This window comes from Carcharhinus amblyrhynchos, unplaced genomic scaffold, assembly GCF_965287045.1.
Source record: "Carcharhinus amblyrhynchos unplaced genomic scaffold, sCarAmb.v2.hapA chromosome_113, whole genome shotgun sequence".
NCBI classification, from domain to species: domain Eukaryota; kingdom Metazoa; phylum Chordata; class Chondrichthyes; order Carcharhiniformes; family Carcharhinidae; genus Carcharhinus; species Carcharhinus amblyrhynchos.
Window position 1 is genome coordinate 99,806 of NW_027649853.1, and position 520,816 is coordinate 620,621.

Here is a 520,816-nt window from a genome sequence, read left to right on the forward strand (position 1 = left end):
TACTGGAATTGCTGATATTTGCTGGTATCGTTGAGGAAATCGTCAGAAAGACTTCTGGATCAGCTCAAAATGACTAGCTCATCTACTTTTGGAAATTGACGAAAAATCAGACTTTTGGCCAAAGAGCCTCATTGGCATTCAGCAACTCTATGGAATTCTATGTTGATCTACCCACAATGCTTCGCGCAGTTAGACCATGAGTGCAATATCAGATCTTCAGCAGGAATACATCATTGGCTTTGAGGGAATTATTGGAATCAAGTGTGGGTTTATTAAAATGTTTATCTCCCCGAGATATGCACTTTGCCGCAATGTTAGAATTGTGGCGTTTAATGGGACAATGGTATTGAGGAAAAGATTGGAATCAACTGTGGAGGGACTCAACATGCTTACCTCATCCAGATATGCACTTTGCTGCAGTGTCAGCTTTTCAGCCAACACGAGTCACTGGGTTTGATCATATATTTACCTCCAAATCTGGATTCACTCAAAATGCTGATCTCATCGAGATATGAACTTTGCCTCAATATGTGAGTTTAGAATACCAGTGTCAATGGCATTGACACACTGTTTGGAAACAAAGCGGGAGGGAGTGAAATGATGAACTTGGTGAAAGATTTACTTTTCGAGACTGAAAGGCATTCACTTTACCTTGAAATGTCAAATTTTTGGAGATATCTTTGTGGAAAAGGTCGGAGAGAATGCTGAAGTCGCTTGAAATGCCTATCTCATCTAGCTATGGAACTTGGCGGAAGATCAGACTTTTGGCAAAAGAGACTGATTGGCATTCAGCAACTCTTTGGAAATCTATGTTGATCTAACCAGAATTCATCGCGCATTCAGATACGGACTGCAATATCAGGTTATCAGAAGGAAGACCTCAAAGGCATTGAGGAAAGTATTGGAATCAAATGTCGGTTGACTAAAATGCTTATCTCACCGAGATATGCACTTTGCAGCAATATCATTGTTTTGGCAGTAAAGTGTCAATGGCATTGAGAGAATCTTTGGAAAGAAAGGTGGAGGGGCTGAAGTGATTAACTATGGGAAATATTCACTTTTACAAAGTGAACACCATTCCCTATCTACTGGAATTGCTGATATTTGTTGGCGTCGTTGAGGAAATCGTCAGAAAGACTTCTGGATCAGCTCAAAATGACTAGCTCATCTACTTTTGGAAATTGACGAAAAATCAGACTTTTGGCCAAAGAGACTCATTGGCATTCAGCAACTCTATGGAATTCTATGTTGATCTACCCACAATGCTTCGCGCAGTTAGACCATGAGTGCAATATCAGATCTTCAGCAGGAATACATCACTGGCTTTGAGGGAATTATTGGAACCAAGTGTGGGTTTATTAAAATGCTTATCTCCCCGAGATATGCACTTTGCCGCAATGTTAGAATTGTGGCGTTTAATGGGACAATGGTATTGAGGAAAAGATTGGAATCAACTCTGGAGGGACTCAAAATGCTTACCTCATCCAGATATGCACTTTGCTGCAGTGTCAGCTTTTCAGCCAACACGAGTCACTGGGTTTGATCATATATTTACCTCCAAATCTGGATTCACTCAAAATGCTGATCTCATCGAGATATGAACTTTGCCTCAATATGTGAGTTTAGAATACCAGTGTCAATGGCATTGAGACACTATTTGGAAACAAAGCAGGAGGGAGTGAAATGATGAACTTGGTGAAAGATTCACTTTTAGATACTGAAAAGGATTCATTTTATCTTGAAATGTCAAATTTTTGGAGATATCTTTGTGGAAAAGGTCGGAGAGAACGCTGAAGTCGCTTGAAATGCCTATCTCATCTAGCTATGGAACTTGGCGGAAGATCAGACTTTTGGCAAAAGAGACTGATTGGCATTCAGCAACTCTTTGGAAATCTATGTTGATCTAACCAGAATTCATCGCGCATTCAGATACGGACTGCAATATCAGGTTATCAGAAGGAAGACCTCAAAGGCATTGAGGAAAGTATTGGAAGCAAATGTCGGTTGACTAAAATGCTTATCTCACCGAGATACGCATTTTGCAGCAATATCATTGTTTGGGAAGTAACGTGTCAATGGCATTGAGAGAATCTTTGGAAAGAAAGGTGGAGGGGCTGAAGTGTTGAAGTATGGGAAATATTCATTTTTACAAAGTGAACACCATTCCCTATGTACTGGAATTGCTGATATTTGTTGGTATCGTTGAGGAAATCGTCAGAAAGACTTCTGGATCAGCTCAAAATGACTAGCTCATCTACTTTTGGAAATTGACGAAAAATCAGACTTTTGGCCAAAGAGCCTCATTGGCATTCAGCAACTCTATGGAATTCTATGTTGATCTACCCACAATGCTTCGCGCAGTTAGACCATGAGTGCAATATCAGATCTTCAGCAGGAATACATCATTGGCTTTGAGGGAATTATTGGTATCAAGTGTGGGTTTATTAAAATGTTTATCTCCCCGAGATATGCACTTTGCCGCAATGTTAGAATTGTGGCGTTTAATGGGACAATGGTATTGAGGAAAAGATTGGAATCAACTGTGGAGGGACTCAAAATGCTTACCTCATCCAGATATGCACTTTGCTGCAGTGTCAGCTTTTCAGCCAACACGAGTCACTGGGTTTGATCATATATTTACCTCCAAGTCTGGATTCACTCAAAATGCTGATCTCATCGAGATATGAACTTTGCCTCAATATGAGAGTTTAGAATACAAGTGTCAATGGCATTGACACACTGTTTGGAAACAAAGCGGGAGGGAGTGAAATGATGAACTTGGTGAAAGATTTACTTTTCGAGACTGAAAGGCATTCATTTTATTCATTCCCTATGTACTGGAATTGCTGATATTTGTTGGTATCATTGAGGAAATCGTCAGAAAGACTTCTGGATCAGCTCAAAATGACTAGCTCATCTACTTTTGGAAATTGACGAAAAATCAGACTTTTGGCCAAAGAGACTCATTGGCATTCAGCAACTCTATGGAATTCTATGTTGATCTACCCACAATGCTTCGCGCAGTTAGACCATGAGTGCAATATCAGATCTTCAGCAGGAATACATCGCTGGCTTTGAGGGAATTATTGGAATCAAGTGTGGGTTTATTAAAATGTTTATCTCCCCGAGATATGCACTTTGCCGCAATGTTAGAATTGTGGCGTTTAATGGGACAATGGTATTGAGGAAAAGATTGGAATCAACTGTGGAGGGACTCAACATGCTTACCTCATCCAGATATGCACTTTGCTGCAGTGTCAGCTTTTCAGCCAACACGAGTCACTGGGTTTGATCATATATTTACCTCCAAATCTGGATTCACTCAAAATGCTGATCTCATCGAGATATGAACTTTGCCTCAATATGAGAGTTTAGAATACGAGTGTCAATGGCATTGAGACAATGTTTGGAAACAAAGCGGGAAGGAGTGAAATGATGAACTTTGTGAAAGATTCACTTTTAGATACTGAAAAGGATTCATTTTATCTTGAAATGTCAAATTTTTGGAGATATCTTTGTGGAAAAGGTCGGAGAGAACGCTGAAGTCGCTTGAAATGCCTATCTCATCTAGCTATGGAACTTGGCGGAAGATCAGATTTTTGGCAAAAGAGACTGATTGGCATTCAGCAACTCTTTGGAAATCTATGTTGATCTAACCAGAATTCATCGCGCATTCAGATACGGACTGCAATATCAGGTTATCAGAAGGAAGACCTCAAAGGCATTGAGGAAAGTATTGGAATCAAATGTCGGTTGACTAAAATGCTTATCTCACCGAGATATGCACTTTGCAGCAATATCATTGTTTTGGCAGTAAAGTGTCAATGGCATTGAGAGAATCTTTGGAAAGAAAGGTGGAGAGGCTGAAGTGATTAACTATGGGAAATATTCACTTTTACAAAGTGAACACTATTCCCTGTGTACTGGAATTGCTGATATTTGTTGGCGTCATTGAGGAAATCGTCAGAAAGACTTCTGGATCAGCTCAAAATGACTAGCTCATCTACTTTTGGAAATTGACGAAAAATCAGACTTTTGGCCAAAGAGACTCATTGGCATTCAGCAACTCTATGGAATTCTATGTTGATCTACCCACAATGCTTCGCGCAGTTAGACCATGAGTGCAATATCAGATCTTCAGCAGGAATACATCACTGGCTTTGAGGGAATTATTGGAATCAAGTGTGGGTTTATTAAAATGCTTATCTCCCCGAGATATGCACTTTGCCGCAATGTTAGAATTGTGGCGTTTAATGGGACAATGGTATTGAGGAAAAGATTGGAATCAACTCTGGAGGGACTCAACATGCTTACCTCATCCAGATAAGCACTTTGCTGCAGTGTCAGCTTTTCAGCCAACACGAGTCACTGGGTTTGATCATATATTTACCTCCAAATCTGGATTCACTCAAAATGCTGATCTCATCGAGATATGAACTTTGCCTCAATATGAGAGTTTAGAATACAAGTGTCAATGGCATTGACACACTGTTTGGAAACAAAGCGGGAGGGAGTGAAATGATGAACTTGGTGAAAGATTTACTTTTCGAGACTGAAAGGCATTCACTTTACCTTGAAATGTCAAATTTTTGGAGATATCTTTGTGGAAAAGGTCGGAGAGAACGCTGAAGTCGCTTGAAATGCCTATCTCATCTAGCTATGGAACTTGGCGGAAGATCAGACTTTTGGCAAAAGAGACTGATTGGCATTCAGCAACTCTTTGGAAATCTATGTTGATCTAACCAGAATTCATCGCGCATTCAGATACGGACTGCAATATCAGGTTATCAGAAGGAACACCTCAAAGGCATTGAGGAAAGTATTGGAATCAAATGTTGGTTGACTAAAATGCTTATCTCACCGAGATATGCACTTTGCAGCAATATCATTGTTTTGGCAGTAAAGTGTCAATGGCATTGAGAGAATCTTTGGAAAGAAAGGTGGAGGGGCTGAAGTGATTAACTATGGGAAATATTCACTTTTACAAAGTGACAAGTCCCCAGGACCGGATGGAATGCATCCGAGGGTTCTGAAAGAAATGGCGGAGGTGATAGTGGATGCCTTGGTGGTTATTTTCCAGACGTCGCTGGATTCCGGGGAAGTGCCGGAGGATTGGAAAACGGCTAATGTTACGCCGTTGTTTAAGAAGGGTGCCAGGCAAAAGGCGGGGAATTACAGGCCGGTTAGTTTAACGTCTGTGGTAGGTAAAATGTTAGAATCCGTCATTAAGGAGGAAATTGCGAGGCATCTTGAAGGGAATTGCTTGATAGGGCAGACGCAACACGGTTTCATTAAAGGGAAGTCGTGTCTGACAAATTTACTGGAGTTCTATGAGGATGTGTCTAGGGCGGTGGATAGAGGAGAGCCGGTGGATGTGGTCTTTCTGGATTTTCAGAAGGCGTTTGATTAGGTACCTCACAAGAGGTTACTGCAGAAGGTCAGAGGACATGGAGTTGGGGGTAGGGTGTTAGCGTGGATAGAGGATTGGTTGTCAAATAGGAGGCAGAGAGTGGGGGTCAATGGGTGCTATTCGGATTGGCGGTTGGTGACTAGTGGGGTGCCCCAGGGGTCGGTGCTGGGGCCTCAGCTATTTACCATTTATATAGATGATCTGGAGGAGGGAACCGAGTGTAGGGTGTCGAAATTTGCTGATGACACCAAGATTGGGGGAAAGGCAAATTGTGCGGAGGGTGTGGAGAGTCTGCAGAAGGATCTAGATAGGCTGGGCGAATGGGCCAGGAAATGGCAAATGGAATTTAATGTTGGCAAGTGTGAGGTGGTCCACTTTGGTAGGAAGAATGGTAGGAAGGACTATTACTTACGTGGCGAAAAATTGCAGCAGGCGACGGTGCAGAGGGACCTCGGGGTCCTTGTGCATGAGTCGCAAAAACCCAGCCTGCAAGTGCAGCAGGTGGTCAGGAAGGCGAATGGGATGCTGGCCTTCATAGCGAGGGGGATTGAATATAAAAGTAGGGAGGTCTTGCTGCAGCTGTATAGGGCATTGGTGAGGCCGCAGCTGGAGTACTGTGTGCAGTTTTGGGCGCCGCACCTGCGCAAGGATATTTTGGCCCTGGAGGGAGTGCAGAGGAGGTTTACTAGGCTGATACCGGAGTTGAGGGGGTTGAGCTATGAGGAGAGGCTGAATAAACTAGGCTTGTACTCGTTAGAGTTTAGAAGAATGAGGGGAGATCTCATTGAGACGTATAAGATGATGAATGGGATGGATAGGATAGAGGTGGAAAGACTCTTCCCGCTCAAAAAAGACAGTAGGACTAGGGGGCACAGCCTCAAGATAAAGGGGGGGCGGTTCAGAACGGAGTTGAGGAGGAACTTCTTCACTCAAAGGGTGGTGAATCTCTGGAATTCTCTGCCCGTTGAAGTGGTGGAGGCTGCCTCGCTAAATATTTTTAAGAAGCGGGTTGATGGGTTTTTGATAAGAGAGGGGATTAAGGGTTATGGGGAGAGGGCGGGAAAGTGGAACTGAGCCACGACAGATCAGCCATGATCTTATTGAATGGCGGGGCAGGCTCGAAGGGCCAGATGGCCTACTCCTGCTCCTATTTCTTATGTTCTTATGTTCTTATGAACACCATTCCCTATGTACTGGAATTGCTGATATTTGTTGGTATCGTTGAGGAAATCGTCAGAAAGACTTCTGGATCAGCTCAAAATGACTAGCTCATCTACTTTTGGAAATTGACGAAAAATCAGACTTTTGGCCAAAGAGACTCATTGGCATTCAGCAACTCTATGGAATTCTATGTTGATCTACCCACAATGCTTCGCGCAGTTAGACCATGAGTGCAATATCAGATCTTCAGCAGGAATACATCATTGGCTTTGAGGGAATTATTGGAATCAAGTGTGGGTTTATTAAAATGTTTATCTCCCCGAGATATGCACTTTGCCGCAATGTTAGAATTGTGGCGTTTAATGGGACAATGGTATTGAGGAAAAGATTGGAATCAACTCTGGAGGGACTCAACATGCTTACCTCATCCAGATATGCACTTTGCTGCAGTGTCAGCTTTTCAGCCAACACGAGTCACTGGGTTTGATCATATATTTACCTCCAAATCTGGATTTACTCAAAATGCTGATCTCATCGAGATATGAACATAGAACATAGAACATAGAACATTACAGTGCAGAACAGGCCCTTCGGCCCACGATGTTGCGCCGACCAGTTACAAAAACAATGACCCACTAGCCTATACCAATCCCTTTTCGTCCATAAACCTATCCAGAGATCTCTTAAACACCCCCAAACTAGACGCATTTACAACCGCAGCAGGCAGGGCATTCCAATCCCTCACCACCCGCTGGGTAAAGAACCTACCCCTGACATCCGTCCTGTAGCTACCCCCCCTTAATTTAAAGCCATGCCCCCTCGTGCTAGCTTTCTCCATCCGAGGAAAAAGGCTATCACTATCCACCCTATCTAAACCTCTAATCATCTTATATGTTTCAATAAGATCCCCTCTTAGCCGCCTTCTTTCCAACGAAAACAACCCTAAATCCCTCAGTCTCTCCTCATAGGACCTCCCCACCATACCAGGCAACATCCTAGTAAACCTCCTCTGCACCCTCTCCAACGCCTCCACATCCTTCTTGTAATGCGGGGACCAGAACTGCACACAGTACTCCAAGTGCGGCTGCACTAGAGTAGTGTACAGTTGCAACATTACACTGCGACTCCTAAATTCAATCCCCCTACCAATAAACGCCAAGACACCGTACGCCTTCTTAACAACCTTATCTACTTGATTTCCAACTTTCAGGGATCTATGTACACACACACCTAGATCCACACTATTCAAAGTCCTCCCGTTAGCCCTATACTCGACACATCTGTTGCTCCTACCAAAGTGAATTACCTCACACTTCTCCGCATTAAATTCCATCCGCCACCTCTTGGCCCAGCTCTGCAACCCATCTAAGTCTCCCTGCAGACTATGACACCCTTCCTCACAATCTACCACACCTCCAATTTTGGTGTCATCAGCAAATTTACTAATCCACCCAACTATACCCTCATCCAGATCATTAATAAAAATTACAAACAACAGTGGCCCCAAAACAGATCCCTGAGGCACACCACTCGTAACTGTACTCCATGATGAATATTTACCATCCACCACCACCCTCTGTCTCCTATCTGATAGCCAATTCCTGATCCAACTTCCTAGATTACCCACAATCCCATACATCTGCATTTTCTGCAGAAGCCTACCATGGTGAACCTTATCGAACGCCTTACTAAAATCCATGTATACCACGTCAACTGCCTTGCCCCCATCCACCTCTTTGGTCACCTTCTCAAAAAACTCAATAAGGTTAGTAAGGCACGACCTACCCGCTACAAAACCATGCTGACTATTTCTAATCAATTCATTACACTCCAAATAACTATAAATCCTATCCCTAATAATTTTTTCTAAAACCTTGCCCACAACAGAAGTAAGACTCACCGGTCTATAATTCCCGGCAAAGTCTCTGTTCCCCTTCTTAAACAATGGGACAACATTCGCTATCCTCCAATCCTCCGGGACTACATCAGAGACCAATGACGACCTGAAGATCTGAGCCAGAGGCTCTGCAATCACCTCTCTAGCCTCCCAGAGAATCCTAGGGTAGATCCCATCCGGACCAGGGGACTTATCTATTTTCAGCCCCTCAAGAATTTCCAGCACATCCCCTTTATCAACCGTAATACTGTCTATTTTACACCCCTGCAACCCAATGTCCTCCTCAGCTATATTCATGTCCCCCTGCGTGAACACCGAAGAGAAATATTGGTTCAATACTTCTCCAATCTCCTCCGGTTCCACACACAACGTCCCCCTGCTGTCTGTAACTGGCCCTAATCTTGCCCTGACCAACCTTCTGTTCTTGACATACCTATAGAACGCCTTAGGATTCTCCTTAATCCTATCAGCCAAAGTCTTCTCATGTCCTCTTTTAGCCCTTCTCAACTCACTCTTCAACTCCCTCCTAGCCAATCTAAAGCTTTCTAGTGCACTATCTGAGCCCTCCAATCTCATCCGAACATAAGCCTCCTTTTTCTTTTTAACCATCGACTCAACTCTTTTAGTGCACCACGGTTCCCTAGATCTACCAAATCCACCATGCCTGACAGGGACATACCTATCAAGGACTCGCAGTAGCTGCTCCTTGAAAAAACTCCACATTTCAGACGTTCCCAGTCCCTGTAATCCCCTAATCCAATCCATGCTTCCTAATTCACTCCTGATAGCCTCATAATCGCCCTTACCCCAGCTAAAATTGCTGACCCGAGGTTCATGCCTATCTCTTCCCATCACTAAGGTGAACGTAACCGAATTGTGGTCACTATCACCAAAATGCACACCAACTTCCAAGTCTAGCACCTGGTCTGGCTCATTTCCCAGCACCAAATCCAATATAGCCTCACCTCTAGTTGGCCTGTCTACATACTGAGACAAAAAACCTTCCTGCACGCTTTGTACAAACACTGACCCCTCTAGCAAGCTAGAACTATAGCAACTCCAATCAATATTCGTAAAGTTAAAGTCCCCCATAACAATTACCCTATTACTTTCACTCCTAACCAGGATTGTCTCCGCAATCCTTTCCTCAACCTCTCTAGAACTTTTAGGAGGTCTATAAAAGACTCCCAACAGGGTGACCTCTCCTCTCCTATTTCTAATCTCCGCCCATACTACCTCAACTGACAAGTCCTCATCAAACTTTCTCTCCGACACTGTGATACAGTCCTTGACTAGCAATGCTACCCCACCCCCCCTTCTTCTCTACTCCGACTAAAGCATTTGTACCCCGGAACCTGCAACATCCATTCCTGACCCTGCTCTATCCATGTCTCAGAAATGGCCACAACATCAAAGTCCCAGGTACTGATCCACGCTGCAAGTTCATCCACTTTATTGCGAATACTCCTCGCATTAAAGTACACGCATTTCAAACCCTGCTCCGCCCCACCCCCACTATGCCGTGCCTTGCATTCCCCAACTATGCCCCCCTCACTTTCACCCCCTTTCCTCACTATCCCTCCCCCCCTCCGAATCAGTTTAAACCTTCCTGCATCGCTTTTGCAAATTTACCCCCCAGGATATTGATTCCCCTCTGGTTCAGGTGTAGACCATCCCTCTTATAGAGGTCCCACCTTCCCCAGAATGAGCCCCAATTGCTCAAGTACCTGAACCCCTCCCTCCTGCACCATCCCCTCAGCCACGAGTTCAAACTTTCCCTCTCCCTATTCCTCTCTAAACTATCCCGTGGCACAGGCAAGAGTCCAGATATAACTACTCTTTCTGACTTCGCCTTTAGTTTCCACCCCAACTCCATAAATCTTTGCTTAATATCCCCTTCCCTTAATCTCCCTATGTCATGTGTCCCCACATGAACTATAACTTGGGGTTGATCTCCCTCTCCCCTAAGAGTCCTGAATACTCTGTCCGATACATCCTGGACCCCAGCCCCTGGTAGGCAACACACCAGCCCAGAGTCCCTACCCTTACCTCCAACTCTCCTATCCGTCCCCATAACTGTGGAGTCCCCAATCACGAGGCCCAATCTCTTACCCCTAACCACCTGAGGCTTGCCAATAGGCTCACCCCCAGAGACCTGCTCCCTTTGGCTATCCCCAGTTGATTTCTCCTCAACTGTAGCCTCCAGGACCGAAAACCTATTTTGGAGGGGAACAGCCCCAGGGGATTGTCCCCCCAACTGCTTTTTGCCCCTCTTCCTGGCAGTGACCCAAGACTTATTCCTAGGAGTGACTATCTCCTTATAACTCCTTTCTATGTCCGCCTCCACTTCCCGAATTATACGGAGCTCCTCTAATTCCCCTTCCAGCTCCTTTACACGCTCCTCCAGAAACTGCAATCTAACACACTTCCCACAAGTAAAATCACCTGAAACACTGTGGGAGTCCCTCACTACATACATCCCACAGGAGATGCAGCTTACAGCCTGAACTGCCATCCCTGAATCAATTACCAGCAGAAAAGTAAAAATATAAAAAAAAAACTTCCCTCACACTTATAATTAGGTTAGAGGAGGTGGAAGGGTGGGATTCTCTACCAGTGTAGAGAATCGGGAATCCTCTCTGCACTAATTTATAGTGTTAGGGGCACGAGAAAAAAAAAACTACAACTACCGGTAAGCGTCCTAGTGACGACTTCCGGTTTCTAACTAATTTAAAAAAACCGCCGAAACTCGCGACTTAGCACTAAAAATAAAAAGTTAAACGGAATAAACAGAAAAATATACCTTGTTTTTGCCTCCTCGCACGCCCAAAAATCGCTGCCTCTCGACTCTGCTCCACAGGAACAATGAGGCCGAGACACGGAGGTAGGTGCTTTTAAACCCGAAAAAAACTACAACTACCGGTAAGCGTCCTAGTGACGACTTCCGGTTTCTAACTAATTTAAAAAAAACCGCCGAAACTCGCGACTTAGTACTAAAATTTGCCTCAATATGAGAGTTTAGAATACGAGTGTCAATGGCATTGAGACAATGTTTGGAAACAAAGCGGGAAGGAGTGAAATGATGAACTTGGTGAAAGATTCACTTTTAGATACTGAAAAGGATTCATTTTATCTTGAAATGTCAAATTTTTGGAGATATCTTTGTGGAAAAGGTCGGAGAGAACGCTGAAGTCGCTTGAAATGCCTATCTCATCTAGCTATGGAACTTGGCGGAAGATCAGACTTTTGGCAAAAGAGACTGATTGGCATTCAGCAACTCTTTGGAAATCTATGTTGATCTAACCAGAATTCATCGCGCATTCAGATACGGACTGCAATATCAGGTTATCAGAAGGAAGAGCTCAAAGGCATTGAGGAAAGTATTGGAATCAAATGTCGGTTGACTAAAATGCTTATCTCACCGAGATATGCACTTTGCAGCAATATCATTGTTTTGGCAGTAAAGTGTCAATGGCATTGAGAGAATCTTTGGAAAGAAAGGTGGAGGGGCTGAAGTGATTAACTATGGGAAATATTCACTTTTACAAAGTGAACACCATTCCCTGTGTACTGGAATTGCTGATATTTGTTGGCGTCGTTGAGGAAATCGTCAGAAAGACTTCTGGATCAGCTCAAAATGACTAGCTCATCTACTTTTGGAAATTGACGAAAAATCAGACTTTTGGCCAAAGAGACTCATTGGCATTCAGCAACTCTATGGAATTCTATGTTGATCTACCCACAATGCTTCGCGCAGTTAGACCATGAGTGCAATATCAGATCTTCAGCAGGAATACATCATTGGCTTTGAGGGAATTATTGGAATCAAGTGTGGGTTTATTAAAATGTTTATCTCCCCGAGATATGCACTTTGCCGCAATGGTAGAATTGTGGCGTTTAATGGGACAATGGTATTGAGGAAAAGATTGGAATCAACTGTGGAGGGACTCAACATGCTTACCTCATCCAGATATGCACTTTGCTGTAGTATCAGCTTTTCAGCCAACACGAGTCACTGGGTTTGATCATATATTTACCTCCAAATCTGGATTCACTCAAAATGCTGATCTCATCGAGATATGAACTTTGCCTCAATATGAGAGTTTAGAATACGAGTGTCAATGGCATTGAGACACTATTTGGAAACAAAGCGGGAGGGAGTGAAATGATGAACTTGGAGAAGGATTCACTTTTAGAGACTGAAAAGCATTCACTTTATCTTGAAATGTCAACTTTTTGGAGATATCTTTGTGGAAAAGTTCGGAGAGAACGCTGAAGTCGCTTGAAATGCCTATCTCATCTAGCTATGGAACTTGGCGGAAGATCAGACTTCTGGCAAAAGAGACTGATTGGCATTCAGCAACTCTTTGGAAATCTATGTTGATCTAACCAGAATTCATCGCGCATTCAGATACGGACTGCAATATCAGGTTATCAGAAGGAACACCTCAAAGGCATTGAGGAAAGTATTGGAATCAAATGTCGGTTGACAAAAATGCTTATCTCACCGAGATATGCACTTTGCAGCAATATCATTGTTTTGGCAGTAAAGTGTCAATGGCATTGAGAGAATCTTTGGAAAGAAAGGTGGAGGGGCTGAAGTGATTAACTATGGGAAATATTCACTTTTACAAAGTGAACACCATTCCCTATGTACTGGAATTGCTGATATTTGTTGGCGTCGTTGAGGAAATCGTCAGAAAGACTTCTGGATCAGCTCAAAATGACTAGCTCATCTACTTTTGGAAATTGACGAAAAATCAGACTTTTGGCCAAAGAGACTCATTGGCATTCAGCAACTCTATGGAATTCTATGTTGATCTACCCACAATGCTTCGCGCAGTTAGACCATGAGTGCAATATCAGATCTTCAGCAGGAATACATCATTGGCTTTCAGGGAATTATTGGAATCATGTGTGGGTTCATTAAAACATTTATCTCCCCGAGATATGCACTTTGCCGCAATGTTAGAATTGTGGCGTTTAATGGGACAATGGTATTGAGGAAAAGATTGGAATCAACTGTGGAGGGACTCAACATGCTTACCTCATCCAGATATGCACTTTGCTGCAGTGTCAGCTTTTCAGCCAACACGAGTCACTGGGTTTGATCATATATTTACCTCCAAATCTGGATTCACTCAAAATGCTGATCTCATCGAGATATGAACTTTGCCTCAATATGAGAGTTTAGAATACGAGTGTCAATGGCATTGAGACAATGTTTGGAAACAAAGCGGGAGGGAGTGAAATGATGAACTTGGTGAAAGATTTACTTTTCGAGACTGAAAGGCATTCACTTTACGTTGAAATGTCAACTTTTTGGAGATATCTTTGTGGAAAAATTCGGAGAGAACGCTGAAGTCGCTTGAAATGCCTATCTCATCTAGCTATGGAACTTGGCGGAAGATCAGACGTCTGGCAAAAGAGACTGATTGGCATTCAGCAACTCTTTGGAAATCTATGTTGATCTAACCAGAATTGATCGCGCATTCAGATACGGACTGCAATATCAGGTTATCAGAAGGAACACCTCAAAGGCATTGAGGAAAGTATTGGAATCAAATGTCGGTTTACTAAAATGCTTATCTCACCGAGATATGCACTTTGCAGCAATATCATTGTTTTGGCAGTAAAGTGTCAATGGCATTGAGAGAATCTTTGGAAAGAAAGGTGGAGGGGCTGAAGTGATTAACTATGGGAAATATTCACTTTTACAAAGTGAACACCATTCCCTATGTACTGGAATTGCTGATATTTGTTGGCGTCGTTGAGGAAATCGTCAGAAAGACTTCTGGATCAGCTCAAAATGACTAGCTCATCTACTTTTGGAAATTGACGAAAAATCAGACTTTTGGCCAAAGAGACTCATTGGCATTCAGCAACTCTATGGAATTCTATGTTGATCTACCCACAATGCTTCGCGCAGTTAGACCATGAGTGCAATATCAGATCTTCAGCAGGAATACATCATTGGCTTTCAGGGAATTATTGGAATCATGTGTGGGTTCATTAAAACATTTATCTCCCCGAGATATGCACTTTGCCGCAATGTTAGAATTGTGGCGTTTAATGGGACAATGGTATTGAGGAAAAGATTGGAATCAACTCTGGAGGGACTCAACATGCTTACCTCATCCAGATATGCACTTTGCTGCAGTGTCAGCTTTTCAGCCAACACGAGTCACTGGGTTTGATCATATATTTACCTCCAAATCTGGATTCACTCAAAATGCTGATCTCATCGAGATATGAACTTTGCCACAATATGAGAGTTTAGAATACAAGTGTCAATGGCATTGAGACACTATTTGGAAACAAAGCAGGAGGGAGTGAAATGATGAACTTGGTGGAAGATTCACTTTTAGAGACTGAAAGGCATTCAATTTACCTTGAAATGTCAAATTTTTGTAGATATCTTTGTGGAAAAGGTCGGAGAGAACGCTGAAGTCGCTTGAAATGCCTATCTCATCTAGCTATGGAACTTGGCGGAAGATCAGACTTTTGGCAAAAGAGGCTGATTGGCATTCAGCAACTCTTTGGAAATCTATGTTGATCTAACCAGAATTCATCGCGCATTCAGATACGGACTGCAATATCAGGTTATCAGAAGGAACACCTCAAAGGCATGAGGAAAGTATTGGAATCAAATGTCGGTTGACTAAAATGCTTATCTCACCAAGATATGTACTTTGCAGCAATATCATTGTTTTGGCAGTAAAGTGTCAATGGCATTGAGAGAATCTTTGGAAAGAAAGGTGGAGGGGCTGAAGTGATTAACTATGGGAAATATTCATTTTTACAAAGTGAACACCATTCCCTATGTAATGGAATTGCTGATATTTGTTGGTATCGTTGAGGAAATCGTCAGAAAGACTTCTGGATCAGCTCAAAATGACTAGCTCATCTACTTTTGGAAATTGACGAAAAATCAGACTTTTGGCCAAAGAGCCTCATTGGCATTCAGCAACTCTATGGAATTCTATGTTGATCTACCCACAATGCTTCGCGCAGTTAGACCATGAGTGCAATATCAGATCTTCAGCAGGAATACATCATTGGCTTTGAGGGAATTATTGGTATCAAGTGTGGGTTTATTAAAATGTTTATCTCCCCGAGATGTGCACTTTGCCGTAATGTTAGAATTGTGGCGTTTAATGGGACAATGGTATTGAGGAAAAGATTGGAATCAACTGTAGAGGGACTCAAAATGCTTACCTCATCCAGATATGCACTTTGCTGCAGTGTCAGCTTTTCAGCCAACACGAGTCACTGGGTTTGATCATATATTTACCTCCAAGTCTGGATTCACTCAAAATGCTGATCTCATCGAGATATGAACTTTGCCTCAATATGAGAGTTTAGAATACAAGTGTCAATGGCATTGAGACACTGTTTGGAAACAAAGCGGGAGGGAGTGAAATGATGAACTTGGTGAAAGATTTACTTTTCGAGACTGAAAGGCATTCATTTTATTGATTCCCTATGTACTGGAATTGCTGATATTTGTTGGTATCGTTGAGGAAATCGTCAGAAAGACTTCTGGATCAGCTCAAAATGACTAGCTCATCTACTTTTGGAAATTGACGAAAAATCAGATTTTTGGCAAAAGAGACTGATTGGCATTCAGCAACTCTTTGGAAATCTATGTTGATCTAACCAGAATTCATTGCGCATTCAGATACGGACTGCAATATCAGGTTATCAGAAGGAAGACCTCAAAGGCATTGAGGAAAGTATTGGAATCAAATGTCGGTTGACTAAAATGCTTATCTCACCGAGATATGTACTTTGCAGCAATATCATTGTTTTGGCAGTAAAGTGTCAATGGCATTGAGAGAATCTTTGGAAAGGAAGGTGGAGGGGCTGAAGTGATTAACTATGGGAAATATTCACTTTTACAAAGTGAACACCATTCCCTATCTACTGGAATTGCTGATATTTGTTGGCGTCGCTGAGGAAATCGTCAGAAAGACTTCTGGATCAGCTCAAAATGACTAGCTCATCTACTTTTGGAAATTGACGAAAAATCAGACTTTTGGCCAAAGAGACTCATTGGCATTCAGCAACTCTATGGAATTCTATGTTGATCTACCCACAATGCTTCGCGCAGTTAGACCATGAGTGCAATATCAGATCTTCAGCAGGAATACATCATTGGCTTTCAGGGAATTATTGGAATCAAGTGTGGGTTTATTAAAATGTCTATCTCCCCGAGATATGCACTTTGCCGCAATGTTAGAATTGTGGCGTTTAATGGGACAATGGTATTGAGGAAAAGATTGGAATCAACTGTGGAGGGACTCAACATGCTTACCTCATCCAGATAAGCACTTTGCTGCAGTGTCAGCTTTTCAGCCAACACGAGTAACTGGGTTTGATCATATATTTACCTCCAAGTCTGGATTCACTCAAAATGCTGATCTCATCGAGATATGAACTTTGCCTCAATATGAGAGTTTCGAATACAAGTGTCAATGGCATTGACACACTGTTTGGAAACAAAGCGGGAGGGAGTGAAATGATGAACTTGGTGAAAGATTTACTTTTCGAGACTGAAAGGCATTCACTTTACCTTGAAATGTCAAATTTTTGGAGATATCTTTGTGGAAAAGGTCGGAGAGAATGCTGAAGTCGCTTGAAATGCCTATCTCATCTAGCTATGGAACTTGGCGGAAGATCAGACTTTTGGCAAAAGAGACTGATTGGCATTCAGCAACTCTTTGGAAATCTATGTTGATCTAACCAGAATTCATCGCGCATTCAGATACGGACTGCAATATCAGGTTATCAGAAGGAAGACCTCAAAGGCATTGAGGAAAGTATTGGAATCAAATGTCGGTTGACTAAAATGCTTATCTCACCGAGATATGCACTTTGCAGCAATATCATTGTTTTGGCAGTAAAGTGTCAATGGCATTGAGAGAATCTTTGGCAAGAAAGGTGGAGGGGCTGAAGTGATTCAATATGGGAAATATTCACTTTTACACAGTGAACACCATTCCCTATCTACTGGAATTGCTGATATTTGTTGGCGTCGTTGAGGAAATCGTCAGAAAGACTTCTGGATCAGCTCAAAATGACTAGCTCATCTACTTTTGGAAATTGACGAAAAATCAGACTTTTGGCCAGAGACTCATTGGCATTCAGCAACTCTATGGAATTCTATGTTGATCTACCCACAATGCTTCGCGCAGTTAGACCATGAGTGCAATATCAGATCTTCAGCAGGAATACATCATTGGCTTTGAGGGAATTATTGGAATCAAGTGTGGGTTTATTAAAATGTTTATCTCTCCCGAGATATGCACTTTGCCGCAATGTTAGAATTGTGGCGTTTAATGGGACAATGGTATTGAGGAAAAGATTGGAATCAACTCTGGAGGGACTCAACATGCTTACCTCATCCAGATATGCACTTTGCTGCAGTGTCAGCTTTTCAGCCAACACGAGTCACTGGGTTTGATCATATATTTACCTCCAAATCTGGATTCACTAAAAATGCTGATCTCGTCGAGATATGAACTATGCCTCAATATGAGAGTTTAGAATACGAGTGTCAATGGCATTGAGACACTATTTGGAAACAAAGCAGGAGGGAGTGAAATGATGAACTTGGTGAAAGATTTACTTTTCGAGACTGAAAGGCATTCACTTTACCTTGAAATGTCAACTTTTTGGAGATATCTTTGTGGAAAAATTCGGAGAGAACGCTGAAGTCGCTTGAAATGCCTATCTCATCTAGCTATGGAACTTGGCGGAAGATCAGACTTCTGGCAAAAGAGACTGATTGGCATTCAGCAACTCTTTGGAAATCTATGTTGATCTAACCAGAATTGATCGCGCATTCAGATACGGACTGCAATATCAGGTTATCAGTAGGAACACCTCAAAGGCATTGAGGAAAGTATTGGAATCAAATGTCGGTTTACTAAAATGCTTATCTCACCGAGATATGCACTTTGCAGCAATATCATTGTTTTGGCAGTAAAGTGTCAATGGCATTGAGAGAATCTTTGGAAAGAAAGGTGGAGGGGCTGAAGTGATTAACTATGGGAAATATTCACTTTTACAAAGTGAACACCATTCCCTATGTAATGGAATTGCTGATATTTGTTGGTATCGTTGAGGAAATCGTCAGAAAGACTTCTGGATCAGCTCAAAATGACTAGCTCATCTACTTTTGGAAATTGACGAAAAATCAGACTTTTGGCCAAAGAGCCTCATTGGCATTCAGCAACTCTATGGAATTCTATGTTGATCTACCCACAATGCTTCGCGCAGTTAGACCATGAGTGCAATATCAGATCTTCAGCAGGAATACATCATTGGCTTTGAGGGAATTATTGGTATCAAGTGTGGGTTTATTAAAATGTTTATCTCCCCGAGATGTGCACTTTGCCGTAATGTTAGAATTGTGGCGTTTAATGGGACAATGGTATTGAGGAAAAGATTGGAATCAACTGTGGAGGGACTCAAAATGCTTACCTCATCCAGATATGCACTTTGCTGCAGTGTCAGCTTTTCAGCCAACACGAGTCACTGGGTTTGATCATATATTTACCTCCAAGTCTGGATTCACTCAAAATGCTGATCTCATCGAGATATGAACTTTGCCTCAATATGAGAGTTTAGAATACAAGTGTCAATGGCATTGAGACACTGTTTGGAAACAAAGCGGGAGGGAGTGAAATGATGAACTTGGTGAAAGATTTACTTTTCGAGACTGAAATGCATTCATTTTATTGATTCCCTATGTAGTGGAATTGCTGATATTTGTTGGTATCGTTGAGGAAATCGTCAGAAAGACTTCTGGATCAGCTCAAAATGACTAGCTCATCTACTTTTGGAAATTGACGAAAAATCAGATTTTTGGCAAAAGAGACTGATTGGCATTCAGCAACTCTTTGGAAATCTATGTTGATCTAACCAGAATTCATTGCGCATTCAGATACGGACTGCAATATCAGGTTATCAGAAGGAAGACCTCAAAGGCATTGTGGAAAGTATTGGAATCAAATGTCGGTTGACTAAAATGCTTATCTCACCGAGATATGTACTTTGCAGCAATATCATTGTTTTGGCAGTAAAGTGTCAATGGCATTGAGAGAATCTTTGGAAAGGAAGGTGGAGGGGCTGAAGTGATTAACTATGGGAAATATTCACTTTTACAAAGTGAACACCATTCCCTATCTACTGGAATTGCTGATATTTGTTGGCGTCGCTGAGGAAATCGTCAGAAAGACTTCTGGATCAGCTCAAAATGACTAGCTCATCTACTTTTGGAAATTGACGAAAAATCAGACTTTTGGCCAAAGAGACTCATTGGCATTCAGCAACTCTATGGAATTCTATGTTGATCTACCCACAATGCTTCGCGCAGTTAGACCATGAGTGCAATATCAGATCTTCAGCAGGAATACATCATTGGCTTTCAGGGAATTATTGGAATCAAGTGTGGGTTTATTAAAATGTCTATCTCCCCGAGATATGCACTTTGCCGCAATGTTAGAATTGTGGCGTTTAATGGGACAATGGTATTGAGGAAAAGATTGGAATCAACTGTGGAGGGACTCAACATGCTTACCTCATCCAGATATGCACTTTGCTGCAGTGTCAGCTTTTCAGCCAACACGAGTCACTGGGTTTGATCATATATTTACCTCCAAATCTGGATTCACTCAAAATGCTGATCTCATCGAGATATGAACTTTGCCTCAATATGAGAGTTTAGAATACAAGTGTCAATGGCATTGACACACTATTTGGAAACAAAGCGGGAGGGAGTGAAATGATGAACTTGGTGAAAGATTTACTTTTCGAGACTGAAAGGCATTCATTTTATCGTGAAATGTCAAATTTTTGGAGATATCTCTGTGGAAGAGGTCGGAGAGAACGCTGAAGTCGCTTGAAATGCCTATCTCATCTAGCTATGGAACTTGGCGGAAGATCAGACTTTTGGCAAAAGAGACTGATTGGCATTCAGCAACTCTTTGGAAATCTATGTTGATCTAACCAGAATTCATCGCGCATTCAGATACGGACTGCAATATCAGGTTATCAGAAGGAAGACCTCAAAGGCATTGAGGAAAGTATTGGAATCAAATGTCGGTTGACTAAAATGCTTATCTCACCGAGATATGCACTTTGCAGCAATATCATTGTTTTGGCAGTAAAGTGTCAATGGCATTGAGAGAATCTTTGGCAAGAAAGGTGGAGGGGCTGAAGTGATTCAATATGGGAAATATTCACTTTTACACAGTGAACACCATTCCCTATCTACTGGAATTGCTGATATTTGTTGGCGTCGTTGAGGAAATCGTCAGAAAGACTTCTGGATCAGCTCAAAATGACTAGCTCATCTACTTTTGGAAATTGACGAAAAATCAGACTTTTGGCCAGAGACTCATTGGCATTCAGCAACTCTATGGAATTCTATGTTGATCTACCCACAATGCTTCGCGCAGTTAGACCATGAGTGCAATATCAGATCTTCAGCAGGAATACATCATTGGCTTTGAGGGAATTATTGGAATCAAGTGTGGGTTTATTAAAATGTTTATCTCTCCCGAGATATGCACTTTGCCGCAATGTTAGAATTGTGGCGTTTAATGGGACAATGGTATTGAGGAAAAGATTGGAATCAACTCTGGAGGGACTCAACATGCTTACCTCATCCAGATATGCACTTTGCTGCAGTGTCAGCTTTTCAGCCAACACGAGTCACTGGGTTTGATCATATATTTACCTCCAAATCTGGATTCACTCAAAATGCTGATCTCATCGAGATATGAACTATGCCTCAATATGAGAGTTTAGAATACGAGTGTCAATGGCATTGAGACACTATTTGGAAACAAAGCAGGAGGGAGTGAAATGATGAACTTGGTGAAAGATTTACTTTTCGAGACTGAAAGGCATTCACTTTACCTTGAAATGTCAACTTTTTGGAGATATCTTTGTGGAAAAATTCGGAGAGAACGCTGAAGTCGCTTGAAATGCCTATCTCATCTAGCTATGGAACTTGGCGGAAGATCAGACTTCTGGCAAAAGAGACTGATTGGCATTCAGCAACTCTTTGGAAATCTATGTTGATCTAACCAGAATTGATCGCGCATTCAGATACGGACTGCAATATCAGGTTATCAGAAGGAACACCTCAAAGGCATTGAGGAAAGTATTGGAATCAAATGTCGGTTGACTAAAATGCTTATCTCACCGAGATATGCACTTTGCAGCAATATCATTGTTTTGGCAGTAAAGTGTCAATGGCATTGAGAGAATCTTTGGAAAGAAAGGTGGAGAGGCTGAAGTGATTAACTATGGGAAATATTCACTTTTACAAAGTGAACACCATTCCCTATGTACTGGAATTGCTGATATTTGTTGGCGTCGTTGAGGAAATCGTCAGAAAGACTTCTGGATCAGCTCAAAATGACTAGCTCATCTACTTTTGGAAATTGATGAAAAATCAGACTTTTGGCCAAAGAGACTCATTGGCATTCAGCAACTCTATGGAATTCTATGTTGATCTACCCACAATGCTTCGCGCAGTTAGACCATGAGTGCAATATCAGATCTTCAGCAGGAATACATCATTGGCTTTCAGGGAATTATTGGAATCATGTGTGGGTTCATTAAAACATTTATCTCCCCGAGATATGCACTTTGCCGCAATGTTAGAATTGTGGCGTTTAATGGGACAATGGTATTGAGGAAAAGATTGGAATCAACTGTGGAGGGACTCAACATGCTTACCTCATCCAGATATGCACTTTGCTGCAGTGTCAGCTTTTCAGCCAACACGAGTTACTGGGTTTGATCATATATTTACCTCCAAATCTGGATTCACTCAAAATGCTGATCTCATCGAGATATGAACTTTGCCACAATATGAGAGTTTAGAATACAAGTGTCAATGGCATTGAGACACTATTTGGAAACAAAGCAGGAGGGAGTGAAATGATGAACTTGGTGGAAGATTCACTTTTAGAGACTGAAAGGCATTCAATTTACCTTGAAATGTCAAATTTTTGTAGATATCTTTGTGGAAAAGGTCGGAGAGAACGCTGAAGTCGCTTGAAATGCCTATCTCATCTACCTATGGAACTTGGCGGAAGATCAGACTTTTGGCAAAAGAGGCTGATTGGCATTCAGCAACTCTTTGGAAATCTATGTTGATCTAACCAGAATTCATCGCGCATTCAGATACGGACTGCAATATCAGGTTATCAGAAGGAACACCTCAAAGGCATTGAGGAAAGTATTGGAATCAAATGTCGGTTGACTAAAATGCTTATCTCACCGAGATATGTACTTTGCAGCAATATCATTGTTTTGGCAGTAAAGTGTCAATGGCATTGAGAGAATCTTTGGAAAGAAAGGTGGAGAGGCTGAAGTGATTAACTATGGGAAATATTCACTTTTACAAAGTGAACACCATTCCCTATCTACTGGAATTGCTGATATTTGTTGGTATCGTTGAGGAAATCGTCAGAAAGACTTCTGGATCAGCTCAAAATGACTAGCTCATCTACTTTTGGAAATTGACGAAAAATCAGACTTTTGGCCAAAGAGACTCATTGGCATTCAGCAACTCTATGGAATTCTATGTTGATCTACCCACAATGCTTCGCGCAGTTAGACCATGAGTGCAATATCAGATCTTCAGCAGGAATACATCACTGGCTTTGAGGGAATTATTGGAATCAAGTGTGGGTTTATTAAAATGTTTATCTCTCCCGAGATATGCACTTTGCCGCAATGTTAGAATTGTGGCGTTTAATGGGACAATGGTATTGAGGAAAAGATTGGAATCAACTCTGGAGGGACTCAACATGCTTACCTCATCCAGATATGCACTTTGCTGCAGTGTCAGCTTTTCAGCCAACACGAGTTACTGGGTTTGATCATATATTTACCTCCAAATCTGGATTCACTCAAAATGCTGATCTCATCGAGATATGAACTATGCCTCAATATGAGAGTTTAGAATACGAGTGTCAATGGCATTGAGACACTATTTGGAAACAAAGCAGGAGGGAGTGAAATGATGAACTTGGTGAAAGATTTACTTTTCGAGACTGAAAGGCATTCACTTTACCTTGAAATGTCAACTTTTTGGAGATATCTTTGTGGAAAAATTCGGAGAGAACGCTGAAGTCGCTTGAAATGCCTATCTCATCTAGCTATGGAACTTGGCGGAAGATCAGACTTCTGGCAAAAGAGACTGATTGGCATTCAGCAACTCTTTGGAAATCTATGTTGATCTAACCAGAATTGATCGCGCATTCAGATACGGACTGCAATATCAGGTTATCAGAAGGAACACCTCAAAGGCATTGAGGAAAGTATTGGAATCAAATGTCGGTTGACTAAAATGCTTATCTCACCGAGATATGCACTTTGCAGCAATATCATTGTTTTGGCAGTAAAGTGTCAATGGCATTGAGAGAATCTTTGGAAAGAAAGGTGGAGAGGCTGAAGTGATTAACTATGGGAAATATTCACTTTTACAAAGTGAACACCATTCCCTATGTACTGGAATTGCTGATATTTGTTGGCGTCGTTGAGGAAATCGTCAGAAAGACTTCTGGATCAGCTCAAAATGACTAGCTCATCTACTTTTGGAAATTGACGAAAAATCAGACTTTTGGCCAAAGAGACTCATTGGCATTCAGCAACTCTATGGAATTCTATGTTGATCTACCCACAATGCTTCGCGCAGTTAGACCATGAGTGCAATATCAGATCTTCAGCAGGAATACATCATTGGCTTTCAGGGAATTATTGGAATCATGTGTGGGTTCATTAAAACATTTATCTCCCCGAGATATGCACTTTGCCGCAATGTTAGAATTGTGTCGTTTAATGGGACAATGGTATTGAGGAAAAGATTGGAATCAACTGTGGAGGGACTCAACATGCTTACCTCATCCAGATATGCACTTTGCTGCAGTGTCAGCTTTTCAGCCAACACGAGTTACTGGGTTTGATCATATATTTACCTCCAAATCTGGATTCACTCAAAATGCTGATCTCATCGAGATATGAACTTTGCCACAATATGAGAGTTTAGAATACAAGTGTCAATGGCATTGAGACACTATTTGGAAACAAAGCAGGAGGGAGTGAAATGATGAACTTGGTGGAAGATTCACTTTTAGAGACTGAAAGGCATTCAATTTACCTTGAAATGTCAAATTTTTGTAGATATCTTTGTGGAAAAGGTCGGAGAGAACGCTGAAGTCGCTTGAAATGCCTATCTCATCTACCTATGGAACTTGGCGGAAGATCAGACTTTTGGCAAAAGAGGCTGATTGGCATTCAGCAACTCTTTGGAAATCTATGTTGATCTAACCAGAATTCATCGCGCATTCAGATACGGACTGCAATATCAGGTTATCAGAAGGAACACCTCAAAGGCATTGAGGAAAGTATTGGAATCAAATGTCGGTTGACTAAAATGCTTATCTCACCGAGATATGTACTTTGCAGCAATATCATTGTTTTGGCAGTAAAGTGTCAATGGCATTGAGAGAATCTTTGGATAGAAAGTGGAGAGGCTGAAGTGATTAACTATGGGAAATATTCACTTTTACAAAGTGAACACCATTCCCTATCTACTGGAATTGCTGATATTTGTTGGTATCGTTGAGGAAATCGTCAGAAAGACTTCTGGATCAGCTCAAAATGACTAGCTCATCTACTTTTGGAAATTGACGAAAAATCAGACTTTTGGCCAAAGAGACTCATTGGCATTCAGCAACTCTATGGAATTCTATGTTGATCTACCCACAATGCTTCGCGCAGTTAGACCATGAGTGCAATATCAGATCTTCAGCAGGAATACATCATTGGCTTTGAGGGAATTATTGGAATCAAGTGTGGGTTTATTAAAATGTTTATCTCTCCCGAGATATGCACTTTGCCGCAATGTTAGAATTGTGGCGTTTAATGGGACAATGGTATTGAGGAAAAGATTGGAATCAACTCTGGAGGGACTCAACATGCTTACCTCATCCAGATAAGCACTTTGCTGCAGTGTCAGCTTTTCAGCCAACACGAGTCACTGGGTTTGATCATATATTTACCTCCAAATCTGGATTCACTCAAAATGCTGATCGCATCGAGATATGAACTTTGCCTCAATATGAGAGTTTAGAATACGAGTGTCAATGGCATTGAGACAATGTTTGGAAACAAAGCGGGAGGGAGTGAAATGATGAACTTGGTGAAAGATTCACTTTTAGATACTGAAAAGGATACATTTTATCTTGAAATGTCAAATTTTTGGAGATATCTTTGTGGAAAAGGTCGGAGAGAACGCTGAAGTCGCTTGAAATGCCTATCTCATCTAGCTATGGAACTTGGCGGAAGATCAGACTTTTGGCAAAAGAGACTGATTGGCATTCAGCAACTCTTTGGAAATCTATGTTGATCTAACCAGAATTGATCGCGCATTCAGATACGGACTGCAATATCAGGTTATCAGAAGGAAGACCTCAAAGGCATTGAGGAAAGTATTGGAATCAAATGTCGGTTGACTAAAATGCTTATCTCACCGAGATATGCACTTTGCAGCAATATCATTGTTTTGGCAGTAAAGTGTCAATGGCATTGAGAGAATCTTTGGAAAGAAAGGTGGAGAGGCTGAAGTGATTAACTATGGGAAATATTCACTTTTACAAAGTGACAAGTCCCCAGGACCGGATGGAATGCATCCGAGGGTTCTGAAAGAAATGGCGGAGGTGATAGTGGATGCCTTGGTGGTTACTTTCCAGACGTCGCTGGATTCCGGGGAAGTGCCGGAGGATTGGAAAACGGCTAATGTTACGCCGTTGTTTAAGAAGGGTGCCAGGCAAAAGGCGGGGAATTACAGGCCGGTTAGTTTAACGTCTGTGGTAGGTAAAATGTTAGAATCCGTCATTAAGGAGGAAATTGCGAGGCATCTTGAAGGGAATTGCTTGATAGGGCAGACGCAACACGGTTTCATTAAAGGGAAGTCGTGTCTGACAAATTTACTGGAGTTCTATGAGGATGTGTCTTGGGCGGTGGATAGAGGAGAGCCGGTGGATGTGGTCTTTCTGGATTTTCAGAAGGCGTTTGATAAGGTACCTCACAAGAGGTTACTGCAGAAGGTCAGAGGACATGGAGTTGGGGGTAGGGTATTAGCATGGATAGAGGATTGGTTGTCAAATAGGAGGCAGAGAGTGGGGGTTAATGGGTGCTATTCGGATTGGCGGTTGGTGACTAGTGGGGTGCCCCAGGGGTCGGTGCTGGGGCCTCAGCTATTTACCATTTATATAGATGATCTGGAGGAGGGAACCGAGTGTAGGGTGTCGAAATTTGCTGATGACACCAAGATTGGGGGAAAGGCAAATTGTGCGGAGGGTGTGGAGAGTCTGCAGAAGGATCTAGGTAGGCTGGGCGAATGGGCCAGGAAATGGCAAATGGAATTTAATGTTGGCAAGTGTGAGGTGGTCCACTTTGGTAGGAAGAATGGTAGGAAGGACTATTACTTACGTGGCGAAAAACTGCAGCAGGCGACGGTGCAGAGGGACCTCGGGGTCCTTGTGCATGAGTCGCAAAAACCCAGCCTGCAAGTGCAGCAGGTGGTCAGGAAGGCGAATGGGATGCTGGCCTTCATAGCGAGGGGGATTGAATATAAAAGTAGGGAGGTCTTGCTGCAGCTGTATAGGGCATTGGTGAGGCCGCAGCTGGAGTACTGTGTGCAGTTTTGGGCGCCGCACCTGCGCAAGGATATTTTGGCCCTGGAGGGAGTGCAGAGGAGGTTTACTAGGCTGATACCGGAGTTGAGGGGGTTGAGCTATGAGGAGAGGCTGAATAAACTAGGCTTGTACTCGTTAGAGTTTAGAAGAATGAGGGGAGATCTCATTGAGACGTATAAGATGATGAATGGGATGGATAGGATAGAGGTGGAAAGACTCTTCCCGCTCAAAAAAGACAGTAGGACTAGGGGGCACAGCCTCAAGATAAAGGGGGGGCGGTTCAGAACGGAGTTGAGGAGGAACTTCTTCACTCAAAGGGTGGTGAATCTCTGGAATTCTCTGCCCGTTGAAGTGGTGGAGGCTGCCTCGCTAAATATTTTTAAGAAGCGGGTTGATGGGTTTTTGATAAGAGAGGGGATTAAGGGTTATGGGGAGAGGGCGGGAAAGTGGAACTGAGCCACGACAGATCAGCCATGATCTTATTGAATGGCGGGGCAGGCTCGAAGGGCCAGATGGCCTACTCCTGCTCCTATTTCTTATGTTCTTATGTTCTTATGAACACCATTCCCTATGTACTGGAATTGCTGATATTTGTTGGTATCGTTGAGGAAATCGTCAGAAAGACATCTGGATCAGCTCAAAATGACTAGCTCATCTACTTTTGGAAATTGACGAAAAATCAGACTTTTGGCCAAAGAGACTCATTGGCATTCAGCAACTCTATGGAATTCTATGTTGATCTACCCACAATGCTTCGCGCAGTTAGACCATGAGTGCAATATCAGATCTTCAGCAGGAATACATCATTGGCTTTGAGGGAATTATTGGAATCATGTGTGGGTTCATTAAAACATTTACTCCCCCGAGATATGCACTTTGCCGCAATGTTAGAATTGTGGCGTTTAATGGGACAATGGTATTGAGGAAAAGATTGGAATCAACTCTGGAGGGACTCAACAATCTTACCTCATCCAGATATGCACTTTGCTGCAGTGTCAGCTTTTCAGCCAACACGAGTCACTGGGTTTGATCGTATATTTTCCTCCAAATCTGGATTCAATCAAAATGCTGATCTCATCGAGATATGAACTTTGCCTCAATATGAGAGTTTAGAATACAAGTGTCAATCGCATTGACACACTGTTTGGAAACAAAGCGGGAGGGAGTGAAATGATGAACTTGGTGAAAGATTTACTTTTCGAGACTGAAAGGCATTCACTTTACCTTGAAATGTCAAATTTTTGGAGATATCTTTGTGGAAAAGGTCGGAGAGAACGCTGAAGTCGCTTGAAATGCCTATCTCATCTAGCTATGGAACTTGGCGGAAGATCAGACTTTTGGCAAAAGAGACTGATTGGCATTCAGCAACTCTTTGGAAATCTATGTTGATCTAACCAGAATTCATCGCGCATTCAGATACGGACTGCAATATCAGGTTATCAGAAGGAACACCTCAAAGGCATTGAGGAAAGTATTGGAATCAAATGTCGGTTGACTAAAATGCTTATCTCACCGAGATATGCACTTTGCAGCAATATCATTGTTTTGGCAGTTAAGTGTCAATGGCATTGAGAGAATCTTTGGCAAGAAAGGTGGAGGGGCTGAAGTGATTAACTATGGGAAATATTCACTTTTACAAAGTGAACACCATTCCCTATGTACTGGAATTGCTGATATTTGTTGGCGTCGTTGAGGAAATCGTCAGAAAGACTTCTGGATCAGCTCAAAATGACTAGCTCATCTACTTTTGGAAATTGACGAAAAATCAGACTTTTGGCCAAAGAGACTCATTGGCATTCAGCAACTCTATGGAATTCTATGTTGATCTACCCACAATGCTTCGCGCAGTTAGACCATGAGTGCAATATCAGATCTTCAGTAGGAATACATCATTGGCTTTGAGGGAATTATTGGAATCAAGTGTGGGTTTATTAAAATGTTTATCTCTCCCGAGATATGCACTTTGCCGCAATGTTAGAATTGTGGCGTTTAATGGGACAATGGTATTGAGGAAAAGATTGGAATCAACTGTGGAGGGACTCAACATGCTTTCCTCATCCAGATATGCACTTTGCTGCAGTGTCAGCTTTTCAGCCAACACGAGTCACTGGGTTTGATCATATATTTACCTCCAAATCTGGATTCACTCAAAATGCAGATCTCATCGAGATATGAACTTTGCCTCAATATGAGAGTTTAGAATACAAGTGTCAATGGCATTGAGACACTATTTGGAAACAAAGCAGGAGGGAGTGAAATGATGAACTTGGTGGAAGATTCACTTTTAGAGACTGAAAGGCATTCAATTTTCCTTGAAATGTCAAATTTTTGGAGATATCTTTGTGGAAAAGGTCGGAGAGAACGCTGAAGTCGCTTGAAATGCCTATCTCATCTAGCTATGGAACTTGGCGGAAGATCAGACTTTTGGCAAAAGAGGCTGATTGGCATTCAGCAACTCTTTGGAAATCTATGTTGATCTAACCAGAATTCATCGCGCATTCAGATACGGACTGCAATATCAGGTTATCAGAAGGAAGACCTCAAAGGCATTGAGGAAAGTATTGGAATCAAATGTCGGTTGACTAAAATGCTTATCTCACCGAGATATGTACTTTGCAGCAATATCATTGTTTTGGCAGTAAAGTGTCAATGGCATTGAGAGAATCTTTGGAAAGAAAGGTGTAGAGGCTGAAGTGATTAACTATGGGAAATATTCACTTTTACAAAGTGAACACCATTCCCTATCTACTGGAATTGCTGATATTTGTTGGTATCGTTGAGGAAATCGTCAGAAAGACTTCTGGATCAGCTCAAAATGACTAGCTCATCTACTTTTGGAAATTGACGAAAAATCAGACTTTTGGCCAAAGAGACTCATTGGCATTCAGCAACTCTATGGAATTCTATGTTGATCTACCCACAATGCTTCGCGCAGTTAGACCATGAGTGCAATATCAGATCTTCAGCAGGAATACATCACTGGCTTTGAGGGAATTATTGCAATCAAGTGTGGGTTTATTAAAATGCTTATCTCCCCGAGATATGCACTTTGCCGCAATGTTAGAATTGTGGCGTTTAATGGGACAATGGTATTGAGGAAAAGATTGGAATCAACTCTGGAGGGACTCAACATGCTTACCTCATCCAGATATGCACTTTGCTGCAGTGTCAGCTTTTCAGCCAACACGAGTCACTGGGTTTGATCATATATTTACCTCCAAATCTGGATTCACTCAAAATGCTGATCTCATCGAGATATGAACTTTGCCTCAATATGAGAGTTTAGAATACGAGTGTCAATGGCATTGAGACAATGTTTGGAAACAAAGCGGGAAGGAGTGAAATGATGAACTTGGTGAAAGATTCACTTTTAGATACTGAAAAGGTTTCATTTTATCTTGAAATGTCAATTTTTTGGAGGTATCTTTGTGGAAAAGGTCGGAGAGAACGCTGAAGTCGCTTGAAATGCCTATCTCATCTAGCTATGGAACTTGGCGGAAGATCAGACTTTTGGCAAAAGAGACTGATTGGCATTCAGCAACTCTTTGGAAATCTATGTTGATCTAACCAGAATTCATCGCGCATTCAGATACGGACTGCAATATCAGGTTATCAGAAGGAAGAGCTCAAAGGCATTGAGGAAAGTATTGGAGTCAAATGTCGGTTGACTAAAATGCTTATCTCACCAAGATATGCATTTTGCAGCAATATCATTGTTTTGGCAGTAAAGTGTCAATGGCATTGAGAGAATCTTTGGAAAGAAAGGTGGAGAGGCTGAAGTGATTAACTATGGGAAATATTCACTTTTACAAAGTGACAAGTCCCCAGGACCGGATGGAATGCATCCGAGGGTTCTGAAAGAAATGGCGGAGGTGATAGTGGATGCCTTGGTGGTTACTTTCCAGACGTCGCTGGATTCCGGGGAAGTGCCGGAGGATTGGAAAACGGCTAATGTTACGCCGTTGTTTAAGAAGGGTGCCAGGCAAAAGGCGGGGAATTACAGGCCGGTTAGTTTAACGTCTGTGGTAGGTAAAATGTTAGAATCCGTCATTAAGGAGGAAATTGCGAGGCATCTTGAAGGGAATTGCTTGATAGGGCAGACGCAACACGGTTTCATTAAAGGGAAGTCGTGTCTGACAAATTTACTGGAGTTCTATGAGGATGTGTCTAGGGCGGTGGATAGAGGAGAGCCGGTGGATGTGGTCTTTCTGGATTTTCAGAAGGCGTTTGATAAGGTACCTCACAAGAGGTTACTGCAGAAGGTCAGAGGACATGGAGTTGGGGGTAGGGTGTTAGCGTGGATAGAGGATTGGTTGTCAAATAGGAGGCAGAGAGTGGGGGTCAATGGGTGCTATTCGGATTGCGGTTGGTGACTAGTGGGGTGCCCCAGGGGTCGGTGCTGGGGCCTCAGCTATTTACCATTTATATAGATGATCTGGAGGAGGGAACCGAGTGTAGGGTGTCGAAATTTGCTGATGACACCAAGATTGGGGGAAAGGCAAATTGTGCGGAGGGTGTGGAGAGTCTGCAGAAGGATCTAGGTAGGCTGGGCGAATGGGCCAGGAAATGGCAAATGGAATTTAATGTTGGCAAGTGTGAGGTGGTCCACTTTGGTAGGAAGAATGGTAGGAAGGACTATTACTTACGTGGCGAAAAACTGCAGCAGGCGACGGTGCAGAGGGACCTCGGGGTCCTTGTGCATGAGTCGCAAAAACCCAGCCTGCAAGTGCAGCAGGTGGTCAGGAAGGCGAATGGGATGCTGGCCTTCATAGCGAGGGGGATTGAATATAAAAGTAGGGAGGTCTTGCTGCAGCTGTATAGGGCATTGGTGAGGCCGCAGCTGGAGTACTGTGTGCAGTTTTGGGCGCCGCACCTGCGCAAGGATATTTTGGCCCTGGAGGGAGTGCGGAGGAGGTTTACTAGGCTGATACCGGAGTTGAGGGGGTTGAGCTATGAGGAGAGGCTGAATAAACTAGGCTTGTACTCGTTAGAGTTTAGAAGAATGAGGGGAGATCTCATTGAGACGTATAAGATGATGAATGGGATGGATAGGATAGAGGTGGAAAGACTCTTCCCGCTCAAAAAAGACAGTAGGACTAGGGGGCACAGCCTCAAGATAAAGGGGGGGCGGTTCAGAACGGAGTTAAGGAGGAACTTCTTCACTCAAAGGGTGGTGAATCTCTGGAATTCTCTGTCCGTTGAAGTGGTGGAGGCTGCCTCGCTAAATATTTTTAAGAAGCGGGTTGAACGGTTTTTGATAAGAGAGGGGATTAAGGGTTATGGGGAGAGGGCGGGAAAGTGGAACTGAGCCACGACAGATCAGCCATGATCTTATTGAATGGCGGGGCAGGCTCGAAGGGCCAGATGGCCTACTCCTGCTCCTATTTCTTATGTTCTTATGTTCTTATGAACACCATTCCCTATCTACTGGAATTGCTGATATTTGTTGGCGTCGTTGAGGAAATCGTCAGAAAGACTTCTGGATCAGCTCAAAATGACTAGCTCATCTACTTTTGGAAATTGACGAAAAATCAGACTTTTGGCCAAAGAGACTCATTCAGCCAATGAATTCTATGTTGATCTACCCACAATGCTTCGCGCAGTTAGACCATGAGTGCAATATCAGATCTTCAGCAGGAATACATCATTGGCTTTGAGGGAATTATTGGAATCAAGTGTGGGTTTATTAAAATGTTTATCTCTCCCGAGATATGCACTTTGCCGCAATGTTAGAATTGTGGCGTTTAATGGGACAATGGTATTGAGGAAAAGATTGGAATCAACTCTGGAGGGACTCAACATGCTTACCTCATCCAGATATGCACTTTGCTGAAGTGTCAGCTTTTCAGCCAACACGAGTCACTGGGTTTGATCATATATTTACCTCCAAATCTGGATTCACTAAAAATGCTGATCTCATCGAGATATGAACTATGCCTCAATATGAGAGTTTAGAATACGAGTGTCAAAGGCATTGAGACACTATTTGGAAACAAAGCAGGAGGGAGTGAAATGATGAACTTGGTGAAAGATTTACTTTTCGAGATTGAAAGGCATTCACTTTACCTTGAAATGTCAACTTTTTGGAGATATCTTTGTGGAAAAATTCGGAGAGAACGCTGAAGTCGCTTGAAATGCCTATCTCATCTAGCTATGGAACTTGGCGGAAGATCAGACTTCTGGCAAAAGAGACTGATTGGCATTCAGCAACTCTTTGGAAATCTATGTTGATCTAACCAGAATTGATCGCGCATTCAGATACGGACTGCAATATCAGGTTATCAGAAGGAACACCTCAAAGGCATTGAGGAAAGTATTGGAATCAAATGTCGGTTGACTAAAATGCTTATCTCACCGAGATATGCACTTTGCAGCAATATCATTGTTTTGGCAGTAAAGTGTCAATGGCATTGAGAGAATCTTTGGAAAGAAAGGTGGAGGGGCTGAAGTAATTAACTATGGGAAATATTCACTTTTACAAAGTGAACACCATTCCCTATGTACTGGAATTGCTGATATTTGTTGGCGTCGTTGAGGAAATCGTCAGAAAGACTTCTGGATCAGCTCAAAATGACTAGCTCATCTACTTTTGGAAATTGACGAAAAATCAGACTTTTGGCCAAAGAGACTCATTGGCATTCAGCAACTCTATGGAATTCTATGTTGATCTACCCACAATGCTTCGCGCAGTTAGACCATGAGTGCAATATCAGATCTTCAGCAGGAATACATCACTGGCTTTGAGGGAATTATTGGAATCAAGTGTGTGTTTATTAAAATGCTTATCTCCCCGAGATATGCACTTTGCCGCAATGTTAGAATTGTGGCGTTTAATGGGACAATGGTATTGAGGAAAAGATTGGAATCAACTCTGGAGGGACTCAACATGCTTACCTCATCCAGATATGCACTTTGCTGCAGTGTCAGCTTTTCAGCCAACACGAGTCACTGGGTTTGATCATATATTTACCTCCAAATCTGGATTCACTCAAAATGCTGATCGCATCGAGATATGAACTTTGCCTCAATATGAGAGTTTAGAATACGAGTGTCAATGGCATTGAGAGAATGTTTGGAAACAAAGCGGGAGGGAGTGAAATGATGAACTTGGTGAAAGATTCACTTTTAGATACTGAAAAGGTTTCATTTTATCTTGAAATGTCAAATTTTTGGAGATATCTTTGTGGAAAAGGTGGAGAGAACGCTGAAGTCGCTTGAAATGCCTATCTCATCTAGCTATGGAACTTGGCGGAAGATCAGACTTTTGGCAAAAGAGACTGATTGGCATTCAGCAACTCTTTGGAAATCTATGTTGATCTAACCAGAATTGATCGCGCATTCAGATACGGACTGCAATATCAGGTTATCAGAAGGAACACCTCAAAGGCATTGAGGAAAGTATTGGAATCAAATGTCGGTTGACTAAAATGCTTATCTCACCGAGATATGCACTTTGCAGCAATATCATTGTTTTGGCAGTAAAGTGTCAATGGCATTGAGAGAATCTTTGGAAAGAAAGGTGGAGAGGCTGAAGTGATTAACTATGGGAAATATTCACTTTTACAAAGTGACAAGTCCCCAGGACCGGATGGAATGCATCCGAGGGTTCTGAAAGAAATGGCGGAGGTGATAGTGGATGCCTTGGTGGTTACTTTCCAGACGTCGCTGGATTCCGGGGAAGTGCCGGAGGATTGGAAAACGGCTAATGTTACGCCGTTGTTTAAGAAGGGTGCCAGGCAAAAGGCGGGGAATTACAGGCCGGTTAGTTTAACGTCTGTGGTAGGTAAAATGTTAGAATCCGTCATTAAGGAGGAAATTGCGAGGCATCTTGAAGGGAATTGCTTGATAGGGCAGACGCAGCACGGTTTCATTAAAGGGAAGTCGTGTCTGACAAATTTACTGGAGTTCTATGAGGATGTGTCTAGGGCGGTGGATAGAGGAGAGCCGGTGGATGTGGTCTTTCTGGATTTTCAGAAGGCGTTTGATAAGGTACCTCACAAGAGGTTACTGCAGAAGGTCAGAGGACATGGAGTTGGGGGTAGGGTGTTAGCGTGGATAGAGGATTGGTTGTCAAATAGGAGGCAGAGAGTGGGGGTCAATGGGTGCTATTCGGATTGGCGGTTGGTGACTAGTGGGGTGCCCCAGGGGTCGGTGCTGGGGCCTCAGCTATTTACCATTTATATAGATGATCTGGAGGAGGGAACCGAGTGTAGGGTGTCGAAATTTGCTGATGACACCAAGATTGGGGGAAAGGCAAATTGTGCGGAGGGTGTGGAGAGTCTGCAGAAGGATCTAGGTAGGCTGGGCGAATGGGCCAGGAAATGGCAAATGGAATTTAATGTTGGCAAGTGTGAGGTGGTCCACTTTGGTAGGAAGAATGGTAGGAAGGACTATTACTTACGTGGCGAAAAACTGCAGCAGGCGACGGTGCAGAGGGACCTCGGGGTCCTTGTGCATGAGTCGCAAAAACCCAGCCTGCAAGTGCAGCAGGTGGTCAGGAAGGCGAATGGGATGCTGGCCTTCATAGCGAGGGGGATTGAATATAAAAGTAGGGAGGTCTTGCTGCAGCTGTATAGGGCATTGGTGAGGCCGCAGCTGGAGTACTGTGTGCAGTTTTGGGCGCCGCACCTGCGCAAGGATATTTTGGCCCTGGAGGGAGTGCAGAGGAGGTTTACTAGGCTGATACCGGAGTTGAGGGGGTTGAGCTATGAGGAGAGGCTGAATAAACTAGGCTTGTACTCGTTAGAGTTTAGAAGAATGAGGGGAGATCTCATTGAGACGTATAAGATGATGAATGGGATGGATAGGATAGAGGTGGAAAGACTCTTCCCGCTCAAAAAAGACAGTAGGACTAGGGGGCACAGCCTCAAGATAAAGGGGGGGCGGTTCAGAACGGAGTTGAGGAGGAACTTCTTCACTCAAAGGGTGGTGAATCTCTGGAATTCTCTGCCCGTTGAAGTGGTGCAGGCTGCCTCGCTAAATATTTTTAAGAAGCGGGTTGATGGGTTTTTGATAAGAGAGGGGATTAAGGGTTATGGGGAGAGGGCGGGAAAGTGGAACTGAGCCACGACAGATCAGCCATGATCTTATTGAATGGCGGGGCAGGCTCGAAGGGCCAGATGGCCTACTCCTGCTCCTATTTCTTATGTTCTTATGTTCTTATGAACACCATTCCCTATGTACTGGAATTGCTGATATTTGTTGGTATCGTTGAGGAAATCGTCAGAAAGACATCTGGATCAGCTCAAAATGACTAGCTCATCTACTTTTGGAAATTGACGAAAAATCAGACTTTTGGCCAAAGAGACTCATTGGTATTCAGCAACTCTATGGAATTCTATGTTGATCTACCCACAATGCTTCGCGCAGTTAGACCATGAGTGCAATATCAGATCTTCAGCAGGAATACATCATTGGCTTTGAGGGAATTATTGGAATCAAGTGTGGGTTTATTAAAACATTTACTCCCCCGAGATATGCACTTTGCCGCAATGTTAGAATTGTGGCGTTTAATGGGACAATGGTATTGAGGAAAAGATTGGAATCAACTCTGGAGGGACTCAACAATCTTACCTCATCCAGATATGCACTTTGCTGCAGTGTCAGCTTTTCAGCCAACACGAGTCACTGGGTTTGATCGTATATTTTCCTCCAAATCTGGATTCAATCAAAATGCTGATCTCATCGAGATATGAACTTTGCCTCAATATGAGAGTTTAGAATACAAGTGTCAATGGCATTGACACACTGTTTGGAAACTAAGCGGGAGGGAGTGAAATGATGAACTTGGTGAAAGATTTACTTTTCGAGACTGAAAGGCATTCACTTTACCTTGAAATGTCAAATTTTTGGAGATATCTTTGTGGAAAAGGTCGGAGAGAACGCTGAAGTCGCTTGAAATGCCTATCTCATCTAGCTATGGAACTTGGCGGAAGATCAGACTTCTGGCAAAAGAGACTGATTGGCATTCAGCAACTCTTTGGAAATCTATGTTGATCTAACCAGAATTGATCGCGCATTCAGATACGGACTGCAATATCAGGTTATCAGAAGGAACACCTCAAAGGCATTGAGGAAAGTATTGGAATCAAATGTCGGTTGACTAAAATGCTTATCTCACCGAGATATGCACTTTGCAGCAATATCATTGTTTTGGCAGTAAAGTGTCAATGGCATTGAGAGAATCTTTGGCAAGAAAGGTGGAGGGGCTGAAGTGATTAACTATGGGAAATATTCACTTTTACAAAGTGAACACCATTCCCTATCTACTGGAATTGCTGATATTTGTTGGCGTCGTTGAGGAAATCGTCAGAAAGACTTCTGGATCAGCTCAAAATGACTAGCTCATCTACTTTTGGAAATTGACGAAAAATCAGACTTTTGGCCAAAGAGACTCATTGGCATTCAGCAACTCTATGGAATTCTATGTTGATCTACCCACAATGCTTCGCGCAGTTAGACCATGAGTGCAATATCAGATCTTCAGCAGGAATACATCATTGGCTTTTTGGGAATTATTGGAATCATGTGTGGGTTCATTAAAACATTTATCTCCCCGAGATATGCACTTTGCCGCAATGTTAGAATTGTGGCGTTTAATGGGACAATGGTATTGAGGAAAAGATTGGAATCAACTCTGGAGGGACTCAACATGCTTACCTCATCCAGATATGCACTTTGCTGCAGTGTCAGCTTTTCAGCCAACACGAGTCACTGGGTTTGATCATATATTTACCTCCAAATCTGGATTCACTCAAAATGCTGATCTCATCGAGATATGAACTTTGCCTCAATATGAGAGTTTAGAATACAAGTGTCAATGGCATTGAGACACTATTTGGAAACAAAGCAGGAGGGAGTGAAATGATGAACTTGGTGGAAGATTCACTTTTAGAGACTGAAAGGCATTCAATTTACCTTGAAATGTCAAATTTTTGTAGATATCTTTGTGGAAAAGGTCGGAGAGAACGCTGAAGTCGCTTGAAATGCCTATCTCATCTAGCTATGGAACTTGGCGGAAGATCAGACTTTTGGCAAAAGAGACTGATTGGCATTCAGCAACTCTTTGGAAATCTATGTTGATCTAACCAGAATTCATCGCGCATTCAGATACGGACTGCAATATCAGGTTATCAGAAGGAACACCTCAAAGGCATTGAGGAAAGTATTGGAATCAAATGTCGGTTGACTAAAATGCTTATCTCACCGAGATACGCATTTTGCAGCAATATCATTGTTTGGGAAGTAATGTGTCAATGGCACTGAGAGAATGTTTGGAAAGAAAGGTGGAGGGGCTGAAGTGATTAACTATGGGAAATATTCACTTTTACAAAGTGAACACCATTCCCTATCTACTGGAATTGCTGATATTTATTGGCGTCGTTGAGGAAACCGTCAGAAAGACTTCTGGATCAGCTCAAAATGACTAGCTCATCTACTTTTGGAAATTGACGAAAAATCAGACTTTTGGCCAAAGAGACTCATTGGCATTCAGCAACTCTATGGAATTCTATGTTGATCTACCCACAATGATTCGCGCAGTTAGACCATGAGTGGAATATCAGATCTTCAGCAGGAATACATCATTGGCTTTGAGGGAATTATTCGAATCAAGTGTGGGTTTATTAAAATGTCTATATCCCCGAGATATGCACTTTGCCGCAATGTTAGAATTGTGGCGTTTAATGGGACAATGGTATTGAGGAAAAGATTGGAACCAACTGTGGAGGGACTCAACATGCTTTCCTCATCCAGATATGCACTTTGCTGCAGTGTCAGCTTTTCAGCCAACACGAGTCACTGGGTTTGATCATATATTTACCTCCAAATCTGGATTCACTCAAAATGCTGATCTCATCGAGATATGAACTATGCCTCAATATGAGAGTTTAGAATACGAGTGTCAATGGCACTGAGATACTATTTGGAAACAAAGCGGGCGGGAGTGAAGTGATGAACTTGGGGAAGGATTCACTTTTAGAGACTGAAAAGCATTCACTTTATCTAGAAATGTCAAATTTCTCGAGATATCTTTGTGGAAAAGGTCGGAGAGAACGCTGAAGTCGCTTGAAATGCCTATCTCATCTAGCTATGGAACTTGGCGGAAGATCAGATTTTTGGCAAAAGAGACTGATTGGCATTCAGCAACTCTTTGGAAATCTATGTTGATCTAACCAGAATTCATCGCGCATTCAGATACGGACTGCAATATCAGGTTATCAGAAGGAACACCTCAAGGCATTGAGGAAAGTATTGGAATCAAATGTCGGTTGACTAAAATGCTTATCTCACCGAGATATGCACTTTGCAGCAATATCATTGTTTTGGCAGTAAAGTGTCAATGGCATTGAGAGAATCTTTGGAAAGAAAGGTGGAGGGGCTGAAGTGATTAACTATGGGAAATATTCACTTTTACAAAGTGAACACCATTCCCTGTGTACTGGAATTGCTGATATTTGTTGGTATCATTGAGGAAATCGTCAGAAAGACTTCTGGATCAGCTCAAAATGACTAGCTCATCTACTTTTGGAAATTGACGAAAAATCAGCCTTTTGGCCAAAGAGACTCATTGGCATTCAGCAACTCTATGGAATTCTATGTTGATCTACCCTCAATGATTCGCGCAGTTAGACCATGAGTGGAATATCAGATCTTCAGCAGGAATACATCATTGGCTTTGAGGGAATTATTGGAATCAAGTGTGGGTTTATTAAAATGTCTATCTCCCCGAGATATGCACTTTGCCGCAATGTTAGAATTGTGGCGTTTAATGGGACAATGGTATTGAGGAAAAGATTGGAATCAACTGTGGAGGGACTCAACATGCTTACCTCATCCAGATATGCACTTTGCTGCAGTGTCAGCTTTTCAGCCAACACGAGTCACTGGGTTTGATCATATATTTACCTCCAAATCTGGATTCACTCAAAATGCTGATCTCATCGAGATATGAACTTTGCCTCAATATGTGAGTTTAGAATACCAGTGTCAATGACATTGAGACACTATTTGGAAACAAAGCAGGAGGGAGTGAAATGATGAACTTGGTGAAAGATTCACTTTTAGATACTGAAAAGGATTCATTTTATCTTGAAATGTCAAATTTTTGGAGATATCTTTGTGGAAAAGGTCGGAGAGAACGCTGAAGTCGCTTGAAATGCCTATCTCATCTAGCTATGGAACTTGGCGGAAGATCAGATTTTTGGCAAAAGAGACTGATTGGCATTCAGCAACTCTTTGGAAATCTATGTTGATCTAACCAGAATTCATCGCGCATTCAGATACGGACTGCAATATCAGTTTATCAGAAGGAACACCTCAAAGGCATTGAGGAAAGTATTGGAATCAAATGTCGGTTGACTAAAATGCTTATCTCACCGAGATACGCATTTTGCAGCAATATCATTGTTTGGGAAGTAATGTGTCAATGGCACTGAGAGAATCTTTGGAAAGAAAGGTGGAGGGGCTGAAGTGATTAACTATGGGAAATATTCACTTTTACAAAGTGAACACCATTCCCTATCTACTGGAATTGCTGATATTTATTGGCGTCGTTGAGGAAATCGTCAGAAAGACTTCTGGATCAGCTCAAAATGACTAGCTCATCTACTTTTGGAAATTGACGAAAAATCAGACTTTTGGCCAAAGAGACTCATTGGCATTCAGCAACTCTATGGAATTCTATGTTGATCTACCCACAATGCTTCGCGCAGATAGACCATGAGTGCAATATCAGATCTTCAGCAGGAATACGTCATTGGCTTTCAGGGAATTATTGGAATCAAGTGTGGGTTTATTAAAATGTTTATCTCCCCGAGATATGCACTTTGCCGCAATGTTAGAATTGTGGCGTTTAATGGGCAATGGTATTGAGGAAAAGATTGGAATCAACTGTGGAGGGACTCAACATGCTTACCTCATCCAGATATGCACTTTGCTGCAGTGTCAGCTTTTCAGCCAACACGAGTCACTGGGTTTGATCATATATTTACCTCCAAATCTGGATTCACTAAAAATGCTGATCTCATCGAGATATGAACTTTGCCTCAATATGAGAGTTTAGAATACAAGTGTCAATGGCATTGACACACTGTTTGGACACAAAGCGGGAGGGAGTGAAATGATGAACTTGGTGAAAGATTTACTTTTCGAGACTGAAAGGCATTCACTTTACCTTGAAATGTCAAATTTTTGGAGATATCTTTGTGGAAAATGTCGGAGAGAACGCTGAAGTCGCTTGAAATGCCTATCTCATCTAGCTATGGAACTTGGCGGAAGATCAGACTTTTGGCAAAAGAGACTGATTGGCATTCAGCAACTCTTTGGAAATCTATGTTGATCTAACCAGAATTGATCGCGCATTCAGATACGGACTGCAATATCAGGTTATCAGAAGGAACACCTCAAAGGCATTGAGGAAAGTATTGGAATCAAATGTCGGTTGACTAAAATGCTTATCTCACCGAGATATGCACTTTGCAGCAATATCATTGTTTTGGCAGTAAAGTGTCAATGGCATTGAGAGAATCTTTGGCAAGAAAGGTGGAGGGGCTGAAGTGATTAACTATGGGAAATATTCACTTTTACAAAGTGAACACCATTCCCTATGTACTGGAATTGCTGATATTTGTTGGTATCGTTGAGGAAATCGTCAGAAAGACTTCTGGATCAGCTCAAAATGACTAGCTCATCTACTTTTGGAAATTGACGAAAAATCAGACTTTTGGCCAAAGAGACTCATTGGCATTCAGCAACTCTATGGAATTCTATGTTGATCTACCCACAATGCTTCGCGCAGTTAGACCATGAGTGCAATATCAGATCTTCAGCAGGAATACATCATTGGCTTTGAGGGAATTATTGGAATCAAGTGTGGGTTTATTAAAATGTTTATCTCTCCCGAGATATGCACTTTGCCGCAATGTTAGAATTGTGGCGTTTAATGGGACAATGGTATTGTGGAAAAGATTGGAATCAACTGTGGAGGGACTCGACATGCTTTCCTCATCCAGATATGCACTTTGCTGCAGTGTCAGCTTTTCAGCCAACACGAGTCACTGGGTTTGATCATATATTTACCTCCAAATCTGGATTCACTCAAAATGCTGATCTCATCGAGATATGAACTATGCCTCAATATGAGAGTTTAGAATACGAGTGTCAATGGCATTGAGATACTATTTGGAAACAAAGCGGGAGGGAGTGAAGTGATGAACTTGGGGAAAGATTCACTTTTAGAGACTGAAAAGCATTCACTTTATCTAGAAATGTCAAATTTCTCGAGATATCTTTGTGGAAAAGGTCGGAGAGAACGATGAAGTCGCTTGAAATGCCTATCTCATCTAGCTATGGAACTTGGCGGAAGATCAGATTTTTGGCAAAAGAGACTGATTGGCATTCAGCAACTCTTTGGAAATCTATGTTGATCTAACCAGAATTCATCGCGCATTCAGATACGGACTGCAATATCAGGTTATCAGAAGGAAGACCTCAAAGGCATTGAGGAAAGTATTGGAATCAAATGTCGGTTGACTAAAATGCTTATCTCACCGAGATATGCACTTTGCAGCAATATCATTGTTTTGGCAGTAAAGTGTCAATGGCATTGAGAGAATCTTTGGAAAGAAAGGTGGAGGGGCTGAAGTGATTAACTATGGGAAATATTCACTTTTACAAAGTGAACACCATTCCCTATCTACTGGAATTGCTGATATTTGTTGGCGTCGTTGAGGAAATCGTCAGAAAGACTTCTGGATCAGCTCAAAATGACTAGCTCATCTACTTTTGGAAATTGACGAAAAATCAGACTTTTGGCCAAAGAGACTCATTGGCATTCAGCAACTCTATGGAATTCTATGTTGATCTACCCACAATGATTCGCGCAGTTAGACCATGAGTGGAATATCAGATCTTCAGCAGGAATACATCATTGGCTTTGAGGGAATTATTGGAATCATGTGTGGGTTTATTAAAATGTCTATCTCCCCGAGATATGCACTTTGCCGCAATGTTAGAATTGTGGCGTTTAATGGGACAATGGTATTGAGGAAAAGATTGGAATCAAATCTGGAGGGACTCAACATGCTTACCTCATCCAGATATGCACTTTGCTGCAGTCTCAGCTTTTCAGCCAACACGAGTCACTGGGTTTGATCATATATTTACCTCCAAATCTGGATTCACTCAAAATGCTGATCTCATCGAGATATGAACTATGCCTCAATATGAGAGTTTAGAATACGAGTGTCAATGGCATTGAGATACTATTTGGAAACAAAGCGGGAGGGAGTGAAGTGATGAACTTGGGGAAGGATTCACTTTTAGAGACTGAAAAGCATTCACTTTATCTAGAAATGTCAAATTTCTCGAGATATCTTTGTGGAAAAGGTCGGAGAGAACGCTGAAGTCGCTTGAAATGCCTATCTCATCTAGCTATGGAACTTGGCGGAAGATCAGATTTTTGGCAAAAGAGACTGATTGGCATTCAGCAACTCTTTGGAAATCTATGTTGATCTAACCAGAATTCATCGCGCATTCAGATACGGACTGCAATATCAGGTTATCAGAAGGAAGACCTCAAAGGCATTGAGGAAAGTATTGGAATCAAATGTCGGTTGACTAAAATGCTTATCTCACCGAGATATGCACTTTGCAGCAATATCATTGTTTTGGCAGTAAAGTGTCAATGGCATTGAGAGAATCTTTGGAAAGAAAGGTGGAGGGGCTGAAGTGATTAACTATGGGAAATATTCACTTTTACAAAGTGAACACCATTCCCTATGTACTGGAATTGCTGATATTTGTTGGTATCGTTGAGGAAATCGTCAGAAAGACTTCTGGATCAGCTCAAAATGACTAGCTCATCTACTTTTGGAAATTGACGAAAAATCAGACTTTTGGCCAAAGAGACTCATTGGCATTCAGCAACTCTATGGAATTCTATGTTGATCTACCCACAATGCTTCGCGCAGTTAGACCATGAGTGCAATATCAGATCTTCAGCAGGAATACATCACTGGCTTTGAGGGAATTATTGGAATCAAGTGTGTGTTTATTAAAATGCTTATCTCCCCGAGATATGCACTTTGCCGCAATGTTAGAATTGTGGCGTTTAATGGGACAATGGTATTGAGGAAAAGATTGGAATCAACTCTGGAGGGACTCAACATGCTTACCTCATCCAGATATGCACTTTGCTGCAGTGTCAGCTTTTCAGCCAACACGAGTCACTGGGTTTGATCATATATTTACCTCCAAATCTGGATTCACTCAAAATGCTGATCTCATCGAGATATGAACTTTGCCTCAATATGAGAGTTTAGAATACGAGTGTCAATGGCTTTGAGAGAATGTTTGGAAACAAAGCGGGAAGGAGTGAAATGATGAACTTGGTGAAAGATTCACTTTTAGATACTGAAAAGGATTCATTTTATCTTGAAATGTCAAATTTTTGGAGATGTCTTTGTGGAAAAGGTCGGAGAGAACGCTGAAGTCGCTTGAAATGCCTATCTTATCTAGCTATGGAACTTGGCGGAAGATCAGATTTTTGGCAAAAGAGACTGATTGGCATTCAGCAACTCTTTGGAAATCTATGTTGATCTAACCAGAATTCATCGCGCATTCAGATACGGACTGCAATATCAGGTTATCAGAAGGAACACCTCAAAGGCATTGAGGAAAGTATTGGAATCAAATGTCCGTTAACTAAAATGCTCATCACACCAAGATATGCATTTTGCAGCAATATCATTGTTTTGGCAGTAAAGTGTCAATGGCATTGAGAGAATCTTGGGAAAGAAAGGTGGAGAGGCTGAAGTGATTAACTGTGGGAAATATTCACTTTTACAAAGTGAACATCATTCCCTGTGTACTGGAATTGCTGATATTTGTTGGTATCGTTGAGGAAATCGTCAGAAAGACTTCTGGATCAGCTCAAAATGACTAGCTCATCTACTTTTGGAAATTGACGAAAAATCAGACTTTTGGCCAAAGAGACTCATTGGCATTCAGCAACTCTATGGAATTCTATGTTGATCTACCCACAATGCTTCGCGCAGTTAGACCATGAGTGCAATATCAGATCTTCAGCAGGAATACATCATTGGCTTTGAGGGAATTATTGGAATCAAGTGTGGGTTTATTAAAATGTTTATCTCTCCCGAGATATGCACTTTGCCGCAATGTTAGAATTGTGGCGTTTAATGGGACAATGGTATTGTGGAAAAGATTGGAATCAACTGTGGAGGGACTCGACATGCTTTCCTCATCCAGATATGCACTTTGCTGCAGTGTCAGCTTTTCAGCCAACACGAGTCACTGGGTTTGATCATATATTTACCTCCAAATCTGGATTCACTCAAAATGCTGATCTCATCGAGATATGAACTATGCCTCAATATGAGAGTTTAGAATACGAGTGTCAATGGCATTGAGATACTATTTGGAAACAAAGCGGGAGGGAGTGAAGTGATGAACTTGGGGAAGGATTCACTTTTAGAGACTGAAAAGCATTCACTTTATCTTGAAATGTCAAATTTCTCGAGATATCTTTGTGGAAAAGGTCGGAGAGAACGCTGAAGTCGCTTGAAATGCCTATCTCATCTAGCTATGGAACTTGGCGGAAGATCAGATTTTTGGCAAAAGAGACTGATTGGCATTCAGCAACTCTTTGGAAATCTATGTTGATCTAACCAGAATTCATCGCGCATTCAGATACGGACTGCAATATCAGGTTATCAGAAGGAAGACCACAAAGGCATTGAGGAAAGTATTGGAATCAAATGTCGGTTGACTAAAATGCTTATCTCACCGAGATATGCACTTTGCAGCAATATCATTGTTTTGGCAGTAAAGTGTCAATGGCATTGAGAGAATCTTTGGAAAGAAAGGTGGAGGGGCTGAAGTGATTAACTATGGGAAATATTCACTTTTACAAAGTGAACACCATTCCCTATGTACTGGAATTGCTGATATTTGTTGGTATCGTTGAGGAAATCGTCAGAAAGACTTCTGGATCAGCTCAAAATGACTAGCTCATCTACTTTTGGAAATTGACGAAAAATCAGACTTTTGGCCAAAGAGACTCATTAGCATTCAGCAACTCTATGGAATTCTATGTTGATCTACCCACAATGCTTCGCGCAGTTAGACCATGAGTGCAATATCAGATCTTCAGCAGGAATACATCACTGGCTTTGATGGAATTATTGGAATCAAGTGTGGGTTTATTAAAATGTTTATCTCCCCGAGATATGCACTTTGCCGCAATGTTAGAATTGTGGCGTTTAATGGGACAATGGTATTGAGGAAAAGATTGGAATCAACTCTGGAGGGACTCAACATGCTTACCTCATCCAGATATGCACTTTGCTGCAGTGTCAGCTTTTCAGCCAACACGAGTCACTGGGTTTGATCATATATTTACCTCCAAATCTGGATTCACTCAAAATGCTGATCTCATCGAGATATGAACTTTGCCTCAATATGAGAGTTTAGAATACGAGTGTCAATGGCATTGAGAGAATGTTTGGAAACAAAGCGGGAAGGAGTGAAATGATGAACTTGGTGAAAGATTCACTTTTAGATACTGAAAAGGATTCATTTTATCTTGAAATGTCAAATTTTTGGAGATATCTTTGTGGAAAAGGTCGGAGAGAACGCTGAAGTCGCTTGAAATGCCTATCTCATCTAGCTATGGAACTTGGCGGAAGATCAGACTTCTGGCAAAAGAGACTGATTGGCATTCAGCAACTCTTTGGAAATCTATGTTGATCTAACCAGAATTGATCGCGCATTCAGATACGGACTGCAATATCAGGTTATCAGAAGGAACACCTCAAAGGCATTGAGGAAAGTATTGGAATCAAATGTCGGTTGACTAAAATGCTTATCTCACCGAGATATGCACTTTGCAGCAATATCATTGTTTTGGCAGTAAAGTGTCAATGGCATTGAGAGAATCTTTGGCAAGAAAGGTGGAGGGGCTGAAGTGATTAACTATGGGAAATATTCACTTTTACAAAGTGAACACCATTCCCTATGTACTGGAATTGCTGATATTTGTTGGCGTCGTTGAGGAAATCGTCAGAAAGACTTCTGGATCAGCTCAAAATGACTAGCTCATCTACTTTTGGAAATTGACGAAAAATCAGACTTTTGGCCAAAGAGACTCATTGGCATTCATCAACTCTATGGAATTCTATGTTGATCTACCCACAATGCTTCGCGCAGTTAGACCATGAGTGCAATATCAGATCTTCAGCAGGAATACATCATTGGCTTTCAGGGAATTATTGGAATCATGTGTGGGTTCATTAAAACATTTATCTCCCCGAGATATGCACTTTGCCGCAATGTTAGAATTGTGGCGTTTAATGGGACAATGGTATTGAGGAAAAGATTGGAATCAACTGTGGAGGGACTCAACATGCTTACCTCATCCAGATATGCACTTTGCTGCAGTGTCAGCTTTTCAGCCAACACGAGTCACTGGGTTTGATCATATATTTACCTCCAAATCTGGATTCACTCAAAATGCAGATCTCATCGAGATATGAACTTTGCCTCAATATGAGAGTTTAGAATACAAGTGTCAATGGCATTGAGACACTATTTGGAAACAAAGCAGGAGGGAGTGAAATGATGAACTTGGTGGAAGATTCACTTTTAGAGACTGAAAGGCATTCAATTTACCTTGAAATGTCAAATTTTTGTAGATATCTTTGTGGAAAAGGTCGGAGAGAACGCTGAAGTCGCTTGAAATGCCTATCTCATCTAGCTATGGAACTTGGCGGAAGATCAGATTTTTGGCAAAAGAGACTGATTGGCATTCAGCAACTCTTTGGAAATCTATGTTGATCTAACCAGAATTCATCGCGCATTCAGATACGGACTGCAATATCAGGTTATCAGAAGGAAGACCTCAAAGGCATTGAGGAAAGTATTGGAATCAAATGTCGGTTGACTAAAATACTTATCTCACCGAGATATGCACTTTGCAGCAATATCATTGTTTTGGCAGTAAAGTGTCAATGGCATTGAGAGAATCTTTGGCAAGAAAGGTGGAGGGGCTGAAGTGATTAACTATGGGAAATATTCACTTTTACAAAGTGAACACCATTCCCTATGTACTGGAATTGCTGATATTTGTTGGCGTCGTTGAGGAAATCGTCAGAAAGACTTCTGGATCAGCTCAAAATGACTAGCTCATCTACTTTTGGAAATTGACGAAAAATCAGACTTTTGGCTAAAGAGACTCATTGGCATTCAGCAACTCTATGGAATTCTATGTTGATCTACCCACAATGCTTCGCGCAGATAGACCATGAGTGCAATATCAGATCTTCAGCAGGAATACGTCATTGGCTTTCAGGGAATTATTGGAATCAAGTGTGGGTTTATTAAAATGTTTATCTCCCCGAGATATGCACTTTGCCGCAATGTTAGAATTGTGGCGTTTAATGGGCAATGGTATTGAGGAAAAGATTGGAATCAACTGTGGAGGGACTCAACATGCTTACCTCATCCAGATAAGCACTTTGCTGCAGTGTCAGCTTTTCAGCCAACACGAGTCACTGGGTTTGATCATATATTTACCTCCAAATCTGGATTCACTAAAAATGCTGATCTCATCGAGATATGAACTTTGCCTCAATATGAGAGTTTAGAATACAAGTGTCAATGGCATTGACACACTGTTTGGACACAAAGCGGGAGGGAGTGAAATGATGAACTTGGTGAAAGATTTACTTTTCGAGACTGAAAGGCATTCACTTTACCTTGAAATGTCAAATTTTTGGAGATATCTTTGTGGAAAAGGTCGGAGAGAACGCTGAAGTCGCTTGAAATGCCTATCTCATCTAGCTATGGAACTTGGCGGAAGATCAGACTTTTGGCAAAAGAGACTGATTGGCATTCAGCAACTCTTTGGAAATCTATGTTGATCTAACCAGAATTGATCGCGCATTCAGATACGGACTGCAATATCAGGTTATCAGAAGGAACACCTCAAAGGCATTGAGGAAAGTATTGGAATCAAATGTCGGTTGACTAAAATGCTTATCTCACCGAGATATGCACTTTGCAGCAATATCATTGTTTTGGCAGTAAAGTGTCAATGGCATTGAGAGAATCTTTGGCAAGAAAGGTGGAGGGGCTGAAGTGATTAACTATGGGAAATATTCACTTTTACAAAGTGAACACCATTCCCTATGTACTGGAATTGCTGATATTTGTTGGTATCGTTGAGGAAATCGTCAGAAAGACTTCTGGATCAGCTCAAAATGACTAGCTCATCTACTTTTGGAAATTGACGAAAAATCAGACTTTTGGCCAAAGAGACTCATTGGCATTCAGCAACTCTATGGAATTCTATGTTGATCTACCCACAATGCTTCGCGCAGTTAGACCATGAGTGCAATATCAGATCTTCAGCAGGAATACATCATTGGCTTTGAGGGAATTATTGGAATCAAGTGTGGGTTTATTAAAATGTTTATCTCTCCCGAGATATGCACTTTGCCGCAATGTTAGAATTGTGGCGTTTAATGGGACAATGGTATTGTGGAAAAGATTGGAATCAACTGTGGAGGGACTCGACATGCTTTCCTCATCCAGATATGCACTTTGCTGCAGTGTCAGCTTTTCAGCCAACACGAGTCACTGGGTTTGATCATATATTTACCTCCAAATCTGGATTCACTCAAAATGCTGATCTCATCGAGATATGAACTATGCCTCAATATGAGAGTTTAGAATACGAGTGTCAATGGCATTGAGATACTATTTGGAAACAAAGCGGGAGGGAGTGAAGTGATGAACTTGGGGAAGGATTCACTTTTAGAGACTGAAAAGCATTCACTTTATCTAGAAATGTCAAATTTCTCGAGATATCTTTGTGGAAAAGGTCGGAGAGAACGCTGAAGTCGCTTGAAATGCCTATCTCATCTAGCTATGGAACTTGGCGGAAGATCAGATTTTTGGCAAAAGAGACTGATTGGCATTCAGCAACTCTTTGGAAATCTATGTTGATCTAACCAGAATTCATCGCGCATTCAGATACGGACTGCAATATCAGGTTATCAGAAGGAAGACCTCAAAGGCATTGAGGAAAGTATTGGAATCAAATGTCGGTTGACTAAAATGCTTATCTCACCGAGATATGCACTTTGCAGCAATATCATTGTTTTGGCAGTAAAGTGTCAATGGCATTGAGAGAATCTTTGGAAAGAAAGGTGGAGGGGCTGAAGTGATTAACTATGGGAAATATTCACTTTTACAAAGTGAACACCATTCCCTATCTACTGGAATTGCTGATATTTGTTGGCGTCGTTGAGGAAATCGTCAGAAAGACTTCTGGATCAGCTCAAAATGACTAGCTCATCTACTTTTGGAAATTGACGAAAAATCAGACTTTTGGCCAAAGAGACTCATTGGCATTCAGCAACTCTATGGAATTCTATGTTGATCTACCCACAATGATTCGCGCAGTTAGACCATGAGTGGAATATCAGATCTTCAGCAGGAATACATCATTGGCTTTGAGGGAATTATTGGAATCAAGTGTGGGTTTATTAAAATGTCTATCTCCCCGAGATATGCACTTTGCCGCAATGTTAGAATTGTGGCGTTTAATGGGACAATGGTATTGAGGAAAAGATTGGAATCAACTGTGGAGGGACTCAACATGCTTACCTCATCCAGATATGCACTTTGCTGCAGTGTCAGCTTTTCAGCCAACACGAGTCACTGGGTTTGATCATATATTTACCTCCAAATCTGGATTCACTCAAAATGCTGATCTCATCGAGATATGAACTATGCCTCAATATGAGAGTTTAGAATACGAGTGTCAATGGCATTGAGATACTATTTGGAAACAAAGCGGGAGGGAGTGAAGTGATGAACTTGGGGAAGGATTCACTTTTAGAGACTGAAAAGCATTCACTTTATCTAGAAATGTCAAATTTTTGGAGATGTCTTTGTGGAAAAGGTCGGAGAGAACGCTGAAGTCGCTTGAAATGCCTATCACATCTAGCTATGGAACTTGGCGGAAGATCAGATTTTTGGCAAAAGAGACTGATTGGCATTCAGCAACTCTTTGGAAATCTATGTTGATCTAACCAGAATTCATCGCGCATTCAGATACGGACTGCAATATCAGGTTATCAGAAGGAAGACCTCAAAGGCATTGAGGAAAGTATTGGAATCAAATGTCGGTTGACTAAAATGCTTATCTCACCGAGATATGCACTTTGCAGCAATATCATTGTTTTGGCAGTAAAGTGTCAATGGCATTGAGAGAATCTTTGGCAAGAAAGGTGGAGGGGCTGAAGTGATTAACTATGGGAAATATTCACTTTTACAAAGTGAACACCATTCCCTATGTACTGGAATTGCTGATATTTGTTGGTATCGTTGAGGAAATCGTCAGAAAGACTTCTGGATCAGCTCAAAATGACTAGCTCATCTACTTTTGGAAATTGACGAAAAATCAGACTTTTGGCCAAAGAGACTCATTGGCATTCAGCAACTCTATGGAATTCTATGTTGATCTACCCACAATGCTTCGCGCAGTTAGACCATGAGTGCAATATCAGATCTTCAGCAGGAATACATCACTGGCTTTGAGGGAATTATTGGAATCAAGTGTGTGTTTATTAAAATGCTTATCTCCCCGAGATATGCACTTTGCCGCAATGTTAGAATTGTGGCGTTTAATGGGACAATGGTATTGAGGAAAAGATTGGAATCAACTCTGGAGGGACTCAACATGCTTACCTCATCCAGATATGCACTTTGCTGCAGTGTCAGCTTTTCAGCCAACACGAGTCACTGGGTTTGATCATATATTTACCTCCAAATCTGGATTCACTCAAAATGCTGATCTCATCGAGATATGAACTTTGCCTCAATATGAGAGTTTAGAATACGAGTGTCAATGGCTTTGAGAGAATGTTTGGAAACAAAGCGGGAAGGAGTGAAATGATGAACTTGGTGAAAGATTCACTTTTAGATACTGAAAAGGATTCATTTTATCTTGAAATGTCAAATTTTTGGAGATGTCTTTGTGGAAAAGGTCGGAGAGAACGCTGAAGTCGCTTGAAATGCCTATCTTATCCAGCTATGGAACTTGGCGGAAGATCAGATTTTTGGCAAAAGAGACTGATTGGCATTCAGCAACTCTTTGGAAATCTATGTTGATCTAACCAGAATTCATCGCGCATTCAGATACGGACTGCAATATCAGGTTATCAGAAGGAACACCTCAAAGGCATTGAGGAAAGTATTGGAATCAAATGTCGGTTAACTAAAATGCTCATCACACCAAGATATGCATTTTGCAGCAATATCATTGTTTTGGCAGTAAAGTGTCAATGGCATTGAGAGAATCTTGGGAAAGAAAGGTGGAGAGGCTGAAGTGATTAACTGTGGGAAATATTCACTTTTACAAAGTGAACATCATTCCCTGTGTACTGGAATTGCTGATATTTGTTGGTATCGTTGAGGAAATCGTCAGAAAGACTTCTGGATCAGCTCAAAATGACTAGCTCATCTACTTTTGGAAATTGACGAAAAATCAGACTTTTGGCCAAAGAGACTCATTGGCATTCAGCAACTCTATGGAATTCTATGTTGATCTACCCACAATGCTTCGCGCAGTTAGACCATGAGTGCAATATCAGATCTTCAGCAGGAATACATCATTGGCTTTGAGGGAATTATTGGAATCAAGTGTGGGTTTATTAAAATGTTTATCTCTCCCGAGATATGCACTTTGCCGCAATGTTAGAATTGTGGCGTTTAATGGGACAATGGTATTGTGGAAAAGATTGGAATCAACTGTGGAGGGACTCGACATGCTTTCCTCATCCAGATATGCACTTTGCTGCAGTGTCAGCTTTTCAGCCAACACGAGTCACTGGGTTTGATCATATATTTACCTCCAAATCTGGATTCACTCAAAATGCTGATCTCATCGAGATATGAACTATGCCTCAATATGAGAGTTTAGAATACGAGTGTCAATGGCATTGAGATACTATTTGGAAACAAAGCGGGAGGGAGTGAAGTGATGAACTTGGGGAAGGATTCACTTTTAGAGACTGAAAAGCATTCACTTTATCTTGAAATGTCAAATTTCTCGAGATATCTTTGTGGAAAAGGTCGGAGAGAACGCTGAAGTCGCTTGAAATGCCTATCTCATCTAGCTATGGAACTTGGCGGAAGATCAGATTTTTGGCAAAAGAGACTGATTGGCATTCAGCAACTCTTTGGAAATCTATGTTGATCTAACCAGAATTCATCGCGCATTCAGATACGGACTGCAATATCAGGTTATCAGAAGGAAGACCACAAAGGCATTGAGGAAAGTATTGGAATCAAATGTCGGTTGACTAAAATGCTTATCTCACCGAGATATGCACTTTGCAGCAATATCATTGTTTTGGCAGTAAAGTGTCAATGGCATTGAGAGAATCTTTGGAAAGAAAGGTGGAGGGGCTGAAGTGATTAACTATGGGAAATATTCACTTTTACAAAGTGAACACCATTCCCTATGTACTGGAATTGCTGATATTTGTTGGTATCGTTGAGGAAATCGTCAGAAAGACTTCTGGATCAGCTCAAAATGACTAGCTCATCTACTTTTGGAAATTGACGAAAAATCAGACTTTTGGCCAAAGAGACTCATTAGCATTCAGCAACTCTATGGAATTCTATGTTGATCTACCCACAATGCTTCGCGCAGTTAGACCATGAGTGCAATATCAGATCTTCAGCAGGAATACATCACTGGCTTTGATGGAATTATTGGAATCAAGTGTGGGTTTATTAAAATGTTTATCTCCCCGAGATATGCACTTTGCCGCAATGTTAGAATTGTGGCGTTTAATGGGACAATGGTATTGAGGAAAAGATTGGAATCAACTCTGGAGGGACTCAACATGCTTACCTCATCCAGATATGCACTTTGCTGCAGTGTCAGCTTTTCAGCCAACACGAGTCACTGGGTTTGATCATATATTTACCTCCAAATCTGGATTCACTCAAAATGCTGATCTCATCGAGATATGAACTTTGCCTCAATATGAGAGTTTAGAATACGAGTGTCAATGGCATTGAGAGAATGTTTGGAAACAAAGCGGGAAGGAGTGAAGTGATGAACTTGGTGAAAGATTCACTTTTAGATACTGAAAAGGATTCATTTTATCTTGAAATGTCAAATTTTTGGAGATATCTTTGTGGAAAAGGTCGGAGAGAACGCTGAAGTCGCTTGAAATGCCTATCTCATCTAGCTATGGAACTTGGCGGAAGATCAGACTTCTGGCAAAAGAGACTGATTGGCATTCAGCAACTCTTTGGAAATCTATGTTGATCTAACCAGAATTGATCGCGCATTCAGATACGGACTGCAATATCAGGTTATCAGAAGGAACACCTCAAAGGCATTGAGGAAAGTATTGGAATCAAATGTCGGTTGACTAAAATGCTTATCTCACCGAGATATGCACTTTGCAGCAATATCATTGTTTTGGCAGTAAAGTGTCAATGGCATTGAGAGAATCTTTGGCAAGAAAGGTGGAGGGGCTGAAGTGATTAACTATGGGAAATATTCACTTTTACAAAGTGAACACCATTCCCTATGTACTGGAATTGCTGATATTTGTTGGCGTCGTTGAGGAAATCGTCAGAAAGACTTCTGGATCAGCTCAAAATGACTAGCTCATCTACTTTTGGAAATTGACGAAAAATCAGACTTTTGGCCAAAGAGAGTCATTGGCATTCAGCAACTCTATGGAATTCTATGTTGATCTACCCACAATGCTTCGCGCAGTTAGACCATGAGTGCAATATCAGATCTTCAGCAGGAATACATCATTGGCTTTCAGGGAATTATTGGAATCATGTGTGGGTTCATTAAAACATTTATCTCCCCGAGATATGCACTTTGCCGCAATGTTAGAATTGTGGCGTTTAATGGGACAATGGTATTGAGGAAAAGATTGGAATCAACTGTGGAGGGACTCAACATGCTTACCTCATCCAGATATGCACTTTGCTGCAGTGTCAGCTTTTCAGCCAACACGAGTCACTGGGTTTGATCATATATTTACCTCCAAATCTGGATTCACTCAAAATGCAGATCTCATCGAGATATGAACTTTGCCTCAATATGAGAGTTTAGAATACAAGTGTCAATGGCATTGAGACACTATTTGGAAACAAAGCAGGAGGGAGTGAAATGATGAACTTGGTGGAAGATTCACTTTTAGAGACTGAAAGGCATTCAATTTACCTTGAAATGTCAAATTTTTGTAGATATCTTTGTGGAAAAGGTCGGAGAGAACGCTGAAGTCGCTTGAAATGCCTATCTCATCTAGCTATGGAACTTGGCGGAAGATCAGATTTTTGGCAAAAGAGACTGATTGGCATTCAGCAACTCTTTGGAAATCTATGTTGATCTAACCAGAATTCATCGCGCATTCAGATACGGACTGCAATATCAGGTTATCAGAAGGAAGACCTCAAAGGCATTGAGGAAAGTATTGGAATCAAATGTCGGTTGACTAAAATGCTTATCTCACCGAGATATGCACTTTGCAGCAATATCATTGTTTTGGCAGTAAAGTGTCAATGGCATTGAGAGAATCTTTGGCAAGAAAGGTGGAGGGGCTGAAGTGATTAACTATGGGAAATATTCACTTTTACAAAGTGAACACCATTCCCTATGTACTGGAATTGCTGATATTTGTTGGCGTCGTTGAGGAAATCGTCAGAAAGACTTCTGGATCAGCTCAAAATGACTAGCTCATCTACTTTTGGAAATTGACGAAAAATCAGACTTTTGGCCAAAGAGACTCATTGGCATTCAGCAACTCTATGGAATTCTATGTTGATCTACCCACAATGCTTCGCGCAGTTAGACCATGAGTGCAATATCAGATCTTCAGCAGGAATACATCATTGGCTTTCAGGGAATTATTGGAATCATGTGTGGGTTCATTAAAACATTTATCTCCCCGAGATATGCACTTTGCCGCAATGTTAGAATTGTGGCGTTTAATGGGACAATGGTATTGAGGAAAAGATTGGAATCAACTGTGGAGGGACTCAACATGCTTACCTCATCCAGATATGCACTTTGCTGCAGTGTCAGCTTTTCAGCCAACACGAGTCACTGGGTTTGATCATATATTTACCTCCAAATCTGGATTCACTCAAAATGCAGATCTCATCGAGATATGAACTTTGCCTCAATATGAGAGTTTAGAATACAAGTGTCAATGGCATTGAGACACTATTTGGAAACAAAGCAGGAGGGAGTGAAATGATGAACTTGGTGGAAGATTCACTTTTAGAGACTGAAAGGCATTCAATTTACCTTGAAATGTCAAATTTTTGTAGATATCTTTGTGGAAAAGGTCGGAGAGAACGCTGAAGTCGCTTGAAATGCCTATCTCATCTAGCTATGGAACTTGGCGGAAGATCAGATTTTTGGCAAAAGAGACTGATTGGCATTCAGCAACTCTTTGGAAATCTATGTTGATCTAACCAGAATTCATCGCGCATTCAGATACGGACTGCAATATCAGGTTATCAGAAGGAAGACCTCAAAGGCATTGAGGAAAGTATTGGAATCAAATGTCGGTTGACTAAAATGCTTATCTCACCGAGATATGCACTTTGCAGCAATATCATTGTTTTGGCAGTAAAGTGTCAATGGCATTGAGAGAATCTTTGGAAAGAAAGGTGGAGGGGCTGAAGTGATTAACTATGGGAAATATTCACTTTTACAAAGTGAACACCATTCCCTATCTACTGGAATTGCTGATATTTCTTGGCGTCGTTGAGGAAATCGTCAGAAAGACTTCTGGATCAGCTCAAAATGACTAGCTCATCTACTTTTGGAAATTGACGAAAAATCAGACTTTTGGCCAAAGAGACTCATTGGCATTCAGCAACTCTATGGAATTCTATGTTGATCTACCCACAATGCTTCGCGCAGTTAGACCATGAGTGCAATATCAGATCTTCAGCAGGAATACATCATTGGCTTTGAGGGAATTATTGGAATCAAGTGTGGGTTTATTAAAATGTCTATCTCCCCGAGATATGCACTTTGCCGCAATGTTAGAATTGTGGCGTTTAATGGGACAATGGTATTGAGGAAAAGATTGGAATCAACTGTGGAGGGACTCAACATGCTTTCCTCATCCAGATATGCACTTTGCTGCAGTGTCAGCTTTTCAGCCAACACGAGTCACTGGGTTTGATCATATATTTACCTCCAAATCTGGATTCACTCAAAATGCTGATCTCATCGAGATATGAACTATGCCTCAATATGAGAGTTTAGAATACGAGTGTCAATAGCATTGAGATACTATTTGGAAACAAAGCGGGAGGGAGTGAAGTGATGAACTTGGGGAAGGATTCACTTTTAGAGACTGAAAAGCATTCACTTTATCTTGAAATGTCAAATTTTTCGAGATATCTTTGTGGAAAAGGTCGGAGAGAACGCTGAAGTCGCTTGAAATGCCTATCTCATCTAGCTATGGAACTTGGCGGAAGATCAGTCTTTTGGCAAAAGAGACTGATTGGCATTCAGCAACTCTATGGAATTCTATGTTGATCTACCCACAATGCTTCGCGCAGATAGACCATGAGTGCAATATCAGATCTTCAGCAGGAATACGTCATTGGCTTTCAGGGAATTATTGGAATCAAGTGTGGGTTTATTAAAATGTTTATCTCCCCGAGATATGCACTTTGCCGCAATGTTAGAATTGTGGCGTTTAATGGGACAATGGTATTGAGGAAAAGATTGGAATCAACTGTGGAGGGACTCAACATGCTTACCTCATCCAGATATGCACTTTGCTGCAGTGTCAGCTTTTCAGCCAACACGAGTCACTGGGTTTGATCATATATTTACCTCCAAATCTGGATTCACTCAAAATGCAGATCTCATCGAGATATGAACTTTGCCTCAATATGAGAGTTTAGAATACAAGTGTCAATGGCATTGAGACACTATTTGGAAACAAAGCAGGAGGGAGTGAAATGATGAACTTGGTGGAAGATTCACTTTTAGAGACTGAAAGGCATTCAATTTACCTTGAAATGTCAAATTTTTGTAGATATCTTTGTGGAAAAGGTCGGAGAGAACGCTGAAGTCGCTTGAAATGCCTATCTCATCTAGCTATGGAACTTGGCGGAAGATCAGATTTTTGGCAAAAGAGACTGATTGGCATTCAGCAACTCTTTGGAAATCTATGTTGATCTAACCAGAATTCATCGCGCATTCAGATACGGACTGCAATATCAGGTTATCAGAAGGAAGACCTCAAAGGCATTGAGGAAAGTATTGGAATCAAATGTCGGTTGACTAAAATGCTTATCTCACCGAGATATGCACTTTGCAGCAATATCATTGTTTTGGCAGTAAAGTGTCAATGGCATTGAGAGAATCTTTGGAAAGAAAGGTGGAGGGGCTGAAGTGATTAACTATGGGAAATATTCACTTTTACAAAGTGAACACCATTCCCTATCTACTGGAATTGCTGATATTTCTTGGCGTCGTTGAGGAAATCGTCAGAAAGACTTCTGGATCAGCTCAAAATGACTAGCTCATCTACTTTTGGAAATTGACGAAAAATCAGACTTTTGGCCAAAGAGACTCATTGGCATTCAGCAACTCTATGGAATTCTATGTTGATCTACCCACAATGCTTCGCGCAGTTAGACCATGAGTGCAATATCAGATCTTCAGCAGGAATACATCATTGGCTTTGAGGGAATTATTGGAATCAAGTGTGGGTTTATTAAAATGTCTATCTCCCCGAGATATGCACTTTGCCGCAATGTTAGAATTGTGGCGTTTAATGGGACAATGGTATTGAGGAAAAGATTGGAATCAACTGTGGAGGGACTCAACATGCTTTCCTCATCCAGATATGCACTTTGCTGCAGTGTCAGCTTTTCAGCCAACACGAGTCACTGGGTTTGATCATATATTTACCTCCAAATCTGGATTCACTCAAAATGCTGATCTCATCGAGATATGAACTATGCCTCAATATGAGAGTTTAGAATACGAGTGTCAATAGCATTGAGATACTATTTGGAAACAAAGCGGGAGGGAGTGAAGTGATGAACTTGGGGAAGGATTCACTTTTAGAGACTGAAAAGCATTCACTTTATCTTGAAATGTCAAATTTTTCGAGATATCTTTGTGGAAAAGGTCGGAGAGAACGCTGAAGTCGCTTGAAATGCCTATCTCATCTAGCTATGGAACTTGGCGGAAGATCAGTCTTTTGGCAAAAGAGACTGATTGGCATTCAGCAACTCTATGGAATTCTATGTTGATCTACCCACAATGCTTCGCGCAGATAGACCATGAGTGCAATATCAGATCTTCAGCAGGAATACGTCATTGGCTTTCAGGGAATTATTGGAATCAAGTGTGGGTTTATTAAAATGTTTATCTCCCCGAGATATGCACTTTGCCGCAATGTTAGAATTGTGGCGTTTAATGGGACAATGGTATTGAGGAAAAGATTGGAATCAACTGTGGAGGGACTCAACATGCTTACCTCATCCAGATATGCACTTTGCTGCAGTGTCAGCTTTTCAGCCAACACGAGTCACTGGGTTTGATCATATATTTACCTCCAAATCTGGATTCACTAAAAATGCTGATCTCATCGAGATATGAACTTTGCCTCAATATGAGAGTTTAGAATACAAGTGTCAATGGCATTGACACACTGTTTGGACACAAAGCGGGAGGGAGTGAAATGATGAACTTGGTGAAAGATTTACTTTTCGAGACTGAAAGGCATTCACTTTACCTTGAAATGTCAAATTTTTGGAGATATCTTTGTGGAAAAGGTCGGAGAGAACGCTGAAGTCGCTTGAAATGCCTATCTCATCTAGCTATGGAACTTGGCGGAAGATCAGACTTTTGGCAAAAGAGACTGATTGGCATTCAGCAACTCTTTGGAAATCTATGTTGATCTAACCAGAATTGATCGCGCATTCAGATACGGACTGCAATATCAGGTTATCAGAAGGAACACCTCAAAGGCATTGAGGAAAGTATTGGAATCAAATGTCGGTTGACTAAAATGCTTATCTCACCGAGATATGCACTTTGCAGCAATATCATTGTTTTGGCAGTAAAGTGTCAATGGCATTGAGAGAATCTTTGGCAAGAAAGGTGGAGGGGCTGAAGTGATTAACTATGGGAAATATTCACTTTTACAAAGTGAACACCATTCCCTATGTACTGGAATTGCTGATATTTGTTGGTATCGTTGAGGAAATCGTCAGAAAGACTTCTGGATCAGCTCAAAATGACTAGCTCATCTACTTTTGGAAATTGACGAAAAATCAGACTTTTGGCCAAAGAGACTCATTGGCATTCAGCAACTCTATGGAATTCTATGTTGATCTACCCACAATGCTTCGCGCAGTTAGACCATGAGTGCAATATCAGATCTTCAGCAGGAATACATCATTGGCTTTGAGGGAATTATTGGAATCATGTGTGGGTTCATTAAAACATTTATCTCCCCGAGATATGCACTTTGCCGCAATGTTAGAATTGTGGCGTTTAATGGGACAATGGTATTGAGGAAAAGATTGGAATCAACTCTGGAGGGACTCAACATGCTTACCTCATCCAGATATGCACTTTGCTGCAGTGTCAGCTTTTCAGCCAACACGAGTCACTGGGTTTGATCATATATTTACCTCCAAATCTGGATTTACTCAAAACGCTGATCTCATCGAGATATGAACTTTGCCTCAATATGAGAGTTTAGAATACAAGTGTCAATGGCATTGAGGCAACATTGGGAAACAAAGCGGGAGGGAGTGAAATGATGAACTTGGTGAAAGATTCACTTTTAGAAACTGAAAATCATTCACTTTATCCTGAAATGTCAAATTTTTGGAAATATCATTTTTGAAAAGGTTGGAAAGAACTCTGGAGTAGCTTGAAATGCCTATCTCATCTAGTTATGGAACTTGGCGGAAGATCAGACTTTTGGCAAAAGGGACTGATTGGCATTCAGCAACTCTTTGGAAATCTATGTTGATCTAACCAGAATTCATCGCGCTTTCAGATACGGATTGCAATATCAAGTTTTCAGAAGGAACACCTCAAAGGCATTGAGGAAAGTATTGGAATCAAATGTGGGTTGACTAAAATGCTTATCTCACCGAGATATGCACTTTGCAGCAATATCATTGTTTTGGCAGTAAAGTGTCAAAAGCGAATATCTCGCACTATTGCCAAAGTGTCGCCCAAAGCTGACACTTTGGTTATGTCTGCATCTCCTACAGTGGAGCAAATTGAGAAAATCCGCATTGGCTTCAAGAATTTCCCTCAATGCGTTGGAGGGTAATTCCCTCCATGATGCGAACATTGCGGCAAATGATATAACGAAGAACTTTGAAGAAATCCACATCGACTTCCAAAGTTTCTCTCAATCTGATCGATTATGTTCTGGCCAATACTTAATACTCCAATACTTAATACTGCATTTTGACTAACAAGCCCATCTTGCGTCAGTCTGCTTCGACGGGCATTGACATGACAGCAAAGTGCATCTCCCGACGAGCAAAGCATATTGAATATCTGAACATTGACTTCCAACGTCTCCCTTAATGCTATGGATAGCTTTGGGCTAAAATATAACAAACAATCCTGCCTTGTGGCACAGAGTCTGCTGCGACGGCTATTGACAGTGCAGCAAAGTGCATATCTCGATGAGCTGAGCATGATTTCCAATTGATTTCCAATGCCTCGCTGAACGCCGTGTGCAGCTTTTGGCCAAAATGTTGATATTGTGGCAAAGTGTGCATCTCGATCAGTCGTGTATTTCAATGAAATCACATGTTTTTCAATGTTGTTCCGCATGTCATCATGTACAATTTGGCCAAAGGTGACCCATTGGCCATGTCCATATCGCCAAGAGTAGAGCAATTTGAGAAAATCCGCATTGGCTTCAAAAGTTTCCCTCAATGCATTGGAGAGTGATTCCCCATGATGCTAACATTGCGGCAAAGGCATATCTCAACGATATAGCTGAGAACTTTGAAGAAATCCACATTGGTTTCCAAAGTTTCTCTCAATCTCATTGATTGTGTTTTGGCCAACACTTAATTCTTCAGCCAACATTCATACCCTGAAGAATAATGCATTTTGAGTTACTGTCCATCAAGCCCATTGGCGGCAAACAGTCTGCTTCCATGTGCGTTGACATTGCAGCAAAGTGCATTTCCGGATCAGCCAAGCGCATTAAGCAGCTGAACGTTGACTGCCAGTGTTTCCCTTAACGACATGGGGAGCTTTTGGCCAATATGTTGATCCTGCTGCAAAGTGCGTATCTTTATGAGTAGACGATTTTGAGGAAATCCTCATTTCTTTCCAACGTTTCTCCCGATTTCTTCGAGTAACTTTCGCCAGTTGTAGATAATTTGGCAATTGTGCATGTCTTCAAACGTAGAACCCCAAAGTTGATCATTTTGCCAATCTCTTTTTCTCCAAATGTGAAGCAATTTGAGCAAATCAACATTTTCTCCGAAATACCGTTCAATACCTCGGACTCTAATTCCGCATTCATGTTCACATTGTGGCATTTGGAATACCTGGAAGATGTATCAAATAACTTTGAAGTTATCCACATAGCGCCCAAGGTTTCTCCCAATCTGATCGCTTATCTTTTGCCCAATATTGAATGCAGCAAAGGGTGTTTCCAAAAATCATTTTGACGAAATCAACAACAAGTCCATCTTGCGGCACAGACTCTGTTTTGAAGGGAATTGACAGTACAGCAAAGTGAGCTCAACATGAGTACATCCAAATCGATTTCCAATGTCTGTCTTAATGCCGTGTGTCTGCAAGAGTAGAGCAATTTGAGAAAATCCGCATTGGCTTCAAAAGTTTCCCTCAATGCTTTGGAGAGTGATTCCTCATGATGCTAACATTGCGGCAAAAGCATATCTCAATGATGTAACTGAGAACTTTAAAGAAATCCACATTGGTTTCCAAAGTTTCTCTCAATCTCATCGATTATGTTCTGGCCAATACTTAATACTCCAGCCAACATTCATACCCTGAAGAATAATGCATTTTGAGTATTTTCTGTAAGGTAACTTATTGTTGGTCGGGTGGGTGATTATTGATTGTGTGGATTTAAATAAATATTGGTTGTACTAACAAGACGTCTACTCGTAGTTATTTGTCCATCGTATAAGGGTTAAAACAGACTGTGCGGCAGGCAACAATGTATAAATACTGAATTGATTCTTTATGTAAGGGCGGACTTGAGGAAGAATCAGCAAATTGTAACAATGGCTCTCTCAACTCAGGTTTTTGCCAATACTGCATGCAGTCTTTCGTAAATAAAGACAGGTTGTTTTGTCGGAACTAACTTCGTTGAGTCTTTCTAACACAGTCAAGAATCAGGAAAATTTCTACTTCAACAATGGGGTACAGGTCTCTGGCACAGAGTCTGCCCCTGTTGCTCAGAAGGAAAGTGGGGAGAGGAGTAAAGCATTAGTCACTGGGGCCTCCACAGTTAGGAGGACAGATAGGAGATTCTGTGGGAATGAGAAAGAATCATGGTTGGTGTGTTATCTCCCAGGTGCCGGGGTCCATGATGTTTTATGGATGTTCAAAGTTTCAGTCATTTGAGAAAACATGTTTTTGCAGTAAAATTGCTGATCTGCATGAGTTAAGTACTTTTTTGATACAGCACTTCATGTGTGATTTTTTTTAATCTGAAGGTTCAACAATGTTTGCGTCATTTGTGAAAAGTTTAAATTTTCTGGTGAAGGATCAGTTAAGCAGTCTTTTTGTGACAGTATATAAAGGTATATGAATTTTTACGTTCACACATATAAATTCCTGCCATTTCCATCTGAGGATCCAGATTTCAGTTAGATGTGAGATTGCAAGGCGTTTGAGAGCCATGTGTTTTGAACTTTTGTAAATACAATAAAAATCCAAAGGATGTGTCAGCCACTTAGCATTTAATGAGCCTTTTTCACATCAACACATATGTGCCAATACATGACTGGAACACAGCCAAAACGCCCCATCAGAAGGGAGTCACACAATTGCTTAGTTCTTTCAGTCCATCCTCTTGACGTGCAGCTTCTACACAGTTTGCATTCCAGCACCATCTGTAACAGCTGAAATCTCCTACATTTTTAACTTTGGCAACAATGACATTCCAAATACACAAAAATTAAACTAGGAAGTAACTAAGCTTTGGAGAATGACTCCCTTCCCTGCTGAGTCAACAACACTGCTGAGCAATAAGAACGGGCTTCAGGGATGGTCAGTGCAGATCTGTTATTCAATAAGTTCAGCGCCACACTCTCCAATTCTCTGTGATCCATCAAATATACTTTTGGCATCTCACTCACTGTCATTGCCAAGGAAGTGGAGTCACTTGCTAGTCCTTGCAGTCCACGACCATCCAGCATCTTAGAAAGAGAAGCAGAGATATGAGAAATACAAAAATGCACCATTGGTCATTTACAGGAAGTAGAATATGAGGCTGGTTCTTCTGATCTTATGGAATACCAATGTCCTCAGATCACAGTTCAGGGTGAATGGATCAAAATGATACAAAAATAAAATGCTGGGATCATTCAACAGATATGATGTACACTGGACTCTGTGAGTGATATACACTGGACCCAGTGCCCAGTGTATATCACACATGGTCCAGTGTATAGGAATCAGTGTAAATCACATACAGTGTCCAACATATATCACGCACAGGCTCCAGTGCATATTGCGCACAGGCTCCAGGGTAATAAGCACTGGACCCTGTATGTGATACACACTGGAAGGATGTTCTTGCTCTTGAGGGAGTGCAGTGAAGGTTTAAGAACATAACATAAAAAATAGGAGCAGGAGTAGGCCATCTAGCCCTTCGAGCCTGCCCCGCCATTCAATAAGATCATGGCTGATCTGTCGTGGCTCAGTTCCACATTCCCGCCCTCTCCCCATAACCCTTAATCCCCTTGCTTATCAAAAACCCATCAACCCGCGTCTTAAAAATATTTAGCGAGGCAGCCTCCACCACTTCAACGGGCAGAGAATTCCAGAGATTCACCACCCTTTCAGTGAAGAAGTTCCTCCTCAACTCCGTTCTAAACCGTCCCCCCATATCTTGAGGCTGTGCCCCCTAGTCCTACTGTCCTTTCTGAGCGGGAAGCGTCTCTCCACCTCTATCCTATCCATCCCATTCATCATCTTATATGTCTCCAATGAGATCCCCCCTCATTCTTCTAAACTCTAACAAGTACAAGCCTAGTTTATTCAGCCTCTCCTCATAGTTCAACCTCCTCAACTCTGGTATCAGCCTAGTAAGCCTCCTCTGCACTCCCTCCAAGGCCAAAATATCCTTGCGTAAGTGCGGCGACCAAAACTGCACACAGTACTCCAGCTGTGGCCTCACCAATGCCCTATACAGCTGCAGCAAGACCTCCCTACTTTTATATTCAATCCCCCTTGCTATGAAGGCCAGCATCCTATTAGCCTTCCTGACCACCTGCTGCACCTGCAGACTGGGTTTTTGCGACTCATGCACAAGGACCCCAAGGTCCCTCTGCACCGTCGCCTGCTGCAGTTTTTCGCCACGTAAGTAATAGTCCTTCCTACCATTATTCCTACCAAAGTGGACCACCTCGCACTTGCCAACATTAAATTCCATTTGCCAGTTCCTGGTCCATTCGCCCAGCCTATCTAGATCCTTCTGCAGACTCTCCACACCCTCCGCGCAATTTGCCGTTCCACCAATCTTGGTGTCATCAGCAAATTTCGACACCATACACTCGGTTCCCTCCTCCAGATCATCTATATAAATGGTAAATAGCTGAGGCCCCAGCACCGACCCCTGGGGCACTCTACTAGTCACCAACCGCCAATCCGAATAGCACCCATTAACCCCCACTCTCTGCCTCCTATTTGACAACCAATCCTCTATCCATGCTAATACCCTACCCCCAACTCTATGCCCCCTTACCTTCTGCAATAACCTCTTGTGAGGTACCTTGTCAAACGCCTTCTGAAAATCAAGAAAGGCCATATCCACTGGCTCTCCTCTATCCACCGCCCTAGACACATCCTCATAGAACTCCAATAAATTTGTCAGACACGACTTCCCCTTATCAAAACCGTGCTGCGTCTGCTCTATCAAGCAATTCCCCTCAAGATGCCTCGCTATTTCCTCCTTGTTGACGGATTCTAACATTTTACCTACAACAGACGTTAAACTAACCAGCCTATAATTCCCTGCCTTTTGCCTGCCACCCTTCTTAAACAACGGCGTAACATTAGCCGCTTTCCAATCTTCCGGCACTTCCCCATAATCCAGCGACGTTTGGAAAATAACCACCAAGGCATCCACTATCACCTCCGTCATTTCTTTCAGAACCCTCGGATGCATTCCATCCGGTCCTGGGGACTTGTCCACAATCAGTCCCTCCAGTCTGTCGAGCACCACCTCTCTAGTAACAATAATGTTGAGACCCTCCAGTCCTACTACCTTTCCATCGCTAACACCCGGCAAATTATTCACGTCCTCCTCCGTGAAGACCGAAACAAAAAAGTTATTCAAGACCTCAGCCATTTCCCCATCCCCTATCACTAAGTCTCCTCTCTCATCCTCTAAGGGTCCAACATTCACCCTAGCCAGCCTCTTCCTTTTTATATATTTATAAAAACTCTTGCTATCCTTTTTTATATTAAGCGCTAGCCCAGCTTCACAGTTTCTCCTACTTTGTCAATCTTTGTTGACATTTAAACCTCTCCCAATCCTCTTCTCGCCCACTACTCTTAGCTACTCTAAACGCCTCTGCTTTTAATTTAACACTTTCCTTCACCTCCTTCGTTATCCACGGCTTATTACCTCTCCTCCTACGGTCCTTTTTAACCATCGGAATAAATTTCTTCTGAGCACCAAGAAAGATCTCCTTAAAGATCCTCCACTGCTCCTCAGCAGACCTACCTTCCAACGCGCTCCCCCAGTCAACATTCGCAATCCTACCGTACTCCCCTCTGTTCAAACAAAGGACGCGTGTCCTGGAACCCACATTCTCCTCCTCCATCTGCACCAGAAACTCCACCATACAATGATCACTCTCCCCAAGAGGATCCTTCACCACAAGGTCCCTAATTCTACCCGCCTCATTACATAACACCAGATCCAAGATAGCTCGCTCCCTCGTCGGCTCCAACACACACTGTTCAAGGAAACTATCCCGGCAGCATTCCAAGAACTCCTCCTTGAGCCCACCGCGTCCAACATGGGTCGACCAATCAATATGTAGATTGAAATCCCCCATAATTACGGCCGTCCCATTCCTGCACGCCGCACTTATTTGCGCGTTAACAGCCCGCCCCACCTCCAGATCATTATTCGGGGGCCTATAGACGACACCCACCAGCGTCCTCCTCCCTTTGCCGTTCCTAATCTCCACCCACAACGATTCCACTTTCTGCTCTTTGGTTACTATATCATCCCTTGCTACCACCCTGATGCTATCCTTAATCAGCAGAGCTACACCCCCCCCTTTTTCCTCCCGCCTATCCTTCCTAAACACTTGATACCCCTGGACATTCAGCTCCCAGTCCCTGTCACCTTGCAGCCATGTCTCTGTAATGGCCACCAGATCATATCTATTTGTGCTGATCTGCGCCACCAGCTCATCCACTTTATTCCGAATGCTTTTTACCAGGCCGATTCTGGGGATGGTGGGACTTTTATGAGGAGAGATTGACTAGGTTAGGATTGTTTTTGCTGGAGTTCAGATGAACGAGGGGGGGATCTCATAGAGACTTATAAACTTCTAACAGGACTAGACAGGGTAGGTGCACAAAGGATTGTCCCAATGGGGAATAAAGTGCTGGGATCATTCAACAGATATGGTATATATTGGGCACTGGCTGTGATATACACGGACCCTTGTGTGATACACTGACCCCATGTATGATATACACTAGGCATTGTGAGTGAAATACACTGACCCTGTGTGTGATATGCACTGGGTATGATATAGAACAAAGAACAAAGAAAATTACAGCATAGGAATCTCCAGGCCTGCAGTAACCAAGCTGCCTGATTTAACTAAAACCCTTCCTGGGACTATATCTCTCTATTCCCATCTTACTCATGTATTTTTCAAGACGCCCTTTAAAAGTCACTACCTTATCCGCTTCCACTACCTCCTCCCCCCACAATGAGTTCCAGGCACCCACCACCTTCTGTGTAAAAAATCTGTCTCGTACATCTTTAAACCTTGCCCCTCGCACCTTAAACCTGGGCCCCCTAGTAACTGACTCTTCCACCCTGGGAAAAAGCTTCTGACTATCCACTCTGTCCATGCCTCTCATAATCGTGTAGACATCTATCTGTTGCCCCTCAACCTCTGTCCTTCCAGTGAGAACAAAGGTCATCAATCATCTTTGTCACTTCCTAGAAAAACTTGATCAAGTTAGTGAGATATGACCTCCCCTTCACAAAACCATGTTGCCTCTCACCAATTTGTCCCCTTATTTCCAAGTAAGAATAAATTCTATCTCGAAGAATCCTCTCCAATAATTTCCCTGCCACTGATGTAAGGCTCACTAGCCTGTAATTACCTGGATTATTCTTGCTACCCTTCTTAAACGAAGGAACAACATCAGTTATTCTTCAATTCTCTGGAACCTCCCCTGTAGCTAGTGAGGATACAAGGTTTAAATGTCAACAAAGATTGACAAAGAAGTTGATAAAGGAGGGTAGGAGAAGCTATGAAGCTGGGCTAGCACTTAATATAAAAAAGGATAGCAAGAGTTTTTATAAATATATAAAAAGGAAGAGGCTGGCTAGGGTGAACGTTGGTCCTTTAGAGGATGAGAAAGGGGAGCTAGTGGTAGGGGGTGGGGATATGGCTAAGGTCTTGAATAACTTTTTTGTTTCTGTCTTCACGGAGGAGGACGTGAATAATTTGCCGGGTGTTAGCGATGGAAAGGTGGTAGGACTGGAGGGTCTTAATGACATTACTGTTACTAGAGAGGTGGTGCTCGACAGACTGGAGGGGCTGATTGTGGACAAGTCCCCAGGACCGGATGGAATGCATCCGAGGGTTCTGAAAGAAATGGCGGAGGTTATAGTGGATGCCTTGGTGGTTATTTTCCAGACGTCGCTGGATTCCGGGGAAGTGCCGGAAGATTGGAAAACGGCTAATGTTACGCCGTTGTTTAAGAAGGGTGCCAGGCAAAAGGCGGGGAATTATAGGCCGGTTAGTTTAACGTCTGTGGTAGGTAAAATGTTAGAATCCGTCACTGTGTGATATACACTGGAGCCTGTGTGTGATATACAATGGACCCTGCGTGTGATATATGCTGGATCCTGTGTGTTATGTGCTAGACCCTGTGTATAATATATGCTGGACCCTGTGTGTGATATACGCTGAACCCTGTCAGTGATACGCACTAGTCCCTGTGTGTGATATACATTGGGTCCTTAGAGTGACACACACTGTACCCTGTGTGTGATAATACATTGGAGTCTGTGAGTGACTATACACTGGACCATGTTTATGATATACACTGGACCTTATGTGCGATTTGCACTGGACCTGTCTACATTGCCCATTACCCCGGCGATACCCTCAGCCATCTGTGTGATATACCTTGGGCCATGTGAGTGATATCTGCTGGATGCTGTTAGTGATTATTGTGGACCCTGCGTGTGATATACACTGGACTCTGTGACTGATGTACACTGGAGCCAGTGTGTGATATACACTGTAACTTGTTTGTGATACATACTGGATCTTATGTGCGATTTGCACTGGACCCTGTGGATGATATACCCTGAGCCATCTGTGTGATATACCTTGACCATGTGAGTGATATATGCTAGATCCTGTGTGTGATATACACTGGACATTGTGTGTGATATATGCTAGACCCTGTGTGTGATATGACCATGTATGTTATATACATAGGGTCTGTGAGTGATGTATACTTGACACTGTGTGATTATACACTGGCTCTGGCTATGTTATACTCTGGACATTGTGAGTGAAGAGACATGGTACACTGTCAGTGATAAAGACACACCCATTATTTATCCTCAACTTCCTATAATTCCCTTGGCCCTTTAGATTGGCAGGTGGCTACTCCAGTTACCTCTTTGCTGTGTTGTTGCAATGTTGGTTGTGTTCTTTATCGTGGCGCCCTCTTTGTGAGTGTTGTTTCTGGGAAAGCTTTCTGCACTGGCCAGATTGGATAAAACTCTGGAGAAGGAACAATAGCTGATTGGTCTGTGCTCTACTCACACACCCACGTGCAAGAAGTCTCAAAACCAAAGACAAGATGGAGGCAGTGGTATGGACATGAACCTAATAAACCCAGAGGCCCTGGCTTTATGCTCAGGGAACCAAGGATCAATGACCAGGGGGCATGATATATGGTAAGGGACAGGAGGTTTAGAGGGGTGTGAGGAACAGCGTTTTTACCCAGAAGGTGATGGGAATCTGGAAACTACTCCTTGAAAGGGTGACAGAGACAAGAACTCTCACAACGTTTAAGAAGCATTTGGATGAGTACATGAAATGCCATAGCATACAAAGCCATGGGCCAAGTGCTGGAAAATCTGATTAGAATAGAATCATAGAATCCCTACAGTACAGGAGGAGGCCATTTGGCCCATCTAGTCTATACTGAACACAATCCCAACAAGACCCTATTCCTCCAACCCCAAGCATTTACCCTGCTGATCCCCTCGACACTAGGATCAATTTAGCATGGCCAATCAACCTAACCTGCACATTGGACCTGATTTTACCATCAACTAACTTGATAAAGTCAGGCATGAGGCGACATAGTGTGATCCGTGCCCACCTCTGTGTTGGTTCTCCCTTTACAAAGGCCCAAAAATGGCCACGACCGCATCAACGATTGGGACTGTGCCCAAAACAGGCATGATGGCAATTTAAATGTATTTGCAAGCATTTAAATTGGCTTAATGGGCTGCATATCCAACTTTATCAGCACTTCCCCCTTTACCACTGCTTTCGCCAATCTGAATTCGGCACGAAGTAGACATGCTCCATATAAGTCTGATTCTGGCACTCCATTATTGAGGGTCAGTGAGGAGTTAAGTGCCTAGTGTCCGATGGCTCTCTGCTTTCTTTCTCGGGTTGGTGGGGGCTCTGCGAGTGTTTGAGTGTATGTGTGTGCGTGGGGGGGGTGTGTTGGGGGTTGCAGAGACTGTTACTGAGCCCCGATGTCCAAACTGCAGCAGGGACCTGGGTGTGAGCACTGGCTTCAGGGCTTGTGGATGCTACTGGGTACTAGTGCACTCAGCACTCTGCCAGCTGAAGGACACGAACAAATTGCATTGCTGCAGTCTCTCAACATTTAAGGAGCTGTGATTTTGGGGAGCATGTGGCCAGGAGAATGGGGGGGGGGTCTGTGATTTGTGGGAGAATGTGGCTGGGGGAATAGAGGATCATTGATTTTGGATGTGGCTGGGAGAAATGGGCAATATAGACAGTGACTGTTGATGGGCTAAGGGCAAGCAGTGTTCCTTAACCTCTGTCTGTGTTCCTCTCCATCTCCAACACCCCCACTCCCTTCAGAGTGACGAGGTGACTTTTGCAATGCAACCAATTGATTTTGCTATTCTTTTGGTTGCTGCTGGAGCTAAGGAGGACGAGCAGGAGGAAGAATTGTAGGCACAGGAGGACCAGGCCTGACCACTTTCAGGAGTAGAGGCAGATGACCAGTGGAGGCAGGAGGTGGCCCAGAAGGTGTGCACAGGAGAAGGAGTGAGCAGAGACTCTGGCAGTTCCAAGCACGAGTATCATTTGGACAGATGTCAGATATTGTGTGCTGCTGATGGCTTCGCCTCTGAAAGGAGACAGTGCAACACCTCTGCCGCCTGTTGCAGGACCTGGCACCTAGAAGCAGAAGGGGGTACACACTTGCGGTGACTGTCAAGTTGACGGCTGCTCTGAACTTTTATGCAACTGGTTCCTTCCAGACCCCTAGCGGAGATGTATGTGGCATTTCCCAGTCAGCAATGCACACCTTATCAAGTAGGTCATGGAAGCCCTGTATGTCTGGGCAGGACATTACATCAAATTTAAACTGGACCAGGCCCATCAGGAAGCCCAGGCTGCAGGGTTCGCAACCATTGCGGGGTTATCTAATGTACAGGGGGCCATTGACTGCACCCACATCACCCTCAAGGCCTCTCTGCAGAATCCATAAAGATTCATCAGTAGAAAGGGATTCCACTCCCTGAATGTCCAACTGGTCTGTGACCACAATACAAACATTATATATGTCTGTGCAAGACACCCAGACAGCATGCAGGACAACTTCATTGTCAGGAGCTCTGACATTCCGGAGGCATTTTAGGAGGAGCTCAGGCTGTAGGGGTCGCTCGTGGATGATATGGGTTACTCACTTCAGGCATGGCCGATGATGCTTTTGTGGAGGCCAGTGACTGAGGTGGAGACCCATTATAATGAGGCCCATTTAGCCACCTGCACGATAGTGGAGAGGTGTATTGCGCTCCTCAAAATGAGATTCCGGTGCCTGGATCGCTCTGGTGGAGCCCTACAATACAGCCCCCTGGTTTCCTCCCACATTGTGGTGATTGTGCACAATTCGCCAGTGGATTGAGCGGAAGAGACCAATGGAAGGTCCAATGGTCAAGAAGGCAGTCTCTGCAAGTATTGTGGAATGTGAAGAGCAGGACAAGACCTGGACAAGTCCTGGTCATCCACTGTGCCTAGTCCCACCTCCAGCCGTCTTGACTCTTGTCTTGTTACTGGATCTAGATAGGAATTGGGAACTGAGAGTGAGGCTGACGCTGCGCAACTCTCCCTCACTTTAATCCAAATCAAGCGCTGGTTTCGACACCATCATCATCATCATGTGTCTTGTTCAACGCTTGAAGTCCTGTGGCGATGGGCGAGTGGCGAAGCAGCAGGTGTGGATACACTGGGAGATGTAGCCACCTGTTCGCAGATGGCTCAGATCTAATGGTTGTTTTCCGCTGACCGAAGCAGCAGTGAAACTCAGTGTCTTCCTGGGCGATTGAGCAGTCCTCTTCAGGAACGCACTGCTCACCTCCGTAGAATGAGGAAGGGGCTAGAAAAGATGCCTTAAACATTGTCTGCTTCACTACACCCTGGCCAGTTTACCGCAGCTGGCGGGAATCCCATCTTGCGGTCGAACACACAAAATAAAACATAAGGTGACACCGCTCACCATTGGCACTTGGAACGTGCGCATGCTTTTGGACAATCCTACAGCAGACAGACCAGAGAGAAGAACTGGAGGTGGATACACTTTTCTCTGGAGCGGTTGTGGCAGCGATGAGTGTCGTGATGCTGGAGTTGGATTCGCCGTCAGGAGTCACCTTGTTCGGAAGCTTGATAGTCTACCCAAGGGTGTGAACGACCTGTTTATGACATTACAGCTTCTGCTACAGAACAGAAGTCAAGCCACCCTGATCAGCGCCTATGCCCCCACAATGAACAACCTGAACAAGATGAAAGACAAGTTCTACAAAGAACTAGACACCTTACTATCAGCAGTGAGCAGTATCGACAAGCTGATTTTTCTTGGCGATTTCAATGCAAGAGTAGGGTGTGATGCTACAATCTGGCAGGGAGTCATGGGGAGGCATGGAGTGGGCAAGTGTAACAGTAACAGCCTACTTTTAATGAAGACCTGTGCAGCACATGTCCACCTCATCACCAACACAATCTTCCGTCTGCCTACCCGTAACAAGACCTCCTGGAAGCACCCCCGCTGTAAGCATTGGCGTCTTATCGACTATGTCATTGTCAGGAGAAAAGACAGGCAGGATGTCAGAGTGACCAATGCCATGTGTGGTGTTGACTGCTGGACAGATCACAGGTTCATTGTCTCCTAAATGAGGCTCCACATCAGACCCAAGAGGTGACCACATGGAAGTAAGGTTATGAAAAGAATCAATGTGGCCAAGCTAAAGAACCCCAGCATAGCTTCAGCACTGGCTGAAGACTTAGAAATCAAGCTCACTGTCCTACACCTCAGAGGCAGTGCTGAGGACGACTGGGAATGCTTCAGGAATGCTGTCCATTCATCTGCACCGAAGATGTTCGGGAGCTCTACCCGCAAGCAGCATGATTGGTTTGATGAGAATGATGAGGAGATACAGGCTCTACTTGTTGAAAAGCACCGTCTTCATTGGGCCTGTCAGAACGACCCATCATCAGCTGCCAAGAAAAATGCTTTTACCAGTGCTCGCAGGACAGTCCAGAATAAACCGCGTAAAATGCAGGATGCCCGGCTGAGCGCCAAGGCAGATGAAATACAGGGATACGCTGACAGAAACAACTTGAAACGGTTCTATGAAGCCCTCAACACTCTCTACAGACCTCAATCTCTCAGGAGTTCCCCCCTCCTAAGTACAGATGGTACAACTCTCATTACAGAGAGGGCTCAGATCCTGCAGAGATGGGCTGAACACTTTGAAGCCGTCCTCAACCGACCGTCGTCTATTAACAATGAGGCAACAGACACAATTCCCCAGGTTGATATCAACAACACCATGGATAACCCACTGGTTGTAGCCGAAGTCACGAAAGCTGTCAGCCAGCTATCCAGTGGCAAAGCCCCAGGGGCAGATGCCATACCCGCAGAGACGTATAAAGCTTCTGGTCCTGCACTTATCAAGAAGCTCACCGAGTTGTTCCAGTCCTTTCGGAAGCAAGGATCCATTCCTCAGGAACTTAAAGATGCTTCCATCGTACACCTCTACAAGAGGAAGGGCAATCGGCAAATATGCGACAATCACCGAGGAATCTCGCTGTCCTCCATCACAGGAAAAACCCTTGCAAGAGTCCTGCTAAATCGTCTGGTCACTCATCTGGAGCTGGGCCTGCTTCCAGAGTCACAGTGTGGATTCCACAAAGGTCGTGGGACTACTGACATGATTTTTGCTGCACGCTAACTTCAGGAGAGGTGTAGGGAGCAGAATCGTGAGCTCTATAAAACCTTTGTTGACCTTGCAAAAGCCTTTGACACTGTCAACCAACAAAGCCCGTGGAGGATCATGTCAAATTTCGGCTGTCCCCCAAATTCATTCAGATGGTACGCCAGTTTCATGATGGCATGATGGCCAGAGTACTGGATGGCGGAGAATCGTCTGAGGCATTCCCAGTCACCAATGGTGTCAAACAGGACTGTGTTCTCACATCCACACTGTTCAGCATGATGTTTACTGCCATGCTGAATGATGCCTTCCAGGACAGTGTTGCTGGAATCAGCCTCAAGTACAGAGTGAATGGGAACCTTTTCAACTGAGTCATCTTCAAGCTATTACCAAAGTGAAAGAGGCTGTTCTGAGAGGCTTTGCTGATGACTGCGTCCTGTATATTGGTTCAGAGCCAGAGATGCAAGTTAGTATGGACAAATTTTCCACGGCTTGTGACAACTTTGAACTCACCTTCAACATTAAAAAGACCGAAGTCATGCACCAGCCTGCTCCTCATGCACCGTACACAGAACCCATAATCACAATCAAAGGGCAAAAACTACAGGCAGTGGACCAGTTCACTTATCTTGGCAGCACCCTCTCCCAAGCAGTGACTATTGATGCAGAAGTTAACTGCAGAATAACAAAGGCAAGTTCTGCTTTTGGTAGACTGTGCTCCACTGTATGGGAACATCGAGGAATCAGCCCAGCAACAAAAGTGAAGGTCTACAGCGCCGTGATACTCACTACCCTCCTGTATGTCTGTGAAACATGGACTGTGTATCGAAGGCATGCAAGACAGCTCAATCATTTCCACATGACTTGTCTTCGCAGAATATTACGCATCAGATAGCAAGACAAAGTACCAGACACTGAAGTTCTCTATACAGCAAGTCTACCATCAGTCCAGACACTGTTGATGAGAGCGCAGACCCGGTGGGCAGGTCATGTTATCCATATGTCAGACGAGCGCATACCCAAGCAGCTCCTTTTTGGGGAACTCTTTGCTGGAAGATGCTCGCATGGAGGGCAGAAGAAACGATTCAAAGACACACTCAAGGCCTCCCTGAAGTCACTTGACATTGACACAACCACCTGGGAAATGCTGGCTCAAAACCGCCCTACCTGGCGCTGCCTCATCCACAAAGGCTGTCAAGCACACGAAGCAAGGTGTGTTGCTGAAGCAGAACTTAAGCGCGAGCTGCGCAAGTCCAGAGCCACCAGCGCAACAACTACAATGTCTACACAAGTCTGTCCAATATGTGCCAGGACATTCCGTGCCCGAATTGGCCTGATCAGTCATCTTTGGATACACCGCAACCAGTCTCAAAATGAGTAATAGTGTCGAGGCCCTCATCGATGACGATGGACGAGCAACACAACAACAACAAAAATTGTGCACAACCTGGCACAGCAGAGAGGTGATCTATTGGAGGAGGACATGGAGCCTGACCAGTCAGGCATCGCTAGGGAGGAGGAGCAAGAGGAGAAGGAAGAAGAGGAACAGCACACTAAGGAACACCACCCAGGCAATGGAAGGCTACTAGCTTGAATGACGCATACAAGGGCGGCGAGGGAGGCCTTGATTACCAGGCAGTTCAGTCGCTAATGGCTTGTGTCTGTGGGTTTCATTCCCCCCCTCCACAAAGACCTTCTTTTATCTCTCGTAACACTGTCACACCAGAGCTTGGGTATGCTGTGTCAGCAAATTTCTTTGGCAGGCAGGAGGGTGATGACGACTTGCTAACCACCATTATGATGATACCCTGGTGCAAACTAGTCTGACTCTTACCTGAGCTCCACATGTGCGCTAGCACCTGGGTCCATGTCTGTGTAGTAGATAAGGGATCTGAAACTCCCATACATGGCCCTGGGGCGGGTGGAGTAGGGGAGGAAAAGGATTTGCTCTGGGAAACCAACAGCTTCCTTTTCTCAGTGACACAGCATTGAGGGGCCGCCCTAACTGACATCAACATGAAGCATCCCTCTGGTAATCATTAATGGAAGAGCATTCCTATTCAAGACAAATCTGAGACAAATTAGTCATGCGTGGGTGGTGAAAAAACATTTAATGATTGCACTAAAGGTTTTAAATAATAAGTTCTAACATAAAAACTTGTGAACGGAAAACATTAAGATGCTTACAGATCTATCTAACTGGTACAGCCCTTCACCTGTGCCAACTTAGTACAACTACAACTTTCTAACCTTATGTGGCCTACGACTATGTCTAGTAACTCCCCAGAATAAACATCGGAGAAGTAGGGGGCTACTTACCTCGCCCCGTTGCCTGTGATGCGCCTGGCAGGCGTCCTCTGGAGGCCCTGGCCGGTTTCCAGGTATCTGGGACTTTTCCATTACACCCTCTTCATCCCACTGCTCATGAGAGGCCCCAGTGTCAGGAAGGGGGAATCAGAAGGTGTTACCACAGCCACAGTCTCTTGGCTGGAAGGCCCCGGTATGGGCTTGAGTCCCTTCTCCTCCCTTAGGGTTCCTGTGGGCCCCTGGGTCATTCCATGGGACAGTGATGCTTCTGCAGTGAGCTCCAAAAGCTGTGGTATCATCTGGCCTGGTCAGTCCTGGAGAACCACCTGCGTCCTATCCATAGTGGTTGAGCCCTCTTGATGGCCACTTGAGTTAGGGTGCACCTGTCAATGGCAACAGCAAGTGCCCTCTGAGACTGGGCCACACCCTGCAGCCCCTCAGCCATGACCCTCTGCAACTGGAAACATTTGCATGGACTGCTGCCGTAGCCTGCTGTGTCTCAGCACTGTCCCACTGGGTCTCCTGCAAGTGCTCAACCTCTCAGCAAGCCTTTCAGCTATGGGCTGCAGAATCTCAAAGCCTGCTGAGTTCCTCAGCTGTGGCCGCTGTGACTTTTCTGTGGCCCTTTGGGACTCCGCTGTGGCCATTGCTTGGAATCTGGCACTGATGGTGAGGATTCCCTGCCCCAGGCTTTCTACTGTAGACGCCGCCCTTGCAGTGTTGGCCTGTGAACCATACAAGACAGGCAATAGCTGGTCCAGCTGAAAGCTTTGGGACTGCTCTCAACAGCCTCACAGTTGGTCCAGTGTGACATTCCCTGGCTGTGTTACATCTCCAGCAGCTGAGGGAGAAGTGATCTTAGAGGCCCAGGATGTAGCCTGGGGCCAGCTGAGTCCTCGCTTCCAGCAGGCCCCGCCATGCCAGAGGCCTCAGACGTTCCCTCCTCTACCCAATGTACATTATCAGATGTGTTATGAGAACAAAGAACAAAAACAGCCTGGGAAACAGGCCCTTCGGCCCAACAAGCCCGCGCCGCCATTTTAATATTACCAGTCCCCCCCTCCACCCATGACGTTTATCTATTGTTTTTATGGCAATCCACATTGAGGGAAACTAATTTAGGGACAATTTATTACTTCCAATCAGCCTAATAGCACACCTTTGGGGTGTGGGAGGAAACCGGAGCACCCGGAGAAAACCCACGCAAGCACGGGGAGAATGCGCAAACTCCCACAGACACTGGCCCAAATCCATATGTCTGCACAGCAAACAGTGATAGTCACTGAGCTGCCGTGTTGCCCAGCATCTGGTCCAGTTTAAGCACACACTAACAACATGAAGTACTAGGCTACTCTCGAACATTCAAGTGCAGCCCAAGTACGACCCATCGCGTGTATGCCCCTCGTTGGACAACAAGGCAGACTGACTTAAAACCTGTGAATTAAAAGAGAAAAAACATTATTATCATACCATATCCTTTTACATTACCAGGGACGTCCCACTGCTAATGAACTTTATTTAAAACAACCCCCTATATCCTCCCATCTCCAACCCACTCATGTGCCTGTCCAAGTTACTCTTAAACAACTCCAGCGTGCCTGCCTCCACCACCTTACTTGGCAGAGCATTCCATACCCCCACTACCCTCTGTGTGAAAAACCTCCCTCTAATATCTGTGTTATACCTCTCCCCCCTCACCTTAAGCCCATGGCCCCTCGTACTGTGTGTCTCTAACATAGGAAATAGCTCACCTCTATTTACTCTATCTATACCCTTCATAATCTTATATACCTTTATTAGATCCCCCCTTAGTCACCGTCTTTCAAGGGAAAACAGCCCCAATTTGCTCAATCTTTCCTCATAACCCAGTCCTTCCATACCAGGCAACATCCTGGTAAACCTCCTCTGCACTCTCTCCAGAGTCTCCACGTCCTTCCGGTAGTAAGGTGACCAGAACTGGACGCAGTACTCCAAATGCGGCAAATACAACTGCAACATTAGACTCCAGCTCTTATATTCTATACCCCTTCCTATAAAGGCTAACATACCATAGGCTTTCTTCACAACCTTCTCCACTTGTACCGCCACTTTCAAAGACTTGTGCACTTGCACCCCCAGGTCTCGCTGCGTTTCTATACTCCTTATGGGCTTACCCTTTATCATATAACTCCCCCTTACATTATTCCGGCCAAAATGCGTCACCTCACATTTATCCGGATTAAACTCCATTTGCCATATATCTGCCCAATATACCAGCCTATCTATATCCCGTTGTATTGCCAGACACTGCTCCTCACTGCCTGCCAATCCAGCCATCTTGGTGTCATCAGCAAATTTGCTGATCACACCACTTACTCCCTCTTCCAAGTCATTTATATACACTACAAAGAGAAGAGGTCCCAGTACTGAGCCCCGTGGCACACCACTAGTGACAGACCTCCAGCTAGAAAAGGACCCCTCCACTACTACTCTCTGTCTCCTCTTAGCAATGATGTGGATGTGCCGGCGTTGGACTCGGATAAACACAGTAAAAAGTCTGACAACACCAGGTTTTAGTCCAACCAATTTATTTGATAGTAAACTCACAAGCTTTCGAGGTTTCCCTCTTCGTCAGGTGAATGGAGAGTTCTGGCCTCGGACAGAGCATATAAAGCACAAACAGTTTAGAGATTACTGATTAGAATGCGAATCTTTACACCTAACCTGCTGTTCAAGTCCTAAAGTGGCTGACAATGTGTGTGGAAGGAGCACTGATCACAGGTTAAAGAGATGTGTATTGTCTCCAGACAGCACAGTAAGTGAGGTTTTGCAAACCCAGGCAAGTCACGAGGGTTACAGATAGTGTGACATGAACCCAAGATCCCTGTTGAGACCGTCCTCATGTGTGTGGAACTTGGCTATCAGTCTCTGCTCAGCGACTCTGCGCTGTCGTGTGTCGTGAAGGCCACCTTGGAGAACGCTTACCCGAAGGTCAGAGGCTGAATGTCCGTGACCACTGAAGTGTTCGCCAACAGGAAGGGAACAGTCTTGCCTGGTGATTGTCGAGCGATGTTCATTCATCCGTTGTTGTAGCGTCTGCATGGTCTCCCCAATGTACCATGCTTCAGTACATCCTTTCTTGCAACGTATCAGGTAGACAATGTTGGCCGAGTTGCAAGAGTATTTACCGTGTACCTGGTGGATGGCATTCTCACGTGTGATGATGGTATCCATGTCGATGATTCGGCATGTCTTGCAGAGGTTGCTGTGGCAGGGTTGTGTGGTGTTGTGGTCACTGTTCTCCTGAAGACTGGGTAGTTTGCTGCGAACAATGGTCTGTTTGAGGTTGTGTGGTTGTCTGAAGGCAAGAAGTGGGGGTATGGGGATGGCCCTGGTGAGATGTTTGCCAAAAGATGCCCTCTTAAGAACAGGATATGGCGTTCGACTCATAGGTCGACAGTTCCAATGCGCCACAGCGAAAAACCGCACCGATTTCCTCAGAAGACAAATACGGGACACAGTGGACAGAGTACCCTTCGTCGTCCAGTACTTCCCTGGAGCGGAGAAGCTACAACATCTTCTCCGGAGTCTTCAACATATCATTGATGAAGACGAACATCTCGCCAGGGCCATCCCCACACCCCCACTTCTTGCCTTCAGACAACCACACGACCTCAAACAGACCATTGTTCGCAGCAAACTACCCAGCCTTCAGGAGAACAGTGACCACAACACCACACAACCCTGCCACAGCAACCTCTGCAAGACGTGCCGAATCATCGACATGGATACCATCATCACACGTGAGAATACCATCCACCAGGTACACGGTAAATACTCTTGCAACTCGGCCAACATTGTCTACCTGATACGTTGCAAGAAAGGATCTCCCGAAGCATGGTACATTGGGGAGACCATGCAGATGCTACGACAACGGATGAATGAACATCGCTCGACAATCACCAGGCAAGACTGTTCCCTTCCTGTTGGCGAACACTTCAGTGGTCACGGACATTCAGCCTCTGACCTTCGGGTAAGCGTTCTCCAAGGCGGCCTTCACGACACATGACAGCGCAGAGTCGCTGAGCAGAGACTGATAGCCAAGTTCCGCACACATGAGGATGGTCTCAACAGGGATCTTGGGTTCATGTCACACTATCTGTAACCCCCGTGACTTGTCTGGGTTTGCAAAACCTCACTCACTGTGCTGTCTGGAGACAATACACATCTCTTTAACCTGTGATCAGTGCTCCTTCCACACACATTGTCAGCCACTTTAGGACTTGAACAGCAGGTTAGGTGTAAAGATTCACATTCTAATCAGTAATCTCTAAACTGTCTGTGCTTTATATGCTCTGTCCGAGGCCAGAACTCTCCATTCACCTGACGAAGAGGGAAACCTCGAAAGCTTGTGAGTTTACTATCAAATAAATTGGTTGGACTAAAACCTGGTGTTGTCAGACTTTTTACTCCTCTTAGCAAGCCAGTTCTCCACCCATCTAGATACCTGGCCTTGTATCCCATGAGCCTTAATCTTTTCTACCAACCTACCATGAGGGACTTTGTCAAACGCCTTACTGAAATCCATATAGACGACATCAACGGCCCGTCCTTTGTCGACCGTTTTTGTCACCTCCTCAAAAAATTCTACCAGATTCGTAAGGCAAGACTTCCCCTTTACAAAGCCATGCTGCGTATCCTTAATCAGATCGCAACGCTCTAAGTGCTCATACATCCTATCCCTAAGAATCCTCTCCACCAACTTGCCTACCACCGACGTCAAACTCACCGGCCTATAGTTATGCTCACCAGAGAGTGACCCAGAAGCCTCACCACTAGCTGGACCCAATGATGTATCAGTATCTGGGATAGTGAACTGCAAGGTTGAAGTTGACACCAAAATGGTGCCACCTTCAAAGATCCCTTCACCTACATCCTCCAAGGACTCATCAAAGCTGCCTGGACCAGAATGGACAGGAGCTGCAGTAGGGGCCTTGAGTCCAGATGACCCCGGGGCATCCGGTTTGTCCCTGCAACACAGGACACAAGGTTGAGTCTAAGGGAGGGAGAGGAATCTGTGATGTCCTTCGGCCCTTCAAGCCTGCAGTATCCAGGCTGCCCATCTGATTTGTAACCCCCCCCTCCTCCACCATCCTTCCAGGGGCCATATGCCTCTATTCCCATCCTATTCATGAAGCAGTAAAGATGCCCCTTGAAGGTCACTCTCGTATCAACCTCCTTGGCCTCCCCCAGCAGCGAGTTCCAAGCACCCACCACCCTCTCTGTGCAAATAAACATGCTTCGTACATCTCCTTTAAACCTTTCCCTTCACACCCAAAACTCGTGCCCCCGAGAAGTTGCCTCAAACTGAGTGGAGGATTGTCACTTCCTGACTCCAGGCCGAACATGCTGTCACTGACAGCCCACATCTCCCCTTTCCTTGACAGCTCTGCTCTTCAAAGGGGGTGAGGACCCAGAAATTTAGCTCTGCTGTTATGATTGGTCTTCTGCTGTGGAGACAGAAGGAGCCACAAAATAAATGATGGCATGACTCCTGCAAAGTATCAGGTGGTGGCCCTTAAAGCACAGTGATTGAGTGGATCAGTAGGAGGAAGGAGGGTCCGCTGCCTCTCTGCCTGAGATTGGTGGGGGTAGGAGGGGAACGAATCACTTTGCCTGAGATCAGTGACGGGGGAAGTGGGATCCACTGCCACTCTGCCTAAAATCAGTGGGGAGGAAGGGGGATGGGCCCATAATTGGTCTGACTGGGGGTGGAATAAGGGGATCAGTGATGTTGGGAGGGGTGGGCAACGTCTGTGGGGGGTCGGAGAAGGCATTATCCAGCCCGGGAGGGATGTGGTAGGGGAGGCATTCTATCATTTCTTTCTGTATATATGCAATTGAAGGTGTTGATCGGAGCTGCAGGGTTTTGGGTACATTAAGTCCTGCCCACAGGCTTGTGGAGTGCAATTTGGAATCGCCAATATTTTTTTCAGGCAGACTGCGTATGGGGGTGCCTCAGATCGGGCCTAAAAGTCGGATCTAAAAAACTCCTAGTTTCAAGTCCATCTGCACTTTGATTCAAAATGGTAAAATAGGGCCCATCTTTGGACTGTGGGAAGAAACCAGAGCACCTGGAGGAAACCCATGCAGACATGGGGAGAATGTGCAAACTCTACACTGACAGTGACCCAAGGCCGGAATTGAAACTGAGGCCCTGGTGCTATGAGGCAGCAATGTACTGTGATAGGTGCTTGATGGCTGATACAGGCATGCTAGGCTGAAGGAATTCCTCCTGTGCTGTAAAACTCTCTGGAGGGACTTTTCCTGTTCAGCCACTGTGGGAATTGTAGCAGGTGGGTGCAATGGTCTATTGACCTTGAGCAGAATTTTCCAGTTTGAGGTGAGCGCAGCCAGAACATCCCGTCCTATGCCTCTATCACAGGTTTGAGTCATGTCAAGACAGCTGGTGGAACTGAATTACAATGAATAAATTTGGCACATGAAGCTCATCTTATCAGTCATGACCATGACAGTTATCATCAGTGAACAAACCTAGTTCATCCTTACTTGGTCTGGCATAGATGTGACTCCAGTTCCACAACAATGTGGTTGACTCTTAACTGCCCTCTGCAAATGCCTAGTAAGTCACTCAGTTTAAGGAATGGATGGACAGTAAATGCTGGAATTGCCAGCAGCAGCCACATTCCATTATAAGATAAAGAAAAAGAACATTCTATATCATCTTACATGACACCCCATGAAATAATTCCATCGAATCCGGTGCCTCCTCACCAAATACAGATTTATTTACAATAGTTAGTAACACTCGGATAGATACTATCTAGTATAGAGTATACACCCAGAATGCCAGGAACCTCAACACTCCGCATTGTACCCGAATTGGACAGCACTAACTTCCTCAATCACAGAGCTCATATTCTAACAGGTCCACCTCATAGAGCTTACATTCCTGCCCCTCTACGTCTGAGAAACCTCAGCAGGTCGCTCGCCTTGCAAGCCTCTTGTGACATTTCAACATGTTGTCGGAAGTGGGCAGGCTGTAGCAGACTGGAGCTCACTTCTTTCATTTTGAGTGTCGATGCATGGGTTTACTTTCTTCATCGGGCGGCAAGGTAATCAAAGCAGCTAAGTCTACCATGTCCATTCCAGAAACAAAGAGAGGGAGTGGGCTGGTCCGGAATTTGTTCCAAAGCTCCCGATGTGCTGGGTATAGATTGTTCTGGCACTTCCTGGGGCTTTACAGCTTTTCAATTGAGTAGGTATTTTTGCGGGATGATATCCAGTATGACACTGTGTTTGAGTCAACCGTGCCTCGTACCCACACGGTGCTATTCCCATGGTTTCTTACTAATTCCCTATCACCCGCCTTTAGGTGTTGGTCCTGCTCGTTGTTGTTGTGGGCTCAGCACTGGACTTTGCGATAATGATAGCTTCACTCTTTGTTGGCATTGCTGACATTGATTCATGAGTGTGAATATGTCCGTATCCAATCCAGGCCTCCAGACATAGCTCCTTGCGAGCATTTCCATTTTTTTCACTCCTGGGTGGTCATGGTGAGTTTCAGCCAGGCTAGGATGACAGCGCAGGCTCAGGATGACATCTTTCAGCTGCTGTCTCTGGCTCCAGTCTAGGTGGAATGAGGGCTGTAATTGCTGTATATTATTGTAACTAGGTTGCCAGTTACTGCATTTACTACACTGGCAATAAGGAAAATGATAGGGACTCAAATTACAATAAAAAATTTGAAGAAAAGTTTGTTTGCAAGAATACAGAACAAATCAAATCAAGTCCAGCCTGCCAAAGAGGAAAATGTAGACATACCTCTCTTCAGAAAATTAGAAGCTTTCAATGCTGCTACAGAAGGCTGGGTATAACATGCGGAGCATTTGGAATATTTTTCCATGCTAATGGAATAGAAGGGGTAGATAAGAAGGAAGTTATATTATTAACTGTAAGTAGGCCCAGACGTATAGCATGATCTGAAGTTTAACGTCCCTGGATGTTCCTGACATCAAAACATTTGCAGAGTTCATTGAGGCATTACCACCATAAGCCCTCAGTAATGTTACAAAGATACAAAATTAAATTCATGTATGGAAAGACTGGGTTGTGAGGAAAGATTGAACAAATTGGGGCTGTTTTCCCTTGAAAGACGGCAACTGAGGGGGGATCTAATAGAGGTATATAAGATTATGAAGGGTATAGATAGAATAAACAGCGGTAAGCTATTTCCTGTGTTAGAGACACACAGTACGAGGGGCCATGGACTTAGGGTGAGGGGGGAGAGTTTTAACACGGATATTAGAGGGAGGTTTTTCACACAGAGGGTACTGGGGCTATGGAATGCTCTTCCAAGTAAGGTGGTGGAGGCAGGCACGCTGGAGTTGTTTAAGAGTTTCTTAGACAGGCACATGAGTGGGTTGGAGATGGGAGGATATAGGAGATTGTTTTAAATAAGGTTCATTAGCATTGGGACGTCCCTGGTAATGTATAAAGATGTGGAATGATACTAATGTTTTTCTCTTTTAATTCACAGGTTTTAAGTCGGTCCGCCTTGTTGCCCAACGAGGGGCATACACGTGATGGGTCGCGCTAGGGCTGCTCTTGGATGTTCGAGAGTAGCCTAGTACTTCATGTCGTTAGTGTGCGCTTAAACTGGATCAGATGCTGGGCAACACGACAGTTCAGTGACTATCACTGTTTGCTGTGCAGACACATGGGTTTGGGCCAGTGTCTGTGGGAGTTTGCACATTCTCCCCGTGCTTGCGTGGGTTTTCTCCGGGTGCTCCGGTTTCCTCCCACACCCCAAAGATGTGCTATTAGGCTGATTGGTGTTAATAAATTGTCCCTAAATTAGTTTCCCTCAATGTGGATGGCCATAAGCATTGATAAGGGTCATGGGCGGAGGGGGGACTGGTAATGTTAAAATGGCGGCGTGGGCTCGTTGGGCCGAAGGGCCTGTTTCCCGGGCTGTTTTTGTTCTTTGTTCTAGACAGCCTGAAGAGAGACCATTGCAGCCTCTGACCTAAAATTGCAATGCTCGATGATTTGTCTTAGCTACAGCACTACAGTGTTGAATAAAATGATAAGGGACCAATTGGCATGTGGTGTAAACAATGCAGTTATACAGAGATAATTGCTAGCTGAAGCAGAGTTAAGTTTAAAAAGGCTCTGTAAATGGTGTCAGCAATGGAGCATTCAGGAGCTATAAAGTGCACAGAGCAACCTTGGGGCGGGAAACTGCGAGCAGCAGTGGTGCCAGGAGTGAAGGTGCTGTTTTAAGGAGGGAAATTAAATGATTGAACCAGAGTAGTCACAAAGTATAAAAGGTTTAAACAACAACCTATGAATAATGCAGACAGCATTAATGGTGTGGGGAATGTACTCCCCGAAATGTGCAGATTCAGAGGACAGGATGCTCTGTGTAGGAAGAAAAGGACATCTGAGGCACAAATGTAAAAACAAGCAGGGCCTGCCCAGTACTGGCAGAGAAAATAGCTCAACTCTGCTGCATAATATGGAGGACTGCACAGAAGGTGAATGAAATGCTTTTTCACTGAACAATGTGAAAGCGGGCACAAATGGTGTTGTCAGTGAACAGCTGGACCGGACACGGAAGCGTCAGCTACTGTTATGAGCGAACAGACCTGCTAGTATGGGTTCAATCCCTGAGGTGGAAGATTACTGTTGTGGTGATGACATTAGAGTTAAGACTAAAAGAGATATTAGATGCCTTAATGGCCATAAAGATGCATAAGTTACCAGACTAAATGTATCCCAGGCTGCTATGGGAGACGAGGAAAGAGATTGCAGAAGCCCTGACAGAGATAATTAAATCTTTCTTGTCCATAGGTGAACTACCAGATGACTGGAGGAAAGCTAATGTGGCACCTTAATTCAAGGAGGGCGGGCAACAGTTATAGGCCAGGTTATTACAGGCCAGTCCGTTTAATGTCTGTGATAGGGAAATTATTGGAAAATATTCTGAGGGACAGGATTAATCAACAGCTAGAAAAGCAGGAATTGATCAGGGTGTAACAAATTTGTTGGTGAGTGATACTGTCTAACTAATTTAGTTGAGTTTTTTGAAAAGATAACTAAATACATTAATGAGGGTAGTGCAGTTGATGTGGTTTCAGTAAGGCCTTTGACAAAGTCCCACATGGATTTAGCAAATGCAGAGAGCTACTGGTGTGGTGGAATGTCACTCCCCGAAATGTGTAGATTCCCTCTAAATCCACACATTTCGGGGAGTGACGTTCCCCACGCCAGCAGCTCCCTGCATTATTCCTAGGCTGTTGTTTAAATAGAATCATAGAATCATTCATAGAATCATAGAATAAAATCATAAATCTTTTATATTTTGTGACTCCTTTGGCTTATTCATTTATCTGGTCCAAAAGATTTCAGCCTATGGATTCCAAGGCAAGTTGGTAATTTGGATCCAAAATTGGTTTGTTAATAGGAGGTAAAGGGTGGTGGCAGAGGGTTGCTTTAGAATACTGTGACCAACGATGGACCACAGGGATCGGTGCTGGGTTTCTCACTGTTTGTTAATGGCTTGGATGTGAATATAGAAGGTATAATTAGTAAACTTGCAGATGACACGAGAACTGGTGGTGTTGATAATGAGGAGGATAGTCTGAGGCTGCAGAATGATATTGACCAGCTGGTGAGTTGGGCAGGGCAATGGCAGATGGAATTTAATTCTGATAAGTGTGAGATGATGCCTTTTAAGAGATCTGGTAAGGGTAGAAAATACATAATGAATAGCAGATCCTTAAGGAGTATTGAGGAACAAAGGGACCTTGGGGTACAAGTACATAGATCCTTGAAAGTGGCAGCACTGGTAGATAGGGTGGTGAAGAAGGCATATGGAATGCTTGCCTTCATTAGCTGGGGCACATAATTTAGGAGCCAGGAAGTCTTAGTACAACTTTATAAAACATTGGTTAGGCCACAGACGGAATATTGTGCGCATTTCTGGTCGCCACACTATCAAAAGGATGTGAATGCACTGTAGAGGGTGAACAGGAGATTTACCTGGATGTTTCCTGGGGCAGAAAGCAGCTATGAGGAGAAATGAGATAGGCTGGGGTTGCTTTCCCTGGAATAGATACACTCAGGCTGAGGGGGAAATCTGATAGTGATATGCAAAATTATGAGAGGCATAGATGTAGAAGATTGTAAGAATCTTTTTCCTATGGCAGAGGTGTCTAAGGTGTGGAGATGCCAGTGTTTAACCTGGTGTTGTGAAACTTCTTAGAGGTGTCTAAGACCAGAAGGCATAGGTTTATGGTGAGGAGTAAGTGGTATGGAGGGGACCTGTGGAAAAATCCTTTGACCTAGAAGGTGGTAGAAATGTGGAATGTGCTGCCTGAGACGTACTCTTGCAACATTTAAGAGGCATTTGGATGAGCAATTAAATTGCCAAGGCATAACAGACTATGGTCCAAGTGCTGGTAAATGGAATTAGCACCAGTGTCAGAGGGACAAGGTCAGGGTTACACTGTCAGGGTGACAAAGTCAGAGTGTTAGTGTCAGAGGGACAAGATTAGAAATATCACAAGATTTTCAGGTTGCACTCGCCCCAAGACCAAAAATTCCCTCCCGAGTTCAACAACATTTCCATGGTCCACCCCCACCTGCTACAACTCCCATGGTGGGCAGGATGGGAAAATTCCGCCCAGAGAGTCATAGAGCACAGAAAAGGTCATTCAGCGGAACGACAAAGATTAAAATGACATTTTGTCCATCAGTCCCCTGTAAAGCAACACTCTTTTAATGACCATATACAATATCATTGGGGGTCATAAGTTCACTTTAAGAAACTATATGCAGATGAATTCCACAAAGAGCAGGGAATGTTTTTAATACTCCGGTATTTAACCCAAAATCTAAAAACATTAGAACAGACAAATCATTACATTCAACACTCAAACACCAGTTAGCCTCAATCTCTGTATTGATGATTGATAAAAATATACAACAAAACAGCGACTTGCTGATAGAGTGTGTTGTAACTCTCTTACCAGATCAAGTAGCCATATTGATGAGAACAGGAGTATGCTACAAATTTCACACCAGACATCACTTTATGAAGGAATAGTGCTCCAAAAGCTGTGATTTCAAATAAATCTGTTGGACTATAACCTGGTGTCCTGAGACCTCTCACTTTGTTCACCCCGGTCCAACACCGGCATCTCCACATCACAGATCAAACATAGCAGCTTATAGATAGATCAAATACAACACCTGATAGAGGATACTGCAACTGTCACACCAGATCAGATTTACTGTTTATAGATTAAGTACACTGCAGCCCTAACACCAGATCAAACACAGCAAAATGAAATGTACTGCTCTCTTGTGCCAAGCTGTAGAATTATAAATTTATTCTTCTTTATTCTAGGATGTGGGTGCTGCTGACAATTTGCCATTTTAGGGCTCAGTTCTGAACCAGCCACATTCCTGTGGGTTTGGAGTAACACGTAAGCCAGTCAGGGTAAGGATGGCAGATATCCTTCCGTAAAGGACTGAGTGAACCAGATGGCATTGTAGAACAATCAATAACAGTTGACATGAATGGAATCAGACAGGTTAGCTACGCTTTGCAGGCTGATTCATTGAATTTATAGCTCATCGGCACCCATTTGGGATTGAAATCCATGTTGTTGGGATTTGTCCACCTTCGGTATTACTAAGACAAGGATATTACCCAGAACCAGCATCTCAACTGTTAAGTGATTAGGTAATCAACTATTAGGTTGATGGGGGGGGAAGGAGGAGGAGGGAGGGAGGGAAGGAAGGGGGGTCGTTGTCTGGTGGGGGGAAAGTGGAGTGGGGGGGGGTGAGGCCAGATCGTTGTCTGGCTGGGGGGAAGGGGGGGTGTAGGCCCCATCGTTGTCTGGTAGTGAGGGGGGAGGGGTGCAGCGAGAGGGAGGTGGGCCACATCATTCACTGGTAAGGGGATGGGGAGGGAGGAGGAGGCGGGTCAGATGTTCCTCTTGGGGGGAGGAGGGGGAGGCCAGGTTATTCTCTGGACGGTGGGAGCAAGTGAGGCCAGATTGTTCTCTGGTAGCGGGCGGAGGCCCAATCGCTCACTTGCGGTGGGGAATGGGGCTGGGGAGGGGGCAGACAGATCTCTGATGGGGTGGATGGAGGGGATGGGGGTTTGCTGCCACTCTCATGGGTGATGAGTGGGTGGGAAGGGGGCAGGGGGTCGTGATCAGTCTGGGTAATGAGGGAGTGGGTGGATAAGGGGAGTGATGTCTGTGGAGGCCATCGCTCCTGCTTTTTGCTCCTGCGCCTCCGCTTTCTTTTGCCCGGGAGCAATCTGACACGGGTGTGCTTTTTCAAATTTTTTACTAACTGCACATGCGCAGTTCAGAGCTCCAGTCATTTTAGGCACGCTAAGCCCCGCCCACAGCACAAATGGGACGCACAATTTTTTTTTCAGGCTGAGTGTGTATGGGGGCACCCGAAAGCAGGTTTCCAAGTCGGATCTGAATTGCGCCCAGATTCGGCACTTTGAATGAAAATGGTAAAATCGGACCCTATGTATATGTGTGTGTGTGTGTGTGTGTGCGCGCGCGTGTGTGTGTGGCATCATTACCTGCTCAGTGCTTTGTTATTCCCATTATTTACATTTGGGTTGTCAGTTGATGGGAAGAATATGATGGTGTTGAATGGTGAATCTGTCGGTCTGTGGTGTGGAGAATCGGCCTCGTCTCCTCCAGCCTCTGTTTTACTGAATTGTAATGGTCGCTGGCTCGTTATCTGATGCTGAAATGAACCACTTCTATCCATTGGGTAGGACTCTGCTTGTTCCCCAAATAGTCCTCCTGTTCTCTGTAAAGGGAAAATTTATACCTAATCATGAGAACAGAGTCAAAACTGAAATGAGTCAATTATTACACGCTTCCAACAGAAGTTAAAAACTAAATCTATTCTCAAACCTATTTCTGTTTATATGCAATGATTTGAATTTGCAGTGAATGTTAGTCAATCAAGGTGGCGGGGGGAGGTGGGAGGAAGGGATCTTACTTAAATAATTCCAAGTACTGAATGATCATGAAAGTGGGATTATTCAGACCAATATTTTGAGTGAGTGAAAAATTCAAATCTTATGCTACTTAAAAAAAAGACAAAACGTGATTCTCGCCAGAAGATGGAGTGAATGGAGTTTATTCACACCAGGAATCCGGCTGATGACTGCTGAAGGGCGCCATTGTCTGATCTCCCAATGCACTGTGTACACTAATGCATTGGGACATATCTCATTACTCCCACACACTCCCCAGTTGCAACCCCCCCCCAATTGACTGCACCCCTGATCATACCTCACAGCCCCCTCATGGGCCAATCGCCGCCCGCTGCCATACCCCCCCCCCCACCCCGTGTTCATACCTGTCCTACCTAATTGTCCCCCCAGTCACATCTCACCCCCAATGCAGCCGAATGGCTCCAACTTTCCCTGTTGATCAACACTCCAGTAATCCCCTACTGCAAAGTGCACAGCTCCACTAGCTCTGATTTCCCTTAAGTCCCCCCTCTCCCCTTAGGCCCTGCCCTCTCACCTTAGGCCCACTGCTTGGCACTGGCCAGTACCCAATGATGCCAGACTGGTAGTGCCAGGCTGATATTGTCCAAGAGACACTAACCACACCCTCGACCATCTGGGGGGCTTCAATACCACTGAGATCATCACATCTGGTCCCTATTGCTGGGGATGCCATTAAGGTAAGCGAGTCCAGGCGTTTCAGTTTTAAATATTAAAATCAGCCTTGCCCCCATTCACAGGTACTCTGGAATGGGACAATGCAGGAGAATGGGATTAGCACTCCTTTGGTGTTATTGTTGGTATAGATACGATGGGCCAAAGGACGTTTTCAGCAGTGCATGACTATATGATTCTATGATTCTCAAAGTTACAGTCTTTTGAGCTAGCATTCCATTCTGGGACCTTTCTATCCAGTTACAACATCAACTGGGATCCTACCAGGACTAAGTTGGGGAAAAATATCTTCACTCAAAGAGTAGTGAACCTATGGAATTCTCTAACACAGAAGGCAATATAGGCCAAGCCACTGAATGCATTCAAGAAAGAGATAGATTATTTATGACAATTTAATGGGGACAAAGCAGGAATATGGCATTAAAATCAGTCATGAGCATCTTGAATGGAGGAGGAGGCCTGTTGGGTCAAATGGTACTCCCGTTCCTACTTGCTATGTTTCTATGTTAGCAGCAAAGAGATTATGCTGAACTTAAACAACAGTAGTTAGACATCAGCTGGAATATCGTGTACAGTTCTGAACATCACACTATAGGAAGAATGTGAATACATTGGAGAGAGTGCAGAAGAGGTTTATAACAATGGTTCCAGGGATGAGAAACTTCACTTATGAGGTTAGATTGGAGTAATTGGGACTGATCTCCTTGGAGAGAAGAAGGTTAAGAGGAGAACAGACAAAGATGTTTAAAATAATTAGGGGGCTGGGCAGAGTAGATAGAGAGAAACTGTTCCTTCTCATAAAAGAATGGGAGGGCACAGATTTAAGACAAACGTGAGGTGCATTTTTTTTTTACACGAGTAGTTGGGGTTTGGAATGCACTTCTTGGAAGTGTGGTTGAGGCAGGTTCAATCGAGGCACTCAAGAGGGCATTTGATGATTACTTGAATAGAAATAATGTGCAAGGTTATGGGGGAAAAGGCAGGAAATGGCATTAAGTCAGAATGCTCATTTAGAGAGTCAGTTTGGAGAGATTCAGTGGGTCAAGTGGCCTCCTTCTGCATGTAACAATTCTGTGGTCTGATCTGATGGAATATATAGATCACAGCGTGGAATGGTCCTCCATTCCAGAAGACACCCTGGAACATCTTATCAACACTGCAACAGAGACTCACCCTGTAAATTGTTTCATCCAAGCCACTATCCTCCATTGTTTGGTCTCCTTCCTCTTCAAGTGGCAGTTCTCCAGATACAGTTCGATGGAGATTGTCACCAACCTCTTCCTCAATACTGCGCAAGCCAGCCTAATAAAGGACCAGAATGACAGGTTAAGTACCACATAAAGTTTGTCAGATGTCCCTTTACTCCCTTAAATCTCCCACTGAAGCTTATTCATCATCTCACTGAAGCCCATTATTCTAATCACAAGATGTCCAGACCTCTAATCTCCTCACTCTCTCATTAAATTTCATCCTTTTATCCCTTTACTCTTCCATCAAAATCTATCCCTCTTATTCCTAAGCTCTTCCATTGAATCCCGTTCCTCTAAAACTGACTCCTATTAAAGTCCATCCCTTTATGTGCCATTTCCCACAGACTTTTCTCTCTATTGTCTCCCTACTTTCTCTACTGCAGTATGATACATATATCAGAGCCCACTCAGTAGGGTCTAACCGACAGACACTTTCACAGGCATGCTCAGCTGCATAACCCACTCTGCACTTCTCCCCAAGTACACATTGTTATGATCTTGATTGAGACTAGCAATTTTGTTTTTAAAAGAAATTCAAAATCCAGTTATTGACTAAAAGAATGAAACTGCTAGATTCCATAGTCTGAAATAAAATAATTTTTACTGTACAAGAGCCAAACCAAGCAAATACTAAATACTACCTGAGGTAATCAACTATACTCTAAAACTGAGTATCAACAGAAGATAAATGTGAATTAGCGAGCTCTGTAAGAACTATAAAATACACAAGAAATAGTAGATACAACAAGGGCAGATGCAGCTTTGTCTCTGCTGGCTTGCGGCCAGGGTGATGGAAACGGTAGAGCGGATTAGTCAGTGGTCAGTCCAGCAGTCAACAACTGCAACCACAACGGAGGTGACAAGGGTCATCTTTGTGGTCCCTTGTTTGAATGATAATAGAGTCTATCAGATACCAGTGCTTGGAGCAAGGCTGTTGTCATGAGGTTGTCATCTTGTTCTTGTGGCGGAACAAGGTGTTTGTAATGTTCTAGACTTTTTGTCAGGAGGAGGACTCTGCTGGCATTTGTTTTCTCTATGCCATTTCTGCCTAACACAGAAGAAAGATGTGTTGGGTACGGAAGGATCAAAGAACAAAAAAAATTACAGAACATGAGCAGGGCCTTCAAGCCGCACAGACCATGCCTGACTGAACTAACACCCCTATACTTCCGGGGACTATATTCCTCTATTCCCATCTGATTCATGTATTTGTCAAGACACTGCTTAGAAGTCATTATTGCAGCTGCTTCACTACCTTCCCCGGCAACGAGTTTCAGGACCCACCACCCTCAATGTAAAAAACTTGCCTTGTACATCTCCTTTACACTGTGTCCCTTGCGTCTTAAACCTATTAAACCCACAGTCTAAAGATATGCTAGTTAGGTTGATTGGCCATACTAAAATTGCCCCTTAGTGTCCTGAACAACAACAAAGAACAAAGAAGAAACTAGAAGCAGGAGTAGGCTATTCACTCCTTCAAGCCTGCTCTGTCATCCAGTATCATGGCTGATCAAAATCAATATTCAAATTCCCCCTTCTCCTCAATCCCTTTAGCCCAAGAGCTATATCTAAATCATTTCACTTTACGTGACTGATAGAAGTTGAGATTCTGACTGTGTATATAATTAAAATGGTTATGTATTCTTAGTCAGATAACAGATCCATGCATTCATCATGGTTTTGTATATCCATGGTTTCCCAACTGCAAAAATATTCCTGAGGTGCGTGGGTTAGAGGGATTAGCGGGTAAATGTGTAGGGATATGGGGGTAGGGCCTGGGTGGGATTGTGGTCAGTGCAGACTCAATGGGCCAAATGGCCTCTTCCTGCACTGTAGGGTTTCTATGATTTCTATGATTCTATGCCCCCTAGTAATTGACTCTTCTGCCCTGGGAAAAAGCTTCTGACTATCCACTCTGTCCATGCCCCTCATAATCTTGTAGATTTCTATCAGGACGCCCCTCAACCTCTGTCGTTCCAGCGAGAACAAACCACGTTTCTCCAATCTCTCCTCAAAGCTAATGCCATCCATACCAGGCAACATCCTGGTATATCTTTTCTATACCCTCTCCAAAGCCTCCACATTCTTCTGGTAGTGTGGCGACCAGAATTGAACACTACATTCCAAGTGCAGCCTAACTAAGGTGCTATAAAGCTGCCACATGACTTGCCAATTTTTAAACTCAATGCCCTGGCTGATGAAGGCAAGCATGCCATATGCCTTCTTGACTAGGTAGTCCATCTGTGTTGCCACTTTCAGTGATCTGTGTATCTGTAATCCCAGATCCCTCTGCCTATCAAAACTCTTACGGGTTCTGCCATTTACTGTGTAAAAATTGATTTCCACCATCTGCCATGGCAGGATTCGAACTCATACCACTGGAACATTAATTGAGTTTCTGGATTAATAATCCTGCAATAATACCAATAGGCCATCATGTCCTCCAGCTTGCGCTACCCTTCTCCCTCCCCCTCCCACTGCCCCTTCCCTTCAAGCTGCTCCTCCCACTCCTGCTCACATTGCCCCTCACACGGCCTTTCTCACTCCTGCCTACGTTGCTGTAATAAGTCCACAGAGTTGAAGGTTCATCACCAGAAGTTCCTTTATTTACAAGACAGGCTACAGCAAAGTGCTCTCTGCTTCAGCAGGCAGAGAGACTGACACACCCGTTTTAAAAATGGAACATGAGGCTCCCTGACTGGGCCATCAATTTGGACTCAATCAGGAAGTTCATAGTCCAGCAAGTCAACCACATTTGCCTGACCGAGCTGAGCCTTGCACTGCTGCTCGTACTGCCCCTCGTGCTCCTGTTCATGGTGCCATATAGGCTGCCCATCTCGCTGTGCTTACGCTGTCCCTCTCACTCCTGCTTACGTTGCTCCTCTCACCCAGGCTTACACTGCCACTCTCATTCCTGCTTACGTTGCCCCTCTCAATCTGGTTTACACTGCCCCTCTAACTTCTACTTACACTGCCCCTCTTGCTCCTGCCTGCATTGCCACTCTCACTCCTGCTCACGCTGCACATCTTGCTCCTGCACATGCTGCCTCTCTCACTTGTGCTTACACTGCCCCTCTCATTCCTTCTTACACTGCCCCTCTCCTGCTTATGCAGCTCCTTTCACTCCTGGTTGCATTGTACCTTTCACTCCTGCTTACGCTGCCCCTCTAATTTTGCCTTACGCTGCCCATATTGCTATCGCGTACGATGCCTCACTCACTCGTGGTGATGCTGCCCCTCTCACCCCTGATTACGCTGCCTCTCTTATATCTGCTTATGCTGCTCCTCTTACTGCTGCTCATGCAATGCCTCACTCACTTGTGGTGACACCGCCCTTCTCACTTATGCTTATGCTGCCCATTTTACTCCTGCTTACGCTGCCCCTCTCACTCACGCTTACATTGCCCTCTCTCTTCTGCTTCCGCTGCTCTTCACGCTCTTGGTTATGCTACACCTCTCATTCTTGTCTACGCAACCCTTTTCACTCTAGTTTACACTGCCAATCTCTCTCCTACTTACACTGCCCCTCTCATTCCTAATTAAGCTGCTCCTTTAACTCTGCCCATCTCAATCTTGCTTCTGCTGCCACTCTCACTCCTGCTTACCTTGCTCCTCTCACTCCTGTTTTGCTGTCTCTTGTCACTCCTGCTTATCCTGATCCTTTCACTGGCTTACGCTGCTCCTTTCGCTCTCGCTTAGCTGTTCTTCTCACTCCTGCCAATACTGCAACTCTAATTCCTGCTTACCCTGCCTCTCTCACTCCTGCTTAGGCTGACCCTCTCAATCTTGCTTAGGCTGACCTTTTCACTCCTACTTACCCTGCCTCTCACTCCTGCTTACGCTGCTCCTCTCGCTCCTGCTTACGCTGCCCCTCTCGCTCCTGCTTACGCTGCTCCTCTAGCTCCTGCTATGGTGTGACTCTCATTCCTATTTACTCTGTTCCTCTGAGCCCTGTTCTGGTTGCCCCTCTCATTCCTACTTATGCAGCCCCACTCACTCCTGCGTATGTTGCTCCTCTCACTCATGCCTATGCTGCTCTTCAAACTACCATCAGTTTCCCAGTAATATGAGAGAAGTGCATTACATGCTGGCCTTGCCTGTCACACTCATATCCAATAACTGATTTTAAAATAATTGAGCAACAATGCGGCAGTCTGCATCAGTCCTCCTGATGGAACAATTGAGGCTCTCAAAACACCTGGAACTTTCATCCTTACCTGAAGGGCAATTTCATTCTGATTCTGGTTCTTTCTTGATGGGAGAATTCCATAGTATTCTTCCTGACGCTTCTTGAACTTTCGGAAATGTTCTTGGATCAAGAATGTGGCATAGAATTTGCCAACCGTCACCTCATCATCTGAACAGAAAATTTTAACATAGAACATAGAACGTAGAACATTACAGCGCAGAACAGGCCCTTCGGCCCACAATGTTGCGCCGACCAGTTAAAAAACAATGACAAAAAACAAAAACAAAAAAACAGCCAATTATTGTCAACCAACATGGAATTATAGAATTCCTACAGCGTAGAAGAAGACCATTCAGCCCTTCGAGTCTGCACCAACTCTCTGACACAGAGAGGTTCTCTAAACCCTGTCCCATAACCCCCTGTTAACCCTACTAATTCCCCTGACACTAAAGGGCACATCAGCATGGTCAATCCATCTAACATGCTCACCTTTGGAGTTTGGGATGGACAGCATGGTGGCACAGCGCTTGGGACTAGGTTCAATTCCAGCCTCGGTCACTGTCTGTGTAGAGTTTGCATGCTCTCCCCTTGTCTGCTTGAGTTTCCTCCTGATGCTCCGGTTTCCTTCCACAGTCTAAAGATGTGTGGGTTAGGTGGCTTGGCCACCTTAGTATCAGGGAATTAACAGGGTAAATACATGAGGTTATGGGGATAGGCCTGGATGGGATTGTTGTCGGCGCAGGCTAGGTGGGCTGAATAGTCTCCTTCTGCACTGCAGGGATTCTATGATTCTATGAAATCGGAGCACTTGGAAGAAACCCACGCAGACAGTCACCCAAGGCCAGACTGAACCTGAGCCCCTGGCACAGTGAGGCAGCAGTGCTAACTACTGCGTCACCCAAATCAACTAGATCATAATCATACATAAATATTTCACTGAGACAAACCTTGGTCCTGGTCAGTTCTCACACTATAAACAAGGGTCTCACAGCAAACAGTAGTGTCAAACGGCCTCTGTAAACCAACATCTGGTGCCAGGTTCTCACCTCCAATTGGTGGAATCACTTGGTCCAGCAATTTCATACTTGTTCGTTTCCAGATTTTTTTGATAATAGTTCTCAGTTCCTCATTGGACTGTTCAAAATTCCCTTTAGACATAAAGAATAAACCAAATCATTACACATCCATAGAACATACCAACAATGCATGTCTGAGTGTGTGTGTGTGTGTGTGTGTGTGTGTGTGTGTGTGCATGCACATGTCTGTATGTGTGTGCGTATCATTCCTTTCACGGAACCAAAGTGTTATGGTATAGTAAGAAACCATTCAGCCCACTGTGTCTGCACCGGCCAGAAAATAAACCAGCTGCTCATTTTAATCCCACTTTCCAGATCCTGGTCTGTGGCCTCACAGCTCTTCCTCTGTAGCATTTAAATGAGTTCAGTGTTTCAGCCTCAATCACTAATTTAGGCAGTGAACTCCTGCCACCTAGCACCCTCTGGGTGAAATGTTTTTCCACATTACCTATAATTCTTCTACCAATCACTTTAAATCTATGCCTCCCAGTAATTGACCCTTCAGCTAGGGAAAATAAGTCTTTCCAGCTTACCCTGTCTAGGCCACAGAGTATTTTGTACACCTCCATTAGGTCACCCCTCAGCCTCTTTCGTTCTAAGGAAAACAACACTAGCTTATCCAATCTTTCCTCATATCTGCAATTTTCAATCCCTGGCAACATTCTTGACAATCTTCCCTGTACTCTCTCCAGAGAGGGAGTTCTTCCTGTAATAAGACCATAACTGTACACAAAATTCCAGCTGCGGCCTAACCAGCTTGTTATACAGTTCCAGAATAACATTCCTGCTTTTGTACTCAATACCTCACCGAATAAAGTATTCAAAATGCTTTCTTCACCACCTTAGCTAACTGTTCTGCTACCTTCAGGGATCTGTGGACATTCACTCCAATGTTTCGCATCTCCTCAACTTCTCTTTCTACCTTTCAGCTAAGGGAGGGGACACAGACTGTTAGCAGAATCGGGACACTAAAACAAGGGGTCACAGACTCAGGATACGAGGTAGGCTATTTAAATTTAAAGTTTATTTATTAGTATCACAAGTAGGCTTACATTACCAGCACAATGAAACTACTGTGAAAATCCCCTAGTTGCCATACTCTGGTGCCTTTTTGGGTACTGAGAAGGAGAATTTAGCATGGCCAATGCACCTAACCAGGAAGATTGGACTCTGCGAGGAAATCAAGCACCCATAAGTAATCCATGCAGAGACAGTGACCCAAGCTGGGAATCGAACCCAAGTCCCTGGTGCTGTGAGTCAGTAGTGCTAATCAGGGATGAAAAGAAGCTTCTTCACTTGGAGAGCGATGGATCTGTGGAATTTTCCACCACAGAAAGCTGAGGAGGACAAGTTCCTGGCTATATTTATGAAGGAAATAGACTTCTGGACTCTATAGGCCTCAAAGGGTATAGGAAGAGTGTGGGAGTATAGAATTGAGATAGAGATTAGTCATGTTCATATTGAATAGTGGGGCAAATGATATATACCTGCTCCTAATGCAACACTTCCTGCACATGTGCTCAGCTAGGACACCAAGAGTGTTTAAGACATCCCATCTATAAGATATGCATTTCGTAGGACTGATCTGCCCCACTATGGCTTCAACTTGCTTCCCTTTCTTTTTCTCTTACGAATAGTCATCCAGACTCGAAATGATGACTCTATTCTCTCTCCATAGTCCTAATGAGATTTTCTGCATTTTCTGTTTTTGTTCCCTCACATTAATTTTATTTTACCTTGCTTTATTTATACAACTTAATTTGAACTGACTCCAATTTTATCTTTCTTTCTCTATTCCTTGTGTTTCTTACTTAAATATAAGTACCCTTTTCTTTAAAAAAGAAAGCATTTTTCTAATTCTCAGCAAATTCTTCCTGAACGCGGTGGTTTCTCACTAACAAATATACGTTTCTCTCATGTTTGGAGCTGCTGACTGTCTGTCTCTGGGTTTGAGAAATGACAGCAGGACTCAATCACAACTTTCCTAAGCCCTTTTTTTAACGCATTATCAGCCTCACACTGGAAATCAGCACGAGACTGATTACAATATGGGAATCACCATTTTCATATTGTTAGTGAACATGGGATGGTAATTAATGGGTACCAGACATGATCACCCATTGAGGCCCCCTTGGGATATTGGGGGAAGGGGTGTTTCCCCTTCAGCAGTGCAGATTGGCATCCCAACACTGCCCCCCTTCCCACCAGCATGAATTCCCCAGCGACTCTGTGATGCATAGAGGACCACAAACCCATCCCACAAAAACAGGTGGGAAAATGCCCATTTTCCTGCCAGTTGGGCATTTAGATTTTTTTTGGGTGGGGGGGCGGAAATCACCTCCATGATATTTATATAAATCAGTCAATCAAGTTCTGGTCAATGGTAACTCACAGAATGTTGATATGGGGGATTCGGTAATGGTAATGCAATAGAATGTCAAGGAATGATGGTTAGAATCTCTTGTGTTGGAGATGGTCACTGTTGGCGCTTACGTGGTGTGGTAATGATACTTGCTGCATGCAGGCATAGACTGCTTCAATCTGAGGAGTGCAATGGTACTTAATGGTACAATCATCAAGAAACGTGTTCACTTCTGCCCTTATGGTGGACAGAAGGTCATTGATGAAGTAGCTGAAGATAGTTGATTGTAGGGTACTATCCTCAGGAAACCTAGCACTGATGTTCTGGGATCATGGTGATTGACCTCCAACCACCAGGTTATCTTTATAACTAGGGCTTCTTGATGCCAAACTTGGTTAGATGCTCGTGTTATAAAGCAGAGGTTGACCCCCCCTCTGAGAAATAACACCAAAATGCCCTAAGAGGAATACCTCACTTCATAATCTGTGAAAAGTGTGTTGAAATGGTGTGATCTGCTTTGCTGCAACTTCTAGTGGTTAAATAAAAATAAATCCCACGTTACAGTTTATTTACCTAATAGTGAGCAAACTAACTAAACTATTAACAAACTGAATAAATCCTTTCTATTAGCTATTCTCAAATAAAACAAAATCCTAATGAAATGATGTTCAAATAAATACAATTCCCACAATTAACAAATACAATTAACAAAAATAGAATTTAGTCACTTTGTAAATTACAACCAGGTTTTGTTTCTTCTGGAAGATTCGGGACCTTCTATGTTGATTCTTTTGTCTCCAACTTTTCTTTGGTACCTTTGCTAGATGATTAGGCTAGAAGTGCTTTCTCTAAGACATAGATGAAGCTATGAGAGAGTTGAGAGCTGAGAGCAGTTAGCTCTCCCTCTTTATCCCGTTCTTTTACACCCATGATGACAATCAATATTTCCCATAATAGGATTGGTTCTAGGTTGTCAAAATCATCAGACTTAAATTTTAGGTTTTTGGCTGTAAGTACCTGATTCAAATTGATTGGCCAAATTTAAAAAATTCAAAAAGCCTGTTGTCTTGGTAAAACTGCTACTTGGCCTTTTGATACTAATGTTTCAGTTTGCATACTTGCATTTTAAATTTCTAAGCACAGAAAAAATACCACCTTTTACAAGTTTTACAATTTTACAAAACCAAATTCTAACTTCCTACCTCCCGATCTACAGTTACTGTACCCAACATTGCAACACTCGCATCACCTCTAGAATTCATCTGCTTTGTCCATATTTACACCAAAGTTGTATTGAGACACAATCTGTGTAGCCTTAACCCTAACTCACTGTTAATGACCCCTGCTATCAATTTGTTGATGATCAGAGTAGTGATGGGGCTTCAATTTGATTTATTATTGCCACATATGAAAAGTATTCTTTCTTGCACACTATACAGATAAAACATATCATTCATAGAGTACATAGGGGAGAAGGAAAGGAGAGGGTGCAGAATATAGTGTTAAAGTCACAGATCAGATGAAGAGAAAGATTAGCTAAATATATGATAAGACCATTCAAAAATCTGATGGCAGCAAGGAAGAACCTGTTCTTGAGTTGGTTGGTACATGTTCTCAGACTTTGTATCTAAGAAGGTGGAAGAGTGTGTGTCCGGGGTGCGTGGGGTCCTTAATTATGCTGGCTGCTTTTCTGAGACAGCAAGAAGTATACACAGAGTTAATGAATGGGAAGCTGGTTTGCATGATGGACTGGGCAACGTTCACAACCTTTGTGGTTTTCGACAGAACAGGAGCCATACCAAGCTATGTTACATCTGGAAAGATGCTTTCTATGGTGCATCTGGAAAAACTGGTGAGAGTCGGAGCAGATATGCCAAATTTCCTTTGCCTCCTGAGAAAATAAAGGCATTGGCAGTCTTTCTTAACCATTGCATCAGCATGGAGGGACCAGGACAGATTGTTGGTAATCTGAACACCTAGAAACCTGAAGCTCTCAACCATTTCCACTTCATTATCATTGGTGCAGGCAGGACATGTCATCCACTACGTTTCCTGAACTCAATGGCTATCTCCTTCGTTTTACTGATGTTGAGGGAGAGATTATTGGCACCATTTTACCAGATTCACTATTTCTTTCCTGTACTCGTCATTGTTTGACATCTGACTCACTATGGTGGTGTCATCAGCAATCTTGAAAAGTGGGTTGGAGGGAAGTATGGCCACACAACCATAAGTGTATAAGGAGTACAGCAAAGGACTGAAGACACACCCTTGCAGAGCACTGGTGTTGAAGATAATCATGGAGGTGTTGTTGTTATTTATCCTTACTGAATTGGCTGGATTATATTTGGACTGGGCAGAATTGTAGCTGTACTGGAATAATTTGCCGACAGGCACACCTGGTTCTGAAACACAAATCTTCAATTATTCAGCTGTGATGTTACCTGAGCCTGTGATTTGTGCTTATGTGCTGGCCTGTACCATCATTGAGGATGGGAGGTTTATGGGATAGTGATCTCTGTTACCTAATAATCCATCACCATTCGCAACTGACTGTGGCAGTACTGTAGAACTTTTATCTGGCCCATTGGTTGTTCCATACTCCCCTGACTTGATAGTAATGATCAAGTGAAACCATGATGTGAGATTACGGATTGTGGTTGCTGATGTCCCACAGCGCCTCATCGATGCCCAGTCATGAGTTGCTAGATCTGCTCTGAATCTGCCCCATTTATCTTGGTGGTAGTCCCACACAACACGATGGGACTTCATCTTCACAAAGGTCTGGTTACTCCGATCAATACTGTCATGGACACATGCACCTCTTACAGGATTGATGAGGATGAGGACAAATTGGTTCTTGTCTTGTCTCTGGTTTCCTCACAAACTCAATCCAGTGGATATGTCCTTCAGTACTTGACCCAAGCTGCTCAGTAGCTGTAAAGTTCACTTATTTATTTACTAGTTTCACAGATAGGCTTACATTAACACTGCAATGAAGTAAGTGAAAATCCCCTAGACGCTAAAAATCCCCTAGCCCCTAAAATCCCCTAAAATCTCCAGCACCTGTTCGCATACACTGACAGGGGAATTTAGCATGGCCAATGCATGTAACCAGCACCTCTTTTGAACTGAGAGAGGAAATTGGAGCATGCAGAGGAAATCCATGCAGACATGGGGAGAACATGCAAACTCCGCACAGACAATGTTACAAGCTGGGAGTCAAACACAGGTTCCTGGTGCTGCGAGGCAGCAGTGCCATTCAGTTGAGCTAGAGACAGTCCAGGTGAGGAACACTGAAGCTCCCCACCGGAGTACATTGTGTGTCCTTGTTACCCTCAGTGCTTCTTGCAACTTTTATTGGACACTGATTCACCAGCTGAGGGAGGGCAGTAGGTTGCAATTAGCCACTGGTCTCTTTGCCCATGTTTGACCCGATGAGACTTCCTGGGGCGCCAGAGTCAATGTTGATGTCTCCCAGGGCAATGCCCCTGACTGTATCCCACTATGCTGCCAGCTCTGCTGGGTTCTATTGTGTGGGCTTGACAGAACATACCCAACATCTGGCAGATTGTCAGTGTCACTGTCAAGACATGACATAAAATATATATTCATCAGAATATACTACTGAACCACTTTTTTTTTGTGCTGTTAAAAATGAAGAATTGCTAAGCTGTCCCCAGCTGCTCACCAGATGTTTTTCAGTAGTTTCAAAATAACAATAACCAATGGGGCAGTGGGTCTGTTCCATCTAACTCCGAACAAAGGAAAACTGCCACAGGTCTTCATCTCCCACAATGGTGCTAATGGCTTTGTGTTTATGAATGGGTAGAGTAAGGAAATCAAGGAAGTTTAAATTGACCCCCCTCGTGACGATGACATCTGTAGGATAGGATTTGGTGAGTATGACTACATCAGTCTATTACTTGAAAATCTGTGGTATAACTCTTTTAATTTTGGCACAAGCTCCCAGACCTGGGGAATGTGGGTTGGGAGTGGCTATTTGATGGCAAACTCATGTCTGGCATGTAGGCGGCTTTTAAAGGTCAGTTGATTGAAATGGAGAACAGGCATGTCCACACAAAAATGCAGGATAGAAATGGCAGGATTGGGGAACCATGGATGACAAGGGAAATTGTAAAGTTAGTCAAAAGGCAAAAAGGAAGCATACAATAGGTCTAGGCATCAAGGTTGGTGGCATTGCGGACAGTGAAGGTTATCTAGAATTGCAATAGGATCTTGATCAAATGGGTCAGTGGGCTTATGAACGGCAGATGGAGTTTAATTTAGATAAATGTGAGGTGATGCATTTTGGTAGAATGAACCAGAACAGGTGTTACTCTGTTAAAGGTAGGATGTTGGGGAAAATTATAGGACAAAGATCGAGGGATAGAGTTTCATAACTCTTTGAAAGTAGTGAAGAACGTATTTGAATGCTTGGTTTCATTGGTCAGAACATTGAATATAGGAATTAAAAGTTGTACAAGACATTGGTAAGGCTGCATTTGGAATACTGTGCACAGTTCTAGTCAGCCTATTATAGAAAGGGTATTATTAAACTGGAAAGAGTACAGAAAAGATTTATGAGGATGCTACCAGGAATTGATAGTTTGAGTTATAAGAAGAGGCTGGATAGACTGGGACTGTTCTCCCTGGAACATAGGAGGCTTAGGGGTGATCTTATAGAGGTTGATAAAATAATGAGGGGCATAGAACATAGAACATTACAGCGCAGAACAGGCCCTTCGGCCCACGATGTTGCGCCGACCAGTTTTTTAAAAAAAAACACTGACCCACTAATCTAAACCAATCCCTTTTCATCCATAAACCTATCCACAGATCTCTTAAACGCCCCCAAACTAGGCGCATTTACAACTGCAGCAGGCAGGGCATTCCAGTCCCTCACCACCCTCTGGGTAAAGAACCAACCCCTGACATCCGTCCTATAACTACCCCCCCTTAATTTAAAGCCATGCCCCCTCGTGCTAGCTTTCTCCATCCGAGGAAAAAGGCTATCACTATCCACCCTATCTAAACCTCTAATCATCTTATACGTTTCAATAAGATCCCCTCTTAGCCTCCTTCTTCCCAGCGAAAACAACCCCAAATCCCTCAGTCTCTCCTCATAGGACCTCCCCTCCATACCAGGCAACATCCTGGTAAACCTCCTCTGCACCCTCTCCTGGATCAGTCAACATCTTTTCCCAAAGGTAGGGGAGTCTAAAAAAGAGAGGACATATGTTTAAGGTGAGAGGGGGGAGACACAAAAGTGTTTAGAGGGGCAATTTTTTCACACAGAGGGTGGTGAGTGTCTGGAAGAAGCTGCCAGAGGTAGTAGTGGAGGCTGGGTCAATTTTGTCTTTTAAAAAGCATTTAATAGCTACATGTATACGATGAGTATGGAGGGATATGGGCCAAATGCAGGCAATTGGGATTAGTTTAGGGGTTTTAGAAAGAAAAAGGGTGGCATGGACAAGTTGGGCCGGAGGGCATGTTTCCATGCTGTAAACCTCTATGACTCTATGAGAGGTTGAATAAACTAGGATTACTTTCACTGGAGAAACAGAGGTTGAGGGGAGGCCTGATCAAGGTCTACAAAATAATGAGAGACACAGACAGGATGGATAGTCAGAGGCCTTTCCCAGGGTAGAAGTGTCAACTACGAGGGGGCACAGGTTCAATGTAGAGGGGGGGAAGTTTAAGGGAGATGTGCAAGATAAGTTTTTCGTGTAAAAGAGTGGTGGATGCCTGGAATGCTCTGCCAGAGGAGGTTGTGAAAGCAGGCACATTCATAGCATTTAAGAGGCATCTGGATGGGTACATGAAAGGGAGGGAATAGAGGGATATAAATTGAGTAAAGGCAGAAGGTTCTTTTTCGTTTAGTTATCTGTGATTGGCATAGACTTGAAGGGCCAAAGGGCCTCTTCTTATGCAGTGTTTTTCTTTGTTCTTTGTACCTAAGTGAGGAGGAGTTTGGCGGACTGGGCTGTGTGTACCTAGGTTGATGTTGAGTGTCCATCGCTTTTAGTTTTATTCAAGATTTCTACAGGGAATTTTATATAGCAGAGTTGTAAATGCTAAACCATATCAGAAGGAAGTTGAGATTAACCACATTGCTGTGGGTCTGAAGTCACATGTAAACCAGATAGGTAAGGATGGCAGGTTTCCTTCTCTAAATGACGTGAATGAACCACAGAATCTCTTCAGTGCAGAAGGAGGCCATTTGGCCCATTGAGTCTGCACTGATTCCCCAGTAGAATGTCTTACAGCCCGCCACCAAAACCCTGTGCATAATTTACCATGGCTAATCTCCCTAACCTGCACATCTTTGGACTGTGGGATGTCTGTAAGCTGTTGTCCTCACCCGGAGGAAACCCAAGCAACATGGGGAGAACATGCAAACTCCATACAGACAGTCACTCCGGGCCGGAATTGAACCTGGTCCCTGATGCCGTGAGGCAGCAGTGCTAACCATAGCCAGATGTGCTTTGTTTTGATCATCATCATTACTGAGGCTAGCTTCTTATTACAGGTATGTTTAATGAATTTAAATTCCTCGTTGGTGGATTTTGAACTCATGGCACAATTCTCCCATCCGGGCCCGCCACTTTTCTGGTGGGTCCAGACGGGAGATGCAGTCAGCGGCCTTGAACGGGGATTTGCGCATGCGCAGGGGAATGCATGCGCATCTCCCAGAGCCGGCCAGCAGTCGCCTGCCAGACTACCCTGGAAACCAGCAGGAAGGCAGGTAAGTAATTTAAATCTTTTTAAAATCTATTTTAAACATGTAGATCAATTAATCATCAGGACCTTTCAGGTCCCGATCGAATCTCCCGTCCTGCCAGATCCTTCATTCTAGTGGGGCTTAGGCTAGCTCTCCACGTTTGCACAACGAGCATGAGACTGCTGGAATGAAGAGGGGGGAGGCAATTGGGGCCTCCCAAGGGTTGGGTGGCAGGGGTGGTGTCTCTGAGCATGGGCACCCTGGCAGTGCCAGTCTGTGCCCCCAGCACTGCCCAAGGGACAAAGTGCCTACGCCCAGGAGGCACGTTAGCACTGCCCATCAGGCATTGGGCAGTGCCATGGGGTGGTCTATTGTGGGCAGAGCCTGGATGCAATTGGTAGGGGTGGGGAATCCTGCTACCACTCTGCATTGGGGTTGGTCTGGGATGGAGGGAGGGCAGCGATTAGAGCTGGCTGGGGTCGGGGTGGCTGATCTGACATGGGGAGGGGTTTGCCTCTGGGGGTGGCTGACCCTGGGGCTCTGGGGGGGAGGTGGGGTCAGCAGCTGGAGGAGGGGGAATTGCTGGGGTGAGGGGGATGGGGATATCGCCAACTGCTGACGAGTGCTCTGGGACAGGGAGTGTCAGGGCTAGCCCGGGAATGGTTGTGGGGGTCAAGCTCGGGCTGTTGTGGGGGGGGGGTTGCTGGGGGGGCAGCACTGTGATGGTACTAGGCTGGCCAGCAATTGAGCTGGCCAGCAAACAGGAGTTTGACAGTTTGGGGCCATTGCACATGCACACACCTCCAGAACTGTCAATCTCCCTTGGAGGGAGTGCAGAGGAGGTTTACTAGGCTGATACCGGAGTTGAGGGGGTTGAGCTATGAGGAGAGGCTGAATAAACTAGGCTTGTACTCGTTAGAGTTTAGAAGAATGAGGGGAGATCTCATTGAGACGTATAAGATGATGAATGGGATGGATAGGATAGAGGTGGAGAGACTCTTCCCGCTCAGAAAGGACAGTAGGACTAGGGGGCACAGCCTCAAGATAAAGGGGGGGGGTGGTTTAGAACGGAGTTGAGGAGGAACTTCTTCACTCAAAGGGTGGTGAATCTCTGGAATTCTCTGCCCGTTGAAGTGGTGGAGGCTGCCTCGCTCAATATTTTTAAGACGCGGGTTGATGGGTTTTTGATAAGAGAGGGGATTAAGGGTTATGGGGAGAGGGCGGGAAAGTGGAACTGAGCAGCGACAGATCAGCCATGATCTTATTGAATGGCGGGGCAGGCTCGAAGGGCTAGATGGCCTACTCCTGCTCCTATTTCTTATGTTCTTATGTTCTCTGATGCGAATAGGCCTGCCCTCCTGGGTTTTTAATGAGATTCATGACTGGGCCCTCGGCATTGCATAGAGTGTGGAGATTCAGGTGAGAAGCTGACTAGTCAGAACTGGCGCAACTTAGAACAGTTTTGCTGCTAGTTCAGCACCTGTGAGAGAATCGCCCTCCATGTCTCCAGACCTTTAACTCATTACTGTTGCATTAAGTTAACTTCTATGCTTGTGTACTCTCGACATAAACCCTTCTTTGTGGTGGAGCAATTTGCCTGGTTAATTCTGAAAATAAACAAGAATCCTCCATGCTAAGTAGTTACCCTCTATATAACTCCTTAATTTTCTACTTTTGATACAGTAGCTCATAGTTCCGTATTACTTTAACAAAGCCATACTCTACATGGTAGGTCTATAAACTGTTGTCGAACAGCCTTGCTCCATCTTCAACTTCCGACAGCTGTTTTAGGAAGGGACGTTCAGCGTGTGACCTGTTTCTCCTTCAGTATAAATTTTCCTACCTTCAGTTTTAATTTTGAGGGCTGTCCGAACCAATGCAAAGAGGGTAGCATTAAACGTGACTGTGCCATCACTGTTCATCGGCATGTTCATGGAGACCAACCTCTGGGGAAAAGAATGAAGAAATCAGCTACAGGGAGTTAGCAAATCACAGTTCAGAAACACAGAGCTCTGCAAACATACATTAGACATTCAAGCTCTTCAAGTGGATGTTAACGTTCCCACAGCAGCACTGAAAGAGGAGCAGTTAAATTTCCCAGGATCCCTGGTCAACATTTTACCACCAACCAACATTGCATAAATAAAATTCACCAGCACAGATTACCTCATGGAGATTAATGGGATCTTGGTGCTTATAAATTGTTTATTGTGTTTACTTTGTGTTTCCACTCGATACCATGTTCTGAGTTGTCAATTTTCTCAAGGCAAGTATGGGGACAGTGAAATATGGCTTAAAAATCTATGGGACGATAAAGTGTTTTGTTGAGTTATTAATACATTGAGAGCAAGAAACAAACACACGCACACTTCTTATTACAGTCAAGCTGATACAGAAGGGATAAAACCACCTCAATACATCTCATGCAGTGACCTGGGGGGATTGATTATGGACCCAGCATCGAGGCACTCTGTTTTGCAGACTGAAAGTCAGCATCCTCTTGCACCTTGCATGAAGATAAAGGAATCATAGACACAAGAGTGGATGTAGATGTTTCCTATTTGTCCTCGTCTTCATATGGCTTCACCCAGTCCAAGGATCTTCATCCTCTTGATTACTCCTGATCCTACTCTTTATTGTATTCTTCACTTTGGATGAGATCATACAAAAAAAATTCGAAGTGTCAAATGACCAAGAATACGAGACAGTTTTAGCCCTGCTTTTCGGGCAAGTTTAAAACTGTAATCTTATGGCACTTAGTGCAATAAAATGCCAGGATGCAATTCTCACCAGCAAGAGGGGGGATGGGGATATCACATGGAGCTGGTACCCAGTGGGAAGTGTCAGGGTGCATGGTGGGCAGTGCCAGTGTCAAGCACATATTGCCAATCCAACACTGTCCCATGAGCACTGGTTGGAAAAAGCCATCTGATTCACTATATAGGAACATAGAAACTAGAAGCAGGAATAGGCCATTCAGCCCTTCGAGCCTGCTTTGCCATTCATTTTGATCATAGCTGATCATCAAATTCAATATCCTGATCTCCCCTCCCCACTTCTCCCAATAGATCTTGATCCCTTTAGCCCCAAGAGCAACATCTAATTTCTTCTTGTAATCAGACAATGTTTTGGCCTCAATAATTTCTGTGGTAGTGAATTCCACATATTCACCACCCTCTGGGTGGAGAAATTTCTCCTCACCTGAGTTCTGAAAGGTTTACCCCTTATCCTCACTATGACCCCCTAGTTCTGAACTCCCCCACCATTGGGAACATGCCTTCTGACTCTACCCTGTCTAACTCTATGAGAATTTTATAAGTTTCTGTGAGATCCCCTCTCACTCTTCTAAACTCCAGTGAATATAATTCTAACTGACTTAGTCTCTCCTCATATGACAGACCTGCCATCCCAGAAATCAGCCTGGTAAACCGTTGGTGTACTCCCTCTAACAGAAAGTACATCGTTCCTCAGACACCAAACAGCTTCCCATCCATTGACTCTGTCTACAGGTGTTAGACCAGGTGTTAGACTTGGAGGTAGGTGAGCACTTTGGTGATAGTGACCACAATTTGGTTATGTTTACCTTAGTGATGGAAAGGGATAAGTATATACTGAAGGGCAGAAGTTACAGCTGGGGAAAGGTAATTATGAGGCCATTAGGCGAGATTTAGGATATGTAGGTTGGAGTAGGAAACTGCAGGGGCTGGGAACAACTGAAATGTGGAGCTTATTCAAGAAGCAGCTACTGCGAGTCCTTGATAAATATGTACCTGTCAGGAGGAAGTGGTCGAGCGAGGGAACTGTGGTGTACTAAAGAAGTTGAATCTGTAGTGAAGAGGAAGAAGGAGGCTTATGTAAAAATGAGACATGAAGGCTCAGTTAGGGCACTGGAGAGTTACAAATTAGCCAGGAAGGAGCTAAAGAGAGTGTTAAGAAGAGCCAGAAGAGGACATGAGAAGACTTTGGCGGATAGGATCAAGGCGAGCCCTAAAGCTTTCTCTGGGTATGTCAAGAATAAAAGATTGGTTAGGGCAAGATTAGGGCCAGTCAGAGACAGTAGTGGGAAGTTGTGCATGGAGCCTGAAGAGATAGGAGAGGCACTAAATGAATATTTTTAGTCAGTATTCATGCAGGAAAAAGTCAATGTAGTCGAGGAGAATACTGAGATACAGGCTTTTAGACAAGACGGGATTGAGGTACTTAAGGAGGAGGTGTTAGCAATTCTTGAGAGTATGAAAATAGATAAGTCCGCTGGGCCGGATGGGATTCTCTGGGAGGCTAGCGAGGAGATTGCAGAGCCTTTGGCTTTGATCTTCATGTCGTCATTGGCTACAGGTATAGTGCCGGAAGACTGGAGGACATTAAATGTTGTCCCCTTGTTCAAGAAGGGGAGTAGAGACCATCCTGGGAATTATAGACCAGTGAGCCTTACTTCTGTTGTGGGCAAAGTTTTGGAAAGAATTATAAGGGATAGGATTTATAATCATCTGGAGAGAAATAAATTGATTAGGGATAGTCAACATGGTTTGTGAAGGGTAGGTTGAGCCTCACAAACCTTATCGAGTTTTTTGAAAAGGTGACCAAAGAGGTGGATAAGAGTAAGGCAGTTGACGTGGTGTGTATGGATTTTAGCAAAGCGTTTGATAAGGTTCCCCATGGTAGGCTATTGCAGAAAATGCAGATGCATGGGATTGAGGGTGATTTAGCAGTTTGGATCAGTCATTGGCTAGCTGATAGAAGACAGAGGGTGGTGGTTGATGGGAAATATTCAACCTGGAGTTCAGTTACAAGTGGTGTACCTCAAGGATCTGTTTTGGGGCCACTGCTGTTTGTCATTTTTATAAATGACCTAGATGAGGGTGTAGAAGGATGGGTTAGTAAATTTGCTGATGACACCAAAGTTGGAGGAGTTGTAGACAGTGAGGATGGATGTTACAGTTTGCAGAGGGACATAGATAAGCTGCAGAGCTGGGCTGAGAGGTGGCAAATGGAGTTTAATGCGGAAAAGTGTGAGATGATTCAATTTGGTAAGAGTAACAGGAGTACAGAATATAGGGCTAATGGAAGGACTCTTGGTAGTGTTGACAAGCGCAGAGATCTCGGTGTACATGTGCGTAGATCCCTGAAAGTTGGCACCCAGGTTGATAAGGTTGTTAAGAAGGCGTACGGTGAGTTAGCTTTTATTGGTAGAGGGATTGAATTTTGGAGCTGTGAGGTCATGTTGCAACTGTACAAAACTCTGGTGCAGCCGCACTTGGAGTATTGCATACAGTTTTGGTCGCCGCATTATAAGAAGCACGTGGAGGCATTGGAAAGGGTGCAGAGGAGGTTTACCAGGATGTTGCCTGGTATGGTGGGAAGGTCTTATGAGGAAAGGCTGAGGGACTTGAGGTTATTTTCGTTAGAGAGAAGAAGGTTAAGAGGTGACCTAATTGAGGCATACAAGATGATCAGAGGGTTAGATAGGGTGGATAGTGAGAGCCTTTTTCCTGGAGTGGTGACGGCTAACACAAGGGGACATAGCTTTAAATTAAGGGGTGGTAATTATAGGATGGATGTCAGAGGTAGGTTCTTTTCTCAGAGGGAAGTAAGGGTGTGGAATGCCCTGCCTGCAGCAGTTGTGGACTTGCCAACTTTAAGGGCGTTCAAATGGTCAGTTGATAGGCATATGGATAACATTGGAATAGTTTAGGTTAGAGGGTCATTAGATTGGTTCCACTGGTCGGCACAACATCGAGGGCCGAAGGGCCTGTTGTGCGCTGTAATGTTCTATGTTCTATGTACACTTCCCGCTGTCTCGTAAAAGCAGTCAGCATAATTAACGATCCCATGCATCCTGGACATACTGTCTTCTGCCTTCTTCCATCAAGAAAAAGATACAAAAATCTGAAGTCACGTACCAATTGACAACAGCTTTGTCCCTGCTGCCATCAGACTTTTGAACAGACCTACTTCGCACCAAGTTGCTCTTTCTCTACACACTAGCTATGACTGTGACACTACATTCTGCACTCCCTCCTTTCCTTCTCTAAGAACAGTATGCTTTGACTGTATAGTGCACAAGAAACAATACTTTTTACTGCATGCTAACATGTGACAATCAAATCAAAACTGCACACAATATTGCCAATCAAATCAAATATTGACAATCAAATCAAAATAAAATCAAAACTGCACTCAATATTGCAGGTATGGTCTCACCAATGCCCTATACAATTCATCATAGAGTCATAGAAACCCTACACTACAGAAGGAGGCCATTCGGCCCATAGAGTCTCACTGACAATAATCCCACCCCAGGCCCTATTCCCATGATCCCACACATTTACCCCACTAATTCCTCTAACCTACACATCTTGGGACACTAAAGGGCAACTTAGCATGGCCATTGCACCTAACCCGCACATCTTTGGACTGTGGGAAGAAACCGGAGCGTGCAGAGGAAACTCACGCAGACACGGGGAGAATGTGCAAACTCCACACAGATGTTGACCCAAGATGGCAACAAATCATCCCTATCCTTTGATTCAAATCCACTTGCTATGAAGGCCAACATACCATTTTCCTTCTTTACTGCCTGCTGTAGTCACTTTCAGTGACTGATGCATGAGGACTGTGAGGTCTCGTTGAGTATCCACCTCTTTCAATTCACACACATTCAAGTAGTAATCTGTCATCCTAGTATTGCTACCAAAGTGGAAAACCTCACATTTATCCACGTTGTACTGCATCTGCCATGCACATGCCCACATACTCAGCCTGTTCAAATCACACTGAAACATCTCTGCATTCTCTTCACAGCTCACCCTCCCATTTGTACTATCTGCAAATTTGGAGATAATACATTTCATTCCCTCTTCCAAATCATTAAAACAGTTGGGGTCACAACACAGATTCCTGTGGAACCCCACTAGTCACTGACTGCTAATCAGAAAAAGGCCCATTTATGCCAACTCTTTGCTTCCTATCTCCTAACCAAATTTCTATCCATCTCAAGACATTACCTGCAATCTCATGTGCTTTAGCTTTACGTAATAGTCTGTTATATGAGACTTTGTCAAAAGCCTTCTGAAAATCTAAATAAACCACATCCACTGGTTCTCATCCTCAAAGAATTCTAATAGATTTGTCAAGCATGATTTCCCTTTTGTAAATCCATGCTTTGTCTGATTATACCACGGCCGTCCAAATGCAAGTTATGAAATCCTTAATAATAGACTCTAGCAACTTCCCCAGTACCAACATTAGGTTCACTGGTCTATAATTCCCTGATTTCTCTCTACCTCGATCTTGACTTGCTTACATGAGTTACCTTCCAATCTGTAGGAACTATTCCAGAGTCCAGAGAATTTTGGAAAATGACCACCAATGGATTTACTATTGTCCTTTAGGGAAGGAAATCTGAAGGAACCTGGTCTGGCCTACATGTGACTCCAGACCATTGCAGTGTGGTTGACTCTCAACTACCTCTGAAATGGACAAGCAAGCCATTCAGTTATATCAATCGCTACAAAGTCTCATCAAAGAAATGAAACTGGATGGACCACCTGGCCTCGACCTAGGCAGCGGAAAAGACAATGGCAAAACAAACAGCCCTGTTGGCCCTGCAAAGTCCTCCATCTGGGGTCGAATACTAAAATTGGGAGAGCTGTCTCACACATCAGTCAAGCAACAGCCTGAAATAGCACTTCTCATGGGCCTCAGCTCAGACATCACCATTACCACCAGCAGACAGGCCCAGCAGAAGTGATGGCACACTGCTATGCAGTTAGGAGGAAGTTGTCCTTGGAGTCCTCAACATTGAATCCAGACCCAATGAAGGCTCATGGCTTCAGATTAAACATGGGCAAGGAAACAGCTTACTGGTTACCTCTTTGGCTGATGAATCAGTACACTTGGATGAAGCACTGAGGGTGGCAGGAATGCAAAATGTACTTGGGTGGGGGATTTCAATGTCTACCACCAAGGTTGGTTCGGCAGAAGCACCACTGATGGAGCTGGTCAGGTCTTAAAGGAGGTAACGGCTAGACTGGGCCTGCAACAGGTGGTGAAGGAACCAACAAGAGGAAAAATCACACTTGATCTCATCCTTACCAATCTGCTGGCATGCCTCTGCCCATGAAAGTATCGGTAAGAATGTCCACTGCGCAGTCCTTGTGGAGATGAAGTCATGTCTTCACATTGAGAATAATTGTGTTGTGTTGCCTCCATTGTGTTGTGGCATTATCACTATCTGATTTTGAACAGATCTAGCAACTCAAGACTGGGCATCTATGAAGCGCTGTGGGCCATCAACAGCAGTGGAACTGTACTCCAGCACAATGTGTAAACTCATGGCTCAGCACATCCTCATGCAACCATTACCATCAAGCTCGGACGTCAACCCTGGTTTTCCTGTGGCCATTCCCTGCAAAACAGATATACCACTTTAGATACTGTTGTAGGGAATGACCTCTCTGGGGAAAGTGGCAGCTTCCAAACTCGTTGCACCATACTTGGTTCTGCTGCAGAGGGGAGGGATAAAAAGTGTGCCAGTGCAATAGTTATACAGGATTCAATTGGCCGCAAACGAGACTCCTGGGTGGTATGTTGCTTCCCTAGTGATCAAGGATGTCTCAAGGCGAGAACAGGACATTCTGGAGGATAGAGGGTGAACAACCAGTGGTTGTGGTACACATCAGTACAAACAACACAGGTAAAGAAAGGGGTGAGTCCTAAGAGCAGAATACAGGGAGCTAGGAAGAAAGTTAAGAAACTGGACCTCAAAGGTAGTTATCTCAGAATTATTACCGGTGCCACGTGATTGTCAGAGTAGAAATTACACAATATATCAGATAAAGAGATGGTTTCAGATTCCTGGGGCATTGGAACCGGTTCTGGGGGAGGTGGACCTCTACAATCAGAACTGGGACTGACGTCTTAGGGGGGCTGTTTGCTAGAGCGGTTGGGGAGGGTTTAAATGAATATGCCAGGGGAATGGAACCTTTGTAAGGAGTCAGAGAAGGAGGGAGCAAGTGCAAAAACAAAAAGGTAGAAAAGGGAATAAGAAAAGTGATAGGCAGAGAAACCAAGGACAAAGTTCAAACAAGGCTATAGAGAAAAATATTGGGAGCAAGGCAAATAATGTTAAAAAGACAAGCTTAAAAGACTCTGTGCCTTAATGCATGGAGCATTTGCAATGAAGTTGATGAACTAATTGTGCAGATAGTTGTAAAAGGGTACAATATGATCAGGATTATGGAGACACAACTGCAGGGTGACCAGGGTTGAGAATTAAATGTCTCAGGGTATTCAATATTTAGGAAGAATAGGCATAAAGGAAAATGTGATGGAGTGCCACTGCTGGTTAAAGAGGAAATTAACACAATAGTGAGAAAGGATATGAACTCAGACAAAATGGAGTCTGTATGGGTAGAGCTGAGAAATACCAAGGGGCAAAAAACATTAGTGGGTATCATATATAGACCCCCAAACTGAAGTGGTGATGTTGGGAATGGCATTAAACATGAAATTAGAGATGCATGTGATAAGGGAATATTGGTGATCATGGATGATTTTAATCTGCACATAGATTGGGCAAATCAAATTAGATACAATGCTGTAGAGAAGGAATTCCCGGGGTGTATACGGGATGATTGGCTGGGCCAATACGTGGAGGAACCAACTAGAGAGCAGGCCATCTTAGAATGGGGACTGTGTAATGAGAAGGGAATCATTGCCAATCTAGCTGTACGAGACCCCTTGGGAATGAGCGACCATAACATGACTGAATTTTTTATCAAGATGAAGTAGTTGATTCGGAGACTAAGGTGCTGAGTCTCAACAAAGGAAACTATGAGAATATGAGGTGTGAGCTGGCCTTGGTAGATTGGGGAGAGTTACTTAAAGGTGTAATGGATAAACAATGGCAAACATTCAAGGAACACATAGAGGAACTGCAGCAATTGTTTCTTCCTGTCTGGCACAAAAGCAAAATGGGTAAGAGAGCCAGTCTATTGCGTACAAAGGAAATTAGAAAGAGTATTGGATTGAAGGAAAAAGTATACAGGGTGGCCAAGAAAAGTAATAGTCTGAGGACTGGGAGCAGTTTAGAATTCAGCAAAGAACCAAGGGATTGATTAAGAAGGGGAAAATACAGTACGAAAGTAAGCTTGCAGGGAAGATAAAAACTGACACTCAGAGTTTCATTATGAAACTCTTCAGATGCATTAAGAGAAAGAGGTTGGTGAAAACAAATGTAGGTCCCCTATAGACAGAAATAGGGGAATGTATGGTAGGGGACAAAGAAATGGCCAAGCAACTGAATACGTACTTTGATTCTGTCTTCACAAAAAAGGATGCAAATCAAATGCCAGAAATATTGGCGAATGCAAGATTTAGTGAGAGGGAAGAACTGAGGGAGATCAATACTAGTAAAGAAATGGTGCTGGGAAAATTGATGGCATCGAAGGGGAATAAATCCCCAGGGCCTGATAATCTACATGCCAGAGTACTTAAGGAAGTGGCTCTAGGAATAGTGGATGCATTGGTGGTCATCTTCCAGGATCCTGTAGACCCTTTGGAGGGTAGCTAATGTCACTCCAATATTCAAAAACAGGGGATTATAAACCAGTAAGCTTAACGTCAATAGTGGGGAAAATTCTCAAATCCATTATCAAAGGCTTTATAGTGGAGCATTTAGAAAGCAGTGGCAGGATCAGACAGGGTCATTAGAACATAAGAAAATAAGGAATAGGAGCAGGAGGAGGCCATCTAGCCCTTCGAGCCTGCCCCGCCATTCAATAAGATCATGGCTGATCTGAAGTGGCTCAGTTCCACGTTCCTGCTTTCTCCCCATAACCTTTAATTCCCTTGCCTACCAAAAACCTATCTACCCGTGTCTTAAATATATTTAGCGAGGTATCCTCCACCACTTCAACGGGCAGAGAATTCCAGAGATTCACCCTTTGAGTGAAGAAGTTCCTCCTCAACTCCGTTCTAAACTGCCTCCCCCCGTTATCTTGAGGCTTTGCCCTCTAGTCCTGCTATCCTTTCTAAGCGGAAAGAATCTCTCTATCTCTAGCCTATCCACCCCTTCATTATCTTATACGTCTCTATAAGATCCCCCCTCATCCTTCTAAACTCCAAGGAGTACAGACCCAGTCTATTTAGTCTCTCTTCATAGTCCAACCCCCTCATCTCCGGTACCAGCCTAGTGAACCTCCTCTGCACTCCCTCCAAGGCCAAAATATCCTTGTGCAAGTGCGGCGACCAAAACTGCACACAGTACTCCAGCTGCGGCCTCACCAGTGCCCTGTACAGTTGCAGCAAGACCTCCCTGCTTTTATATTCTATCCCCCTCGCTATAAAGGCCAACATCCCATTCGCCTTCTTGATCACCTGCTGCACCTGAAGACTGGGTTTTTGCGACTCATGCACAAGGACCCCCAGGTCCCTCTGCACCGTAGCATGCTGCAGCTTTTCGCCCTTTAAATAGTAATCCCTCCTACTATTTTTCCTGCCAAAGTGGATAACCTCACACTTGCTAACATTGTACTCCATCTGCCAGGCCCTCGCCCACTCGCTCAGCCTATCTAGAGCCCTCTGCAGACTTTCCACACCCTCCGCACAATTTGCTTTTCCGCTTATCTTCGTGTCATCAGCAAATTTCGACACCCTACACCCTCAGCCCCCTAGCCCCCAGTCAGCATGGATTTATGAAGGGGAAATCATACTTGACAAATCTTTGGAATTCTTTAAAGATGTAACTAGTAGAGTTGATAAGGGGGAACCAGTCGATGTGGTGTATTTGGACTTTCAGAAAATGTTTGACAAAGTCCCACACAAGAGATTATTGTGCAAGATTAAAGCGCATGGGATTAAGGGAAGTATACTGAGATGGATAAAAAAAACAGTTGGCAGAGAGGAAACAAAGAGTAGGAATTAATAGATGCTTTTCAAATTGGCAGACAGTAACTAGTGGGGTGCCACTGGGATCGGTGCTGGGACCCCTGCTATTCACAATATATATTAATGATTTGGATGAGGGAACAAAATGTAACATCTCACAGTTTGTAGATAATGCCAACTTGGGTGGGAGGGTGAACAGTGACAAGGATGCAGAGATCTTTTAGAAAGATCTGGACAGGTTGGGTGAGTGGGCTAATCAATGACAGATGCAGTATCATTTGGATAAATGTGAGGTTATTCACTTTGGAAGCAAAAACAAGAAGGCAGATCACTACCTGAATGGTTGTAAATTGGAAGAGAGGAGTATGCAATGGGACCTGGGTGATCTTGTGCACCAGTCACTGAAGGTAAGCATGCAGGTGCAGCAGGAAGTAAAGAAGGCAAATGGGATGTTCGTCTTCACTGTGAGAGGTTTTGAGTATAGGAGCAGGGATATGTTGTTGCAATTATACAGGACTTTGGTGAGGCCACAACTAGAGTATTGTGTGCAGTTTGGGTTTCCTTTTCTGAGGAAGGATGTTCTTGCTCTCCAGAAAATGCAGCAAAGGTTTACCAGGTTGATTCCTGGGATGGCGGGACTGATGTATGAGAAGAGATTGACTAGGTTAGGGTTCTTGTTTCTGGAGTTCAGACTAATGAGAGGGGATTTCATAGAGACTGAAAAAAATTCTAACCAGACTAGATAGGATAGATGCAGGGAGGATATTCCCGATGATGGGGGAGTCCACAATCAGGGATCACAGTCTGAAGATTCAGGGTAGACCATTTAGGACGGAGGTGAGGAGACATTTATTCACCCAAAGAGTGGTGAGCCTGTCGAATTCATTTCCAGAAGTAGTTAAAAATCATAGAAATCATAGAAAAAAACTACAGCACAAAACAGACCCTTCAGCCCACAAGTTGCGCCGATCTTATCTCTACCTGCTAGGCTTACCTATAACCCTCAATCCTATTAAGTCCCATGTACTCATCCAGAAGACTCTTAAAAGACCCTAACGAATCTGCCTCCACCACCACTGATGGCAGCCGATTCCTCTCACCCACCACCCTCTGCGTGAAAAACTTACCCCCGACATCTCCTCTGTACCTACTCCCCAGCACCTTAAACCTATGTCCTCTTGTGGCAGCCATTTCAGCCCTGGGGAAAAGTCTCTGGGAGTCCACCCGATCAATACCTCTCATCATCTTATACACCTTTATCAGGTCCCCTCTCATCCTTCGTCTCACTAAAGAGAAAAGATCGAGCTCTCTCAACCTATCTTCATAAGGCATGCCACCCAATCCAGGTAACATCCTGGTAAATCTCTTCTGCACCCGTTCAATGGTTTCCACATCCTTCCTGTAATGAGGCGACCAGAACTGAGCACCGTACTCCAAGTGAGGTCTGACCAGGGTCTTATACAGCTGCAGCATTATCTCCTGACTCCTAAACTCAATTCCTCGATTGATGAAGGCCAGTACACCATATGCCTTCTTAACCACATCTTCTACCTGCGAAGCCGATTTGAGAGTCCTACGAACCCAGGCCCCAAGATCCTTCTGACCTTCCACACTGCTGAGAGCCTTACCCTTAATATTATATTCCTTCATCCCATTTGACCTGCCAAAATGAACCACCACACAATTATCTGGGTTCAAGTCCATCTGCCACTTCTCCGCTAGGTCTTGCATCCTATCTATGTCACGCTGCAACTTCTGATATCCCTCCAAACTATCAGCAACACCTCCAACCTTCGTGTTATCGGCAAACTTACCAACCCATCCCTCCACTTCCTCATCCAGGTCATTTATAATAATCACAAACAGCAAGGGTCCCTCCATCATTGATCCCACAACCAACAGCTAAGTGATCCCGCAACCAACAGATCAGATCTAAGCTCTGTAGTCCTGCCACATCCAATTGTGAATGGTGGTGCACAATTAAACAACTCACTGGAGGAGCAGGCTTCACAAATATCCCCATCCTCAATGATGGAGGGGCCCAGCCCATCAGTGCAAAAGATAAGGCTGAAGTATTTGCAGCAATCTTCAGCCAGAAGTGCCGAGTGGATGATCCATCTCAGCCTCCTCCAGTGGTCCCCAGCATCACAGATGCTGGCTCCAGCTAATTTGATTCACTCCACGTGATATCAAGAAATGGCTAGAGGCACTGGATACTGCGAAGTCAATGGGCCCTGATAACATTCCTGCAATAGTACTGAAAACGTGCGCTCAGAACTTGCCACCCCCCTAGCCAAGCTGTTCCAGTAAAACTACAACAGTGGCACCTGCCCGACAATGTGGAAAATTGTCCAGGTATCCGATACACAAAAAGCAGGACAAATCCAACCTGGCCAATTATCACCCCATCAGTCTACTCTTGATCATCAGTAAAATGATGGAAGGGGTCATCAACAGTGCTATCATGCAGCACTTGCTCACAATAACTTGCTCAGTGATGCCTAGTTTGGGTTTCGCCAGGGTCACTCAGCTCCTGACCTCATTACAGCCTTGGTTCAAACATGGACAAAAGAGCTGAATTCCAGAGGTGAGGTGAGTGTGACAACCCTTGACATCAAAGCCACATTCAACCAAGTGTGCATCAAGGAGCCTCAGCAAAACTAGGATCAATGGGTACAAGGGAACAAATTCTCCGCTGTTTGGAGTCATACCTGGTACATAGGAAGATGGTTGTGGAGGGTCAGTCATCTCAGCTCCAGGACATTCCTGCAGGAGTCCCCCAGGGTAATGTCCTGGATCCGACCATCTTCAGCTGCTTCACCAATAACCTTCCCTCCATCATAAGGACAGGAGTGGGGATGTTCGCCGATGATTACACAATGTTCAGCATCAGTCACGACACCTCAGGTACTGAAGCAGTCCATGTTCAAATGCAACAAGATCTAGCATTATTCAGGCTTGGGCTGATGAGTGGCAAATGCCAGGCAACAACCATCACCAATAAGAAACATTCTATCCACTGCCCCTTGACCTTCAATGATGTTACCATTGCTGAATCCCCCACTGTCAACATCCTTCGCGTAACTACTGACCAGAAGCTCAACTGGACTCGCCACATAAACACAGTGGCTACAAGAGCAGGTCAGAGGCTAGGAATACTACAGTGAGTAACTCACCTCTCGACTCCCCAGATCCTGTCCACCATCTACAAAGCACAAGTCAGGATGGTTATGGAATGCTCCCTGCTTGCCTAGGTGGGTGCAGCTCCAACAACACTCAAGAAACTTGACACTATCCAAGGCAAAGCAGCCCGCTTGATTGGCACCATTCAATCTCTCCACCATCAACACTCAGTCCAGTAGTGTGTACTCTCTACAAGATGCACTGCAGCAATTCACCAATGATCCTTGGACAGCACCTTCCAAACCCATGGCTACTTCCATCTGGAAAGACAAGGGCAACAGATATATGGGAACACCCCCTCCAACCCACTCACCTTCCTGACTTGGAAATAAAGTGCCGATCCTTCATAGTTGCTGGGTCAAAATCCTAGAAATTCCTTCCTTAATGGCATTGCGGGTCAACCCATAGTATGTGCACTGCAGCAATTCAAAAAGGCAGCTCACCATCATCTTCTGAAGGGCAACTAGGGAAGGGCAATAAATGCTGGCCAGCCAGTGATGCCCATGTCCCCAAATGAATAGGAAAAAAGGAGGATGTGGAAGATGAGGCCAAGGAGGAGCTAGAAGATGGAGGATAGGTGGCAGCACGGGCTTGGCAAGGCAGGACAACAAGGGAGGCCCTCAATATAATGGCTTTAACGAGGTTCATCTGTTAGAATATGAACTCCCTGACTGAGGCAGTTAATGCCGTCCAAAGAAAGCCCTGAAGAGGTATTATAATATGGAGTGTCTGAGCTACCGGCACTCAGGATGTATACTCTGTATTAGACAATACCTATCAGAGTTTTACTATTGTAAATAAATCTGGATTTGGTGAAGGGACATCAGCCTCGATGCAGTTAATTCATTCGCAACGAGGTAAAACATGATTCTGAAGGAACTCGTTCACAACAATGAACTCACTTGCAGTGCCATTCTTAGGCAATATGCCTTTAGTTGGAAGGCGATACTTGTTTGACCCTGCTATTGAGGTCCAATATGTGGAATGCATGTGTTACTTTTCCTTTTGTGGGAGTGTGGTAATTATCCCTTTAAGGGCAACACAGCAGATGAGGGGGTCACATGGCCTCAGTGACCAATCAGGGTTCAGAGTATGGGATCATCCCAGTGGGCGGAGTCCTCCTAAGCAGAGACATTTTGGGAGCTAGCTATAGCTATGAGTCTGCTGTACAATTCTTATTAACAAACACAATCTTTAATAATGAATTTATCAATCCTCAATACTAAGACCATAAGACAATAAGAAATAGGAACAGGGTAGGCCATTTGGCCCCTTGAGTCTGCTCCACCATTAAACAGGATCTTGGCTGATCCGACATTCCTCATGGCTATGTTTCTGTCTTTGCCCCATAACTCTTGATTCTCTCATTCATCAAAAATCTATCACAGCCTTAAATAAACATAGAAACAGAGAAACTAGAAGAAGGAGTAGGCCATTCAACCCTTCGAGCCTGTTCTGCCATTCATCATGATCATAGCTGATCATCAGATTCAATATTCTGATCCCTATTCCTCCATACACAAGGACTCTGCCCCATAGCACTCTGTGGCAAGAAGTTCCAAAGACTCACAACGCTCTTGAGAAAATAAGATCCTCCTCATCTCAATCTTAAATTGCTGCCCCTTTATTCTGAGACTGTGCCATGTGAGGTCTGACACCCTCCCATGATACTGTCTCAGCATTTACCCTGTCAAGCTCCTTAAGATCCAATATGTTTCAATCACACCACCTCCTATTCTTCTAAATTCCAATCAGTAGAGATTAACCTTTTCTCATAAGACAATCCCTTCATACTGGGAACCATCCTCATGAACCTTCTCTGAATTGCCTCCAATGAAATAATATATTTCTTTCAATAAGGGGACCAAAACTGCTCACAATACTCCAGATGTGGTTGCACCTTATATAGTTGCAGCAAAACTTTCCTATTCATACACCAACCCTCTTAAAATTGTCATAATCCAGGTCAGAAGCTCCAAGATATTTTATGAAGATAGCCTAGAATTTGAGGTGGGTAAGCATTAGGAGGGTGATTCTCCCATCCCGCTGTGCTAAACAATTAGCACAGTGGGCCTGGAAATTTCAGTAGGGCTGAATTAATGCGATCTGTGTTGGGTGTCCAGCCCTAAACACATTTCCTGGCACCGGATTTGCAATGCCATCAGGTCTGTGCCAGAGATCTGGAGCTATAGAGGCTTGAGGTGAGGTGACAGGGTAAATGATCGAGGCAGGCAGAGGTCAGAAGGGGGTCAGCATTTATCTAGTTCCGGACATGCTTGGAGAACCAGTGATCAGGCTGTGGAGAGGTGAGATGGTCGGTGCTGTGGCATTGCAGGGCTTAGCAGCGATCGAGCCATGGGAGGGTGAGAAGGCCGGTGACGCAGGAGTCACAGGGCCACTGCACATGTGCCAATCTCGATCCTGAAAGATCGGCAAATGCACAGTGGCCTGCTGAACGCTATGCTGCCAGCCTCCCGGGCTGGTTTTGATTGTGATTCACACGAGTGCACACTGCAGTGCACAGAGTGTGGGAGATTCTTCTCCAAACTCCCACTGAAAAAAAAATTATTTACTCCAGTTTTCACACAATGTTGAAACTTAAGAGTCTTTTTGGGAGAATTGTGGTCAAGATGTTTCACTCTGGATATGGTTCAAATGACTAGGGAATTTTTATCAAACAAAGTTTATTTAAGAATACAGTTAACACATAGAAAGAAAATTAGCAATAATCTTCACCAATTACAAACAAGACAAAAACAATGACATGATATTGTATAAACCTTAACAGTTCAATGTGCTGTTCCAACCAAACCTCCCAAACATATATGCGTCCCAGGTTTAGCACAGCAAATAAGAATGCTCATTTGATTTTTCAGCTCTGCAACATCTACTGAGAATTAGTCCTTTGGAAGGAGAATTGAAACTCTGGCTTCTCCTTTCTAAAATTCCCAGCACCTCGAGATAAAGCCACTGCTGGTATCTGGCCAGCAAACCACCAAATTTTCACTCCAGAAAAGTAAGAAAGGCTGCTTTCAATGAGCCAGCAAAATTTCTAATACCAGGGAGAGAGACAAGCACACTGCCACCAGCCTGGAGCCCAAACACCTTCTAACTAGCCAGCAGGCAAAACTGAAAGCAAAATAACGCTTGGGAGAAAAAAAAATTGTCCCAATTCACCTGTTAATCAATCTTCCCACAACAATTTAGAAAGGATTGTACATTAGAGAGTTAATTCGGCCCAAATTAAAAATAAACAAAAACCCATGTAAACTATTTAAGCAACAACAGAAGTACTTCTAATCAGGCAGGTCAGTGCCACAATGAAAAAGAACAGAGCTGCTTTTCACTGCAGAGAACATGGTTGAAATGCCTTCTTTACAGGCACAATAACATCACAAAATGAGAGCTAACATGAGGGCTAGCCTTGCTGATTACCTGCTGTACCTGTGTGCTAGTTTTCTGCGTTTCGTGCACAAGTAACTCCAAGTCCCTTTGTGTTGCAGCTTTCTGCTGTTTCTCTTTCTCAATAATACTATGTTTGTTTGATCTCCTTTTCAAACTGAACAATTTCACATTTTCCCACAACATACTCCATTTATCAGCTTTTTGCCCATTTACTTAGAACATAGAACGTTGCAGCGCAGAACAGGCCCTTCGGCCTTCGATGTTGCGCCGACCAATTAAGAAAAAAGCAATGACCCTCTAACCTAAACCATTCCCTTTCCATCCATAAACCTATCCACGGACCTCTTAAACGCCCCCCAACTTGGCGCATCTACAACTGCAGCAGGCAGGGCATTCCATACCCTTACCACCCTCTGGGTAAAGAACTTACCTCTGACATCCGTCCTATAACTACCACCCCTTAATTTAAAGCTATGTCCCCTCATGCTAGCTTTCTACATCCGAGGAAAAAGGCTATCACTGTCCACCCTATCTAAACCTCTAATCATCTTGTATGTTTCAATAAGGTCTCCTCTTAGCCGCCTTCTTTCTAATGAAAACAACCTCAAATCCCTCAGCCTCTCCTCATAGGACCTTCCCTCCATACCAGGCAACATCCTGGTAAACCTCCTCTGCACCCTCTCCAATGCCTCCACATCTTTCTTATAATGTGGGGACCAGAACTGTACACAATACTCCAAGTGCGGCCGCACCAGAGTTTTGTACAGTTGCAACATGACGTTGTGGCTCCGAAATTCAATCCCCCTACCAATAAATGCCAAGACACCGTATGCCTTCCTAACAACCTTATTGACTTGATTTCCAACTTTCAGGGATCTATGCACACATACACCTAGATCCCTCTGTTCGTCAACACTATTCAGAGTCTTACCGTTAGCCCTATACTCTACACATTTGTTATTCCTGCCAAAGTGAATTACCTCACACTTTTCCACATTAAACTCCATTTGCCACCTCTCGGCCCAGCTCTGCAACTTGGCCAAGTCTCTCTGTAAACTATGACACCCCTCTTCACTATCTACCACTCCTCCGACTTTGGTGTCATCAGCAAATTTACTAATCCATCCTTCTATACCCTCATCCAGATCATTTATAAAAATTACAAACAGCAGTGGCCTCAAAACAGATCCCTGAGGCACACCACTTGTAACCGAACTCCATGACGAATACTTTCCATCAACCACCACCCTCTGTCTTCTATCAGCTAGCCAATTCCTGATCCAATTAACTAACTCACCCTCAATCTCATACATCTGCATTTTCTGCAGAAGCCTTCCATGGGAAACCTTATCAAATGCCTTACTAAAGTCCATATATACCACGTCAACTGCCTTACCCCCATCCACCTCTTTGGTCACTTTTTCAAAAAACTCAATAAGGTTAGTAAGGCACGATCTACCCTTCACAAAACCATGTTGACTATCTCCAATCAATTCATTACTCTCTAAATAACTATAAATCCTATCCCTAATGATTTTTTCTAATACTTTGCCCACAACAGAAGTAAGACTCACCGATCTATAATTCCCGAGAAAGTCTCTATTCCCCTTCTAAAACAATGGGACAACATTTGCTATCCTCCAGTCTTCTGGCACTATACCTGTGACCAAAGACGACCTGCAGATCAGAGCCAGACGCTCTGCAATCGCCTCTCTTGCCTCCCAGAGAATCCTAGGGTAAATCCCGTCCGGCCCAGGGGACTTATCTATTTTCAAACCCTCAAGAATATCTAGCACATCCTCCTTATCTACTTCAATATTATCCAGTTTACAACCCTGTAACCCAGTGTTCTCCACAACTACATTTACGTCTCCCTGCGTGAATACCGAAGAGAAATATTTGTTCAGTGCCTCTCCAATCTCTTCCGGCTCCACACTTAACTTCCCACTGCTGTCTCTGACTGGCCCTAATCTTGCCCTAACCAACCTTCTATTCTTAACACATCTAAAGAAAGCTTTAGGATTCTCCTTAATCCTATCAGCCAAAGTCTTCTCGTGTCCTCTTTTAGCTCTTCTTAACTCACTCTTTAGCTCCCTCTTGGCTAATCTATAGCTTTCCAGTGCACTACCTGAGCCTTCAAGCCTCATCCTGACATAAGCCTCCTTTTTCCTTTTGACCAGCGAATCAACTTTTTTAGTGCACCACGGTTCCCTTACTTGACCATTTCCTCCTTGCCTGACAGGGACATACTTATCAAGGACTCGCAGTAGCTGTTCCTTGAATAAACTCCACATTTCGGATGTTCCCAGCCCCTGTAGTTTCCTAGTCCAACCTATGCTCCCTAATTCTCTCCTAATAGCCTCATAATTACCCTTCCCCCAGCTATAACTACTGCCCCTAGATTCATGCCTATCCCTTTCCATCAGTAAGGTGAACGTAACCGAATTGTGGTCACTATCACCAAAATGCTCATCAACTTCCAAGTCTAACACCTGGTCTGGCTCATTTCCCAGCACCAAATCCAATATAGCCTCACCTCTAGTTGGCCTATCTACATACTGAGTCAAAAAACCTTCCTGCACACTTTGTGTAAAGACTGACCCCTCTAACGAGCTACAGCTATAGCTATTCCAATCGATATTAGTAAAGTTAAAGTCTCCCATAACAATTACCCTATTACTTTCACTCCTGTCCAGGATCGTCTCTGCAATCCTTTCTCTACCTCTCTAGAACTTTTAGGAGGTCTATAAAAGACTCCCAACAGGGTGACCTCTCCTCTCCTATTTCTAATCTCAGCCCATACTACCTCAACAGACAAGTCCTCATCAAACTTCTTTTCTGTCACTGTGACACAGTCTTTGACTAATAATGCTACTCCTCCCACTACTCCGACTGAAGCATTTGAACCCCGGAACCTGCAACAATCATTCCTGTCCCTGCTCTATTCATGTCTCTGAAATGGCCACATCAAAGTTCCAGGTACTGATCCACGCTGCAAGTTCATCCACCTTATTACGAATACTCCTCGCATTAAAGTATACGCATTTCAAACCATGCTCTACTCCACCCCCACAATGCTGTGCTTTACAGTCCTCATCTATGACCCCCTTAATCTCATCCCTGCTACTCAGGATCCCACCCCCCGCCGAATCAGTTTAAACCCCTCTGCATAGCCTTTGCAAATTTTCCCCCCAAGATACTGGTTCCCCTCTGATTCAGGTGTAGACCATTTCTCTTGTAGAGGTTCCACCTACCCCAGAATGAGCCCCAATTGTTCAAGAACCTGAACCCCTCCCTCCTGCACCATCCCCTCAGCCACGAGTTCAAACTTTCCCTCTCTCTGTTCTTCTCTAAACCACCCCGTGGCACAGGCAAGAGTCCCGAGATAACCACTCTGTTTGATTTGGCCCTAAGTTTCCACCCCAACTCCATAAATTTCTGTTTAATATCCCCTTCCCTTATCCTACCAATGTCATGTGTCCCCACATGAACTATGACTTGGGGCTAACTCCCCTCTCCCTTAAGAGTCTTGAACACCCGCTCTGAGACATCCCGGACCCCAGCCCCTGGGGCAACACACCAGCCCTGAGTCCCGTTCATTACTGTTGACTCTCCTATCTGTCCCCCTAACTATGGAGTCCCCAATCACCAGGCCCAATCTTTTACTTCCCCTACCCACCTGAGCCTTCACAGCAGGCTCACCTCCAGAGACCTGCTCCCTTTGGCTATCTCCAGTTGATTCTTCCTCAACTGTAGCCTCCAGGACAGAAAACTTATTTTGGAGGGGAACAGCCCTGGGGGATTGTCTCCCCGATTGCTTCTTACCCCTCTTCCTAGCAGTTACCCAAGAATCATTTTTAGGAGTGACTATCTCTTTGTAACTCCTGTCAATGTCCGCCTCAATCTCCCGAATTATCCGGAGTTCCTCCAATTCCAGCTCCAGCTCCTTGACACGATCCTCTAGGAGCTGCAAGTGTGCACACTTCCTGCAGGTATAATCAGCAGGAACACTACTGGTGTCCCTCACCTCGTACATACTGCAGGAGGTGCAGCGCACTGCCTGAACTGCCATCTCTGATACAATTTCCAGGAGGGAAAAAAAAACTTCCCACACACTTATTATTAGGTTAGAGGAGGGGGGAGGGTGGGATGCTCTACCTGTGTACAGGATCGGGTTTCCTCTCTGTACCAATTGATAGGGTCAGAGAGACAAAAAAAAACTACAACTACCGGTAAGCCTCCTTATGACGACTTCCGGTTTCTAGTTAATTTGAAAAAAGGTAAAGAAAAACTACCACTGCTCACTACTTTAACAAAAAGAAAAAGTTAAAAAGAAAAAGTTAAAAATTACCTTAAACTCGAACTCTACACTCGCCCAAATCGCTGCCTCTCCGTGCTGCTCCACAGGAACAATGAGCCAAGATCATTGTATCAAGATCTTTTTGCAAACTGTTTGTATCTCATTTGCAACTTGCTTTTCCACCTATTTTGTCTTGTCTGCAAGTTTAGTTACAGTACGTTTGCTTCCTTCCTTCGAGCCATTTATATTGTAAACAGTTGTGGTTCCAGCACTGGTCCCTGTGAAACCCCACTGGTTACAACTCGTCAGCCTGAAAAATGGCTCCTTATCCTACTCGCTGTTTCCTGTCCATTAGTCAATTCTCTTTCAATACCAATATACTACCTCTAACACCATGGGCTCTTAACTTATGACTTAACCTTTTATGAGGTACGTTGTCAAACGTCTTCTGCAAGTCCAAATACAACACATCTACTGATTCCCCTCTAGCCCCTCTGGTTGAGACTTCCTTAAAAAACTCTAATAAGTTAGTCAGACACAATTTCCCCCTTCATGAAGCCGTGCTGGCTCTGCTTGATTAGATTATAATTTTCCAAATGTGTTGCTATTACTTCCTTAATATTTGATTCCAACATTTTTCCAACAATAGATGCGTGACAAATACATGAATAGGATGGGAATAGAGGGATACGGTCCCCGGAAGAGTAGGGTGTTTTAGTTAAGTCGGACAGCCATGGTCGGTGCAGGCTTGGAGGGCTGAAGGGCTTGTTCCTGTGCTATAATTTTCTTTGTTCTTTTGAGATGTTAGGCTAATTGGCCTACAGTTACTCGCTTTTTGTCTCTCTCTCTTTTTAAATAGGCATGTCACACATGCAGTTTTCCAATCTTCCAGAATGCAAGTATTTTTGGAAAAATACGACCAATGCATCCACTATCTTGTAGCTACTTCTTTTAGGATCGTAGGGTGCAAGCTATCAGGACCGGGGGTTATCTCCTTTAGGCTCATTAGTTTGTCTAATACTACTTCTCTAGTGATAGTGATGGCATATTCTTTAGAAAACAGTTCCCAGAAGATTTTGTGCATTGTTGTGCTGTGTCTTCTACAACCTGGCACTGCAATGGGGCAAGGAGCTGGCAGAGCAGGAGATAGATGAAGGGCACACCACTTCTGTTGAGGAGGATGTCGAGGAGACCATCAGGGGGAGCCTCCCCTGGAGGAGGCAGCAGGAGGCCTTCAGGCAATGGCGATGGCCCGAATGGGGAGGATTGCTCGGGAAGCACTGATAGCTTCTTGCTTCACTGGTGATCAGGATTAAAATGGGCCGTCGGGGAGGAGGTGGCTCTTCCTCACTGAGTGATGGCAGCATGACTAGAGCCATGGTATTGCTCCTGTCAATAAGCTGATACCTTGCAGATAGAAGATGGAATAGCGCTGTTGTTGAGTATCGAACTTTAAAGTGACAGATGGCAGAGCATCCAGAAATCAGATGAGAGTGGCGAGGCACCAAGAGAATGTAACAAGGGATATTCAATGCATAAAATAGGTGCTCATATTCTAACTTAAGTGCTCAAGATATAAAAGTGCCTAATAACACCAGTGTCTATACCATAACATCTTTACTTTCCTAACCCCGCCACTACATCTTGGTGTCTTCCCAGGATCCATAACTAAGGTGCAGGTGGCCTGCTGTCTGCCACACTCAGTTGTCTGGGATTACCTTGGCTGACAATCTCTGGAGGACTGAGACCAGGAAGGCCCCAGCTTATTTGCAGAGTGCATAGGGTTAGTGATGCTACTTTATTCAATCTGTGTGGCTGGAGTGCTTCAGTCACAGGAAGAGGCTGTCTGGAGATACCCAGTATGGCCTGTTGGAAGGCCCCAGGCTGTGCAGCAGCTGGTCCTCCTCCCTATGGGTGTTTGAGGGTCCCTGGATTCCTCCTTTGGATAGGAGGCAGCTGGAATGAGATCCAAAAGCCCTACCATCCTCTGGTGCTGGTACTCATGGATGCCCTCAAGCCTTTAAACCATGGTAATGATGCTCTGAAGCATGGAGCTGATGTCTTGAACCATGCTGTGAACACCACCATAGCCCCCTGCCCCCCTCTCCACTATACAGCGATGTCCTGCCTCAAAGTCTCCACACTAAGTGCCATCCACAAAGTGTTGCCCTGGTTATCTGTTGCCCTGGTTATCTCAGAGTGTTGGCACGATCTCCTTGGATATAAGGCACTGGGGACTCCTCCAGAAGGCCTAGCAATTCCAGGAGTAAGAAGGACATCCCCTTCTGATTTTCTAGACTTTGTCTTTGCAGCTCCAGTAGCTAAAGGATGACTGAATCCAGAGGCACGCCATCTGACTGATGCCTGCAAAGTCCTGATCTCCAATAGTTGGAATGTACCTGCCCTCCACCCGCTGTGGATTATTAAAGTGAAATTCTCACCAGTGAGTGGCTCAGAAACTTGTCTACTAATAAAGCCCACTGAGATTGGAGCATGTGCACTGGTGTGGATGGCAGTAGTGACATCTCTTCTAGATGAACGTCTGAGAACTGGTTGATGCTGCCTCCCTCCATATTCTCCAGTGCTCTACTGGAGGATGGGCTGGCCTGCTCCCTGATTTTCCTGAAAGGGAAGGGGGAATGGCATTACTACATGGCAGGGGCATAAGGATAGGTGAGGCAGAACTGGCGTAAGGGTAGCAGGATGGCTAAATCTGTTGAGGGTCCTCATTTCTGTCTCCAGCACCCATCTCACCCTCAGCACAGGAGCAGTCCAGTTCCGCCCCTACAAGCCAAAAGCTCTCTCCTTGAATCGAATACTGACTTTCAATTTGGGCATGCCTCTGCCCGTCTGTGCTCCCCTTCTTATTGTGAGCCAGCTTGTCCTGCAGGGGAACAGATGGGACAGTGGAAACAGGATGTCTGCTGCATCAGATGGTAAAGATGTCTGGCATCTGTGCATGGTGATTGGGACCTGGGATGCGATGAGGAGGCAGCCACAGGAAGGAATGTGGGAGGGTAAGTGGTGGAGGTTACTCATCTTCTTCCTACACTGGATGCTTGTCTTCCTGTGCAGTGATCTTGCAATTATCAGTGCTGTCACCCATGTGGGTTTAGTCACCTTGCTGGAGGGTTTTTATCCTGCTTGAGGGTACAGCACATCCAGCATTCAGGGAAGGGCAACTTCTGAAAACCTCAGGGCACCCTTTCTAGCAGTCATGGAACAAAGCCTGGGGAGATGTTTAAACGGAGCAGCTCCCTGGTCAAAGAGCTCAGGTGATACATGGGGCAAGCGAAGCAGAGTCAGCCACTCAAGGTGCACTGTAAAGTTAGGGCAAATGTAAATTTCCCAAAGGACCTAAAATTATGGCGTGAAATCTCACCAATGCCACCAATGAGCTATTCTCCAGCTTTCTCACCCTAAATAACACTTAGCCAAAATCTGAGAAAATTCACCCAGTGGATCTTTCAAAATTTTATAGATTCTGGAAAAGTTCCTGTGGACTAGAAAATAGCAAATGTAACTTCATTATTTGTGATGGAAGTTGGAGAATGGAAAACTACAGCCCTGTTCGTCTGACATCAGTAGTAGAAAAAATGTTTGAATCTGTGATCAAGGATGTATTAACTGGACATTTAGAAAATAATGAAATGATTAGGCAGAATCAACAGGTATTTATGAAAGGGAAATCATGATTGATGAATCTGTTAGAGTTTTTTGAGGGTGTTACTGGTAGTATAGATAAAGGAGAACCAGTGGATTTTCAGAAGGCTTTTGGTAAGGTCCCCCACAGGAGATTAATGAACACAATTTGAATGTATGGGACTAGATGTAATATACTATAATGGATTGGAATCAGTTAAAAAACAGAGAGTAGGAATAAATGAGTCATTTTCAGGTGCAGGCTGTTACTAGTGGGGTACCACAAGGATCACTGCTGGGGCAATAGCTGTCCACAATCTATGATGTGGATATGAGGACAAAATGTAAAATTTCCAAATTTGCTGATGACACAAAACTAGATGGGAATGTGAATTGTGAAGAGGATGCAAAGAGGCTTCAAGAGGAGTTGGACAGGCTAAGTGAATGGACTTGAACGTGGCAGTGGAATATAATGTGAATAAGTGTGAAGTTATTCACTTTGGTAGAAAGAACAGAAAGCCTGAGTAATTCTTAAATGGGGAGAGGTTGGAATATGCTTGTATCCAAAGGAACCTGGGTGTCTTGTTCATGAGTCACTAAAAGTCCGTATGCAAGTACAGCAAGCAATGAGAAAGACAGATGCTACGTTGTCCTTCATTGGGATGGGATTTGAGTTCAGGAATAAAGATGTGCAGCAACTTGGTGAAACCTCACCTGCTCTATAGTGTACAGTTTTGGTCTCCTTATCCAAGGAAGGATGCACTTTCCATAGAGGGAATACAATAGTGGTTAACCAGACTAATTTCTGGGATGGGGAGAGTGTCCTATGAGGAGGAAACTGGGCTTATATTCTCTGGAATTTTGATGAATTAAACCGTATAAAATTTTTACAGGGTGAACAAAGAACAATATAGCACAGGAACAGGCCCTTTGGCCATCCAAGCCTGCACCAACCATGCGTTCCTAATTAGACCATCTGTTTGTATCCCTCTATTCCCAGTCTGTTCATGTGGCTATCTAGATAAGACTTAAATGATCCTAGCATGTCTGCCTCAACCACTTTGCTTGGTAGTGCATTCCAGGCACCACCACGCTTTGTGTAAAATACGTCCCCGCATATCTGTATTGAATCTTGTCCCCCTTACCTAGAACTTGTGAACACTTGCATTTGTCATTTCTGACCTGGGAAAAAGCTTCCTATTTATGCCCTTCATAATTTTATAAACTTCTATCAAGTCGCCCCTCAACTTCCGTCTTTCCAGGGAGGACAACCCTAGTTTACTCAATCTCACCTCATAGCTAAGACCCTCCATACCATCCCACTTTCTTCCGGTAGTGTCACAACCAGAACTGGATGCAGTGTTCCAAATGTGGCCTAACCAACGTTCTATATAGCTGCAATATCATATGCCAACTTTTATACGCTATGCCCCGTCCAATAAAGGCAAGCATGCCATACGTCTTCTTCACATGAGGGGGTAGATGTGGATAAGATGCTGGTGAGGGGCTGGTGAGTCTTGAACAAGAGGAAATTGCTTCAGAACAAGGGGTGGGCCACTTAACACTGAAATAAGGGGGAGTTCCTTCACTCAGAGGGTGATGAATCTTTGAAATTCTCCACTCCAGAAGGCTGGATCATTGAGTATGTTCAAGACAGAAATGAGTAGATTTCTGGATATGGAGATAGAGGGGAAAATGGTGTTGAGACAGATGATCTGTTTGAATGGTTGAGCAGGCCCGATGGACTGAATGGTCCTCTCCTGCTCATATGTTCCTAATTTGTGGAAATCTGAATTTTTCAGTGACATTTGTTAACGTTATTTGTTAACACAATAACATTTTTGAGTGGATCTGAAATACAAAGGGTGAAGATTTCAGTTAGAATCCACAGGGAAATAACTGGAGGAGGACACTGTTAAGGAAAGAAATGTAGCTATGGAAGTGGGATTTTGCAAATACCTGATCATACACGAGCAGGAGAAATGGAAAGCAATGAAAGTGGACTGGGTACAAGAGTCAAATAGAACTCCCACCTTTGTGAAGGCAGAACTTCTTCAAGGTAAGCATTCTTGAAGAGAAAGGCAGTGAATCAAACACAAAAATAAAATATTGCAGATGCTGGAATCTGAATAATACCAACATCTTTTGATTTTACTTCAGAGAGTCAGGCAGTTTCTATTACGAGACAGTCTTTATAACTTCTTGATTTGGACTTCAATATCTCTATATACATCCCTGAAATATTTCCTCGGATTCCAGGGATTTATGTGAATTTTTGCTAAATTTAAATGTTCATGTGCAGTGTGTAAAGCCTGTATACCAGGATTACACTGTGCAGCAAACCTCATATGTACCAACTGAATGGAAGGAGCTCAAACTGGCTGAATCCTACCTTACAGGCTACACGGTGTGGACAGAATTTTCCAAATCCCAGAGGGGGCTGGATACGACGGAGCAGGGTCACCACATCCAGATGTTTAATCCGGCCCCTATGGAGAATAATCAGAGAAGACATCATGTGGGTATGCCTGTGTGCGTGCATGTGTGTATCCAAAGATGGCAGCATGGTGACACGGGTTCGATTCCCAGCTTGGGTCACTGTCTGTGTGGAATTTACACACTCCCTCTGTGTCTGTGTGGATTTCCTTCGGGCGCTCTGGTTTCCTCCCACTGTCCAAAAATGTGAATGTTAGATGGATAAGCCATGGTAACTGTGTGGGGTTATGGGGATAGGGCTGGTGAGAAGGTCTGGTTAAGATATTCTGTCAGAGTCGGTGCAGACTCGATGGATAGTATGGCCTCCTTCTCTGATTTTATATGTGTGCGTGTGTGTGTGTGTTCAACAAACTTACTTGGCCTCAGGATCATACTCAGCCCAGATTCTCTTAAATTCATCAAGGTGGTGAGGGCCCAGAATGGACCAATCACGTGTCAGGTAATCAAAGTTGTCCATAATTACAGCCACAAACAGGTTAATAATCTGTGAAGAGGACAAGGGTGTATAATTTACAATCCAGGTACAAACAGTACCAGCACAAACCTTACTGCCCATGGTATAGGGATGAGTCCCCTCTAACCGGAGCACCAGACTCCACATACTTCAACAAATCGGAAAATCCAACCGCTCCCCCCCCCCCAACCCCCCCCACTCCCTACCCCACCCTTATCGACAACCCCGCACCCCCCATCCCTCAAACCCCCACACCCCCATCCACATACCCCCACCCTCAAACACTCCCAAATCCCTATCCATATTGCCATGCTGCGCATGTTGATCCGTAGCCCCACCCCATTCCATTCACCCCCCCACCCGCATCCATCCCTTCACCCCCCTCCATCCCTCACTCCTATCCCCTATCCCCTGCACCCTCATCCAACCCCTGCATCCCCATTCACCCCCAACCCCAATCTATTCCCCCACCACCTGCACCCCCATCCACCCCCCACCCCATCCTCCCTACCCCCCACCCTCTGCATCCCCATCCATCCCCACCCCATCCTCCCTACCCCCACCCCCATCTCCCCCTACCCCCATCCAACCCCCCCAATCCCATTCACCACCCCCCCCCACCCTGTCTATCATCCCACCCCAAAATAAAGGGGGCAGCAGATTTAGGATTGAGTCGAGGAGGAACTTCTTCACCCAAAGAATTGTGAATCTGTGGAATTCCCCCTACCTTTCAGTCCAGTGAAGCAGTTGAGGCTACCTCATTGAATGTTTTTAAGCCAAAGGTAGAGTTTTCAAGAGTAAAGGAATGAAGGGTTATGGTGAGCAGGCGGATAAGTGGAACAGATCCACGAAAAGATCAGCCTTGATCTTATTGAATGGCGGAACAGGCTCAAGGGGGCAAATGTCCGACTCCTGCTCCTGGTTCTTATGTTCTCTGCATTCCTCTTTAGCCATAGCTGTGAAATTGTTTCTTTCTAATTTTCTTATTATTGAATCTGCTTCCACTATTCCTTTCAGATCAATGCATTCCAGATCATAACAACTGAGTCAAAGATTTTTCCTCATTCCCCCTCTGATTCTTTTGGCAATTATCTTAATCTGTGGTTTCTGAGCCTCTGTCAATGAAAACAAGTTTTTCTAATTCTCTTAATCAAACAGTTGATGATTTTGAAAACCTCGATTCATGTTTTTTGCTCTAAAGAGAAGGATTCCAGCTTCTCCACACAACTGAATTCCTGGGGCCATTCTGGTAAATCTCTGCTGCATCCTCCCTTAGGCTGTGATGTTCTTCCTCTGCTGCTGGACTCCAGCTGGAGTCTAACCACTCGTATTATTACCTGCATAGAGTGGTAGCTTCCAATCTTGTGCACCATGTGACTCACATCCAAATACGCACTATATGCTATATGCTATAAACTCTTGCTTTCTTTCCACCTTATTCTTCTTCTGGATTATTTTTGTCTGTTTTGAGCGTGTGAGAGTCACAAAGGTACTGCAGTTTTCAGCAGCTTGGTGGGAGGGATTTGCCAGTCTTGGGGATTAAGACTTACCAGGAATGCACACAGCATGTAAAAACTGATGAAGTAGAAGACAGCAAAGTTGGTTCCACAGGTGTACTCTTCACCAGGTTCATAATCGGATTCAGGGTCGCAGAGTTTGCCAGGTTGGCAGGCCAGCATAATCTCCTGCCAAGCTTCACCTGTGGCACACCTAGAAACAAGAACACCACAGTTACCATCTGCAAAGAGCACAATGTGAGCAGTCAGGTTGGAAATGAGGGGTCAAGCGTGGGACAAGAGATTAAGCCTGGAGGGGCAAGGGCTCAGGGGCAACAAGTGCTCAAATAGGGGGGGGAGGGCAGACAGGCAGCAAATGGGCAGTAAGGAAACAAAAAGGCAGTCGGGGAGGAGTGGTCACTTGGGGGTAGGAGATTGATCGGGCAGGTGAGTAGTCATTTGGGTGGGGGCAAGTGTGTAGTCAGGGGAGGAGCAAGGAGGTGGGGGGAGGAGTGGGCAGATGACAGGTGGGAGGTGGGGACCAAGTGGGCATCAGTAGCCTAACAGGCGGTTGGGGGAGTGGGGGCGAATAGGTAGTAAGTAGCGCAGATCAGGCAGGTAGGGGGCAGAGAAAGGACGAGTGGGTAGGGCGGCCTCGGCAGGTTGGCAGTAGGGTGAACAGGTAGATAGGAGAATAGAGGAATGGCCAGCAGAAAGAGTGGGGTAATAGGGTAGGTGTGGAGTGATCCAGTAGGTGTGGGTGATATTGGGTAAGTGTGGAATGATTGGGTAGGTGTGGGATGATTGGGTAGGTGTGGGATGATTGGGTAGGTGTGGGATGATTGGGTAGGTGTGGGATGCTTGGATAGGTGTAGGGGGATAGGGTAAGTGTGGAGGATCGGGTTGGCGTGGGATGGTCAGATTGGTGTGAGGAGATCGGGTTGGTGTGGGATGATTGGGTAGGTGTGAGGGGATCGATAGGTGTGAGGGGATCGGGTAGGTGTGGGGGACCGATAGGTGTGAGGGGATCGGGTTGGTGTGGGGGGATCGATAGGTGTGGGGGCATCGGGTTGGTGTGGGGGGATCGATAGGTGTGGGGGGATCAATAGGTGTGGGATGATCGGATAAATGTGGGGGGATCAATAGGTGTGGGGGGATTGGGTTGGTGTGGGGTGACCAGGGAGGTGTGGGGATCGGGTAGATGTGGGTGATCGGATAAATGTGGGGGGATTGGGTAAGTGTGGGGAGGATGATTGGGTCGGTGTGGGGGTGATCCAGCAGGTGTGGGCCCTCACTCACCTGAAGAGCAGGAGGACAGCTTGTGGAAAAGTCTGGAAGTTGTTGTTTCGATTGATTTGTGCCCCATCCACATTGGCAATTTTACCAAAGACCTGGTAAACAGAAAGAGACAGCAGGAATGAGAGAACTAGCATGGCAGCATTGATGGGAAAGGTTTAGGTTTAAATTTATTATTAACATCTATGGATATTCCTCCTTTTGTACGTTAATCCTTTCCAGTGTAGAGCAGACATATGGAAAATTACAAGCAAATTCGAGGGTTGATGAGTTAATGCATAACTGGTCTTACCTGCATCCCAATGACAGCATAGATAAAGAACAACATCACAATAAGAAGTGCCACATAGGGTAGAGCCTGTCAGAAACAAAAGAAAGATGATAAGAACTCTGAGCTGAGAGACAAATTTGATAGAGGCTGAGGAGATTGATGCTGGCCCAGCTTCAAGTTCCTGATAGATCAGCTTCTCCATTTTTTCAGATCACATCCACTCTCAACGCGCAAACTTCTCTCCATCCTGTTCACAGTGTGGGTGCAGAAAGAATGGCTGCAAAGATGATTTAACAACAATAATGGCAATAGTGGCTTTAAAATGGCTATTCTGGCTAAGAGTGAAGCATACTGGGAATTTTGGTCAACTTATCGATTAAAACCAGATGCAGGTCGTAAAGAGACTCTGGTCTGGGAGCTGTGATCTGAAGCTTCCCATATTGGTCAGATTAGGGAAGTTGTTTACATTAACTTAGACATTGTGGCTCTGATTTTTATGGCTGCTATGCATGGGAAACATAAAATGAAGTAAGCGTCATAGCTTCATTCAAAGGTAGTTTCAATGAAAGCTTGAGCCACGGGATCGATTTCTGGTTACACAGTTGGCTGGATGACACAGAATCTTCCAAAAGCAAGTGGAGAATTCTGCATAAAAGACACGTGAATTCTTTGTTTGGCAGCAAAATCGGAAGAAAACAACCATTGCAACAAAAGCTTATACTCTGAAGAATGCTTCTGAGAGAAGAAGTTTGATTCTACAGAGAGGATATTGGCCAAGGTTTTTCAGTTAAATAGTTAAAATTGATGTTCAGTTAGAGAGCTAATGTGCTGTTTAAGAGTTAAAATTCAGTTGAAAGTTGATGTTCAGTTAGAGTTAAGTTCAGTTAAGAGTTAATGAGTTGCAACTGTTAATGTTTGAGTTAGTACTAGAAGTGTTAAATAAAGAAATAATTGAATTACTGTCCTTGTTTGTCTCTTTAAACTGGAATGCTTGAAAAGTGTTTAAATTACTCGTATCTCCATTTTTTCAGATCACACCCACTCCCAATTAGCAGACTAGTTTACAGAATCTCCAGCCAAATCAGAAATGGCAGCACAGTGGCACAGTGGTTAGCACTACTGTCTGCGTGGATTTCCTCCAGGTGCTCTGGTTTCCTCCCACACTCCAAAGACGTGTGGGCTAGACTGATTGGCCATACGAAATATCCCCTTAATGTCAGGGGAGTTAGCAGAGTGGGATTAGAGAGATAGGGCCTGGGTGGGATTGTTATCAGTGCAGGCTCGATGGGCTGAATGGCTTCCTTCTGCACTGTGGGGATTCTGTGATTAAAATGAGAGATGATCTTAATCTGGCAGGCTGCAAATTTTCAGGGACCAAGTATTTGAAGCCCTTTCACTGGTTTGTCTTCTTTCCCTTGGCGACTAAAAGGGGTCACAAAAAAGCATTGGCCAGCAGGATTAAAGAAAATCCCAAGGCTTTTTATAAATCTGTAAAGAGCAAGAGGGTAGCCAGGGAGAGGGTTGCCCACTCAAGGACAAGGGGAGGAATCTACTTGTAGAGCCAAAGGAAATGGGTGAGGTATTAAATGAGTACTTTGTGTCAGTATTCACCAAAGGACTTGGTGGATAATGAGTCTGGGAAAGGATGTGTAGATAGTTTGAGTCATGTTGAGATCAAAAAGGAGGAGGTATTGGGATTCTTGAGAAACACTAAGGTAGACAAGTCTCCAGGGCCTGATGGGATATACCCCAAAATACTGAGAGAGGCAAGGGAGGAAATTGTTGGGGCTTTCAGAGAAATCTTTGTATCCTCCCTGGCTATAGGGGAGGTCCCAGAGGATTGGAGAATAGCCAATGTTGTTCCTTTGTTTAAGAAGGCTAGCAAGAATAATCCAGTAATTACAAGCTGGCGAACCTTACATCAGTTGTAGGGAAATTATTGGAGAGGATTCTTCGAGACAGGATTTATTCTCACTCGGAAATAAGTGGATCTATTAGTGAGACGCAACATGGTTTTGTGAAGGGGAGGTAGTTTCTTACGAACTTGATTGAGTTTTTTGAGGAGGTGACGAAGATGATTGATGAGGGTAGGGCAGTGGATGTTGTCTACATGGACTTCAGTAAGGCCTTTGACAAGGTCCCTCACGGCAAAGTGGTGCAGAAGGTAAAGTCACATGGGATCAGAGGTGAGCTGGCAAGGTGGGCTACAAAACTGGCTCAGTCAAAGAAGACAGAGGGTAGAATGGAAGAGTGTATTTCTGAATGGAGGGCTGTGGTAAGTGGTCACACTTGATCGTCAGGGGTCAGTGCTGGGATCTTTGCTGTTTGTAATATAAATAAATGATTTGGAGGAAAATGTAACTGGTTTGATTAGTAAGTTTGCGGATGACACAAAGGTTGGCAGATTTGCGGATAGCGAAAAGGACCATCAGAGGATACAGAGGATATAGAATAGTTGGAGACTTGAGCGGATGGAGTTTAATCCGGACAAATGTCAGGTAATGCATTTTGGAAGGTCTAATATAGATAGGAGTATAAATATACAATAGATGGCAGAGCCCTTAAGAGTATTGATAGGCAAAAGGATCTGGGTGTACAGGTACACAGGTCACTGAAACTGGCGATGCAGGTGGAGAAGGTAGTCAAGAAGGCATATGGCATGCTTGCCGTCATCAGCCAGGGCATTGTATTTAAAAATTGGTAAGTCATGTTGCAGCTTTATAGAACCTTAGTTAGGCTGCACTTGGAATATAGTGTTCAATTCTGGTCACCACACTATCAGCAGGATGTGGAGGCTTTGGAGAAGGTACAGAAAAGATTTATTGGGACGTTGCCTGGTATGGAGGGCATTAGCTATGAGGAGAGGTTGGAGAAACTTGGTTTGTTCTCACTGGAATGATGAAGGTTGAGGGGCGACCTGATTGAAGTCTACAGATTATGAGGGGCATGGACAGAGTGGATAGTCAAAAGCTTTACCCCAGGGTAGAAGAGTCAATTACTAGGGGCACAGGTTTAAGGTGCGAGGGGCAAGGTTTAAAGGAGATCTACGAGGCAGATTTTTTACACAGAGTAGTGGGTGCCTGGAACTCTTTGCCGGGTGAGGTAGTGGAAGTGGATATGGTAGTGACTTTTAAGGGGCTTCTTGACAAATACGTGAATAGAATGGGAATAGAGGGATATGGTCCCTGAAAGGGTAGGGGGCTTTAGTTCAGTCGGGCAGCATGGTCGGTGCAGGCTCGGAAGGCTGAAGGGCCTGTTCCTGTGCTGTAATTTTCTTTGTTCTTTGTTTTTTGACTGCTGATTTTCTGGATCCTGATTGCAACCCAATCTATGACTGGCTCACATTGTTAACTTCTCTTACCTGAAAGGACTTGATGAATGTCCAGAGCAGTGTTCGAACCCCTTCTCCTCTGCTCAGCAACTTAACCAAACGCATCACACGAAACAGACGGAAGAATGAGATGGAAATGCGTGAGCTGTCCTCTGACTCCTGAGAAATCATCAAAAGAAAATAGATCATAAACAAACCAGGAATATGGGCAGCTCAGACTGGGAGTGCAAATTGCAGACGAGAGCAGGTAAACAACTGGGAGACTGGGACTGCGACACAAGGTGAGGATAGGGTATAGAGAACCTGAGGATAGCATACAGGGAGATAGAGACAAGGAGACTGAGAGAAAAGTGAGATGTAATATGGAAACCAGGATGAGCTGTAGGGAGACAATGTATGTGGCCAGTGAGATTGGCAAAGGGAGGTGTGAGGCTGAGAGAGGTGACGGGAGACTGAGAGAGGAGAAGAAGCTGTGGGAGGGGATGGGAGACAGGGAGGGGGATGAGAGAGGGAGGGGGATGAGAGGGGGAGGGGATGGAAGACTGAGGAGAGGCTGAGTGAATGGAAGACTGAGGGAGGAGAAGGGGAAGCTGTGGGGGGGGGGGTGGGAGACTGAGGGTGGAGGAGGAAAGACTGAGGGAGCAAGATAGGTGGCTGAGGGAAGGCACGGCAGACTGGTGGAGCGGGATGCAGGCTGAGGGAGTGGGATGGGATCATAGAATCCTAAAGTGCAGAAAGAGGCCCTTCAGTCCATCGAGTCTGCACCGAACACAATCCCACCCAGGCCCTACCCCCATATCATACCCACTAATCCCCTCTAATCTACGCATCCCTGGACACTAAGGGGCAATTTCTTAGCATGGTTAATCAACCTAACTTGCACATCTTTGGACTGTGGGAGGAAACCAGAGCACCCGGAGGAAACCCACACAGACACGAGGAGAATGTGCAAACTCCACACAGACAGTGACCCGAGCCGGGAATCAAACCCAGGACCCTGGAGCTGTGAAGCTGTAGCGCTAACCACTGTGCTACCTTGCTGCCCACTGAGAGGGGGGAGGAGATGAGGGGCTGAGGGAGGGGAATGGGAGGCTGAGGGAGGGGGATGGGAGGCTAAAGGAGGCGGATGGGAGGCTGAGGGAGGGCGGAGGAGGGATAGGAGGCTACGAGAAGGAGATGGGGGACTCAGGGAGTGGGATTGGGAGGCTGCGGGAGGGAGATGGGATGAGAGGCTGAGGGAGGGGAATGGGGAGGGGTGAGAGGCTGAGGGAGGGAGATGGAAGGCTGAGAAAGGGAGATGGGAGGCTGAGGGAGGACGGAGGAGGGTTAGGAGGCTGAGGGAGATGGATGGGAGACTGCGGGAGCCGGATGGGGAGGGGATGGGAGGCAGATGGAGGGCGGAAGAGGGATAGGAGGCTGAGGGAGGGGGAATGGGGAGGGTGGGTAGGAGGCTGAAGGTTGGATGGCAGATTGGTGTAATTGGACAAAGAAAATGTAAATGGTTGAAAAATGTCCATAAAGTGATCAGAATGTGTGAATGACAGAACAAAGGGAGGTTAAGATATGCGAGGAATGTGGCAATTGGCTCTGCAGGGCTGGGTCTGGGGATTTGGGGACAAGATGGAGAGTGAGGTTTCAGAAGGGGAAAAACAGAAGAATGAAAAGTGATAAAAATGGATGAATGAGATGAAAAGAAGTGAAATAAAATAAATGGAAATTGGATGCAAGTGGTGGGAAGAGTTGATGCCCTCTGAAGTTGTTGAACTCAGTGTTCAGTCTGGAAGGCTGTAAAATGCCCAATCGGAAGATAAGGTACTGTTTCTCCAGTTTGTATTTGGGGTTCACTCGAACATTGCAAAAAGCCAAGGTCAGGCATGTCGACAGGAGAGCAGGGTGGTGTGTTGAATGGCAAGCCAAGGCGATGGCCTCGTGGTATTATCGCTCGACTATTAATCCAGAAACCCAGTAATATTCTGGGAGCCAGGTTCAAATCCCACCACAGCAAATGGTGGAATTTGAATTCAATAAAAAATATCTGGAATTAAGAGTCTACTGATGATTATGAAACCATTGTCGATTGTCAGAAAAACCGATCTGGTTCACTAATGTCCTTTAGGCATTAGTGAACCAGATGGTTCCTTACCTGGTCTGGCCTACGTGTGACTCCAGAACCACAGCAGTGAGGTTGACTCTTAACTGCCCTTTGAAATGACCTAGCAAGCCACTCAGTTGTAACAATCGCTACAAAACCTCAACAAAGAAATGAAACCGTTTGGTCCACCTGGCATCGACATAGGCACTGGAAAAGACAACGGCAAAACAAACAACCCTATTGACCCTGTTCTCCTCAATAACATCTGGGGGCTAATGCCAAAGTTGGGAGAGCTATCTCACAGACTAGTCAAGTAGCAGCCTGACATATTAATTCCCACGGAATCATACCTTACAGATAACACCCCAGACATCACCCTTACCATCCCTGGATATCTCCTGTCCCACCAGCAGGACAGACCCAGCAGAGGTGGCGGCACAGTGATATACAGTCGGGAGGGAGTTGTCCTGGGAGTCCTTAACATTGACTCCAGACCATGAAATCTCATGGCTTCAGGTTAAACATGGGCCAGGAAATCGCTTATTGGTTACCACATACTATCCTCCTTCGGCCAATGAATCTGTATTCCTCCGTGTTGAACAACACATGGAAGAAGCACTGAAAGTGGCAAGGGCACAAAATGTACCCTGAATGGGGGATTTCAATATCCACTCGACAGGAGCACTACTGATAGAGCTGGTCGAGTCCTAAAGGTAATAACTGCTAGACTGGGCCTGCAGCAGGTGGCGAAGGGACCAACAAGAAGAAATAACATGTTGACCTCATCCTTACCAATCTGCTGGCTGCAGATGCATCTGTCCATGACAGTATTGGTAAGAGTGACCACTGCACAGTCCTTGTGGAGACGAAGTCCCGCCTTCTCACTGAGAATAACCTCCACTGTGTTGTGTGGCACTTTCACTGTGTGAAATGGGACAGACTTTGAATTGATCTAGCAACTCAAGATTGGGCACCCATGAGACACTGTGGGTCACCAACAACAGCAGAATTGTACTCCAGCACAATATGCAACCTCATGGCCCAGCATATCCCGCACTCAACAATTACCATCAAGCCTCAATGGAGAGTGCAGAAGGGCAAGTCAGGAGCAGCACCAGGCACACCTGAAAATGAGGTGTCAACCTGGTGAAGCTACCAAACAGGACTACTTGCACACCAAATAGCAAAAACAACAAATGATAGAGCTAAGTGATCCCACAACCAACGGATCAGATCTAAGCTCTGCAGTCCTTCCACATCCAGTCGAAAATGATAGTGGACAATTAAACAACTCACTGGAGGAGGAAGCTCCACAAATATCCCCGTCCTCAATGATGGAGGGGCCCAGTCCAACAGTGCAAAAGATAAGGCTGAAGTACTTGCAGCAATCTTCAGCCAGAAGTGCCGAGCCAGCGATCCCCAGCATCACAGATGCCAGTCTCAGCCAATTTGATTCACTTCATTTAATATCAAGAAACAGTTGGAGACACTGGATAATGCAAAGACAACGGGCCCTGATAACATCCCGGCAATAGTACTGGAGACTTGTGCTCCAGAACATGCTGCTCCCCAAGCTCTTCCAGTTCAACACTAGCATCTACTCAACAATGTGGAAATTTGCCCAGATCTGTATACAAAAAGCAGGACAAATCCAACCCAGCCAATTACCATCCAATTTAATCTTGATCATAAGTAAAGTGATGGAAGGGGTCATCAGCAGTGCTATCAAGAGCACCTGCTCAGTAATAACCTGCTCAGTAATGCCCAGTTTGGGTTTTGTTAGGGTCACTCAGCTCCTGACCTCATTACAGCTTGGTTCAAACATGGACAAAACAGCTGAATTCCAGAGGTGAGGTTAGAGTAACAACCCTTGACATCAAAACCACATTCGACATAGTGTGGCATCAAGGAGCCCTAGCCAAACTGGAATCAATGCGTATCAGGGAACAAACTCTCCGTTGGTTGGAGTCATAGGAAGAGGATTGTGGATGGTCAGTCATCTCAACTCCATGACATTTCTGCAGGAGTCCCTGAGGGTAGTGTCCTAGGTCCAACCATCTTCACGCGCCTCATCAATGACTTTCCCTCCATCATAAGGTCAGAAGTGGGGATGTTCGCCGATGGTTGCACCATGTTCAGACCATTCATGACTCCTGAGATACTGAAGCAGTCCATGTTCAAATGCAACAAGATTTGGCCAATATCCAGGCTTGGGCTGACAAGCAGCAACATTCGTGCCACACAATGACCATTACCAATCAGAGATATTCTAACCACTGCCCCATAACCACCACTGAATGCCCCACTGTCAACATCGTTGGGGCTACCATTGATCAGAAGTTCAACTGGATTCACCACAGAGGCAAAGTGGCTAAAAGAGGTCAGAGCGTAGTAATGCTGCGGCGAGTAGCTCATCTCCTGACTCATAAGAACACGAGAAATAGGAGGAGGAGTAGGCCATCTAGCCCTTCCAGCCTGCCCCATCATTCAATCAGATCATGGCTGATCTGAAGTGGATCATTTCCACTTCCCCACCTGCTCCCATAGAACCACAGAACCACTGAAAATTACAGCTCAGAAACAGGCCTTCTGGTCCTTCTTGTCTGTGCCAAACCATTTTTTGCCTAGTCCCACTGACCTGCACTTGAACCATATCCCTCCACACCCCTCTCATCCATGAACCAGTCCAAGTTTTTCTTAAATGTTAAAAGTGACCCCGCATTTACCACTTTATCCGGCAGCTCATTCCACATTCCCACCACTCTCTGTGTGAAGAAGCTCCTCCTAATATTCCCTTCAAACTTATCTCCTTTCACCCTTAACCCATGCCCTCTGGATTTTTTCTCCTCTAACCTCAGTGGAAAAAGCCTGCTTGCATTCACTCTGTCTATACCCATCAAAATCTTATACACCTCTATCAAATCTTCTACATTCTTCTACACTCCAGGGAATAAAGTCCTAACCTATTCAATCTCTCTCTGTAACTCACGTTCTCAAGTCCTGGCAACATCCTTGCGAACTTTCTCTGCACTCTTTCAACCTTATTTACATCCTTCCTGTAACTAGGTGACCAAAAACTGTACACAATACTCTAAATTCGGCCTCACCAATGCCTTATATAACCTCACCATAACACTCCAACTTTTATACTCGATACTCCAATTTATAAAGGCCAATGTACCAAAAGCACTCTTTATGACCCTATCTACCTGTGACATCACTGTTAGGGAATTCTGTACCTGTATTCCCAGATCCCTCTGTTCAGCTGCACTTTGGACTCTGCCTACCATTATCCTGTATGTTCTACTTTGGTTTGTCCTTCCAAAGTGCAATACCTCACACTTGTCTGTGTTAAATTCCATTTGCCATTTTTCAGCTCATTTTTCTAGTTGGCCCAAGGCCTTCTGCAAGCTTTGAAAACCTTCCTCACTGTCCACTACACTTCCAATCTTTGTATCATCAGCAAATTTGCTGATCCAATTTACCACATTATCATCCAGATCTTTGATATAGATGACAAACAACAATGGGCCCAACACCGATCCCTGCGGCACTCCACTCGTCACAGGCCGCCACTCAGAGAAGCAATCCTCCACAACCACTCTCTGGCTTCTTCCATTGAGCCAGTGTCTAATCCAATTTACAACCTCCCCATGTATACCTAGCGACTGAACCTTCCTAACTAACCTCCCATAACCCTTAATTCCCTTATCCATCAGAAATCTATCTACCCGTGACTTAAACATATTCAACGAGGTAGCCTCCATCACTTCAATGGGCAGAGAATTCTGGAGATTCACCACCCTCTGGGAGAAGAAGTTCTTTCTCAACTCTTTTCTAAACTGCACATTTTCAGGCTGTGCCCTCTAGTTCTGGTTTCCTTTCTAAGCGGAAAGAATCTCTCTACCTCTCCCTATCTAGCCCCTTTATTATCTTGTAAGTCTCTATAAGATCCCCCCTCAGCCTTCTAAACTCCAATGAGTACAGGCCCAGTCTATTCAATCTGTCCTCATAAGCTAACCCCCTCATTTCCAGTATCAGCCTGGTGAACCTTCTATGTACTCTCTCCAAGGCCAATATATCCTTACGCAAATAAGGGGGCCAAAACTGCAGACAGTACTCCAGTTGCGGCCTCACCAGTGCCCTGTACAGTTGCAGCAAGACCTCCCTCGCGATAAAGGCCAACATTCCATTCGCCTTCTTGATCACCTGCTGCACCTGCAGACTGAGTTTTTACGATTCGTGCACAAGGACCCCCTGGTCCCTCTGCACAGTAGCAACTTTTCACCATTTAAATAATATTCCATCCTACTATTATGTCTTCCAAAGTTGATAACCCCACATTTGCCAACGTTATACTCCAACTGCCAGGTCCTTGCCCACTCACTGAGCCTATCCAAATCTCTCTGCAGACTTTCCGCGTCCTCCACGCAATTCACTTTCCCACTCATCTTCGTGTCATCAGCAAATTTTGTTACCCTACACTCAGCTCCCTCCTCCAGATCATCTATGTAAATGGTAAACAGTTGAGGCCCCAGCACCGATCCGTGTGGCATGCCACTAGTCACCAACTGCCAACCAGAAAAGCACGCTTTTATTCCAACTCTCTGCTTCCTGTTAGATAGCCAATCCTCAATCCACGCTAACACTTTACCCCCAACTCCGTGTACCCTAACCTTCTGCAGCAACCTTTTGTGAGGCACCTTATCGAACGCCTTCTGGAAATCTAAAAAAGCACATCCACCGGTTCCCCTTTGTCTACCGCACTAGTCACATCAACCGCACATCCACCAACACCACATCCACCGGCTCCCCTTAGTCTACCGTACTAGTCACACTAGACTCCCCAGAACCTATCCACTATCAACAAGACGCAAGTCAGGAGTGCGATGGAATACTCCCCTCTTGCCTGAATAGGTGCAGCTCCTTCAACACTCAAGAAGTTTAACATCATCCAGCAGCCCGCTTGATTGGCACCACATCTACAAACGTTCAATCCCTCCATCACCAACGCTCAGTAGCAGCAGTGTGTACTATCTACAAGATACACTGCAGCAATTCACCAAAGATCCTTAGACAGCACCTTTCAAACTCACAACCACTTCCTTCTAAAAGGACAAGGGCAGCAGATAAATGGGAACACCACCAGCTGCAAGTTTCCCTCCAAGCCTCTCACCGTCCTGACTTGGAAATATATTGTCGTTCTTCATAGTCGCTGGGTCAAAATCATGGAATTCTCTCCCTAGCGGTATTGTGTGTCAACCCACAAACATGAACTGCAGTGATTCAAGAAGGCAGCTCACCAACAGCTTCTCAAGAGCAACTAGGGATGGGCAATAAATATTGGCTAGCCAGCGATGCCCATGTCCCATGAATGAATAAAAAAAAGCGACAGGAAAGTCTGGGTTCTGCTTGCAGGCAGACTGAAGGTGTTCTACAAAGCAGTCACATTGCATTTGGTATCTCCGATATAGAGTAGATTGCATTGGGAGCACTGAGCAGAGGCAAAATGTGATATGGACCTCATAAAAGGACTTGGGAGCTGGCCATTTGTTTGGCCAAAAAAGATAGGTTTTAAAGGGCCTCCTGAAGCAGGAAAGATTCTGAATATGAGCATCTTAGATAGCAATAGACTAAGAGGGAATACAAAGAAAGGCTTATAGAATCATAGATCCCTACAGTGCCCTTTGGCCCATCGAGTCTGCACTGAACACAATCCCACCCAGGCCCTTCCCCATATCCCTACATATTTTACCCACTAATCCCTCTAATCTATGCATCCCAGGACACTAAGGGGAATTTCTTAGCATGGCCAATCAACCTAACCCACGCATCTTTGGACTGTGGGAGGAAACCGGAGTACCCGGAGGAAACCCATGCAGACACAAGAAGAATGTGCAAACTCCACACAGACAGTGACCTGAGCTGGGAATTGAACCCAGGACCCTGGAGCTGTGAAGCAGCAGTGTTACCGTGCCACCCGATAAATCACAAAGTTTGTAAACGCACAAAGTTTGCTGAATATGTTGATGAACTACAAGCACAAATAACCATTTGGAAGTATGTCGTACTGGCAGTAACAGCACGGTGGCAAAGTGGTTAACACTGCTGCCTCATGGAGCCAAGGACCAAGGTTCGATTACTGGCTTGGGTCGCTGTCAGTGTGGAGTCTGCACAGTCTTCCTGTGTTTCATCTGGGTGCTGCAGTTTCCACACACAGTCTGAAAGACGTGCTGGTTAGGAGCACTGGCCATGCTAAATTCTCCCTCAGTGTACCCAAACAGGTGCTGGAGTGTGGCAACTAGGGAATTTTCATAGTAACTTCATTGCGGTGTTAATGTAAATCTACTTGTGATACTAACAAATAAAATGTAAAGAAATATTGCTAAAATATGGGTGAGGACTGGATGCTTAATCTTCAGAAAATATAGAAAGAAAAATGGGAGTTGGGGTAATTACACTGATTAGGCAAGCCATGATAGTACTGAATAAACGTGATGTAGTTGAGGGGAAAAGGAAAGAACCCAGTTTGTTAATGTTGAAGAAAGCTGGGGGTAATATATAGGTCTTTAAACAGTGATAGAAACAGAGCAGAAAATCTGCAAAGAAATCACAGAGATGTGCAAGAGCCAGAGAGTGGTGATATGTAAGGACTTTAATTTAGAATCAATACAATGCTGAAGGAGGCCACAAGAGAAGCCAACAATGTGGGGATTGGAATAGCAGAGCTCAGGCTGCTGGGACCCCTGTTGTTGTGAGGGCCAATGACCTCATTACTCTAACGGCCTTTAAGGATGAACTTTTGAGTACCACGGTTGTCAGGGATCTGGGAATCACAGACTCAATGGGCTGAAGGGCTTCTCTTGCGCAGAAGGACACTCCGTGTGTCATTGGAATCCAGTCATCTCTGTGGGAGGTGGCAGATCACACACACAAGAGTCACAGCTGCGGGGTTTAATAGTGATTATTTATAGTGAATATTACCCTAACCCTGACTACACTGTATGCCCTTTTGCTGACCCTACAACTTCTTAATTTTACGCTACTACCACTACGTCTAAGTGACCCCCCACCACCCCCCCCACCGCAACCCCGGATGCACATCAGAGGCGGAGGCAGTCAGCTGCATCCTGTGTTGGTGCCCTTGGTGGGCACCACCTGGAGGGCTGAGACCAGGACAACTCTAGCTGATTTTTAGGTGTCACGGATGTGGCCGTGCCTGGGAGATGCACCGGTGTCAGGAAGGGGGAATTCGGAAGGGCTGGCAAAGGCTTGGGTGTCCTGGGTGGAAGGACCTGACATGGGCTCCAAACTCTCCTTCTCCTTTGGAGTGCCATTGGGCGCCTGGAAAACTCTAGGGGACAGAAGGGCAACTGGAGTGAGCTCCAGAAGCTTCTGCATCACCAGCCTTGCAGGCCAACTGTGCCTGCACTAGAGTGTATGAGCCTTCAAGTGTTAGCCTTCTGAAATTAGACAAATTTCTGGAATCCTTCAACAATGACCCCCTAAGACTGGGCCATACTCTCCAAGGCTGCAACAATGACTCTCTGTCTCAAGCATGCTCTCTGGCCCTCAGCCACAGTCCTCAGCAACTTAACAATCCTTGCACCCGTGGTGACCATTTCCTGCCTCAGGCTTTCCACCACCCTTGCAGTGTTGGCCTGGGTGTCATGCAATGCCAGCACCACCTCCTGCAACTGAAGGCTCTGGGACTCCTCCAAACAGCCTTGCAGTTGCTGCAATGTTGATCCTTCTTTATGGACGAGAAGGGATTGGTTTAGGTTAGTGGGTCATTGTTTTGTAACTGGTCGGCGCAACATTGTGGGCCGAAGGGCCTGTTCTGCGCTGTAATGTTCTATGTTCTGCAATCCCAGGTCTGCTTCTGCATCTCCAGCAGCCTCAGGAGAACTGAACACAGTGACTTGGCACCTGGTTGGGGATCAGTTGCTTCCTCAGATCCAGCAAATCTCCATCTCTCAAACCCTCAGGCATTCCCATCTCCACCTGATGTGAATCAGCAGCTGTGTGCTGCTCACCAGATAGTGAACCTGAAGCCAGTCAGTTATCTTCACCCAGCGAGGCGTGTCTCTGGCTGCTGGGTAGTGCGGGTGATGCCTCTGATGCCTAATCAGTGCTTTCAAAACACGAATAACAAAGAACAAAGAAAAGAACAGCACAGCACAAGCCCTTTGGTCTGTGCTGATTATGATGCCCGAACTAAACTAAAAAAAACCTTCTACCCGTAATTGGACAATATCCCTCTATTCTCTCCCTATTCATGTACCCATCCAGATGCCTCTTAAATGTTGCTCTTATGCCTGGCAGTCCGTTTCAGTCGTCCACCACTCTGAAAAACTTTTGCCGCACATCTCTCTCTCACCTTGAACTTGTGCCTCCTTGTAATTGACACTTCCACCCTGGGGAAAAGCCTCTGACTATCCACCCTGTGTGTGTCTCTCATAATTTTGTACACCTCAATCAGGTCTCCCCTCAGCCTCCACCTTTCCAGTCAACACACTCCCTGTCTATTCAATCCCTCCTCATAGCCAATGCCTTTGAGACCAGGGAGCATCCTGGAGAACCTTCTTTGCATTCTCTCCAAAGTTTCCACATCCTTCTGTACATATAGGGACCAAAACTGCATGCAATATTCCAAATGTGGCCAATCCAAGTTTTTATATAGCTGCAACATGATTTCCCAACTCTTGTACTAAATGCCCCAGCCAATGAAGGCAAGCATGCGATACATGCTTAATAACCTTGGCCACCTATGTTGCCACTATTAGGAAATTGTGGCCTGCACGCCCACATCCCTCTGTATATTAATGTTGCAGCATAATTAGCACCCAAATTTGATCCTCCAAAATGCACCACCATGCATTTGTCCAGATTAAACTCCGTCTGCTATTTCTCTGCGAAAGTGTCTAATCTATCTATATCCTGTTGTATCTTCTGACAATTCCCGGCACTATCAGTAACTCCAGCAATCATTGTGTCATGTGCAAACTTACTAATCAGGCCACCCAAACTTTTTGTCCAGATCACTTATGTACACTACAAACAAAAGAGTTCTCAGCACTGATCCCTGCAGAACACCATTAGCTACAAATCTCCACTCTTCCACCGCTACTCTCTATCTTGGTCTGCTATGACCAAGCCAGTTCTGTATCCATCTAGCCAGCCCCCACTTTGAATCCCATGTGATTTTAGTTTCTGTACCAGTCTGCCATATGGGACCTTGTCAAACACATCACAAAAATCCATATAAACTACATCGACAGCCCTTCCCTCATCAATTATCTTTGTCACCTCTTCAAAACACTCAATCAACTTGGTGAGATATGACCTTCCCTGTACAAAACGATGCTGCCTATCACTAACTAGTCCATTTTCTTCCAAATGTGCATATATTCTGTCCCTCAGTATCTTCTCCAAAAGATGTGTAGGTTAGGATAGGCCACGCTAAATCACACCTGAGTGTCCAGGGGCCTAGCTAGGGTAAATGCATGGGTTTATGGGGATAGGGTTGGAGTAGGATTGTGGTCACTGCAGACTTGATGGACCAAATGGCCTCCTTCTGCACTGCAGGGTTCTATGATTCCACCACAGATGTCAGCTCACCGAGCTATAATTTCCTGAGTTATTGTGCTTCTGTTCTTAAACGAGGAAACAACATTGGCTTTTCTCCAGTCCTCTGGGACCTCGCCTGTGGTATAGATATCATTGATATTACAGTACAGAAGAAAGCCATTTGGCCCATTGAGTCTGCACCAATCACAATCCCACCAGGCGCCATCCCCATAACCCCATGCATTTACCTTAGCCGGTCACCTTGAGACTAAGGGGCAATTTAGCATGGCCAATCCACCTACCCACACATTTTCGGACAATGGGAGGAAACCGGAGCACCCAGAGAAAACCCATGCAGACAAGGGGAGAACATGCAAACTCTACACTGATACTGACTTATGCCAGAAATTTCTGGGTCCTTGGTGCTGTGTGGAAGCAGTGCTAACCACTGTGCCTCCGTGCCAATACTTAATCTATAAGGCCCCAACTATTTCTTCCCTTGCCTCTCGCGATAACCTGGAATAGATCCCATCAGCCCTGGGGACTTCCCTATCTTAATTTAACCCAATTTTAAGAAACTCAACACTTCCTCCTTCAATATATTGACATTCTCTAAAGCGTTCACACACCTATCCCTGACCTCAATATTCGTCATGGCCCTTTTCTTGGTGAATACCGAAACAAAATAATCATTAAGGATCTCACCCACTTACTTGGCTCCACACATAACTTCCCTCCATTGTCCTTGAATGGGCTACTCTTTGTATTGCTACCTTCTAGCTCCTAATATATGCATAAAAAGCCTCAAGATTCTCCTTGACCCTGTTTGCTAAGGATATTTCATGGCACCTTTTAGCCCTCCTAATTTCACATTTTAAGTTCCTTCCTACTTTCTCTATACTCTTTAAGGGCTTCGTCAGTTTTAGTTGCCTCAACCTATTGTATGCTTCCTTTTCCCTTTTGACTAAGCTTACAATTTCCCTTGTCATCCATAGTTCGCAGATGTTGCCATTTCTATCCTTCATTTTTGCGGGGATATGCCTGTCTTGCACGTCAATCAATTGACCTTTAAAAGCCTTCCACATGCCAGACGTGGATTTGCCCTCAAATAGCTGCACCCAAACCACATTCCCCAGTTCCTGTTTAATTTGGATGTAATTGGCCGTTGCCCAATTAAGCACTCTCACCCGAGGACCACGATGACCCAAAATCTTATGGAATTATGGTCACTAAGCCGAAAATGCTCCCCCACTGAAATATTGAGTTCCTGACCTGCCTCATTCCCCAATACCAAGTCTGGTATTGCACCCCTCCCTGGTTGGTTTGTCAATGTACTTTATCAAAAAGCCTTCTTGGACACATCTAACAAATTCCTTTCCTCATAGCTTTCCTCCAAGACGCTGGCGGGAGCATGGGAGTGGATGTGAGAGGGAGGTGTTGGGGAGGAGGGCGGGGGGTGAAATGTTGCATCAAGTCCTGATGGTCTGACTTCATTAGGCATTGATCTTGCAAGACAAGAAACAGGGGTCAGTGATGGTTCAGCGCACAGGAAAGACAAGTGTCTGGTCAGCTTGAAACTCACTGAGACAAGTTATTTGGATGAAGGTCCTGTGGATTCTCACTTCTGTGGCACAGGCTGACCTCACAGGCACTCACAGCTCTCTCACTTGCCTCCTCTGAGATCTCCATCGCTCACATCTCATGTGCAGTGAGGGGATGCAGTTCAGGAATTCCCCCATCAGTCTTCTCCCTCTAGTTTTCTTCCTTTCCCTTTTATTATGGGTTATCTTTTCCTGTGGGACAAAAAGCCTGGTGATTGGCTGGCCTGGCGAGAGGGTGGACATTCACATTCCTGCGCCTGAGTCATCTGCCCTCTCGGGCGTACAGGGTGGTCCGCCTCGCCTCTGTTGCATCCAGAAGCCTTCTGAGATCTGCCTCCATAAAGCATGGCATTGCTCTCTGTGGTGCCATCCCCCTGGCATATCTGGCTGTAAGTGCAGAGGAAGCATCTTAATGCAGCTCCCCCTTGTTAACAGCGCACAGCTGTGAGCCAGTTTGGGCAAGTCACATGCCTGGGAACTTTGTATTGGCGTCCCACTGTGGCCCAAATGGTAGTGCAATGAAGTTTCTTTATTAAACCTTTATTTTGATTTACTTTGTGAAGTTTTTTTAAAATTTCTTGTTACTGGAGTATCCTTGCTGTTGGAAAAACACTTAGGACAGATTTTCTGGCCGCACTTGCTCCAAGGCCGGAAATTCCGACCAAAGGTCAACAGGCATTTGCATGGCTGTCCCTACCTGTTATAATTCTCATGGTGAATGTCTGTCCAAAGATGTGTAGGTTAGGAAGATTAATGGGGAAATATGTGGGGTTACGGGGATAGGGTGGGATGGGTGGGCCTAGGTAAGATGTTAGTCAGAGAATTGGTACAGACTCGATAGGCCGAATGGCCTCATTTTGCACTGTAGCGATTCTATTATTCTAAGAACAGGTCAGTGGTTAGGAATCCTATGGATAGCAACTCATCTCCTGACTCCCCAATTCCATCCACAAGGCACAAGTCAGGAATGTGATGAAATACTCTGGGTGAGCGTAGTTCCAACAACACTCAAGAACTCAATACCATCCAGCACAAAACAACCCATTTGATTGGCACCCTGCCCACAAACATTCACTCTATCACTGATGAACAGTGGTAGCAGTGTGCACTGCACCAACTCATCGAGGCTCCTTCGACAGCATTTTCCAAACTCATGATCTTTGTCATCTCGAAGGAGGTGATGCCTGTTGTTGGAACTAATGGCATTATCATGAGAATATTAATCCAGACACTCAGGGACCCGGGTTCAAATCCCACCATGGCAGATGGTGAATTTAAATTCAATAAAAAGAATATTTGGAATTAAGAATTTACTGATGACCATGAAACCATTGTCGATTGTTGGAAAAATCCATCTGGTTCATTAATGTCCTTTAGGGAAATAAATCTGCCATCCTTACCTGGTCTGGCGTACTTGTGACTCCAGAACCACAGCAATGTGGTTGACTCTCAGCTGCCCTTGAGCAACTAAGGACAGGTAATAAATGCTGGCCCACAAATGAATGAAGGAAAGGACAAGGGCGGCAGATATATGGAAACACCACCAGCTGCAAGTTCCCCTCCAAACCACTCACCATCCTGATCTGGAAATATAATTGCTGTAACTTTACTGTCACTGGATCAAAATCCTCCCAACACCACATGAACCTCAGTGCTTTGAGAATACAGTTCACCACCAGCTTCTCAAAGGCAATTAAGGGTGGGCAATAAATGCTGGTTTAGCCAGTAATGCCCACATTCTGTGAACTAATATGTAGGATCAAAGAATTCCTACAGTGCAGAAGGAGGCCATTTGACCCATTGAAACTGCACCGGTAACCAACCCATCCAGGCTCTACCCCTGTAACCTTGACACGAAGGGGAAATTTTGCATGGCCAATCAACCTAACACTCACATCTTTGTACTGTGAAATAGGAGCACCTGGAAGAAACCCACACAAACACTGGGAGAATGCACAAACTCCACACAATCACCTGAGGCTGGAACTGAACCTGGGTCCCTGGCCCCACAAAATCCAGGATATCTGTGCTCCTCAAATTCTGGCCTCCAGAACAGCTACTATTTATTAATCTGTGACTGATGGGCATGCCTTCACTTGCCTATCCCCTAAACTTCGGAATTCTTTCCCTAAACTTTTCCACCTCTCTCTTCTCCTGAAAGACACTTTGTAAAATCTACCTCTTTGACTAAGCTTTAGGTCACCTGGTTTAATCGTTCCTTCAGTTTTCATTTTCTTGATGATGTCTCCATGAAGTACATCAGGGACATTAATTCTTTGATTCTGGAGGCAGCTGTATGAGCGTAGTTGTTGAGTGGGACTAGTGATACTGTCTGGGTAATAGATAGGCAATCAAGCCAGAAATCTGGGGAACCAAAGTTCATGCATATGGTGACTTGGGAGAAGAGTGAGTTGGGCAGTAAGAAAGAAGGGACATCATGGGACAGAAAAGATCTAGTTAGTGCGAGAGGTACACTGGGGATTATGGGAAGCAAAGGGCTAGCTAGTAGATTCACATACCATGTTAATAAGTGACTGAAAAGAAGTTCTGCAGACCAGTTATTCCTCCAACAACCAGAGCTGGGGTTCAACATCAGTAAATGTTTAATCAACTGAGAAAACCAACACTATCACATCTATTTCCATCCACAATGAGTTGGTTAGGGGCCACAGTTCTCAAAGAAGCAAAGTGAGGATCTTGGGGTACATTTAAAATTCAGGATAGAACATTCTGGATTTCGATCCCTGTCCCAGACTAACACAGGGTAATGGACAGACTGGGAATTAGGGAAACACTTAACGGTGGAGTAGATATGTGCAGTCTGAACACAAACTCAGCCAAGCTAATCACAATCCACCCACCCCCAGCTGCGTTAGGTCTCAGCTGGGTCAAAATGAAATGAGAAATGGGGAAACATCACAACGAGCATTTTCTTCCCCGCCCCTCTGTGTGAACCGTGATTGAGTTCACATCCAGCTGGATGCTGTAATGCTCACATTCTTTGATACACTGTAATCCTACTTAGTCAATCGCTATTTAACCTGGGGCAGCACAGTGGCACAGTAGTTAGCACTGCCGCCTCATAGCGCCAGGGATCCGGGTTCAATTCTGGCCTTGGGTCACTGTCTGTGTGGAGTTTGCACATTCTCCCTGTGTCTGTGTAGGTCTGGGTGCTCCGGTCTCCCCCCATAGACTAAAGATACACGGGTTAGGTTGATTGGCCATGTTAAATTCACCCTTAATGTCAGGGAGATTAGCAGGGTAAATGTGTGGGGTTACAGGAATAGGGCTTGGGTGGTCGGTACAGACTCAATGGATCAAATGGCCTTCTTCTGAACTGTTGGGATTCTATGAACCTCTCAGGTCTCTCATCCAACACGATTCTGGTTAGAGGCTACAAGCTGCAAGGCCAGCCTTGTACAGTTTTCTGAAGAATCATTAACTCCTTGAAGAGGCTTTGAGCATCAGCAAGAGGGACCAATCTGAGAGTTGGCCCTGTCCCCGGAGGTTGTCAACTCAATATCTTTGCTTCTTTGAGTGTTTGTATCAGATTTGACAGTTGATATCACACAACAGGATAAGAGATTTACTATGAAGTCTACACTCCAAAAGGAAGGGAATCTGAGGCACAGCACTGCACACAGCCACCCCACATGCAACCAAATATTTACACTGGAGTCGCATCCAGAGCTCAGGCAGTAGAGGCCCCCACTGGAAGCAAGAGCTGTCTGTCAAAGGAATGAAGAAGTGAGCAGAGAGCATGGAAGGGATGAAGATAGAGAAAAGAACTGAGGGTGTTAGAAGAAAGGCAAAGAGTGCAAAAGGAAAAGGGTGGAGAAAAAAAATTAGAACAGCGATAAATAGAGTGAGGGAGACACACAGAGGGAGAGATGGAGATAGAAACGGAGCTGGATTGAGAGATAGAACATATTGAAATCCTTATGTACAGTAACACAGAATCCACACAACCACTAACACCAAGACGCATGCACACACAAACACACATTCAAGCACACACATACCCACATACATGTACTCACACACAATCTTACACACACACTGACATTCACACTCACCCACATTCTCACACAGCACACACACATTCACATCACACACTAACACTTTCACACATGCAAAGACACAGACACACACACTCATACTCGCACAAAGACACACAAAAAGCACACACACATTCACATACTCATACTCACACGTGTGCAAAGACACACACAGCACACACATACATGTGCACCTGCAAACAGGCACACACACACACATGCACGCATACTGACACACACACTCGCACATGCACGCCCGCAAACACTCACACACACAGCACACACTCACACATACACACTTTCATACAGACACATTCACACACACACTCACATGCACACACTCACATTTGCACGTGCGCAAACACACACACAGGCACGCACATACACGCATACTCACACACACATACATAATAACCCTCATACAGACACACATTGACACACACACACACTCACACTCGCACATGCACATACACTCATTAACAATCACTCACACATACACATGCACGCCCGCAAACACATACACATGCACACTCACGCACACATTAAGACATACAGTCACACACACACACAGCACACTCACACACATACACACATTAACACAGTCACACACACACCACACTCACATGCATTAACACATAAACATGCACACGTACACACACACACACACACATATGCCGGCAATCACTCACACACACAGCACACACACACGCACACATTCACAAACACACGTACATACACACATTGATACAGACACATACACGTGCACACAGTCACAGACACACATAAACACACACGGACGCACTTTCACACACACATGCACATGTATACTTGAATACACTCGCACATGCACGCCTGCACTCTCACACACACATTAACACACAGCACACTCATACGCACACTCGCACATGCACAGGCACACGCTCTCGCATACTCGCATACAATGTGCACATGCATGCCTGCAAACACTCTCATACACAGCACACACGCACAACACACACACACAGCACATTCACACACACATAAATACTCACACACACACTTGCACACATGCACTGTCACACACACTAACATACACACACTCATGCCTGCAATCATTCACATACTCACACAGATACGCACTCATAGACACAAATACGTTCAGCTCACACACACACACACACACACGCCACACACATGCACACACTCAGCTCACACATACACACACACACTCGCAAAATGTGCACTGACACTGATACACAGTCACACTCACACACGTACATGTTCTCACAGTCCCCTGCACTCATACACTCTCACACATACACAATGTGACGTCAGTGAACTTTTAAGAAATTTTTAAAAAATTATTCTCTCAGCAGTATTAGCTGATGTCATTGTCACCAGCTTGTTTGGAGATGTCTTTTATTGCTACTTCAATAGCTTCAATGGGATCTCTTTGTTTTAATACTAGGTAGTTTAATGATCCTGCATTGTTAGGAGGAAGAGTCATGGATTTTTGGATAGTTTTTTCTTTCCTTTTCAGGGAGTTTAAGGTTTCATTTTTTGTTTTGTTGTAGTTAGAGTTGAGTTTTAGAAGGCACAGCAAGCTGAAAAAAAGTGTCTCTCTCTCTCTCTCTCTGCCCGTAGTTTTGGAAATTTCACTGGTTAGCTGAACGCAAGGTCTTGCCTTTCTAAAGGGGGAGAATCTGCTGTTGGTGGCTTGTCTAGAGTCCCTGGTGTTTTGGAAAGCGGTTCTGACTTCAAACTGTTCTGAGTCTATCCACTGAACTGCAGACTTCATCCAAAGGTCTTAATTCCAGTATCATGTGAGCATTAGTCTATGCTGTATTAAGTGTCTTGTTTATGGGATTGGTTTGATTGGGACAGATCCTTTATTCATTCAGTGTTATACTATATCATGATTGATTGTTTCAGATGGATTGGCAGATGGAGTTTAATATGGAAAAGTGTGAGGTGATTCACTTTGGTAAGAGTAACAGGAGTACGGAATATAGGGCTAATGGAAGGACTCTTAGTAGTGTTGACGAGCAGAGAGATCTCGGGATACATGTGCATAGATCCCTGAAAGTTGGCAGCCAGGTTGATAAGGTTGTTAAGAAGGCGTACGGTAAGTTGGCTTTTATTGGTAGAGGGATTGAATTTCGGAGCTGTGAGGTCATGTTACAACTGTACAAAACTCTGGTGCGGCCGCACTTGGAGTATTGCGTACAGTTCTGGTTACCGCATTATAAGAAAGATGTGGAGGCATTGGAAAAGGTGCAGAGGAGGTTTACCAGGATGTTGCCTGGTATGGTCTTATGAGGAAAGGCTGAGGGACTTGAGGTTATTTTCATTGGAGAGAAGAAGGTTACAAGGTGACCTTATTTGAGGCATACAAGATGATCAAAGGATTGTATAGAGTGGACAGTGAGAGCCTTTTACCTCGGATGGTGATGGCTAACACAAGGGGACATAGCTTTAAATTAAGGGGTGGTAATTATAGGACGGATGTCAGAGGCAGGTTCTTTACTCAGAGGGTAGTAAGGGCATGGAATGCCCTGCCTGCAGCAGTTGTGGACTCATCAACTTTAAGGGCGTTCAAATGGTCAGTTGATAGGCATGTGGATAACATTGCAATAGTTTAGGTTAGAGGGTCATTAGATTGGTTCCACTGGTCAGTGCAACATCGAGGGCCAAAGGGCCTGTACTGCGCTGTAATGTTCTATGTTCCTTATTTGTAATTGATAAAAATTATTGCTAATTTCTTTCTGTACATGTTAACTACATTCTTAAACAAACTTTGTTGGATAAAAGCTTCCTAGTAGGTCATTTGAATCAAACCTGAAGTGAAACCTATCATGCTTATTCTAGCCAAATTCAAGATGCAAAACTTATGATCCGGGCAAGTTCCATAAAATACTGTGGAGTTTCTGACCTGAACCATAACAACACTGACACACATACACTCTCACATATACACACAGTCATTCCCTTTTTAAAGTGCATATGGCCACATTGAACTCTAATTGAACAGTGCGATCCCACAGTGTTCCTATCACCAGCATGGATTGTTTTAAACCCACAGTCCTTCCTACTGACACCCATTTCTGAGCTTGAACAGTATTTCTAATTGACTCCCAGGGTTTGGGTTGCCAAGGAGAGGTTATGGCTAATGAAGGCATAGTAAAAAGTCTGACAACACCAGGTTTTAGTCCAACCGATTTATTTGATAATACTCACAAGCTTTCAAGGTTTCCCTCTTCGTCAGGAAACCTCGAAAGCTTGTGAGTCTATTATCAAATAAATCGGTTGGACTAAAACCTGGTGTTGTCAGACTTTTTACTGTGTTTACGCCAGTCCAACGCCGGCATACCCACATCATAATGAAGGCATCCCAGACAGTAAGCCGTGTCTGTGGTTACATGTTCAATTCATCATCATTTTCACTAACACAGAAAAGCTGGTCAGAATAACCTAAACAGCGGTTCACACTATGTTACACCAGCCAGGCCAAACCCACCTATACCAATGCAAACTAGTGCAAACCTGCTCACACCAACCAAAGTCAACCCAAATCAACTCCAAATCAACCAAAACCAGCCCACACCAACTAAAGCCATCCCAGACCCACCAGCTCAAACCAGCACAATTTAGTTCACATAAGCGCAGAGCAGCCCAAAACTAGTTCACATCAGCCGAATCAAGCTCACACCAGCCCAAGCAAGCTCACACCAGCACAGACCAATTCACACCAACCAAAATACATTCACATCAGCCCAAACTTGCTCATACCACCATTGAATAATTCGGTTATGGAAAAAGTACTCCTACATCTCAGTCAAACAAAATGACACAAAACAAAGCTTGTGTAACATTTACTTTTCATGCACCCTCCACATCAGAATTTGGGAGCTGACATTCGGTCATGTCCAGTTTACAGCAGAGAATCATGGAATCCTCCAGAACTAATCTACAAGAACGTGCTTGCTGCTTGGGGAAGTTCTCACTGGGGATTGCAAATCCACAACTTGTGGACTCATGTGGACTCTGGCTTAGGGCAGCCTGCTGGACCTGGCTTCAGGACTCTCTCCATTATGGGCTCAGGTTGAGGGGTTTGCAATATGGGAATGTCCAGAGGGACTTAAATGGAAAAGATGAAATACAAAAGCGGTTGAAATGGCAGAGTGAGCTCTTGGAGGTCAGAGCTGACATGAAGAAACAAGGCTGTTTCCAGGTACATTTATATTTCACAGAAAACGTATTGTTCATTCGCTTCTACACATCTACTGACAGCAATCCCAGGCACACAAAGCAATTACACACTGAGGTACACGCAGAGAGATTCCAGGCCATTTCCCTCACATTCCCACTTCAGTGCCGCTGCATTTTAGTAAACAGACCATTGTACTCACATTGACCTCACTGAGGATAACATCGATGATACTTCCCATGACAATCAGGAAATCAAACACATTCCAGGGATCTCCAAAATAACCCTAAACAGAATCAACAGAGTGAGTGTGAGAAAACATAAGAGAGGACAGGAACATGGAAAAGGAGAGGAGAGAAGAGAGAGAGAAAGGACAGGTGAGGAGAGGTGTAGAGAAGGAGGGAAGGGAAAGATGGAAAGGCAGAGGAGGAGAGGAGAAGGGAGGGAGAGGGAATAGAAGATAGGAGAGTACTGAAGAGCTTGTTGAACGTTGAGCAGTTTGGGACCAACACTAAGTGTATCAGACTGGCGATGGCCCTGCCACAGAAGCAGACAGTATGAACTATTATTGGCTACTGTGTGAGAGAGAGAGTAACAGGGGACTGATCAATGTGTGAGTGAGAGGATAATGTTATACAGATAAATGATACAGGTGATAATGTGAGGGCAATGGTAAGCAAGATGACACAATGATTGATGGGATGGTGAGTAGTGAAGAAGAAGGTCATATGTTACAGGAAGATATAGATGAGCTGGTCAGATGGGCAGAGTAGTGGCAGATGGTATGTAATCCTGATAAGTGCGAAGTGATGCACTTTGGAAGAAGTTACAAGACAAGGGAGTATTTAATGAATGGCAAGGAAGCTCAAAGGAACAAATGGATCTTGGGGTACTTATTCACAGATCCCAGATGGCGACAGACAGGTGAATAGGGTAGTTAAGAAGGCATATGGGATGCTTGCTTTTATCAGTCATGGCATAAAATGTAAGAACAAGAAGGTAATGTTGGAGAGATACAGAACATTGGTTAGGCCACAGCTGGAGGACTGTGCGCAGTTCTGGTCATCTCACTATAGAAAGGATATGATTGCACAAGAGAAGATAGAAAGCAGATTGACTGGGATGTTGCTTGGCCTGGAGCGTTTGAGGTGTAAGGAGAGACTGGGTATGTTTGGATTGTTTCTTCTAAAGCAGAGAAGGCTGAAGGGGGTCACGATCGAAGTGCATAAAATTATGGGGGGGTATGGACAGGGTGAATAGGGAGCAGCTGGTTCCCCTTAGTGAGGAGTCAATCACGAGGGGGATAGTTTTAGGGTGAGCGGTAGGAGATTCAGAGAGGATTTCAGAAAAAAGCTTTTCACTCAGAAGCTGGTGAGAATCTGGAATGTACTGCCTGGGAAGGTAGTAGAGGGCAGAAACCTTACAACCTTTAAAAAATATTTGAATAAGCACTCAAAATATCATAACATTCAAGGATATGGGAAAAGTGCAGGAAAATGGAATTAGCACGAGTTTAATGACAGGTATTGTTAGTGTAGACTTGATAAGCCGAAGGGCCTTTTCTGTGTTGTACGACTCTATGAGTGCATGACTCTCTGTAATTCACTGGAACGATGGAGGTTGAGAGGCAACCCGATAGAAGTTTACAAGATTATGAGGGACATGGACAGAGTGGAGAGTCAGAAGCTTTTTCCCAGGGTGGGAGAGTCAATTACCGAGTGTATAGGTTTAAGAACATAACATAAGAAATAGGAGCAGGAGTAGGCCATCCAGCCCTTCGAGCCTGCCCCGCCATTCAATAAGATCATGGCTGATCTGTCGCTGCTCAGTTCCACATTCTCGCCCTCTCCCCATAACCCCTAATCCCCTCTCTCATCAAAAACCCATCAACCCGCGTCTTAAAAATATTTAGCGAGGCAGCCTCCACCACTTCAACGGGCAGAGAATTCCAGAGATTCACCACCCTTTGAGTGAAGAAGTTCCTCCTCAACTCCGTTCTAAACCACCCCCCCTTTATCTTGAGGCTGTGCCCCCTAGTCCTACTGTCTTTTTTGAGCGGGAAGAGTATCTCCACCTCTATCCTATCCATCCCATTCATCATCTTATACGTCTCAATGAGATCTCCCCTCATTCTTCTAAATTCGAACGAGTACAAGCCCAGTTTATTCAGCCTCTCCTCATAGCTCAACCCCCTCAACTCCGGTATCAGCCTAGTAAACCTCCTCTGCACTCCCTCCAAGGCCAAAATATCTTTGCGCAGGTGCAGCGCCCAAAACGGCACACAGTACTCCAGCTGCGGCCTCACCAATGCCCTATACAGCTGTAGCAAGACCTCCCTACTTTTATATTCAATCCCCCTCGCTATGAAGGCCAGCATCCCATTCGCCTTCCTGACCACCTGCCGCACCTGCAAGCTGGGTTTTTGCGACTCATGCACAAGGACCCCGAGGTCCCTCTGCACCGTCGCCTGCTGCAGTTTTTCGCCCCGTAAGTAATAGTCCTTCCTACCATTCTTCCTACCAAAGTGGACCACCTCACACTTGCCAACATTAAATTCCATTTGCCATTTCCTGGCCCATTCGCCCAGCCTATCTAGATCCTTCTGCAGACTCTCCACACCCTCCGCACAATTTGCCGTTCCCCCAATCTTGGTGTCATCAGCAAATTTCGACACCCTACACTCGGTTCCCTCCTCCAGATCATCTATATAAATGGTAAAAAGCTGAGGCCCCAGCACCGGCCCCTGGGGCACTCCACTAGTCACCATCCACCAATCCGAATAGCACCCGTTGACCCCCACTCTCTGCCTCCTATTTGACAACCAATCCTCTATCCACGCTAACACCCTACCCCCAACTCCATGTCCCTCGACCTTCTGCAATAACCTCTTGTGAGGTACTTTGTCAAACGCCTTCTGAAAATCTAGAAAGACCACATCCACTGGCTCTCCTCTATCCACCGCCCTAGACACATCCTCATAGAACGCCAGTAAATTTGTCAGACACGACTTCCCTTTCATGAAACTGTGCTGCGTCTGCTCTATCAAGCAATTCCCTTCAAGATGCCTCGCAATTTCCTCCTTAATGACAGATTCTAACATTTTACCTACCACAGACGTTAAACTAACCGACCTATAATTCCCCGCCTTTTGCCTGGCACCCTTCTTAAACAACGGCGTAACATTAGCCGTTTTCCAATCATCCGGCACTTCCCCGGAATCCAGCGACGTTTGGAAAATAACCACCAAGGCATCCACTATCACCTCCGCCATTTCTTTCAGAACCCTCGGATGCATTCCATCCGGTCCTGGGGACTTGTCCACAATCAGCCCCTCCAGTCTGTCGAGCACCGCCTCTCTAGTAACAGTAATGTCATTAAGACCCTCCAGTCCTACCACCTTTCCATCGCTAACACCCGGCAAATTATTCACGTCCTCCTCCGTGAAGACCGAAACAAAAAAGTTATTCAATACCTTAGCCATATCCTCATCCCCTACCACTAGGTCCCCTTTCTCATCCTCTAAAGGACCAACATTCACCCTAGCCAGCCTCTTCCTTTTTATATATTTATAAAAACTCTTGCTATCCTTCTTTATATTAAGCGCTAGCCCAGCTTCACAGTTTCTCCTACCCTTCTTTATCAACTTCTTTGTCGATCTTTGTTGACATTTAAACCTCTCCCAATCCTCTTCTCGCCCACTACTCTTAGCTACTCTAAATTCCTCCGCTTTTAATTTAACACTTTCCTTCACCTCCTTCGTTATCCACGGCTTATTACCTCTCTTCCTACTATCCTTTTTGACCATCGGAATAAATTTCCGCTGAGCACCAAGAAAGATCTCCTTAAAGATCCTCCACTGCTCCTCAACAGACCCTCCCTCCAACGCGCTCCCCCAGTCCACATTCGCCAATTCTTCTCTCATCCTACCGTACTCCCCTCTATTCAAACAGAGGACGCGTGTCCGGGAACCCACTTTCTCCTCCTCCATCTGCACCAGAAACTCCACCATACAATGATCACTCTCCCCAAGAGGATCCTTCACCACAAGGTCCCTAATTCTACCTGCCTCATTACATAGCACCAGATCCATGATAGCTCGCTCCCTCGTCGGCTCCAACACACACTGTTCGAGGAAACTATCCCGGCAGCATTCCAAGAACTCTTCCTCGAGCCCCCCCGCGTCCAACATGGGTCGACCTATCAATATGCAGATTGAAATCCCCCATAACTACGGCCGACTCATTCCTGCACGCCGCACTTATTTGCGCGTTAACAGCCCACCCCACCTCCAGATCATTATTGGGGGGCCTATAGACGACACCCACCAGCGTCTTCCTCCCTTTGCTGTTCCTAATCTCCACCCACAACGATTCCACCCTCTGCTCCTTGGCTCCAATATCATCCCTTGCTACCACCGTGATGCTATCCTTAATCAGCAGAGCTACGCCCCCCTCTTTTCCCTCCTGCCTATCCTTCCTAAACACTTGATAGCCCTGTACATTCAGCTCCCAGTCCCTGTCACCCTGCAGCCACATCTCTGTAATGGCCACCAGATCGTATCCATTTGTGTCGATCTGCGCCATCAGCTCATCCACTTTATTCCGAATGCTTCGTGCATTCAGATAAAGTGCTTTCATCCCAGCCTTCACCTGGACCCTATTTGCCGTAATGCCACCAACCATACTCACGCTCCCTACTCCCTCTATTGTTGGGACATCCTCGGCCTCTTCCCTTACCTGTACCCTCTCCTTAACTTTAGACCTCGTAACATCACCTACCCTCGCACCCCCCCCCCCGCCCAATTAGTTTAAAGCCCTGTCTACAGTCCTCTTTACTCGATTCGCCAGCACTCTGGTCCCAGCACGGTTCAGACCAACCCCATCCCGCCCGAACAGGTCCCACCTACCCCAATACTGGTGCCAATGCCCCATTGTGAGGAGCAAGGTTTAAAGGAATGTACGAGGCAAGCTTTAGAAACAATAGTGATTTTTAAGGTGTGTCTTGACAGATACATGAATAGGATGGGAATGGAGGGATATGGTTCCCAGAAGGGTAGGGTATTTTAGTTCAGTTGGGCAGCATGACCGGTGCAGTCTTGGAAGGCTGAAGGGTTTGTTCCTGAGCTGTAATTTTCTTTGTTCTTTGTGACAGGGGACTGAGCACTGTGAGTGTTAGGGTAACAAAGAGACATAGTCTACTACTCACCAATAACAGATCACCTCTGAGCAGACATAAAAGACAGAAAATACAGTGAATATCAGCAAAAATCCATGTAGGACCTTGTCCCTACAGGAGAACTCACCATCTCTATCACTTCATTGCTGTGTTTTGCTTCAGATGAGTTTCTTGGTAAGGCCCCTCCCCAGCCCATTATATAAAGCTCTGCTGCCTCTTCATGTTACCCACTCAGTGAGTGATAGAGACAAATAGAAAAGAATTTTCACCAATCCCAATTAGTTTCAAGCTTTGGAATTTAAAAGAAAATGACAATTCACTTCTCCTTTAAGGTTACACAACTCTGTCCCTTTAAGAAAGATTACAGCATTGAGCTCCTTTAAGAGAATTTCAGCACTCTGCTCCTTTAAGGGAGGTTACAATACTCTGCTTATTTAAGAGCTGTTACAACACTGTTTCTTTAAGAGAGGTTATGGCACTCTGCTCCTTTAAATAGGATTGAAGTAGCTACGCAAACACCATGAAGAGTACACGTCACATAGAATGACCATTTCCAAAAGGAGGACATTGCCCTGGTTCAAATTCAATGACGCAACAACGCAATGACGCTGGGCTAAGAGTTGCGCAGGTTTAGCACATTCCAATTGGTTTATGTGTTGCAATCAATCACATAGATGGGCGTGTGCTGTTAATAGCACAGTCTGTGATTGGTTACAATTGTGAGTGTCATTTTCAGTGCTCTCGCAGTTCAGAAGGATGGAGCTCATGGATTGGATAACATAGCTGTCAATCAGCACCGCGAGTCTTGCAGTTTCAGCGCATTCTGATTGGTCAGTGCGTTGTGATTGGCTAACGAAGTTGTCAGTCACATTGAGGGGCATGTGTTGATGGCAGCGCGGTCTGTGATCGGTTACAATTGTTGAGCATCATTTTCATTGTTTTTTAATTCAGTCAAATGGAGCTCGCGGATTGGATAAAGTAGCTGTCAGTCAGTGGGCACACAGCATCCATTGGATAACCGTGATGTGTCAATTTCTAATTTGTTTTCCCAGCTGCCGGTCACAGCCTTTAGTCAGACCCAAAAAAGGAGGACAAATTAACGCCCGGCTTGAGAATGCGCCGGACGGAGGACAGAGTGCTCAATAGCCGGACTGTCCAGCCTAAAGCTGGACATCTGGCCTCCCTAATGTCACACTAAACTATCCAATCATTGAGTGCAGTGGGTGAAGGGACTCCCTGGTGTCCAATCAACGGAAGGAGCTGAGCTCCAACACCCTATTTCTGTCTCTGATTGAACATAAGAACAGGAGTAGGAGTAGGCCATCTGGTCCCTTGAGCCTGTTCCACCTTCACTAAGCTCATGGCTGACCTTTTCATGGACTCAGCTCTACTTACCCGCCTACTCACCACAGCCCTTAATTTCTTTGCTATTCAAAAATTTATCTAACATTGCCTTAAAAACACTCAATGAGGTAGCCTCAACTGCTTCACTGGGCAGAGAATTCCACAGATTCATAACCCTTTGTGTGAAGAAGTTCCTTCTTAACTCAGTCCTAAATCTGCTTCCCCTTATTTTGAGGCTATGCCCCCTAGTTCTAGTTTTACCTGCCAGTGGAAACAACTTCCCTTATTTATTGTCTTCATAATCTTATATGTTTCTATAAGATCTTCCCTCATTCTTCTGAATGCTAATGAGTATAGCCCCAGTTCACTTAATCTCGCCTCGTAAGCCAAGCCTCTCAACTCCAGAATCAACCTACTGAATCCCCTCTGCACCCGCTCCAGTGCCAGTACATCCTTTCTCAAGTAAGAAGACCAAAACTGTACACAGTATTCCAGGTGTTTTTAGAAGCTTTCAGAAGGAAACACTGTCAAATCAGTGGGAGGCATTCAAAGGTGAAATTCTATAGAAACAGTGTAGACATGTCTCCACAAAGAATCATAGATGTGTAGAAGGAAGCCAACTGAGCGCACACCAACAACTAGTCCACACAGGCCCTCTCCTCATGCATTAGCATTGCTAATGCCCAACACTAAGGGACAATTCATCATGCCAATCCACATAACCTGCACATCTTTGAAGTGTGGAAAAAAACGGAGCACCCAGAGGAAATTGGAGAACATGCAAACTCCACACAGTCACCTGTGGGTAGAATCGAACCTGGGTCCCTGGTACTGTGAGGCAGCAGTGCCAACCAGTGCCACCATGCAACCCCAAAAATGATGGTCCTGCCAAATTTAGAGCCCCCTGGTTATCCAGAAGCATACAACCCAAGATAAAGCAGGAAAAGAATGTTTACGACAGTCACAAAATACTTAATACTGTGGAGTGTAGAATGCACAGTGTGATGTGAAAATGGAAATTAGGAAAGCAGAAGGAGGATACAAAAAATATTGGTAAGTAAGATCAAAGCAAATCTTAAAAGGTTTGACCGACACATTAAGAGCAAGAGAATAACTAAGGAAAAGTTAGGACCTATCATAAATGTACATGGTACCTTGTGAGTTGATGCAGAAGATGTGGGCAGAGTTCTCAGTGAGTACCTTGGTACTTTGTCTCTGTCTTCACTATGGAAAGGGATGATGCTGACATTCCAGTTAAAGAGGAAGAGTATGAAATATTAGATATAATAAGCAAAATGAGAGAGGAAGTATTGGAGGGACTGGGATCCTTAAAGGTGGATAAATTAATGGGCCCAGTTAAATGGTATCACTTGCTACTGAAGGATGCTAGGGAAGAAGCAATGGACGCTGCTAATCAGGCGAAGTACCAGAGGGTTGGATCTCTGCGAACATTAGACCATTATCTAAAAAGGATGCGGGAAATAGGCCAGAAAACTATAGTCTGGTCAGTTTGACTTCAGTGGAGGGCAAATTATTAAAAACAATTCTGAGACACATGATAAACTATCACTTAGAAGAACATGATTAGTCAGGGTGAGTCAGCATGGTTTTCTCATGAGAGATCGTGTCTTACTAACTGAATAGAATTCTTTGAGGAAATAACAAGAATTGATGAGGGGAGTAAGTGGATGTTATGTAAGGCTTTGACTGGTTAGAAAAGTGAGATTTCATGGGATATAGAGGAAGGTGGTGAGCTGCATCAAAATTGGCTCAGTGACAAGAAACAAAGGGTAATGATTGATGGATGTTTTTGTGAATGGACAGTGATTTCATATGGTGTTGTGCAGGACTCAGTGTTGGGAGCCCTTGCTGTTTGTTAAATGATTTGGACTCATGGGACACATGATTGGGAAGTTTACAGATGACACAAAAATTGGCCGTGTAGTTGATAGTGAAGAGGGTAGCTGTTGACTCCAGAATGATATCAATGGTTTGGTTGAGTGGGCAGAGAAGTAGCAAATGGAATTCAATCTGGAAAAGTGAGAGCAAACATGCCAAGGAAATACTCAAAAAATGGGAAACTATTGAGAGGATTGAGTTTATTTATTGGTGCCACAAGTAGGCTTACATTATCACTGCAATGAAGCTACTGTGAAAATCCCCAAGTTGCCACATTCTGGCACCTGTTCTGATATACTGAGGGAGAATTTAGCATGGCCAATGCACCTAACAGGCCTGTCTTTCAAACTGTGGAAGCAAACCAGGGCACCCAGAAGAAACCCACGCAAATACAGGGAGAACATGCAAACTCCACACAGTCAACGACCCGAAGCTGGAATTGAACCTACGTTTCTGGTGCTGTGAGGCAGCAATGTGCCACCCAAGTGAGAAACTTTAGAGTGAATGTCCACAGATTCCTGAAGGTGGCAGGACAGGTAGATAAATTGGTAAGGAAAGCATGTTGACTTCTTTCCTTTATTGAGTAAAGTATTGAGTACAAAAGCAAAGACGTAACGTTGAAACAAAATGCTGGTTAGGCCACAGCTGGAATTTTGTGTATAGTTATGATTATATTGCAGGAAGAACATAATTGCTCTGGAGAGAGTACAGGGAGACTGCAAGAATGTTGCCTGGGCTTGAAAATTGTAGCTATGAGAGGAGATTGAATAGGCTAGGGTTGTTTTCCTTTGAACAGAGTCGGTGCTCTAGTGGTATTGTCACTGGTCTAGTAATTTAGTTACCCAGAGTAATTTGACCCAGGTTCAAATCTGACCATAGCAGATGCTGAAATTTGAATCCAATAAAAATCTAGAATTAAAAATCTCATGATGACCATCGTTGCAAAATCCTGGTGCCCTCGAGGGAAGGAAACCTGATGTCCTCACCTGGTCTCACTTAACGTGAGTTCAGACCCACATATAGACTTGTAACTGCCCTCAGTTTAAGGGTAATTAGGGCTAGGAAACAAATGCTGGCCTAGCCAGTACCCCTCACATCTCATGAAAGAATGAAAAAAGAGGCAGAGGGGTGACCTAATGGAGGTGTGCAAAATTATGATGGGCTTTGAAAGGGTAGATAGGAAAGACTCGTTTCAATTACCAGATAAAAGGATCAGAAGGAACATGAGGAAAAGCTTTTTCATCTTGAAGGTGGTACGTGTCTGGAATTCACTTCCCAAGTTGGTGGCTGCATTTGAAACATTGAATTCATTTAAAAACAATACCTGGATCTCTATCTGAAGTGCTGGAACCTGTGAGACTGCGAGGTGCTGGAAAGTGGGTTTTTCTCATTTCAGGCTGGTGCAGACACGATGGGCGATTTTTTGCACCATAACTTTCCTATGCCTCTGTTGCCACGCTAACTACCACATTGTGCTTTGTATTATTCCAATTAATCATTTCAGTTGGTGTTAGAGAGGTAATGATAACCTGGGACTACAAAGACTAATAATTTGAGATAGACTAAGTTAGAGTGAATATAATATAGAAAAAATACAAAATACCTGGGGTGGAATTCTCCCCAAAAAGTTCTAAGTATTGAATTCACAGGAAAACTGGAGTAATTCACTCTGTTTTTCTCAGCGGGAGTTCAGATTAGAATCTCTCACACTCTGTGCACTGCAGAGGTCACCATGAATATCATTAGATTTCAGGGGCAGGGCGTATTCCTGCCTGGGAGGCTGAAACCAGCAGGCCTCTGCACATGCACAGTGGTCCTGAACTGTCAGCCTTCCATTTGCTGGCCAGCTCAATTGCTAGACAGCCTGGGACCTGCACAGTGCTGCCCTCCAGCCCTCCCACAGCCCGATTGCAGCCCTCTCCTGACCATTCGTGGGCCAGCCTTGACACCGCCCCTCTCCCCACTCCTGGACTGCCCAGATCTCCAGCCTCCCCAGCCCCACAATGCAGACACCCCCACAGGCAGGCTGGAAGAACTCAGTCCTGGGTCCATTAATTCCATTAAAAATGGTTATAAATAAAGATTTAAATTACTTATCTGGTCTTCCTGCTAGTTTTGAGCATGGATCTGATGATGCTGGAAATTTGGTGCTGAGACATGGTGCGCATGGTAGGAATGCATGTGTGAATCCTGCACATGCTCGGTCACGAGATTTTCCCACACTGCTGCATTAGAAAATTAGTGCAGTATGGAGGGAGAATCCACCCCCTGGAGTTACAAAGGTACCATTTGCACAGAAACGCATATGACCACTATTAGAAAATTTAACCATCTATTTTTTGAAAACATATTTTGTTCTGTATTAAAGGACGCACCTTGGCTAATGACACTATAAGGCATGATGGGATACAAGAAGAACTACATTCTTACACATACTGAGTGTGGGCTTTCCCAGACAGTAGAATGAATAGAATAATTCAACTTTCTTCATAAGGGGTTGCTAAGTGGACGGTGGGAAAAGAACGTTTGATCTCTGTGGACCTATGTATTGGGATTGCTTGAAGACAGTGGGCAAGAACTTTCAGATTCTACAGATCTATGTATTCTCATACTGCTAGAGAGTAGAATGTTACTGGCCAAAGTAAATGATTCATATAAAAATGATTGGTTCATGTCTGGCTAGAATGAGCAAAAGAGGTGGGTAATACTGATAACAAAGCAGTTTAGAATAATTTGGGCTTCCCAAATTGTTCTCCTATGCATGTGGACCAAGCCTGGGCAATAAATTATGTCTTTAGCAAAAAATGACTGTCTCCGTGAGTTCTTTGTGTTTGCTGAGCTATAATTAATAGAGAAATCTCTCACATGAAAGCCAGCATAATACATAGGTCTCTGAAAAACTTCAACAATCAGGGTCACACTTACTTTAGCTTTGAAAGCACAGAGTTTAAAAACCATCTCCAGTGCGAAGAGCCCAGTGAAAACCACATTCAACATGTCCGACAACTGGTTCATCTCCTCCGACTGTTCATAATGCTGTGGATAAACATACAGTAAGTTCAATTCACAACACCCTCCATCACCCCAAAAGTTCATCCTCACCATCATCTGACCCCAAACTTCACCCCCCTACTTGCAACCTGACTCCAGACTGACTTCAACCCAACCTCTGATTCTCACTCAAATCCCACCCCCATGCAGAAATTTGACCATGACCCCAATTTATGACCCTCACACTAACCTTCACCCCTCCCTCACCCTTGCTCCAACCACACCATAAGATTCAACCCTCACCCACAACCTGATCCCCACATACCCTCAATCTACAACTTGATTTGTCACCCTGATTCTGACCTACATCTTCATTCGACTCTCATTTTCACCCTCGCCCCAATCCCTGACTCTCACCCTCACCTCGCTCTCACCCTGAACCCCAGCTACGAACTTAGGGACAAGGGTAGACAATTCAGCCTTTCCAACCTGCTCTGCCGTTCACGATTGCTGCTGATCGAGTACATTGATGTCTTCTATAGCCACTATCCCCATATCCCTTTACATTATTGTCCATCAGAAATCTATCAATCTCTGTTTTAAACACACTCAGTGACTGAACTTCCACAGGCTCTGGGGTACAGAATTCCAAAGATTCACAACCATCTGTGTTGTTTTTTATTCATTCATGGGACATAGGTTTCTCTGTCTAGCATTTATTGTAAAAAGTCTGACAACACCAGGTTTTAGTCCAACCTATTTATTTGATAATATACTCGCAAGCTTTCGGGTTAGCCCCTTCGTCAGGTGAATGGAGAGTTCTGGCCTCAGACAGAGCATATAAAGCACAGACAGTTTAGAGATTACTGATTAGAATGCGAATCCTTACACCTAACCTGCTGTTCAAGACCTGAAGTGGCCGATAATGTGAGTGGAAGGAGCACTGATCACAGTTTAAAGAGATGTGTATTGTCTCCAGATAGTACAGTAAGTGAGGTTTTGCAAACCCAGGCAAGTCACGGGGGTTACAGATAGTGCGACATGAACCCAAGATCCCTGTTGAGACCGTCCTCATGTGTGCGGAACTTGGCTATCAGTCTCTGTTCAGCGACTCTGCGCTGTCGTGTGTCGTGAAGGCCGCCTTGGAGAATGCTTACCCGAAGGTCAGAGGCTGAATGCCCGTGACCACTGAAGTGTTCGCCAACAGGAAGGGAACAGTCTTGCCTGGTGACTGTCGAGCGATGTTCATTCATCTGTTGTCGTAGCGTCTGCATGGTCTCCCCAATGTACCATGCTTCGGGACATCCTTTGCTCCTTCCACTCACATTATCAGCCACTTCAGGTCTTGAACAGCAGGTTAGGTGTAAGGATTCGCATTCTAATCAGTAATCTCTAAACTGTCTGTGCTTTATATGCTCTGTCTGAGGCCAGAACTCTCCATTCACCTGACGAAGGGGCTAACCCGAAAGCTTGCGAGTATATTATCAAATAAATAGGTTGGACTAAAACCTGGTGTTGTCAGACTTTTTACTGTGTTTACGCCAGTCCAACGCTGGCATACCCACATCATAGCATTTATTGCCCATCCCTAGTTGCCTTTGAGAAGGTGATGGTGGGCTGCATTCTTGAATCGCCGCAGTCCATGTGGTGTGGTTGACCCAAAGTGCCTTTAGGGAAGGAATTCCAGGATTTTGACCCAGCCATTGTGAAGGAACAGCGATATATTTCCAAGTCAGGACAGTGAGTGGCTTGGAAGGGAACGTGCAGGTGATGGTGTTCCTATGAATCTGCTGCCCTTATCCTTCAAGATGGAAGTGGCCAAGGGGTTTGGAAGGTGCTGTCTAAGGATCTTTGGTGAATTGCTGTCATGCATCTCATAGATAGTTCACACTGCTGCTACTGAGCATCGATGTGGTTCCAATCAAGCGGTCTGCTTTGTCCTGGATGTTGTCTAGCTCCTTGAGTGTTGTTGGAGCTGCACCCATCCAGGTAAGTGGGGAGTATTTCAACACACTCCTGACTTCTGCCTTGTAGATGGGGATATGCTTTGGAGAATCAGGAGGTGAGTTACTCGCCGCAGTATTCCTAGTCTCTGATTTGCTCTTGTAGCCAATGTGTTTATATAAGTCCAGTTGAGTTTCTGGTCAACAGTAACCACGTGGATATTGACAATTGGAGATTCAGTGATGGCAACATGACTGAATGTCATGGGGCAGTGGTTAGAATGTCTCTTTTTGGTGATAGTCATTGCCCGGTATTTGTGTGGTGTGAATGTTACCTGCCTAAGCCTGGACATTGTCCAGATGTTGTTGCATTTGAATATGGACTGTTTCAATATCTGAGGAGTCACGAATGTTGCTAAACATTGTGGAATCTTCGGCAAACATCCCCACTTCTGTCCTTATGATGGAAGGAAGGTCAATGATGAAGCAGCTAAAGATTGCTAGGTCTAGGACACTACCCTGAGGGACTCCTGCAGAGATGTTCTGGAGCTGAGATGACAGGCCCTCCATAACCACATCCATCTTCCTATGTACCAGGTATGACTCCAACCAGCGGAGAGTTTGCCCAATGATACCCATTGATTCCAGTTTGGCTAGGGCTCCTTGATAGCACACTCGGTTGACCTTGACGTCAACAGCAGTCACTCTCACCTCACCTCTGGAATTTGGCTCTTTTGCCCATGTTTGAATCAAGGTTGCAATGAAGTCAGGAGTTGAGTGAACCTGACAAAACTCAAACTGGGCATCACTAAGCAGGTTATTGCTGAGCAGGTGCTCTTGATAGCACAATTGATCATAGGATGATTATTGATCATCTATTGATGATCCCTTCCATCACTTTATTGATGATTGAGAGTAGACTGATTGGGTGGTAAGTAGCTGAGTTGGATTTTTCCTGCTTTTTTTATACAGGACATACCTAAGCAATTTTTCACATTATTGGGTAGATGCCAGTGTGGTAATTGTGCTGAAAGAGCTTGGCAATGGGAGCCAACTTGGTAAGTTCTGGAGTACAAGGATTAAATACTATTGCCAGAATGTTATCAGGGCCCATTGCCTTTGCAGTATCCGGTGCCTCCAACTGTTTGTTGATATCACATGAAGTGAATCGAATTGGCTGGAGATTGGTTTCAGAGATGCTGGGGACCACTGGACGAAGCTGAGATGAATCATCCAATCGGTACTTCTGGCTGAAGATTGTTGCGGATATTTCAGCCTTATCTTTTGCACTGATGTGCTGGGACCTCCTTCATTGAGAATGGGGATATTTCTGGAGCCTCCTCCTCCAGGAGTTGTTTATTTGTCCACCACCATTCACGACTGAATGAGGAAGGACTGCTTAAATCTGATCCGCTGGCTATGGGATTGCTTAGCTCTGCCTATCACTTGCTGTTTTTGCCATTTGGGATGCAAGTAGTCCTGTTTGGTAGCTTCATCAGGTTGGCAACTCATTCTTAGCTATGCCTGGTGCTGCTCTTGGCATGCTCTCGTGCACGCTCTCCTGCAGTCTCCACTGAACCATTGTTTATTCTTCTCATCTTGGTCCTAAGTGGCACCCCAGCTATTTTGAAATTGACTCCCCAACCAATGGGCACATCTTCATAGAATCATAGAATCCCTACAGTGCAGGAGACTATTTGACCCATCGAGCCTACATTGACAACAACCCCACCAGGAACTATCCACGTGACCCCCTGTATTTACCTGCTCATCCCCCTGACACAAAGGATGTCCACTTAACATAACCCACACATTTTTGGACTGTGGGAGGAAACCAGAGCACCTGGGTTAAACCCATAAGACACGGGAAGATTGTACAGACTCCATGCAGATAGTGACACAAGGCCAGAATTGAACCTGGGTCCCTGGCGCTGAGACAGCAGTGCAAACCACAGTGCTTCCCTTCGGCTTCTGTCTATTCCTTTAAGTATTTTGTAGGTTTCAACGAGATCACCTCTTATTCTTAGAAACTCTGGAGAATACAGGCCCAGTTTACCCGATCTCTCTTCATAAGGCAGTACCACTATCCTGGCAACAAGTTTGCTGCACTCCCTGTATGGCAATAATATCCTTTCTGAGGTAAAGGGACCAAAACTGCACACATTACTCCAGGTGTGATCTAACTAGGTTTCTATACAATTGAAGCAGACCTCACTATTCCAGTATTTAATTCTTTTTGTGATAAAGGCTAACATTCCCCATTAGCCTTCCTAATAGCTTGCTGAACCTGCATTGTGAGCCTGGAGTGACTTATGGACAAGGATACCCAGGTCCCTCTGTACATCTACACTCTCTAATTTCTTACCATTTAGGAAATACTTTGCACATCTGTTCCTTCTACCAAAGTGGATGACCTCACATTTTTCCACACTACATCTGTCATGTTCTTGCCCACTCACTGAGTAAGTCCAAATCCTCCTGTAGCCACTTTACATCTCCCTCACAAAGCACATTCCAACCTAGCTTTGTATCATTCGTGAACTTGGAAATGTTATATTTGGGGCCCATGTCCAAATCACTGATATATATTAAAGTTATAGAGGTTTATAGCATGGAAACAGGCTCTTTGGCCCAACTTGTTTAAGCCGCCCTTTTTTTTTAATCTCCTAAACTAGTCCCAATTGCCTGCATTTGGCCCATATTCCTCTATACTCATCTTACCCATGTAACTGTCTAAATGATTTTTAAAAGACAAATTTTACCCGCCTGGACTACTACCTCTGGCAGTTTGTTCCAGACACCATGTGAAAAAATTGCCCTCTGGACACTTTTATGTCTCTCTCTTCTCACCTTAAATCTATGCCCTCTAGTTTTAGAGTCCCCTAGCTTTGGGAAAAATATTGACTATCTAGTTGATCTATGCCCCTCATTATTTTATAGACCTCTGTAAGATCACCCCTCAGCCTTCTACACTCCAAAGAAAAAAGTCTCAGTTTATCCAGCCTCTCCTTATAACTCGAACCATCAAATTCCGGTGGCATCCTCGAAATATTGTCTGCTTAATTTTTCTAGCTTAATAATATCGTTTCTGCAATAAGGTGACCAGAACTGTACACAGTATTCCAAGTGTGGCCTTACCAATGTCTTGTACAACTTCAACAAGACATCCCAACTCCTGTATTCAACGTTCTGACCAATGAAACCAAGCATGCTGAATGCCTTCTTCACCACTCTGTCTACCTCTGATTACACTTTCTTTGATTTGATTTATTATTGTCACATGTATTAACATACAGTGAAAAATATTGTTTCTTGCACGCTATATAGACAAAAGGTACTGTTCATAGAGAAGGAAACGAGAGAGTGCAGAATGTACTGTTACAGTCAAAGATAGGGCGTAGAGAAATATCAACTTACCGCAAGGTAAGTCCATTCAAAAGTCTGACAGCAGCAGAGAAGAAGCTGTTCTTGAGTCTGTTGGTATGTGACCTCAGACTGTTGTATCTTTTTCCCGAAGGAAGAAGGTGGAAGAGAGAATGTCGAGGGCGCATGTGGTCCTTAATTATGCTGGCTGCTTTGCTGAGGCAGCGAGAAGTGTAGACAGAGTCAATGGATGAGAGGCTGGTTTGCGTGATGGATTGGGCTTTATTCACGACCTTTTGTAGTTCCTTGCAGTCTTGGGCAGAGCAGGAGCCATGCCTAGCTGTGATACAACCAGAAAGAAAACTTTCTGTTGTGCATCTATAAAGGTTGGTAAGATTCATAGCTGACATGCCAAATTTCCTTAGTCTTCTGAGAAAGTAGAGGCATTGGTGGGCTTTCTTAACTATATGGGGGGACCAGTACAAGTTGTTGGTGATCTGGACACCTAAAAACTTGAAGCTCTCGACCCTTTCTACTTCGTCCCCATTGATGTAGACAGGGGCATGTCAATGACAATCTCCTTCATTTTGTTGACATTGAGGGAGAGATTATTGTTGCCACACCAGTTCACCAGATTTTCTATCTCATTCCTGTACTTTGTCTCATCATTGTTTGAGATCCGGCCCACTACGGTGGTGTTGTCAGCAAACTTGAAAATCGAATTGGAGGGGAATTTGGCTGGACCGTCATAGGTGTATAAGGAGTATGGTAGGAGGTGAGATGATCGTGGAGGAGGTGTTGTTGCCTATCCTTGCTGACTGTGATCTGTGATTTAGGAAATTCAGGATCTAGTCTAGGCCCAGGCCATGGAGTTTGGAAATGAGTTTCGTGGGAATAATAGTGTTGAAGGCTGAACTGTAGTCAATAAATAGGAGTCTGACATAGGTGTCCTTGTTATCTAGATTGAGGGTTGATTGCAGGGAAGGGAAATGGCATTTACTGTGGACCTGTTGTGACAATAGGCAAGCTGTAGTGGATCCAGGTAGTCTAGGAGGCTGGAATACCATGACTAATCTTTCGAAGCACTTCATAATTATGGATACTGATAGTCATTAAGGCTTGGTTTTTCTTAGGAACCAGGATGATGGCCATCTTCTTGAAGCAGATAGGGGCCTCAGATTGTTGTAAAGAGAGGTTGAGGATGTTTGTGAATACCTCCACCAGCTGATCCATGCAGGATCTGAGTGCACTTCCGGTTATCCTATCTGGGCCAGTTGCTTTCCGTGGGTTGACCTTCAAGAAAGCTGCAGTGGTGACCCTGGATACAGGTTCATCCAGGGCTTCCAAGGTGGAGGGCATGCTCTCGCTGACCTCTTGTTCAAAATGGGCATAGAATGCATTTAGTTCATCAGGGAGGGGTGCGTTGGAACCGGCAATTTTACATGCCTACATCTTGTAGCCTGTTACATCTTGCAGACCTTTCCATAGTCGGCAGGGGTCGGTGTGGCTAGTCTGGGACTTTAGCTTGGTCCGGTATTGTCTTTTGGCATCTTTCATGGATGTCCTTCGATCATACCTGGCTTTCTTGTATGGGTCAGTGTCGCCTGACTTGAATGCCTCAGACTTGGATTTCAGCAAGCAGTGGATACCCTTATTCATCCATGGTTTCCACTGGGGACCACACGGATTTGTTTCTTTGGTACACAGTCTTCTACACATTTAATAATAAAGTCAGTTACTGTAGAGGCGTACCTTGGTCACAGAATTTTTAAATACTGACCAATCCACTGAGTCCAAGCAGCCCTATAGGAGATCATCAGATTCCTCAGACCAACATTGTATGATACTCTGATGGATTTTCCCACTTTAGTTTTTGTTTGTAAGCAAAGGAGCTTTCAAGGAGCTATGAATCTGTACCCCTAGATCTCTTTACTCTGCAACTCTCCCCAACCATTAACTGAGTAAGTCCTGCCCTGGTTCAATCTATCCAAATGCAAGACCTCGCATTTATCTAAATTAAACTTCATCTGCCATTTGTCAGCCCACTGGCCCAATTGATCAAGATCCTGTTGCAATCCAAGATAACCTTCTTTAATGTCAACTTGAACAGTTGTGGCTCAAGTACTGATCCTTGCAGTGCCTCACTAGCCACAGCCTATGAATGTAAGAATGACCTGTTTAGTCCTACTCTCTGTTTTCTGTCTATTAGCCAATCCTTAATCCATGCCAGTATATTGCCTCCTATCTCATGTGCTTTTATTTTGCTATCCTGTGGGGGCTTTTCCAAAAACTTTTGAAAATCCAAATACACTATGTCCAGTCACTCTCTTTGTCAATGATATTAACAACATTATCAAAAACTCCAACAAATTCATCAAACATAATTTCCTATTTGCAAATCTATACTGACTGTACCCAATCAAATCATGATTGTCCAAGTATTGATTTTTGGCAGATGATCACCAACGCATCCTCTATCTCTATAGCAACCTCTTTCAACACTCTGGCATGCATGATTTTGGGTGCTGGGGTCATATTAACTTTCAGTCCTATTAATTTCTCCAATACAACCTTCTCACTATACCAATTTACTTTAACTCCTCATTTTCCCTCGTCCCTTGGATCCTGACATCTGGGAGACTTCCTGTATCTTTCTCAGTGAAAACGTGCACAAAGTAAAGATGTAGCTTCTCCACCATTTCTCTATTCCCCATTATGATTCTCCTGACTCTGCCTATAATGGACTCACATTTGAATTAGCCAAATGCTTCCTTTTCACATACCTATGGAAGCTTTAACAGCCCATTTTTATGTATTCTGTTAGATTGCATTCATATTCTATTCTCCCTTTGTTTATCTTGGCCTTCCTTTGCTGTATTCTAAATACCTCCCAATCCTCAGATTACGACTATTGCTGGCATCTTTATAAACCGTTTCTTTTAATCTTATCCAATCCTTACCTTCTTTGTCAGCCATGGTTGACTGGCTTTTTTGGAGGATTTTGAACCTTGAAGCAATCTATAAGTGCTGTGTACTGTGTTCTTTGAATACTATCCTTTGCCATTATACAGTCATACCTTTCAATGTAGCTTTTCCAATCTACGGAAGGCTATGGTCCAAGTGCTGGTAAATGGGAATAGTATAAATTGGGAATTGATGGTCACATAGACATGTTGGGCCGAAGGCCCTGTGCTGTTTGACTCCATAACCTCAGCCAATTTGTCCCTCATGCCTTCATAATTTCTTCATAATTCCCTCACTTTGAAACACAATGTAAAACACGATTATATTGCGGTCACTCATCCCTAAAGGTTCTTTTACAACTGGATTATTAATTAAATCATTTTCATGACATAATATTAGATCTAGATTAGCCTGCCCTCTTGTTGGCTCATCAACATACTGCTTTAGAAACCCATCCCTTGCACACTCCAGAAACTCCTCTTCCTCTGCATTAGTGCTCACTCAGTTTAACCATGTGTTATATATTTAAGTGGTTGCATGATTGCTTTTTTAATGGTGATATCACCAAAGAGATGTAGACATCCTTCTAATTAACTTCCTTATTGACTGCGTAAAATGAATAATTGACCTGATGTAGGGTGGGTAATAGTGAAGAAGAAGGTCATCGATTATAGGAGGAATTGATGGGGTGTCACAGTGGCAAGCACTGCTGGTCACAGCAACAGGAAACCCAGGTTTGATTCCAGCCTTGGGTGATCGATTGTCTGTGTGGAGTTTGCACATTCTCCCTGTGTCTGTGTGGGTTTCACACAGAATAAACACTCCACCTGGCCAAGCTGACCTGCCATTCCATAACTCTAACAAGCATTGATTATCTTACGGTAAGACAAATGAGTAGAATAAATTACTGGTAATGGCAACTTATCACACTTAACGCTGTTTGATTTATGACTTCATGTCACTTGAACTTGGCTTAATTTTACTTCCTTATAGCTGTGTCCCTACTGAAATCCCTGCTTCCCCTGTTCTGCCCTTGGTATTGCACTTTCTCATGCTCTTTATCTCCCTGGCTCCGCTCTCAGTCTCTCTCTCTCTAGTTGTGCTCCTTATCGCTTCAGGCTCCACTCTCAGTCTCGCTCTCTTTCGTGCTCTTTTATTTCTCTGGCTCCACCCTCAGTCTCACATTTTACACTCCTTTATCTCCCTCGGTCCACTCTCAGCCTTGTTTTTCTCACATTCCTGTTACTTTTTGACTCTGTTTTCATCATCATCACACAGCAGCCTCTCCTTTACACCCACCTTCACCCCTACCTGGACCCTTCCCATGACTGACCTCCCCCAAACCCTAACCCTCATTCTCCCCAACATGACTCTTGCTCTTACCCCACACCTCACCCAATTGATAACTCCCAGACTCACTCCCACACTGACCATGACCTTAAGCCCTCATCCTAACTCCATCCTGACTTAATTCCAATCCCCTCCAACCAATTTCCTCTCCTTGCCCTCATTCTACTCTCAATTCCACCTTTCCGTTCATTACCAATCAACAAAGAACAAAGAAAATTACAGGACAGGAACAAGCCCTTCGGCCCTCCAAACCTGCACCACCTATGCTGCCCGACTGAACTAAAAACCTCTACCCTTCTGGGGATCGTATCCCTCCATTCCCACCTATTCATTTGTTAAGATGGCCCTTAAAAGCCACTATTGTATCTGCTTCCAGTACCTACCTTAGCAGAGAGCTCCACACACCCATTGTGTCCATGCCCCTCATAATCTTGTAAACTTCGATCAGGTTTGTTAGGGTTTGGGGGAGGCAAGAAATCATGGTGAGAATGTCAGTTATGGGAAGGGTCCAGATGGGGGTGAAGGTGGGTGTAGAGCAGAGGCTGCTGTGTGATATGATGAAAACGGAGTCAAAAAGGAACAAGAATGTGAGAAAGAACAAGGCTGAGAGTGGACCAAGGAAGATAAAGGAGTGTAAAATGTGAGACTAAGGGTGGAGCCAGCGAAATAAAAGAGCACGAAGGAGATCGAGACTGAGAGTGGAGCCTGAAGCGATAAGGAGCACAACTAGAGAGAGAGAGAGAGAGCGCGTGAGAGCGGAGCCAGGGAGATAAAGAGCATGAGAAAGTGCAATACCGAGGGCAAAGCAGGGGAAGCAGGGATTTCAGTAGGGACACTAGCTACAAGGAAGTAAAATTAAATCAAGTTCAAGTGACATGAAGTCACAAAGCAAACAGCGTTAAGTGTGATAAGTTGACATTATTCTACTCGTTCGTCTTATCGTAAGATAATCAATGCTTGTTAGAGTTATGGAATGGCAGGTCAGCTTGGCCAGGTGGAGTGTTTATTCTGTGTGTGAAACCCACACAGACACAGGGAGAATGTGCAAACTCTGCACAGACAATTAATCACCCAAGGCTGGAATCAAACCTGGGTTCCCTGTTGCTGTGACCAGCAGTGCTTGCCACTGTGACATCCCATCGATTCCTCCTATAATCAATGATCTTCTTCTTCACTATTACCCACCCTACATCAGGTCAATTAAAACTCATGACACAATACTATACACCATTATTCATTTTATGTAGTCAATGAGAAAGTTGATTAGGAGGATGTCTATATCTCTTTGGTGATGTGTAAAAACTTGCCTTGTACATCTTCTTTAAACCTTGCCCCTTGCACCTTACACCTATGCCCCTGAATAATTGACTCTTCCAGCCTGGGAAAAAGCTTCTGATTACCCACTCTGTCCATGCCCCTCATCTTGTAAACTTTGATCAGGTTTGCAGACTTCTATCAGGTTTGTAGACTCCTCAACTTTTCCAACCTTCCTCTGATATTTATTCTGTTTCACCTCTAAGTTTGAAGGTGGAAGGATCAATTTTCATCCACTGACGTGCAGAGAAAATCCAGGCTTTGGCCCAAATCCCCAATGGATTGTTGGGCATGTGTATAATGACCCTAAGGAAGTCCTGATGCACACACAAGTGTAAAAATTGCCTGGCAAGTTTAAACTTCCAATGAGCTGATTCTCTGCTGCCCAGGACCCACTGTGTAAGTCTCAGGGCAGTGACTTGGGCCAGATATTCAGGCTTACTGCAGGTTTACCCAATTAATAGATCGTTCAATAGCTAATTTAACTTGGTGATCAGCCAGTGAACTGAACACCGGAACTGATTCCCCAATTGCCTTCAGGCCTGACCCAGCAACAACCACCCCCCTCCCCTCACCCTAACAACCACCACAATCCCACACAACAACACACAATCTTTACCCAAACAACGCCACCCCAAACCTACCCCCACCACAATCTGATCCAAACACAACCCTACCCCAATCCGATCTCTCCACCATTACCCCAGCCACCACCCACTCCCATCCCAACCCAACCACCATCCAGATTACCCTGTGGAACATGTAATCACATCTCCTGACTAGACATGACTGTCATGATGTGAAGATGTTGGTGTTGGACTGGGGTAAACACGGTAAGAAGTCTCACAACACCAGGTTAAAGTCCAACAGGTTTACAAACTACCATCAACACCGCAAACTGCTGGCTCCAAGTGGAGAGGATCTCCAAGAAGATCGCATATATCGACACAGACATCAAGTTTCTACAAAGATGCAAGGTGGCTTTTGCTACCAAATAAACCTGTTAGACTTTAACCTGGTGTTGTGAGACTTCTTCCTAAACATGGCTGTCCCAATCACCCCAAATCAAACCCATTTCTCATCTCCTCCCACCACCAGTGAAAAAGGTTATCTAGGATTGCAATGGGATCTGGATCAATTGGGCCAGTGGGTTGATGAATGGTAGATGGAGTTTGATTTAGATAAATGCATGGTGATGCATTTTGATAGATCAAACCACGGCAGGACTTATTCAGTTAATGATAAGGCTTTGGGGAGAGTTATAGAACAAAGAGCTCTAGGGGTACAGGTTTATAGTTCCTTGAAAGTCGAGTCACAGGTGGACAGGGTGGTGAAGAAGGGATTCGGCATGCTTGATTTCATTGATCAGAACATTGAATACAGGAGTTGGGACATCTTATTGAAGTTGTACAAGACATTGGTGAGGCTACACTTGGAATACTATGCATAGTTCTAGTCACCCTATTATAGAAAGGGTATAATTAAACTAGAAAGAGTGCAGAAAAGATTTATGAGGATGCTACCGGGACTTGATGGTTTGAATTATATGGAGAGGCTGGATAGGCTGGGATTTTTTTCTCAGGAGAGTAGGAGTCTTAGGGGGTGACCTAACAGATGTTTATAAAATAATGACAGGCATTGATGATGCAGATGATCAACATCTTTTCCCAAAGGTTGGAGAGCCTAGAACGAAACGGCATAGGTTTAAGGTGGTTTTTAGGGTGAGGTGGGGGTGGGTGGTGGTTGCTGGGTTGGACCTGAAGGTGATTCGGGAGTCAGTTCCGGTGTTCAGTTCACTGGCTGATCACCGAGTTAAATTAGCTGTTAAATGATCCAACATTTATCGGGTAAACCTGCAGTAAGCCTGGATATCTGGGCCAAGTCACCTACACAGTTACCTTCAAAGTTAGAAGTGAATACAAAAGTTCCAGAAGGAAAAATTTTTCATACAGGGGGTGGTGAGTGTCTGGAACAAGAGCTAGTAGAGGCAGGTACAATTTTATCTTTTAAAAAGCATTTAGACAGTTATATGGGTAAGATTGGTATGGAGGAAAATGGGCCAAACACAGGCAATTGGGACTAGTTTGATGGTAAAAACTGGGTGGCATGGACAAGTTAGACCGAAGGGCAAGCTTCCATGTTGCAAACCTCTATGACTGTATGTGACAGGTAGTGTATTTCTGCTTTAGCCAGCATTGGAAAAAAACAGCTCAGACTGAGATGTATCATCAACTCAGCACTGTCACAGAATAGGAAATCTCCACACTGAACACTTCATTACAGAACTGAAGGAAACCTGCTCCCCAAATGCATTCAATCCTGCTCCCTCCTGCTGGAGGTTCAATCACTTCAGTCTCCCAACACGTTCCCCAAATCCATTCCCAGAAACACACATATGTACACAACATATATATTAAAATGAACCGGCAAACTAAATGAAAAAACACTCACCTGCATCCCAAGACAGATGGTGTTGAGGAGAATGAGGGCGAACATGAGGTATTCAAAATATGAGGAAGTCACCACGTACCACACCTTATACTGATATGTGTTCTTGGGAATATATCTCATTAGCGGTCGTGCCTTGAGAGCATACTGAACGCACTGGCGCTGCAAAGGAGGCAGGATTAGTAACAAAATGCAGGAATGGAAAGATCAGGAAGAATAAACTACAGTATCCTAACTCAAAGCTTGAATCACAGATTTGGGATTTGAATAAGGATTGTAACTCAGGTATGGGATGAGAGTGAGCATTGCTACTCAGGTACGGGATGAGTACGTGAATTGTTACTCAGGTATGGGATGTTCGTTGGGTGCGTGATGAGAATGAGGATTGTTAGTGAGGTACAGGATGAGAATTAGGATTGTTACTCAGATACAGGATGAGTGAGGAGTGTTACACAGATATAGGATAAAAATAAAGACTGTTACTTGGGTACGGGATAAGGGTGAGGATTGTTAATCAGGTACAGGATGACAGTGGGGAATGTTACTTGAATATGGGATGAGATTAACGATTGTAACTCAGGTACTCAATGAGAGTAAGGATTGTTACTCCAGTATGGGATGAGAGTGAGTATTGTTACTCAGATACATGATGTGAGTGAGGAGTCTCGGGTACAGGATAAGAGTGATAATTGTTACTTGGGCACACATTGAGTGGAGCATTGTTACTCAGGTACGGGACGAACAGTAGCATTGTCACTTGGGCACAGAAAGAGAGTGAGGATTGTTACTTGGGTACGGGATGAGTGTGGGCATTGTTACTCAGGTTCGAGATGAGAGTGACGATTGTTATACAGATATGGGATGAGACTGAGGATAGTTACTTGGGGTAGATTAGGAGACCGAGGATTGTTACTCGAGTACAGGATGAGTGTGAGCATTGTTACTCAAGTACAAGATGGGTGGGAGTTTTGTTACTCGGGTACAGGAAGAGAGTGAGGTTTATTACTCAGGTATGGGACGAGAGTGAGAATTGTTACTCTGGTAGAGGATGAGAGTGAGGATTGATACCCAGTTGCGGGATGAGTATGAATGTCGTTATTTGGGTGTGGGATGAGTGTGAGGATTGTTCCTCAAGTACAAGATGTGTGTGAGGATTGTTACTCAGGTACAGGACAAGAGTGAGGATTGTTACTCAGGTACAGAACAAGAGTGAGGATTGGTACCGGGATACGGGATGAGAGTGAGGGTTCTTACTCGGATATGGGATGAGAGTTAGGATTGTTACTCAGGTATGGGATGAGAGTGAGGATTGTTACTCAAGTGAGGGATGAGAGTGAGGATTATCACTGACAGAGGATGAGAGTGAGGATTGATACCTGATACGGGACAAATGTGAACGTTGTTAATTGCATATGGGACGTGAGTGAGGATTAGAGATCTGATAGAGAATGAAAGTGAGGATTGTTAACCAGGTGCAGGATGAGAGTGAGGCTTGTTGCTCATGTATGGGATGTGTGTGTCAATTGTTAGTTACACATACAGGATGAGAGTAAGGATTGTTACTCAGATATGTCATGAGAGTAAGGATTGTTACTTGGGTGCGGGATGAGAGTGAGGATTCTTACTCAGGTGTAGTATGAGAGTGAGGATTGTTACACAGGTACAGGATGAAAGTGAGGATTGTAACTTGGGCAGACTATGATATTAAAGGTAGAAGAATGGTAGGAGTTGAGGGCCTAAATGCGATTACTATCACTAGAGAGGTAGTGCTTGATAGACTAATGGGACTGAAGGTGGACAAGTCCCCAGGACCAGATGGAATGCATCCCAGGGTTCTAAAAGAAATGGCAGAGGTGATAGTGGATGCCTTAGTAATTATTTATCAAAATTCGCTGGACTCCGGGGAAGTGCCAGAAGATTGGAAAACAGCTAATGTTATGCCGCTATTTAAAAAAGGTAGCAGACAAAAGGCAGGGAATTATAGGCCGGTTAGTTTAATGTCTGTAGTTGGAAAAATGCTAGAATCCGTCATCAAAGAAGAAATAGCGAGGCACCTAGAAAAGAATGGTTTGATCGAGCAGACGCAGCACGGATTCGTTAAGGGGAAGTCGTGTTTGACGAATTTATTGGATTTCTATGAGGACGCGACTAGTGCTGTAGACAGAGGGGAACCGATGTATGTGGTGTTTTTAGATTTCCAAAAGGGGTTTGATAAGGTGTCTCACAAAAGGTTGCTATAGAAGGTTAGGGTGCACGGAGTTAGGGGTAAGGTGTTAGCGTGGGTAGAGGATTGGCTGTCTAATAGGAAGCAGGCAGTTGGTATCAATGGGTGCTATTCTGGTTGGCGGTTGGTGGCTAGTGGAGTGCCACAGGGATCGGTGTTGGGGCCTCAACTGTTTACCATTTATATTGATGATCTGGAGGAGGGGGCTGAGTGTAGGGTGATGAAATTTGCTGATGACACGAAATGAGTGAAAAAGCAAATTGCGTGGAGGGTGTGGAAAGTCTGCAGAGAGATCTGGATAGGCTGAGTGAGTGGGCGAGGACCTGGCAGATGGATGTTAGCAAGTCTGAGGTTATCCACTTTGTCAGAAATAATACTAGGAGGGATTACTATTTAAAAGGCGAAAAGCTGCATCATGCTATGGTGCAGAGGGACCTGGGGGTCCTTGTGCACGAGTTGCAAAAACCCAGTCTGCAGGTGCAGCAGGTGATCAAGAAGGCGAATGGAATGTTGGCCTTTATAGCGAGGGGGATAGAACATAAAAGTAGGGAGGTCTTGCTGCAACTGTACAGGGTACTGGTGAGGCCGCAGCTAGAGTACTGTGTGCAGATTTGGTCGCTGCACTTGCGCAAGGGTATACTGGCCTTGGAGGGAGTGCAGAGGAGGTTCACTAGGCTGATACCGGAGATGAGGGGGTTGGCCTATGAAGAGAGACTAAATAGACTGGGTCTGTACTCGTTGGAGTTTAGAAGGATGGTGGGGGATCTTATAGAGACGTAAAAGATAACGAAGGGGATGGATAGGGTAGAGGTAGAGAGGTTCTTCCGGCTTAGAAAGGATAGCAGGACTAGAGGACACAGCCTCAAGATAAGGGGGAGCAGCTTAGATCAGAGTTGAGGAGGAACTTCTTCACTCAAAGGGTGGTGAATCTCTGGAATTATCTGCCCGTTGAAGTGGTGGAGGATACCTCGCTAAATATATTTAAGTCACGGGTCAGATAGGTTTCTGATAGACAGGGAATTAAGGGTTATGGGGAGAAAGCGGGAAAGTGGAACTGATCCACTTCAGATCAGCCATGATCTTATTGAATGGTGGGGCAGGCTTGAAGGGCTAGATGGCCTACTCCTGCTCCTATTTCTTATGTTCTTACGAGAGTGAGGATTGTTACTCAAGTATGAGATGAGTGTGAGCGTTGTTACTCAGGAACAGGAAGAGGGTGAGGATTGTTACTCAGGTACACGATGAAAGTGAGGATTGATACTCAGGTGTGGGATGAGAGAGAGGCTTGTTACTCGGTGCAGGATCAGAGTGAGTATTCTTACTCAGATATGGGGTGACAGTGAAGGTTACTACTCAAGTGCAGGACAAGAGTGAGGATTGTTACTCAGGTACGTAATGAAGTGTGGATTGTTGGTCAGGTACGGGACAAGAGTGTGGATTGTTGGTCAGGTACAGGACAAGAGTGGGGATTGTTATTATGGGACAAGGTTGAGGTTTGTGACTCAGGTACGTGACGAGAATGAGGATTATTACTTGGTAGAGGATGAGAGTGAGTGTTGTTACTTGGGTATAGGATGAGAATGAGGATTGATATTCAGGTACAGAATGCGAGTGACAAATTTTACTCAGTTCTCTGAGACTCAGGTACAGGATGAGCCTGCGGATTATTACTCAAAGTTCATTTATTAGTCACAAGTAAGGCTTACATTAACTTTGCAAAGAAGTTACTGTGAAATTCTCCTAGTCGCCACATTCGGGTGCCTGTTTGGGACAATGCACCTAACCATTACGTCTTTCAGAATGTGGGAGGAAACTGGAGCACCCGGATGAAACCAACGCAGACACTGGGAGAACGTGCAAACTCCATGACTTATGCTGGGAATTGAACCTGTATCCCTGGTGCTGTGAAACAGCAGTGCTAACCACTATGCTACCGTGCCGCCCATCCCATATTCAGGTAATGGGATGAGGTTGAGGATTGTTGCCCAGGTATGCACATGAGAGTGACTATTGTTGTTCAGATACGGGGCGAATGTCTTATTATTTTTACCCAGTTCTGTGAGAGTAAGGATTATTATTTAGCTACGGGGCTAGAGTGAGGATTGGTACCCGGTTGCAGGACAAGAGTGAGCGTTATTATTCGTGTATGGGATGAGAGCAAGGATTGTCACTCAGGTACAGGATGAGAGTGAGGATGGTACCTCGGGTACAAGATGAGAATTGTTACTCAGATATGGCATGACAGTGAGGATTGTTGCTCAGGTACAGGATGAGATTGACGATTGATATTCAGCTACTGGACAAGACTGAGGTCTGTTACTCAGATACTGGACAAGACTGAGGTTTGTTACTCAGGTATGGGAAGAGAGTGAGGATTGTTACTCAGGTATGGCACGCGACTGAGGATTGTTATTCAGTATGACACAAGAGTGAGGATTGTTACTCAGGTACGACAAGAGTGAGGATTGTTACTCAGGTACGGCATGAGAGTGAGGATTGTTACTGTGGTACAGGATGAGAGTGAGGATTGGTACTCGGAGGCAGGATTAGAGTGAGGATTGTCACTCAGGTATGCCATGAGAGTGATATTTATTGCACAGGTACAGGATGAGAGTGAGGATTGGTACCTGGAGGCAGGATTAGAGTGAGGATTGTTACACAGGTATGCCATGAGAGTGATGTTTGTTACACAGGTACAAGATGAGAGTGAGGATTATTGCTCGGGTAAAGGTTGAGAGTGAGGATTGTTGCTCAGGGAAAGGATGAGAATGAAGATTGAACCCCGGGTACAGGATGAGAATGGGAATTGTTACTCAGATATGGGACAAGAGTGATGATTATTGCTCAGGTACAGGATGAGAATGAGGATTGTTACTCAAGTATGGGACGAGAGTGACGATTGTTGCTCAGATATGGAATGAAAGTGACGACTGTTACTCAGGTACTGGACAAGACTGAGGTTTGTTACTCAGGTATGGGACAAGACTGAGGATTGTTACTCTGGTAGACGATAAGAGTAAGGATTGTTACTCAGGTACAGAATGAGAGTGAGACTTGTTACTCGGTTATGTGGTGAGAATGAGGGTTGTTACCTGGGTATAGGATGTGAGTGAGGATTCTTACTCAGGTATGGGATGAGAGTGAGTTACTCAGATATGCCATGAGAATGAGGATTGTTACTCTGGTAGAGGATGAAAGTGACGATTGGTACCCGGGTGCGGGACGACTGTGAGAGTTGATACTCGAGCAATGAGAGTGAGGATTATTCCTCAGATACAGGATGTGTGCAAGGATTGTTACTAAAGTATAGGATGAGAGTAAGAATTGTTACTCAGGTACAGGATGAAATTGAGGATTGTTACTCTGGTAAAGGATGGGAGTGTGGATCGGTATCTGGATGTGGGACGAGTATGAGGATTGTTACTCAAGTACAGGATGAGATTGAGAGTTGTTACACTGATATGGCATGAGAGTTAGGGTTGTTACTCGGGTACAGGTGAGAGTGAGAATTGTCACTTAGTTACAGAATGAGATTCACTATTTTTACTCAGTTCCATGAGAGTGAAGATTGTTGCTCAGCTGCAGGATGAGAGCGAGGATTGTTACTCGGGTACAAGATGAGAGTAAGGATTGTTCCTTGGGTACAGGATGAGAGTAAGGATCATTACTCAGAGACTATCCTAGACTGCTCAGGGAGACAAGAATTGAAATTACTGGGCCTCTAACAGAAATCTTTGTCTCTTCACTGGACACAGGTGAGGTCCCAGAGGATTGGAGGATAGCAAACGTGGTCCCTTATTTAAGAAGGGTAGCAAGGATAACCTGGGTAATTATAGGCCGGTGAGCTTGACGTCCGTGGTAGGGAAATTGTTGGAGAAGATTCTTAGAGATAGGCTATATGCACATTTAGAACTGAATAATCTCATTAGCAATAGACCTCATGGTTTTGTATGAGGGAGGTCATGCCTCACAAATTGGTTGAGTTTTTTGAGGAGGTGACAAAACCGATTGACGAGGGAAGGGCCATGGATGTCATCTATATGGATTTTAGTAAAGTGTTTGACAAGGTCCCTTATGGCAGGCTGGTGCAAAAGGTTAAATCTCTACGGGATAGAAGGTGAGCTAGCTAGGTGGGTGGAGAACTGGCTTGGCCATAGAACAAGCCAAGACAGAGGGTAGCAGTGGAGTGGTCTTTTTCCAGTTGGATGTCTGTGACTATTGGTGTTCACACAGTAACCCCAGTTGTTTAGAACATAACATAAGAACATAAGAAATAGGAGCAGGAGGAGGCCATCTAGCCCTTCGAGCCTGCCCCGCCATTCAATAAGATCATGGCTGATCTGTCGTGGCTCAGTTCCACATTCCCACCCTCTCCCCATAACCCTTAAACCCCTCGCTTATCAAAAGCCCATCAACCTGCGTCTTAAAAATATTTAGCGAGGCAGCCTCCACCACTTCAACGGGCAGAGAATTCCAGAGATTCACCACCCTTTGAGTGAAGAAGTTCCTCCTCAACTCCGTTCTGAACCGCCCCCCCTTTATCTTGAGGCTGTGCCCCCTAGTCCTACTGTCCTTTCTGAGCGGGAAGAGTCTCTCCACCTCTATCCTATCCATCCCATTCATCATCTTATATGTCTCAATGAGATCTCCCCTCATTCTCCTAAATTCTAACGAGTACAAGCCTAGTTTATTCAGCCTCTCCTCATAGCTCAACCCCCTCAACTCCGGCATCAGCCTAGTAAACCTCCTCTGCACTCCCTCCAAGGCCAAAATATCCTTGCGTAAGTGCGGCTACCAAAACTGCACACCGTACTCCAGCTGCGGCCTCACCAATGCCCTACACAACCGCAGCAAGACCTCCCTACTTTTATATTCAATCCCCCTCGCTATGAAGGCCAGCATCCCATTAGCCTTCCTGACCACCTGCTGCACCTGCAGGCTGGGTTTTTGCGACTCATGCACAAGGACCCCCAGGTCCCTCTGCACCGTCGCCTGCTGCAGTTTTTCGCCACCTAAGTAATAGTCCTTCCTACCATTATTCCTACCAAAGTGGACCACCTCGCACTTGCCAACATTACATTCCATTTGCCAGTTCCTGGCCCATTTGCCCAGCCTATCTAGATCCTTCTGCAGACTCTCCACACCCTCCGCGCAATTTGCCGTTCCACCAATCTTGGTGTCATCAGCAAATTTCAACACCATACACTCGGCTCCCTCCTCCAGATCATCTATACAAATGGTAAATAGCTGAGGCCCCAGCACCGACCCCTGGGGCACTCCACTAGTCACCAACTGCCAATCCGAATAGCACCCATTAACCCCCACTCTCTGCCTCCTATTTGACAACCAATCCTCTATCCATGCTAACACTCCACCCCCAACTCCATGCCCCCTTACCTTCTGCAATAACCTCTTGTGAGGTACCTTGTCCAACGCCGGCATCTCCACATCATGGTACAGCTCTGTACTGGGAGCTCCGCTGTTTGTGATATATATAAATGATTTGGAAGAAGATGTAGCTGGTGTGATCAGTAAGTTTGCGGAGAACACAAAGATTGCTGGAGTTGTGGATAGTGATGAACATTGTCAGAGAATACAGCAGGATATAGGCTGGTAAATTGGGTGGAGAAATGGCAGATGGAATTTAATCGAGATAAATGTGAAGTGATGCATTTCGGTAGATCTAATGCAGGGGGGATCTAATAAATGGTAGAACCATCAGGAGTATAGACACAAAGAGGGATCTGGGTGTGCAAGTCCACAGATCTTTAAAGTTGGCAGCACAGGTGGAGAAGATTGTGAAGAAGGCATATAACATGCTTGCCTTTATTGGACCGGGCATAGAGCATAAAAGTTGGCAATATGATGGTTGCAGCTATATAGAACGTTGGTTCGGCCACATTTGGAGTACTGCATCCAGTTCTAGTCGCCACACTACCAGAAGGACGTGGAGGATTTGGAGAGAGTAGAGAGAAGGTTTACCAGGATGTTGCCTGATATGGAGGGTCTTAGCTATGAGGAGAGATTGGGTAAACTGGGGTTGTTTTCCCTGGAAAGAAGGAGGATGAAGGGTGACCTAATCGAGGTGTATAAAATTATGAAGGGCATAGATAGGGTGAACAGTGGGAAACTTTTTCCCAGGTAGGAGGTGACGAACACAAGGGGTCACAAGTTCAAGGTGAAGGGGGCAAGGTTCAACACTGATGTCAGGGGAACGTATGTTACACAGGTACGAGATGAGAGTGAGGATTATTATTTGGCTTCTGGATGAGAGTGAGGATTAGTACCTGAGTACGGGACTAGAGTTAGTTAAGGGTGTACAGGTTGAGCTTGAGTGTTGTTAGTCGGATATAGGACGAGGGTGAGGGCTGTCATTTGGACAGGGGAGGAGAGTGAGCATTGTTACTCGATACGGGGTGAGAGTGAAGATAGTCACTCAGGTACAGAATGAGAGACACGATTTTTACTCAGTTCTGTGATGAGAGTGAGGATTGTTACTCAGGAATGGGACGGGAGTGAGAATTGTTGCTGTGGTAGAGGATGAGAGCAAGGATTGGTACCCGGCTGTGGGACATTTGTGAGCATTCTGGCACGGCATGAGAGTTAGGATTGTTACTCAGGTACAGAATGAGAATGAGGAATGTTACTCAGGTACGGGATGAAAGTGAGGATTGTTATTGGTGTACAGGGTGAGAGTGAGGATCGTTACTCAGGTCAGGATGAGAGTGAGGTTTGTTACTCAGGTATGGGATGAAAGTGAGGATTGTTACTTGGGTACGGGATGAAAGTGAGGATTGTTATTGGTATACAGGGTGAGAGTGAGGATCGTTACTCGGGTCAGGATGAGAGTGAGGTTTGTTACTTGGGTACAGGATGTAAGTGAGGATTGTTACTTGGGTACGGGATGAAAGTGAGTATTGTTACTCGGGTACGGAATGAGAGTGAGGATTGTTACTTGGTACTGGATGAGAGTGAGAGTTGTTGTTCAGGTATGGGATGAACCTATGGGTCGTTACCTGGTTTTTGTCCAGTTCACAGTTCTTGTATTCAGCCTCTCCCTGTTCTTGAAACGTTACAATTACAAACCCCACAAATATATTCATCATGAAGAAAGCAATGAGAATGATGTAGATAATGAAAAAAATTGAAATCCCCACTCGGTAGTTGAAGATCGGTCCCATGTCCTCAGTATGAGAGTCAATGGCCTTGTACAGTAACCTGGGTGAGAGAGATGACAATTACCTCCACTAGACTCTCAGTTAGTGTTCTATACAATATCCAGCTCTGCTCTCTCCATTATACAAATCCCACGGCAAATGCCTATTGTAATATAAAAAAGAGGACGAGGGTAAAGCAACTGAGGGAAAGCAGCCCTTCTTGAATACAAACGTAGATCAGCAAACGCATAGTATGAATGAAATCCCACCCTCAAATATTCTTTACAACTCAATACCTTGTGTCCTTTCTAAGAAAAGGAGTTAAAGGTGATGAAATTGTAATGTGACTGCACTGGTAAATCAGTGGCCCAGCTTTGTGTTCTGGCAGGATGGGATCAAATTCCACCATGGCTATTAGTGGAATTTAAAAATGAAAATTTTGACATCAATTGTTATAAAAAGCCACATGATTCACTCACTTTTTTTTTAGGGAAGGAATCTGCCATCCTAACCTAGTCTGGCCTGCATATGACTCCAAACCGACAGCATAGTGGACTGTCCTTTGAAATGGCTGAGCAAGCTACTCAGTTGTGGAAATATGTGAGGGGCAACAAATACTGGCCTGACCACCAATACTCAAGGATGAATAAAAAGTTTCCACAGGGACTTCAAGACCCCCTGCTACCACTGTTAAACAATCATGATGACTCAGTACTTACTTAGATCCTATCCCCAACTCTTAGTGGGACTTTCTACTCACCAAGACTGCTAATAAGTGCAATTTTACTGAGATTGCACTCTGCATTCAATGGGATCATTCTCTGTACTCATTAGGATCTCCCTCTGTGCTCTCTTGCATCTCTCTTACTCTCTGGGATCACACTTGCACATGCTGGAGCCCCTCCCTCAGTACTCACTGGGGCCACCCCTCGAAGGTGGAAACAGTAAAGAGAGCCATCATTGCCAACAAGACATTGTCAAAATTGAAGTCGCTATTAATCCACATCCGCTCCTGGATTGTGAGCTGGCCTGGTTCACCATAGACAATAAACTGTCCCCTGCCAGAGAGAAGGAAAGAAGAAGGGAAAGAGAGAGTGCAGAGATATGGAGTGTGAGCAAGAGAGAAAAGGGACAATGAAGGGGTAAGAGAGAGTTGGAATGGAAGAGTTAGGAAAGAGAGAGAGGAGATGGAGGGAAAGAGGAGGAGGAGGAGAGAGAATGAATGTAGTTTTACATAGATCTCAATATGGTCAGACAAGTTGAGAAGGATGTTTAAAAGCACATGGAATTCCTGGTTTTATAATTGAGGCATTAAATATAACAAGAAGAAGATTCTGCTGAACCTTTATGAAAGAATATTTTGCTCCGAGCTCTCGCATTTTCCAAAGGATGTCAGTTACATCAGGTTGGGCTAAGGGAGAAAGCAGAGAAGCTGGGATTCTTTTGCTTAGAATACAGGAGGTTAATGGAATTTTTAATTGAGGCGATCAAAATTATGAAGGGTTTTGGCAGAGCAGATAAGAAAGTATTTCAAATGCAAGTAATCAGATTAAGGTAAATGAAAAAAGTAACTGCACAATTTGGGATGCCGCCCTGCTTCAAAACAATCACATTTTAAAACCCAAAACGCTTCATCGAGTATATGTCTGCTGCTCTCCATGTGGCTGATGGACCAATAAGTTGTTGCTAAGCACCTGAATACAGTACAGTAGTAAATTTGGCTCTGAATATATATTATTCAGTTCTCAACTCTTTCCAAATAATACTAATCTAATTTGTTAATGGTTATGGCAAGCAGATTGTGATGTGCAACATGAAGAATGACTGCCAGCAGTCATGTGCTTGAGAGCAGATGGAACAGTCTGTGCCCAGAAGAGATGTGCTGACCTTGTAGCTCACTGTACTAATATCAATGTACTAATTTTGAAATAACCTACCTGAGTGAGGCTAGAGTTACGATAAAAGTGAAACCATAGAAAATTACAGCTCAGGAACAGGCCTTTTGGCCTTCTTGTCTGTGCCGAACCATTTTTTGCCTAGTCCCATTGACCCTCCACACCCCTCTCATCCATGAACCCATTCAAGTGTTTCTTAAATGTTAAAAGTGACCCTGCATTTACCACTTTATCTGGCAGCTCATTCCACACTCCCACCACTCTCTGCATGAAGAACCCTCCCCTAATATTCCCTTTAAGCTTTTCTCCTTTCACCCTTAACCCATGCCCTCTGGTTTTTTTCTCCTCTAGCCTCAGTGGAAAAAGCCTGCTTGCAATTCACTCTATCTATACCCATCAAAATCTTATACACCTCTATCAAATCTCCCCTCATTCTTCTACACTCCAGGGAATAAAGTCCTAACCTATTCAATCTCTCTCTGTAACTCAGCTTCTCAAGTTCTGGCAACATCCTTGTGAACCTTCTCTGCACTCTTTCAATCTTATTTACTTCCTTCCTGTAACTAGGTGACCAAAACTGTACACAATACTCTAAATTTGGCCTCACTAATCACTTATAATAACCTTACCATAACACTTCAACTTTTATACTCGATACTCCAATTTATAAAGGCCAATGTACCAAAAGCACTTTTTACGACCCTATCCACTTGTGACGTCACTTTTAGGGAATTCTGTACCTGTATTCCCAGATCCCTCTGTTCGACTGCACTCTTCAGAGTCCTACCTGTACATTCTACTTTAGTTTGTCCTTCCAAAGTGCAATACCTCACACTTGTCTGTGTTAAGTTCCATTTGCCATTTTTCAGCTCATTTTTCTAGTTGGCCCAAGGCCTTCTGCAAGCTTTGAAAACCTTCCTCACTGTCCACTACACCTCCAATCTTTGTATCATCAGTAAATTTGCTGATCCAATTTACCACATTATCATCCAGATCATTGATATAGATGACAAACTACAATGGACCCAACACCGATTTCTGCGGCACTCCACTAGTCACAGTCCTCCACTCAAAGAAGCAATCCTCCATAACCACTCTCTGGCTTCTTCCATTAAGCCAGTGTCTAATCCAATTTACAACCTCCCCATTTATACCTAGTGACTGAACCTTCCTAACTAACCTCCCATGAGGGACCTTGTCAAAGGCCTTGCTGAAATCCAGGTAGACAACTTGCACTGCCTTCCCTTCATCCACTTCCCTGGTGACCTCCTCAAAAAACTCTAATAGATTGGTCAAACATGTTCTACCACACACAAAGCCATGTTGACTCTCCCTAATAAGTCCCTGTCTACCCAAATATTTGTAGGTCCTAACCCTCATCACACCTTCCAATAACTTGCCAGCCACCGACGTCAAACTTACTGGCCTGTAATTTCCCGGATTTCTTTTGGACCCTTTTTTAAACAACGGAACAACATAAGCCACCCTCCAATCATGAGGATGCATGCTACAAACTTTGTCAGGAACACATAGGGTATTTATTAACGAGGAAAAGCTGTTGAGGCCACAGTCTCCACCGACACATTGCCTGTGGTGATTACCCACTCAGTTGCAATTGGCACCCCAAGACAACAGGAGCACAACATGCTTCAGTGGTGATGTCAGCACCAACCCAGAAGTCACTGCCTATTCTGCAGCCACTTACAAATCTTAAAGTTTCCCAGAGACCAACACTGGGTGTTGTGGAAATTTATTTTCTTAAGGTGTTGAGCAGCATCAGGTTTGTGTACCAAATAGTGAAAGCAACAGGTGAATTCATTCCTCTGTGCTTGAGTCCATCTTGATTTGATTAATTATTGTCACATATATTGGGATAGTGAAAAATATTGTTTTTTTGCATGCTATATAGACAAAGCATATCGTTTATAGAGAAGGAAACGAGAGAATGCAGAATGTTGTGTTATAGTCATAGCTAGGGTATAGAGAAAGATTAACTTAATGCAAGGTAGGGCCATTCAAAAGTCTGACAGCAGCAGGGAAGAAGCTGTTCTTGTATCAGTTGGTACGTGACCTCAGCCTTTTGTATCTTTTTCCTGATGGAAGAAGGTGGAAGAGAAAATGTCCAGGGTGTGTGGTGTCCTTAATTATGCTGGCTGCTTTGCTGAGGCAGCAGGAAGTGTAGACAGAGTCAATGGATGGGAGGCTGGTTTGCGTGATGCATTGGGCTACATTCATGACCTTTTATAGTTTCTTACGGTCTTGGGCAGAGCAGAAGCCATACCAAGCTGTGATACAACCAGAAAGAATGCTTTCTATGGTGCATCTGTAAACGTTGGTGAGAGTCATAGCTGACATGCCAAATTCCCTTAGTCTTCTGAGAAAGTAGAGGTGTTGGTGGGCTTTCATAACTATAGTGGTCAACACTGGGGGACCAGGATAGGTTGTTGGTGATCCGGACACCTATAAACTTGAAGCTCTCGACCCTTTCGACTTCATCCCCATTGATATAGACAAGGGCATGTTCTCTTCTACGCTTCCTGAAGTCAAAGGCAATCTCCTTTGTTTTGTTGACATTGAGGAAGAGATTATTGTCGTCACACCAGTTCACCAGATTCTCTATCTCCTTCCTGTACTCTGACTCATCATTGTCTGAGATTCGACCCACCACGGTGGTGTCATTAGTAAACTTGAAAATCAAGTTGGAGGGGAATTTGGCCACAGAGTCATAGGTGTATAGTAGGGGGCTGAGAACACACTCTTGTGGGGCACCAGTGTTGAGGATGATCGTGGAGCAGCTATTGTTGCCTATCCTTACTGATTATGGTCTGTGGGTTAAAAAGTTCAGGATCCAGTTGCAGAGGGAGGAGCCAAGCCCAGGCCACGGAGTTTGGAGATGAATAACAGTGTTTAAGACTGAGCTATACTCAATAAATAGGAGTCTGACGTAAGTGTCTTTGTTATCTAGGTGTTCCAGGGTTGAGTGCAGAGCCAGGGAGATGGTGTCTACCCTCTGTCTTTTATGGCCAACCCAGTTTTGTATCCAATTTGCCAGCTTTCCTCTGATCCCATGTGACTTCACCTTCCATACCAGTCTACCATGGTGTACCTTGTCAAAGGCTTAACTGAAGTCCATGTATAGAACGTCCACTGCCTTTCCCTTATCTATTATCTTTCCTCGGAAAACTCGATCAAGTTAATGAGGCATGACCTCTCCTTCACAAAACCATGCTGTCTATCACTAATAAGTCCATTTGTTTCCAAATGTAAGTAAATCCTGACTGTAAGAATCTTTTCCAATAACTTCCCTACCACTGACATAAGGCTCATTGGCCTATAATTTCCTGGATTATCCCTGCTGCCCTTGTTAAACAATGAAACAACATTAGCTATCCCCCAGTCCTCTGGAACTTCACCTACAGTCAATGAGGATACAAAGATTTCTATCAAGGCCCCAGTAATTCCGCCCTTGCCTTCCTCAGTATCCTAGGATAAATCCCATCAGGCCCTGGGGACATCTCTACTTTGATGCTTTTTTAAGACCTGCAAATACCTCCTCCTTTTTGATAATGACATGATCCAGAATATCTACACACTTTACCCTAGGCTCCTCATCCATCAAGATCCTCTCTTTGGTGAATACTGAGGCAAAGTATTCATTTAGTATCTCACCTATTTCCTCTGGTTCCATGCATAGATTCCCTCCACTATCCATAATTCGGAATTTTGTAAACTTCTATCAGGTTGCGCCTCAGCCTCCGATGTTCAAATGAAAACAATGCAAATTTGTCCAATCTCTTCTCATATCTAATACCCTCCAAACCAGGCAACAACTGGGTAAACCTTTTCTGTATTGCCTCAAAACTTTCCACTTCCTTCTGATAATGTGACGACCAGAACTGTATGCAACATTTGAAATGTAGCCGAAGTAAAGTTCTATATAGCTGCATCATGACTCGTCAATTTTTATACTCTAATGCCCTGACCAATGAAGTCAAGTATGCCACATGTCTTCTTGATCACCTTATTCACTTGTGTTGCTACTTTCACGGACCTGTGGACCAGTATGCCTAAACCCCTTTGCATGTTAATACTTCTAAGGTTTTGCCATCTACTGTAAACTTCCCTCCTGCATTAGACCTTCCAAAATGCATCACCTCGCATTTGTCCAGATGAAATTCCAAGTGGCATTTCTCCATCCAAGTTCATGCTGACCGAAAGACACACAGGTGCCCAACTTCAAAAGCCAGGAGTCATAGATTCAAGCTAAGCAACAGAAGGATGAGAGGGGACATGAGGAAGAACTTTTTTACATAGAGGGTGATGGATATCAGGTGGAGGTGGAGAAAATAAACCCATTTAAAAAGTACCTGCATCTGCATCTTAAGTGCTTCAAGCTGTAGGGCTATGGGATGGGTGCAGGAAAATGGGATTAGAAAGGGTGTCTTTGGGTCAGCATGGACGAGATGGGCCCAATAGCCTCCTTCTATGCTGTATCATTTCTATGGTTCTATGAGTTGTGAAGTCCTCAAAATGGAGAAAAAGGAATCTTTGAAAACTACCATTAAATTCTTGGCACTCAGCTTACAACCACAGTGTATCATGGTACATGCTGAAAAAAGAGCCATTAGTGAGTATCCACATTTGAAACGTACCACTCTTACCGAGGATTTTCAGAACGGTCAATCAAGTTGTCAAATTTATTTCAAATTTAGCGACAATTCCGAACCTTTGACAGAATTGTAACAAAAAGGCCAACAAACAGCAGGAGTCTCAACACCGAGCCTTCAGAACACCATTTGAAACAGCTTCCATTTACAAGGTTTTGGGCCATTTCAGTGAATAAAGGAAGGTTCTTAAGATGTGAATTACAATCCAGATTGACCACAGTGATGGCTGCTGATCCATCCTCAACAGGTCTTGGAGCTTGTATTCATCCAGTTCCACAAGAGTGGCAACAGAAAGTCTAAATAATTTGTTTCCAGGGCTTTGCAGAAAGGGAGCTACATGATGTGACAATAAAGAAAGATGCATTTGCAGTAACCTGGTCATCACTTTGGCAAAATTGGCAACCTAGACATGGGAAGCACTGAAGTTATTGGGCACGATGTCAACTTTGGTGTCTTACCAGCACCAGTCTGCCCAGCTCCCCTGATAGTAGATGTGATGGCTGAAGCGAATCAAATTGAATTGGCTGGAAATATTGAACATCTCAGATGGGGTTTTCCAAGACCTTTTGTGCCAGTATCAAGATTTTTTGTATACAAGAGTAATGAGTACAATTGAAATTTTTTGGAGCCTGGCCTGTCCCTGATACCCTATGTCAGAAAGTTGAGGTGGAGCTAAAGAGGTTGGAAGACCTAGGGACAATAAAACCGGTAAAACTCTCAGAGAGGGCTGCACCAATAGTCACACTGCTAAAACCTAACCAAAAAGTGAGAATTTGTGGTGATTACAAGCTGATCATAAATAGTGCTGCTCTTGCAGATAGATATCCTATCCCTAGGAGAGAAGACCATTATACTAAACTGGCAGAAAGCCTCAGGTACACGGAAACAGACAATTCATGCATACAATTCATTCATACTATGTCAGACTTCTATTTATTGATTACAGCTCAGCTTTCAACACTATTATTCCCACTAAACCCATCTCCAAAGTCTGTGGCCTGGGCCTTGGCATCTTCCACTGCGACTGGATTATGAACTTCCTAACTCACAGACCACAATCAGTAAGGATAGGCAACAACATCTCCTCCACGATCATCCTTAACACCGGCGCCCCACAAAGTTGTGTTCTCAGCCCCCTACTATACTCGTTATACACCTATGACTGTGTAGCCAAATTCCCCTCCAATTCAATCTTCAAGTTTGCTGATGACACCACCATAGTGGTTTGGATCTCAAACAATAACGAGACAGAGTACAGAAATGAGATAGAGAATCTGGTGAACTAGTGCGGCAGAAATAATCTCTCTGTCAATGTCAACAAAATGAAGGCGATTGTTATCGACTTCAGGAAGTGTAAAGCAGAACATGCCTCTGTCTGCATCAATGAGGATAAAAGGGTCGAGAGCTTCAAGTTTATAGGTGTCCAGATCACCAACAACCTATCCTGGTCCCCCCATGCTGACCACTACAGTTATGAAAGCCCACCAACACCTCTACTTTCTCAGAAGATGAAGGAAATTGGCACGTCAACTCTGACTCTCACCAACTTTTACAGATGCACCATAGAAAGCATTCTTTCTGGTTGTATCACAGCTTGGTATGGCTTCTGCTCTGCCCAAGACCGTAAGAAACTACAAAAGGTGATGAATGTAGCCCAATCCTTCACACAAACCAGCCTCCCATCCATTGACACTGTCTACACTTCCTGCTGCCTCAGCAAAGCAGCCAGCATAATTAAGGACCACACGCATCCTGGACATTCTCTCTTCCACCTTCTTCTGTCAGAAAAAAGATACAAAAGGCTGAGGTCACGTACCAACTGATACAAGAACAGCTTCTTCCCTGCTGCTGTCAGACCTTTGAATGGATTTACCTTGCATTAAGTTGCTCTTTCTCTATACCCTAGCTACTTCTAACACTTCATTCTGCACTCTCTCATTTCCTTCTCTACAATTGATATGTTTTGTCTCTATAGTGTGCAAGAAACAATACTTTTCACTGTATATTAATACATGTGACAATAAATAAAATCAAATCAAATTCTAACAGCTTGAGCTGGAGAAGGACACGAGGACATTTGTCACCATTAATACATGCAAGGGCTTATTCCAATATATGAGTTACCCTTCAGCATTTAATTGGCATGCTCTATCTTTCAACGCACCACGGAAAGCCTTCTGAGAGGGAACCCAGGGTGGTCACTTATCTGGATGATATCTGAGTAACAGAGGAGTCACCCAAAGAGCATCAGGCCAATGTAGAAAAACTCCTCAAAACACTGAGGGAAGCTGACATCTGCTTGAAAAGAGGAAAATGTACTTTTCAGGCTGGTGAGGTCATGCATTTAGAATTCTGAGTTGATACAAAAGACTCACACCTACTGGAGGAAAAGTTAAAGGATTAAAAGGTGCCTGCACAAAGGATGTAAGAGTTGAAATCCTTCTTAAGGATGATCAATTATTGTATTGTAGCCAGTTTTTACCTAACTCATCTAACATGGTGAGAGGGCTAGAATACAAGAGCAAGGATAGAACATAGAACATAGAACATTACAGCGCAGAACAGGCCCTTCGGCCCACGATGTTGCGCCGACCAGTTAAAAAAACAATGACCCTCTAACCTAAACCAATCCCTTTTCGTCCATAAGCCTATCCACGGATCTCTTAAACGCCCCCAAACTAGGCGCATTTACAACCACAGCAGGCAGGGCATTCCAATCCCTCACCACCCTCTGGGTAAAGAACCTACCCCTGACATCCGTCCTATAACTACCCCCCCTTAATTTAAAGCCATGCCCCCTCGTGCTAGCTTTCTCCATCCGAGGAAAAAGGCTATCACTGTCCACCCTATCTAAACCTCTAATCATCTTATATGTTTCAATAAGATCCCCTCTTAGCCGCCTTCTTTCCAGCGAAAACAACCCCAAATCCCTCAGTCTCTCCTCATAGGACCTCCCCTCCATACCAGGCAACATCCTGGTAAACCTCCTCTGCACCCTCTCCAAAGCCTCCACATCCTTCCTGTAATGTGGGGACCAGAACTGCACACAGTACTCCAAGTGCGGCCGCACCAGAGTTGTGTACAGTTGCAACATGACGCTGCGACTCCTAAATTCAATCCCCCTACCAATAAACGCCAAGACACCGTATGCCTTCTTAACAACCCTATCCACTTGATTCCCAACTTTCAGGGATCTATGTACACATACACCTAGATCCCTCTGTTCATCCACACCACTCAAAGTCCTCCCGTTAGCCCTATACTCAACACATCTGTTATTCCTACCAAAGTGAATTACCTCACACTTCTCCGCATTAAACTCCATCCGCCACCTCTCGGCCCAGCTCTGCAACCTGTCCTAGTCTTCCTGCAAACTATGACACCCTTCCTCACAATCTACCACACCTCCGACTTTGGTGTCATCAGCAAATTTACTAATCCACCCAACTATACCCTCATCCAGATCATTAATAAAAATTACAAACAGCAGTGGCCCCAAAACAGATCCCTGAGGCACACCACTCGTAACCGAACTCCATGACGAATATTTACCATCAACCACCACCCTCTGTCTCCTATCTGCTAGCCAATTCCTGATCCAATTCCCTAGATTACCCTCAATCCCATACATCTGCATTTTCTGCAGAAGCCTACCATGGTGAACCTTATCAAACGCCTTACTAAAATCCATATAAACCACGTCAACTGCCTTACCCCCATCCACCTCTTTGGTCACTTTTTCAAAAAACTCAATAAGGTTAGTAAGGCACGACCTACCCGCTACAAAACCATGCTGACTATCTCCAATCAATTCATTACTCTCCAAATAACTATAAATCCTATCCCTAATAATTTTTTCTAAAACCTTGCCCACAACAGAAGTGAGACTCACCGGTCTATAATTCCCGGGGAAGTCTCTGTTCCCCTTCTTAAACAATGGGACAACATTCGCTGACCTCCAATCTTCCGGTACTATACCAGAGGCCAACGACGACCTGAAGATCAGAGCCAGAGGCTCTGCAATCACTTCTCTTGCCTCCCAGAGAATCCTAGGGTAAATCCCATCCGGACCAGGGGACTTATCTATCTTCAATCCCTCAAGAATATCCAGCACATCCTCCTTATCAACTGTAATACTGTCTATTCTACTCCCCTGCAACCCAGTGTCCTCCTCAGCTATATTCTTGTCCCCCTGCGTGAACACCGAAGAGAAATATTGGTTCAATGCCTCTCCAATCTCTTCCGGTTCCCCACATAACTTCCCTCTGCTGTCTATAACTGGCCCTAATCTTGCCCTAACCAACCTTCTGTTCTTGACCTATCTATAGAACGCCTTAGGATTCTCCTTCATCCTATCAGCCAAAGTCTTCTCATGTCCTCTTTTAGCCCTTCTTAACTCACTCTTCAACTCCCTCCTAGCCAATCTAAAGTTTCTAGTGCACTACCCGAGCCCTCAAGTCTCATCTGAACATAAGCCTCCTTTTTCTTTTTAACCAACGAATCAACTTTTTTAGTGCACCACGGTTCCCTAGCCCTACCAATTCCTCCTTGCCTGACAGGGACATACCTATCACAGACTCGCAGTAGCTGCTCCTTGAAAAAACTCCACATTTCGGATGTTCCCAGTCCCTGTAATCTCCTAGTCCAACCTATGCTTCCTAATTCTCTCCTAATGGCCTCATAATTACCCTTCCCCCAGCTAAAACTACTGGCCTGAGGTTCATGCCTATCCCTTTCCATCACTAAGGTGAACGTAACCGAATTGTGGTCACTATCACCAAAATGCACCCCAACTTCCAAGTCTAGCACCTGGTCTGGCTCATTTCCCAGCACCAAATCCAATATAGCCTCACCTCTAGTTGGCTTATCTACATACTGAGTCAAAAAACCTTCCTGCACGCTTTGTACAAAAACTGACCCCTCTAACGAGCTAGAGCTATAGCAATTCCAATCAATATTAGTAAAGTTAAAGTCCCCCATAACAATTACCCTATTACTTTCACTCCTAACCAGGATCGTCTCCGCAATCCTTTCCTCAACCTCTCTAGAACTTTTAGGAGGTCTATAAAAGACTCCCAACAGGGTGACCTCTCCTCTCCTATTTCTAATCTCCACCCATACTACCTGAACAGACAAGTCCTCATCAAACTTCCTCTCCAACACTGTGATACAGTCCTTGACCAATAATGCTACCCCTCCCCCCCTTCTACCTCCTCCTCTACTCCGACTAAAGCATTTGAACCCCGGGACCTGCAACAACCATTCCTGCCCCTGCTCTATCCATGTCTCTGAAATGGCCACAACATCAAAGTCCCAGGTACTGATCCACGCTGCAAGTTCATCCACTTTATTGCGAATACTCCTCGCATTAAAGTATACGCATTTCAAACCCTGCTCCGCCCCAGCCCCACGATGCCATGCATTGCAGTCCCCATCTATGTCCCCCTCACTTTCACCCCCTCTACTCAGGATCCCACCCCCCCTCCGAATCAGTTTAAACCTCCCTGCATAGCCTTAGCAAATTTACCCCCCAGGATATTGGTTCCCCTCTGATTCAGGTGTAGCCCATCCCTCTTATAGAGGTCCCACCTTCCCCAGAACGAGCCCCAATTGCTCAAGTACCTGAACCCCTCCCTCCTGCACCATCCCCTCAGCCACGAGTTCAAACTTTCCCTCTCTCTATTCCTCTCTAAACTATCCCGTGGCACAGGCAAGAGTCCGGAGATAACCACTCTATCAGACTTGGCCTTTAGTTTCCACCCCAACTCCATAAATCTCTGCTTAATATCCCCTTCTCTTAACCTCCCTATGTCATGCGTCCCCACATGAACTATAACTTGGGGTTGATCTCCCTCTCCCCTAAGAGTCCTGAATACCCTTTCCGATACATCTCGGACCCCAGCCCCTGGTAGGCAACACACCAGCCCCGAGTCCCTACCATTACTTCCAACTCTCCTGTCCGTCCCCTTAACTGTACAGTCCCCAATCACAAGGCCCAATCTTTTACATCCCCTAACCACCTGAGCTTTCACACTAGGCTCACCCCCAGAGACCTGCTCCCTTCGGTTATCCCCAGTTGATTCCTCCTCAACTGTAGCCTCCAGGACCAAAAACCTATTTTGGAGGGGAACAGCCCCAGGGGATTGTCCCCCCAATTGCTTCTGAGGCTATATAAAGCTCTGCTCAGATCCCATTTGGAGTATTGTGAGCAGTTTTGGGCCCTCTATCTAAGGAAGGATGTGCTGACCTTGGAAAGGATCCAGAGGAGGTTCACAAAAATTATCCTGGAGCTTGTCGGAAAAGGAATGGCTGAGGACTCTAGACCCGTACTCGGAGTTTAGAAGGATGAAGGGGGATCTCATTGAAACATACAGGATACTGCGAGATCTGGATAGAGTGGATGAGGAGATGATGTTTCCACTAGTAGGTATAACAAAACCAGCGGCCACAACCTCAGACTAAAGGGACGATCCTTTAAACAGAGATGGAGGAATTTCTTCAGCAGAGAGTGGTGAATCTATGGAATTCTTTGCCACAGAAGACTGTGAAGGCCAGTTCATTGAGTGTCTTTAAGACAGAGCTTCATAGGTTCTTGATGAATAAGGGAATAAGGGCTTATGGGGAAAAGGCAGGAGAATGAGGATGAGAAAAATATCAGCCATGATTGAATGGCAGAGCAGACTCGATGGGCCGAGTGGCCTAATTCTGCTCCTATGTTTTATAGAACATAGAACATTACAGCGCAGTACAGGCCCTTTGGCCCTCGATGTTGCGGCGACCAGCGGAACCAATCCAATGACCCTCTAACCTAAACTATTCCAATGTTATCCATATGCCTATCCACTGACCATTTGAATGCCCTTAAAGTTGGTGAGTCCACAGCTGCTGCAGGCAGGGCATTCCACACCCTTACTACTCTCTGAGTAAAGAACCTACCTCTGACATCCGTCCTATAATTACCAGCCCTTAATTTAAAGCTATGTCCCCTTGTGTTAGCCATCACCATCCGAGGTAAAAGGCTCTCACTGTCCACCCTATCCAATCCTTTGATCATCCTGTATGCCTCAATTAGGTCACCTTGAAACCATCTTCTCTCCAATGAAAAAAACCTCAAGTCCTTCAACCTTTCCTCATAAGACCTTCCCACCATACCAGGCAACATCCTGGTAAACCTCCTCTGCACCCTTTCCAATGCTTCCACATCTTCCTTATAATGCGGCGACCAGAACTGTACACAATACTCCAAGTGCGGCCGCACCAGAGTTTTGTACAGTTGTAACATGACCTCACGGCTCCGAAATTCAGTCCCTCTACCAATAAAAGCTAACACACCATACACCTTCTTAACAACCTTATCAACCTGGGTGCCAACTTTCAGGGAGCTATGCACATGTACCCCGAGATCTCTCTGCTCGTCAACACTACTAAGAGTCCTTCCATTAGCCCTATATTCTGTACTCCTGTTACTCTTACCAAAGTGAATCACCTCACACTTCTCCGTATTAAACTCCATCTGCCACCTCTTGGCCCAGCTCTGCAGCTTATCTATGTCCCTCTGCAAACTGTAACATCCATCCTCACTGTCTACAACTCCTCCGACTTTGGTGTCATCAGCAAATTTACTAACCCATCCTTCTACACCCTCATCTAGGTCATTTATAAAAATGACAAACAGCAGTGGCCCCAAAACAGATCCTTGAGGTACACCACTTGTAACTGAACTCCAGGGTGAATATTTCCCATCAACCACCACCCTCTGTCTTCTATCAGCTAGCCAATTCCTGATCCAAACTGCTAAATCACCCTCAATCCCATGCATCTGCATTTTCCGCAATAGCCTACCATGAGGAGCCTTATCAAAAGCTTTGCTAAAATCCATATACACCACGTCAACTGCCTTACCCTTATCCACCTCTTCGGTCACCTTTTCAAAAAACTCGATAAGGTTTGTGAGGCACGACCCACCCTTCACAAAACCGTGTTAACTATCCCTAATCAATTTATTTTCCCCTAGATGATTATAAATCCTATCCCTTATAATTCTTTCCAAAACTTTGCTCACAACAGAAGTAAGGCTCACTGGTGTATAATTCCCAGGATGGTCTCTACTCCACTTCTTGAACAAGGGGACAACATTTGCTGTCCTCCAGTCTTCTGGCACTATACCTGAAGCCAATGACGACAAAGGCTCTGCAATCTCCTCCCTAGCCTCCCAGAGAATCCTAGGGTAAATCCCATCCGGCCCAGGGGACTTACCTATTTTCATACTTTCAAGAATTGCCAACACCTCCTCCTTATGTACCTCAATCCCGTCTAGTGTACTACCTGGTATCGCAGTATTCTCCTCGACTGCACTGACTTTTTCCTGCGTGAATACTGACGAAAAATACTCATTCAGTGCCTCTCCTATCTCTTCAGGCTCCACGCACAACTTCCCACTGCTGTCTCTGACTGGCCCTAATCTTGCCCTAACCAATCTTTTATTCCGGACATACCTAACTTACGGTCTAACTTGCCAACCATTTTAGCACCCTTACACTGACTTCTACAAAAAGTATCACTGCTGGCAATGGGATATTCTCTCAGGGAAGTAAAACAGGCTCCACAATCTTGCTTGTCCATTTTGACTCAAGCAAGCAGATCATAGTAACATGTGCTGCATCACCTTATGGCATAGGGACTGTACTTCCCCATAAGTTGGAAGGTGGCATGCAGCCGCCTGTTGCTTTTGCTCTAGGATCTTGTCTGATGCCTAGAGGAAGTATTCAGATTGGTGAAGAGAGTCTAACAGTTACATTTGCTGTTGAGAAATTTAATCAGTACGTGTATGTCCACCATTTCACCATCATCTTAGATTGCCATTGCCAGGACAATGATAAACTAGTTCCAACAATTGCACTAGCCCGAGTACAAAGTTGGGCTTTACCATGAGCTGTTCACAGCTACACATTTCAGTACAGGCCTGGGCACAGATCTCTAATGCTGATGCTCTAAGTTGGCTTCCATTTTCACAGACAGTATCTTTATCACCTGCTCCACAGGGGATAGTCCTTGCTTTGAATTTTCTGGACACTCTGATCATTTTATCAGCCCACATCGAGGCATTTACCAAGCAGGACCTGGTCCTTTTGAAAGTTAGAATTTAGGCTTGAGAAATTTGGTTATTGAAGTTTTAATAAAAGAGGTAAAGGGGGAGGGATGTGGTGATTGTCCTTTTCTCTGGCAATACAACAGAAGAGGGTCATCTGCCTTGAGGAATCAAGTGGAACTGAGAGTGGGTTATCACCCCAAGGGGTAGAGTTCTCTGTTAGGCAGAAAACATCTCAAAGGCATATAGTAGGCATGCAGACTGGGGCAGAGAGTGGGCTGCTGCAAGGCAGCCAAGGGGGCTGTCAGCCTCTGTGCAGTTTTTCCTTGTCAATAAATGCCCTTTGTGTTCCTGACAATGTATATAGTGTGCATCATTACATTGTCCTGTACATTTGTTTTGTACTTTGTGGAATTTAGAAGTCCAAATAGTTTTGAAAATCGGTAGATCTGACGATTTGACTTTGACTGAATTTTTCAAGGGAAATTTACCATGTTCTGAGGAAAAGACAAAACATTTGTAATAATTTGATAAATTTACCAGGACAAGCAAAATGGGGTAACAAGGTACAGAGAGAGGTCAATCATTTATTCCTAAAATCTTGAGCCCAGCTTCTCCACTTAACCTGGAACTTTGGCTCTCAAGACAAGATGGCCTCAGTGTCATTCTCGAATACCCAGTTTTCGACATTTGCTGAAACAGTGAAGCCAGCTCAGGATGTACTCACTTGCAGTCTTCTTCTGTCATTTTGGAAGGATCAGTGCAGCTGTAAAGCTTCCCCTAAATTGAAGAAATTCAAAAATTAGCAACAAGAAGACCAACAGCAAGACAGAAATTTTATATTGTCAGCTATTAAAGATAGAGGATTGCTTCGAAATCAATTTCAGAGCCTTATTTAAAAATGAGAAGACCAGCAGTACTCCAAACCACACATCATTCTGGCTTGGAACTACATCGTGGTGTGGAGATGTCGGTATTGGACTGGGGTAAACACAGTAAGAAGTCTCACAACACCAGGTTAAAGTCCAACAGGTTTATTTGGTAGCAAAAGCCACCAGCTTTTGGAGCACTTGCTGCTCCTTTGTCAGGTAAGTGGGAGTTCTGTTCACAAACAGGGCATATCAAAACACAAACTCAATTTACAGAATAATGATTGGAATGCGAGTCTTTACAGGTAATCAATTCTTAAAGATACAAACAATGCGAGTGGAGAGAGCGTTAAGCACAGGTTAAAGAAATGTGTATTGTCTCCAGACAGGACAGTTAGTGAGATTTTGCAAGCCCAGGCCAGTTGTGGGGGTTACAGATATTGGGACATGAACGCAAGATCCCGGTTGAGACTGTCCTCATGTGTGTAGAACTTGACTATCACTCTTTGCTCACCGACTCTACGTTGTCGTGTGTCGTGAAGGCCACCTTGGAGGACGCTTACTCGAAGATCAGAGGCCGAATGCCTGTGACCGCTGAAGTGTTCCTCAACAGGAAGAGAACACTCTTGCTTGGTGATTGTTCAGCAGTGTTCATTCACCTGCTGTCCAAGGGAGGGACTCTATGTGTGGAGCCACAGGAAATGGGTGAGCTATTAAATGAGTACTTTGTGTCAGTATTCACAAAGAGAAGGACTTGGTGGATAATGTGTCTGGGAAAGGATATGTAGATAGTTTGAGTCATGTTGAGATCAAAAAGGAGGAGGTATTGTGGTTTTTGAGAAACATCAAGGTAAACAAGTCTTCAGGGCCTGATGGGATATACCCCAAAATACTGAGAGAGGCAAGGGAGGAAATTGCTGGGGCTTTGAGAGAAATCTTTGTATCCTCATTGGCTACAGGGGAGGTCCCAGAGGATTGGAGAATAGCCAATGTTGTTCCTTTGTTTAAGAAGGGTAGCAAAAATAATCCAGGTAATTACAGGCCGGTAAGCCTTACATCAGTGGTAGGGAAATTATTGGAGAGGATTCTGTGAGACAGGATTTATTCCCATTTGGAAATAAGCGGACATCTTTGTGAGAGGCAACATGGTTTTCTGTCTCACGAGCTTGATCAAGTTTTTCAAGGAAGTGATGAAGATGATTGATGACGGTAGGGCAGTGGATGTTGTCTACATGGACTTCAATAAGGCCTTTGACAAGGTACCGCAGGGCAGACTGGTGCAGAAGGTGAAGTCACATGTGATCAGATGTGAACTGGCAAGGTGCGATACAAAACTGATTCGGTCAAAGAAGACAGAGGGTAGCAGTGGAAGGGTGCATTTCTGAATGGAGAGCTGCGACAAGTGGCGTTCCTCAGGGATCAGTGCTGGGACCTTAGCTGTTTGAAATACATATAAATGATTTGGAGGAAAATGTTACTGGATTGATTAGTAAGTTTGCGGACGACGTATGGGATAGCTAAGAGGACCATCAAACGATACAGCAGGATATAGATCAATTGGAGACTTGGGCAGAGAGATGGCAGATGGAGTTCAATCCAGACAAATGAGAGATAATGCATTTTGTAAAGTCTAATACAGATAGGAAATATACAGTAAATGGCAGAACCCTTCGGAGTATTGATAGGCAAAGGGATCTGGGTATATAGATACACAGGTCACTGAAAGTGACAATGCAGGAAGGCATACAGCATGCTTGCCTTCATCGGCCGGGGTACTGAGTTTAAAAGTTGGCAAGTCATGTTGACGCTTTATAGAACCTTAGTGAGGCTGCACTTGGAATTCTGATCGCCGTACTACCAGAAGGATGTGGAGGCTTTGGAGAGGGTACAGAAAAGATTTACCAGGATGTTGCCTGGTATGGAGGGCATTAGCTATGAGGAGAGGTTGGAGAAACTTGGTTTGTTCTCATTGGAGCGACGGAGGTTGAGGGGAGACCTGATAGAAGTCTACAAGATTATGAGAGGCATGGACAGAGTGGATAGTCAGAAGGTTTTTCCCAGGGTGGAAGAGTCAGTTACTAGGGGGCATAGATTTAAGGTGTGAGGACCAAGTTTTAAAAGTGATGTATGAGGCAGATTTTTTACACAGAGAGTGGGTGCCTGGAACTTGTTGCCGAAGGAGATAGTGGAAACGGATATGGTAGTGACTTTTAAGGGGCGCCTTGACAAGTACATGAATGAGATGGGAATAGAGAAATATGGTCCCTGGAAGTATAGGGGGTTTTAGTTAAGTCAAGCAGCATGGTCAGTGCAGGCTAGGAGGGCTGAAAGACCTGTTCCTGTGCAGTAATTTTCTTTGTTCTTTGTTTGTTGTAGCGTCTGCACGGTCTCCCCAGTGTACCATGCCTCGGGACATCCTTTCCTGCAGCATATCAGGCAGACAACTTTGGCAAGTTGCAAGAGTATGTACGTGTATCTGGTGGATGGTGTTCTCATTTGAGTTGATGGCAGCCGTGTCGATGATCCGGCATGTCTTGCAGAGGTTGCTGTGGCAGGATTGTGCAGTGTTGTGGTCACTGTTCTCCTAAAGGCTGACAATGGTCTGTTTGAGGTTGTGCGTTTGTTTGAAGGGAAGAAGTGGGGGTGTGGGGATGGCCTTGGTGAGATGTTCATCTTCATCAATGACATGTTGAAGGCTCCGGAGAAGTACTAGATGACAAAGGGTACTCTGTCCGCCGTGTGCCATGTTTGTTTTCTGAGGAGGTCAGTGTAGTTGTTCGCTGTGGCACGTCAGAACTGTCGATCGATGAGTCGAGCGCCGTATCCTGTTCTCATGATGGCATCTTTCAGTGTCTGGAGGTGTCTGTTGTGATCCTCCTCATCTAAGCAGATCCTGTGTATCCTGAGGGCTTGTCCGTAGAGGATGGTTTCTTTAACTTGTTTAGGGCGGAAGCTGGAGAAGTGGAGCATCATGAGGTTATCTGTAGGCTTGCGGTACAGTGAAGTGCTGAGGTGGCAATCCTTGATGGAGATGCCTGTGCCCAAGAATGCAACTGATTCCAGAGAGTCTGATGGTGGGATGGAACTTGTTGATGTCATTTTATAGTTGTTTCAGTGATTGTTCACCATGAGTCCAAAGGAAAAAAATGTCATCGATGTATCTAGTGTATAGCATCAGTTGAAGGTCCTGTGCGCTGAAGAGGTCTTGTTCGAATCTGTGCATGGAGAGATGTGAATTTGGTCTCCATGGCTGTTCCGTGTGTCTGGATGAAGAACTGGTTGTTGAAGGCAAAGACATTGTGGTCCAGGATGAAGTGGATGAGTTGTAAAATTGCATCTGGAGATTGGCAGTTGTCAGCGTTGAGTACTGGGGTAGTTGCAGCAATGCCATTGTCATGGGGGATACTGGTATGGCGAGCCGAGACATCCGTTGTGACAAGGAGTGCTCGTGGTTCAACGGCTCCATGTGTGCTGAGTTTCTGTAGGGAGTCCGTAATGTCGCAACAAAAGGTGGGGGTTCTTTGTACAATGGGTTTCAGGATTCCCTCGACGTAGCCGGAGATCGCTTTCCAACCATTATTTTGTAAATTGAGTTTGTATCTTTATATGCACTGTTTGTGAACAGAACTCCCACATACCTGACGAAGGAGCAGCACTCCGAACGCTAGTGGCTTTTGCTACCAAATAAACCCGTTGGACTTTAACCTGGTGTTGTGAAACTTCTTACATAGAATTATATTGCCATTCTTTCACTGTTAGAAGTCTCACAATACTAGATTTATATCCAGCAGGTTTATTTGGGAGCACGAGCTTTCAGAGTGCTGCCCCTTCATAAGGTGAGTAGAGAGTTAGGTTCTCAAATAGGGCATACAGAGACACAATCTCATTGCAAGTCTTAACAGGTAATCAAGTGTTTACAGGAACAGACAATGCGAGTGAGAAAGGGTTAAGCACAGGTTAAAGAGGTGTGAATTGTCTCAAACCAGGAAGTTAATAAGATTTTGCAAGCTCTGGCATATTGAGCAGAACGGATTACTGCAAAGAAATGTATCGACAACGGAACAATCAGGGACACTGCAGACAGTTACCCGCAGATCTGACCAAAGAACACACCCACTAACTCAACAGACTGATGAAGACTTTGATCCGGATCTTCAGAGCACCATCTGTGCTCTCATCCCACATACTCCCCGCATTGGAGATCTCTACTACCTCCAGAAGATAGACAAGGCCAACACACCCAGCTGTCCCATATTATTAGGCAATAGGATCTTGTGTGAGAACTTCTCTGCTGCGTTGCGGGCATCCTGAAACCCATCATATAAGGAACCCACAAATTCTGTCGCAACACTACGGATTTCTTACAGAAACTCAGCATTCATGGAGCAGTTGAACCAGGGGCACTCCTTGTCACAACAGATGTCTCAGCACTCTACACCAGCATCCCCCACGACGACGGCATTGCTGTAGCTGCCTCAGTACTTCATGCCAACAACTGCCAATCTCCAGATGCAATTCTACAACTCATCCACTTCATTACCACAACGTCTTCACCTTCAACAACCAGTTCTTCATCCAGACACATGGAACAGCCATGGGACCAAATTCGCACCTTAATATGTCAACATCTTCATGTACAAGTTCAAACAAGACCTCTTCATGCACAGGACCTTCAATCGACGCTATACGCTAGATACATCGATGACATTTCTTTTCATTTGAACTCACAGCGAAGAATCACTGAAACAACCACATTTTGACATAAACAAGTTCCATCCCACCTTCAGATTCACCATGGACCACTCTCCAGAATCAGTTGCATTCTTGGACACAGGCATCTCTATTAAGGACGGTCACCTCAGCACTTTACTGTACTGCAAGCCCACGGATAACCTCACAATGCTCCAACTCTCCAGCTTCCACCCCAAACACATTGAAGAAGCCATCCCCTATGATAAGCCCTCCATATGTGCAGTATCTGTTTAGGTGAGGAGAAACACAACAGCCACCTACAGACGCTGCAAAATGTCCTTGTAAGAACAAGATATGGTACTTGACTCATCAATCAACAGTTCTGATGCCCCACAGCGAAAAAAACACACTGACATCCTGAGAAGAGAAACATGGGACACGGCCAACAGTGTATCCTTCATCCTCCAGTGTTTTCCCGGAGTGGGGAAGTTACGATTTCAGAGTCTTCAACATATCATTGATGAAGGCGAATATCTCACCAAGACTATCCCCACACCCTCACTATTTGCCTTAAAGCAACCACGCAATCTCAAGCAGACCATTATCTGTAGCAAACTACCCAGCCTTCAAGAGACAGTGACACGACACCACACAACCTCTGCAAGATGTGCTAGATCATCGACAGGCATGCCATCATCTCAGGTGAGAACACCACCCACCAGGGACACGATACATACTTATGCAACTCGGCCAATGTTGTCTATCTGATACACTGCAGGAAAGGATGTCCCGAGGCATGCAGACGCGACAACAACTTCAGCAGTCAAGGGTGCTCAGCCTTCGATTTTCGGGTAAGTGTTCTCCAAGGCTGGTGTAGGATTCTTGGATTACTGAGATCGTTTCTGGGGAAGGTTGGACATATATAAATGGGACAGTCTCCACCTGAATCAACATCTTTGTGGGTAGGTTTACTCGTGCTGTTAAGGGAAGTTTAAACTAGTCTGACGGGGGAGGGGACACAGAATATGGGTAAAATAGAGACAGATCATATTACAGTAAAGGAAGCAAGTCAGAGTGAGTTCAGCTATGTTGAGTGTATAGAGAGTAAGGCAAGGCTGATGGTTGTTACTTTAATGCTCGGAGTGTAATAGTTGGTGAGTTGAAGGTGTGGATTGACACATGGAAGTGTGATATTGTTGCCATCACAGAAACACAGTTGATGGAAGGACAGGACTGACAACTCAACATTCCAGGGTATAGGATCTTTAGGTGAGACAGAGAAGGGTGCACAAAAGGAGGTGGTGTTTCACTATTAATTAAGGAGTCAATTACCGCAATAAGGAGAGATGATATTTTGGAATGGTCTTCAAACAATGCTTTGTGGGTAGAACGTAGGAATGTTAAGGGGTTGGACAAGGTAGATTCAGAAAGAATATTCCCAATGATGGAGGAGTCTAGAACTATGGGTCAAAGTTTGAGGATAATTGAGATGAGGAGAAAGTTCTTCACCCAGAGAATGGCGAACATGTGGAATTCACGATCACAGTAAGTAGTTGAGGCCAAAACGTTGTCTGATTTCAAGAAGAAATTAGATATGGCTCTTAGGGCTAAAGTGTTCAAGAGATTTGAGAAGAGATTAGGATATTGAATTTGATGATCAGCCATGATGAGAATGAATGGAATAGCAGGCTCAAAGGGAAGAATGGTCTCCTCCTGTTTCTAGTTTTTTATGAAGGATTTTTTAAAACCTCAAAACCCTAAAGCTTAGATTGATCGGTTGCACTAAGCTACAAGACTATTGGGCAATTGAGGGGAAGCCCCTTAAAGAGCTTCCAGGTCTTTAACCCAGCAGCAGAAATATGTTTTTTTCTTTACAGCTCCTACCTGATTTTCCTTTCTCACTGCCCTAGGTTGAACTGGTATAGAACCAAAAAGATTTGCCTTTTATTATAAGCTTCCTGATTGCTGTTGATCGGAAAAAGGGAGGTTGCTTTTTGGAGTTCAATTTATCATCAATAACACATCATAGTAAGAACTGAAGACCCCCCTTACCTTAAAAAGTTGCACCCCAAGGCAGGAAAACATGAACTGTAGGAGGGTGGTGACAATAACGATATTTCCAATTGTCTTGATGGCCACAAACACACATTGAACAACATGCTGCAAGAGAGATAGAGAAACAGAGGGTTACTCACATTGTTATGGTGGATAAGGTGTGCTTTGGAACCAGAGCTGGCAGTTCACTTACTTTAAACAAGGTGGTTGCAGACAGACCTACACCGTGCACAGAATCACAGCTTGGCACAGAGAGACCAGATATCACAGCTGGGCACAGAGGGACTGGTGTTGGGATCTGGGCACGGGGGGATTGAGTTGGGAGTTGGGCACAGGGGGACTGGGGCCAGAGCTGGGCACGAGGGACTTGGGGTTATGAGCTGGGAGCAGGGGCACTGGGGTTCGGAGCTGAGGACAGCGGACTGGGGTTGGGAGCTGGGCACAGAGTGACAGAGAGCCCGAGCTGGGCAAGGGGAACTGGTGTTGGGAGCTGGGCACAGGGGGATGGGGGCTGGGAGCGGGGCACAGGGGGTCAGATCTCCCAAAAGGCATCATCTCACATTTATTAGGATTAATTTCCATCTGCCACCGTCTTGCCCAACTCATCAGCTGAACAATATCATTCTGCAGCCTCAAACTATCCTCCTCACTGTTAACTACACCACCAATTTTCGTGTCATCTGCAAACTTACTAATTTATACCTTCTACATTCACATCCAAGTCATTAACTATACGACAAACAGCGATGGTCTCAGCATTGATCCCTGTGGTCCACACTGGTCACAGGCTTCCACAAAAACAACCCTCCACCAACAAGCCAATAACAAGCCAATTTTGGATCCCATGGGTCATTTGGGCAAGCCTTCCATGTGAGACCTTGTCATAGGCCTTACTGAAACCACATCAACTGCACTACCCTCATTAATGTACTTAGGGTTAAGGTGTGGAAGAGGATGTAGGTGGTGATTTAAGGAGATCAGAGATGATCTGATCTGTATTTAATACAGTGAGAACTAGTAAGATCATGCGAGGATGGTTGTGAATTAGGGTGGGAGATTTCTATGAAGGGAGGGATTTAGGGAGGATAAAAGAACAATGAACTCAAAGAAGCGAGAATGTGATAGTTTGAAATTCAAGATGGATGGATAGAAAAGTCACTCAACACAGAGGCTGAGGGAGGGAAGAAATGGTACTTGAGTGGGCATTGTAAAATGATTTGAAGAAGGAGATGGGAGGCTCAGTCAAAGAAGATCCTGAGTTTCCACTAGCTCAGACGACAGCCTGGGTGAAAATTAGCCAGAGAATTTTCATTCAAAATCCTTGAACAAGTACTGAGAGATATCAAACCTACAGAAACTCAGAAAGCCACTGGGGTGGAGCCTCCTGCAGAATTTAAACCCCAAGATTGTTGGAGGCTCTTAGTTCCTATGGATTATTAACGCTGCCTCATCAACATCTCTCTCGACCTCTCCAACTTTTCTGATTTGTCACGCTACTTATCCAACAGATTCATTGAGGTTTACAGCATGAGAACAGGTTCTTCGGCCCAATTTGCAGAACCATAGAATCCCTGCAGCACAGAAAGAGACCATTTAGCCCACCGAGTTTGTATCAACCACAATTCCACATAGGCTCTATCTCGTAACCCAACACATTTACCCTGCTAATCCCCCTGACACTAGGGTCAATTTTCCATGGCCAATCAACCTAACCCACATATCTTCAGGACTGTGGGAGGAAACTGCAGCACCCGGAGGAAACCTATGCACACGTGGGGAGAGAGTACAAATTCCACACAAACAGTGACCAGGGCCAGAATTGAACCTGGGACCCTGGCACTGTTAGGCTGCAGTGCTAACCACTGTGCCACCGTGCCACCCGTTGCATGCACAGAAATTCTCTCCAAATAAACACTGTCTTTGGTTCCTGCCTCAAACCTTCTTCCATCTCCCTAATCAGTGTGAACCAGGACATTTTTTAATTCATTCAAAGAATGTGTGTTTCATTGGCTAGACCAGCATTTATTGTCCATTCCTAATTGACCTCAAGATGGTGGACAGCGAGCTGCCTTCTTGAATCTCTGCAGTACATGTGGTTAGGTACACCCACAGTGCTATTAGGGAGAGACTTCCAGGATTTTGCCCAAGCCACATTAATACATTTCCAAGTCAGGATGGTGAGTGATTTGGAAGGGAACTTGCAGATGGTGACGTTCCCATATGTTTGGAAGGTACTGCTTAAGAAACCATGGTGAGTTCATAAAGTCCACCTTGTAGATGGTACTCATGGCTACAAGAACATAAGAAACAGGAGCTGGAGTAGGCCATCTAGCCCCTCGAGCCTGCTCCACCATTCAATAAGATCATGGCTGCTCCGATAGTGGTTCAGTTCCACTTACCCGCCTGCTCCTCATAACCCTTAATTCCCTTATTTGTCAAAAATCTACCTATCTGTGACTTAAACACATTTAATGAGATATCCTCCACTGCTTCATTGGGCAGAGAATTACAAAGATTCACTACCCTCTGGGAAAAGTTCCTCCTCAACTCTGTTCTAAATTGACTCCCCCGTATTTTGAGGCTGTGCCCTCTAGTTCTTGTTTCCATTCTAAGTGGAAATAATCTCGCTGCTTCTACCCTGTCTAGCCCCTTCATTATCTTATATGTCTCTGTAAGATCTCCCCTCAACCTTCTAAACTCCAATGAGTACAGGCCCAGGCTACTCAATCTCTCCTCATAAGCTAATCCTCTCATCTCCAGATCTGAAGATACATGGGTTCGGTTGATTGGCCATTGAAAATTGACCCTAGTGTCAGGGGGATTAGCAGGGTAAATGTGTTGGGGTACGGGAATAGGGCCTGGATGGAATTGTGGTTGATAAAAACTCGATGGGCTAAATGCGCTGCAGGGATTCTATGGTTCTGCAAATTGAGCCAAAAAACCTGTTGTCATGCTGTTAACCTCTATGACTCTATGTTGGATAAGTAGCGTGACAAATCAGAAAAGTTGGCGAGGTTGAGAGAGATGTTGATGAGGCAGAGTTAATGATCCATGATCCATAGGAACTATCACTGTTCATCAGTGTGGAAGAAATGTAAGCTTGTGGATGGGGTGCATAATAGATGGTGGGTAAGCTTTGGGGAATCAAAACGTGAGTTACATGCTGCAGGAATCCTAACCTCTGACCTATTCTGGTCGTTGCTGTATTTATTTGCGAGTCATGATGTGGAGATGCTGGCGTTGGACTGGGGTAAACACAGTAAGAAGTCTCACAACACCTGGTTAAAGTCCAACAGGTTTATTTGGTAGCAAAAACCACTTGCTTTCGGAGCGCTTGCTGTCCCTTCGTCAGGTCAATGGGGGTTCTATTCACAAACAGAGCATATAAAGACAAACTCAATTTACAAAATAATGATTGGAATGCGAGTCTTTATAGGTAATCAAGTCTTAATGGAATGCGAGTCTTTACAGCTAATCAAGTCTTAAAGGTACAGGCAATGTGAGTGGAGAGACTGTTAGGAACAGGTTAAAGAGATGTGTATTGTCTCCAGACAGGACAGTTAGTGAGATTTTGCAAGTCTAGGCAGGTCATGGGGGTTACAGATAGGGTGACATGAACCCAAGATCCCGGTTGAGGCCGTCCTCACATGTGTAGAATTTGGCTATCAATCTCTTCTCAGCGACTCTGTGCTGTCGTGTGTCGTGAAGGCCGCCTTGGAGAACGCTTACCCAAAGATCAGAGGCCGAATGCCCGTGATGGTTGAAGTGTTCCCCAACAGGAAGAGAACACTCTTGCCTGGTGATTGTTGAGCAGTGTTCATTTATCTGTTGTTGTAGTGTCTGCATGGTCTCCCAATATACCATGCCTCGGGACATCCTTTCCTGCAGGGTACCAGGTAGACAACGTTGGCCAAATTGCAAAAGTATGTACCATATACTGATGGATGGTATTCTCACGTGAGATGATGACAATGATCTGGCACGTCTTGCAGAGGTTGCTGTGGCAGGATTGTGTGGTGTCGTGGTCACTGTTCTCCTGAAGACTAGGTAGTTTGCTGCAGACAATGGTCTATTTGAGGTTGTGTGGTTGTTTGAAGGCAAGAAGTGGGGGTGTGGGGATGGCCTTGGTGAGATGTTTGTCTTCATTAATGACATGTTGAAGGCTCCGGAGAATATATCTTGGCTTTTCTGCTCCGGGGAAGTACTGGACGTTGAAGGGTTCTCTATCCACCGTATCCCATGTTTGTTACTGAGGAGGTCGGTGCAGACCGCAGGACACAGACGAGACAAAGGAACTGCACCATCTACATGCACACCAAGAACAGGAAACTTGAGAAACTCGGCATCACCACCAGCAGCAACCAAGCCTCCCCTAGTATGACAGTAAAAAACAGTACCACTGCAGTGAAGTCCGTTGTCAACTTGTCAGATTATACACTTCAACCAGATGAAATTGAAGTTCTCAGGCGAGGACTCAATTTCTGTCCCACCACCAAAATAGACCCCATCAGTCTTACAGCAGACACAGAGGAATTCATCATGTGAATGAGGCTCCGGGAGTTTTTCCACAAACCCCAAGAGGTCAACAGCGAACATAATGAGACAGCCAATGAACCAGGACAGCCGATAGAGAGATCCGCAGTGCAGCAACCAAAGAGGAAAGAGTCGAATTGGACTCCTCTGGAAGGTGGCTGCCCTCAACTTGACATGTATGCCCAAGCCATCAGGAGATGTGTCAACACCAGATTCATCAGCCGCACTCACAAGACAGCCCCAAACATCACCCAAGCACAACGCAATGCCATCCACGTTCTCAAGACCAACTGCAACATTGTCATCAAGCCAGCAGACAAAGGAGGGGCCTTCGTCATACTGAACAGAACGGTTACTGTAAAGAAGTGTACTGACAACTGAACAACAGGGAACAATACAGACAGTTATCCGCAGATCCAATCAAACAGCTCACCTGTCAACTCAACACTCTGATCAAGACCTTTGATCCAGACCTTCACAGCACCATCCGTGCTCTTATCCCACGTACTCCCCACATTGGAGATCTCTACTGCCTCCAGAAGATACACAAAGCAAACATACCCGGCCATCCCATCGTATAGGGCAATGGGACCCTGTGTGCGAGCCTCTCCGGCTACGTCGAGAACATCCTGAAATCCATTGTACAAAGAATCCCCAGCTTTTGTTGCAACACTACAGAAACTCAGCACACATGGAGTAGTTGAACTACGAGCACTCCTCATCACAATGAATGCCTTGCCACTCTACACCAGGATGCCCCACGACGATGACATTGCTGCAACTGTCTCAGTACTCAACACCAACAATGGCCAATTTCCAGATACAATTTTACAACTCACCTGCTTCATCCTGGACCACAATGTCTTCACCTTCAACAACCAGTTCTTTATCCAGACACACGGAACAGCCATGGGGACCAATTTGCACCTCAGTATGCCAACATCTTCATGCACAGGTTCAAACAAGTCTTCTTCACCGCACACGACCTTCAACCAATGCTATACACTAGAAAAATCGATGACATTTTCTTCCTTTGGACTCATGGTGAATAATCACTGAAACAACTATATGATGACATCAAAAGTTCCATCCTACCATCAGACTCACCATGGACGATTCTCTGGAATCAGTTGCATTCTTGGACACACACATCTTCATTAAGGATAGTCACCTCAGTACTTCACTGTACCACAAGCCCATGGATAACCTCACGATGCTCCACTTCTCCAACTTCCACTCAAAGCACATAAAAGAATCCATCCCCTATGGACAAGCCCTCTGTATACACAGGATCTGCTCAGATGGAGAAGGATCACAACAGACACTTCCAGACACTGAAAGATGCCCTCATAAGAACAGGATATGGCTCTCGACTCATCGATCGACAGTTCCAATGCGCCACAGTGAAAAACCACACCACCTCCTCAGAAGACAAATATGGGACACAGTGAACAGAGTACCCTTCGTCATCCAATACTTCCCCGGAACAGAGAAGCTACGACATCTTCTCCAGGGCTTTCAACACGTCATTGATGAAGACAAACATCTCAGCAAGGCCATCCCCACACCCCCACTTCTAATCTTCAAACAACTGCACAACCTCAAACAGACCATTGCCGCAGCAAACTGCCCAGCCTTCAGAAGAACAGTGACCATGACATCACACAACCCGTAAGAAGTCTGACAACACCAGGTTTAAGTCTGACCAATTTATTTGATAGCAAACTCACAAGCTTTCAGGGTTTGCCCCTTCATCAGGTGAATGGAGAGTTCTGGCCTCAGACAGAGCATATAACAGCACACGCAGATTACAGATTATTGATTAGAATGTGAGTCTTTACAACTAACCTGCTATTCAAGTCTTAAAGATGCCGACAATGTGAGTGGAAAGAGCATGGAAACAATACACATCTCTTTAAGCTATGCATAATGCTCTTTCCACTCACATTGTCGGCACCTTTAAGACTTGAATAGCAGGTTAGTTGTAAAGAATCACATTCTAATCAATAGTCTGTAATCTGTGTGTGCTGTTATATGCTCTGTCTGAGGCCAGAACTCCCCATTCACCTGATGAAGGGGCAAACCCTGAAAGCTTGTGAGTTTGCTATCAAATAAATTGGTCAGACTTAAACCTGGTGTTGTCAGACTTCTTACTGTGTTTACCCCAGTCCAATGCCGGCATCTCCACATCATCACACAACCCTGCCACAGCAACCTCTGCAAGACATGCCGGATCATCGACACGGATGCCATCATCTCTTCGGGGGAACACCATCCACCAGGTACACGGTACATACTCTTGCAACTCAGCCAAGGTTGTCTACCTGATACGCTGCAGGAAGGGATGTCCCGAGGCATGGTACATTGGGAAGACCATGCAGACGCTATAATTGATGAATGAACACTGCTTGACAATCACCAGGCAAGACTGTTCTCTTCCTGTTAGGGAACACTTCAGCGGTCACGGGCATTCAGCCTCTGATCTTCGGGTAAATGTTTTCCAAGGCGGCCTTCATGACCCACGACAACGCAGCATCGCTGAGTAGAGACTGATAGTCAAGTTCCACACGCATGAGGATGGTCTCAACTGAGATCTTGGGTTCATGTCACACTATTTGTAACCCCCATGACTTGCCTGGACTTGCAAAATCTCACTAACTGTCTTGTCTGGAGACAATAAACATTTCTTTAACCTGTGCTTAACACTTTCTCCACTCACATTGTCTGTACCTTTAAGACTTGATTACCTATAAAGACTCGCATTCCAATCATTATTTTGTAAATTGAGTTTGTGTCTTTTTATGCCCTGTTTGTGAATAGAACTCCCGCTCACCTGACGAAGGGGCAGCAAGCGTTCCAAAAGTCTTTTGCTATCAAGTAAACCTGTTGGACTTTAATCTGGTGTTGTGAGACTTCCTACTTTATTTGCAAGTCCAGCTCATTTTCTGGATAATGCTTATCCCCGGGATATTGATAGTTTGGGATTTATCGATGGGAAGGCCATTGAATGTCATGGGGCAATGATTAGATTCTCTCTTGTTGAAGACAGTCATTGCCTGGTACTTGTCATCCTGTAAGAAGTCTCACAACACCAGGTTAAAGTCCAACAGGTTTATTTGGTCACAAACGCCACTAGTTTTCGGGGCTTTTCCCCTTCGTCAGGTGTCATCTTAAGCATAGACGGTGGTAGAAGGCTGTTTGAGTAACTGGAAGCCGGTATCCAGTGAGATACAAACCCTGAACATGATGTATATCCTGGTTAATGTTGGGAAAGTTCAAATCATCTCACATAAATAGAGTCATAGAGGTTTACAGCGTGGAAACAGACCCTTCAATCCAACTTGTCCATGCCACCCTTCTTTTTAACCACTAAGCTAGTCTCAATTGTCCGCATTTGCTCTGCTGTTATTATTTTTACATGCCTCAGTGACTTGTGTGTACATATATAGAATCATAGAATGCTACAGTGCAGAAGGAGCCATTCAGCCCATCGACCACAAACCGAACCAAACCCTTTCCCCATAAGCCCATGAATTTACTCTAGTTAGTCCCCCTGATGCTAAGGGGCAATTTAGTATGGCCAATCCATCCAACCTGCACATCTTTGGACTGTGGGAGGAAACTGGAGCACCCAGAGGAAACCCACGCAAACACAGGGATAATGTGCAAACTCCACACAGACAGTGACCCAACCAGGAATTGAACCTGGGTCCCTTTCGCTGTGAGGCAGCAGTGCTAACCACTGTGTCACCGTGCTGCTCCTTATTTGCTCCTCAATTTCCCGCTGACTATCTGGGACTCTATAACCAATACCGAACAATTTGGCTACCCCATTTTTATTCCTCAGCTCTACCCAGAAAGCTTTGTTTGATTTCCCCTCTCTTACTGTAGCAACTGGCTCCTTAACTAATAATGCAATGCCTCCTCCTTTTTTACACCCTCCTCTGACTACACTTCCCGCTGTCTTGGCAAAGCAGCCAACATAATTAAGGATCCCATGCATCCTGGACATTCTCTCTTCCCCCTTCTTCCGTCAAGAAAAAGACACAAAAGTCTGAAGTCACATTCCAACCAACTCAAGAACAGCTTCTTCCCTGCCACCATCAGACTTTTGAATGGTCCTAAATTAAGGCGATCTTTCTCTACACCCTAGCTATGACTATAATATATATATTAATATATATATTAATATATATATATAATAATATATATAATATATAGTCATATGACTATGACTATGGTGGCGGATGGAGTTTAATGCAGAGAAATGTGAGGTAATTCACTTTGGTAGGAATAACAGATGTGTTGAGTATAGGGCTAACGGGAAGACTTTGAATAGTGTGGAGGAGCAGAGGGATCTAGGTGTATGTGTACATAGATCCCTGAAAGTTGGGAATCAAGTAGATAAGGTTGTTAAGAAGGCATACAGTGTCTTGGCGTTTATTGGTAGGGGGATTGAATTTAGGAGTCGTAGCGTTATGTTGCAACTGTACACAACTCTGGTGCGGCCGCACTTGGAGTATTGTGTGCAGTTCTGGTTCCCACATTACAGGAAGGATGTGGAGGCTTTGGAGAGGGTGCAGAGGAGGTTTACCAGGATGTTGCCTGGTATGGAGTGGAGATCCTATGAGGAGAGGCTGAGGGATTTGGGGTTGTTTTCGCTGGAAAGAAGGCGGCTAAGAGGGGATCTTATTGAAACATATAAGATGATTAGAGGTTTAGATAGGGTGGATAGTGATAGCCTTTTTCCTCTGATGGAAAAATCTAGCACGAGGGGGCATGGCTTTAAACTAAGGGGGGGTAGTTATAGGACAGATGTTAGGGGTAGGTTCTTTACCCAGAGGGTGGTGAGGGATTGGAATGCCCTGCCTGCTGCAGTTGTAAATGCGCCTAGTTTGGGGGCGTTTAAGAGGTCTGTGGACAGGTTTATGGACGAAAAGGGATTGGTTTAGGTTAGTGGGTCATTGTTGTTGTTTTTTTTTAACTGGTCGGTGCAACATCGTGGGCCGAAGGGCCTGTTCTGCGCTGTAATGTTCTATGTTAGGAGTTAATAATATTATTATTATTAATATTATTCTCCTTAATCCTATCAGCCAAAGTCTTCTCATGTCCTCTTTTAGCCCTTCTCAACTCACTCTTCAACTCCCTCCTAGCCAATCTAAAGCTTTCTAGTGCACTATCTGAGCCCTCCAATCTCATCCGAACATAAGCCTCCTTTTTCTTTTTAACCATCGACTCAACTCTTTTAGTGCACCACGGTTCCCTAGATCTACCAAATCCACCATGCCTGACAGGGACATACCTATCAAGGACTCGCAGTAGCTGCTCCTTGAAAAAACTCCACATTTCAGACGTTCCCAGTCCCTGTAATCCCCTAATCCAATCCATGCTTCCTAATTCACTCCTGATAGCCTCATAATCGCCCTTACCCCAGCTAAAATTGCTGACCCGAGGTTCATGCCTATCTCTTCCCATCACTAAGGTGAACGTAACCGAATTGTGGTCACTATCACCAAAATGCACACCAACTTCCAAGTCTAGCACCTGGTCTGGCTCATTTCCCAGCACCAAATCCAATATAGCCTCACCTCTAGTTGGCCTGTCTACATACTGAGACAAAAAACCTTCCTGCACGCTTTGTACAAACACTGACCCCTCTAGCAAGCTAGAACTATAGCAACTCCAATCAATATTCGTAAAGTTAAAGTCCCCCATAACAATTACCCTATTACTTTCACTCCTAACCAGAACATTACATTAACATTAACATTATTAATAATTATTAATAATTATTAATAACATTAACAGCAGGGGGACGTTGTGTGTGGAACCGGAGGAGATTGGAGAAGTATTGAACCAATATTTCTCTTCGGTGTTCACGCAGGGGGACATGAATATAGCTGAGGAGGACATTGGGTTGCAGGGGTGTAAAATAGACAGTATTACGGTTGATAAAGGGGATGTGCTGGAAATTCTTGAGGGGCTGAAAATAGATAAGTCCCCTGGTCCGGATGGGATCTACCCTAGGATTCTCTGGGAGGCTAGAGAGGTGATTGCAGAGCCTCTGGCTCAGATCTTCAGGTCGTCATTGGTCTCTGATGTAGTCCCGGAGGATTGGAGGATAGCGAATGTTGTCCCATTGTTTAAGAAGGGGAACAGAGACTTTGCCGGGAATTATAGACCGGTGAGTCTTACTTCTGTTGTGGGCAAGGTTTTAGAAAAAATTATTAGGGATAGGATTTATAGTTATTTGGAGTGTAATGAATTGATTAGAAATAGTCAGCATGGTTTTGTAGCGGGTAGGTCGTGCCTTACTAACCTTATTGAGTTTTTTGAGAAGGTGACCAAAGAGGTGGATGGGGGCAAGGCAGTTGACGTGGTATACATGGATTTTAGTAAGGCGTTTGATAAGGTTCACCATGGTAGGCTTCTGCAGAAAATGCAGATGTATGGGATTGTGGGTAATCTAGGAAGTTGGATCAGGAATTGGCTATCAGATAGGAGACAGAGGGTGGTGGTGGATGGTAAATATTCATCATGGAGTACAGTTACGAGTGGTGTGCCTCAGGGATCTGTTTTGGGGCCACTGTTGTTTGTAATTTTTATTAATGATCTGGATGAGGGTATAGTTGGGTGGATTAGTAAATTTGCTGATGACACCAAAATTGGAGGTGTGGTAGATTGTGAGGAAGGGTGTCATAGTCTGCAGGGAGACTTAGATAGGTTGCAGAGCTGGGCCAAGAGGTGGCGGATGGAATTTAATGCGGAGAAGTGTGAGGTAATTCACTTTGGTAGGAGCAACAGATGTGTCGAGTATAGGGCTAACGGGAGGACTTTGAATAGTGTGGATGAACAGAGGGATCTAGGTGTGTGTGTACATAGATCCCTGAAAGTTGGGAATCAAGTAGATAAGGTTGTTAAGAAGGCGTACGGTGTCTTGGCGTTTATTGGTAGGGGGATTGAATTTAGGAGTCGCAGTGTAATGTTGCAACTGTACACTACTCTAGTGTGGCCGCACTTGGAGTACTGTGTGCAGTTCTGGTCCCCGCATTACAAGAAGGATGTGGAGGCGTTGGAGAGGGTGCAGAGGAGGTTTACTAGGATGTTGCCTGGTATGGTGGGGAGGTCCTATGAGGAGAGACTGAGGGATTTAGGGTTGTTTTCGTTGGAAAGAAGGCGGCTAAGAGGGGATCTTATTGAAACATATAAGATGATTAGAGGTTTAGATAGGGTGGATAGTGATAGCCTTTTTCCTCGGATGGAGAAAGCTAGCACGAGGGGGCATGGCTTTAAATTAAGGGGGGGTAGCTACAGGACGGATGTCAGGGGTAGGTTCTTTACCCAGCGGGTGGTGAGGGATTGGAATGCCCTGCCTGCTGCGGTTGTAAATGCGTCTAGTTTGGGGGTGTTTAAGAGATCTCTGGATAGGTTTATGGACGAAAAGGGATTGGTATAGGCTAGTGGGTCATTGTTTTTGTAACTGGTCGGCGCAACATCGTGGGCCGAAGGGCCTGTTCTGCGCTGTAATGTTCTATGTTCTATGTTCTATGTTCTATGTTCTATAACACTACATTCTGCACTCTCTTGTTTCCTCCTGTCTGTATAGCTTGTGCTTTTCACTGTGTGCTAATACATCTGACAATAATAAATCAAATCCAAGTCAAATCAAGTCAAAATCCTCTGTCTCACCTGAAGGTTCTGTATCCCAAAATGTTGAGTTGCCAATCCTGCACCTCAACTATGTGTCTGTGGTGGCCACAATATCACACCATGTGTCAATCAAGGCCCTCAACACATCTGTTTTTTCTGCAATACTTGTGACGTTAAAGTCGAGATCATCCAGCCTTGCCTTGCTCCCTTGAAACTTAATACAGCTGCACTCTCTCTGATGATTGTTTTGATGTGTGATTCTGTGCCCTTATTCTGTTAACAGTCTGTGTCCCCTCGCCCTGCCAAATTAGTTTAAACTCCTCCTAACAGCACTAGCAAAATGTCCTGCAAGGATGTTAGTCCCGGTCTGGTTCGGGTGTAGACCATCCTGCCTGTACAGGTCCGCACCTTCTCAGAAATGATCCCAGAGATTCGGAAGTCCAATTTTGACAAGATTTCACATGAGATTTATTTTAAAAAAGGACAAATACAAATGGGATGCAGAGCAATTTAATTTAAAATTTAAATTATTTAAAATTGTCTCAGTTGTTGGAGACAGAATGACTACTGCACTGAAGTAGCGGAGACCAGCTGCTATGGCCCCCCAGGGAAGGTTGCAGGCTATTGAAGCCCCTGGATAGTTGGGGGCATGGACAGGTAATGTTCATCGGGTAGTGATAGCCTGGCAGATTCCTACTTTGCATGCTGGCAGTGCTCTGTTGAGCACCATAAGTGTGCTGGGACAGTGCCAAGAGGGTGGGGCCTGAGTGGAGGGGGTGCTATGATGGGGGAAGCTCTGCAAGGAGAGTTGTCATGGGGTTGTGGGGAGGGCATGCAGTAGGGAACCACAAAGGAGGTAATAACAGGGGTGGTGTGTTGGGGGGTCGTTGGGGTTTCACTGGGAGGATCCTGATGCCACTGACCTGTGTTGGTGTGGGGAGGGAGGGGGTGGGTACTGGGTGACAATGCCGTTGATGACTGGGGGGAGAGGGGGTGGGAACATAAGAACTAGGAGCAGGAATAAGTCATTTGGCCCCTCGAGCCTGCCTTGCTATTCAATAAGATCATGGCTGATCTTTTCATGGAATCAGCTCCACTTACCCACCTGATTGGCCATGCTAAGAAATTGCCCCTTAGTACCTAGGGATGTGTAGGTTAGAGGGATTAGTGAATGTAATATGAAGGGATATGGGGGTAGGGCCTGGGTAGGATTGTGTTTGGTGCAGACTCAATGGGCTGAAGGGCCTCTTTCTGCACTGTCAGGTTCTATGTTCTATGTCCTTGCCTTAAAAACATTCTATGAGGTAGCCTCAACTGCTTCACTGGGCAGGGAATTCCACAGATTCACAACTCTTTGTGTGAAGAAGTTCCTCCTCAATTCAATCCTAAATCTGCTTTCCCTTATTTTGAGGCTATGCCCCCTAGTTCTAGTTTCACCTGCCAGTGGAAACAACTTCCCTGCTCCTATCTTATCTATTCCCTTCATAATCTTATATGTTTCTACAAGATCTCCCTCATTCTTCTGAATTCCAATGAGTATAGCCCCAGTCTACTCAGTCTCTCCTCATCAGCCAACCCCCTCAACTCTGGAATCAACCAAGTGAATTTCCTCTGCCCCCCCCTCCACTCTCAAGTAAGGAGACCAAAACCGTACACAGTACTCTAGGTGTGGCCTCAGCAGCTACAACATAACCTCGCTGTTTTTAAACTCCATCTGTCTAGCAACGAAGGACTAAATTCCATTTGCCTTCTTAATTACCTGCTGCACCTGCAAACCAACTCCTTGTGATTCTTGCACAAGGACACCCAGATCCCTCTGCACAGCAATGTGCTGCAATTTTTTTACCATTTAAATAATAGTCCATTTTGCTGTTATTCCTACCAAAATGATGCACATTTACCAACATTGTACTCCATCTGCCAGACCCTCACTTAGATTACCTACATCCCTTTGCAGACTTTCAGCATCTTCTGCACACTTTTCTGTGCCACCATCTTAGTATCATCTGCAAATTTTGACACACTACACTTGATCCCCAAGTCCAAATCATCTAAGTAAATAGTAAACAATTGCAGTCCCAATACTGATAATAATAATAATAATGCGCCTAGTTTGGGGGCGTTTAAGAGATCCGTGGATAGGTTTATGGATGAAAAGGGATTGGTTTAGGTTAGAGGGTCATTGTTTTCTAACTGGTCAGCACAACATCATGGGCCGAAGGGCCTGTTCTGCACTGTAATGTTCTATGTTCTATGATCCCTGAGACATACCACTAGTTCTTGATCACCAGAAAAGCACCCATTTACCCCATTCTTTGCTTTCTGTTAGTTAATCAATCCTCTATCCATGCTAATACATTACCTGTAACACCACGCACTTTTATCTTATGAAGCAGCCTTTGGTGCAGCACCAGGAAGTCTCTGGATTCAGTACGTGATTGGAGCGCTCTGCATTCGACTTCCATGGCATACTTAGGCCTCCCCCCTCCCCCTGCCCCCGTCCCGCCCCCCACCACCTTCCCCACTGTGCGAAGTTCCAGCTGTCAGAAAAACCTGGCAGAATGCCAGAAGATTGCAGTGGTAACTCACCCAAAAAAATTGGGGTGGAACACTCCCATTTTCACCCTGTTATGACACTTCATTTTTGGGGGGGGAAGGTCTGCCCTTATTGCAGCAACTGGCTCCTTAACTAATAATGCAATACCAACTTCTCTTTTACCTCCTCCTCTGTCTCATCTGAAGATTCTATATCCCAGAATGTTGAGTTGCCAATCTTGACCCTTCCTCAACTAAGTCTCTGTGATGGCTACTATATCACACTTCCATGTGTCAATCATTGCCTCATCCGTTTTACTTGCAATACTCCTGGCACTGAAGTAGAGGCTAACAATCTGTGTCTCCTCCAGCTGCCAAACTAGTTTAAATTCCTCCCAACAGCACTATTAAAATGTCTCGCAAGGATGTTAGTCCTGCCATGCTTCTCTTACTTCCAGATTCAATTATTTTAATAGTCTGCCAACGTAGAAACATAGAAGAACATAGGAAAACTACAGCACAAACAGGCCCTTCGGCCCACAAGTTGCGCTGATCATATCCCTACCTACCAGGCCTACCTATAACCCTCAATCCCATTAAATCCCATGTACTCATCCAGAAGACTCTTAAAAGACCCTAACGAATTCGCCTCCACCACCACTGACGGCAGCTGATTCTACTCACCCACCACCCTCTAAGTGAAAGACTTTCCCCTGACATCTCCTCTGTACCTACTCCCCAGCATCTTAAACCTGTGTCCTCTCATAGTGACCATTTTAGCCCTGGGAAATAGCCTCTGAGAATCCACCTGATCTATACCTCTCAACATCTTATAAACCTCTATCAGGTCACCCCTCATCCTTCATCTCTCCAGGGAGAAAAGACTGAGCTCCCTCAACCTATGCTCATAAGGCATGCCACCCAATGTAGGCAATAGCCTTGATTTCAATTTCTCCCACTGTAAACTTCAGCTCATCCAAAACTCTGTACTTTTATCCTGACAACACCCATCACTGCCCATGCTCATTGACCTTAAACACCATCTTTGTTTTTAATCCCTCCCATCTCCATCTCTGTTTGCAGGCAGAAGATAGTGACCTAATGGAAACGTCACTGGACTAGAAATCCAAAGGATTCAAATCTGACTGGAGCAGCTGGGAGATTTAAAATCCAATTAATAAACTTTAAATATAAAGCCTCACTAATGACCATGAAACTACTGACAATTGTTGCAAAAATCCCCTTCTGCTTCTCTAATGCCTATTAGGGAAGAGAATTTGCCATCCTTTCCAGGTCTGGCCTACATGTGACCCCAGCAATGTGGTTGAATCTGAACTGCACTACACAGGGCAATTAGGGATGGGCAATAGCTGCTGGCCTTGCTGGCGATACACATGCCAAGAATGAATGAAGAAACAAAAATCTCCTTCAGCCATTCTCTCAGCTCCAGGCACCTAAGTTCCAAATTTACTTTCTAAACCTCTCTTCCTCTTATAATGAAAATATTATTAGCTTTGGGTTTATTGTTCTATCAATGGAAATACTGTGTATGTGTAATTACTTTAATGAGGTTGGCTATGGAATTGAGCCCATAAAAGGGTTAGGTATGAAAAGCAGGCATTTGAAGTAACTAGCCGAATGTTCTGTAAGTAAACATGACAGGGGTAGAAATTTGCATTATGAGATAAGTGAGGATTTAGATTTTTAATTGTTGAATTTCAAAGGAAGGTAAGTTGAAGTTTACAAATTAAGGAAAAGTCATAAGTAAACTTGGGAATGGTTATTAACTTTTATTTGATTCAAAAGAGAGGCAATAGAGAACATGAAAGATGTTTATATTTTGAAGACAATTAGATTCAACGAGATGTTGCAAACAATTGTTTTGAAGTTGAAAGAGGAAGAACATATATTTAAAGAAGGATTGGAAGCTGTCAAATAAGATCATGGAGTAAGCTAGAACAGCTCTATGACAAGGTACAATGATATTTGGAGCCAGCCCATAAGGTGGATCTGTTCATTCCGGAAATCAGAGTGGCTTACAACTGATTCTCCCAGAAAGGTTCTCAGTGCTGAATTAGTGAAAAAATTGTGCAAATCATGATTATTTTTCCAGTGGGAGTTCAGATTCGAAGTTCCCCCACACTGTGCAATGCAGAGGCCACAATCGTGAATATAATTAAAAGCCTGGGGGGGGTCTATTCACATCAAAGTCTGACAGTTCCAGAACTTCGCATATGCGCAGTGGCCTGAACTGTCAGACTGCAGTTTGCTGGCCAGCTCAATCGCTAGCCAGCCCAGGACACTGGCAGAGCTGCTCCTACACTCCCCCCCAACCCCCAGGACCACACAACTATTCCCCAGGCTAGCTTTGACCCCACCTCCTGTCCTGGAGCACCCCGATCTCCAGCATACCCCTGACCCATCCCCAGCAGTGACAATCACCCCTAGCCTCCCAACCCCGCAGACATCCCCCCTTGCTTACAGGAGGCAAACCTCCTGGGTGGCAGATACCTGCTTGCATAGGAAGCAGGTCGCCCCAGCAGACCAGTCCCCCAGCCCACTCCAATTGCAGGCCTTCCTCCGGTCCCCGCCGATCACCATGCAAAGTGGCAGCGAAACCGCCCCCCCCCAACATCCACGTCATTCGCCCCTAAGCCCTGCCCCTAGGCACCATCCCCTTGGCACTGCCCAGTGCCCAGTGGGCTATGCCAAACTGCCTGACCAATAAATTAAGATTGCATACCCGGTCTTCCCGCTGGTTTCCATCGTGGTCCCGACTGAGCCTTCTCTCTGGTCGTGGGAGACGCGCATGCATCAGGAATGCATGCACAAATTCCGCGAATTGGTGCATGCGCACATCTCCCATTTACACATGCATCTCCCATTCTGACCCACCAAAAAACTAACATGTTGGTATGGGAGAATCACCTCCCTTGAGTGAGAGAGAGAAGTCCTATGAAATACCTCCTATAGAGCAACAGTGGGTTGTGCCTTGAGATAATATAGAGAATTTTTATATACTAAGTTTCTGTAAGGATTGTTGCCTCAAGGGATTTTTATTTTTGAGTCTAACCAAGTAAGGACCTTTTAGAAAAATGTTTTGTAAGACTAATATTTAACTGTGTAAGTATAATCTTACGTGGTTAAGTTTTCTTTTTTCAATAAATATTTTGATTTAATGTTTAAAATTTCTAAAAGTGCGACTGGAATTTGTATCTCCTGATAACTTGTAAAGTTTCCCTTTGGGATACAGTTAGCCCGGCATTTCCCAACTGCCAGATCCTGACACTTTCTATCTCCCTTAAGAGGTACTTCTTAAAATCTCTCTCTTTGGCCAAGTTTTTTGTATCTACCCAAATTGCATAGTTTGGCGTCAAATTTTGTTTGAATAAGTGCCTTGATATGTTTTGCAACTTGAATGGTGCTTTATAAATGCAAATTCTGGTTGTTGTTGGAGAGAGTGCAGAGGAGATTTACCAGGATGCTGCCTGGTTTGGAGGGTAGGTCTTTTGAGGAAAGGTTGAGGGAGCTGGGACTTCTCTCTTTGGAGCAGAGGAGGATGAGAGGCAACTTAATAGAGGTTTATAAGATGATGAGAAGGATTGATACAGTGGACGTGCAGAGACTATTTCCTCAGGTGGATGTAGCTGTTACTAGGAGGCATAACTATAAAGTTCATGTTGGGACATATAGGAGGGATGTCTGAGGTAGATTCTTCACTCAGAGAGTGGTTGGGGTGTGGAATAGACTGCCTGCTGTGATAGTGGAGTCCGACGCTTTAGGAGCTTTCAAGTGGTTATTGGAGAGGCACATGGAGCACACCAGAATTATAGGGAGTGGGATAGCTTAATCTTGGGATTGGACATAGCTCGGCACAACATTGAGGGCTGAAAGGCCTGTACTGTGCTGTACTGTTCCATGTTATTATTAAGCTTGGGGATATTCAGCCTGTGAATCTGATTCTACAATCTATTATCCTGTAATTGTACAGATAATTTTGGTTTTAACTCCATGGACGATAAAAGTGAATATTGAAACAAACAAAAGCAAGCTTTATTATCACCTGTTACAAATACATGATCAATGATTACAAACACAATCATGTGCACATGTGCACACATGTATTGACATGTTCTCACAAATGTATGTGTACTGACATGTATATAAACATATTCATAGTTATACACATGCACGCAACACAGATACCAATGCTCACACGCATGTGTACTCACAACACACGAGCTTACACATCATGTCACAGGTGTGCATACTTACAGGTGTGCATTGACACCTGTATTCACACATAGACTTAATCATAAGTGCAACCACACATGCACAACTTCCAAAACAGACACAGCTTCACACATAAAACACATATTCACGTATATACATACTCCACACGCATTAAGTTTTAGTCACCTGAGGTCACACAAAGACATTCTCCACATCTTGGCTCACCTTTAATCCTTTTGCTCTGTTAATGGCTCTCAAAGGTCTTAGCACTCTGAGGACTCGAAGAATCTTTACCACAGAGATAGCACTGGACCTGGAAAAGAAAGGCAGGCACTGAGCTCATTAACTGAACTTCTATGCGTGCACATTTGCTCATTGAATCATACAATGCAGAAGAGGCCCTTCAGCCTATTGAGCCTGCACGAACATGTGAGAAACACCTGAGCTCCCATCAAATCCCATTTTCCAGCACGTGGCTCATTGCCCTCAATGTTATGATGTGCCATGTGCTCATCCAGGGATTTTTTAAAGCTTGTGAGGTAACCCGCCTTTACTACCCTCCCAGGCAGCGCATTCCAGACCATCACCTCTCTCTGGGTAAAAACACTTCTCCTCACATCCCCCCGAAACCACTGTGAACTCATGTCCCCTCATGACTGACCCTTCAACCAAGGAGAACAGCTGCTCATTACCCACTCTGTCCATGTCTCTCATAATTTTGTAAACCTTAATCAGGTTGCCCCCTCAATCTTTTCTGCTCCAAGAAGAGCAACCCAAGCCTATCCAACCACTCTTCAAAACTTAAATGTTCTATCCCTGGCAGCATCCTCATGAATGTCCTCTGCACCCCCTCCAAGTGCAAACATAACCCAAAGTGGAAATGGTGGAGAGCTTCAAATTTCTAGTGTCCAGATCACCAACAACCTGTCCCGGTCCCACCACGCTGACATTATAGTTAAGAAAGCCCACTAACACGTCTACTTAGAAGGCTAAGGAAATTTTACATGTCTGCTACGACTGTGACCAATTTTTACAGATGCACCACAGAAAGCATTCTTTCTGGTTGTATCACAGCTTGGTATGGCTCCTGCTCTGCCCAAGACCACAAGAAACTACAAAGCATTGTGAGTGTAGCCCAGTCCATCACACAAACCAACCTCCCATCCATTGACTCTGTCTACACTTTCTGCTACATCGGGATAGCATACAGCTTGGTATGGCTCCTACTCTGCTCAAGACCGCAAAAAACTACAAAGCATTGTGAATGTAGCCCAGTCCAGCACACAAATCAGCCTCCCATCCATTGACTCTGTCTACACACTTCCTGCTGTGTCAGAAAAGCAGCCAGCATAATTGAGGACCCCATGTACCCAAGACATTCTCTCTTCTACCTTCTTCTGTCCAGAAGAAGATACAAAGTCTGAGGTCATGTACCAATTGACTCAAGAACAGCTTCTACCCTGCTGCTGTCAGACTTTTGAATGGACCTACCTCGCATTAAATTGATCTTTCTCTACACCCTAGCTATGACTGTAACACTACATTGTGCACTGTCTCAGTTCCTTCTCTATGAATAATATGCTTTGTCCGTAGAGTGCGCAAGGAACAATACTTCTCACTGGATGCTAATACATGTGACAATAATAAATCAAGTCAACTCAAAACTACTCACAATATATATTAATGACTTAGATGTGCAAACTAAATGAAAAGGCAATTTCTCCAAATTAACAGATGAGACAAAGTTGGGTGGGAGGAGGATGCAGGGATGCTTCAAGGTAATTTGGACAAGCTAAGTGTGGGGCAAAGGCATGGTTTGTACAGTGTAATGTCGATAAATGTGACCTTATCCAATTGGGAGCAAAACTGGTAAGGTAGATTATCATCTGAATCACTATAAATTGAGTGATGGGAGTGTGCAATGAGATCTGAATGTCCTTGTACACCAGTTGTTGAAGGTAAGCATGCAGGTGTAGCAGGCAATCAAGAATGCCAATGGTATGTTAGCCTTCATAACGAGAGGATTTGAGTACAGGAGCAGGGATGTCTTGCTGCAGTTAAACAGGGTGAGACCACGTCTGGGATATTGTGCACAGATATGGTTTCCTTATGCAAGGACTGTATTACACTGCACGGCGTAGCACTGAGCTAGAACAGTGCATTACATTGCACAGTGCGACCCACAATTGCATTGCACATTGCAACAGAGGTAGAACAGTATATTGCAGTATGCGGAGCTAAAATGCAACGCAGAGCTGGAACATGAGGCGGACCTGGAACATAGGGTGAAGATGGAATGCGACATGGAGCTAAGCTGGAGTGAGACACTGAGCTGGAATGCAGTGTGGAGCTGGAACGTGGAGCTGAGCTGGAACATGACGCAGAGCTGCAACGCAGCCTGAGCTGGAATGCAGAACTGAGCTAGAATGTGGCATGGAGCTAGAATGTGGCGCAGAGCCGGAACATGCAGCTGAGCTGGAACACGGCACGGAGCTGGAACGCGGCGTGCTGGAACACGGCGCAGAGCTGGAACGTGGCACGGAGCTGGAATGCGGCGCGGAGCTGGAACACAGCGCAGAGGTGGAACGTGGCGCAGAGCTGGAACATGGCGCAGAGCTGGAACGCTGTGCGGAGCTGGAATGTGGCGCAGAGCTGGAACGTGGTGCAGAGCTGGAATGCAATGCAGAGCTGGAACGCAGTATGGAGCTGGAATGTGACATGGAGCTGGAAGGCTGCGCAAGCTAGAATGCGATGAAGAGCTGGGACGCAGGGTGCAGCTGGAATGTGGATCGGAACTGGAATGTGACACAGAGCTGGATCACAGGATAGAGCTGGAAAACAGCGCAGAGCTGGAAGGTGGGGCAGAGCTCCACCCCACGTTGCAGGTCCATCCCACGTTCCAGTTCTGTGTCATGTTCCGGCTCTGAACCGCGTTCCTGTGTCACCCTCTGTTCCAATTCCACTCTGTGTTCCAGTGTGATGCTGACCTGGAATTCTGCAAAACTTAGAGTTGGTCTGGAATAGTGTGTGACACTGAGCTGGAATACAGTGTGACAATGAGCTGGAATACAGTGTGACAATGAGCTGGAATAGTGTGTGATGCTTATCAGGAATACTCTGTGACGCTGAGCTAGAACAATGTACGAAGACGAGCTGGGCTAATGTCTGATGCTGAGCTGATGCTGAGCTGGAATTGTGCCTGTTGCTGAGCTGGAATAGTGTGTGACATCGAGCTGGAATAGTGTGTGGTACTGATCAGGAATACTCTATGATGCCAAGCTGGAACATTGTATGGAGACGAGCTGGAATAGTGTCTGAATAAGAGCTGGAATAGTGTCCGACGCTGAGTTGGAACAGTGCGAGACATGGAGCTGGAATGCTGTCTGACGCTAAGCTGGAACACTGAGCTGGAATAGTGTGTGATGCTAAATTGGAATAATGTGTGACGGTTAGCTGGAATTATGCGTGACGCTGAGCTGGAATAGTGTGTGACGCTGAGCTGGAATAGTGTGTGACGCTGAGATGGAATAGTGTGTGACGCTGAGCTGGAATAGTGTGTGACGCTGAACTGGAATAGTGCGTGACGCTGAACTGGAATAGTGTGTGACGCTGAACTGGAATAGTGTGTGACGCTGAGATGGAATAGTGTGTGACGCTGAGATGGAATAGTGTGTGACGCTGAGATGGAATAGTGTGTGACGCTGAACTGGAATAGTGCGTGACGCTGAGCTGGAATAGTGTGTGACGCTGAACTGGAATAGTGCGTGACGCTGAGCTGGAATAGTGTGTGACGCTGAACTGGAATAGTGCGTGACGCTGAGATGGAATAGTGTGTGACGCTGAGCTGGAATAGTGTGTGACGCTGAGATGGAATAGTGCGTGACGCTGAACTGGAATAGTGTGTGACGCTGAGATGGAATAGTGTGTGACGCGGAGCTGGAATAGTGTGTGACGCTGAACTGGAATAGTGCGTGACGCTGAACTGGAATAGTGTGTGACGCTGAGATGGAATAGTGTGTGACGCTGAGCTGGAATAGTGTGTGACGCTGAGATGGAATAGTGTGTGACGCTGAGATGGAATAGTGTGTGACGCTGAGATGGAATAGTGTGTGACGCGGAGCTGGAATAGTGTGTGACGCTGAACTGGAATAGTGCGTGACGCTGAACTGGAATAGTGTGTGACGCTGAGATGGAATAGTGTGTGACGCTGAGATGGAATAGTGTGTGACGCTGAACTGGAATAGTGCGTGACGCTGAGCTGGAATAGTGTGTGACGCTGAACTGGAATACTGCGTGACGCTGAGCTGGAATAGTGTGTGACGCTGAACTGGAATAGTGCGTGACGCTGAACGGCAATAGTGTGTGACGCTGAGATGGAATAGTGTGTGACGCTGAGATGGAATAGTGTGTGACGCTGAGCTGGAATAGTGTGTGACGCTGAGCTGGAATAGTGTGTGACGCTGAGCTGGAATAGTGTGTGACGCTGAACTGGAATAGTGCGTGACGCTGAACTGGAATAGTGCGTGACACTGAGATGGAATAGTGTGTGACGCTGAGATGGAATAGTGTGTGACGCTGAGATGGAATAGTGTGTGACGCTGAGATGGAATAGTGTGTGACGCTGAGATGGAATAGTGCGTGACGCTGAACTGGAATAGTGCGTGACACTGAGATGGAATAGTGTGTGACGCTGAGATGGAATAGTGTGTGACGCTGAGATGGAATAGTGTGTGACGCTGAACTGGAATAGTGCGTGACGCTGAACTGGAATAGTGTGTGACACTGAGATGGAATAGTGTGTGACGCTGAGATGGAATAGTGTGTGACGCTGAGATGGAATAGTGTGTGACGCTGAGATGGAATAGTGTGTGACGCTGAGATGGAATAGTGCGTGACGCTGAACTGGAATAGTGCGTGACACTGAGATGGAATAGTGTGTGACGCTGAGATGGAATAGTGTGTGACGCTGAGATGGAATAGTGTGTGACGCTGAACTGGAATAGTGCGTGACACTGAGATGGAATAGTGTGTGACGCTGAGATGGAATAGTGTGTGACGCAGAGATGGAATAGTGCGTGACGCTGAGATGGAATAGTGCGTGACGCTGAACTGGAATAGTGCGTGACACTGAGATGGAATAGTGTGTGACGCTGAGATGGAATAGTGTGTGACGCTGAGATGGAATAGTGTGTGACGCTGAGATGGAATAGTGCGTGACGCTGAACTGGAATAGTGCGTGACACTGAGATGGAATAGTGTGTGACGCTGAGATGGAATAGTGTGTGACGCTGAGATGGAATAGTGCGTGACGCTGAACTGGAATAGTGCGTGACACTGAGATGGAATAGTGTGTGACGCTGAGATGGAATAGTGTGTGACGCTGAGATGGAATAGTGTGTGACGCTGAGATGGAATAGTGCGTGACGCTGAACTGGAATAGTGCGTGACACTGAGATGGAATAGTGCGTGACGCTGAGCTGGAATAGTGTGTGACGCTGAGATGGAATAGTGCGTGACGCTGAACTGGAATAGTGCGTGACACTGAGATGGAATAGTGCGTGACGCTGAACTGGAATAGTGCGTGACACTGAGATGGAATAGTGTGTGACGCTGAGCTGGAATAGTGTGTGACACTGAGCTGGAATAGTGTGTGACACTGAGCTGGAATAGTGTGTGACGCTGAGATGGAATAGTGTGTGACGCTGAGATGGAATACTGCGTGACGCTGAGCTGGAATAGTGTGTGACGCTGAGCTGGAATAGTGTATGACGCTGAGCTGGAATAGTGCGTGACGCTGAGCTGGAATAGTGCGTGACGCTGAGCTGGAATAGTGTGTGACGCTGAGATGGAATACTGCGTGACGCTGAGCTGGAATAGTGTGTGACGCTGAGATGGAATACTGTGTGACGCTGAGGGGGAATAGTGTGTGACACTGAGCTGGAATAGTGTGTGACACTGAGCTGGAATAGTGTGTGACGCTGAGATGGAATAGTGTGTGACACTGAGCTGGAATAGTGTGTGACGCTGAGCTGGAATAGTGTGTGACACTGAGATGGAATACTGCGTGACACTGAGCTGGAATACTGCGTGACACTGAGCTGGAATAGTGTGTGACACTGAGCTGGAATAGTGTGTGACGCTGAGATGGAATACTGCGTGACGCTGAGATGGAATAGTGTGTGACACTGAGCTGGAATAGTGTGTGACGCTGAGCTGGAATAGTGTGTGACGCTGAGATAGAACATAGAACATAGAACACTACAGCACAAACAGGCCCTTTGGCCCACAAGTTGCGCCGATCACATCATCACCTACCAACCTACAGACCTATCTATAACCCTCAATCTCATTAAACCCCATATACTCATCCAGAAGTCTTTTAAAAGACCCCAGCGAGTTCGCCTCCACCACCACTGACGGCAGCCGATTCCATTCACTCACCACCCTCTGAGTGAAAAACTTACCCCTAACATCACTTCTGAACCTCCCTCCCCGCACCTTAAATCTGTGTCCTCTCGTAGCGACCATTTCAAACCGGGGAAATAGCCTCTGAGAGTCCACCCTATCTATTCCTCTCAACATTTTGTAAACTTCTATCAGGTCGCCTCTCAACCTTCGTCTCTCCAGGGAAAAGAGTCCCAGCTCACTCAACCTAACTTCATAAGGCATGCCTCCCAGTCCAGGCAACATCCTTGTAAATCTCCTCTGCACCCTTTCAATAGCTTCTACATCCTTCCTATAGTGAGGCGACCAGAACTGCGCACAATACTCCAAATGAGGCCTGACAAGGGTCTTATAAAGTTCCAGCATTACCTCCCGACTCCTAAACTCAATCCCTCGATTAATGAAGGCCAGTACACCATACGCCTTCTTGACCACCTCCTCCACCTGCGAGGCCAAATAAAGAGTCCTGTGGACCCGGACCCCAAGATCCTTCTGCTCCTCAACACTACTGGAATAGTGTGTGACGCTGAGATGGAAAGTGTGTGACGCTGAGATGGAATAGTGTGTGACGCTGAGATGGAATAGTGGGTGACGCTGAGCTGGAATACTGTGTGACGCTGAGATGGAATAGTGTGTGACGCTGAGATGGAATAGTGTGTGACGCTGAGATGGAATAGTGCGTGACGCTGAGCTGGAATACTGTGTGACGCTGAGATGGAATAGTGTGTGACGCTGAGATGGAATACTGTGTGACGCTGAGATGGAATAGTGTGTGACGCTGAGCTGGAATACTGTGTGACGCTGAGATGGAATACTGTGTGACGCTGAGATGGAATAGTGTGTGACGCTGAGATGGAATAGTGTGTGACGCTGAGATGGAATAGTGTGTGACGCTGAGATGGAATAGTGTGTGACGCTGAGATGGAATAGTGCGTGACGCTGAGCTGGAATACTGTGTGACGCTGAGATGGAATAGTGTGTGACGCTGAGATGGAATAGTGCGTGACGCTGAGCTGGAATACTGTGTGACGCTGAGATGGAATACTGTGTGACGCTGAGATGGAATAGTGTGTGACGCTGAGATGGAATAGTGCGTGACGCTGAGCTGGAATACTGTGTGACGCTGAGATGGAATAGTGTGTGACGCTGAGATGGAATAGTGTGTGACGCTGAGATGGAATAGTGCGTGACGCTGAGCTGGAATACTGTGTGACGCTGAGATGGAATAGTGTGTGACGCTGAGATGGAATAGTGTGTGACGCTGAGATGGAATAGTGCGTGACGCTGAGCTGGAATACTGTGTGACGCTGAGATGGAATACTGTGTGACGCTGAGATGGAATAGTGTGTGACGCTGAGCTGGAATACTGTGTGACGCTGAGATGGAATACTGTGTGACGCTGAGATGGAATAGTGTGTGACGCTGAGATGGAATAGTGTGTGACGCTGAGATGGAATAGTGTGTGACGCTGAGATGGAATAGTGCGTGACGCTGAGCTGGAATACTGTGTGACGCTGAGATGGAATAGTGTGTGACGCTGAGATGGAATAGTGTGTGACGCTGAGATGGAATAGTGTGTGACGCTGAGATGGAATAGTGCGTGACGCTGAGCTGGAATACTGTGTGACGCTGAGATGGAATAGTGTGTGACGCTGAGATGGAATAGTGTGTGACGCTGAGATGGAATACTGTGTGACGCTGAGATGGAATAGTGTGTGAAGCTGAGCAGGAATAGTGTGTGACACTGAGATGGAATAGTGTGTGACGCTGAGATGGAATAGTGTGTGACGCTGAGATGGAATAGTGTGTGACGCTGAGATGGAATAGTGTGTGACACTAAGCTGGAATAGTGTGTGAAGCTGAGATGGAATAGTGTGTGAAGCTGAGATGGAATACGGTGTGACGCTGAGATGGAATACTGCGTGACACTGAGCTGGAATAGTGTGTGACGCTGAGCTGGAATAGTGTGTGACACTGAGCTGGAATAGTGTGTGACGCTGAGCTGGAATAGTGTGTGAAGCTGAGATGGAATAGTGTGTGAAGCTGAGATGGAATACGGTGTGACGCTGAGATGGAATAGTGTGTGACGCTGAGATGGAATAGTGTGTGACGCTGAGCTGGAATAGTGTGTGACGCTGAGATAGAACATAGAACATAGAACATAGAACACTACAGCACAAACAGGCCCTTTGGCCCACAAGTTGCGCCGATCACATCATCACCTACCAACCTACAGACCTATCTATAACCCTCAATCTCATTAAACCCCATATACTCATCCAGAAGTCTTTTAAAAGACCCCAGCGAGTTCGCCTCCACCACCACTGACGGCAGCCGATTCCATTCACTCACCACCCTCTGAGTGAAAAACTTACCCCTAACATCACTTCTGAACCTCCCTCCCCGCACCTTAAATCTGTGTCCTCTCGTAGCGACCATTTCAAACCGGGGAAATAGCCTCTGAGAGTCCACCCTATCTATTCCTCTCAACATTTTGTAAACTTCTATCAGGTCGCCTCTCAACCTTCGTCTCTCCAGGGAAAAGAGTCCCAGCTCACTCAACCTAACTTCATAAGGCATGCCTCCCAGTCCAGGCAACATCCTTGTAAATCTCCTCTGCACCCTTTCAATAGCTTCTACATCCTTCCTATAGTGAGGCGACCAGAACTGCGCACAATACTCCAAATGAGGCCTGACAAGGGTCTTATAAAGTTCCAGCATTACCTCCCGACTCCTAAACTCAATCCCTCGATTAATGAAGGCCAGTACACCATACGCCTTCTTGACCACCTCCTCCACCTGCGAGGCCAAATAAAGAGTCCTGTGGACCCGGACCCCAAGATCCTTCTGCTCCTCAACACTACTGGAATAGTGTGTGACGCTGAGATGGAAAGTGTGTGACGCTGAGATGGAATAGTGTGTGACGCTGAGATGGAATAGTGGGTGACGATGAGCTGGAATAGTGTGTGACGCTGAGATGGAATAGTGTGTGACGCTGAGATGGAATAGTGTGTGACGCTGAGATGGAATAGTGGGTGACGCTGAGCTGGAATAGTGTGTGACGCTGAGATGGAATAGTGTGTGACGCTGAGATGGAAAGTGTGTGACGCTGAGATGGAATAGTGTGTGACGCTGAGATGGAATAGTGTGTGACGCTGAGATGGAATAGTGCGTGACGCTGAGATGGAATAGTGTGTGACGCTGAGCTGGAATACTGTGTGACGCTGAGATGGAATAGTGTGTGACGCTGAGATGGAATACTGTGTGACGCTGAGATGGAATAGTGTGTGACGCTGAGCTGGAATACTGTGTGACGCTGGGATGGAATAGTGTGTGACGCTGAGCTGGAATACTGTGTGACGCTGAGATGGAATACTGCGTGACGCTGAGCTGGAATACTGTGTGACGCTGGGATGGAATACTGTGTGACGCTGAGCTGGAATACTGTGAGACGCTGAGATGGAATACTGCGTGACGCTGAGATGGAATAGTGTGTGACACTGAGATGGAATAGTGTGTGACGCTGAGATGGAATAGTGTGTGACGCTGAGATGGAATAGTGTGTGACGCTGAGATGGAATAGTGTGTGACGCTGAGATGGAATAGTGTGTGACGCTGAGATGGAATAGTGTGTGACGCTGAGATGGAATAGTGTGTGACGCTGAGATGGAATAGTGTGTGACGCTGAGATGGAATAGTGTGTGACGCTGAGATGGAATAGTGTGTGACGCTGAGATGGAATAGTGCGTGACGCTGAGCTGGAATAGTGTGTGACGCTGAGATGGAATAGTGTGTGACGCTGAGATGGAATAGTGTGTGACGCTGAGATGGAATAGTGTGTGACGCTGAGATGGAATAGTGCGTGACGCTGAGCTGGAATAGTGTGTGACGCTGAGATGGAATAGTGCGTGACGCTGAGATGGAATAGTGCGTGACGCTGAGCTGGAATAGTGTGTGACGCTGAGATGGAATAGTGCGTGACGCTGAGCTGGAATAGTGTGTGACGCTGAGATGGAATACTGCGTGACGCTGAGATGGAATAGTGTGTGACGCTGAGATGGAATAGTGTGTGACGCTGAGATGGAATAGTGTGTGACGCTGAGATGGAATAGTGTGTGACGCTGAGATGGAATAGTGCGTGACGCTGAGCTGGAATAGTGTGTGACGCTGAGATGGAATAGTGCGTGACGCTGAGATGGAATAGTGTGTGACGCTGAGCTGGAATACTGTGTGACGCTGAGATGGAATAGTGCGTGACGCTGAGCTGGAATAGTGTGTGACGCTGAGATGGAATAGTGCGTGACGCTGAGATGGAATAGTGCGTGACGCTGAGCTGGAATAGTGCGTGACACTGAGCAGGAATAGTGTGTGACGCTGAGATGGAATAGTGTGTGACGCTGAGCTGGAATAGTGCGTGACACTGAGCAGGAATAGTGTGTGACGCTGAGATGGAATAGTGTGTGACACTGAGCTGGAATAGTGCGTGACACTGAGCAGGAATAGTGCGTGACACTGAGCAGGAATAGTGTGTGACGCTGAGCTGGAATAGTGTGTGACGCTGAGCTGGAATACTGCGTGACGCTGAGCTGGAATAGTGTGTGACGCTGAGCTGGAATACTGCGTGACGCTGAGCTGGAATAGTGTGTGACGCTGAGCTGGAATACTGCGTGACGCTGAGCTGGAATAGTGTGTGACGGTGAGCTGGAATACTGCGTGACGCTGAGCTGGAATAGTGTGTGACGCTGAGCTGGAATAGTGTGTGACGCTGAGCTGGAATAGTGTGTGACACTGAGCTGGAATAGTGTGTGACGCTGAGCTGGAATAGTGTGTGACGCTGAGCTGGAATAGTGTGTGACGCTGAGCTGGAATAGTGTGTGACGCTGAGATGGAATAGTGCGTGACGCTGAGCTGGAATAGTGTGTGACACTGAGCAGGAATAGTGTGTGACGCTGAGATGGAATACTGCGTGACGCTGAGCTGGAATAGTGTGTGACGCTGAGATGGAATACTGTGTGACGCTGAGGTGGAATAGTGTGTGACACTGAGCTGGAATAGTGTGTGGCGCTGAGCTGGAATAGTGTGTGACGCTGAGCTGGAATAGTGTGTGACGCTGAGATGGAATAGTGTGTGACACTGAGATGGAATAGTGTGTGACACTCAGCTGGAATAGTGTGTGACGCTGAGCTGGAATAGTGTGTGACACTGAGATGGAATACTGCGTGACGCTGAGATGGAATAGTGTGTGACGCTGAGCTGGAATAGTGTGTGACGCTGAGCTGGAATAGTGTGTGACGCTGAGCTGGAATAGTGTGTGACGCTGAGCTGGAATGCAGTGTGACGCTGAGATGGAATAGTGTGTGACGCTGAGATGGAATAGTGTGTGACGCTGAACTGGAATAGTGTGTGACGCTGAGATGGAATAGTGTGTGACGCTGAACTGGAATAGTGTGTGACGCTGAGATGGAATAGTGTGTGACGCTGAGATGGAATAGTGTGTGACGCTGAACTGGAATAGTGTGTGACGCTGAGATGGAATACTGCGTGACGCTGAGCTGGAATACTGTGTGACGCTGAGATGGAATAGTGTGTGACGCTGAGCTGGAATAGTGCGTGACGCTGAGATGGAATAGTGTGTGACGCTGAGATGGAATACTGCGTGACACTGAGCTGGAATACTGTGTGACGCTGAGATGGAATAGTGTGTGACGCTGAGCTGGAATAGTGCGTGACGCTGAGATGGAATAGTGTGTGACGCTGAGCTGGAATAGTGTGTGACGCTGAGCTGGAATGCAGTGTGACGCTGAGATGGAATAGTGTGTGACGCTGAGATGGAATAGTGTGTGACGCTGAACTGGAATAGTGTGTGACGCTGAGATGGAATAGTGTGTGACGCTGAACTGGAATAGTGTGTGACGCTGAGATGGAATAGTGTGTGACGCTGAGATGGAATAGTGTGTGACGCTGAACTGGAATAGTGTGTGACGCTGAGATGGAATAGTGTGTGACGCTGAGATGGAATACTGCGTGACGCTGAGCTGGAATACTGTGTGACGCTGAGATGGAATACTGCGTGACACTGAGCTGGAATAGTGTGTGACACTGAGCTGGAATAGTGTGTGACGCTGAGATGGAATAGTGTGTGACGCTGAGATGGAATACTGCGTGACGCTGAGATGGAATACTGCGTGACACTGAGCTGGAATAGTGTGTGACGCTGAGCTGGAATGCAGTGTGACGCTGAGATGGAATAGTGTGTGACGCTGAGATGGAATACTGCGTGACGCTGAGATGGAATACTGCGTGACACTGAGCTGGAATAGTGTGTGACGCTGAGCTGGAATGCAGTGTGACGCTGAGATGGAATAGTGTGCGACGCTGAACTGGAATAGTGCGTGACGCTGAGCTGGAATAGTGTGTGACGCTGAACTGGAATAGTGCGTGACGCTGAGCTGGAATAGTGTGTGACGCTGAACTGGAATAGTGCGTGACGCTGAGCTGGAATAGTGTGTGACGCTGAACTGGAATAGTGTGTGACGCGGAGCTGGAATAGTGTGTGACGCTGAACTGGAATAGTGCGTGACGCTGAACTGGAATAGTGTGTGACGCTGAGATGGTATAGTGTGTGACGCTGAGATGGAATAGTGTGTGACGCTGAGATGGAATAGTGTGTGACGCGGAGCTGGAATAGTGTGTGACGCTGAGATGGAATAGTGTGTGACGCTGAGATGGAATAGTGTGTGACGCTGAACTGGAATAGTGTGTGACGCTGAGATGGAATAGTGTGTGACGCTGAGATGGAATAGTGTGTGACGCTGAACTGGAATAGTGCGTGACGCTGAGCTGGAATAGTGCGTGACGCTGAACTGGAATAGTGCATGACGCTGAGCTGGAATAGTGTGTGACGCTGAACTGGAATAGTGCGTGACGCTGAACTGCAATAGTGCGTGACGCTGAGATGGAATAGTGTGTGACGCTGAGATGGAATAGTGTGTGACGCTGAGATGGAATAGTGTGTGACGCTGAGCTGGAATAGTGTGTGAAGCTGAGCTGGAATAGTGTGTGACGCTGAACTGGAATAGTGTGTGACGCTGAGCTGGAATAGTGTGTGACGCTGAGCTGGAATAGTGCGTGACGCTGAACTGGAATAGTGCGTGACGCTGAGATGGAATAGTGCGTGACGCTGAGATGGAATAGTGTGTGACGCTGAGATGGAATAGTGTGTGACGCTGAGATGGAATAGTGTGTGACGCTGAGATGGAATAGTGTGTGACGCTGAGCTGGAACAGTGTGTGACGCTGAGCTGGAATAGTGTGTGACGCTGAGCTGGAATAGTGTGTGACGCTGAGCTGGAATAGTGTGTGACGCTGAACTGGAATAGTGCGTGACGCTGAACTGGAATAGTGCGTGACGCTGAGATGGAATAGTGCGTGACGCTGAGATGGAATAGTGTGTGACGCTGAGATGGAATAGTGTGTGACGCTGAGATGGAATAGTGTGTGACGCTGAGATGGAATAGTGTGTGACGCTGAGATGGAATAGTGCGTGACGCTGAGCTGGAATAGTGTGTGACGCTGAGATGGAATAGTGCGTGACGCTGAGATGGAATAGTGTGTGACGCTGAACTGGAATAGTGCGTGACGCTGAGCTGGAATAGTGTGTGACGCTGAACTGGAATAGTGCATGACGCTGTGCTGGAATAGTGTGTGACGCTGAACTGGAATAGTGTGTGACGCTGAACTGGAATAGTGCGTGACGCTGAACTGCAATAGTGTGTGACGCTGAGATGGAATAGTGTGTGACGCTGAGATGGAATAGTGTGTGACGCTGAGCTGGAATAGTGTGTGAAGCTGAGCTGGAATAGTGTGTGACGCTGAACTGGAATAGTGTGTGACGCTGAGCTGGAATAGTGTGTGACGCTGAGCTGGAATAGTGCGTGACGCTGAACTGGAATAGTGCGTGACGCTGAGATGGAATAGTGCGTGACGCTGAGATGGAATAGTGTGTGACGCTGAGATGGAATAGTGTGTGACGCTGAGATGGAATAGTGTGTGACGCTGAGATGGAATAGTGTGTGACGCAGAGCTGGAATAGTGTGTGACGCTGAGCTGGAATAGTGTGTGACGCTGAACTGGAATAGTGCGTGACGCTGAACTGGAATAGTGCGTGACACTGAGATGGAATAGTGCGTGACGCTGAGATGGAATAGTGTGTGACGCTGAGATGGAATAGTGTGTGACGCTGAGATGGAATAGTGTGTGACGCTGAGATGGAATAGTGTGTGACGCTGAGATGGAATAGTGCGTGACGCTGAGCTGGAATAGTGTGTGACGCTGAGATGGAATAGTGCGTGACGCTGAGATGGAATAGTGCGTGACGCTGAGCTGGAATAGTGTGTGACGCTGAGCTGGAATAGTGCGTGACACTGAGCTGGAATAGTGTGTGACGCTGAGCTGGAATAGTGCGTGACGCTGAGCTGGAATAGTGTGTGACACTGAGCTGGAATAGTGTGTGACGCTGAGATGGAATACTGCGTGACGCTGAGCTGGAATAGTGTGTGACGCTGAGATGGAATAGTGCGTGACGCTGAGATGGAATAGTGTGTGACGCTGAACTGGAATAGTGCGTGACGCTGAGCTGGAATAGTGTGTGACGCTGAACTGGAATAGTGCATGACGCTGAGCTGGAATAGTGTGTGACGCTGAGATGGAATAGTGTGTGACGCTGAGATGGAATAGTGTGTGACGCTGAGCTGGAATAGTGTGTGAAGCTGAGCTGGAATAGTGTGTGACGCTGAACTGGAATAGTGTGTGACGCTGAGCTGGAATAGTGTGTGACGCTGAGCTGGAATAGTGCGTGACGCTGAACTGGAATAGTGCGTGACGCTGAGATGGAATAGTGCGTGACGCTGAGATGGAATAGTGTGTGACGCTGAGATGGAATAGTGTGTGACGCTGAGATGGAATAGTGTGTGACGCTGAGATGGAATAGTGTGTGACGCTGAGCTGGAATAGTGTGTGACGCTGAGCTGGAATAGTGTGTGATGCTGAGCTGGAATAGTGTGTGACGCTGAGATGGAATAGTGTGTGACGCTGAGATGGAATAGTGTGTGACGCTGAGATGGAATAGTGTGTGACGCTGAGATGGAATAGTGTGTGACGCTGAGATGGAATAGTTCGTGACGCTGAGCTGGAATAGTGTGTGACGCTGAGATGGAATAGTGTGTGACACTGAGATGGAATAGTGTGTGACGCTGAACTGGAATAGTGCGTGACGCTGAGCTGGAATAGTGTGTGACGCTGAACTGGAATAGTGCATGACGCTGAGCTGGAATAGTGTGTGACGCTGAACTGGAATAGTGCGTGACGCTGAACTGCAATAGTGTGTGACGCTGAGATGGAATAGTGTGTGACGCTGAGATGGAATAGTGTGTGACGCTGAGCTGGAATAGTGTGTGAAGCTGAGCTGGAATAGTGTGTGACGCTGAACTGGAATAGTGTGTGACGCTGAGCTGGAATAGTGTGTGACGCTGAGCTGGAATAGTGCGTGACGCTGAACTGGAATAGTGCGTGACGCTGAGATGGAATAGTGCGTGACGCTGAGATGGAATAGTGTGTGACGCTGAGATGGAATAGTGTGTGACGCTGAGATGGAATAGTGTGTGACGCTGAGATGGAATAGTGTGTGACGCTGAGCTGGAATAGTGTGTGACGCTGAGCTGGAATAGTGTGTGACGCTGAGCTGGAATAGTGTGTGACGCTGAGCTGGAATAGTGTGTGACGCTGAACTGGAATAGTGCGTGACGCTGAACTGGAATAGTGCGTGACGCTGAACTGGAATAGTGCGTGACACTGAGATGGAATAGTGCGTGACGCTGAGATGGAATAGTGTGTGACGCTGAGATGGAATAGTGTGTGACGCTGAGATGGAATAGTGTGTGACGCTGAGATGGAATAGTGTGTGACGCTGAGATGGAATAGTGCGTGACGCTGAGCTGGAATAGTGTGTGACGCTGAGATGGAATAGTGCGTGACGCTGAGATGGAATAGTGCGTGACGCTGAGCTGGAATAGTGTGTGACGCTGAGCTGGAATAGTGCGTGACACTGAGCTGGAATAGTGTGTGACGCTGAGCTGGAATACTGCGTGACGCTGAGCTGGAATAGTGTGTGACACTGAGCAGGAATAGTGTGTGACGCTGAGATGGAATACTGCGTGACGCTGAGCTGGAATAGTGTGTGACACTGAGCAGGAATAGTGTGTGACGCTGAGCTGGAATAGTGCGTGACACTGAGCTGGAATAGTGTGTGACGCTGAGATGGAATAGTGTGTGACGCTGAGATGGAATACTGTGTGACGCTGAGATGGAATACTGTGTGACGCTGAGCTGGAATACTGCGTGAGGCCAAGCTGGAATACTGTGTCATGCCGAGCTGGAATACTGCGTGATGCCGAGCTGGAACACTGTGTGATGCCAATCTGGAATACTGTGTGACACTGAGCTGAAATAGGGTGTGATGCTGAGCTGGAATAGTGTGTGACAGTGAGATGGAATAGTGTGTGAAGCTGAGATGGAATAGTGTGTGAAGCTGAGCAGGAATAGTGTGTGATGCTGAGCTGGAATAGTGTGTGACGCTGAGATGGAATACTGTGTGATGCTGAGATGGAATAGTGTGTGATGCTGAGATGGAATAGTGTGTGAAGCTGAGCAGGAATAGTGTGTGACACTGAGATGGAATAGTGTGTGACGCTGAGATGGAATACTGTGTGATGCTGAGATGGAATAGTGTGTGATGCTGAGCTGGAATACTGTGTGATGCTGAGATGGAATACTGTGTGATGCTGAGATGGAATAGTGTGTGATGCTGAGCTGGAATAGTGTGTGATGCTGAGCTGGAATAGTGTGTGATGCTGAGATGGAATAGTGTGTGATGCTGAGATGGAATAGTGTGTGAAGCTGAGCTGGAATAGTGTGTGATGCTGAGATGGAATAGTGTGTGATGCTGAGATGGAATAGTGTGTGACGCTGAGATGGAATACTGTGTGACGCTGAGATGGAATACTGTGTGACGCTGAGATGGAATAGTGTGTGACACTGAGATGGAATAGTGTGTGACGCTGAGCTGGAATACTGTGTGACGCTGAGATGGAATAGTGTGTGAAGCTGAGATGGAATAGTGTGTGATGCTGAGCTGGAATAGTGTGTGACGCTGAGATGGAATACTGTGTGACGCTGAGATGGAATAGTGTGTGATGCTGAGATGGAATAGTGTGTGACGCTGAGATGGAATACTGTGTGACGCTGAGATGGAATAGTGTGTGATGCTGAGATGGAATAGTGTGTGACACTGAGATGGAATAGTGTGTGATGCTGAGATGGAATAGTGTGTGACGCTGAGATGGAATACTGTGTGACGCTGAGATGGAATAGTGTGTGACACTGAGATGGAATAGTGTGTGATGCTGAGATGGAATAGTGTGTGATGCTGAGATGGAATAGTGTGTGACACTGAGATGGAATAGTGTGTGACACTGAGATGGAATAGTGTGTGATGCTGAGATGGAATAGTGTGTGATGCTGAGATGGAATAGTGTGTGAAGCTGAGATGGAATACTGTGTGACACTGAGATGGAATAGTGTGTGATGCTGAGCTGGAATACTGTGTGATGCTGAGATGGAATAGTGTGTGATGCTGAGATGGAATAGTGTGTGATGCTGAGATGGAATAGTGTGTGATGCTGAGATGGAATAGTGTGTGACGCTGAGATGGAATAGTGTGTGACACTGAGATGGAATAGTGTGTGATGCTGAGATGGAATAGTGTGTGATGCTGAGATGGAATAGTGTGTGAAGCTGAGATGGAATACTGTGTGACACTGAGATGGAATAGTGTGTGATGCTGAGCTGGAATACTGTGTGATGCTGAGATGGAATAGTGTGTGATGCTGAGATGGAATAGTGTGTGATGCTGAGATGGAATAGTGTGTGATGCTGAGATGGAATAGTGTGTGATGCTGAGATGGAATAGTGTGTGACGCTGAGATGGAATAGTGTGTGACACTGAGATGGAATAGTGTGTGACACTGAGATGGAATAGTGTGTGACACTGAGATGGAATAGTGTGTGAAGCTGAGCAGGAATAGTGTGTGATGCTGAGCTGGAATACTGTGTGATGCTGAGATGGAATAGTGTGTGATGCTGAGATGGAATAGTGTGTGATGCTGAGATGGAATAGTGTGTGAAGCTGAGATGGAATAGTGTGTGAAGCTGAGATGGAATAGTGTGTGATGCTGAGCTGGAATACTGTGTGAAGCTGAGATGGAATAGTGTGTGATGCTGAGCTGGAATACTGTGTGATGCTGAGATGGAATAGTGTGTGATGCTGAGCTGGAATACTGTGTGATGCTGAGATGGAATAGTGTGTGACACTGAGATGGAATAGTGTGTGATGCTGAGATGGAATAGTGTGTGATGCTGAGATGGAATAGTGTGTGACGCTGAGATGGAATAGTGTGTGACGCTGAGATGGAATACTGTGTGATGCTGAGATGGAATAGTGTGTGATGCTGAGATGGAATAGTGTGTGAAGCTGAGATGGAATAGTGTGTGACACTGAGATGGAATAGTGTGTGATGCTGAGCTGGAATACTGTGTGATGCTGAGATGGAATAGTGTGTGACACTGAGATGGAATAGTGTGTGATGCTGAGATGGAATAGTGTGTGATGCTGAGATGGAATAGTGTGTGACGCTGAGATGGAATACTGTGTGATGCTGAGATGGAATAGTGTGTGATGCTGAGATGGAATAGTGTGTGAAGCTGAGATGGAATAGTGTGTGACACTGAGATGGAATAGTGTGTGAAGCTGAGCAGGAATAGTGTGTGATGCTGAGCTGGAATACTGTGTGATGCTGAGATGGAATAGTGTGTGTCACTGAGATGGAATAGTGTGTGTCACTGAGATGGAATAGTGTGTGACACTGAGATGGAATAGTGTGTGACACTGAGATGGAATAGTGTGTGAAGCTGAGCAGGAATAGTGTGTGATGCTGAGCTGGAATACTGTGTGATGCTGAGATGGAATAGTGTGTGTCACTGAGATGGAATAGTGTGTGACACTGAGATGGAATAGTGTGTGAAGCTGAGCAGGAATAGTGTGTGATGCTGAGCTGGAATAGTGTGTGACGCTGAGATGGAATAGTGTGTGTCACTGAGATGGAATAGTGTGTGACGCTGAGCAGGAATAGTGTGTGATGCTGAGATGGAATAGTGTGTGAAGCTGAGCAGGAATAGTGTGTGACGCTGAGATGGAATAGTGTGTGAAGCTGAGCAGGAATAGTGTGTGATGCTGAGATGGAATAGTGTGTGACGCTGAGATGGAATAGTGTGTGACGCTGAGATGGAATAGTGTGTGACACTGAGATGGAATAGTGTGTGAAGCTGAGCAGGAATAGTGTGTGATGCTGAGCTGGAATAGTGTGTGACGCTGAGATGGAATAGTGTGTGTCACTGAGATGGAATAGTGTGTGACGCTGAGATGGAATAGTGTGTGATGCTGAGATGGAATAGTGTGTGAAGCTGAGCAGGAATAGTGTGTGACGCTGAGATGGAATAGTGTGTGAAGCTGAGCAGGAATAGTGTGTGATGCTGAGATGGAATAGTGTGTGACGCTGAGATGGAATAGTGTGTGACGCTGAGATGGAATAGTGTGTGAAGCTGAGCAGGAATAGTGTGTGATGCTGAGATGGAATAGTGTGTGACGCTGAGATGGAATAGTGTGTGACGCTGAGATGGAATACTGTGTGAAGCTGAGGTGGAATAGTGTGTGATGCTGAGATGGAATAGTGTGTGAAGCTGAGGTGGAATAGTGTGTGACGCTGATCTGGAATAGTGTGTGACGCTGAGATGGAATACTGCGTGACGCTGAGCTGGAATAGTGTGTGATGCTGAGATGGAATAGTGTGTGAAGCTGAGGTGGAATAGTGTGTGACGCTGATCTGGAATAGTGTGTGATGCTGAGATGGAATAGTGTGTGACGCTGAGATGGAATACTGTGTGAAGCTGAGGTGGAATACTGCGTGACGCTGAGCTGGAATAGTGTGTGATGCTGAGATGGAATAGTGTGTGACGCTGAGATGGAATACTGTGTGAAGCTGAGGTGGAATACTGCGTGACGCTGAGCTGGAATAGTGTGTGACACTGAGCTGGAATAGTGTGTGACGCTGAGATGGAATAGTGTGTGAAGCTGAGGTGGAATACTGCGTGACGCTGAGCTGGAATACTGCGTGACACTGAGCTGGAATAGTGTGTGACGCTGAGATGGAATAGTGTGTGAAGCTGAGATGGAATAGTGTGTGACACTGAGCTGGAATAGTGTGTGATGCTGAGCTGGAATAGTGTGTGACGCTGAGATGGAATAGTGTGTGAAGCTGAGATGGAATAGTGTGTGATGCTGAGATGGAATAGTGTGTGATGCTGAGATGGAATAGTGTGTGACGCTGAGCTGGAATAGTGTGTGATGCTGAGATGGAATAGTGTGTGACGCTGAGATGGAATAGTGTGTGACGCTGAGATGGAATACTGCGTGACGCTGAGCTGGAATAGTGTGTGACACTGAGCTGGAATAGTGTGTGACGCTGAGATGGAATAGTGTGTGACGCTGAGATGGAATACTGCGTGACGCTGAGATGGAATAGTGTGTGATGCTGAGCTGGAATAGTGTGTGTCACTGAGATGGAATAGTGTGTGAAGCTGAGCAGGAATACTGCGTGACGCTGAGATGGAATAGAGTGTGACGCTGAGCTGGAATAGTGTGTGACGCTGAGATGGAATAGTGTGTGAAGCTGAGATGGAATAGTGTGTGACGCTGAGATGGAATAGTGTGTGAAGCTGAGATGGAATAGTGTGTGAAGCTGAGCTGGAATAGTGTGTGACGCTGAGCTGGAATAGTGTGTGACGCTGAGATGGAATAGTGTGTGAAGCTGAGATGGAATAGTGTGTGAAGCTGAGATGGAATAGTGTGTGACGCTGAGATGGAATAGTGTGTGACGCTGAGCTGGAATAGTGTGTGATGCTGAGCTGGAATAGTGTGTGACGCTGAGATGGAATAGTGTGTGACGCTGAGCTGGAATAGTGTGTGACGCTGAGATGGAATAGTGTGTGAAGCTGAGCAGGAATAGTGTGTGATGCTGAGCTGGAATAGTGTGTGACGCTGAGATGGAATACTGCGTGACGCTGAGATGGAATAGTGTGTGATGCTGAGCTGGAATAGTGTGTGTCACTGAGATGGAATAGTGTGTGAAGCTGAGACGGAATAGTGTGTGAAGCTGAGCAGGAATAGTGTGTGATGCTGAGATGGAATAGTGTGTGACGCTGAGATGGAATACTGTGTGAAGCTGAGGTGGAATAGTGTGTGACACTGAGCTGGAATAGTGTGTGACACTGAGCTGGAATAGTGTGTGACGCTGAGATGGAATACTGTGTGACGCTGAGATGGAACAGTGTGTGACGCTGAGATGGAATACTGTGTGACGCTGAGCTGGAATAGTGTGTGACGCTGAGATGGAATAGTGTGTGACGCTGAGATGGAATAGTGTGTGACGCTGAGATGGAATAGTGCGTGACGCTGAGATGGAATAGTGTGTGACGCTGAGATGGAATAGTGCGTGACGCTGAGATGGAACAGTGTGTGACGCTGAGATGGAATAGTGTGTGACGCTGAGCAGGAATACTGTGTGACGCTGAGCTGGAATACTGTGTGACGCTGAGATGGAATAGTGTGTGACGCTGAGATGGAACAGTGTGTGACGCTGAGATGGAATAGTGTGTGACGCTGAGCAGGAATACTGTGTGACGCTGAGCTGGAATACTGTGTGACGCTGAGATGGAATAGTGTGTGACGCTGAGATGGAATAGTGTGTGACGCTGAGATGGAATAGTGTGTGACGCTGAGATGGAATAGTGTGTGACGCTGAGATGGAATAGTGTGTGAAGCTGAGCAGGAATACTGTGTGACGCTGAGCTGGAATACTGTGTGACGCTGAGCTGGAATACTGTGTGACGCTGAGATGGAATAGTGTGTGACGCTGAGATGGAATACTGTGTGACGCTGAGATGGAATAGTGTGTGACGCTGAGATGGAACAGTGTGTGACGCTGAGATGGAATACTGTGTGACGCTGAGCTGGAATAGTGTGTGACGCTGAGATGGAATAGTGTGTGACGCTGAGATGGAATAGTGTGTGACGCTGAGCTGGAATAGCGCGTGACACTGAGATGGAATAGCGTGTGACGCTGAGATGGAATAGTGCGTGACGCTGAGATGGAATAGTGCGTGACGCTGAGATGGAATAGTGTGTGACGCTGAGATGGAATAGTGCGTGACGCTGAGATGGAATAGTGTGTGACGCTGAGATGGAATAGTGCGTGACGCTGAGCTGGAATAGTGTGTGACGCTGAGCTGGAATACTGTGTGACGCTGAGATGGAATAGTGTGTGACGCTGAGATGGAATAGTGTGTGACGCTGAGCTGGAATACTGTGTGACGCTGAGATGGAATAGTGTGTGACGCTGAGCTGGAATACTGTGTGACGCTGAGATGGAATAGTGTGTGACGCTGAGATGGAATAGTGTGTGACGCTGAGATGGAATAGTGTGTGATGCTGAGCTGGAATAGTGTGTGATGCTGAGATGGTATAGTGTGTGACGCTGAGCTGGAATAGCGCGTGACACTGAGATGGAATAGTGCGTGACGCTGAGATGGAATAGTGTGTGACGCTGAGATGGAATAGTGTGTGACACTGAGATGGAATAGTGTGTGAAGCTGAGATGGAATAGTGTGTGACACTGAGATGGAATAGTGTGTGACGCTGAGATGGAATAGTGTGTGACGCTGAGATGGAATAGTGTGTGACACTGAGATGGAATAGTGTGTGAAGCTGAGATGGAATACTGTGTGACGCTGAGATGGAATAGTGTGTGACACTGAGATGGAATAGTGTGTGACGCTGAGATGGAATAGTGCGTGACGCTGAGATGGAATAGTGTGTGACGCTGAGATGGAATAGTGTGTGACACTGAGATGGAATAGTGTGTGAAGCTGAGATGGAATAGTGTGTGATGCTGAGATGGTATAGTGTGTGACGCTGAGCTGGAATAGCGCGTGACACTGAGATGGAATACTGTGTGACGCTGAGATGGAATAGTGTGTGACACTGAGATGGAATAGTGTGTGAAGCTGAGATGGAATAGTGTGTGAAGCTGAGATGGAATAGTGTGTGACGCTGAGATGGAATAGTGTGTGACACTGAGATGGAATAGTGTGTGACGCTGAGATGGAATAGTGTGTGACGCTGAGATGGAATAGTGTGTGACGCTGAGATGGAATAGTGTGTGACGCTGAGATGGAATAGTGTGTGAAGCTGAGCAGGAATAGTGTGTGATGCTGAGCTGGAATAGTGTGTGATGCTGAGATGGAATAGTGTGTGACGCTGAGATGGAATACTGCGTGACGCTGAGCTGGAATAGTGTGTGACGCTGAGATGGAATAGTGTGTGACGCTGAGATGGAATAGTGTGTGACGCTGAGATGGAATAGTGTGTGACGCTGAGATGGAATAGTGTGTGACGCTGAGATGGAATAGTGTGTGACGCTGAGATGGAATAGTGTGTGACGCTGAGATGGAATAGTGTGTGACGCTGAGATGGAATAGTGTGTGAAGCTGAGCAGGAATAGTGTCTGACACTGATCTGGAATAGTGTGTGACGCTGAGATGGAATAGTGTGTGACGCTGAGATGGAATAGTGTGTGACGCTGAGATGGAATAGTGTGTGACGCTGAGATGGAATAGTGTGTGACGCTGAGATGGAATAGTGTGTGAAGCTGAGCAGGAATAGTGTCTGACACTGAGCTGGAATAGTGTGTGACGCTGAGATGGAATAGTGTGTGACGCTGAGATGGAATAGTGTGTGACGCTGAGATGGAATAGTGTGTGAAGCTGAGCAGGAATAGTGTCTGACACTGAGCTGGAATAGTGCGTGACGCTGAGATGGAATAGTGTGTGACGCTGAGCTGGAAAAGTGTGTGACGCTGAGATGGAATAGTGTGTGACGCTGAGATGGAATAGTGTGTGACACTGAGATGGAATAGTGTGTGAAGCTGAGCAGGAATACTGTGTGACGCTGAGATGGAATAGTGTGTGACGCTGAGATGGAATACTGTGTGACGCTGAGCTGGAATACTGTGTGACGCTGAGATGGAATAGTGTGTGACGCTGAGATGGAATAGTGTGTGACGCTGATCTGGAATAGTGTGTGACACTGAGATGGAATAGTGTGTGAAGCTGAGCAGGAATACTGTGTGACGCTGAGATGGAATAGTGCGTGACGCTGAGCTGGAAAAGTGTGTGACGCTGAGATGGAATAGTGTGTGACGCTGAGATGGAATAGTGTGTGACACTGAGATGGAATAGTGTGTGAAGCTGAGCAGGAATACTGTGTGACGCTGAGCTGGAATACTGTATGACGCTGAGATGGAATAGTGCGTGACGCTGAGCTGGAAAAGTGTGTGACGCTGAGATGGAATAGTGTGTGACGCTGAGATGGAATAGTGTGTGACACTGAGATGGAATAGTGTGTGACGCTGAGATGGAATACTGTATGACGCTGAGATGGAATAGTGCGTGACGCTGAGCTGGAAAAGTGTGTGACGCTGAGATGGAATAGTGTGTGACGCTGAGATGGAATAGTGTGTGACACTGAGATGGAATAGTGTGTGACGCTGAGATGGAATAGTGTGTGAAGCTGAGCAGGAATACTGTGTGACACTGAGATGGAATAGTGTGTGACGCTGAGATGGAATAGTGTGTGACGCTGATCTGGAATAGTGTGTGACGCTGAGATGGAATAGTGTGTGACGCTGAGATGGAATAGTGTGTGACGCTGATCTGGAATAGTGTGTGACGCTGAGATGGAATAGTGTGTGACGCTGAGATGGAATAGTGTGTGACGCTGATCTGGAATAGTGTGTGACGCTGAGATGGAATAGTGTGTGACGCTGAGATGGAATAGTGTGTGACGCTGAGATGGAATAGTGTGTGACGCTGATCTGGAATAGTGTGTGACGCTGAGATGGAATAGTGAGTGACACTGAGATGGAATAGTGTGTGACGCTGAGATGGAATAGTGTGTGACGCTGAGATGGAATAGTGTGTGACGCTGAGATGGAATAGTGTGTGACGCTGAGATGGAATAGTGAGTGACACTGAGATGGAATAGTGTGTGACGCTGAGATGGAATAGTGTGTGACGCTGAGCAGGAATAGTGTGTGACGCTGAGATGGAATAGTGTGTGAAGCTGAGCAGGAATAGTGTGTGACGCTGAGCTGGAATAGTGTGTGACGCTGAGATGGAATAGTGTGTGAAGCTGAGCAGGAATCGTGTGTGAAGCTGAGCAGGAATAGTGTGTGACACTGAGCTGGAATAGTGTGTGACGCTGAGATGGAATAGTGTGTGACGCTGAGATGGAATAGTGTGTGAAGCTGAGCAGGAATAGTGTGTGACGCTGAGATGGAATACTGTGTGACGCTGAGATGGAATAGTGTGTGACGCTGAGCTGGAATAGTGTGTGACGCTGAGATGGAATAGTGTGTGACGCTGAGATGGAATAGTGTGTGACGCTGAGCTGGAATACTGTGTGACGCTGAGATGGAATAGAGTGTGACACTGAGCTGGAATAGTGTGTGACGCTGAGCTGGAATACTGTGTGACGCTGAGATGGAATAGTGTGTGACGCTGAGATGGAATAGTGTGTGACGCTGAGCTGGAATACTGTGTGACGCTGAGATGGAATAGTGTGTGACGCTGAGATGGAATAGTGCGTGACGCTGAGATGGAATAGTGTGTGACGCTGAGCTGGAATAGTGTGTGACGCTGAGATGGAATAGTGTGTGACGCTGAGATGGAATAGTGTGTGACGCTGAGATGGAATAGTGTGTGACGCTGAGATGGAATAGTGTGTGACGCTGAGATGGAATAGTGTGTGACGCTGAGATGGAATAGTGTGTGACGCTGAGATGGAATAGTGTGTGACGCTGAGCTGGAATAGTGTGTGACGCTGAGCTGGAATAGTGTGTGACGCTGAGATGGAATAGTGTGTGACGCTGAGCTGGAATACTGTGTGACACTGAGATGGAATAGTGTGTGAAGCTGAGATGGAATAGTGTGTGACGCTGAGATGGAATAGTGTGTGACGCTGAGATGGAATACTGTGTGACACTGAGATGGAATAGTGTGTGAAGCTGAGATGGAATAGTGTGTGACGCTGAGCAGGAATAGTGTGTGATGCTGAGGTGGAATAGTGTGTGAAGCTGAGCAGGAATAGTGTGTGACACTGAGATGGAATAGTGTGTGAAGCTGAGATGGAATACTGTGTGAAGCTGAGGTGGAATACTGCGTGACGCTGAGCTGGAGTAGTGTGTGACACTGAGATGGAATAGTGTGTGACGCTGAGATGGAATAGTGTGTGACGCTGAGATGGAATAGTGTGTGAAGCTGAGCAGGAATAGTGTCTGACACTGAGCTGGAATAGTGTGTGACGCTGAGATGGAATAGTGTGTGACGCTGAGATGGAATAGTGTGTGACGCTGAGATGGAATAGTGTGTGACGCTGAGATGGAATAGTGTGTGACGCTGAGATGGAATACTGTATGACGCTGAGATGGAATAGTGCGTGACGCTGAGATGGAGTAGAGCGTGACGCTGAGCTGGAATAGTGTGTGACGCTGAGATGGAATAGTGTGTGACGCTGAGATGGAATAGTGTGTGACGCTGAGATGGAATAGTGTGTGACGCTGATCTGGAATAGTGTGTGACGCTGAGATGGAATAGTGTGTGACGCTGAGATGGAATAGTGTGTGACGCTGAGATGGAATAGTGTGTGACGCTGAGATGGAATAGTGTGTGACGCTGAGATGGAATAGTGTGTGACGCTGAGATGGAATAGTGTGTGACGCTGAGATGGAATACTGTGTGACGCTGAGATGGAATAGTGTGTGACGCTGAGATGGAATAGTGTGTGACGCTGAGCTGGAATACTGTGTGACGCTGAGATGGAATAGTGTGTGACGCTGAGCTGGAATACTGTGTGACGCTGAGATGGAATAGTGTGTGACGCTGAGCTGGAATACTGTGTGACGCTGAGATGGAATAGTGTGTGACGCTGAGATGGAATAGTGTGTGACGCTGAGATGGAATAGTGTGTGACGCTGAGATGGAATAGTGTGTGACGCTGAGCTGGAATACTGTGTGATGCTGAGCTGGAATAGTGTGTGATGCTGAGATGGAATAGTGTGTGACGCTGAGCTGGAATAGCGCGTGACACTGAGATGGAATACTGTGTGACGCTGAGATGGAATAGTGTGTGACACTGAGATGGAATAGTGTGTGAAGCTGAGATGGAATAGTGTGTGAAGCTGAGATGGAATAGTGTGTGAAGCTGAGATGGAATAGTGTGTGACGCTGAGATGGAATAGTGTGTGACGCTGAGATGGAATAGTGTGTGACGCTGAGATGGAATAGTGTGTGACGCTGAGATGGAATAGTGTGTGAAGCTGAGCTGGAATAGTGTGTGAAGCTGAGCAGGAATAGTGTGTGATGCTGAGATGGAATAGTGTGTGACGCTGAGATGGAATACTGTGTGAAGCTGAGGTGGAATACTGCGTGACGCTGAGCTGGAGTAGTGTGTGACACTGAGATGGAATAGTGTGTGACGCTGAGATGGAATAGTGTGTGACGCTGAGATGGAATAGTGTGTGAAGCTGAGGTGGAATACTGCGTGACGCTGAGCTGGAGTAGTGTGTGACACTGAGATGGAATAGTGTGTGACGCTGAGATGGAATAGTGTGTGACGCTGAGATGGAATAGTGTGTGAAGCTGAGCAGGAATAGTGTCTGACACTGAGCTGGAATAGTGTGTGACGCTGAGATGGAATACTGTGTGAAGCTGAGGTGGAATACTGCGTGACGCTGAGCTGGAGTAGTGTGTGACACTGAGATGGAATAGTGTGTGACGCTGAGATGGAATAGTGTGTGACGCTGAGAAGGAATAGTGTGTGAAGCTGAGCAGGAATAGTGTCTGACACTGAGCTGGAATAGTGTGTGACGCTGAGATGGAATAGTGTGTGACGCTGAGATGGAATAGTGTGTGACGCTGAGATGGAATAGTGTGTGACGCTGAGATGGAATAGTGTGTGACGCTGAGATGGAATACTGTATGACGCTGAGATGGAATAGTGTGTGACGCTGAGATGGAATACTGTGTGAAGCTGAGGTGGAATACTGCGTGACGCTGAGCTGGAGTAGTGTGTGACACTGAGATGGAATAGTGTGTGACGCTGAGATGGAATAGTGTGTGACGCTGAGATGGAATAGTGTGTGACGCTGAGATGGAATAGTGTGTGACGCTGAGATGGAATAGTGTGTGACGCTGAGATGGAATAGTGTGTGACGCTGAGATGGAATAGTGTGTGACGCTGAGATGGAATAGTGTGTGACGCTGAGATGGAATAGTGTGTGACGCTGAGATGGAATAGTGTGTGACGCTGAGATGGAATACTGTGTGACGCTGAGATGGAATAGTGTGTGACGCTGAGATGGAATAGTGTGTGACGCTGAGCTGGAATACTGTGTGACGCTGAGATGGAATAGTGTGTGACGCTGAGCTGGAATACTGTGTGACGCTGAGATGGAATAGTGTGTGACGCTGAGCTGGAATACTGTGTGACGCTGAGATGGAATAGTGTGTGACGCTGAGATGGAATAGTGTGTGATGCTGAGCTGGAATAGTGTGTGATGCTGAGATGGAATAGTGTGTGACGCTGAGCTGGAATAGCGCGTGACACTGAGATGGAATACTGTGTGACGCTGAGATGGAATAGTGTGTGACACTGAGATGGAATAGTGTGTGAAGCTGAGATGGAATAGTGTGTGACGCTGAGATGGAATAGTGTGTGATGCTGAGGTGGAATAGTGTGTGATGCTGAGATGGAATAGTGTGTGACGCTGAGATGGAATAGTGTGTGACGCTGAGATGGAATAGTGTTTGACGCTGAGCTGGAATAGCGCGTGACACTGAGATGGAATACTGTGTGACGCTGAGATGGAATAGTGTGTGACACTGAGATGGAATAGTGTGTGAAGCTGAGATGGAATAGTGTGTGACGCTGAGATGGAATAGTGTGTGACGCTGAGATGGAATAGTGTGTGACGCTGAGATGGAATAGTGTGTGACGCTGAGATGGAATAGTGTGTGACGCTGAGATGGAATAGTGTGTGACGCTGAGATGGAATAGTGTGTGACGCTGAGATGGAATAGTGTGTGACGCTGAGATGGAATAGTGTGTGAAGCTGAGCAGGAATAGTGTGTGACGCTGAGATGGAATACTGTGTGAAGCTGAGGTGGAATAGTGTGTGACGCTGAGATGGAATAGTGTGTGAAGCTGAGGTGGAATAGTGTGTGACGCTGAGATGGAATACTGTGTGATGCTGAGCTGGAATAGTGTGTGACGCTGAGATGGAATAGTGTGTGATGCTGAGATGGAATAGTGTGTGACGCTGAGATGGAATAGTGTGTGATGCTGAGATGGAATAGTGTGTGAAGCTGAGGTGGAATAGTGTGTGACGCTGAGATGGAATACTGTGTGAAGCTGAGGTGGAATAGTGTGTGACGCTGAGATGGAATACTGTGTGATGCTGAGCTGGAATAGTGTGTGACGCTGAGATGGAATAGTGTGTGATGCTGAGATGGAATAGTGTGTGACGCTGAGATGGAATAGTGTGTGATGCTGAGATGGAATAGTGTGTGACGCTGAGATGGAATAGTGTGTGATGCTGAGCTGGAATAGTGTGTGACGCTGAGATGGAATAGTGTGTGACGCTGAGATGGAATAGTGTGTGAAGCTGAGCAGGAATAGTGTGTGACGCTGAGATGGAATACTGTGTGAAGCTGAGGTGGAATAGTGTGTGAAGCTGAGCAGGAATAGTGTGTGATGCTGAGCTGGAATAGTGTGTGACGCTGAGATGGAATACTGCGTGACGCTGAGATGGAATAGTGTGTGAAGCTGAGATGGAATAGTGTGTGACACTGAGATGGAATAGTGTGTGATGCTGAGATGGAATAGTGTGTGACGCTGAGATGGAATAGTGTGTGACGCTGAGATGGAATAGTGTGTGATGCTGAGATGGAATAGTGTGTGACGCTGAGATGGAATAGTGTGTGATGCTGAGATGGAATAGTGTGTGACGCTGAGATGGAATAGTGTGTGACGCTGAGATGGAATACTGCGTGACGCTGAGCTGGAATAGTGTGTGACACTGAGATGGAATAGTGTGTGAAGCTGAGATGGAATAGTGTGTGACGCTGAGCAGGAATAGTGTGTGATGCTGAGGTGGAATAGTGTGTGAAGCTGAGCAGGAATAGTGTGTGACGCTGAGATGGAATACTGTGTGAAGCTGAGCAGGAATAGCGTGTGATGCTGAGCTGGAATAGTGTGTGAAGCTGAGATGGAATACTGTGTGAAGCTGAGGTGGAATACTGCGTGACGCTGAGCTGGAGTAGTGTGTGACACTGAGATGGAATAGTGTGTGACGCTGAGATGGAATAGTGTGTGACACTGAGCTGGAATAGTGTGTGACGCTGAGATGGAATAGTGTGTGACGCTGAGATGGAATACTGTATGACGCTGAGATGGAATAGTGCGTGACGCTGAGATGGAGTAGAGTGTGACGCTGAGCTGGAAAAGTGTGTGACGCTGAGATGGAATAGTGTGTGACGCTGAGATGGAATAGTGTGTGACACTGAGATGGAATAGTGTGTGACACTGAGCTGGAATAGTGTGTGACGCTGAGATGGAATAGTGTGTGACGCTGAGATGGAATACTGTATGACGCTGAGATGGAATAGTGCGTGACGCTGAGATGGAGTAGAGTGTGACGCTGAGATGGAATACTGTATGACGCTGAGATGGAATAGTGCGTGACGCTGAGATGGAGTAGAGTGTGACGCTGAGCTGGAAAAGTGTGTGACGCTGAGATGGAATAGTGTGTGACGCTGAGATGGAATAGTGTGTGACACTGAGATGGAATAGTGTGTGACACTGAGATGGAATAGTGTGTGACACTGAGCTGGAATAGTGTGTGACGCTGAGATGGAATAGTGTGTGACGCTGAGATGGAATAGTGTGTGACACTGAGCTGGAATAGTGTGTGACGCTGAGATGGAATAGTGTGTGACGCTGAGATGGAATACTGTATGACGCTGAGATGGAATAGTGCGTGACGCTGAGATGGAGTAGAGTGTGACGCTGAGCTGGAAAAGTGTGTGACGCTGAGATGGAATAGTGTGTGACGCTGAGATGGAATAGTGTGTGACACTGAGATGGAATAGTGTGTGAAGCTGAGCAGGAATACTGTGTGACGCTGAGCTGGAATACTGTGTGACGCTGAGATGGAATAGTGTGTGACGCTGAGATGGAATAGTGTGTGACGCTGATCTGGAATAGTGTGTGACGCTGAGATGGAATAGTGTGTGACGCTGAGATGGAATAGTGTGTGACGCTGAGATGGAATAGTGTGTGACGCTGAGATGGAATAGTGTGTGACGCTGATCTGGAATAGTGTGTGACGCTGAGATGGAATAGTGAGTGACACTGAGATGGAATAGTGTGTGACGCTGAGATGGAATAGTGTGTGACGCTGAGATGGAATAGTGTGTGACGCTGAGCTGGAATAGTGTGTGACGCTGAGATGGAATAGTGTGTGACGCTGAGATGGAATAGTGTGTGACGCTGAGCTGGAATACTGTGTGACGCTGAGATGGAATAGTGTGTGACGCTGAGATGGAATAGTGTGTGACGCTGATCTGGAATAGTGTGTGACGCTGAGATGGAATAGTGTGTGACGCTGAGATGGAATAGTGTGTGACGCTGAGATGGAATAGTGTGTGACGCTGAGATGGAATAGTGTGAGACGCTGATCTGGAATAGTGTGTGACGCTGAGATGGAATAGTGAGTGACACTGAGATGGAATAGTGTGTGACGCTGAGATGGAATAGTGTGTGAAGCTGAGCAGGAATAGTGTGTGACGCTGAGATGGAATAGTGTGTGACGCTGAGATGGAATAGTGTGTGACGCTGAGATGGAATAGTGTGTGAAGCTGAGCAGGAATAGTGTGTGACACTGAGATGGAATAGTGTGAGACGCTGATCTGGAATAGTGTGTGACGCTGAGATGGAATAGTGTGTGACGCTGAGATGGAATAGTGTGTGACGCTGAGATGGAATAGTGTGTGAAGCTGAGCAGGAATAGTGTGTGACACTGAGCTGGAATAGTGTGTGACGCTGAGATGGAATAGTGTGTGACGCTGAGATGGAATAGTGTGTGAAGCTGAGCAGGAATACTGTGTGACGCTGAGATGGAGTAGTGTGTGACGCTGAGATGGAATACTGTGTGACGCTGAGATGGAATAGTGTGTGACGCTGAGCTGGAATAGTGTGTGACGCTGAGATGGAATAGTGTGTGACGCTGAGATGGAATAGTGTGTGACGCTGAGCTGGAATACTGTGTGACGCTGAGATGGAATAGAGTGTGACACTGAGCTGGAATAGTGTGTGACGCTGAGCTGGAATAGTGTGTGACGCTGAGCTGGAATAGTGTGTGACGCTGAGATGGAATACTGTGTGACGCTGAGATGGAATAGTGTGTGACGCTGAGATGGAATAGTGTGTGACGCTGAGCTGGAATACTGTGTGACGCTGAGATGGAATAGTGTGTGACGCTGAGATGGAATAGTGCGTGACGCTGAGATGGAATAGTGTGTGACGCTGAGATGGAATAGTGTGTGACGCTGAGCTGGAATACTGTGTGACGCTGAGATGGAATAGTGTGTGACGCTGAGATGGAATAGTGTGTGACGCTGAGATGGAATAGTGTGTGACGCTGAGATGGAATAGTGTGTGACGCTGAGCTGGAATACTGTGTGACGCTGAGATGGAATAGTGTGTGACGCTGAGATGGAATAGTGCGTGACGCTGAGATGGAATAGTGTGTGACGCTGAGCTGGAATAGTGTGTGACACTGAGCTGGAATAGTGTGTGACGCTGAGATGGAATAGTGTGTGACGCTGAGATGGAATACTGTATGACGCTGAGATGGAATAGTGCGTGACGCTGAGATGGAGTAGAGTGTGACGCTGAGATGGAATACTGTATGACGCTGAGATGGAATAGTGCGTGACGCTGAGATGGAGTAGAGTGTGACGCTGAGCTGGAAAAGTGTGTGACGCTGAGATGGAATAGTGTGTGACGCTGAGATGGAATAGTGTGTGACACTGAGATGGAATAGTGTGTGACACTGAGATGGAATAGTGTGTGACACTGAGCTGGAATAGTGTGTGACGCTGAGATGGAATAGTGTGTGACGCTGAGATGGAATAGTGTGTGACACTGAGCTGGAATAGTGTGTAACGCTGAGATGGAATAGTGTGTGACGCTGAGATGGAATACTGTATGACGCTGAGATGGAATAGTGCGTGACGCTGAGATGGAGTAGAGTGTGACGCTGAGCTGGAAAAGTGTGTGACGCTGAGATGGAATAGTGTGTGACGCTGAGATGGAATAGTGTGTGACACTGAGATGGAATAGTGTGTGAAGCTGAGCAGGAATACTGTGTGACGCTGAGCTGGAATACTGTGTGACGCTGAGATGGAATAGTGTGTGACGCTGAGATGGAATAGTGTGTGACGCTGATCTGGAATAGTGTGTGACGCTGAGATGGAATAGTGTGTGACGCTGAGATGGAATAGTGTGTGACGCTGAGATGGAATAGTGTGTGACGCTGAGATGGAATAGTGTGTGACGCTGATCTGGAATAGTGTGTGACGCTGAGATGGAATAGTGAGTGACACTGAGATGGAATAGTGTGTGACGCTGAGATGGAATAGTGTGTGACGCTGAGATGGAATAGTGTGTGACGCTGAGCTGGAATAGTGTGTGACGCTGAGATGGAATAGTGTGTGACGCTGAGATGGAATAGTGTGTGACGCTGAGATGGAATAGTGTGTGACGCTGAGCTGGAATACTGTGTGACGCTGAGATGGAATAGTGTGTGACGCTGAGATGGAATAGTGTGTGACGCTGATCTGGAATAGTGTGTGACGCTGAGATGGAATAGTGTGTGACGCTGAGATGGAATAGTGTGTGACGCTGAGATGGAATAGTGTGTGACGCTGAGATGGAATAGTGTGAGACGCTGATCTGGAATAGTGTGTGACGCTGAGATGGAATAGTGAGTGACACTGAGATGGAATAGTGTGTGACGCTGAGATGGAATAGTGTGTGAAGCTGAGCAGGAATAGTGTGTGACGCTGAGATGGAATAGTGTGTGACGCTGAGATGGAATAGTGTGTGACGCTGAGATGGAATAGTGTGTGAAGCTGAGCAGGAATAGTGTGTGACACTGAGATGGAATAGTGTGAGACGCTGATCTGGAATAGTGTGTGACGCTGAGATGGAATAGTGTGTGACGCTGAGATGGAATAGTGTGTGACGCTGAGATGGAATAGTGTGTGAAGCTGAGCAGGAATAGTGTGTGACACTGAGCTGGAATAGTGTGTGACGCTGAGATGGAATAGTGTGTGACGCTGAGATGGAATAGTGTGTGAAGCTGAGCAGGAATACTGTGTGACGCTGAGATGGAGTAGTGTGTGACGCTGAGATGGAATACTGTGTGACGCTGAGATGGAATAGTGTGTGACGCTGAGCTGGAATAGTGTGTGACGCTGAGATGGAATAGTGTGTGACGCTGAGATGGAATAGTGTGTGACGCTGAGCTGGAATACTGTGTGACGCTGAGATGGAATAGAGTGTGACACTGAGCTGGAATAGTGTGTGACGCTGAGCTGGAATAGTGTGTGACGCTGAGCTGGAATAGTGTGTGACGCTGAGATGGAATACTGTGTGACGCTGAGATGGAATAGTGTGTGACGCTGAGATGGAATAGTGTGTGACGCTGAGCTGGAATACTGTGTGACGCTGAGATGGAATAGTGTGTGACGCTGAGATGGAATAGTGCGTGACGCTGAGATGGAATAGTGTGTGACGCTGAGATGGAATAGTGTGTGACGCTGAGCTGGAATACTGTGTGACGCTGAGATGGAATAGTGTGTGACGCTGAGATGGAATAGTGTGTGACGCTGAGATGGAATAGTGTGTGACGCTGAGATGGAATAGTGTGTGACGCTGAGCTGGAATACTGTGTGACGCTGAGATGGAATAGTGTGTGACGCTGAGATGGAATAGTGCGTGACGCTGAGATGGAATAGTGTGTGACGCTGAGCTGGAATAGTGTGTGACGCTGAGATGGAATAGTGTGTGACGCTGAGATGGAATAGTGTGTGACGCTGAGCTGGAATAGTGTGTGACGCTGAGCTGGAATAGTGTGTGACGCTGAGATGGAATAGTGTGTGACGCTGAGCTGGAATACTGTGTGACGCTGAGATGGAATAGTGTGTGACGCTGAGATGGAATAGTGTGTGACGCTGAGCTGGAATACTGTGTGACGCTGAGATGGAATAGTGTGTGACGCTGAGATGGAATAGTGTGTGACGCTGAGATGGAATAGTGTGTGACGCTGAGATGGAATACTGTGTGAAGCTGAGATGGAATAGTGTGTGACGCTGAGCAGGAATAGTGTGTGATGCTGAGGTGGAATAGTGTGTGACGCTGAGATGGAATAGTGTGTGAAGCTGAGCAGGAATAGTGTGTGATGCTGAGCTGTAATAGTGTGTGACACTGAGATGGAATAGTGTGTGAAGCTGAGATGGAATAGTGTGTGAAGCTGAGCAGGAATAGTGTGTGATGCTGAGCTGTAATAGTGTGTGACACTGAGATGGAATAGTGTGTGATGCTGAGCTGGAATAGTGTGTGACGCTGAGATGGAATACTGTGTGAAGCTGAGGTGGAATACTGCGTGACGCTGAGCTGGAGTAGTGTGTGACGCTGAGATGGAATAGTGTGTGACGCTGAGATGGAATAGTGTGTGACGCTGAGATGGAATAGTGTGTGAAGCTGAGCAGGAATAGTGTCTGACACTGAGCTGGAATAGTGTGTGACGCTGAGATGGAATAGTGTGTGACGCTGAGATGGAATAGTGTGTGACGCTGAGATGGAATAGTGTGTGACGCTGAGATGGAATAGTGTGTGACGCTGAGATGGAATACTGTATGACGCTGAGATGGAATAGTGCGTGACGCTGAGATGGAGTAGAGTGTGACGCTGAGCTGGAATAGTGTGTGACGCTGAGATGGAATAGTGTGTGACGCTGAGATGGAATAGTGTGTGACGCTGAGATGGAATAGTGTGTGACGCTGATCTGGAATAGTGTGTGACGCTGAGATGGAATAGTGTGTGACGCTGAGATGGAATAGTGTGTGACGCTGAGATGGAATAGTGTGTGACGCTGAGATGGAATAGTGTGTGACGCTGAGATGGAATAGTGTGTGACGCTGATCTGGAATAGTGTGTGACGCTGAGATGGAATAGTGTGTGACGCTGAGATGGAATAGTGTGTGACGCTGATCTGGAATAGTGTGTGACGCTGAGATGGAATAGTGTGTGACGCTGAGATGGAATAGTGTGTGACGCTGAGATGGAATAGTGTGTGACGCTGAGATGGAATAGTGTGTGAAGCTGAGCAGGAATAGTGTGTGACGCTGAGCTGGAATAGTGTGTGAAGCTGAGATGGAATAGTGTGTGACGCTGAGATGGAATAGTGTGTGACGCTGAGATGGAATAGTGTGTGACGCTGAGATGGAATAGTGTGTGACGCTGAGATGGAATAGTGTGTGACGCTGAGATGGAATAGTGTGTGACGCTGAGATGGAATAGTGTGTGAAGCTGAGCAGGAATAGTGTGTGACGCTGAGATGGAATAGTGTGTGACGCTGAGATGGAATACTGTGTGACGCTGAGATGGAATACTGTGTGACGCTGAGATGGAATAGTGTGTGACGCTGAGCTGGAATACTGTGTGACGCTGAGATGGAATAGAGTGTGACGCTGAGATGGAATAGTGTGTGACGCTGAGATGGAATAGTGTGTGACGCTGAGATGGAATACTGTGTGACGCTGAGATGGAATACTGTGTGACGCTGAGATGGAATAGTGTGTGACGCTGAGATGGAATAGTGTGTGACGCTGAGATGGAATAGTGTGTGACGCTGAGATGGAATAGTGTGTGAAGCTGAGCAGGAATAGTGTGTGACGCTGAGATGGAATAGTGTGTGACGCTGAGATGGAATAGTGTGTGACGCTGAGATGGAATAGTGTGTGACGCTGAGATGGAATAGTGTGTGAAGCTGAGGAGGAATAGTGTGTGACGCTGAGATGGAATAGTGTGTGACGCTGAGATGGAATACTGTGTGACGCTGAGATGGAATACTGTGTGACGCTGAGATGGAATAGTGTGTGACGCTGAGATGGAATAGTGTGTGACGCTGAGATGGAATAGTGTGTGACGCTGAGATGGAATAGTGTGTGACGCTGAGCTGGAATACTGTGTGACGCTGAGATGGAATAGTGTGTGACGCTGAGATGGAATAGTGTGTGACGCTGAGCTGGAATACTGTGTGACGCTGAGATGGAATAGAGTGTGACACTGAGCTGGAATAGTGTGTGACGCTGAGCTGGAATACTGTGTGACGCTGAGATGGAATAGTGTGTGACGCTGAGATGGAATAGTGTGTGACGCTGAGCTGGAATACTGTGTGACGCTGAGATGGAATAGTGTGTGACGCTGAGCTGGAATAGTGTGTGACGCTGAGCTGGAATAGTGTGTGACGCTGAGATGGAATACTGTGTGACGCTGAGATGGAATAGTGTGTGACGCTGAGATGGAATAGTGTGTGACGCTGAGATGGAATAGTGTGTGACACTGAGATGGAATAGTGTGTGACGCTGAGCTGGAATAGTGTGTGACGCTGAGATGGAATAGTGCGTGACGCTGAGCTGGAATACTGTGTGACGCTGAGATGGAATAGTGTGTGACGCTGAGATGGAATAGTGTGTGACGCTGAGATGGAATAGTGTGTGACGCTGAGATGGAATAGTGTGTGACGCTGAGCTGGAATAGTGTGTGACGCTGAGCTGGAATACTGTGTGACGCTGAGATGGAATAGTGTGTGACGCTGAGATGGAATAGTGTGTGACGCTGAGATGGAATAGTGTGTGACACTGAGATGGAATAGTGTGTGACGCTGAGATGGAATAGTGTGTGACGCTGAGATGGAATAGTGTGTGACGCTGAGATGGAATAGTGTGTGACGCTGAGATGGAATAGTGCGTGACGCTGAGATGGAATAGTGTGTGACGCTGAGATGGAATAGTGTGTGACGCTGAGATGGAATAGTGTGTGACGCTGAGATGGAATAGTGTGTGACGCTGAGATGGAATAGTGTGTGACGCTGAGATGGAATAGTGTGTGACGCTGAGATGGAATAGTGCGTGACGCTGAGCTGGAATACTGTGTGACGCTGAGATGGAATAGTGTGTGACGCTGAGATGGAATAGTGTGTGACGCTGAGATGGAATAGTGCGTGACACTGAGCTGGAATAGTGTGTGACGCTGAGCTGGAATAGTGCGTGACACTGAGCAGGAATAGTGTGTGACGCTGAGATGGAATACTGTGTGACGCTGAGCTGGAATAGTGTGTGACGCTGAGCTGGAATAGTGTGTGACACTGAGCAGGAATAGTGTGTGACGCTGAGATGGAATACTGCGTGACGCTGAGCTGGAATAGTGTGTGACGCTGAGCTGGAATAGTGTGTGACGCTGAGATGGAATAGTGTGTGACACTGAGCTGGAATAGTGCGTGACACTGAGCAGGAATAGTGTGTGACGCTGAGATGGAATAGTGTGTGACGCTGAGATGGAATAGTGTGTGACGCTGAGATGGAATAGTGTATGACGCTGAGCTGGAATAGTGTGTGACGCTGAGATGGAATAGTGTATGACGCTGAGCTGGAATAGTGTGTGACGCTGAGATGGAATAGTGTATGACACTGAGATGGAATAGTGCGTGACGCTGAGCTGGAATAGTGTATGACGCTGAGCTGGAATAGTGTGTGACGCTGAGATGGAATAGTGTATGACACTGAGATGGAATAGTGCGTGACGCTGAGCTGGAATACTGTGTGACGCTGAGATGGAATACTGTGTGACGCTGAGATGGAATAGTGTGTGACGCTGAGCTGGAATAGTGTGTGACGCTGAGATGGAATAGTGCGTGACGCTGAGCTGGAATAGTGTGTGACGCTGAGCTGGAATACTGCGTGACGCTGAGCTGGAATAGTGTGTGACGCTGAGCTGGAATAGTGTGTGACGCTGAGCTGGAATAGTGTGTGACGCTGAGATGGAACAGTGTGTGACGCTGAGCTGGAATAGTGTGTGACGCTGAGATGGAACAGTGTGTGACGCTGAGCTGGAATAGTGCGTGACGCTGAGCTGGAATAGTGCGTGACGCTGAGATGGAATAGTGTGTGACACTGAGCTGGAATAGTGTGTGAAGCTGAGATGGAATACTGCGTGACGCTGAGATGGAATACTGCGTGACACTGAGCTGGAATAGTGTGTGACGCTGAGCTGGAATACTGTGTGACGCTGAGATGGAATAGTGTGTGACCCTGAGCTGGAATAGTGTGTGACGCTGAGCTGGAATAGTGTGTGACGCTGAGATAGAACATAGAACATAGAACATAGAACACTACAGCACAAACAGGCCCTTTGGCCCACAAGTTGCGCCGATCACATCATCACCTACCAACCTACAGACCTATCTATAACCCTCAATCTCATTAAACCCCATATACTCATCCAGAAGTCTTTTAAAAGACCCCAGCGAGTTCGCCTCCACCACCACTGACGGCAGCCGATTCCATTCACTCACCACCCTCTGAGTGAAAAACTTACCCCTAACATCACTTCTGAACCTCCCTCCCCGCACCTTAAATCTGTGTCCTCTCGTAGCGACCATTTCAAACCGGGGAAATAGCCTCTGAGAGTCCACCCTATCTATTCCTCTCAACATTTTGTAAACTTCTATCAGGTCGCCTCTCAACCTTCGTCTCTCCAGGGAAAAGAGTCCCAGCTCACTCAACCTAACTTCATTAGGCATGCCTCCCAGTCCAGGCAACATCCTTGTAAATCTCCTCTGCACCCTTTCAATAGCTTCTACATCCTTCCTATAGTGAGGCGACCAGAACTGCGCACAATACTCCAAATGAGGCCTGACAAGGGTCTTATAAAGTTCCAGCATTACCTCCCGACTCCTAAACTCAATCCCTCGATTAATGAAGGCCAGTACACCATACGCCTTCTTGACCACCTCCTCCACCTGCGAGGCCAAATAAAGAGTCCTGTGGACCCGGACCCCAAGATCCTTCTGCTCCTCAACACTACTGGAATAGTGTGTGACGCTGAGATGGAAAGTGTGTGACGCTGAGATGGAATAGTGTGTGACGCTGAGATGGAATAGTGGGTGACGATGAGCTGGAATAGTGTGTGACGCTGAGATGGAATAGTGTGTGACGCTGAGATGGAATAGTGTGTGACGCTGAGATGGAATAGTGGGTGACGCTGAGCTGGAATAGTGTGTGACGCTGAGATGGAATAGTGTGTGACGCTGAGATGGAAAGTGTGTGACGCTGAGATGGAATAGTGTGTGACGCTGAGATGGAATAGTGTGTGACGCTGAGATGGAATAGTGCGTGACGCTGAGATGGAATAGTGTGTGACGCTGAGATGGAATACTGTGTGACGCTGAGATGGAATAGTGTGTGACGCTGAGATGGAATAGTGCGTGACGCTGAGATGGAATAGTGTGTGACGCTGAGATGGAATACTGTGTGACGCTGAGATGGAATAGTGTGTGACGCTGAGCTGGAATACTGTGTGACGCTGGGATGGAATAGTGTGTGACGCTGAGCTGGAATACTGTGAGACGCTGAGATGGAATAGTGTGTGACACTGAGATGGAATAGTGTGTGACGCTGAGATGGAATAGTGTGTGACGCTGAGATGGAATAGTGTGTGACGCTGAGATGGAATAGTGTGTGACGCTGAGATGGAATAGTGCGTGACGCTGAGCTGGAATAGTGTGTGACGCTGAGATGGAATAGTGCGTGACGCTGAGATGGAATAGTGCGTGACGCTGAGCTGGAATAGTGTGTGACGCTGAGCTGGAATAGTGTGTGACGCTGAGCTGGAATAGTGCGTGACGCTGAGCTGGAATAGTGCGTGACGCTGAGCTGGAATAGTGTGTGACGCTGAGCTGGAATAGTGCGTGACACTGAGCAGGAATAGTGTGTGACGCTGAGATGGAATAGTGTGTGACGCTGAGCTGGAATAGTGCGTGACACTGAGCTGGAATACTGTGTGACGCTGAGCTGGAATAGTGCGTGACACTGAGCAGGAATAGTGTGTGACGCTGAGCTGGAATAGTGTGTGACGCTGAGCTGGAATAGTGTGTGACGCTGAGCTGGAATAGTGCGTGACACTGAGCAGGAATAGTGTGTGACGCTGAGATGGAATAGTGTGTGACACTGAGCTGGAATAGTGCGTGACACTGAGCAGGAATAGTGCGTGACACTGAGCAGGAATAGTGTGTGACGCTGAGCTGGAATAGTGTGTGACGCTGAGCTGGAATACTGCGTGACGCTGAGCTGGAATAGTGTGTGACGCTGAGCTGGAATACTGCGTGACGCTGAGCTGGAATAGTGTGTGACGCTGAGCTGGAATACTGCGTGACGCTGAGCTGGAATAGTGTGTGACGCTGAGCTGGAATACTGCGTGACGCTGAGCTGGAATAGTGTGTGACGCTGAGCTGGAATAGTGTGTGACGCTGAGCTGGAATAGTGTGTGACACTGAGCTGGAATAGTGTGTGACACTGAGCTGGAATAGTGTGTGACGCTGAGCTGGAATAGTGTGTGACGCTGAGATGGAATAGTGCGTGACGCTGAGCTGGAATAGTGTGTGACACTGAGCAGGAATAGTGTGTGACGCTGAGATGGAATACTGCGTGACGCTGAGCTGGAATAGTGTGTGACGCTGAGATGGAATACTGTGTGACGCTGAGGTGGAATAGTGTGTGACACTGAGCTGGAATAGTGTGTGGCGCTGAGCTGGAATAGTGTGTGACGCTGAGCTGGAATAGTGTGTGACGCTGAGATGGAATAGTGTGTGACACTGAGATGGAATAGTGTGTGACACTGAGATGGAATAGTGTGTGACGCTGAGATGGAATACTGTGTGACGCTGAGCTGGAATACTGTGTGACGCTGAGCAGGAATAGTGTGTGACACTGAGATGGAATAGTGTGTGACGCTGAGATGGAATACTGTGTGACGCTGAGCTGGAATACTGTGTGACGCTGAGATGGAATACTGCGTGACGCTGAGATGGAATACTGCGTGACGCTGAGATGGAATACTGCGTGACACTGAGCTGGAATAGTGTGTGACACTGAGCTGGAATACTGTGTGACACTGAGCTGGAATAGTGTGTGACACTGAGCTGGAATAGTGTGTGACGCTGAGATGGAATAGTGTGTGACACTGAGCTGGAATAGTGTGTGACGCTGAGATGGAATAGTGTGTGACGCTGAGATGGAATACTGCGTGACGCTGAGATGGAATACTGCGTGACACTGAGCTGGAATAGTGTGTGACACTGAGCTGGAATAGTGTGTGACACTGAGCTGGAATAGTGTGTGACGCTGAGATGGAATACTGCGTGACGCTGAGATGGAATAGTGTGTGACACTGAGATGGAATAGTGTGTGACGCTGAGCTGGAATAGTGTGTGACGCTGAGCTGGAATAGTGTGTGACACTGAGCTGGAATAGTGTGTGACGCTGAGATGGAATACTGCGTGACGCTGAGATGGAATACTGCGTGACACTGAGCTGGAATAGTGTGTGACGCTGAGATGGAATAGTGTGTGACGCTGAGCTGGAATACTGTGTGACGCTGAGCTGGAATAGTGTGTGACGCTGAGCTGGAATAGTGTGTGACGCTGAGCTGGAATAGTGTGTGACGCTGAGCTGGAATAGTGTGTGACACTGAGATGGAATAGTGTGTGACACTGAGATGGAATAGTGCGTGACGCTGAGATGGAATAGTGTGTGACGCTGAGATGGAATAGTGTGTGACACTGAGATGGAATAGTGTGTGACACTGAGATGGAATACTGCGTGACGCTGAGATGGAATAGTGTGTGACGCTGAGATGGAATAGTGTGTGACACTGAGATGGAATAGTGTGTGACACTGAGATGGAATACTGCGTGACACTGAGATGGAATAGTGCGTGACGCTGAGATGGAATAGTGTGTGACACTGAGATGGAATAGTGTGTGACACTGAGATGGAATAGTGTGTGACACTGAGATGGAATAGTGTGTGACACTGAGATGGAATACTGCGTGACACTGAGATGGAATAGTGTGTGACGCTGAGATGGAATAGTGTGTGACACTGAGATGGAATAGTGTGTGACACTGAGATGGAATACTGCGTGACACTGAGCTGGAATACTGTGTGACGCTGAGATGGAATAGTGTGTGACACTGAGATGGAATAGTGTGTGACACTGAGATGGAATAGTGTGTGACGCTGAGATGGAATACTGCGTGACGCTGAGATGGAATAGTGCGTGACGCTGAGATGGAATAGTGTGTGACGCTGAGATGGAATAGTGTGTGACACTGAGCTGGAATAGTGTGTGACGCTGAGATGGAATACTGCGTGACGCTGAGATGGAATAGTGCGTGACGCTGAGATGGAATAGTGTGTGACACTGAGATGGAATACTGCGTGACGCTGAGCTGGAATACTGCGTGACGCTGAGATGGAATAGTGTGTGACGCTGAGATGGAATAGTGTGTGACACTGAGCTGGAATAGTGTGTGACACTGAGCTGGAATAGTGTGTGACGCTGAGATGGAATAGTGTGTGACGCTGAGATGGAATACTGCGTGACGCTGAGCTGGAATACTGTGTGACGCTGAGATGGAATAGTGTGTGACACTGAGCTGGAATAGTGTGTGACACTGAGCTGGAATAGTGTGTGACGCTGAGATGGAATACTGTGTGACGCTGAGCTGGAATAGTGTGTGACACTGAGCTGGAATAGTGTGTGACGCTGAGATGGAATAGTGTGTGACGCTGAGCTGGAATAGTGTGTGACACTGAGCTGGAATACTGTGTGACGCTGAGCAGGAATAGTGTGTGACACTGAGCTGGAATAGTGTGTGACGCTGAGATGGAATAGTGTGTGACACTGAGCTGGAATAGTGTGTGACACTGAGCTGGAATAGTGTGTGACGCTGAGATGGAATACTGTGTGACGCTGAGCTGGAATAGTGTGTGACACTGAGCTGGAATAGTGTGTGACACTGAGCTGGAATAGTGTGTGACGCTGAGATGGAATAGTGTGTGACACTGAGCTGGAATAGTGTGTGACGCTGAGATGGAATAGTGTGTGACACTGAGCTGGAATAGTGCGTGACGCTGAGATGGAATAGTGTGTGACACTGAGCTGGAATAGTGTGTGACACTGAGCTGGAATAGTGTGTGACGCTGAGATGGAATACTGTGTGACGCTGAGCTGGAATAGTGTGTGACACTGAGCTGGAATACTGTGTGACGCTGAGCAGGAATAGTGTGTGACACTGAGCTGGAATAGTGTGTGACGCTGAGATGGAATAGTGTGTGACGCTGAGATGGAATACTGTGTGACACTGAGCTGGAATAGTGTGTGACGCTGAGATGGAATACTGTGTGACGCTGAGCTGGAATACTGTGTGACGCTGAGATGGAATACTGCGTGACGCTGAGATGGAATAGTGTGTGACGCTGAGCTGGAATAGTGTGTGACGCTGAGATGGAATACTGTGTGACGCTGAGCTGGAATACTGTGTGACGCTGAGATGGAATAGTGTGTGACGCTGAGCTGGAATAGTGCGTGACGCTGAGATGGAATAGTGTGTGACGCTGAGATGGAATACTGTGTGACGCTGAGCTGGAATACTGTGTGACGCTGAGATGGAATACTGCGTGACGCTGAGATGGAATAGTGTGTGACGCTGAGCTGGAATAGTGTGTGACGCTGAGATGGAATACTGTGTGACGCTGAGCTGGAATACTGTGTGACGCTGAGATGGAATAGTGTGTGACGCTGAGCTGGAATAGTGCGTGACGCTGAGATGGAATAGTGTGTGACGCTGAGCTGGAATACTGTGTGACGCTGAGATGGAATAGTGTGTGACGCTGAGATGGAATAGTGTGTGACGCTGAGATGGAATACTGTGTGACGCTGAGATGGAATACTGTGTGACGCTGAGCTGGAATACTGTGTGACGCTGAGATGGAATAGTGTGTGACGCTGAGATGGAATAGTGTGTGACGCTGAGATGGAATAGTGTGTGACGCTGAGATGGAATACTGTGTGACGCTGAGATGGAATAGTGTGTGACGCTGAGCTGGAATAGTGCGTGACGCTGAGATGGAATAGTGTGTGACGCTGAGATGGAATAGTGTGTGACGCTGAGATGGAATAGTGTGTGACACTGAGCTGGAATAGTGTGTGACGCTGAGATGGAATAGTGTGTGACACTGAGCTGGAATAGTGTGTGACGCTGAGATGGAATACTGTGTGACGCTGAGCTGGAATACTGTGTGACGCTGAGCTGGAATAGTGTGTGACGCTGAGCTGGAATAGTGCGTGACGCTGAGATGGAATAGTGCGTGACGCTGAGATGGAATAGTGTGTGACACTGAGCTGGAATAGTGTGTGACGCTGAGATGGAATAGTGTGTGACGCTGAGATGGAATAGTGTGTGACACTGAGCTGGAATAGTGTGTGACGCTGAGATGGAATAGTGTGTGACACTGAGCTGGAATAGTGTGTGACGCTGAGATGGAATAGTGTGTGACACTGAGCTGGAATAGTGTGTGACGCTGAGATGGAATAGTGTGTGACACTGAGCTGGAATAGTGTGTGACGCTGAGATGGAATAGTGTGTGACGCTGAGATGGAATACTGCGTGACGCTGAGATGGAATAGTGTGTGACACTGAGCTGGAATAGTGTGTGACACTGAGCTGGAATAGTGTGTGACACTGAGCTGGAATAGTGTGTGACACTGAGATGGAATAGTGTGTGACGCTGAGATGGAATAGTGTGTGACACTGAGCTGGAATAGTGTGTGACACTGAGCTGGAATAGTGTGTGACACTGAGATGGAATAGTGTGTGACACTGAGCTGGAATACTGCGTGACACTGAGCTGGAATAGTGTGTGACACTGAGCTGGAATACTGCGTGACACTGAGCTGGAATAGTGTGTGACACTGAGCTGGAATAGTGTGTGACACTGAGCTGGAATAGTGTGTGACGCTGAGATGGAATAGTGTGTGACACTGAGCTGGAATAGTGTGTGACGCTGAGATGGAATACTGCGTGACGCTGAGATGGAATACTGCGTGACACTGAGCTGGAATAGTGTGTGACACTGAGCTGGAATAGTGTGTGACGCTGAGATGGAATACTGTGTGACGCTGAGCTGGAATACTGTGTGACGCTGAGATGGAATACTGCGTGACGCTGAGATGGAATAGTGTGTGACGCTGAGATGGAATACTGCGTGACGCTGAGATGGAATACTGCGTGACACTGAGCTGGAATAGTGTGTGACACTGAGCTGGAATAGTGTGTGACGCTGAGATGGAATACTGTGTGACGCTGAGCTGGAATACTGTGTGACGCTGAGATGGAATAGTGTGTGACGCTGAGCTGGAATAGTGCGTGACGCTGAGATGGAATAGTGCGTGACGCTGAGATGGAATAGTGTGTGACGCTGAGCTGGAATAGTGTGTGACACTGAGATGGAATAGTGCGTGACGCTGAGATGGAATAGTGTGTGACGCTGAGCTGGAATAGTGTGTGACACTGAGCTGGAATAGTGTGTGACGCTGAGATGGAATAGTGTGTGACACTGAGCTGGAATAGTGTGTGACGCTGAGATGGAATACTGCGTGACGCTGAGATGGAATAGTGTGTGACGCTGAGCTGGAATAGTGCGTGACGCTGAGATGGAATAGTGCGTGACGCTGAGATGGAATAGTGTGTGACGCTGAGCTGGAATAGTGTGTGACACTGAGCTGGAATAGTGTGTGACGCTGAGATGGAATAGTGTGTGACACTGAGCTGGAATAGTGTGTGACGCTGAGATGGAATAGTGTGTGACACTGAGCTGGAATAGTGTGTGACGCTGAGATGGAATAGTGTGTGACGCTGAGATGGAATACTGCGTGACGCTGAGATGGAATACTGCGTGACACTGAGCTGGAATAGTGTGTGACACTGAGCTGGAATAGTGTGTGACACTGAGCTGGAATAGTGTGTGACGCTGAGATGGAATAGTGTGTGACACTGAGCTGGAATAGTGTGTGACGCTGAGATGGAATAGTGTGTGACACTGAGCTGGAATAGTGTGTGACACTGAGCTGGAATAGTGTGTGACACTGAGCTGGAATAGTGTGTGACGCTGAGCTGGAATAGTGTGTGACGCTGAGCTGGAATAGTGTGTGACACTGAGCTGGAATAGTGTGTGACGCTGAGATGGAATACTGCGTGACGCTGAGATGGAATACTGCGTGACACTGAGCTGGAATAGTGTGTGACGCTGAGCTGGAATAGTGTGTGACGCTGAGCTGGAATACTGTGTGACGCTGAGATGGAATAGTGTGTGACACTGAGCTGGAATAGTGTGTGACGCTGAGCTGGAATAGTGTGTGACGCTGAGATGGAATAGTGTGTGACGCTGAACTGGAATAGTGCGTGACGCTGAGCTGGAATAGTGTGTGACGCTGAACTGGAATAGTGCGTGACGCTGAGCTGGAATAGTGTGTGACGCTGAGCTGGAATAGTGTGTGACGCTGAACTGGAATACTGTGTGACGCTGAGATGGTATAGTGTGTGACGCTGAGATGGAATAGTGTGTGACGCTGAACTGGAATAGTGTGTGACGCGGAGCTGGAATAGTGTGTGACGCTGAACTGGAATACTGTGTGACGCTGAGATGGTATAGTGTGTGACGCTGAGATGGAATAGTGTGTGACGCTGAGATGGAATAGTGTGTGACGCGGAGCTGGAATAGTGTGTGACGCTGAGATGGAATAGTGTGTGACGCTGAGATGGAATAGTGTGTGACGCTGAACTGGAATAGTGTGTGACGCTGAGATGGAATAGTGTGTGACGCTGAGATGGAATAGTGTGTGACGCTGAACTGGAATAGTGCGTGACGCTGAGCTGGAATAGTGCGTGACGCTGAACTGGAATAGTGCATGACGCTGAGCTGGAATAGTGTGTGACGCTGAACTGGAATAGTGCGTGACGCTGAACTGCAATAGTGCGTGACGCTGAGATGGAATAGTGTGTGACGCTGAGATGGAATAGTGTGTGACGCTGAGATGGAATAGTGTGTGACGCTGAGCTGGAATAGTGTGTGAAGCTGAGCTGGAATAGTGTGTGACGCTGAACTGGAATAGTGTGTGACGCTGAGCTGGAATAGTGTGTGACGCTGAGCTGGAATAGTGCGTGACGCTGAACTGGAATAGTGCGTGACGCTGAGATGGAATAGTGCGTGACGCTGAGATGGAATAGTGTGTGACGCTGAGATGGAATAGTGTGTGACGCTGAGATGGAATAGTGTGTGACGCTGAGATGGAATAGTGTGTGACGCTGAGCTGGAATAGTGTGTGACGCTGAGCTGGAATAGTGTGTGACGCTGAGCTGGAATAGTGTGTGACGCTGAGCTGGAATAGTGTGTGACGCTGAACTGGAATAGTGCGTGACGCTGAACTGGAATAGTGTGTGACGCTGAACTGGAATAGTGTGTGACGCTGAACTGGAATAGTGCGTGACGCTGAACTGGAATAGTGCGTGACGCTGAGATGGAATAGTGCGTGACGCTGAGATGGAATAGTGTGTGACGCTGAGATGGAATAGTGTGTGACGCTGAGATGGAATAGTGTGTGACGCTGAGATGGAATAGTGTGTGACGCTGAGATGGAATAGTGCGTGACGCTGAGCTGGAATAGTGTGTGACGCTGAGATGGAATAGTGCGTGACGCTGAGATGGAATAGTGTGTGACGCTGAACTGGAATAGTGCGTGAGGCTGAGCTGGAATAGTGTGTGACGCTGAACTGGAATAGTGCATGACGCTGAGCTGGAATAGTGTGTGACGCTGAACTGGAATAGTGCGTGACGCTGAACTGCAGTAGTGTGTGACGCTGAGATGGAATAGTGTGTGACGCTGAGATGGAATAGTGTGTGACGCTGAGCTGGAATAGTGTGTGAAGCTGAGCTGGAATAGTGTGTGACGCTGAACTGGAATAGTGTGTGACGCTGAGATGGAATAGTGTGTGACGCTGAGATGGAATACTGCGTGACGCTGAGCTGGAATAGTGTGTGACGCTGAGCTGGAATAGTGCGTGACGCTGAACTGGAATAGTGCGTGACGCTGAGATGGAATAGTGCGTGACGCTGAGATGGAATAGTGTGTGACGCTGAGATGGAATAGTGTGTGACGCTGAGATGGAATAGTGTGTGACGCTGAGATGGAATAGTGTGTGACGCTGAGCTGGAATAGTGTGTGACGCTGAGCTGGAATAGTGTGTGACGCTGAGCTGGAATAGTGTGTGACGCTGAGCTGGAATAGTGCGTGACGCTGAACTGGAATAGTGCGTGACGCTGAACTGGAATAGTGCGTGACACTGAGATGGAATAGTGCGTGACGCTGAGATGGAATAGTGTGTGACGCTGAGATGGAATAGTGTGTGACGCTGAGATGGAATAGTGTGTGACGCTGAGATGGAATAGTGTGTGACGCTGAGATGGAATAGTGCGTGACGCTGAGCTGGAATAGTGTGTGACGCTGAGATGGAATAGTGCGTGACGCTGAGATGGAATAGTGCGTGACGCTGAGCTGGAATAGTGTGTGACGCTGAGCTGGTATAGTGCGTGACACTGAGCTGGAATAGTGTGTGACGCTGAGCTGGAGTAGTGCGTGACGCTGAGCTGGAATAGTGTGTGACACTGAGCTGGAATAGTGTGTGACGCTGAGATGGAATACTGCGTGACGCTGAGCTGGAATAGTGTGTGACGCTGAGATGGAATAGTGCGTGACGCTGAGATGGAATAGTGTGTGACGCTGAACTGGAATAGTGCGTGACGCTGAGCTGGAATAGTGTGTGACGCTGAACTGGAATAGTGCGTGACGCTGAGCTGGAATAGTGTGTGACGCTGAGATGGAATAGTGTGTGACGCTGAGATGGAATAGTGTGTGACGCTGAGCTGGAATAGTGTGTGAAGCTGAGCTGGAATAGTGTGTGACGCTGAACTGGAATAGTGTGTGACGCTGAGCTGGAATAGTGTGTGACGCTGAGCTGGAATAGTGCGTGACGCTGAACTGGAATAGTGCGTGACGCTGAGATGGAATAGTGCGTGACGCTGAGATGGAATAGTGTGTGACGCTGAGATGGAATAGTGTGTGACGCTGAGATGGAATAGTGTGTGACGCTGAGATGGAATAGTGTGTGACGCTGAGCTGGAATAGTGTGTGACGCTGAGCTGGAATAGTGTGTGACGCTGAGCTGGAATAGTGTGTGACGCTGAGATGGAATAGTGTGTGACGCTGAGATGGAATAGTGTGTGACGCTGAGATGGAATAGTGTGTGACGCTGAGATGGAATAGTGTGTGACGCTGAGATGGAATAGTGTGTGACGCTGAGATGGAATAGTGCGTGACGCTGAGCTGGAATAGTGTGTGACGCTGAGATGGAATAGTGCGTGACGCTGAGATGGAATAGTGTGTGACGCTGAACTGGAATAGTGCGTGACGCTGAGCTGGAATAGTGTGTGACGCTGAACTGGAATAGTGCATGACGCTGAGCTGGAATAGTGTGTGACGCTGAACTGGAATAGTGCGTGACGCTGAACTGCAATAGTGTGTGACGCTGAGATGGAATAGTGTGTGACGCTGAGATGGAATAGTGTGTGACGCTGAGCTGGAATAGTGTGTGAAGCTGAGCTGGAATAGTGTGTGACGCTGAACTGGAATAGTGTGTGACGCTGAGCTGGAATAGTGTGTGACGCTGAGCTGGAATAGTGTGTGACGCTGAGCTGGAATAGTGTGTGACGCTGAGCTGGAATAGTGTGTGACGCTGAACTGGAATAGTGCGTGACGCTGAACTGGAATAGTGCGTGACACTGAGATGGAATAGTGCGTGACGCTGAGATGGAATAGTGTGTGACGCTGAGATGGAATAGTGTGTGACGCTGAGATGGAATAGTGTGTGACGCTGAGATGGAATAGTGTGTGACGCTGAGATGGAATAGTGCGTGACGCTGAGATGGAATAGTGCGTGACGCTGAGATGGAATACTGCGTGACGCTGAGATGGAATACTGCGTGACGCTGAGATGGAATAGTGTGTGACGCTGAGCTGGAATAGTGTGTGACGCTGAGATGGAATAGTGCGTGACGCTGAGCTGGAATAGTGTGTGACGCTGAGCTGGAATAGTGCGTGACACTGAGCTGGAATAGTGTGTGACGCTGAGCTGGAATAGTGCGTGACGCTGAGCTGGAATAGTGTGTGACACTGAGCAGGAATAGTGTGTGACGCTGAGATGGAATACTGCGTGACGCTGAGCTGGAATAGTGTGTGACGCTGAGCTGGAATAGTGCGTGACACTGAGCTGGAATAGTGTGTGACGCTGAGCTGGAATAGTGCGTGACACTGAGCAGGAATAGTGTGTGACGCTGAGATGGAATAGTGTGTGACACTGAGCTGGAATAGTGCGTGACACTGAGCAGGAATAGTGTGTGACGCTGAGATGGAATAGTGTGTGACGCTGAGATGGAATAGTGTGTGACGCTGAGATGGAATACTGTGTGACGCTGAGATGGAATACTGTGTGACGCTGAGATGGAATACTGTGTGACGCTGAGCTGGAATACTGCGTGATGCCGAGCTGGAATACTGCGTGATGCCGAGCTGGAACACTGTGTGATGCCAATCTGGAATACTGTGTGACACTGAGCTGAAATAGGGTGTGATGCTGAGCTGGAATAGTGTGTGACACTGAGATGGAATAGTGTGTGACGCTGAGCTGGAATACTGTGTGACGCTGAGATGGAATAGTGTGTGACGCTGAGATGGAATAGTGTGTGACGCTGAGATGGAATAGTGTGTGACGCTGAGATGGAATAGTGTGTGACACTGAGCTGGAATAGTGTGTGTCACTGAGATGGAATAGTGTGTGAAGCTGAGACGGAATAGTGTGTGAAGCTGAGCAGGAATAGTGTGTGATGCTGAGATGGAATAGTGTGTGATGCTGAGATGGAATAGTGTGTGACGCTGAGCTGGAATAGTGTGTGTCACTGAGATGGAATAGTGTGTGAAGCTGAGATGGAATAGTGTGTGAAGCTGAGCAGGAATACTGCGTGACGCTGAGATGGAATAGAGTGTGACGCTGAGCTGGAATAGTGTGTGACGCTGAGATGGAATACTGTGTGAAGCTGAGGTGGAATACTGCGTGACGCTGAGCTGGAATAGTGTGTGACACTGAGATGGAATAGTGTGTGACGCTGAGATGGAATAGTGTGTGAAGCTGAGCAGGAATACTGCGTGACGCTGAGATGGAATAGAGTGTGACGCTGAGCTGGAATAGTGTGTGACGCTGGGATGGAATAGTGTGTGAAGCTGAGCTGGAATAGTGTGTGACGCTGAGATGGAATAGTGTGTGAAGCTGAGACGGAATAGTGTGTGAAGCTGAGCAGGAATAGTGTGTGACGCTGAGATGGAATAGTGTGTGACACTGAGCTGGAATAGTGTGTGACGCTGAGATGGAATAGTGTGTGAAGCTGAGACGGAATAGTGTGTGAAGCTGAGCAGGAATAGTGTGTGACGCTGAGATGGAATAGTGTGTGACACTGAGCTGGAATAGTGTGTGACGCTGAGATGGAATACTGCGTGACGCTGAGCTGGAATAGTGTGTGACACTGAGCTGGAATAGTGTGTGACGCTGAGATGGAATACTGTGTGACACTGAGCTGGAATAGTGTGTGACGCTGAGATGGAATACTGTGTGACACTGAGCTGGAATAGTGTGTGACGCTGAGATGGAATAGTGTGTGACACTGAGCTGGAATAGTGTGTGACACTGAGCTGGAATAGTGTGTGACGCTGAGATGGAATAGTGTGTGACGCTGAGATGGAATAGTGTGTGACGCTGAGATGGAATAGTGTGTGACGCTGATCTGGAATAGTGTGTGACGCTGAGATGGAATAGTGTGTGACACTGAGATGGAATAGTGTGTGAAGCTGAGCAGGAATACTGTGTGACGCTGAGCTGGAATAGTGTGTGACGCTGAGATGGAATAGTGTGTGACGCTGAGATGGAATAGTGTGTGACACTGAGCTGGAATAGTGTGTGACGCTGAGATGGAATAGTGTGTGACGCTGAGATGGAATAGTGTGTGACGCTGAGATGGAATAGTGTGTGACGCTGATCTGGAATAGTGTGTGACGCTGAGATGGAATAGTGTGTGACACTGAGATGGAATAGTGTGTGAAGCTGAGCAGGAATACTGTGTGACGCTGAGCTGGAATACTGTGTGACGCTGAGATGGAATAGTGTGTGACGCTGAGATGGAATAGTGTGTGACGCTGAGATGGAATAGTGTGTGACGCTGAGATGGAATAGTGTGTGACGCTGAGATGGAATAGTGTGTGACGCTGAGATGGAATAGTGTGTGACGCTGATCTGGAATAGTGTGTGACGCTGAGATGGAATAGTGTGTGACGCTGAGATGGAATAGTGTGTGACGCTGAGATGGAATAGTGTGTGACGCTGAGATGGAATAGTGTGTGACGCTGAGATGGAATAGTGTGTGACGCTGATCTGGAATAGTGTGTGACGCTGAGATGGAATAGTGTGTGACGCTGATCTGGAATAGTGTGTGACGCTGAGATGGAATAGTGTGTGACGCTGAGATGGAATAGTGTGTGACGCTGAGATGGAATAGTGTGTGACGCTGAGATGGAATAGTGTGTGACGCTGATCTGGAATAGTGTGTGACGCTGAGATGGAATAGTGAGTGACACTGAGATGGAATAGTGTGTGACGCTGAGATGGAATAGTGTGTGAAGCTGAGCAGGAATAGTGTGTGACGCTGAGATGGAATAGTGTGTGAAGCTGAGCAGGAATACTGTGTGACACTGAGCTGGAATAGTGTGTGACGCTGATCTGGAATAGTGTGTGACGCTGAGATGGAATAGTGAGTGACACTGAGATGGAATAGTGTGTGACGCTGAGATGGAATAGTGTGTGAAGCTGAGCAGGAATAGTGTGTGACGCTGAGATGGAATAGTGTGTGAAGCTGAGCAGGAATAGTGTGTGAAGCTGAGCAGGAATAGTGTGTGACGCTGAGATGGAATAGTGTGTGAAGCTGAGCAGGAATAGTGTGTGACGCTGAGATGGAATAGTGTGTGACGCTGAGATGGAATAGTGTGTGACGCTGAGATGGAATACTGTGTGACGCTGAGATGGAATAGTGTGTGAAGCTGAGATGGAATAGTGTGTGACGCTGAGATGGAATAGTGCGTGACACTGAGCTGGAATAGTGTGTGACGCTGAGATGGAATAGTGTGTGACGCTGAGATGGAATAGTGTGTGAAGCTGAGATGGAATAGTGTGTGACGCTGAGATGGAATAGTGTGTGACGCTGAGATGGAATAGTGTGTGAAGCTGAGCAGGAATACTGTGTGACGCTGAGATGGAATAGTGTGTGACGCTGAGATGGAATAGTGTGTGAAGCTGAGCTGGAATACTGTGTGACGCTGAGATGGAATAGTGTGTGAAGCTGAGCTGGAATACTGTGTGACGCTGAGATGGAATAGTGTGTGAAGCTGAGCTGGAATACTGTGTGACGCTGAGATGGAATAGACTGTGACACTGAGCTGGAATAGTGTGTGACGCTGAGATGGAATAGTGTGTGACGCTGAGATGGAATAGTGTGTGACGCTGAGATGGAATAGTGTGTGACGCTGAGATGGAATAGTGTGTGACGCTGAGATGGAGTAGTGTGTGACGCTGAGCTGGAATACTGTGTGACGCTGAGATGGAATAGTGTGTGACGCTGAGCAGGAATACTGTGTGACGCTGAGATGGAGTAGTGTGTGACGCTGAGCTGGAATAGTGTGTGACGCTGAGATGGAATAGTGTGTGACGCTGAGATGGAATAGTGTGTGACGCTGAGATGGAATAGTGTGTGACGCTGAGCTGGAATACTGTGTGACGCTGAGATGGAATACTGTGTGACGCTGAGATGGAATAGTGTGTGACGCTGAGCTGGAATAGTGTGTGACGCTGAGATGGAATAGTGTGTGACGCTGAGATGGAATAGTGTGTGACGCTGAGCTGGAATACTGTGTGACGCTGAGATGGAATAGAGTGTGACACTGAGCTGGAATAGTGTGTGACGCTGAGCTGGAATACTGTGTGACGCTGAGATGGAATAGTGTGTGACGCTGAGATGGAATAGTGCGTGACGCTGAGATGGAATAGTGTGTGACGCTGAGCTGGAATAGTGTGTGACGCTGAGATGGAATAGTGTGTGACGCTGAGATGGAATAGTGTGTGACGCTGAGCTGGAATAGTGTGTGACGCTGAGATGGAATAGTGTGTGACGCTGAGCTGGAATACTGTGTGACGCTGAGATGGAATAGTGTGTGACGCTGAGATGGAATAGTGTGTGACGCTGAGCTGGAATACTGTGTGACGCTGAGATGGAATAGTGTGTGACGCTGAGATGGAATAGTGTGTGACGCTGAGATGGAATAGTGTGTGACGCTGAGATGGAATACTGTGTGACACTGAGATGGAATAGTGTGTGAAGCTGAGATGGAATAGTGTGTGACGCTGAGCAGGAATAGTGTGTGATGCTGAGGTGGAATAGTGTGTGAAGCTGAGCAGGAATAGTGTGTGATGCTGAGCTGGAATAGTGTGTGACGCTGAGATGGAATACTGTGTGAAGCTGAGGTGGAATACTGCGTGACGCTGAGCTGGAGTAGTGTGTGACACTGAGATGGAATAGTGTGTGACGCTGAGATGGAATAGTGTGTGACGCTGAGATGGAATACTGTGTGAAGCTGAGGTGGAATACTGCGTGACGCTGAGCTGGAGTAGTGTGTGACACTGAGATGGAATAGTGTGTGACACTGAGATGGAATAGTGTGTGAAGCTGAGATGGAATAGTGTGTGACGCTGAGATGGAATAGTGTGTGACGCTGAGATGGAATAGTGTGTGAAGCTGAGCAGGAATAGTGTGTGATGCTGAGCTGGAATAGTGTGTGAAGCTGAGATGGAATACTGTGTGAAGCTGAGGTGGAATACTGCGTGACGCTGAGCTGGAGTAGTGTGTGACACTGAGATGGAATAGTGTGTGACGCTGAGATGGAATAGTGTGTGACGCTGAGATGGAATACTGTGTGAAGCTGAGGTGGAATACTGCGTGACGCTGAGCTGGAGTAGTGTGTGACACTGAGATGGAATAGTGTGTGACGCTGAGATGGAATAGTGTGTGACGCTGAGATGGAATAGTGTGTGACACTGAGATGGAATAGTGTGTGACGCTGAGATGGAATAGTGTGTGACGCTGAGATGGAATAGTGTGTGACGCTGAGATGGAATAGTGTGTGACGCTGAGATGGAATACTGTGTGAAGCTGAGCAGGAATAGTGTCTGACACTGAGCTGGAATAGTGTGTGACGCTGAGATGGAATAGTGTGTGACGCTGAGATGGAATAGTGTGTGACGCTGAGATGGAATAGTGTGTGACGCTGAGATGGAATAGTGTGTGACGCTGAGATGGAATACTGTATGACGCTGAGATGGAATAGTGCGTGACGCTGAGATGGAGTAGAGTGTGACGCTGAGCTGGAATAGTGTGTGACGCTGAGATGGAATAGTGTGTGACGCTGAGATGGAATAGTGTGTGACGCTGAGATGGAATAGTGTGTGACGCTGATCTGGAATAGTGTGTGACGCTGAGATGGAATAGTGTGTGACGCTGAGATGGAATAGTGCGTGACGCTGATCTGGAATAGTGTGTGACGCTGAGATGGAATAGTGTGTGACGCTGAGATGGAATAGTGTGTGACGCTGAGATGGAATAGTGTGTGACGCTGAGATGGAATAGTGTGTGACGCTGAGATGGAATAGTGTGTGACGCTGAGATGGAATAGTGTGTGACGCTGAGATGGAATAGTGTGTGACGCTGAGATGGAATAGTGTGTGACGCTGAGATGGAATAGTGTGTGACGCTGAGATGGAATAGTGTGTGACGCTGATCTGGAATAGTGTGTGACGCTGAGATGGAATAGTGTGTGACGCTGAGATGGAATAGTGTGTGACGCTGAGATGGAATAGTGTGTGACGCTGAGATGGAATAGTGTGTGACGCTGATCTGGAATAGTGTGTGACGCTGAGATGGAATAGTGTGTGACGCTGAGATGGAATAGTGTGTGACGCTGAGATGGAATAGTGCGTGACGCTGAGATGGAATAGTGTGTGACGCTGAGATGGAATAGTGTGTGACGCTGAGATGGAATAGTGTGTGACGCTGATCTGGAATAGTGTGTGACGCTGAGATGGAATAGTGTGTGACGCTGAGATGGAATAGTGTGTGACGCTGATCTGGAATAGTGTGTGACGCTGAGATGGAATAGTGTGTGACGCTGAGATGGAATAGTGTGTGACGCTGAGATGGAATAGTGTGTGACGCTGAGATGGAATAGTGTGTGAAGCTGAGCAGGAATAGTGTGTGACGCTGAGATGGAATAGTGTGTGACGCTGAGCTGGAATAGTGTGTGACGCTGAGATGGAGTAGAGTGTGACGCTGAGATGGAATAGTGTGTGACGCTGAGCAGGAATAGTGTGTGACGCTGAGATGGAATAGTGTGTGACGCTGAGCTGGAATAGTGTGTGACGCTGAGATGGAATAGTGTGTGACGCTGAGCTGGAATAGTGTGTGACGCTGAGCTGGAATTGTGCGTGACGCTGAGATGGAATAGTGTGTGACACTGAGCTGGAATAGTGTGTGACGCTGAGATGGAATAGTGAGTGACGCTGAGATGGAATAGTGTGTGACGCTGAGATGGAATAGTGTGTGAAGCTGAGCAGGAATAGTGTGTGACGCTGAGCTGGAATAGTGTGTGAAGCTGAGATGGAATAGTGTGTGACGCTGAGATGGAATAGTGTGTGAAGCTGAGCTGGAATAGTGTGTGACGCTGAGATGGAATAGTGTGTGACGCTGAGATGGAATAGTGTGTGACGCTGAGATGGAATAGTGTGTGACGCTGAGATGGAATAGTGTGTGACGCTGAGATGGAATAGTGTGTGAAGCTGAGCAGGAATAGTGTGTGACGCTGAGATGGAATAGTGTGTGACCCTGAGCTGGAATAGTGTGTGACGCTGAGATGGAATAGTGTGTGACGCTGAGCTGGAATACTGTGTGACGCTGAGATGGAATAGTGTGTGACGCTGAGCTGGAATACTGTGTGACGCTGAGATGGAATAGTGTGTGACCCTGAGCTGGAATACTGTGTGACGCTGAGATGGAATAGTGTGTGACGCTGAGCTGGAATACTGTGTGACGCTGAGATGGAATAGAGTGTGACACTGAGCTGGAATAGTGTGTGACGCTGAGCTGGAATACTGTGTGACGCTGAGATGGAATAGTGTGTGACGCTGAGATGGAATAGTGTGTGACGCTGAGATGGAATAGTGTGTGATGCTGAGATGGAATCGTGTGTGACGCTGAGCTGGAATACTGTGTGACGCTGAGATGGAATAGTGTGTGACGCTGAGCTGGAATAGTGTGTGACGCTGAGCTGGAATAGTGTGTGACGCTGAGATGGAATAGTGTGTGACGCTGAGCTGGAATACTGTGTGACGCTGAGATGGAATAGTGTGTGACGCTGAGATGGAATACTGTGTGACGCTGAGGTGGAATAGTGTGTGACGCTGAGATGGAATAGTGTGTGACGCTGAGATGGAATAGTGTGTGACGCTGAGATGGAATAGTGTGTGACGCTGAGATGGAATAGTGTGTGACGCTGAGCTGGAATACTGTGATACGCTGAGATGGAATAGTGTGTGACGCTGAGATGGAATAGTGTGTGACGCTGAGCTGGAATACTGTGTGACGCTGAGATGGAATAGAGTGTGACACTGAGCTGGAATAGTGTGTGACGCTGAGCTGGAATACTGTGTGACGCTGAGATGGAATAGTGTGTGACGCTGAGATGGAATAGTGTGTGACGCTGAGCTGGAATACTGTGTGACGCTGAGATGGAATAGTGTGTGACGCTGAGCTGGAATAGTGTGTGACGCTGAGCTGGAATAGTGTGTGACGCTGAGATGGAATAGTGTGTGACGCTGAGCTGGAATACTGTGTGACGCTGAGATGGAATAGTGTGTGACGCTGAGATGGAATAGTGTGTGACGCTGAGATGGAATAGTGTGTGACGCTGAGATGGAATAGTGCGTGACGCTGAGATGGAATAGTGCGTGACGCTGAGCTGGAATACTGTGTGACGCTGAGATGGAATAGTGTGTGACGCTGAGATGGAATAGTGTGTGACGCTGAGATGGAATAGTGTGTGACGCTGAGATGGAATAGTGCGTGACGCTGAGCTGGAATACTGTGTGACGCTGAGATGGAATAGTGTGTGACGCTGAGATGGAATAGTGTGTGACGCTGAGATGGAATACTGTGTGACGCTGAGATGGAATAGTGTGTGACGCTGAGCTGGAATACTGTGTGAAGCTGAGGTGGAATACTGCGTGACGCTGAGCTGGAGTAGTGTGTGACACTGAGATGGAATAGTGTGTGACGCTGAGATGGAATAGTGTGTGACGCTGAGATGGAATAGTGTGTGACGCTGAGATGGAATAGTGTGTGACGCTGAGATGGAATACTGTGTGAAGCTGAGCAGGAATAGTGTCTGACACTGAGCTGGAATAGTGTGTGACGCTGAGATGGAATAGTGTGTGACGCTGAGATGGAATAGTGTGTGACGCTGAGATGGAATAGTGTGTGACGCTGAGATGGAATAGTGTGTGACGCTGAGATGGAATACTGTATGACGCTGAGATGGAATAGTGCGTGACGCTGAGATGGAGTAGAGTGTGACGCTGAGCTGGAATAGTGTGTGACGCTGAGATGGAATAGTGTGTGACGCTGAGATGGAATAGTGTGTGACGCTGAGATGGAATAGTGTGTGACGCTGATCTGGAATAGTGTGTGACGCTGAGATGGAATAGTGTGTGACGCTGAGATGGAATAGTGCGTGACGCTGATCTGGAATAGTGTGTGACGCTGAGATGGAATAGTGTGTGACGCTGAGATGGAATAGTGTGTGACGCTGAGATGGAATAGTGTGTGACGCTGAGATGGAATAGTGTGTGACGCTGAGATGGAATAGTGTGTGACGCTGAGATGGAATAGTGTGTGACGCTGAGATGGAATAGTGTGTGACGCTGAGATGGAATAGTGTGTGACGCTGAGATGGAATAGTGTGTGACGCTGAGATGGAATAGTGTGTGACGCTGATCTGGAATAGTGTGTGACGCTGAGATGGAATAGTGTGTGACGCTGAGATGGAATAGTGTGTGACGCTGAGATGGAATAGTGTGTGACGCTGAGATGGAATAGTGTGTGACGCTGATCTGGAATAGTGTGTGACGCTGAGATGGAATAGTGTGTGACGCTGAGATGGAATAGTGTGTGACGCTGAGATGGAATAGTGCGTGACGCTGAGATGGAATAGTGTGTGACGCTGAGATGGAATAGTGTGTGACGCTGAGATGGAATAGTGTGTGACGCTGATCTGGAATAGTGTGTGACGCTGAGATGGAATAGTGTGTGACGCTGAGATGGAATAGTGTGTGACGCTGATCTGGAATAGTGTGTGACGCTGAGATGGAATAGTGTGTGACGCTGAGATGGAATAGTGTGTGACGCTGAGATGGAATAGTGTGTGACGCTGAGATGGAATAGTGTGTGAAGCTGAGCAGGAATAGTGTGTGACGCTGAGATGGAATAGTGTGTGACGCTGAGCTGGAATAGTGTGTGACGCTGAGATGGAGTAGAGTGTGACGCTGAGATGGAATAGTGTGTGACGCTGAGCAGGAATAGTGTGTGACGCTGAGATGGAATAGTGTGTGACGCTGAGCTGGAATAGTGTGTGACGCTGAGATGGAATAGTGTGTGACGCTGAGATGGAATAGTGTGTGACGCTGAGCTGGAATAGTGTGTGACGCTGAGCTGGAATTGTGCGTGACGCTGAGATGGAATAGTGTGTGACACTGAGCTGGAATAGTGTGTGACGCTGAGATGGAATAGTGAGTGACGCTGAGATGGAATAGTGTGTGACGCTGAGATGGAATAGTGTGTGAAGCTGAGCAGGAATAGTGTGTGACGCTGAGCTGGAATAGTGTGTGAAGCTGAGATGGAATAGTGTGTGACGCTGAGATGGAATAGTGTGTGAAGCTGAGCTGGAATAGTGTGTGACGCTGAGATGGAATAGTGTGTGACGCTGAGATGGAATAGTGTGTGACGCTGAGATGGAATAGTGTGTGACGCTGAGATGGAATAGTGTGTGACGCTGAGATGGAATAGTGTGTGAAGCTGAGATGGAATAGTGTGTGAAGCTGAGCAGGAATAGTGTGTGACGCTGAGATGGAATAGTGTGTGACGCTGAGATGGAATACTGTGTGACGCTGAGATGGAATAGTGTGTGACCCTGAGCTGGAATACTGTGTGACGCTGAGATGGAATAGTGTGTGACGCTGAGCTGGAATAGTGTGTGACGCTGAGATGGAATAGTGTGTGACGCTGAGCTGGAATACTGTGTGACGCTGAGATGGAATAGTGTGTGACGCTGAGATGGAATACTGTGTGACGCTGAGGTGGAATAGTGTGTGACGCTGAGATGGAATAGTGTGTGACGCTGAGATGGAATAGTGTGTGACGCTGAGATGGAATAGTGTGTGACGCTGAGATGGAATAGTGTGTGACGCTGAGCTGGAATACTGTGTGACGCTGAGATGGAATAGTGTGTGACGCTGAGATGGAATAGTGTGTGACGCTGAGCTGGAATACTGTGTGACGCTGAGATGGAATAGAGTGTGACACTGAGCTGGAATAGTGTGTGACGCTGAGCTGGAATACTGTGTGACGCTGAGATGGAATAGTGTGTGACGCTGAGATGGAATAGTGTGAGACGCTGAGCTGGAATACTGTGTGACGCTGAGATGGAATAGTGTGTGACGCTGAGCTGGAATAGTGTGTGACGCTGAGCTGGAATAGTGTGTGACGCTGAGATGGAATAGTGTGTGACGCTGAGCTGGAATACTGTGTGACGCTGAGATGGAATAGTGTGTGACGCTGAGATGGAATAGTGTGTGACGCTGAGATGGAATAGTGTGTGACGCTGAGATGGAATAGTGTGTGACGCTGAGATGGAATAGTGCGTGACGCTGAGATGGAATAGTGCGTGACGCTGAGCTGGAATACTGTGTGACGCTGAGATGGAATAGTGTGTGACGCTGAGATGGAATAGTGTGTGACGCTGAGATGGAATAGTGTGTGACGCTGAGATGGAATAGTGCGTGACGCTGAGCTGGAATACTGTGTGACGCTGAGATGGAATAGTGTGTGACGCTGAGATGGAATAGTGTGTGACGCTGAGATGGAATACTGTGTGACGCTGAGATGGAATAGTGTGTGACGCTGAGCTGGAATACTGTGTGACGCTGAGATGGAATAGTGTGTGACGCTGAGCTGGAATACTGTGAGACGCTGAGATGGAATACTGTGTGACACTGAGATGGAATAGTGTGTGACGCTGAGATGGAATAGTGTGTGACGCTGAGATGGAATAGTGTGTGACGCTGAGATGGAATAGTGTGTGACGCTGAGATGGAATAGTGCGTGACGCTGAGCTGGAATAGTGTGTGACGCTGAGATGGAATAGTGTGTGACGCTGAGATGGAATAGTGTGTGACGCTGAGCTGGAATAGTGTGTGACGCCGAGATGGAATAGTGCGTGACGCTGAGATGGAATAGTGTGTGACGCTGAGCTGGAATAGTGTGTGACGCTGAGCTGGAATAGTGCGTGACGCTGAGATGGAATAGTGTGTGACGCTGAGATGGAATAGTGTGTGACGCTGAGCTGGAATAGTGTGTGACGCTGAGCTGGAATAGTGCGTGACGCTGAGATGGAATAGTGCGTGACGCTGAGATGGAATAGTGTGTGACGCTGAGCTGGAATAGTGTGTGACGCTGAGCTGGAATAGTGCGTGACACTGAGCAGGAATAGTGTGTGACGCTGAGATGGAATAGTGTGTGACGCTGAGCTGGAATACTGTGTGACGCTGAGCTGGAATACTGTGTGACGCTGAGCTGGAATAGTGTGTGACACTGAGCAGGAATAGTGTGTGACGCTGAGATGGAATACTGCGTGACGCTGAGCTGGAATAGTGTGTGACGCTGAGCTGGAATAGTGCGTGACACTGAGCTGGAATAGTGTGTGACGCTGAGCTGGAATAGTGCGTGACACTGAGCAGGAATAGTGTGTGACGCTGAGATGGAATAGTGTGTGACACTGAGCTGGAATAGTGTGTGACGCTGAGCTGGAATAGTGTGTGACGCTGAGCTGGAATAGTGTGTGACGCTGAGATGGAATAGTGTGTGACGCTGAGCTGGAATAGTGTGTGACGCTGAGCTGGAATAGTGTGTGACGCTGAGCTGGAATAGTGTGTGACGCTGAGATGGAATAGTGTGTGACGCTGAGCTGGAATACTGTGTGACGCTGAGATGGAATACTGTGTGACGCTGAGGTGGAATAGTGTGTGACGCTGAGATGGAATACTGTGTGACGCTGAGCTGGAATAGTGTGTGACGCTGAGATGGAATAGTGTGTGACGCTGAGCTGGAATACTGTGTGACGCTGAGATGGAATGCTGTGTGACGCTGAGGTGGAATAGTGTGTGACGCTGAGATGGAATACTGTGTGACGCTGAGCTGGAATAGTGTGTGACGCTGAGATGGAATAGTGTGTGACGCTGAGATGGAATACTGTCTGACACTGAGCTGGAATAGTGTGTGACGCTGAGATGGAATACTGTGTGACGCTGAGGTGGAATAGTGTGTGACGCTGAGATGGAATACTGTCTGACACTGAGCTGGAATAGTGTGTGACGCTGAGATGGAATACTGTGTGACGCTGAGGTGGAATACTGTGTGACGCTGAGCTGGAATAGTGTGTGACGCTGAGATGGAATAGTGTGTGACACTGAGATGGAATACTGTGTGACGCTGAGATGGAATACTGTGTGACGCTGAGCTGGAATAGTGTGTGACACTGAGATGGAATACTGTGTGACGCTGAGATGGAATACTGTGTGACGCTGAGCTGGAATAGTGTGTGACACTGAGATGGAATAGTGTGTGACACTGAGATGGAATACTGTGTGACGCTGAGATGGAATACTGTGTGACGCTGAGATGGAATACTGTGTGACGCTGAGCTGGAATAGTGTGTGACGCTGAGATGGAATAGTGTGTGACACTGAGCTGGAATAGTGTGTGACGCTGAGATGGAATACTGTGTGACGCTGAGATGGAATACTGTGTGACGCTGAGCTGGAATAGTGTGTGACGCTGAGATGGAATAGTGTGTGACGCTGAGATGGAATAGTGTGTGACACTGAGCTGGAATAGTGTGTGACGCTGAGCTGGAATACTGTGTGACGCTGAGCTGGAATAGTGTGTGACGCTGAGATGGAATAGTGTGTGACGCTGAGATGGAATACTGTGTGACGCTGAGCTGGAATACTGTGTGACGCTGAGATGGAATAGTGTGTGACACTGAGATGGAATACTGTGTGACGCTGAGATGGAATACTGTGTGACGCTGAGATGGAATAGTGTGTGACGCTGAGATGGAATAGTGTGTGACGCTGAGATGGAATACTGTGTGACGCTGAGCTGGAATACTGTGTGACGCTGAGATGGAATAGTGTGTGACGCTGAGATGGAATAGTGTGTGACGCTGAGATGGAATACTGTGTGACGCTGAGCTGGAATACTGTGTGACGCTGAGATGGAATACTGTGTGACGCTGAGATGGAATAGTGTGTGACACTGAGATGGAATACTGTGTGACGCTGAGCTGGAATAGTGTGTGACGCTGAGATGGAATAGTGTGTGACGCTGAGATGGAATAGTGTGTGACACTGAGATGGAATAGTGTGTGACACTGAGATGGAATACTGTGTGACGCTGAGCTGGAATAGTGTGTGACGCTGAGATGGAATACTGTGTGACGCTGAGCTGGAATACTGTGTGACGCTGAGATGGAATACTGTGTGACGCTGAGCTGGAATAGTGTGTGACGCTGAGATGGAATAGTGTGTGACACTGAGATGGAATACTGTGTGACGCTGAGCTGGAATAGTGTGTGACGCTGAGATGGAATACTGTGTGACGCTGAGATGGAATAGTGTGTGACGCTGAGATGGAATAGTGTGTGACGCTGAGATGGAATAGTGTGTGACGCTGAGATGGAATAGTGTGTGACACTGAGCTGGAATAGTGTGTGACGCTGAGATGGAATAGTGTGTGACACTGAGATGGAATACTGTGTGACGCTGAGCTGGAATAGTGTGTGACGCTGAGATGGAATACTGTGTGACGCTGAGATGGAATAGTGTGTGACGCTGAGATGGAATAGTGTGTGACGCTGAGATGGAATAGTGTGTGACGCTGAGATGGAATAGTGTGTGACACTGAGCTGGAATAGTGTGTGACGCTGAGCTGGAATACTGTGTGACGCTGAGCTGGAATAGTGTGTGACACTGAGATGGAATAGTGTGTGACACTGAGATGGAATAGTGTGTGACACTGAGATGGAATAGTGCGTGACACTGAGATGGAATAGTGTGTGACACTGAGATGGAATAGTGTGTGACACTGAGATGGAATAGTGCGTGACGCTGAGATGGAATAGTGTGTGACGCTGAGATGGAATAGTGTGTGACGCTGAGATGGAATAGTGTGTGACACTGAGATGGAATAGTGTGTGACGCTGAGCTGGAATAGTGTGTGACGCTGAGATGGAATAGTGTGTGACACTGAGCTGGAATAGTGTGTGACGCTGAGCTGGAATACTGTGTGACGCTGAGGTGGAATAGTGTGTGACGCTGAGATGGAATACTGTGTGACGCTGAGATGGAATACTGTGTGACGCTGAGCTGGAATAGTGTGTGACGCTGAGATGGAATAGTGTGTGACACTCAGCTGGAATAGTGTGTGACGCTGAGCTGGAATAGTGTGTGATACTGAGATGGAATACTGCGTGACGCTGAGATGGAATACTGCGTGACACTGAGCTGGAATAGTGTGTGACACTGAGCTGGAATAGTGTGTGACACTGAGCTGGAATAGTGTGTGACACTGAGCTGGAATAGTGTGTGACACTGAGCTGGAATAGTGTGTGACACTGAGCTGGAATAGTGTGTGACACTGAGCTGGAATAGTGTGTGACACTGAGCTGGAATAGTGTGTGACACTGAGCTGGAATAGTGTGTGACACTGAGCTGGAATAGTGTGTGACACTGAGCTGGAATAGTGTGTGAAGCTGAGATGGAATAGTGTGTGACACTGAGCTGGAATAGTGTGTGAAGCTGAGATGGAATACTGCGTGACACTGAGCTGGAATAGTGTGTGAAGCTGAGATGGAATACTGCGTGACACTGAGCTGGAATAGTGTGTGACACTGAGCTGGAATAGTGTGTGACACTGAGCTGGAATAGTGTGTGAAGCTGAGATGGAATACTGCGTGACACTGAGATGGAATACTGCGTGACACTGAGCTGGAATAGTGTGTGACGCTGAGCTGGAATACTGTGTGACGCTGAGATGGAATAGTGTGTGACACTGAGCTGGAATAGTGTGTGACGCTGAGCTGGAATAGTGTGTGACGCTGAGATAGAACATAGAACATAGAACATAGAACACTACAGCACAAACAGGCCCTTTGGCCCACAAGTTGCGCCGATCACATCATCACCTACCAACCTACAGACCTATCTATAACCCTCAATCTCATTAAACCCCATATACTCATCCAGAAGTCTTTTAAAAGACCCCAGCGAGTTCGCCTCCACCACCACTGACGGCAGCCGATTCCATTCACTCACCACCCTCTGAGTGAAAAACTTACCCCTAACATCACTTCTGAACCTCCCTCCCCGCACCTTAAATCTGTGTCCTCTCGTAGCGACCATTTCAAACCGGGGAAATAGCCTCTGAGAGTCCACCCTATCTATTCCTCTCAACATTTTGTAAACTTCTATCAGGTCGCCTCTCAACCTTCGTCTCTCCAGGGAAAAGAGTCCCAGCTCACTCAACCTAACTTCATAAGGCATGCCTCCCAGTCCAGGCAACATCCTTGTAAATCTCCTCTGCACCCTTTCAATAGCTTCTACATCCTTCCTATAGTGAGGCGACCAGAACTGCGCACAATACTCCAAATGAGGCCTGACAAGGGTCTTATAAAGTTCCAGCATTACCTCCCGACTCCTAAACTCAATCCCTCGATTAATGAAGGCCAGTACACCATACGCCTTCTTGACCACCTCCTCCACCTGCGAGGCCAAATAAAGAGTCCTGTGGACCCGGACCCCAAGATCCTTCTGCTCCTCAACACTACTGGAATAGTGTGTGACGCTGAGATGGAAAGTGTGTGACGCTGAGATGGAATAGTGTGTGACGCTGAGATGGAATAGTGGGTGACGATGAGCTGGAATAGTGTGTGACGCTGAGATGGAATAGTGTGTGACGCTGAGATGGAATAGTGTGTGACGCTGAGATGGAATAGTGGGTGACGCTGAGCTGGAATAGTGTGTGACGCTGAGATGGAATAGTGTGTGACGCTGAGATGGAAAGTGTGTGACGCTGAGATGGAATAGTGTGTGACGCTGAGATGGAATAGTGTGTGACGCTGAGATGGAATAGTGCGTGACGCTGAGATGGAATAGTGTGTGACGCTGAGCTGGAATACTGTGTGACGCTGAGATGGAATAGTGTGTGACGCTGAGATGGAATAGTGTGTGACGCTGAGATGGAATAGTGTGTGACGCTGAGCTGGAATACTGTGAGACGCTGAGATGGAATAGTGTGTGACACTGAGATGGAATAGTGTGTGACGCTGAGATGGAATAGTGTGTGACGCTGAGATGGAATAGTGTGTGACGCTGAGATGGAATAGTGTGTGACGCTGAGATGGAATAGTGCGTGACGCTGAGCTGGAATAGTGTGTGACGCTGAGATGGAATAGTGCGTGACGCTGAGATGGAATAGTGCGTGACGCTGAGCTGGAATAGTGTGTGACGCTGAGCTGGAATAGTGTGTGACGCTGAGCTGGAATAGTGCGTGACGCTGAGCTGGAATAGTGCGTGACGCTGAGCTGGAATAGTGTGTGACGCTGAGCTGGAATAGTGCGTGACACTGAGCAGGAATAGTGTGTGACGCTGAGATGGAATAGTGTGTGACGCTGAGCTGGAATAGTGCGTGACACTGAGCTGGAATAGTGTGTGACGCTGAGCTGGAATAGTGTGTGACGCTGAGCTGGAATAGTGTGTGACGCTGAGCTGGAATAGTGCGTGACACTGAGCAGGAATAGTGTGTGACGCTGAGATGGAATAGTGTGTGACACTGAGCTGGAATAGTGCGTGACACTGAGCAGGAATAGTGCGTGACACTGAGCAGGAATAGTGTGTGACGCTGAGATGGAATACTGTGTGACGCTGAGATGGAATAGTGTGTGACGCTGAGATGGAATAGTGTGTGACGCTGAGCTGGAATAGTGTGTGACGCTGAGATGGAATACTGTGTGACGCTGAGATGGAATAGTGTGTGACGCTGAGATGGAATAGTGTGTGACGCTGAGATGGAATAGTGTGTGACGCTGAGATGGAATAGTGTGTGACACTGAGCTGGAATAGTGTGTGACGCTGAGCTGGAATACTGTGTGACGCTGAGCTGGAATAGTGTGTGACGCTGAGATGGAATACTGTGTGACGCTGAGATGGAATAGTGTGTGACGCTGAGATGGAATAGTGTGTGACGCTGAGATGGAATAGTGTGTGACGCTGAGATGGAATAGTGTGTGACACTGAGCTGGAATAGTGTGTGACGCTGAGCTGGAATACTGTGTGACGCTGAGCTGGAATAGTGTGTGACACTGAGATGGAATAGTGTGTGACACTGAGATGGAATAGTGTGTGACACTGAGATGGAATAGTGCGTGACACTGAGATGGAATAGTGTGTGACACTGAGATGGAATAGTGTGTGACACTGAGATGGAATAGTGCGTGACGCTGAGATGGAATAGTGTGTGACGCTGAGATGGAATAGTGTGTGACGCTGAGATGGAATAGTGTGTGACACTGAGATGGAATAGTGTGTGACGCTGAGCTGGAATAGTGTGTGACGCTGAGATGGAATAGTGTGTGACACTGAGCTGGAATAGTGTGTGACGCTGAGCTGGAATACTGTGTGACGCTGAGGTGGAATAGTGTGTGACGCTGAGATGGAATACTGTGTGACGCTGAGATGGAATACTGTGTGACGCTGAGCTGGAATAGTGTGTGACGCTGAGATGGAATAGTGTGTGACACTCAGCTGGAATAGTGTGTGACGCTGAGCTGGAATAGTGTGTGATACTGAGATGGAATACTGCGTGACGCTGAGATGGAATACTGCGTGACACTGAGCTGGAATAGTGTGTGACACTGAGCTGGAATAGTGTGTGACACTGAGCTGGAATAGTGTGTGACACTGAGCTGGAATAGTGTGTGACACTGAGCTGGAATAGTGTGTGACACTGAGCTGGAATAGTGTGTGACACTGAGCTGGAATAGTGTGTGACACTGAGCTGGAATAGTGTGTGACACTGAGCTGGAATAGTGTGTGACACTGAGCTGGAATAGTGTGTGACACTGAGCTGGAATAGTGTGTGAAGCTGAGATGGAATAGTGTGTGACACTGAGCTGGAATAGTGTGTGAAGCTGAGATGGAATACTGCGTGACACTGAGCTGGAATAGTGTGTGAAGCTGAGATGGAATACTGCGTGACACTGAGCTGGAATAGTGTGTGACACTGAGCTGGAATAGTGTGTGACACTGAGCTGGAATAGTGTGTGAAGCTGAGATGGAATACTGCGTGACACTGAGATGGAATACTGCGTGACACTGAGCTGGAATAGTGTGTGACGCTGAGCTGGAATACTGTGTGACGCTGAGATGGAATAGTGTGTGACACTGAGCTGGAATAGTGTGTGACGCTGAGCTGGAATAGTGTGTGACGCTGAGATAGAACATAGAACATAGAACATAGAACACTACAGCACAAACAGGCCCTTTGGCCCACAAGTTGCGCCGATCACATCATCACCTACCAACCTACAGACCTATCTATAACCCTCAATCTCATTAAACCCCATATACTCATCCAGAAGTCTTTTAAAAGACCCCAGCGAGTTCGCCTCCACCACCACTGACGGCAGCCGATTCCATTCACTCACCACCCTCTGAGTGAAAAACTTACCCCTAACATCACTTCTGAACCTCCCTCCCCGCACCTTAAATCTGTGTCCTCTCGTAGCGACCATTTCAAACCGGGGAAATAGCCTCTGAGAGTCCACCCTATCTATTCCTCTCAACATTTTGTAAACTTCTATCAGGTCGCCTCTCAACCTTCGTCTCTCCAGGGAAAAGAGTCCCAGCTCACTCAACCTAACTTCATAAGGCATGCCTCCCAGTCCAGGCAACATCCTTGTAAATCTCCTCTGCACCCTTTCAATAGCTTCTACATCCTTCCTATAGTGAGGCGACCAGAACTGCGCACAATACTCCAAATGAGGCCTGACAAGGGTCTTATAAAGTTCCAGCATTACCTCCCGACTCCTAAACTCAATCCCTCGATTAATGAAGGCCAGTACACCATACGCCTTCTTGACCACCTCCTCCACCTGCGAGGCCAAATAAAGAGTCCTGTGGACCCGGACCCCAAGATCCTTCTGCTCCTCAACACTACTGGAATAGTGTGTGACGCTGAGATGGAAAGTGTGTGACGCTGAGATGGAATAGTGTGTGACGCTGAGATGGAATAGTGGGTGACGATGAGCTGGAATAGTGTGTGACGCTGAGATGGAATAGTGTGTGACGCTGAGATGGAATAGTGTGTGACGCTGAGATGGAATAGTGGGTGACGCTGAGCTGGAATAGTGTGTGACGCTGAGATGGAATAGTGTGTGACGCTGAGATGGAAAGTGTGTGACGCTGAGATGGAATAGTGTGTGACGCTGAGATGGAATAGTGTGTGACGCTGAGATGGAATAGTGCGTGACGCTGAGATGGAATAGTGTGTGACGCTGAGCTGGAATACTGTGTGACGCTGAGATGGAATAGTGTGTGACGCTGAGATGGAATAGTGTGTGACGCTGAGATGGAATAGTGTGTGACGCTGAGCTGGAATACTGTGAGACGCTGAGATGGAATAGTGTGTGACACTGAGATGGAATAGTGTGTGACGCTGAGATGGAATAGTGTGTGACGCTGAGATGGAATAGTGTGTGACGCTGAGATGGAATAGTGTGTGACGCTGAGATGGAATAGTGCGTGACGCTGAGCTGGAATAGTGTGTGACGCTGAGATGGAATAGTGCGTGACGCTGAGATGGAATAGTGCGTGACGCTGAGCTGGAATAGTGTGTGACGCTGAGCTGGAATAGTGTGTGACGCTGAGCTGGAATAGTGCGTGACGCTGAGCTGGAATAGTGCGTGACGCTGAGCTGGAATAGTGTGTGACGCTGAGCTGGAATAGTGCGTGACACTGAGCAGGAATAGTGTGTGACGCTGAGATGGAATAGTGTGTGACGCTGAGCTGGAATAGTGCGTGACACTGAGCTGGAATAGTGTGTGACGCTGAGCTGGAATAGTGTGTGACGCTGAGCTGGAATAGTGTGTGACGCTGAGCTGGAATAGTGCGTGACACTGAGCAGGAATAGTGTGTGACGCTGAGATGGAATAGTGTGTGACACTGAGCTGGAATAGTGCGTGACACTGAGCAGGAATAGTGCGTGACACTGAGCAGGAATAGTGTGTGACGCTGAGCTGGAATAGTGTGTGACGCTGAGCTGGAATACTGCGTGACGCTGAGCTGGAATAGTGTGTGACGCTGAGCTGGAATACTGCGTGACGCTGAGCTGGAATAGTGTGTGACGCTGAGCTGGAATACTGCGTGACGCTGAGCTGGAATAGTGTGTGACGCTGAGCTGGAATACTGCGTGACGCTGAGCTGGAATAGTGTGTGAAGCTGAGCTGGAATAGTGTGTGACGCTGAGCTGGAATAGTGTGTGACACTGAGCTGGAATAGTGTGTGACGCTGAGCTGGAATAGTGTGTGACGCTGAGCTGGAATAGTGTGTGACGCTGAGCTGGAATAGTGTGTGACGCTGAGATGGAATAGTGCGTGACGCTGAGCTGGAATAGTGTGTGACACTGAGCAGGAATAGTGTGTGACGCTGAGATGGAATAGTGTGTGACGCTGAGATGGAATACTGTGTGACGCTGAGGTGGAATAGTGTGTGACACTGAGCTGGAATAGTGTGTGGCGCTGAGCTGGAATAGTGTGTGACGCTGAGCTGGAATAGTGTGTGACGCTGAGATGGAATAGTGTGTGACACTGAGATGGAATAGTGTGTGACACTGAGATGGAATAGTGTGTGACACTCAGCTGGAATAGTGTGTGACGCTGAGCTGGAATAGTGTGTGACACTGAGATGTAATACTGCGTGACGCTGAGATGGAATAGTGTGTGACACTGAGATGGAATAGTGTGTGACGCTGAGATGGAATAGTGTGTGACACTGAGATGGAATAGTGTGTGACACTGAGATGGAATAGTGTGTGACACTCAGCTGGAATAGTGTGTGACGCTGAGCTGGAATAGTGTGTGACGCTGAGATGGAATAGTGTGTGACACTGAGATGTAATACTGCGTGACGCTGAGATGGAATAGTGTGTGACACTGAGATGGAATAGTGTGTGACACTGAGATGTAATACTGCGTGACGCTGAGATGGAATAGTGTGTGACACTGAGATGGAATAGTGTGTGACGCTGAGATGGAATAGTGTGTGACGCTGAGATGGAATAGTGTGTGACACTGAGATGGAATAGTGTGTGACACTCAGCTGGAATAGTGTGTGACGCTGAGCTGGAATAGTGTGTGACGCTGAGATGGAATAGTGTGTGACACTGAGATGGAATAGTGTGTGACACTCAGCTGGAATAGTGTGTGACGCTGAGATGGAATACTGCGTGACGCTGAGATGGAATAGTGTGTGACGCTGAACTGGAATAGTGCGTGACGCTGAGCTGGAATAGTGTGTGACGCTGAACTGGAATAGTGTGTGACGCGGAGCTGGAATAGTGTGTGACGCTGAACTGGAATAGTGCGTGACGCTGAACTGGAATAGTGTGTGACGCTGAGATGGTATAGTGTGTGACGCTGAGATGGAATAGTGTGTGACGCTGAGATGGAATAGTGTGTGACGCGGAGCTGGAATAGTGTGTGACGCTGAGATGGAATAGTGTGTGACGCTGAGATGGAATAGTGTGTGACGCTGAACTGGAATAGTGTGTGACGCTGAGATGGAATAGTGTGTGACGCTGAGATGGAATAGTGTGTGACGCTGAACTGGAATAGTGCGTGACGCTGAGCTGGAATAGTGCGTGACGCTGAACTGGAATAGTGCGTGACGCTGAGCTGGAATAGTGTGTGACGCTGAACTGGAATAGTGCGTGACGCTGAACTGCAATAGTGCGTGACGCTGAGATGGAATAGTGTGTGACGCTGAGATGGAATAGTGTGTGACGCTGAGATGGAATAGTGTGTGACGCTGAGCTGGAATAGTGTGTGAAGCTGAGCTGGAATAGTGTGTGACGCTGAACTGGAATAGTGTGTGACGCTGAGCTGGAATAGTGTGTGACGCTGAGCTGGAATAGTGCGTGACGCTGAACTGGAATAGTGCGTGACGCTGAGATGGAATAGTGCGTGACGCTGAGATGGAATAGTGTGTGACGCTGAGATGGAATAGTGTGTGACGCTGAGATGGAATAGTGTGTGACGCTGAGATGGAATAGTGTGTGACGCTGAGCTGGAATAGTGTGTGACGCTGAGCTGGAATAGTGTGTGACGCTGAGCTGGAATAGTGTGTGACGCTGAGCTGGAATAGTGTGTGACGCTGAACTGGAATAGTGCGTGACGCTGAACTGGAATAGTGCGTGACGCTGAGATGGAATAGTGCGTGACGCTGAGATGGAATAGTGTGTGACGCTGAGATGGAATAGTGTGTGACGCTGAGATGGAATAGTGTGTGACGCTGAGATGGAATAGTGTGTGACGCTGAGATGGAATAGTGCGTGACGCTGAGATGGAATAGTGTGTGACGCTGAGATGGAATAGTGCGTGACGCTGAGATGGAATAGTGTGTGACGCTGAACTGGAATAGTGCGTGACGCTGAGCTGGAATAGTGTGTGACGCTGAACTGGAATAGTGCGTGACGCTGAGCTGGAATAGTGTGTGACGCTGAACTGGAATAGTGCGTGACGCTGAACTGCAGTAGTGTGTGACGCTGAGATGGAATAGTGTGTGACGCTGAGATGGAATAGTGTGTGACGCTGAGCTGGAATAGTGTGTGAAGCTGAGCTGGAATAGTGTGTGACGCTGAACTGGAATAGTGTGTGACGCTGAGATGGAATAGTGTGTGACGCTGAGATGGAATACTGCGTGACGCTGAGCTGGAATAGTGCGTGACGCTGAGCTGGAATAGTGCGTGACGCTGAACTGGAATAGTGCGTGACGCTGAGATGGAATAGTGCGTGACGCTGAGATGGAATAGTGTGTGACGCTGAGATGGAATAGTGTGTGACGCTGAGATGGAATAGTGTGTGACGCTGAGCTGGAATAGTGTGTGACGCTGAGCTGGAATAGTGTGTGACGCTGAGCTGGAATAGTGTGTGACGCTGAGCTGGAATAGTGTGTGACGCTGAGCTGGAATAGTGCGTGACGCTGAGCTGGAATAGTGCGTGACGCTGAACTGGAATAGTGCGTGACGCTGAACTGGAATAGTGCGTGACGCTGAGATGGAATAGTGCGTGACGCTGAGATGGAATAGTGTGTGACGCTGAGATGGAATAGTGTGTGACGCTGAGATGGAATAGTGTGTGACGCTGAGATGGAATAGTGTGTGACGCTGAGCTGGAATAGTGTGTGACGCTGAGATGGAATAGTGCGTGACGCTGAGATGGAATAGTGCGTGACGCTGAGATGGAATAGTGTGTGACGCTGAGATGGAATAGTGTGTGACGCTGAGATGGAATAGTGCGTGACGCTGAGCTGGAATAGTGTGTGACGCTGAGATGGAATAGTGCGTGACGCTGAGCTGGAATAGTGTGTGACGCTGAGATGGAATAGTGCGTGACGCTGAGATGGAATAGTGCGTGACGCTGAGCTGGAATAGTGTGTGACGCTGAGCTGGAATAGTGCGTGACGCTGAACTGGAATAGTGCGTGACGCTGAGATGGAATAGTGCGTGACGCTGAGATGGAATAGTGTGTGACGCTGAGATGGAATAGTGTGTGACGCTGAGATGGAATAGTGTGTGACGCTGAGATGGAATAGTGTGTGACGCTGAGATGGAATAGTGCGTGACGCTGAGCTGGAATAGTGTGTGACGCTGAGATGGAATAGTGTGTGACGCTGAGCTGGAATACTGTGTGACGCTGAGCTGGAATACTGTGTGACGCTGAGCTGGAATAGTGTGTGACACTGAGCAGGAATAGTGTGTGACGCTGAGATGGAATACTGCGTGACGCTGAGCTGGAATAGTGTGTGACGCTGAGCTGGAATAGTGCGTGACACTGAGCTGGAATAGTGTGTGACGCTGAGCTGGAATAGTGCGTGACACTGAGCAGGAATAGTGTGTGACGCTGAGATGGAATAGTGTGTGACACTGAGCTGGAATAGTGTGTGACGCTGAGCTGGAATAGTGTGTGACGCTGAGCTGGAATAGTGTGTGACGCTGAGATGGAATAGTGTGTGACGCTGAGCTGGAATAGTGTGTGACGCTGAGCTGGAATAGTGTGTGACGCTGAGCTGGAATAGTGTGTGACGCTGAGATGGAATAGTGTGTGACGCTGAGCTGGAATACTGTGTGACGCTGAGATGGAATACTGTGTGACGCTGAGGTGGAATAGTGTGTGACGCTGAGATGGAATACTGTGTGACGCTGAGCTGGAATAGTGTGTGACGCTGAGATGGAATAGTGTGTGACGCTGAGCTGGAATACTGTGTGACGCTGAGATGGAATACTGTGTGACGCTGACGTGGAATAGTGTGTGACGCTGAGATGGAATACTGTGTGACGCTGAGCTGGAATAGTGTGTGACGCTGAGATGGAATAGTGTGTGACGCTGAGATGGAATACTGTCTGACACTGAGCTGGAATAGTGTGTGACGCTGAGATGGAATACTGTGTGACGCTGAGGTGGAATAGTGTGTGACGCTGAGATGGAATACTGTGTGACGCTGAGATGGAATACTGTGTGACGCTGAGCTGGAATAGTGTGTGACACTGAGATGGAATACTGTGTGACGCTGAGATGGAATACTGTGTGACGCTGAGCTGGAATAGTGTGTGACACTGAGATGGAATAGTGTGTGACACTGAGATGGAATACTGTGTGACGCTGAGATGGAATACTGTGTGACGCTGAGCTGGAATAGTGTGTGACACTGAGATGGAATACTGTGTGACGCTGAGATGGAATACTGTGTGACGCTGAGCTGGAATAGTGTGTGACGCTGAGATGGAATAGTGTGTGACACTGAGATGGAATACTGTGTGACGCTGAGATGGAATACTGTGTGACGCTGAGCTGGAATAGTGTGTGACACTGAGATGGAATAGTGTGTGACACTGAGATGGAATACTGTGTGACGCTGAGATGGAATACTGTGTGACGCTGAGCTGGAATAGTGTGTGACACTGAGATGGAATACTGTGTGACGCTGAGATGGAATACTGTGTGACGCTGAGCTGGAATAGTGTGTGACACTGAGATGGAATAGTGTGTGACACTGAGATGGAATAGTGTGTGACGCTGAGATGGAATAGAGTGTGACGCTGAGATGGAATAGTGTGTGACACTGAGATGGAATACTGTGTGACGCTGAGATGGAATACTGTGTGACGCTGAGATGGAATACTGTGTGACGCTGAGCTGGAATAGTGTGTGACGCTGAGATGGAATAGTGTGTGACACTGAGCTGGAATAGTGTGTGACGCTGAGATGGAATACTGTGTGACGCTGAGATGGAATACTGTGTGACGCTGAGCTGGAATAGTGTGTGACACTGAGATGGAATACTGTGTGACGCTGAGCTGGAATAGTGTGTGACGCTGAGATGGAATAGTGTGTGACGCTGAGATGGAATAGTGTGTGACGCTGAGATGGAATAGTGTGTGACACTGAGCTGGAATAGTGTGTGACGCTGAGCTGGAATACTGTGTGACGCTGAGCTGGAATACTGTGTGACGCTGAGCTGGAATAGTGTGTGACACTGAGATGGAATACTGTGTGACGCTGAGCTGGAATAGTGTGTGACGCTGAGATGGAATACTGTGTGACGCTGAGATGGAATAGTGTGTGACGCTGAGATGGAATACTGTGTGACGCTGAGCTGGAATAGTGTGTGACGCTGAGATGGAATAGTGTGTGACACTGAGATGGAATACTGTGTGACGCTGAGCTGGAATAGTGTGTGACGCTGAGATGGAATACTGTGTGACGCTGAGCTGGAATACTGTGTGACGCTGAGATGGAATACTGTGTGACGCTGAGCTGGAATAGTGTGTGACGCTGAGATGGAATAGTGTGTGACGCTGAGATGGAATAGTGTGTGACACTGAGATGGAATACTGTGTGACGCTGAGCTGGAATAGTGTGTGACGCTGAGATGGAATACTGTGTGACGCTGAGATGGAATAGTGTGTGACGCTGAGATGGAATAGTGTGTGACGCTGAGCTGGAATAGTGTGTGACGCTGAGATGGAATACTGTGTGACGCTGAGATGGAATAGTGTGTGACGCTGAGATGGAATAGTGTGTGACGCTGAGATGGAATAGTGTGTGATGCTGAGATGGAATAGTGTGTGACACTGAGCTGGAATAGTGTGTGACGCTGAGCTGGAATACTGTGTGACGCTGAGCTGGAATAGTGTGTGACGCTGAGATGGAATACTGTGTGACGCTGAGATGGAATAGTGTGTGACGCTGAGATGGAATAGTGTGTGACGCTGAGATGGAATAGTGTGTGACGCTGAGATGGAATAGTGTGTGACACTGAGCTGGAATAGTGTGTGACGCTGAGCTGGAATACTGTGTGACGCTGAGCTGGAATAGTGTGTGACACTGAGATGGAATAGTGTGTGACACTGAGATGGAATAGTGTGTGACACTGAGATGGAATAGTGCGTGACACTGAGATGGAATAGTGTGTGACACTGAGATGGAATAGTGTGTGACACTGAGATGGAATAGTGCGTGACGCTGAGATGGAATAGTGTGTGACGCTGAGATGGAATAGTGTGTGACGCTGAGATGGAATAGTGTGTGACACTGAGATGGAATAGTGTGTGACGCTGAGCTGGAATAGTGTGTGACGCTGAGATGGAATAGTGTGTGACACTGAGCTGGAATAGTGTGTGACGCTGAGCTGGAATACTGTGTGACGCTGAGGTGGAATAGTGTGTGACGCTGAGATGGAATACTGTGTGACGCTGAGATGGAATACTGTGTGACGCTGAGCTGGAATAGTGTGTGACGCTGAGATGGAATAGTGTGTGACACTCAGCTGGAATAGTGTGTGACGCTGAGCTGGAATAGTGTGTGATACTGAGATGGAATACTGCGTGACGCTGAGATGGAATACTGCGTGACACTGAGCTGGAATAGTGTGTGACACTGAGCTGGAATAGTGTGTGACACTGAGCTGGAATAGTGTGTGACACTGAGCTGGAATAGTGTGTGACACTGAGCTGGAATAGTGTGTGACACTGAGCTGGAATAGTGTGTGACACTGAGCTGGAATAGTGTGTGACACTGAGCTGGAATAGTGTGTGACACTGAGCTGGAATAGTGTGTGACACTGAGCTGGAATAGTGTGTGACACTGAGCTGGAATAGTGTGTGAAGCTGAGATGGAATAGTGTGTGACACTGAGCTGGAATAGTGTGTGAAGCTGAGATGGAATAGTGTGTGAAGCTGAGATGGAATACTGCGTGACACTGAGCTGGAATAGTGTGTGACACTGAGCTGGAATAGTGTGTGACACTGAGCTGGAATAGTGTGTGAAGCTGAGATGGAATACTGCGTGACACTGAGCTGGAATAGTGTGTGACACTGAGCTGGAATAGTGTGTGACACTGAGCTGGAATACTGCGTGACACTGAGATGGAATACTGCGTGACACTGAGCTGGAATAGTGTGTGACGCTGAGCTGGAATACTGTGTGACGCTGAGATGGAATAGTGTGTGACACTGAGCTGGAATAGTGTGTGACGCTGAGCTGGAATAGTGTGTGACGCTGAGATAGAACATAGAACATAGAACATAGAACACTACAGCACAAACAGGCCCTTTGGCCCACAAGTTGCGCCGATCACATCATCACCTACCAACCTACAGACCTATCTATAACCCTCAATCTCATTAAACCCCATATACTCATCCAGAAGTCTTTTAAAAGACCCCAGCGAGTTCGCCTCCACCACCACTGACGGCAGCCGATTCCATTCACTCACCACCCTCTGAGTGAAAAACTTACCCCTAACATCACTTCTGAACCTCCCTCCCCGCACCTTAAATCTGTGTCCTCTCGTAGCGACCATTTCAAACCGGGGAAATAGCCTCTGAGAGTCCACCCTATCTATTCCTCTCAACATTTTGTAAACTTCTATCAGGTCGCCTCTCAACCTTCGTCTCTCCAGGGAAAAGAGTCCCAGCTCACTCAACCTAACTTCATAAGGCATGCCTCCCAGTCCAGGCAACATCCTTGTAAATCTCCTCTGCACCCTTTCAATAGCTTCTACATCCTTCCTATAGTGAGGCGACCAGAACTGCGCACAATACTCCAAATGAGGCCTGACAAGGGTCTTATAAAGTTCCAGCATTACCTCCCGACTCCTAAACTCAATCCCTCGATTAATGAAGGCCAGTACACCATACGCCTTCTTGACCACCTCCTCCACCTGCGAGGCCAAATAAAGAGTCCTGTGGACCCGGACCCCAAGATCCTTCTGCTCCTCAACACTACTGGAATAGTGTGTGACGCTGAGATGGAAAGTGTGTGACGCTGAGATGGAATAGTGTGTGACGCTGAGATGGAATAGTGGGTGACGATGAGCTGGAATAGTGTGTGACGCTGAGATGGAATAGTGTGTGACGCTGAGATGGAATAGTGTGTGACGCTGAGATGGAATAGTGGGTGACGCTGAGCTGGAATAGTGTGTGACGCTGAGATGGAATAGTGTGTGACGCTGAGATGGAAAGTGTGTGACGCTGAGATGGAATAGTGTGTGACGCTGAGATGGAATAGTGTGTGACGCTGAGATGGAATAGTGCGTGACGCTGAGATGGAATAGTGTGTGACGCTGAGCTGGAATACTGTGTGACGCTGAGATGGAATAGTGTGTGACGCTGAGATGGAATAGTGTGTGACGCTGAGATGGAATAGTGTGTGACGCTGAGCTGGAATACTGTGAGACGCTGAGATGGAATAGTGTGTGACACTGAGATGGAATAGTGTGTGACGCTGAGATGGAATAGTGTGTGACGCTGAGATGGAATAGTGTGTGACGCTGAGATGGAATAGTGTGTGACGCTGAGATGGAATAGTGCGTGACGCTGAGCTGGAATAGTGTGTGACGCTGAGATGGAATAGTGCGTGACGCTGAGATGGAATAGTGCGTGACGCTGAGCTGGAATAGTGTGTGACGCTGAGCTGGAATAGTGTGTGACGCTGAGCTGGAATAGTGCGTGACGCTGAGCTGGAATAGTGCGTGACGCTGAGCTGGAATAGTGTGTGACGCTGAGCTGGAATAGTGCGTGACACTGAGCAGGAATAGTGTGTGACGCTGAGATGGAATAGTGTGTGACGCTGAGCTGGAATAGTGCGTGACACTGAGCTGGAATAGTGTGTGACGCTGAGCTGGAATAGTGTGTGACGCTGAGCTGGAATAGTGTGTGACGCTGAGCTGGAATAGTGCGTGACACTGAGCAGGAATAGTGTGTGACGCTGAGATGGAATAGTGTGTGACACTGAGCTGGAATAGTGCGTGACACTGAGCAGGAATAGTGCGTGACACTGAGCAGGAATAGTGTGTGACGCTGAGCTGGAATAGTGTGTGACGCTGAGCTGGAATACTGCGTGACGCTGAGCTGGAATAGTGTGTGACGCTGAGCTGGAATACTGCGTGACGCTGAGCTGGAATAGTGTGTGACGCTGAGCTGGAATACTGCGTGACGCTGAGCTGGAATAGTGTGTGACGCTGAGCTGGAATACTGCGTGACGCTGAGCTGGAATAGTGTGTGAAGCTGAGCTGGAATAGTGTGTGACGCTGAGCTGGAATAGTGTGTGACACTGAGCTGGAATAGTGTGTGACGCTGAGCTGGAATAGTGTGTGACGCTGAGCTGGAATAGTGTGTGACGCTGAGCTGGAATAGTGTGTGACGCTGAGATGGAATAGTGCGTGACGCTGAGCTGGAATAGTGTGTGACACTGAGCAGGAATAGTGTGTGACGCTGAGATGGAATAGTGTGTGACGCTGAGATGGAATACTGTGTGACGCTGAGGTGGAATAGTGTGTGACACTGAGCTGGAATAGTGTGTGGCGCTGAGCTGGAATAGTGTGTGACGCTGAGCTGGAATAGTGTGTGACGCTGAGATGGAATAGTGTGTGACACTGAGATGGAATAGTGTGTGACACTGAGATGGAATAGTGTGTGACACTCAGCTGGAATAGTGTGTGACGCTGAGCTGGAATAGTGTGTGACACTGAGATGTAATACTGCGTGACGCTGAGATGGAATAGTGTGTGACACTGAGATGGAATAGTGTGTGACGCTGAGATGGAATAGTGTGTGACACTGAGATGGAATAGTGTGTGACACTGAGATGGAATAGTGTGTGACACTCAGCTGGAATAGTGTGTGACGCTGAGCTGGAATAGTGTGTGACGCTGAGATGGAATAGTGTGTGACACTGAGATGTAATACTGCGTGACGCTGAGATGGAATAGTGTGTGACACTGAGATGGAATAGTGTGTGACACTGAGATGTAATACTGCGTGACGCTGAGATGGAATAGTGTGTGACACTGAGATGGAATAGTGTGTGACGCTGAGATGGAATAGTGTGTGACGCTGAGATGGAATAGTGTGTGACACTGAGATGGAATAGTGTGTGACACTCAGCTGGAATAGTGTGTGACGCTGAGCTGGAATAGTGTGTGACGCTGAGATGGAATAGTGTGTGACACTGAGATGGAATAGTGTGTGACACTCAGCTGGAATAGTGTGTGACGCTGAGATGGAATACTGCGTGACGCTGAGATGGAATACTGCGTGACACTGAGCTGGAATAGTGTGTGACGCTGAGCTGGAATAGTGTGTGACGCTGAGATGGAATAGTGTGTGACACTGAGATGGAATAGTGTGTGACACTCAGCTGGAATAGTGTGTGACGCTGAGCTGGAATAGTGTGTGACACTGAGCTGGAATAGTGTGTGACGCTGAGATGGAATACTGCGTGACGCTGAGATGGAATACTGCGTGACACTGAGCTGGAATAGTGTGTGACGCTGAGCTGGAATACTGTGTGACGCTGAGATGGAATAGTGTGTGACACTGAGCTGGAATAGTGTGTGACGCTGAGCTGGAATAGTGTGTGACGCTGAGATGGAATAGTGTGTGACGCTGAACTGGAATAGTGCGTGACGCTGAGCTGGAATAGTGTGTGACGCTGAACTGGAATAGTGCGTGACGCTGAGCTGGAATAGTGTGTGACGCTGAACTGGAATAGTGTGTGACGCGGAGCTGGAATAGTGTGTGACGCTGAACTGGAATAGTGCGTGACGCTGAACTGGAATAGTGTGTGACGCTGAGATGGTATAGTGTGTGACGCTGAGATGGAATAGTGTGTGACGCTGAGATGGAATAGTGTGTGACGCGGAGCTGGAATAGTGTGTGACGCTGAGATGGAATAGTGTGTGACGCTGAGATGGAATAGTGTGTGACGCTGAACTGGAATAGTGTGTGACGCTGAGATGGAATAGTGTGTGACGCTGAGATGGAATAGTGTGTGACGCTGAACTGGAATAGTGCGTGACGCTGAGCTGGAATAGTGCGTGACGCTGAACTGGAATAGTGCGTGACGCTGAGCTGGAATAGTGTGTGACGCTGAACTGGAATAGTGCGTGACGCTGAACTGCAATAGTGCGTGACGCTGAGATGGAATAGTGTGTGACGCTGAGATGGAATAGTGTGTGACGCTGAGATGGAATAGTGTGTGACGCTGAGCTGGAATAGTGTGTGAAGCTGAGCTGGAATAGTGTGTGACGCTGAACTGGAATAGTGTGTGACGCTGAGCTGGAATAGTGTGTGACGCTGAGCTGGAATAGTGCGTGACGCTGAACTGGAATAGTGCGTGACGCTGAGATGGAATAGTGCGTGACGCTGAGATGGAATAGTGTGTGACGCTGAGATGGAATAGTGTGTGACGCTGAGATGGAATAGTGTGTGACGCTGAGATGGAATAGTGTGTGACGCTGAGCTGGAATAGTGTGTGACGCTGAGCTGGAATAGTGTGTGACGCTGAGCTGGAATAGTGTGTGACGCTGAGCTGGAATAGTGTGTGACGCTGAACTGGAATAGTGCGTGACGCTGAACTGGAATAGTGCGTGACGCTGAGATGGAATAGTGCGTGACGCTGAGATGGAATAGTGTGTGACGCTGAGATGGAATAGTGTGTGACGCTGAGATGGAATAGTGTGTGACGCTGAGATGGAATAGTGTGTGACGCTGAGATGGAATAGTGCGTGACGCTGAGATGGAATAGTGTGTGACGCTGAGATGGAATAGTGCGTGACGCTGAGATGGAATAGTGTGTGACGCTGAACTGGAATAGTGCGTGACGCTGAGCTGGAATAGTGTGTGACGCTGAACTGGAATAGTGCGTGACGCTGAGCTGGAATAGTGTGTGACGCTGAACTGGAATAGTGCGTGACGCTGAACTGCAGTAGTGTGTGACGCTGAGATGGAATAGTGTGTGACGCTGAGATGGAATAGTGTGTGACGCTGAGCTGGAATAGTGTGTGAAGCTGAGCTGGAATAGTGTGTGACGCTGAACTGGAATAGTGTGTGACGCTGAGATGGAATAGTGTGTGACGCTGAGATGGAATACTGCGTGACGCTGAGCTGGAATAGTGCGTGACGCTGAGCTGGAATAGTGCGTGACGCTGAACTGGAATAGTGCGTGACGCTGAGATGGAATAGTGCGTGACGCTGAGATGGAATAGTGTGTGACGCTGAGATGGAATAGTGTGTGACGCTGAGATGGAATAGTGTGTGACGCTGAGCTGGAATAGTGTGTGACGCTGAGCTGGAATAGTGTGTGACGCTGAGCTGGAATAGTGTGTGACGCTGAGCTGGAATAGTGTGTGACGCTGAGCTGGAATAGTGCGTGACGCTGAGCTGGAATAGTGCGTGACGCTGAACTGGAATAGTGCGTGACGCTGAACTGGAATAGTGCGTGACGCTGAGATGGAATAGTGCGTGACGCTGAGATGGAATAGTGTGTGACGCTGAGATGGAATAGTGTGTGACGCTGAGATGGAATAGTGTGTGACGCTGAGATGGAATAGTGTGTGACGCTGAGCTGGAATAGTGTGTGACGCTGAGATGGAATAGTGCGTGACGCTGAGATGGAATAGTGCGTGACGCTGAGATGGAATAGTGTGTGACGCTGAGATGGAATAGTGTGTGACGCTGAGATGGAATAGTGCGTGACGCTGAGCTGGAATAGTGTGTGACGCTGAGATGGAATAGTGCGTGACGCTGAGCTGGAATAGTGTGTGACGCTGAGATGGAATAGTGCGTGACGCTGAGATGGAATAGTGCGTGACGCTGAGCTGGAATAGTGTGTGACGCTGAGCTGGAATAGTGCGTGACGCTGAACTGGAATAGTGCGTGACGCTGAGATGGAATAGTGCGTGACGCTGAGATGGAATAGTGTGTGACGCTGAGATGGAATAGTGTGTGACGCTGAGATGGAATAGTGTGTGACGCTGAGATGGAATAGTGTGTGACGCTGAGATGGAATAGTGCGTGACGCTGAGCTGGAATAGTGTGTGACGCTGAGATGGAATAGTGCGTGACGCTGAGATGGAATAGTGCGTGACGCTGAGCTGGAATAGTGTGTGACGCTGAGCTGGAATAGTGCGTGACGCTGAGCTGGAATAGTGCGTGACGCTGAGCTGGAATAGTGTGTGACACTGAGCTGGAATAGTGTGTGACGCTGAGATGGAATACTGCGTGACGCTGAGCTGGAATAGTGTGTGACGCTGAACTGGAATAGTGCGTGACGCTGAGCTGGAATAGTGTGTGACGCTGAACTGGAATAGTGTGTGACGCTGAGATGGAATAGTGTGTGACGCTGAGCTGGAATAGTGTGTGAAGCTGAGCTGGAATAGTGTGTGACGCTGAACTGGAATAGTGTGTGACGCTGAGCTGGAATAGTGTGTGACGCTGAGCTGGAATAGTGCGTGACGCTGAACTGGAATAGTGCGTGACGCTGAACTGGAATAGTGCGTGACGCTGAGATGGAATAGTGCGTGACGCTGAGATGGAATAGTGTGTGACGCTGAGATGGAATAGTGTGTGACGCTGAGATGGAATAGTGTGTGACGCTGAGCTGGAATAGTGTGTGACGCTGAGCTGGAATAGTGTGTGACGCTGAGCTGGAATAGTGTGTGACGCTGAGATGGAATAGTGTGTGACGCTGAGATGGAATAGTGTGTGACGCTGAGATGGAATAGTGTGTGACGCTGAGATGGAATAGTGTGTGACGCGGAGCTGGAATAGTGTGTGACGCTGAGATGGAATAGTGTGTGACGCGGAGCTGGAATAGTGTGTGACGCTGAGATGGAATAGTGTGTGACGCTGAGATGGAATAGTGTGTGACGCTGAACTGGAATAGTGTGTGACGCTGAGATGGAATAGTGTGTGACGCTGAGATGGAATAGTGTGTGACGCTGAACTGGAATAGTGCGTGACGCTGAGCTGGAATAGTGCGTGACGCTGAACTGGAATAGTGCGTGACGCTGAGCTGGAATAGTGTGTGACGCTGAACTGGAATAGTGCGTGACGCTGAACTGCAATAGTGCGTGACGCTGAGATGGAATAGTGTGTGACGCTGAGATGGAATAGTGTGTGACGCTGAGATGGAATAGTGTGTGACGCTGAGCTGGAATAGTGTGTGAAGCTGAGCTGGAATAGTGTGTGACGCTGAACTGGAATAGTGTGTGACGCTGAGCTGGAATAGTGTGTGACGCTGAGCTGGAATAGTGCGTGACGCTGAACTGGAATAGTGCGTGACGCTGAGATGGAATAGTGCGTGACGCTGAGATGGAATAGTGTGTGACGCTGAGATGGAATAGTGTGTGACGCTGAGATGGAATAGTGTGTGACGCTGAGCTGGAATAGTGTGTGACGCTGAGCTGGAATAGTGTGTGACGCTGAGCTGGAATAGTGTGTGACGCTGAGCTGGAATAGTGTGTGACGCTGAACTGGAATAGTGCGTGACGCTGAACTGGAATAGTGCGTGACGCTGAGATGGAATAGTGCGTGACGCTGAGATGGAATAGTGTGTGACGCTGAGATGGAATAGTGTGTGACGCTGAGATGGAATAGTGTGTGACGCTGAGATGGAATAGTGTGTGACGCTGAGATGGAATAGTGCGTGACGCTGAGATGGAATAGTGTGTGACGCTGAGATGGAATAGTGCGTGACGCTGAGATGGAATAGTGTGTGACGCTGAACTGGAATAGTGCGTGACGCTGAGCTGGAATAGTGTGTGACGCTGAACTGGAATAGTGCGTGACGCTGAGCTGGAATAGTGTGTGACGCTGAACTGGAATAGTGCGTGACGCTGAACTGCAGTAGTGTGTGACGCTGAGATGGAATAGTGTGTGACGCTGAGATGGAATAGTGTGTGACGCTGAGCTGGAATAGTGTGTGAAGCTGAGCTGGAATAGTGTGTGACGCTGAACTGGAATAGTGTGTGACGCTGAGATGGAATAGTGTGTGACGCTGAGATGGAATACTGCGTGACGCTGAGCTGGAATAGTGCGTGACGCTGAGCTGGAATAGTGCGTGACGCTGAACTGGAATAGTGCGTGACGCTGAGATGGAATAGTGCGTGACGCTGAGATGGAATAGTGTGTGACGCTGAGATGGAATAGTGTGTGACGCTGAGATGGAATAGTGTGTGACGCTGAGCTGGAATAGTGTGTGACGCTGAGCTGGAATAGTGTGTGACGCTGAGCTGGAATAGTGTGTGACGCTGAGCTGGAATAGTGTGTGACGCTGAGCTGGAATAGTGCGTGACGCTGAGCTGGAATAGTGCGTGACGCTGAACTGGAATAGTGTGTGAAGCTGAGATGGAATAGTGTGTGACGCTGAACTGGAATAGTGTGTGACGCTGAGATGGAATAGTGTGTGACGCTGAGATGGAATACTGCGTGACGCTGAGCTGGAATAGTGTGTGACGCTGAGCTGGAATAGTGCGTGACGCTGAACTGGAATAGTGCGTGACGCTGAGATGGAATAGTGCGTGACGCTGAGATGGAATAGTGTGTGACGCTGAGATGGAATAGTGTGTGACGCTGAGATGGAATAGTGTGTGACGCTGAGCTGGAATAGTGTGTGACGCTGAGATGGAATAGTGTGTGACGCTGAGATGGAATACTGTGTGACGCTGAGCTGGAATAGTGTGTGACGCTGAGATGGAATAGTGTGTGACGCTGAGATGGAATAGTGTGTGACGCTGAGATGGAATAGTGTGTGACGCTGAGCTGGAATAGTGTGTGACGCTGAGATGGAATAGTGTGTGACGCTGAGATGGAATAGTGTGTGACGCTGAGCTGGAATAGTGTGTGACGCTGAGATGGAATAGTGTGTGACGCTGAGATGGAATAGTGTGTGACGCTGAGATGGAATACTGTGTGACGCTGAGCTGGAATAGTGCGTGACGCTGAACTGGAATAGTGCGTGACGCTGAGATGGAATAGTGCGTGACGCTGAGATGGAATAGTGTGTGACGCTGAGATGGAATAGTGTGTGACGCTGAGATGGAATAGTGTGTGACGCTGAGCTGGAATAGTGTGTGACGCTGAGCTGGAATAGTGTGTGACGCTGAGCTGGAATAGTGTGTGACGCTGAGCTGGAATAGTGTGTGACGCTGAGCTGGAATAGTGCGTGACGCTGAGCTGGAATAGTGCGTGACGCTGAACTGGAATAGTGCGTGACGCTGAACTGGAATAGTGCGTGACGCTGAGATGGAATAGTGCGTGACGCTGAGATGGAATAGTGTGTGACGCTGAGATGGAATAGTGTGTGACGCTGAGATGGAATAGTGTGTGACGCTGAGATGGAATAGTGTGTGACGCTGAGCTGGAATAGTGTGTGACGCTGAGATGGAATAGTGCGTGACGCTGAGATGGAATAGTGCGTGACGCTGAGATGGAATAGTGTGTGACGCTGAGATGGAATAGTGTGTGACGCTGAGATGGAATAGTGCGTGACGCTGAGCTGGAATAGTGTGTGACGCTGAGATGGAATAGTGCGTGACGCTGAGCTGGAATAGTGTGTGACGCTGAGATGGAATAGTGCGTGACGCTGAGATGGAATAGTGCGTGACGCTGAGCTGGAATAGTGTGTGACGCTGAGCTGGAATAGTGCGTGACGCTGAACTGGAATAGTGCGTGACGCTGAGATGGAATAGTGCGTGACGCTGAGATGGAATAGTGTGTGACGCTGAGATGGAATAGTGTGTGACGCTGAGCTGGAATAGTGTGTGACGCTGAGATGGAATAGTGTGTGACGCTGAGATGGAATAGTGCGTGACGCTGAGCTGGAATAGTGTGTGACGCTGAGATGGAATAGTGCGTGACGCTGAGATGGAATAGTGCGTGACGCTGAGCTGGAATAGTGTGTGACGCTGAGCTGGAATAGTGCGTGACGCTGAGCTGGAATAGTGTGTGACACTGAGCTGGAATAGTGTGTGACACTGAGCTGGAATAGTGTGTGACGCTGAGATGGAATACTGCGTGACGCTGAGCTGGAATAGTGTGTGACGCTGAGATGGAATAGTGTGTGACACTGAGCTGGAATAGTGTGTGACGCTGAGATGGAATACTGCGTGACGCTGAGCTGGAATAGTGTGTGACGCTGAGATGGAATAGTGCGTGACGCTGAGATGGAATAGTGTGTGACGCTGAACTGGAATAGTGCGTGACGCTGAGCTGGAATAGTGTGTGACGCTGAACTGGAATAGTGTGTGACGCTGAGATGGAATAGTGTGTGACGCTGAGCTGGAATAGTGTGTGAAGCTGAGCTGGAATAGTGTGTGACGCTGAACTGGAATAGTGTGTGACGCTGAGCTGGAATAGTGTGTGACGCTGAGCTGGAATAGTGCGTGACGCTGAACTGGAATAGTGCGTGACGCTGAACTGGAATAGTGCGTGACGCTGAGATGGAATAGTGCGTGACGCTGAGATGGAATAGTGTGTGACGCTGAGATGGAATAGTGTGTGACGCTGAGATGGAATAGTGTGTGACGCTGAGCTGGAATAGTGTGTGACGCTGAGCTGGAATAGTGTGTGACGCTGAGATGGAATAGTGTGTGACGCTGAGATGGAATAGTGTGTGACGCTGAGATGGAATAGTGTGTGACGCTGAGATGGAATAGTGTGTGACGCTGAGATGGAATAGTGTGTGACGCTGAGATGGAATAGTGTGTGACGCTGAGATGGAATAGTGTGTGACGCTGAGATGGAATAGTGTGTGACGCTGAGATGGAATAGTGTGTGACGCTGAGATGGAGTAGAGTGTGACGCTGAGCTGGAATAGTGTGTGACGCTGAGATGGAATAGTGTGTGACGCTGAGATGGAATAGTGTGTGACACTGAGATGGAATAGTGTGTGAAGCTGAGCAGGAATACTGTGTGACGCTGAGCTGGAATACTGTGTGACGCTGAGATGGAATACTGTGTGACGCTGAGATGGAATAGTGTGTGACGCTGATCTGGAATAGTGTGTGACGCTGAGATGGAATAGTGTGTGACGCTGAGATGGAATAGTGTGTGACGCTGATCTGGAATAGTGTGTGACGCTGAGATGGAATAGTGTGTGACGCTGAGATGGAATAGTGTGTGACGCTGAGATGGAATAGTGTGTGACGCTGAGATGGAATAGTGTGTGACGCTGATCTGGAATAGTGTGTGACGCTGAGATGGAATAGTGTGTGACACTGAGATGGAATAGTGTGTGAAGCTGAGCAGGAATAGTGTGTGACGCTGAGATGGAATAGTGTGTGAAGCTGAGCAGGAATAGTGTGTGACGCTGAGATGGAATAGTGTGTGACGCTGAGATGGAATACTGTTTGACGCTGAGATGGAATAGTGCGTGACGCTGAGATGGAGTAGAGTGTGACGCTGAGCTGGAATAGTGTGTGACGCTGAGATGGAATAGTGTGTGACGCTGAGATGGAATAGTGTGTGACGCTGAGATGGAATAGTGTGTGACGCTGAGATGGAATACTGTATGACGCTGAGATGGAATAGTGTGCGACGCTGAGATGGAATAGTGTGTGACGCTGAGATGGAATACTGTATGACGCTGAGATGGAATAGTGCGTGACGCTGAGATGGAGTAGAGTGTGACGCTGAGCTGGAATAGTGTGTGACGCTGAGATGGAATAGTGTGTGACGCTGAGATGGAATAGTGTGTGACACTGAGATGGAATAGTGTGTGAAGCTGAGCAGGAATACTGTGTGACGCTGAGCTGGAATACTGTGTGACGCTGAGATGGAATAGTGTGTGACGCTGAGATGGAATAGTGTGTGACGCTGATCTGGAATAGTGTGTGACGCTGAGATGGAATAGTGTGTGACGCTGAGATGGAATAGTGTGTGACGCTGATCTGGAATAGTGTGTGACGCTGAGATGGAATAGTGTGTGACGCTGAGATGGAATAGTGTGTGACGCTGATCTGGAATAGTGTGTGACGCTGAGATGGAATAGTGTGTGACGCTGAGATGGAATAGTGTGTGAAGCTGAGCAGGAATAGTGCGTGACGCTGAGATGGAATAGTGTGTGACGCTGAGATGGAATAGTGTGTGAAGCTGAGCAGGAATAGTGTGTGAAGCTGAGCAGGAATAGTGTGTGACGCTGAGCTGGAATAGTGTGTGACGCTGAGCTGGAATAGTGTGTGACGCTGAGATGGAATAGTGTGTGACGCTGAGATGGAATAGTGTGTGACGCTGAGATGGAATAGTGTGTGACGCTGAGATGGAATAGTGTGTGACGCTGAGATGGAATAGTGTGTGACGCTGAGATGGAATACTGTGTGACGCTGAGATGGAATAGTGTGTGAAGCTGAGCTGGAATAGTGTGTGACGCTGAGCTGGAATAGTGTGTGAAGCTGAGCAGGAATACTGTGTGACGCTGAGATGGAATAGTGTGTGACGCTGAGATGGAATAGTGTGTGACGCTGAGATGGAATACTGTGTGACGCTGAGATGGAATAGTGTGTGACGCTGAGCTGGAATACTGTGTGACGCTGAGATGGAATAGTGTGTGACGCTGAGATGGAATAGTGTGTGACACTGAGATGGAATAGTGTGTGACGCTGAGCTGGAATACTGTGTGACGCTGAGATGGAATAGTGTGTGACGCTGAGCTGGAATAGTGTGTGACGCTGAGATGGAATAGTGTGTGACGCTGAGCTGGAATACTGTGTGACGCTGAGATGGAATAGTGTGTGACGCTGAGCTGGAATAGTGTGTGACGCTGAGCTGGAATACTGTGTGACGCTGAGATGGAATAGTGTGTGACGCTGAGATGGAATAGTGTGTGACGCTGAGCTGGAATAGTGTGTGACGCTGAGCTGGAATAGTGTGTGACGCTGAGCTGGAATAGTGTGTGACGCTGAGATGGAATAGTGTGTGACGCTGAGCTGGAATACTGTGTGACGCTGAGATGGAATAGTGTGTGACGCTGAGCTGGAATAGTGTGTGACGCTGAGCTGGAATAGTGTGTGACGCTGAGATGGAATAGTGTGTGACGCTGAGCTGGAATACTGTGTGACGCTGAGATGGAATAGTGTGTGACGCTGAGCTGGAATACTGTGTGACGCTGAGATGGAATAGTGTGTGACGCTGAGATGGAATAGTGTGTGACGCTGAGATGGAATAGTGTGTGACGCTGAGATGGAATAGTGTGTGACGCTGAGCTGGAATACTGTGTGACACTGAGATGGAATAGTGTGTGACGCTGAGCTGGAATACTGTGTGACGCTGAGATGGAATAGTGTGTGACGCTGAGCTGGAATAGTGTGTGACGCTGAGCTGGAATAGTGTGTGACGCTGAGATGGAATAGTGTGTGACGCTGAGCTGGAATACTGTGTGACGCTGAGATGGAATAGTGTGTGACGCTGAGCTGGAATAGTGTGTGACGCTGAGCTGGAATAGTGTGTGACGCTGAGATGGAATAGTGTGTGACGCTGAGCTGGAATACTGTGTGACGCTGAGATGGAATAGTGTGTGACGCTGAGCTGGAATACTGTGTGACGCTGAGATGGAATAGTGTGTGACGCTGAGATGGAATAGTGTGTGACGCTGAGATGGAATAGTGTGTGACGCTGAGATGGAATAGTGTGTGACGCTGAGCTGGAATACTGTGTGACACTGAGATGGAATAGTGTGTGACGCTGAGCTGGAATACTGTGTGACGCTGAGATGGAATAGTGTGTGACGCTGAGCTGGAATAGTGTGTGACGCTGAGCTGGAATAGTGTGTGACGCTGAGCTGGAATAGTGTGTGACGCTGAGATGGAATAGTGTGTGACGCTGAGCTGGAATAGTGTGTGACGCTGAGATGGAATAGTCTGTGACGCTGAGCTGGAATAGTGTGTGACGCTGAGCTGGAATAGTGTGTGACGCTGAGCTGGAATAGTGTGTGACGCTGAGATGGAATAGTCTGTGACGCTGAGATGGAATAGTGTGTGATGCTGAGCTGGAATAGTGTGTGACACTGAGATGGAATAGTGTGTGACGCTGAGCTGGAATAGTGTGTGACGCTGAGCTGGAATAGTGTGTGACACTGAGATGGAATAGTGTGTGACGCTGAGATGGAATAGTGTGTGACGCTGAGATGGAATAGTGTGTGACGCTGAGATGGAATAGTGTGTGACGCTGAGATGGAATACTGTGTGACGCTGAGATGGAATAGTGTGTGACGCTGAGATGGAATAGTGTGTGATGCTGAGCTGGAATAGTGTGTGACGCTGAGATGGAATAGTGTGTGACGCTGAGATGGAATAGTGTGTGACGCTGAGATGGAATACTGTGTGATGCTGAGCTGGAATAGTGTGTGACGCTGAGATGGAATAGTGTGTGACGCTGAGCTGGAATAGTGTGTGATGCTGAGCTGGAATACTGTGTGATGCTGAGCTGGAATAGTGTGTGACGCTGAGATGGAATAGTGTGTGACGCTGAGATGGAATAGTGTGTGACGCTGAGCTGGAATACTGCGTGAGGCCAAGCTGGAATAGTGTGTGACGCTGAGCTGGAATACTGTGTGATGCTGAGCTGGAATAGTGTGTGACGCTGAGATGGAATAGTGTGTGACGCTGAGCTGGAATAGTGTGTGACGCTGAGATGGAATACTGTGTGACGCTGAGATGGAATAGTGTGTGACGCTGAGCTGGAATACTGCGTGAGGCCAAGCTGGAATACTGTGTCATGCCGAGCTGGAATACTGCGTGATGCCGAGCTGGAACACTGTGTGATGCCAATCTGGAATACTGTGTGACACTGAGCTGAAATAGGGTGTGATGCTGAGCTGGAATAGTGCGTTACAGGGATTTGGAATATTGTGTGGCACAGAGCTGGAATACTGTGTGACACAGAGCTGGAATACTGTGTGACACAGAACTGGAATACTGTGTGACTCTGAGCTGGAAAACTGTGAGATACTGAGTTGGAAAACTTTGTGTTGCTGCACTGGAATACTGTGTGACGCTGATCTGGTATACTGCATGATGCTGATCTGGAATACTGTGTGACGCTCAGCTGGAATAGTGTGTGGTGCTGAACTGGTATACTGCATGACGTGGAGCTGAAATAGGAATCATGTGTAACGCTGAGCTGGAATACTGTGTGATGCTGAGCTGGAATAACATGTGACACTGAGCTGGAACATTGTTTTATGGGGTTCTGGAATACTGTATGACGCTGAGCTCTAATATTGCATTTTGGGGATCTGGAATACTGTATGGCGCTGAGCTGGAATACTGTGTGATGCTAAACTGGAATACTGTGTAACCCTGAGATGGAATATTGCGTGATGGGGATCCGGAATTCTTTGTGGCACTGAGCTGGAAAAGTGTGTGACTCTGAGCTGGAATATTGTGTGATGTTGGCCTGGAATAATGCATGACGCTGAGCCAGGATATTGTTTGCCCACAGTGGCTGTTGAGTTGGAGGAACTGACCCATGAGGCACATGAACCCCTGAGGTTCTTCGGACTTCACGAGCCAGGTTTGTAATGACTTATTGCCTCAATGATGCCGATGAGAATGACCTATGAGAGTATGATCTCCCTGATTGAGTGAATGACTGGCTGCCCAGTCAGAGAGTCTTGCCTGTGTGTGTGTGTGTGTGTGTATACGTAAATAAGAACACTTCGGAGTGGACGTTTGTAAACAAAGAGATGTTTGTGAATCAACATTGGCCTCTGCAGAGTTATTTCAATGTTGTTACACTGAGCTAGAACACAGTCTTACAATGGATGTTGTTACCCTGAGCTAGAATACTGGGTTACACTTGATGTTGTTACATTGTATTACAACAGAGTCATGGAGGTTTACAACATGGAAGCAGGCCCTTATGCCGAACTTGTCCATGCCGCCCCTTTTTTTAATCCTGAAGCTAATCCCAATTGCCCATGTTTGGCCCATATCCCTCTATACCCATCCTTCCCATGTAAATAGAGTCGTAGTACATTACACTTGATGGTTTACCATTTGTAGTGTAATAAAATTAACCTCTTCCTTTGTTGAACTGAAGAAAGCTCGATATCTTATCTTGTTAATGAGTACATGAACAGTTAAGTATTTATTGATTAGCAAGTATCTAATTTTCAAGCAAAATAAACTGGTGCAGTCAAATAACGAGAGGGAAAAGAGGGAGCCTTTCAAACCTTCCTCACCTGGTCATGCATCTGTCACCCTCACAGTTCAAGCAATTCAAACAAATAGGCATAAAGATGATCAGGGAGCTGGAAATTCCATCATACTTACTGAATTCCAAAGGAAATAAGAGAGACACTGACCACCAACAAATCCAAGATATTGAAATAATTTCGACAGAAGGAGCCTTTATGTAGGAAAGCACCATAAGCTGTCATCTATGAAGAGGGAGAGATAGAGATAATGAGGATGTGAGCAGTAGGGAGAGTGAGAGAGGGTGTTTAAGATCGAGAGAGATGAAGGTAGTGACAGTGAAGTGAGTTATACTGGTTTCTGAAAGAGAGGATGAATTCAATGAGGCAGTTAGCAAGATCAGTAACATTTTCAAGAATTTTTGCCAAATGTTTAAACTCTCATCATAGATTCCTCAAAGCCAACAACACAAAAGATCATTTGTCCATTCTGTCTGTGTTGATTCTTCCAAATAGCAGTCCTGATTTCCCCCATACCACCACTTGTTTTGTCTATATTCCAAAAGATTGCTCATTCTCCAATGTCTGTTCAACTCTCTTTCCAAGCTCAGTCTCCAGCAGCTTTTCAGTTCAAATATTCCACTCTGAATCATTCCTCCTCCCCAGTGAATCCTTAGAATGAGACCAGTCCACGGCACTAAAAGTAAGAGCTCGACTTTTGCCATTAAACAATCTTCATCAGCCAAAAGTAGAGATAGTATAACACTAAAAGAAAGAATTTATACAAAAGCAAAGAAAAGCAGAAATCCAGTAAACATAACAATAGAAAATAGGAGTGAGTAGGAGTAGGCCATTCAGCCCTTCAAGCCTGCTCCGCCATTCACTATGGTTATGGCTGATCATCCAATTCAATAGTTTGATCCTGCCTCTCCCCGCATATCTCTTCCCCAGGAGTAATATCTAACTGCTTCTTGTAAACATACACTCTTTTGGCCTCAACTGCTTTCAGTGATTGTGAATTCCACAGTTTGAACGCTCTCTGGCTGAAGAAACTTTTCATAGAACCCTACAGTGCAGAAAAAGGTCCTTCAGCCCATCAAGTCTGCACCAACCACAATCCCACCCAGGCCCTACCCCCACATCCCTACATATTTTATCCGCTAATCCCTCTGACCTACGCATCTCAGGACACTAAGGGTCAATTTTTAGCATGATCAATCAACCTAACCCGCAAATCTTTGGACCGTGGGAGGAAACCAGAGCACCCGGAGGAAATCCACACAGACACGAGGAGAATGTGCAAACTCCACACAGTGACCCGAGCTGGGAATCGAACTCAGGTCCCTGGAGCTGTGAAGCAACAGTGCTAACCGCTGTGCTACCATGTCGTCCCATCTCTGTCCTAAAAGGTTTACTCTGTATACTTGGGCTGTGACCCCCCATCATCAGGAACATCCTTCCTTTATCTATTTTGTGTAGTCCTGTTACAATTTTCACTGCAGCAAACCAACTCAATCTCTCCTCATACATCAGTCTCCCCATCCCAGGAATCAGTCTGTAAACCTTCTCTGCACTCCCTCTAGAAAAAGAACATCCTTCCTCAGATAAGAAGGCCAAAACTACACATAATACTTCAGGTATGGCCTCCCCAACGCCCTGTACAATTGCAATAAGACATCCCTGTTCCTGTACTCAAATCCTTTCACTATGAAGGCCAACATACCATTTGCCTTTTTAACTGTCTTCTGCACCTCCATGCTTACCTTCAGCATCTTGAATTTGGCCAAATGTCAGTTCCAGTGAGAAAAATGGAGTGGATCATGCTGATGGCCCTGATGTAATTTTTGACCGAGTTCTGAACTTCACTGCCAAACCATGGTCACGGGAATCATACTGCACCCAGGTGGCCTCTCTCTGATTTGCCTGCCATGGTTGAACTTAATCACTGGGGAGCTGTATGTAAAGGACTCCTCAGCACTACTTAGCACTTGATCCACAGCCACTGCAGAGGATGGCAGCCTGGAAGCCTGCACTGTGATTCTCAGAATCCTCACCAGAATTCTTGATGAAGTGCAGCAGAAGCAGGATGCACTCTTCCCCGGCTCCAAGACAAGGCCTCCCACCCCCACCTGTGATGCACCCCCACCTGCTCACTGCAGAAGAATTCAGGGCAGCAGTGCCGCAAGATGAATGAACTTCTTCTTTCAGACTCCATAATGGAACAGCACCTGCGCAGATACTCACATCTTGGTGGGTGCACGAAGTAAACAGGCTTCTGGGTCACTCACTGGTGAGCACTTCATATCTGAGATCCACAGCAGGTGGAGGCAGGGATGTCCCAGGGAACTGGAACTCAGAGGGAGAGGCCCAGATTAAAGGCAGCAATTTAAGCCAGCAAGGTTGTAAGAAAGGCATGTGAAATGCTCTCCTTTGTTGACAGAAGAATAGAATATAAAAGTAAGGACATAATGTTGGAATTGAATAAAACACTAGTGAGGCCATAACTGAAATATTGTGTGCGGCTCAGGTTATCATATTACAGGAAGGATGTAATTGCTCTGGACAGAGCGCAGAGGAGGTTTACAAAAATGTTGACAGGGCTAGAAAAGTGTAGCTATGAGGGGAGATTGGAAACAAAAAAGACTGAGGGATGAAGGGAAGAGATAGAGTGTACAGGATAACATTGTATCCATTGGTGGAGAATTCTAGAACCAAGGGATTTAGATTCAAGATAAGTGGCAGCAGATGTAGAGGGGACATGAGGAATAGAGTGGTGGAGGGAAAGACCCTAAACTCTTTTAAAAAGTACCTGGATCTGCAGCTTAAATGCTGTAAACTACCGGGCTATGGGCCGGGTGCAGGAAGGTGGGATCAGAAAGGGCACCTGGGTATCACCTGGCTGGCATGGACAAGATGGGCTAAATGATCTCCTTCTATGCTGTAATTTTTCTATAGTTCTTCTGTGGTTCTCCTGGGCTCCTAGCCAATGATGTGCCCCTGGGTCCAGTCATCCAGGAGCTGATGGAACAGCAAAGGCAGAGTCGCGAGCATCAAGAGAGGATGACAGCATCCCTCTTCGGACAGCAAGGCCAACTGGAGGATTCCCATTGCCTTCTGTGCGAGGAGACGGTGTGTGCCAGCGATCACCCTCCTACCTTGCCATGGAGTTCTCCACAGTGTGAACTGTATATTGTATTGAAAGACACTTCTACATTCTTGGTGCTTGGTGTTCCAAAAGGTTACCTTTGTTACCACACTGTGTAACTAGATCTCGCTGTGGTAATCTTACTGGTATGTGGACTCCTCAAATAATCATAAGTTAATCGCTCAAGCAATTCCCTCAAGGACAGCCTCATTCTTTGGGGTTTTCAGTGCTGTGCAGCTAAGCAGCCTTGCATGAAAGCAATCAGTGCAAATCTCACTGCTGAACCTGACAGTCAGAATCCCAGTAATCCCCTCTGGCCTCACAGAGTGAGAGTTGTAGGTATCACCACATTCACCCTCTCCCAAGTGAGAGGGCCTTGTGCCATGTCAGGCAAGATAGCTCCTCATCACTGATATCCCCACATTTCCTCTCCCCCCGGCCTCTCTCAAATCAGGATCCCAGGAACTCATCATTGCATGCAGTATTGCCCCTCTGTTGTGGCCACCTCCCACCCAGTCTGCAGCTCCCACAAAGAAGGGCACCCACTCAGCTATTATTTGAACACTAATGGAGGAACTGGGAAGTGATGCCTACTTGGCAGCCAGCACATCCCCTCGGAGTAAGAGGTGACCCAGTATGAAGGGAAGATAAGGCCTTTGATCTAACCACCCTCACACAGTGGCGACAGTGACCCTCACCCCCGGCCTCAAGCTGCACTTCTTTGTGTCCCCAACATTCTCCTGGGGCCCCTTCAGTGTTGGACTGCCTGAGAGGTCATGGCCGCCTGAGTGCTCACCTCTAATATCCCCCTTAAAGGCGACTGTGCTGGGTTCATTCTTACATAGAGCTGTTATAAATGGCATCAACATGGCGTCACGCCAGCAGCAACTTGGTACCATATTGGTACAACCTCACTATCCAGCGTGAATGCGGACGTATTCAAATTAGGTTGCTGCCCTTCCATGGCATTTTTCACATCACTCCGCCAGCAAGATTTGTTCAAAATCGGAAAATGCAATCTCACCGGTGAGAATCGCGTTTTTCCAAACTCTTCACATTTTAAGTGCACGCTGTCATTCCTGCAGAAGCAGAGATTGGGCTTAAGATCCTGTGCAGAGTATGGATTCAGTTGGTCTGCCATTCCTTTGTTCCCTGTTACAAATTTCCTGGTTTCTGATATAAAACATTTGTCAATGTAAGACATTTGTCTTAACCCATCTCTTTCATTTCACCTACCCAGAGAAACTTTTACAGTCAGCTTTTATGTTCCCCTCTAGCTTACTCTCATATTCTATTTTCCCTTCTTAATCAATTCCTTCCTCCTCCTTTGCTGAATTCTAAACTGCTCCCAATCCTATTGATTTTCTGGCCAATTTGTATGCCCTTCCTTGGATATGATGTTTTCTCTAATTTCTCTTGTAGACTATGTTTGGTCACCTTTCCAGATTTACTTTTGCACCAGACATGAATGAATAATTGTTGCAGTTCACCCATGCATTCTTCCAATGTATGCCATTGCCTATCCAATAATATCGTTTTAAGTATCATTTCCCAACCTGTCATAGCAAACTTGCAACTCATACCATCATAGTTTCCTTTGTTTAAATTCAGGGTTGCTAGTCTCAGAATGAACTATGTCATTCTCCATTCGATGAAGAATTTTATTACATTATGGTCACTCATCCCCAAGGATTCTTGCATAATTAGATTGCTAATTATTCCTTTCTCATTAAACAATACCCACTCTAGGATGGCTGTTCTCCAGTTGGCTCCTTGATAGTCCAGACAACCATCCCGTATATACTCCAGGAATTCCTCCTTTACAGTATTGTGAATAATTTGATTTGTCCAATCTTTCTGCAGATTAAAGTCACTCATAATTACAAATGTTCCCTCATCACATGCACTTCTAATTTCCTATTTAATGCCATTCCCAAAATCTCCACTACAGTTAGGGGTCTATATATAACTCCGACTAATACTTTTTGTCCCTTCATATTTCTCAGCTCTACCTAGAGAGATTCCATATTGTCAGAGCTCGTATCTTTCCTCACTGTTGCATTAATTTCCTCTTTAACCAGCAATGCAACTCCACCGCCTTTACCTTTTGTCTATCTTTCCTAAATGCTGAATACCCCTGGATGTTCAGTTCCTATCCCTGGTCAGTCTGAAGCACTGTCTCTGTAATCCTAACTTTGTTTGCGCAATTAGTTCATCTATTTTATTGCGAATGCTCCATACATTAAGGTACAAAGTCTTGAGGTTGTTCTTTTTAACATTTTTGACCCGTTCCCACTATTTTTCACTGTTGGCCCAGTTTGATTCTGCCCCTTGCTTTCTCTATCACTTTTCTTATTCCTCTTTCTGTATTTTGTTCGAGTCCTTAATTCCCCCTCCTCTGACTCCTTACACAGTTCCCATTCCCCTGTCATTTTAGTTTAAACCCTCCCCAACCACTCTGGCAAATACTCCTCCTTGGACATCAGTCCTGGTCCTGCCCAAGTGTAATCTGCCCAGTTTGTATTGGTCCCACATCCCTCAGAATCGGTCCCAATGTCTCAAGAATCTGAAACCTTCCCTCTCACATCTCTTCAGTCTGTATTTTTCTGACATATAGAATTTTACAGCATAGAAGGAGGCCCAATGTGTCTACAGTACCTGCCAAAAGAGCGACCCCCCAGCTAGTCCCATTCTCCAGCCTAAATGTGTAGGTTAGGTGGATTGGCCATGCTAAATTGTCCCTTAGCGTTCCAGGGTGTAGAGGTTATTGGGATTAGTTGGGTAAGTATGTGGGGTTACTGGGATAGGACTGAGGAGTGGACCTGGGTAAGATGCTCTGTTGATGAATCGCTGCAGGCTCAATGGGTTGAATGGCTCTTTCTACACTATAGGGATTCTATGGCAAATCTTCTTTAAATTCAACACTTTCAAATATGTATCCACTGAAATCAAAGAACCCCTCCAGTGCCATCTGCCCATCAAGTCTGCATCGATTCTCCAACAGAGCATCCCACCCAGAACCTATCTACATAACCCCATGTATTTACCCAGCTAATCCCCTAACCCACACATCTTGGAACACTAAGATGCAATTTAGCATAGCCAATCAACATAACCAGGGACTGTACGACAACACAGAGCGCCCGGAGGAAACACTACAGACACAGGGAGAATATGCAATCTCCACACAGACAGTGACCCAAGGCAGGAATTGAACCCAGGTCCCTGAAGTTGTACTAACCACAGTGCCACCAGGCTGCCCAGCTGTCTTTTGAAAGCTCCTATGGAATCTGCCTCCACCACTCTCCCAGGCCAATCATTCCAAATCCCAACAATTCTGAGTAAAGAGGTTTCTCCTCATCTCACTCCTAGCTCTCTTGCTGACTGTCTTGAAATTGTGACACCTAGTCACTGACATACCAACTAGTGGAAACAGAACATCCTTCTTTACCCTGTCAAAATTGTTTGTAATTTTAAACACCACAATAAGATTACCTCTTAATCTTCTCTGCTCCGAGGAGGATAAGTACAATTTCTCTAATCTTTCCTTATATCTAAAATTCCTCAGATCTCCTTTGCACTCTCTCCAAGGCTTCAATACCCCTCCTTAAATAAAGTACCCAGAAATTAACACAATACTTCAAATGTGGTCTGACCAATGATTTGTAGAGGTGTCGCATCACATCCTTGCTTTTGTACTCTATGCCTCTACTTATAAACCCAAGGATCCTATCAGCCTTCTTAACAACTGTTTCAACTAGCCTGGCCACATTCAGAGAATGATGCACTTGAACCCCAAGGTCCCTCTGCTCCTCTAATCTCCTCACATTTGTACCATTGAGCCTGTATCGTCTCCCCATGTTTCTTCTACTAAAATACATTACCTCACATTTCACTGCATGGAAATTCATCTGCCAGGTAACTGTCCATCTGGCCAACTTGTCAATGCCCCTCTGAAGTCTCTCAGCATCATCCTCACGATTCACTATTCTCCCCATCTTAGTATCATCTGCCAATTTCAACATCCATCTCTAAATCATTTATTTAAATCAGAAAAACAAGGGTCCAATACTGATCCCTGGGGAACAGCACTTTCAACCCACCTTTAATCTAATAGACTATTTATTCCTACTCTCTGTTCCCTATCTCTTACCCAATTTCTAATCCATGCTGCAAGGATCTAATGGGGTTACAGAAATAGGAGCTGTGTGGGATTGTGATCTGTACAGACTTGAAACGCCAAATGGCCTCCTTGTGCAGTGTAGGGATTCTATGGTTCAATGACCCAACAATCCCAAACATTTCTAATTTGCTAACTGTCCTGCATGTGGCACTATATCAAATGCTTACCTAAAGTTTAAATATACAACATCCATGGCACTACCCCCATCCACTGCCTGTGTTACCTCATCAAAGAACTTAAGTAAATTGGTCAGACATGACCTGCCCTTGACAAAGCCATGCTGGCTGTCTGTATTAACTTATTTTTCTCTAAGTGTATATTTACCTTATCCTGTATTATTGCCTCCATTAATCTTCCCACAATTGATGTCAAGCTGACAGGTCTGCCGTTTCCTGGGTTATCCTTTGCCCCTTTCTTTAAAAAATGGCATCACATTTGCAATCCTCCAGTGCCCCGGGACTAATCCTGTATTTAGAGACACCTGGAAAAGTCTATAAATGGCTCCACAATTTTTCCCTTCCTTCTCTCAGCAATCTAGGATGAATCTCATCTTGGCGTGGCGTCTTGTCTACTTGAGTGCTGCCAGCCTTTTTAGTACCTCTCCCTTTTCTGTCACTATAATGTTCAGTTCCTCATCACCCACATTTTCATTCGAGCACTGTCACATCTTCTAATTTGGTAGACAGAAGCAAAGTACTCATTTGGTACCTCTGCCATACCATCCACTTCAGTAAGCAGTTTACCCTGCTTGTCCCTTATGGGCCCCTCTCTATCTTTCACTAATCTGTTACTATTAAGTTTTAAGTTTATTTATTAGTGTCACAAGTAGGCTTACATGAACACTGCAATAAAGTTACTGTGAAAATCCACTAGTTGCCACATTCCGACACTTGTCCTGGTATCATGAGGGAGAATTTAGCATGGCCCATGCACCTAACCAGCACGTCTTTCAGACTGTGGAAGGAAACCATAGCAACCCAAGGAAACCAACACAGGCACAGGGAAAATGGTCACCCAAACCAGAAATTGACCCTAGATCCATGGTGCTGTGAGGCAGCAGTGCTAACCACTGTGCCACAATGTTCGAAAAACATTTTGCTGTTGTTTTAGCGCAGACTGCCGTGCTTTTCTCATGCTTCCTCTTAGCCATCCTTATTCCAGCCTTAGCCTCTCTCCTTCATTTAATATACTCTTCCTGATTTCTATTGCTATTACTATTCCGGCATGTGTCATATACTTCTTTCTTCTGTATTTTCTCATCAATATCCTTAATCATCCAGGATACTCTAGCTTTGGCTACCCCAAATTTATTTCTGATGGGTATGAACAAGCTTGCACGCTATTCATCTCTCCTTTGAAAGTCTCCCATTTTTCATCCACTGCTCTGTCCACCAAAATGCTTTTTCAATCAACCTGCTCCTTTTCAACTTTTCAACCCTTAAAATTTGCCCTTTTCTAATCTGAGATCTTAATCCACAACTGATTTTTATCTTTTCCAATGTAATGTTGAACCATATCACATTGTGATGGTATGAGACATGAATTGACCATAATGGACTGGGAAACATTACTGAAAGGAAAGACTGTGCACAGGCAATGGCAAGCATTTAAGGAACAAATAAGTGAACTCCAGAAATTGTTTATTCCTGTTTGGCACAAGAGTGATCAGGGAATTGTGGTCAAACATTGGCTTACAATAGAAATTAGAGATAGTATTAGATTCAAAGAAGAAACACACAAATTGGCAAGAAAAAGACCTGAGGATTGGGAGCAGTTTAAAATTCAGCAAAGGAGGACTAAGGGATTGATTAAGAAGAGGGAAATGTATGAAAGTAAGCTAGCTGGGAACATAAAAACTGACTGTAAAAGTTTCTATAGGTATGTAAAGAGAAAATTGACAAAAACAAATATAGTCAGAAATGGGAGAATTCATAATGGGCACCAAAGAAATGGCTGAGGAACTAAATTCATACTTTGCTTCTAATCTTTACAAAGGATGACATGAATAACGTACCAGAAGTTCTGAGAGAAACAAGTTTTTGTGAGGAGCTGAAGGAAATCAGTATTAGTAGAGAAATGGTTTTGGGAAAATTAATGGGATTGAAATGGGATTAATGGGATTTGGGGCGGCATGGTGGCACAATGGTTAGCGACAGGGACACATGGTTCAATTCTGGCTTTGGGTCATTGTCTGTGTGGAGTTTGTACATTCTCCCTGTGTCTGCGTGGGTTTCCTCCAGGTGCTCAGGTTTCCTCCCACAGTCCAAAGATGTGCGGGTTAGGTTGATTGGCCATACTAAATTGTCCCTTAATGTCAGGGGGATTAGCAGGGTAAGTATGTGGGGTTATGGGAAGAGGGCCTGGGTGGAATTGTGGTTGGTGCAGAAGTGATGGGAGAGCAGGAGCCATACCAAGCTGTAATACAACCAGAAAGAATGCTTTCTGTGGTCCATCTCAAAGTCCGTAAAAGTCTAGTGCCCTTATCTGAGGAAGGATGTCCTTGCTATAGAGGAAGCGCAGCAAAGATTTATCAGGTTGATTCCTTAAATGGCAGGTTTGTCATATGAGGGGTGACCAAGTTGGTTAGGATTATATTCTTTGGAGTTTAAATGAGTGAGAAGGAGTCTCATAGAAACTTATAAAATTCTAACGGGATTATACAGGGTAGGTTCAGAAAGAATGTTCCCAATGGCGGAAGAGTCCAGAACTAGGGGCAATACTTTGAGGATAAGGAGTAAACCTTTTAGGACTGACATATGGAGAAATTTCTTCACCCAGAGAGTGATGAATCTGTGGAATTCATTTCCACAGAAAATAACTCAAGCCAAAACATTGTGTTATTTCAAGAAATGAGATATAGCTCTTGGGGCTAAGCGGTTCAAGGGATGTGGAGGTAAGGTAGGATCAGAGTTTGATGATCAGCCATGATCATACTGAATGCCGAAGCAGGCATGAAGGGCCAAATTGCTGACTCCTGCCACTATTTCTTATGTTTTGATGATCACCATTTCCAAACTGCCCCCCCACTTTGACATTTCCCACCTGGCCTGCCTCATTTCCTAGATGTGGAGATGCTAGCATTGGACTGGGCTAAACATAGTAAGAAGTTATTTACCGTCATTTCCTAGGTCGTGATGTGGAGATGCCGGCGTTGGACTGGGATAAATTCCAAGTGTCATTTCCTAGGACCAGATATGGTTGTAAGGTTTCTGGCCTCCACTACCTTCTCAGGCAGTGGATTCCAGGTTCCCACCATCTTCAGAGTAAAAATTATTTTTCTCTAATCGTCTGAATCTCCTTCCCCTTACCCGAAAACGATGTCTCCTCGTGATTTGACCCCTCAACTAAGGGGAACAGCAGCTGACTGTCCATACCCCTTATAATCTTGTACACCTCAATCATGTCCCCCCTTAGCCTTCTCTGCTCTAGAGAAAACAGTCCAAACCTATCCAGTTTCTCAAACTATCCACCCAGGCATCATCCCGGTAAACCTCCACTGTACCCCCTATAGGGCAATCGCGTCCTTCCTATAGTGAGGTGACCAGAAGGCGCACAGTACTCCACCTGTGGCCTAACCAACACTATGTACAGTTCCAACTTTACCTCCCAGCTCTTATACTCTGTGGCACAACTGATCAACACAAGTATCCCATATGCCTTCTTAACTATCCTATTCACCTGCTCTGTCGATTTCAGGGATCGGTGAATAAATATCCTAAGATCAATCCTTATCTCTGAGTTTCCCAATGACCCGTATTCATTAAATACACCCTCATCTTGTTACTTCCTCTAACGTGTATCGCCTCACAGTTATCAGGGTTAAATACCATCTGCCACTGTTCTACCCATCAGACTAGCCCATCTATATCTGTAACCTATGACCTTCTTCTTTACTGTTAACCACCCTAGCAATCTTAGTGTCATCTGAAAATTTGCTTATCATTCCCCCACATTATCATCTACATCATTCATGTTACAACAAACAATAAGGGTCTCAGCACTGAACCTTGTACACCACCAATCAGTGACCTCCCTTTGTGTCCTATTACCAAGCCAGCTTTTGATCCATCTTGCCAAGTATCCCTGAATTCCATGTGCTTCAAACTTCTGAATCAGTTTCCCATGTGTGAACTTGTCAAAGGCATTGCTAAAATCATATAAAGTACATTTAGTAAACTTCCTTCATCCACACACTTGATCACATTTTCAAAAAATTCTATCAAATTTGTTAGGCAAAAGCCATTGTCCCTAATTAACAAAGCCATTGTCCCTAGTTAACCCATGCCTTTCCAAGTTGGGATTAATTTTCTCTTTGAATTTTTTCCAATAGTTTCCCTACCAGTGACGCAAGATGCACCAGTCTGTAATTTCCTGGTTCATCTCTACCACATTTCTTGAAAAGTGGAACTACATTAGAATATAGCCCTTACAAACTAAAAAGCATAGAAAAGACCTGAGAAACTATAAGTGATAAAAGTTGTAAATATTTATCTGACCTTCCTCACTACTTGCCAATCAGCTCTCTCTCGTACCCTCTACTACTGTGGCAGGGCAAGATCACTCTCTGAAGATTAAAAAGTTAGAAAGCCTGCACCGAATTCCCACTGTCTTCCAAATTTCAAATACCCCACTCACTCTGCCTGACAAGTGAGACAATTGTAAACTGGGGTAGTTACGAAGAAAAGCAAAAGGATACAAAAAATGCCAAGGTCCTCAAGAAACACTGAGAAAAAGCTCATGGGGATAAGAAAGACAAGACGGAAGATTTGTACAAGTGTATTCTAAGAATCATGCAGCATAGGGATAGCCCATTGTGTCTATGGTATATTTTATTTATTAGTGTCACAAGTAGGCTTACATTTACACTGCAATGAAGTTACTGTGAAAATCCCCCTGTCACCGCACTCCGGCGCCTATTCGGATATACTGAAGGACAATTTAGCATGGCCAATGCACCTAACCAGCATGTTTTTCAGACTGTGGGAGGAAACCAGAGCACCTGGAAAAAACCCTCGCAAACACAGGGAGAACGTGTGTCACAAATAGGCCTACATCAACACCGCCACAAAGTTACTATGAAAATCCCCTATTTACCACACTCTGGTGCCTGTTCGGGTATACCAAGGGACAACGCAACATGGCCAATCAGCTCAACCAGTACATCCCCCGAACTGCAGGAGGAAACCGGAGCACCTGGAGGAAACCCACACAGACATGGAGAGAACACGCAGACTCTGCACACACCGTCACCCAAGCTGAGAATTGGATCCAGGTCCCTGGCGCTATGAGGCAGCAGGGTCAACCAGTAAGTTTGCTGGTTCTTTGGTTGAGCAATCCATTTACTGTAATTCTACTGCCTGCTCATTCCCCTTTGACCCATATATTTTTTCCCTTAAACTTCTGCAATTTCCTTTTGAAAACATCTCTACTTTGATTGCCAATTTTACTCCATTATTTTTGGGTCAGAGAGAAATATTGGGAATTACAGCCTAGTCTAATGTGTAAGAACAGAGTACTTGGAAAAATACAAACTGATCAAAGAGAGTCAACATAAATTAATAAAGAGTAGCAAACCCAATTAACATAAAAAAATAGAAACTAGGAGCCGGAATAGGCCATTTGGCCCTTTGAGCCTGCTCTGCTATTCAGTATTCGAACATAGAACACAGAAAAACTACAGCACAAACCAGCCCTTCTGCCCACAAGTTGCGCCGATGATATCCCTACCTACCAGGCTTACCTCTAATCCCTATTAAGTCCCATGTACTCATCCAGAAGTCTCTTGAAAGACCCTATCGCATTTGCCTCCACCATCACTGACGGCAGCCAATTCCACTCACCCACCACCCTCTGAGTGAAAAACTTACCCCTGACTTACCCCTGGGTCCGGGTCCACAGGACTGGGGTCCGGGTCCACAGGACTGGGGTCCGGGTCCACAGGACTGGGGTCCGGGTCCACAGGACTCTTAAATCGGCCTCGCAGGTGGAGGAGGTGGTCAAGAAGGCGTATGGTGTACTGGCCTTCATTAATCGAGGGATTGAGTTTAGGAGTCGGGAGGTAATGCTGGAACTTTATAAGACCCTTGTCAGGCCTCATTTGGAGTATTGTGCGCAGTTCTGGTCGCCTCACTATAGGAAAGATGTAGAAGCTATTGAAAGGGTGCAGAGGAGATTTACAAGGATGTTGCCTGGACTGGGAGGCATGCCTTATGAAGTTAGGTTGAGGGAGCTGGGACTCTTTTCCCTGGAGAGACGAAGGTTGAGAGGCGACCTGATAGAAGTTTACAAAATGTTGAGAGGAATAGATAGGGTGGACTCTCAGAGGCTATTTCCCCGGTTTGAAATGGTCGCTACGAGAGGACACAGATTTAAGGTGCGGGGAGGGAGGTTCAGAAGTGATGTTAGGGGTAAGTTTTTCACTCAGAGGGTGGTGAGTGAATGGAATCGGCTGCCGTCAGTGGTGGTGGAGGCGAACTCGCTGGGGTCTTTTAAAAGACTTCTGGATGAGTATATGGGGTTTAATGAGATTGAGGGTTATAGATAGGTCTGTAGGTTGGTAGGTGATGTGGTCGGCGCAACTTGTGGGCCGAAGGGCCTGTTTGTGCTGTAGTGTTCTATGTTCTATGTTCTATGTTCTATCTCCTCTGTACCTACTCCCCAGCACCTTAAACCTGTGTCCTTTTGTGGCAACCATTTCAGCCCTGGGAAAAAGCCTCTGAAAATCCACCCGATCAATACCTCTCAATATCTTACACACCTCTATCAGGTCACCTCTCATCCTTCGTCTCTCCAGGAGAAAAGACCGAGCTCCCTCAACCTATCCTCATAAGGCATGCCACCCAATCCAGGCAACATCCTTGTAAATCTCCTCTGCACCCTTTCAATAGCTTCCACATCCCTCCTGTAATACGGCGACCAAAACTGAACACAGTACTCAAAGAACAAAACAGCACGGGAAACAGGCCCTTCAGCCCAACGAGCCCGCGCTGCCATTTTAACATTATGTGTCCCCTCTCCACCCATGACCCATGTCTATGCTTATGGCATTCCACTAATTTATGGACAATTTGTTACACCAATCACCCTAAGAGCACACCTTTGGGGTGTGGGAGGAAACCGGAGCACCCGGAGAAAACCCACGCAAGCACGGGGAGAATGCGCAAACTCCCACAGACACTGGCCCAAATCCATGTATCTGCACAGCAAATAGTGATAGTCACTGAGCTGTCGTGTTGCCCAGCATCTGGTCCAGTTTAAGCGTACACTAATGACGTGAAGCACTAGGCTACTCTCAAAACATCCAGGAGCAGCCCTCGTACGACCCATCGCGTGTATGCCCCTTGTTGGACTCCAAGTGGAGTCTTACCAGGATCTTATAAAGTTGCAGCATTATGTCCCGACTCCTAAACTCAATCCCTCGATTAATGAAGGCCAGTACACCATACGCCTTCTTAACTACATCCTCTACCTGCGAGGCTGATTTAAGAGTCCTGTGGACCCGGATCCCAAGGTCCTTCTGATCCTCTACACTGCTAAGAGTCTTACCCTTGATATTACACTCCTTCATCCCATTTAACCCGCCAAAATGGACCACTACACAATCATCCAGGCTGAAGTCCATCTGCCACTTCTCCGCCCAGTCTTGCATCCTACCTATGTCACGCTGCAACTTCTGACTTCCCTCCAAACTATCCACAACACCACCAACCTTCGTGTCGTCAGCAAACTTACCAACCCATCCCTCCTCTTCCTCATCCAGGTCATTCATGAAAATTACAAACAGCAAGGGTCCCAGGACAGATCCCTGGGGCACTCCACTGATGACTGACCTCCATGCTGAAAAGGACCCATCCACAACCACTCTCTGCCATCTGCAGGCAAGCCAGTTCTGGATCCACAAGGCAACAGCCCCTTGGATCCCATGCCCTCTCACATTCTCAAGAAGTCTTGCATAGGGGACCTTATCGAACGCCTTGCTGAAGTCCATATAAACCACATCTACTGCCAATGTACATTGGTCACATCTACTGCCAATGTATTTAGTCACATTTTCAAAGAACTCAACCAGGCTCATAAGGCACGATCTGCCTTTGACAAAGCCGTGCTGACTACTTCTGAGCATACTAAACTTCTCTCATAAGGGATTGGTGGATAGGTTTATGGACGAAAAGGGATTGGTTTAGATTAGTGGGTCAATGTTTTTTTTTAAAAATAAGACTGGTCGGCGCAACATTGTGGGCCGAAGGGCCTGTTCCGCGCTGTAATGTTCTATGTTCTATGTTCATAAACCCTGTCCCTCAGGATCTTCTCCATCAACTTAGGTTAACTGAGGTTAGACTCACCGGTCGGTAATTTCCTGGGCTATCCCTATTCCCTTTCTTGAATATAGGAACAACATCTGCAATCCTCCAATCCTCCAAAACCTCTCCCGTCTCCATCGATGAAGCAAAGATCATCGCCAGAGGCTCTGTAATCTCTTCCCTCGCCTCCCACAATAACCTGGGGTACATCCCATCCGGTCCCAGTGACTTATCTATCTTGATGCTATTCAAAAGTTCCAACACATTCTCTTTCTTAATGTCCACACACTCAATCTTTTCAGTCCGCTGTAAGCCTGCAGTACAACCAACCAGATCTTTTTCCACCGTGAATACCGAGGTAAAGTATTCATTAAGCACCTCTGCTATTTCTACCGGTTCTGTACAAACTTTCCCACCTTCACATTTTATAGGTCCTATTCCTTCCGATCTCATCCTTTTACTCTTCCCATATTGGTTGAACGCCTTAGGGTTCTCCTTAATCTGACCTGCCAATTCTTGAAAATCTGCCACCTTACTTCAGTACTTTTCCCCAAGAATACCTCCTTCCAATTCACTCGTCTAATTTCCTGCCTGATGGCTTCATATTTCCCCTTACTCCAGATAAACGCTATTATCAAGACTGATCCTCTATCTCAATGCCATACCCCTTGACACCTTTAGCATCTAGAATAAATAGCGTGTATTTCCCTCTTAAATATATTCAGTGATTTGGCCAAAGGGTCACCACCCTTAGAGTGAAGAAATTTCTCTTCAGTCCAAAATGGATGGCTTTGTATCCTGAGAATGAGAGCCCTTGTTTTGGATCCTTCCCCCAGACAGAGGAAACAACATCCTTGCATCTAATCTGCCCAGTCCTGTCAGAATTTTTTTTACAACAGCCAAGGAGACAGACAAACAATGCATCACGTGAAGCATTACCTTCAGAATAATCTCCCAGGTGAAAATGGCAGTAAAAACAATATCAAAATAGGCAAGGATCTGGAAAGCAAAGAGTGGCAATTAGAGGATTACTCAGTAGACTGGTTAGTAAGAGAGAACATTTTGAGAATACAAAGTCAATAGTACAGTAACATTTACACAACAGCTTTTCAAAAACAAAGATATCCCTTGTGTCAAAAAGTAAACCTCTCACCTGGTTACGGAAAGAATCTGCTCGAATGGGGTCTTCTGCAGCTAGTGAGATACTGCTCAGCAAGATAAAAAGAAGGATGAAGTTTGTAAAAGTGGTTGCATTTACAGTTCTGTGGCACAATTTGCGGAATCTAGAAGAGACAGAATAAAGTGCAGTCTATCAGCAAGGAGCAGGTTTATGAGGTCTGAAAGAGTTATGCCTGTGAAGAGCAGTTTCAGAACAGCAACAATAAACGTAGTATCAGCTTTTCACCTTTGAAGATGTTAAGTAGAATACAACTGTTTATTTTATAAGGCTGGGATTCCAAGGATCTACCTGCCCCCTCAGGTGGACAGAAAGACACCAACATTGGCTCTCTTTGATCAATTTGTATTTTTCCAAGTGCTAAGTTACTCTGTAACTTAGCAGCTTCTGTAACTTCCGTACAACACACATTAGATTAGGCAGTCATTCCCAATTAGTCTCTCTGATCTTAAAATAATGGAGTAAAATTGACAATCTTCATTCCTCCAAACAGCCTAGATACCTACTTGTTAGTTGGGCTGAAGATGAAGAAGGAACTGGCATTGGGCATGGGGACTGCCTTCTCTTTCAGCTGCAGTTCAGCAAGAGGCCGAGGGCGAGGGCTCAGGGGGAATTCGGGCTCCTCCTCCTCATCATCACCTGCAGAAAGCACAGAAAGGCTGAATTAGAGTCATGCGGCATAGAAATAGGCCCTTTGGCCCACCAGGTCTATGCCAACTATTGTCAGGAAGTTCTTTTTTAAATCATGCAGCTTACAGCTTCAGCAATGTCATTGGAAGGGTGGAACTAAGCTGTGGAAGTCAGATGATGGGGCTTTCAGTTTTGTTTGTGACAGTCAGTGATAGGGTTTTTTTCCTTTGGGCTTTTAGTTTTGTTTTGGGCAGTGTGTTTTTGGAAGCAGTTGCTTTTTTCCTCTTTGTTTGGTTCTATCTCAAAGAAGCCGTGTTTTGGGAAATAGATTTGACTTGTCTCTTCCGAGCTTTTTCACAAGGGATTTTCAGCACTCAACCCAGGAGGCTGGATACCTGCAATAAGTGGGCATTAAACTATGCTGTATTGTGTTTATTTGGAAGGTTTTGTGTTTTGGATGTTAGCTTTGGTTGTGACACATTAGAGATATTTCCTTAACAATTATATAAGAAGGATGAAGGATGTAATTGTTTGTAATTGTTAAATGTTCTTGCTAATTGTCTTACTGTGCATGTCAACAATATTCTTAATTAAACCTTTTTGAAAGAAGCTCCTCTTTGGTCAGTTGAATCACACTGGAGTGAAAACTCTCATACTCATCCTAGCCAAATTCAACGCAAAACATTATAGATCATGCGAGCTTCATAGAACACCTTGAAGTATCCAACCTGACATGTAACACTATCAAATACCAATTTATATTAATCCCACTTACCAGCATTTGGTCCATAGCCTACTATGCCTTGGTATTTAAGTGCTTATCCAGATGCTTCTTTAATGTTATGAGAGAACCTGCCTCCACCACCCTCTCAGACAACGCATTCCATATTTCCACTACCCTCTGGGGGAAAATATTTTTCCACAGAAACCCGCTAAACCACTTACCTCTGTAAATCTATGCCCTCTGCTGTTAAGACACCTCTGTCATAGGAGAAAGATTCTTACGATCTACCCTAAATATGAATTTCAATTTTGTACACCTTCCAGCCTCCTCTGCTCCAGGAAAACGCCAGTCTAACCAGTCTTTCTTCATAACTTAATCTTTCCACACCAGGCAACATCCTGGTAAATCTCTTCCACACCCACTCCAGTTCAATCTCATCCTTACGATAGGGCAGTGACCAGAACTGTGCACAATATTCCATCTGTGAGCTAACCAATTCTTATAAAGTTGTACTAAAACCTCTTATTTTCTATGGCCCAGCTAATAAAGGCAAGCGTTTTGCATGCCTTCTTCACCGTCCCCCCCATCTACCTGTGCTGCCACTTTCAGGGATCTGTGGTCACTTTGTTCCTCAACACTCCTTAGGGATCTACTATTCATTATGTATATTCTATCCTTACCAAATCTTCCAAAAGGTATCATCTCACACTCACAGGATCAAATTCTATTGCCATTACTCTGCCCAATTTATCAGCTGATCAATATTATTCTGTAACCTCATTAACCTTCCTTCTCATTATCAACAACACCAATTTTTGTATCATGGGCAAACTTACTAATTATACCTTCTACGTTCATGTCCAAGTCATAAATGTATATAACAAACAGCAAGGGTGCCAGCACTGATCCCTGTGGCACACCACTGGTCACAGTCTTCCAATCACAAAAGTAACTTTCCACCATCATCCTTTACCTCCTAGTAACAAGTCAATTTTGCAACCAATTTGCCAACTTGCCTTGGATCCCATGGGCTCTAATCTTTTTGACCAACCATCCATATGAGACCTGGCCAAAGGCCTTACTGAAGTCTATGTAAACCACATCAGCTGCACTACCCTCATCAATGTATTTAGTTACCTTTTCAAAAACCTCAAATAAATTATTTAGACAGGAAATTGAACAGCTTGTTAGGATACTGGGTGTCTCAAGGTCTGAAGGTGTGAAAGTCATCACACTGAATCATTGACCTAGCCACCCATATTATTTGGAAGAGGACTCTGGAAGTGGAGCAGGTCATGTGGTGAGATAGTCATGCTTTTAAAAGAGCAAGAAACTGTTCCACGAACTGATTTCATCAAATGAGCTGCACGCAACTAATCAGTCAAGATAATAAATAACCAATGAAATTGGGAGAAGGACACAATCTGTTCAACCTTCAACTTCACTCGAGAACAGGCGGCACAGTAGCACAGTGGATAGCACTGCTGCCTCACAGCGCCGGGTCATGGGTTCGATTCCCAGCTTGGGTCACTCTCTGTGTGGAGTTTGCACGTTCTCCCCATGTCTGTGTGAATTTCCTCTGGGTGCACTGGTTTTCTCCCACATTCTGAAAGATGTACTGGTTAGGTGCATTGACCCGAACAGATGCTGGACTGTATTCCAGGATTTGGAATATCCTGGAATACAGGATATTCCAAATCCTGGTACACAGTCCAGCATCTTGACCCAGCGACTGCAAAGGAACAGTAATATATTTCCAAGTCAGAATGATGAGTAGCTTGGAGGGAAACTTGCAGGTGGGCGTGTTCCTATGTATCTGCTGCCCTTTTCCTTCTCAATGGAAGTGGTTGTGGATTTGGAAGGTGCTGTTGAAGGATCTTTGGTGGATTGCTGCAGTGCATCTTGTAGACAGTACACACTGCTGCTACTGAGCGTCGTGATCAAGGAAGTGGATGTGGCACTAATTAACTGAGCTGGTATGTCCTGGATGGTATCAAGTTTCTTAAGTGTTGGTGCAGTTGCATCCATTCAGGCATTCCATCACATTCCTGACTTGTGCCTTGTAGATGGTGAATAGGCTTTGGGAAGTCAGGAGGTGAATTACTCATTCGCAATATTCCTAACCTCTGACCTGCTTTTGTAGTCACTGTGTTTACGTAACTAGTCCAATTGAGTTTCTGGTCAATGGTAACCAAGAATGTTGGCAGTGGGGGATTCAGAGTTGGTAACATCATTGAACTTTAAGGGATGGTGGTTAGAGTGTCTCTTACTCTTCAGTGGTCATTGCCTGGCATTTGTGTGGCATGAATGTTACTTGCCATGTGTCAGCTCAAGTCTGGATATTGTCCAGATTTTATTGCACTTGAACATGGACTGCTTCGGTGTCTGAGGAAACAATCATCATTTGTAATATTATTCTTCCCTCTCATCTACAACTAATATTTGTGAGAGTAAAAGTGTGGGTTAGCTGAGTGAGTGAGATATCATATTTTAAATCTCTGGGGAAAGTTTGGTTTATTTTCTAATTTACAAGAGGCTTGCTGCTACGATGGGAAAAATTTGGATAATCGCTTAGAGGGTAAGAAAACAAATATGTACTTTATACAGTACACACTGATCCCGGATAGTAACAAACTGGGGGCTTGTTTGGGATCAAATGTATTGCAAATGAAACAAGTCTGACCTTGAGCAAATTCAAAGTACTGGAGAAAATTAACAAAGTGGAAATTATTGAAACAAGAAACTAAAGAACTTACAGCAGTAAGCTCCTGAATATTGACAGTAGAAACTAAGATAGCTTTAAAAAATTTCATATGAAAGCTATGTGAAGCACCTCTGCAAGACAGCTTAACATGGCAGAAATTATTCTCATAGAATAGTTAAAAATTATAGCTTAACGTGTAGAACCTAATAAATGCCATAAAGCAGGGAGACCAGAGGCACTAATTTATTTGTCAGAAGTACGCATACATTAACATAGAACAGCACAGCACAGTACAGGCCCTTTGGACCTCGGTGTCGTGCCGAGCTTTGTCTGAAAACAAGATCAAGTTATCCCACTCCTTATCATTCAGGTGTGTTCCATGTGCCTATCCAAGAACCGCTTGAAAGTTCCTAAAGTGTCCAACTCCACTATCACAGCAGGCAGTCCATTCCACACGTCAACCACTCTCTGAGTAAAGAATCTACCTCGGACATCCCTCCTATGTCTCCCACAATGAACCTTACCACCTAGTAACAGTTACATCCACCTGAGGAAATAGTCTTTGAACGTCCACTCTATCTATCCCTCTCATCATCTTACAAACTTCTATTACGTCGCCTGTCATCCTCCTCTGCTCTAAAAAAAGCCCCAGCTCCCTCAACCTTTCCTCATAGGACCTACCCTCCAAACCAGGAAGCATCCTGGTAAATCTCCTCTGCACTCTCTCCAATGCTGCCATATCCTTCTTATAGTGAGATGACTAGAACTGCACAAAATATTCCAAATGTGGTCTCATCAAAGTCCTGTACAGTTGCAGCATAATCCCATGGCTCTTAAACTCTAGCCCCCGTTAATAAACGCTAACACACAGCCTTCTTCACGGCTTTATCCACTTGAGTGGCAACCTTCAAAGATCTGTGGATATGAATCCCAAGATCTCTCTGTTCCTCCACATTCCCCAGAACCCTGCTGTTGACCCTGTAATCCACATTCAAATTTGACCTACCAAAATGAATCACCTCGCAATTATCAGGTTTAAACTCCATCTGCCACTTTTTGGCCCAGCTCTGCCTCCTATCAATGCCTCTTTGAGGCCTGCAAGAGCCCGCGACCTCATCCACTACTCCACCAATCTTCGTGTCATCAGCAAATTTACTGACCCACCCTTCAGCCCCCTCCTCCAAGTGATTGATAAAAATCACAAATAGCAGAGAACCCAGTACTGATCCCGCTGGTAACAGGTCTCCAGTCTGAAACTTTTCCATCCACCACCACCTTCTATGAGATAGCCAGTTACATAGAACATAGAACATAGAATACTACAGCACAAACAGGCCCTTTGGCCCACAAGTTGCACCGATCACATCATCACCTACCAACCTACAGACCTATCTATAACCCTCAATCTCATTAAACCCCATATACTCATCCAGAAGTCTTTTAAAAGACCCCAGCGAGTTCGCCTCCACCACCACTGACGGCAGCCGATTCCATTCACTCACCACCCTCTGAGTGAAAAACTTACCCCTAACATCACTTCTGAACCTCCCTCCCCGCACCTTAAATCTGTGTCCTCTCGTAGCGACCATTTCAAACCGGGGAAATAGCCTCTGAGAGTCCACCCTATCTATTCCTCTCAACATTTTGTAAACTTCTATCAGGTCGCCTCTCAACCTTCGTCTCTCCAGGGAAAAGAGTCCCAGCTCCCTCAACCTAACTTCATAAGGCATGCCTCCCAGTCCAGGCAACATCCTTGTAAATCTCCTCTGCACCCTTTCAATAGCTTCTACATCTTTCCTATAGTGAGGCGACCAGAACTGCGCACAATACTCCAAATGAGGCCTGACAAGGGTCTTATAAAGTTCCAGCATTACCTCCCGACTCCTAAACTCAATCCCTCGATTAATGAAGGCCAGTACACCATACGCCTTCTTGACCACCTCCTCCACCTGTGAGGCCGATTTAAGAGTCCTGTGGACCCGGACCCCAAGATCCTTCTGCTCCTCAACACTACTCAGACTTCTGCCCTTGATAGTGTACTCGTTCATCCCGTTGGTTCTGCCAAAATGGACGACTACACATTTATCCGCGTTGAAGTCCATCTGCCACTTCTCCGCCCAGTCCTGCATCTTATCTATGTCCTGCTGCAACTTTTGCCATCCTTCCAGATCATCCACAACACCACCGACCTTCGTGTCATCAGCGAACTTACTTACCCATCCCTCCACTTCCTCATCCAGGTCATTTATGAAAATGACAAACAACAAGGGTCCCAGAACAGATCCTTGAGGCACTCCGCTGGTGACTGACCTCCATTCAGAAAAAGCCCCAATCACAACCACTCTCTGCCTTCTGCAGGCAAGCCAGTTCTGGATCCAATCAGCCAAATTTCCCTCTATCCCATTAGCACTACAATGAAGTTACAGTGAAATTATGCCGTCCGAACATCTCAGCCTAGACAGAAGATGCAGAGCCAAAAATAGAATGGGTCATCATAGCCACAATTTACCTAGAAGAGTGGAGGCTAAAGTTCGAGCTTCAGGTAGGGGGAATTCCAAGTGAGAGTGACAATGCTTTCCATCTAGAAAAGCTTGACCATTTGTTGCAGGAACAGAAGGTCATAACTAAGAAAATACTTGGGGAGAACTTGACTTTAATTTAAATGCCTTCTGTCCAGAGGCAACAGAATGACAGAATTGTCATAGCACAGAAGGAGGCCATTTGGACCATTGTGTCTCAGCCAGCTCTCCAAATCAGCAAATCACTTAATGCCATTCCCCTGCCTTCTCTCCATAATCCTGCACATTCTTCCTTCCTTTTCAACACTTTGTATGAGCCTGCTTCCACACAGTCTCAGATCTTAACTACTTGCTGTATAAAAATATTTCTTTCCATATCACTTTTTGTTTCATTTACTATTTACTTTAAATCTGTGCCATTTCATTCTCGGTCCCTTCACAAGTTTCATCCCATCTAATCTGCCCAGACCCCTTGTGATTGTGAATGCCTCTATCAAATCTCCCCTCAGTCTACTCCAAGAAAAATTCTCCAATAAATCTTCAAATTGAAATTTTTTTACCTCTCGACCCATTTGTGTGAATCTTGTCTGCATTTTCTCCAATGCCTTAGCATCTTTTCTAAAGTAGGTGCCCAGAACTAAATGCAATATTCCAGCTGAAACTGAAAAACTTTAACACAACCTCCTTAATTTTATATTCTATGCTACTATTATTAAAGGCTAGGATGCAGTGTGCTTTATTAACTATTTTCTCATTTGGTTTGGTCACTTTCAATAATTTATGCACCTAAAGAACAATAGAAAAGTTATAGCACATCAGCCCATCTTAACCATGCTAGTCTGAAGACACCCTGGTGACCTTCCCAAACCCACCTTCCTGCATCGGGTTGTTGTCTCAGCCCATGATATTGTTTACAAAAAAGGAGATTCCACACCAATGTTCCTTTCAACTTGTGTTTGCAGCAGCCAGCTGGCTTGTAGCACTGCAAGGAGACTTTAAGAATGGCATGCCACACTGCATGTGCACATCTTAAAGGCACCATTACTTGTACATAACTTACGTCGCTGCGCAACACATTCCAGATTGCTGCACACTCATGAAGCTTAGAGTGAATGTTACTCCATGAGGTCTTAAAGATTTAAAGTTTATTTACTAGTGTCACAAGTAGGCTTACTTTAACACTTCAATGTAGTTACTGTGAAAATCCCTCAGTTGCTAGACTCCGGCACCTGTTCAGGGACAGTGAGGAAGAATTTAGCATGGCCAATTTGCCTAACCAGCATGTCTTTCGGGCTGTGGGAGGAAACTAGAGCACCCAGAAGAAACCCACGCAGACACTGAGAGAATGTGCAGACTTCGCACAAACAGTGATTCAAGCTGGGAATTGAACCCAGGGACCTGGCGCTGTGAGGCAGCAGCGCTAACCACTGTGCTACTGTGCTAATGACAGAATCAACTTATCACCGTAAGCCCGCGCATTTCCCATGGCCAATCCACCTAACCTGCTACGGATGCCATGGAAATGCAAGATGTTTCTGTCAACTGTCTTGCCTTTCTTAGTGAAATGGAATCAATAGTTTATCCTGGAATTACCTGGAAAGTCAGCAGAAGGGTAAGGCTCCTTTACTTCATTGACATTAGCTTCAAACTCATCCACTTTCAGCTGCAAATGTTAAACAGATGCCATGAGGAATGTAGCAACACAATTCTTACATACACACTGATCTTCAGCCTAGGCTCTTATCTAGCACAGTGAACCTGTACATGGAGTGCCATTCTCAACCCCAGGGTATACATACAGGAGTTAACATGTCAAAATATATATCCCACCTCATTGTCAAAGCTAAGTCCAGGGTTCACTTACAATATTTTCCTGCTGACACCTGCAATTTGAGTCCATACCTGGGAGCCAGACCAGGTCCTCAGAGACTCAGGGCTGGGTGGATGACAGAGCAGTCAAACCCCAGGCCCACTGAACCCCACTGTAGATGGAGAAAGAACAGCTACAACAGTGATTTTAACAACAATAATGGCAATAAAATTGTGGAAATTAAATGTGTTAATGGATTAACTGATGTCTCGAGTATAGTATTTTTCCATAAAATTCATTCTGTTGAAACAGGTTGCTTCAAGTTAAAGGCTGTGATTATCAATTGGTATCACAAGGAAAAACTAGAGGGAATCTTCATCACGCTAGCTTCTGATTTTCTGTCAGGAGGTTCTGTAGAATTTGAGCAATGGATAATCAATAAAATAAACGAGGAATTCAGCTTCAGAGCCTTTAAACACTGAGGTTTAGACATTAAGTAAAACAAGTCAGGACTGACATTGAATTATAGATTCCCTATATTGCAGAAGGAAGCCATTCGGCTCATCGAGGCTCATCGAGCATCTTTGAATGTAGCATATTTAGGCCCACCCCTCTCCTCCACCCTATCCCCTTAACCACTGCGTAATAATCTACCTAAATGGATAATCTACCTAACCAACATCTTGGGACACTAAGGGACAAGTTAGCATGGCAAATCCACCTGTGTGTCCTCAGGCTGGCATGGACAAGATGGGCTGAATGGCCTCCTTCTTGCTGCAACTTTTTTATGTTTCAATTGTTCTGAATGGCCTCCTTCAGCAAGGTAAAAATTCTGTGACACCAAAGTTGTGATTGTCTGGCACAAATGAGTTTAACTCTGACCTTGGCAGTGGTGGGAATGCCCTCAGCCTTCAGCTTTGCCAGTTCAAGTTTCTTCAACAGTAGCTTCTCTTCTTCTGACCGTCCTGGGTTGGCAGCTCTGAATAATCAAAATAGAATACAGGATTAAACAGCAAATCAAAGCACTGGCTGCATACCCTATGCAGCTGCAAAGCCAGTCCTCAGTTATCAAGCCTGAGGTCCAGGTCTTCATAGAATCATAGAAACCCTACAGTGCAGAAAGAGGCTTTTCGGCCCATCGAGTCTGCACCGACCACAATCCCACCCAGGCCCTACCCCCATATCCCTATATATTTACCCACTAATCCCTCTAAACTACACATCTCAGGATGCTAAGGGTAATTTTAGCATGGCCAATCAACCTAACCCGCACATCTTTGGACTGTGGGAGGAAACCGGAGCGCCCATAGGAGAATGTGCAAACTGCACACAGACAGTGACCCAAGCTAGGAATTGAACCCGGGTCTCTGGAGCTGTGAAGCAGCAGTGCTAACCGCTATGCTACCGTGCCACCCACTATGCTAAAGTGCCATCTTCGTGACCAAACCTGAGGCCTGAGCCATTCCTCAGTGACCCAGATTGAGGTCTTGGCCTTAGTGACAAAGCTTGACGCCTGGAACACTACTTAGTGACCAAGCCAGTGACTAAGTCAAAAGGTCTATGACTCAAGGCTCTGTTTCTCCTCCTATGGAAGCTGGTAGGCCTGTGAATTTTTCCAGCATCCTCTATTCTTGAATGAAAGGTTTGGGCTGGTTCTCACTGACTGATCTGCATGGATCGGTTTTTAGTGACTCAGCTGATGCCAGTTCTTAGGAGCATGGACCTGTTCCGAGTTACTGAGCAAATGACTTTGCTGGTTATCTAGGAGTTACTCCTTCAAAATTAGATTATTTGCTCAAACTAAAATCTTGGGGTGAGTGTTTTGATCTGAATTTTCTAAATATGGAGTTTCTGTTGAATGAGATGAAGTTGTTCCATGTCTAACAGCAGCACTGAACTGGCCACTGTATCCCACAGAGCTCCCAGCATTTGGTAATGGCAAATTTTTCTTACACTTTCCTCTGCCATCTCCCTTACTCATCTCTATCCTGCTCTCTCACACTCACCTCTCCAACTTTCTCCTCTTCTTCTCCTCTGCTGCTTCTTTCTGAGCTGATGTCAGACTTTCTGCCTCTGCTAGATTGTCAACTGCAATGGCCAAGAAAACATTCAACAGAATATCTGGAGAAACTAAGCTCAGGAACTCCAACACAGTTACAAATTGGCAAAGCATCCATCAAATATATTGTAAAGATGCATTTTCACAGACTTCATTAGGTATTTATTCATCAGAATTGTACAGCAGCTGCATGGCTGCAGCCAACTCCCGAAATGTGTCTTACTCATGGGGTGATTCTACACTGAGTCTCGATTGGTCACCAAGGCAGGGCACACTTGCTCAGTTGTGTTGCCCCTAGAGGGACAATAACTCCTTTATACAATCTTCAATGACTAATTTACTCCCTCCTAACTACTAATTAAACATTATGGTGTAGGTGGACAAATATAAGTCAAGTCTTTAAGTAGGCTTTCTGTATCTTATAAAGTGGTGTGATTCTGATGTCTGAGATTCTTCCACAGGATTGACATTAACAGGGTACCTCTTCTGACATGGGTGATTCGTCACTATTTGCTTCCATGGATGCATCAGTTTTGTTGATAACAGGTCGATTGAGTACTTCAGTGCTTGACAATTTTAAAACATTTCTTGATAGCAACACTGACTGCTAAAATGTTTCCCTACTCTTCAGATGGGCCACGTGTTTACAAATGATCTGTCCCTCCAGGTCCACTGGGTATGAAAAGGGTCTTGCAGACAATAATCCTGGGGATCCAATTGATTTACTATCAAAGTTCCTGTCATATATGGCTTCATTTACCAAAAATTACTCTGTGAATCATGGCTTGCTTTCTGAGTACTTTGGCTGACTCTACCTTTCCGAGCAAACGTGGAACCACAAGGCTCAGTCTCGTTCTGAGACCATGTTCATTAACAGTTCTGCTAGTAGAACTCCCACTGTTGTGTATGAACTGGTATGATACGTTGCAAAATTGGGTACAGTAATTATAGATTGGGAGGTAGGAAATTAGAATTTGGTGTGATAAGAATGGTAAAATTGTAAAATGCTGGGGGCGGGGAAGCATCGCATGATCCGTTTAAAAGGTGGTGTTTCTTCTGTGCTTCGGGTTTCAAAAAAAATGCAAGTACATAGACAGCCCAAAACACTTGTATCAAAAGGCCAAGCAGCAATTTTTATTAAAACAACAGGTTTTTGAATTTAGCTAATCAATTTGAATCAGGCACTTAGATACCAAAAACCTTTTAAACTTAAATCTGATGGTTTTGACAACCTAGTACAATCCTATTGTGGGAAATACTGATATGTCATCATAGGTATAAAAGAAGGGGTCAGTGGGACAAAGAAGTAGAGCAACTGCCAATTGCCAGAGGTAACAGCTCTCAACTCTCTGGCTCTCATAGCACCATCTAGATAGCAAAGGTATGAAAGAAGAAAGAAGTTCCAGGCAGAAGAATCAACAGAGAAAGCCCAAAATATTCAGCAAGACACAAAACCTGGTTGTAATTCAGAGAGTGATTAAATTCTATTTTTGTGAATGTGTGGGAATTGCTTTTATTTGAACAGCATACCATTAGAATCTTGTTTTATTCAGAAATAGTATAGAGAAGGAATTTATTCAGTTTCTTAATAGTTAATTTGTTCACTGTTGGATAAATAAATTGTTATGTATTGATTTTAGAGAGAGAAATTTATTTTTATTTAGCCACTAGAAGTTTCTGAAGAGCAGGTCACACCACTTCACACATACTTTTTACAAATACACATACTCCTCTTTGGGTGTTTCGGTGTTAGGTCTCAGAGGGAGGATCCACTTCTGCTTTATAACAGACAGCTAAGGAGAAATTGAGAGATTTTAGTCTCCACGGTAACTCCCGAAAGCACTTTTTTAGGCCAGACTGAAAATTTGGACATAAAAGTATAAAATCTAGGCTCAGAAGTAAGCCATTCGGCCCCACAAGTTTGCTCCACCATTCAATAAGATCACAGCTGGTCTTTTCATGGACTCAGCTCCATTTACCCACCTGCTCATCATAACCCCTAATTCCTTTACTGTTCAAAAAATGTATCTATGTCTGCCTTAAAAACATTCAACAAGGTAGCCTCAACTGCTTCACTGGACAGGGAATTCCATAGATTCATAACCCTATGGGTGAAGAAGTTCCTTCTCAACTCAGTCCTAATCTGCTCCCCCTTATTTTGAAAAATGCCCCTAGTTCTAGTTTCACCTGCCAGTAGAAATAACCTCCCTGCTTCTATCTGTCTGTCCCCTTCATAATTTTATATGTTTGTATAACAGCCCATCTCCCTCTCACATTCTTCTAAATTCCAATGAGTATAGTTCCAGTTTACTCAGCTTCTCATTAGCCAACTCTCTCAACTCTGGAATCAACTAGTGAATCTCCTCAGCACCCCCTACAGTGCCAGTATACCCTTTTGCAAGTAAGGAGACCAAAACTATAAACAGTACTCCAAGTTTGGGCTCATCAGGACCTTATACAGCTGCAACATAACTCCCCTGTTTTTAATCTTCAGCCCTCTAGTAATGAAGGACAAAATTCCATTTATCTTCTTAATTACCTGCTGCACCTGCAGACCAACATTTTGTGATTCATGCACAAGAACACTGAGGTTCCGCTATACAGCAGCATGCTGCAATTTTTTAAATCATTTCAGCAATGGTCCATTTTGCTGTTATCCCTACCAAAGTATATGACCTCACATTTACCAACATTATGCTCCATCTGCCAGACCCTTTCCCACTCAAACTATCTCCCTTTGCAAACTTTCAGTGTCCTCTGTACTTTGCTCTACCACTCCTCTTAGCATCACCTGTGAATTTTGACACACTGTACTTGGCCCCCAATTCCAAATTATAAATAATTGTAGTCCCAACTAATCAACAATTAGTGATGTCTGAAGCACATCACTAATCACTGATCGCCAACCAGAAGAACACCCATTTATCCCCACTCTTTGCTTTCTATTAGTTAACCAATCCTCTACCCATGCTAATACATTACCTGTAACACCGTGTACCTTTATCATATGCAGCAGTCTTTAGCGCGGCACCTTAACATAGAATCATAGAGGTTTACAGCATGGAAACAGGCTCTTCGGCCCAACTCGTCCGTGCCACCCAGTTTTTACTACTAAGATAGTCCCAATTGCCTAAATTTGGCCCATCCCTCTCTATCCATCTTACCCATGTAACTGTCTAAATACTTTATAAAGGACAAAACTGTACCCACCTCTTTTTCTGTCTCTCACTATTTCTTCCTTGAGGACAGAAGAGAGATAGATTCAAGCATTTTTCCCACTATATGCCTATAGTGACCCTCCTTTGTCCATCTCCTTTTTTAAACAGTGGTGTCACACTTGCTGCTCTCCAATAGCTAGAACTGCCCCAGAGTCCAACAAATTTTGGTACATTACCACAAGTACATTTCCAATTTCACCTGCCATCTCTTCTAGGATGCATTCCAACAGGGCAGGAGACTTGTCTACTTATAGCCCCATTAGCTTACATTAGCTTAACACTGCTTCTTTAGTGATAATGATTGTTCCTAGGTTCTCATCTGCCACAGCCTTCTTGTCCTCAGTTTTGGATGACTTTCTTGACTAGTCTGTTCAATGCTGGGTGTTAAATCACAGTTCTATGTATTTAATACATTTGAGAGCAATGAAGTTTTGGAACTGCGTGCTTGTGAATACAATTCCATTGTCTGATACCATGACTTCAAGTAATCTGTGAGTTGAAAAGGTTAGCATAATCATTCAATGGTAGCATGCAATATCGATGACTTCACCTCAAAAATGGCCATCGATTAGACTGTGCATGAATCACAAGCAAAATCATTGGCCTATAACTTCTGCCCAATGGCGGAAAGCCATGGGCCGCCAGGAAAAGTCCTTCCAAAGTTACTGGCATTGAAAAATCCCAATCCAACTACGGATGGGAGCAGCAGCATTCGGCCTGTGTCAGAATCTCCTGCCACACAGGAGCACTCTAGCCACACCCACATATGACAGGACCAAATTGAGTATGCACATTGTGGTCACGCTTTGTAACAGCACTTTAAAGTGAAGGCAGAGAGATCAAAGGGTTATCTGTGATTATTAAGGTATGTTGAAGATGTTTTTTTTAAGCAGTTAATCCTATTGCTATTCGCTCATTTAAAGTGTAATTTTTAATTTGTTTCTGATTGCTGATGTGTATTACTTAATATGTGTGTCTGTTATTTGCTGTAAATCTGTGAAAATACCATTTATATCTGCATTATTATATAACTTTACATGTGGCATGATTAAAAGTGTTCGTATATTATAATTTAGAATATTAAAACTGAAAATGTAATTGGAGAGAGATCAGAACTTCTCGGACCGTGATTTGGATACCTTATTGCATGAGATTGAACAGAGGAGACTTCACATTTTGGGCCATGGCAAATCTAAAGCACCATGTGTTTATCATTAGCATTCTTCCGCCTTGTTTACTTAAATTATGTAATTCATCTATAATTATCTCGCATTTAAATTTTGTGTTTCACTGCTTCAATAAAGTATTCGTATAATTTCATATTTCAATGTTGTGTTTTGATGGTTCAATGAAGTATTTGTAGAATTTAAGTTTAATGTAAAACATTTATTTATAAAAATAATATGTAAAGGTTTAATTAAACATTTAAGTATAGCAGCTGCAGTATATTTTGTTTAATTACATCTCTTCTAAATTTCTTGTAATAACATATATTTTTTTCATTTTAACACAATGTTATCTTTCTGTAAAGGAGGGAGGGCAGAGAAAAGGAAGGAAGGGGATGGGCAACATATTGGCACAGTGGTTAACACTATTACCTCACAGCGCCAGGATTCCAGGTTCAATTCTAGTCTTGGGCGAGTGTCTGTGTGGAATGTACCACCTGATGTACTCACCTGGTGAAGGGGCAATGCTCCAAAACCTTGTGCTACCAAATAAACCTGTTGGACTTTAACCTGGTGTTGTGAGACTACTTACCAAGGAAAATGTATGGAGTTATGGGGATAGGGTGGGGGAAAGGAGCTGGGTAAAATACTCAGAGTTGTTGCAGACTTGATGGGCTGAATGGCCTCTTTGCACTGTAGGGGATTCTATAATTTTAGGAAAGGAGGAGGAGAAAAAGAAGGGAGGAGAGGCAGATGAAGGGTTTGGACATATTAATTGAACAATTTATATGTAGCCTGATCCTTGTATAATATCTGCACCTACGTTAAAGCATCAGAAGAACTTCAGTGATTTTAAAAAGCCATACTGACAGTGTGATTTACCAGTAGTGGTGAAAAATGACTCCAGGTTTTCAATCTGCATTGGATTTTGCAATACTTATTAGAGAGATAAGTATGGATTTGTACCTATGGCTGGCCAGGCCATTCCCAGGGTGCAGTGGGGCTAAAGCAGGCAACCTTTGTTGCAGTTGGCATTGTTGACAGTGCTTGACTAGCTTCTTGATAGCAGCATCAATACCAGGCCACCACACAACTCCTGGCAAACATCTTCACCTTAGAGATGGCAAGATGAGCACTGTGTAATTCAGTTCAGAACAATTCTCTGCCTCGTACAGGAGTAATTACTCTTGCTCCCCAGACTAAGATGCCATCCTGACAACTCGATTCATCCTTTGTGGGTGAAGAATGGTTTAATTTCCTCCGAAACTGGCTCATTTATCCATGCTATTTTGACTCTCAGTTTGGACAGAAGTGGATGTTGATTGATCCAATTCCTGATCTGCTTTGCCGAGGCTAGAAATCTGTCTAAAAGGTTTAATGCCGTGATGAATTCTTGTGGTATTGGAGTACATGAGATACTTCCTTAAAAGCGTAAGTGGCTAAAAGTATCCACATTCACTATGTGTGTCCTAGGTTGCCGCTCGAGTGTGTATTCATATGCTGACAGAATTGAATTCTTATTGAGGTGATTGGCAGAATAGCCTTCTCCTCTTTTAAACGGCCCAAGAGCGGTTTGTGGTCAGAAATGATGGTAAAATGTCTACCATATAAATACTGGTGGATTTCTTGATGCCAATGACTATTGATAGGTCTTCCATCTCAATTTGTGAGTAGTCTTTTTCAGCCTCTGAGAGGGTTCTTGACACAAACCCTACTGACCTTTCACAGCCACCATCCATCTCATGAGACAACACTGCACCAACACTTTGATGGGTCAAAGTGTACGGTTTCAGGAGTACAGTTACTCAGTTGAAAGCTTCCTCCTGGAGAGCTTCCCAAGACCAGTGATGGTTTTTTTTTAGCAGAATATGCAAGGGGACAATACCGACAATAAATCTGACAAAGAAACATCCATAAACTCTGGCGCGGCTGCACTTGGAGTACTGTGTGCAGTTCTGGTCCCCACATTACAGGAAGGATGTGGAGGCTTTGGAGAGGGTGCAGAGGAGGTTTACCAGGATGTTGCCTGGTATGGAGGGGAGGTCCTATGAGGAGAGACCGAGGGATTTGGGGTTGTTTTCGCTAGAAAGAAGGCGGCTAAGAGGGGATCTTATTGAAACATATAAGATGATTAGAGGTTTAGATAGGGTGGATAGTGATAGCCTTTTTCCTTGGATGGAGAAAGCTAGCACGAGGGGGCATGGCTTTAAATTAAGGGGGGGTAGTTATAGGATGGATGTCAGGGGTAGGTTCTTTACCCAGAGGGTGGTGAGGGATTGGAATGCCCTGCCTGCTGCAGTTGTAAATGCGCCTAGTTTGGGGACGTTTAAGAGATCCGTGGATAGGTTTATGGACGAAAAGGGATTGGTTTAGATTAGTGGGTCATTTTTTTTTTTAACTGGTCGGCGCAACATCGTGGGCCAAAGGGCCTGTTCTGCGCTGTAATGTTCTATGTTCTATAATAGTTGTCTATCTCCATAAACAATTTGAGTTCAGTTGTGTTTGTGGGGGTAGGTGAACTCCAGCTTCCTGAAACCTCTTCTAAGTTTGCTAGATGCTTGGCCTCTGTCAATCCAGTTATAAGGACGTCATCAAGGTATACTACAACCTGCAATGACCTCTGTAGCAGACTTTCCAGCATCCTTTTTTTGCAGTAAAGGACAATGAAGAGTCTGCAAATGCTGAACACATGCCAAAAGAGGCATGTGTACTGTAATAGGCATGTGTATGTTTTTATCATGACATAACCCCTGGGAAGCATCACTAATTTGAGTTATAGAGTCATAGAGGTTTACAGCATGTAAGTCACAATCAATCCACCTGGAGCTCTCAACCTCAAACTAAATTTGAATCTCAAGTATGACTGATATTGAGGTTGCTACTGAGCCTTCACTAAATCCGTGAGCTCACCAAACGATTTGGAGACGAGTGCACTTGGGCAACAAGGTTAAAAGTCTGAGTTCCACAAATACTTAGGAGGATTTGTATTTCACCTCCTCCCCAATTTTGTTTGCTTGAAATTAAGGCACTCAGCGTATTATATCCAGTCCTCTATGGTGATGTCTATTCACCCAAAGAGAGGCATTCTGGTAAATATTTTGTTTCAGAATTTGATTAAAACAGGATAATCACCTGTCCGACACCATGTCTGGATAATTTATCCTTGTTATAGAGTCATATAGCGCAGAAAAGGCTCTTGAGCCCATCGAGTCTGCACCAACAATAATTACTACTGAAGTCGTATTTTCATTTTCCAGCACTTGTCCATATCCTTGAATGTTATGATGTTTCAAGTGCTCTTCCAAATACTTTTTAAAAGCTGTAAGGTTTCTGACCTCCACTACCTTCCCAGGCAATACATTCCAGATTCTCACCACCTTCTGAGTGAAAAATCTTTTGTGGCCAGGATAAAGATGCGCTTTCACTAACTTCATTAATGAATACAAATTTTATTAATAAGAATTGTATATCAGCTTCCCAAAATGTCTCTGCCTAGGAGGAGTCCACCCATGGGATGATTCCACACTCGATTGGTCACCCAGGCTATGTGACCCTTACTCTGTGGTGTTGCCCTTAAAGGGACAATCAGCACATATACATGTTCCTCATTAGAGGCGTGACTGAGATTGGGCTGAGAGGCTCTCCCTATTAACAGAGAAAACAGGAGCTCAAATCATCCCATCCAACAACCCCCACCAACCCATCCCAACTGCCTTGCAGTCTGATTGTGAAACCACTCATATTGAAGGATACAGTTTCCACAGACAAACAGGATGATGAAGTAAATACAGACCAGCACACCGGGGAAGGAGGGGCCTCCATAGGCCATGATGCCATCATTCATGACAGAATTCCAATCCTCACCGGTCAATATCTGCACCAAACATAGCATGTTATAGTTTGTTCCAACAACACATGGGTCTCATTGTCAGCCATCACACCCCTCCAGAAACCACCACAGGTTAATCTCCTTACCAGGTCAGCAATCTTGTAGCACTGTTCAGGCAAGGACAGCCAGAGGAGGAGAGGAAAAAGGAAAGGAAGGAGAATGGAGGGAAGGAAGGGAAGAAGGGAAAGAAGGAAGGGAGAACAGAAGAACGGAACATATAGGAGCAGGAATAGACATCTGGCCATTGAGCCTGCTCCACCATTCAATATGATCGCAGCTGATCTTACATAAGAGCATAAGAACATAAGAAATAGGAGCAGGAGTAGGCCATCTAGCCCCTCGAGCCTGCCCCGCCATTCAACAAGATCATGGCTGATCTGTCGTGGCTCAGTTCCACATTCCCGCCCTCTCCCCATAACCCTTAATCTCCTCACTTATCAAAAACCCATCAACCCTCGTCTTAAAAATATTTAGCGAGGCAGCCTCCACCACTTCAACAGGCAGAGAATTCCAGAGATTCACCACCTCCTCAATTTGTATTCATTAATGAAGTTAGTGAAAGCACATCTTTATCCTGGCCACAAAAGATTTTTCACTCAGAAGGTGGTGAGAATCTGGAATGTATTGCCTGGGAAGGTAGTGGAGGTCAGAAATTCCTCCTCAGCTCCGTTCTAAACCACCCCCCCCCCCTTTATCTTGAGGCTGTTCCCCCTAGTCCTACTGTCCTTTCTGAGCGGGAAGAGTCTCTCCACCTCTATCCTATCCATCCCATTCATCATCTTATATGTCTCAATGAGATCTCCCCTCATTCTTCTAAACTCTAACTTCTAATATTTCTCTTCGGTGTTCACGCAGGGGGACATGAATATAGCTGAGGAGGACATTGGGTTGCAGGGGTGTAAAATAGACAGTATTACGGTTGATAAAGAGGATGTGCTGGAAATTCTTGAGGGGCTGAAAATAGATAAGTCCCCTGGTCCGGATGGGATCTACCCTAGGATTCTCTGGGAGGCTAGAGAGGTGATTGCAGAGCCTCTGGCTCAGATCTTCAGGTCGTCATTGGTCTCTGGTGTAGTCCCGGAGGATTGGAGGATAGCGAATGTTGTCCCATTGTTTAAGAAGGGGAACAGAGACTTTGCCGGGAATTATAGACCGGTGAGTCTTACTTCTGTTGTGGGCAAGGTTTTAGAAAAAATTATTAGGGATAGGATTTATAGTTATTTGGAGTGTAATGAATTGATTAGAAATAGTCAGCATGGTTTTGTAGCAGGTAGGTCGTGCCTTACTAACCTTATTGAGTTTTTTGAGAAGGTGACCAAAGAGGTGGATGGGGGTAAGGCAGTTGACGTGGTATACATGGATTTTAGTAAGGCGTTCGATAAGGTTCACCATGGTAGGCTTCTGCAGAAAATGCAGATGTATGGGATTGTGGGTAATCTAGGAAGTTGGATCAGGAATTGGCTATCAGATAGGAGACAGAGGGTGGTGGTGGATGGTAAATATTCATCATGGAGTGCAGTTACGAGTGGTGTGCCTCAGGGATCTGTTTTGGGGCCACTGTTGTTTGTAATTTTTATTAATGATCTGGATGAGGGTATAGTTGGGTGGATTAGTAAATTTGCTGATGACACCAAAGTTGGAGGTGTGGTAGATTGTGAGGAAGGGTGTCATAGTCTGCAGGGAGACTTAGATAGGTTGCAGAGCTGGGCCGAGAGGTGGCGGATGGAATTTAATGCGGAGAAGTGTGAGGTAATTCACTTTGGTAGGAGCAACAGATGTGTCGAGTATAGGGCTAACGGGAGGACTTTGAATAGTGTGGATGAACAGAGGGATCTAGGTGTGTGTGTACATAGATCCCTGAAAGTTGGGAATCAAGTAGATAAGGTTGTCAAGAAGGCGTACGGTGTCTTGGCGTTTATTGGTAGGGGGATTGAATTTAGGAGTCGCAGTGTAATGTTGCAACTGTACACTACTCTAGTGCGGCCGCACTTGGAGTACTGTGTGCAGTTCTGGTCCCCGCATTACAAGAAGGATGTGGAGGCGTTGGAGAGGGTGCAGAGGAGGTTTACTAGGATGTTGCCTGGTATGGTGGGGAGGTCCTATGAGGAGAGACTGAGGGATCTAGGGTTGTTTTCGTTGGGAAGAAGGCGGCTAAGAGGGGATCTTATTGAAACATATAAGATGATTAGAGGTTTAGATAGGGTGGATAGTGATAGCCTTTTTCCTCGGATGGAGAAAGCTAGCACGAGGGGGCATGACTTTAAATTAAGGGGGGGTAGCTACAGGACGGATGTCAGGGGTAGGTTCTTTACCCAGCGGGTGGTGAGGGATTGGAATGCCCTGCCTGCTGCAGTTGTAGATGCGTCTAGTTTGGGGGCGTTTAAGAGATCTCTGGATAGGTTTATGGACGAGAAGGGATTGGTATAGGCTAGTGGGTCATTGTTTTTGTAACTGGTCGGCGCAACATCGTGGGCCGAAGGGCCTGTTCTGCGCTGTAATGTTCTATGTTCTATGTTGTTCTATGTTCTAACGAGTACAAGCCTAGTTTATTCAGCCTCTCCTCAAAGCTCAACCCCCTCAACTCCGGTATCAGCCTAGTAAACCTCCTCTGCACTCCCTCCAAGGCCAAAATATCCTTGCGTAAGTGCGGCGACCAAAACTGCACACAGTACTCCAGCTGCGGCCTCACCAATGCCCTATACAGCTGCAGCAAGACCTCCCTACTTTTATATTCAATATCTTTGGCTTCAATTAAATTTTCCTGCCCACTCCACATAACAACAGAGGCTATATTCCAGCCTTTAATATATCGAAAGCTGGAGCATTCACATCCTTCTGAGTAGAATATTCCAAAAATTCACAATCTATTGAGGCTGTAAATACCTGATCCCAGGTTATTTTCCAGTTTTCTTGAAACTGGGTCCTCATATTTTCATTTCCCCAGCCAGGAGAAACAATCTCAGTATTCACCCTGAGAAACCCCTTTAGAGTAATGAATGTTTCAATGAGATCACCTCTCATTCTTCTAAACTCCAGAGTATATAAACCCAATTTATTCAGCTTCTCATCAGAGGACAATCTTCTCATTGCAGAAAACCAATGCTGGAAACTTTGCTATACCATCAGGATATCATTTCTTAAATGTAGAAATTAGAACTCTAAAGCCACATTTCCTTATTCTTGTACTTCAGTTCCCTTGCAATAAGGGCTAAAATGCAATTTGCAAGTCCCACAAAACATCAGGATTTTCAAGTTTCACACTTCTGAAAAAATATTCTACTTTTCTATTATTATGATCAAAGTGAATAACTATCATTTATTTATAATTATCATTCAGGATGGCACAGTGGTTAGCATTGCTGCCTCACAACATCAGGAACCCAGGTTCGATTCCTGGCTTGGGTCAATGTCTGTGTGAAATTTGCACATTCTTCCCATGTCTGCATGGGTTTCCTCTGGGTGTTCTGGTTTCCTCCCATAGTCCAAAGATGTGCGGGTTAGGTTGATTGGCCATGGTAAATTGGCCCTTAGTGTCAGGGTGGACTAGCAGGGTAAATACATAGAGCTATGGGGATAGGGGTAGGTGGAATTGTGGTTGGTGCAGACTCCATGAGCTGAATGGCCTCCTTCTGCATTGTAGGGATTCTATGATTCTATGATTTACCCAGAACATCTGCCAAATCTGTCTCTTCATCTGAGCCATTAGTATAAATTGAACATACCTGAAGCCCCAGCACTGATCCTTGTAGCACTCTCTAGTCAATGATAACAAATAGGTGAATAAACAGTAGGGAACAAAGAATAAAATATGATAGCAAACTGGCCAGGAATATAAAAATAGACTGTAAGAGCTTTTCCACGTATGCGAAAAGATAATTAGCCAAGTTAATTGTTGGCCCCTCAGAGGCAGAGAAAAATTATCATTGGGATCTGTCAATAACAGAGGCACTAATGTCATCACGGCAAAGGATTTGTTTATTGAAAATGCCCCATTTCTCCCTGTTCTCTGCTTCTGGCATGGTGTTATAGTAGTTAGCACTGCTGCCTCATAGCACCAGGGATTCGAGTTCAATTTCGGGTAACTGTGCATAGAGTTTGTATGATCTCCCTGTGTCTATGTGGGTTTCCACCGGGTGCTCCGGTTTCCTCCTACAGTTCAAAGATGTGTGAGTTAGGTGGGTTGGCCATGCTAAATTGCCACTTAGTGTCAGGGGGATTAACCCTTGCTAACTACACTGGATTACAGGGATAGGGCCTGGGTGGGATTGTTGTCAGTGCAGACTCGATGGGCTGAATGGCCTCCTTCTGCACTGTAGAGATTTGATGAGTCCTGTCCAGTAATCAATCCCCTATCCGTGCTAAAATATCACCTGTAACCCCATGACCCCTTATCTCATCAACCTTTTATGCGGCAGCTTTTTGAATGCCTTTTGGAAATCCAGGTATACGACACCTCTAGTTCCACTTTATCTACCCTACCATGTATATCCTCAACAAAATTGTAAGATATCTCTCAAACAAGATTTTCCTTGGTAAAACCACACTGACTTTGGCTGATCATAGGATGATTTCTAAATGCATTAGGACTTCCTTCATAATAGATTCCAGCACTCTCCTGAAGACTGATGTCAGGTTAATTGTCTGTAGTTCCCTGTTTCTCTCTCCCTTCTTTCTTGAATAGCAGTGTTATATTCACAAATTTCCAATCCATTGGGACCATGCTAGAAACTTGGAAATTTTAGAAAATGATAATGAGCTCATCCACTACATTAACAACTTTTAGAACCCTAGATCGTAAAGCATCAGGTGCTGGGGATTTACTGGATTTTAGATGCTTGTGTCTCAGAACACAATACCTTTTTGTTCTGTAGGTATTAATTACCCAATTCCTTCAATTTATGACTCCTTAATTAACTTCTAATTATTGTATGTAACTCCCGTCTTTTACTGTGATGACTGAAAAAAAAATTGTGCTTAATGCTTCTGTTATTAACACATCTCCTTGATAATTTTTCTCTGCCCCTTGAGGGACTAATATTTAGTTTGGCTACCCTCTTCCTTTTCACATATCTGGAATAGCTCTTACAGCCATTTTTATATTCCTGGCTAGTTTCCTGTCATATTCTATTCTTTGTTTCCCACTGTTTATTTACCACCTAATGTTTCAGCCTATCCAATTAACCTTAGCCAGTTATCCCCTCACATAGATGTAATTGGCTCTAAGTTCAACGTTCTTATTTATGATTAGACCTCACTTCAAATTTAACATGGCATTCAATTACATTTTGATCACTGTTTAGCAGTGGATCATTTACTGTGACATTATTAATCAACCTTGCTTCATTACACAGTACAAGGTCTAAAATTGCTTTCTCGTGAGTCTGTTTCATGATGAATTATACAAGCAAACTGGCGTGAAACTACAAGCTGATCACCACTGTCAATTTGTCTGATCCAGATTATATAAACATTAGGATCCATCTTTGTTATAAGCACCAATAATATTTTGTTTGATACTGTGTCCAGAGAATGAGAACAATCATGTTACGTGGGCTCACTGGACATTTACAGGAGGGATTGGAGACGGACCCATTAAAACTTAGGCTAGGGACATAGTGTGTTATCATCCAGTCATTAGTGAATCTGCTTCCAGAAGCAGAGCATATCCTCAGCTGCGATTTCATGCGTAAATGTAATTTATCATTTGACCTGACAAACTGTTGTCTCTGGCTGATGGCACTGATAGAGGTAGCTATACTGAGATATACAGAAAGGATTTACACAGTTGGAGAATTGAGGATAAAATCTGCAGATATGACCAATGACGTGGGAACACAGGAGATTACTGTAAAGAATTCACAGGGCACAAACATAACTGTAGCTGCATGACAGTGATAGCTGTAGAGGAGAGGTAGTTGTAGAGGGCCCTGACCAAAACCCCAAAACAATACAGCTTTCCAAAATAAGCTGAGAGCGAGACTGCAAAAGTAATCACCAGCCGACCACAACAGGAGTCTTAAGCCCAGTAGCTTCAACAAACAATTCAATGACTTGGCCTGTCAGAAAACTGAACAACTCTTAGAACTAACAATCAACTGTAGGGAATTAAATAAAATGGCCCACTAACAGCACCAACAGTAGCAAAAGATCCTGCGACTATGATGAAGCAAGCCCCACAGACAAAATATTTCCCAGCTCTAGATATCAGTAATGGATTTTGGTCCACCCCTTTAAACCAACAATGCCAATACAAATTTGCCTTTACGTTTCAAGGACAAAGCACACATGGATCAGCTTGCCCCACAGCACTTTGCCTACATCATTGAACTCAACCCCCTCACCATATTAACAGAACACACCCCCATACAACTGCTACTGGATAGACAAATCAAAGACAGCACAATTAGCCAGAACTGCATAGCGCAGTGGACCCTAATGCTTCAGGGCTGCAACATTAAAGTAAAATGAGCCAAATTGCCCCCACCTTCTTAATGGACAACCTGAATTATGATGGAAAGTCTCATGAGTGCCAAATAGTGATAACAAATGATCTCAAGGGACCATTTGTGCCAAAACAAAAGGAGGGCAGACCCAAGGAAGACATATCCAAAGAAGGCAAAATAATTTTGTTTTAAATGGACTCTTTATAGTGAAAGATGCAAATAGAAAAACAGGGTCCGGATTTATGGGGAAGACTAGCAAGGTAAACCTCGACTGGAACTAGCTTTAAAGCTGCCAAGCAAAGTGAGCATCTAGGCTGCTGAGTCAGCAGCAGTTGCCGACGTAGTTAGTTATACCAATGAGTTTCCCACTGCGGACATACATTCTGTAACAGTCTGATAAACTTTCTGCCACTGTAGGAAGCGAGAGGATTTGTTTTGCCTGATGGAAAACATCTACAAGATCTTACTGGAATCCGGGAAGACTGGATGGTACTACACAAACCAGATGAAGGCAAAGGAACCATCAGTTTCTCATGGCAGCGTGGGCTCGTTGGGCCGAAGGGCCTGTTTCCCGGGCTGTTTTTGTTCTTTGTATATCCCTTAAGGAATGATAGATGCCAGCCCCAAGTCCTGATCCCGTGTCCCTGATCTGAAATCCACAGCAACAGCCTCCCTGACCACTGCCACAAAACCGAACCAGGAGAACTATGCTCCGCTCATGAAGCATTGAGGAGTCAGCATGGCTCCAAGGCCCACGGAAACATTTGATCAGACATTCCAATCAGAACAAAGCTAAACAAAACATCTTACAGCCCGAGTCCCCCTATTCTGAGCAAGATTTCATAAAAGCTCCCTTGCATGTCCGGACACTCAACCATCTAAACTTTGAAATGTGAAACTTCTGACTGAAAGCAGTGACATATTTATCTCCTCCCAATTCAAGCAGAAAGAAAGAAGGACCAGGCACGGTAGTCCTGGTCCTAGCAGTATATGGTTCTATCTTACAGGCACCACAGACCAAATACAGGTGCACGATCACAACTACACACTCAATTGTAAATTTTAAGATCGATCCACAAAATCTTAGGCCAGTATTTATGCTTGACACATTGACAAACCAAAAAGGGGCGGAAAATCAGTTAGAAAGCAGCTTTGAGGAAGTTAGGGTAGCAAGTGTGGAGCAGCACCAAATATAACCAATACAGATCTCCACCAATGGAGGAGGGTTAGAGGAATATATTTAAAACCATACAGATATTATCTAACGATAATATTATAATTATTATATAATAATATTATCTAACAAATGTATTTATCCTGGGTACACGTGGTTCACCTCACTGGGCGCAGGCAAATGTTAGGATGGTATGTTATGGGTACCAATAAAAGTCACTCAAATGCACCTCAGCATCCTTACAATAAAATTCAACCTAAGGAGACTAAGTACATCGATGATGCTCAGCCAATGATCTTCATGTATATATTAAAGAATCTTTTACGCATATTTGTAAATATTTGAGTTCACGAAAATACTGTACCAACCCATTTTTGCTTTTAATCTTACAAAGTTTGAGATTTGTATGTCCATTTGAGAAAATGTTTAAGATTGGGACCCATTTTGTCTTGACTTTTGCAATATTGAACTTTTCTGTGTATGAAGTTTAAAGTTAAGTTTTAACAGTTACCTAATTAAGAATGTCTGTATTCTGAAAAGAGTTAGGGATTTAGGCTGACTGTCTGAGACTCAAGTGCTTGCCTGAGAAGGGAATTTGACTTGAGTTGTGTGATCCTATTAGCTGAGGCTCATTGGATCAAGAAGGGGGCAAATGACTTGAGCAAGAAGACCCAACATTGGGCACTTCAAATTAATATACAGCTAAACAGCTTCTGCAAACAAAAAGCCTGATAGAATTCAGACAGGACAAGGTTATCACAGGTCAAAAGTCAACAGGGACCATACCAGGATAAAGGCAAAGTACTGCAGGTGGTCGAATCTGAAACAAAAACAGAAAATGCTGCAAAAACTCAGCAGGTCTGACAGCATCTGGAAACAGAATAGAGCCTGATGAAGGGTTATCCAGACTCAAAGTATTGGTTCTATTCCCTGTCCACAGATGCTGTCAGACATGCTGAGTTTCTACAGCATTTTCTGTTTAGGGACCACACCAGAGCTGTCTTGCAGCTTGTACTTGACTTCACAATGGGGGAGTCATTATGACCCAAAACAGAATGTAGATGACATATTGAAAGACAGGCTCAAACTTTACAATGGTAGAATTGTTATGGCCAAAACCATTCAGGAAGTACCAGCCAGAATAATAGAAAAAGACATTCGGTGGAATTCGAATGTCCAGCCCACCATGGAATCAGACCGGGTGAGGGATGGACAATGGAAATGTCCATTGACCTTGGATGGACTCAAGAACAGCTTCTTCCCTGCTGCCATCAGACTTCTGAATGGACCTATCTCACATTAAGTTGAGCTTTCTCTACACCATAGCTATGACTGTAATACTACATTCTGCATGCTTGCCCTTCCTCCTCTTTGTATGGTATGCTTTGTCTGTACAGCACACAAGAAACAATACAAATCAAACCAAAACCAAGGGAAGGGGAAAATAGAGTATGAAAGTAAGCTAGCAAGGAACGTAAAAACTGACTGTAAAATCTTATACAGGTATGTAAAAAGAAAAAGATTGACTAAAATTAAGGTAGACCCTTACAGTCAGAAACAGGAGAATTCATAACAGGGAACAAAGAAATGGCTGAGGAGCTAAATTCATAGTTTGCTTTTGTTTTCACAAAGGAAGACATGAGTAATGTACCAGAAGTTCCGAGAGAAATAAGTTTTGGTGAGTAGCTGAAGGAAATCAGCATTAGTAGAGAAATTATTTTTGGGGAATTGATGGGATTGAAGGCGGATGAACCTTCAGGGCCTGATAATCTTCATCCCAGGGTACTTAAGGGAAGGCTCTGGAAATAGTAGATCTATTGGTATTCATTTTCCAATATTCTTTTGACTCTGGACTGGTTCCTTTGGATTGGAAGATAGCTAATGTAAACCCGCTTTTCAAAAGTGGAGGTAAAGAGAAAATATGGAACTATGGACCAGTGAGCCTAACATCAGTACTGGGAAAGTTGCTCGAGTCCATTATCAAGGATTTCACAGTTCAACATTTGGAAGGCAGTGATATAATCAGACAAAGTCAACATGGATTTACAAAGGGGAAATCATGCTTGTCAAATCTATTGGAATTCTTTAAGGATTTAACTAGTAGAGTTGACCAGGAGAGCCAGTGGATGTTGTTTATTGAGACTTTCAGAAGGTTTTCGACAAGGTCTCACATAGCAGATTACAAGCGCATGGGATTGTGAGTAGTGTCTTGAGATGGATCAAAAGCTGGTTAGCAGATAGGAAGCAAAGACTTGGCATTGGTGGGTATTTTTCTGTTTGGTAGGCAATGACAAGTCGTGTAACACAGGGATCTGTGCTTGGACTCCAACTGTTAACATTATATATTAATGATTTGAAGAGGAAATCAAATTTGCAGATGATACAAAGTTGGGTGGGAAGGTGAGCTGTGAGGAGGATGCAGGGATTCTTCAGTGTGATTTGGACAGGCTGAGTGTGTGAGTATTTGCATGGCAGATGCAGCATAATTTGGATAAAAGTGAGGTCAGTCATGATCAAAATGAATGGCAGAGCAGGCTCAAAGGGCTGAATGGCCTACTCCTGCTTCTAATTTTTATGTTTCTATGTTTCAGTCAGCCTTCTTAGGGAAAAGTTAACTTAATTTTATTGTGTAAAAGTTGTTCCATTAACTTGCAAGTATTTTTAATTAAGCTAAGTTTGAACCACAGTCCTTTCTCTGTCTCAGAGCACCTGGGTAAATATGCTTTGAGTGATAAACTAGTCGAAGTATCTGTATAGAGTATTTCACAGGCAACATTTCTGTCTTGAACTCACTGCAGAACAGTGGGACTCCATTATAGCACATTCCACTCTCGAACTCACTGCAACCCAATGAGATTCCATTGTAGCACATTTACACATCTACCAGACTCCACCTCTATTACATTGAGTCATTAATTCATGCCCTCTCTTTCTCTGGGACACTAATTCCCAACCCCTCCCTCTCTCTGAAGTCTGAAGCTCAGCATCTGGTTGAAAGGATGAACCACAGTACAAAAGAGAGTGATGGTTGGCTCTGAATGACAGAAGACAACATCTTTTCACCAAAGGATTAAAATATAGCAGAGACTTTAAAAGAAAAGTAATGATTGCTGTTCTGTAACACCTTAAACCCGTCAAGTACTTTACTACCTCTAAAGTACTGTGCTATGATAGGAACATGGCAACCAAATCGCCAAGGTAGACATGAATAGAAAACCAATTCAGTCTAGAACTTTTCCAATTTCTGATGAAAAATCAACTTGAAGCTTTAATTTCTTTCTGACTCTATTAAGTCTGCCAGTATTTCCAGAATTTTCTGTTTTTATTTGAATTTATTTTGGCGCTGACTGTGGGATAAATAACGCCTGAGAGAGAGTTTGGAATCTTTTATATCCACTTAGGCGAACAGACAAGATCTTGCTCTACTGTCAAAAGACAGTAACTCTAACAATTAGTACAGTAGGGTCAGCTTTAAAGCTCAATCCTCTGGAGCGGGCCTTGAGTAACCTCCCAACGAAAGCATTTAAAGATAGCAATAAAGTGCAATTCATGCAGCCCGATACTGACCTGGAACACACTTAGCAATGCCTGAGGAAAGTTATCAAATGTGCTCCTTCGCACAACCATATCATCAAAGTTGAACTTGCCACCAAACAACTGCATCCCAAGCAATGAGAAGATAATGATGAAGAGGAATAGAAGGAGGAGTAAGGATGCAATAGAACGGACTGAGTTCAACAGGGAGGCAACCAAGTTACTCAACGACGTCCAGTACCTAAGCAAAAGAGAGAATTAGAATGAGGCATAAAATTTATGGCCCAAAGCACATCTACGGACAATAACTGCTCTAAACACCAAGGTAAAAATGTCAAGGTGAGCCAAAAAAACTGATATATTGAATTATACCAAAGAAAGTTATGACACGGCTAAAAAGCTGGAGAATACAGCATGCTGCCAGGCAGGAAGTACAGCATGCCGCCAGAGAGAGTGCAGTGGGCCACTAGACAGAGAATACAACAAGCCACCAGACAGAGAGTACTGCATTCTGCCAGACAGAGAGTACAACAGACTGCCAGACAGAGAGTACAGTATTTTGCCAGACAGAAAGTACAGTATTCTGCCAGACAGAGAGTACAACAGGCTGCCAGACAGAGAGTACAACACTCCACCAGACATGGAGTACAGCGGGACTTCAGACAGGGGGTACAGCACTCTGCCAGACAGGGAGTACAGTATTCCACCAGACAGAGAGTACAGTATTCCACCAGACAGAGGACACAGCATTCCACCAGACAGAGAGTACAGTATTCCACCAGACAGAGGACACAGCATTCCACCAGACAGAGAGTACAGCACTCCACCAGACAGAGAGTACAGCAGGCTTCAGACAGAGAGTACAGCATTCCGCCAGACAGTACAGCATTCCACCAGACAGAGAATACAGCACTCCGCCAGACAGAGAGTACAGCACTCCGCCAGACAGAGAGTACAACAGGCTGCCAGACAGAGAGTACAACAGACTGCCATACAGTGTGTACAGCATTCCACCAGACAGAGAGTACAACACTCCGCCAGACAGAGAGTACAGCATTCCACCAGACAGAAAGTACAGCACTCTGCCTGACAGAGAGTTCAGCACTCCGCCAGACAGACAGTACAGCATTCCACCAGACAGAGAGTACAACAGACTGCCAGACACAGAGATCAGCACTCCACTAGACAGAAAGTATGGCAGGCTGCTAGACAAAGAGGCCACAGACAGAGAGTACAGCAAGCTGCCAGACAGAGCATACAGCAGGCTACCGTAGAGAGAGAGCACAGCAGGCCACTAGACAGAGTATACAGCATGCTGCCAGACACAGAATACAGCAAATAGTCAGGCAGACAGTACAGCAGTCTGCCAGACAGAGAGAACAGCACTCCCCTGGCAGAGAGTATAGCAGATTACCAGACAGAGAATACAGCACACCATCAGGCAGAGAGTACAGCACTCCACCAGACAGAGAGTACAGAAGGCCGCCAGACAGAGAGTACAACAGGCTGACAGACAGAGAGTACAACACTCCGCCAGACAACGAATCTAGAACAAGATGGCACAGTCTCAGGATAAGGGGACCATCATGAGGCCCATCATTCAGCGGTTATGAATCTTTAGAATTTCCAACATAACCTCAACTTTTACAGACTGTACATGTAACTGCAGACCTCCAGCCTTCAAGGAATTCAAATGAATCACCTTCACACCTTCTCCAAGACACAGACATTGTTCATGAAATGTTGCGTCCAAAAGTGAAAAAAGCACTTGAGCTGAAGCCTAAGCTGCAAAGGTTTTGTATGACATCCTCACTTTTGTAACCTATTTATCAAGCCAGCTATCCCCCGTGTCTTTGTAACAACTTTTTTATCTTATCCTGACACCTCAGTGTGTGGATGTCAAGCCCCAGGTCTCTCTATTCCCGCACTTACCTTCATAATTGCATCTCAGTTCAGTATTGCTATCACAATCGTGAACCTCTGCCCCTGCACACTTAAGTTTTGATCATCCTTTAAATAGAACATAGAACATAGAACATAGAACATTACAGCGCAGAACAGGCCCTTCGGCCCACGATGTTGCGCCGACCAGTTACAAAAACAATGACCCACTAGCCTATACCAATCCCTTTTCGTCCATAAACCTATCCAGAGATCTCTTAAACGCCCCCAAACTAGACGCATTTACAACTGCAGCAGGCAGGGCATTCCAATCCCTCACCACCCGCTGGGTAAAGAACCTACCCCTGACATCCGTCCTGTAGCTACCCCCCCTTAATTTAAAGCCATGCCCCCTCGTGCTAGCTTTCTCCATCCGAGGAAAAAGGCTATCACTATCCACCCTATCTAAACCTCTAATCATCTTATATGTTTCAATAAGATCCCCTCTTAGCCGCCTTCTTTCCAACGAAAACAACCCTAGATCCCTCAGTCTCTCCTCATAGGACCTCCCCACCATACCAGGCAACATCCTAGTAAACCTCCTCTGCACCCTCTCCAACGCCTCCACATCCTTCTTGTAATGCGGGGACCAGAACTGCACACAGTACTCCAAGTGCGGCCGCACTAGAGTAGTGTACAGTTGCAACATTACACTGCGACTCCTAAATTCAATCCCCATACAAATATGTATGCTATTCTATAAATATGTGAAAGGTAAAAGGATAAGAAGAGAAGGGATAGGACCTATAAAAGGTGAGGGGGGAAAGGTTTGTGTGGAACCAGAAGAAATGGCAGAAGTGCTTAACGAGTACTTCGCCTCAGTTTTCACAGTGGAAGCTGATCTGGGAGATTTTGTTATGGATTTGCAGCAGATGGAAAAGATTGAGTACGTGAATATTAAGGAGGAGGATGTGTTGGAACTTTTGAATTCTATCAAGGTAGATAAGTCGCCTGGACCAGATGGGATGTACCCCAGGATACTGTGGGAGGCGAGGGAAGAGATTGCAGAGCCCCTGGCGATGATCTTTGCGTCGTCAATGGAGACGGGAGAGGTTCCGGAGGATTGGAGGATTGCGGATGTAGTTCCTATTTTCAAGAAAGGGAACAGAGATAGCCCGGGAAATTACCGTCCGGTGAGTCTGACCTCAGTAGTTGGTAAGCTGATGGAGAGGCTTCTGAGGGACAGGATTTACAAACATTTGGAGAGGTTTGACATGATCAGGAATAGTCAGCATGGATTTGTCAAGGGCAGGTCGTGCCTTACAAGCCTAGTTGAGTTCTTCGATAATGTGACTGAACACATTGACGAAGGAAGTGCCGTGGACGTAGTGTACATGGACTTCAGCAAGGCGTTTGATAAGATCCCCCATGCAAGACTTCTTGAGAAGGTGAGAGGGCATGGGATCCAAGGGCCTTTGGCCTTGTGGATCCAAAATTGGCTTGCCTGCAGAAGGCAGAGAGTGGTTGTGGATGGGGCTTTTTCTGAATGGAGGTCAGTCACCAGCGGTGTGCCTCAAGGATCTGTTCTGGGACCCTTGTTGTCTGTCATTTTCATAAATGACCTGGATGAGGAAGTGGAGGGATGAGTAAGTAAGTTCGCTGATGACACTAAGGTCGGTGGTGTTGTGGATGGTCTGGAAGGATGGCAAAAGTTGCAGCAGGACATAGATAGGATGCAGGACTGGGCGGAGAAGTGGCAGATGGACTTCAACGCGGATAAATGTGTAGTCGTCCATTTTGGCAGAACCAACGGGATGAACGAGTACACTATCAAGGGCAGAAGTCTGAGTAGTGTTGAAGAGCAGAAGGATCTAGGGGTCCGGGTACACAGGACTCTTAAATCGGCCTCGCAGGTGGAGGGGGTGGTCAAGAAGGCGTATGGTGTACTGGCCTTCATTAATCGAGGGATTGAGTTTAGGAGTCGGGAGGTAATGCTGCAACTTTATAAGACCCTTGTCAGGCCTCATTTAGAGTATTGTGCGCAGTTCTGGTCGCCTCACTATAGGAAAGATGTAGAAGCTATTGAAAGGGTACAGAGGAGATTTACAAGGATGTTGCCTGGACTGGGAGGCATGCCTTATGAAGTTAGGTTGAGGGAGCTGGGACTCTTTTCCCTGGAGAGACGAAGGTTGAGAGGCGACCTGATAGAGGTTTACAAAATGTTGAGAGGAACAGATAGGGTGGACTCTCAGAGGCTATTTCCCCGGGTTGAAATGGTTGCTACGAGAGGACACAGATTTAAGGTGCAGGGAGGGAAGTTCAGAAGTGATGTTAGGGGTAAGTTTTTCACTCAGAGGGTGGTGAGTGAATGGAATTGGCTGCCGTCAGTGGTGGTGGAGGCGAACTCGCTGGGGTCTTTTAAAAGACTTCTGGATGAGTATATGGGGTTTAATGAGATTGAGGGTTATAGATAGGTCTGTAGGTTGGTAGGTGTTGATGTGATCGGCGCAACTCGTGGGCCGAAGGGCCTGTTTGTGCTGTAGTGTTCTATGTTCTATGTTCTATTCGCTTTTTCAGTGAGGCATCTCTGGATTCACCTGTTTAACTGGTGAGGTGAGTAATTCTGCTGACTCAGTGAAATTGGAGAATGAACCGTTATTTCACAGAATCTTTACTGTAGAAGAGGAGACAATGCAGCCCAACGCTTCTACTCTGGCTCTCTGAACAAGCAATCCATGCAGTTCCACTCCTCTGCCTTATCCCGCCTTGCACATTCTCTTTTCAGAATCAATCCAATTCCTTTTTGAATACCTCGATCGAAATTGCCTCCACCACCCTCTCAGGAAGTTCATTCTGGATTCCATTCACCCTTTTTGCCAATTATTTTAAATCATTGCCCCCTAGTGCATGGGAACAGCTGGTCATGCTTTCCCCTTCCAATAACTTTCAAGATCTGAATACCTCAATCAAATCTCCTTTCCGCCTTCTTTTCTTCAATGAAAACAGTCCCAACCTCTCCAATCTATCCTCATAGCTACAGTTCTTAATCCCTGGAATTATCCTTGTGAATTTCCTTTGTACGCTTGCCAATCCCTTCACATCTTTCCTCAAGTGTGGTGCCCATAACTGGTTGACTTAGTATTTGTTGACTTCATACTTCTGGTCCACAAACCATACCTGGTGATTTTGAAGATTCTCAGAAGTCGGATACATCGGAGGACGGAGATTCCAAGTGGAGACATTACCCTCACCTCAACCAGAATAGTCTCCAGGATCCCAGCACACACCACAAAGCAGTCAAATCGATTAAACAGAGACACAAAGTAGGCCTGCAGGCCAAGGCTGAACATCTTCAGGACCATCTCCACCGTGAACAGGGCTAAGAGCACCTTGTTAGCATTGTCTACAATATGAGGAAGAAATAGAGAGGGAGAATAAGAGAGAGAGATTAACAAAGACAGAGATAGAGGGATATTAACAGAGAGAGAGCACAGCTGAAATGATTGGATTGAGCAAGTGGAAATGACTATTACCATGGATGAGAGCAGCTGTCTGTTATTAGGGCCAGGATTATGGGAAAAAAATTGTAAAGTGCTGTATTGGGGGTGGGGAGAAAGTTGAGTGTGGGAATGGGCCTGGAGGGGTGAAGCAAAGATTAAGGATGATTGAGTACAAGATAGGATGGTTGTGTCTGTGGGGGGTGAAGTGATGAAGAGGCAGGGCTCGCCTGGGCGCAGGGCCGGGTCTCTCTGGGCGAGGGGCCCGGTGTGCCTGGGCGAGGGGCCGGGTGTGTCTGGAAGGTGGAGTTGTTTAGTGATAACATTGACTAGTGATTACAGATTTTGATCTTACCTTGGACGTTGGTCAGCCAGTCAGGTTGATGGTGGTGCTCCGAGGCAATCATTAGAGTGTTGAGGAAAACCAGGAATATCACTAGCCAATAGAAGAAGTTGGATTTCACAAATGCCCTGCACTTCCGCCTGAACATCCGATTCCACCTCTGACATCGCCAGCTGCAGGAAAAGCAAAGTAGTAAATCCCCAGCTCAGCTCTGTTTGTAGACCTGAGCACTACTGCATACCTCTATCCAACTCTCCCAGCATGTGCAGAGGAAGTCAGAATCTGCTGAGCTCCCCCTTCCAAGCCCAATTTTCGGGTCTGCACTGTGTCTGCAAATGACCAGGATTCTAAGGCCAGACGCCAATGGCAATAATCATTAGTAACCCAGGGAAAACAAGTTGTTTCATCTCTCCATAAGCCCCCTGCCTGAGCACAGAGTCACAATATAGTGTCGATCTACAATTATGTACTTAGCACACCAGCTTTTCTTCCCTGAAGGGCATCATGTGAACCAACTGAATTTTGATAACAGCTTCACTGTTTATCACCAGCAGAAAAACCTGCATGACTCGGGATATTGAGGTCCTGGTCAAGAAGAAAAAGGAGGCACATGACATGCATAAGCAGCTGAGATCAAGTGGATCCCTTGCAGAGTATAGAGGGTGCAGGAATTAAGAGAAAAGTCAGAAGGGCAAAAAGGGGACATGAAATTTGCTTTGGCAGATAAGGCAAAGGAGAATCCAAAGAGCTTCTACAAATGCATAAAAGGCAAAAAAATAACTTGGGAGAGAGTAGGGCGTCTTAAGGATCAACAAGGTCATCTATGGCAGATCCACAAGAGATGGGTGAGATCCTAAATGAATATTTCTCATCAGTATTTACTATTGAGAAAAGCATGCATGTTAGGGAACTTGTGGAAATAAATAATGATGTCTTCAGGAGTGTACATATAACAGAGAAGGAGATGCTGGAAGTATTAAAGCGCATCAGTGTAGATAAATCCCCGGGACCTAATGAAGTTTATCCCAGGACATTGTGGGAGGCTCGGGAGGAAATTGCGGGTCCCCTAGTCGAGATATTTGAATCATGGATAGCCACAGGGGAGGTGCCTGAATTTGGAGAGTGGCAAATGTTGTGCCTTTGTTTAAAAAGGGCTGCAGGGAAAAGCCTGAGAACTACAGGCCGGTGAGCCTCACATCTGTAGTGAGTTAGTTGTCAGAAGGTATCCTGAGGGACAGGATCTACAGGCATTAGAGATGCAAGGACTGATTGGGGACAGTCAGCATGGGTTGTGAGTGGAAAATCATGTCTCACAAATTTGATTGAGTTTTTTGAAGGGGTAACCAAGAAGGTTGATGAGGGCTGTACAGTTGATGTTATTTACATGGACCTTAGCAAGGTCTTTGACAAGGTACCGCATGGTAGGTTGTTGCATAAGGTTAAATCTCACGGGATACAGGGTGAGGTAGCGAAATGGATACAAAATTGGCTTGATGACAGAAGACAGAGGGTGGATGGAGAGGGTTGTTTTTCAAACTGGAGGCCTGTGCCAGTGGTGTTCCTCAGGGATAAGTGCAGGGTCCACTATTATTTGTCATTTATATTAATGATCTGGATGAGAATTTAAGAGGTATGGTTAGTAAGTTTGCAGATGATACCAAGATTGGTGGCATTGTAGACAGTGAAGAAGGTTATCTAGGATTGCAATGGGATCTTGAATCAATTGGGACAATGGGCTGAAGAATGGCAGATGGAGTTTAATTTAGATAAATGCAAGGTGATGCATTTTGGTAGACTGAACCAGGGCAGAACTTACTCAGTTATGGTAGGGCATTGGGGAGAGTTATAGAACAAAGAGATCTAGGGGTACATGTTCAGAGTTCCTTGAAAGTGGAACCACAGGTGAACAGAGTGGTGAAGAAGACATACAGTATGCTTGGTTTCATTGATCAGGGTACACGAGTCTTGTTGAAATTCTACAAGACATTGGTAAGGCCACACTTGCCATACTGTGTACAGTTCTAGTCACCCTATTATGTAAAGGATATTATTAAACAAAACAGAGTGCAAAAGAGATTTACTAAAATGCTCCCAGGACTTGTTAGCTTGAATTATAAGGAGAGGCTCAACAGAATGGGTCTTTTTTCCCTGGAGTGTAGGAGGCTTAGGGGTGATCTTATCGAGTTCTACAAAATAATGAGGGGCATACATCAGCTAGACAGTTAATTTCTTTCCCAAAGGTGGGGGAGTCTAATACTAGAGGACATCAGTTTCAGGTGAGAGGAGAGAGATACAAAAGAATGTCTGGAACGAGCAACCAGAGGCAATAGTAGAGGCAGGTACAATTTTGTCTTTTAAAAAGCATTTAGACAGTTACATGGGTAGGATGGCCACAGAGGGATATGAGCCAAACACAGGCAATTGGGACTAGCTTAGAGGTTAAAAAAAGGGGCGGCATGGACAAGTTGGGCCGAAGGGCTGTTTCCATGCTGTAAACCTCAATGGCTTTATTGCTAACACCTTTCAAATCTTCAGGAAGTTCTAAAAGATACTTTCCATATTTCAAATATTTGTTTGGTTGTACAAGGCAAGAGCATTTCTTAAAAAAAAAGGACCTCCCATCAAAGCTTAACCTTTTGCACTCATCACAACTGAACATTCTTTAATGGGATGTAGATGTCGCTTGCTAGGTCAGCATTTGTTTCCTAGAACAATAGAACATTGAAAAGTGACAGTGCAGAAATAGGTCATGATATTTAAATAGCATGATGTATGTGACTGGTCAGCCCATTGTGTCTGTGCTGGCCAATAGAGAAAAAAAGATACTCGCTGCTCATTTTAATCCCACTTTCCAGCACCTGGTCTGTCACCTCACAGGTTCCAGCTCTTCACGTACAGATCTAAGCACCGTTTAAATGAGTCCAGTGTTTCAGCCTCAACAACCAACTTGGGCAGTGAATTTCAGAAGTCCACCAGCCTCGGGCTGAAATGTTTTTCCTCATATCCCCTCTCATTCTTTTCCCAATCACCTTAAACCTACCCTCCTGGTAATCAACCCTCTCCCCTCAGCTAAGGGAAACAAGTCTTTCCCATCTACCCTGTCTACCGCCCTGATAACTTTGTAAACCCCAATTAGGTCACCCCCTCAGCCGCCTCTGTTTTAAGGAAAACAACCCTAGGCTAGACAAGGTAACATTCTTGCACTCTATCCAGAGCAATTTTGTCATCCCTGTAATGTAATGGCCAGAAAGGTATACAACAGATTTGTCTCAGAAATCAGCAAAGACCAATTTCAGATGGGGCAAACAGTGTTTATCCTGCTAATGACAATGGCAGCTTTTTCTGCCATGTAGTGTGGCACTTGGTGAAAAACCTTTGAAGGCAGGGTTTCACTCTGTATCACTGCTGGACGGCCTCTGATTTACCTGCCCCACCATCACCTCAGAGCTTCAATGATCTGGGCACTATGCACACTGCTGACACAGATTGGACTTTGCTGGAAAGTCATGGCTACCAGACCTAGGAAACTTTCTGCACCCAGGATTACTGACACCTCCCTTGAGCACCTGCTGGTTACAGTGGAGGTCTGCTGTGATGTACTGTATCCACACTCTGGGCAAAGAGCTGCAACCAAGATGACCAACTGAGCATGGGAAGCGATCACAGTGCTGGGTAAGTGCCAATGACCTGTGGAAGAGGACAGCCATCCAGTGCTGCAAAAGGATGAATAATCTCCTCCATTCTGCCAAGGTAAGTCACTCTCAACTCACACAGCTATCATACATCCACTGGGACCTCATTCACTGCCATCTCAAGGAACACGACTGCTCGCTCTCCCACACACACCTCATCTCCCCTGCAGGTTCTGTCCTCATCACCTCACTGCTCCTACTCACCATCCACACCATCTGCCCTGCTGGTGTCCTGCTTTCAGTCTTGCCGTGCTTAGCACGTTTGGAGAGGTGATGACACCCCAGCACAAGTGGTTTGGGTTTATGGTGGGGTGGGGGTGGAAGAAGAAAGGAAGAGCCACCAAATATTTACCAGCATGTTGCCTGGTATGGAGGGCATTAGTTATGAGAAGAGGTTGGAGAAACTTGGTTTGATCTCATTGGAATGACGGAGGTTGAGGAGCAACCTGATAGAAGTCTACAAGATTATGAGAGGCATGGACAGAGTGGATAGTCAGAAGCTTTTTCCCAGGATGGAAGAGTCAATTATTGGGGGTCTAAGGTGCAAGAGCCAAGGTTTAAAGAAGATGTACAAGACTAATTTTTTACACAGAGGGTGGTGGGTACCTGGAACTTGCTGCCAGGAGGGGTAAACCATGGAACCATAGAAACCCTACAGTGCCGAAAGAGCCATTCAGCCCATCAAGTCTGCACCGACAACAATCCCACCCAGGCCCTATCCCCATATCCCTATATATTTACCCACTAATCCCTCTAACCTACACATCCTGGGTCACTAAGGGTCAATTTAGCTTGGCCAATCAACCTAACCCGCACATCTTTGGACTCTGGGAGGAAACCGGAGCACCTGAAAGAAACCCACACAGACAAAGGGAGAACGTGCAAACTCCGCACAGACAGTGACCCGAGCCGGGAATCGAACCCGGATTCCTGGAGCTGTGAAGCAACAGTGCTAATCACTATGCTACCATGCCAGTAGTGGAAGCAGATACAATTGTGACTTTTAAGGAGCGTCTTGACAAGTACAATAGGATGGGAATGGAGAGATATGGTCCCAGAAAGGGTTGGGGGTTTTAGTTCAGTAGGGCAGCACGGTTGGTGCAGGCTTGGAGGGCCGAAGGGCCTGTTCCTGTGGTGTAATTTTCTTCATTCTTTGAAGCCAATTCTGTACCTATCTTATCAGCTCACTGTAAATCCCATGCGTCTTCACCATCTGTATCAGCCTGCCATGGGGGACCTTGTCAAAAGCTTCGCTGAAGTCATTGTAGGTACCATCCACCACACTGCATCAGTCATCAATCATCTTTGACAGTTCCTCAAGAAATTCAATCAAGTTTGTGACACACGACCTTCCCTGCACAAAGCCATGCTACTTAGCATTAATAAGTCCATGGGGGCGATTTTTCCAAAAAGAAACTAAGTTCCCAACAGGTGAGAAAATGGGAGATTTTTAGCAAATTCTCAGCACTCCGTGCATCACAGAGTCTGCTGGAGGATTCAAGACAGTAGTTGGGGAGGAGGGGAGGGCAGAACGAGTCGTAATCTCACCCCAGGGGCCGACATTAGTGCGCTGATCAGGCCACTGTGCATCTCGAAGATAGTAATCTCTGGACTACTACCGGTGCCACGTGCTAGTGAGAATAGGAATAGGAAGGTTAGGCAGATGAATGCATAGCTTGACAGCTGGTGCAGGGGACAGATTTTTGAATCATTGGAATATTTTCTGGGGAAGGGTGACCTGTTCAGGAGGGACAGGTTACACCTGAACTGGAGGGGAACTAACATCCTGGTGGGGAGATTTGCTAGAGCCACTCAGGAGGGTTTGGCAGGGGGGTGGGATCCAAAGTAGTAGGGAGACAGAAGAGAACATTGAGGACAACACAGTAGTTAAAGAGAGCACATTAAGTAGTAAAAGCAGTGTCAGTAATTCTAGTACCAGACAGATCAGGCAAAAGCAAGACAGATTAAACTGCATTTATTTCAATGCAAGAGGCCTGACGGGCCAGGCAGATGAACTCAGGGGATGGATGGATATGTGGGGCTGGGACATCATAGCAATTACTGAAACATGGTTAAGGAAGGAACAGGACTGGCAGCTCAATGTTCAGGATACAAATGCTGTAGGAAAGATAGAACAGGAGGTAAGAGAGGAGGGGGAGTTGCACTTTTGATTAGGGAAAACATCAAGGCAGTACTGAGAGGGGATATATCCAAGGGTTTGGCCACTGAGTTTATTTGGGAAGAACTAAGAAATAAGAAGGGGGAAATCACATTGATAGGGTTGTACTATAGGCCCCCAAATAGTCAGCAGGAAATTGAGGAGCAATATGTAAGATTACAGGTAGCACCAAAAAAAAGGATGGCAATAGTAGGGGATTTTAACTTTCCCAACATTGGTTGGGACAGCCATAGTATTAGAGGGTTGGATGGAGAGAATTTTGTTGAGTATATCCAGGAAGAATTTCTCATTCAGTATGTGGATGGCCCGACTAGAGAGGGGGAAAACTTGAACTCCTCTTGGGAAGTAAGGAAGGGCAGGTGACAGAAGTGTTAATGAGGGATCACTTTGGGACCAGTGGCTATAATTCTACTAGTTTTAAGAAAGCTATGGAGAATGATAGGTCTGGCCCAAAAGTTAAAGTTCTAAATTGAGGCAAGGCCAATTTTGATGGTACCAGGCAGGAACTTTCAAAAGTTAATTGGGGTAGATAATGGCATGGCAAAGGGACATCTGGTAATTGGGAGGCTTTCAAAAGTGTGATAACCAGGGTTCAGGGTAAGCACATTCCTCTTACAGTGAAAGGCAAGGCTAGCAGAAGTAGGGAACCCTGGATAATTCAGGATATTGAGGCCCTGGCTGAGAAGGAGGAGGCACATGACATGTAAAGGCAGCTGAAGAGTATAGTGGGTGTAGGAGTAGAGTTAAGAGAGAAATCAGGAGGGCAAAAAGGGACGCAAGACTGTTTTGGCAGATAAGACAAAGGAAAATCCAAAGAGTTTCTACAAATACATAAAAGGCAAAAGAGTAACAAGGGACACAGTAGGACCTCTTAAGGATCAGCAAGGTCATGTGCGGATCCACAAGAGATCCTAAATTAATATTTCTCATCAGTATTCACAGCTGAGAAAAGCATAGATGTTAGGGAACTTGGGGAAATAAACAGTGATGTCTTGAGGAGTGTACATATTACTAAGAAAGAAGTATTGGAAATCTTAAATCACATCAAGGTAGTTAAATCCCCGGGACCTGATGAAGTGTATCCCAGGATGTTGTGGGAGGCTAGGGTCCCCTGGCAGAGATATTTGAATCATCAATAGTCACAGGTGAGGTGCCTGAAGATTGGAGGGTGGCAAATGTTGTGCCTTTGTTTAAAAAGGGCTGCAGGGACCCTGGGAACTATAGGCCGGTGAGCCTCACATCTATGGTGGGTAAGTTGTTGGAAGGTATTTTGAGACACAGGATCTACAGGCATTTAGAGACGCAAGGACTGAGTAGGAACAGTCAGCATGGCTTTGAGAGTGGAAAATCATGTCTTTCAAATTTGATTTTTTTTGAAAGAGTAACTAAGAAGATAGATGAGGGCAATGCAGTTGATGTTGTCGACATGGACTTTAGCAAGGCCTTTGACAAGGTACCACATGGTAGGTTGTTGCAAAAGGCTAAATCTCATGGGATCTAAAATTGGCTTCTTGATAGAACCCAGAGGGTGGTGGTAGAGGGTTTCTTCAAACTGGAGGCCTGTGATCAGCGGTATGCCTCAAGGATCAATAATGGATCCACTGTTATTTGTCATTTATATTAATGATTTGGATGAAAATGTAAGAAGAATGGTTAGTAAATTTGCAGATGACACCAAGATTGGTGGCACAGTGAATAGTAAAGAAAGTTATTTCCAATTGCAACGGGATCTTGATCAATTGGGCCAGTGGGCTGAAGAATGGCAGATGGAGTTTAATTTAGATAAATGCGAGGTGATGCATTTTGGTAGATTGAACCAGGGTAAGACTTATTCAGTTAATGGTACAGCACTGGGGACAGTTACAGAACAAAGAGATCTTGGAGTACATGTTCATAGCTCCTTGACAGGTGGACAGAATGGTGAAGAAGGCATTCATCATACTTGGTTTCATTGGTCAGAACATTGAATACAGGAGTTGGGATGTCTTGTTGAAGTTGTACAAGACGTTGATAAGGCTACATTTGGGATACTGTGTACAGTTCTGGTCACCCTATTGTGGAAAGGATATTATTAAACTATAAAGAGTGCAGAAAATATTTACTAGGTTACTACCGGGACTTGATGGCTTGAGTTATAAGGAGAGGCTGGACAGACTGGAATTTTTTTCTCTGAAGCATAGAAGGCTGAGGGGGTCTATAAAATAATGAGGGGCTAGATATTCAGTATCTTTTCCCAAAGGTAGGGGAGTCTAAAACTAGAGGGCATAGGTTTAAGGTGAGAGGGGAGAGATACAGAAGTGTCCAGAGAGGCAATTTTTTCACACAGAGGGTGGTGAGTGTCTGGAACAAGCTGCCAGAGGTAGTAGTAGAGGTGGATACAATTTTGTCTCTTAAAAATCATTTAGACAGTTATATGGGTAAGATGGGTAGAGAGGGATATGGGCCAAATGCAGGCATTTGGGATTATCTTAGGGGTTTTTTAAAAAAAGGGCGGCATGGACAAGTTGAGCCAAAGTGCCTGTTTCCATGCTGAAAACCTTGATGACTCTAATTTGTGCCTAAGTGACAGTGTATCCTGTCTCAGAATTCATGAAGACAACTGTAGGCCTTTCACAGTTCGAACGGGAATTTATAATGGGGAACAAAATGGCGGACTAACTAAATACATATTTTTGTTCTGTCTCCACAAAGAAGGACACAAATAACGCACCTGAAATGTTGAAAATATAGGGTTCAGTGACAAGGAGAAACTGAAGCATGGAGGTCTAGGCAGTAATTCTGCACTGTCATTCTCCAAATCGCTGGCCAGCTTAATTGCTGGCCAGCCCCATGACAGTCTCCACTACTGCCTCTCAAACCCTCACACCCCTGATTGCTGGCCTCCCCAACCTCCCTAGCAGCCCTAACCTCCCACCCACTGGGATCGCTGTCAAACCTCTTTCTGCCTGCGAGCCCTGTGCAGAGTAAACAAAGAACAAAACAGCACAGGAACAGGCCCTTCGGCCCTCCAAGCCTGCACCGATCATGTGTTCCTATCTAGACCATCTGTTTGTATCCCTCTATTCCCAGTCTGTTCATGTGGCTTTCTAGATTTGACCTAAATGATTCAAGCATGCCTGCCTCAACCACCTTGCTTGGTTGTGCATTCCAGGCCCCCACCACCCTCTGTGTAAAATACATCCCTCGCATATCTGTATTGAACCTTGCCCCCCTTACCTTGAACTTGTAAGCCCTTGTGTTTGTCATTTCCGACCTGGGAAAATGCTTAACATAGAAACATAGAACAGTACAGCACAGTACAAGCCCCTCAGCCCTCGATGTTGTGTCAAGCTATGTCCAATCCCAACATCAAGCTATCCCACTCCCTATCATTCTGGTGTGCTCCATGTGCCTATCCAATAACTGCTTGAAAGTTCCTAAAGTGTCCGACTCCACTATCACAGCAGGCAGTCCATTCCACACCCCAACCGCTCTCTGAGTAAAGAATCTACCTCAGACAACCCTCCTATATCTCCCACCATGAACCTTATTGTTATGCCCCCTAGTAACAGCTACATCCACCCAAGGAAATAGTCTCTGAACGACAACTCTATCTATCCCCATCATTTTATAAACCTCTATTAAGTCGCCTCTCATCCTCCTCCACTCCCTCAACCTTTCCTCATAAAACCTACCCTCCAAACCAGGCAGCATCCTGGTAAATCTCCTCTGACTCTCTCCAATGCTTCCACATCCTTCTTATAATGAGGTGACCAGGACTGCGCACAATATTGCAAATGTGGTCTCACCAAGATCCTGTATAGTTGCAGCATAACCCCACGGCTCTTAAACTCAAACCACCTGTTAATAAACACTAACACACTATAGACCTTCTTCACGGCTTTATCCACTTGAGTGGCAACCTTCAGAGATCTATGGATATGAACCCCAAGATCTCTCTGTTCCTCCACATTCCCCAGAACCCTGCTGTTGACCCTGAAATCCACATTCAAATTTGTCCTACCAAAATGAGTCATCTCACACTTACCAGGATTAAACACTATCTGCCATCTTTCAGCCCAGCTCTGCATCCTATCAATGTCTCTTTGCAGCTTACAAGAGCCCTCCACCTCATCCACTACTCCACCAGTCTTGGCGTCATCAGCAAATTTACTGACCCATCCTTCAGCCTCTCTTCCAAGTCATTGATAAAAATCACAAATAGCAGAGGACCCAGCACTGATCCCTGTGGGACACAGCAGGTAACTGGCTTCTAGTCTGGAAATTTTCCATCCACCACCACCCTCTGTCTTCCATGAGATAGCCACTTACTTATCCAATTGGCCAAATTTCCCTCAATTCCACACTTCCTTGCTTTCTTCATGAACCTACCATGGGGAACTTTATCAAATGCCTTACTAAAATCCATGTATATGACATCAACTGCTCTACCTTCATCCACATATTTAGTTACCTCCTCATATAATTCAATCAAACTTATGAGGCAAGATTTACCTGTCACAAGTCCATGCTGACTATCTCTGATTAAGCTGCATCTTTTCAAATGGTCATAAATCCTATCCCTCAGGACCTTTTCCATTTACTTACTGACCACCGAAGTAAGACTGACCGGCCTATAATTAGTAGGGTCATTCCCATTTCCTTTCTTGAAGAGGCAAACAACATTCGCCACTCTCTCTCCAGTCCTCTCGCACAATCCCCGTGGACAGTGAGGATCCCAAGATCAAAGCCAAAGGCTCTGCGATCTCCTCCCTTGTCTCCCAAAGAATCCTAGGATATATCCCATCTGGCCCAGGGGACTTGTCGACCCTCAGGTTTTTCAAAATCTTCCCTCAGAACACCTACCTCCTCCAGCCTATCAGCCTGTATCACACTCTCATCCTCAAAAACATGGCCCTTGGTGAACACTGAAGAAAAGTATTCATCGCCTCTCCTATCTCTTCTGGCTCCATGGACAAGTTCTCACTACTATCCTTGACCAGCCCTACCCTCATCCTGGTCATTCTTTTATTTCTCACATAAGTGTAAAAAGCCTTGGGATTTTCCTCGAACCGACCCGCCAAGAACATCTCATCCCCCTTCCTAGCTCTCCTAGGCCTTTTCGTAGCTCATTCCTATAACCCTCAAGCAACCCAACTGAACTTTGTTTTCTCATCCTTACATACACTTCCTTTTTCCTCTTGACAAGACATTCAATCTCTTTTGTGAACCATGGTTCTCTCACTCGGCCATTTCCTCCCTGCCTGACAGGGACATACCTATCAAGGACACGTAGTAGTTGTTCCTTGAACAAGCTCCACTTTTCATTTGTCCCTTTCCCTGACAGTTTCAGTTTCCATCTTATGCTCCCTAATTCTTGACTAATCGCATTATAATTACCCCTCCCCCAATTATAAACCTTGCCCTGCTAGATGGCTCTATCCCTCTCCATTGCAATAATGAAAGACACTGAATTGTGGTCACTATCTCCAAAGTGCTCACCCACAAACAAATCTAACATTTGGCCTGGTTTGTTACCTGGTAGCAAGTCCAATGTGGCCCCACCTCTTGTCAGCCTATCCACACATTGTGTCAGGAAACCCTCCTGCACACACTGTACAAAAACTGCCCCATCTGACCTATAAAGGTTCCAATCAATATTTGGAAAGTTAAAGTCACCCATGACAACTAACCTGTAACCTCCATACCTATCCATAATCTGATTTGCAATTTCTTCCTCCACATCTCTATCACTATTTGGGGGCCTATAAAAAACTCCTAACAACGTGACTACTCCTTTCCTATTTCTAACTTCTGTCCATATTACCTCAGTAGGCAGATCCCCCTTGAACTGCCTTCCTGCAGCCGTTAAACTATCCTTGATTAACAATGCTAATCCTCCACCTCTTTTACCACCTTCCCTACTGTTATTGAAACATCTACACTCCAAAACTTCCAACAACCATTCCTGTCCCTATTCTAACCATGTCTCCGCAATGACCACAACATCGTAGTCCCATCTGTTCACCCTATCTATGCCCTTCATAATTTTATGAACTTCTGTAAGGTTGCCCCTCAACTTCTGTCTTTCAGGGGAGAACAACCCTAGTTTACTCAATCTCCCCTCATAGCTAAGACCATACCAGGCAACATCCTGGTAAACCTTTTCTGCATTCTCTCCAAAGCCTCCACATCCTTCTGGTAGTGTGGCGACCAGAACGGGACACAGTATTCCAAATGTGGCCTAACCAACGTTCTATATAACTGCAACATTATATGCCAACTTTTATACTCTATGCCCCGTTCAATAAAGATAAGCATGCCATATGCCTTCTTCACTACCTTTTCCACCTGTGTTGCCACCTTTAAGGATCTGTGGACTTACACACCTCTGTGTGTCTATACTGATAGTTCTGCCATTTATTGTATAATTCCCCCTGCATTAGATCTACCAAAATGCATCACTTCACATTTATCTGGATTTCCTTTTTGGACGTGTCCCACTGTTCTGTCACAGGTTTGCCTACACGTGTCTGCTCCCAGTACGCTCTGGCCAATCAAATCTAATCTTATTAAAATCAGCCTTTCCCCCATTTTGGGACTTTGATTTCAGGCCCATCCTTGTCCTTTTCCAAAACAATCTTGAATCTAACAGAGTTATGATTATTATCTGCAGAATGCTCCCTAGTGATACTTCAACCATTTGCCCGACTTTGCTGCCTAAAGCTAAGTCCAGGACCGTCCCCTCTCTTGTAGGACTTGCTATGTACTGGCTTCAAAGGTTCTCCTGGATGCATTTTAAACATTCTACTTCCTCTAAACCTTTCACATTTTGACGACCCCAGTTAATGTTGGGAAGGTTCTTCTATTTCTTTCTGCTAGGAGGCATACAGAATATGTCTGCATGCATTGCATTGATGACAGTCCGGTGCTGTCTTAATGACAGACTGAGGTATGAGCTTCGACAGAACCACGGCTGATAGGTATTTTGGAATTTAATTCCTCAACTTGCTTTGGTGGGATTTGAACACATGACCTTCAGGTTCCAAATCTAAATCCATGAACAATACTGATCAAAAGGACAGAAAAAAAAACTCATTCCGTCATTGTATCAGCCCTTCTCCACCTCCCTCAACTCCACAAAACCAAGATGACCAGTTGATGCTGATCCTTCACACAGTAATAAGTAAGGGACTGTGATTGGTCAATGCTGACTTACTTGATGCGTGAAAGTAAACTCATTCCCTCCATTTCAAGCAGTTCCTGAGAGGCCATGGAGCCACTTTCATCTGATGTTAATATCCCTGCAGAGAGGAAGACACAATCACAATATTCACACACTTTCAAGTTCCAGCTTTCCCTTCTCAGGTGGGCATATAAGTTCCTAATAAAAGAAGCCTTGCATTTATATAGTGGCTTTCATAATCGCAGGTCATCTCAAAGCCAATTAAGTACTTCAGGAGCGTAGTGTGATGATACTATGCCTTTAAGAAATATACTTGTCTCATGATTCTTGTAAGCAGTACATTTAAAACTCAGATCTGTTTTGCAGGGTGCAGATTTGTAAAGGAATACCTTTAAGTTAGTAGCTGGGAGCACAGGATAAGTATTCATTTTAAACACAAGTGTTTGTTTAACCAGAGCTAATGCAATTGTGTTTATTTGGATTCCCCCTGGCGTTTCAGAGTCGAGTTTTGATTAGCTTGGTAAACAGAATCATGTGACTAATAGGAGGAGCTAATCTTGCAGGAAAGAAAAGTTTTCAGTTTCATTTTAAAATGCAAAAAGTTGCTGCCTGGACTGTCAGAAGAAAGCAGTGTGTCTCTCTCTCTCTCCCTCCCCGAAAAGGCCTGAGACCTTCAGGGCTGGCAACCTAAGTTACAGCAACTGTGCCTGTGTTTTGCTAACTAATTTTAAAAAGTGGTTTCAGCCTATGAGTGAAATATTGCTTTATTGGAACATATAGTGATAGGTTAGTAGTTAGTATCTTGTCATGTTGAAGTATTATTCAATTGTTAAAGGTTAAGCTAATACGTTTGTTATAATTAGATTGTGTTTTTAAATGATAAAAAGCTTCCTTGTGAGTCAATAGAATTACATCTGGATTGAAACATCTTTCTTTACACCAATGGAATATAGAATCAAATCTCTACAGTGCAGAAGGCCATTTGGCTCATTGAGTCTGCACCAACTCTCCGACAGAGCATTTTATCGAGGTCCAACCCCCTGCCCTATCCTCATAATCCCAGATATTTACCCCACAAACCCCCTAATTTACACATCTTAGGACACTAAGAGGCAATTTAGTATGGCTAATCCACCTATCCTGTACATCTTTGAACTATGGGAGGAAACCGGAGCACTGATAGGAAACCCACGCAGACACATGGAGAATGTGCAAACTCACCCAAGGCTGGAATCGAACCCGGGTCCCTGGCGCTGTGAGGCAGCAGTGCTAACCACTGTGCTGCCAAATAGAAATAATGCCAAAATAATTGGGACCTAGTCTGACTTCATAATATACCTTGAGTTTCCGACTGGTATTCTAACAGTAGTCCCAGTTGGAATGTCGGAAACATTGCACAGCAAGATCTTACAAACGACAATGATAGTGAGCAGAGCAAGTAATCTGTTTTGGTGTTGTTGATCAAGAGATAAATATTGGCGCGGACACCAGAGAAAAGTTCCCTACTCTTCCTGAAAATTACCATAGGTTCACTACAACTGAGAGGAGATGGGGGCTTCGATTTAACATCTCACGCAAAGAACAGCACCAACATTGCAGCATTCCATTATACTTCACTGGGTTTTCTGCTCACTCTCTGAAGTGGGACCTGAATCCATGACCTGTGACTCAGAGATAGGAGTGCTCTTTGAAGACATGTAGGAAGGAAATAGGATTAAAAGCTGATGATTTTGTTTGGTGTAACAAGATGTTCTCAGACAGAAACCTTAGGCACAAACCTTTAGAGATTGGCATGTAATGAAGCACCTACAGGCGAAACAATAAGATTTCTGGCAAGTTGGGCAACTTAAGGGATAGATCACAGCTGTGGGGCACCAAATTTCCTGAATAACTTGCAGCGTTGGGTTGGAAATGTCTCAGGCTTAGACGACTGTCTGTGACCCTAAGGACTCACTCAGCTCCTTACCTTCTCCATGTTTGATGTGATCCAGGTCAATATCCTCAGCATGTGTGATCCAGTGAAGGTAACCTTTCAGATCTTCATCCAACTGCTGCTTCTCCCTGAACTTCTGGAAATCTCCCCGTGACTTGGCCTTCTCTCTCTCTCTGGAGAACTCCCTGAATTACACACAGAAGGTTACAGGTCATTCCTCCAGAAAGAACACATGTTCCTTTCTACGCATTCTTCAATAAGCTTTGACTCAGAGTCAGAAATACATTGGTCCGAGTTGCACTCCAGAGAATTAGCCCATTAACTAGGCTGACATTCCCAGTGCAGTGTAGTGCTACACTGTCAAAAATTCCATATTTTGGGTGATATATTTGACTGAAGGGTCAATTACATAAAAGTAGCAAGTGCGCTCTAAAACCAACTGTACAAAAAGTATCAGCTATTACTTGCAGATTTCACCATTTAATTCCCCTCCATTCACAAACCCCAGTATTTAACTGAAATTGCCTCCTGACTCTCCACCCTGCCAACTCACTGCAATTGTGCAATTGCACTGATATACAACAGTCTCTGAACAGAGATTAAACTTTTCTAGGCTGACAAATTTTCCATGGAATGTTGAAATGAAATAAGCTCAAAGGAGGAACTGAGAGTCCCAATCAATCACAAGATTGGCAATAGAAAGACATCAACAGCCAAAAGAACAGAAGTCAACCCTTAAGCCTGTTTGGACTTTCTATTGGAGCATTTCTGACCTACAGCCGAACTCCACACCAATCCAGTTTTAAATGTAACAATTATCCCAGCTTCAATTGTCATTTGTATAATCAAGCTCTAAACCTCTACTGTGGTACAAGGGTCTGGCACATCCAGGGTTAATAGAACCACTGAAATGATACAGGACAGAAAGGGACCATTTGTCCCACCTTCTCCACGCATATCCAAGTGCTCTTTCTAATCTCATCTTCCTATTCATGGCCCATAGCACTGCAGCTTAAGGTGCAGAACCAGATACTTATTAAAAGACTTTAAGGTCCCAGCCCCACCACCAACTCAAGTCTGAGAGAGGGATATTGTTTGAATGGGAACTAATAGAGATACATTAGATACATTAAAAATTGTATCTTGTCATTTTTAAGTACTGTTCAAATGTTAAATGTTAAGCAAATACATTTTTTACAGTTAAACAGTGTTGTTAAATAACATTTGTTTTGATAAAAGCTTTCCAGTTTGTCAGTAGAATTGTGCCTGGAGTCAAACATCATATCCTCGCATGAATGCCAAGATAGCAAATAGTTGGGGTCTGTTCTAACTTCATAACTCACCTTGGGATTTCAGATCTTGTATCCTAACACTCAGTCACCAAACTTTAGGTGTTGATGTGATCGGCGCTAAGTGTTGATGTGATCGGCGCAACTCGTGGGCCGAAGGGCCTGTTTGTGCTGTAGTGTTCTATGTTCTATGTTCTATGTAACTCCAACTTACATACTCTACTACAGCCCAGAGTAGCAGCACTCCAATGCAAACAAAGGGTAAGGAAAGGATGAGGAAAGCAGTAGTGATAGGGGACTCTACAGTGAGGGGGTTGGACAGGCGATTTTGTGGAGGCAGTTGAGAAACTCGAATTGTAGTTTGCTTCCAGGTGCTGGGATCCGGGATGTTTCTGATCGTGTCCAAGATATCCTGAAGTGGGAGGGAGAGGAGCCAGAGGTCGTGGTACATACTGGTACGCTGACATAGGTAGGAAAAGGGAAGGGGTCATGAAAAGAGAATATAGGGAGTTAGGTAGAGAGGTGAGAAGAAGGACTGCAAAGGTAGTAATCGCGGGATAGCTGCCTGTGCCATGCGACAGCGGGAGTAGGAATGGAACGAGGTGGAGGATAAATGCGTGGCTGAGGGATTGGAGCAGGGGGCAGGGATTCAGGTTTCTAGATCATCGGGACTTCTTTAGGGGCAGGTGTGACCTGTACAAAAAGGACGGGTTGCACTTCAATCCCAGAGGAACCAATATCCTGGCAGGGAGGTTTGCTAAGGCTACTGGGAAGAGTTTAAACTAGAATGGTTGGGGGGTGGGAATCAAAGTGAAGTGACTGGGAGAGAGGAGGTTAGCTCACAAACAGAGAGAGCTTGTTGACAGGGTGAGAGGGAGGATAATGGTGATGGAGAAGGGGAGCGCTCAGACCAAAGGTTTCAGATGTGTCTATTTTAACACAGGGAGTGTTGTGAACGAAATGGATGAGCTTAGAGCATGGATCGCTAATTGGAAATGTGATGTGGTGGCCATTACAGAGACTTGGGTGACTCAAGGACGGGAGCGGATACTTCAAGTGCCGGGTTTCAAATGTTTCAGAAGGGACAGGGAGAGAGGCAAAGGAGGTGGGGGAGTGGCACTGTTGATCAGAGATAGTGTCACGGCTGTAGAAAAGATTGGACGCCATGGAGGGATTGTCTACGGAGGCTCTGTGGGTGGAAGTTTGGAACAGGAAGAGGTCATTAACTTTACTGGGTGTTTTCTATAGGCTGCCCAATAGTAACAGGGATGTTGAGGAGCAGATTGGGAAACAGATCCTGGAAAGATGTAATAATAACAGAGTTGTCGTGATGGGAGACTTTAATTTCCCAAATATCGATTGGAAGCACCCTAGGGTAAGGGGTTTGGATGGGGAGGAGTTTGTTAGGTGTGTTCAGGAGGGTTTCCTGATGCAGTATGTGGATAAGCCTACAAGAGGAGGGACTGTACTTGCTTTGGTATTGGGTAATGAACCTGGACAGGTGTCAGATCTCTCAGTGGGACAGCATTTTGGGGATAGTGATCATAACTCTATCTCCTTTACATTGGCATTGGAGAGAGATAGGATCAGACAAGCTAGGAAAGTGTTTATTTGGAGTAAGGGGAATTAAGGGGAACTATGAGGTTATCAGGCAGGAAATTTGAGGCATAAATTGGAAAGAGGTTTTCTCAGGGAAATTTACAAAATAAATGTGACAAATTTTCAAGGAATATTTGTCTGGAGTTTTGCACAGCAACATTCCAATGAGACAGGGAAGTTATGGTAGGTTATAGGAACCGTGGTGCATAAAAGCTGTAATGAATTTAGTTAAGAAGAAAAGCTTACAAAAGGTTCAGGGAGCTAGGTAATGTTAGAGATCTGGAAGAGTATATGGCTAGTAGGAAGGAATTTAAGAAGGAAATTAGGAGAGCCAGAAGGGGACATGAGAAGGCCTTGGCAGGCAAGATTAAGGAAAACCCCAAGGCATTCTACAAGTATGTGAAGAGCAAGAGGATAAGACGCGAAGGAATAGGACCTATCAAGTGTGACGGTGGGAAAGTTTGTATAGAACCAGTAGAAATAGCAGAGGTACTCAACGAATACTTTACTTCAGTATTCACAGTGGAAAAGGATCTTGGTAGTTGTAGTGCAGACTTGCAGCGGGCTGAAAAGCTTGAGCAGATAGACATTAAGAAAGGGGATGTGTTGGAGCTTTCAAAAAGCAACAAGTTAGATAAGTCGCCAGGACTGGATGGGTTGTACCCCAGGCTACTGTGGGAGGTGAGAGAAGAGATTGCTAAGCCTCTGGCGTCTTTGCGTCATCAATGGAGACAGGAGAGGTTCCAGAGGATTGAAGGATTGCGGATGTGGTTCCTTTATTCAAGAAAGGGAGAAGAGATAGCCCAGGAAATTATAGACCAGTGAGTCTAACCTCAGTGGTTGGTAAGTTGATGGAGAAGATCCTGAGAGGCAGGATTTATGAACATTTGGAGAGGTATAGTATGATCAAGAATAGTCAGCAAGGCTTTGTCAAAGGCAGATCATGCCTTACGAGCCTGACTGAATATTTTGAGAATGTATCTAAACACATTGATGAAGGAAGAGCAGTAGATGTAGTTTATATGGACTTCAGCAAGGTGTTTGATAAGGTGCCCCATGCAAGGCTTATTGAGAAAGTAAGGGGGCATGGGATCCAAGTGGACACTGCTTTGTGGATTCAGAACTGGCTTGCCCAGAGAAGGCAAAGAGTGGTTGTAGCTGGGTCTTTTTCTGCATGGAGGTCGGTCACCAATGGAGTGCCCTAGGGATCTGTTCTGGGACCCTTGCTCTTTCTGATTTTTATAAATGACCAGGATGAGGAAGTGGAGGGGTGGGTTGGAAGTTCGCCAATGACACAAAGGTTAGAGGTGTTGTGAATTGTGTGGAGGGATGTCAGAAGTTGCAACGAGACATTGATAGGATGCAAGACTGCGCGGAGAAGTGGCAGATGGACTTCAACCCAGATAAGTGTGTGGTGATTCATTTTGGCAGGTCAAATAGGATGACAGAATATAATACTAAGAGTAACACTCTTGGCAGTGTGAAAGATCAGAAGAATCTTGGGATCCGGGTTCATAGGATGCTCAAAGCAGCTTCACAGGTGGAGGCTGTGGTTAAGAAGGCGTATCGTGTACTGGCATTCATCAATCAAGGAATTGAGTTTAGGAGTCGGGAGATAATGCTGCAGCTGTATAAGACCCTGATCAAACCCCACTTGGACACTGTGCTCAGTGCTGGTTGCCTCATTACAGAAAGGATGTGGAAGCCATAGAAAGGTTGCAGAGGAGATTTACAAGAATGTTGCCTGGATTGGGTGGCATGCCTTATGAAGATAGGTTGAGAGAGCTTGGTCTTTTCTCCTTGGAGAGACGAAGGATGAGGGGTGGCCTGGTAAAGGTGTATAAGATGTTGAGAGATATTGATGGAATGAATTCTCAGAGGCTTTTTCCCAGGGCTGAAATGGTTGCCACAAGAGGTCACAGGTTTAGGGTGCTGGGGAGTAGGTACAGAGGAGATGTCAGGGATAAGTTTTTCACTCAGAGGGTGGTGGGTGAGTGGAATCGGCTGCCGGCAGTGATGGTGGAGGCTGATTCGATAGGGTCTTTTAAGAGATTTCTGGATAAGTACATGGAACTTAGTAAGATTGAGGGTTGTAGGTAAGCCTAGTAGGTAGGGACTCATTCGGTGCAACTTGGGGGCCAAAGGGCCTGTTTGTGCTGTAGTTTTTCTATGTTTCTAAAGTAAGCACTGTAAGATGACCAGAATTTACACTGTCTGAATCTAGCTTCTGAAAGCCTGAGGTCTCAATCTGCTTTCAGAAACGACCTTGATCCCAGTACCTAACAAAAACTAAGCAGTGTGCCTTAATGACTGTCAGCCGGTGGCTCTGACATCCATCATTATGAAGTGCTTTGAAAGGCTAGTCATGGCACTAATCAATTCCAGCTTCCCGGACTACCCGGATCCACTACAAGTTGCCTACCGCTGCAACAGACGCCATCTCTCTGGCCTGCACTCAACCCTAGATAACAAAGACACCTGTGTCAGACTCCTATTTATTAACTACAGCTCAGCTTTCAACACCATTATTCCCACGAAACTCATATCCAAACTCCATGGCCTGGGCTTCAGCTCTTTCATCTGTGACTGGATCCTGAACTTCCTAACTCACAGCCCACAATCAGTAAGGACAGGCAACAAACCTCCTCCATGATCATCCTCAAAATTGGTGCCCCACAAGGATGTACTCTCAGCTCCCTGCCCTACACCTCCTTATACACCTATGACTATGTGGCCAAATTCCCCTCCATTTCGATTTTCAACTTTGCTGATGACACCACCGTAGTGGGTCAGATCTCAAACAATGACGAGACGGAGTACAAGAAGAAGATACAGAATCTGGCAAAGTGGTGCGGCAACAATAATCTCTCCCACAATGTCAGCAAAATGAAGGAGATTGTCGTTGACTTCAGGAAGCGTAAATTGTCTACATCAATGGTGATAAAGAAGAAAGGGACAAGAGCTTCAAGTTTTTAGGTGTCCAGACCACCAACAATCTGTCCTCGTCACTTTATGCTGACTCAATAGTTAAGAAAGCCCAACAACACCACTACTTTCTCAGAAGACAAAGAAAATTTGGCATGTCAGCTGCGACTCTCACCAACTTTCACATGCACCATAGAAAGCATTCTTTCTGGTTGTATCACAGCTTGTTATGGCTGCTGCTCAGCCCAAGATTGTAAGAAATTACAAAAGGTTGTGAATGTAGCCCAATCCATCAAGCAAACCAGCCTCCCATCCATTCATTCTGTCTACACTTCCTGCTGCTTCAGCAAAGCAGCCATGACCCCAGACATTCTCTCTTCCACCTTCTTCCGTCAGGAAAAAGATACAAAAGTCTGAGGTCACATTGTTGTTCATCCATCATGATCAATGAGGACGTTGACACCCTTAGTCATTTTGAGGCTGGATTCGGTGTGTCCAAACATGAATGATCAGGCCAATTTGGGCACGGAATATCCTGGCACATATTGGATAGGCTTGTATAGGAACTGTAGTTGTTGTGCTGGTGGCTCTGGACTTGTGCAGCTCACGCTTAAGTTGTGCTTCAGCAATGCACCTTGCTTCGTAAGCTTGGCAGCCTTTGTGGATGAGGCAGCGGCAGGTAGGGCGGTTTTATGCTAGCGTTTCCCAGGTGGTCATGTCTATGTCTAGCAATTTCAGGGAGGTCTTGAGTGTGTCTTTATAATGTTTCTTTTGCCCTCCATGCGAGCATCTTCCAGCAGAGAGCTCCCCAAAAAGGAGCTGCTTGGGTATGCACTCGTCTGGCACATGGATGACATGACCTGCCCACCGGGTCTGTGCTCTCATCAGCAGTGCGTGGACTGATGGTAGACTTGCTCTAGAGACAACTTCAGTGTCTGGTGCTTTGTCTTGCCATCTGATGTGTAATATTCTGTGAAGACAAGTCAAGTGGAAATGATCGAGCTGTCTTGCATGCCTTCGATACACAGTCCACGTTTCACAGGCATACAGGAGGGTAGTGAGTACCACGGCGCTGTAGACCTTCACTTTTGTTGCTGGGCTGATTCGTTGGCGTTCCCATACAGTGGAGCCCTGTCTATCAAAAGCAGAACTTGCCTTTGCTATTCTGCAGTTAACTTCTGTATCAATAGTCACTGCTTGGGAGAGGGTGCTGCCAAGATAAGTGAACTGGTCCACTGCCTGTAGTTTCTGCCTTTTGATTGTGCTCATGGGTTCTGTGTACGGTGCATGTGGAGCAGGCTGGTGCATGACTTCAGTCTTTTTAATGTTGATGGTGAGTCCAAAGTTGTCACAAGCTGTGGAAAATTTGTCCATACTGTCTTGCATCTCTGGCTCTGAGCCAGTATACAGGGTGCAGTCATCGGCAAAGAGGAAGTCTCTCAGAACAGTCTGCTTCACTTTGTTAATAGCTTGAAGTCTCCTCAGGTTGAAGAGCTTCCCATTCACTCTGTACTTGAGGCTGATTCTAGCAGCCCTGTCCTGGAAGGCATCATTCAGCATGGCAGTAAACATCATGCTGAACAGTGTGGATGCGAGCCCACAGCCATGTTTGACACCACTGGTGACAGGGAATGCCTCAGAGGATTCTCTGCCATCCAGTACTCTGGCCATCATGGAACTGGGTTACCATCTGAATGAATTTGGGGGGGGCAGCCGAACTTTGACATGATCCTCCACAGGCCTTGTCAGCTCACAGTGTTGAAGGCTTTCATGAGGTCAACAAAGGTTGTGTAGAGCTCGCAATTCTGCTCCTGACATTTCTCCAGAAGTTGGCGCACAGCCAATATCATGTCAGTAGTCCCACGGTCTTTGCAGAAGCCACACTGTGACTCTGGAAGCAGGCCCAGCTCCAGATGAGTGACCAGATGATTTAGCAGGGCTCTTGCGACGGTTTTTCCTGTGATGGAGAGCAGCAAGATTCCTCGGTGGTTGTTGCATACTTGCCGATTGCCCTTCCTCTTGTAGAGGTGTACGATGGAAGCATCTTTAAGTTCCTGAGGAATGGATCCTTGCTTCCAAAAGGACTGGAACAACTTGGTGAGCTTCTCGATAAGTGCAGGACCAGCAGCTTTATAGATCTCTGTGGGTATGGCATCTGCCCCTGGGCTTTGCCATTGGATAGCTGGCTGACAGCTTTCGTGACTTCAGTGGGTCATCCATGGTGTTGTTGATATCGACCTGGGGAATTGCCTCATTGTTAATAGATGACAGTCAGTTGAGGACAGCTTCAAAGTGTTCAGACCATCTCTGCAGGATCTGAGCCCTCTCTGTAATGAGAGTTGTACCATCTGTACTCAGGAGGGGAGACCCTGAGAGATTGAGGTCCGCAGAGAGTGTTGAGGGCTTCATAGAACCATTTCAAGTCGTCTCTGTCACCGTATCCTTTATCTTATCTGCCTGATGCTCAGCCGGGCATCCTGCATTTTACACAGTTTATTCTGGATTGTCCTGCGAGCATTAGTAGAAGTATTTTTCTTGGCAGCTAATGATGGGTCGTTCTGACAGGCCCGATGAAAACGGTGCTTTTCAACAAGTGGAGCCTGTATCTCCTCATCATTCTCATCAAACCAATCATGCTGCTTGTGGGTCGAGGGCCCAAGCATCTTCATGCAGATGAATGGACAGCATCCCTGAAGCATTTCCAGTTGTCCTCAACGTTGCCTGTGAGGTGCAGGTCAGCAAGCTTGATTTCTAAGACTTCAGCTAATGCTGAACCTATGCTGGGGTTCTTTAGCTTGGCCGCATTGATTCTTTTCATAACCTTGCTTCCTTGTGGTCACCTCTTGGGCCTGATGAGGAGCCTCATTTAGGAGACAATGAGCCTGTGATCTGTCCAGCAGTCAGCACCACACATGACCTTGGTCACTCTGACATCCTGCCTGTCTTTTCTCCTAACAGTGACATAGTTGATAAGACGCCAATGCTTACAGCGGGGGTGCTTCCAGGAGGTCTTGTTACGGGTAGGCAGACGGAAGGTTGTATTGGTGATGAAGAGGTTGTGTGCTGCACAGGTCTTCATTAAGAGTAGGCCGTTACTGTTACACTTGCCCACTCCATGCCTCCCAATGACTCCCTGCCAGATTGCAGAGTCACACCCTACTCCTGCATTGAAATCGCCAAGAAAAATCAGCTTGTTGGTACTGCTCACTGTTGATAGTAGGGCATCTAGTTCTTCATAGAACTTGTCTTTCACCTCATCCAGATTGTTCACTGTGGGGGCATAGGCGCTGATCAGGGTGGCTTGACTTCTGTTCTGTAGTAGAAGCTGTAATGTCATAAGCCGGTCATTCACACCCTTGGGTAGACTATCAAGTTTCTGAACAAGGTGACTCCTGATGGCAAATCCAATTCGAGCATCACGAGGCTCATCGCTGCCGCAACCGCTCCAGAAAAAAAGTGTATCCACCTCCAGTTTCAGTCAACTGACCTATGTTGGCAAGACGAGTTTCACTCAGGGCTGCAATGTCAATGTTGTATCTTGCAAGCTTTCTGGCAACTAAGGCTGTTCTCTTTGGTCTGTCTGCTGTAGGGTTGTCCAAAAGCGTGCGCACGTTCCAAGTGCCAATGGTGAGCAGTGTCACCTTGTGTTTTATTTTGTTTGTTCGACCACAAGATGGGATCTCTGCCAGCTGTGGTAAACTGGCCAGGGTGTAATGAAGCAAGTAATGTTTAGGGCACCTTTCCTTGCCCCTTCCTCATCTACAAAGGTGAGCAGTGCGTTCCTGAAGAGGACTGCTCAGTCGCCCAGGTAGTTGCCGAGTTTTACTGCTGCTTCGGTTAGCGGAAAACGACCATTAGACCTGAGCCGCCTGCGTGCAGGCCTGTGTCTATAGCTCCCAGCGTATCCGCACCTGCTGCTTCGTCGCTCACCCATCGCCACAGGACTTCAAAGATTGAACAGGACGATGATGATGATGGTGTTGAGACTCGCGCTTGATTTGGATTAAAGTGAGGGAGAGTTGTGCAGCTTCAACCTCACTCTCTCTTCCCAATTCCCATCTGGATCCAGTAGCAAGACAAGAGTCAAGATGGCTGGAGATGGGACTTGGTGCAGTGGATGACCAGGACATCTTCTGTATCTTGTCCTGCTCTTCGCGTTCCATGACGCTTGCAGAAACTGCCGTCTTGACCGTTGGACCTTCCATTGGTCTCGTCTGCTCAATCCACCAGAGTCTGTCTTCATATAGACATCTCCCTATCTCACCGAGGGTTGAGACCGTCAGCTACCCTCACCTGGTTTAGCTGGCTTGTCGAAGCCGTTGCCTGGGATGTGGCCGCTGTCGCATGCAAACAGCTACGGGAAGCCACAGGTGAGAGCTGAGTGCCAGATGGGGTACAAAGGGTGGACAAACCACCCTGAAAAGGACAAGACATGTTTCCCCCACCAGAGGTACTACCTCTCCCAGATATCTGTTACACCTCACCTGAGGTCATGTATCAACCGAGTCAAGAACAGCTTCTTCCCTGCTGCTATCAGACTTTTGAATGGACCTATCTTGCATTAAATTGATATTTCTCTACACCCTAGTTATGACTGTAATACTACATTCTGCATTTTCTCGTTTACTTCTCGATAAACAGTATGCTTTATTTGTACAGCGCACAAGAAACAATATTTTTCACTGTATGCTAATAATACATGTAACAATAATCAATCAAATGAAATCCAACAAGTCAATCATTTAGTTAACTGGTTGCAGCAGCAAGCACAGCCTATACGAACCCCGTTTTAAAGCTGGCTTAAAACATGCCTTCTTCCAACTCAGACAGCAACTTTTAGTTAATCCGTTCTGGGTGCAATACCGCCCACACAGTGATGTAAGAAAGCACATGACCCTTGTTTGAGAAAGTCACTTGTCTTGTGGATAAAGGTGAACTGGTGGATGTTTGTACTTAGATTTCTAGAAGGCACCACATCAAAGATCATTGCGTGAAAAAGCTCATGGTGTAGGGGGTAACATATTAGCATGGATAGATGATAGGCTAGTTGGCATAAATGAATCTCTTTTTCTGGTTGGCAGGATGTGATGAGTTGTGTCCTACAGGGATCAGTCAACTCTTTACAATTCATATCCATGTCTTGGGTAAACAGATAGATGGAATGGTTGTCAAATTTGCTGATGGCACAGATAAGTAGGAAAGTAAGTTATGAAGAGGACATAAGAAGGCTACAAAGGGACATGGACAGGTTAAGTGAGCGGGCAAAGATCTGGCAAATAGGGTAAAATGTGTGAAAATGTGAAATTGTTCATTTTGGCAGGAAGAATCATAGAGATGTATATTGTCATATTGCAGAGGTCTAAGAATGCAGAGGAATTTGGGCTTCTGCGAGCGTGGGTTGTAAAGGGCTAGTATACAGGTGCAGTAAGTATTTAGGAAAGTTGGTAGAGGTTATCATTGTGAAGGAAACTGAATGCAAAAGTATCCATGCACAAATTATACAGAGTTAAGGGGGAATGTGTATTAGGCTGAATGGGATATTAAAAGGTGTGGAGGGTGAGGGGGAGAATGGGATAGTACTGTGTGAGATATTTGTTTGGGTGGGAGCGGGGGAGGGTGGGGAAATGGCATAGTGGTATTGTCACTGGGCTAGTAATCCAGGGATTCAGGGTAATGCTCTGGGAACCCACTTTCAATTCTATCACAGATCGTGAAATTTGAATTCAATAAAAATCTGGAATTAAAAGTGACAAGCATAAAACCATTGTCCATTGTCATAAAAACCCATGTGACTCATGAATGTCCTTTAGGAAAAAAATCTGCCATCCTTACTGGGTCTGGCCGACATGTGATTCCAGAGCTACAGCAATGTGGTTGAATGTATTTAAAAAAAATGCTCTCCAAAGTAGCCTTGCAAGCCACTCACATCAAGGGCAATTAGGAATTGGCAATAAATGCTGGCCCAGCCAGCAATGTCCACATCGCATTGTGATGACAGTGGCGCAATTAATATGTGTGTATATGTATTACTTGTGTTTAAGACAGTCTTTAAAAATTGAACTTTATGCTGCAGGCAATGGAATGCAACACAGACGCTCAGAGAGCAGGATAAGTACTCATTTTAGGCTTGCAAGTGGTTATGTTGAGTTAATGGACTTAAGTTCCCCTGGAATTGCTGCGGGGCCGTCCGTCCCGACTGCTTGCCCCTCTACCGCGGCTATGTTCGCGGCCGGGTGTCCCTGGAGAGGGAGCACCCGGTGTCCGTGGGCGCAGTCGAGGCCTTCCATGCCCGTTGGGCACCGCAGGGGCTGAGGTGCCTTATAGACCCCGATAATCACATTTTGATTTGACTCGTCTTAAGTTTCCTTTGTACTTTTTGTTTCTGTTCGGGCCGTTCCCCCTCCTTTTGGGGATTCGCCCCCTTTTTCTTTGTCCGAATGTAATTTAAGTTTGTTCACTTGGTTTGATCCGAAAGAAACCACCCCCCCGCCCGCCCCGGAATTGCTGATTAGCGTGATTGACACGTCATGTGATGATGTAGTTAATGTGCAGTCCTGGATGTGCAGCAGAGAAAAAAAGCTTTTGTAGAAAGCAGTTTAGTTTGCAGCTAAAGCCTGAAGTTAGAAGATTTTCAGGCAAATGTGAGGTTATCCATTGCAAACGTGAGGTTATCCACTTTGGAAGAAATAGTAGTAGGATGGAATATTATTTAAATGGTGAAAAGTTGCAGCATGCTACTGTGCAGATGGACCTGGGGGTCCTTGTGCACGAATTGCAAAAACCCAGTCTGCAGGTGCGGCAGGTGATCAAGAAGACGAATGGAATGCTGGCCTTTATAGCGAGGGGGATAGAATATAAAAGCAGGGAGGTCTTGCTGCAACTGTACAAGGCACTGGTGAGGCCACAACTGGAGTATAGTGTGCAGTTTTGGTCCCTTTATTTGCGAAAGGATATATTGGCCTTGGAGGGAGCACAGAGAAGGTTCACCAGGCTGATACCAGAGATACCGGACTTGTTTAAGGTTTACTTAGATAGGCACATGAGTGACACAGGGATGGACGGTTATAGGCGACGGTTTTGAAAAGGGTCAGAGCCTCGGGACGATACTGGAAATGTAATACTACATGTTAATGTTTTGTCTCTTTTAATCCGCAGGTGTGTAGGTCCACCTTGTTGTCAAACGAGGGGCATGCACACGGTGGGTCACGCGTGGGCTGCTCTTGGATGTTTCGAGAGTGGCCTAGTACTTCGCATTGTGGTGTGTGCTTAAACCTGGACCAGCAGATGGGCACCACAACAGCTCAGTGACTATCACTGCTAGCTGTGCAGATACATGGATTTGGGCCGGTGTCTGTGGGAGTTTGCGCATTCTCCCTGTGGTTACGTGGGTTTCCTCTGAATGCTCTGGTTTCCTCCCACACCCCAAAGATGTGCTTTTAGGCTGATTGGTGTACCAAATTGGCCCTACACTATTCTCCCCTGAATCTGGTTACAGTAGGGGTACAATTAGCATACACACGAGGCAAGGTAGGTGTAGGAAAATGCTTTGTTAAGATGGCAGCATGGGCTCGTTGGGCCAAAGGGCCTGTTTCCCGTGCTGGGTTGTTCTTTGTTATGAGGGGGTTAGCTTATGAGGAGAGATTAAATAGACTGGGCCTGTACTTGTTGGAGTTTAGAAGGCTGGGGGGGGATCTTATAGTGACTTAGAAGATAATGAAGGGGCTAGATAGGGTCGAGGTAGAGAGATTCTTTCCACTTAGAAAGGAAACCAAAACTAGAGGGCACAGCCTCAAAATAAGGGAGGGAGAGGGGGGGCTGCAGTTTAGAACAGAGTTGAGGAGGAACTTCTTCACTCAGAGGGTGATGAATCTCTGGAATTCTCTGCCCATTGAAATGGTGGAGGCTACCTCGTTGAATATGTTTAAGTCACGGGTAGGTAGATTTCTGATAGATAAGGGAATTAAGGGCTATGGGGAGCAGGCGGGAAAGTGGAACTGATCCACTTCAGATCAGCCATGATCTTATTGAATGGCGGGGCAGGCTCGAAGGGCTAGATGGCCTACTTCTGCTCCTATTTCTTATGTTGTAGAAACTCTATCTTTGACAATTTCAAGACTATTAACAAATGTTAAAGCAAGTTGGCCTGGGTTTGCTAACTGTATTTATTAGTGAATTTGATTTATGCATGATTGGGGTGTATTTGGAACTGGAACAGAAATAACCTCACAGTTGTTTCCTCACTTTTTTCGATATTGTTCAACTGTCAATAGTTAAGCTGCTTCATTTGTTAAGAGCTATATTTAAACTGTATTCTTAAATTTTGCTTTGTTTTCAAGTATCCCTACTTTGTGGAATCATCCCTGGAAGGAAGGATCCTTTCCTTAATTTATGCCAAAATAGAAAAATTGTTGGAGTCTAAGTCTGGCATCCTAATGTAATTTGGGGTTCTGGTCTGGAACCCTAGCAGTGTGAATGAATAAATAAATTGAAAGGCTGCAAGAGATATGGGATTAGACTGTATGATTCTAAAGGGTGTGGGGACCTTAGGGGCAGAGTGGGATTCCACTGGGTGGGATGCATATTATTGAAATGGTGAGAGATTGCAGGGCTCTGAGATGCAGAGGGATCTGGGCGTCTTGGTGCATGGGTTGTAAAAGGCTAGTGAGCAGGTATAGCAAGTAATTAGGAAAGTTGATTGAATGATGTCATTGATTGCGAGGGAAATTGAATGCAAAAGTATCCATGCACAAATTATACCAAGTGAGGGAAATGTGGTATTAGGCTGAATGGAATATTAAAAGGTGTGGAGGGTGAGGGGGAGGGAATGGGATAGTGCTGGATGAGATATTTGTGGGTGGCAGGAGTGAGTGAGGAGTGACATTGAATTGGGTTGGATATTAAAGTGTGGGTATTGTCCCAGAGTGGGGATAAGAGTGAGCAGATTACTTAGGTGGGTAGAGACTAAGAGGAAGAGTGCGTTTAGACTTGGTGTGACATTGAAGTGGGGGGGGTTAGTAGGGGAGGAGTAGGTTTGCACTGGTTGAGATATTGATGTATGGAGAGTGGGATTATTTTGACTTGGAAATTAAAGGTTGTGGGGTGCGAAGGAAGTGGGATTAGAGTGGGAGGGATATTAAAGGTTGTGGGCAGTGATGGGCAAACAACAGCGTAAGTGGAAAGAAAGGCTTTAAGTAACTCTTACAATACTGAGCACCAGAGATCAGAGAATGAGGAGCAGATGAGCAGTGCAGTGGGAAAACTTTTAAGAAGTGCAGCCCAGCGACCCCTCACTTAATCCACAGGCAGAACCCCTGAGGTGATTTTAGTATTCAAAATTCATGAGGGGCAAGTGGAAGCTGCTGATTGGGTGAGTACAGACAATGAGAATTTAGAGGACCACTTATGGTTTGTAAAGTCTTTGTTTTGTAATTTATATTTTGTCAGGGTTATAATCTATATTAATGAGGTCAAGGGAACATACTTTGAACATCTCATTAATACAACAGAATTTGGGGGGAGAAATTAATTATCTTCACCATCACTAGATGAGTAGCATTAGACAAACTAAAGGCCTAAAGACAGATAATTCTGGCCCTGGTGGCTTGCAGCCTAGGATCCTAAAAGAAGTAGCAACAGAGATATTGGGTGCATTGGTTGTAATTTTCCAAAAATTCTTGGATTCTGAAGAAGCATCGGAGGTTTGGAAAACTGCCAATGTGACACCCCTATTTAAAAAGGCAGGGAGGCAAAAAGCAGGGAAGTATGCGTTGATTAGCCTAACATCTATTGTTGGAAAATGTTGGAATCAATTATTAAGGAAGTAATAGCAGCACATATAGAAAATGATAATCTAATCAAGCACAGCCAGCATGGCTTCGTGAAAAGGAAATTGTGTCTGATTAATTATTAGAGTTTTTCAAGGAAGTTGCATACTTAATGGGCTGAAGAGCCTCTTCTGCACTGTGCACTCTGTGAAATGGGTTGAGAGGAACCAGTGATGTATTACATTTGGACTTCAGAAGGCATTCAACAAGATACATCAAAAAGATTAAGTCATTACACCCATGGTGTTGGAGGTAGTATATTGGCATTGATAGAGAATTGTCTAATGGGCAGGAAACAGCGAGTGGGGATAAAGGTTTCTTTGTCAGGCTGGCAACTTGTAACCAGCGGCTTCCACAGGGATCAATGCTGGAACCACAACTGTTTACAATGTGTATTAATGACTTGGAGGGAGTAAATGTAGCCAAATTTACACATGATAGAAAAATAGATGGAAAGGTAAGTTGCAAGAGGGATACAGTTTACTAAGAGATATTGATAGGTAATGTATGGGACAATGTGAAGTTGTCATTTTGGAAGGAGAACAAAAGAACAAAGTATAATTAAAAGGAAAATAACTGCAGAAAGCTGCAACACAAAGGCACTTGGGGGTACACAGAAAGCTAGCACATAGATAGAGCCGGTAATCAGGAAAGCTAATGGAATGTTAGTTCTCATTTCAATGAGATTGGAACATAAAAGTAGGGGACTCTAGCTGCAACTGTACAAGGCACTGGTGAGACCACATCTGGAGTACTGTGAGCAGTTTTGGTCCCTTGATATAAGGAAAGGTATTATTTCGTTGGAGGCAGTTCAGAGAAGGTTCACTAGAATGATTATAGAATCATACAGTGAAAAAGAAGCCCTTCAGCCCATCGAAACTGCACCAAAACATTAGACACCCACCTAACCTCAGCTGCCAGCAGTTGGCCCATAGCCCTGAATGTTATGATGTGTGAAGTGCATCTTCCGAGAGCAGTACAAATTACCCTATATCCATGTGAATTTAACTTCTTTACAAGTCTCCCATGTGGGAACTTGTCAAAGGCTTTGTTGAAATTCATATAAACTACATTGACTGCACTACCCTTGTTATACACTTGGTCACCTCCTCAAAAAATTCAGTCAAATTTGTTAGGCATGACCTTCCTCTGATGAAGCCATGCTGACTATCTCTGATCAAGCTTTGCCTCTCCAAATGGAAATAGATGCTTTCCTTCAGAAGTTTCTCAAATAGTTTCCCCAGTATGGAGGTATGAGAAAAGGCTGGGACTGCTCATTAGAATTTAGAAGAATGAGAGGTGATCTCATCGAAACATATAGGATTCTTGAGGGGCTTGACAGGGTGTAAGCTAAGATGATGTTTCCTCTCTTAGGAGAGTCTCATCTCAGAATAAAGGCACCAATTTAAAACTGATACGACAAAGAATTTCTTCTGAGTGTTGAGTGTTTGGAACTCCTTGCCATGAAGAGCTGTGAGGGCAGAGTGCTTATGCATATTTAAGGCCAAATAGGTAGATTTTTGATCAGTAAGGGAATCATGGATTACAAGGCAGGAAAGCGGTCACCAGTAATGTCAGATTGGCAATGATCCTAATGAATGGCAGAGCAGGTTTGAGGAGCTGTATGTTCCTATTTCTTATGGCCTTGTGAGTGGCCCTCCTTCATCTCAGTAGGTCACAAGATCACTTCAATCATATTGCTAAGGGCACAGGCAGAAATCAGTGGAAGGTGGCAACCCTACACATGGGCACCAGTCAACAAAATGTCCTGTGGGTTGCACTCAAAACTCACCTGTGTTGGGGTGTATGGTGGAGAATGGGATTGGGCTGGTGGGATATTAACGTTTGCAATGAGTGAGGGAAAGAATGTGATTAGACTGAATGGGATGTTAGAGAGTGATGGGGTAGTATAGAATTCTTTGTATGAGGCCTTTCACTTTAGTTTTACTATAATAAGTAGACTAAGTTAAGGTAATTATAAAGTGCCTTAAATATAGTGAAAATTCACAATGTGCCTGGAACAAAATATGCAAAAGTATGATAAACTGTATAACCACAAATTAACTAAATAGCTTAAACTGTATTTTCAATATATATGTATTTTGCACCTTGGCCAACTTTGTTCTATATGCAGCATGATGGGAAACACACTGATAGACAGGCTGAATTCTTTAACACAATGAGCACAGAAAGGCAGCTTATGTTACCTGTTTTTGGATATGCAAAAGCAAGTTTAATAGGCCTGGTATGTAAGGGAGTGTATTCGTTCATAGATAGTGAGGCTGGAGAAGTCTAGCAATCTGATGAGAAGCAAGATTCAGGTAGATAATGACTCCTTTTGCCAATTATGATTCGTGGCCTTCATTACCAGAATTGACGTAGGTAATGGGGAAGGAACCTACAGGGGCAATGAGCTAATGATATCCTAATCTGCTAACAGGTGCTAATGTAATAATGAGTAATGTTGTGATTGGACTCTCCAGTCTGATTGACGAGGCTGGGCAGGATATTGAAATAATCAGAATAATATAACAATTTTACAATTGCAAGACTAGCTCAGGGAGGACAGTCAACCCCTCATTGACTGCGGCTCCCTCCTGATGCATGCATCAGCAAATAAATTCCTTTTAATTCTCTAACCATAAACTGTCTTTTGCAGTCTATGTATTGGTTGAGTGGGGTCAACAAAATACAGGGCACCCTAGTGGGACATCTCAGAAAATTCCTCTTACAAATGGTGTGGAGTGTGAGTAGATGATTGGAAGAGAGTGTGATTAGACTAGGTGGGATATTAATTGTGCTGGCTGTGAGGAGAGTGAGATTTGACTGGATAGCTGAAGCAGAGAGAAATTTTAGCATTGATTTTATGGGCCAAATTAGCTGTTGTGGGGCTGGAACATTCTTTGACTTCATACTCACCCACTCAGAACACCCAGTACGAGATTGAGCACAAAGAATGAGCCCAGTAGGATGAGGCTGACGAAGTAGATCCAAGGCCATTCGTTTCCAATGGCATCATTGACCTGCAGTTGAACAGATGAGAGAGTTAACTGGTTTGAAGTGAGTTAGGCAAAGGAGAGGTGGCATCATTGGGATCAGTTTAACAGGAGTTGGCCAGGGGTTAGATCGCTGAACCAATAGTTAGCCTCCCAGAGAATCCTAGGATTCGGCCCAGGGGACTTATCTATTTTCATACTTTCCAGAATTGCTAACACCTCTTCCTTACGAACCTCAATCCCGTCTAATCTAATAGCCTTTATCTCAGTATTCTCCTCCACAACATTGCCTTTTCCTGTGTGAATACTGATGAAAAATATTCATTTAGTGCCTCTCCTACCTCTTTAGACTCCACACACAACTTCCCACTACTGTCCTTGACTGGCCTTAATCTTACCCTAGACATTCTTTTATTCCTAGTCAGTGGTTGAATTAATGAACTGGCAGTCAAGCAGAAGTTTGGGGAAGGGAGTGTTTTTATTTCGGATCAGGCCACAGCTGCAGAGAAAAGTATCTTATCTTTCTGAATATATTGTCCACTTTGACTACCTCCCTTTCTTTGCTCCTGTTTGTGCATTCTCTGTACAATGGTGTCATTGACATTTTGCTCACTTATCCTGTAGGCTTTTCACACTAACATAAAGAACCTTCTTTCTGTGGATAAGGGAGCGGAGAAGCTACGCCATCTTCTCCGAGCCTTCAACATGTCATTGATGAAGATGAACATCTCGCTAAGGCCATCCACATACTCCCACTTCTTGCCTTCAATTAACTGCACAACCTTGGACCATTGTCTGCAGCAAACTACTCGGCCTTCAAGAGAATGGTGACCATGACACCACACAACCCTGCCACAGTAACCTCTGCAAAATGTGCCAGATCATCAACATGGATGCTATCATCTCACGTGAGAACACCATCCACCAGGTGCACGGGTACATACTTATGTGACTTGCCCAATGTTGCCTACCTGATACACTACAGGAAAGGATGTCCTGAGGCATGGTACAATGGGGAAACCATGCAGACGCTACGACAACGGATGAATGAACACTGCTTGACAATCACCAGGCAGGAGAGTTCTCTTCCTGTTGGGGAACACTTCAGCAGTCACGGGCATTCAACCTCTGATCTTCGGGTAAGCATTCTCGAAGGCGGCCTTCACGACATATGACAATGCAGAATTGCTGAGCAGAAACAGATAGCCAAGTTCCGCACATGAGGACGGCCTCAACCGGGATCTTGGGTTCATGTCACACTATCTGTAAACCCCACAACTTGTCTGGGCTTGCAAAATCTCACTAACTGTCCTGGCTGGAGACAATACACATCTCTTTAACCTGTGCTTAACCCTCCCCCCCACTCACATTGTCTGTACGTTTAAGACTTGATTACCTGTAAAGACTCGTATTCCAATTGATTCCAATTGATTAGAGATAGTCAGCATGGTTTTGTAGCGGGAAGGTCGTGCCTTACTAACCTTATTGAGTTCTTTGAGAAGGTGACCAAAGAGGTGGATAGGGGTAAGGCAGTAGATGTGGTATATATGGATTTTAGTAAGGCGTTTGATAAGGTTCACCATGGTATGCTTCTGCAGAAAATGCAGATGTATGGGATTGGTGGTAATTTAGGTACTTGGATCAGGAATTGGTTAGCAGATAGGAGACAGAGGGTGGTGGTTGATGGTAATTATTCATCATGGAGTTCGCTTACGAGTGGTGTGCCTCAGGGATATGTTTTGGGGCCACTGCTGTTTGTAATCTTTATTAATGATCTGGATGAGGGTATAGTTGGGTGGATTAGTAAGTTTGCTGATGACACCAAAGTCGGAGGTGTGGTAGATTGTGAGGAAGGGTGTCGAAGTTTGCAGGGTGACTTGGACAGGTTGCAGAGCTGGGCCGCGAGGTGGCGGATGGAGTTTAATGCGGAGAAGTGTGAGGTAATCCATTTCGGTAGGAATAACAGATGTGTTGAGTATAGGGCTAACGGGAGGACTTTGAATAGAGTGGAGGAGCAGAGGGATCTAGGTGTATGTGTACATAGATCCCTGAAAGTTGGGAATCAAGTAGATAAGGTTGTTAAGAAGGCGTACGGTGTCTTGGCGTTTATTGGTAGGGGGATTGAATTTAGGAGTCGCAGCGTCATGTTGCAACTGTACACAACTCTGGTGCGGCCGCACTTGGAGTACTGTGTGCAGTTCTGGTCCCCACATTACAGGAAGGATGTGGAGGCTTTGGAGAGGGTGCAGAGGAGGTTTACCAGGATGTTGCCTGGTATGCAGGGGAGGTCCTATGAGGAGAGACTGAGGGATTTGGGGTTGCTTTCACTGGAAAGAAGGCGGCTAAGAGGGGATCTTATAGAAACATATAAGATGATTAGAGGTTTAGATAGGGTGGATGGTGATAGCCTGTTTCCTCGGATGGAGAAATCTAGCACGAGGGGGCATGGCTTTAAATTAAGGGGGGGTAGTTATAGGACGGATGTCAGGGGCAGGTTCTTTACCCAGAGGGTGGTGAGGGACTGGAATGCCCTGCCTGCTGCAGTTGTAAATGCGCCTAGTTTGGGGGCGTTTAAGAGATTGGTGGATAGGTTTATGGACGAAAAGGGATTGGTTTAGATTAGTGGGTCAATATTTTTTTTGTTTTTTTTTAAAAATAAGACTGGTCGGCACAACATTGTGGGCCGAAGGGCCTGTTCCGTGCTGTAATGTTCTATGTTCTATGTTCTAACCATTTTCTTGTAAATTGAGTTTGTGTCTTTATCTGCCCTGTTTGTGAACACAAGTCCCATTCACCTGAAGAAGGGGCAGTGCTCTGAAAGTTTGTGCCACTAAACAAACCTGTTGGACTTTAACCAGTGTAGTGAGACTTCTTACTGTGCCTATCCCAGTCCAAAATCGGCATCTCCACATCATGGCCTTTCCCTGTGGCCAGAGAAAAATTAAGAGGGGAAAGTTATCTGTACACTTTCTTCCAGGAACCAGTTAAATCCCTCAGATCAGGTTTGGTTAGTGCCGAGGAATAGGGGATTGTGAATACAAGTCAGACAGGCAATGGAACTCAGATGTTATGCTGGAGGAGCCTCGGCATTTGCCTGGGTCCAAGAGATACAAAATTCTTGCTGTCTCTGTGCATGGGGGCAAAGTCTACAGAGCGAATGAGCAAACTGACAACAGCGCCAGGGTACAAATCATTCAAACTGGGAGTCATAAGGAACATGGTGGTTGGGTGAATATATACTGTTCTCTGCAGCTGCAATTACTAGTTCTGAAGCTTGTGTTGCTTTGGTATCAGGATTAAAGAGAACGTGATCAAGCTGCAGAGTCAGAGGGGAAGGATCCAGGTGTCATTCATGACAGAGATAAAATTTGGAATGAAGATCTGCTGAGAGTTTGAGGGGCTAAAATCTAACACCTCACCTCTTGGATTTTTACCTGTATAGATTGGCATTATTTATGATCACGGCTGAAAGATGTAGGAGTTGGGGATTTTGATTCATGGGGCATTCGCACCAGTGCTGGGGAATGAGAAAACTGTTCCATTGGAATCTGCTCCACTTAAACCAGCTGGAACCAGTGTGCTGGGGAATGATATAATGAGGACAGTAGGTAGCGGCTCTGTTAAACAAACAATTGTATCATTTCAAACTGACCATTCTTCATTTGTCACAGGTAGATCATGCCTAACAAATTTGATTCAACTTTTTGAGGAGGTGGCTAGATGTGTTGGAGGGCAGTGCAGTTAATGTGGCTTTTGATAAGGTCTCTCATGGCAGATTGGTCAAGGAAGTATGGGCCTGTGAAATCCAAGGCAAAATGGCACATTTAGTTTCCTAAATCAAACTGAATTGGATCCAAAATTGAGGGGCAGGAGGCAGAAGCTGATAGTATAGGGATGCTTTCGTTGCTGGAAATCTGTTTCCAGCAGGATTCCACAAGGCTCAGTACTGGGGCCCTTGGTATTTGTGGTGTTAATTGATGATTTTAACTTAAACATAGGGGGTATGATCAAAAAGTTCTTGGATGGCATGAAAATTTATAGGGTGGTAAATAGGGAGGTAGATAGCCATAGGCTGCAGGAGAGTATCAATAGACTGGTCAGCTGGGCAGAGCAGTGGTAAATGGAATTCAACCCAGAAAAGTGTGAGGTAATGCACTTTGGGAAGGCTAATAGGGCAAAGGATTACACTATAAATGATAAAATCTTGGAAACTACTGAAGATCAGAGGAACCTTGGAGTGCATGTCCACAGCTTCCTGAAAGTGGCACAACAGGTACATAAGATAGTTAAGAAGACATGTGGGATACTTGCCTTTATTAGCTGAGGTATGGAATACAAGAGTGGGGAGGTCATACTGAAACTGTTTAAAATGCTGGTTTAGGCCACAACTGAAGTACTATGCACAGTTCTAGTCAGATATATTTTGTCATTAATTGCCCACACCAAAGTTAGACTGACTGGCTTATAATTTCCTGCCTTTTTAAATAATGGGACAATGTTTGCAGTCTTACAGTCCTCAGACACCCCACCTGTGGTCAGGGTCCTCCATTATGAAAACCAACACAAAATATTCATTGAGGACTGTCTCCACATCTTCAGGATTCATACACACATTACATATGTGGTCCCCAGTTGGCTCTACTCTTTCCCTAGTTATTCTCTTGCTCTTTATACATTTATAAAACCCTATGGACTTTCTTTCATTCTACCCACCAAAACTTTTTCACACACTCTCTTAGCTTGACTAATTTCCTTTTTAAGATCTCTCCACCCCCCGCACTTTTATGCTCATCTGAGACTCTTGTCATATTGAGCCCTCGATATCCAAAAGCTTTTCATTAAGTCACGGAGGCTACATCATGGAGACAGCCATTTTGGCACAACTTGTCCATGCCGCCCCGATTTTACCACTAAGCTAGTCCCAATTGCCCACATTTGGCCCGTATCCTCTATACCAATCTTACCCATTTGGCTGTATATATGCTTTTTAAAAGACAAAATTATACCCACCTCAACTACTACCTCTGTCAGCTTGTTCCAAACACTCACCACCTTCTGTGTGAAAAAATTGCCCCCAGGACAGTTTTGTACCTCTCCTCTCAAATCTATGCCCTCTAGTTTTAGACTCCCCTACTTTGAGAAAAGATGTTGACTATCTAGCTGATCTTTACTCCTCATTATTTTGTAGACCTGTAAGTTTTCAGGTGTCCAGATCACCAACAACCTGTCCTGATCCCCTCATGCTGACACTATAGTTAAGAAAGCCTCTACTTTCTCAAAAACCTAAGGAAATTTGACATGTCAGCAACGACTCTCACCAACTTTTACAGATGCACCATAGAAAGCTTGAGATGGCTCCTGCTCCTGCAAGGAACAACAAAAAGTCGTGAACGTAGCCCAATCTATCACGCAAACCAGCCTCTCATCCATTGACTCTGTCCACACTTTGCATTGACAAAGCAACCAGCATAATTAAGGACCCCATTCACACTAGATGTTGGGAAGTCTGTAGTATAACCCCAACAGAAGTACAACTCCTGTTCCAGACTTCTACTCATATGGTCTCCCTGAATGATTCCACCAAAGACATTCTCTCTTCCATCTTCTTTCTTCAGGAAAAAAATACAGAAGTCTGAGGTCACGTAACAACCAACTCAGGAACAGCTTCTTCCCTGCTGCTATCAATTTTGAATGGACTTACCTTGCATTAACTTGATCTTTCTCTACACCCTAGCTATGACTGTAACACTACATTCTGCAGTCTCTCATTTCCTTCTCAATGAATGTAATGCTTTGTCTGTAAAGCGCGCAAGAAACAATACTTTCACTATGTTAGTATATGTGATAATAAATCAAATCAATTAAATCAAAAAGGTAGAAGTAGTCCCAGAGTAAGAGTACTAAACTGAGGGAAGACTAACTACAGCATTATTAGGGAGGAATGAGGGAATGTAGACTGGGAGGGGGGGAGGGCGGGGGCGGTCGTTTAAAGGTAATCCACATCTGATATGTGGAAGTCTTTTAAAAGTCAGTTGTTTACAATTCAGGACAAGTATGTCCCTGTAAAAATGAAGGATAAAGTTGGTAAGATTCAGGAACTCTGGATGACAAGATTGTGAACTGAGTGAAAAAGGAGACATACATAAATTTCAGGAAATTGGAAATGGATAAGGCTCTCCAGAAATACAAAGATAGCAGAAAAGAATTTAAACAAGAATAGAAACCCAAAGCCTTTTTTTTATGTACAGAGGAAGTGAGAAGCTAAGGAAAGAGTGGGCTCACTGAAGGATAGTGGAGGGAATTTGTATGTGGAGCCAGATGAGATGGGTGAGGTCCGTAACTAGTAGTTTGCATCAATATTCATAAAGAAGGAGGATGTGATGGATGGTGAGTGTAGAAAGGAGGATGTTGACATTCTAAAATATGTTGTGATAAAGAGGGAGGAGGTATTGGAGGTTTTGAAAAATATTGAGGTGGACAAGTCCCCAGGGCCAGATACAGTCTATCCCAGAATACTGAGAGAGGTGAGGGAAGAAATTGTTGAGGCCTTGATCAAAATCTTTGTATCCTCTTTAGCCATGAGCGAGGTACCAGAGGATTGGAGAGTAACTAACTTTGTTCCTCTGTTTAAGAAGGGCAGAAGAGACAATGAGGGAAATTACAGGCCTGTGAGCTTTATATCAGTGGTGGGGAAATTATTGGAGAAGTTTTTTAGGGACAGGATGTATTCACAAAGGAGAAGAAGAGGCTGATTAGTGATAGACAGCATGATTTTGTGAAGGGGAGGTCAAGTGTCAAGAAAAATTGACCAGGGCAAGGCAATGGATGTTGTATGCATGGACTTTAGTAAAGCCTTCAATAAGGTTCCTCATGGCAGGCTGGTACAGAAGATGAATTCATATGGGATCTGAATTGAGCTGGTAAGATGGATACAAAACTGGCATGGGCATAGAAAGCAGAGGGTACCTGTGGAAGGGTACTTTTCTAACTGGAGGTCTGTGACGTGGTGTTCCACAAGAATCAGTGCTGGGGCCTCTGTTTTTTCTAAATGATTTGGAGGAAAATGTAAGTGGTCTGATTAGTGAATTTGCAGATGATAAAAAAATTGGGGGAGTACGGGATTGTGAGGAGGATTGTCAGAGGATACATCAAGATATAAGTGGGGTGGAGATCTGGGCCAAAAGATGGCGGATGGAACCTGGACAAATGTGAAGTGATGCGATTTGTAAGGTCTACTACAGAAGGAAGTATACAGTAAATGGTAGAGCCTTTAGAAATATTAGCATAAGAGGGATCTACACATGAAGGTTGGGGTGTTGAGTATAGGAATTGGAAAGATCATGTTGCAGCTGTATAAAAATTTGGTTAGGCCACATTGTGTACAATTCTGGTTGCCACACTACTGGAAGGATGTTGCCTGGTTTGGAGGACATGGACTATGAAGAAAGGTTGAACAAACTTGGATTGTTTTCACTGGAGCATTGGAGGATGAGGGGGGATCTGACAGAGGTTTACAAGATTATGGCAGGCTGGATAAAATGGATAGTCAGAGTCTTTTTCTCAGGTTCGAAGGGTCAATTACTCAGGAGAGAGAGGGGGAAAGTTTAAAAGAGATGTAAGAGGCAAGGTTTTCACAGAGAGGGTCGTGAATGCCTGGACCATGCTACTGGAGGAAATGGTGGAAGCAGATTCTGAACAACATTCAAGAAGCATCTGGACAGATACATGAATAGGCAGGGAACAGAGGGATATGGACCATGTAGAGGCAAGAAAACATTAGATTGAAGAGGCATCTGTCAGCACAGACCAAAGGGCCTGTTTCTGTTTTGTACTGTTCTTTGTTCTTTGGGGGCCTACAGTACATACCCATCAAAAGCATGTTTGCCCCAATTATGTTTTTTACTTATACCCAAATGGCGTCATTTGATGATCCTTCATTTCATCCTTCCTCATTGCTATAATTGATTTCTTAATCAATATTGTGACCCCCTCCCTCTTCTATTCCCCTCTTTATCTTGTCTAAATACCCTATAACCAGGAATGTTGAGCTGCCAATCCTGTCCATTTTTCAGCCAAGTCTCTGTCATAGCTATGTCATATTTCCACGATCCTATGTGCACCCTCAGCTTAATGGTCCTATTTCTCAGGCTTCTTACATTAAAATATTCCATTTAGCCTTGCTAGACTCACTTCTTTTTTATCTTGCCTATGTTTCCTCTGTTTTTTAGACACATTTGCTGGTGTTTTAACTTCTAATTCCAACTCAGCTTCTTTCCCCTCTGAACTACTCATCAAGATCCCATCCCCCTGCCAATTTAGTTTAAATTCACCCAAAAACATTAGCAAACCTCCCCACAAAGATATAGTTCACATTCCTGTTGAGGTGTAACCCGGTCCCACCTCCTCCAGAAATGTCCCAGTGTCCTGTGGATCTTAAGCCCTCCCTCCTGCACCATCTCTCCAGGTATGCATTCATCTGCTCTACCCTTCTGTTCCTATATTCACTATTGTGGAGATAAGAACTTTGAAGTCTTTCTTTTCAAATTTCCTACCAAACTCTCTGAAGTCTGCTTGCTTTGTTTCTCTTTCTTTCGATGTCATTCCCAAAATGGACCACACCTTCTAGCACTTCACCCTCTTCCTTCAGAGTGGCCTGCAGCACTTCCATGATATCCTTGACCCTGGCACCCATTAGAGGCAATAAACCATCTGCAGTCAAGTCTACACAAGCGCAAGGCTATTCCCCACACTAACCAATCCCTTATCACTATTGTCCTTCCGCACTTCCTCTCCACCCACCCTCCTCAACATCCCTGAGCATCTGGACCGTCCACATAGCCTTGGCTCTGGTTGGCCTCAGTAAAAAGTCTGACAACACCAGGTTTAAGTCCAACTGATTTATTTGATAGTAGACTCACTAGCTTTTGGGGTTAGTCCCTTCGTCAGGTGAATGGAGAGTTCTGGCCTCAGACAGAGCATATAAAGCACAGACATCTTACAGATTACTGATTAGAATGCGAATCTTTACACCTAACCTGCTGTTCAAGTCTTAAAGTGGCTGACAATGTAAGTGGAAGGAGCACTGACCACAGGTTAAAGAGATGTGTATTGTCTCCAGACAGTACAGTAAGTGAGGTTTTGCAATCCCAGGCAAGTCACGGGGGTTACGGATCGTGCAACATGAACCCAAGATCCCTGTTGAGACCGTCCTCATGTGCGCAGAACTTGGCTATCAGTCTCTGCTCAGCGACTCTGCGCTGTCGTGTGTCGTGAAGGCCGCCTTGGAGAATGCTTACCCGAAGGTCAGAGGCTGAATGCCCGTGACCACTGAAGTGTTCACCAACAGGAAGGGAACAGTCTTGCCTGGTGATTGTCGAGCGATGTTCATTCATCCGTTGTCGTAGCGTCTGCATGGTCTCCCCAATGTACCATGTCCCGAGGTATTTGTAACCCCCATGACTTGCCTGGGCTTGCAACATCTCACTTACTGTCCTGTCTGGAGACAATACACATCTCTTTAACCTATGCTTAATGCTATTTCCACCCACATTGTCTGCACCTTTAAGACTTGATTAGCTGTAAAGACTCACATTCTAATCAGTATTCTGTAAACTGAGTGTGTGCCTTTATATGTCCTGTTTATGATCAGAACTCCCCACTCACTTGACGAAGGGGCAAAGCCCTGAAAGCCAGTGGCGTTTGCTACCAAATAAATCTGTTGAACTTAACCTGGTGTTGTCAGACTTCTTACTGTACTTCCCTTGTAGCCAGTGGGGATACAAAGATTTCTCTCAAGGCCCCAGCAATTTCCTCCCCTGCCTCTCTCAGTATTTTGGGGTATATCCCATCAGGCTCTGGGGACTTACCAACCACTGAGGTTAGACTACCAGTCGATAATTTCCTGGGCTATCTCTATTCCCTTTCTTGAACATAGGAACCACAGCCGCAATCCTCAGGAACCTCTCCCGTCTCCATCGATTAGACAAGTGGTCGTGGGTGGAGAGGGGGACTGGTGGTGTTGAAATGGCAGCGCAGGCTCGTTGGGCCAAATGGCCTGTTTCCCGGGCTGTTTTTATTCTTTGATGACACAAAGATCGTCACCAGAGGTTCTGCAATCTCTTCCCTCACCTCCCACAGTAACCTGGGGTACATCCCATCCAGTCCCGGTGACTTGTCTATCTTGATGCTATTCAAAACCTCCAACACATCCTCTTTCTTAATGACCACATACTCAAACTTTTCAACCCGCCACAAACCTGCACTACAACCACCAAGATCCTTTTCCACCGTGAATACCGAAGTAAAGTATTCATTGAGCACCTCTGCTATTTCTACTGGTTGTATAGAAATTTTTCCACCATCACATTTTATAGGTCCTATTCCTTCACATCTCATCCTTTTGCTCTTCGCATACTTGTAGAATGCTTTAGGGTTTTCCATTGTAGATGGGTGTTTTTCTGCATGGAGGTCGGTCACCAGTGGAGTGCCCCTGGGATCTGTTCTGGGACCCTTGCTCTTTGTGATCTTTATAAATGACCTGGATGAGGAAGCGGAGGGATGGGTTGGTAAGTTTGCCTATGACACAAAGGTTGGGGGTGTTGAGGATAGTTTGGAGGGATGTCAGAAGTTGCAGCATAACATAGATAGGATGCAAGACTGGGCGGAGAAGTGGCAGATGGACTTCAACCCGGATAAGTGTGTGGTGGTACATTTTGGCAGGTCAAATGGGATGAAGGAATATAACATTAAGGGTAAGGCTCTTAGCAGTGTGGAAGATCAGAAGGATCTTGGGGTCCGGGTTCATAGGACTCTCAAATCGGCTTCACAGGTAGAGGACGTGCTTACGAAGGCATATGGTGTACTGGCCTTCATCAGTCGAGGAATTGAGTTTAGGAGTTGAAAGATAATGTTGCACTTTATAGGACCCTGGTCCGACCCCACTTGGAGTATTTGTGCTCAGTTCTGGTCGCCTCATTACAGGAAGGATGTGGAAGCCATTGAAAGGGTGCAGAGGAGATTTACAAGGATGTTGCCCGGATTGTGTGGCATGCCTGATGAGGATAGGTTGAGAGAGCTTGGTCTTTTCTCCTTGGAGGGACGAAGGATGAGAGGTGACCTGATAGAGGTGTGTAAGATGTTGAGGGGTATTGATTGAGTGGATTCTCAGAGGCTTTTTCCCAGGGCTGAAATGACTGCCACAAGAGGATATAGCTTTAAGGTGCTGGGGAGTAGGTACAGAGGAGATGTCAGGGGTAAGTTTTTCACTCAGAGGGTGGTGGGTGAGTGGAATCAGCTGCCGGTGGTGGTGGTGGTGGTGGAAGCAGACTCGATAGGTCTTTTAAGAGATTTCTGGATGAGTACATAGGGCATAGTAAGATTGAGGGTTATAGGTAAGCCTAGCAGGTAGAGACACATTCGGCGCAACTTGTGGGCAGAAAGGCCTGTTTGTACTGTAGTTTTTCTATGTTCTATGACTTGTCTACTTTATGTTTCTCAAGAACCCCAAAACCTCCTCCTTTTTGATCTCAACATAACTCAAACTATCTACATACCATATCCCAGACTCATCACCCACCAATTCCTTCTCTTTGGTGAATACTGACACAAAGTACTCATTTAATACCTCGTCCATTTCTTCTGGCTCCATGCATAGATTCCCTCGCTTGTCCTATGGAACATAGAACATTACAGCGCAGTACAGGCCCTTTGGCCCTCGATGTTGCGTCGACCAGTGGAACCAATCTAATGACCCTCTAACCTAAACTATTCCAATGTTATCCATATGCCTATCCACTGACCATTTGAATGCCCTTAAAGTTGGCGAGTCCACAGCTGCTGCAGGCAGGGCATTCCACGACATTACTACCCTCTGAGTAAAGAACCTACCTCTGACATCCGTCCTATAATTACCACCCCTTAATTTAAAGCTATGTCCCCTTGTGTTAGCCATCACCATCCGAGGTAAAAGGCTCTCACTGTCCACCCTATCCAATCCTTTGATCATCTTGTATGCCTCAATCAGGTCACCTCGTAACCTTCTTCTCTCCAATGAAAATGACCTCAAGTCCCTCAGCCTTTCCTCATAAGACCTTCCCACCATACCAGGCAACATCCTGGTAAACCTCCTCTGCACCCTTTCCAATGCCTCCACATCTTCCTTATAATGCAGCGACCAGAACTGTACACAATACTCCAAGCGCGGCTGCACCAGAGTTTTGTACAGTTGTAACATGACCTCACGGCTCCAAAATTCAATCCCTCTACCAATAAAAGCTAACACACCGTACGCCTTCTTAACAACCTTATCAACCTGGGTGCCAACTTTCAGGGAGCTATGCACATGTACCCCGAGATCTCTCTGCTCGTCAACACTACTAAGAGTCCTTCCATTAGCCCTATATTCTGTATTCCTGTTACTCTTACCAAAGTGAATCACCTCACACTTTTCCGTATTAAACTCCATCTGCCACCTCTTGGCCCAGCTCTGCAGCTTATCTATGTCCCTCTGCAAACTGTAACATCCATCCTCACTGTCTACAACTCCTCCAACTTTGGTGTCATCAGCAAATTTACTAATCCATCCTTCTACACCCTCATCTAGGTCATTTATAAAAATGACAAACAGCAGTGGCCCCAAAACAGATCCTTGAGGTGCATCACTTGTAACTGAACTCCAGGTTGAATATTTCCCATCAACCACCACCCTCTGTCTTCTATCAAGACTAACCAATGGCTTCTATCAGGCTAGCCAATGCCTGATCCAAACTACTAAATCACCCTCAATCCTATGCATCTGCACTTTCTGCAATAGCCTACCACGGGGAACCTTATCAAATGCTTTGCTAAAATCCATATACACCACGTCAACTGCCTCACCCTTATCCACCTCTTTAGTCACCTTTTCAAAAAACTCAATAAGGTTTGTGAGGCACGACCTACCCTTCTCAAAACCGTGTTGACTATCCCTAATCAATTTATTTCCCTCTAGATGATTATAAATCCTATCCCTTATAATTCTTTCCAAAACTTTGCCCACAACAGAAGTAAGGCTCACCGGTCTATAATTCCCAGGATGGTCTCTACTCCACTTCTTGAACAAGGGGACAACATTTGCTATCCTCCAGTCTTCCGGCACTATACCTGTAGCCAATGACGACATGAAGATCAAAGCCAAAGGCTCTGCAATCTCCTCCCTAGCCTCCCAGAGAATCCTAGGGTAAATCCCATCCGGCCCAGGGGACTTATCTATTTTCACACTCTTAAGAATTGTCAACACCTCCTCCTTATGTACCTCAATCCCGTCTAGTCTACTATCTGGTATCGCAGTATTCTCCTGCATGAATACTGACGAAAAATACTCATTCGGTGCCTCTACTATCTCTTCAGGCTCCACGCACAACTTCCCACTGCTGTCTCTGACTGGCCCTAATCTTGCCATAACCAATCTTTTATTCTTGACATACCTGTAGAAAGCTTTAGGATTTTCCTTGATCCTGTCCGCCAAAGTCTTCTCATGTCCTCTTCTAGCTCTTCTTAACTCTCTCTTTAGCTCCTTCCTGGCTAATTTATAACTCTCCAGTGCCCTAACTGAGCCTTCACATCTCATCTTTACATAAGCCTCCTTCTTCCTCTTCACCAGAGATTCAACTTCCTTAGTACACCACGGTTCCCTCGCTCGACCACTTCCTCCCTGTCTGACAGGTACAAATTATCAAGGACTCGTAGTAGCTACTCCTTGAATAAGCTCCACATTTCAGATGTTCCCAGCCCCTGCAATTTCCTACTCCAACCCATGTATCTTAAATCTCGCCTAATAGCCTCAAAATTACCTTTCCCCCAGCTATAACTTCTGCCCTTCGGTATATGCCTATCCCTTTCCATCACTAAGGTAAACGTAGCCGAATTGTGGTCACTATCACCAAAGTGCTCACCTACCTTCAAGTCTAACACCTGGTCTGTTTCATTACCCAGTACCAAATCCAATGTAGCCTCACATCTTGTTGGCCTATCTACATACTGTATCAGGAAACCTTCCTGCACACATTGGACAAAAACTGACCCCTCTAACGTGCTTGAACTATAGCTTTTCCAATCGATATTTGTAAAGTTAAAGTCCCCCATAACAACTACCCTGTTACTTTCGCACCTACCCAGGATCATCTTTGCAATCCTTTCCTTTATATCTCTGGAACTTTTTGGAGGCTTATAAAAAACTCCCAACAGTGTGATCTCTCCTTTCCTGTTTCTAATCTCAGCCCATACTACTTCAATAAACAGGTCCACATCAAACGTCCTTTCTGACACCGTAATACTGTCCTTGACTAACAATGCCAAGCCTCCCCCTCTTCTACCACCTTCTCTGCTCTGGCTGAACCATCTGAATCCCGGAATCTGCAGCAACCATTCCTGTCCCTGCTCTATCCATGTCTCTGTAATGGCCACAACATCGAAGTCCCAGGCACCAATCCAGGCTGCAAGTTCGTCCACCTTATTGCGTATGCTCCTTGCATTAAAGTATACGCACTTCAAACCACCCTCCTGCCCGCCAATACACTGCTGTGACCTAAAAACCTTATCCATGACCTCCCTATTCTCATCCTGTACATTGGAACTACAGTTCAGGTTCCCATCCCCCCTCTGAATCAGTTTAAACCCCCCTGAATAGCATTGGCAAATTTTCCCCCCAAGATATTAGTTCCCCTCTGGTTCAGGTGCAGACCATCCCTCTTGTAGAGGTCCCATCTACCCCAGAATGAGCCCCAATTGTCCAAGTATCTGAACCCTTCCCTCCTGCACCATCCCTTTAGCCATGAGTTCAAATGTTCTCTCTCTCTATTCTTCTCCATGCTATCCCGCGGCACAGGTAACAAACCAGAGATAACCACTCTGCTTGTTTTAGCCCTAAGCTTCCACCCTAACTCTCTGAATTTCTGTTTTATATCCCCATCCCTTTTCCTACCTATGTCCTGGAGTGGGCCAACCCTCTCCCTCGCTACCCTCTTGCTCTTTGTATAAAAAGCCTTGGGATTTTCTTTAATCCTGCTGGTCAATGCGTTTTCGTGGCCCTTTTAGCCCTCCTTACTCCTCGCTCAAGTTTCTTTCTACTTTCCTTGCATTTATGTCAGACAGTCAACTAGAACTACTTAACAAGCGAAGAAGTTTAGTTTCAAAATTCTAAAGTATTAATTATCTAAAGTTAAGCTGTAGAGTCTAAGCTAAAATCAAAATCCACTTGTTTCCCAACTGCTTGTTTCATTCAGAAATGTCTGTCGCCCCTACTTTTTTTTTAAAAAAAAGTGTTGTTCTAATTCTCAGCTGCTTGATAACTCTCCCTAAAAGCAGTTTCTCACCAACCAACGAATTTATGTTCATTTAGTCAGCCACAACCCTCTTTGTGGACATGCAGTCTTCAAATCTCTAGCCAACGACACACCTTGTTTTTCTGAAGGTACCAATTTCAAGCAGTCATCGATGTTGAACTTTTTCAGTACTCTGTTGATAATCTCTGGTTCATAATTGTTTGTGTTATCTTCAGTCTTCCTGAGTGCTAAGCTCACACAACTGAGTGATGATACAACCCCACAGGGATAACCATTCTGTATTCTACAAATTCCTTTTCTATATGTCTGTCAGACCACCACAAAAAGTATAGAAATAAAAGTATAGAAATATCCAGTCAAGGATAGTAATGGGAACTTGTGCATGGAGTCAGAAGACATAGGCGAGGCATTGAATGAATACTTTTCTTCAGAGTTCACTAAGGAGAGAGGCCATGTTTTTGAGGAGGAGTGCGTGATATAGGCTGATAGGATGGAGGAGGTAGATGTTCTGAGGGAAGATGTATTAGCAAATTTGAAAAACCTGAGGGTGGATAAGTCCCCTGGACTGGACGGGATACATCCTAGGATACTTTGGGAGGCAAGGGATGAGATTGCGGAGCCTTTAGCTTTGATCTTTGGGTCCTCACTGTGCACGGGGATAGTGCTAGAGGACTGGAGAGTGGCAAATATTGTTCCTCTCTTCAAGAAAGAAAATAGGAATGACCCTGGTAATTATAAGCCAGTTAGTCTTACTTCAGTGGTTGGTAAGTTAATGGAAAGGGTCGTGAGAGATAGGATTCATGATCATTTGAAAAGATGCAGTTTAATCGGGGATAGTCAACATGGTTTCGTGAGGGGTAAGTCCTGCCTCACAAATTTGATCAAATTCTTTGCACAGGTAACTAAATGTGTGGACGAAGGTAGAGCAGTTGATGTCATATACATGGATTTTTGTAAGGTATTTGATAAAGTTCCCCATGGTAGGCTCATGAAGATAAGGAGGTGTGGGATAGAAGGAAATTTGGCCAATTGGATAAGTAACTGGCTGTATCATAGAAGACAGAGGGTGGTGGTGGAAGGAAAATTTTCATACTGGAGACCAGTTACCAGCAGTGTACCACAGGGGTCAATGCTGGGTCCTCTGCTATTTGTGATTTTTTATCAATGACTTGGAAGAGGGGGCTGAAGGGTGGGTTAGTAAATTTGCTGACGACACCAAGACTAGAGGAGTAGTGGATGAGGTGGAGGGCTCTTGCAGGTTGCAAAGAGACATTGATAGGATGCAGAGCTGGGCCGAAAAGTGGCAGATGGAGTTTAACCCTGGTAAATGTGAGGTGATTCATTTTGGTAGGACAAACGTGAATGCAGATTACAGGGTCAACAGCAGGGTTCTAAGGAATGTGGAGGAACAGAGAGATCTTGGGGTTCATATCCACAGATCTCTGAAGGTTGCCACTCAAGTGGATATAGCTATGAAGAAGGCTTATAGTATGTTAGCATTTATTAACAAGGGGTTTGAGTTTAAGAACCATGGGGTTATGCTGCAACTATACTGGACAACAGCGAGACCACATTTGGAATATTGTATTCCGTTCTGGTCACCTCACTATAAGGAGGATGTGGAAGCATTAGAAAGAGTGCAGAGGAGATTTACCAGGGTACTGCCTGGTTTGGAGAGTAGGTCTTATGAGGAAAGGTTGAGGGAGCTGGGGCTTTTCTCTTTAGAGCAGAAGAGGATGTGAGGTGACTTAATAGAGGTTCATAAGATGATGAAAGGGATTGATAGAGTGGATGTGCAGAGACTATTCCCTCGGGTGGATGTAGCTTTTACTAGGAGGCATAATTATAAAGTTCATGGTGGGAAGTATAGGAAGGATGTCTGAGGTAGATTCTTCTCTCAGGGAGTAGTTGGGGTGTGAAAGAGACTACCTGCTGTGATAGTGGAGTTGGACACTTTAGGAACTTTCAAACAGTTATCGGACAGGCACATGGAGCACACCAGAATGATAGGGAGGGGATAGCTTGATCTTGGGATTGGACATAGCTCGGCACAATATTGAGGGCCGAAGTGCCTGTACTGTGCTGTATTGTTCTATGTTCTATGTAAATCAGTGTCTTCTGCTGATTCTTTCAACTAATTAACTGTTGCCTCGATGTCTGCCATTAATGAAACAGACTCTTGGCAAAATCTAGTCAAGACGCCTATCAGATGGTTAGAATTATAGAATCCCTACGAGTGCAGAAGGAGGCCATGTGGCACATTGAATCTACACCAACCCTCTGAAAAAGTATTTTATCCCAAACATTTAGCATGGCCAATCTGGAAAGGTCCCATCAGATTGGATCAGTGAAATGTGATTCCTCTGTTCGGGATAGGAGAAAGACAGAAAGCAGGAAACAACAGACCAGATAGATTAACTTCTGTCATACGGAATAAGTTAGAATCTATACTATTTAAGGAGGTTATAATAGAGTACTTAGAAAATCACAATGCAATCAGGTTATCAGGTAGAGTAGAAATGGTTTTGTGAAAGAGAAATCATGTTTGATGAACTAATAAGAGTTATTTAAGGAAGTAACAAGCAGTTGGAGGGGAAGATTTAGATTTCAAAAGGTTATGTGGAAAGATGCCATATCAAAGGTTACTATAAAAAGTAGAGCTCATGGCGTAGGAGATAACATATTGGTGATAGACGATTGCTTAGCTAATAGGAAGTAAAAAGTAGGGATAGATGGAACATTTTTGAGTTGGCAAGATTTAAGAGTGCAAACTGCACATGGATCAATGCTGGGGCCTCAACTGTTTACAATTTATATTAATGAGTTGGATGAAGGGACTGAATGTATAGTGGCTAAATTTGCTGATGATACGAAGATAGGGTTAGGGTAAGAGTCAGCCACAAGGCCCTTATACACTTATGATTGTGCAGCCAAATTCCAGTCCAACTTCATTTTCAAAGTTTGCTGATGAGACCACTATAGTGGCTCAGAACTCAAACAATGATGAGATGGAGTACAGTTTTTAAACTTTATTTATTAATGTCACAAGTAGGCTTACATTAACATTTGAATGAAGTTACTGTGAAAATCCGCATTCGGCACACCCTAGCACCTGTTGAGAAACACAGAGAAAATTTAGCATGGCCAATTCACCTCACCAGCAAGTTTTTCTGATTGTGGGAGGAAACCAGAGCATCTTAAGGAAACCTACACAGACATGGGGAGAATGTTCAGATTCCGCACAGACAGTGACCCAAGCTGAAACTCAAACCCAGGTCCCTGGCCCTGTGATGCAGCAGTTCCAACCACTGTGCCACCATGCTGCCCATATAGAAAAGACTAAGAAGTCTCAGAACACCAGGTTAAAGTCCAACAGGTTTACTTGGAATCACAAGCTTCCAGAGCAATGTTCCTTCACCAGGTGAGTGAACAGGTAGGTTTCACAAACATGGCATACATAGACAAAAGAACAATTGCAAGATAATGGTTGGAACGTGAGTCTTTACAGTTAATCAAGTCTTTACAAGTACAGACAGTGCACGTGGAGAGGGGGATAATCACAAGTTAAAGAGATGTAAATTGTCTCCAGTTAGTAAGACTTTGCAAGCCCAGGCCAAATGCTGGGGTTTACATGTAGCGTGACATGAACGCAAGATCCCGGTTGAGGCTGTCCCGCGGTGTTTGTTCATCCGTTATTGTCACGTCTGCATGGTCTTGCCAATGTACTAAGTCTTGGGACATTCCTTCCTGCAGTATACAAGGTAGACAATGTTGGCTGGGTCACATGAGTATGTACCATGTACCTGGTGCATCATTGAAATGGCCACACCATGACATCAAAAAGTTCCGTCCCACCATCAGACTCACCATGGACTTTTCTTCAGAATCAGTTGCATTCTTGGACATGCATTGCCATCAAGGACAGTCATCTCTGCATGCACGAGGACGGCCTCAACCAGGACCTTGGGTTCATGTCACACCACGTGTAACCCCCACCATTTGGCCTGGGCTTGCAAAATCTTACTAACTGTCCTGGCTGGAGACAATTCACACCTCTTTAACCTGTGATTATCCCGCTCTCCAATCGCACTGTCTGTACCTGTCAAGATTCGCATTCCAACCATTATCTTGCAATTGTATCTTTATCTATATATGCCGTGTTTGTGAAACCTACCTCTCCACTCACCTGATGAAGGAGCAGCATTCCAAAAGCTCGTGATTTCAAATAAACCTATTGGACTTTGACCTGGTGCTGCGAGACTCCTTACTATGTCCACCCAAATCCAACGCCAGCATCTCCATATCACACAGGGATAGAGAATCTGGTGAAATGGTGTGACAACAATCATCTCTCCCTCAATGTCAGTAAATGAAGGGGATAGTCATCAAGTTCAGGTAGCCTAGTGGAAGATATCAACAGGATGAAGTGGAAATGGTTGAGAGCTTCAAGTTTCTATGTGTCCTGGACCCTCCAAGCCGACACCTCTACTTTCTCAGGAAGCTAAAGAAATTCAGCATGTCCGCTATGTCTCTCATCACTTTTTACAGATGCGCCATAGAAAGCATTGTTTCTGGATATATCACAGCTTGGTATGGCTCCTGCTCTGATCAAGACCACAAGAAACTATAAAAGGTTGTGAATGTAGCCCAGTACATCACGAAAACCAGCCTCCCATCCACTGACTCTGTCTACACTTCCCACTGCCTTAGAAAAGGACCCAGCATAGTCAAGGACCCGAGACATCCCGGACATACTCCCTTCCACCTTCTTCTGTCATGATAAAGATACAGAAGTCTGAGGTTACATACCAACTAACTCAAGAACAGCTTTTTCTCTGCTGCCATCAGACGTTTGAATGGACCTACCTTTTATTAAATTGATCTTTCTCTACACCCTATGACTGTAACACTATATTCTGCACCTTCTCCTTTCTTCTCTATGTACAGTAAGAAGTCTCACAATACCAGAATAAAGTCCAACATGTTTATTTGGTAGCATGAGCTTTCAGAGTGCTGCCAAATGTATAGTATGCTTTGTCTGTATAGTGCACAAGAAATAAAACTTTTCACTGTATAATACACGTAACAAAAATAAATCAAATCAAAAAAAAGTGCAAATTGTAAAGAAGTCATAAGGATTTCAGTTATTTGAGTGGGGTGGGGGAGGGGGGGCAGAAAAATGGCATGTGGAGTCTAATGTGGGAAAATGTGAACTTGTCTACTTGGACAGCAAGAACTGAAAAGCAGCATACTATATTATTAAGCGATGAGAGATTACAGAACTCTGTGATACGGATGGATTTGGATGTCCTGGTAAATGAATGACAAAAAGTTTGTATGTAAGTACAGTCTTCTTTGGCAGGCAAGGGGAATGGAGTATGAAAGAAGGAACATATTTCTACAGTTTCATATGAAGTCACATGTAGAATATGGGTTTTCCTCTTTTTCAGAAAGGGCATAATTCATAAGGTTCACTTGAATGATTCTTGGGGTTATCTTACGAGTTAAGGTTAGACAGGTTGGGCCTGAATCCACTGCAGTTTAGAAGAATGAGAGGTGATCTTATTGAAACATATAAGATGCTGAAGGGACGTGACAGTACCAATGCTGACAGGAAATTTCCCCTTGTAGAAGAGACTAGAACAGGGGACCAAGATTTTAAAAAGTAGGCTCCTAAGACGGAGATGAGGAGACTTTCTCTGACAGTCATTAGTCTCAGGATCATGGAATATTTTTAAACTTGGAGTTGGATTCATGATTGACAAGGGTGTCGGGGGTTGACAGGAAAGTGGGGCTGAGGCCACAGTCAGATCAGCCATGATCTCACCAAATAGCAGAGAAGACTCAAAGGGCTAAATGGCCTCTGGCTCCTAATCTGTGGGCCAAGTCACAAACTGGAGAGAAGTGTTAAATTAATCCAGCAGGAAATTGTGCAAGTCTGAAATGGTAAAGTTTTGATATGGAGTTCTGCAGTGAGGCCTATTCATATAAACACAGCAATATGTTGAATGTCACTGATGATCTCAGTTGTTACTTACCCAGTATAAGACATCGGTCCAGCCCTCCATGGTGATGCACTGATACACGGTTAACATTGCAAAGCCAAAGTTATCGAAGTGAGTAATACCACTGTTGGGCCCAGGCCAGCCTGACCTGCACTCGGTACCATTGAGGGTGCAGTGACGACCATGGCCTGAATGGGCACAAGGTGCAGGCCACTCATCTGCAACAATATCTGTGTCAATAAAGAATGAGAGAGAAGGGACAGAGAGGGAGGGGAAGAGCAATAAAGAGGGGAGAGAGAGTGAAATGGAATGAGAGAAGGGCATGGGAGAAGGACAGCAGAAGATGGGAACAAAGAGGAGGACAGCAAAAGGGGGACAGTAAGGGCAGAAGGAGAAGGGAAATAGAGTAAAAGGACAAGGGAGGGAAGGGGATGAAATGTGGAGAGGAGAGAGATGTGGAGGGGGGAAAGGGGGGAAGGGGGAAAGGGGGGAGGGGGAAAGGGGGGGGAAAGGGGGGAGGAAGAGGAGGAGGGGGGAGGAAGAGGAGGAGGGGGGAGGAAGAGAGGGGGGCAGGAAGAGAGGGAAGAGAGGAAAAGAGGGGGGAAGAGAGGGAAAGAGGGGGGAAGAGGGAAAGGGGGTGAAGAGAGAGAAAGGGGGAAAGAGAGGGAAAGGGGGGGAAGAGAGGGAAAAAGGGGGGAAGGGGGAGGGGCGGAACGGGGGAGGGGTGGAGGGGGGGGGAAGTGGGGGAGGGGGGCAAAGAGGGGGGAGGGGGGCGAAGAGTGGGGGGTGAAGGGTGAGGGGGGGCGAAGAGGGGGGTGAAGGGGGGGCGAAGAGGGCGGATGGGGGGGCGAAGAGGGCGGATGGGGGGCGAAGAGGGCGGATGGGGGGCGAAGAGGGCGGATGGGGGGCGAAGAGGGCGGATGGGGGGGCGAAGAGGGCGGATGGGGGGGCGAAGAGGGCGGATGGGGGGCGAAGAGGGCGGATGGGGGGGGCGAAGAGGGTGGATGGGGGGGCAAAGAGGGCGGGGGCAAAGAGGGCGGGGGCAAAGAGGGCGGGGGCAAAGAGGGCGGGGGCAAAGAGGGCGGGGGCAAAGAGGGCAGAGGGGCAAAGAGGGCAGAGGGGCAAAGAGGGCGGAGGGGAGGGGGATGGAGGAGAGAGGGGCAGAGACAGTGGGGAGTAAGTAGGGGGAGGGAGAGAGAGAGAGAGAAGAGCAGGGAAGAAGGACAAGAGTTAGACAGGAGAAAGGGGGAAGGGGGAAATGAAAAACAATGAGGGAGGAGTGTTACTAAGGGAGCGGCATTGATCAAACCTGGACTGACCCCCCCCATTCACTCCACGTGCCCCCCTTAGAAGCTTCTGTACTGTGTTGTGTGTGTGTGTGTGTGTGTGTATGTGTGTTTTGCCACTTTGCTGAAAACTTACCTGCATGTATATCTGTGTGTGTAAAAGTGTGTGTCTGCGTTCACACTGTAGTTCAACGTGTCTGCCTGTATTCAGTTTTCACGTTGTTTGATCACCCTGCCCGTGTTCACATTATGCATACTGTTCAAGCTGAATTCCCAATGCACCTGCATGCATCCATGTTGCGCCTCTGTATACGATATCGTGTTCACACTGTGGTGCGGACTTATACTGTTCCTGTAAATGTTCAGATTTTACCTGTACATGTTGACTTCAGGTACACTGTCCAGGATGCGTTCAACTGTATTCCTGGGTGTTCACACTGTGTCCACACTCTGTGTGTGTTGAGGGGTGTTGGGTGTGGAAGGGAACCAACGCAAAGATGATGCGGGTGGGGGTGGAGGAGGAGGAGGAGAAGGAGGAGGAGGAGAAGGAGGCGGGAATGGGGGAGGAGGAGGAGAAGGAGGCGGGCGTGGGGGAGGAGGAGGAGGAGGCGGGCGTGGGCAGGGGAGGAGGAGGAGGTGGGTGTGGGCAGGGGAGGAGGAGGGGGATGCACACGCGTGTGTGCACATGTGCTTGCTTGTGCAGCATGAGCCCATGGGACAGGGGTATGCACTTGTGTGTGTGACTCGTGTGCGGCACGCGTGTGCGGGGCGCACATACCCTTGTGCATGGCGTGTGGGGGATGCATGCGCGCACGTGGTTCTTGTGTGTTGTGCGGGACACATGCATGGTGTGTGTTGTGTGTTGGGGGGGACAGGGGCGCGCGCAGTGTGTGTGGGGGGGAACACATCCGTGTGTGTGCGGTGCATGCATCTGCACCCATTACGTTTCTCAGAAGGCAACACACTGACACAGGAAGTAAAGAAGGGTATGAAAAGGGGTTGCGGGGGCATGAACAGAGGGGGTTGCGGGGGCATGAACAGAGGGGGTTGGGGGTCATGAACAGAGGGGGTTGGGGGTCATGAACAGAGGGGGTTGGCTGTCTGACTGCTGTCAAAAGTGAACAACCTGAGCCAATTTGCTTGATTACCTTTGAACTTTGTTTGCTTTATCATCTTGAATTGGAGTACAAATTGGGACTGGCTGAAAACCTGACTCTGGTAGGGCCTTTACTTTCTGAACACTAAGAGACTTTTTTTTTGTTTTGGTTTCATTGCACTTGTATTTAGCTTAGCTATGCAGACAAATACATGAGGAAGATAATCAATGTAAAGCACTTAATGAAAAGTTAGGTTTTATATATGTTGCATTTCTGTATGATTAAATGTAACTGACTTTGCAACAATAAATATAGTCATCGGGCTGTTTACCCCAACTGTCTGCTTAAACTACCTACAAAAATCCCAATACACCCTGCCAGTGTTACAACATGTATATTCAAACTATGTTCATACTGTTCATAGGTGTTTTTACACTGTACCAGTTGGTGTATGTTCATGCTGTTTTGATATGATCTGCGTGTGGTCACATTTGTGTTACACAGTTTTCTGATGTCTATAAGTGTAGTCAAACTGTGTTCAGACACTGTGTGCAATGTGTTTTTCCACAGTGCTCACGTGGTACATTTGTGTTTTCAGTGTTCAAACTGTGCCAATGTGTGTATAGACTGTGTTCACGTGTGTATTCACACTGTATGCTATGAACGGTATATTTTGTCTTTGTAGCTCACAAAAAACAATACTTCTCACTGCATCCCAATACATTTGACAATAATAATTAATGTAAGTTTACAGTGTACATTCACACTATCTCACACTGTCAGTGTCTGTATTCATACCACACTGGGTGTACGTTCACACCACGTTCATACAGTCTGTATTTGTGTTCACAACATCCATTTGTGTTTTCATAATGTTCAAACTGTATCTGTGTGTGTTCTGTGATGATAGTGTGCTACTGACGTATACATATTTCTTTGTAAAGGGAATGTGTAAAATTTAGCTGTTTTCTGCAAGCATTCAGTGGGTCTAGAAAATATTTAGTTTAGATGCTGGAAGTGCAGGATAATTGCTCATTTTAGCTATATGGCATTAACTTAAGACAGAGCTAATGGACTTTTGGTTTGTAATTGGAGGTTTCCTCAGGGGGTTTTGAATAAAGGAATGGAATGTGGGTTTAGATAGATAATGTCATGTGATAAAGTGGTCAATGGAGGAGCTAGGTGTGTTGCAAAGAAAAACAGCTTTTAGTTCTGGCTGGAGCGCAAGCTGCTCTTAAAATCAAAACCTCTCGGAAAGCTTTGAGGCTGCATAAACTCCTTATAACAAGTACACTTACGATTGCTAACTGTATTTAAAGTGGAATTTTAAGTTAGAGAAAGTTTCTTAGTTGGAACTGAAGCAGTGATAATTTAGAAATTGAAGTTGTTTCCTTTTTTTAAATATTGTTCAATTGTTAACGGTTAAGCTGCTTCCTTTATTAGAGTAAAAGGAATCTTTCATCAAAACAAGCTCTATTCATACAAAAGATCCATAATTTTGTCAATGGAATTATTCCTACAGTGAAACATTTAATTCTCACACTTGTGTCAAAATTTAAAAACAAATTGTTGGGATCTAGTCTGGCTTCCTAATGTAATTTGAGATTCTGGTCCAGGGGCTCGTGAGATTAAAAAGTATAATTCCCTTGTTTGTTTTAGGATTATTGAATTTAAAGACAGTGGGTGTTGAGGAACTGGTGCTTTCCTTCAGATGTTGCATTCGGTCAGTTTAAAGAGGGAGTGTCTTGTGAAAATGGCTCTTTCAATGGCTATAGATTTATGGGTACAGAAGAGATCGCTCAGAGTAGTTTACAAAGAGTGATTAAAACAAAGCTTTTGGATTTGGCAGAACAGCTGAAGTTGCCTGAACCAGGTCAGACATATTTAAAATGTGAAAAAAAAACTATTTTGATAGGTGGATATGTGCACTGAGAATAGACCAAACAGAAATGGTTATTTTGGAAGAATTTCAAAATTCACTTCTGGAAGTAGTGAGAACTCATGTGGGAGAGCAAAGGATTAAAACTGAGAGACTGGCAGCAGAAATGGCAGATGATTTTGCATTAATTCATAAATCAAGGTTTGGTTTTCAACATCAATTTCAATCAGAGAGATAGAAACTGGGGAAAGGAGAAATCAGCACGTGCATAAGGAAGAGGGTATTGACTTGTGCCATTTTCCAAAGAGTAATGGAAAATCTACTGTAAAGCAGAAAGGCAATTTATCTAGATGACGTTTGATAAGGTCCCCCATGCAAGACTTCTTGAGAAGGTGAGAGGGCATGGGATCCAAGGGGCTTTGGCCTTGTGGATCCAGAACTGGCTTGCCTGCAGAAGGCAGAGAGTGGTTGTGGATGGGTCTTTTTCTGCATGGAGGCCGGTCACCAGTAGAGTGCCCCAGGGATCTGTTCTAGTACCCTTGCTGATTGTCATTTTCATAAATGACCTGGATGAGGAAGTGGGGGGATGGGTTAGTAAGTTCGCCGATGATACGAAGGTTGGTGGTGTTGTGGATAGTCTGGAGGGATGTCAGAAGTTGCAGTGTGACATAGATAGGATGCAAGACTGGATGGAGAAGTGGCAGATGGACTTCAACGTGGATAAATGTGAGGTGGTCCATTTTGGCAGGTCCAATGGGATGAAGGAGTACAATATCAAGGGTAGGAATCTCAGCAGTGTTGAGGAGCAGAAGGACCTTGGGGTCCGGGTCCATAGGACTCTTAAATCAGCCTCGCAGGTGGAGGATGTGGTCAAGAAGGTGTATGGTGTACTGGCCTTCATCAATCGAGGGATTGAGTTTAGGAGTTGGGAGGTAATGCTGCAACTTTATAAGACCCTTGTCAGACCCCACTTGGAGTACTGTGCGCAGTTCTGGTCGCTTCACTACAGGAAGGATGTGGAAGCTATTGAGAGGGTGCAGAGGAGATTTACAAGGATGTTGCCTGGATTGGGAGGCATGCCTTATGAAGACAGATTGAGGGAGCTAGGTCTCTTCTCCCTGGAGAGACAAAGGTTGAGAGGCGACCTGATAGAGGTTTATAAAATGTTGAGAGGAATAGATAGGGTGGATTCTCAGAGGCTATTTCCCAGGGCTGAAGTAGTCGCTACGAGACGATACAGGTTTAAGGTGTTGGGGAGCAAGTACAGAGGAGATGTTAGGGGTAAGTTTTTCACTCAGAGGGTGATGAGTGGAATCAGTTGTCGTCAGTGGTGGTAGAGGCGAACTCGCTGGGGTCTTTTAAAAGACTTCTGGATGAGTACATGGGATTTAATGGGATTGGGAGTTACAGATAGTTCTATGGCCTGGTAGGTATGGATATGATCGGCGCAGCTTGTGGGCCGAAGGGCCTATTTGTGCTGTAGTGTTCTATGTTCTAATCACAGGAGTCATTGTCAAGGAACAGCACAAAAACTCAGAGGAAGTCTTGTGACAATTTTCAGAAGCCAGGTTGAGATTAAAAAGGGAAAATGCATTTTTTAAGCATCTGAGTTAAAGGGTCGACAAATGTGGTCTCTACCCAATCAAGGAAAAGGCAAAAGCTATAGAAGAGGCTCCAACCCTCTTGAGAGACATGACAGTCAAAATTGTTTCTCAGCCGTGTAAACAATTGTAGGAAGCTCCATGGGGAGCCCAAGCGGATATCCTGTGTCCTGCCAAAGGGCCAACTCTCCAAGAACTATGAAACATCCATCCAGGGATCTCAAAAATGAAAATATTAGCGAGAAGCTATGTTTGATGGCCTGCTATGGTTAGGGACATAGAGAAATCAGTTAAAATATGCAAAACTTGCCAAGGTAACCAGGGGGCTCCACCAGTAGCCTCTCTGCACTCCTGGGAATGTACAGTCAGAAGTCTCACAACTCCAGGTTGTCCAACAGGTTCATTTGTTTGCACAAGGTTTCGGAGTGTCACTCCTTCTTCAGGTGGTCTGCCTGGCCATTCCCAGGGGAATGGCCAAAGAGACCATGGGTACAAGTGCATGCAAACTTTGCAGTACCAATTAAGTGCTCAATGTTTCTGATAATAATTGATGCCCGCTCCAATCCAAGTGGATTGAGATACATGGAATGGCTTCCACCACTACATATATTAGAAAGACTCAGGAAATCTTTCAATATGTACAGGATACCAGAAATCCTTGGAACAGACATTGGGACCCCTTTTTAACCAGTGGAGAGTTCAGACATTCATGACCACAAATGACATGTCCAAACGGCCCCGTATCACCCCTCATCAAATGGATTAGCGGAGTGAGAGTCCAAATTTTCAAAAGTGGAATGAAAAAAAAGCAGGGCTTTTTCGACACAAAACTGACACAATTCCTTTCTAATTACAGGGCAACACCACACACATCGACAGGTTTAGCCCTGGCAGAACTCCTAATGGGCGGACGCCTGTTGACCAGTCTAAGCTTCACTTTCCCGAACTTAAGTGGAAGAATTGAAGAAAAACAAGGGCTCTGAGGATGTAAACCTGATGGAGCTTTTATACATGGAGGCACTGTCCAAGTGCAAAATTTGGAAACAGCACCCCATTGACACCTGGACTGATTTTCTCAAAGATTGAACATTACATCACAGCGCAGTACAGGCCCTTCGGCCAATTGGGCCAATGTCATAGACTGGGCCATTAGCCTGGGGACAAGATATTAAGGAAACGCGTTGACCACTCACACCTTCAGGAGCTTTTGACAGTAGCAACTAATGCAGCAAGCATGCCATCTTGGACACCAGGTACATAAGAACATAAGAACATAAGAAATAGGAGCAGGAGTGGGCCATCTAGCCCTTCGAGCCTGCCCCGCCATTCAATAAGATCATGGCTGATCTGTTGTGGCTCAGTTCCACTTTCCCGCCCTCTCCCCATAACCCTTAATCCCCTCTCTTATCAAGAACCCATCAACCCGCTTCTTAAAAATATTTAGCGAGGCAGCCTCCACCACTTCAACGGGCAGAGAATTCCAGAGATTCACCACCCTTTGAGTGAAGAAGTTCCTCCTCAACTCCGTTCTAAACCGCCTCCCCTTTATCTTGAGGCTGTGCCCCCTAGTCCTACTGTCTTTTTTGAGCGGGAAGAGTCTCTCCACCTCTATCCTATCCATCCCATTCATCATCTTATACGTCTCAATGAGATCTCCCCTCATTCTTCTAAACTCTAACGAGTACAAGACTAGTTTATTCAGCCTCTCCTCATAGCTCAATCCCCTCAACTCCGGTATCAGCCTAGTAAACCTCCTCTGCACTCCCTCCAGGGCCAAAATATCCTTGCGCAGGTGCGGCGCCCAAAACTGCACACAGTACTCCAGCTGCGGCCTCACCAATGCCCTATACAGCTGCAGCAAGACCTCCCTACTTTTATATTCAATCCCCCTCGCTATGAAGGCCAGCATCCCATTCGCCTTCCTGACCACCTGCTGCACCTGCAAGCTGGGTTTTTGCGACTCATGCACAAGGACCCCGAGGTCCCTCTGCACCGTCGCCTGCTGCAGTTTTTCGCCACGTAAGTAATAGTCCTTCCTACCATTCTTCCTACCAAAGTGGACAACCTCACACTTGCCAACATTAAATTCCATTTGCCATTTCCTGGCCCATTCGCCCAGCCTATCTAGATCCTTCTGCAGACTCTCCACACCCTCCGCACAATTTGCCTTTCCCCCAATCTTGGTGTCATCAGCAAATTTCGACACCCTGCACTCGGTTCCCTCCTCCAGATCATCTATATAAATGGTAAATAGCTGAGGCCCCAGCACCGACCCCTGGGGCACCCCACTAGTCACCAACCGCCAATCCGAATAGCACCCATTGACCCCCACTCTCTGCCTCCTATTTGACAACCAATCCTCTATCCACGCTAACACCCTACCCCCAACTCCATGTCCCCTGACCTTCTGCAATAACCTCTTGTCAGGTACCTTGTCAAACGCCTTCTGAAAATCCAGAAAGACCACATCCACCGGCTCTCCTCTATCCACCGCCCTAGACACATCCTCATAGAACTCCAGTAAATTTGTCAGACACGACTTCCCTTTAATGAAACCGTGTTGCGTCCGCCCTATCAAGCAATTCCCTTCAAGATGCCTCGCAATTTCCTCCTTAATGACGGATTCTAACATTTTACCTACCACAGACGTTAAACTAACCGGCCTATAATTCCCCGCCTTTTGCCTGGCACCCTTCTTAAACAACGGCGTAACATTAGCCGTTTTCCAATCTTCCGGCACTTCCCCGGAATCCAGCGACGTCTGGAAAATAACCACCAAGGCATCCACTATAACCTCCGCCATTTCTTTCAGAACCCTCGGATGCATTCCATCCGGTCCTGGGGACTTGTCCACAATCAGCCCCTCCAGTCTGTCGAGCACCACCTCTCTAGTAACAGTAATGTCATTAAGACCCTCCATTCCTACCACCTTTCCATCGCTAACACACCAATAGGCAGTAAAGAAACTCACCCAATGGTAGAATCAAAGACAGCATATGAGGACTCTGCCCCCGAAATGGAAGTGAGACAGTGGAATCACAGCCAGAGGTCGTTACTGAGAATGAACTGCCTGCAGCGGTAATCCAGAAAGAGATGGTCACTGTCCCAATGTACCCAATCTGATCAGACAGAGTACGAATGGGAAGGGGGATATAGGCCAAATGATAAGAACATTCCTAACTTCTTAAGAGCAAGAGGCAACTCTCAGTAATGGAGGGGGAGTGGTGTAATAAGCCCCCACTAAACACATGAGGAATTCCTGACTGACCTCCCAGTAGAACTTGTAGAATACGAGTTCCCATGGTGATAGATAATTACCTAAAGAGGAGGAACTCGTATACCAAGCCCTTAATTAAATCGGCCTCTGATCCTATCATCCTGGATGGGACTTGTGCATGCACACTGCAAACTTGGAGTTTAACAATGTGTGAACGTATGTATGTGCGTGGGCGGGCACACGCACAAATGCGGGCGGGCACACGCGCGAGCGCAGGCATGGGCGCGGGTGGGCGCAAGCGCGGGTACATGCGCGAGGGCGCGCATGCATGCATAGATACGCGCACGCGTGCATACATATGCGCATGTTAACACTACCTGTGCCACTGTAGAAACATGTTTTGTGCATTTTGCCCATGAATAGTTCCAATCCAATGATGGCATAGATGATAATCATGAATAGCACCAGCAGAGCAATGTGTAGCAGGGGAACCATGGCCTTGATGATCGAGTTTAAAACCACTTGTAAACCTGAAGAAACAGAGATCATGAGTACGCAGCAGGCTCCAGCTCAGTGAGCACACAGCATACACACAGCAACCATTTGCCTTCCTAACTTCTTGCTGTACCTGCAGGTTTGGTTTCAGTGATTGGTGTACTAGGACACTCAAGTCCTTTTGTACATCAATATTTTCCAATCTATCATCACTTAAATAATGTTCTGCCATTCAGTTTCTCCATCCGAAGTGGAGAATTTACATTATGCTGCATTTACCATGTATTTGCATGTTCACTCAACTTGTCTAAATCACCTCGAAATTTCTTGACAGCCTCCTAACCATTCACCAAGCTTTGTGTCGTCAGTAAACTTGGACATATTACTTTTGATTCCCTCATCAAATCACAGATGCATATTGTGAATATTTGGAGCCCAAGCACTGATCTCTGCAGGACCCTACGAGTTTATTCTTGCCACTTTGAAAATGACCCATTTATTCTTATTTTCTGCTAATCAATATCTCACCCCAATCTCTTTTTCACTTTATTTTGCACACTAACCTCTTGTGGGACTATATCAGAAGCTTTTTGAAAATGCAAATACACCACATCCACTGGTTTACTCTTTTCGATTCTACTAGTTACATCCTCAAAATAAAAAAGAGAAGGTTTGTCAAAAATTGTTTCTTTTTCATAAATCCATGCTGACTTTGTTTCATTCCATTGATATTTTCTAAACGCCCTGTTTCACATCTTTTATCATACTCTGGCATTGTCCCTACTACTGACATCAGGTTAACAGGTCTATAATTACCTGTTTTCTCCCTTCCTCATTTTACATTTACATTTGTCACCCTCCAATCTGCCAGGATTATTCCAGAATCTACAGAATTTTAGAAGAGCTCATGGTGTTGGGAATAATAAATTAACATGGATAGATGACTGGCTTGCTAACAGGAGAAAGTCTGACAACACCAGGTTTAAGTCCAACCGATTTATTTGATAGTAAACTCACTAGCTTTCAAGGTTACCCTCTTCCAGGCTTTTTACTGTGTTTACCCCAGTCCAGTGCCGACAATCCACATCTTGCTAACAGGAAACAGAGAGGGTCACTTTCAAATTGGTAACTGAATCTAGTGCAGTTCCACAGAGATCAGTACTGAGGCCTCAAATATTAATGATCTTGATGAAGAGACCCAAATTTGCTGACCATTCAAGGAAACAAATTGTGAGGAAGATCAAAATCTGTAACAGAATATAGTTAGAATCTTTGAGTCTTTGTCTATATGTGCCCAGTTTGTGAACCCAACTCTTCACTCATCTGGTGAAAGAGCAGTGCTCCGAAAGCTCGTGATGCCAAATAGAAAGTGTAGTATAATGTAAAAAATGTGAGCTTGTCCTCATAGGAGAAGGATAGAAAAACAGAATTTAGGTAGAGAGAAATGGCAGAATGTCACAGTAGAGAAGTACCTCGGTGTCCTCGTACATGAATCACAAAAAAGTTAGCTTTGCAGGTAATTCGAAAGGAAATTGAAATGTTGGCCCTTATTGCAAGGTGGGGTGGAGCATAAAATTAGGCAAGCCTTGCGACAACTGTACAGGGCATTGATGAGGCTTCATCTGGGGTTCTTGGTTAAGGAGACATATACTGCATTGGAAGCAGTTCAGAGAAGGCTCACAAGGCTGATTCCTGGATTGAAGGGTTCATCTTATGAGGAAAGGTTGAATAGGTTGGGCTTATACTCATTGAAATTAAGAACACTAAGAGGTGATCTTTATAAAACAGATAAAGGTTCTGAGCTCGGTTGACAGGGTGGAGATTAAAAAGATGGTTTCTCCTTGGAGAGTATCATGAACTAGGGAGGACAGTTCCAAATAAAGGGTCTTTCATTTAAATTGAGGGAGGAATTTCTTTTCTCAATGTCAACAATCTTTGGAATTCTCTTCCTCAGAGTGATGGAGACTGGGTCATTGAATATATTTAAACCTGAATTGAATAGTCTTTTGCTTGACGACGGACTCGAGGGTTATGGGGAGGCAGGATTTGGTTTGATTTATTTTTGTCACATGTATTGGCAAACAGTGGAAAGTAATGTTTCTTCCGCACTGTACAGACAAAGCATATCATTTGTAGAGACAGGGAGGGTTTAGAGTGTAGTGTTACAGTCACAGCAAGGGTGTAGAGACAGATCAACTTAATGTAAGGTAGAGTCATTCAAAAGTCCAATGGCAGCAGGAAAGAAGCTGTTCTTGAGTTGGAGTTAATACCTCAATCGGATCAGCCATTATCTTATTCCATCGCAGTATCAAAGCACTGAATGGCTTACTCCTGACATCCTATGTTCTTATGACCCTTACCCTGAATCAACAGCCATTAAAATTTCTTGCTGGAATTAGAAGTAACTATTGTGTACGTACTGGGAACACCCGATACCAAACGTAGCGGCCTCAATACACGGAATGCTCGAAGGGCCTTCACATCAAAGCCTGCACTCTTTGCTGATGGGCTGAGATGTTCCAAAGCGACAGTGCAGAGTCTGTAAGGGAAGAAGCAAGTGGATCAGTGAGACTCAGCTACAATAGTCAGTTCATTCATACTCATGGAATTAACAGTCAATCTAATATAGAGAGCAAACATTCTACTTCACTACAATCTGTCCCTCCACTGCTCCTCCAGTAGTCACTCCCCATGATTGCTGCCACCTCCTCACCCTCATCCCCTCCTTCACAAGCCCCGTATTCCCTTCCCCTGCTCGTCCAAATTCTCCCCCACCCCTCGCAATCTCCCCCTCGTTCTCCCCCACCCCTCGCAATCTCTCCCTTGTTCCCCCCCACCCCTCGCAATCTCTCCTTTTCCCGGTCACATAAGCCTCCTTCTTCATTTAGTTATCAATTTGTTTGAAATTTTGCTATATCTCATCTCCTATCTTATTCCTCTGAATAATGGCTCATGGTAAAATGTTCCTTTATTCATCCAAAAACTAGACAAATGACTAAGTTCAAGGCATCAGAGCAGGAATCCTCGCCAGAACCAGCTACTGGTCTGGGATAGTCTGTTGGCATGTGGCGCTCTCTCTTCTGTAACCAATCTCACTGTATGCAATTCCATGTTCCAAAATAAGAAGTGATTTTATGCACAGAACATGTACGACTGGACAGCAAAATGCACAGCCCAGTGAAACTGACAACATACAGTTCAAAACTGTATCAGATAATAAATCTGTTGATTGATTTCCTCCTTCAAAGAACAAAGAGCTCATGTGAGCTTATTACAATCCCAGCACAAAAACCTGCGCACTCTTTGGCTGTCTGAATTAATACGGACAGTCAGCTCAAAGTAGCCCTGCTGACACAGGCTGGCCTCATGTGAAGGAAATTCTCAGGAAAATGCTGCATCTCTCATTGTAACATTAGATCAAACAGCTGGTTCCGTATTAAAAGAATAGTTAAACGTTGTCAAGATCTATGCAATAAAATGAACAATCCCAATTATATTTCAGAGAATGCATTTTATTAGTCATGTTAACTCTTCCAAGCTGTCAGCAACTCAGTGGGGAAGTGCTATTACACAGGAGCCAGAAGGTTGCAAGTTCAAGTCTCATTCCAGAAACTTGGCCAAGGTATTAAGTGTGGTACTGAGGAAGTGTTTAACTGTTGGATAAGACATCAAACAAAGGCCTTGTTTGCCATCTCTTAAACATCCCAAGGCCACAATTGGAAAACAGGAGGAAACAACTTCTGTGTGTCTAGTTGTTATTAAAAGCAGGAGCAGGCCATTTGGCTCTTCGAGCCTGCTCTGCCATTCTCCTTGATCACACTGATCATCGAATTCCATATCCAGATCTCCCCTTCCTCTAAATCCCTTGATCCCTTTAGCCCCAAGAGCTATATCTAATTTCTTCTTGAAATCAGACAACATTTTGACTTCAACTGCATTCTGTGATTGTGAATTCCACACATTCATTGCCCTCTGGAAGAAGAACTTCCTCCTGGCCTCAGTTCTAAAAGCTTTACTCCTTATCCTCAAACTATGACCCCCTAGTTCTGAACACTCCTTCTGAATCTACCCTATCTAACCCTGTTAGAATTTTATAAGTTTCTCTGTGATCCCCTCTCACTCTTCTAAACTCCACTGAATATAATCCTAACCAATTTAGTCACTCCTCATTTGATAGAACTGCCATTTCAGAAATCAGTCTGGTAAACCTTCTCTGAACGCCCTTTATAGCAAGGACATCCTTCCTCAGATAAGGACACCAAAGCTACACACAATACTCCAGGTGTGGCCTCACCAATGACCTATATAATTGCAGCAAAACATCCCTATCCCTATACTCAAAACCTCTCGCTCTGAAGGTCAACATACCATTTGCCTTCTTTACTGCCTGCTGCACCTACACGCTTAGTTTCAGCGACTGATAAGTTACGCCATCTTCCTATTATTTCTAACAAAATGGATAACCTCACATTTATCCAAATTATACTGCATCTGCCATGCATATGCTCACATACTCAGCCTAACCAAATCGTGCTGAAATATTTTGCATCCTCTTCACAGCTCACCCTCCCACCCAATTTTGTAACATCTGCAAATTTGGAGATAATACATTCAGCTCTCACTTCCAAATCATTAATATATAATACTGGGGTCCTTGCACAAATCTCTGCTGAACACCACTCATCACTGCCTGCAATCAGAAAAAAAAACATATATGCCAACTCTTTGCTTCCTATCTGCGAACCAGCTTTCTATCCATCTCAAGGCATTACTTGTCTCTCAACCATTATCACTAAAACAGATTATCTGGGCATTATCACAATGCTGCTTGTGGGATGTTGCTTTGCACATTGGCTGCCACATTTTCTGCATTAGAACAGTAACTATGGTAGTGATTCTCCCACCACGACCCGCAACTTTTCTGTCAGGGACGGAGTGCAGCGATTGGAGTGGCTGAGGGGAAGGCGCTATACATCGGGGCACTCCAGGGCAGGGGGTTAGGGGTGGCCCAGTAATTGCTGTGGGGGCCACGGGGGTGCTGGAAGGGCAGCACTACGGGGCCCAAGGCTGCTTTAGAAGCTGAACTGAGAAAACAGTCGAGATTTAGAACAGTTCTCCCACCAATTCAGCACTTTTGGGAGAATCATGGCCTACATTTCAAAAAAACACTTTCTTGGCTACTTTAGATCATCCTCAGTATTTCCCTGTTAAAAAATGGTTTGGTGTTCACCTCTTACATTCTTGGAAAGGCAAAATGTGAGTTTAAACCTCCACACAGAATACGGTACGTTGGCCACATTGAAACAAGTTAATTAAAACTGGAGAGTGAATATTCTCTGTGAGTAAACAGACCATTCATCACTGATAATCATGGGGACTTACCCAACAAAAACGATCACAAAATCCAGTACATTCCAGAAGTTTCGGAGATAGGCATCTGGATGAAACAGGAATCCATATACAATGATTTTCAAAATTGCTTCAATTGTGAATATGATCAGAAAGATATATTCAACCTTTTCCTACAACAAAACAAGAGAATGAGAAAGAGGTGCAACAGGTGCATCCAGCCAATCCAATCTGACACAATAAACAGTTGACAAACTCACTGACAATGCTCTTGCGAATCAATAGCTTCAATAGTTATGCAAATATATGATCTAGAGAATGCTAATATATCAAAGGAGGAAGTGAGGAGTATTTAAATTGCATGATGTAAAGAATGCCCAGGAGCTGGTTGGGATCTATCCCAGGTTACTGTGAGAGGCGAGGGAAGAAATAGCTGGGGCCTTAACAGATATCTTCACATCCTCTTCGACCATAAGTGAGGTTCAGAGGACTGGAGAATAGCCAAAGTTGTTCCCTTGTTTAAAAAACGAAGCAGGAATAATCCAGGAAATCAGTGGCCGGGAAACTTTTAGAGAAGATATTGAGGGACGGGATACATGCACATTTGGAAGAAAATGGACAAACAGCATAGTTTTGTATAAGGAAAGTCATGTCTCACCAACTTGATTCAGTTTTTTGAAGAGGTGAAAAAATAATTGATTAGGGAAGGGCTGTGGATTTATGGAGTTTGGTAAGGCATTTGACAAAGTCCCACATGACAGACTAGGATACAAAGACTAAAGTCATGTGGGATTCAGGGTGGAATGGCTAGATGGATACAGAACTGACTTATTCATAGAAGATAGAGAGTACAGAAGAGATTTATAGCTAGTGGTGTTCCGCAGGGATCAGTACTGGAACCTCTGTTGTTTGTAATATATATATAAACAATCTGGAAGAAAATGTGGTTGACCTGATTAGTAAATTTGCACATGACACAAAGATTGGTGGATAGTGCAGGGATTGTCAGAGGACACAACAGGATATGGACAGATGGAGACTTGGAAACAGAAATAGCTGATGGAATTTAATCCAGATGACGCATATTGAAGGATCAAATGTAGATGTGAATTATATGGTAAATAGCAGAACCCTTAGGAACATTAACATACAGAGGGATCTGGGTGTGCAGGTCCACAGTTCGCTAAAAATGGCAATGCAGATAGCCAAGGTGATTAAGGTGGCACAGCCAGGGCACTGAATTTAAGAGTTGGGAAATCATGTTGCAGCTATTTAATACCTTGGTTAGACTGCATCTGGAGTACTCTTTGCAGTTCTGGTCACCACACTACCAGAAGGAGGCTTTGCAATGAGTGCAAAGCAGGTTCACCAGGACGTTAGCTGGGAGGTTGGCTGCAGTGTTTAGGCAGGGTTTAAACTAGTATGGAGGGGGGGTGGGGAGGAGAGAGACAGCTCAGGCACTGGGAGTGAGTTGGAGGTCAGGGGAAGTCTAGTTGATAGGGAAATCCCCCAGGAGAAGGAGGATCCGAGAGGGCCTGAGGGTCTTAGGTGCATCTGTTTTAATGCGAGGAGTGTGACGGGAAAGTCGGATGAACTTAGGGCCTTGATGTTCGCGAGGAATTTAGATGTGGTGGCAGTGACAGAGACGTGGTTAAAGGAGGGGCAGGACTGGCAGCTAAATATTCCTGGGTATAAGTGTTTTAGATGTGATAGAGGAGGATTGAAAAGAGGAGGGGGAGTGGCAGTCTTAGTTAGGGAGCAGATCACAGCAGTGCAGAGGGAGGATAACATGGAGGGGTTGGACATTGAGTCTCTGTGGGTGGAGTTGAGGAATAGGAAGGGGGCCATTACTATGCTAGGAGTGTACTATAGGCCGCCTGATAGCCCGCGGGCAGTGGAAGAGGGTATATGTAGAGACATTTTGGATAAGTGTAGGAAGAATAGGGTTGTTGTAGTGGGAGATTTTAATCTCCCTGGGGTGGATTGGAAGGTGCCTAGAGCTGGGGGGTCTGATGGGGAGGAATTCATAAGATGTGTATTGGAAGGATCCTTGCAACAGTACGTAGATAGCCCGACTAGAGAGGGGGCGATACTTGATTTAGTTCTGGGAAATGAGCCGGGTCAGGTGGTTGAGGTTGCGGTAGGCGAACATGTGGCTAATAGTGACCACAACTCCGTCTACTTTAGGATACGAATGGAAAAAGATGAGAGCTATCCTAAGGGGAGGGTGCTAAATTGGGGGAAGGCTAGATACAGCCAGATTAGGCAGGAGCTTAGGGATACAGACTGGAATAGGCTATTGGAAGGCAAGACCACGTTAGGCATGTGGGAGTCTTTCAAGGGAAAACTGCAAAGGGTGCAGGAAAGGCATGTGCCAGTTAGGAGAAAGGATGGGAAAGGTGGGATTGGGGAACCGTGGATTACTAGAGATATAGAAGACCTGGTTAGGAAGAAACAAGAGGCATATGCCAGGTCTAAGCAGCTGGGAACGGAGAGAGCGTTGGAGGAATACAGAGAGAGTAGGAGGGATCTCAAACAGGGAGTTAGGAGAGCAAAGAGGGGGCATGAGATGGCTTTGGCAGGTAGGGTTAAGGAGAATCCAAAGGCGTTTTACTCCTATCTTCAGAACAAAAGGGTGGCTAGGGGTAAAATCGGTCCTCTCAGGGACAGACGTGGGGAACTGTGCTTTGAGGCAGAGGGAATGGGGGAGATCCTGAATGAATACTTTGCGTTGGTATTCACGAAGGAGAGGGGCTTGATGTCTAGTACGGTCATTGAGGGAGCGGTAGACCAATTGAAAGATCTATTGATTACGAGGGAAGAAGTGTTAGGGCTTTTAGAGGGCATTAAGACCGATAAATCTCCGGGGCCTGATTGCATTTATCCTAGGCTGCTTAGAGAGGCGAGGGATGAGATTGCTGGGCCTCTGACGCGAATCTTTGTCTCTTCTTTGGACACAGGTGAGGTCCCAGAGGACTGGAGGACAGCTAACGTGGTACCGTTGTTTAAAAAGGGTAGGAGGGATAGCCCGGGTAACTATAGGCCGGTGAGCTTAACGTCAGTGGTAGGTAAGTTGATGGAGAGGATTCTTAGGGATAGGATGTATGCGCACTTGGAGCGTTGCGATCTGATTAAGGACACGCAGCATGGCTTTGTCAAGGGGAAGTCTTGCCTTACGAATCTGGAAGAATTCTTTGAGGAGGTGACAAAAACGGTTGACGAAGGACGAGCCGTTGATGTCGTCTATATGGATTTCAGTAAGGCGTTTGACAAAGTCCCTCATGGTAGGTTGGTACAGAAGATTAAAGCTCATGGGATATGTGGTCAGGTATCTAGATGGGTAGAGAACTGGCTTGGAAAGAAGAGTCAGAGAGTAGTTGTGGAGGGGTCTTTTTCTAGCTGGAGGTCTGTCACTAGCTGTGTGCCGCAGGGCTCGGTACTGGGACCTCTTCTCTTTGTAGTGTATATAAATGATTTGGAAGAGGGAGTAGGTGGTGTGATCAGCAAATTTGCTGATGACACCAAGATGGTTGGATTGGCGGGCAGTGAGGAGCAGTGTCTGGCAATACAGCAGGATATTGATAGGCTGGTTGATTGGGCAGATACGTGGCAAATGGAGTTTAAGCCAGATAAATGTGAGGTGATGCATTTTGGCCGGAATAATGTAGGGGGAAGTTATATGATAAAGGGTAAGCCTGTAAGGAGTATAGAGTCGCAGCGAGACCTGGGGGTGCAAGTGCACAAGTCTTTGAAGGTGGCAGTGCAAGTGGAGCGTGTGGTGAAGAAAGCCTATGGTATGTTAGCCTTTATAGGAAGGGGTATAGAATATAAGAGCTGGAGTCTAATGTTGCAGTTGTACAGAACGTTGGTTAGGCCGTATTTGGAGTACTGCGTACAGTTCTGGTCGCCTTACTACCAGAAGGACGTGGAGACTCTGGAGAGAGTGCAGAGGAGGTTTACCAGGATGTTGCCTGGTATGGAAGGACAGGGGTATGAGGAAAGATTGAAGAAATTGGGGCTCTTTTCCCTTGAAAGAAGCCGACTGAGGGGGGATCTAATAGAGGTATATAAGATTATGAAGGGCATAGATAGAGTAAACAGAGGAAAGCTATTTCCTATAATAGAGACACGTAGGACAAGGGGCCATGGACTTAAGGTGAGGGGGAGAGGTACAACACAGATATTAGAGGGAGGTTTTTCACACAGAGGGTAGTGGGGGTATGGAATGCTTAGCCATGTAAGGTGGTGGAAGCAAACACGCTAGAGTCCTTTAAGAGTAACGTAGACAGGCACATGACTGAGTTGGAGATGGGTGGATATAAGAGAACATTTAATTAAGGGTCATTAGCATTGGGGTGTCCCTAGAAATGTAAATGGTTATAGTATGATAATAATGTTTTTCTCTTTTCATTCACAGGTTTTAAGTTGGTCCACCTTGTGTCCAACGAGGGGCATACACGCAATGGGTCGTACTGGGACTGCTCTTGGTTGTTCAAGATTGGCCTAGTGCTTCATGTCGTTAGTTTGTGCCTAAACTGGACAAGATACTGGGCAAGACGACAGCTCAGTGACTATCGCTGATTGCTGTGCAGACACATGGATTTGGGACGGTGTCTGTGGGAGTTTGCACATTCTCCCCGTGCTTGCGTGGGTTTTCTCTGGGTGCTCCGGTTTCCTCCCACACCCCAAAGATGTGCTGTTAGGCTGATTGGCAGGAATAAATTGTCCCTAAATCAGTTTCCCTCAATCTGGATGGCCATAAAACATTAGATAGGGGTCATGGGTAGAGAGGTGGTGTTGAGATGGCAGCGTGGGCTCGTTGGGCCGAAGGGCCTGTTTCCCAGGCTGATTTTGTTCTTTGTTCTTTGACGTTGTCTGGTCTTGAAGATGTTGACTAACAGGAAAGGTTGAAAAAACTAGGATTGTTTTCACTGTATGAACAGAGGCTGAAGGAAGACCTGATAGAGGTCTGTGAAATTAGGAGGCGCACTGAGAGGGGGGAGGGGAGAGTGGGGAGGGGGGAGGGGGAGAGTGGGGAGGGGGAAGGGGGGGAGCGGTACGGGGGCAGCATTGGCAGAGGGTGCAGGCAGGGGGTGGAGGCGACGTGGGTGGGGGCCAGGGGCAGCACTTGTGGGGTGTGGTGTGGGGTGTGTGGGCAGGGTGGGCTGGCACCATGAGGGGGGAGGGGCAGGCATCACAGAGAGAGGGGGCGTCGCAGAGAGAGAGGCAAGAGGGGGTTGCAGAAAAGCTAGATGGATATGTGGGGCGGTGGTGTGGAAGATGCTGGTGGAGCTCTGGATATGGTCTCCTCTACTTGGCAAATCAGTGAAAAGCATTGAAAGGCAAGTGATAAAACTGGGATATTTCCAGCTGGAGTAAGCAGCTGGAACTGATTTCAGATTGGGGTAGTGGAAGGGTGCACATTACAGCCTTTGTCAGGAACACGTGGGGTGTTTATTAACAAGGAAAAACGGGAAGTGTCCACAGCCCCCACCGCCTGGGAGAAGCCCACTGGTTGCCCCAGTCCCTATATGTTTCCAGACTGTCTTTCTCTCTGAGGAAGGGCTCCACCTCCAAGGGTGATTACCTGCTCAGTCGCAATTGGTCCCACAATCAATTTTAATGTTCCCACTAGCTTACTTTCATAATCTATTTTTCCTTTATTAATCAATCCCTTAGTCCTCCTTTGCTGAACTTTTCTCTCAATCTTCAGACCTATTGCTTTTTCTTGCCAATTTGTATGATTCTTCCTTGAAGCTGATATTGTCTGTAATTTCCCTTGCATGGTTTGACCACAGTTCCCTCACCACTCTAATTTGTCAGCAGGATGGGAAAATGAACTGTAGTCCAAAAGCCAGTGAGGGTCGTGAGGTACTGAGGAGGGTATCAAGGTCGCAGGAGTGTACAAGCAGAAAGGATGGTGGGTTGAAGTGTATCTACTTCAGTGCAAGAAGCACCAGAATAAGGTAGGTGAACTTGGAGCGTGAATTGGTACTTGGGACTATGATGTTGTGGCCATTATGGAGACATGGTTAGAACAGGGACAGGAATGGCTGTTGGCAGTTCCAGGGTACAGATGTTTCAGTAAGAATAGGGAAGGCGGTAAAAGAGGGGAAGCAGTAGCATTGTCAATCAAGGATAGTTTAATGGCTGCTGAAAGGCATTTTGAGGGCGATCTGTCTACTGAGGTAATGTGGGCTGAAGTTAGAAATAGGAAAGGATCGGTCACGTTGTTAGGAGTTTTCTATAGGCCCCCAAATAGTAACAGAGATGTGGAGGAGGAAGTGGCAAAGCAGATCATGGATAGGTGTGGAGGTCATGATGTGGATGTGCGTTTACTATCAAATAAATCGGTTGGACGAAAACCTAGTGTTGTCAGACTTTTTAGGTGTGGAGGTCACAGGGTAGTTATCATGGGTAACTTTAACTTTCCAAATATTGATTGGAGTTTAACCCTGATATGTGCAAGGTGGTTCATTTTGGTAGGACAAACTTGAATGCGGATTACAGGGTCAATGGCAGGGTTCTAAGGAATGTGGAGGAACAGAGAGATCTTGGGGTTCATATCCACAGATCTCTGAAGGTGAAGTGGATAGAGCCGTGAAGAAGGCTTATAGCATGTTAGCGTTTATTAACGGGGGGTTTGATTTTAAGAGCGGTGGAGTTATGTTGCAACTATACCGGACGTTGGTGAGAGCGCATTTGGAATATTGTGTTCAATTCTGGTCACCTCACTATAAGAAGGATGTGGGAGTTTTGGCGAGAGTGCAGAGGAGATTTACCAGGAGGCTGCCGAGGTAGATTCTTCATTCAGAGTGGCTGGGGTGTGGAATACACTGCCCGCTGTGATAGTGGAGTCAGACACTTTAGGAATTTTCAAACGGTTCTTGGATAGGCACATGGAGCACACCAAAATGATAGGGAGTGGGATAGCTTGATCTTGGGTTTGGACATAGCTCTGCACAACATTGAGGGCCAAAGGACCTGTACTGTGCTGTACTGTGCTATGTCTATGTTTCTATGAACCTTTATAGGTCGAAGAGTTCGGATGGGACACTTTGTACAGTGTGTGCAGGAGGGTTTCCTGACACAATATGTGGATAAGCTGACAAGAAGTGGGGCCATATTGGCCTTGGTACTGGGTAATGAACCAGGCCAAGTGTTAAATTTGTTTGTGGGAGAGCGCTTTGGAGATCATGACCACAATTTGGTGTCCTTCATTATTGCAACGGAGAGGGATAAGGTCACACAGCAGGGCAAGGTTTATAATTGGGGCAGGAGAAATTATGATGCAATTAGGCAAGAATTAGGGAGCATAAGATGGGAGCAGAAACTGTCAGGTATGGGCACAAACGAAAAGTGGAGCTTTTTCAAGGATCAAATACCGCGTGTCCCTGATAGTACGTCTCTGACAGGCAAGGAAGAAACGGCTGAGTGAGGGAGCCATGGTTCACAAAAGAAGTTGAATGTCTTGACAAGAGGAAAAAGGAAGCGTATGTAAGAATGAGAAAACAAGGTTCAGTTGGGTCACTTGAGAGTTACAAGGTATCTAGGAATGAGTTAAAAAAAGGGCTTAGGAGAACTAGGAGGGGGCATGATAAGTCCTTGGTGGGTCATATAAAGGAAAACCCCAAGGCTTTTTACTCTTACGTGAGAAAAGAATGACCAAGGTCAGGTTAGGGCCAGTCAATGATAGTAGTGGGAACTTGTGCATGGAGTCAGAAGAGATAGGTGAGGCGTTGAATGAATACTTTTCTTCAGTGTTCACGAAGGAGAGGGGCCATTTTTTGAGGATGAGTGTGTGATATAGGCTGATAAGATGGAGGAGGTAGATGTTTTGAGGGAAAATGCATTAGCAATTTTGAAAAACCTGACGGTCGACAAGTCCCCTGGGCCTGATAGGATATATCCTAGGATACTTTGGGAGGCAAGGGATGAGATTGCGGAGCCTTTAACTTTGATCTGGGGAATTTTAACCTGCATATTGATTGGTTGACTCAAGTCAGACACAGTGGACTTGAGGAAGAGTTCTTAGAATGCTGTCAGGACAGTTTCCCCAAACAGTACGTTACAGAACCTACGAGGGACTGAGCTGTCTTGGATCTGGTCCTGTACAATGAGACAGGTAAAATTAAAGATCTTCTTATGAGGGATCCTCTTGAAATGAGTGATCACAATACGGTTGAATTTCTAATACAGATGGAGGGTGAGAAAGTAGGGTCCCAAATCAGTGTCCTCTGCTTGAACAGAGGGGAGTACAATAGGATGAGGGTGGAATTGGCTAATGTGGACTGGGAGCACAGGCTAGTTGGTGGGACAGCTGAGGAACAGTGGAGGATTTTTAAGGAGATTTTTCTCAGTACTCAGCAAAAATATATTCCGGTGATAAAGAAGGAATGTAAGAAAATGGATAACCAGCCGTGCATAACTAAGGAAATAAAGGAGAGTATCAAATTAAAAACTGATGCATACAGAGTGGCCAAAACTAGTGGGGAATTAGAAGATTGGGAAAGCTTTAAAAAACAACAAAGAACTACTAAGAAAGCGATAAAGAGAGGAAAGATAGTTAATGAAACTAAACTATCGCAAAATATAAAACTGATAGTAAAAGTTTTTTCAAATATATAAAAAAGAAAAGACTGGCTCAAGTAAACATTGGACCCTTAGAAGATGAGAAGGGGGATTTAATAATGGGAAACGAGGAAATGGCCGAGGCCTTAAACAAGTTTTTTGTGTCAGTCTTCACGGTGGAGGACACAAATGGCATACCGATAATTGATGGTTGTGAGACTGTAGGGGGTGAGGACCTTAAAATGATTACTATTACTAAAGAGGTAGTGCTTGGTAGGCTAATGGGACTAAAAGTAGGCAAGTCCCTGGGCCTGGATAGGATGCATCCCAGGGTACTAAAAGAAATGGCAGAAGTAATAGCAGATACGTTAGTTGTAATTTATCAATATTTGCTGGACTTGGGGGAGGTGCCAGCTGATTAGAAAACAGCTAATGTAACGCCATTGTTTAAAAAGGGAGGTAGACAAAAGGCGGGTAACTACAGGCCGGTTAGTTTAACGTCCATAGTTGGGAAAATGCTGGAATCCATCACTAAGGAAGAAATAGCAGGACACCTGTGAAAGAATGGTTCAATCAAACAGACGCATCATGGATTCATGAAGGGAAAGTTGTGTTTGACGAATTTACTGGATTTTTATGAAGATGTAACAAGTGTGGTTGACAGAGGGGAACCTGTGGATGTGGCGTTTTTAGATTTCCAGAAGGCGTTTGATAAGGTGCCTCACAAAAGGTTGCTGCAAAAGATTAAGGTATACGGAGTTGGGGGTAAAGTGTTAGTGTGGATTGAGGATTGGCTATCGAACAGGAAGCAGAGAGTTGGAATAAATGGGTGCTTTTCCAGTTGGCAGTTGGTGACTAGTGGTGTGCCGCAGGGATCGGTGCTGGGGCCTCAACTGTTTATCATATACATAGACGATCTGGAGGAGGGGACCGAGTATAGGGTAACAAAGTTTGCTGATGACACATTGATGAGTGGAAAAGCAAATTGTGTGGAAGACGTGGAAAGTCTGCAAAGGGATTTGGAAAGGCTAAGTAAGTGGGTGAGGATCTGGCAGATGGAGCTATAACATTGGCAAGTGTGAGGTTATCCACTTTGGAAGGAATAATAATAAATTATTTAAATGGTGAAAAATTACAACATGCTACTGTGCAGAGGGACCTAGGGGTCCTTGTGCATGAATCACAAAAACTCAGTTTGCAGGTGCAGCAGGTGATCAAGAAGGCAAATGGAATGTTGACTTTTATCGCAAGGGAGATGGAGTATAAAAGCAGGGAGGTCTTGCTGCAATTGTACAAGGTACTGGTGAGGCCGCAACTGGAGTACTGTGTGCAATTTTAGAACATAGAACATAGAACAGTACAGCGCAGAACAGGCCCTTCGGCCCACGATGTTGCGCCGACCAGTTAAAAAACAATGACCCTCTAACCTAAACCAAACCCTTACCATCCATAAACCTATCCATGGATCTCTTAAACGCCCCCAAACTAGGCGCATTTACAACTGCAGCAGGCAGGGCATTCCAATCCCTTACCACCCTCTGGGTAAAGAACGTACCCCTGACATCCGTCCTATAACTACCACCCCTTAATTTAAAGCTATGCCCCCTCGTGCTAGCTTTCTACATCCGAGGAAAAAGGCTATCACTGTCCACCCTATCTAAACCTCTAATCATCTTATATGTTTCAATAAGGTCCCCTCGTAGCCGCCTTCTTTCTAACGAAAACAACCTCAAATCCCTCAGTCTCTCCTCATAGGACCTCCCCTCCATACCAGGCAACATCCTGGTAAACCTCCTCTGCACCCTCTCCAAAGCCTCCACATCCTTCCTATAATGTGGGGACCAGAACTGCACACAATACTCCAAGTGCGGCCGCACCAGAGTTTTGTACAGTTGCAACATGACGCTGCGGCTCCTAAATTCAATCCCCCTACCAATAAATCAAAGACACTGTACGCCTTCCTAACAACCCTATCAACTTGATTCCCAACTTTCAGGGATCTATGTACACATACACCCAGATCCCTCTGTTCATCCACACTATTCAGAGTCCTACCGTTAGCCCTATACTCTACACATCCGTTATTCCTGCCAAAGTGAATTACCTCACACTTTTCCACATTAAACTCCATCTTCCACCTCTCGGCCCAGCTCTGCAACTTGTCCAAGTCTCCCTGTAGACTAAGACACCCTTCCTCACTATCTACCACACCTCCGACTTTGGTGTCATCAGCAAATTTACTAATCCACCCAACTATACCCTCATCCAGATCATTTATAAAAATTACAAACAGCAGTGGCCCCCAAAACAGATCCCTGAGGCACACCACTCGTAACTGAACTCCATGTCGAATACTTACCATCAACCACCACCCTCTGTCTCCTATCCGCCAGCCAATTCCTAATCCAATTTCCTAGATCACCCTCAATCCCACACATCTGCAATTTCTGCAGAAGCCTTCCATGGTGAACATTATCAAACGCCTTACTAAAGTCCATATATACCACGTCAACTGCCTTACCCCCATCTACCTCTTTGGTCACTTTCTCAAAAAACTCAATAAGGTTAGTAAGGCACGACCTACCCTCCACAAAACCATGCTGACTATCTCTAATCAATTCATTACTCTCCAAATAACTATAAATCCTATCCCTAATAATTTTTTCTAAAACCTTGCCCACAACAGAAGTATGACTCACCGGTCTATAATTCCCGGGGAAGTCTCTGTTCCCCTTCTTAAACAATGGGACAACATTCGCTAACCTCCAGTCTTCTGGCACTATACCGGTGACCAACGATGACCTGAAGATCAGAGCCAGAGGCTCTGCAATCGCCTCCCTTGCCTCCCAGAGAATCCTAGGGTAAATCCCATCTGGCCCAGGGGACTTATCTATTTTCAAACCCTCAAGAATATCTAGCACATCCTCCTTATCAACTGCAATACTGTCCAGTTTACAACCCTGTAACCCAGTGTTCTCCACAGCTACATTTATGTCCCCCTGCGTGAATACCGAAGAGAAATATTGGTTCAATGCCTCTCCAATCTCTTCCGGTTCCACACATAAATTCCCACTGCTGTCTCTAACTGGCCCTACTCTTGCCCTAGCCAACCTTTTGTTCTTAACATATCTATAGAACGCCTTAGGATTCTCTTTAATCCTATCAGCCAAAGTCTTCTCATGTCCTCTTTTAGCCCTTCTTAACTCTCTCTTTAACTCCCTCCTAGCCAATCTAAAGCTTTCTAGTGCACTACCTGAGCCCTCAAGTCACATCCGGACATAAGCCTCCTTTTTCTTTTTAACCAGCGAATCAACTTTCCTAGTGCACCACGGTTCCCTAGCTCGACCAATTCCTCCTTGCCTGACAGGGACATACATATCAAGGACTCGCAGTAGCTGCTCCTTGAAAAAAACTCCACATTTCGGACGTTCCGAGACCCTGTAGTCTCCTAGTCCAACCTATGCTTCCTAATTCTCCTAATAGCCTCATAATTACCCTTCCCCCAGCTAAAACTACTGACCCGAGGTTCATGCCTATCCCTATCCCTTATTTGCGAAAGGATATATTGGCCTTGGAGGGTGTGCAGAGAAGGTTTACCAAATCGATACTGGAGATGAGGGGATTATCTTATGAAGAGAGATTGAATAGATTGGGCCTGTACTCGTTGGAGTTTAGAAGGCTAAGGGGAGATCTTATAGAGACATATGATAATGAAGGGACTAGACAGGGTAGAGGCAGAGAGATTATTTCCACTTAGAAAGGAAACAAGAACTAGAAGGCACAGCCTCAAAATAAGGGGGAGTCAATTTAGAACAGAGTTGAGGAGGAACTTCTTCTCTCAGAGAGTAGAGAATCTTTGGAATTCTCTGCCCATTGAAGCAGTCGAGGCTACCTCGTTAAATATGTTTAAGTCACAGGTGGATAGATTTCTGACCAATAAGGGAATTAAGGGTTATGGGGAGCAGGCGGGTAAGTGGAACTGAACCACCATCAGATCAGCCATTATCTTATTGAATGGTGGGGCAGGTTCGAGGGGCTAGATGGCCTACTCCTGCTTCTATTTCTTATGTTCTTATCTTTGGGTCCTCGCTGTCCATGGGGATTGTGCCAGAGGACTGGACGGTGGTGAATGTTGTTCCTCTCCAAGAAAGGAAATAGGAATGACCCTGAATTATAGGCCACTTAGTCGTACTTCAGTGGTTGGTAAGTTAATGGAAAGGGTCCTGAGATTAGGATTTATGACCATTTGGAAAGGTGCAATTTAAATCAGGGATAGTCAGCATGGTTTCATGAGGGGTAAGTCCTGCCTCACAAATTTGCTTGAATTCTTTCTTAAGTGTGTAGACAAAGATAGAGCAGTTGATGTCATATACATGGATTTTAGTAAGGCATTTGATAAGGCTCATGAAGAAAGTAAGGAGGTGTGGGATAGAAGGAAATTTGGCTGATTGGATAAGTAACTGGCTGTCTCATAGAATACAGATTAGAATGGGAGTCTTCGCAGCTAATCTGCTTTTCAAGTCTTAAAGGTGCACACAACGTGTGTGGAGATAGCATTAAGCATAGGTTAAAGAGACGTGTACTGCCTCCAGATAGGACAGTAAGTGAGACGTTGCAAGTTCAGGCAACTCATTGGGGTTACAGATAATGTGACATGAACCCAAGATCCCGGTTGAGGCTGTCCTCATGTGTGCGGAACTTGGCTATCAGTTTCTGCTCACCGACTGTGTCATCAAGCCAGCAGACAAAGGAGGGGCCATCGTCATACTGAACAGAACGGAATACTGCAAAGAAGTGTACCAACAACTGAACAACAAGGAACACTACAACAGTTACCCGCAGACCCGACCAAAGAACACACCTGTCATCTCAACATTCTGATCAAGACCTTTCATTGATCATAGAACCCTACATGCAGAAAGAGGCCCTTTGGCCCATCAAGTCTGCACCGTCCACAATCCCACCCAGGCTCTACCCCTACATCCCTACACATTTACCTAATAATCCCTCTAACCTATGCATCCCAGGCCACTAAGGGGCCAATTTAGCATGGCCAATCAACCGAACCTGCACATCTTTGGACTGTGGGAGGAAACTGGAGCACCCGGAGGAAACCCACACAGACACTAGGGGAATGTGCAAACTCCACACCTGAGCTGTGAAGCAGCAGTGCTAACCACTGTGCTACCGGACCTTCAGAGCACCCTCCATGCTCTCATCCTACGTACTCCCTGCATTGGAGATTTCTACTGTCTCCCAAAGATACACAAGGCAAACACACCCAGCCATCCCATCTTATCAGGCAATGGGACCCTATGTAAGAACCTCTCCGGCTATGTCGAGGGCATCCTGAAACCCATTGTACAAAGAACCCCCAGCTTTTGTCATGACACTACGGACTTCCTACAGAAACTCAGCTCACATGGAGCAGTTGAACCAGGGGCAGTCCTCATCACAACAGACGTCTCGGCACTCTACACCAGCATCCCCCATGATGATGGCATTGCTGCAACTGCCAGTTTCCAGATGCAATTTTACAACTCATCCACCTCATCCTGGACCACAATGTCTTCACCTTCAACAACCAGTTCTTCATCCAGACAAACGGAACAGCCATGGGGACCCAATTCACACCTCAATATGCTAACATTTTCATGCACAGGTTCGAACAAGACTTCTTCACTGCACAGGACCTTCAATTGATGCTATACACTAGACATATCAATGACATTTTCTTCCTTTGGACTAATGGTGAACAATCACTGAAACAACAAAATGATGACATCAACAAGTTCCATCCCACCATCAGACTCACCATGGACTATTCTCCGGAATCGGCTGCATTCTTGAACACACGTATCTCAATTAAAGATGGTCACCTCAGCACTTCATTGTACCGCAAGCCTACAGATAACCTCACGATGCTTCACTTCTCCAGCTTCCACCCTAAATATGTTAAAGAAGCCATCCCCTACAGATAAGCCCTCCTGTACACAGGATCTGCTCAGATAAGGAGGATCGCAACAGACACCAGATGCTGAAGGATACCGTTATAAGAACAGGATATGGCGCGCAACTCATCGATCGACAGTTCCAATACACCACAGCAAAAAACCACAGAAGACAAATAAGGGACATGGTGGACAGAGTACCCTTCGTCGTCCAGCACTTCCCCGGAGCAGAGAAGCTATGACATCTTCTCCGGAGTCTTCAACATGTCATTGATGAAGACGAACACCTGGCCAGGGTCATCCCCACACCCCCACTTCTTGCCTTCAAACAACCACATAACCTCAAACAGACCATTGTCTGCAGCAAACTACCCAGCCTTCAGGAGAACAGTGACTACAACACCACACAACCTTGCCACAGCAACCTCTGCAAGACATGCCGGATCATTGACATGGATGCCATCAGCTCACGTGAGAACACCATCCACCGGGTACACGGCACATACACTTGCAACTCGGTCAACGTTGTCTACCTAATACGCTGCAGGAAAGGACGTCCCGAGGCATGGTACATTGAGGAGACCATGCAGACGCTACAACAATGGATGACTGAACACCGCTCAACAATCACCAGGCAAGACTGATCCCTTCCTGTTGGCGAACACTTCAGCAGTCACGGGCATTCGGCCTCTGATCTTTGGGTAAACGTTCTCCAAGGCGGCCTTCACAACACAGGACAGCGCAGAGTTGCTGAGCAGAAACTGATAGCCAAGTTCCGCACACATGAGGACAGCCTCAACTGGGGTGTTGAGTTCATGTCACACTATCTGTAAACCCCACGACTTGCCTGAACTTGCAATATCCCACTTACTGTCCTGTCTGGAGACAATACACATCTCTTTAACCTATGCTTAATGCTATCTCCATTCACCTTGTCCACACCTTTAAGACTTGAATAGCAGATTAGCTGCAAAGACTCGCATTCTAATCAGTATTCTGTAAACTGTGTGTGCCTTTATATGCCCTGTTTGTGATCAGAAGTCTCCACTCAACTGACAAAGGAACAGCATTCCGAAAGCTAGTGGCATTCACTACCAAATAAACCTGTTGGACTTTAACCTGGTGTTGTGAGACTTCTTACTGTGTTTACCCCAGTCCAACACTGGCATCTCCACATCATGTCTCATAGAAGCCAGAGGGTGGTGGTGGAGGCAAAATTTTCAGACTGGAGGCCAGTTACCAGCAGTGTACCACATGGGTCAGTGCTGGGTCCTCTGCCATTTGTGATTTTTATCAATGACTTGGAAGAGGGGGCTGAAGGGTAGGTTAGTTAATTTGCTGATGACACCAAGGTTGGTGGAGTAGTGAATGAGGTGGAGGGCTCTTGTAGGCTGCAAAGAGACATTGATAGGATGCAGAGCTGTGCAGAAAAGTGACAGATGGAATTTAAGTGTGAGATGATTCATTTTGGTAGGACAAACTTCAATGCGGATTACAGGGTCAACGGCAGGGTTCAGAGGAATGTGGAGGAACAGAGAGATTTTGGGGTTCATATCCACAGATCTCTGAAGATTGCCACTCAAGTGGATAGAGCTGTGAAGAAAGCTTAGAATGTGTTAGCATGTATTAACAGGGGGTTTGAGTTTAAGAGCCGTGGGGTTATGCTGCAACTACACAGGACCTTGGTGAGACGACATTTGGAATATTGCATGCAGTTCTGGTCACCTCACTATGAGGAGGATGTGGAAGCATTGGAGAGAGTACAGAGGAGATTTACCAGGATGCTGCCTGGCTTGAAGGGTAGGTCTTATGAGGAAAGGTTGAGGGAGCTGGGGCTTTTCTCTTTAGAACAGAGGAGGTTGCGAGGCGACTTAATAGAGGTTTATAAGACGATGAGAGGGATAGAGTGGACGCACAGAGACTATTTCCTAAGTGGATGTAGCTGTTACTGGGGGCATAACTTTAAGGTTCATGATGGGAGACATAGGAGGCATGTCCAAGGTAGATACTTTACTCAGAGAGTGGTTGGGGTGTGGAATAGACTGCCTGCTGTGACAGTGGAGTCAGACACTTTAGGGACTTTCAAGCGGCTATTGGGTAGGCACATGAAGCACACCTGAACGATAGGGAGTGGGATAGCTTGATCTTGGGTTTGGACATAGCTCGGTATAACATCGAGGGCCAAAGGGCCTGTACTGTGCTGTACTGTTCTATGTTCACTCTTGCACCAAATAGGAATAAACAGCTTCTGGAGTTCACCAATTAATTTTTTACTTGCCTGCCACTGTCTGTCCACTTTCTTTCCTTTCAGTAATGTTTCCCAGTCCATCATGGCCATTTTATGCCTCATACCATCACAGTTCCTTTATTGCAATCCAGGACCCTGGTCTCAGAATCAACAATATCACTATGTACCTTCTCTCACAACTAGATCAGCAAGTAATTATTTCTCATTGCACAATGGTTCAAGATGGCTTGTTCCCTTGTTGGTTTCTCAATGTATTGGTCCAGAAAACCAACCATATTCTCCAGAAATTCCTCCTTTATCGTACTGTAACTAATCTGACTCTCCCAATCTATAGGTAGATTAAAGTCACCCATAATTACAGATGTTCCTTTAACACATGCATATCTGCTTTCATGTCTATTGCTTTTTACAACATTACACGACTGTTTGGTGGTCTGTATACCACCCCCACCAACGTCTTTTGCCCCTTGTTGTTTCTTAACCCATACAGATTCCACATCATCTATGCTAATATCTTTCCTCAGTATTGTATCAATATCATCTTTAATCAACAATGCAACTCCACAACCTTTTCCTTTCTGTCTGTCCTTCCTAAACACTGAATAACTCTCAATGTTTAGTTCCCATCCTTGGTCACCCTAGAGCCATGTTGTTGTAATGCCAACTATATCATACCTCCTTACATCTATCTGTGTAACTCATTCATCCATTTTGTTTTGAATGCTCTGAGCATTCAGGTACAAAACCTTAAGATGAGCCCTTTGAATATTTCTTGTCTCTTTCCTGCTATTTTTTACTCTGTCCTTATTGGACTCTGGCCCTTGATTTCTCTATCTATCACTTTCATAGAATCATAAAGTACAGGAGGAAGCCATTCAGCCCATCGAGTCTGCACCAGCCACAATTCCACCCAGCCCTATCTTCATAACCCCATGCATTTATCCTTTGCTGATGACACCACCATAGTGGTTCGGATCTCAAACAATGACGAGACGGAGTACAGGAAAACGATAAGAGAATCTGATCGAACTGATGTGACAACAATAATCTCTCCCTCAATGTGAACAAAATGAAGAAGATAGTCATCAATTTCAGGAAGGTAGTGGAGGACATGCCCCTGTGAACATCAATGAGGAAAAAGTAGAAATGGTCGAAAGCTTCTAGTTTTTAGGTATCCAGATCACCAATAACCTGTCCTGGTCCCCCCATGCCGATGCTACAGTTAAGGAAGCTCACCACCACCTCTACTTTCTCAGGAAGCTAAGGAAATTCAGCATATCCACTACAACTCTCACCAACTTTTACAGGTGCACCATAGAAAGATGCTTTCTGGATTTATTACAGCTTGGTATGGCTCCTGCTCTAACCAAGACTGCAAGAAATTACGAAAGGTCATGAACATAGCCCAGTCCATCACATAAACCAACTTCCCATCTATTGACTCTGTCTACATTTCCCACTGCTTTGGAAAAGCAGCCAGCATAATTAAGGGCCCCACGCACCTCGGACATACTCCCTTCCACCTTCTTCCATCGGGAAAAAGACACAAAAGTCTGAAGTCACATACCAACTGAGTCAAGAACAGTTTCTTCCCAACTGCCATCAGACTTTTGAATGGATCTACCCTACATTAAGTTGATCTTTCTCTACACCCTAGTCATAAATGTAATACTACATTCTGCACTCTGTCCTTTCCTTCTCCCCTAAGTACTCAATGACATCAAGATAGACAAGTTGCTGGGACCGGATGGGATGTACCCCAGGTTACTGTGGGAGGCAAGGGAAGAGACTGCAGAGCCTCTGGCGATGATCTTTGCGTCGTTGATGGAGACGGGAGAGGTTCCGGAGGATTGCGGATGTGGTTCCTATATTCAAAAAAGGAAACAGAGATAGTCCAGGAAATTACCAACTGGTGAGTCTAACCTCAGTGGTTGGTAAGTTGATGGAGAGGATCTTGAGAGACAGGATTTATGAACATTTAGAGAAGTTTAGTATGCTCAAGAGTAGTCAGCATGGCTTTGTCAAGGGCAGGTTAAGCCTTACGAGCCTGGTTGAGTTCTTTGAAAGTGTGACTAAATACAATTGTGAAGGAAGAGCGGTAGATGTGGTTTATATGGACTTCAGCAAGGCATTCGATAAGGTCCCCTATGCAAGACTTCTTGAGAAAGTGAGAGGGCATGGGATCCAAGGGGTTGTTGCCTTGTGGATCCAGAACTGGCTTGCCTGCAGAAGGCAGGGAGTGGTTGTGGATGGGTCTTTTTCTGCGTGGAGGTCGGTCACCAGTGCAATGCCCCAGGGATCTGTTCTGGGATCCTTGCTGTTTGTAATTTTCATAAATGACCTGGATGAGAAAGTGGGGGGATGGGTTAGTAAGTTTGCCAACGACACAAAGGTTGGTGGTGTTGTGGATAGTCTGGAGGGATATCAGAAGTTGCAGCGTGACATAGATAGGATGCAAGACTGGGCGGAGAAGTGGCAGATGGGCTTCAATGCGGATAAATGTGTGGTGGTCCATTTTGGCAGGTCCAATGGGATGAAGGAGTAAATATCAAGGGTAGAAGTCTCAGCAGTGTTGAGGAGCAGAAGGATCTTGGGGTCCGGGTCCATAGGACTGTTAAATCGGCCTCGCAGGTGGAGGATGTGGTCAAGAAGACATATGGTGTACTGGCCTTCATCAATTGAGGGATTGAGTTTAGGAGTCGGGAGGTAATGCTGCAACTTTATAAGACCCTTGTCAGACCCCACTTGGAGTACTGTGCACAGTTCTAGTCGCCTCACTACAGGAAGGATGTGGAAGCTATTGAGAGGGTGCAGAGGAGATTTACAAAGACGTTGCCTGGATTGGGAGGCATGCCTTATGAAGATAGGTTGAGGGAGCTAGGTCTCCTCCCTAGAGAGATGAAGGATGAGAGGTGACCTGATAGAGGTTTAAGATGTCGAGAGGTACAGATCAGGTGGATTCTCAGAGGCTATTTCCCAGGGCTGAAATGGTCGCTACGAGAGGACACAGGTTTAAGGTGCTGGGGAGTAGGCACAGAGGAGATGTTAGGGGTAAGTTTTTCACTGAGATGGTGGTGGGTGAGTGGAATCGGCTGCCATCGGTGCTGGTGGAGGCAAATTTGTTAGGGTCTTTTAAGAGACTTCTGGATGAGTACATGGGATTTAATTGGATTGAGGGTTATAGGTAGGCCTTGTAGGTAGGGATATGATAAGTGCAACTTGTGGGCCGAAGGGCCTGTTTGTGCTGTAGTTTTTCTATGTTTCTATGTTCTATGTTCAATGAATGGCTATGCATTGTCTGTAAAGCACAAGAAACAATACTTTTCACCGTATACCAATAAATATGACAATAATAAATCAAATCACAATAAAATAAAACTATGGTTGTTTCAAAATCATGATAAATACAAATTAAACCATCTGTTTCATGTCAGATAAGATGGTGGTACCCTTGTCACTCATTGTAACTGGCTGTAACACATCCATGTTAACAAGTCACGCTAATTCTTCAACACTGAGACAAATTGCATACGGCACTGTACTTGCTTTGAGACTTTTTGGTTGACTATTAGGCTTTATCTTGAATTCCACTTTAACTCCCTTCGCTGAACAAAGTGTCTCTTTAGACATCTGTGTTTATCCAGAGGGTGCTGTAAATCTATTTTAACATCAACCAATCTGTTGGCAGCATTCCAACTAAGCTTTACCTTCACAAACATGATCTCCCAAAATAGTTGGAAAAATACTTTCACTTGGAGAGGTAACTTCACTGTTTGTCCATTCAGCTCTCAGTTGACGATGTAACACTTTAATGGCATGATCTCTTCCAAATCATAGAATCCTACAGTGCAGAGGGAGGCCATTCAACCTACTGAGTCTGCACCAACCACAACCCCACCCAGGCCCTATTCCCGTAACCCTAAGCATTTACTCCAGCTTGTCTCCCTGACGTTAAGGGGCAATTTAGCATGGCCTATTAACCTAACCTGCACATCTTTGGACTGTGGGAGGAAAGCAGAACACCCAAAGAAAACCCAAGCAGACCATGGAGAACATGAAAACTCTGCACAACCAATGCCCAAACCAGGAATCAAACCCGGATTCTTGATGCTGTGAGGCAGCAGTGTTAACCACTATGCCATTGTGCAGCCCTCAAAACGGAAATGTCAGGGATGGGATTCAAACCCACACCCCTAGAAAGGGGCCAGAATTCACCAGGCTTACACAAGGCAAGGAATCACACTCCATGAGTCTGGCACCTTAGACCACTCGGCATCCTGACAACTTCCGTGTATGTCCTTAAAATCACATCAGTTGGTTTCAAATGAAGATGCTTCAGCTTTTGCTAGTATGCAGTTTCAGGAATTAAAGATACAACCACCAGTATCAATCCCCATCCTAATAGGTTGTCCACTTGAGAATCACCCAGAATCTGTGATTCACCCTGTATGGACCGGATGTTTAATCGAAGCTCTTCATCATATTTCTGGAAATTTTTTTCTTCACGGTCATAATTCTTCTATGTTTCAAATGCTTTTTGTGAATGCAAGTTGCTCTTCTTCTTGAAGCTACCTAGATTCTTCTTCTGAGTATTCTTCTCAGAGGAAGTTGGTCTAGTCCAACAAGATGACCCATTTTGCCACAATTCTTGCATTGACCACCCTTGGTCCAGCATTTGCTCATTGAATGGCCCATGTTGGTACATCTGTGAAATGCCTGTTGCCGTTTTGACTTCTTATGGGCAGTTCACAACATGTGGATCTTCACTCCTGCACCAAACTGTGAAGCCTCTTTAGCAGCCAGTTCCATTGACACTGTGATTTCCACTGCTGTCTTTAAAGTCAAAGCATGTTCAGTAAGAAATCTTAATTTTGAAGTCCATAAATTGGGTGATCTCAAAGAATATCTTCCAATGACTCACCAAGCTCACAATGTCATGCCAACCTTTCAAAAGCTGCCACAAATAGAGTGGCTTTAGAGGGTAAAGCTCTCCAAGCATCTTTGTCAAGTCATCTTAAGTTTTGGTTCCTGGCTTTGCTGGATGAACCAAGCTCTGGAGCAAATTGAAGGTTTTATTTCCCATTGCACTGAGAAAAGCTGGTACGAACAACTCGTTTGCAATTTTATTCAATTGCAACTTTATACAAGAATGTATAAAGTTCTGAAACTACTCAGCATAGGAACTCAACGATTCATTTTCTTCATTTAAATACACAAAAATACTGTTTTTCTTGCAGGCACTAGCAATTTGAGGCTGCTCAGTATATATTTTTTTAACTGTCTGCCCAGTAATCTCTTTTTTATCCTGAACTGTGTTGTCTTGTATTTTGTTCAAGTGGCCCCAGTGTTATGGCAAAGCATTCGTTCTTTTTCATAAGAACCAGGAGCAAGAGGAGGCAATTTAGTCCCCCGAGCTTGCTCTGCCATTCAGTACGATCATGGCTGATCTCATCTTGGCCTCAACTCCACTTACCTGTCCATTCATCATAGCCCTTCAAAGTCTTACTTATTAAAAATCTGTCCACCACTTCCTTAAATTGCTCAAAATTCTGGCATCCAATACACTCTAGGAGTGGTGGGTTCCACAGACTCACAATCCTTTGAGAGAAGTAATTTCTCCTCCTCTCTGTTTTCGTTCTGCTACCCCTTATCCTGAAACTATTATCTCTTGTTCTAGATTGCCCTACAAGTGAAAACATCCTCTCCGCATGTACTTTGTCAATCCCCCTCATCATCTTGTTCACTCCGCTCAATCTTCTAAACAGCAGAGAGTTTGGGCCTAAACTGCCCAATCTCTCTTTGTAAGTCAAACCCCTCCTCTCTGGAATCAACCTGCTGAACCTCCTGTGACCCACCTCCAATGCAACTACATCCCTCCCCAAGTAAGTGGACCAAAACTGTTCACAATATTCTAATACTTTGTATCATAAGACCATAAGATATAGGAGCAGAATTAGGCCACTCATCCCATTGAGTCTGCTTCACCATTCAATCATGGCTGATATTTTTCTCATCCCCTGCCTTTTCCCTATAACCCCTGACCCCCTTATTAAATAAAGAACCTATCCAACACTTCACTACTTTTATACCCTATTTCTTCTGCAATAAATACCAAGATTCCATTTGCCTTCCTTATTACCTGCTGTACTTCCATATTAGTTTTCTGTAACAACACCCAGATCCCTCTGCACCAAACAAGTATGAAGTTTCTCTGTATTTAGATAATAGTTTGCCTTTATACTTTCTTGATCAAAACAGATGACCTCATGTACATGTTAAATTCCACCTGCCAAATTTTGCCTCTTTCACTTAACCTATATCCATTTGTAATTTTTTAATTTCATTATTACAACTTACTATCCCATCTATTTTTATGTCACCTACAAATTTCACTATGGTACCTACTATCCCTGCATCCAAGTCATTAATACAGATTGTGAATTGTTGGGGCCCCGAGGGCCAAATCCTGTGGCACCCCACCAGTTAGTTTGTCAACCTGAGAAAGGCCCATTTATTCTGACTCTGCTTTCGGTTGATTAGCCAATCCACTATCCAGACTAATAAATTACCCCTAATCCCCATGTGAGCTAACCTTGTGTATTAACCTCTAGTGTGGCTACTTATCAATGCCTTCTGGTAGTCCAGATATACTACATCTACATGGGTCCTGTGAACCACCCTGCTTGTTACATCTTCAAAGAACTCAAGTGAATTAGTCAAATGTGATTTATCATTTATAAAACCATGCTGACTCTGATGGATTGTATTTTGACTTTCCAAATGTCCTGTTATTACTTCTTTAATAACGGATTCTAATAATTTTCCAACAACACAGATGGTAAGCTAATTGATCCATAATTTTCTACATTCTGCCTCACTCCCTTTTTGAAAAATTGCATACTAGCGTTTTTCCTATCCACCTGAACCATTCCCACATCCATGGTATTTTGGAATATTGTAATCAATGGATCCACTACCTCCAACTCCTTTCCCTTTAAGACCCTAAAACGTAGGCCATCAGGCCCAGGGAACTTACCTGTCTTCAATCCCAATAGTTTGTTCAGTATTTTCCCTAGTGACAATGATAATTCTAAGTTCTTCCCTTCCAATAATTTATGTATTTTCTCAGTATTAGAAAAATACTGCCCTCTGCCATGAAAACTGGGGCAAAATATTTATTTAATGTCTTAGTCACTTCTGTATTCTCCACCATAAACTCCCCAACGTCATCTTCCAAGGGACTAACATTCACTTTATCTACTCTCTTTCCTTTCTATATATTATTCTGCTTATATAAGCTTTTGCTGCTGTTTTTATATTTTGTGCTAGTTTCTTTCAAAACTTAACCTTTGCTGGTTTTACTGTGACCCTTTGTTGATCTTTAAAAACTTCCCAATCTTCTAGTGGGCCACTGGCATTAGCAATACACTAGATATGCCATAAACTGCCTGCAATCTCATCCTTCTCTGATTGGAAAGCGCTCCCCCCCAATCCCCGTTTTAAAACTAATCCAAGAGCATCCACCCTTTTTCAACTGTACAGTGAGTCTCCAACTCTGTGGCTACACATTGCAACAAGTGCACAGACACTTGGAAGGCAGCTTGGAGGAGTCTACCTGAATTATTTTCGGATAAGAAAAGCAATATTTATTTTTCCTTATTTTCCTTTTTGTTCTCCCTTCACTGCTACATCAATCTTTAATCTAGTTGTTGATTTTCCCAGCTTATGAATATTCAAAGTGCAAGGATCCACAATGTCTTTTTCTATTTAGAATCTTTTCTCAATGTTCTCAACGAACTAAAATTCTGACTTGTTGCCAATTTTTTTTATAACGTCCTAACTATGTTTGAAGTTGTGGATTTTAAACAAAAAGAAAACGATGCAGTTTGCACATTAGATTCAATCTAACAGTAAGATTTATTGCAGATGTTGCCAGTTCAGAGTACAAATGAAACTAAGCAGGAGCCTGCGAAACACACGTGACATCACTAACATCACGTGACTGGCTCTTAAAGCAATTATGCAACTAAGGTATATAACGCTTCGTTATGAACACAAAGTGTATTTATTAACAATGAAAAACTGTACCGAGACTGACAGCCCCAGTCACTGCATATCTTCAGACTGTCTTTTGCCTGAGATAGGACTCCACCCACTGGGGTGATTACCTACCACCTCCGTCCCAATTGGCCCCTCAAGCCAGGTGATTATCACCACTGCTATGTTGCCTTTAAAAAGACAATCACCAGAGGAAGACCATAAGTTTTACATTAATTGCATTTAATCGTATGGACATTAACTGGTCATTCACATGACTCTTGAGCAACGGAAAATGTGCTTGTCATGTGTAACTCCATAAATAAATATGAAACCAGATAAATATTCAGTCCAGTTCTATCCATCACCAGCTGAGTTTCTGGATTAAAAACTGGGATAGGGGCTGAAAACACCCTTTGCGGACTGTCCTCATCTTTTGTTTCCATCAAGCCCTTTTCACAGCTTCTTTCGTGGCACAAGGTCATTCACTGAAATACAGAATATAGTCTGGAGCAGGTATGTGCAGCAACCTTATCACTTCCCCACTCATTTCTCTAGATGTGTGTTTTGGACACACTCACAGCCTACTTACCAAATTGAAATTCAAAGAATTGGTGTCATCTTCTGGAAGAGGCATGAACACAGCCAGAGCCACACAATTGGCAAAGATGGTAATCAGGATGATAATTTCGAAGGGTCTGTGAAAAATTCTGTTAAGGACATTTATGTAAACAACATAGATGACGATGTGGGAACAGAATAAATTAGTTTGCGGATTATACAAATATTGGCCAGGTGATTAACAGTGAAATTGAGTGTCTTATGGCTACTCAAAAGATATAGAAGGGATGGTCAAATGAGCAAATATGTGTCAGATGTCACTTAACCCTGAAAAGTGCAAAGTGATACACATTGGAAGGAGTAACTTGAAAGGGAGTATTCAATGACATCACAACACTAGGAAGTTCTGAGAAACAAAGGGACTTTGGCATGTTTATCCATAGATCTCTGAAAATAGAGGGCATGTTAGTAGGGTGGTAAAAAAGGTATATGGACTCTTGCCTTTATCAGTTGAGGCATAGATTATAAAAGCAGTCATGTGGAGCTGTATAAAACTTTGGTGAGGCCACAGCTGGAGTACCATGCGTAGTTCTGGTTGTCACATTACAGGAAAGATGTGATTGCACTGGATGGGTTGCAGAGGAGATTCACCAGGATGCTGCCAAGGATGGAGCATTTAAATTATAAAGAGAGGCTGGATAGGCAGAGAAGACAGAGGGGTGACCTGACAGAAGTGAACAAGATAATGAGGGACATGGACAGGTAGACACGGAGCAACTGTACCCCTTAATTGAAGGGTCAGTCACAAGGGGACACAAGTTCAAGGTGAGGAGCAGGAGGTTTTAGGGGGTTGTGAGGAAAAATGTTTTTACCCAGAGGGTGGTGACAGTCTGGAATGCACTGCCTGGGAGGTTGGTAGAGGTAGGTTGCCTCACTTCCTTGAAAAGTTATCTGGATGAGAACTTGGCACTTCATAACCTTCAAGGATATGGGCCAAGTGCTGGTAAATGGGATTAGTTGAGAGGTTAGGAGTTTCACATGTGTTGGTTCAGACTCAAATGGACCAAAGGGACTCTTGTGCATTGTAAAATTCTGTGATCTCACTAACACAGCTAATAACATTCAGGGCTGCATCAAACATTCCCAGGACATGTATGGAACAGGGTTAGATACAAAGTAAAGTTTCCTCTGTACCAATCAAATACTCCTAGTACAGTTGTAGAACAGGTTTAGATAGAGGAGCAATTTCGCATGGCAAGTCCACCTAACCTACATACCTTTGGCCTGAGGGAGGAAACTGGAGCACTCTGAAGAGATTCATGCAGACACAGGGAAAACATGAAAACTCCATACAAACACAATCACGTAAGGCAGGAAAGAACCCTTCTTAACCACTCCTTAAGAGGCTGATGTACATGCACACCAAGGTCCCTCTGATCTTTGGTACTTCCCAGCATCCTGCTGTTCATCATGTATTCCCTTGTCTTGTTTGTCTTGCCCAATGGGAGGTGGTGGTGTAGTGGTATTGAACACAAGAACATAACAACTAGGAGCAGGAGTCAGCCATTTGGCCCCTGGAGCCTACTCCGCCATTCAATAAGCCATTCATGGCTGATCTTTGCATGGACTCAGCTCTATTTACCCGCTCACTCACTATAAACCTTAATTCCTTTACTGTTCAAAAATCTATCTAGCTTTGCCTTAAAACGTTCAATGAGGTAGCATCAACTGCTTTACTGGGCAGTGAATTCCACAGATTCACAACTGTTTGGGTGAAGGAGTTCCTCCTCATTTCATTCCTAAATCTGCACCTCCTTATTTTGAGGTCATGCCCCCTAATTCTAGTTTTACCCATCAGTATAAACAACCTCCCTGCTTCTACCTTATCTATACCCTTCAAAATTTTATATGTTTCTAAAAGATCCCCCTTCATTCTTCTGAATTCCAATGAATATAGTCCCAGTCTACTCAGTTTCTCCTCATAAGTCAACCCTCAACTCCGGAATCAACCAAGTGATCTCCTCTGCACCCCCTCCAGTGCCACTATATCCTTTCGCAAGGAAGACGATCAAAACTGTACACAGTACTCCAGATGTGGCCTCACAGCACCTTCTATAGCTGCAACATAACCTTCCTGTTTTTAAACTCCATCCCTCTAGCGATAAAGAACAATATTCCATTTGCCTTCTTAATTACCTGCTGCACCTGCAAACCAACTTTTTGTGATTCTTGCACAAGGACACCCACGTCTCTCTGCACAGCAGCATGCTGCAATTTTTTTACCATTTAAATAATAGTCCATTTTGCTGTTATTCCTGCCAAAATGGATGACCTCATATTTACCAACATTGTACTCCATCTGCCAGACCCTATAGCCTTTTTGCAGATGCTCAGTGTCCTCTGCACACTTTACTCTCCCGCTCATCTCATTGTCATCTGTGAACTCTGACACACTACACTTGGTCCCCAACTCCAAATCATCTATGTAAATTGTAAACAATTGTGGTCCCAACACTGATCCCACCAACGAGAAGAACACCCATTTATCCCCACTCCCTTCTTTCTGTTAGTTAACCAATCCTTTATAAGAACATGAGAACATAAGAAATTGGAGCAGGAGTAGGCCTGCTAATACATTACTCGTAATGCTGTGCAACATTATCTTGTGCAGCAGCCTTTTGTGCGGCACTCTTGTCAAATGAAAATCCAGATACACCACACCCACTGGTTCCCCGTTGTCTACTGCGCTTGTAATGTCGTCAAAGAATTCCACTAAATTAGTTAAATGTGACCTGCCTTTCATGAACCCATGCTGTGTCTTCCCAAAAGGATAATTTCACTGGTCTAGTAATCCAGAGAGCCAAAGTATTGTTCTAAGGACTCGGGTTCAGTCCCACCATGGCACATGGTGAAATCTGAATTCAATAAAAACATCTGGAATTAAAAGTCTAATGATGACTATGAAACCATGATCGTTTCTTGTAAAAACCCACCTGGTTCACTAATGTTCTTTAGGGAAGGACGTCTTTCCTCCTTTACCTGACCTGGTCTGGCCTATGCGTGACTCCAGATCCATAGCAGGGCTGGCAACAAATGCTGGCCCAATTAGTGACGTCTCCCCTATCCTCATCACTATTTTCAACCCCACCTATTTGTATCATCCACGAACTTACTAATCAACTCTCCTTTCATTTACATAAACCACAAACATCACGGACTCCAACACTGATCCCTGTGTGACCCCAGTGGACACAATCTCCCAGTCGGAAAAAGACCACTCGACCATTACCCTGCCACTCAGCCAATTCTGGATCCAACTTGCCTTCAAAACCCCATTTTCTTGCACATTTGACACGAGATTTCTCGTTTCTCACTATCTTGTCGGCACTGGATAGCCCATGATTCAGCCTTGCGCCATATTAGGAAGTGAGGCAACCTACCTCTACCAACCTCCCAGGCAGTGCATTCCAGACTGTCACCACCCTCTGGGTAAAAACATTTTTCCTCACAACCCCCTAAAACCTCCTGCTCCTCACCTTGAACTTGTGTCCCCTTGTGACTGACCCTTCAATTAAGGGGTACAGTTGCTCCGTGTCTACCTGTCCATGTCCCTCATTATCTTGTTCACTTCTGTCAGGTCACCCCTCTGTCTTCTCTGCCTATCCAGCCTCTCTTTATAATTTAAATGCTCCATCCTTGGCAGCATCCTGGTGAATCTCCTCTGCAACCCATCCAGTGCAATCACTGTTTTCTCAGTTCAGCTTCAGACCTGAATCTCCAAACTGTGCACTGCAGAGGTCCCAGTCGGGAAAAAACTTGGTGGCGGGGGGAGGTTCTATTCGTGCCAGGGTTTCACAGTTCTGCAATTCTGTGCACAGGTAGAATTGCATTGTCACCGCATTGCAATTACTGTGAAGGTCCCCCAGTCACTCCAGCACCTGTTCAGGTACATGAAGAAGAATTTAGCCCTGTTCTCTCCCTACAGATGCTGTCAGACCCACTGAGATTTTCCAGCATTTTCTGTAGATACAAACTAAGGCTCCCTCTACACTAGCCCAACCAATATTGATAGGTGAAATAAGAACGTAAGAAATAGGAGCAGGAGTAGGCCATCTAGCCCTTCGAGCCTGCCCCGCCATTCAATAAGATCATGGCTGATCTGTCGTGGCTCAGTTCCACTTTCCCACCCTCTCCCCATAACCCTTAATCCCCTCTCTTATCAAGAACCCATCAACCCGCTTCTTAAAAATATTTAGCGAGGCAGCCTCCACCACTTCAACGGGCAGAGAATTCTAGAGATTCACCACCCTTTGAGTGAAGAAGTTCCTCCTCAACTCCGTTCTAAACCGCCCCCCTTTATCTTGAGGCTGTGCCCCCTAGTCCTACTGTCTTTTTTTGAGCGGGAAGAGTCTCTCCACCTCTATCCTATCCATCCCATTCATCATCTTATACGTCTCAATGAGATCTCCCCTCATTCTTCTAAACTCTAACGAGTACAAGCCTAGTTTATTCAGCCTCTCCTCATAGCTCAACCCCCTCAACTCCGGTATCAGCCTAGTAAACCTCCTCTGCACTCCCTCCAAGGCCAAAATATCCTTGCGCAGGTGCGGCGCCCAAAACTGCACACAGTACTCCAGCTGCGGCCTCACCAATGCCCTATACAGCTGCAGCAATACCTCCCTACTTTTATATTCAATCCCCCGCGCTATGAAGGCCAGCATCCCATTCGCCTTCCTGACCACCTGCTGCACCTGCAAGCTGGGTTTTTGCAACTCATGCACAAGGACCCCGAGGTCCCTCTGCACCGTCGCCTGCCACAGTTTTACGTCACGTAAGTAATAGTCCTTCCTACCATTCTTCCTACCAAAGTGGACCACCTCACACTTGCCAACATTAAATTCCATTTGCCATTTCCTGGCCCATTCGCCCAGCCTATCTAGATCCTTCTGCAGACTCTCCACACCCTCCGCACAATTTGCCTTTCCCCCAATCTTGGTGTCATCAGCAAATTTTGACACCCTACACTAGGTTCCCTCCTCCAGATCATCTATATAAATGGTAAATAGCTGAGGCCCCAGCACCGACCCCTGGGGCACCCCACTAGTCACCAACCGCCAATCCGAATAGCACCCATTGACCCCCACTCTCTGCCTCCTATTTGACAACCAATCCTCTATCCACGCTAACACCCTACCCCCAACTCCATGTCCCCTGACCTTCTGCAATAACCTCTTGTCAGGTACCTTGTCAAACGCCTTCTGAAAATCCAGAAAGACCACATCCACCGGCTCTCCTCTATCCACTGCCCGAGACACATTCTCATAGAACTCCAGTAAATTTGTCAGACACGACTTCCCTTTAATGAAACCGTGTTGCGTCTGCCCTATCAAGCAATTCCCTTCAAGATGCCTCGCAATTTCCTCCTTAATGACGGATTCTAACATTTTACCTACCACAGACGTTAAACTAACCGGCCTATAATTCCCCGCCTTTTGCCTGGCACCCTTCTTAAACAACGGCGTAACATTAGCCGTTTTAGAACATAGAGCATAGAACATAGAACACTACAGCACAAACAGGCCCTTCAGCCCACAAGTTGCGCCGATCACATCATCACCTACCAACCTACAGACCTATCTATAACCCTCAATCTCATTAAACCCCATATACTCATCCAGAAGTCTTTTAAAAGACCCCAGCGAGTTCGCCTCCACCACCACTGACGGCAGCCGATTCCATTCACTCACCACCCTCTGAGTGAAAAACTTACCCCTAACATCACTTCTGAACCTCCCTCCCCGCACCTTAAATCTGTGTCCTCTCGTAGCGACCATTTCAACCCGGGGAAATAGCCTCTGAGAGTCCACCCTATCTATTCCTCTCAACATTTTGTAAACTTCTATCAGGTCGCCTCTCAACCTTCGTCTCTCCAGGGAAAAGAGTCCAAGCTCCCTCAACCTAACTTCATAAGGCATGCCTCCCAGTCCAGGCAACATCCTTGTAAATCTCCTCTGTACCCTTTCAATAGCTTCTACATCTTTCCTATAGTGAGGCGACCAGAACTGCGCACAATACTCTAAATGAGGCCTGACAAGGGTCTTATAAAGTTCCAGCATTACCTCCCGACTCCTAAACTCAATCCCACTCAATCCTAAACTCAAGTTTTCCAATCTTCCGGCACTTCCCCGGAATCCAGCGACGTCTGGAAAATAACCACCAAGGCATCCACTATAACTTCCGCCATTTCTTTCAGAACCCTCAGAAATAGAACCTTCAGAAATAGAGCACACATGGATTCAGATGTGAAGATAATCTGTTCAAGTAGTACCAAGGCTGCTGCAGAATGGGTTTTGATGTAGGGGGGCTAAATTAGGCTAATAAAAAACATGGGTTTAAGAACACTAACACAATAATTCACTAACAGTGCATGACACTAGGCTATGGACAGCACTGACAGGGCTGTTGCTATAGAAGACAGTCTAAATGAATAACAAGTATCTCTCACTTAAAACATGTATTTTGAATTTATTAAATAGATGCAGGTCGCTGTTAGTGACATTTTGTGAACAGCAAAGTACAGCAGGGCTTGATATGATGAGGCAAAAGATAGTGCCTGCATTCCAAAGGATAATAATTCTACAATAATGTGGCTACGTTATCAGCAGTTGTTGGAAACAAGGTGGCTACCAATCCCAGTTTGATGAATAGATCTACACAACTCCAATCTGATAACACAGGTGAAAGGCAGACATAAGAGATTTCTCAGGGTTAACGAGTGTCACGTGGGTTCAAGTAGGTGGGAATCATTCCCATTTCACTGTCCAGTGGTCTGTGTTACTGGGCAACAGAAGGGAGGTAACATTCATAGTTAATGACAAGTGAGATCCCATGATGTTAGGAAGTATATTGTTTTTGGCTGGAGTTAATTATTACATAGAACATAGAACACTACAGCACAAACAGGCCCTTTGGCCCACAAGTTGCGCCGATCACATCCATACCTAGAACTATCTGTAACTCCCAATCCCATTAAATCCCATATACTCATCCAGAAGTCTTTTAAAAGACCCCAGCGAGTTCGCCTCTACCACCACCAACAGCAGCAGATTCCATTCACTCACCACCATCTCAGTGAAAAACTTACCCCTAACACCTCCTCTGTACTTGCTTCCCCAGCACCTTAAACCAGTGTCTTCTCGTAGTGACCATTTCAGTCCTGGGAAATAGCCTCCGAGAATCCACCCTATCTATTCCTCTCAACATTTTATAAACCTCTATCAGGTCGCCTTTCAACCTTCGTCTCTCCAGCGAGAAGAGACCTAGCTCCCTCAATCTATCTTCATAAGGCATGCCTCCCAATCCAGGCAACATCCTTGTAAATCTCCTCTGCACCCTCTCAATAGCTTCCACATCCTTCCTATAGTGAGGCAACCAGAACTGCGCACAGTACTCCAAGTGGGGTCTGACAAGGGTCCTATAAAATTGCAGCATTACCTCCCGACTCCTAAACTCAATCCCTCGATTAATGAAGGCCAGTACACCATACACCTTCTTGACCACATCCTCCACCTGCGAGGCTGATTTAAGAGTCCTATGGACCCGGACCCCAAGATCCTTCTGCTCCTCAACACTGCTGAGACTCCTACCCTTGATATTGTACTCCTTCATCCCAATGGTCCTGCCAAAATGGACCACTACACATTTATCCGCGTTGAAGTCCATCTGCCATTTCTCCGCCCAGTCTTGTATTCTATCTATGTCAAGCTGCAACTTCTGACATCCGTCCAGACTATCCACAACACCACCAACCTTCGTATCTTCGGCGAACTTACTAACCCATCCCTCCACTTCCTCATCCAGGTCATTTATGAAAATGACAAGCAGCAAGGGTCCTAGAACAGATCCCTGGGGCATTCCACTGGTGACCAACCTCCATGCAGAAAAAGACCCATCCACAACCACTCTCTGCCTTCTGCAGGCAAGCCAGTTCTGGATCCACAAGGCCAAAGCCTCTTGGATCCCATGCCCTCTCACCTTCTCAAGAAGTCCTGCATGGGGGACCTTATCAAACCCCTTGCTGAAGTCCATGTGAACCACATACACTGCTCTTCCTTCGTCAATGTGTTCAGTCACATTTTCAAAGAACTCAACTAGGCTCGTAAGGCACAACCTGCCCTTGACAAAGCTGTGCTGACTATTTCTGATCATTCTAAACTTCTCTAAATGCTCATAAATCTTGTCCCTCAGAATTCTCTCCATCAACTTACCAATCACTGAGGTCAGACTCACCAGTCGGTAATTTCCCAGGCTGTCCCTGTTCTCTTTCTTGAAAGGGAATTGACTGATTTGTATTAATGTTTACTGGATAATATCCACTGAAAAGATGGGCAATATGATTTTGGGAATGTACAACTGCCTTCATGGAGGCATTTTTTTTTTCAGAGTGATATTGGGCTGCCCTTATTCTATACCTTGATGCTAAGCTACTTTAAATCATTCTCCCATTCGATCACTTGGTTAATAAAGATATTTGATTTGATTTATTATTGTCATATGTATTAACATACAGTGAAAAGTATTGTTTCATGTGGACTATACAAACAAAACATACCGTTCATAGAGAAGGAAACAAGAGAGTTCAGAATGTAGTGTTTACAGTCATAGCTAAGGTGTAGAAAATGATCATCTTAATGCACGGTAAATCCATTCTGACAGCAGCAGGGAAGAAGCTGTTCTTAAAATCAGTACTCTGTGTTTCATGAGTCTCTGTATTAGCTTAAGTTTAGCAATACATAGCCTCAAGATAAAAGGCCTTTCTAGTTCCCTCTGCACTCTCCTAATCAAAGTGGCCTTTATAGCGAGGGGGATAGAATATAAAAGTAGGAAGGTCTTGCTGCAACTGTACAGGGCACTGGTGAGGCCGCAGCTGGAGTACTGTGTGCAGTTTTGGTTGCCGCACTTGCGCAAGGATATATTGGCCTTGGAGGGAGTGCAGACGAGGTTCACTAGGCTGATACCGGAGATGAGGGGGTTGGCCTATGAAGAGAGACTAAATAGACTGGGTCTGTACTCGTTGAAGTTTAGAAGGATGAGGGGGGATCTTATAGAGACGTATAAGATAATGAAAGGGATGGATACGGTAGAAGTAGAGAGATTCTTCCCGCTTAGAAAGGATAGCAGGACTAGAGGGCACAGCCTCAAGATAAGGGGGGGGAAGTTTAGATCAGAGTTGAGGAGGAACTTCTTCACTCAAAAGGTGTGAATCTCTGGAATTCTCTGCCTGTTGAATATATTTAAGTCACAGGTAGATAGGTTTTTGATAGACAAGGGAATTAATGGTTATGGGGAGAAAGCAGGAAAGTGGAACTGATCCACTTCAGATCAGCCATGGTCTTATTGAATGGTGGGGCAGGCTCGAAGGGCTAGATGAGGCCCCTCTCCTGCTCCTATTTCTTATGTTCAAAGTCTCACAGGTCAACTGCAAAATGTCCCATCATTTTATCCCACCACAGACGGCAAATGTTCTGTACGTTATTCTAACATTCACAGGGCAGGTGCAAAATATAAAGTAATGGCAGTAAAGAAATATGACACAGCCATCAACTAGTGGGACAACAAGAGAGCAGAATCCATGCAGAGATAAAAGGTAATGAAGAGTCAATCACAACAATAAGGGTACAATAGTCATAGTGGTTCACAGCCTTTCATATCGAACAGTGGAAGATCCCTATCAGCAATTGTGTGCCACACAAGCCACAAGCTATTCATTTAACTCCATCAATATATTCATCTAGCTCTGTCATTTGTTATCTAATCTCACCTTAAATGCATCATTACATTCACTTCAACCACTTACGGCAAATTGCAAGTTCCACATTCTCACCACTCTCGAGAAAGAATTTTCATCCAAATTCCCTATTTGATTGATAAGAGTAACAGGAGTACAGAATATAGGGCTAATGGAAGGACTCTTAGTAGTATTGACGAGCAGAGAGATCTCGGGGTACATGTGCATAGCTCCCTGAAAGTTGGCACCCAGGTTGATAAGGTTGTTAAGAAGGCGTACGGTGTGTTAGCTTTTATTGGTAGAGGGATTGAATTTTGGAGCCGTGAGGTCATGTTACAACTGTACAAAACTCTGGTGCGGCCACAATTGGAGTATTGCGTATAGTTCTGGTCGCCGCATTATAGGAAGGATATGGAGGCATTGGAAAGAGTGCAGAGGAGGTTTACCAGGATGTTGCCTGGTATGGTGGGATGGTCTTATGAGGAAAGGCTGAGGGACTTGAGGTTATTTTCATTAGAGAGAAGAAGGTTACAAGGTGACATGATTGAGGCATACAAGATGATCAAAGAATTGGATAGGGTGGACAGTGAGAGCCTTTTACCTCGGATGGTGATGGCTAACACAAGGGGACATAGCTGTAAATTAAGGGGTGGTAATTATAGGACAGATGTCAGAGACAGGTTCTTTACTCAGAGGGTAGTAAGGTCGTGGAATGCCCTGCCTGCAGCAGTTGTGGACTCGCCAACTTTAAGGGCATTCAAATGGTCAGTGGATAGGCATATGGATAACACTGGAATAGTTTAGGTTAGAGGGTCATTAGATTGGTTCCACTGGTCAGCGCAACATCGAGGGCCGAAGCCCCTATTCTGCGCTATAATGTTCTATGTTCTATTTCATGGTCACTACCTTATTCCAATAGCTTCTGAGTGCTTTTGTCCTACCTCCCACCATCTCTCAATAACCCTATTGCCCTGGTGCTCAGTAACAGTTGCTCCTGATTGAGCATCTGAATATTTTCATTCTTGTTTCCAAATCCCTCCATAGCCTCCCTATCAGTGTAACCTCACCCTTACCTCAATAACCTCAGACATCAGATTTTTGGCCTTTTCAGCATCTGCAACTTTAACTGCTCCACCAGAGGTGGCTTTTCCTGTAGTTGCCTAAAACCCAAACTCAGAAATAACCCCCATAAATCTCTCCATATCTCAAACTCATTTTCCTCCCTTAAGGCACTTCCTCAAACCCATCTCTCCAACTCAGTTTCGGATCATCTGCCCCAATATTTGCTTAGGTAGTTTGATGTCAAATTTCACTTCATAACACTCCTGTCAAGCATAGAAACATAGAAAATAGAAGTAGGAGCAGGCCATTCAGCCCTTCGAGTCTGCTCCACCATTCATTTCAATAGGAATCAGCCTGGTAAAACTTTGCTGTACTCCCTCTAAAGCATGGCTGATCACCAAATTCAATATTCTGAACCCACCACCCCTATATATCTTAATCCCTTTAGTTTCTGCAGTTTATGTAATTTCTTCTTGAAATCACACAACATTTTGGCCTCAACTATTTCCTGTGGTAGTGAATTCCACACATTCACCACTCTCTGGGTGAAGAAATTTCTCCTCACTTCAGTGCTAAAAGGATTATTCCTTAGCCCCAAACTATGACCTCTGGTTCTAGACTCCCCCACCCTTGGGAATATGCTTTCTGAATCTAGATTCAGAACCCTGTTATAATTTTATAAGTTTCTATGAAATTCCCTCTCATTCTTCTAAACTCCAATTAATACAATCCAAATCAACTTAGTCTTTCCTCATATGACAATGCTGCCATCCCAGAAATCAGCCTGGTAAACCTTTGCTGTACTCCCTTTACAGCAAGAACACCCTTCCTCAGACAAGGACACCAAAACTGCACACAATACTTAAGGTGTGGCCTCACCAATGCCCTGTACAACTGCAGTAAAACATTCCTATTCCGATACTTGCTATGAAAGTCAACATATCATTTGCCTTTTTTAGTGCCTGCTTTACCTATGCATTCAGTGACTAATGCACAAGGACACCAAGGCCTTGCTGAGTATCCATCTCTCATAACTTACACCCATTCAAATAATAACCTGCCTTCCTTTTTTTGCTACTGAAGTGGATAATCTCACATTTATCCACGTTATACTGCACCTACCATGCAAATACCCACTCATTCAGCCTGTCCAAATCACACTGAAGCATTTCTGCATCCTCCTCACAGCTCACCTTCCCAACCAACTTTGTATCCTCTACAAATTTGGAGATAATAGATTTAGTTCACTCTTCCAAATCATTAAATATATAACATGAATAGCTGGGGTTCTAGTACATATGTCTGCAGTACCCCACTAGTCACTACCTATCAATCAGAAAAAGACCCATTTATGCCAACTCTTTGCTTTCTATCTGCGAACCAACTTTCTATCCACGAACCAACTTTCTATCCATCTCAAGACATTAGCTGTAATCCCATGTGCTTTAACTTTACATTGTAATCTGCCATGTGAGATCTGTTGAAAGCCTTTTAAAGTCTAAATAAACCATATCCACTGGTTCTTCTTAGTCAATTCTATTAGTTCCATCCTCAAAGAATTCCAATAGATTCATCAAACATGATTTCCCCTTTTGTAATTCCAGTTTGACTGACTGCTGCTTTCCAAATGCTGAGCTATGAAATCTTTGGTAACAGACTCTAGCAACTTCCCCAATGCTGACGTTAGGTCCACTGGTCTATAGTTCTCTGTTTTCTCTCTACCTCCCTTATTGACTAATGGGTTTACATTAGATAGCCTAAATCTGTAGGAACCAGTCTAGGTTCCTAAGAATTTAGTAATCTTAAGATATTTTATTATTTTGAACCTATTCTTCCCCAAAAGATGAAACATTAGTTGTGATTCTCCCATTGCGATTCACAACCTTTCTGGCTGATTGCAGTGGGAAATGCGCATTGCCGGTCTTGTTCCAGGATTTGTGCATGTGCTGGGAACGCATGAGCATCTCCCAGAGCCAGTGGACAGTCACCAGTCAGACTATGCTGGAAACTGGTGGGAAAACAGGTAAGTCATTTGAATTTGTTTTAAATATGTTTTCAATCTAATGATGGGGAACTTTCCTTGTCCCTATTGAATCTCGCACCCCACCACGAGTACTTAATTCCAGCGGGGTTCAGACTAGCTCCCCACCTTCGGGAACTAGTGGGAGACCCTGCCGGAATGAAGAGGCGGCAATTGGAGCCTCCCCAAGGGATCAGGCAGTGTGGGGTGGTGCCCCCTGGCAGTGCCAGCCTGTGCCTCTGGCACTGCCCAAGGGACAAAGTGCCCATGCTCAGGGGGCACCTTGGCATTGCCCATCAGACATCAAGCAGTGGTAAGGGGTGGGGCCTACTGAGGCAAGGGTTAGGGGTGACCAGTGGGGGTGGGAGGGGGGTCCTGCTCCAACTCTGCAAACAGGATTGGTCTGGGATGGAGGAAGGGCAGTGATTGGGGCAGGTTGGGGGGAGGGTGGGTCTGAGTTGGCGGAGCAGCTACTGCAGGAGTCACAGGCTGGCCAGCAAATGGGGAGTCTGAAAGATCGGGACTACTATGCATGCGCAGAGTTCCAGAACTATCAGACTCTGGCATGAATATAGAGGGGTTAGGAATTGAGTCTCTGTGGGTGGCGTTGAGGAATAGGAAGGGAGCGATTACTATGCTAGGGGTGTACTACAGCCCGCCCGACAGCCTGCGGGCAGTGGAAGAGGGTATGTAGAGACATTTTGGATAAGTGTAGAAAGAACAGGGTTGTTGTAGTGGGAGATTTTAATCTCCCTGGGGTGGATTGGAAGGTGCCTAGAGCTGGGAGTTCGGACGGGGAGGAATTCGTAAGATGTGTATTGGAAGGGTCCTTGGAGCAGTATGTAGATAGCCTGACTAGAGAGGGGGCTATACTGGATTTAGTTCTGGGCAATGAGCCGGGTCAGGTGGTTGAGGTCGCAGTAGGTGAACATGTGGCTAATAGTGACCACAACTCTGTCTACTTTAGGATACTAATGGAAAAAGATGAGTGCTGTCCTAAGGGGAGGGTGCTAAATTGGGGGAAGGCTAGATACAGCCAGATTAGGCAGGAGCTTAGGGATACAGACTGGGATAGGCTGTTGGAGGGCAAGTCCACGTTAGGTATGTGGGAGTCTTTCAAGGGAAAACTGAAATGGGTGCAGGAAAGGCATGTGCCGGTTAGGAGGAAGGATGGGAAAGGTAGGATTAGAGAGCCGTGGATTACTAGAGAGGTTGAGGACTTGGTCAGGAAGAAACGAGAGGCGTATGTTAGGTCTAGGCAACTGGGAATGGAGACAGCGTTGGAGGAGTACAGAGAGAGTAGGAGGGATCTCAAAAGGGGAGTTAGGAGGGCAAAAAGGGGGCATGAAATGGCTTTGGCAGGTAGGATTAAGGAAAATCCAAAGGCGTTTTACTCCTATGTTAGGAACAAAAGGGTGGCGAGGGGAAAAAATCGGTCCCCTCAGGGACAGAGGAGGGGAATTGTGCTTAGAGTCCGAGGGAATGGGGGAGATCCTGAATGAATACTTTGCGTCAGTATTCACGAAGGAGAGGGGCTTGATGTCTGGTACGGTCTTCAAGGGAGCTTTAGACCAATTGAAGGAACTATCGATTACAAGGGAAGTAGTGTTAGGGCTTTTAGGTAGCATTAAAACTGATAAATCTCCGGGGCCAGATGGCATTTATCCCAGGCTGCTTAGGGAGGCGAGAGAAGAAATTGCTGGGCCTCTGACACAAATCTTTGTCTCTTCTTTGGACACAGGTGAGGTCCCACAGGAGGATAGCGAACGTGGTACCGTTGTTCAAAAAGGGTAGAAGGGATAACCCGGGTAACTATAGGCCGGTGAGTTTGACGTCAGTGGTAGGCAAGTTGATGGAGAGGATTCTTAGGGATAGGATGTATGAGCACTTAGAGCATTGCGATCTGATTAGGGATATGCGGCATGGCTTTGTAAAGGGGAAGTCTTGCCTTACGAATCTGGTAGAATTTTTTGAGGAGGTGACAGAAACGGTCAACGAAGGACGAGCCGTTGATGTCGTCTATATGGATTTCAGTAAGGCGTTTGACAAAGTCCCTCATGGTAGGTTGGTAGAAAAGTCTAAGGCTCATGGGATACAAGGCCAGGTATCCAGATGGGTGGAGAACTGGCTTGCTAAGAGGAGTAAAAAGTCTGACAACACCAGGTTTTAGTCCAACCTATTTATTTGATAATATACTATAATATTGAGTATATTATCAAATAAATAGGTTGGACTAAAACCTGGTGTTGTCAGACTTTTTACTGTGTTTACGCCAGTCCAACGCCGGCATACCCACATCATTGCTAAGAGGAGACAGAGAGTAGTAGTGGAGGGGTCCTTTTCTAGCTGGAGGTCTGTCACTACTGGTGTGCCGCAGGGCTCAGTACTGGGACCTCTTCTCTTTGTAGTATATACAAATGACTTAGAAGAGGGAGTAAGTGTGATCAGCAAATTTGCAGATGACGCTAAGATGGCTGTACTGGCGGGCAGTGAGGAGCAGTGTCTGGCAATACAACGGGATATTGATAGGCTGGTATATTGGGCAGATATATGGCAAATGGAGTTTAATCTGGATAAACGTGAGGTGATGCATTTTGGCTGGAATAACGTAGGGGGGAGTTATATGATAAAGGGTAAGCCAATAAAGAGTATAGAAATGCAGCGAGACCTGGGGGTGCAAGTGCACAAGTCTTTGAAGGTGGCAGTACAAGTGGAGGAGGTTGTGAAGAAAGCCTATGGTATTTTAGCCTTTATAGGAAGGGGTATAGAATATAAGAGCTAGAGTCTAATGTTGCAGTTGTACAGAACGTTGGTTAGGCTGCATTTAGAGTACTGTGTCCAGTTCTGGTCGCCTTACTACCGGAAGGACGTGGAGACTCTGGAGAGAGTGCAGAGGAGGTTTACCAGGATGTTGCCTGGTATGGAAGGACTGGGTTATGAGGAAGGATTGAGCAAATTGGGGCTGTTTTTCCTTGAAAGATGGCAACTGAGGGGGGATCTAATAGAGGTATATAAGATTATAAAGGGTAATCAGAGGTAAGCTATTTCATATGTTAGAGACACACAGTACGAGGGGCCACAGGCTTAAGGTGAGGGGGGAGAGGTATAACACAGATATTAGAGGGAGGTTTTTCACACAGGGGTTATGGAATGCTCTGCCAAGTAAGGTGGTGGAGGCAGGCACGCTAGAGTTGTTCAAGAGTAACTTAGACAGGCACGAGTGGGTTGGAGATGGGAGGACATAGGAGATTGTTTTAAATAAGGTTCATTAGCATTGGGACGTCCCTGGTAATGTAAAAGGATGTGGTATGATAATAATGTTTTTCTCTTTTAATTCACAGGTTTTAAGTCGGTCCGCCTTGTTGTCCAACGAGGGGCATACATGCGATGGGTCGTACTTGGGCTACTCTTGAATGTTCGAGAGTAGCCTAGTGCTTCATGTCGTTAGTGTGTACTTAAACTGGACCAGATGCTGGGCAAGACGACAGCTCAGTGACTATCACTGTTTGCTGTGCAGACATATGGATTTGGGCCGGTGTCTGTGGGAGTTTGCACATTCTCCCCGTGCTTGCGTGGGTTTTCTCCGGTTTCCGCCCACACCCCAAAGATGTGTTATTAGGCTGATTGGAGGTAATAAATTGTCCCTAAATTAGTTTCCCTCAATGTGGAATACCATAAACAATAGATAAGGGTCATGGGTGGAGGCGGGGGGGACTGGTAATGTTAAAATGGTGGTGCGGGCTCGTTGGGCCGAAGGGCCTGTTTCCCGGGCTGTTTTATGATCTCTGTTCTTTGAATAGATCCCACATTCCTGGGTTTTTAATGATATTCATGACTGGGACCTCTGCAGTGCACAGAGTGGGGAGATTCAGGTGAGAAGCTGAACTGATAAAACAGCTGGGACCTAGAACAGTTTTCCCACCAATTCAGCACTTCTGGGATAATTGCGGCCACTGTCTCTGTATCCACTCCATCAACACTTTCATAGTTCTAAATAAAGGTCATTCATCTGTTTCACTTTGCAGAAGGGGAGCCTGTCCATCCTTTCCTGATAGATTTAACCTTGCAGCCAAAAATCTTTTCTGCACCCTGTCACACACTTCTGGGTTCTTTCTCTAATTTGGTATCTAGAACTGTGAGGTCCAACAAAGCTTCAATAAAAGTTTAGTACAAAAATGTCTTGACATTTCAATGCTACTACTCTCAAAATAAATCCTAATCTTTGATTTTTTTAATATCGTTATGCAGTACAGGAGGCCATTTAGCCCATCAAGTCTGCACCAACTCTCCGACAGAGCATCTTACCTCGTCCCACCCTATTCCCATAACCCTATTTATAATGGGTAAACACATGGGTATTTTACACATTGAGATGCTGAGGAGCAATTTAGCTTGGCCAATCCACTCAATCTGCACGTTTTGGAACTGTGGGAGGTGTAGCAGGGGATATGAAACCCTGCTTAAACCAAAATAGGTGAGTTAGGGACCAGGATGTGTCTTATACCAAAGGTATCATAACATGCCTCCTACATATATTTTGCAAAGATATTGTTTATTAACCACAGTAATGGATTTTTAACAAATATTGTAACTTTGAAATGTAGATTTAAAGATAAAGATATTTGTGAGCTTCTGTTGAAAGCAGTTGCTCCACAGCATAATGGGACAAAGTGAAATCAGACGGACTGCATTCTCTAGTAACAATGGGACTTTTTTTTGAACAGATTTTTTGTTTTTGTTTTTATTCCAATTCAATCAAATCAAGTCCAGAGTCAAGTGCTTGCAGCTAGAGAATTGCTGAGATTATAAATGAATAGAAGCGTTCAAGTGTTAATTGCAATGAATGGAAGCATTCAGCTTTTGCTGATAAAAGTATGGCCAGCCAGACAGGGAAAGTGACTCCTTATCAATTCTCATAGTCTGACACCAGCCTGATGTTTGTGAGCAGGTAGCTAAGTGATAGAGGAAGGACTTTTGGGTTCAATTAGCCAAGAATTCGTAATTATGGCAGGAGGCAGAATGCTATTGGCCAAGGTAAATAATGAACATAAGAACATAAGAAATAGGAGCAGGAGTAGGCCAACTAGCCCTTCGAGCCTGCCCCGCCATTCAATAAGATCATGGCTGATCTGTCGTGGCTCAGTTCCACATTCCCGCCTTCTCCCCACAACCCTTAATCCCCTCTCTCATCAAAAACCCATCAACCCGCGTCTTAAAAATATTTAGCGAGGCAGCCTCCACCACTTCAACGGGCAGAGAATTCCAGAGATTCACCACCCTTTGAGTGAAGAAGTTCCTCCTCAACTCTGTTCTAAACCGCCCCCCCTTTATCTTGAGGCTATGCCCCCTAGTCCTACTGTCCTTTCTGAGCGGGAAGAGTCTCTCCACCTCTATCCTATCCATCCCATTCATCATCTTATACGTCTCAATGAGATCTCCCCTCATTCTTCTAAACTCTAACGAGTACAAGCCTAATCTATTCAGCCTCTCCTCATAGCTCAACCCCCTCAACTCTGGCATCAGCCTAGTAAACCTCCTCTGCACTCCCTCCAAGGCCAAAATATCCTTGCGTAAGTGCGGCGCCCAAAACTGCACACAGTACTCCAGCTGCAGCTTGGATCATCCAGTCTGTATGAAAGGTTGGGCGGGCAATACAAATTTTTGAAAATGGTATATCAATTGTGCTCATGCTTTAATTTTAGAAAGAAGTTAGAATCCTTCCTACATCTCTCTCTCCCAATGAGTATTGGTCAAATAAAGACATGTCTTTGAATTAGGACACTGAGTTCGCGAGCCTTTATAGAACACTACAGCACAAACAGGCCCTTTGGCCCACAAGTTGCGCCAATCGCATCTATACCTATTAAGCCATAGATCTATCTATAACCCCCAATCCCATTAGATCCCATATACTCATCCAGAAGTCTTTTAAAAGACACCAGCGAGTTCTCCTCCACCGCCACCGACGGCAGCCGATTCCATTAACTCACTACCCTCTGAGTGAAAAACTTACCCCTAACATCTCCTCTGTACTTGCTTCCCTGCATCTTAAATCTGTGTCCTCTTGTAGCGACCATTTCAACCCGGGGAAATAGCCTCTGAGAATCCACCCTTTCTATTCCTCTCAACATCTCATAAACCTCTATCAGGTCGCCTCTCAACCTTCGTCTCTCCAGGGAGAAGAGTCTCAGCTCCCTCAACCTATCTTCATAAGGCATGTCTCCCAATCCAGGCAACATCCTTGTAAATCTCCTCTGCACCCTTTCAATAGCTTCCACGTCCTTCCTATAGTGAGGCGACCAGAACTGTGCACAGTACTCCAAGTGGGGTCTGACAAGGGTCTTATAAAGTATATATTTACTCAACTTTTAGCAATACGCAGCTACAAAAGAAAACCCCCTTCAACAGGAGGAAACTGGAGCACCTGCAGAAAACCCATGTAAATACAGGAAGAAACTCCTTACAATGACCCAAAGCTGCAGTCAAATCCAGGTCCCTGACGCTGAGAGGTATTATTAAGCTGTGCCACTAATGATTTGTGTACTTGTACTCACAGATCCTCTACCCTATTTAGATTTTTATTTATATTTCAAATACTATGCAACCTCCTTACTTCTTGAACAAAATCTAACACCTATTTGCATTGAAATTAATTTGTCAATTACATGTCCATTTGGCAAGTTTGCTTTTTGTGATTTGCTGCAGTTCACCTCGATTTGACTATCGCCACCAATTTGTGGCCAGTACAAATCTAGAAATTGTATTTTGATGGCAAAATCTAAATAGTTGACATAAATCGTCAACAGTCACCCCAGCACTGATCCTTGCAAAATACCAGCTCTCACCATCTGCCATGTGGAATAGTTACTCAACTTCTTGTAAAACTCTCCCAGCACAGGTAGAACATGGGGTTAGAGTTGCACTGTAAAGTTCCCTCTACACTGCCCCATCAAATACACGTGGGACAGGTACAGCATAGGGTTAGATACACAGTAAAGCTCCCACTGCACTGTCCCCTTCAAACACTCCCAGGACAGATACAATACAGTGTTAGATAGAGAGTAAAGCTCCCTATGGGCTGTTCCATCAAAGAAGGTATAATTAGTAAGCTTGCAGATGACACGAAAGTGGATGGTATTGTCAATAGTGAGCAGGATAGTCTGATGTTTCAGACTGTTATTGATCAGCTGGTGAGTTAGGCAGGGCAATGGCAGATAGAATTTAATCCCAACATGGCGAGTAGATGCAGAGTAAAGCTCCCTCTACACTGTCCCCATCAAATACACCTAGGACAAGGTAGATTTTGGGAGATCTAATAAGGGCAGGATATACACAATGAACCGTAGGTCCTTAGGGAGTACTGAAGAGCCAAGGGACCTTGGTGTCTAAGTCCATAGAACCCTGAAGGATGGTGAAGGCATACGGAATGCTTGCCTTCATTAGCCAGGGCATAGAATATAGGAGCAGAGAGGTCTTGGTACAACTTTATAAAACATTGGTTAGGCCACAGACGGAATTTCAATCGCAGTTCTGGTCACCATACTATCGGAAGCACTGGAGAGGGTGCAGCAGAGATTCACTAGGATGTTGTCTGCGATTGGAAAGTTTCAGCTATGAGGAGAGACTGGATAGGCTGGAGTTGTTTTCCCTGAAGCAGATACACCCAGGCTGAGAGGGCATTTCATGGAGGTATGCAAAATTATGAGACATATTTAGGGTCAATCGTGAGGATCATTTCCCCATGGCAGAGGTATCTAAGACCAGAAGCCATAGGTTTGAGGTGAAGACTGAGTGGCTTTGAGAGGACCTATGGAAAAATCTTTTCACCCAGAACATAGAACATAGAACATAGAACATTACAGCGCAGAACAGGCCCTTCGGCCCACGATGTTGCGCCGACCAGTTACAAAAACAATGACCCACTAGCCTATACCAATCCCTTTTCGTCCATAAACCTATCCAGAGATCTCTTAAACGCCCCCAAACTAGACGCATTTACAACTGCAGCAGGCAGGGCATTCCAATCCCTCACCACCCGCTGGGTAAAGAACCTACCCCTGACATCCGTCCTGTAGCTACCCCCCCTTAATTTAAAGCCATGCCCCCTCGTGCTAGCTTTCTCCATCCGAGGAAAAAGGCTATCACTATCCACCCTATCTAAACCTCTAATCATCTTATATGTTTCAATAAGATCCCCTCTTAGCCGCCTTCTTTCCAACGAAAACAACCCTAAATCCCTCAGTCTCTCCTCATAGGACCTCCCCACCATACCAGGCAACATCCTAGTAAACCTCCTCTGCACCCTCTCCAACGCCTCCACATCCTTCTTGTAATGCGGGGACCAGAACTGCACACAGTACTCCAAGTGCGGCCGCACTAGAGTAGTGTACAGTTGCAACATTACACTGCGACTCCTAAATTCAATCCCCCTACCAATAAACGCCAAGACACCGTACGCCTTCTTAACAACCTTATCTACTTGATTCCCAACTTTCAGGGATCTATGTACACACACACCTAGATCCCTCTGTTCATCCACACTATTCAAAGTCCTCCCGTTAGCCCTATACTCGACACATCTGTTGCTCCTACCAAAGTGAATTACCTCACACTTCTCCGCATTAAATTCCATCCGCCACCTCTCGGCCCAGCTCTGCAACCTATCTAAGTCTCCCTGCAGACTATGACACCCTTCCTCACAATCTACCACACCTCCAACTTTGGTGTCATCAGCAAATTTACTAATCCACCCAACTATACCCTCATCCAGATCATTAATAAAAATTACAAACAACAGTGGCCCCAAAACAGATCCCTGAGGCACACCACTCGTAACTGTACTCCATGATGAATATTTACCATCCACCACCACCCTCTGTCTCCTATCTGATAGCCAATTCCTGATCCAACTTCCTAGATTACCCACAATCCCATACATCTGCATTTTCTGCAGAAGCCTACCATGGTGAACCTTATCGAAAGTAGTAGAAAGAAGGTAGTGAAAATACGGAATGTGCTGCCTGAGAGAGTGGTGGAGACAGGTTCTCTCACAACATTTACGAAGCATCCAAACGAGCACTTAAATCACCAAGGCATAGTAGGCTATGGTCCAAGTGCTGATAAATGGGGTTAGTATAGATTGGTATTTGATGGTCAGCCGAAGGGCCTGCTTCGGTGCTGTATGACTCTATGACTCCAGGGCAAGTACGAACTGGGATTAGAGACAACGTCACCCCTTCTGCAATGTCCCATCCATTATTCCCAGGATAGGTATAGCACGTGGTTACAATCAGAGTAAAGCTTGCTCTGCCATGTCCAACAAAAAGTTTATTTATTAGTCATAAGTAAGGCTTACATTAACACTGCAATGAAGTTACTGTGAAATTCCCCTAGTCAACACACTCCGGCATCTCTTTGGGTCAATTCACCTCACCAGCACATCTTTCAGACTATGGCAGCAAACCAGAGCATCTGGAGGAAATCCATGCAGACACAAGGAGAATGTACAAACTTCACACAAATAGTGACCCAAGCCAGGAATCAAATCCAGGTCCCTGGTGCTGTGAGGCAGTAGTGCTGACCACTATGCTACCACGCCGCCCAGGACAGGTATAGCACGAGGTTAGATGCAAAGTAAAGCTCCTTCTACACTATCCCTGTCAAACACTCCCTGGACAGCTACGACTTGCGTTAGATAAAAAGCTCACTTTGCACTGTCCCATCAAACACTGCAATGGTAGTTACAAGCTGGGGTTGGATACAGAGAGAAACTAACTCTATCCCTATTAAACATTCCCAAGATGACTGCAGCACTGGGTAAGATATACAGTAAAGTTCCCTCTGCACTGGCTCCTTCAAATGCTCCCTTGCAAAGTTCAGCACGGGGTTAGGTAAAGTGTAAGGCTCCCTCTGCACAGTTCCCATCAAATACTCCCATGGCAGTTACAAACTGGGATTAGATAGAATAAAGCTACACTATCCCAAACAAATGGTCCCAGGACTGCGACAGCACAGGTTTAGATACAGATTAAAGCTCACTCTACATTGTCCCAATCAAACACTGCCCAGATAGGTAGAGCATGAGTTGAGGGACAAAGCAAAGCTCCCTCTGCAATTGTCATTAAACACTCCCAGAACAAGCACAGCATGGGGGTTAGATATAGAATAAAGCTCTGTCTACACTGTCTCTATTGCACACAGCCAGGGTTAGACATAAAGTAAAATTCTCTCTGCATTGCTCCAATCAAACATTCCCTGCATAAGAATGGCAGTGGGTTAAATACAGAGTAAAGAACTGTTCCACAAGCACTACCAGCACAGATACATCATGGGGGTAGATACTGAGTAAAACTTCCTTTGCAATAATCCATTAAACACTCCTAAGACAGGTGCAGCACAAGATTAGAGAGAGAAAAGCTCATTCTGAAGTATCCTATCAAACAGTCCCAGGACAGGTACTACCTGGGGTTAGAAACAAGTAAAGTTTCCTCTACAGTGTCCCAGGGTGGTACAACAACAGGGTTAGATGCAGAGTAATGTCCCTCTACACTGTTCATATCAAACACTCCCAGGACATGTACAGCATAGGTTAGATACAGAAACATAGAAAACCTACAATACAGAAGGAGGCCATTCAGCCCATTGAGTCTGCATCAACTGTCTCAAACAGCATCTTGCCCAAGCCCACATCCACTGGCTCTAACACCATAACCTTGCACATTTATTACGGCGAATCAACCTAACCTGCACATCTTTGAACTGTGGGGTGGAAATTGGAGCACCCAGAGGAAACCCAGGCAAACATGGGGAGAATTACAAAGACCACACAGTTACCCAAGGCTGGAATCGAACCCAGGTCTCTGGCGCTGTGAGGCAGCAGTGCTAACCACAGTGGCACCGTGCTGCCTATAGAGTAAAGCTTCCACTGCACTGTCTCTATCACAGACTCCTGCTAAGGGAACTTGGCATGTCAGCTATGACTCTCACCAACTTTTATGATGCACCATAGAAAGCACTCTTTCTTGTTGTATCACAGCTTGGTATGGCTCTTGCTCTGCCCAAGACCAGAAGAAACTAGGAAAAGTCATGAATGTAGCTCAATCCATCACGCAAACCAGCCTCCCATCCATTGACTCTGTCTACTCTTCCCGCTGCCTTGGCAAAGCAGCCAGCATAATTAAGGACCCCACGCACCCAGGAAAAAGATACAAAGGTCTGAGGTCACGTATCAACCAACTCAAGAACAGCTTCTTCCTGCTGCCACCAGACTTTTGGATGGACCTACCTCACATTAAGTTGATCTTTCTCAACACCCTAGCCATGACTGTAACACTATATTCTGCACTGTCTCGTTTCCTTCTCTATGAGCGGTATGCTTTGTCTGTATAACACGTGAGAAATTACACCTTTCACAATAATAATAATAAACAAGAGAGTAGGAGGGATCTCAAAAGGGGAGTTAGGAGGGCAAAAAGGGGGCATGAAATGGCTTTGCAGGTAGGATTAAGGAAAATCCAAAGGCGTTTTACTCCTATGTTAGGAGCAAAAGGGCGGCTAGGGGAAAAATTGGTCCCCTCAGAGACAGAGGAGGGGAATTGTGCTTAGAGTCTGAGGGAATGGGGGAGATCCTGAATGAATACTTTGCGTCAGTATTCACGAAGGAGAAGGGCTGGATGTCTGGTACGGTCATTGAGGGAGCTGTAGACCAATTGAAGGATCTATCGATTACAAGGGAAGAAGTCTTAGCGCTTTTAGGTAGCATTAAAACTGATAAATCTCCGGGGCCCGACGGCATTTATCCAAGGCTGCTTAGGGAGGTGAGGGATGAGATTGCTGGGCCTCTGACGCGAATCTTTGTCTCTTCTTTGGACACAGGTGAGGTCCCAGAGGACTGGAGGATAGCAAACGTGGTACCATTGTTTAAAAAGGGTAGGAGGGATAACCCAGGTAACTATAGGCCGGTGAGTTTGACGACAGTGGTAGGCAAGTTGATGGAGAGGATTCTTAGGGATAGGATGTATGAGCACTTAGAGCGTTGCAATCTGATTAAGGATACGCAGCATGGCTTTGTAAAGGGGAAGTCTTGCCTTACGAATCTGGTAGGATTTTTTGAGGAGGTGATAAAAACAGTCAACGAAGGACGAGCCGTTGATGTCGTCTATATGGATTTCAGTAAGGCATTTGACAAATTCCCTCATGGCAGGTTGGTAGAAAAGATTAAGGCTCATGGGATACGTGGCCAGGTATCTAGATGGGTGGAGAACTGGCTTGCTACGAGGAGACAGAGAGTAGTAGTGGAGGAGTCCTTTTCTAGCTGGAGGTCTGTCACTAGCGGTGTGTGCCGCAGGGCTCAGTACTGGGACTTCTTCTCTTTGTAGTGTATATAAATGACGGAAGAGGGAGTAAGTGGTGTGATCAGCAAATTTGCTGATGACACCAAGATGGCTGGATTGGCAGGCAGTGAGGAGCAGTGTCTGGCAATACAACAGGATACTGATAGGCTGGTATATTGGGCAGATACATGGCAAATGGAGTTTAATCTGGATAAATGTGAGGTGATGCATTTTGGCCGGAATAATGTAGAGGGGAGTTATATGATAAAGGGTAAGCCCATAAGGAGTATAAAATCGCAGCGAGACCTGGGGGGTGCAAGTGCACAAGTCTTTGAAGGTGGCAGTACAAGTGGAGAAGGTTGTGAAGAAAGCCTATGGTATATAAATCTTTATAGGAAGGGGTATAGAATATAAGAGCTAGAGTCTAATGTTGCAGTTGTATAGAACGTTGGCTAGGCCACATTTGGAGTACTGCATCCAGTTCTGGTCGCCTTACTACCGAAGGACGTGGAGACTCTGGAAAGAGTGCGGAGGAGGTTTACCAGGATGTTGCCTGGTATGGAAGGACTGGGTTATGAGGAAAGATTGAAGAAATTGGGGCTCTTTTCCCTTGAAAGACGTCGACTGAGGGGGGATCTAATAGAGGTATATAAGATTATGAAGGGTATAGATAGAGTAAACAGAGGTAAGCTATTTCCTATGATAGAGACACATAGTACGAGGGGCCATGGGCTTAAGGTGAGGGGGGAGAGGTATAACACAGATATTAGAGGGAGGTTTTTCACACAGAGGGTAGTGGGGATATGGAATGCTCTGCCAAGTAAGGTGGTGGAGGCAAGCACGCTAGAGTTGTTTAAGAGTAGCTTAGACAGGCACGTGAGATGGTGGATATAGGAGATTGTTTTAAATAAGGTTCATTAGCATTGGAGCGTCCCTGGTAAGGTAAATGGATATGGTATGATAATAATGATTTTTCTCTTTTCATTCACAGGTTTTAAGTTGGTCCGCCTTGTTGTCCAACAAGGGGCATACACATGATGGGTCGTACTTGGGCTGCTCTTGGTTGTTCGAGATTGGCCTAGTGCTTCATGTCGTTAGTGTGTGCTTAAACTGGACCAGATGCTGGGCAAGACGATAGCTCAGTGACTATCACTGTTTGCTGTGCAGACACATGGATTTGGGCCAGTGTCTGTGGGAGTTTGCGCATTCTCCCCCACTTGCGTGGGTTTTCTCCGGGTGCTCCTGTTTCCTCACACACCCCAAAGATGTGCTATTAGGCTGATTGGCAGTAATAAATTGTCCCTAAATTAGTTTCCCTCAATGTGGATGGCCACAAAACAATAGATAAGGGTCATGGGTGGAGGGGGGACTGGTGGTGTTAAAATGGCGGTGCGGGCTCGTTGGGCCGAAGGGCCTGTTTTCCGGGCTGTTTTGTTCTTTGTTCTTTATAAATAAAATTTTTTTAAATCCTAGAGCAGATACAGCACGGGATTAGCCCTCTGCATGGCCCAATCAAACACTCCGAGGTGAAGAACAGCACACAGTTAGATAAAGAAAAAAGCTCCTTCTACACTGTCCACAAACACTCCCACGAATTGTACAGCATGGGGCTAGATAAAAGCCATCTGCACTGTCCCCATCAAATACTCCCAAGGCAGCTACAAACTGGGATTAGATACAGAATAAAGCTGTTTACACTGTCCCACCAACCACTCTAGGAAAACAGGTACAGCATGGGGTCAGATACAGAGTAAAGCTCCTCTACCCTGTTCCCATCAAACATTCCTAGGATAGCACGTGTTCAACACACAGTAAAGCTCTCTCTATATTGTCTTAACATCTCGGAAGATCTGAAGGCTGATTTGGCTTTAGTTTCCGCAGTTGTCAGAATTAAATGTGGCAAGGCTCTGTCAGAAACCAGTGACGTCCCAGAGCAGCAGTTTACTGAACAACCGCTGTAACCAGCTAGAGAAGGGCAGTGATTCCCTTTAATAGAGGAGTGTGAGCTCAGTGCTATTGACAACTGATACCATCAGCAGGGCTGAGCTCACCAAATATGGACTGAGAACAAGGACAGCTGCACAAGATGTATCAAATAGCATCCATCATTACAACTCTATTCCTGTCTCCCCATTTCTCTCTGTTTCATCTCCCACCCTCTCTATGTTAATTATTATACACACACATTGTACAGTTTCTGCTGGCTCTGACTCTCCTCTGGGCTCCGTGTCTGCCTACCATCTCTCTCGTTCAGGCCTTTCGATTTCTCTCTCCTTCCTCTTGCTGCCCATCTCTCAATTTCCCTGTTTGCCCCCTTCCAACCTTATGCACCTCTTCACCACCCCCAGTCCTTCCCCTACTCATATCAATGCATTCCTGGCTGTTATGTCAAGGACAAAGTCCTGATGACCAAGTGGAGACCACCACATGTGAGCACAAATGATACATGGGCAGAAGAACATCAAATTGTATTACCTCCTGAATACGGAAAAGAGATTCTACAAATACCATTGGGGGGACATTTAGGGATAAGGAAAACTTAGCTACTAAAACATTTCTACTGACCTGAATGAGACAAAGATGTGTTTGATTGTTGCAAAACTTGTCATGCTTGCTAAGTAGTGGGGAAACCACAAACTGTAATCAAAGCAGCATCTTTATCTCTGCCCCAGCTTTCGAAGAACCTTTCTCATATGTTCTTGTTGATTGCATGGGTCCACTATCAAAGACACACACTAGAAATCAATATTTGTAACCATCATGGATATATCAACTAGATTTTCAAATTCATCCGACTCAGAAGTATTTCAGCTGAAGAAGTAGAGAAATTGACCAAATGTTCTACCCATTAAAGCTTAATCAATAGAAATCCAACCTGATCAGGGATCAAATTTCATGTCAAAATTCAGAAAAGCTGTGCACAGTTTGAAGATTAAAGAATACAGTTCATCAGCTTATCATCCAGAGTCACAGGGGCCTTTGAGAAACTCTGAAAGTCAAGATCATAGAAGCCCTACAGTACAGAAGAAACCATTTGGCCCATCAAGTTTGCACTGCCTCTCTGATAGGGTATCTTACCTAGGCCTTCTCCTCACCCTATCCCCTTAACCCCTCAAATTTCCAATGGCTAATCCTTCTACCCCACGTATCTTTAAACTGTGGGAAGAAACCACAGCACACAGAGAAAACATACACAGACACAGGGAGAATCTGCAAACTCCACACAGACAACCCCCCCAGCCAGAATTGAACCTGGTTAACTGGAGCAGTGATGCAGCAGTGCTCACCATTGCAAGTATATGATGACAGTTACCCTCATGATTGGAACAAAGGGATTCCATTTTTACTGTTTCCAATTCACGACGCACCAAACAAACCTACTAGATTTATGTCTATGGACATATCGTTAGAAGATCATTCAAATTAATTCAGGAAAAACTGTTCAATTAAAAAGTCAGAAGCTGCACTTCTAGATGTCTCAACTTTCTGGAAAGGCCGAAATGAGACATGTGAATTGGCAAAGAAACACTTACAGAAAGCAGAGCAGTGAATTGAAACAGTAGCTAACATTTGTAGGAGAGAAAGTACTTGGATTATTACCAATATTAGGAGAACCACGGACATCATATTTAGTCAGCCGTACTGAATTGAAAACAAGCTGAGTGATACGAATTATTTGATATACACACCAGATAGATATAAATTGCAAAAAGAATCTCATATCAACATGATCGATAAGTATTGGGAGTGAAAAGATAAGGACAAAAGAGCGGTCTTAGTAATCATGAGGCAGGAAGAAGAAAACGAGGGGTTAAATTCTGACTTCCCTCAAATTCAACTGGGTAATAAAGGAAGTCCTGAACAATGTAGACAAGAACTAAATGAAGCTGAGAGGGCTACACCATTACACAAAGCTAGGAGACAACAAACTGGGTTTCTCTCCCCCCTCACTCTCACCAACGTTTACAGATGCACCATAGAAAGCATTCTTTCTCGTTGTATCAGTTTGGTATGGCTCCTGCTCACCGCAAGAAACTACATAGATAGTAAATGCAGCCCAATCCATCACGCAAACCAGCCTCCCATCCATTGACTCTGTCTACACTTCCTGCTGCCTCAGCAAAGGAGCCAGCGTAATTAAGGGCCTCACGCACCCCAGACATTTTCTCTTCTACCTTCTTCCGTCAGGGTAAGACGACAGCTCAGTGACTATCACTGATTGCTGTGCAGACTCATGGATTTGGGCCCGTGTCTGTGGGAGTTTGCACGTTCTCCCCGTGCTTGCGTGGGTCTCCGGGTGCGCCGGTTTCCTCCCACACCCCAAAGATGTGCTATTAGGCTGGTTGGCAGTAATAAATTGTCCCTAAATTAGTTTCCCTCAATGTGGATGGCCATAAAACATTAGATAAGGGTCACGGGTGGAGGGGGGACTGGTGGTGTTAAGAACATAAGAAATAGGAGCAGGAGTAGGCCATCTAGCCCTTCGAGCCTGCCCTGCCATTCAATAAGATCATGGCTGATCTGTCGTGGCTCAGTTCGGGCTCGTTGGGCCGAAGCGCCTGTTTCCCAGGCTGTTTTTGTTCTTTGAAAAAGATACAAAGGTCAGAGGTCGCAAACCAACCAACTCAAGAACAGCTTCTTCCCTGCTGCCATCAGACTTTTGAATGGACCTACCTTGCATTAAGTTGACCTTTCTCTGCACCCTAGCTATGACTGTAACATTACATACTGCATGCTCTCGTTTCCTTCTCTATGAACGGTGTGTTTTGTCTGTATAGCACACAAGAAACAATACTTTTTACTGTATACTAATACCTGACAATAATAAATCAAACCAAAAGACTAGTACTGGCACAATAACACAATTTATATTGCTAGTAATCGTACAGAGGAGACATTACCGTGGAGAAAGACATGGAAGCTGGGGAACTCAGGGAAGTAAATGGTGATGGCTTGAAAAGCATCCATATTACAAAAGCTGGAGGTCTTAAAACACATGAAGATGTGCAAGTTCCCAGGACCCGATCAATTGAATCCCAAGACACTGTGGGAAGTTAGGGAAGAAATTGTGGACCCCACTAGCAGAATATTTGTATCATCAACAGCCACGTGTGAGGTGCCAGAAGATGGGAGGGAGGCAAATGTTATGCTGTTCTGTAGGAAAGGTGGCAGGGAAAAGCCAGGGAACTACAGACCAGTGAGCCGAACATCTGTGGTGGGTAAGCTGTTAAAGGGGATTCTGAGATAAAGGGTCTACTTGCATTTGGAAAGACAAGAACGGATTAGGGAAAAGTCGGCACGTCTTTGTGCATGGGAAATTGAGTCTCACAAACATAATAAGATTTTTTGAAGGGGTGACCAAGAAAATAGATGAGGGCATTGCAATAGACAGGGACTTTAGCAAGACCTACAACAAGGTACCACGAGGTAGACTAGTCAGAAAATTTAGGTCACGTGGAATCCAGGGAGAACTAGGCAACTGGGCACAAAATTGGCTTGCCGGTAGGAGATAGAGGGTGGTAGAGACATGGTTGTTTTTCAGACTGGAGGCCTGTGACCAGCGGTGTGTCACAGGGATCGGTGCTGGGTCCACTAGTTTTTGTCATTTATGTAATGACTTGGACAAGAATATAGGAGGCATGGTTAGTAAGTTTGCGGATTACACCAAAATTGATGGTATAGTGGACACTGAAGAAGGTTATCTAAGACTATAACGGGAGCTTAATTAACTGGATCAGTGGGACAAGTTATGGAAGATAGAGTTTAATTCAGATAAATGCAAGATGTTCCATTTTGGTAAGACAAATTATAGCAGAACTTATTGAGGTAATGTTAGGGCCCTGGGAAGTGTCGTCAAACAGAGACACCTAGGGTTGCATAGTTTCTTGCAAGAGGCATCACAGGTATATAGGGTGGTGAAGAAGGCATTTGGCACACTTTCCTTCATTGTCAGAGCATGGAGTACAGAAGTTGGACATTATGTTACAACTGTAACAGACATTGGTAAGGCCACACTTGGAGTACAATGGACAAGTCTGGTCGTCCTGCCATAGAAAGGATGTTATTAAACTGGAAAGGGTGCAAAAAAATTTACAAGGACATTATGGGACTGGAAGGTTTCAATTAGAAAGGGATGCTGGATAGGCTGGGACCTTTTTCCCTGGAGGATAGGGGGATGAGGTTAGAGGTTTATAAAATCCCGAGGGCATAGATAAGATGAATAGCCAAGGTCTTTTCCCAAGGGTATAGGAGTCCAAAACTCGAGCACAAAGGTTTAAGGTGCACAGTACTCCAAGTGGGGTCTGACCAGGGTCCTATGAGGTGCAACATTATCTTTCAACTCCTAAACTCAATTCCTCAATTGATGAAGGCCAGTACACCCTACGCCTTCTTAACCACAGCTTCAACCTGCACAGCTGCTTTGAGCGTCCTATGAACTCAGACCCCAAGATCTTCTGATCTTCCACACTGCCAAGAGTCCTACCATTAATATTAAATTCTGCCATCCCATTTGACCTGCCAAAATGAACCACTTCACGCTTATTTAAGGACACAGATTTAAGGTGCGGGGAGGAAAGTACAGAAGTGACGTTAGGGGTAAGTTTTTCACTCAGAGGGTGGTGAGTGAATGGAATCGGCTGCCGTCAGTGGTGGTGGAGGCGAACTCGCTGGGGTCTTTTAAAAGACTTCTGGATGAGTATATGGGGTTTAATGGGATTGGGGGTTATAGATAGGTCTATAGATTGGTAGGTGTTGATGTGATCGGCACAACTCGTGGGCCGAAGGGCCTGTTTGTGCTGTAGTGTTCTATGTTCTATGTTATCTGGATTGAAGTCCATCTGCCACTTCTCCATCCTGTCTTGCATCCTATCAATGTCTCGCTGCAACTTCTGACATCCCTCCACACTATCCACAACACCTCCAGCCTTCTTGTCATCGGCAAACTTACCAACCCATCCCTTCACTTCCTCCTCCAGGTCATTTATAAAAATCACAAAGAGTAAGGATGCCAGACGGGTCCCTGGTGACTGACCTCCATGCAGAATATGACCCATCTATAACCACTCTTTACCTTCTGTGGGCAAGCCAGTTCTGGATCCACAAAGCAATGTCCCCTTGGATCCGATGCCCCCTCACTTTCTCAATAAGCCTTGCATGGGGCACCTTATCAAATGCCTTGCTGAAGTCCATATATACTACATCTACTGCTCTTCCTTCATCAATGCATTTAATCACATCTTCAAAAAATTCAATCAGGCTCATAAGGCATGATTTGCCTTTGACAAAGCCATGCTGACTATTCTTAATCATATTATACCTCTCCAAATGTTCATAAATCCTGCCTCTCAGGAAGGAGGAGGCCTAAAAGGGGTCATAAAAAGCCCTTGGCAAACAGGATTAAGGAAAATCCCAAGGAATTTTATACATATGTAAAGAACAAAAAAGTAGCCAGGGAATGAGTTGGTCCACTCAAGGATAGTGGAGGAAATCTATGCATGGAACCAAAGGAAATGGGTGAGATACTAAATGAATACTTTGCCTCAGTATTCACCAAAGAGAGGGACTTGATGGATGAGGAGCCGATATTCTGGGCCCATGTAGATATCAAAAAAATTTTGGTATTGGCCATCTTCAAAAGCATTAAAGTAGACAAGTCCCTAGAGTTTGATGGGATCCACCCCAGAATACTGAGGGAGGCAATTGCTGGGGCCTTAACAAGAGGTCTTTGTATCCTCATCGATTACAGGTGAAGTTCCAGAGGACTGGAGGATGGCCAACGTTGTTCCTTTGTTTAAGAAGGGCAGCAGGGAAAATCCAGACAATTGTAAGCTAGTGTGCCTTATATCAGTGGTAGGGAAATTATTGGAAAAGATCCTTAGGGACAGGATTTACTCACATTTGGAAACAAGTGGACTTATTAGTGATAGACAGCATGGTTTTGTAAAGGGGAGGTCATGCCTCACTAACTTGATCAAATATTTCAAAGAACTGACAAAGATGATAGATGAGGGAAAGGCAGTGGATGTGGTATACATGGATTTCTGTGAAGCCTTTGACAAAATGCGTTATGGTAGACTGGTACGAAGGGTGAAGTCACATGGAATCAGAGGAGAGCTGGCAAGATGGATACAGAACTCACCTGACCATAGAAGACAGAGGTTAGCAGTAGACAGGTGCTTTTCTGAATGGAAACTGACGAGAGGTATTGCACAGGATCAGTTCTGGGACCTTTGTTGTTCATAGTATATATAAGTGATTTGGAGGAAAATGTAGCTAGTCTGATCAGTAAGTTCACAGACGACACAAAAATTGGTGGAGTTGCGCATAGTAAAGAGGATTGTCACAGGATACAGCAAGATATAGATCAGTTGGAGACTTGGGTGGAGAAATGGCAAATGGAACTTAACCCGGACAAGTGTGAGATAATGCATTTTGCAAGGTCCAATGCATGTAGGAATTATACAATAAATGGCAGAACCCTTAGGAGTTTGACAGGCAGAGAGATCTGGGCATACAGCTCCACCCATCGTTGAAAGTGGCAACGCAGGTGGATAGGATAGTCAAGAAAGCATGCGGCATGCTTGGTCTTCATTGGTCAAGGCATTGAGTTTAAAAATTGGCGGGTCATGCTGCAGCTGTACAGAACCTGAGTTAGGCCTCATTTAGAATACTGTGTACAATTCCAGTGCCACACTACCAGAACAATATGGATGCTTTGGAGAGGGTACAGAAGATTTACCAGGACGTTGCCTGGTCTGGAGGTTATTACGTATGAGAAGAGGTTGGATAAATTCAGTTTGTTCTCACTGGAACAACGGAGGTTGAGGGGTGACCTGATAGAGGTCTACAAGATTATGGGTGGCATGGACAGTGTGGATAGTCAGACGTTCTTTCCTAGGGTAGAAAAGTCATGTACCGGGAGACAGAGGCTTTATGGTGGATGGGGAAAAGTTCAGTGGGGAAAAGGTTAGAGGTGATATGGGAGGCAAGTTTTTTTTTCCACGAATGTCAGGAACACGCTGCCTGGGGAGGTGTTGGGAGCAGGTTCGATAGCGGCATTTAAAGGGCAATTGACAAATACATGAATAGGATGGGAATGGAAGGATTCCAATTCCATAAGTGCGTCTGGTTTTAGTTTAGTCAGGCATCATGATTGGCCCAGGCTTGGTGGGCCAAAGTACCGGTTCCTGTGGTGTACTTTTCTCTTTTCTTTGATGCTTCCCCCTCACACTGAAGGATACTGCCCCCCCTCATCCCTCACACTGAAGGATACTGTCCCCCCCCTCATCCCTCACACTGAAGGATACTGTCCCCCCCCATCCCTCACACTGAAGGATACTGTCCCCCCCCATCCCTCACACTGAAGGATACTGTCCCCCCCCATCCCTCACACTGAAGGATACTGCCCCCCCCTCATCCCTCACACTGAAGGATACTGTCCCCCCCCTCATCCCTCACACTGAAGGATACTGCCCCCCCCCATCCCTCACACTGAAGGATACTGTCCCCCCCCATCCCTCACACTGAAGGATACTGCCCCCCCTCATCCCTCACACTGAAGGATACTGCCCCCCCCATCCCTCACACTGAAGGATACTGCCCCCCCCTCATCCCTCACACTGAAGGATACTGCCCCCCCCATCCCTCACACTGAAGGATACTGCCCCCCCTCATCCCTCACACTGAAGGATACTGCCCCCCCACCGCATCCCTCACTTTGAAGAATACTCCCTCTGCACTGCCAAGGTCCCCTCAACCCTCCCCCCCCCGCACCAAAGGCCCCTTCCCCTCTCACTCCAAAGGCCCCCCCTCCCTCCCTCCCCTTACTCCAATGGACACTTCCCCCACACTCTGAACGATATTCGCCCTCAACCCCACACCCTCCGCCCTCCCTGAAAGGATACTCCCCCTTCCTCCACAGAAATCATAGAAACCCTACAGTGCAGAAAGAGGCCATTTGGCACATCGAGTCTGCATGGACCACAATCCCACCCAGGCCCCATCCCCCACATTCCTACATATTTTACCCACTAATCCCGCTAATCTACGCATCCCAGGACACTAAGGGACAATTTTAGCATGGCCAATTATCCTAACCCGCACATCTTTGGACTGTGGGAAGAAACCGGAGTACCCAGAGGAAACCCACGCAGATATGAGGAGAATG

General features: G+C 45.2%; 1 protein-coding gene across 3 annotated transcripts; it reads right to left on the reverse strand.

Moving 5' to 3' along the window:
* Positions 1-64,557: 64,557 nt before the first annotated feature.
* On the reverse strand, positions 64,558-485,580 carry LOC145338628 (voltage-dependent L-type calcium channel subunit alpha-1S-like). Of its 3 annotated transcripts, XM_080183005.1 has the most exons (41): positions 485,479-485,580; positions 460,113-460,252; positions 457,151-457,269; positions 454,613-454,765; positions 445,189-445,385; positions 423,754-423,857; positions 405,231-405,382; positions 403,298-403,382; positions 390,241-390,401; positions 389,566-389,791; positions 384,541-384,748; positions 373,221-373,341; positions 365,031-365,145; positions 363,907-364,003; positions 362,808-362,877; positions 355,144-355,276; positions 354,614-354,743; positions 354,400-354,459; positions 337,972-338,078; positions 241,749-241,836; positions 222,570-222,677; positions 215,684-215,736; positions 200,224-200,364; positions 199,166-199,367; positions 189,929-190,087; positions 176,478-176,588; positions 165,337-165,420; positions 160,562-160,618; positions 143,658-143,786; positions 140,318-140,383; positions 140,029-140,120; positions 138,784-138,943; positions 137,136-137,263; positions 136,676-136,772; positions 109,708-109,810; positions 98,749-98,850; positions 97,731-97,870; positions 93,437-93,565; positions 91,142-91,377; positions 70,407-70,513; positions 64,558-64,702 (listed from the first exon to the last, which is right to left on the reverse strand). In XM_080183005.1, exons 1-41 carry the CDS (start codon positions 485,521-485,523, stop codon positions 64,665-64,667), a joined length of 4,953 nt encoding a protein of 1,650 aa, XP_080039131.1. In that variant the 5' UTR covers positions 485,524-485,580; the 3' UTR covers positions 64,558-64,664. The 3 variants fall into 3 exon arrangements, with proteins under 3 accessions (XP_080039131.1, XP_080039129.1, XP_080039130.1); XM_080183003.1 differs by lacking the exon at positions 160,562-160,618 and having other exon boundaries at positions 485,479-485,578; XM_080183004.1 differs by lacking the exon at positions 70,407-70,513 and having other exon boundaries at positions 64,590-64,702; positions 485,479-485,578.
* Positions 485,581-520,816: the final 35,236 nt, after the last annotated feature.

What these genes read in the sequence shown, in the direction of transcription:
- LOC145338628 (XM_080183005.1), bottom strand. Translation starts at nt 485,523, where the DNA reads ATGCCTCTTCCAGAAGATGACACCAATTCTTTGAATTTCAATTTG. An exon ending in ATTCTTTGAATTTCAATTTG is followed by an intron (nt 460,253 to 485,478) that starts GTAAGTAGGCTG and finishes GTTTTGTTGTAG; the next exon opens with GAAAAGGTTGAATATATCTT. An exon ending in AGAATGAAATTGCCCTTCAG is followed by an intron (nt 93,566 to 97,730) that starts GTAAGGATGAAA and finishes GTCCTTTATTAG; the next exon opens with GCTGGCTTGCGCAGTATTGA.